A 542,834-nucleotide genomic window follows, 5' to 3' on the forward strand; every position below is an offset into this window, starting at 1 on the left:
TCACACCCCCATCTGCCACTGACACTTCAGATAATGTTGGATCTGCTGGATCTTGTGACCCAAGGATCAGAGCAGCTTGTACATCAGCCTAGACCCATTGCAGAGTCTTCTCTTTTTTTGGATCCACTTAAAACTGGTCAGTTTTCAGGTCAGTAAGAAATGGGCTGGAGTAATTCACCTAAATAAGGATTATGTTGCCTCTGAGATCCAAGGAGGCCCACTAGGCATTATGTTTCTTTCTTGGTTTTAGGAGCAGCCAAATGCAACAACTTACCCTTCACATTAGAAAGGATACCTTGACACGCCCTATACTACTAGACCCCTACAAATGTCCCTGAATATAGAGGGCCTCTAAATTTCTGTCAGATTTATTTATCACCTTCTGACATGCAAATGTCTTGCCAATAAGTCCAGAGTACTTGCTATTTCTTGCTCACTATGTCAAAGCAGCATAATATCTTCAATGTAATGCAACAGTGTGACACCTTCTGGGTTTCCCAGGTGGTACAAGTGGTAAAACATCTGCCTGCCAATGCAGGAGATGCAGGAGATATGAGTTCTATTCCTGGGTCAGGAAGATCCCCTGGAGAAGGAAATGGCAACCCACTCCAGTATTCTTGCCTAGAAAATTTCATGGACGGAGAAGCCTGGTAGGCTACGGTCCACGGGGTCACAAAGAGTCAGACAGGACTGACTGGGCATGCACGCACGTGACGTCTTGTAGAAGGGAAAGGCCGTCAAGAGTCCTAAGACCTAAACTAAGACACGGGGTGAAAGAGTTGGTACATCCCTGACACAAGAGAGTGAAGATGTATTACTGGCCTTGCCAGCTGAAAGCAAACTGCTTCTGGTGGTCTTTACTAACAAGTTAAGAGGCAAGCATTTACCAGATGAATCACTGCATACCAGGTAGTAGGGGAGGTTCTAACTTGCTCAAGCAGTGAAACCACATCTGGTACCGCAGCTGCAATTGGAATGACAATCTCATTAAGCTTGCGATAGTCCACTGTCCTTCTCCAGGGCCCATCTGTCTTCTTTACAGGCCAGATAGGTGAGCTGAATGGGGACATGGTGGAAATCACCAGTGTGCATCTTTCAAGTCCTTAATGGTGGCACTGACCTCTGACATTCCTCCAGGAATGCGGTATTGCTTTTGGTTTACTGTTTTCCTAGGTGGAGTTCTAGTGGCTTCCATTTGGCCTTTTCCACCATCACAGCCCTCACTCCACAGGTCAGGGAACCAATGCGGTGGTTCTGCCAACTGCTAAGTATATTTACTCTGATTATGTTTTCGAGAAGGCTTCCTAGGTGGCACAGTGGTAAAGAACTTACCTGCCAATGCAAGAGATATAAGAAATGCAGGCTCAATCCCTGGGTTGGAAAGATCCCCTGGAAGAGGGCATGGCAACCCACTCCAGTATTCTTGCCTGGAGAATCTCATGGACAGAGGAGCCTGCTGGACTACAGTCCTTAGAGTCACAAAGCCTTGGACATGACTGAAATGACTTAGCATTCACATGTTTTCTAGAACTGGAGAAATAACCACAGGGTGGATTTGGGGACCCACTGGGCCCATGGTGAGATGGACCTGAGCTAAAACTCCACTGGCCACATCACTTCCATAAGTCCCCTACTCTGACTAGTTGACCTCAAGGACATTTGGATCTCCTGGAATTAGGGTCAATGAAGGGCCAGGTCCAGTAGTCCCTGAAAGGTCTAATTATTTCCTTTTCCCCAGTGCACAGTTTGCCTGGTAAAGGCCACAGGTCCCTCAAGGAAGGCTAGGAGAAAGATCAACAGTACAAATGTTTAACAGTGTCCAAAGGCAACTGGTCTCCCCTTCGTTCAAGGGGTTCTGGGTCTGTAAGCTGGCTCAAGGCTGAGAATTGATTAATGTACTGTTACTCCCCATTTTTATGATTCAGATTTGACTTTCTTTAACTTGACCTCGAATTTTTCTGTTTATACAGATCAAGGAAGTATTCAGTAGGCTTCCAATCTATTTCCTATCTACTACTTCCTATCTACTTTCAAGAACACTGGTGTCAATGCCATAGGTCTGTGGGAGTCAGACTGTTCTGATTGCTGCTTTGACTCTGCTGTCCATCACTTGACCTTTGGTGGTTGAATGTGGCCATTTGGCCCTTGTCATCCACAGATCCTACCACACTTAGGTTTTCCAATTCAATGCCTCCAGTCCCCACTGTAAGGTCTGGTATTAGAGAAGAGCAGTCACAGAACTCTTAAGAATGCTGGGGCTCCTCTCACAAATTTATTTCTCACAGTAGAGGTGACTGGTATATCTTCTGGACCCTCCGGTGGGTGGTTAAGTAGATCTTAAAGGACAAATTCAATCTAATATTGCAAATTCCCTAAGCCGTTGAATCCCTCCCTACATTAAACCAAGGCATGTCTACTATTTCTAAATTCTAATTTGCCCACCGTGGGCCCCTTTTTGGTCCATGTTTCAGCCAACAAACCAAACAAACCACTTGAGCCCTTCCTGACTCCTCAAGCTGCAATATTCAATGCAGCATCTCTGCTTAGAGAGCCCATATCAATCCACTGGCTCCATCCAACTTTATGTTCCTTCCATCACTACCCCACACCTCAATATCCAATCCCACACATATTCTCCAGATTTGTTTCTGTATAAATTATAAAATTCAAAGTAGTTCTTCTAGAGTAGAGCACACCTCCTCATGGGTCTCACTCTGTATCTCTGTGTTAAGGCTTCTGGGACTTGAGTCTAGTTTTAGGTCTCAAGGGCTTTCCTGGTGGCTCAGACAGTAAAGAACCTGCCTGCAATGCAGGGGATGTGGGTTCGATCCTTGGGTCAGGAAGATCCCCTGGAGAAGGGAATGGCAACCCACTCCAGTATTTCTGCCTAGAGAATTCCATGGACAGAGGAGCCTGGCGGGCTACAATCCATGGGGTCACAAAGAGTCAGATATGACTGAGTGACTAACACTTTCACTTTCATAGGTCTAGAAGCAGACAGGGTTGAATTATGGAGAGAACCAGCACTGTCTTCTTTGGCAATTGCCTCAGGAGAGGCCATTACAGTTTCTTCAGACTAGAGGAATCCCCTCAGATAGAGGTAGACAGACTGCTACCAGTGAGGGTAGGGAAGCCACTTTTTTTTTCCCTTTTGGCCTTGTGGCATGCGAGATCTTAGTTCCCTGACCAGGGATCAAACTTGTGCCCCCTGCAGGGAAAGTGCAGAGTCTTAACCACTGGACCACAAGGGAAGTCCCAGGGAAGCTAATTCCAAATGGCCACATTCAGCCACCTAAGCTCAGGTGATAGAGAGCCTGCTTTCATTCAGAGTTGGGGAGCCTCTTCCAGGCAAAAGTGACATTAGAATTTAGGTGCTCAGTGTCTCCAGCTTCACCAGGGTCTTACCACATGTCCCCATTACAGCTTACAGAATTCCCACCCAGTCAACACCTTCGCTGTAACAAGGGACACCTACCATGGCTGGGAGCTTAAGTTGTGCTGTCATCCAGCCAGTCACAAGATAAGATTCTCTGTTTGGATTTAAAAAACCTCAGCCCTGAAGCTACAGTAGTGAAGGGTCCATCAGGACACTCAGAGATTTTCAGGTCATGCTGTGTGGTGCTTGTGTTGAGAATCTGAATCCCTGAACTCAAACTTTTCCTTCACCACTTATCTAGTGGCCTGAGGACCAACCAGCCATTCTCACTATATTTGTTAGCTTTCCAGCGATGTTTTGAAAGTATCATATTCACCGTCACTCAGTTCTCTGATTCTCATAAGTTGTTGATTTAACAGTATGCAATGGAGATATTTTCCGTATCTCTATTGCCAGATCATGCCACGGACTACAAGTGCTCTCTTTACTACTGGAAATAGTCATTAATGTCTTTTAATCTAATCATATGAGACATTCAAGTCCAAAAATCCCAGCGCCCAATTAAGAAAACTTCCTTAACATTCTGTTCCTCTAGAGCCACTCTCGGTACCTAAATCTATACTAATCTGGGTTCTCCAGTGAAATAGGACTACCAAGTACACCATGGCCCAGTCAAACTGACACATACAATTAACCATCACATGTACTGATGCATAATAAATTATTCCAAAACATAGCGGCTTAAAAGAGCAAACATTTATTGTCTCACTGCGGTATGTCAGGAATCAGGTAACAGCTTAGACTCTCTTAGGAGGCTGCAGTCAAAGTGTTGGCCACAGCTACTGTTATCTCAGGGCTTGAGGGGGAATGGATCTGCTTCTAGCTCACTCTTGCTGTTTTCAAGTCTCAGGTCCCACCTAACTGTTGTCCAGAGATTAATATTTTTTTTTGAAACATAGGACTAGTCCCAACATGGCAGCTTGCATCCCCCAGAGCAAGGGCTCAGAGAGAAAGAACAAAACAGAATCCAATCTTCCTGTAACCTAATCTTGGAAGTAACATATTATTGCTTTTGCCTTATTATATTGGTTAGGAGCAATTCACTAAGTCTAGCCTACTCATTTGTGTGCATACATGCTAAGTTGCTTTAGTCACGTCCATCACTTTGAGATCCTATGGACTGTAACCGGCCAGGTTCCTTTGTCCATGGGATTCTCCAAGCAAGAATACTGGAGTGGGTTGCCATGCCCTCCTCCAGGGGATCTTCCCGACCTAGGGATTGAACCTGCATCCCTACGTCTCCTGCATTGGCAGGTGGATTCTTTACCACTGAGCCACCAGGGAAGCCCAGCCTACTCATTTTTGTATAAGTAAAAATCTAGCTCCCAAATAGCTTGTGTGCGGAAAGGAACTGGAAAGCTACAGAGCAGGCCAACATGGGTGGTTGGTTCTTCCTGTAAACGTAGTGGAATTCTGGTGTAGGGGAAGGCCAGGTGAGATGGGGATGCAAGGGAGGAAATGGTGTTAAGAAGGGCTTTCACACTTCCATTTTATTTGCATTGTTTGAGTTGTTTTACCAGAATATATTAAAGTATTACATGTGTAATTGAAAATAAATACAAATCCAGAGAAATCCTCACTGAAGTCAATAAAGTACTCCTATTTGCTGTTGAAGGAAAAAAAATTTTAAGGAATGAAATGTCATAATCACTGAAATGTTCTTATATTGAAAGAAGCGCTTTAAGAATATCTGCAGCTTACATTATGAGCTATATGCAAAGGTACAATAAAGCGGTGACCTTTTAGTTTGGACTTGATTTTCCTAAGTTGAATGGAACTCTGGCAGTGGCTTTTAATTGTTTTTTGATTAAATACAACTGAAAGTATCTACTTAGGTTGGCAGTGGGAACTAGGAGGGCAAAGGGCAAGAGTTAAATAGACTTGTTCATAAGCTAATTTTTGAGAATGATTTTTTTTGCATATTACTGAGATGGAATATAATTTTTCCATGAGAGACCATTATGGTAACAATGTTAAAGCTATATGACATCTTTTGAATTTTTAATATGTGCCAGGTTCTGTGCAAAGAGCTTTTCATACATTATCTCATTTAATCCTGACACCCCTATGCAGAATGCACTATAACTGCTCTCTTTTTCAGGCTAGGAGAGGCTCAAGGTCACACAAGAGTAAGAAGTTAATATGGAGCTCTGTTCAATGTTAGGTGGCAGCCAGGATGGGAGAGGAGTTTGGGGGGAAATGGATACATGTATATGTTTGGCTGAGTCCCTTCGCTGTTCATTTTAAGCTATTATAACATTGTTTGTTAATCAGCTATACCCCAATACAAAATTCAACATTAAAAAAAAAAATTTTTTTTTTTAATTATGATGTGAAAAAAAAAAGTGGTTAAGCTGTGATTCAGCGGTCTTTGTTTTATGACTTCCCTGTGAGGAATGAGGCCCATCTCTGACCCTGAGAACAGGAGCACCCTACCTGGCTCGTGCATGTCCTCAGTCTTCTCAGTCGTGTCCGACTCTTTGCAACTCTATGGACTGTAGCCCACCAGGCTCCTCTGTCCATGGGATTCTCCAGGCAAGAATACTGGAGTGGGGTGCACTTCCTCCTCCAGAGGATCTTTCCCACTCAGGGATCGAACCCAAGTCTCTTGCATCTCCTGCATTAGCAGGCAGATTCTCTACCACTGTGCAACCTGGGAAACCCCACTATCTGGCAGAAAATGTAAAAAGTGATGATGAAATTAAATGACAACTCTTTCCTTCTGCTGTTCTCCAGAGCACTTGCCTGACCAGGATTTGATCTCAAAATCTGGGCCCCAGCTCTTTCTAGATGGTGGATCTGGCCTTACTCAGATCATGTGTCTGGGCCCAGGAGAGAAGTCTGTTGTGGAGTACACACTTTATATTATTATGTGAGAGATTCTTCAGGCACCAAATAAGGAGATGAATGTTTTCTTCCATCAAGACCAAAGTTTTCTTCCTCCAACCAAGACCAGGAGGGAAAAAGGGAGCCTCACAGAAATAAATCAAACATGTCTTATCCACTAGGGTCGAGGAGGAGGTGTGTGCCTGGTAAGCAGGATTACCAGGACATTGAGTACTGGCACAGCATAAGTGCCTCGTTACACAATTGAGAAATCCAGGGGCCAGAAAGGAAAGTGATTCATGGACTTTCTACCAACAAGGGGATAGCTGGTAGTAGAGGCCAGATCTCCTGGCTCCCGGCTCAGTGCTCTTTTTCTATCATGTGCCAAGATGAAGACCTCACATCCTTCTGGCTGAGATATGTGATGGGGTTAACAAAAGTGTAGACAAACCGCACACAAAGAACAGGAAATCATTTAGGAGCATGGAGGATCTGAACGAGAGCAGCTCAACACAGCCAGAAACGCGGGAGAGGGTCGCTCTCCAGCAAGCCGTACGCGCTGGGGTCAGGCCACAGTGTGAAGTAGTAAGAATGTACCAGCTGGCATAGGCTGAAAGCCAAAGGGCAGGTGGAAAAGACATGAAAGGGCTTCAGTGAAGAGAGGCAGTTCTTGCAAGCTATTCCAGGCCTGGAGAAAGGAACAGACAAGGAGTGAGTCAGTGGGGACTAAACCTCCTATGGAAAATGCCCTGGGCTCCATTAACTTAAGGTCACTGTGAGTCAGCACTATAGCCAAGATGGTAACCCAGGTTGGGTCCTGGGACTATGATGAAAAAGTTTTGACTCTGGGATACAGAAGGGATCAAACACTGAAATGCCGTCAGTAGCTGGAGGGATAATGAAAATAAATTATATGAGCAGGGAGAAGTGAAGTCTTTGCCCCACCACCTCTTTTCATCCCTCTCAAACCAGTTTTGAAAAGATCATCAACAGTAGGGATTGGGTCACTTAAGGCAGAAATTTGATTTTTCATATGGTTCATCAAATGTGTTATATTAGAGTTCCAAAGAATAGCAAGGAGAGATAAGAAAGCCTTCCTAAGTGAACAATGCAAAAAAATAGAGGAAAACAATAGAATGGGAAAGATCAGAGATCACTTCAAGAAAATTAGAGATACCAAAGGAACATTTCATGCAAAGATGGGCACAATAAAAGACAGAAATGGTATGGACCTAACAGAAGCAGAAGACATTAAGAAGAGGTGGCAAGCATACACAGAAGAACTATGCAGAAAAGATCTTAGTGACCCAGATAACCATGATGGTGTGATCACTCACCTAAAGTCAGACATCTTGGAGTGCTAAGTCAAATGGGCCTTAGGAAGCATCACTATGACACAAAGCTAGTGGACATGATGGAATTCCAATTGAACTTTTTCAAATCCTAAAAGATGCTGTGAAAGTGCTGCACTCAATATGCCAGCAAATTTGGAAAACTCAGCAGTGGCCACAGGACTGGAAAAGGTCAGTTTTCATTCCAATCCCAAAGAAGGGCAATGCCAAAGAATGTGCAAACTACCATACAATTGCACTCGTTTCACATGCTAGGAAGATAATGCTCAAAATCCTTCAAGCCAGACCTCAACAGTATGTGAACTGAGAACTTCCAGGTGTATAAGCTGGATTTAGAAAAGGCAGAGGAACCAGAGATCAAATTGCCAACATCCGTTGGATCATCGAAAAAGCAAGGGAATTCCAGAAAAACATTTACTTCTGTTTCGTTGACTACACTAAAACATTTGACTGTGTGGATTACAACAAACTGTGGAAAGTTCTTAAAGTGATGGGAATACCAGACCTCCTTACCTGCCTCCTGAGAAATCTGTATGCAGGTCAAGAAGCAACAGTTAGAACCAGACATGGAATGGACTGGTTCAAAATTAGAAAAGGAGTATGTCAAGGCTGTATATTGTCACCCTGCTTATTTAATTTATATGCAGAGTACATTATGTGAAATGCCAGGCTGGATGAAGCACAAGCTGGGTTCAAGATTGCCGGGAGAAATATCAACAACCTCAGATATGCAGATGATACCACCTTTATGGCAGAAAGCTAAGAGGAACTAAAGAGCCTCTTCATGAGGGTGAAAGAGGAGCGTAAGAAAGCTGACTTAAAACTCAACATTCAAGAAACGAAGATCATGACATCCAGTCCCATCACTTCATGGCAAATAGAAGGGGGGAAACAGAAGCTGTGATAGATTTTCTTTTCTTGGACTTCAAATCACTGCAGATGGTAATTGCAGCCATGAAATTAAAAGACACTTGCTCCTTGGAAGGAAAACTATGACAAACCTAGGCAGTGTATTAAATAGCAGAGACATCACTATGCCAACAAAGGTCCATACAGTCAAAGCTATGGTTTTTCTAGTAATCATGTACAGATGTGAGAGTTGGACTATAAAGAAGGCTGAGAGTCAAAGAACTGATGCTTTTGAATTCTGCTGGAGTAGACTCTTGAGAGTCCCTTGGACTGCAAGAAGATCAAACCAGTCAATCCTAAAGGAAATCAACCTGGAATATTCATTGGAAGCACTGGTGCTGAAGCTGAAGCCCCAATATTTTGGCCACCTGATGCAAAGAGCCAACTCACTGGGAAAGGCCCTGATGCTGGGAAAGATTGAAGGCTTTTTGGAGAACGGGGCAGCAGAGAATGAGATGGTTAGATAGCATCACTGACTCAGTGCACACGACTGAGCAAACTCTGGGAGCTAATGAAGGACAGGGAAGCCTGGCATGCTGTAGTCTGCTGCTGCTGCTGCTGCTAAGTCGCTTCAGTCGTGTCTGACCCTGTGCAACCCCATAGACGGCAGCCCACCAGGCGTCCCCGTCCCAGGGATTCTCCAGGCAAGGACACTGGAGTGGGTTCCTTCTCCAATGCATGAAAGTGAAAAGTGAAAGTGAAGTCACTCAGTTGTGTTTGACTCTTAGAGACCCCGTGGACTGCAGCCCACCAGGCTCCTCCATCCATGGGATTCTCCAGGCAAGAGTACTGGAGTGGGTCGCCATTGCCTTCTCCCATGCTGTAGTCTATGGGGTTGCAAAGAGTCGGACACAACTTAGCAACTGAACAACTTTTCTTTAGGCAAATTAGATTAGAGCTCTTTTACAAATTAACCTCAGTAATATTATCCAAAGACAAACTCACATATTGAGACATACATACATCCAGACAGACACAATGATATATCTAGTTTTATTTTCTAAACTTAGTCATGAATCTGATATCCCAATATAAAACTTACTAATTATAAATAACAGTTGGAATAAGACAGTTTTTAAATGTTTCATTCCCTTTTTTTTTTTCTCTCCTCAGTCTCAGAAATTAGAGACGGTCCAGATACAATAAGTGATCCAGAGAGCTCTGGTCTCAAGGCACAGGAAGTAAAAATCAGGTTCTCCTAGTAGGAGTTGTTCCCTCAGGGAAAGAATTCTAAAGAGAGATATATGTCAGGAAGCATTTAACAAGAGGCTTCCCATGTGCTGTTTTGGGTCTGTCAGGAACCCTCTGGCCCTTATTAAGTCCTGAATATTCGGGAATTAAGAGGAGAGGCACGCCTTTCCCGGGGCTGAGGAATCCAGGCATTTCTCATTACAGTGATAAGTACCCTCTTCCTTTTTATGAGCCAAATGGTAAGGGGTGATTGTTTGCAACTCTCTCTTTGATAGGGATCCTCTTATGTTTTGTAAGTCTGGAATTTTAATCTTTGTCTTTGCTGAGAATAACCACCTTGTAAGACAGTATATATGCCCACGCCATGTTGATTAAAACACCTTTGCTCCATCAGAACTTTGGTCCCTGTGTCTTTCTTTCTTTCTATTCTTCCTGTCTTCCTCTCTCTCTCTCTCTCTTTCTGGCTAATTCCTTGGAGCGCGGAGGCCCGCTGAGCTCACTTTCTTGCCCGGGCTTCTAAGACCCTCTCGAGAAGGCGCACTGCGCCTTCACCCACTCGAGAGGGCGCCCGGTGCCTACGTGCAGCCGCGCGAGCCCCAAGAACAGGCCTCTACTGGCTTTCCGCCTAAACCAGGAGATGTCAGCCTCTTTCTCTCTCTCACTTTCTTATCGTCGACTCCGGACCACCAGGTTCCGGTCCATTAAAGGACCAACAGATATATATGTTTTTTCTTCAAGCTTTCTCTACTGTTTGGGAGTTAAACTGATTAGGGGCCGGTTAACCTTCTACTCAACATTCAATAAACTAAGATAATGGCATCCGGTCCTATCACTTTATGGCAAACCAATGGGGAAAAAATGGACACAGTAACAGACTTTATTTTCTTGGACTCCAAAATCACAAAAGACTCAGACACGACTGAGTGACTGAATGACAAACCTTACTGGCATTGTGTAATTAATTGGCAGAGGTGAATATTCATAATTTTCATAGATACCCCCTTTTCTTGCATTTTAATGGTTTTGAAAAGTTGGTCAGCCAGTATAACAAGGCCATTTTGTGTATAACTCAGACCAACCTAAGTGAAGTGAAGTCGCTCAGTCGTGTCCGACTCTTTGCGACCCCATGAACTGTAGCCCACCAGGCTCCTCCATCCATAGAATTTTCTAGGCAAGAGTACTGGAGTGGGTTGCCAGTTCCTTCTCCAGGGACCAACCTAAATTTTCTTTTTTATTAAAAGTAGCCAAATCCTTATCTAAGTCTTCTTTAAAGGCAGAATTAAGCAAAGGATCATTTTGGTAGTTAGAGAATGATTCAGGTGTCAAGCCAAAATACTGCTTAAAAGTTTTTTCTTTCCAATCTCCCACAGTAGTCTGGATTGATTCATCTGATCTTTCTTTGCATTGTTGAACCTTTGTCCAATTTACAGTTTTTGGAGGAACCTCTGGGATAGTTTCGAGTAATTTCCGAGCTAATTCCTTGCATTCATTGTGATCCTCTGGACTATGTGATTTAAAGTCCATTAAGGGGCTTTTCCTTCCTGCTTTCTCTATTCATTCCCTTGCTTTGCTTTCAGAATGTAACAGCTGTATTAGTTGATACAGATCAAAAAAACCTGGCTCATAGGACCAGATGGTTAAATCAAATTCCTTAGCAAATCCCAATGGACCCTGACTTGGATCAGGAAATTCTTTAGCTAAGGCCCTAAGTTCTGTTTGGGTCCAGGGTATATAGATAAACACTGAGGATGGTTCACTTCTCCCTGTAATAGGTTTCTCCTTAAAAGAGCTATAATCACTTCTGATTTTTTTTTTTTTTAATCCTCTTTTGCTGGGGAAAAGGGAGCAGCAGGAAGCAGGAGAGTTGGAAGAGGAAAAGTCTGGGCCAGGCAGTTCAGATGGAAAAGGATACATGGGAGGAGCAGAGGGAGAGGGAGAGGCAGTGCTGGTGGCCTTTTTTAGTTCTGATAGAGTTTCAAGCAATTTCTTGTTAATTTCCTGCAAAGAAGTTACTCTATCATTTCCTGTTTTAGAAGCTTCTAGATACCAAAACATTCCATTCAGTCTGTTTGATCTTATGATTGGCTGTTTTTTTTTTCTAACTGTGCACACAAAAATATCAATTTTGGAGTATCCAAAGCACCCCGATTTGGCCATTTTAGTTGAGATCCCTTTAGTATAATTTCCAAGTTAAGTAGGTACTTACAAGTTTCACAAGTACATAACCCTGGCTGGAGTGTTAGAAGCTGGTTTCTGATGGCCCTGGTTTCTGTGTTTGAGCGGGTCTATTTTCCACTTTTAGTTGAATCTGTCAGAGATAACAATGGCTGGTGAAACTGCGTGGTGGGCCTGTGTGGTGGGCCATGTGCCACGTGTGGCACACGACTCCTCTAGGAGTCGCCCCCGAGTCGTTTCAACCCTCTTATGTGTCTCAGTTAACGCCCTTCAGCACCCTAAGATCACTAAGTGGCCAGTTCTTATCTGTGACACTTGGATGAGCAAGCATTTTAATTAATAAGTATGGGGGTGGAGAGTCCCTATGGGACCACCACATAGTATAAGGACTCAGCCTCTACCGCTTCTATAAATTTCTCAGTCACCTGAGAAAACTGTAACTGGCTGGGAGGAGTCTCATACCTTTCCTTTGGAACGAAGTTCTCATGTAATATCTTCACTTTTATCCTGACAAATTTTAGGGAAATGTAGGGAAATCTGAGGGGGGAATTCTGATGAGGAATTTTAGGGACATCTGATGAGGGAAAGCATCAGATCAGCCTCTCACCTAACTACTCAGCACAGACCACTCTGACTCCTACAACTAAGCAACCTCCGTGTCTTTCAACCGAACCCCACGCAGTGTCTAGACGATGAGTGGGTACACCTCCTTATCTTTCAACTGCCCTGCTCCAGTATCTTTCAACTGAGAGAGGGCAGGTAACCTGCTCCACCACTAAATAAAACTCAGGATCATCAACCAAAACAAGAGTTTGTCCAGACTCCCCAAAGAGGAAGATGGACACAAGGGGTGACTGCTGGTACCAGGAGCTGCTGGTTCCTCACACAGTTCAGGTCAAGGAGGGAAGTCCACTCTGGGTCACTTTGTCAGCTGCCATAACTGTTGACTTTAAAAAGATGCACAAATGTGAGAATTGCAAATTAAGTTTTATTTAGGGCTAGCCGAGGTGCTGTCTCCCCAGCTGCAGTCCTCATTTTGCCCCAAATAAAACTTAAATCACAACTCTCATATTGTGCATCTTTTTTAAGTTAACAGCTCTTAACCATTTCTGTTGTGTGCTATGGCTATGTCATTCTTTCTTTTTTTTTTCTTTTTTAATTAGTTGGAGGCTAATTACTTTACAATATTGTAGTGGGTTTTGTCATACATTGACATGAATCAGCCATGGAGTTACATGTATTCCCCATCCCAATCCCCCCCTCCCACCTCCCTCTCCACCCGATTCCTCTGGTCTTCCCAGTGCACCAGGCCAAGCACTTGTCTCATGCATCCCACCTGGGCTGGTGATCTGTTTCAACTATAGATATACATGCTGTTCTCTTGAAACATCCCACCCTCGCCTTCTCCACAGAGTCCAAAAGTCTGTTCTGTACATCTGTGTCTCTTTTTCTGTTTTGCATATAGGGTTATCATTTACCATCTTTCTAAATTCCATATATATGTGTTAGTATGCTGTAATGTTCTTTATCTTTCTGGCTTACTTCACTCTGTATAATGGGCTCCAGTTTCATCCATCTCATTAGAACTGATTCAAATGAATTCTTTTTAACGGCTGAGTAATATTCCATGGTGTATATGTACCACAGCTTCCTTATCCATTCGTCTGCTGATGGGCATCTAGGTTGCTTCCATGTCCTGGCTATTATAAACAGTGCTGCGATGAACATTGGGGTGCACGTGTCTCTTTCAGATCTGGTTTCCTCAGTGTGTATGCCCAGAAGTGGGATTGCTGGGTCATATGGCAGTTCTATTTCCAGTTTTTTAAGAAATCTCCACACTGTTCTCCATAGCGGCTGTACTAGTTTGCATTCCCACCAACAGTGTAAGAGGGTTCCCTTTTCTCCACACCCTCTCCAGCATTTATTGCTTGTAGACTTTTGGATAGCAGCCATCCTGACTGGCGTGTAATGGTACCTCATTGTGGTTTTGATTTGCATTTCTCTGATGATGAGTGATGTTGAGCATCTTTTCATGTGTTTGTTAGCCATCTGTATGTCTTCTTTGGAGAAATGTCTGTTTAGTTCTTTGGCCCATTTTTTGATTGGGTCATTTATTTTTCTGGAATTGAGCTGCAGGAGTTGCTTGTATATTTTTGAGATTAGTCCTTTGTCTGTTTCTTCATTTGCTAATATTTTCTCCCAATCTGACGGCTGTCTTTTCACCTTGCTTATAGTTTCCTTTGTTGTGCAAAAGCTTTTAAGTTTCATTAGGTCCCATTTGTTTATTTTTGCTTTTATTTCCAATATTCTGGGAGGTGGGTCATAGAGGATCCTGCTGTGATTCATGTTGGAGAGTGTTTTGCCTGTGTTCTCCTCTAGGAGTTTTATAGTTTCTGTTCTTACATTTACATCTTTAATCCATTTTGAGTCTATTTTTGTGTATGGTGTTAGAATCCTTTAAAGGTTGTGCCTTGCCCCATTCCCTCCTACTTCTATATGATAGTTGAGAGTGGTGGGAACTGTGGCAAATAGACAATCTTCCCATCTAAACAAGCAGCCTGCTATTCAGGGCCAGCAACTATCTGATCTGTCAGAATTCAGACTCAGTACCGCTAGCTTTCCAGCTTCCCAACAGACACTAGAAATCGAGACATTTTTGTGTAACCACCTGAGTTTTACTATTGGCAACACACTTCAGATAGTTTAAACCTGTACAGACAATGTACTTTTTTTGGTAAGGTATAGCTCTGGCCGAGGCAGAAAAGGAGAGATGACCTCAATGGAGGTCGGTTACCTTTATTCAAGGCAAGGAGGGGCGACAGTCGGCCTAATGACCAGGCTGAGCTCGAGAGGGATCAGGGAGGCTTCGTATTTAAAGGGAGGTTTGTGGAAGCGATAAGGGAAATGTTAGTTAGTCAGGTGGGACGTTTTGGGTATTCTTTAGTTGAGATGGCATTTGTAGTTGAACAGGGGGGTGGAAGTTTTCGGGGCAGGGGGTGATAAGTCCCAGGTAGATGCAACAGGCCGGGAGCATCAGGGCAGGACCTAAAGTTCGGTTTTGTTTTCCCCGAAGTGAGATGATTCAGCAAGGGCCTTTGAGACCATTGTTTTCTTTTCTAGGCCCAAAGATTCCTTCATTTTTATCTCAGAACCGCAGCAGGAGGTGGGATGGCATTTATATCTAAAGATCAAGGGAAACAGGCTCTGCTTCCCCAAGGACTCCGAGGCCAACTTCCAGCTTGAATGAAGTTTCATACAGCTGCAAATTCCTTATCTAAGTCTAAATCCTTATCCCTTGTGGCCAGACAGGGTTTGAAACTCAGCAGTTTTCAGATTTACAGGGCCCTTGCCACAGAGCTGACAGAGAGAAGTCTGGGGCAGTGCCCTACTGACAAACACATCCATTTTTCTGCAGCAAAGCATATAAATATTCAGAACTCAAGTGACATACACAGTATAAATAATTTCACATAAGTTCTAGTCAACCTTTGCCACCAAATGAGATTGTTTCAAACCTGCAAAAAAAATATATTAAGTCTTCAAAGTCATTGGGATTTCAGAATTACTGATAGGAGATTGTGAACCTGCTATAAGGAAGAGACACAACCATTGAGGAAAGGCTACATAATCCATGAATTAACAGACACAAAATATGTATGCCTGATGACCTCTACCCTCTACCCTAAAGAATAATGGGTACACATTTCATTATTCAGGTAGAAGGCTGGCAGTGGAATTTTGTTTCCCTTCAAAAGAATCCCCACCCTAACCCTCAGGTTATCCTGAGCTCCATCCTCTCTCAGCCCCCAGGGAAATTGCAACATAACCGCAGTTGGTATCAGCACAATCTGGGTTATGGAATCTCAGTGAGTGTATCCACAATCCACTCTGTGCTGACCTGGATTCAGTGTAGGTCACTTCCTCCATGAAGTCCTGGAGGAAGATCCGGTGTGCGTATCTCTCCTACAGCTTTGGGGGTCTGCTCCCACTTCTGTGTGCATTACCCCACTAAGAAGAATATAGACACATCTCCAGTGATAACAGCCAAGTGGTACTGGGTTGGGTTTATTCACTCAGTCGTGACCGACTCTTTGTGACCCCATGGACTATAACTGCCAGGCTCCTTTGTCCATGGGATTCTCCAGGCTGGAGTGGGTTGCCCTGCCCTCCTCCAGGGGATCTTCCCAACTCCAGGGATTGAACCAGGCTGTCCCACACTGCAGGCACACTCTTTACCAGCTGAGCTACCCGAGAAGCCCATCACCAAGCAGCGCACAGGCTAACTCGAAACGTGGAAAAGAATCCTTTCTCTGACGGAAGATACACTTCTGCAGGACCTTGGCTTTGTTAAAATACTGCTTTGCAGCAAGACACAGTGGATTTATATTATGAAATAAGGTACTTGGTTTAGCTTCTCAGCATCACTATTCCGATAGCCTCAGTTTACCGCAGGAACAATATTTTTGTGTCTAGAAGTAGGAGTGTTCCAAAACAACATGCCCAAAGATAAAAACAGAAGTCTCTTATTTCAATGAAGATTACTGTTGAAGATCTCATAAGAGTTCCTCCCATTTCTGGGCTACTGAAGGTTTACAAAGATCAGGGTACTCATCTTGACACATTCCAGTGTGTGTGTGTGTGTGTGTGTGTGTGAGTGATATTATAATTAATAGGTAACTGTGGGATGACACATGATAATGTGTGAATACCTGTTGCTCAATAATCCTTGAAAATCTTTCATTCAATAATTTCAGCATCTAAATTTATGATCCTTGCCTAAATTATTACAATGTTGGTGGCAAAAATGGTAATTTTTCTGACTCAATATTTTCTTTTTACATTTACTAGTTAGCAGCCTTTGAAAGAAGAAAGCTCGTTTCCACCACCATTTTTAAGTGTCACTATGAACTATTGGGTTATTTTCTGATTCAACAGAATCATTATCATTCTTCATGTTTTATTTGACTCAAGTATAATTGCTGTGCAATATGTTACTGGTATCCAATATAGTTATTCACAATTTTTAGACGTTATAATCCATTTGCATTTACAAAATATTGGCCATATTCTCCATGTTGTACAATATATCCTTCTAGTTTATGTTCTGCGTAATAGTTTGTACGTCTTACTCCCCCATCCCTTTATTGCCCCTCCTGCTTTGTTTCCCCCCTTGGTAAGCATTAGTTTGTTTTCTCTGTGAGTCTGCTTCTTTTATGTTATATTCAGTAAGTTATTGCATTTTTTTAGATTCCACATCTAAGTGATATCATACAGTATTTGTCTTTCTCTGTCTGACTTACTTTACTTAGCATAATGCCCTCCAAGTCCATCAGTTCAGTTCAGTTCAGTTATTCAGTTGTGGCCAACTGTTTGCGACCCCATGGCCTGCAGCACGCCTGGCTTCCCTGTCCATCACCAACTCCCGGAGCTTGCTCTAACTCATGTCTATCAAGTTGCTGATGCCATCTAACGATCTCATCCTCTGTCGTCCCCTTCTCCTCCTGCCTTCAATCTTTCCCAGCATCAGGTTCTTTTCCAATTAGTTAGTTCTTCTCCTCAGGTGGTCAGAGTATTGGAGCTTCAGCTTTAGCATCAGTCCTTCCAATGAATATTCAGGACTGATTTTCTTTAGGATGTACTGGTTGGATCTCCTTGCAGTTCAAGGAACTCTCAAGAGTCTTCTCCAACACCACAGTTCAAAAGCATCAGTTCTTCAGCACTCAGCTTTCCTTATGGTGCAACTCTCACATCCACACATGACTACTGGAAAAACCATAGCTTTGACTAGACAGACCTTTGTTGGCAAAGTAATGTCTCTGCTTTTTAATATGCTGTCTAGCTTGGTCATAGCTTTTCTTCCAAGATACAAGTGTCTTTTTCAATTTCATGGCTGTAGTCACCATCTGCAGTGATTTTGGAGCCCCCCAAAATAAAGTCTCTCACTGTTTCCATTTTTTCCCCATCTTTTTGCCATGAAGTGATGGGACCAGATGCCTTGATCTTAGTTTTCTGAATGTTGAGTTTTAAGCCAACTTTTTCACTCTCCTCTTTCACTTTCATCAAGAGGCTTTTTAGTTCTTCACTTCCTGCCATAAAGGTGGTGTCATCTGCATATCTGAGGTTCAGGAAGATCCTCTGGAGGAGGAAATGGCAACCCACTCCTGTACTCCTGCCTGGGAAATCCCACAACAGAGGAGCCTGGCGGGCTACAGTCCATGGGGTTGCAAAGAGCTGGACACGACTCAGCACACACCCAGAACCGGATGCAGATAGGTAGTCTTATTTCCTTCCTTTTAATGCAACAATGTTTTATTATCACAACATTCCTCGAAAACATCAGTACATAGAGATTTTTGCTGCATAGTATTCCATTATTTGGATGTATCATCCTTTACTCAATTAGTTTTATATGGGTGGGCATGTAGGGCATGTATTTCTTCTATGAAAATTGACTTGTTTAAGCTTCATCCTTATTAGGGAAAATTTTGGAAATTTTAATTGTTCTATGGAATGAGTTATTTCAACCAGGTTTTCAAGTGCATGTGCTTGAAGTTGTGCAAAGTAGTCTCTTAAATGTTTAACATTTTCTTCTGTTTCAGAGCTTATATCTTGTCATTTCTTGTTTTGTATATTTTCTCCCTTTTATCATGATTAGATTAGTTGATGGTTTAATTTTTTTTCACAGAACTACTTATGTTATTTTTCCCAAAGATTTATTTATAAATTTTTTAATCTTTCCTAGTCTAATAATTAATTTCTCTGCTTCTTAATCTTTATTATTTTCTTCTCCTTGCTTTTTTGTTTTTTCTCCCTGCTTTCCTTTGTTTTATTTTAGTATTCTCTATCTAGGTTTGGACTTGAAATTTTAGTTTATTCATTTACATTCTTCCATTTTTACTGATGGATTTTAGGCTATTGATTTTCCTCCTATTGCTGCTTTCATTGTTCCTCTATCTCCTACATTCCTAAGTCTATAAAACTGACTTAGATCTGGAAGCATGATTAGATTTTTATTCAAGAATACTTCACTGATGGTGTTATGTGCTTCCCATTACATTTTACCATGAGGCACACATTACCAGCCTTTCCAGTTTTATTGCTGCTAAAGGTGATCATCAGGTTTTAGTGATGTTAGCCACTTTTCTTCATTTTAAAGTTCCTTAACATTTTACCTAATATTTTTAGTAGCCTTAGGTGCTAGCTTCCTTCTGCTGCTAAGTCGCTTCAGTCGTACCCAACTCTTTTGCGACCTTCTTCTGTCCATGAGATTCTCCAGGCAAGCATACTGGAGTGGGTTGCCATGCCTTTCTCCAGGGGATCTTCCCCACCCAGGGATCAAAGCCGTGTCTCTTACGTCTCCTGCATTGGTAGGTGAGTTCTTTATGATGAGCACCACTTGAGAATCTCCCCTTTATTTCATTAGAGGCTGCAAAATGGTGGTGGGCTATTCTACCATTGGTTCTATATTCATTAGCTGAAATTCATGTACAAAAAATGACTTTTCCTCATTAATTATTACGTTTATATAAGAAAGGTAGGATCCTTGATTTTTTTTCCTTTATTCATCAATGTTTAGAATAGTGACTTAGTAATCTAGTAACCACCAATGGTAACCAGTGTGTGTGTGTGTTTTATTGGAGTATAGTTGATTTACAATGTTGTATTTTAGGTGTGCAGCAAAGTGAATCAGTTATACATATATCCACTCATTTTTTTTTTTTAAAGATTCTTTTTCCATATAGGCCACTACAGAGTATTGAGTAGAGTTCCCTGTGCTATATACAGAGAAAACAAATAACTATCTATGTTAGTTATGTATTTTATATATAGTAATGTGTATATATCAATCCCAATCTCCCAATTTATCCCTCCCCCCTTATATCCTGCTAACCATATGTTTGTTTTCTACATCCGTAACTGTACTTCTGTTTTGTAAACAGGTTCATTTGTACCTTTTTTTTTTTAGATTCCACATATTAGTGGTATCATATGATATTTGTCTTTCTGTGTCTGACTTAACTTCACTCAGTATGACAATCTCTAGGTCCGTTCATGCTGCTACAAATGGCATTAAGTAACCAGTGTGGTTTTATTTTTTACCTTTTTAATGGCAAATACATTGAAAATTTTTCTTTAGTTTATTTGTATTCAAAAAGCAGTAGAGGTTTAAATTAAGTAAGAAGAGTTTAACCATAAAAATTGCTTCCTTAGGGAGGTAAAAGGCTATGGTAATTAAAATAACTAGTGCGTTTTTAAAGCATTATCATGAACTCAGATTTATTTATATTTGACATTTTGATCCACTGCAGTCATTATCCTGTTTTCACTTAACTTTTAAAGTTTTACACTTGTATCTATTTTACTGTGCAAATCTTAGTTTCTAATAGCATTAACACAAGTGTTTACTTGAGTTCCTTTTTTTTTCTTACATCATGTCACTGTTAGTGTTACAATAGGAACATGGTACCACTGGACCACCAGGGAAGACCTACATTTTAAATAAGGGATTATTTTCTCTATGCAGCTATGGCCAAAATTGATATATGGTTGGTTAGGTTCATTTGTTTCCAATTTGTTAGGGATTTTTTTCCCCCTATCTTTGAATTATATAAACAGCCGGTAAAGAATCCACCTGCAATGCAGGAGACCTGGGTTCAATCCCTGGGTTGGGAAGATCCCCTGGAGAAGGGAAAGACTACCCACTCCAGTATTCTGGCCTGGAGAATTCCATGGACATGGGGTCTCAAAGAGTCTGACAGGACTGAGTAACTTTCACTTTCACTTTATATGGTTCCCAAGCCACAAAATGCACCCATAAAACTTTTTCTACTCTCCTTGCCCCTTCATCCTGCACCCTCTTTCACAATCTACGAAACCATTTTTATTAGTTTTGAACATACACTCATTGTTATTTCTTGAAAAATATAACAAATATGTTTTCTTTTCCACCATTTCTCACACAAAACACTGTCTAGTATCTTGCTTTAATTCACTTAACAATCACCTAGTGATGGTTCTATACCAATACATGCAGGTCTTCCTCATTCCTTTTTATGGTTGCATGGTTCTTCACTATTTGGATGCCCCAGAGTTTACTAAACCACTTCCCTATCACTGAACATTTTGATTGTCTCTAGTTCTTAGGTTTTTTTGCTACTATAGCAAATAATGCCACCATAATTAGCTCTATGCCTACTCCAATAATTTATAACAATTTCATATTTTTGCAAGGATATCTTCAGGAGATATTCCTGAAGGTGAGTGAATGTTGGGTCAAAGGGTAAGTGCTTGTGTTATTTTTCAAGACATTGCCAAACTTGCCACCAGAGTGGTTATACTATGTTTTTTGGGGGTTTTTTTGCCTTGCCGCTAGCAATAAGAAGGCCTGTTTCCTCATAGCTTCATAGGATTAAACTCAGACTTCTGTCAATCTAATGGGTGAGAAATTACATTTCAGTGTTGTTTTCATTAACATTTCTTTCTTTCTGTTTTTTTTAACTTATTTTTGACTTTTTAAAACATTTTTCATTGTGGCAAAATATACATGTTTTATCTTTTTAACCACTTTTAAGTGTACAGTTCAATGGCATTAAGTATGTTCACACTATGGTGCAATCATCACCACTGTCCATCTACAGAACTTTCATAAAGCTGAAGCTCTATACTTATTAAGTAATAACTCCTCACTCCTTCTTTCCCTCATCCCTGGTAACCTCTGTTCTACCTTTTGTCTCTTTGTCTCTGAGTATTTCAGATACATATTTAGATAGTATTTCAGATAGATATTCCATGTAAGTGGAATCTTAAAGTATTGATACATCTGTGTCTGGTTTATTTCACTTAACAGTATATCAGCAGTGATTACATCCTGACAACTTGATATTATTGGACTTTCAAATTTCTGACAATAAGTAGGTATAAAATTGTATCTCATTGTGGCTTTAATTTGCGTTTCCCTGATTCCTAGGAAAATGTACATCTTTTCAGATATTTACTGGCCTTGTAGATTTCCTCTTCTGTAGATTATTTCCTCATATCCTTTGTGAATTTTTCTACAGGTCTAAACAGGGCTATTTGCATGCGCCTGGAAACTACATAGTTACACAGGGCCCTGTACTTAAAAGGGCGCTGTGTTTTGTATAATGTTCTGCGGTTACTGTTTTGAAATTCTTAATAATTTTTTTACAAACAGTCCTGTATTTCATTTTGCACTGGGCTCCACAAATTATGTAGCTGGTCTTTAGGCTGAACCACGTTTGAACTGAATTTTAACAGATGAAAAGGCACTCATATAGATCTGTATTATTCAATATGGTAGGGATTCATATAATTCAATCTGGTGGCTACTTAAATTTAAAGTAAGTAAAATTAAAAATCCAGTTCCTCAGTGTCATTAGCCACACTGCATGGCTCAGTAGTTACAAATGATTAGTGCCTATGGTACTGGAAAGCAGAGAGCATTTTTATCATCACAGATAGTTCAATAGAGGATGGCATCATCAACTCAATATTCATGAGTTTGAGTAACTCCAGGAGACAGTGAAGGACAGGGAAGCTTAGTGTGCTGCAGTCCATGGGGTTGCAAAGAGTCCAACATGACTGAGTGACTGAAAAACCACAATAAATAGTTCTATTAGATGGCGCAGTCCTAGACTTGCTGGAGTTAGAGTTGAGAAGTACTACTATAGAAGTTGTGAGCCTTGGGTGAGTCAGGTGGTGTGGCTTTGGGGTGCAGGGAATCAGGGAATGAAAGGGCATTCTGATGGGGAAGTGGGTGCCAAGACAGGTGCAGGAAAACGGAGTGAGAGCAGGAACCAGAACAGCAGGAATTTGCCGACTGAGCCAGACTAAAGAGCTTTGTAACCCTTTAGACTGTGCCCTGTGGGGAGCCGCTGACCCATTTAAAGCCAGAAGTGCATGGAAAGATGTGAGTTTAAGGAAGACAGTCCTCATAGTAATGAGGATTGGATGGGCAACTCAGAAGTCAGAGGAACAGACAGAAAGCTCTAACGCAAACCCAGGTGAAAAATGAGGTTTTCTGGGGAGCAGGAGAAGGATCAGAAGGTCAGGTCTCAGAGAGAAAGAGAATCCACAGGGTCTTGGTGACTGTTCATGTGGAGTAATGAAGAGGGAAGAATTAAGGATCAAACTGGGAAGACTGATAAATGAGGCTGCTTTGACCGAATTTGGAATCTAGGAGAATAAACAGGTTTTATGGGAAGGCACTGAGGTTGACTTGAACACATTCAATTTGAAACATTCTAGAACATTTGTTCACCAGTCTCCCCATCTGCCAAATGAGGTGGTGGTAGCATCATCCCAGAGGACTGATATATTAATAATCAACTGATAGAGTATATGTGAATATACTTTGTTCGTGTTTAAGTGTCATAGACATGTGATCTAGCATCAGTCCTGTATGTATCTGTGGTCTGATGGAAAGCAGCAGGGGAGTGCAAACTGCCTGCGTTTGCACAAAAGCAGCACCATCCATCTAGTTCAGTAAGACAGGAGACACTGAGGAAAATGCCAAAGAGAATGAAAAATGTGGACAGTCAAGTAAGAAATATCAGATAACAAATCATCAACTAGAACTACACCCCAGCTGCTTCTAAACATAATAAATTGTCAAAGCTTTCCATCAAGTGGGAGAAGACAAGTGGAGTTACAATGAGATCTTGGAGAAAACACATATTAAAAAATTCAGCTGAGTAATTAGTAGCAGCATTTACTGCAGATTAGATATCCTCTCCAGAATTAGTTCTGCCTTGGAACGTACACAGTCTATATATTATAAACTGCTGTTACTTTTTGATTTTCATCTGCAGACACATTTAAAGTTAAAATGTAACATGTCCTTAAAAGTGGATGCTGTTCAAACTTGTCATTAAGCATACTGCTTCCTAACACTTGAGTATATGTTTGAAAAACTGTTAGGAAGCTTAACTATCTGATTAGATAGTATTCAGGTGTGAAACGTGACTCTTTGATACATGATGTTCTTTCAGAATTTGGAGGCAGTGTAAGACTCTTAAATTAGTTTTGCTCTTGCGAAGTAAGCAAATAACTGATGTTAAACCTCAGTTAGGTTATTTAATTAAATTCTGTACCTATCTATTGAAGATATGTCACAGTAAGGCAGAGTGGTGGGGTGTGGTCCTTCCTTCACGGAGCTGGCATCTCCCAGCAGAGACACCTGTAAACTGGTACAAGGGGAAATGAGTGAGTGCTCACAGAATTCGAAACAGGCTGGGGTGATAAGGGAAAACAAGAGCTTAAGAGTAGTAGCCGCCATCAGAAGTCATAAATCCACAGTTTATGACTCAATCTGAAGTTATCTGAATAAGGCTCTGAGAGTCAATCTAATGTCAAGGTGTCAGCATCAGCCTCCCATCTCCCAGGGTGGTGCGGACAGTAGAAATCTCCCACTTAGTTTAGCTAGCTGTGGCCACAATATCCACACTGTTCCTGCTGACAGGGAAGCTAGTAGCCCATCCCTTCAATCTGCATTGGCCTTGTGGTCTCTTCTGACCTATAGAATGTGGCATATGTGACCCTGTGTGACTCCCCGGCTATGCCTTAACTCTGACCACTTCCACCTTCCACAGACAGAACGGAGCACATGGAGGATGAGAAGCCCTGAAGATCCTCCAGAAGAATCATGGCCAGCAGTGGGTGGCATCACCAACCACCAGACACACACTGAAGCCACCTTGGACTTGCAGCTTAGCTGACTCTCCAGTTCAGGGGTTGGCAAACTATGAATACAAACAGGGCCCTCAGCCTGTTTCCATGTAGGGCCCTTGAGCTAAGAATAACTTTTGCTTTTTAAAGGCTTGTGAAAAAAATAAATAACAGAAGAATATGAAGTGAAGTGAAAGTCGTTCAGTTGTGTCCAACTCTTTGCAGACCCCATGGACTGTAGTCTGCCAGGCTCCTCTGTCCATGGGATTTCCCAGGCAAGAATCCTGGAGTGGGTTGCCACTTTTTTCTCCAGGGATTCTTCCAGACCCGGGGATTGAACCCAGGTCTCCCACATTGTGGGCAGACTCTTTACTGTCTGGGCCCCCAGGGAAGGCCAATGAGACGGAACAAAAGCTAAAATGCGCACAATCTCCCACCCTTTGCAGAAACTTTTGCTGGCTCCTGGACATAACTATGTGAGTAAATCTAGATAAAACCACAGGGGAGTCAACCAACCAACACTAAGAATTGTGAGGAATATTAAATGGATATTTTCAGTATACAGGATGCAATCAGTTCAGTTCAGTTGCTCAGTTGTGTCCAATTCTTTGCAACCCCATGAACCGCAGCACGCCAGGCCTCCCTGTCCATCACCAACTCTCGCAGTTTACCCAAACTCATATCCATTGAGTCGGTGATGCCATCCAACCATCCCATCCTCTGCCACCCCCTTCTCCTCCCACCCTCAATCTTTCCCAGCATCAGGGTCTTTTCAAATGAGTCAGCTCTTCACATCAGGTGGCCAAAGTATTGGAGTTTCAGCTTCAACATCAGTCCTTCTGATGAACACCCAGGACTGATCTCCTTTAGGATGGACTGGTAGGATCTCCTTGAAGTCCAAGGGACTCTCAAGAGTCTTCTTCACCACCACAGTTCAAAAGCATCAATTCTTCGGCACTCAGCTTTCTTTATAGTCTAACTCTCACATCCATACATGACTACTGGAAAAACCATAGCCTTGACTAGACAGACCTTTGTTGGCAAAGTAATGTCTCTGCTCTTTAAACTGCTATCTAGGTTGGTCATAACTTTCTTTCCAAGGAGTAAGCATCTTTTAATTTCATGGCTGCAGTCACCATCTGCAATGATTTTGGAGCCCCCCAAAAATAAAGTCAGCCACTGTTTCGACAGTTTCCCCATCTAATGGGATGCAATAGATAGCTGAATCACAAGCTGAATAAATGCTACACAAAGAAATAGGAAACTGCCTTGAAGGAAATAATCTTTTGAAAGTTTTGGAACTTTTCTTCTCACTTATTTCACTTGGGAGGATTTCTTCCCCCCCAGTCTGCTGTCCATGGCTCCGTTTCACATCCTGGGAGGTTTTGCCATCTACGAGCACATATACCCACTCATTATTCATGGGACATTCAAAATATTTTAAAAATAGGAATTGAAATATCACTTTTCAAAAATAAAAATACAGAATTTGTAAGATACAGTATGAGTGTCCTAAAGCATCCTTCCAAATACAGAGGTTGATTTTTCTTTTTTTCATATATTAGTTTATTTGCAATGGAGCCTTTCTAGTTTTGTTACCGGTGGACTTCCTTTACTTGGTGAGGTGAACTGTCAGCCAAGGAGAGGTGAAGAATGGCTATGATAAAGGCGCCAGCAGGCAGCAATCACTTTACACTTTGCAGAGGGCACGACTACCTTCCAGGGCTGGAGCCAGGAAAAGAATCATAACCACAGCTTCTGATCTGAACATTCACACAGCGTCAACCAAGTCCAGTGCTTGGAACCACACTGCTACTATCCAAAAATAATTTTGTCATACACCCATTTTAACTCCTATATCTACCTCAAATCACCATAAGTAATTTTTAGGTGTATATTTCACATCCCTATTCTTTCCTCTTCTGTAGGGAAAAAAAAAAAAAAAAAAAACCATTTTGATAAAGGAGAAGCAGTTGAACCAGAGAATCTGTAAACAAAAAGAAATACGGCCCCTTATCTATAGTGTTGATGAAAATGTGTAGATCACAGTTGGGAATGGGTGGTTATGACTAGTGTGAGTGGGTGCTTAGTTGCCCAGTCGTGTCCAGCTGTTTGTGACCCCATGGACTGTAGCCCACCAGGCTCCTCTGTCCATGGGATTCTCCAAGCAAGAATACTGGAGTGGGTTGCCATTCTGTTCTCCAGAGGATCTTCCCAACCCAGGGGTTGAACCTACGTCTCCTGCATTACAGGTAGATTCTTCACCAACTGAGCCATCAGGGAAGCCCCGGTTATGACTAGGTTTGAAGTTAAATAGACGATCCAGATCCACCTGATTTTAAGCAAAGGACCACTATGCTCAAGACTACACATTTAAGTTTGCATTTGGCTGAGAGCAGTGTGGTAGCTCCTTTCCAAATGTGTTCCCTCCCCAACCCCACAATGAGCCTCCTCTCCTGTTGTTTATGCCTTGTCTGATCCCCTCCCCTTGAATCTTTTTTTTTTTCCTCCTTGAATCTTGAACAGTCCTATGCTTGCTATTGATCAATAAAATGTTACTAAAAATGATGCTACAAAACTTTCAAGGTTAGCTTCTTGTTTTTTTTTTTTTAAATTTATTTGTTTATTTTTGGCTGTGCTCCATCTTCATTAATGCATGGACTTTTCTCTAGTTGCAGCAAGCAGGGGTAACTCTCCATTGCAGCACACAGACTTCCCATCGCTGTGGCTTCTTTTGTTGTTGAGCCTGGGCTCTAGAGCTCATGGGCTTCAGTAGTTGCAGTTCCTAGGTTCTAGACCACAGGCTCAATAGATGTGGCCCACAGGCTTAGATGCTCCGAGGCCTGTGGGATCTTCCGACCCAGGAATCTAACCTGTGTCTCCTGAATTGGCAGCAGATTCTTTACCACTGAGCTACCAGAGAAGCCCCAAGGCTGGCTTCTGCCTTGGACTCTTAGAAAGCTGACTCTGATAAAATTCAGATCAACTGGCAGAGGGATGAGTGGACACTCATTTGCTGATGCAAACAAAAACCATTGATGTGATCCACTGACTTAGACTGACTTACTAAAAATTGTAAAAGTGAAGATACAGGCCCTCTGTTTAGAACCCTACATTTGCCTGTGGAATAGAAGATGCTCTTTGAGAGTTTTCTCCTGGGAGAAACCACTCGAAGTGGCCATTGTTATACAGCGTAAACTTGACACAGATCTCACCCTGTGGAGCTTATGAGCATAAATGGATGAGCTCACATTCCTGGATATTTATGATATGAGCCACAGACTGAGACTACATATATATATTATATATTCTTGAGGTTTGTTTCTGTTATTGGAATGGAACTGGGAGTTTAATTCAGGTTTGCTCAGTTAAATACAGGAAACTTCCCCTGGATTTTATCAAGTCTTCTTAAAACATACATCACAAGACCCGGTAGAAAGTATCACTATTTTTTACCAGTGAGCGAGTGAAAGTCGCTCAGTCATGTCCGGCTCTTTGTTACCCCGTGGACTATACAGTCCATGGAATTCTCCAGGCAAGAATACTGTAGTGGGTAGCCTTTCCCTTGAATTATCCCTAAGAATGGGCTTCCCAGGTGGTGCTAGTGGTAAAGAACATGCCTGCTAATGCAGAAGACATAAGAGATATGGGTTCGATCCCTGGGTGGGGAAGATCCCCGGGAGAAGGAAATGACAACCCACTCCAGTATTCTTGCCTGGAGAATCCCATGGACAGAGGAGCCTGGAGAGTTACAGTCCATGGGGTTGCGAAGAGTTGGACACAACTAAAGTGACTTAGCATGCACACACACATCTAAAAGAACTCTAAGGTGGCTCAAACTCCACCGAGTACAGAATTTTACTGTTCTTTGAACGAAGCGAGTATGTAATTCAATGAGGCTTCTAACATTAGGTGATCTGAAGTAGGAGGTACCAAAATAATACAAATGATTACTCCATCTGCCTAGATGAGTAGATCTGTAACCTATGTTCTCCTTGCAGGGATCTAAGACTTTCTCGTCCAAACATTTCCAAAGTCTTCACCCCACTGATCACTCATTAACTACAAAAGAGTAAATGAACTTTAATAGAGAATCTGGAGAACACTTCAGATTTCAGTGACCACTGATACTGGTACAACTTAATATTATGCATATAAGAATAACAGGTGCTTAATATTTAAAATGGTCTTCCTGAAGGAAAACAATAAGAAGAGCACCTCATACTGTGTGCCATCTTAGAAGGGTTCTTGCCATCTAATCAAACCAAAGAATTGATGCTCTCAAATTGTGGTGCTAGGGAAGACTCTTAAGAGTCCCTTGGACGGTAAGAAGATCAAACCAGTCAGTCCTAAAAGAAATCAACCCTGAATATTCATCAGAAGGACTGATACTGAAGCTCCAATACTTTGGCCACCTGATTCAAAGAGCTAACTCATTGGAAAAGCCCCTGATGCTGGGAAAGATTGAGGGCCGGGGGAGAAGGGGGCAGCAGAGGATGAGATGGTTGGATGGCATCATTGACTCAATGGACATGACTTTGTGCAAACTCCAAGAGATAGCGAAGGACAGGGAAGCCTGTCGTTTTGCAGTCCATGGTGTTGCAAAGAGCTGGACATGACTTCGTGACTGAACAACAATCAAACCTCTCAACCTTCCTTCGAGCCTACAGGCAAAATGGTGTCTAATTTTTTAGAGAAAAAATTAAATGACATCAGGAGGAAAATAAAGTCAGACAAATTAAGAAAGAATCCTCTGCTTAACTAATTGGCTCACACTCTTCAAAAACTTAATACCACAAAAACAGGTAGAGGATTTATTTTCTATTTATTCTCCAATAAAACAGACAACCATAACAACAAAGGCATGTATGACTCTTTATTGGGCTATTTCTCCATAAAACCAAGACTTTTTTGACAACTGTATTAATTTGCATATGGCCTAGATATTCAGTTCAGTTCAGTTGCTCAGTCGTGTCCAACTCTTTGAGACCCCATGAATCGCAGCACGCCAGGCCTCCCTGTCCATCACCAACTCCTGGAGTTTATTCAAACTCATGTCCATCAAGTCGGTGATGCCATCCAGCCACCTCATCCTCTGTCGTCCCCTTCTTCTCCTGCCCCCAATCCCTCCCAGCATCAGGGTGTTTCCCAATGAGTCAACTCTTCATATGAGGTGGCCAAAGTATTGGAGTTTCAGCTTCAACATCAGTCCTTCCAGTGAACCCCCAGGACTGATCGCCTTTAGAATGGGCTGGTTGGATCTCCTTGCAGTTCAAGGGACTCTCAAGAGTCTTCTCCCAACACCACAGTTCAAAAGCATCAATTCTTCGGTGCTCAGGTTTCTTCACAGTCCAACTCTCACATCCACGACCTTTGTCGGCAAAGTAATGTCTCTGCTTTTTAATATGCTATCTAGGTTAGTCATAACTTTCTTTCCAAGGAGTAAGCATCTTTTAATTTCATGCAATCACCATCTGCAGTGATTTTGGAGGCCCAAAAAATAAAGTCAGCCACTGTTTCCACTGTTTCCCCATCTATTTCCCATGAACTGATGGGACCAGATGCCATGATCTTAGTTTTCTGAATGTTGAGCTTTAAGCCAACTTTTTCACTCTCCTCCTTCACTTTCATCAAGAGGCTTTTTAGTTCCTCTTCACTTTCTGCCATAAGGGTGGTGTCATCTGCATATCTGAAGTTATTGATATTTCTCCCGGCAATCTTGATTCCAGCTTGTGCTTCTTCCAGCCCAGCGTTTCTCATGATGTACTCTGCATATAAGATAAATAAGCAGGGCTAGATATTAGGTGATATCAAATTATCAAGTTTCTTAGATGTTATTTAGTTTATAATGTGGTTGCACTGGAGAATGTCTTTGTCTTTATTTAGGCAAGAGACAGCATAGAAAGAAAGCAAAATGTTAAGAGCTACTCATTTCTTGGAGGAATGGACATGGGCGTTCACTGAACTATTCTTCCAGCTTTTCACACAGCGATGGTGCAGCCAAACGGCTCACGATACGACAGAATGGGAAGCAGTTTTCAGATGGCACTACTTTAGGGGTGCCCAAGAGATGAGAGGAAATACTGTTCCTGGGTTAATTCAACACCCGCCACCCCGAGACCGGTACAACCAGAGGCGCGCCTCAATAACAGCACACTCAGCTCCCGCGCCTCAAAGCCTCTCCATGCCTCCCAGGGAGCAGCAGTTTGGTGGGACAGACTTCCTCTGAATTCTCCAGGGCAAAGGAAGAGTACCGAGCGGCATTTCACCAGAGTGCGCGACGCCAGGGACTTCTGTTCACACCCGGGACCACTGAAACCCCGACGTATCCCCACCCTCCGTTTTCTATTGATTCTAAAAGGAAAACGAGCATTTCTTCCGCGAGAACAAAAGAACTCCCCAAGCTTTCTTCTCTCCTTCCTAGCCCTGTGCGGGCTGCAATAAGTAAATCCCTCCCAGATTGCCTCGAGGCCGAGCATTTACGCAACTTGAAAACAGGGCTAGGAGAGCATATAGGAGCGCCTCTTAAATCGAAATCCTTCCCGAAGTCGGCCACTACATCGACTCACCCTGGCTAGGCTCAACTGTAAATTGCCTACCTAGCACCCCGGTGCGTGGCATGCAAACTGATGGCGAGGATCCAGAGCGCGCGCCCGGACCAGCGCGGAGGGCTGGGGGCACATGTCCGCCGCCCTCCAGCTGGATTCGGGGCCCGCGCGTGCGTACAAGAGAGCGAGCAAGGGGCTCCCGGGCGCGGCGCGTGGTCTGCGCGCGCCCGGCCGTGCGTGTGGCTGCGGGAGGCTGCGTGTGCGCGCGGGGAGGGACAGTCCGCCGCCCGCGCGCGTCGGAGCGGGGTGCGCGCCCTGCGCGGGAGGTGAGTGTGGGCAGGGGCGCTGGGCCGGCGCGGAAGCCTTGGAAAGCACTCCCCGCCTCCACTCCCCGGGCTGGGTGGCGGGCGTGGCCCTAGGACCCGCTCTTTCCGCGCCGCGCCCTCTTCAGGGACACCCGGGCCCGGGCGGCTCGGCCGGGAGGAGGGCAGGGCGGTGCCGCCTAATCCTCAGGCCCTCTCCCGGAGCGCCGCTGGGGGTGGAACCGCGATCAGCCGAGCCCTGGGGCTCTGGCCTCCGCGACGTTCAGCTGCCCCACCGGGTGAGCGCGGGAGATGGGGCCCCGTGGGGCTGTGGGCGACATCGCGGAGCGCCGGGCTGCGTGGTGGGGCCAGGCGGAGGCTAGAAGGAGCTCGCTGTCCTTCCTGACCCACCCCAGGGCGCAGCCCACCCCAGCCCGTCGCCTCGGACCGCTCCGGTGGCACATTCTGGGAGCAGCCGGTGGCTCGTTAGCCGGGTCGGCTGGGGAGGAGACGGGACAGTGTTTCGGCGTCGGATTCCCCAGCAGGCCTGGAGCATTGCCCAGACTCTGGGGAAGGGCCCAGGAGCTGAATTGTGGGAGGGTTGTTCCTCCTGGGGAGGAATTGGGAGGAATATGGACCTAAGAAGGATGGGCGGGCGAATTGGCCAGAGGGAGGAGGAAAGCTCAAGGGGCTGGGGCTTTGTGATTTTTAAGAGGCGGTCTTAGCAAGCCTACAAGTCATTTTAAAGGAAACCTTGAAGGTGTAATGGAGCCTCACTTTTTCAAGCAGTAAGGAATGATACCAGCAGGAAGCAGGAGTTACATTCCGTATTCCTTCTTTCTCTTCCGCTTCTCACTGCTTTTCTAGGAGGGAAATTTGCAAAGCAGAGATGGTTTTCTTTCCTCTCTGTGTTCTTCACATAGTACCAGCGGTAAGGAGGTGGCTGCTTTGTCAGCCACAAGTTTTTTTTTTGTTTTGGGGTTTTTTTTTTTTCTTTCTTTCTGTTTTTAGAGGTAAAGAAGATTTGAGTTTGCAGTCCTCAGCTGGGAACGGCTTTGTGTTTTGGCCCTTTTTTGCCCAGGCGGCTTAGACAGAGGTAGGGAGCTAACTTTTTGCTCTCAAAATGTGTTAATGCCTGATAAAAGCATACGTTGAACCTGTATCAGTGTAGAGAAATGAACTATTTACTATTTAGAGATAAGAGTCTAAGACTCTTTTTTTCTCCTAAACTAGAAAGTTCATTCAAATGAATGGTTGTTGGGTAATTTCAGTCCTGAAAATAAAGCCTGTTATTAAGACAGTTGTTGCTCAGTTGTGTCAGACTCTTTTCGTTCCCATGGATTGCAGCATGCCAGACTTCCTGTATTTCACCATCTCCCAGAGCTTGCTCAAACTCAGTGTCCATCAAGTTGGTGATGCCTTCCAACCATCTCATCCTCTGTCATCCCCTTCTCCGCCTGCCTTCAATCTTTCCCAGCATCAAGGTCTTTTCCAATGAGTCCGCTCTTCTATCAGGTGGCCAAAGTATTGGGGCTTCAGATTCAGCATCAGTCCTTCCGGTGAATATTCAGGACTGATTTCCCTTAGAATTTACTGACTTGATCTCCTTGCAGTCCAAGCGACTTTCCAACACCACAGTTTAAAAGCATCAATTCCTCACTGCTCAGCCCTCTTTACAGTCCAACTCTCACATCTGTACATGACTACTGGAAAAACCATTGCTTTGATTAGACGGACCTTTGTTGGCAAAGTAATGTCTCTGCTTTTTAATATGCTGTCTAGGTGTGTCATAGCTTTTCTTCCAAGGAGTAACTGTCTTTTAATTTCATGGCTGCAGTCACCATCTGCAGTGAGCCCAGGAAAAGAAAGTCTGTCACTGTTTCCATTGTTTCCCGATCTATTTGCCATGAAGTGATGGGACCAGATGCCATGATCTTTGTTTTTTGAATGTTGAGTTTTAAACCAGCTTTTTCACACTCCTTCTTTCGCTTTCATCAAGGGGCTCTTTAGTTTCTCTTCACTTTCTGCCATAAGGGGTGGTGTCATCTGCATATCTGAGGTTATTGATATTTCTCCTGGCAGTCTTGATTCCAGCTTGTGCTTCATCCAGCTCAACATTTCACATGATGTACTCTGCATATAAGTTAAATAAGTAGTTTGACAATAATCAGTCTTCATGTACCCCTTTTCCAACTTGGAACCAGTCTGTTGTTCCATATCCAGTTCTAATTGTTGCTTCCTGAGCTGCATGTAGGTTTCTTAGGAGGCAGGTCAGGTGGTCTGGTATTTCCATGTCTTTCAGAATTTTCCACAGTTTGTTGTGATCCACACAGTCAAAGGCTTTAGCATAGTCGGTGAAGCAGAAGTAGATGTTTTTCTGGAATTCTCTTGCTCTTTCTATGATCCAACGGATGTTGGCAATTTGATCTCTGGTTCCTCTGTCTTTTCTAAATTCATCTTGAACATGTGGAAGTTCGTGGTTCACGTACTGTTAAAGCCTAGCTTGGAGGATTTTGAGAATTACTTTGCTAGCATGTGAGATGAGTGCAATTTTGTGGTAGTTTGAACATTCTTTGGCATTGCCCTTCTCTGGGATTGGAATGAAAACTGAGTCCTGTTGCCACTGCTGAGTTTTCCAAATTTTGAGTGCTGGTATATTGAGTGCAGCACTTTCACAGTAACATCTTAGCACTTTCACAGTAACATCTTTTAGGATTTGAAGTAGTTTAGCTGGAATTCCATCACTTCCACTAGCTTTGTTTGTAGTGATCAAGACAGTGGCCAAATATAAATCCAGATGAGATGCATGAAGTGATTTGAGAGCAAGGAAGAAGAGAGGATCAAAGCTTTAACAGAAATGAAAATAATGTTGATAATAGGTATAGAACATTAATTTTACTAATTTTTTAAACGTTTTATTTTGTTTTGGGGTGTAGCTGATTAACAATGTTGTGATAGTTTCAGGTGAACAAAAAAGGGACTCAGACATACATATACATGAATCCATTCTCCCCCAAACTCCTCTCCCAGGCTGCCACATACCATTGAGCAGAGTTCCATGTTCCTTACAGGAATAGGTGTTTGTTGCTTATCCAGTTTAAATATAGCAGTGTGTTGATCCCAAACTCCCCAACTATCCCTCCCCTTCCCCCTGCAACCATAAGTTCGTAGAACATTAATTTTAGGTGTTATCATGCCCAGTGTTGTTAAGTTATGACTGTAATACATTCCTTTTCTTTTCTTCTGTTCAGTAGTTCATGGCAAATCTTATAATTAAGCATGGAATATGGAAAACAAAACACTTCAGCTGGTACTTTAGTCTTATGTGAAATTCTACAGGTAAGCCCATCTTATTTTAATTGAGAAATTATCCATATTGGTTAAAATTGCATATAATTGTCTCCTTTATAAGATTTTAAGGATCATTTATGCAGCTGCAAGTTTTGTTGTGTATTCTAATATATTTCTTTCCCTAAAAGATTCCAGGAGTTGAAAGAGTTAAGCTCAATTAAACCATTTAAGATTATATAGATATATGCGTGTGTATATATATATATATATATATAAAATCATAAAACACCATGGTATCTCAGAAAAACATAGCTATATATACTGAAATTAGTGGTCATATTCAACTCAAGATCGGACTCAACTCTCTTTATCCCTAAAAACATACTCCATTGAATATTTCTGTCTTTTTCTTCCCTTTCACATGATTTGCCTTGTCTCTATGCCCAGTCTCCAGCTCTGTTCTGTTCACTATTGGATAATACAGGTAGAACTCCGTTTTAGGAAATGCCTTTATCCCTTCTGCCGCCATATAATGTCCAGGCCAAATACGCTTTTCTGTTGCATCTCTAACATCTATCATTGCTCATTCCTGCTCATTGTGTAGTAGGTACCCATGCTACAGCTTCATGAATGAGATTCACAATGGGAGAGTCAAACAGGGTGCTTTTAAATGGCCTGGCACAACAGATTCAAGAGTTGCAATCAGTTTAATAGCAGGCTCTTTAGCATATATCTTTTTTGAGACTATGAGCATTGATTTCGTTTTAGTAAAATGTTGCATATAATAAATATTGATTTGCTTTTGCAACCAGAGCTTTTGATACATTGTGAATTAGAAGAGAAGGGAAGGCGGCAAAGCCAGAAGTGACTTGTAGGGGGTCTTCCTCCATCTTCTCCAGATGGGCTTTGCTCATACTGTTCAGTCTGAAACTTGGAGTTGTGAACCTTGCTCTACACTCTGCATTGTGTCTGAAACTTGAGGGCCAGGCAGCCCAGTCTCTATCATAGGTCCAGTGTATTAAATGGATGAATGAAATACATTCAAATAGCTAAGGACGAGGGAAGTGGTAACTTGGTTTGACAGACAAGAGTGTCAAGAGATCTGTTAATACTCCTCATCTAGGGCCACAGTGGGAAGAAGTATTAGCTAGAGCAGCTTTCACTGTCCTCCTCCAATGAGTGAAGCTCTAACAAAATAGAGACAGGCAGCCCAGCTGTCAGGTCAGCCTCGGTGCTACTCTGCCTGACTTGCTACTCAGCCTCTGCTGCACTGGCTACTTGCTAGTCAATCTTTGCTACACTTCCAGTTTTCCTAGCTTTTCTGGACCTGGTTATCCTGTTGCTTCTTCCCACAGGCTACTCTGTCATGTGACTCCCTCAGACTGCCTACCACTCGGGGCAGAGTTGTGTCAACTGTTTTGTACACTTTGCTCCCTGCACTGGAATCTCGAAAGGCTGTGAGGTTGGGTGTGAGGTTAGGCTCTTCTACAGGTACTGAGCTCTAGAGGAGGAACATAGCATTTAGAGTTGAACCTGAGCTTGGGTTCCAGGTCCACCTGTTCTTGGGCTGCACTGGTCTCTGAAACAATGACATGGTGACACCCATTTTACCATGTTGTGAAATGTGCTTTGTAAATTGCCCAAAAGTCCACTTAACCTTGAAACAAACAAACCCTGCTGACAACATTGTAAATCAACTGTACTTCAATTAAAAAAATAAAAAAAAATAAAAAAAGTTTTAAACCCTGCTTAAAATTCTAACATGTATTGCAAATTACAAGAAGTACATTCTGTGTGTGTGTGTGTGTGTGTGTGTGTGTGTGTTGGATACAGTTGCACATAGGGCAGAAGCAAAGAGAAAATTGCAAATGAAAAGCAAAGAGAAAATTGCAAATCGGCAGGTCCTGCTACTTCTGACTGCTCTTCATCTTTCTAAGCCTAAAGATCCTACACTCCACAACCACAGAAATCTGTAAAATATAGATGTCCTCTATCTGCAGGGGATTAGTTCTAGGGCTCCCTCAGATACCAAAATCCATCACAAGTCCTTAAGACGTCCGTGCACATCCTCCATATACTTTAAATCATCTCTAGGTTACTTCTAATACCTAATATAAATGTTATGTAAAATATAACATTTAGTTTTGTTGTTTGTAAATACAAGGTAAACGATACATAAATAGTTGGCAGTGCATATGGCAAATTCAAGTTTTGCTTTTGGGAACTTTTTGAAATTTTTTTTTTTAACATTTTTAATCAAAAGTTAGTGGAGCCCATGGTTGCAGAGCACTGTATTCCCTTCTGTTGTTATTCCTACACTAAAATACCTTGTTTATAAACAGTACATGCCTTTTTAAAATATGTTTTTAAAAGCCCAGGTGTCTTCTACCTCAATAAGCAGGAGACTGGAGGCTTCTCTAATGAGGCTGGAATAAAGGGTATTCCTCCCACACATCTGAGTATCTGAAGGTGGTACTGCTGCCACCTGCAGGGCGTGCAAGGGCAGAATGGGGAGATGCTAATGAAGCTTTAGGTGTTTATACTCACTGTCTACCTAAAACTGTATAACAACCACAGTTATGCTTAATACGAATGGTTTTCTTAAACTCATTGTACTTCTAGTCCATTCTTAAAAATGGAACAACTTTAAACTGTTATGCAAAATGCAACCTTTTCTATGTACTACATCTCATTTTATTTTTAACATTTATTTATTTATTTGGCTATCCTTGGGCTTAGTTAACGGCATGCGGGATCTAGTTCCCTGACCAGGGATCAAACCTGGGTCCCCTGCATTGGGAGTGGGGAATCTTAGCCACTGGATCACCAGAGAACTCCTCTATATACCTCATTTTAAACATGAATAGCAAAGTCATGGAATCTTGAAGTTGGGAGGGACCTTAGAAGTTATCTAAAATAACTTAAAACTCAGTAAGGAATTAATCTTTGAAAATTCCTACCTACTGCTTCAAGATTTCTGTTGGTGAGGAGCAGCCCATTCTAGTACAGTCATCTGTACTGAATCTTCCCACTGATTTTTATCCTTGGGCTTCCATCTGCCTTCCAGAGTTACACTGATGTATTGTTCAGAGTATCTGAAAGCATCTATCATGGTCCTTCTAAGCTTTTGTTTTCCCCAGAACAGAACATGCCCCAGTTCCTTCAGCCACTGCTTCATACAGTCTTTATTATTGGAGATGATAAACCCTTAACCTTCCTCTGCACTAAATCTAACTTGTCAGTTTTCCTTTTAAAATGGAACATATATATGGCTATAGGATTATGATCCCTTTTACCCAGACTTTTTCCTGTTTCTTGAACCTAAGAGTGTATTAGGGGTTTTAGTGTGTGTATGTGTTTTGGCAGGACACATTATGGTATTAACTTGTAGAATTTCTGTAAGCATTGTCATTCATTTACAAGCACTTGGGGAATGCTTTCTGTCCTAGACACTGGGGACTCAGCAGCTATAAAAATGAACATTGTCTCTGTTCTGCTGGAACTAGACAGGGCCTGAGAAGTATCTCGCCCACTCTCTTAAAGATTCTAATGAGAGAAGCAACACCCAAAATTCAGTAACTTGTCCCCTTCTTTAGCCGTTGGAACTAGAACCCTTGTGCCCTCACTATCCAATTCCTCCTTTACATCATCACCTTTCTTCATATTGAGTTCATACTCAACTAAAACATTTAAGTCTTCTTAACTTCGACTGCTGTTAAAATGATTTCCCATCCTCTCTTGTACAATTGGTTTTTTGAACTCTGACACAGATCAGTAAATTTGTTTTCACCAGATTTCATCCTGCTTTGGCTCTATTCTAACCTGTTGAAAGTTTTTTAGATTGTAATTATATCTTCTAATGAATATGCTATTTTTTCCCCTGCTTTCGCCTGTCTTCAAAATTGAACATTATCTTTCAGCTTTTATTGTCTTTGTTTTTGCATTCACAGTTCTCTGATGAACATACATTTGTAATTAGAAACATTTTATATGTTTTTTAAATAATTAATTTTCACTTTGCAGAAAATAAGCAATGTTTTTGCACCCCAGGGAAGAATATCAGATTATTTTGGCTTAAATAATTATACCATTGCCATAATGCTCTTTTCCATTTCCCTGGAACCCTTGTATTTGACCTGATCCTTCCACCCATGCCTCCAATTTATTTTCTTGTACCCAGCATGTTTCTGATGGAAAATGAAAGGTCCATACCTGCATGAATTGTTAGTTTATTATATTTGACTGTTATTAATAACTCATATGTCAGGTTTTGAGAATGGGCATCTTGAGTCTTGCTATATAAAAATGATGAGGCTGTGATGCCATTTTACTGTTTCTCTCAAGGTTCAGTGGTTAGAAGTTTCATCCCGCTCAGGGTAGCTCTGGTCATGAGGGTTGCAGCAGATGCCCTAGGATAGGAAGCGCAGTGGCCAGGAACGTGAGGTTTGGAGTTCTGTTTGATTTTGGTTCTACCTCTGCTTGTACCTGTGTTTACCTTTGTTTGTAGCCTGTGACTTTGAGCAAGATATCAACTCTCCCTAAACCTTAGTTTACTCACCTGTTAAATGTGAACAGTAAAGGTCTTAAAAGCTCCTTAAATCGTGGACTCTCTTGAAGATGACATGACTTAGTGCCCGGTGCCCTTCCCATAGCTGGGACACCCGGGGCCAGCATATCATGTGGACATCTGCCTACATAGATTGCACACGGTATCTGTATAAACAGATAACTGATTGAACGGCCAAGCTCTTCTTACCTTTCTGTTGGAGTATGGTGTACAAAAAGAAAAGTGTGCAAGCTAGAAGATAAATTATTAGAGTGACCACACCTGTAGCCACCATCTAGATATAGAAATAGCACATGGCCAGCACCACCAAAGGTCCCCTCCAGACTCTCCCAGCTGTATTTCCTCCCTCTCCCCAGGGGTTACCTCTGTCCTGAATTCTGACACCATAGATTACTTCTTCCTGCTTTTCAACTTTGTGTAAACAGCATCATGATGTCTCTTCTTCATTTACCTGGCTTTAGCTCACCATTATGGTTGAGAGATTCTCCATGGTGTCATGGGAGGTTATAGTTTGTCTTCATTTTGCATAAAGTGCTATTCTCTGAATTTCTTTCTTTCTTCTATCATGAGTTGTTTCCAGGTTGGGGCTGTCATGAACAGTGTGCTATTAAGAACTTTTTTGGGGGGTGTCCTTAAACAGACATACACGTTGTTGCCTGTTCTGCCCGAGGTATAGTAGCCATGTCATTGGGCTGCTCAGTTGTATCTCAGTGAAGATTTTTCAATTTCCATTCATTGAACCAGTTTGTTCAGCCTTTTGTTTTTGTTTTTATTTCAACTATTTAAATATTTATTTATTAAATTATTAAAATTAGTTTCACAGTTCAGTGAATACAAGATGTTCTAGGACAGGATTTCCCGAGGTGCAGAATTCTAGTCTTGCCAGAGGCTGTGAAGTTTAAAATAGGTTCTTTGTTCAGGTAAGTTTGAGAAACGTTGCACAACATATCCTTTTCTCAGAAAATGTACAGTAGTATGTTAAGAACTCTGAAAAACTCTCCACATGTACACTACTGTGTGTGAACTTCATAGCTGGTGGGCCGCTCTGTATAGCCCAGGGAGGTCAGCCTGGTGCTCTGGGGCGGCCTCTGAGAGTGGGATGGGGGTGGGAGCGAGGTTGAGAAAGTGAGTCTCCAAGCCGTGTCCAGTTCTTTGCAACCCCATGGACTGTCGGTCCATGGAATTCTCCAGGCCAGAATACTGGATTGGGTAGCCTATCCCTTCTCCAGGGGATCTTCCGGACCCAGGAATTGAACCAGAGTCTCCTGCATTGCAGGTGGATTGTTTACCAGCTGAGCTGAGGTGGAGGAGATAGGAGATGTATGTATACTTAGAGCTGATTCACTTTGTTGTACAACAGAAACCAACACAATGGTAAAGCAACTACACCCCAATAAAAAAATAGTAATAATAGTTTGAATGAAAAAAAAATAGTTTGATTTCCAGTTTTTTTTGTCACAGCCCTTTTGAGGTTCTGTAACACCTAAGGTAAGACACAGATGCAGCCATCTTTGGCTGCCATAAAGTCCTACGCTTAATAACTGAGACGCCAGTTCCTTCTCCGAGAATGGTGGTTTCATTGGATATTTAAAGCATTTGCATACTTAATAATCTAGAAGCTGACAACTGTTTTGTCTCTGGAGGTCCTTTGGGCTTTTCTGTTATTTGAGATTTTTCTTCAGCTGTCGTAGTGATGATGATGCTAAGTCACTTCAGTCCTGTCCGACTCTGTGCGACCCCATGGACTGCAGCCCACCAGGCTCCTCCGTCCGTGGGATTTTCCAGGCAAGAGTACTGGAGTGGGGTCCCACTGCCTTCTCTCTTCAACCACCAAATCAACAAGTAATTACTGGTAACCTGCTGTGTACCCAGCATTGTGCTAGACTTATGAGACAGAGAAGATGTTTTGCTTAGTGTAAATTATTTAGAGTCTAGTTGGTGAATGCCTGTGCAGTTAATACAATCACAAGTTTATTTTTTAGGAAATGAAAAGTATTTTAAAATTATAAATATAATTTATTTCTTGACAATGAAAAGTGGTATTATTAAGAAGTCAGTAATAGAATCCTAGTGTCCATGTTGGGCCCTTTTGTGTTTTTCTATGCACTACTATTTTAGGTTTTTCTTTCTGTCCCTCCCCTTGGGCATGGGGTTTAGAACAGTGTCAGGGTTCATCAAGCCTCCTGCTCAGCCTTCCTAAGTTGCCCCGGCTGTCACGGCATGGGCTGCTTCCAGAGCTCAGGCGAGGCCAGCTGGATTTCTGCGGCATTACAGTATGGGCCTTTGTCTGGATGTCATTCACCTTCGTGAACTGCTGAGTGCCCCAGTGCTGACTGGTTAATTTGTGTTCCCCACGTAAACCTCATCATAACCAAATTGGTATCGATGCTTGATTTATATCTGGAAGAAGACGCTTTTGAGAAGTTAACTTCTCCAAGGTCACGCAGCCCGTTAAGTGCTGCAACCAAGATGGAGAGTGAGCCGTCTAATTGCATTTTTGTTATGGTTTTTTTTTTCCTGTTTGGATAAATTTGAAATACAAAGAAAACTATGAATATAAGAGAAAACCTGCATTTCTATCACCCTGAGTTAACAACTGTTCATACTTCATAGTACTTGTGTCCAATCTCCTTTTTCCCATGTCTCCCACGTGCCTCCTTCATTCTTTCATAGTAACACCCACACTGCTTACTGTGGAAGGTGTTCCTTTAAAAAATAGCTTTATAGCTGCTTCTAAAAACTCGCTCTTTCTTGTGTACAGTTTACAATTGTTAATCTAAGTGGTATTATATATGGTGTATATATAATGGTGTAATTATTCAACTTGTATTTTGTACTCAACATTTTGATTTTGAGAACTGTTCAAATGAATACACTATGTACAAATCCAGTTCATTTCTTTTAACTGTCTTGTCGGCTTCCACTGAAAGAAGACACATGGGTTTTATTTTATCTACTGTCTTTTGTTCATTGTTTAGTCGCTAGGTCATGCTTATTGCTTTTTGTTTTTCATTATTTTCTGTTTTATCTTATTATTCCTTTTATTTTCTTAGTAGTAACATCAGAATTTTTTGAACTTTTTGTACTCAGACCATTTATTTTCAGTCTGTTTTTAAGATAGGGAAAGTGAAAGTTGCTCAGTTATATCCGACTCTTTGTGACCCCATGGACTGTAGCCCACCATGCTCCTCTGTCCATGGAATTCTCCAGGCAAGAATTCTGAACTGGGTTGAAGTGAAGATTCTCTTCTCCAGGGATCAAACCTGGGTCTCCCACATTGCTGGCAGATTCTTTACCATCTGAACCACTATATTATCTGTTAATGATGATGAAAGAAGACAGACTAAAAAGTCTGCATAACATTATTTCATTTATGTGCTTTCTGGTAGACAAAACTATGGGATGAAAAAATCAGTTGTTGCCTGGGGGTTGGGGGAAGAATTGATTACAAAGGAACACTAGTAGATTGTTGTGATGGAGCTGTTTCGTATTTTGATTGTGTTGGTGGTTACATGAGCGTCAAAACTTACAGAATAGTGTGGAGATTCCTTAAAAAACTGGAAATAGAACTGCCATATGACCCAGCAGTCCCACTGCTGGGCATACACACCAAGGAAACCAGATCCGAAAGAGACACGTGCACCCCAATGTTCATTGCAGCACTATTTACAATAGCCAGGACATGGAAGCATCCTAGACGTCCATCAGCAGACGAATGGATAAGGAAGCTGTGTTACATATACACCATGGAATATTACTCAGCCATTAAAAAGAATTCATTTGAATCAGTTCTAATGAGGTGGATGAAACTGGAGCCTATTATACAGAGTGAAGTAAGCCAGAAAGAAAAACAGCAATACAATATACTAACACATATATATGGAATTTAGAAAGATGGTAACAATAACCCTACATGCAAGACAGCAAAAGAGACACAGTGTATAGAACAGTCTTTTGGACTCTGTGAGAGAAGGAGAGGGTGGGAAGATCTGAGAGAATAGCATTGAAACATGTATCTTATCATATATGAAACAGATCCCAGTCCAGGTTGGATGCATGAGACAAGTGCTCGGGGCTGGTGCACTGGGATGACCCTGAGGGATGGGATGGGGAGGGAGGTGGGAGGGGGGTTCAGGATGGGGAACACATGTAAATCCATGGCTGATTCATATCAATGTATGGCAAAAACCAATACAATATTGTAAAGTACTTAGCCTCCAACTAAAATAAATGAAATAAATAAATAAAACCCTACTAATAAAAAAAACTTACAGAATAGTACAATAAAAATGATGAACTTTACTGTATGTAAACTATATGCCAGTGAAAATATATCACATAGATACAAAAAATATATAAAGTAATACTACTTTTTTGGAAAAAAGTCCATTATTTTTAAAAGTTAATTTTCTGTAAGGATTGTTTTAGTTATACCCCATGCATTCTTATACGCAGCACTTTTTTAAATGGGGAGGGAAATTTTTTATTTTCCTTGTTTTGAATTGTAATGTATTCATGTATCCTAAGAATCAATATTTAAAATATGTATAAATAATGATGTAATATAGCAATATAATATTACAATTACTAATTATAATATTAGTGGTGGTGGTTTAGTCGCTGAGTCATGTCTGACTCTTGCAACCCCGTGGAGTATAGCCCCCCAGGCTCCTCTGTCCATGAGATTCTCCAGGCAAGAATACTGAAGTAGGTTGCCACTTCCTTCTCCAGGGGATCTTCCCGACCCATGAATGGAACCTGGGTCTCCTGCATTGCAGGCAGATTCTTTCCCAACTGAGCTATAAGGGAAGCCCCATCATATTAGTAATTAATTGTTACTAATATTACATTGTTATGTTACATTGTTACTTAGTAATATTGAATTGTTAATGTAAAAGTAATATTACAAAGTAACACAAAGTTAGATTGAGTAATCTAACAAAGTGATAGCAAGTAGTGTAACAGAGTAATACAAAAAGGAGTGCTCTTACCTTTCTTCTCTACCCTGTTCCTCTCTGTTCACTGTATGTGTGTCTTGACTTTGTTTTTCTTATGTACATAACAAATGTTTGCTTTATTTCTTCTTCCTTTCTAACACAAAAGTTAACATATCATAAACACTGTTCTATACTTCTTCCCTTGTATATATTCCATGTCAGTACTTAGAAAATATGGGCTTCCCAGGTGGTTCAGTGGTAAAGAATCCACCTGCCAGTGGAGGAGACGCAGGAGACGCAGGTTCGATTCTTGGGTCAGGAAGATGCCCTGAAGGAGGAAGTGGCAGCCCACTCCATTGTTCTTGCCTGGAGAATCCCAGGGACAGAGGAGCCCGGTGGGTTACAGTCCAAAGAGTCGCAAAGAGTCAGACACAACTGAGGACAAGCATGAGCAGACAGGATATTGAATATAGTTCTCTGTGGTATGTAGTTAAGACCTTGTTGTTTATCTGCTTTACATAGAGTTGTTTGTATCTGCCAATCCCAAACTCCTCATTTATCTCATATCCCTCGTCCCCTTCGGTAACCATAAGTTTGTTTTCTGTGTCTGTGAGGCTGTTTCTGTTTTGCAAATAACTTCATTTGCATCCTCTTTGAGATTCCACGTATAAATAATACCATATGGTATTTGTCTTTCTCTGACTTCACTTAGTGTGATAATCTCTAGGTCCATTCAGGTTGCTGTAGCTAGCATTATTTTATTCTTTTTTATGGCTGATAATTTTCCACATTTTTTTTTATTCATTCATCTTTTGGTGGACATTTAGTTTGCTTCTGTGTCTTGACTGTTGTAAATAGTGCTGTTATAAGCACTGGGCTTCAGGTATCTTTTCAAATTAGAGTTTTTTTCTGGGTATATGCCAAGGAGTAGAGTTGCTGGATCATATTGTAACTCTATTTTTAGTTTTGTAAGGAACCTCCATGCTGCTTTCTATAGTGGCTGTACCAATTTGCATTCCCACCAACAATGTTGAGGGTTCCCTTTTCTGTACACCTCTTCAGCATTTGTTATGTATAGACTTTCTAATGACCTGTTGAAGTGATACATGATTGTAGTTTTGGTTTGCAGTCTCTAATAATTAGCAAAGTTGAACATCTTTTCATGTGCCTATTGGCCATCTGTGTGTTTTATTAGAGAACTGTCTATTTAGGTCTGCCCATTTTGGGATTGGGTTTCCTTTCTTTTGTTGTTGAGCTGTGTGAGCTGTTTATGTGTTTTGGAAATTAAGCCCTTGTCAGTTGCATCATTTGCAAATATCTTTCCCAGTCTCGGGTCTGTCTTTGCATTTTGTTTACAGTTTCCTTTCTTTGCAAACACTTGTAAGTTTAATTAGATCCCATTCATTTATTTTTGTGTTTATTTCTATTGCCTTAGGAGACAGACCTAAGAAAACATTGCTACAGTTTATCTTAGAGAATGTGTTGCCAGTGTTCTCTTTTACCAGCTTTATTGTGTCATGTCTTGGACTTCTCTTGAGGCTCAGCTGGTAAAGAATCCACCTGCAGTGTGGGAGATCTGGGTCCAATCCCTGGGTTGGGAAGATCCCCTGGAGAAGGGAAAGGCTACCCACTCCAGTATTCTGGCCTGGAGAATTCCATAGATTACAGTCCACGGGGTTGCAAAGAGCTGGACATGACTAAGCAACTTTCACTTCACTTATATTTAAGTCTTTAAGCTGTTTTGAGTTTTATTTTGGTGTATGAGGGAGTGTTCTGATCTCTTTGGTTTACATGCAGCTTTCCAGCTATCTCAACACAATTTGCTGAAAAGACTGTTTTCCCTCCATACTGTATTTTATTCTTGCTCCCTTTGTCAAAGATTCAATGACCACAGGTGTATAGGTTTATTTCTGGGCTTTCTAGTCTGTTCCATTGATTCATATATCTATTTTTGTGCCAATACCGTGTTGTTTTGATTATTGTCACTTTGTAATATTGCCTGAAGCCTGGGAGGGTTAAGCCTCCAGTTTTGATCCTTTTCCTCAGGATTGCTTTGGTAATTCTGGGTCTTTCATGAGTCCATATAAATTTTAGAATTATTTGTTCTAGTTCTGTGAAAAATGTCATGTGTAATTTAAGAGAGATAACATTAGTTCTGTAGACTGCTTTGGGTAAGTATGGTCATTTTAACAATATTAATTCTTCCAATCCCAAAGTATGAACTTTCTTTTTATTTCTTTGAATCAGCCTCAGTTTCTTTTATCAATGTCTTATAGTTCTCCACATGTAAGTCTTTAACCACCTTGGTCAAAGTTTTCTTGTTTGTTTTTGATGTGATTTTAAAAGTTACACTGTCAGTGTAAAGAAATGCAGGTCTCCCGCTTTGCAGGCAGATCCCTTACCAACTGAGCCACAAGAGAAGCCCAGTGTAAAGAAATGCAGCAGATTTCTGTATGGTAATTTTGTATCCTGTTGCTTTACTGAGTTTGTTTATCTAGTAGTTTTTGTGTGGAGTCTTTAGGGTTTTCTATATATAGAATCATGTCATCTGCCTATAATGACAGTTTTACCTCTTCCCTTCTAATCTGGGGCCTTCCCTAGTGCCTCAGACAGTAAAGCATCTGTCTGCAATGCAGGAGACCTGGGTTCAATCCCTGGGTTGGGAAGATCCCCTGGAGAAGGAAATGGCAGCCCACTCCAGTATTCTTGCCTGGAAAATCCCATGGACCACGGAGCCTAGTAGGCTACCGTCCATGGGGTCGCAAAGAGTCGGACCATGACTGAGCAACTTCACTTTCACTTTCACATTTCTAATCTGGATATCTTTTGTATCCTTTTCTTGTCTGACTGCTGTGGGTAGAACTTCCAATACTATGTTGAATAGAAGTGGTGAGACTGGGCATCCTTGTCTTATTACAGATCTTAGTGAGGGATGGCTTTTAGCTTTTCACTGTTGAGTATTATGTTGACTGTGGGCTTGTAATAAACAGTTTCTATTATATTGAGATGTGTTCCCTTAACACCCACTTTGATAAGAGTTTTTGTCATGAATGGATGTTGAATTTTATCAGATGCTTTTTCCACCTCTGTTAAAATGATTATGTGGTTTTCTCTTTTCTTTTGTTGATGTGGTGTATCACATTGATTGATTTGCATACAGCGAACCATCCTTGTGACCTGGGGATAAATCCAATATGATTATCTTGTATGATTTTTTTCTTGGATTTGATTTGCTAATTTTTGTTGAGAATTTTTACATCTGTATTCATTCAAGATGTCAGCCTCTAATTTTCTTTTTTGGTATTATCTGGTTTTGGTATCAGGGTGATATGATGACTTAAGTTCTTCTTTATATGTTTGGTAGAATTCCCCAGTGAAGCCATCTCTGTGTTCTGAATTCTTAAATAAAATGTTATATAGCCTGTGTCAGTATTTTCTTTTTATAGCTGAATAGTATTCTATTGTGTGGATTCTCCGTTAACATTATCACACCTAACAAAATCTGCAATCCTTTTTGCATCACCTAATATCTTGATTGTCTTCAGTTTCTCCAAGATCCAGTCTGGGATCGTACATTGCAGTTGTGTACATTCCCTTAATCTTCTTTACTCGAGTCATTCTTTGTTTTATGGGATTGACTAGCTGCAGACACCATGCTAGTTATCACAGAATACCCCACCTCCTGGGTTTGTTTGAGTGTTTCCTTGTGGAGTTCCTAGCTTTTTCTTCTGTCCTCTGTATTTCATATAAAATGTGATTAGATTCCTGTTAACCATTTTGGCTAGGATGTATACTTCATTGTATCTCATTGGGAAACACATGATATGTGTTTCACTATTTATAGTGCTGAGATTGATGATTGAATGAGAGTGGTAGCAGTTTGATTCCTCCATTGTGAATTTTATCTTTTTTCAGTCCTTACAAGTAAGAAGTAGTCTTTGTTGTATTACTTTGGTACCATACAATGTCTAATTCTCCATCAATCTTTTGTTTGATGATTAAAACACTGATAATCATTGCCTTAATCAGTAATTTGATGAAATATTGCAACATAATAATTTTCTTATTCTGTCATTCTGCCTACATTCATGATTGTCATTTTTCTATAAAGAAGAGCTTTTCCTTTTCACTTGGAGCTATCTGCCTCTCCTGAACCACTGATCACTCTTTGAAACCAAAACAACAACAATCAAAATTTACTTGTCTTCTCCCTAATAGTTTTAAGGAAGGGGTTGATGTTATAGCTGCCTCCTTGAAATTGAAATCGCTGGCATTCAGTTGCAGATATTTTGTAGTTAGCACTATGGTGTTCTGTTTGCTGCTGCTGGTAAATTGCTTCAGTCGTGTCCGACTCTGTGCGACCCCATAGACGGCAGCCCACCAGGCTCCCCCGACCCTGGGATTCTCCAGGCAAGAACACTGGAGTGGGTTGCCATTTCCTTCTCCAATGCGTGAAAGTGAAAAGTGAAAGTGAAGTCGCTCAGTCGTATCCAACTCTTAGCGACCCCATGGACTGCTGCCTACTAGGCTGATCTGTCCATGGGATTTTCCAGGCGAGAGTGCTGGAGTGGGGTGCCATTGCCTTCTCCAAGTGTTCTGTTTAAGTTTATGGATTAAACAAAAGTTGGTTTTGTGAGAGTTTTGAGCTTCCATACAGGTTTGTTTTTTTGTTTGTGTTTTTCAAGTTATGTTTTTGTAGTTAAACAATATATATGAAATAATATTATACATATAATATATATTATATTGTATATTGTATTATATATTGTACATATTATAATATGTAAATGAAAATAGTACTGTGATCAGACTGGGGCCTGTGTTAAATTGAATTTTGAATTTTAGAGACAGCTTGTATAACCTAATATGATCAGTTTTTTAATTAATGTTTTCATGTGGTCTTGAAAAGAATATTCCTGTTCTTTATAATTGAATGAAAAGTCCTAAATCAAGACTATTAGTAATATTAATAATGTTATTTGAAACACTCATATCCCAGTTTTTTGTCTGCTGTAATCTATTAGCCATTTAGAGAGATTTGTTAAAAATCTCCTATTAGAATTATAGATTTTTCCATTTTACTCACACTTTTCAGGATTTACTTTATATATTTTGAGCCTATGTTTCTATCTTTAGGTAGCTTCATGATTGTTAAATTATCTTTTTGGATGGTTCCTTTAGCAACAAAATCTCCTTGTCTCTTTTTTAATTAATTAATACTCATTTTTAAATTCACTTCTGGCTGAGCTTTGTTGCTGTGGCTTTTCTCTAGTTGTGGTGTGTGGGCTCCTCTCCAGCTGCAGCGTGCAGGCTTCTCATCGTGGGGCTTCTCCTGTAAAGCTCAGGCTCTGGGCTTCAGGGCTTCGCTAGCTGCAGTGCATGGGCTCCGTAGCTGTGGCCTCATGGTTTTGGCGCGCAGACTCAGTAGTGGCTCACGGGCTTAGTTACTCTGTGGCTTGTGGGGTCTTCCTGGACCAGGGGTGGAACCCATGTCCCCTGCGTTGGGGGGCAGATTCTTTATGACTGAGCCACCACGGGAAGCCTGCCTTGTCCCTTTAAAATGCTGCTTATTTAAAATACATGGTGTTAATAAATAACCACAGCAGATTTCTGATGGGCATTTTCCTGATTTTTAAAAAATTTCCTTTGCATTTATTTCTGCCCTAATTTTTAAGATTTCTTTCCTTCTACTAACCCTGGGGTTCTTCATTTCTTCCTTCTCTAGTTGCTTTAGGTGTAGAGTTAGGTTATTTATTTGACTTTTTTCTTGTTTCTTGAGGTAAGCCTGTAATGCTATGAACCTTCCCCTTAGCACTGCTTTAAATTTTTGTATTGTTTTGTTTTAGGCATGTGTCTTATAAGCAGTATACAGCAGAATTTTAAGCCAGTCTGAGAGTCTCTGTTTTTCAGTAGGTGAGTTTACATTTATATTTACTCTGATGATACATTTGAATTTAGTTTTGCCATCTTCTCTTGTTTTGTTTTAGGCATGTGTCTTATAAGCAGTATATAGCAGAATTTTAAGCCAGTCTGAGAGTCTCTGTTTTTCAGTAGGTGAGTTTACATTTATATTTACTCTGATGATACATTTGAATTTAGTTTTGCCATCTTCTCTTGTGCTTTTCCATTTGCCATGCATTTTCTCTGCCTTTTTTTTTTTTCCTCTTCTCCTGTCCTCTGTTGAACTATTAGCTTGCTTTGTTTCTTTTATTTCTTAATCTGTGTGGAAATGTATATGTTCTGTATCTGTTCTTTCAATGGTCACTCTGAAGGTTAATATGCATTAAGTGAAACTCTCTTTATGCAACCATGTCACTTTTATATAGTATTTTGGATTCACTTTTTTTTTTTTGGATTCACTTTTTAACCACACCAAAAAGTACTTTTTGTGCTCTCCTTTACTCTGTGTATTTGTTAGTTTTCTTTATCTTTCAATAGTCTCTTTATTTACCTTTGTTTCTTGCATTCCTTTCCTTCCTCCTGAGATCATTTTTCTTCATACTAAAATACATTCCCTTGATACTTCTTTTAGCTAGAGTTTGTGCACTTTATAAGTCCTGATCTGTTTCAGAATGTTGTTAGTTCATCTTCATTTCACCTGAACTCTCTAACATTCACCTGTAAATTATGTACAATAAAACCAGTTGGCCCACAGTATAGAGTTATTGGGGGTAACTAATAATATTTGTTGAAACACTTTATAAACTGTTTTGTGTGTATATATAATGCTATTATTATTAGCTAATATACCTCCTGAAAATGAAAGTGTTAGTCGCTCAGTTGTGTCTGATTCTTTGAGACCTCATGGACTGTAGCCCACCAGGCTCCTCTGTCCATGGAATTCTCCAGGCAAGAGTACTGGAGTAATACTTCTCCAGGGGATCTTTCCACTCAGGGATCAAACCCAAGTCTCCTGCATTGCAGGCGAATTCTTTACTATCTGAGTTACCAGGGAAGCCCAATATATATCCTATTAGAGTTATATTAGAATTACTGTGTTTTGAATGGATTTTAAAAAGCATCACTTACTGTATTGAGATCATATTTTCTAAGATAAAAGAGAATACCTACTAGAAATACCATGAATTGTACTTGCTCACTCCTTGGGAGAAGAGCAGCTGGGATAAGATGAAATTAGCGGCCCTAACTGCCAACTTCGGTTACTACCATTCAGTAGAAATTTGAGACATGCAAGCATGAAGTCCAATTGTTTTACTTTGTTTTTATCTATTTGCAAAGACAGTGCACAAATGGTGTGGAAAATTCAAATGATAAGAAAAGAAGAGGAAAGAAAGAAATCTTTCCAGAAATCCCACAGAATTGAAACTGTTGACATATTGGAACACATCCTTCTAGAACACATCTTCCTCTGCATGTATAGCTATATGGATTTATAGAGACTTGTCTTTTCATGTTTCAAAAGGAATCTTACTATATATGCAGTTTTGCTACTGCATTTCTCACTTAGTAATTATTAAGGGAATTTAAATGAACATCATTGTATATAACATTGAATAGATGTATAGGGTCGAGAAGATCTCCTGGAGGAGGGCATGGCAACCCATCCAGTACTCTTACCTGGAGGATCTCATGGACAGAGGAGCCTGGCGGGCTACAGTCCATACGGTCGCAAAGAGTTGGACCAATCGAAGCAACATAGCATGCACATACTATTGTATGGATGTGTCATAATTTTATTTAATCAGTTCCCTATTGTGAGGCTTTAAAATTATTTTTATTCTATAAAGTACGCACAGTTTCCTGAAAATGTCTTTAAGATAAATTGCGTGCAGTGATATTAAAGAGCGTGCACATTCACCTTTTTTATACATATTTAATATTTCTCTCCAGAAAGTGTCCAAGAATGCCCCTTATCCTCACACAAACTAAGTATTGTCATTTTTTCCCTTTAAGTTTCCAGTTTGAGATTTTTATCAATATCCCTGCTTACTATCATTTGAGTATCTTACTGAGTTTGAGTACCTTTTCTTGTTTTATCGATCTTTTGTAACTATTTTGAAAATTTTCCTTTTGGTCATTTATTCTCTTTTTGCATTTATCCATTGCTTATTAAGCTGTGTGGACCTTTTTCTTATCTGGCTTATAAGTTCTTTATTATAAATATCCTGTTTTTTTTTTTAATCTTTCAACTTTGTGCTTTTTATTATGTTACTGTTTTTTGATTTTTTGGTTTTCAACCTTGTTCAAGAATTTTTTGAAATTTTTATTTGATCAAAATTTCCTTTATGAGTTCTGGGTTGTTTCCTTACATGGGATAGCTGAAAGTTCTTCCCCACTTCAAAATTATTAGAATGTTCTCTCATATTTTCTTTTAATGCTCTTACCAGTTTATTTTTCTCCCATTTAGAATCTTTAACCTATTTGGAGTGTTTTTGGTATAAGGAGTGATATATATATGATATGTGTATATATATCACTACCTTCCTGTTTCTCACATTCTGTTCGGCCTTTTAAACTTGACTGATAAAAATCAAGGTACATTGAACATCCTGAATTGTGGCAAGAAGTGAGATGTGCTGTATGGTTTTCAGTTTACTAATGTGTCTTGGGTATTTGTGAGCAGAGTCGGAGGCTCAGAGGGGGAAAGAGTGGATTGGGAAGAAGTTGACAGTCTCATGTCTGGGTTACCTTGTATGTACGTGCGTGAAATAGAATTAAAGAGAGGATAGAAGCAAAATGTCTCTTAGAAGTTCTGTGTTTCACTTTTTTTAGTGACCCTGAGTTCTTTATCAGGGGAAGTGGAGCTGTGGTAAGAAGACATAAAACACCAGCTAACGTGAGGACCTAGAGGGTTTGCATCTTGAATACCAAGTGCCCTTCATGATAAATCCATGAACTTTATGAATTCTGTGAACTGGTGGGGTTTTCTTTAACTATTTTTTCAGCACATGTTTCATTTTAGAAAGAAATTGGAATAGGGAACAGGATTCCCTTTCCCTCTCTGACCTCTGATCCCCTGACCCATAAGTAAATGCTTGTTAAGCTTCTTGTATATCTTACAGAAATTGCAAGCATTATTTTGACTGCTACTTGCTATCAAATGCTCAGTTGGTGAAATTGGAGGTCTTTCACTCAGAAGAGAAAAACCAGGAAAGAAGGTGAGAAATAGAAATCTGTTTATGGCTTTGAAACATACATTTCTTCAAGTTAAGAACAATTCACAAGATAATTTCTTTAGGACAGTCCCTTTCAACAATAAAAATCAGTTTAATGAACATAAACAGGAAGTAACAGATGCCAAGGGTGGAATATGGCTCGTGATGACAGCCTCTGTTTGTTGTGTACTGACACTGGCCAGATGCTTTGCACACACTGTCACTAATTCACACCATATTGACATCTTCAGTGCAGAGATGAAGAAACTGGGGCTTCCAGAGAGAAATAACATGCCCCGAGCTTGCCCTGGTTGGTAAAGAACAGAGTTGGATTTGGACTCTAGTCTTCACCTTTGGAGCCACCTGTGTTGTGGGTAACCTGAAGTCTGTTCCAGCCAGGCCTGAAAGACCTTCCCCCTACTTTTGAAATAGACCATTCCTTTTCTTTTTTCTGCTATTTTGTTCATAGGCCCATAATAGATGTAATACATCTAATACATTACATTATTACAGTAGATGTAATAATACAGACACAATTTCACATTTGTCAACTATGGCTTGTAGAATGCCTATAGGATAACTTTTATAGTAATATTTGCTGTTTTGAATTCTTCCCATTATTGAAGAGTCTCTGGGCCTCCATTGCTGTGTGTGCATTACTCAGGATCCTTCTATTTGTCCGTAATTTGTTATAATGTGTTGATTCATTAGAATGAGATGTAAAACTGACACTTGATAACAGTTGTAATTAATGTACAGGCATCAGTGGCTGAGATTAGATGGTGCTTGCCCCCTAGGGTTATGCCCTGTCTAGTGGGCAGGTGAGGGGGGAGAGCAAGAAGATATTAATTTCTTCCATAATTCTCATTCAAGGTCTGTTCTGTTTCAGGTTTCTCTGGGAACTGGCTGGGTAAGATATTAATGGGGAGAAGGAAGGATGGGGTGGGATGGGCAGACCTATATTTTATCCTTATACAAATAGAAATGTCGTATCACACGTCATGTCCATTGCACTTCTTCCGTAGGTCTGTCTCCGTCTTGTACTTTGTTGTTGTTTGGTCGTTAAGTCGTGTCTGACTCTTTGCTCATGGACTGCCGCACACCAGGCTCCTCTCTCTTCCTTCATTATCTTCCAGAGTTTGCTCAAATTCATGTCCATTGAGTCGGTGATGCTGTCGAACCATCTCATCCTCTGCCGCCCTCTTTTCCTTTCGCCTTCAAACTTTCTCAGCATCAGGGTCTTTTCCAGTGAGTCAGCTCTTCACATCAGGTAGCCAAAGTATTGGAGCTTCAGCTTCAGCATCAGTCCTTCCAATGAATATTCAGGGTTGATTTCCTTTGAGATTGACTGGCCTGATGTCCTTGCAGTCCAGGGAACTCTGAAGAGTCTTCTCCAGCCCCCACAATTCGAAAGCATCAATTCTTCAGCACTCAGCCTTTTTTATGGGCCAACTCTCATATCCATACATGACCACTGGAAAAACCATAGCTTGGACTATACAGACCTTTGTTGGCAAAATGGTGTCTCTACTTTTTAATATGGTGTGTAGGTTTGTTATAGTTTTCCCTCCAATGAGCAAGTGTTTTTTTAATTTCATGGCTTCAGTCACCATCCACAGTGATTTTGGAGCCCAAGAAAATAAAATCTGTCACTGCTTCTGCCTTTTCCCCTTCTATTTACTGTGAAGTGATGGGACCAGATGGCATGATCTTCGGTTTTTTTCATGTTGAGTTTTAAGCAACTACTTTGACGCTTGTGAAAAGAAAAACATCCTTTGCCAATAAGGTCATAGGATATAAGTGGAAAGGCAGGGCACATAAACAAACATGAAACCAAACTAGAGAGTTTGCTGAAGCATTCCACTGTACTATGTGACTTAAAATATAAAAAACATTAGAAATAGGAAAGATTATTGTGGCCAGAAGTAGTCAGGACAGCTAAGATATGGCCAGATGGAAAGGAGGAGTCTTGAGATCCTGTCATTTTTATATATAGTAAGAGACTGAAGAGGGGTTTCCCTGATAGCTCAGTTGATAAAGAATCCGCCTGCAATGCAGGAGACCCCAGTTGGATTCCTGGGTTGGGAAGATCCTCTGGAGAAGGGATAGGCTACCCACTCCAGTATTCTTGGGCTTCCCTTGTGGCTCAGCTGGTAAAGAATCTGGCTGCAATGCTCGACACCTGGGTTCAGTCCCTGGGTTGGGAAGATCCCCTGGTGAAGGAAAAGGCTATCCACTCCAGTATTCTGGCCTGGAGAATTCCATGGGCTGTATAGTCTGTGGAGTCGCAAAGAGTCGGACACAACTGAGCGACTTGCACTTTCACTTTCAAGAGACAGAAGATCTGTGTGTCCAAAGACCTAAGATAAACCCAAGGGTAGAACCCTTGGTAAACCAGTCTTTCTAAGTAATCACATTAATGTATGTCCTCCATGGCAAATTCTGAGTTCCCAGGAGCCCTTCCCCCAGATAATTGTAGGTGAAAGGTCATCATCAAGAAGCTTCCTCAGCCTGCCCTTTGTGTTAGGTGATCTGTCTTACTCTGAAGCCCCTTGGCACTTGCCGTAAACAGTTTGTACTCCATTATTGTGACATGTTTATGTGTTGTCTTGGAATCTGTTCTCCTCCCATTCCTTCTTCCTTTGGCCTCCTTAGTGCCTGGTGCAGTCTGCGGATGTAGAAGGTCTAATAACAGTGCATGAATGCCTTTGGACTGAGGCCCATGGTCTTGGCACCAGGAAAGCCCTGTGGGGTCCCGAATTGTAAACCAACCTCATGCTTGAGATCCAAAACAGAGCTGAGCTTGAGATGTGAACGCACCATGTCTCCTAACTCCGTTTTCTCGTCTCAGATGGAATTTCTGTGTTAAAGTGAGAGTTCTAGGAGATTCCATCCCATCCTCTGCAGGATTTCTGAACAGATTAGAATGGGAAACACATGAAAACTCCTACTGCAGACAGACCTTTAATTTAAGCACTTGCTGTCCAGACTGATCGTTGAGTTCAGCAAGTGAGTTAGAAAGGAGACAGGGGTGGTATTTGAGGCAAGAAAAAGCTATTTCATAGCCTTGTTCATTTAAAAACCCCAGAGATGGTTATTCTGTTTATGTTTAGAAGACTCGCCTTTCAGGGGAAGTATCTCCACTTTATCTCATCCCATATCAAGCAGGTCACCAAGAATAATTGTAGCCCTTTTCTTACTCTAGATTTGCTAGAATCATGTCAGATCCCACAGCTAAGAAAGACCCTTGGTCTGTCTGAAAGACCCTTGGACATGTCACTGATAATATCTCTTCACATTAATGGTTTTGTTGCTGATAATATTTCTTTGCAGTAATGATTTTATCCTGGATATCCAGAGGGACAGAAAGAGATGAGTAATGGAGGAGTGGAGTTAAAAAATAAATCTACAGTAAAAATAAAACAAATTGCTTCTCTACTGTTATAAAAAAGAAGAATTATTTCAACAGTTATTTATGTCAAGCAGGAAGTATTAATTTCCCCCAAATAATTAAGAATATGTTTTTAACATTGGTCTTGATATAAAATGCTGAAATATACTTTTGGTTGTGGGTTTCCGTTTGCTTATAGTTAAATGAAGCTAAGTAGACTCAGGTCAGGGTATCTGGTTTTGCTTTGATGCATTTGTTTTCCTGATTCTTTTTCTTTTAAGGAGGTGATCAGGTATCATTTGGAAATGTGTTTCAGGTGATGGCATACTAAGCGGATCTTTGATAAATCTTCCAGAACCCGAGGCTTGCATGCTTCTGAGCGTCTGTGAATGGCCCCGGCACTCCTGACCACTCTTCCGGCTAGGATGTCACTCAGATCCCTGAAATGGAGCCTCCTCCTGCTGTCGCTGCTGAGTTTCCTGGTGATGTGGTACCTCAGCCTGCCGCATTACAATGTGATAGAGCGTGTGAACTGGATGTACTTCTATGAGTATGAGCCCATTTACAGACAAGACTTCCGCTTCACACTGCGAGAGCATTCAAACTGCTCTCATCAAAACCCATTTCTTGTCATCCTGGTGACGTCACACCCCTCAGATGTGAAAGCCAGGCAGGCCATTAGAGTTACCTGGGGTGAAAAGAAGTCTTGGTGGGGATATGAAGTTCTTACATTTTTCTTATTAGGCCAACAGGCTGAAAAGGAAGACAAAGTGTTAGCATTATCCTTAGAGGATGAACACCTCCTTTATGGGGACATAATACGACAGGATTTTTTAGACACATACAATAATCTGACCTTGAAAACCATAATGGCGTTTAGGTGGGTAACTGAGTTTTGCCCCAACGCCAGGTATATCATGAAGACAGACACTGATGTTTTCGTCAATACTGGCAATTTAGTGAAGTATCTTTTAAATTTAAACCACTCAGAGAAGTTTTTCACAGGTTATCCTCTAATTGATAATTATTCCTATAGAGGATTTTACCAGAAAACCCATATTTCATACCAGGAATATCCCTTCAAGGTGTTCCCGCCTTACTGCAGTGGGTTGGGTTATATAATGTCCAGAGATTTGGTGCCGAGAATCTATGAAATGATGAGTCACGTAAAACCCATCAAGTTTGAAGATGTTTATGTTGGGATCTGTTTGAATTTATTAAAAGTGGACATTCATATTCCAGAAGACACCAACCTTTTCTTTTTATATAGGATCCATTTGGATGTCTGTCAGCTCAGACGTGTGATTGCAGCCCATGGCTTTTCTTCCAAGGAAATCATCACATTTTGGCAGGTTATGCTAAGGAACACCACGTGTCATTATTAATTTGACATTCTACCCAAGCCTAGAGAAGGGAGGGATACTTTGTAGAAAGTGTTAACGTTAGACTATGAAATCGCCAATGAAAAACCCATGAGAAGGTCACTGTGTGGCTTACACAAAGCTGAAACTCATGTAGAGCCTATAGACTGGAGACTGGAGGGTTGCACTTGGCCTGTGGTTTATTATGACAACAATCAAGTCAAGCCTTTTAAAAGTGATATTCAGAGGAATTAAAATCTTATAAAGGAATGGGAAGTTTTTTTTAAATAAAACTAATAGGGCCAAACAGTTTGAACATGTCATTCTACAGACTAGAGCTTCTTAAATGGGTTTCATTGAATTATAAGCTCATTTATCCATAACAACAAAACAGTGTGCAGTATTATTCATGAGGCATCTAGTCAGTTCAGGGTTTTGTGTATATCTTCATAGATTACTAGTTTTTTTAAATATACAGTTCTGTGTAAAAGAAACTGAAGTTATTTCTGAACAAAGTTTAATCTGTTTTTGGTCATTTGGAAGATATTTCAAGATGTTGCAGTATTAAAGAGTTATTAATTATTATTTAATAATACTTAGAGTTTTACACTTTATGGATGTTTGAATGTTTTGGTTTCAATACTGCATAAACAGAATAAACTTTTTTTCCAGTTACTTCAGTGATGAATTTATGGTGAATAGCTCCGTTAATGTGTTCTCATTATTGTATATCAATAATCTCTTGGACTTTGATAAATATTTCATTGTGGTAATGTAGAGAAGAATTAAAGCAAGAATAAGAAAATTATTGTCTTGTTTTTAAAAACATAATCCCTGGTATTTTTAGATGCCACTTCATTTGTCTCATTTTTCTGCCTGGAAATTTGGAGTAATATAGAATGCCAGGTAGCATGTTTCCTTTCAGAAAGGACTCTGAAGCCAAAAAAGAACGAACGAACATGATGGCCAGAATATCATGAAAAGGAGTATCGTATTTCAGTGCTTGAGTTGGAAAGAGAAGACTAATTGAGTTGCAGTTAACTGTTCCATGTTTTTTTCATTAACAATCAGTTTGAGAATAAAAAAGAATAAAGAAAAAAACACTGTTGCTATGTTTTTTTCATTAACAATCAGTTTGAGAATAAAAAAGAATAAAGAAAAAAACACTGTTGCTGTTGTTACTGGTTTCACATCCAGAGGAAAGCCTGACTACGTGGTCTAAAATCAAGTCTGATTTCATGTCGTAGAGAAACACATTAAGTGGTGACGTAGGTCACCTTTGACTTACTAGTTGGTCCAAGAAGAGCACTCCTTGCCCATGTATTCTTGGGGCTGTGCAGTTTCCCATTATGCCTGATATGGGAAAAGTGACTCTTTTTCTCTGGATTACATGATGGCAAAAGATCAAATCTGTTGGGAGAAAATATGAACTTGAAAGTATATAGTCAGCTCTTAGAACACTCATACATTTGTAATTTTCCTGTAAAAAAGCTTAGTTTGAATTAGAAGTGTTATAACATGTGATTCCTTATAACAAGGCTGTTTCCATTTCCCTCATCTCAGACCTGATCCAATCACAATAAAATCATAAAATAAATATTCTGTGGAATCAATCCATGCCCTTACTAATTCCCACCCATCTGGGAGTCACTTTCTCTAAGACACAGGTGGTGGTTTTTTTGTGGTAGGAGTAGATTTGATTGAATTTGTGTTGTTTATATTCATGTTTGGGAAGCTAACTCAAAGAAGTTTTAAAGATAATTTGTGAAATAAAAGATAGTATCCCTTCACTTTTAAGACTAAAAACAGAAGTAAAATGTGAATAATTGCCAAGTTTTAGAAGATTTTTCCTTTTCAACTACAGATTGGTGCTTAAGAGATCTCTAAAGAATTAAATGATTATGAAAAACATTAAGAGGTCAGGTCATTTTATTTTTTTTTTAACTTCATGTTTGTTTCCAAGTAGTGTTAATCAGCTGTATTATTAAAATCTTGGCCTCTGATGTTTAACCACATCGCAGCACTTTTTATTTTAACTGATAACAAAGTTCAATACAGGAGCCTAACCTCAGGCTGCTTCTCTTCTACCATCCACAGCCCTGCCATCCCCGTGGTCTTACATATTCTCTGTCTCACTCATTTATTTGCCCCGTAAGCATTGAGTCTGGGACCCAAGCATGTTAACTTCTGCCAGATTATGCTGCAAGAACAGATCCCAGAAGTCGTTAACAACCGTGTGTTCTTTTCACCCATACCGCACGCCTCTGGTTACCTTGGCATGCCATCCTGGTTACTGTGTGTGTCTTCTCACCTCAGGGTCTGGTTGAAGGACAGCCCTTGCCTGGACCATGTCATCCTTATCAAGGGAAGGGAAAACACTGGCATCTATATCCACTGACCAAAGCAAATATGCCAAGGCCAGTGTCACTGGCGGCTGGGGATGGGGGGATTTGGTCTCACTGGAAATAGTCCAAGTCATGTTTTGGCAGCCAGGAGTATTTTGTTCTTTTACAGGATGGGGGAGGGATAGTTGGGTCCAATAATCTGCTTCCCTGGTGGCTCAGACGATAAAGAATCTGCCTACAATGCAGGAGACCTGGGGTCAACCCCTGGGTCGGGAAAATCCCTCGGAGGAGGGCATGGCAACCCACTCCAGAATTCTTGCCTGGAGAATCCCATGGACAGAGGAGCCTGGCGGGCTACAGTCCATGGGGTCGCAAAGAGTCATGACTGAGCGACTAAGCACAGCAGAGTCTGCCACACCTCGTGTGTGAAAAGGAGAAGGGACTCAGGGATCTGGCCTCTGAGGCCAGCGCCGGAGGACCAGAGGTTTTCTGGCTCACTTGGAGACAGTGAGCCCTTCCCTGAGAGGGCTGCCCTTTCTCCCTCCTTAAGCAAGAGCTGGGGGAAGATTAAGTGATCTTGGCATTATCATGTTCCAATCAACTTGCCAGATGAAGAGCAGCCAGAGTTGAGCTATTTATAACAGTATTTCTGACTGTGAGGTTGGGGATAAAGCTCTCTTCTCTTGGGGTCTGGTAGGCAGTTATTTCAGGATATGGAGTGGGAGAGAGAGGCACTGGAAGGGGGCCAGCTTTGAGGCTGGAAGGGTGAATGGAAGAAATGTAGCAGAACTGCATCTTTGGGGTTCTTTATATCCACTAGGAATTAATCTTTATATTAAGCCAACTCCTCTGGATTTCGTGTAAGCCATTAGAACCCTCTCACATTCTCTCTCAGTTCCCATGTGTAGTTAATACAGGACAGATCCTTTAAGGAGTCAAAACAGGTGGCCTGTGGTGATGGAGGTGTTGGTAGGAGACAGAAGCAAGCACGGGAATATGGGTCCTGAGAGGCAAGAGGCAGTTTGAGTGGGCAGTCCCTTGGGAAGAGGCAACTCATGGGCCTTATAAAGTCAAAGGAGGGCCCAACAAGAATGGGTACATCGCTCTGTATTTAAGGTAAATGACAGGCACAGAACTTGCACTCGGATAGTCTCCCCTCACATCTAAACTTTCTTCCACATTTGCAAGCCCTTACCCCTCCTTTAGGTTTTCAATGAATAATTTCTAAAATGTCTTGTCAACTTAGCCCTCCACGTGGGAGGAAGGGTGGAGGTCAGTGCTACTTAGATTTTACCCTTAAAGGACCCTCTACACAACATTTTTCCAGATTAAAAAAAATCAAGATCCCTCATGGTGAATTACATCATTCTCTTAAAAGGTTGCAACAGCTGCACCAAAGGTTTTAAATCACACTCTTCCCCTTCTCCCTAACATATATAGAAACCACAGAAACAAGCAGAAGAAAACATCAAACTGGTAACAGGAATTGCCTCTCAACAACTTTGCTACCTTTGAAGCACCTTTTATCACTTCTTTCTCAACAACAAGGATGAATTACTTTTATAACACATGTTTTAACAATATATTAACAAACTTGTTTTTGTGTTGTGCTTAGTTTGCTCAGCTGTGTCTGACTCTTTGCAACCCCATGTCGCAAAGGCTTTGTAGCCTGCCATGCTGCTCTGTCCATGGAATTCTCCAGGCAAGAATCCTGGAGTGGGTTGCATGCCCTCCTCCAGGGGATCTTCCCAACCCAGGGATCAAACCCAGGTCTCCCACATTGCAGGTGGATTTTTTACCCTCTGAGCCACCAGAGAAGCCCATTAACAAATTTAGGTAAAGGCAAAAAAGCAGGGTCAGAAAATGTCATGGGGAAACACTGGTGGGGTGTAAGGTCAAAAGCTGGGCTCGCTTTGCTGAGCCGCCGGGCCCTTCTGCCCCGCCCCCTTTCTCCCACAGCTGAGGCTTGTGAATAAATCCAAGGCTGTAGGCTCCCAGGTGAAACCAAGCAACTCTGACTGGGACTTGAATGAGCTTGTCTTTTAGTCAAAATTGCTTCAGGACTTACTGAAGCTCAGGTTCTCTGTTCGCAGAAAGAGTTCCGTGAGAGACAAAGTGATAGGGAAGAAGTGGATTTATTAAGAGAGATATATAGTCCACAGACAGAGCATGCTCCGTCTCAAGGCCCCAGGGTCTGGGATCATCTTGGAAAATGAGAGCGGCCCTGGGAGAAACACACTGCAAAGACAGGAACCCAGACCTTCACAAAAGGTAAGAGCACCCCTGGAGGCTAGTTTTTGTGGGCTGTGGCATTTCATATGCTAACTACAGTGGGAGGATTATTTCAACTCTTTGGGGAAGGAGCAGAGATTTTCAGGATGGGCCACTGCCCACTTTTTGACCTTTTCTGGTTGGCCTCAGAGATGTTACGGTGTTGGTGGTGTGTTATTTAGCTTGTGCTATTACAGTGAGTACATAATGAGGCTCAAGATCTGTGGGGAGGTGAACCTACTGCCATCTTGGGCCTCGTTGGTTTTAGCCAGTTTATGCCATATTTTCAAGGGCTGTGTGATTCTTTTAAAGGTTGTGCCCTGCCCGCTTCCCTCCTGTTTCACAGGGGCCATCTACTGGGCTCCTCTGGGCTGTTCCAGCCTCATTTAACAAAAAAAAAAAGGACAGTGCCTCCTTCTCCTTCATCAGAGGTTCCATCTATACTGCTGGGATCTGCAGCTTCCATGCTGATCCCTGAGGCTAAAGGCCAAGGCGGTGAGCTGAAGCGGCAAGCCCGGGCTGACATTCTTCTAGACTCTGGAGGTGTGTCATAACCACGCCTTGGGATGTAGTGGGTCCAGGGGTCAGTTCCTCACAGCTGAGGGGAATCTGACTAGGGACATGGGAACAGTTTGCCTGATTGGAGTGGGTTGTGCTCACGGTTGAGTGGGAAGCTGTAAGAACATAAGAATTCCTCTGGGGTAGAGAGGAAACAGCTGGTTCATGACTTGGGTGCTCTGGGGCTCCAGTGTGGATTGTGCTGGGGGCCAGGTAGGGCGGGGAGTCTGTGGGGGCAGGGGGGCAGGAAGCCAGGGAGGGAGCCCCGAGGAGTCTTTACGCAGCTCACTGTGAAGCCGGCTCTTCTCATTTGGGAGAAGAGATGCCAGGGCCTCATCTGTTTGCCTTCCGTGGTTTACCCCTTGTGTCATCCCAGGAGGTTTGCTTTGTGAACTTGGCACAAAGTAGTTTCAGGGTTTGATGATAATACCATTCACTCTGCCCTCTTCATAAATGAGAAGCCAGAAAATCTCTAGCTTTGGGTAAATTCACAATGAAATGACCAGTGCTCTGGACCCAGGTCTTGCCGTTCTTCTGTGCCCCGGCACTGCTGTGATTTCTTTTTTTAAAATGGAATGAAATGTCTCAAGGTTTCAGGAAAAGAACTCTTGAGAAACCATAAATGATTAATTTGGTATGCAAAAGGTCAAGTGATAATCAAATCTGTCTCTTAGGTCAATGACTATGAGGAGGAGGAAAGTATACCTCACTTTTGTTATTGAATCTCTTTTTATATGAATCTTTAAAAATTTCTGCACATTTTGTTTCTCTTTCCTTTAGTGAACCTTAACATAAAAATGAAGTAAAATTTTGAAAAGTATTACATATGTAAAAATTAAAGTTTTTATTTCTCAGCCTTAAATTCAAAAGCAAATGGACAGACAGTTATTATTTTGTCTGTTGAACAACCTCCTGGAGAATTTCTACTTCTGAGAAATGTCTTCTCCACTAACTCCTTCTGCATGGTCAGTACAGTGTGACTCAAGCCATGAGGATTCCCCCAGTCCTAAGATCCCAGCTCCCTGGAGACAGCCCAGTGGTCAACTTGACATTACTGGGCAATTGCAGTTCTTCTCAAAGAATTTAGAATTAAGGCTAAGCAGTCTAAGTCTGAGCTTTGTCTTTAACTAAGGAGATATAAGTTTGGGAAATTTTGATATTTGTTGTTCAGTCACTAAGTCATGTCAGCTCTTTGTGACCCCATGGACTGCAGCACACCAGGCTTCCCTGTCCTTCACCATCTCCCAGAGCTTGCTCAAACTCATGTCCACTGAGTCGATGATGCCATTCAACCATCTCATCCCCCATTGTCCCCTTCTCTTCCTGCCTTCAATCTTTCTCAGCATCAGGGTCTTTTCTAAACGAGTCAGTTCTTCGCATCAAGTGGCCAAAGTATTGTAGTTTCAACTAAAGCATCAGTCCTTCCAATGAACATTCAGGGTTGATTTCCTTTAGGATTGGTTGTTTTTATCTTGCTGTCCAAGGGACTGTCAAGGGTCTTCTCCAGCACCACAGTTTGAACGCATCAATTCTTCAACACTCAGCCTTCTTTATGGTCCAACTCACATCCATACATGACTACTGGAAAGACCACAGCTTTGACTATTCAGACCTTTGTCAGCAAAGTAATGTCCCTATTTTTTATTTTTTAGTTCTACCACTTTATTGTTACCAACCCATTTCCCCCCACCCTCGTCCACACATGCTCAGTCATGTAACCCCATGGACTTCACCCCGCCAGACTCCTCTGTCCATGGACTTTTCCAGGCAAGAATACTGGAGTGGGTTGCCATTTCCTTCTCCATATTTTTTAATATGCTGTCTAGGTTTGTCACAACTTTTCTTCCAAGGAGCAAGCATCTTTTTAATTTCATGGCTAGTGTCACCATCTGCAGTGATTTTGGAGCCCAAGAAAATAAAGCTATTAAAAAATAATAATAAATTTCATTTTTTACAGCAGTCTTAGTTTCATAAAAAAACTGAAAAGAAAGTATAGAGATTTCCATATACTCTCTGCCCCCACAAACACACACTCTCCCCCACCAGGAACATTCCCCACCAGAACAGTCCATGTATTACCCTGGCTGTCATCACAGTGACACATCATTGTCACCCAAAGCCCACAGTTTACACTGAACTCTTGGTGGATTGTCAGTGAGGCTAAGATTATAATCCCTGGGGAAAGCTCCAGAGCGGAGGGAGGTCTTCAGCTTGTGGAAGGGCAGTAGTTTACAGAAACAGAAAAGGCCCACATTCAGATAAGCCCTTTGCCAGGACCAGTCCCCTTTCCATGGCTGACCAAGGGCGGGGCTGGTGGACCTGCGTCTCTGAGGGCTTCACTTCCACCAGACCTCACAGAAGGCAGCGAGACTTCCTATGGATGTCAACCCCAGGCTGGTATCTGTACCCGGTAGGTAGGAGGGCAAAGGGGTAAATTTGACATTTGGGGGCCAACAGCTTCAGGGGTTTGGTTTCAAACTGCAAATGCAGCCCAGCACTGCCCGCTCCCCGCCCCCAACCTCCGCCCCACGCCTTGCACACCCGTCATCTTCCACCCTGCCATTTGTTTCTCAGGCACCCTAGGCCCATGTTGGCCACCTGCTTACATCTCAGTACTTTACCTGGAGTGCACATTGCTTTTTCTGGGTCTCTATTTCCTCATCTATAAAGAGGGATAGTATTAATAATTCTCATTCTATTCAGAGTCAGATGATGATTTAGAGATGCTGGGGCCATCAACCTGGAGCATAGAAAGCCTTGTGGCAGAGAAAACAGTCAGAGTGACTCTGGAAAGCAGGACCAAGATAGTGGGGGGTAGTAGCAGGGAGAAAGACTTTAGTGCAGGATCCGAGAAAACCAGAGATAGAGAAGGCTGCTTCAGGCAAGAGTGAACTCCCAACCTTAAAGGAAGTAAGCGAAGCTGGAGAGTCCTTTGGTAAGGATGCTGGAAGTGGAGAATAAACAGGGTCTGGACTTGAAAAGTCTCCTCTGAGAGAAATACCAGTGTCAGCTTTGGAGTCGCACAGACCTGAGTTCAAATCTTAGTGCAACCTCTCACTAGCTAGGTTACTTCTTCTGAGCCTCATTTGCCTCAACGTGGCAGGGAGGTAATAAGCGTATCTGGCTTGTAGTGCTTTTGCAAGAATTCATTGAAGTAGGAGATGGGAAGGACCCGACAGGAAGTAGGTACTCAGTACCTGGGAAATTTCATTAAATCACCATTTAGTTCTAAAGAATGGTTGTAAACAGTGGAGGGCACAGTGGAGAAGACATTGCTACTGCCCCCAGGGCCAGAGTCTAGAAAGATTGCCAACAGGAAGGCAGAGATTGGAAGCAAGTAGTGTGTTCTTTGCAGAGGAACAAGGGAAAAATGAATGGGTGATATGTATATTGATTTTTTTTTTTTCCTGAACTCTAATTCTGTTCCATAGCTCTGTAGATCTGTCTTTCCATCACTGCCATACTATCTTGATTACTCTGGCCTTATACTAAGGTTTTTATTATTTTTTTAATTAAAAAATTTTTTTGGCTATGCTGGGTCTTCATTGCTGTTTTCTCTAGTTGCGGTGAGCAAAGGTTACTCTCTAGTTGTGGTGCTTGGGTTTCTCATTGTGGTGGCTTCTCTCATTGTGGAACTGGAGCACGGGCTCCAGAGCACAATGGCTTCAGTAGTTGTGGCTCACTGAGGCTTAGCTGCCCCTTCAGTTCAGTCCAGTCACTCAGCCATGTCCAACTCTTTGCGACCCCATGGAGCAGCATGCCAGGTTTCCCTGTCCATCACCAACTCCTGGAGCTTGCTCAAACTCATGTCCATCGAGTCAGTGATGCCATCCAGCCATCTCATCCTCTGCCATCCCCTTCTCCTCCTGCCATCAGTCTTTCCCAGCATCAGGGTCTTTTCCAATGAGTCAGGTCTTTGAATCAGGTGGCCAAAGTATTGGAGTTTCAGCTTCAGCATCAGTCCTTCCAATGAACACCCAGGACTGATCTCCTTTAGGATGGACTGGCTGGATCTCCTTGCAGTCCGAGGGACTCTCAAGAGTCTTCTCCAACACCACAGTTCAAAGCATCAATTCTTCAGTGCTCAGCTTTCTTTAGAGTTCAACTCTCACATCCATACATGACCACTGGAAAAACCATAGCTTTGACTAGACGGACCTTTGTTGGCAAGGTAATGTCTCTGCTTTTTAATATGCTATCTAGGTTGCTCATAGTTTCTCTCCCAAGGAGCAAGCGTCTTTTAATTTCATGGCTGCAGTCACCATCTGCAGTGATTTTGGAGCCCCCCAAAATAGTCTCTCAATGTTTCCTTTGCTTCCCCATCTATTTGCCATGAAGTGATGGGACTGGATGCCATGATCTGGTTGTCCCTTGGTATTTTTTATGCTCCTGGTCTTCCCGGACCAGGGTTTGAACTTGTGTCTCTTGCATTGGTAGACAGATTCTTAACCACTGGACCACCAGGGAAGCCCACTAGGTCTTAAAATCTGATAATATAGATCCTCCAACTTTATTCTTCCACAGTGTTGTTTTTGGCTATTATATGACCTTTGAATTTTCATGAAAAGTTTGGAATCAGCTTGTCAGTTTCTATGGAAGAGTTTTCCAGGCTTTTGATTAGAATTGTATTAAATATAAAAAATGGGGGGAAAGGATATTTTCATAGTATCGAGTCCACCAGTTTATGAATGTGGTCTATCTCTCCATTTATTCAGATTTCCTTTAATTTCTCTCAGCAATATTCTGAAGTTGGTAAAAAGGTAGCAATCTTGCATATATTTCATTAGATTTATTCCTAAGTATTTTATATATCTTGATGCTATTGTCAGTGAAACTTTTTATAGCAGTGCAATTAGAATACAATAAAATGTACAGAACTTAAGGGCTCAATTCAATAACTTTAGACAGTTTTATACATCTGTACAGCCATCACCTAAAACAAGATACAGAACACTTACATCATCCCAGAAAGGTTTCTAATGCCACTTTTTAATCCCTACCCCTATGCCACCCCCACTACAGAGCAACTACTTCCTGGTCTCTATCACTATAGATTTAGTCTTGCCTATTTGGGATTTCATATAAATGTATTCATGCAGTATGTATTATCTGAAGTCTTGCTTCTTTGATTAAACATAATGTGCTTGACATTAATCCATGTTTTGTGTGTCAGAAATTTCTTTTAATTGTTGAGTATTATTCCTTTACATGAGTGAATGGCAATTTGGTTATCCATTTGGGTTGCTTCTAGTTTGGGGAGATTATGAATGACTGCTGTAAAGCTCTTTGTATTAGATTTTTTGTGTATTTATATTTTCATTTCTCTCTGTAAACACCTAGGAATGGAATTGCAGGGTCATAGGGTGCATGCGTGCTTAGTCGCTTCAGTTGTGTCTGACTCTGCGACCCCATGGACCAGTCAGCCAGGCTCCTTTGTTGACGGGATTTTCCCAGCAAGAATACTGGAGTGGGTTGCCATGCCCTCCTCCAGGGGATCTTCCCGACCCAGTCATCGAACCCAAGTCTCCTCCATTTCCAATGGATTCTTTACCACTGAGCCACCAGGGTTTTCTATGAAATGCCAAATAGTTCTCAAAAGTGTACAATTGTATATTTCTACAGTTTTTCTTTTATGGTTTATGCGTTTTGTGCCTCACCCAAGAAACCTTTACCTACTCCAAAGTGAGGGAGATCTCCTATGTTTTCTTCCAGAAGCTTTATGGTTTTAGGATTTACATTTAGGTGTATGATCCATCTCCAATTTAAATTTTTATTCAGAGTGAGTGAGAAAGCATTTGAAATTCATTTCCCATGCAAATATCTAGTTTTTAAATATCAGCAGCATTTAAAAAAAAGACTTTCCACATTAGCGAGTGTTTAGTCCATTTTTATTTAATATAATTTTTATGATTGGTTTTAAGTGTACTTTCTACTTTGCGCCTCTGTGGACCCTTTCTTGCCTTCTTTTGAGTTAAGTGAGTAATCACTAGCTTATCATTTAATTTCCTTGATTGCTGTCTTAGCTACTGCTCATTCTTATTTTTGAAATTAATTTTTTTAATTGATTGCTTTAGAGCTAGGCTTCTCAACCTTGGTACTATTGACATTTTGAGTCAGATAATTCTTTGTGGGGTGTGCTTTATTTGTATTTTGCTTCATTGTGGTTTGCTGATCTTGCTTGTTTCATACATTGATGTTTTTCATAAAACTTGAGAATTCATGGTCACTATTTCTTCAGTTATTTTTCTGTCCCATCCTCACTCTTGACTCTTTCTGGTATTTGAGTAACATATAACTTAAACTGTTTTGTAGTCTCCTACATGTCTTTGTAAAATGTATTCCATTAATTTTCCTTTAATCTTTTTTCTTTTCTTCAGATCAGATAATTTGTATTGATCAAGTTCACTCACTCCTTCTTTTGCCATCTCCAAGTTCTGTTAAGCCAATTCAGTGAAATTTTCATTCCACTTTTTTATTTAACTGTACTAGAATTTTTATTTTTAATTTTCCACTTCTCTATTTTATCTGTTTTCTTATTAAGACCATAGTGGCCTTAAATTCCTTGATCATATTTATTATTGCTGCTATAAAATCAATATCAATATTGATATTGATAGCAATAAAACCAAGATCAATATCTAGGCTTCTCCGAGTTGACTACCATTGGCAGCTGTTTTTCTTGACTATCATTCACATTTTCCTGTTTCTTTGCATGTCTAATAGTTTCTCAGGCTTATATTGTACTAGGCAAAGTGAGTGTTATGCTGAAAATCTGTAAATATTCTGGATTCTACTGTTTTCCCCTGAAGAGTTTTGATGTTTGGTTTTTGTTCTAGTAAGTAGTTCAGTTACTATCTAGTCATCTTGATCTATTATTAAGGTTTTTTTTTTTTTTTTTTTTTTTTTGGGTGTAGCAGGAGGAACATGTTATAGTTTGTCTCAGCAAGTCTGTAAAAGCCTGAGGTGTTCCCAAGGCCCTTCAGTTAGTTGTTACTCAACTTCCCCATTCTCTCTTGCGGATCTTGTCAACACTTGAATTTAGGCTCAGTTAGGCTAGATCTGACGGAGAAGGCAATGGCACCCCACTCCAGTACTCCCGCCTGGAAAATCAGCCTACTAGGCTGATCTGTCCATGGGGTCGCTAAGAGTCAGGCACGACCGAGTGACTTCACTTTCACTTTTCACTTTCACGCATTGGAGAAGGAAATGGCAACCCACTCCAGTGTTCTTGCCTGGAGAATCCCAGGGACAGAGGAGCCTGGTGGGCTGCCGTCTATGGGGTCACACAGAGTCGGACACAACTGAAGCGACTTAGCAGCAGCATCAGCAGGCTAGATCTGAAATGGGCCTTCTTTGAGAGCGTGGTCCTTACTTCTAATACACAGCCTAAGTACTTCACTGGATGTCTCTCCAACTCTGTTTTGGCCAGAACTTGATTTTCCCCACAACACTCATTTACAGTGTTTCTATTCCACTCTCAGTCCCAGAGCAGCCACTTCCGGCTGAGCCTTGGATTCTGGCCCCTGTGCACATCAGTGAGCTCTCAGCTGAGGGCTCGTGAGGGGCCCACGCGTAGACTTCCAAGGCTTCCCCTCTGTTAAGCTCTCCACAGACTCCAGCCACATCCTTTATCTTCACTTCAGTCCATCTCTGCTTGGACTCCAGGTTGCTGTGCCAGTCAGAAAAGGTCTGCTCACAGAGCTGAGGTGATGCTGAGACAACTTGTGACTGCTTCGCCCGAGGATGCCATCTTGCACTCCCTATAGGCCAGTGTTGCCCAATGTCTGAACACAGTTGCTTAGCACCATTTATCCAGTTTCACAGTTTCCTGTTTACTGTGGATGGCCTAGTGCAATACCAGTTAATCTGTGAGAGCTGGAAGAGGAAGCCCCTGGAGACTCCTTGATAGTTTTTGAGTGTTGAGTGTAAATTGTTCCTGAGGCCTCATGTAAATACTCAAAGCCCTTGAATTCCATGAAATGAAAGTGTTAGTCACTCAGTTGTGTCCGACTCTGTGAGTCCATGGGCTGTAGCCCACCAGGCTCCTCTGACCATGGGATTCTCCAGGCAAGAATACTGGAGTAGGTTACCATGCCCTTCTCCAGAGGATCTTCTCAACCCAGGGAAGAACCCAAGTCTCCCACATTGAGGGCATATTCTTTAATGTTTGAGCTACCTGGATTCCATGAAAGTGAAGTGAAAGTGAAGTCGCTCAGTCGTGTCCGACTCTTTGCCACCCCGTGGACTGTAGCCTACCAGGCTCCTCCGTCCATGGGATTTTCCAGGCAAGAATACTGGAGTGGGTTGCCATTTCCTTCTCCAGGGGATCTTCCTGACCCAGGGATTGAACCTGGGTCTCCCGCATTGCAGGCAGACGCTTTAACCTCTGAGCCACCAGGGAAGCCCAGATTCCATGAGGCACCACTAAAATCCTTTAAGTTCCCTTTCTGCTTAAACTACCAGGATCTGTTGCTGTTACCTCAAAAATCCGAATAGACTGTCACCACTGTATTTCTAAAAATGGAAGGAAAGAGAGAGAATATAACCAATCACTGAAGTGAAAGTGGGGATTTGTAATTTCTTGATTCCTATTTCCTTGGATCTGTGGTTGATGTTGGAAACGTCCATAGTTCTTACTCTAATCCAGATAAGAAACTCCTGTCCCAGAATCTCTAATCACATCCTTCATTTTATGTTAGAAACCTTCTATCCAGAGAAAGGAGTGGAAGACCAGAATTTGCAGACTGCATGTTCTAATCTGGCTATCAAATATTATTTTTAATGAAAAGGATAAAAATAATCCAAAGCCACAGTTTTTTCCCCTGCTTTGTTATACCCAATTACAAATTTAGTAATCTGGTGATTAACTTGTATTGTTGTTCTTCTAAGTTCCAGGTGCTGTTCACATCTAAGCATTTTGAATACATGTAAACATAGTATTACATGTGTGCATGGGTGTGTGTATATATCTGTCTCTAAATTCCATACTGTTCCTTCCTGCATCTTGTGAAAACCTTTGCAGATGGATATTCTCTACTGAACAGCTTTCCCAGAAGTGTGTCATGTCATATTGCTGGAGTTTACACATGTGTATAGCTAATCTAACTTTACCACCTAATACCAGTTATACACTTTGTTGTTGTGGTAGAAAACTGGGTGAAAGTTGTGTTAACCCTAAGCAATTTTTATTGCATACATTTAAAAAAGTCATCTCATTTTGAGTCAAAGCTAGGCTTATTCCTGTTCCAAATGAAAGCACCCAAATTCTCGATACTTCCTATTTCTTGCTTCTGTTATGCTTTTATCTTATCCTCAGGCCATGAACTGTTTTTTCTGCTTTCTATGTGGAATCCCAACTTACCAGCCACTCCACCCCAGAAGCATTGAGAAATTAGAAAATTCCAGCATAGGTGTCAGAATGTAAAGTGAGTTTAACCAAAAGAAAAAGAAGAGCAGCAGTCTCATTTGTAAAGTCCAATAGCTTTAATGTGTTTACTCTTGCTTTAATCTGGTCATCAAGGGTGTATTTTTAGCTGTTCATTTGGTATACAACAACACAGAATCAGTGATTGCATGAACACATTAGTCTCTACAAGGCTAAATCTACCTCTAGCACACATCCAAGGGACCTGAATGACATGCCATGCATCTTAAGTGACCGCACTGCCAAGTACTCCAAGCTCATCGTCAAATTGACATTTTAGTTTTATTTCAAATGTCTCTTAGAGACAAACAGAGACTAGTAGATATAAAAACCTCTGAAGAGTACCAAGAGCGATGAGGTTTTGCCAATGTTTTGTTGTATTTTATGGACAGTTTTCAGGGACTAACTTACCAGAAAGTCTGATTGATTTGAGCAGTCATTTTGATCTGTGATTTAATTATTAAAATACAGTTGGAAGGCTCCTAAAAGAAAGCATTGTTGAATATATCCTGCTATCTTTGTATAAATCCATAACATCATGTGATTTTTAAAATAGCAAGAAAAAACTGATGGAAAATTTTCCTTAATGTTAAAATGGGTATAGTAAATGCATTTGCAAAGTCCTGTTTCACACTTCAGCAGGGAACAAGGACAGAGCTTTTGAGATATACAGTTCATGAAAAACACTTCTAAGTTATGTGAGTTTTCTTCTTACTCCATCCAACCCTCCTTTCCTTTCTTTACAACTGGACTCCCCCTGTAGTTTTAATCTTACCAAATCAGAAATCGGTTTCATTTAACTTGCATTTCCTTTTGTATATTCTCTTGATTAAAAACAACAAAAATTCCACTGCTGACCACAATGAGATATTCCCAATCTCTTATTTACTCTCTATTATTTTAATTCAATAGGATTCTAATGTAATTTGGCAACAGCTAATATTACTTGAATCAAGAAGCATTTGGCATAAACAGAAAGAGATGTCTAGGGAAGATGACCAAGCAAAGAATTTAGAAAGAAGGGATGGCCTCTGTGGTTAAAAAGAAAAGTCTGGTATTCAGTTCTGCTTTACTGTGCAGAAAATACATACTGTTGTTATTATGCAAAATATAAAACTTAAATCCCATGCTTAGATTCTGGAATATCTAAAGTAACTATGGATACCAAATTTATGATTAAAAAAAAAATCTTGCACTTAGTCTTCACATTTAAGATCAAGACATAATTGTATTTCTGAAATGTGTTAATTTTCTATACAATAAATTCACTCATTTATCAAGGAATACTGATGATTAAAAACTCAGTTCTGGGTTCTCATCTGGGACATGAAGCTGGGACATAGCCTCTTGGGAGTAAAAATAAAAACAGGCCATGGAGAGATGTTCTCATTGTTTCCTGTCTGCCTTTGCTGTAATTCTCCCCTTCCTCCAGAGGACCCTGTAGGGAGATCCCTGGCTTGGATCTCCTGCTGAGCCCTTGTATGGCTATTGTTCCAGTGGTTATTCCTCAGTGGGACAGCCCTACCCCTGCCCTGCTCCCCAGAAGCTCCCTGTCTCACCTCCCCACTCCATCCTTGGGAAACTAGATGATCTAATGTGGAGTAATTATCTGTGCAATTTGCTTGGGTGGTGGTAAGATACTCCCAATCAGTTACCATTCTCTGTCTGTTAAGTGTAATAAAGAATGACTCTTAATTCTGCCCTGTCCTTACACAACTAAGTCACTGGAGAAAATCTTGAAAGATGTGTTTTTACCCCATTCAGCCAATACTGAGCATTGCAATATCCATGAAGCCTCCACGGGCCTGAAAGTGACAAGGCAGGGACGATGCCTGAGTACTCACCTCTAGATACACTCCCTTGGGCTATCTGCACTTGGCACATGGTAGGTGCTCAAAAAGGTCATAATAGTAATGGAAAGAATATACAAGCAGGTTTATTTACAGCAAAAATAGTGGCTTTCTCAACTAAATCTAATGTAGATCAATGTTTTATGAATCCAGTGATGCTTATATGTGTGTGTATATACATATATATTTATATATTTTAAAAACTTGTGTATTTGGTATATAGGAATTATGTATGTGAACATAATTCACATTGGGGTGTTTTGGAACGAACTGTTTCATTACTGTTTTTCAGGCTTGTTAGAATAATTATTCTTTTGAACTCTAAAATGTCTTCTTTTGCTTCTGTTTTCCTTTTCCTGGCTGACCAAGGGAATGTTGAGGCATTGCAAAACAAATTTCAACTCTTTATAATCTGAAATGAAATTGTGTGAGTGCTATGAACCAAAGCCACTGGCTTTAGTAACTGAAAGAGTAACCAAAGATAACGCTGTAGGTGTCAGTGTTCCAATGTGAACATGTATTTCTGATAAAATATTAAAAAAGCAAACAGTGCTTTCTAAAAGAGGAGCAAATATTATTGGACCTTCTCCCATTCTGTATTTACTACTCCATTTTTCTGAATATATGCTTGAGATAAGGGTAATCAAGATGAAAAATACATAGACTGGTTATAGTCTTAGAACCTGAATAGGGGGAGTATTCTTGCTTAACGTCCCATGGTTATAGTTTTTCCGCATGGCAGGATTTATATCTTTTCATTATTACACTAAGCAGTCACTGTTTGTCTCTGCATACACTGGGAGACAGATGGGGATATCAAATGTGCACAGGAGATATCATTCTCTTCAGTTAGAGATGTCTAATACATCATTTCTACAGGATTTTAAAAAAATTATATGAGCAAACGTGACCTTTGTACTTAGATGAAAAAGTCTCTAGGAAGCAGTGCTTTGTCTTTGTGAAATGGTCAGTTTTAAATTGAATACTAACTGGCATTCATGTTGGTGTTTGAAAAACTATCAAATTTAGAACTCACCCCCAGATGTAGCTGTGAGCGACTTTATCTTACTTCTGTTTTACTGAAGACACCCTAAAATATAAGGTCTATCAGTTAGTGTCTCTTACTATTTTAAAAAAAAATTCTATAAAGGAGTATTCCCTCCTGGAAATGCACAAATTCTTAGGATTCAGGGTAAAACAATGTCTAGCATTTGGAAAGCAAACAGTACTTAGGACAGTGAAAGTAGTTTAGGAGAGCAGTAAATGAGACCACATGTATCTGTTTTCACTGGCAAAGAATGGAACAAGGGTTGTAATTTTACTAACTTTACAAATAACCCAGGATTCAATTTTACTTCGATGTTATCTACTTAACTTCAGAAAGAGCACAAATATTAGAATGATTCATGATGTTAATAAAATATAATGTCTTCTTAATTGAAAATATGTTTTCTTTGGTTTTGTCTTAAATATTTTTTTGAAAATGCTCTTCTTTACATTCTGACTTCGATCTCACTGGAAATTAATTTTGCACTTTTTAAAATTAAAAAATGCTTCAAGCTATATTTTCCTTATCTATTATTCTACCTAGACCATCAGTCATATAAAAAGATTTAGAATTGTATTTATTAACATATAAGTAAAGCTTTAACCAATACTTTAAATGGGAAGCCTTGAATTTGAGTAAGTGAAAAGTGAGAAAAACTGCTTTCTATGGGTCTATGTGCATGGGCTTCCCAGGTAGCACAGTGGTAAAGGAGATGCCTGCCAATGCAGGAGATGCAGGTTCGATCCCTGGGTCAGGAAGAGCCCCTGGAGTAGGAAACAGCAACCCACTCTACTATTCTTGCCTACAAGATTCCATGGATAGGAGTCTGGTGGGCTATAGTCCATGGAGTCAGAGAGAGTCATATACACCTGAGCGCTTGGGTCTCTGTGCAGAGGTCCGCAATTGCTATTAAATACAACATATGCAAGTAAAATTCTAACAATCCAAATTTTTGATAACTAACTTTTTAACATTTTTAATGTCTGATTACTCTAAAGGTTTTTTTCTCCCTAGTTCCTTGACTATTACTTCTACCTTTGTTTCTGCATGAGCACATTTAAAATTATGCCTTGTCTAATTAATATAGAAATAGGTTGAGATCCTGCATGGCTTCACATTTAACCTCTGAATTTCTTTATGACAAAAGGTGATGGGAGAATGTGGCGGAAACATGGTCCCTTTCCTATGAAGAAGTGACCCAGGCAGACTGCCCTGCCTCCTAACCCTCTCCCGACCACAATCTGCCACTAAAGCCCTCACCATAGGGCTGTGCTCCAAGCTAGGGACTCTGGTCCTTAGAGGGTCTGAGATTAATTTGGATTCAGCAAATGTCAGAGGGGATTTCTGTGGCAGGTAATGCCAGATTATAGGGCTTCTAGAGTAAACAGAACCACATCTCTAAATATAATCCACATTTTTGCAACTTGCTTGCTTTTTGGTTGTGTTTTTTTCCTTTTCAACATTTTTTTTTAATTGTAAAATACACACAAAAGGTGTCATCTTAGCCGAGTAGAGTTCCCTGTGCTATACAGTAGATTCTCATTAGCTATTTATAGTGTGTATACGTCATCCCAATCTCCCAATTCATCCCACCTCTCATCCTTGCCTTGGTAGCCATATGTTTGTTCTCTAGGTCTGTCTCTATTTCTGCTTTGCAAATAAGGACATCTATACCATTTTTCTAAATTCCCTATATATATAATATGGATTTGTTTTTCTCTTCCTGACTTACCTCACTCTGTATGGTAGGCTCTAGGTCCAGTCATGTCTCTGCAAATGACACAGTTTCTTTCCTTTAAATGGCTAATATTCCAGTGTATATATGTACCACATCTTTTTAAAATCCATTCCTCTGTTGATGGGCATTTAGGCTACTTGCATGTCCTGGTTATAGAATACAGTGCTATAGTGAATACTGGGGTGCATGTATCTCTCTGAATTATGGTTTTCTCTGGGTATATGCCTAGTAGGATTGCTGGGTCATATGATAATTCTGTTTTTAGTTTTTTAAGGAACCTCCATACTGTTCTCCATAGAGACTATATCAATTTACATCTTCATTGGTGGAGTTGTGAATTGTGCAAATGCCTGTGATGATCTGTTAAAATGAACAGTTACTACATGCTCTCTTCAAAGTCCTTAACTTGGATTTATTGAAGTGATTGTACAAATGAAGGGGTGGTCATTACTAAACACTTGAACATGATCATAATCAACCCTTGGTTAAACAGTTTGTGGCTTAACAGTGGTAAAAATAAAAAATAATGGACAAAGCATCAACATTATTAAGAATTAGCAAATAAACTTACATACTAGAAAACAAATTTAGAATCAGGTATATAATGGAAACCTCACAATCACTTGCTCTGTGCAATCTGCCACCGAGTCTAAGAGGTCTTACTTTCAGTTTTATTCTATTTTGGATAACAACCAGAAAGAGTGTATTCCTAAATACTGGATGCAATTTTAAGATAATGACTTTACTGTAAATTCACTTTGTACCATGTTTTCAACTAGATTTATTTCCTCTGTGGTATGGATTCTCTCTCAGAGCTTTCCGAACATATTATCCAGGCTGAGTGTGACAATTATGGAGCTATAGTCAAGCCTTACATTTTAGGCAAGAAATAACTTGCCAAACTTAATTATATATATAAAATGTGAAAGGTGGGACAACATGGGATAGGGATTTTAGAATGAATAAGAAGAGAGAGTAAATAAATGTAAATAGTTTACATTTCCATTATAAAATGGATACATAATTTTTACAAGTCTAGCTAGAATTTTAAAAATGAATTAATACCAAATTTGCTATTCCCCCTTTTCCATTATTTTAAATAGATTTTCTTACTCTCACATAGAATCAAAATAAATACTTACATTTTATCACTATCTGAAAAGCAAAGATAACTTCAAAAATGCAACTAAAAGCTCTTGGAACGAATTTTAAAAAATCCCTAGCTGTAGCAAGGTTTTTGCTTATTATTCACACAAAAAGAAGGGAGCCCATGTTTAGAGTTTCAAGCAAGATCGCCGGGCTTCTACCATCGATGTGAGGTTGCTGAAGGTCAAAGTAAATCATGCTATTTCTTAATACTGCTTTCATTAACAAATCAGCCTCTTCCATGAAAGGATGAGTGTTTCTAAATTGCAAACTACACTGCAACCGCTAAGAGCCACAGTGAATGAGAAAACAGTAATATTTCCATACAGCAGAATTTCCCAGAGTGGTTCCTATGGAACACAAGCTTCTTTTACTAGGTGTTACTCAAAAAAGTTTCCACGGTCAAAATGAATATGGAAAACACTAGAACTACGTATGTGGTGGGGGGGTTGTTTTTTAATTTTCCTCAGAGGATATTTAAATTAGAACCTTCAATGTGCTGATACGTACTAACTTTCTAAGACGGTATCTTTCCCCAAACTCTTTTGACCCTGGAACCCTATATGAGGAAGGGTATCTTTGGACCTTGTATCCTGTGGAACATGCTGGGGGAACACTCCTACAGTGCTCAACTAATTAGCTTCAAAGTCTAGATGTGAATGAGTTGATCCAGGGGCAATTAAAAAGGCCCTAGTGTGGTATCAAATGGTCAGGTCATTTCTTCAGAGCTAGGTCAGGAATGCTGGTGTGAGGAGCTAAGGCAATTTAGGGGAACATCAAAATCAGTCTCATACTGGGTCAAAGGAAGGAAACAATTTTCTGAGATCACTGGAAAATAAAACCTGATCCAGAGTATGGATGACTGTACTTCCAAATGCACAATGAACTGTTGCCCTTTCTAAACTTTCTGTGTTTCCAGTTGCAAGAGAGTTAGCTCTAGCAACAACTCTGGGTGGGGTGGGGGGGGGGGTGGGGGAGAGTCAGGAAAATCGAAGTATAGTTGGCAAAGAGGTGATTACTCCTCATGTATGGATGAACATCGCAGTGATCCAGTTCAATCATGTAATCAACTTCCTAGAACCACTTCAGATAGGGTTGACGATGCCATCACTCACATAATCCTGCCTGCACAAAATGTTCATGGGTTGAAATCACAACGGTTGTATGCAATAAGGCCCATTTTAAATATCCAAATTGCATGGGCTCCCTGGTGTTCAGACGGTAAGGAATCCGCCTTCAATGCAGGAAACCCAGGTTTGATCTCTGGGTCAGGAAAATCTCTGGAGAGGGGAATGGTAACCCACTCCAGTACTCTTGCCTGGAGAATCCCATGGATGGAGGAGCCTGGTAGGCTCCAGTCCATGGGGTCGCAAACAGTGGGACCCAACTGAGTGACTAACACTTTCACTTTCATATGCTCCTTCACTCTGTAAAACACTCTGTAATACTCTTGCCACATAGACAAAATGCTACAGGCCAACGCCTTCAGTCCAAGGCAAGGAATAGAATGGAGCCTTGATTACCAGTGACATGTACAGTCATGCTGTATTAGAATGGTGACCTCAGGGTCAAGTGCCTTGGGCAAGCTGGTCACATGAAATAAATGCCGGTCTTGGGAACTAGTTTCAGAGTTTTCCATATAAGTATTATTTATTCCTTCCACTAGAAACCTGCAAATACAGTGAGTTAAAAATAAGTTTCCCTGCCTTCTCCCCCTGCCGCCACCCTCCCCCCCGACACCAAATTCCGACCCATTTTAGGAGTACAGATTGCCCCTAGAGCAGCAGGAAAGCTGCGCATTAATGAAGACCTGGGCTTGGCATCTTGCTGGGGGGTCATAAGCACATGATCATTGGTTCCCAGCTTCATTTCTTAAAGACTATAAAACCGTTCCAAAATTTGGCACCATGGGGGCTAATGGCAATGCGAACTTGGGCTAGGAAGCTGGGGTGACGGTTCCAAAGCTTTGGCAGTACTATTTCAGGAAGCTTCACATGCAAACTTCTCAAGTCAATTTCCCTAACTAGACTCAACCTTCCTGTCCCTAGAAAATGGGGCGGCTGGCTAAAGAGCCACGGGGCGCCCCAGGTGAGGTCTGCAGACCCCTGGAGGCTGGAGCCAGCTGAGAGAGAAAGAGAGAGAGTGAGCGAACTCCAGGAGAATGGGGAAGGGAACAAAGTAGCCCGACTTGAGACGTAACTATTCATCGAATTGTGGCTATTTTTGCCTGTTTCAAAAATCTACAAGCCAAAATGGGAGAGAAAGAGGCAGTAAAAAATACACACACTACTTGCTTAAAGTCAGAAATGGGTTAATTCTACAAAGAAAAGTTTAGAAGATGCCTTGTGAACCTCAGTCAGAGGGAAAGCCACACACTCCTGCACTCAGCACCATCTACTAAGACATTTCGCAGGGCAGAGAAACACTGTTTTACTAATTTAGTAGCTTTTCTTCTTCATCTTCACCAAAACAGTAGCATTTTCATTTTACGCAATAACAATGATCACAGAACTTAAAAAGGTCTTTCCATTGTTATTTATGAATTCTGGGTTAAGTTAGAAATAGAAAAAGGAAAATGAACTGTGTGCTGTAACATGCTGACACTGCTTACTCCTGGACTCCAGTTAGAGGGTGGGCTCCGGTAACTTCATAATCAGAATGTCCCGAATCCCCAGACAAACTCAGGCCACTTGGCCCGACGATCCCGTCAGTGATCATAACCAGCATGCTTCCCACAACTCCCTCCCCACCCCACCTCAAATACACACATCCAAATACTGTGCCTCTCAAGAGGCAGAGACTCCAATCTAACATGGTGGCAGGTATTTTGTACTGAAACATGCTACACCTAAAAACAAAACAAAACAAAACAAAACCAAAGTTCTAATTCTAATATCGTAAATTCCAATGTTAGTTTACAAAAGTAAGTACATCGCTTGGGAAATCATTATTCTTTCAGTCAAAGAAAGGTTAAGAGCTCAGAGGGATCCAGACAGATCACAGTCCTCGGCAGCCACAACGGGATCTTTGCATCCTCCTGAGTTCTCTCCTAGAACCTTCCACATTTGAAGAAGGCAGGGGAGGAGGTGGTCAGTGAATGGGGCCTCGGAGAAGCCATAAAGACAAATGCCCACTCTGGAAGGACAAAACCAGGTGGATGCCCTGGTTTTTCAGACACAGGGTGGGGATGCCGTGAATATCTTATTTGGCTGTTTGAACCCAGCATTTTCCATAATAATAAAATACTGAGATTGGAAATGTGACATTGGTGATAAGAAATGAAAAGTAGCAGTTCTGGCCCCAAAATAACTCAATGGTTTGCAACCAAACATTAAAGACTGCTGCCTTTCCACCATCTAGCAGAAGCACATCCCAGTAATTTACTACCAAATTCCAACAGGAGGCTGGGGACTCTGTACTTGGCTTCAGGGGGCACACATGCAATTCTATGCAGCTGCTTCTCAGAACACCGCTTGAGAGACGCTCGAAAGCTACTAGGACAGAAAGAAATACACAAAACCAGGCAGCTGGCGCTCAAGTCAGGATGGCAACCTCAGTAGCTTTCTCTCCCAATGCAAAGCAGCAAACTTCCCAGGGGATGCTGTGACTTATTTGGCTGTGATTTCCCCATCTATCCTTAAAGGTAGAAGGAACTGCGGTATTGTGATTTGCTTTTTTCCACTTTGTACTGTAAAAAAAATCACGGTGTCAGGTGGTAAAGTTTAACAGCTGCCTATTCCATTAGGTAAAGTGTAAGCAAAAGGTTAAGGTCATGCACGATTAGGATAAACACACACAGACTGGTTGGGTGGTACACAAAGTCTATTTAACTAATGAAGGCGGGGGAGGTGACTTAAGGGCGGCAGGTGGTTCTCCTCCTCCCCGCTTCCCTCAGCTTTCAAGAACAGCTGTGGAATAATAAACCATTTCCAAATCTGTTTCTGGGCTGCTGCAGAGCAGAAAGGCTGGGCTCAGGAGGACAAAGCACCCTCGGGACAGCTCTTCCTCTCAGCAAGGGGCATGGCCACATTGGCTCCGACTCACGGGTTACCCACAGCATCTCCTGGGAGTCCTGCCCTGCTCATCGCTCCAGTGAGAGGACACGAAGTCTGACGATCGGAGGGCCCTGTAAGGGATCTTGAAAGCAACTGTAAAAGCAGAATATATGGCACATACGCCTTTAACTTCATACATGTGACTCTACAGCTATATCTATTTTGGACGTTGGATGAAAGAGTTGGGAAAACACGAAGAAACCATTTTCCAGCCTCTCAACTACATTGGCCAAGAGCACCCTCTGTTCATACGGCACATAGACTTAAGACAGTTGGGGACGGGGAACCCCATGTCTGGGATGGATGATCCTAATTGTAACTCCCACACGTTTCACTACATTAAAAGAGACCAGTGTGTTGAAAGTCCTTTAGTCTAAGGCAGCTGAGACCCCGAAGGGTTCACTGCTCTTCTGTTTTGCTGCTATTCCTGAACTTCACCACCATGACTGTTATGTTGTCAGGGCAGCCTCTGTAAAAGGACTGTAAAACGATGCTCTTGGCCCCAAAGTGAGGTTCATCCAAGCGGTCCTTGATGAATCGAACAGCTTCCTCGTTGCTGAAAGCATCCCAGAGGCCATCTGATGCCAAGATCATGAACTCGGGCTGGAGCTTGTCCAGGTCAAAGGTCAGGATATCTGGGTCTGGGATGACCACATTGAGGTTTTTCAGTGGATAATCCCCCAGCGATCGAGACATGGCCAGGATCCCCTGGACCCTCCAGGAGCCATTGAAACTGATAAAACCACCTGGAAAGAGAGAATGAGCCCATTAGCTTAAGCAGCTGCTCTCTCACATCCTGGTGTGATTCGTGCACACCTGCAAAGGGCTGACCTACTGTGCGTGACCTGTCATAGGTGCTCCTGCTGGCTCTGCCAGGAAGGAGGAGTGTTCCTCCTGCATGGCCTGACGTCTGATGCTCTACTAGTAGATCCTCAGGCCCTCACCCCTGGCATCTTAAAGGTCTTCAGGACTAAATCAGTAGGAATATTGAGGGTAGGAGGGATGGATGGGTGAGATCATCAGTTTTATTAGTAACTAAAGGACACCTATGCAGTTCAGTGACTGATAGTAGGGAGCCCCAAGGAGGGGATTCGGGGACATCAGCGAAACAACACTGAAAGGCAGGTCGCTGGACCAGATACGACCACTGGGACCCATCATTAGCATGAGGCCGCCCTTGGTTGTGCCTGTATTGATCACAAACATCTCCCCAGCTGGGACAGGGATTAAAGAATGGTGTACTTTAGCACAGTTGTTAAAGGCTCAGGCTCTTGGGTCAGTCTACTAGGATCTGATTCCTGGCTCTGTTACTTCTAGCTCTGAGTGACTTTAGATGAGAAACTCTCTAATCCTTGGTTTCCCTGGTTGCAAAATTTGGAAAATAATAGTATCTATTCCATCGAGAAGTTGTGAGAAATAGAGTTATTCTATATTAATCAGTTGGCACAGTGTCTGAATATAACATGCACTCAGTATTACCTGGTGGCTCAGATGGTAAAGAGTCTGCTTGCAATGCGGGAGACCTGAGTTCGATCCCTACCTAAGTCAGGAAGATCCCCTGGAGAATGAAATGGCTACCTACTCCAGTATTCTTGCCTGAAAAATCCCATGGCTGGAGGAGCCTGGTGGGCTACAGTCCGTAGGGTTGCAAAGAGTCAGACACTACTAAGCAACTTCACTTTCACAGTATTATCTATTATTATTTTTTCTTTAAGGGAACTAGAACTTTGTTCATTTGCAAGTTATGTCAGATATTTATTAAGTATATGCTCCATGCAGGGCAGTTTGCAGGCTATAAAGTTGGACAAGATCTAGACCTTTTCCTAAAGAAGCAGAGAGTCTGGCAGGAGGGAAAATTCACCTGCATTCACAGCTACAAGCACAGAGCAGTAATTTTTCAGGGAGAACCTAGCACCTATTAAATGCTATAGGCAGGTAGAGGGGAGAGGGAAGATTTCTAGTTGTGATAATCAGGGGAGAGTGAGCATTAAAGCTCAGCTCTGAACGGAACGACAGGTAGGACTTCCATGAGCAGGGATGTCTAAGAACATTCCAGGAAGAGTGGTTTCCCGGGCAAGAGCACAGGCTCTGGAGTCACTGTCTGGGGTTTCAGTCACTGTCATTCACTCGCTGTGTGTCCTTGGGCACACAATCCTCTCTGAGGCTCCATTTCTTTGGTTGTAAAATGAGAATAACATTATCAACCTCATAAGGTAGGGAAAGAGAAAGTGTATGTAAAGCACCCAGCGTAGCTCCCAGCACAGAGTAGAATGCACGGTAAATGACCGCTGACATCACTACGGTTGTACAAACAGCTTAAGGCAGGGAGACAGAAAGATTGATGTGTATTTTGACCTAGACAGGTTGCAGGGTATTGCGACACCAAACAGGAGGGGGACAGGTGTCCAGAAAGGAAGGCTGAGGCCGGAGAAGACACACATAAATATAATAAAACCAATCATTGCTCATTAAGCCCTGCTGTAAAGTACACCCTTGACACAGCACGTGAGATTAACCTCCTTGGAGATGCGGTCTGAATTTGCTCCTGTAATCACTTCCGGGTGGGGACAGGGAGGAAGAGAGAGGATACAGTGGGCTGACGTGTCAGAAGAGAGCGCTAAGGTGGCATCTCAGGTGTACCGTATACACATCCCCACCGTGCTTCCTCAAGAGTAAGCTGACTGTATCCCAAGTCCAGGGTCACAGTGGATGCCTGAGGAGATGCTGCCTTCATAAGCAAGGGAGATCATCAAAGCTTGACAGGTGTTCTTAAAACACCGTGCCATCCCACTGACAGAAAACCTGTCCAGTGCTTTCATTAAAAATTATTCTGCATCTCAAGTAGTCACTGAAGCAGGAGGTTGTAATAAAATTCAATGATTTTGGATTCAACAGTATAGCTTCCCACTGTGAGAACTCAAATGTTGATTAGGTTCTGGGCAGAAGCTGGTGTGCAGACATTGATGGTCAATCTGCAGATTCCCCTAGAGGGCAGGGGCACTTCTTGGGCAGCGACCTGGGGGACCTGAACTCCCTTGGGCAAGAGGGCCTGCCGCTTGGCATGCAAGACACAGGCTACAAGCTGTGGTGGTCAGTTTGGGGAGAGAAGGGGTCCTCCTCTGGACAGGTAGAAAAAACGAAAGTGTTAGTTGCTCAGTAGTGTCCAACTCTTTGAGACCCTATGGATTGGAGCCCACCAGGCTCCTCTGTCCATGGGATTCTCCAGGCAAGACTACTAGAGTGGGTTGCCATTCCCTTCTCCAGGAGATCTTCCTGACCCTGGGATTGAACCCAGGTCTCCTGCATTGCAGGTAGACTTTTTATGGTCTGAGCCACCAGGAAAGCCTACAGGTAGAAAAGTATCCCTCCAAATTAACTATGAAAATGTAATCACCAACTGATAATCTTTCAAGTCTTTGCCAATGTCACCTTAGTGAGACCCACACTGACCACCCCAACACTCCCCTTTCCCTAACGTTCTGTGTCTCTCCATAGCAGTTATCACCTTGTAATAGACTAAATAATTTGCCAGTTTTAACTTTTTAATGATATCTGTCTACTCCATCCCCTACCCCTTCTCAATTCCAGGATGTCCATTTGTACCTCCAGCCCCTAGACGTTGAAAAAATAAAAAAGGGATTCTCTCCCTCCTGCAACTGACATATATACTTAGATCAGGCATTCAGCTTGGAGTTGGGAGTATACAGATGAACAGACCAAAGTTCCTGCCTTAAAGAACTCATGGTCAGGAAGGCAAGACAGATGAAAGGGCCAGATATGTCCACATCCTGCGAAAAGTGACCCAAGAGGTCCACATAGGATGCCAGGGAAAGACTGAAGGGGTACCTAAGCCAGACTGGGGAAGCCTTTGGCTCAGTGTGACAGGGAAGGCTGCCAAAAGGACATCCTGAAACCAAGTCTTAAAGGGCAAGGTCATTATTACCCACTGGACAGTGTGGGCAACACTTGCAAAGGCACAGACGTGTCAGCTCCATGGTTCATTTGGTGGTTAGTAGTTTGGCATGGCTGGAAGGAAGCAGAGTATGGTAAGCAATGGCCCAAAGATCCCATTAGCCTTTCAACAAAGGGCTTTTTTTGGCTGTTGTGGACACGTTGGCCATGAAGAAGGGCAAATTCAGTGGCCATGCATTTGATGGGAAATGTTACAAAGTCCAGTCCCAGCTGCCTCAGTTGCAGCCTTTGTATGGATCTGCTCCTCACTGGGTAAAGGAGTGTCTCTCCCGGGGAATCTCCCGGAAACCGCCTTGGCCACTTGAACAAGACAGCACACAGTCCTTGGAGGCACTGATAAGCTCACCGGCTCTCTTTATCCTCTTCCTCTCCTTCAGCTGGTAGGGTTTGTGATCATGAGACAAAGGAATGGCATTTCCATCCTTGTCACATAGGACCCCGCGCGAGTCACCCACGTTGGCCACAGTGAGGTCTTTATCTGATAGCAGAGCAATCAAACACGTCGTACCTGCAAAACAGAAGAGACAGGCCACATGGGCAGTCAGCGGTGCTTTGAGCTTAAGCTGCTTCTCGAGGTTACTGGCGTCTTCAGGCATTAAAACTGCTCCTGCTGGGTCAGCATCTGACTCCCGCCACTCCGGGAAGGAGGGCTGTTCACGTCAACAACACTGATCAGATCTGACAGTCAATTTTCTTAACCATGTTGGAGTGTCACTGAAATCGGCTAGGATAAGATTATCATTTTCCCCAAATCATTGTTGTCTCTGGTTCTCTTGATTTAAGTGCATATCACACTTAAAAGGATTAGGAGAGAATCAGAATCGGCTTGAAGCTTCAGACAATGGATACTTATTTTCTGCTTCTTGGTGGTGCTTAGGTTCTGTGAAATCCCAGTTGAAAGTGGGAAGACTGGGGGGTGGGCTCTCACTGGGAGCACCTGGACAGACCAGCAGATGACAGATGGTAACAACCAGATCCTATGGAGCCAGGGGCACAGGCTATGCACACAGAGTCTGAGAGCAAAGACCAGTGGCCAGAAATAGGTTGGCTCCAGGGTGTGATGTGGCAGACGATCAGGGGAGAGGCAGGAAAACCTACTGTGATGAGGGAAATGACACCTAGGCCAATAGGAGGTGGGGACTGGAGGTGGTCAGAGTCAGAAGGGAAGTAAGAGTGAAGAGCTGTTTGCCTGGGTCCACAAAGACACAAAAGGACACTTTCCCTTTCCTCAAACTCTTCCTGGAACAAGAATGGATAAAAGCAATAGAACTACAGAGTCTGGTCTAGTTGGAGGTCGTCCTTCTTACCTGCCCATTACCCTCTGTTCACCCCTCACGTTTCTCCTCCCTGACTTCTGACAGTGTCACTAAATATGCAAATACCTGCTGAAATGCACAATCCATTAAGCTCTTGCTTCAAACTAATAATGACCTTCCTTGTTAAAATTATGCATCAATTAGTCTTCATTAATATTTAACCTCCTCATTAAGAAGGTCATATTCCATAACAGAATGTAAGTTGCATCTAAACAGCTCTTTCTCTTCATAGAACAACAGCAAAGGCTGAATTCTTAAATAGACATAAAGAATAAATACAGGTTGATATCAAGAGGGAGGAGAATAATCAGTATATTCAGCTATCACATAGTTCTATTCGAAATTCCATTCTAAAGCCTGTGTAGCTCAAAAGTGCCTTGATTAGAAATGGAAATGCATGAAATGTTGGTTGTCTCAGGATGTCTGATATGAAAGGCCTTGTGAACGGAAAAAAGACTAATCTCAGGATTATCAAAGCAAATCACAAATCTTTCATCTTAAAAAAACTGTAAGAATGAAAATGTAACCATAAGAACAATCCATATGATTAGAAATTGTTATTCTTAGTTTTTGATATTAGCTGCATTCTGGTGTTAAACTGGCCTCACTTTGTGTTCAAGCATCTGCTTGTGTTAACCTGTTGATCACAATGACAGCACAAATTCTCCTAGAAGGCAGACTCTCAGAAGTTTGAAAGGTGAAATGGAGACACTATGCTATTGGGGTATTACATGGTTTGGGGGCATTATTTAACTCAAAGACCCCCTTCTCCTCTAGCTTGGTGCACTTTGAGAAATCATAGCCCAGAAAGGGCTTTGAGGTCCCCATATGAGGGAAGCAAAAGGATCTACTTGGATGAGCTATGAGCTCCTTCCACACTCCCATTTCAGGCACAGCAGCTCTATATCCATTGTTATCTTAATTGAGCTGCCATGTATCTTTCTTTCTTCTTTTTTTTTTTTAAAGAGAGAGGTCATACCTATGGTCAGAAAAAAAAAATTGAGATTTAATTGTATATGGGTTAAAAAACCCCTGAAGGATTTTAAGTAGGATAGTGATATGATGAGATCTGTGTTTTATAAGATCACATCAGTGGCTTTGTGGAAGGTAAACTGGAAGCAGGGAGAACTGGGAGAGTTCATGAGAATCTGAAATACTGTAGTAAACAAAAGGATGGAGGATCAGTGACAGATTACTGAAGATCAGAACGGACAGGTGATAGAGAATAAGGAAATACAGGAGAGGGGAGAATTCAGGATAATGTCCTGGTGTCTAGAACACAGTGGGGAGGGGCACTGGGTGCTCCATGGACAAGCACGTAAGGAAACGTCTGCCTGGGCTTCTGGGAAAGGCTTTCTCTCTCACCGAAGGAGACGCCATGCAGAACACAACCCGTTTCTTTGGCCTCATGTGGCTCCTGTGTTTCCCGGAGCTGTGGCAGCCATGTTGTACCACGAGGGGCTACAGCTCAGAGTCAAGGCTCTGTGCCCAGGAGGAGCAGCCAAGGGGTGAGGAACCTGAGTCCCTGAGACATCACAGGACTTCTGAACCAGCCTAGACTCACCCTGTTCTTGTTCTGGGAGACAGCAAACGTCCTTCCTTTTTAAGGCTTTTTATGGTGGGTTTTGTTGTCATTTCTTCTCGTGGCATCCTAACTGGTTCAAGGGCTCCTAGTTCAGTAAGGGCGTTTCTGGGTGAGAGATTTCGTCTGACTGCTTTGCTTCACTCACACATGAAGATTCACGGCTTGCTAACTTCTCTGTCCAGAACACAATCCCATTGTTTCTATGGGTCAATAAAATCTACCTCCTGATGTGGATTTCAGGAATGTACTGCTTTGAGAAAGTGGAAACTGCCTGTGACAACAATAGACTCTTAGATCGGACAAAAGGGGTGTGCCCCAGATGGCAGAATGAGAGTTGCAGGCAGCGTTGAGGATCACTGAAATGGTACCATTCTCCCTCCGCAGAAACCTGCCTGTGTCCTGGGGGGAGGCCCACGCGTGATCGAAAACAAAACACGATGCTTCACTGTAAACAACTTATTGTTTGGACTTTGCAGTCTTAGCTCAGGATTATAAGAGATAATTTATAATCTAATCTTACATTATAGCAGAATGTAACTACCTTGTGGTTGAGAAAAACACCAGAAAAACATTATGCCCAAGAGGAAACATGCCAAGCCTTTTGTCATTGGGCCTCTGTGTTCTCTCTGCCTAGCATAGTGCCTGGTCCTTGATTTTGTGCACATGGTGATGATTCAGTTCAAGCATGATATCTTCAGAGGCCTTCCTTGACGGGGGAATCTAATTTCCTCTTGATGTCCTTTATTGCCCTCATAACACATAATTATGTAAATATCTTGTTTATTTCTTTAAGCAATTTATTTAACACCAGTCTTCCCCTGTACAACATAAACTTCACAAGAGTAAGACTATCACCTGCTTGTTCTTCCTCCTATAATGGTGAAGTCTAGAATACTGCAGACCTCAGTATTTGCTGAATAAACAAATTAACAGAGAAGTGATAAAGAATCACACACTCTCTCTGGTCCTGATCGAATATTACGCTAAGCACCCACCGTCTTGCTCTGAGTATATCAAACCAGTTCAATAGCACACTGTACAACATCTTCTAGATATTGCCACAGCAGGGAGATACCCAACTGCAGCAAAATGCATTTTAAACACTGATCAAAACATAAGGACCCCCCTGTACATGTATAAGCATGCTCACAGGCACACTGTTAGCAAGTAGGCGGAAGTTCAGCCTAGGCCTGGCCCTAGCTCTTTCCTCCAGTCCAGGCTCCTGGGCCAATGCAAATGAAACGGGGGTAGGGTGCCCATCCTCAACAGCTTCCAAAGCCATAGCACATTGGGACGCAATAAATGCATCACGGTGACCATTACATGAGCAACCTGTGTCTACTTCTGACCTCAATGTGTCCTTCAGCAAAGCAGGCACGTTTTTGTGTTGTTCTATTAATTCTTATTTTCCTTAGGGAAGAACACACAAAGGCCAATTATTCATTAGCCTATTCCTCTAAACCAGCATGTTCTCTCTTCATTTAATTTCTAGGCTGCAAAGTAAAAGTACACAAGAAAATCTGTTCTGGACTTATCTAAATATTTTTATTGGCTAACATTATTCAGTGAATTTACCTGATGAGCTGGAGAAAAATGTAAATCTTAATGAGGGATAAGTAGTTTGGGACATCTCAGCCATCTTTTAAAACCCTAATTTAAAATGTTCCTGGTGAAATGAATAACAAAGTAGTAATAGTTTGTTCAGTACTACCAATGCCATTAGTGTTAGGCACTCGGTTGTGTCTGACTCTCTGCGACCCCATGGACTGTAGCCCATCTGGCAAAGAATACTGGAGGGGGTAGCTGTTCCCTCCTTCAGGGGATCTTTCCAACCCAGGGATCGAACCTGGGTCTCCCACACTGTAGGCAAATTCTTTACCATCTAAGCTACTAGGGAAGCCCATGAACCCACAAACACACTTGCAGTTGATTTCCTGACACCTTATGGTGGAGAAGAGGTAGCTATTATTCTTCAATTTTAGCAGATGAGAAAAATGCGACTCAGAGAATTCAAGTGTCATATTCATGATTACATGACTCAGTGCATATGTACTAAAAGACCAAATTGACTAAAAAAACCAGGGAATCCAGAATTATTAGTAGTAATAATAACAATGACAGACCTACTCCTTATGCATTTTACTATAATGCTAAACATTTTATTTATGTTATGTAACTTAATCTGCACTACCTATAAGAAGGCATAATTATCTCCAACTTACAGATGGGGAAACTAGATCTCAGACAGTACAGCAATCTGCCCAGGTCACTCACACGGACTGTCTGATTCCCTGGGCCAAACCTTTGATAAATTAGCACTCCTCCTTGCTCTAAACTGTTCTCTTCCACCTCCAAGAAGGAATGACTTCTGTAACCAGTTTCTGCATTTCTGTGTTTTGAATAGTCCCCATCAACTTGCCCCCTCTTGTAGTATAAACTAGTGCATGTTACAGAAATGTTTGTAAACCAGAAGAAATTCTGATTAGTGTGACATGAATTTCCTTTCATATAACTGTAAGTCTGGATTAACTTAAAGCTGATACATTTCAAATTCTCAATAATGATCAGTCAGAAAGTATCTGAACTTCTGCAGGGAAAAAGCAATCGACTTGGATTAGCTTTACATCCTTTCCAGCTTGAATATTTTGCTGGTTTTGAATAGGAACTGCAAACTCCTCTGCCTTCAGGTGTAAGAAAAAGCTTATGACCCTCTTGGAGTAGCTTCACCCCTGTACTTTTGACAGGATCCTGGGTTCTGAAGATGTTTTTCTACTCTAAGAATGGGCAAGCATGAAGATAAGAGACAAGTGACATCAGGTTTCAGTGCTGGGTCCATAGCAAGCAGTGGTGGGGCTGGTGGCAAGCTAGAGAATGCACGCTAATGGGGCAGCATTACCTCTGCAAGGAAAACGGCTGCCAGCGGGGAACGTAATAGTTATTCAATGTGAATAGTTATTCAGATTTTTCAAGAGAAGCTGTTTTTATGTGAACTCTGACTTATGATGTTGACCACTTTAACTACAACGCAGGCCACACCTGGCTATATTTAAAATGGATAACCAACAAGGTCCTACTGTATGGCACAGGGAACTCTGCTCAGTCTGGATGGGAGGGGAGTTCGGGGGAGAAAGGATATATGTATATGTATGGCTGAGTCCCTCTGCTGTCCACTGGAAACTATCACAACATTGTTAACCGGCTATCCTCCAAAACAAAACAAAAAGTTAAAAAAAATAAAAATAATACAGATATCAACAATTAAAAAAAAAAACAATGCACGCCAAACAATAGGTAACTGTAGGTCAAATGATTCTTTGACCCATTAGGCTGGCAACTTCTTTTTGACCCAGGGTGACACCTTATTGACTGCAGTATTCTTAACACAGTGCTTTCTACCCTGCACAGACCCTAATGTTGGGAGGGATGCTAAGGACTGAAGTGGTCGTAAGGAAAGTGGGGGTGCTTATCGATATATAACTTATACTAATTGTAGTATTTATACAATTCACACCTTTGTCCTATGTAAATATATATACTCTTATTTTTTGAAAAATATTAGCAGAGTTATGCAGTCGATGGGATGTTAGACCACTTTGTTTTCTTCTTTATACTTTTCTGCATTAAGGTGAATTTAACGTTACTTAAAACCACAAATTAGTCACAGTGTTTCAGAAGGCATGTCCTATAAATGATTCACAACATTTCAGAAACTATATCCACTGCATGAAGCAAAGTATCCAAGCCATAAAACAGAAAAAGCAGAACTGACGGTCGTGGTAGTAGGATGGTACAGGTAGAAAAAAGACACAGAGGAATAGCAGTAACAAATGATGACAGCACCATTGTCGACAGACGGTCAAGTTCAGATTCAGATCTGAGCATCAGTGATCATTCATCAAGGACTCAGTGACAGACCAGTGAACCTCAGCTGCCTTCAGGCTCCCTGCACCCCCACTCCCCACCCCCCCCCCACCCCCCCGCACAGCCTCATCTCACCTCTGAGCATCTACAATTTCTACTCAGAGCAAAACACCCAGCCCTGAAAGTGAAGGTCAAAGTGTTCGTCTTTCAGTCGTGTCCAACTGCGACCCCACGGACTGTAGCCCACCAGGCTGTTCTGTCCATGGGATTCTCTAGGCAAGAACACTAGAGTGGGCAGCCATTCCCTTCTCAAGGGGATCTTCCCAACCCAGGGGTCAAACCCAGGTCTCCCACACTGCAGGCAGGTTCTTTAATGTCTGAGCTACCAGGGAAGCCCCACTCAGCCCTGAGTCCCCATCAAAACATAATACCATCAACCTCTTGCACTCCCCTCCCCCTCTTCCTGTATGCAGACAGCTATGATTTAAAAAAACTGGAGTAATGAGAATCCCTATTTTGTGCAAGTTCAGCTTACTGCAACATCTTCTTGTGTGCCTGACACTGCAGTTTCACTTTTTCTGGTGAGGGAGTGTGAGGCTGGGCTGAGTGGAGAAAGCTGGATGTGATGAGCTGGATGCGATTAGTCGGCGCTTGCATGCTTCAAAGCAGTGGATGTTTTCCCAAACAGCGAGGCCCCACACAGTGAACGCCACTCGCTCAAGCTAACAGTGATTTCCCTCTGTGACAGAAAGTCTTTTGTAAGAGAATTTTTTAAATTTCCTTTTTTTTTTCCTTCAGAAAAGAGAGAAAGAAATTGGGAGATAAGTGGAGAAGAAGGGAAGGAAATGGACACATTCACAGGAGCAGAGAGAGGGAGAAGGGGAGAGAGAATGAATGAATATTTCGGTGAAGGTGTTATAGCTGCCTAAAAGCCATTCTTTATACACAGCAAAGGAGAATCAACACATTCATATGATAAGGGAAGATGGGTTTATCTTGAAAAGGTTTGACAATGAATGTGAGTTCAATAACACAATTCCAGAGCCTAGATGACATCAAGGCCTGGTAACTGACAGAAATTATATTGGTGTGCAACATATTGGAAAAAGAGCAGGCAAAGCCAGCCATTAATGAAAGCATTACAGGGAATGATAAGATCACTGTCGGCAGGGGCTTCTAGCCCCTACCTCCCACAGCCAACATTGTGATGAGCCCTGAAACACAGATAAAGGGCCAGGCAGCTTGCAGATAAGGCTCCTGGGCCCCACCCCCCGTCTGCACAATCTCTAAATCCGCCAAAGTTTGACTTGCTCAGAGCCTGCTCACCGGTCTTGTAATTGTTAATGCCATGGCAGAGACACATCTGTCGGGACAATCCATTGTCTGAAAAACTAAAGAGTAAGCTCTAATCTTTCCTTCTTTATTCCTTTTCTCTCATTATTGCCTGAGTCTTTGCACCCCATGCTCTAAATCCTCAGGCCCTCTTTAAGAATTTCTAAATTAATGTGCATGGGTGGGGCTACTAAGTTAATAGTAATTAACTTTTCAAACTATAAGTCAATAAGTCTACTGTAATGAGTCTTGTGAGAGTTTGAAAGCTATTTTATGCTACGAGAGCCTTGAATGGAAAGCAATTAGAGATCTATGTGCAGAGAGACACGTGTGGGTCAAATTGTGAGAGCTGCTATATACTGTCCATGCACCACGAAAGCAAGTGGAAGTGTTAGTGCTCAGTCGTGTCTGATTCTTTGCGACCCCGTGGACTGTAGCTCACTAGGCTCCTCTGTCCATGGAATTCTCCAGGGAAGAATACTGGAGTGGATAGCCATTCCCCTCTCCAGGGGATCGACCTTGACCCAGGGATCGACCCTGGGTCTCCCACATTGCAGGGAGATTCTTTACCATCTGAGCCACCAGGGAAGCGCCCCCATTTGCCATGTGCAGAGGTAATATCTTTAATTCTAACAGCCTATAGGGTACTATTGTCCCCATTTTACAGATGATAAAACTGAGATTAAAAGATCAGCCCAAGATTATGCGGCTAAGTGAGGGACAGAATTTAACTAGTCTGTTGCCTGAGTGTTGCTTTCAACCTTGAAGCAGGCTGTGGCTAGCCCATGGTTCTTGTATCTGTGCAAACCAGATGTCTTAAGTCATCCCTTCCTTAAGAGATTTATTAAGGTTTATTACCATCCTCATAAAAGGGCCGTAATACATGTTCAAGTTGACAACGACTACAGTGTGAACAGTGCCTCCTAGAACCCGTGGGCAAACATGCCTGGTGATGTGGGCAACCCTGCTTCTGGGCTATATCCTGGCCCTGCCGCCCCACACCCCCTGTCCCGGGAGGGAAGAGACCAGAGGAGAGGGTCGCTCAGTGAGGAATTTCAGCAGAACAGCTGAACATAAGAGGTTTTCAACTTCACGTGAAGGCTAGCAGTAGTCCAAAAGCCCAAACTGGAAGAGTGAAATACGGACAGCAACACACCTGAGGCCACACTGGAGTATGACCGGGAGTACTTTAAGGCCTTCTCCCATCAAGGCCTGAAGTATTGGTGCTGAGAAGGCAAACTATCTCCGAGGCTTCCCAAACAGAGCGAGCAGTGATAGGACACACCACACAGAGAGGGAGGCTCATGTGGGCCCCCCACAACACGGCACCCCTTCGGTCCTCCTTTAAAACCCAAGCTGTCTCAACTTCCCCTCACCACATGCTGGAGGGCAGGGTGGCAGAAATAACACTGTGTGAGGAAAAAAAAGTTCTATTACCAATTGCAATTTTCTTTTCCTCTCTGCGACATCTGCATGAGCAAAAATATCAGCCATTGAGTTTGACACTGGCTGACTGTGAGGCAATCAATTTGATGGCAAATTCTATTATTTTAAATCCTAGGTAGTCTAATTCCAGATTTAGGTTTATTTGGGCTCTTCCTTGGCAGACATACAGTAATTCATAAAATGACAAGAAGAAATAAGAAACCATGTCCAAGTGCCAGAAAGGTCTTTTCCACAAATGAGCTGTGCTATCCTAAATAAGATAATCTATTTTATGGGGGAAGGAGGTTAGGGTTAGGGTGTGTGATCTGTCACTTCAGTCGTGGCGGACTCTTTGCGACCCTATGGACTATAGTCCTCCAGGCTTCTCTGTCAATGGGATTCTCCAGGCAAAAATACTGGACTGGGTTGCCATGCCCTCCTCCAGGGGATCTACCCAACCCAGGGATTGAACCCATGTCTCCTGCATGGCAGGTGCATTTTTTACCCATTGAGCCACCTCAGTAATTCAAACTTTTAGAATCTGATGGAGTATTCATTAAATTTTCACACTTCACCAAAGTTAAAATTATAGATACGTTATCTGATGCTCTTGAATCGCATTTTAAAATCAAAGTGTTCTTCAATTTCACATTTCAACTACTATAGTAGTTCAGTGTGAACATGTTGAGGAGTCACTTCCTGTTAAACTGGTCACATACTGGGGAGTCTTAGAAAACCACAGCAGCAGCAGATCCTCATACTTTAGGAGCCTCTATCTTCCTCTCCAACGTGACTATTTTGAGGTATGAGTAAGCACGCACGCTTTTCTGAAACTCATTAACATCCTGCTCATTACTCTGACTGACATTTAGTTCAGATGATAACATGCTGCTGAAATTAATTTCTAATTACATAATCACAACCTAGATTCTAAGTTCTGTGTCTTTTAGTGGTAAATAAAATCAATTTCATGGTTCTTTGATTCTTCCTACATAAGCCAGAGATGCACTACTATATTTTTTCATGTCTTCATGTTATATCAGAGTTCTTCAGTGAGATATTTCATTTCTTTTTAGGGCTCCCAGCCCTAAATCACAAGTACTGTTTCTGCTTCTTTATGAATGCTATGGGAACGAGGTACAATACGAACTTCTGAAATTGAGCTTTATTAAAAGGGGCATTTGCTTTTTAATAAAAGGCAGAGAGAGCAAAGAGAAGAAGGCTGGGAATAAGAGGTGCAGCCTGACTCATCTGGTGCTCGGCAGAGATGTGCACTTTCTTTGACCTTTTCTTTTTTTTCCTCAGCGCAGAATCAACCCTCCTCCCTATTCTTTCCATTAAAAACAAACCTGATCTTTGAGGTTATTAAGTTGGAGCTCCCCTGGTGGCTCAGACAGTAAAGAATCTGCCTGACATGCAGGAGACCCAAGTTTGATCCCTGGTTCGGGAAGATCCCCTGGAGAAGGAAAAGGCAACCCACTTCAGTATTCTTGTCTGGAGAATTTCAACCACAGAGGAGCTTGATGGGCTACATTTCATTAGGTCTCAAAGAATCAGACACAACTGGAAGTTATTAAATTATCTTTACTTGAATTACCATATATATAGCTATCTACCTACCTACCTACATATGTGTGCATGGGTGTGGGTGTGTTGGAAGGATGACATCTGGAGATATTAATGGAAATTCCTGCCCCATGCGTGGACGGAACCCTCTTTCACTCAATGTGAGGCACTCGTTGTCCCAGGGAAGATTAGGAGTACTGTGGCTGAAGTGCAAGGAGACAGAAGTAGTCAGATTTAGCTTCTGAGGCTCGGGGAGATTGGAACTCACAAAAAGACAACGTTCTCAAGAGAAAAATCTTCCTGAGCATCCATCAGCCTCGGTTCTTGGAAAACCACAGGTATATGAAGGTGGAGCAAGTTCTCCTGCCCACAACTGCCCTCTTCCTGCTCCCCTGACATGTAAGGCTGGCCCGGCAGGAAGGTTTTGATGGGGGGAGGTGGAGGGAAGACAGAACCTTTGATGTGTGGAGCTCCAAGAATTATATGGTGCTCAAAGCACAAGAGACTAGACCTTGCTTTCCAGGGTAGAGCCCAAGAGATCAGAAACCTCTGCCCCAGTGTAGAGAGGCAATGGCTGAATGAACCCACTTGGACAGCCCAGTGTGGAGCAGAGAGGACAGCTGAGGACTGCTGGGCTTGTCCTGAGGGAGGAAAGACACCTCTCAGGAGCATAAGACACTTCCAACCACAGGTCCTGGAGACCCTGGGTCATCCCAACAAGTGCCAGGATAGTAACAACAACCTGATATGTAGATCACTCATGGAGGAAAGGGGTGTGAGCACATGGCTCAACTTGGTATTTACACTTAAGAACTTGAGGAAAAATCAGGAAATTACATCATGTATCTGCTAATGAATATGGCAAGATTTTAGTAACAGATCCAATAAGGACTCAAGATCTGTTACATTCAGTTCTATGGAGACAAAGTTAAATTTCGCATGTTTATTTTGTAGCTGTGTAATCTGTGTGTGTGTGTGCATGCGCGCATCTGCCTGTTTATTGGCTGTCACACATTGCACGTGTTAAATTTTACCCTGACTTCTGTTCAGTTCAGTCGCTCAGTAGTGTCTGACTCTGCGATCCCATGGACTTCAGCAGGCCAGGCTTCCCTGTCCATCATCAACTCCTGGAGCTTGGTGAAACCTCATGTCCATCGAGTTGGTGATGCCATCCACCATCTCATCCTCTATTGTCTCCTTCCCCTCCTGCCTTCAATCTTTCCCAGCATCAGGGTCTTTTCAAATGAGTCAGTTCTTTTGCATCAGGTGGCCAAATGGATGCCACCATTTGGAGTTTCAGCTTCAGCATCAATCCTTCCAATGAATATTCAGGACTGATTTCCTTTAGGATGGACTGATTTGATTTCTTTGCAGTCCAAGGGACTCTCAAGAGTCTTCTCCAACACCACAGTTCAAAAGCATCAATTCTTTGGCATTCAGCTTTCTTTATAGTCCAACTCTGACATCCATACATGACTACAGGGAAAACCATAGTTTTGACCAGACGGACCTTTGTTAGCCAAGTAATGTCTCTGCTTATTACCCTGACTTGGGCATTATGAAATCAGCTAGTACCAACAATGTTTGACAACCAAACAAGACTTCCTTGGGCACTGAGTTAGTTATCACATATCTGAATTATTACTGTATTACTGTGTTAGTCACTCAGTCGTATCCAACTCTTTGCAACCCCATGAACTGTAGCCCCCACCAGGCTCCTCTGTCCATGGAATTTCCATGCAAGAATACTGGGGTGGGTAGCCATTCCCTTCTCCATTAACATATACCTATTACTAAGGAATTCCAGATGGAAGGTGAAATTGTTTCCAAAGCCAAGTTTGCCATGTGAAGCACACCATTGGTAGGTTGTACAGCTACACATAAGTTAATTTTCAAATGATCTTTTCCATTCAAACAGAACACAGTCACTTATATCCCCATTTAAAGGGACAAAATAAAAGTTGTATAATTATATTTATTTAGGATAATTAAAACAAATCTGATTTGGGGCTAATTTGATTCAATAAAGATTAATTCTCCAGTTTGTTTTTGGTTCAGTGGACTACAAAACTGACTCTAAATCGATGTCTCCAGGAAGGCTGTGTCCTCAAAGACCTGATAAAATCCTGACTTTAATTCCATCTGGCCCATGCCCAAAAGTGATATCCCATCTCTATACCTACAGCCAAGAATATCCAACCATATTCCTTCATGATAATGACCATCTTTCTTCTCTTTCTCTCTCATACCTCTATGTCCTGTACCTAATAATAAGATTGGAAGTGTGTGTGTGTTGACTAAATAGTCGTATGGCCTTTGTTCCCTTATTCTGTGCCTGTGTATGCATGTGTGCATGCTAAGTCGCTTCAGTCACGGCCTACTCTTTGCTACCCTATGGACTGTATCCCTCCAGGCTCCTCTGTCCATGGGATTCTCCAGACATGAACACTGGTATGGGTTGCCATATTCTGCGCCTACTGTGTATAAGTTACTAGGTTTGGTGCGGGAACAATGAAGATGAACAAGATACATTCCTTAACCCCCAGCACTTACTGCCCAATGGTGAGATGGAATTAGACACTTAGGATCCAGTATGGTAGATGCCGTGACACCGCTATGAGTGGAGGAGGAAATGGCAACCCGCTCCAGTGTGCGTGCCTGGAGAATCCCATGGTTACAAGAGTCTGGCAGGCTGCAGTCCAGGGGTCACAAAGAGTTGGACATGACTGAAGTGACTTGGCACGCACGTGCTATGAGAGCTGGGATTGTGGATGGGGGTGACGGCAGAGAGGGCATGGCTCAGGCTAGGGAGATGCTGGGTGGTGAGGAGATATGCAGGGAGGATGACTGGGAAGACGTGAAGCCTGAACTCTCCTGAAGATGCAATAGGGTAAGGAATTCGTGTAACCCAATTTGGTTCTTGGCACAAAGGAGGAGTTAAAGAATGAATCTGTAGGGTAAAAATGGATGATGAGAGTAGCTCTCTGAAGGAGATTTCTTTATAGTTCATTTCAAAACGAAGACTAGAACAAACACTTGTTTATACCCTAACCTGATAATGCCAATTCTTGAATTTTTTTCCTAAGGAAATAATCTGAGATACAAACAGAGCTTCATATATAAGGATTGACCTCACAGAATTTAAATAGTACAATAGAAATAACCAAAATGAACAGATATATAACACATCATGAAATATTCAAATAATAAAAGCACTCCAAGGACATTAAATATAGTGTTTCTGAAGAACATACACTGTGCTTATAAGTGAAAAATAAAAACTGTACATAAATTTCTTTATAATACATTAGCATTTTATTTGGAAACAATCATATAAAATATTTCAATTGCTATTACTTCAATAAATACATGTGTGTAAATGTATGCAGAAAAATGTTAGAAGGAAACAAAAATAGATTATTAAATAGATTATTAAAGTTCATTAAAGTTTTTTAAAAAGATTGTTCTGAATTTTCCTCAGTTTTATTCATTAATGTGACTCATTTATAGAAATTATTTCACTTTTTATCAAATTCAGTGCTTTTTACTTTCTTGTTCCTTGATGTTATTAGGCACTTCTATCCTTCCCACTGAGGGTCTTCTGTTATGGTCTACAATGCCTTGACTGGATTTTTAGTTGAGCTATTTGATTTTACTCACTGAACCAACTTGTTAACTAACAAGACTGGGGCTGTGCCTCCACTGGTTCCATGTTGGCTGATGGCTAATATAGCTCTAGAAAAAGAAGGAACAGTGTCGGGGGCACCAAGCCCCAGGCTCATGATGGGTGGGCTCAGAATGCTCCCCGTTGGTGACACCACACTCGTGTGACACGATCATCCTACATGATTAGATGCTGTTGCTCAGAAAGTGGGAAGGGATGAGTGTAGGGGGCAGAGGGCAGCAGGAACAGGCTGTTTGTGACACACTTCCTGCACAGGAAGTCTTGACCAGGGAGAGCCAGTTCCCCAAAGAAGTGGCTTGGGGAGGTTAGGTCTATTCTTGTCCGAGCAGGTGGTTAGGTCTGTTCCTGCTCAGACCATTGCTGAGTGGGTGTCACAGCACAGGAAGTGAGGCTGATGAGGGGAGAGGGGGAAGGAGGGGAGGACAGCAGACAAAGGAAGAGTCTCAAGATACCTGCACCTCAAGTCACAAAGGAAATGTCATTAACTAAACAAGTTACAGTGGGCCAGGCACTCTGCTTGCGGCTCACACATGCCTGACTTTATTTTTATTTTCACAAAAATCCTGCAAGGTGTACCTTGTTATCATCACCATCACCATCATCCCCATCTCTCCATTCTACAGATAAGACACAAGAGGCTCACCAAGGTCACACAGCTTTTGAGTGGAAGCATTGGAAATTGAACCCAGATCTGACACCCTCAATCAGGCTTTAAAAATATTCTCTAAGAAAATTGAATCAGGAGTGTGACAAGGAAGCAGTCAGTTTTGCCAGCAAACTGCTTTATTTTAGGATCCTTTAAAGTTTATATTTGCTTCCACTGAGGAACAATACAGGGAAATACACAAACCAGATATTCACAGAAGCCTTTCTGGCACAGTATACAAATGATGTATAAAATATTTTTAAAAACCATTTTCTAATTCATTAGAATTAGACCGAGTTGGAAGATGAGTATGTGATTTTCCTGGAGGCTAGAAGCAACATGAAGGTGAAAAGCCCAAGGAGTAAGTAAGGAAGAAAGATCCGCTCAGGTCGGTAAAGAGTAAGGAGATTCTACAATTAATTAGAGAACATTGGGCTCTAAGTAGGTTTAAATCCCCTCTTGACCCCTGACTGCTTAATATGTGAACTGCAGGAGACATCTTTTGAACTGAAAAATAAGACTCCATCAAGGAGCATAACCTCCGTTTATTTAAACACTGCTTTCAGGATCGCTATAAGGTCTTCCCTCCAGTTGATGGCTGAGAAGTGGAGCTTCTCACAGCCATACTGCCCTTCTGCACCAACCCTAAGTTGAACTGGTTTCTGAAGGCACTTTCTTTTCACTTGTCTCCAGTCTATTTTCCAGGCAAATGTGCTGAAGTCACCTCTAACTTGAATACAAAACAAGGTGGTTAAACATTAAGCACGATTCATGGAATTGAATTTTGCCTAAAAGGGCTTCCCTGGTGGCTCAGCTGGTAAAGAATCTGCCTGCGATGCAGGTGATCCCAGTTCAATTCCTGGGTCAGGAAGATCCCCTGACTGAGCAACTGACAGACACACCCCTCACCTCTGCATCCCAAACAAGCCTGGCCTGGTGACACATGGGGTCACAGACAGTCGGACAAGACCGAGTGACTCAACAACAACAAAAGCCACACACACCCCCCTAACTCCAGTATTCTTGGGCTTCCCTGGTGGCTCAGCTGGTAAAGAATTGCCTGCAATGACAGGTTCAATCCCTGGGTTGGGAAGATCCCTTGGAGGAGGGCACAGCAACTCACTCCAGTACTCTTGCCTGGAGAATTCCACGGACAGAGAAGCCTGGCAGGGTCTACAAGAGCTGGACGTGACTGAGCGACTAAGCACAAGGCTGGTAAACATTAAGCACGATTCATGGAGATTCACTGAATTCTGTCTAGGGCTCTTGCAAGGGGACTGCAGCTCTCTACCTACTTCACGGAGCTCCTGAATAAGCAAACAGTCTGTAGGAGCCTCGCTCACACCGAGCTGGTTGTGGGTCTACAGGCTGCGCAAAACTGGTAGGCAGCAGGGACCTTAGGTGGGAAGGCACGTGGTTTCGGTGTTGGTTTGGCCTCAAACAGCCTCTGAAGGTGCTCTAAACCCCAGGGTGGCACTGTCGTAGACTTGCTGGGTTCCTACCAGTCTGGCTGAGTTTATAAATGATGCTTATTTAGCTTCTGAACTCCTCTGCTAGCTGGCCCAGAGGCGAGAGTTATTCATTCATTTAGAAGGCTTTTAACAAGCACTTTCTGCTGTGCTAGGCATTCTGATAGGAGCTGGGGACTCAAACAAAAGATGCGGTCTCTAAGTGAAGAAGTCAGAGGGAAGAGCATAGAAAAACAATTCTATGATGGTTGGAAGTTGAGAGAGGAAACCACAGAAACCCACCTACAATCATATGAGGAGCAGGTGTTTGAGCTGAGTTCTGGCTGATGAATAGAAGTTAGCCAGACAAAGTTGGCAGGGGATGGGGGGTGGGGAGGAAGGCTTGGACTGTGTGTGTGTCTGTGTGTGTGTCCTCCCTGTGTCTATGTATGGGGTGGGGAGAGTTGAATAAATAAATGAATGAAAGGGGACTTTTTTCCCTCTCCTTCACTAGAGAAAGACTTTTAAAATATTCTTTTATTGTGATGGTGAGTAGGACATCTGATTTAACATGAGTCCAAATATATCAAATCTCAATATGGAAATTAGTGACATTAAGAAATGTCAAAGCTCTCAAACGTTGCCGAGTTGCAAATATGATTATATAGACCCACATGCTGTTTAAGAAAATTATGTTTAGAAAGAAAACACAATAAAGAAGCAAATTCCCAACTTGACTTTAGAATGTTCACAAATCATCCATACGGAACTTTCTGTGACTACTTAATTAATAGTAAAGACTCTCACCATATGCTAGAGTACCCCATTTCAGCACTGTAGATAGTCAATTACTGTACTTAATTTTGCTCTATTTTCAATTCATATGTTTAATCTTACAGAGAGTTAGGGAACATGTGCTCTTACTCGCTTGCAAATAGAATGTGTAATGGGAAATCCCCAGCCTTGAAGAATTTAAATCAATAGCACATGTTGTATCATCCCTTGTTATGATGGCTGGATGACACCCAGCTGTGGAGTTCTGAAAAAGGAGTCGAATGTCTAAGCACCACTTATTAACTAAATCTCCAAGGCTATGGTTTAAAAACAATTCTAAAAGTACTATGTATCGTACTTCAAAATCTTGATGAAAATTGCTGAACTGTCACTCCTTGAAGAAATATCTTAATGTAAAGAAGAAAGTAAAAGGTTATTCAGAGTTAAAAGAATGTATTTCACTAAGCACCAAGCCATTGGCCAGGTAACACTTTTTAAAGTAGGATCATGAACTCTGGCAAATTCTTATTGCCTTAGGATACACAAATGGCATAATCCATCTTAGACACAAATCTGGTAGATATATACTCAGTTTCCAAAAGGAGTATATATTGTTTGAGAGCCAGGACCAATTTTTCGGAAGTCAGTGTTTAAAGATCTGAACACTTGTGGAATCAGATTTTAGCATTTATATTGGAGAAGTTTAAGTCAGGCTCCATTTTGCTCAGCAGATGGGATGCAGTTTCGTTCAATGCTTTGTACCTAAATTTACCAAATGGTAGAAATTTACAATACGATGAGGTATGAGCTTCAGAAAATTCCAAGAGAGAAACTGAATGTTGGAAGTGCCAATGCTGAACGGCTTCAAACGAAAAAAATCCATGACGCCTCCTGATGGCTTCCCCACTTAGTCACCCTGCTTTCTAAGAGGGCAGGGCATTAAGAACCTGGATCATTTTTCCTGGAGAGTTCCCAGGGCAGTCTCCTAAGTGATGAAAGGTGGAACTGCTGAAGAAAATGGAAGGATATTTGCATGACTTTCAGACTAATTACTGAAGAAGACTGGGTTATAAAACATACAAAGAAAATATGCTTATGATTAAGAATGAAAAGATATAAGGATAGAATCAACTTTAATTTTAAAAGAAAATAAAACTCTTAAATATACTTGTTGTTATATGCCACCTAAAACCAGCCCTCTACTGAAAATGTATCTGAGGTGATGTGACTTAGTCTCTTACTGAAGAAATGGACACAAGAATAAAAGTGTTAACCACTTGTATCTTGGCAGGAAAAATGACACTTACAACCTTAATGCAATCCCTTAAAATCATGGATCTCTGCTCTGAAAGTGCCCTTGAATTTGCAACATTAAATGGATGTGGAATACCCTGATGGGTGACCACAGGTTGATAATGACTAGGCAAAGAGACTGAAGGAAACATGAAAAAGGAGAAAAAACATAGGTAAACAAGAAGGAATCTGTACTCTGCATCAAAAACTCCCCCAAGGTCTGCAATGTCTTAACTAGCCCTGGCTTGTCTTAACTAAACTCTACGACCATCTAGGTAAAATTCATCATTTACTGAAAGATAATTACAGCTAATGTTTATTGAGCACCCACTTTGTACCAAGCATTGTTCTAGTACTTTAAATGTATTAATTCCCATAGTCCTCACACTGCGCGCGTGCACGCACGCACACACACACACACACACACACACACACATGTATGTATGCTCAGTTCAGTTCAGTTACTCAGTCGTCTGACTCTTTGCAGCCCTATGGACTGCAGCACGCCAGGCCTCCCTGTCCATTGCCAACTCCTGGAGCTTACCCACTCATGTCCATTGAGTCAGTGATGCCATCTAACCATCTCATCCTCCGTCATCCCCTTCTCCTCCTGCTCTCAATCTTTCCCAGCATCAGGGTCTTTTCAAATGAGTCAGCTCTTTGCATCAGGTGGCCAAAGTATTGGAGTTTCAGCTTCAACATCAGTCCTTCCGATGAACACCCAGGACTCATCTCCTTTAGGATGGACTGGTAGGATCTCCTTGCAGTCCAAGGGACTCTCAAGAGTCTTCTCCAACACCACAGTTCAAAAGCAGCAATTCTTCGGCGCTCGGCTTTCTTCACAGTCCAACTCTCACATCCATACATGACCACTGGAAAAACTGTAGCCTTGACTAGACAGACCTTTGCTGGCAAAGTAATGTCTCTGCTTTTTAATATGCTGTCTAGGTTGGTCATAACTTTCCTTCCAAGAAGTAAGTGTCTTTTAATTTCATGGCTGCAATCACCATCTGCAGTGATTTTGGAGCCCCCCAAAATAAAGCCTGCCACTGTTTCCACTGTTTCCCCATCTATTTGCCATGAAGTGATGGGACCGGATGTCACGATCTTAGTTTTCTGAATGTTGAGTTTTAAGCCAACTTTTCACTCTTCTCTTTCACTTTCATCAAGAGGCTCTTTAGTTCTTCTTCACTTTCTTCCATCAAGGGTGGTGTCATCTGCATATCTGAGGTTATTGATTTTTCTCCTGGCAATCTTGATTCCAGCTTGTGCTTCTTCCAGCCCAGCATTTCTCATGATGCATAGAAGTTAAATAAGCAGGGTGACAATATACAGCCTTGACATACTCCTTTTCCTATTTGGAACCAGTCTGTTGTTCCATGTCCAGTTTTAACTGTTGCTTCCTGACCTGCATTCAGATTTCTCAAGAGGCAGGTCAGGTGGTCTGGTATTCCCATCTCTTTCAGAATTTTCCACAGTTTATTGTGATCCACACACTCAAAGGCTTTGGCATAGTCAATAAAGCAGAAGTAGATGTTTTTCTGGAACTCTCTTGCTTTTTCGATGATCCAGCGGATGTTGGCAATTTGATCTCTGGTTCCTCTGCCTTTTCTAAAACCAGACTGAACATCTGGAAGTTCATGGTTCACGCATTGCTGAAGCCTGGCTTGGAGAATTTTGAGCATTACTTTGCTAGTGTGTGAGATGAGTGCAATTGTGCGGTAGTTTGAGCATTCTTTGGCACTGCCCATGAACAGTATGTATGCTCAGTCATGTCCAACTCTTGCGATCCTATGGACTGCAGCCCATCAACTTCCTCTGTCCATGGGATTGTGCAGGCAAGAATACTGGAGTGGGTTGTCATTTCCTCCTCCATGGGATCTTCCTGATCCCAGGGACTGAATCCTCACCTTCCATGTCTCCTGCATTGGCAGGCAGATTGTTTACCACTGCTCTACCTGGGAAGCCCAAGTATTTCTGTCTCAACAACTAAAAGAAGCTGGATCTTGCCTTTAAATTATGAGACACAACCAGCTGTCTGCACTTGTGAAGACAGTCAAAACCACTTTCTAGTTACTTGAAAGCAATGGTTACTTCTCTCAAAATTAGCTATTTCCCGTTTTGGCCAAGGGGCCCTGTACCACATAAATCATGAAAACTCTACATGTGTTACATCAAGTTTTAGAGCTTCCTGCGTTGCCAGCCACTTCCTTTAATTTAGGTTCCTTACCTATTCAATAAGCAGAAGCAAGCTCAGGCAATCTGTGAGGTGTCTTAATTTTGTCTCAAAGGGTCTCATAGTCTCTTTCCTCCTTGGAGGTGGCAGTGGGGTTGGGGTAGGGACTTTAATTCCATCCCCTAGCGCCCACCACTTTAAGACTTCTCTGCCTACTAAACCACTATATTCAGGTCTGTTTGCACAAGCAATGCTCCAAGCCTCCAAAATCTCCCACTTTTCTGACTCTTCATCTCCACCGCTCCCACCTAGGATTGCTATTACCTTAGTTTGAAGAGCCTAGCTGTTAGGTGAACACTGAGTATTAGAAAGCTGATCTACAAACACTAGGTCAGGAATCTGCAATGCAATCCTCAAGCCCTTGTAATAAAATTCTGAATCGCTTTGGGTATTTACAAATTGCTCAGGAGTGTGACCTATTGAGTGATGGACAATGAACCAAAGTGAGAGTAGGAACTCTTTGAAATACTGGAATACCCAACCCAACAGGAGTGAATGGATGCAATTCCATTGCTTCCACTTATGGGGAGAGGGCCTGGCTCCACTTTACCCATTTGGATAAATCTACTGACACTACTATAAGAAAGTACTTTAAAAACTGACCTCTTGTGGGACTTCCCTGGTGGTCCAATGTCTAAGACTCCATGCTCCCAATGCAGCGGGCCCAATGCAGGGAACTAAGAGACATGGATTTGATCACTGGGTCAGGAAAATGCCCTGGAGAAGGAAATGTCAACCCACTCCAGTATTCTTGCCTGGGAAATCCCACAGACAGAGGATTCTGGCGGGCTATAGTCCATGGAGTTGCAAAGAATCAGACACGTCTGAGTGACTAAACAACAACAAAAACTAACACAGGGAACGAAATCCCACTTGCTGCAACTAAAAATCCCATATGCCACAACAAAGATCGAAGATCCCTCTTGCCGCAGCAAAAACTCAGCTCAGGCCCCCGCAAAAAACCAAAAAAAGACCTTTTGTGTTCAAGCCCTAAAATAAAATGGGCTGGGGGTAAATTAGACTGGGAAGAGAGACAAGGAGGAAGAAAGGCCAGCTCTGTTGGATTCCACTCTCTCTCCCCATTTTCTCCCTGGGCAGAGAAAGATGCTAGCAAAGCCCCACCCTTGTTGCCCTATTTCACACTCCATGGCCCCCACAGATAAGCTGTTTGGGGTGCAACAGCGCCATCAGCAGGTGGCCTAAATCGGCAGACCCCTCATCACAGAGCGCTTCTGTTGCTGCACCAGGATGCAGAACCATCAACAAAAACAGGGAAGAGCTGTTCTGCCAGAGAGTGATGGAAAGAACTGGAGCTTTAGATTGGACAGCCGAGCTTCGCCATCTAGTTAAACACCCTCAGGCAAGTGAACCAAGCTCTCTCGGTTTCGGCAGTACACAGCAATGCCTGAGAAATTATCTGGAACAGTCTTTGCTCAGTGGGTGTTTGCTCCCAGTGTTTTTCTTTCCAGATCATTACAAGGTCACCCTTACCGCCAGCTTGTACCTGTGGTATCTTCCAGAACTTTCTGCCTTCACTACACTTGACCTCTTGCCTGATCACACAGATAAAGGGCATTTGGTTCTTCCTTGGTACTTCTCAGAAACAAACTTCTTACCTGCCTGAATTCCTGCTGGAAGGGACCTGGTCGTCTAGTCTGTGATTGTAGTTTATGAAGGTAAAGAAACAGAACAGGGGTGAATCATTTTGGGTCCCGTTTCAGGAGGGAGCCTGGAATATAGTCTTTATGGTCAAGCCTACTTGTCTAAGATTTCTTTCTCCTGTTCTTTTACTCAAAGTCTGGTTTGACATCCCAATTCTTTTCTAAAGTCTGGTGAATTACACCAAAGGAATGACCTCTGCAAACCTTCCTTTCTGGCTCAAAGGGGGGCTGTTCCTATAACCTGTATGATGATTAGTAAGTGCATTAGGGGCTGCCTTTCATTTCATGTAATTTAAGATTTTGATGTGTGGATTATGCTTATGGGGAGGCCATATATAGCTTTGAAAAACACATTAGGAAGCAAAAATGTTGGAAGCCTGGGCCGATCCACGAGTCTGACTCCGACTGGTAGTTCTCTAAACACCTAAACTCCTACTGTTGTATCTCTCTCTCTGGAAAAGAAAAAAAAAACTATTTGGCCCCACCAGGTCTTACTTGTGGCACACGGGACCTTCAATCTTCATTGTGGCATGCATGATCTCTTAGTTGCAGTGTGTGGGATCTAGTTCCCTGACCAGGGATCAAACCTGGGTCCCCTGCATTGAGAGCATGGAGTCTTAGTCACTCGACCACCAGGGAAGTCCCACCCACTTCTGTATCTCTTGATAACAGATATGACTGTAATGGTGACAGGAAGCAACTGCTGATTGGTAAATGGAGAAGTTATCATAAAAGGGAAAACAGAGTCTGGAAGGTTTTAATTGAGATTAGCATGAAACAGCTAATAGTGTGGTCTCATGGTGTCAGTGGGCAAGAACTCAAGAAAGTATCCCAAGCCTCCAGGGGTCAGGTTGGGCCCAGTCTTTTTTCCATCGTTTCCCAGGACCTCAGGGAGGCCCTAGGGTGGGAGTGGCAGGGGTCCTGATACCAGGAATCAAGTCACATCCTTTTGTAAAACAACCACCGAGGCAGAGGTTCAAGTCTCATTCTCTTTAGGTTTCTCTTCACCAGTGCCACCATAAATCCTAGCAGAACAGCCAGGAGGGGAGAAATGCCATGGAGTGTGTGTTAGTTAAGGGAGATGGTAGAAGGGGAGGGTGAGGCAGTAGTTTCCACAAAATGGTTTGTATGAAACTGAGCTCCTGGGGTTAGCAATAAACAGCAAGGTCAAGTAAGGGCAATATATTAAAATTCTCTTCTGGGCAAGGTGGGGCTAATAAGAAAGTACTTTCAGAGATTATTTTGAAGTGTCTTTTATGTTTTCAGCTACTACTTTTGATGTTAATAATGGAAACTAAATATACCCTTCCTACATATGGCTTTCTTCTCTTAGTGCTTTCAGGTTCCTTATTTATTTGAAGTTTACGATATACTTCGAAGGCAGGCAGTCTGATTTCATACGATTCCATCTTGGCATTAGTGGAAATCATTAAGCTTTGAAGTGAGATGGGCAAAGGTTTCACATTTTAGTTCCTTATTTACTAGTTGTGTGTCCCTGACCTTGGCAAGCTATCAGCCCTCTGAAACTCAACTTCATTTGTTTACTCAGTCTGGCTCCTCCTCATAACTGCCTGAGAGGATGCACCAGAGGATACAAGGAGATAACCTCTGTAAAACGCTGGCCACAGATGTTTCGAGAGAACAGCATCGAAACATGTATATTATCTAGGGTGAAACAGATCACCAGCCCAGGTTGGATGCATGAGACAAGTGCTCGGGCCTGGTGCACTGGGAAGACCCAGAGGGATCGGGTAGAGAGGGAGGTGGGAGGGGGGATCGGGATGGGGAATACATGTAAATCCATGGCTGATTCATGTCAATGTATGACAAAAACCACTACAATATTGTAAAGTAATTAGCCTCCAACTAATAAAAATAAATGAAAAAAAAAAAAAAAACGCTGGCCACAATGAGCAATCATTGTGATTGCTATTTCCCCTCGTGTGAGACGGCAAATCCACAGTTGCTCTCACACACCAGCTGCCCTCAGACTGCACGCTGAGGTTTTTGTTTTCTGTGTGCTGGCTCTGACACTAGAATTGAGATGGGTGAACACTAAACAAACGATCACTAGAAATGCTTAATGGCGCTGAGTGTAACAAAAACCACAAGTCCATTGAATGTGATGAATGAGACGTCTGTTTGTACAGATGACCTCCCTGAATCCACAGACCAGAGTTCATCAAGATTACCGCTATCACATGGAGCCGCGTGTTAAAGAGTACAATCTCACCAATTAAAAATGTGTAGGGTGTACATACTGACAGTCTGTCAGCATCCCGATAACTTTTTATTAATGAGGGTCTCAGACTTAGGGCGCCCCCTCCCATTCTGGGAGAATCTTCCTGTCTTTGGTATCACGTAGCCCTATCCACACACATACCCGTTTACTCGTGTGGGGGAGATGGCAGGAAAAGGGGTGGCTATCAACCTCTGCAGGATGGATGATCTGCTCCTGGATTTCTGGGCCACACCTCCTTTCCTTTCCTCCTCTGTCTCTGCTCCGTGTCTTTTTCCAGTCCACTTTGCAGAACGTGTGTCCTCTACCAGTTCCCCAGGATTCTGTCCTCAATTCCCTATCTTTTTTTTTAAATTTACTTTTAAAAAATTCTATTTATTTTTAATTGAAGGATAATTGCTTTTCAGTATTGTGTTGGTTTCTGCCATACATCAACATGAATCATGTGGATAGGTATACATATGTTACAGGTATACATAAGTCCCTTCCCTCTTGAACCTCCCTCCTACCTACCTCCCCAATAAATCTACTTATTTTCTTTAAACACTAGCAACTATTTAAAAATTTTTAACACTACAGAGATGGTTAGATGGCATCACCAACTCAATGGACACGAGTCTGAGCAAACTCCAGGAGATGGTAAAGGATAGGGAAGCCTGGCGTGCTTCAGTCCATGGGGTCGCAAACAGTCGGACACGACTGAGTGACTCAACAACAACAAAAGACACACACACACACACACACACACACATACACAGAGCTCACCTCTGCATCCCAACCCAAACTCTGCCTGGTACCCTATAGGAGCTTGTTGAACTGCCTGATCACCACACTGCAAAACAATGTCAGTCCCCTTTCTAGTCGTCCTCTGTACTTGCGGAGGGTGGTCCAGCCACACCGGCACCTTCAGGCACACCCGCCTGTTGACATCTATTCACCATATCTGCATTTTCAGCTTGAGTATCCAACCTATCAAGGCTTTGTACTGTGTTTTCCTATAGGGACCTCAGAGATTTATTTTAAAAATTAATTTACAAATGCCTTTGCTTTACACTTGCTTCCTCACCGATGTAGCCTGAATCAAAGAAGCACATCAACATTAATCCACATTCAGAGACCTGGGAGTCAACATCAACACCTCCCTCCGTGCCCAGAGCTAATTACCCAGTGCAGGCATGCGTGCTAAGTCCCTAAAGTCATGTCTGACTCTTTGTGACCCTATGGACAGCAGCCCACCAGGCTCCTCTGTCCATGGGATTCTCCAGGCAAGAATACTGGAGTGGGTTGTCATACCCTCATCCAGGAGATCTTCCTGGCCCAGGTATCAGACCCGAGTCTCTTCTGTCTCCTGCATGGCTCCTTACCATTAGCACCACCTGGGAAGCCCAATTACCCAGTATATCTTGCTAATTCTATCCATTTACTGTCTATGAAATACCCCCTTTTCTCTTGGTGCTTTCTGATTAGGAGAGGAACACCATAATGGCTTTGGGACTGATTCCTAGGGTTTCTGCTTAACAACTGTGTGGTTATAAGCAAAGACCTTAGCCTTTCTGATCCTTGGTTTCTTCATCTGTAAAACACAAATAACATCTGATTTGTTGTTTAAATGAGTTGGTGTTTGGTATGGAGGCCATGAAGAGCTCTGCACACAGTTACATTTTGAATGGTTTCTCATGTCTTCTCAGTTACACCAGGGCTTTGACTTGGTTGCACATAAGATTCATCTGGAGGACCGCATCCTAGGAAATCTGTATTTCTAACAAGTACCCAGGTGATGCTGACTCTGCAGCTCCCAGGCCCATACCTTGACTAAAAAGAAGCCCCTTGGCCTGCAACCTTCCCATTTCCAGCCCCACCTCCACCCTATACACAGCCATCTTTAAAAAACATCCTCTGATCTTTACATAAAAATTATTTGAACTTCCTAGTAATTGCTTAGCAATTTTTCTGCGCTCAAACTTCCAGTTAAGCACTTAACATGAATGAGCTTATTCAAAGCTGGTAACAGCCTGTGAGACGGTACCTCCATTCTACAGATGAGGAAGCTGAAGCACAGACAGCTTAAGGAATCCGTCCACGGTGACAAAGGTAGTAAGCCTCAGAGTTGGAAGTTGACATCAGATTCCAGCCCTTGAGTCCAGAGGCCAGAATCTTTATTAAAATTTACTTATGTATTTATTTGACTGCTCTGGGTCTTAGTTGTGGCATGCGGGATCTAGTTCCTGACCAGGGCTTGAAACCTGGGCCCCCTGCATCGGGAGCAGGAGTCTCAGCCACTGGACTACCAAGGAAGTCTGAGAGGCCAAAATCTTAAACATTGTACTCACTGCCTTTCTGCCTTGTCATTTCTTCATCTTAAGATCCTCCAAAAAACAACAGTCTACGGGATTTAAACCCATCCCTTTGCATAGCCTATGTGACCCCAAAGTCTCCTTCTGCACCACTCACCACCTTGTTCCCTGACCTCTAGACATTATAAACTGGTTTATCAAGCACATTTCCCCTGTATGAAACATCTCTCAACCACCTCTATTCATTCTTTACAAAGTTCAGCTAAGATATTACCTCTTTTGAGAAGTCTTCCCAGCTCTTCCTCACCAACTGTGGATTAAAAGTCACTCTTCTCTGAAAGCTCCCCTAGCACTTAGCTCTTGGAGCTACTCCACACACACTTGCTTACTGCTGGACCCTTTACCAAACAGTAAGCACCCAGCTCAGGGCACTGCAGACTCCTCTAAGTGCACCTAGAAGGCAGGTAAAGACCACCTGTCCGTGAGTGACATAAACTACATCCAATGGCACTTTCAGGCCCTCTCCTCTGAATTCCTCAGTGGGTTCTTTCTCTGGGCTCCCTCAGGCCTGTGTGAAAACCAGTCTTGATGACATTTCTTTAAAAGAGATTTAACTTAGCTTTATTGTTGAGAATTTCCCTCAAGAATAAAATGTAAAATGTATTCATCGCAAATATCCATATACCTGCCACACAGCGTTTTTTTAATTGAAATACTTAACAATATTCAAATTTACAATATTGTCTCTGTTGTGATTTACAATATTGTGTTAGTTTCAGGTGAACAACAAAGCGATTCAGTTATGTAGTTTCAGATTATTTTCCATTATAGATTATTTCAAGGTACTGAATCTAGTTCCCTGTGCTATACAATAAATTCTGGTTGCTTCTCTATTTTATGTATAGTAGTTTGCATCTGTTAGTCCCACACTCCTAAATTATTCCTCCCTCACCCATTTCAGTAACCATAAGTTGGTTTTCTATGACTGTGAGTCTGTTCCTGTTTTGTATATAGATTCATTTGTGTTATTTTTTACATTGCACATACAAATGATACCATATTTGTCTCCATCTGACTTACTTCACTTAATATGATATGCTCTAGGTCTGCTCATGTTGCTCCAAATGGCAATATTTCATTCTTTTTTATAGCTAACATTCCATCATGTATATGTGTGTGTGTGTGCATGCGTGCATGTGCCCGTGAATGCCACATCTTCCTAACCAATTGTCTGTTGCTAGGACTTGGGTTGTTTCCATGTCTTGACTATTGTAAATAGGTGCTGCTATGAACTGGGGTGCATGTATCTTTTCAAATTCAAGTTTGCTTCTTTTCTGGAGGCATATATCTAGGAGTGGGATTGCTGGATCATATCTATTTTAGATTTTTAGAGAAACTCCATACTGTTTTGGAATATTATGTCCCCTAATGGGTGTGCCAATTTATATTCTTATCAACAGTGCATGATGGTTCCCTTTTCTTCATATCCTTGCCAAAACTTGTTATTTGCTGTCTGTTTAATAATACCAAGTCCGACAGTGAATGAGGTGATAGCTCACTGTGGTTTCGATCTGCATTTCCCTGATAAGTGATATTGAGCATCCTTTCAAGTGCCTGTTGGTCATCTATATGTCTTGTTTGGAGAGATGTCTGTTTAGGTCTTCTGCCCATTTTGGGGGGGTGGTGGTTATACTGAGTTATACGAGCTGCTTGTATATTTTGGATATTAACCCATTCTTGGTCTCATTGTTTGCAAATATTTTCTCCCAATCTGTGGGTTTCGTTTTGGTTTAGTCACTAAGTCATGCCCAACTCTTGAGACTTCATGGACTGTAGCCTGCAAGGCTCCTCTGTCCATGGGATTCTCCAGGCAAGAATACTGGAATGGGTTGCCATTTCCTTCTCCAGGGGATCTTCCCGACCCAGGAATCGAACCGGGGTCTCCCGCATTGTAGGCAGATTCTTTACCGACTGAGCTATGAGAGTTTCTCTTAGGGGTGATGAAAATATTGTAAAATTGAAGAGAGGTGATAATTGCACAACTCTGTGAATATACTACAAACCACTTAATTGGACATTTCAAAGGCATATATTTTATGGTCTTTGAATTATGTATCAGTGAAGCTGTCTTAAACAAAAAAACAATTTGTATACTTCAAATTACTCTGGCATCTCCTGAGACTCTGAATAATACTTGCTAGGAGGCAAAAGTCAGATATCACATTTGTTCCTTTAGAAAACTAAATGTAATTGTCAACTAGAGGCTAAGCACACCAGCTAGAGGTCTGTGATGAGTTTGCTTTCATCATCTCACTCTTCCTGCAGCTGTTTACACTGACCATTTGGTTGATACCCCTCAATCTGGACTGCACACAGAGGCTGTCTCTCCCTTCCCCCTTCCCAGTCTACTTTCTGTGTGTCTAGTAGCCCAGGGCCACATTTATCCAACTTAAGTCAAATGTAAGAGGCGATGCAGAGGACTGTAACATCAGGAATGGCATCTGTAGTTGAAGCTTGGATAGCAAAATGCTCACTGGAAAGCAAAATGAAAGAATCAATGTAAGTGAACCTTTATATGGTATTAATATCTTAAGGAGCACAGTCAGGGAAGTGTTAGTCACTCAGTCGTGTCTGACTCTTTGTGACCCCATGGGCTACAGCCAGACAGGCTCCTCTGTCCATAAGATTCTTCAGACAAGAATACTGGAGTGGGTTGCCATTCCCTTTTCCAGAGGATCTTCCCAACCCAGGGATTGAACCCCAGGTCTCCTGCATTGCAAGCTGATTCTTTACTGTCTGAGCCACTAGTCAGGAAAACTCATCCCTAAATAACAGAATCCATTTGGGGGCCTCTTCACCTTCTGAATGTTCACTCCACAGAGGGACCAAGCAATTTATTTCTGAACACTGGTAAGAGGACAGCGATAAAACCAGTCCTTGAGCTAAAGGTCAAGATTAAGCTCTTTTCTATCACTGTCTTTATATTAGTTTGTTTTTAAGTGTTTTTTTTTTTTGTTGTGTTTTTTTTTTCTTAGACATATCTCTAAGCAACCGAACATAGGTTTGGGGCTTTAAACAGTAGAAAGGATGTTTGGGTTTGCTTAGTTCTGTGTTTGCTTTTCCTCAACTGCGATCCAGGGACTCTGATTGAACCCCATTTTCACTTGAAATTCTAAGTCCTTGTAAACAAATTCCTTTTGGTAGCAGTAACTTATTTTCATCACCTTCATCTAATTTTGTCTCTGGTTGAAAGAGCCCAGGTAGGCTGCTGCAATCTAGAGAACCTAACTGTTAGGAAAGCTGATGAGCAATATCCTGTTGAACATGGCATTTCTAGGTATGAGACGTGCTGTGAGTGTAAAAAGCTCTAATTATAAAGCCCCAGGAGAGTCAACCACAGTAGCAGCTGCAGGCATTAGTGACACGTGAATGTTTTGTACTCCTGCCACTTCTAATGTTTCAGGGTGGTGTTTCTGGAATCACATGCAACTGACTGTTAGGATAAACAAATTCCACATTTTGACAGCACAAAAGATAACATCAATGGCCTGGCTCAAACTTACAGGGAAATGCAGACCTAAAAACCAAATCTGCTTCCTCCACTACCTGCTTCCCTTGTAATGTAATGATACATAAATCAGTTTAGAAGAACCTCATCATTTCCGAACAGCAATTTAGTAATTCAGACAGAGAATCAAGTTCTAGTGAAACCCAAGATTTTATTTATGTAGGATGCTAATGAGTGTGTATGAGAAAATGGAAGAGTGGGTGTGTGACAACAGGGAAAAGAAGAGATTCCAGCATAATTACCTTCTTCTCTCTCCCACTCCTGAGCTTCAGGCCAAGAGCAGAGAAATTACCATGCGGAAATCTGTCTCTACCATTAAACAGTGAGCTCCTTACAAAGACATTTGCTTTCACTGCAAGCATGGGACATAGCACAGAGTCTGCGCAAAAAAAAAAAAAAATGTTACTGAAGGAAGGGAAGAAAGGGAAAGATAGGATAAAGGAAGGAAGCTTGATGTATCTTGCCTAATGAGTGGTGTTAGTGTTGATAGCCTCTCTCTGGCACAAGATGAGGTTGCTTCTTGGGAGAAAGGAAGAGAGAATGTCTAGAGTATAGGGTTTAAACAGTGGCATTCTTTTTCCTTTTTCATGATGAAAGAGGATATCAGCTTTTACTTGAACCCAGAAACTGACAACTCCGTGGATATGTGAAGAAAGGAAAGAAAGGCAGGCCAAAATAGATTATATTAAACTAACTTTAGATACAAGGTTAGTTATTGGATCTAACTTTGCAGCGGTTAGATACAATAACAGAGGGTGTGGTCATTTTCCCTTGCTATATAAGAATTTACTGCAAATTCAGCAGCTTAAAACATCACACACCAATTACTGCACAATTTATTTGGGTCCCCAGGAGTTTGAATACAGCTCTATGGGGTTCTCCATGCAGAGTCTCCCAAAGGTATATAGCCAAGGTATCAATAGAACTGCGGTTCTCATCCAGACCTTGGTGTCCCCTCCAAGCTCATTCAGACAGAATTCAATTCCTTGAAGTTGTAAGACTGAGGTTGTCATTGTATTGTTGGCTGTTGGCAGGGTGGGGGTGGGGGCCCTCTCAACTCCTAAAGCTCACTCTTCGTTCCAAGTCAATGCGCCTCTTCAAAATGGTAGCTTCAAAGCCAGCAGGAGCAGTAGTCTTATGTAACATAATAGCATCCTGGTATGACTGCCCATCACCTTGGATTAAGATTTTCAGCATCATATATAGTATTATCTAGAGTTGATAATCAGCCAAATCTATCAAATAACCTTATCCTACACTCCAGTGTTTCCTAAAATGGTTTCCATGGAGTACCAGTTCAGCTTTGTGTAAACAGAGGTCATTCACTTAAAAAGGTTCATGTCTTAGTAAGTTTGGGTAAATCAAATTACCATAGTTAAAACAGTTAAACTAACAGTCTTTATAAAGCCTTTAATGTACTGTCCAACAGTGGATCCAAGTAGAAACATGGTTATGCAAGATACATTAAATGTTTTTCCTAGAACACCTGCGTCCCAAGGAATATACACTGAAAATGTGCACAGCTTCCTATAGTAATAAGATTCAATAAATTTTCTTGACCATTAAGTTATAATTTAAAAGAAACATTATTCTTGGATATAAATTTTTTTATCAGTTTTATAGTAATGGGCAGTGTGTAATAAATATTTACACTACAAGAAAAATATTCACACTCCTATAACTGTACAAACTTCCTTTTTAAAAGGATATGATTCAAATTCATTAAAATGCTAATTAAATCTAATCTTAAGCTAATTATTCTTTGTCATCAACTGTAGCTTGACTTTTATATAATATCCAAATAATAAAAAGACCCAAAGCAATAATATTGGACTTTCATTTATAAATGTAGCTATGTTATCTTTCCTGTTAATAGAAAAATGAAAGAAGCTATGAAAACCACTTGATAGTATTACTTTTGAAGAAACAAAATACATTTGAAGATTTCTACTTGAAAATTCTTGCTTAGAGTCAATTTACTTGTAAAATGAAAAGAGTGCTTTTTAAAAATTGACTGTCATGGTCTTTTACATGTAAATGCAAATCCTGCATTTGTGATTTGCTATGGAGTATTCTTCTCTAAGGACAGTCCTTCCTGCTGCAGAGAATGGGTTAGCTAGCACTTAATCTATGAGGAAGCAAACACATTCACAGACAGTCTACAGGAAAACTTAATTTGGTTTATAATCTGTTCCATTTAAGACTGATAGCTGAATAATATCAGGATATGTGCCCCATTTACTCTTATAAAGATGGGCTGGCATCTTTGCACCAAGGACAGAATGGGACATAGCAGAGGATTTAAATGAGTTAATTACTCTCTCTCTTTGACCACTGAAATGTTTTCAACTTCCCACGACAATTCTAAGCTTAGTAAAATTGTAACAGTAGGTATAATGGGCATTTACTTTGAAGGCTGGCATTCACGTACAAAGGTAGAACCCAATGGACTTTCAATGAAACACCCAAATGTAGGCAGATCATTAAGCCATGTTCTAGAATCTTGAGGGTCTTTGGCGAATAAGAAAATTGGTGAAGAAATGAAAATGCTACTGAAGAGCCAGTCAACATAATAAGCTGGGTCAAGATGCTCAGACTCCATGACTGGGCTTAAAAAAAAATTATAACCATACTCTATATTTAATGTCCCTCAAACTCCTTAGAATTCTGACAATTTGCTGTTTATTGTATTCTGCAGCAGTGACATTCCCCTTTCTCTTTAATTTTCACCATGGCATTGATTCAAATGTTCTTTCACTTGGGATCATTTGGGAAGAGTTTTAGCATGTTCCCTGAGCTAGCTGGAGACACACTCAACTGTCTCTTTCTAAAGTGTCACATGCAAAAATGAAAGCTATGAATCATCTCTATTCATAGTTCCACTTCAAAAATAATGACATATTCCATAAATCTATACCTTTCCAGCTAGAAATAACAGCTGAAATATTTTAAACTAGTTCTTAATGATATGCCAAGACAGGTATAAAAAGGAAAAAAGTGAACCGTGTTTGGTTCAGACAACATCCCAAACATCATCTAGAAAACTGAGAAACAGACTCCCCTGTCAGAGGTGAGCACTTAATCCATGGGCATGCTCTGTCCTTAAAGATTCACTTACTGCTTAACCCTTTAGAAAGTTTCCAAATTATGGACATATCATTCTAATCAGTGAAAGTGTTAGTCGCTCAGTCGTGTCTGACTCTTTGGCAACCCCATGGACTGTAGCCCACCAGGTTCCTCTGTCCATGGAATTCTCCAGGCAAGAATACTAGCGTGGGTTGCCATTTCCTCCTCCAGGGGATCTTTCTGATCCAGGAATTGAACCCGGGTCTCCTGCATTTGCAGGTGGATTCTTTACCATCTGAGCCGTCAGGGCACCCGTCCTAATCAGGGCCTACTCTACATAAAATTGACAGTAAAACTGCTCTCAACAAGTTTCCTGTTCCCTAACCCGGTGTCCTGTCACTGAGTTCTTCATGCTCAACCCCATCTTTCTCTTCTACCAAAGCCTGTTTGTACTATGCCTTACTTCTCCAACAGAGACATGATGAAATAAGTTTCCTGTAACAAGCAGTTCCTCGTGTGTTTCCTAAGCCCTATTTGGAACTGCCCAATTTGGAACTGCCCACTAGACAACACAACCTGGATCCCTGCGAGCACCTGAAACCCAAATGAACATCTCTCCCTGCATCCCCTTCCAGCAACCTGTTCTTACTTCTGGGTTCTGGATCTTGGCTAAGGCATCATCATCCACTCATCTGCCTCATTTAGAAATCTGAGAGCCAATTGATCATGTCATAGTAGAATTATTTGTTTGCATAGAAGTTTCACCCATAGGACTGTTTCTTTTTTATTGTGATAAAATATACATATTTATCATTCTTTTTATTGAAGTATAGATGATTTACAACATTGTGTTAGTTTCAGGTGTGCAACAAAGTGATTTGGTTATATACATAGTCTTTTGATTCTTTTGCATTATAGTTTATTGCAAGGTATTGAGTATAGTTCCTTATGCTATATGGTAAACCCCTGCTATTTATTATATATGTATTAGTGGGCATCTGTTACTCTCATACTCCCAATTTACCCCTCTCCCCCACTTCCCCTTTGATAACCTAACTTTGCTTTCTATGTCTGTGTCTGTCTCTGTAAATAAGTTCATTTTTACTCTTTTTTATTTTCTACATATAAGTGGTATCATGTAAGTTTGCCATTTTCTAACTTCACTAAATATGACAATCTCTGGGTCCACTCCTGTTGCTGTCATTGTGTGCGTGTGTGTGTGGATACACACCACTTCTTTATCCGTTCGTCTTGTCAATGGACACTTAGGTTGTTTCTATGTCTTGACTACCGTAAAGAGTGCTGCTAGGAATCCTGGGGGGCATGTATCTTTTTGAATTACAGCTTTCTGGAAAAAACAAAAAGACTGTTAATTCTTTAGAGAAATATGATGAGTCTCTCCCAGAATACAACACCAAACTATACTGCCTAAGTGAATATGTGTTTAATGCTGATAGAGATCATAGTCAAATGCACTATCATATATATGTGTGTGTGTACATATATACAGTTGTTATTTAGTTGCTCAGTTGTGTCTGACCGACTCTTTTGCAGCCCCATGGACTGCAGCCCACCAGGCTCCTCTGTCCATGAGATTTTCCAGGCAAGAATACTGGAGTGGGTTGCCATTTCCTTCTCCAGGGGATCTTCCTGACCCAGGGATCGAACCCATATCTCCTGCAATGCCAGCAGATTCTTTACCACTGAGCCACTAAGGAAGCCCTTGGTCAATTTTTAAGTTAGCAGCTAGAATGCCCTCAAAGGAATTACAGCATTGGTAAAGTTTTCATACCTGGGTACCCACTTTGCATGAAACCTTGATAAATGAGGATAAATGGATAATTCCAAAGCATCTCAGGAGGCCAGATGCCATAGGTGGTATAGCCACATCTCCTGTTGACCTGGCCAACCACAAAGTTAAAGTCAGGACAATCCTTCCCATAGGATTCAGTCAAGACTGGAAATTCTGGGCACTCCTCTTTCCAATTGGGGATATACTTTTCACAAGGGCATTCAATAAAAGGCAAACACTGGATTCAGATTGAATGAGGGTAACTCACAATACCCATCTGTTCTAATGAATAAAAACGGTACTCCAGTTCTATGAAGGGCAGTATTTGGCTTGGAGGCTGCCTGCATACATACTGATCAGGTTTTAATTAGCCACTCCAAACAGCAGCTAGCTTGGTAAACTGATTCTTGCTGAAGAAATAAAGCAAACCAATCAGAAGACCACTGAATCAGTTGGACAAAAAAAAGCAGAACTAAAATATTTACTCTGACATAAAACAGGAGGGCCCAGACCAGGCTCAGCTGCGTGACACAAGAAAGCCTTTGTCTGGAGACAGGTCCCAGGTGGTAGGTGTTGCAGCTAAGTCAGGGGATTTAATTAGGGAATGCAGCTGAAGGATGTAAATAATGACCAGTTTAGAGATGCTGTTCGCATCTCCTGATCAGTCGGCGCCAGCATTAATAGAACACATCTGCTAGAAAATCCCCTTTAGGGTTTCAGATCACATTACACAAATTGCTTTTACTATAACTGCATTATCTCCAGGCCCTGGCACAGAGGTTTTATGAAGAACTTGCACATGTCAGTGGCACAACCATATTTCAGTCCACCGCTGACTTCACTGAGGTACCCTGTAAATACCTAGTGTTCCAGTGAGTTTGGAAGTAAAAAAAGAATCACCAGCATCATCTCAAAAATGAGACTGGGTCTGCAGTGAGATTCTGGGCTCAAACTGCTAATACCTGGAAAGCAGACTCAATATAGCGCACGATTATGTTACAATGCTTTTAGTGTGTGTGTGTGTGTGTGTGTGTGTGTATGCAGAGGTGAGGGGGGTGTGTCGGGGGGGGGGCGGGGGGCGGGGTTCTGCATCCAGTAACAATTTTCCCCATTCATTCCCTCTTTGCTCCTCTACCAGCACACACCTAGACTTATTGCTCCTTGATTTACAATCGTGACTCTCCCCAGGGAGCAGCTGCCTCCTTTGACAACTCCTTAAATATGGAAATAGACTTGCCTGCACACAGCACAGGGGAAACTCAGGCACACTTCTTTTGCTCCAAGCCTGGTAGAATCAACTGCTTGGAGGTGGTATACTATAACTCTCCCAGACATCCCCAGCCAGAAGATGAAGGCAAAGACAGAGATAACTGAAGAGTTAGTGCTTATCCTACTTTCTACTACTATTAAAAATCTTAACTTGGAAAAAGGAAGTGATAGTGTTTGGCGTTTTGAACCAATGGCATCAGTTTCGTAAATCTGAGAATGTGGAGCACAAAAACAACATAGATATTTAACATTTGGAGGTTGATGTCAGAAACAGTTCTGTTCAGTGACACACCAAATTTGAATATCTTCTGTAGTAGAATTTCAGGGAGAGATAAATCCTGGCAAGCATTGCTTTCTGGGCTGAACTAAAAGTGTGTAGCAAGCCAACAGGTTTGCTTTTCAAGTATAAAGGATTCAGTTGGACATATAGCTTGCAGCTGGTTTTGAGCTTTGCTTTTGTGACTTTTCAGTTTAAAAAAAAAAAAACCTTTGGGAAAGAATAGAAAAGGACAGCCTATAAATAGTCTTTTTATCTGACCACCTTTTCTGACTCAGACTAATTTGTAGTCAGAGGCAAAGGAGGGAGATGGAAGGAATGAAATCAATAGGTTCTTACACTGCATTTTAACAGGCTGCAGAAATGTGGTATTGACTTCGGAGGGTGGGAGATGAATGACAGGAGGGGTTAGGTAACAAAGCTGGTCAACCAGATTTCAAAACATTATTTTCATTGAGATGATGCAGAAGGTTGATTTGCATCCAATTAAGAAAAAAATGAACAAACACTGCATCTTTAAATAGTATGGGTACTATGTGGTCTTTTTTTTTTTTTTTTTTTAAATTTCTGAGTAAATTTAATTTTCTCTATATAAGCCTACATTATAATAAATGTTTCATTCTAAAAAGGGGGGAAAATTGAAACCACCTCTGGGGACAACATTGTGGGCAAACTACCCAGCACACTTCGGTTCACCATTCATCACTACCACCCAGCCACTGGCAACTCACAAAACACTATAGAAATTCCTATTAGAAATCACTTGCAAAGGGATGTTTTTTGAGACATCCTCCTCCTTCACTGGCAGCTCCTCAAGCCTTGCAGTGTCTTCCTTATTTCCTCGTGTTGAAGTGGGTAGCCTAGAGCTCAAGTCCACAGAACTCTTCCTCAATTACACTTATGCCCTAGCTGATCACATCCAGTTTAATGGCTTTAAAATCCATCTCTCTGCAGGTGATTTCCAAACTTTTGTTTCCAGCGCTGATCTTTCTACTGAACTTCAGACTCATATTCAATTACCTACTTAATCCAATTTAGCATCTCAGACTGAACACCTCCCAGACTAAAATCCCAGGTCTATTATTCCAGCAAACGTGTTGCTCTTGTATTCCCTGCCTCAGTACACAGCAGCTTGGGCCAAGATGCCTGGAGTCACCCTAGACTCTTGTCTCTCACTGCACATCCAATCCGTTAGAATCCCCACTGGCTCCACCTTCACAACCAGATCTCACACCTCTTGCTATCATTTGGTCTCAGTCACCTTTGTTTTCCTCCCGACTTGATTCTCTGCTTTCCTCTCCTCCCTCCTATAGTCCATTATCTGCTGCCAGAGAGACCATGTTGCTCAGCATTCCCCAATGACTCCCATCTGATCATAGTGAAAACAAGGTCTGTATAATGGCCCACAAGTGCCCTGCCCCCAGCTACTTCTCTGATCTGATCTCCGATTCCACCCCTCTCCCCCTTGCTCTCCCTCCCCAAGCTACTGGACTCCCTGACCTTCTCCCTCAAAATCCAGCCACTCCTCCCTCGGGGCTTTCACCCTGGCTGGTCCCTCTACATGGAAGAGTCTTCCCCCAGACAGCCACTGTTCATCGTCCTCCGTTTTCAAATATTCCTGCTCATGTCTTCTATATGAGGCTTTCCTTGGTTACACTATATATAACAGCATTCCTCTTTTGCCCTAGCATTCCTCCCTTCTCACCCCCAACAATCTTTTCTCTAGAGCCCTTAACACCACCTGGCATACTATGTATTTACTTGTTTATTATCTGTCTCCCCCTATTGGACCATAAGTCTGCAGGTGTAAGGATTTTGTTCTCTCACTGTTAAGTCCCTGTCTAAACAAATGGCACATAGCATGCACTCAATAAATATTACATGACAGAATGACTGGGATAGTAAGAGGAGTAATTAAAAATGGCACATTTTCCTAATGGCAAAAGGGAAGGAGTCACACTGGAGAGGGTAGGATTTCAGAAGGTATTCTATGGCATAAAAGCTTCAAGCACCACGGTGAAGAAAAAAGAAATGGGATTTTAAGGAAAATCAATTATTAAAATTTTTTTTCCACTTCAGCATTCTTCAACATTTAGATTAAAATAGCTTTCTTTTTTTAAAATTTTTTCATTTGTTTTTATTAGTTGGAGGCTAATTACTTTACAATATTGTAGTGGTTTTTGCCATATGTTGACATGAATCAGCCATGGATTTACATGTGTTCCCCATCCTGAACCCCCTCCCACCTACCTCCCCTTCCCATCCCTCTGGGTTTTCCCAGTGCACCAGCCCTGAGCACTTGTCTCATTTAAAAAAAGACATACAAAATTCTCTCTCTAAACTGTTTCTTCATTTTTCGAATTGAAGTATAGTTGATTTACAATATTATGTTAGTTTCAGGCATATAGCAAAGTGTTTTAATTAAATATACATGCATATTTTCAGATTATTTTCCACTAGAGGTTATTATGGAGAAGGAAATGGCAACCCCCTCCAGTATTCTTGCCTGGAAAATCCCATGAACAGAGGAGTGCAGAGGGCTACAGTCCATGGGGTTGCAAAGAGTCATACACAACTGAGAGACTAACACCTTCACTTCTTTCAGAGGTTATTAGCAGATACTGAATATAGTTTCCTTTGGTATATAGTAAATCCTGTTCCTTATCTATTTTGTGTATAGTAGTTTGTGTCTGTTAATCCCCATTCTCCTGATCTATCCCCCTCTTTCCCCTTTAATAACTGTAAGTTTGTTTTCCATGAGTCTGTCTTTTATATACAGATTCATTTGTATTTTTTAGATTGCACATATAAGTGATATCATATTTGTCTCTCTCTGACTTACTAAACTTAGTATGGTATTCCTTAGGTACATTTTGGTGCTGAAAATGGCAATATTATATTCTTTTTAATGGCTGAGTAATAGTCCAATAGGTACCACATCTTCTTTATCCCTTCATCTGTTGCTTCCATGTCTTGGCTATTATAAACAGTGCTGGTATGAACATCGGAGTGCATGTTATCTTTTCAAATTAAGTTTTCAGTTTTTATGGCTACATACTCAGGAGTGGGATTGCTGGATCATATGGTAGCTCTGTTTTTAGTCTTTTTGTAGAACTTCCATACTGTTATCTATAGTGGCTATACCATTTTACATTCCCACCAACAGTCACAGGGTCCCAATTTTTCCATATCCTCACCAACACTTGTTATTTTCTGTTTTCTTTGTTTTTTGATAGTGGCCATCCTAATGAAGTGATACAGTTTTGATTTGTACTTTGCTAATGTTATGACCAACCTAGATAGCATATTAAAAAGCAGAGACATTACTTTGCCAACAAAGGTCCGTCTAGTCAAGGCTATGGTTTTTCCAGTGGTCATGTATGGATGTGAGAGTTGGATTATAAAAAGGGCTGAGCACCGAAGAATTGATGCTTTTGAACTGTGGTGTTGGAGAAGACCCTTGAGAGTCCCCTGGACTGCAAGGAGATCCAACCAGTCCATCCTAAAGGAGATGAGTCCTAGGTGTTCACTGGGAGGAGTGATGCTGAAGCTGAAACTCCAATACTTTGGCCACCTCATGTGAAGAGTTGACTCATTGGAAAAGACCCTGATGCTAGGAGTGATTGGGGGCAGGAGGAGAAGGAGACAACAGAGGATGAGATGGCTGGATGGCATCACTGACTCGATGGACATGAGTTTGAGTAAACTCTGGGAGTTGGTGATGGACGGGGAGGCCTGGTGTGCTGCAATTCATGGGGTCGCAAAGAGTCAGACAAGACTGAGCGACTGAACTGAAAGATTAGTAATGTTGCACCATTTCATATGCTTGTTATCTTCTTTGGAGAAATGTCTATTAAGGTCTTTTGTACATTTTAAGATCTGGTTTTGTTGTTGTTGAATTAGAAAAATCCTTTGTACATTCTGAATATTAATCCCTTATTAGACGTATGATTTGCAATTGCTTTCTCCCATTCTGTAGGTTACCTTTCCATTATGTTGACTGTTTCCTTTGATGTACAGAAATTTTAAAGCTTTGATATAGTCCTATCTGTCTTTTTTTGCTTTTCTTACCTGTGCTTTTAAGATCATATCCATGAAATTATTGCCAAATACAATGTCATGAAGCTTTCCCCCTACACTTTCTTTTAGAAGTTTTACTGTTTTTTTGCTCAAAGTTTACTTTTTAAAAATTATCACATAAGCAGGTGGTTAATAATTAAATTTCTCTTTTTTTGGCCTCCATTAAGTTCTGCAAAATTTTAGTGCTATTTATGGTATTTTTAATTCAGTTTATTTTGATGGTAAATTTATCAACCCTTTCATTTACAGCCTCTGGATCTGGAGTCACACCTCAGAAAGCCCCTTCCTACTCCGAGATTATATTTAATTTCTTCTAAGGTTTACGTTTTTATATTTTGTAATCTTTGCTCTTTTTGAACTTTAATTCAGCCAGATTAATGTCTGCATGTCTAAATCCTACTTATCCTATCTCTCAAGGCCCAGTTTAAAGAATAACAGATAATCCTTTGTGGAGGACTTATGTTCTAAGTGCTTTAATTATCACAACCCATTTATATCTCAGAAGAGATTATAAAGTAAATACTACTGTTTCCATTTCATAGATAAGGAAACTGAATAACAGACAGCTTACTGAGTTGGAGTTGGACGCGACTGAGCACATGCAACTTCAGTTCAGTTCAGTTCAGTCGCTAAGTCGTGTCCGACTCTTTGTGACTCCATGAATCGCAGCACGCCAGGCCTCCCTGTCCATCACAAACTCCCGGAGTTTACCCAGACTCATGTCCATCGAGTTGGTGATGCCATCCAGCCATCTCATCCTCTGTCGTCCCCTTCTCTTCCTGCCCCCAATCCCTCCCAGCATCAGGGTCTTTTCCAATGAGTCAACTCTTCACGTGAGGTGGCCAAAGTATTGGAGTTTCAGCTTCAGCATCAGTCCTTCCAATGAAGGACTGATCTCCTTTAGGATGGACTGGTTGGATCTCCTTGCAGAAGGGACTCTCAAGAGTCTTCTCCAACACCACAGTTCAAAAGCAGCAATTCTTCAGCTCTCAGCTTTCTTCACAGTCCAACTCTCACATCCATACATGACCACGGGAAAAACCATAGCCTTGACCAGACAGACCTTTGTTGGCAAAGTAATGTCTCTGCTTTTTAATATGATATCTAGGTTGGTCATAACTTTCCTTCCAAGGAGTAAGCGTCTTTTAATTTCATGGCTGCAGTCACCATCCGCAGTGATTTTGGAGCCCAAAAAAATAAAGTCTGACACTGTTTCCACTGTCTCCCCATCTATTTCCCATGAGGTGATGGGACCAGATGCCATGATCTTAGTTTTCTGAATGTTCAGCTTTAAGCCAACTTTTTCACTCTCCTCTTTCACTTTCATCAAGAGGCTTTTCAGTTCCTCTTCACTCTCTGCCATAAAGGTGGTGTCACCTGCATATCTGAGGTTATTGATATTTCTCCCGGCAATCTTGATTCCAGCTTGTGCTTCTTCCAGCCCAGCGTTTCTCATGTACTCTGCATATAAGTTAAATAAGCAGGGTGACAATATACAGCCTTGACATACTCCTTTTCCTATTTGGAACCAGTCTGTTGTTCCATGTCCAGTTCTAACTGTTGCTTCCTGACCTGCATACAGGTTTCTCAAGAGGCAGGTCAGGTGGTCTGGTATTCCCATCTCTTTCAGAATTTTCCACAGTTAATTGTGATCCACACAGTCGAAGGCTTTGGCGTAGTCAATAAAGCAGAAATAGATGTTTTTCTGGAACTCTCTTGCTTTTTCGATGATCCAGCAGATATTGGCAATTTGATCTCTGGTTCCTCTGCCTTTTCTAAAACCAGCTTGAACATCTGGAAGTTCTCGGTTCACGTATTGCTGAAGCCTGGCTTGGAGAATTTTGAGCATTACTTTACTAGCATGTAAGATAAGTGCAAATGTGCAGTAGTTTGAGCATTCTTTGGGATTGCCTTTCTTAGGGATTGGAATGAAAACTGACCTTTTCCAGTCCAGCGGCCACTGCTGAGTTTTCCAAATTTGCTGGCATATTGAGTGCAGCACTTTCACAGCATCATCTTTCAGGATTTGAAATAGCTCAACTGGAATTCCATCACATCCACTAGCTTTGTTCGTAGTGATGCTTTCTAAGGCCCACTTGACTTCACATTCCAGGATGTCTGGCTCTAGGTGAATGATCACACCATTGTGATTATCTGGGTCATGAAGATCTTTTTTGTACAGTTCTTCTGTGTATTCTTGCCACCTCTTCTTAATATCTTCTGCTTCTGTTAGGTCCATACCATTTCTGCCCTTTATTGAGCCCATCTTTGCCTGAAATGTTCCCTTGATATTTCTAATTTTCTTGAAGAGATCTCTAGTCTTTCCCATTCTGTTGTTTTCCTCTATTTCTCTGCATTGATCGCTGAGGAAGGCTTTCTTATCTCTCCTGGCTATTCTTTGGAACTCTGCATTCAAATGGGAATATCTTTCCTTTTCTCCTTTGCTTTTTGCTTCTCTTCTTTCCACAGCTATTTGTAAGACCTCTTCAGACAACCATTTTGCCTTTTTGCATTTCTTTTCCATGGGGATGGTCTTGATCCCTGTCTCCTGTACAATGTCACAAACCTCCGTCCATAGTTCATCACGGTCTCTGTCTATCAGATCTAGTCCCTTAAATCTATTTCTCACTTCCACTGTATAGTCATAAGGGATTTGATTTAGGGCATACCTGAATGGTCTAGTGGTTTTCCCTACTTTCTCCAGTTTAAGTCTGAATTTGGTAATAAGGAGTTCATGATCTGAGCCACAGTCAGCTCCTGGTCTTGCTTTTGCTGACTGTATTGAGCTTCTCCATCTTGCCCAAAATCATTCAGCAAGTACCACAGTTAGGATTTAAACCCAGGCAAAGCTGTTGAAGATCCCTTTTTTAATCATCATGCTATACAACCCTCTTAACTGCCACACTCTTTCCATAAAACTTTCCCACACTGAGTTTGAGGTGGGCCTCTCCTTTTCCTAAACTCTAGAAACCTGTTCTCCTCACTTTTAAAAATCTTAGCTCATAAATTAGTTATATACATTTCACGCTGCTTTAAAAAGTAGTAGCTTTCATATCTAATTCACCTTATATTCCTCAAACTAGTATTATGCAGAAAGTTCACTAAATATTTATTGAGTGAATAAATACATAAGTTAGAAAAATGCTTAAAATGTAAATACCTTAGGAGGGCTCATATAGAATTCACATTAAGTTATGAATAGGTGATAAAAAGTCCCTTCCACTACTAAATAGGAAAGAGAAGAAAGCTTGAGGGCACTGATAACTAGTGATGTTTAGACAGAAGGAAAAACGAAGGCCTGGAGGCATCTTAAATTACATTTAATATTTATAAATATGTATTGTTTTATGACTGGGCCTTGATATATAAATATTGGGTTGGCTAAAAAGTTCATTTGGGTTTTTCAGTTTTATATATTTTCCTATCATTGGGAAAAGCTGGGTTTGTTTGCTTTTAAACTATAGGGCTTTAGTTCCTAGGGAGTTTCTGTAATCTAGTCTATAGGGTGCTCAGAGAATTGCCTGAACGGCAATTGGCTTGTGATTCATAGAATAACAAGTGAAAGGAAGAAACAATTACTGTTATAGAAAATCAGAAATTATAATTATTTATAGATGGTCTTAAATCTTAATAGTTTGAAGTAGACTCAAGCCACGTTCTTGAAATTAAATTCCTAGTAAGAGTTTATAATACACTTAGATTTTAGGAAGTAAAATTAATTCTTCAGTGAGTTGGTATCTTTTTCTCAACTGAGGCATAGCTGACGTACAGCACTATATTAATTTCAGGTGTATAATGTAATGATTCAACATTTATACATTTTGCAAAATGATTACCACAGTAAGTTTAGCTCACATTCGTTGCCACCCAGATTTTTTTTCTTGTGAACACTTTTAAGATTTTTTTTCTCTTAGCAACTTCCAAGTATGCAATACAGTACTAACTAAATATTAACTACAGTTGTTATGCTGCACATCACTCTACCTCTACAATCACCAGTCTTGTTTGCTGTTTATATGAGCTTGTGGGTTTCATTTTTGATTCCTCATATAAGTGAGAAATAATCTGGTATTCTTATCATTTCCTGAAAGTAAGCACCCAGCATAGCCTTTAAGATGGTCATTGATGGATCAAGGAGGTTTTAGTTAGATGTATCTTTGAGCTCTGTAAAGTGTGGACAGAAAGAAAAAAAACAAATATCCAGTGATTTAAGTGATTTATTTAAGAATGTGCTCTGCTCAATGTTATATGGCAGCCCTGAATGGTAGGTGAGTTGGGGGAGAATGGATACATGTGTACGTGTGGCTGAGTCCCTTCACTGTTCATCTGAAACTATCACAACACTGTTGATCGGCAATATCCCAATACAAAATAAAAGGTGTTCTTTTTTTTTTTTTTTCTCAAAAGGGGTCAAAGGAGAAGAAGAAGTTAGAGAAACTTATAATGGAAAACAAAATATTTTTACCAATCTCAAAAATTAAATGCCAGTGGCATTAAAAAAGTAAAATTCAAAAAAAAATTAAAAAAAAAAAAAGTAAAATTCTTTCAGGGGAAAAAAAAAACAACAACGTGCTCTACACAAGGCTACTTTGTTTTAAGCAAAATTCTTAAAATGATTCCACCCTGGAATCAATCCAAATGATTATTTTAATTGGTAAATAGCCCAAGTGAGTCTTATAAAAATGGCAAAAGGCTACCTATCGGGAACAGTTTTTGTTAGAAATCAATACAATGAATATAAATAAAAATGTGAAAAACAAATTATTTCACTGGAAATGTACTTTTAAAGGCCTCTAACAACATTTTGTTCTTGCCAAATTCACTGGCCTTCTTGCCCTTTTTTTTCTTGATTTGCCTTATACATCTGATTACTTACTTGTCATATGCTTGCTTGATTTTACTGGTCACATTTGTGTGTGTGATTGTTTAAGTTGAAGTAAAGTTGATTTACAGTGTTGTGTTAATATCTGCTGTATGACAAAGTAATTCAACTATACACATATATGCATTCTTTTTTTTTTTAATTCTTGTCCATTATGGTTTATCATAGGATACTGAATAGAGTTCTCTGCGCTATACTGGAAGACTTTTGTTGCTTATCCATTCTACATATTAAAGCTTATATCTGGTAACCCCGACCTCCTGTGCCATCTCTCCCCCAACTCCTTCCTTCCTGGCAACCAGAAGTCTGTTCTCTATATTTGTGATTCTGTTTCAAAGATTTGTTCATTTGTTATAATTTAGTTTCCACATATAAGTGACATCACATGATATTTGTCTTTCTCTTTCTGACTTCACTGAGTATGATGATCTCTAGCTGCATCCATGTTGCTGCAAATGGCATTCATTTGTTCTTCCTTATGACTGAGTTGTGTTCCGTTGTGTATATGTACTCCAGCTTCTTTATCCATTCATCTGTTGATGGACATTTAGGTTGCCTCCATGTCTTGGCTATTGTCAATAGTGCTGCTGGGAACATAGAGGTTCATGTATCTTTTTGAATTACAGTTTTATGCCCAAGAATGGGATTGCTGGATCATGTGGTAATTCTATTTTTAGCTTTCTGAGGACCCTCTATATTGTTTTCCATAATAGCTGCATTAACCTGCATTCCCACTAACAGTGTAGGAGGGTTTCTTTTTCTCCACACCTTTCCAGCATTTATTATTTGTAGGCTTTTTAATGATGGCCATTCTGACAGGTGTGAGGTCACTGTAGGTTTGATTTGCATTTCTCTAAGTTGACCATCTTCTCACATGCCTATTGGCCATCTGCATGTCTTTTGAAGAAATATCTATTTAGGTCTTCTGCCCATCTTTGGATAGGGTTGTTTGCTTTTTGGTTATTGAGTTGTATGAGCTGTTTGTATATTTTGGAAATTAAGCCTTTGTCAATCACATCATTTACAAATATTTTCTCCCATTCCATGGGCTATCTTTTGTGTTTATGGTTTCCTTTGCTGCACAAAAGCTTGTAAGTTTGTTTAGGTCCTGTTTGGTTAGTTTTGTTCTTATTTCTATTGCCTTGGGAGATTGTACTGGTCACTTTTGAAACTCACTTCTTTCTTAGCTTCTGATAGATGCAGCTTCTTGAACTGCTTCTAACTTCTCTGAATGCCACTTCACTAGCTTCGTTACTAGATTACATTCTCCTAAACTTTATGTGTTTTCTTCAAGTCTCACTCTGCTTCCCCATCCTTCACTGCTTTTCTTTTTAAGACATATTTTGAATTACAGCTTCAATTTCACATTCTTTATTGGAAATCTGAGAGTCTGTATGTGTAGCTCTGATTTCTTATCCAATTTCTGACCTCTAACCTCTAATTATTTAAAGCACATGTGTATTCATTCATTATCAACTTGCTGTATTAAAGAGTAATGACATATTTATTTAATTGTCTGTTCATATACCAGACATTTACTAAATGTCTGTTTGTGCTAGATTATGTGGCTGCCGAGGTGAGCACAACTGATCCTGTCCTGGAGGACTTCAGGCTTGGGAAGGAAAAATACCCAAATTAGTACTTAGAACACAAATACACATTTTAAGGATTACAATTAGAATTGGCCTACACATCCTCTCTTGATTCTGGGAAGGAGATTTTTAGTGATCCAAATATAAGAACCTTTGCCTTGTTTTTGGTGAAAACATGAACAAGCAAAATGACCCAAACTATGGAAGCTTCAGACCAAGGTATTAGCATCATAAGCTGGACAGGTGAACAGGACTTTGAAAGTTACTAGGTGAACTCTGAGGAATTACAGGAAGCTATGTCATTCCTGAGGTCTGAGTTGGGGGATTAAGGTGGCTACATCCAATAAAAAATTATGCCTGGCTAGCAGCAATCTCCTTAGAGTGTGGCAGATGTGAGGGAGGAAGAAATTTTCCTCTACCTTCTAAGTTCTTCTGGCTGGCCTAAGAATTATATTGACAAGTGACAGATTAACAAGAGAAAATCAAACAAGAGTTTAATTAAGTGTATACACAGACCTTCCAGGTGGCGCTAGTGGTGAAGAACACTGTGCCAATGCAAGAGATGTAAGAGATGGGGGTTCAATTCCTGGGTTGGGAAGATCCTCTGGAGGGAGGAAATGGCAACCGACTCCACTATTCTTGCCTGGAGAATCCCATGGACAGAGGAGCCTGGTGGGCTACTGTCCATAGGGTCACAAAGAGTTGAACACAACTGAAGCAACTTAGCATGCATGCATACATGGAAGAGACCCAGGAAAACTGAGTAACAATAGCTGAAACCCTCCCCTTAAATACCATCTTCACGCTAAAACAAAAGATGTTGGGATAGTGGTTTGGGACATCAAAGGGCAGAAAGATGGAGATGAAAAAGCAACTGTTTGGTAAACAAAAGTCTGCTGGGCCTGCAGAGACAATGGAACACATTGAGTTTCCCCCAGGATACCTGACCCATGTTCTTCGCACGTGTCTCTGGTGATGGCTTTATTCCAGGAACAGCTCCTGTATCCAAATTCTTTTAGGCAATTAAGGGACAGGTAACAAGACACATTTCCTGAGTGTTCTGTTTTTGTTTTTAATAATCAACCTAAATTAATCTTTATGCCAAAGAGACGTATTTTGAGGTAGCCAACTTTCCTCCCAGAACAGAAATCATGGCAGCGAGGTGAGAAGGCTGGGAAGAAAACACTGAACTCATGAGTAGCAAGTGTGAAGTCATACCCTGGGAAGTAGGAGTTGTGGCTTGAGGTTCTAATTACCCTCTGTCCTGCTGATACAATGATCTGGATTTAAAATGAATAGTGAGTCAATAATGATGAAATGATGGCTTCCTAAGTGCAACACACTATGACATCGAGCTTTACTAGACCGTAGGCTCTAGAAGCAAACTTCCAGCAGTGGAAACCCAGATTGGCCACTTGGAGATGGGTCATCTTGAGCAAGGTACTCTGCCTTCCCGTGCTGCAGACTCTTCATCCACAAAGTGAACATATTCGTTAGTCCTTCCTCATAGGGTGGCTGTGAAGACTAGACACGCTACTCCATCTAGAATGCATGAAAGAAAGGCACATCGAATGTGCTAAAAAATCTAAGCTATTATTAGCATGTTTGCATTTTATCCTACACTGCACCATAATTGTGTTGCAAAGAGGTAGCAACTATGTCATATCTTGAGTGGCCTTTACTGAGAAAACATAGCTCCTTTCACAAGCAGCTTTTTAAAATTACAATAGAGCCATAAAAAGTAAAATCCATTCTCTTAGAGGGCAAATAGTTTATTAAAAAGCCACATACCTTTGTGAAGTGAAAGTCGCTCAGTCATGTCCGACTGTTTGTGACCCCATGGACTATACAGTCCATAGGATTCTCCAGGCCAGAATAGTGGAGTGGGTAGCCTATCCCTTCTCCAAGAGATCTTCCTAACCCAGAGGTCAAACTCAGGTCTCCTACATTGCAGGCGGCTTCTTTACCAACTGAGCCACAAGGGAAGCCCACATACCTTTATAATTCACTATTAATAAGTCCAATTATGAAATAACTTTCTGGTCAACCCTGTCAGGCTACTGGGATCACATCACTGTCTAACCACAGTACTTCACAAACAATCCCTGTATTACAGTGATAACTTAATGGTCAATATTTATTCTTGCTTCATAAAAATGTACACTAAAGAAAGGACTTTTAATAGTCTTGCTCATACTGCCAATGAATTTATTCACTCTTGCTCAAATTCCTAAAATGTGATCTAGGCACTCCAAGTCTCCCCAGACATCTCTTCAAAGATGCCTGTCAAAAATCTCCCTAAAAAAAGTCCTTCTGAATTCTGTGACTACAATGAAGGTGATGACAAAGTCACCTCTGTGGTTTGCTATGAAAGAGAAAAAGGGAGGGAAAGGAGAGTGAAGTACAGAATAACAATGGTAAGAGCCACATCAGATTAAATCGTATTTTATGTGTTTTCTTCTAGCTGTACTAATTTGTACATACTTTTTGTTATTTTGGCAAATGAATAGAAGGGGTGATAATAAAAAACATTAACAACCAGCAAGGCACAGATGCTAAACAATTAGAACAGATGCTGGCTATAGACAGCTGGAATAGTGAGTCCCAGGTGAAAATCAATCCTATTGTACATTAGCATGGCATTTGTGGTCCTTTCAGTACAATATGGGGCACTTTCATTATGTTGTTTTTTATGTGGAAACTGGATTGTGGAAATGTCACGCAACAGAGGGAAAATTTTCCAGTAATGTTATTTGTCTTGACTGCAAAAGCTACTTATATATTCAAAGTAATTTGACAGTAAGAGCTTTTAGTTACATATTACTTTCCTTCTATTATATTTTCTATTATATTCAATTATAGCCTTCTATTATACTTCCCCAACAGGCTCTGTGATATGCTCTTCTGAATTTTTTCATCAAACCTGCTTCCTGTGGTCCTCAGCCATTCTAAGTCCTGGTAGGTTCTTAGTACATGAATAATTTTATTTTGAGATTGTCTGTGACAGGTTATTCTTATTTAATCTAGAAGTAACTTATAATACTAGAAAAACAAAACTGAAAGATAGGTCTGTGTCTTTGCTTCCTACTTTCCAGCTGACTTTTTCCCCCCTCTTTAATCTCATCAAGAGAATGTTAGAGCCAGAATAAAACCATCTTCCAAGACCTGGAGTTATTCAGTCTTATTCCAGCCTGACCTAAGATTGTCCTTAAGATGACAAGTTAGTCATTAAACCAGCCCATTTGGCATCTGACAGTGTGACTGGTTGGAACCACCCAGGTTTCCTATACCATACTTAAATAGCCATAACTGACACATGTAAGAGAATGCAACAAAATAGTTTCCCAGTCTGGTTTTTTTCTTGACAGCATCCTAACTGCTGCCAACAGCATTAACATTCTCCCTTTCACTCAAGGTCAAAAACTCAAAAGTAATCTCCAGTAGATATTAAACAAATATGGAGATATTTATCACTTTAATAATAGGTGGGACGCAGACTCCACCTCCTGCTATTGCCACCAAAAAGCCCAGATACTCACTTTCTTAACCTCCCTTTAGTGTCAGGAAACAAAATTTGCCACACCAAAATATCTCTTTGACATGCAGATTATTATGAGCTGAAAACAATCAATACCCAAAAGACTCAGGAAGACTCAGGAAGCTAGACCTTCCCCCTTGACTGCCTAAAAGAGTTTAGAGGGCCTGTTCCTGGAATAAAACTTTCACCAGAGAAATCTGCAAAAACTACGGCCCAAGTGTGGTGGGGTAAACAGCAAGGCCTAGAAATCAGTCCATTTTATGTCACCTTGTTTCTGTGGTCACCCAACAAACATTTGTTTACCAAACATCTGCATTTTCATCTTCATGTGAATTTCCTTCCTCCCCTTTGAGATCCCAAACCACTACCCAAACATCATTTTTTGTCTTTAGCTGATGACGGTATCTTCAGCCATTGTTATATTTTCCTGGGTCTCTAAGGACATTAGAAACTCTCTTAGCCAGCATATTTGAGACTGGTACGTGCATGCTCAGTTGCTTCATTCATTTCCGACTCTTTGCAAACCCATGGACTATAGCCTGTCAGGCTCTGTCTGTCCATGGGATTTTTTTTTTTTTAATATTTATTTTTATTTATTTGGCTGCACAGAGTCTTAGTTGTGGCACGTGTGATCTAGTTCCCTGACCAGGGATCGAACCCAGCCCCCCTGTATCAGGAGCGCAGAGTCTTAGCCACTGGACCACCACGGAATTCCCTGTCCATGGGATTCTTGAGGCAAGAATACTGGAGTGGGTTACCATGCCATTCTCCAGGGGATCTTCCTGACCCAGGGATCAAACCTGCATCTCTTAGGTCTCCTGAATTGACAGGCAGGTTCTTTACCACTAGCACCACCCGGGAAGCCCTTTGAGACCAGTAGCTGCCTAATATCCAAATTCCAGGTTATCTTTTCACATAAACCATATCCATCGGATATTATCTAGGACAGTTCTTTTCAAAATGTGTTCCCTGGACTGGCAGAGTCAGTATCACCTGGGAACCTGACAGAAATATACATTTTCAAGGCTCACTCCAGACTTGAATCAAACCCCAAGGTGGGGCCTAGCTCTCCAAATGATCCTGAAGCATGCTAAAGTTTGAGAACCACTGGTCTTGACTATATAGTTTCAGTCTCTAAGCACAGTAAAATGTCATCCCTTTAAAGACAAGAACTAAAAACAATCTGCAAGCAGAATACTTCTTGATTTTCTTACATATTCCTCCTCATTTGTTCATTCAGTCATTTGATAAACGCCAAGCATGTTCTAAAGCACTTAGGATTTAAGTTAAATAAGACCAACAAAACTCCCAGCCCTGGTTGGAGCTGGCATTCCTGCAGACTGTGTTCTAGAGAGCAGCTGTCTTCGGTGAGGATTCAGCTTCCCATGGGTGTTGGTCAGCATGTCTTACGTGAGGGCCAGCAACATTCAGGTAATCTGACAAGTCAATTGAATGCATGTTGGTTAACAGAACCTCCTAAATCAACTTAATTTTTAAAGCACTGGCTTATTTATCTCTGATCTCTCATATAATTCCTAATTCATGTTTGACAAATTATTTTTGTGGTCAACAGTGAAAAGTAAGAGCAATCTAAATGTGTAACAGTAAATGAATGAAGTATGTGTGTGTGTCTGTTAAGTTGCTCAGTCGTGTCTGACTCTTTGCAACCCCATGGGTTGTAGCCCACAAGGCTCTTCTGCCCATGGGATTTTCAAGGCAAGAATACTGGAGTGGGTTGCCATTTCCTTTCCCAGGGGATCTTTCCAACCCAGAGACTGAACCCACATCTCCTACATTGGCAGTGGATTCTTTACCACTGTGCCACCTGGTTAGCCCCAAATGAATAAGTCATAACAAATTAAAGGTCTGTAATAGGGATTTGTTTGTAATAACCAAAAACCCAAAATTAGTGGGTGACTTAAATAAATGATGGTAAGTTATAAAACATTACAGAATGATTCCAATTTTTAGAAAATAATAATATATAATTATATACATATACTAAAAGGATTCTGGCAAAAAATATATATGAATGTAGAAGCACTATTAGTCTCTAAATAGAATTGTGGATTTTTAAATCTATGTTTGGTTGTCTGTATTTTCTCATTTCACTAGAACAAACCTCCACTGCTAATAAATAAGATAAAGCACTAACAAGTTAACCACAACACCCCTACCCCTCCGCCAAATCTGAGCTTATAGGGGATTTGTAGTATGTTTTCTATTTCAAATGTTTTTCTAATTCACTTTAAGACAATTACATTTTCTTGCCCTTATTTGTTTATATTTTAAAGTTTTATGTGTAAGGTTTTATGTATAAACTTGAAGTACACTTAGGTCATTCTGATTTTCTGATTTTTAGACATTTTATTTTTCCACCTAATCTCTTATTTTGAAGGACTGAAGCTGTTCTGACTAATCCTCAGTGAGTGGATTTTTAGCTTATTACAGGTTACTATGAACCTTTAGTTAGTTAGTTAGGTCGCTCAGTCGTGTCCGACTCTTTGCGACTCTGTGGACTGTAGCCCACCAGGCTCCTCCGTCCATGGGATTCTCCAGGCAAGAATACTGGAGTGGGTTGCCATTTCCTTCGCCAGGGGATCTTCCTGACCCAGGGATCGAACCCAGGTCTCCTGCATTGCAGGCAGACGCTTTAACCTCTGAGCCACCAGGGAAGCTCCCTACTGTTGGGCATGCATATTACATGCATGACTTGATACCATTGCATGAAGTCCATAAATCTGTTGCATTTCTTTACACTAAGGATGAAATATCAGAAAGGGAATGTGGGGGAAAAAAACCTTTTAAAATCACACCAAAAAAGGAAAAAAAAAAACAACTTAGGAATAAACCTGACCAAAGAGATGAAATGCCAAGAACTATAAAACATTAATAAAAAAAATTAAAGATTATTCAAAGAAATGGAAAGATTATGCATGCTCCTGGATTGGAAGAATTAATATTGTTAAAATAGCCATACTACCCAAAGCAATCTACAGATTTAATGTGATTCCCTATCAATTACCCATGACATTTTTTTTACAGAACTAGAACAAATTATCCTAAAATTTACATGGAAACACAAAGTACCCCAAATTGCCAAAGCAATCCTGAGAAAAAAGAACAAAGCAGGAGGCATAACTCTCCTAGACTTCAGACAATACTACAAAGTTATAGAAATTAAAACTCTGTGGTACTGATACTAAAACAGATATATGGATCAATGGAACAGAATAGAGTCCAGAAATAGACTCACATACCTAGTTCAATTAATCTTTTACAAAAGAGATAAGAACATACAACAGGAAATAGTCTCTTCAGCAAGTGGTGTTAGGAAAGTTGAACAGTTGCATGTAAACCAACGAAGTCACTACACACTCTCTCACCAAACACAAAAATAACCTCAAAATGACATAAAGACTTAAATATAAGACATGATACCATAAAACTCCTAGAAGAGAATATAGACAAAACATTCTCTGACATTAATTTTACCAATTTTTTCTTAGGTCATTCTCCCAAGGCAATAGAAATAAAACCAAAAACAAACAGGATATAATCAAACTTACAAGCTTTTGCATAGCAAAGGAAACCATAAAATGAAAATGCCACCTATGGAATGGGAGAAAAAATATACAAATGATGCAACCAATGAAGGGCTCAATTTCCAAAATATATATAAACAGCTCATACAACTCAAGAACAACAACAAAACAATCCAATTGAAAAATGGGCAGATCTAAATAGACATTTCTTCAAAGAAGACATACAGATGGCCAAGAGACACATGAAATGACGCTCAACATCACTAATTATTAGAGAAATGCATAACAAATCTACAATGAGGTACCACCTCACACCAATCAGAACGGTCATCATGGAAAAAAAAACTACAAATAACAAATGCTGGAGAGAGTGTGAAGAAAAGGAAATCCTACCACACTGTTGGTGGGAATGAAAGTTGGTATAGCCACTATGGAAAACAGTATGAAGGTTCCTCAGAAAACTAAAAATAAAACTACCATATGATCTAACAATCCCACTCCTGGGCATATATCTGGACAAAACTATAGTTCAAGAAGATACAGGCAACCCTATGTTTATAGCAGCAACCAACCTAAATGTCCATGAACAGATGAATGGATAAAGAATACATGGTATACATATAATAAAATGAAATACTACTCAGTCATAAAAAACCAAAATAATGTCATTTGCAGCCACATGGACAGACTTAGAGATTATCATATTAAATGAACTAAGTTAGACAAAGAAAAATATCATAAGTTATCACTTATATGTGGAATCTAAAAAAAATTAATACAAATGAACTTATTTACAAAACAGAAACAGACTCACAGACTTTGAAAACACACATGGCTTCCAAGGGGAAAGGTGGGGAGGGAAGGTACGTTAGGAGTTTGGGATTAACAGATACACACTACTATATAAAATAATCAACAAGGACCTACTGTATAGCACAGGCAACTCAACTCAATATTCTGTAATAACCTAGAATCTGAAAAAGAAAGGATATATTTATAACTGAACCACTTTGTTACATACCTGAAATTAATACAATATTATAAACCAAATATATTCCAATACAAAATAAGTTACTTAATATAAATAAAACATAACACAAATGAACCTATCTACAAAACAGAGACAGACACATAGGCACAGAACAGACTTGTGGTTGCTGGGCTGGGGAGGGGCAGATGGACTGGGAGTTTGGGGTCTGCAGATGCAAACCATTAAATTCAGAATGGATAAACAAGGTTGTACTGCATAGCACAGGGAACTATACTCAATATCCTGAGATAAACAACAATGGAAAATAATAAAAGGAATATGCATACACAGCCATATAAACACATTTATATGTATGGCTGAATCACTTTGCTCTACAGCAGGAACTAACATTGTAAATCAACTATACTTCAATTTTACAAAAAGGAAAATATCACCATTCACCACTTTGTACATCCCTGTTTTCCCTGTCATCATAAGTCCAAGCCTCACAATCAGGACTCATCCCAATTTGCCTCCATGTATCCCCTAAGCTGTCTCCCATCTCCTATTTCTCCCTTCAACTATCTCTCTTCTAACCTTTCTACTATGTCCACTGGAGCTTCTTACCAGAAAATTATCCTGATGCTGAAAACTCTTTTTTGATACTCTCTTCACCTCCTTGTTCCAGCTGAAGCCTGGCTCCATCTTCTCTCACACCCCCAACATGAAAGGCTCTAAGGGCAGGGCCCAGCTCTTCTTTTTCTCTTCCCTCAGGGCTGCTTCCACCCCACTTCCCTTCCTGCAAACACTGAGCTCCTAGGAAGAACCGGTAGGTAGACTATCCAACCCCCTTGCTCTACGCTGCCTCCTGGGGGACAGGAGGACAAGCGCCTCTCCTATCACCGTCTCGCCCACTGCCACCATCGCTGAGAAGCCCTGCCGCTTAGTGAACCTTGAACCACCTTGGGAATCTTGACTTGAAGCATGTTCTTCTCCAACCACCACCTCCTAACTTTCCAGATCATTCCCAGTGCCACGTGGGCTCCAAAAACTCTTCAGCCAACCAGATACTCTATCAGCTCTATCCCTTTTGCACCATCCCTCACATCCCTGTACCCTGCCCAACATGGAAATTTTTCCTGTGTTCATCACTCTGTTGCCCTGCCTAGAAAATCTCCAAATCTGGTTAATCCAACCCTCTTTTGACTTCATGTGTGCACTTTAGAATTTCCCCTATTGTCTCACCTTGAATTTCTGATCATAAATCTCAGAACACTCATCACTGCATTTTTACCATTTTCTCCTACTTAATTCAGTCTCTCCATCTCTGAGTGGACTATTTCATACATTTCCTTCTTTTCTCAGATTCCTCAAACCACTCTCTTTATCCTTATTCTCAACTCATGACCTCATCTATTTTACTATGAAAAAAGATACAATCTGAGAAAATGAAACTATTCTCCCCCATGATTAATTTATTAACCCAGAGAAGCAAGAAACTCTTGCCTGCCTTCCTGTTCCTATCTCTCTCACCTACTCAAGAGCTCTCATCTTATAATTATTAATATCCTCTCTCCTGCATCATCAATTTCTTCTATTCCAGAGGGCCATTTATTAGCATATCAGTATGCTGTTATTTCTATCATTTTAAAAAAAATTTTGTCTAAATACCTAAGACCCTCTCACTATTGGTACATCTCTTTGCTCATCTTTATGGTAAAGTGCAAGAAAAACTCATCTTTACTTAAAATTTCCACTTTTTTCACCTTCCACAATTTCCTCTTAACCCATTTAAAGAGTTTTTGTTCTCACCAAAACTGCTCCTGTGGAGGAACTGACAACCTGTATTTTGTCAAAGCAACTGTCAACTTCTGTTTTTTCATCTTATACCAACAAAGTAGCATTTGAAATAAGCCTCAGGACTCTCCTTGCCCCTCCAACCTTACATCCTACCATCCTCTGCCTTGCTCATTCTGTAATTCCTTGAACATGGCACGCTTATTTCTGCCTCAGGGTCCGTGTCTTTGCTGGTCACTGGGCTTGGGGTGCTCTTCCTGCAGTTCTGAGAAGGGCTTACTCCTTCACTCCATCAGGTCTTTCCCTGCCCACTGCTCCTGGCCTCTCCAGGCCCTTACTGACCAAGCTCTAGGGTTCTGTCCCACTTTGCCTCTGCAGCACTTGCCTCCATTCTGGGTGCTGTCCGCTCATCATCACGTTGTCTCCTTCACTACACTGTAGGCTCCATGAGGGCAGGGAACATGTCTGGCTTGCTCACAGCTGAATTTCTAGAACCTAGAACTGTGCCTGGCACTTCAGTTCAGTTCAGTCGCTAAGTCGTGTCCGACTCTTTGCGACTCCATGAATCACAGCACGCCAGGCCTCCCTGCCCATCACCAACTCCCAGAGTTTACCCAAACTCATGTCCATCAAGTCGGTGATGCCATTCAGCCATCTCATCCTCTGTCGTCCCCTTCTCCTCCTGCCCCCAATCGCTCCCAGCATCAGGGTCTTTTCCAATGAGTCAGCTCTTCGCATGAGGTGGCCAAAGTATGGGAGTTTCAGCTTCAGCATCAGTCCTTCCAATGAACACCCAGGACTCATCTCCTTTAGGATGGACTGGTTGGATCTCCTTGCAGTCCAAGGGACTCTCAAGAGTCTTCTCCAACACCACAGTTCAAAAGCAGCAATTCTTCAGCACTCAGCTTTCTTCACAGTCCAACTCTCACATCCATACATGACCACTAGAAAAACCATAGCCTTGACTAGACGGACCTTTGTTGGCAAAGTAATGTCTCTGCTTTTTAATATGCTATCTAGGTTGGTCATAACTTTCCTTCCAAGGAGTAAGCATCTTTTAATTTCATGGCTGCAGTCACCATCTGCAGTGATTTTGGAGCCCCCCAAAAATAAAGCCTGCCACTGTTTCCACTGTTTCCCCATCTATTTGCCATGAAGAGATGAGACCAGATGTCACTTAGCAAGTGTCAAATAACTATTTTTTCAATGAATGAGTAAAATTTCTCAACTATGGTTAAGGTTATTTTTATTCATGAATAAATAGAATATTTCCCCTCCCAAATAAATCTTGAGTAAGATTTGCAAAAAAGAGACCAGGAAAAAAAAAAGAGAGAGAGACCAGAAAAGGTGTCAGGATGAATTTGCTCATATGCATGAGAAAGAAAATGGAAATTAGCTGAACAGTGAAAGAAAAAAGAGGAAATGGAGTAGGGATTGGTATGGGGCAGGAAAAAGCAAGGCCTCATGTGTATCCGTCCCTGATGAGAGAAAAATGAACTAATAGTTTAGAATGGCTCTGTCTTCAAAATGAGGGACAGGAGTGAACTCCTCTACACATGGTGATGCCATTCAAAGGTTGTTTCTATGGCCTGAATGTGCCTGAAGTGCTGACCTGTGTTCATACCATGGCATTGGCCACTGTATAAATCACAGACGTTGATTATTGTAGTTCTCATGTCTAGCTGCATACCACTCATCCTGTGAATCTGGGTCCCTCCCCATTTACCAAATCAGTCTCCAGGATTGAGGCCTGTGAGCTATAGTTTTACAAAGCTCCCCCAGTCTTCCAGTGTAGGCAGACTGCTGCTGATGGTTTAGAATCATTACTAGTACAGTACTTTTCAACTAGCAGACCTGGCGCGGGCAAGGGGCAGCTTTTTCACCACCTTGCAGTCATCTCTACTCTGACCCTCTTCAGTATGACATGTTGTAGTTCAGGTCCCATATTTTCTGACCTGATTTCCTTTTCCCCTGCCCAGCTCTGTTGTAGAGAACCAGACAATTTATCAAACTCTGGAGTTTAATCAAGATTAGGAAATCCTGCTCCATAATTCATCTAGTTGCTGACAAGCCTTGGGATATTGTTGCTAGGCATCAACTGAGACCAGAATACACTGTAACTTTTCGCTAGATGTTCATTATTGAGGCAATGGCAGAAATATCATTTTTACTTATGAGTACAGAATAATATCAGCTAACAATTACCCTATGCCAGGCACTGTTTATAACTCTATATTTTCATGTATAAAACAAAACAAAGGAAGAAACATCATTATAACGAAAGTAAACACCGTATTATGGATCAGCAATTCAGGTACACGTTGGAGATGCTGTGGCCTGGGAATGCAGAAATAGCAGTCAGTCAGATTCTGGCTTAGTCTGTGTCCTGGAAACAGTCACATGTTGTTTTGACCTATCCAGCATTGCTCTTCCCTGGGGAGCCACCTGTCTTCTAAGCCATGAGGCCCACCTTGCCTGCCTACCCGCCCACAGAGAGCTGAGGTGGATGAGCAGATGGCTCAGGGTGGCCAATCAGACTTCTTCCTCCTTGGCCACAGCTGGTGGGGTCAAAGCTGAGCATGTGACCCACACCAGCCAATCAAAATCCTCCCTGTGGATACCAGAAAAGAGCATCTCTAACACTGGAATCACAAGCTGTAAATATTTTTTGTGGCTCCAAGAAGGAAACTATTTGCAATAGACAAGAATAAGGTTAACATGCAAAGAGAAGGAGAGCTCAGAGAGGCTGAGAGGGAGCTTTGATATTCTTTGAGACTTGGATCAAACCATTTATAAATCAAGAGTATCCCCTGGACTTTTTCACTTATGAAACCAATACATTTCACATTCCATTTTTTTTTCTTTGCTTAAATGAGTCAGAATTCAATTTCTGTCCGTTGGAAAGGAAAGTCCAGGGCCCCAATTTTGATGAATTGAGTGAAGGTGACACTTGCCATTTTCCCAGTTTTACAGATAGTTCTGTTCATGTGCTTCTGGTTACACTGAAATTAACACTGGGAGTTTCCTGTAGACACTTAAGGAATAAAGCTATAACAGCTTTCTTAACCATTATCACCTCCAAACATTTAGCTTCATCAGACTTGGGAGCAGGATAAATTTAAAAGGTGCCTCTTTGTGTATTCTGAATTGCTAACCCATGTCCTCAGGCTTCCTATTTCTTAAATATGTGTAGTTAATGGCTCAGAGCTTGGATTCTAGAAACACTGACTGCCTGGGTTCAAGTTCTGGCTCTGCTACTTACAAGTGAGGGACTCTTATGCAAGTTACCTAACCTCTTCATGCCTTCGTTTCCCAGTGTAAAAATTCCCCATATAAAATAATGATACTTATTTTCTAGAGCTGTTGGAGAATTAAACATGTGAAGTGCTTGGAACTGTATCCAGTATATAGAAGTAGTCAATAATTGTTAGTTGTCATTATTGGTTACTATATTATCTAGGGAACCTAGAGATGATGCTCTCCTCATAAATTTACTGTAAATGCATGTACATACAGGCATAAATGCATATACTGACTGCAACATAATGAGATGAATGGTACATATTGATATTTTTAGACATTAGGCTTGTCACTTTCTAGGCAAGCACTTTGGGTTCTCATTAGTACATCAGTGGTTTCAGGCTCCTCCTGTGGGTCTCTCCTACAGGCCACAGCCCTTGGGCTACATTTAAGGTCTAGGTTCCAATAACTGCACAGAAAATGAGACAGTGTTACCTTCAGGAGATTCTAATAGACACACAGTGGATCTAGAGTACTCCTAGAAAGATATATATACACTTTAATTTCATAAAATATTTACACAATTGCCCAAGATACAGTGAGTCCATTTTTTAGGTTCCTTAAAATGGTATTTAGGCTTGAACCAATATCTGCCATTGGGAATCTTCTTTCCCTAACCAAACCACAAGGATTCTAATGAAACTCAAATAGTTTTGTGAAAGCTATAAATGTAATGTGCCATCTCTAAACAACATCTTTCTTTTTCCTGAGAAGATCTTATGGTCTGGAGGTTCCAATATTTGAAAATGGAACAGCGCGTCTCAACATTTCAGAGCCAAAGACAATGAATCAAAAACATTCAAACTGTACTCAGAAAGACTAACATCTCTCACCTCAACTTAATTCTTCACTTTTGTTCCAGATTATCTAGAGTACTGGCTCTAAATGGGGGCATTTTGAATATTTAGAGGTGCAGTTTCATTTGTCACAATGACTGCGTGTTACACACATACACACACACGCAAAGGGCAGTGACAGCAGAGGTCTTACAACACAATACATAGCCCTGCAAAACAAGGGCGTTTCTACATCCCATGCAATTTTCCAGTAACAGAGGTGAAAGCCTGTTTATAATCACATGAGCCTGGACCTTCTGCTTTATGTATAAACAAAATATATTTTTGGAATGGCTTTATTATACACTGAATTTTCCCGGAATGCAACTACTGTGTGAATTAAGAGGAACTTACACGTTGTTTAGAACTTTATGACGAGTTAATCTCATCATGGAAAAATCACTTCACCAACAATAGCACCACTGATTGTATTGGAGTTGTCAAAGCAATCCACAGTCAGCCTGCACCCGTAGCTGTTGTACTGATGATGGAGGGAGCTCCAGCATCAGGTGCAGGCATCTGACAACTCCACTGTGATTTCTAATATATTGGGGCCTGAATATTTATAAACTGAAATACATGCAATTCTACTATGCATTCCTTTCCTTTGTTTTCCCCTTTCTATTATTAGGACATTTCAGTGACTTTTTAAAACATTATGCATATCAGTAGACTATATTATCTATGAATTTCATTTTGGGATAGTAAATAGAGTGCTAAAAAGTGTTTTAAAAAAAGTGCTCGTTTGTAAGGGTGAGAATTACTGTTTGAGAGTAGTAACCGAATGGAAAGAAATACTCAAATTGTTTTCTCTGACTTCCCACTACAGAGGAACTTACTACAGGGAAACCATCATGTTGGTTTTATGGGATTTTGTTCTATAAAAATTAAAGGGGGAAAAGAGAAAAATGGACAGGTAACTAAACAGATTAAGAAATATTGAGAGGAAAAGAAAAACACTTCAGCATGAGGCAGTGAAGTCCTTATACTCTTCAAATGTCAGATTTTCCTAAGGAATTGTTCCTTTTGTTCCAGCCTGTTTTTTTTTCTTTCTTCCCCTTGCATAAGAAGTGAGTAACAGCATTCACTTAAATCAATACATTGAGTTTTATATTAGCCAGCTCTAGTTAGATCTTTCCTACAAATGAGTCATGCCTTCTCCCTCCCATAGCAAAAACCTTTTTCTAGTAAAGGTCTGATTACCCTTAAAATCTGCTGCTCATGAGATCCACAGAATTGGTTTATAAAATCACAGACATTTCCTAGCTTCTTCTCAAGCATAAAGAATCATATTGACTAGCTGCACTAACACATAAATTCTATCCGAAGCAGGTTAGTAGTGCATAAACGCTGGCTCCCAGGATAGTTTCGATAGCTAAGGACTGGCTATTCTCTTCTAAGTTGTTCAGAGATCTTGAGAAAGTTATTTAACCTCCCAAATTTGTTCTCCCAAGCAGAAAGAAAGCTTAGAAAACATTCTTTTCTTCTTTAGAGCCTGCTCTTGTGGTATCACACCAAAATTAGAACCATGTCTCCCTGTACTTACTACCTTAGGGTGCTCAGCTAAGCTACTTACCAGATTAGGTAGCTTGAGAATCTCAGAGGAAAGATCTTTCATTCAGTGCTGTTAATTATTGACTGGAACTGAAAGCCAAGAAAATCTGATATTTAACAGATGCTTCTACAAGTTGGAAATCTATAGCTGCTGTGAAGTGGTTCTTTTGTTTTTGATTTTGCTCAAGGTCCAATTTGTTCTCGTTTCAAGAACAAGGTTGATTTTCTCATATCATTCACTTACTGCTTACCTAGAATGCTTCCAGACTTCACTTTCTTGTGGATGTCATATACATAAACAACTCAAATGCCGTGCTCCCGACAGAACTTACCTCCCATGGGCTTCAGCCACCCTATGGCGTTTTCCTTATTTCTTTTCTCTTGCCAGTTTCCTCTGCCCGCCAAAGTACTTATGGAAGGCAATAACATGGTTGCCATTCTTGGCAGTGTCTACACTAGAGATCCCGTTATTCCTTCCTTAATCTTGAACTCTTTTTAGAGAACCTGCCTATTTCAGAGGCAGAGAAGAAAAGTTTTACTAAATAGGGAAGCCTGTCCCCTTTGCCAGAGCTGACAGGACAAGGGGAACTGATCTATATAATGAGATGAGTCAAGCAGGGTCCCTAGGTCAAGAATTTAAACCAAGAAACAAAGTGAAGCTGGTGGCCCAGAGTATCAATTGTTTTAAATGGTACAAATGCTCTGATACCCCTCCCATGAAGAGGTGGAGCCTCTGTTCCCTCCTCTTGGACCTGGGTGGGCTTTTAACTACTCCCACAAAGACAATTTGGCAGAAGTGACTCCCAAGTTAGGTAAAAAAAGAAAAAAGGCATGCAACTTCTACCCAGAACTTTTGCAATGATTACTTCTTGGATCTTCCCTCTTAGGACACTCCCTCTCAAAACACTGCACTGCCAAATAAAAAGTCTATCTTTCGGCCTCCATATTAATAAGCCCATGTGTAGGCACTCAGGCCAACAGCCCCAAGGGAAGCCCAACACTTTCACAGTTCTTACCAAGAGGCCAAGAGTACGAATGAAGAAGCTATGTTGGAAGTGGCTTCTCCAGGCCCAGGTCCTCAGCCCTCTGGGTCTCCCACAATCTCTTTAAAGAAGCTGGATGTCTTCCAGAGTTCCACAACCTGACCTCCTCTAAGGCTTTGAAACAAGTGTGGAAGAGGACAGTTTTATTGTTTACTAAGCAGGTGTGTACTGGTTTTTATATAAATGGAATGGTTTTTACTATATAGTAAATTGTTAGTAATAGGCTACTTAGAGTAATTGTTCAATCTACTCTGTCAAAAGCTTTGAAATGCACTTATGATTTTGGGGGTTTCCTGAAAACCTGCATCATCAATACAGGCAACTGAAATAAAATAAAAAGCTATATGTTATAATAATAATACTTGGAGAATATATATCTGTTTAGAGTGACTGTCTATGCATTTGGAGATTCAGTTTTTGGTGAAAGAAAATAGTGAAGAATGGAGTACAAAGGCAAAAATTCATATAAAATATTCTCAGAGAGGAAACTTTATATTCTATGCTTTGCACAGCACATCCATTCAGGTAGATACAAATGATGAGACTTGTTCATCAAGTAAAAAAGATACACGAGAAACGTCCAAGGGAAACAAATCAATATTCCAATCTCACTCCAAATGTTATCTGAGAGAACTTTATCCATTAAAACTACCAGTAAATACCTGCTATCACTACTTACCAGAAGGATAGAAAGAACCAAAGGAAACAAACTTCCAACATGGCAATGACAATAGCAGTGCCTCAAGTGTTAAGCACTGGCTTCAGAGAATATAAAATGTTGTTAAAAATTCATTTGAACCTTACTATCACACTATAATGGGACATTGCCCAATACATCAAGCCATATTTTAACAATGTCCTTTCAGGTACTTTAATAAGGAAAGTATCTGAGATGATGCCTAAGCTAGTCTTGCCCTCTAAAAATGTTTGCTGTAGAATAGTATTTCTCAACCTTGGCTGTGTACTTGGATCACCCTGGAAGATTTTAAAAACACTGAGGCCTGGGTCCCACTGCTCAAATACTCTGATTTAATGGACCTGGGTGCCAGACTGGCCATAACACTCCCCCCACCCCCCACCCCCCACTGCCCTGCCCCAGGGTGATTCTAGTATGCTGCAAAGGTTGAGAAATATTGCTTGAAGTAGAAGTTCCAAGACCTCAGCACTATCAATATTCACTAGCACAGTACGGTACTAAGTCACTTCAGTCGTGTGTGACTCTTTGCGATGCTATGGACTGTAGCCCTCCAGGCTCCTTTGTCCATGGGATTGTCCAGGCAAGAATACTGGAGCAGGTTGCCATTTCCTTCTCCAGGAGATCTTCCCTGACCCAGGGATCAAACCCGTGCCTCTAAGTCTCCTGTGCTGCAAGCGGGGTCTTTACCACCAGCGCCACTTGGGAAGCCCCTGGTGGCCAACCTTTGGGGCCAGATAATTCAACATTTGAAGCCAGATAATTCTTTACTACAAGGGCTGTCCTGTGCATTACAGCATATTTAGCATCATCCCTGGCTTCTACCCACTAGATACCAGTAGCCCTCACTCCCACTCCCCTTCCTCAGTTGGGACAACAAAGAACACCTCTAGACATTGCCAAATGCTGGAGGAGGTGGAGGCAGGTTGGAAATTGAAAACCGCAGCTGTATACAGAGAGTACTATAGTAAATGGATTTGACTACTTGAGGCTGGTAGAAAACAATTCCTGACAAATAAAAGCAGGGTATAAGAGAACCTCACTCGAGACTCCAGGAAGTAGGACCCAGCGGGTACCAGGGAACAGGGCCCTCATTGACAAAGCACGGAACACAGCCGAGTGCCCCCCAAAGCTGAAGCGACGTGGAGAACTGCTGAAGATGCCATACATTCAGTAACACGTCAAAATCTCCATTTTAAAAATCAACACAACCACAGGATTTACAGATTAGAGGTGGATTTGACTGTATCTGTAGTATTTGACCTCATTCCATTTTGTAAAGCTTTCGAGTTAGGGGGGTGGGGGTGGGGTGGGGGGTGAGGGAGTTGGCGGGTGGGGAATCTGCTAAAGTCTTGTCAACAAGCAACTATTTTTAGACAAGCTCATTTTCTTTGGTGGCTCTGAAATACTGATTTTCCCTACCGGGGAAGGTTTACAAGGAAGTACAGTCAACCAAAGAGGTTTGAAGTTACTGACATTACAACAAAAAGGGAAAATTAACCCACCTAATTGGGTTACCTAATTATACTCTGAGCACTAGAGCTTCCTGCATTTTATTTGCAAATGCAATTACACCAGGCCCATAACACTCTCAGGTATGATTTTAAAACACACGCAGGCCTGAAGACGAGTAGGCAAATTTGGCTGTGTTTATTTCTTTCTATTTACATGGGCCAATACTTTTCACAAGCTAAATCTTAAGTGCAAAAATCAAATACATCTCTAATTCTGTGAGGGCATTTTCATTTTTCCTAGTCCCTAACCTCAGATTGAATTTTCTATAGGTCAGAAAGCAATTTGAAGAATGGAAGGTTAAAAATGTATGAGTTTTTTTCAAAACATTTTAAACAAATCTAGCCTCAAAGAAATAGTCCCTAGGAAATGAGGGGACAGTTATTTGTTAGTTCCATCCATGTTTTTCTTCTACAAATGCTGACACAATGAAAGACTCACTCATTTACTGCTGTTTTCTTTAAGAACAAAGAACTTAAAGTAGAGGAGTTTGGTAGAAAAGCAGAAGATCACAAAAAAAGGGAAATCAGGGCATTGTAAAAAGTGGAAGAGAGAGGCAAGATCTTCAGTGACTGTCTCATTTTCACTTTTTCACTTTTTTCTTGTGCAATAGAAGAGACAGCCAAGAAGTAATAAAGAAAGAAGAGGAAACTTTTTTTTTTTTAACTGAAGATAACAGCTGAGTCAAATACAAAAAAAATTTATTGTTATTCTACCCATCCATTTTAAAAATAAACAGAACAAGTCATCGACATTTTTAATAAATATAAAAATTAAAAATGCAATAAATTTTAGAACAGCCATTTAAATGAAAGAAACAAAGAGAAAAATAAGGCGAGGGGTGGGGAGTGAGAGATTGTTGAAAGCAAGAGAGAGATGGAGATGAAGATGACAGCATTACCAACTAGAGGATAATGCCTTAATTTGAAGGATTCAGGATACTGCTGAGAAAACTAAACTGCAATTTCACAACTATTGAGGTACTCGAGTCTTAGGGTCTGAATGTTTGTATCCCCCCTATGAATTCTCAGGTTGAAATCCTAATGCTTCCATGATGGTATTAAGAGATGGGCTTTTGGGGGTGATTAGGTCATGAGAGCAGAGCCCTCATAAATGGGATGAGTGCTCTTATAAAGGAGGCCTGAGGGGGGGGTACTCTTTTGCCCCCTTCTGATGCCTATGTCAGAAGCTTTCTCTATCTCCTTTATACTTTAATAAAACTTTATTACACAAAAGCTCTGAGCGATCCAGCCTCGTCTCTGGCCCCAGATTGAATTCATCTCCTCCGGAGGCCAAGAATCCCACGTCTCATCGTTCAGGAACAACCTTTCATCTTGGGGGCTCGTCCGGGATCCTTCAGGACAAGATGGGCCTGACAATCTATGTGAGCCTACTTCTGCTGACTCCAGAAATCCTGAGTTTGCCATTTGATCCTCAAGACAATGCCTTCCTGTCCTGGGCTCACTCCTATGCTGCATTCCACAATCGGTCTAACTGCAGGGTCTGCGGAGCACTCCCCTCTTCATCAGTGGAAGGCGTCCCATGGTGGACATCTCCACTTCAAGGAAAAGACTTTCTCCAAGTCTGCGAATACATTCGACAACAATCACATGTGATGCCTCTGCTTCGTCTGATGACATCTAACAACCCTAGAATGGACTGGTGCAATACTCTGTACCTTAACTACGGACATAACGTGACTTTTAATTCTGATTGTTTTGTTTTTGCTGTTTGGTCCGTGCATCTGTAACTGTGTAACTGGATTTGTTTCTAGTAGCATGAAAGCTTTTAAGTTACAAATGGTTGCTCAAACTCCTGCTATCACTGCAGCCTCTCCCGACTACTATTTGGGGCCCCGGATCAGACATCCTCACTATGAGGATTAGGAGAATATGTTGCCTCACCAATTTAGGGACAACGCCCCTTGTCAGCTTGGAAGCAGTTATGGAATGAGAACAACGCCCCTTTTCCCTAAGCAACATAATTCTCCTAAAAGAAAAGTGGGGAATGAGAGAGTCATTTCCTAGGCAGGTTGATAAGAAGTCTAGGGGTCCCCAAGGAGATAGAGGTCTGGGATATTCAAGGAGGAAGAAAGGACAAACTTTTTTACTTTTTTTCCTCTACATTCCTTAGGATTATATAACAATAATGTATCCTGCCTGAGGACAGTCTTTGGATTAAACCCTCTGGCTAATTCTGTTATCTTAAAATGTAAATTATGGGAGTAGGTCTGGTCTTTACAAGGATGTATCCTGCCTGAGGACAATCTTTGGATTAAACCTTCTGGCAGCTGTGTTATCTTAAAATGTAAATTATGGGAGTGGGTCTGGTGAGGTCTTTACAACCTCCAGACATTCTTTGGATTCATTGGAGAGTATATAACTCCATTGCTAACACTAGCAAAGGGGGTACTCTTTTGCCCCCTTCTGATGCCTATGTCAGAAGCTTTCTCTATCTCCTTTATACTTTAATAAAACTTTATTACACACACACACAAAAGGAGGCCTGAGAAAGCTACATAGCCTTTACTCCATGTGAGGACCCAAGAAGTCAGAAGAGGGCCCTCAGCTGACCATAAAGGTACCCTATCTTGGACTTTCAGCCTTTAAAAACCATGCAAAATAAATTTCTATTGTTTATAAACCATTTACAGTGGGGTTACATTCTGATCAATCCATTGTAAACGGAAAATACCATTAAGTTGAAAAGGCAATTAATACATCTACTGAACATCAAAGCTTGGTCTAGCCTACCCTAAAAGTGCTCAGAACACTTACATTAGCCTGGGCTTAGTCACTCTGTCATGTCCAACTCTTTGTGACCCCATGGACTGTAGCCCACCAGGCTCCTCTGTCCATGGAATTCTCCAGGCAACAATACTGGAGAGGGTTGCCATTTCCTTCTCCATACATTACCTACAATTGGACATCTCAAATCATCTAATACAAAGCCAATTTTATAATGAAGTGTTGAGTATCTCATGTAATTTACTGAATACTGTACTGAAAGTGAATATGAGAATGGCTATCAGCAAAAAAAAAAAAAGAGAATGGCTATCAGCAAATTAGTTGTTCACCCTCACGATTGTGTGGCTGGCTGGGAGCTTCAGCTCGCTGCCCTGCCCAGCCTCATGAGAGAGAACCCTACTGTGTATGTCCAGCCTGGGAAAAGAGAAAAATGCAAAATTAAAAGTCCAGTTTCTTCTGAATACATATCACTTTTGCACCATCATAAAGTCAAAAGATTGTTAAGTTGAACCATCGTAAGCTGCGGGCTGTCTGTATTTTATTGTAGCAACCTGAACAGACTACAGCACTGGGCATATGTGAAGATGCTCCAGGAGGAGATGTCTTCATGAAATAGAGGAGACAGAAGTGATATGCAAAATGAGAAGTTGACGGCATTGCTTTTGCGCCGGTGAAATGAAGCTGAGGTATGGGAAAGGAGGCTGGGGTAAGCACCCTACGGCCATCTGGTGCTGAGCGCAGGGCTACACACTCCAGCTTGGATTTAGAGAAGTGGGATGTAGGTAGTCATTAGGAAATTAGAGGAAAAGATGATGATACTGGAGAGAGGAGATGAAGGAGCTGGCAGAGTCAAAGTAGATATTTTTACAAGGCAGACTGTGGTAGCCTGCCTCTAAGATGCCCTGCAAGCTGAAATCCACGGGGTCACACAGAGTCGGACACGACTTAGTGACTGAACAACAGCAGGGACCCTGGTAGCTCAGTCGGCAAATAATCCATCTGCGATGCAGGAGTATGCTGTGTTTAGTTGTTCTTTGTGACCCCACAGACCGTAGCCCGCCAGGCTCCTCTGCCCATGGGGATTCTCCAGGCAAGAATACTGGAGTGGGTTGCCATTTCCTCCTCCAGGGGATCTTCCCAACCCAGGGACTGAACCCAGGTCTCCCACACTGCAGGTGGATTCTTTACCATCTGAGGCACCAGGGAAGACTGCAACCTCGTGAGAGAGTAACCAGCATTCTGGACCCTCATAAGGCATGTGAGATAATAGACATTTATTGTTTTAAGCTACTAAGTTTTGGTACTTTTAAGTAAACTTGTAGATAAATAATTATTTATTGTTTTAAGATACTAAGTCATTTATTAGATAGCAGTGGTTAACTAACACATAGCATTAGAAAACGTGAAAACAAATATACAAAAACATAGTACACATACACTAAACTCAAGGGACTGCTTTTCCATCTAGGGCAGAGCATGGAATGAAGAGAAGGCTGACAGAGCCAGTATTTTGGTGATTTCAGTTGTGCCCTGGGTAAGAATCAAATTAAGTTATGCCAAGTGCATCACAGTAAATCCTCTCTACCATGAAAGCGATTGGAAAATACACCTATATACCAAGCCAAGTAGATGGCAAGTTAAGTGTATTTCCTATAAAGTTGTTTAAAGACTTCATTTTTATGCTCACACAGCTACCTCCTGTGTAGCATTTCACACACTCCCGGTCCCACTGCACAGGGACCAGAAGAGCCAAATGCAGCCCTGACCTGAGCCCTTTATCACTTGCCCTTCCCTGGAGCTGCCCTGATGCCAAGGTGTGCGATGTCCCCAGAACCCACGCAGCTCTCAGGCACACACAAGCCAGAAGTGTGGGTCAGCTAATGTCTATGGAGCTCCCCTTGACAAACAAAGGCACGAGACTGGATGTTAAATGCTTCCGCCTTCACCTCCTGGTAGAAAGTTCTGAGATGCCAGTCCACTCCACACTCAGTGGAGACCAGCTCCACACTGTGTCCTCATTCTGGCTTTCCCTTCTCTTTCCCTTCCTTCCTGGTTCACTTCCAAGCGCTCTCACTCCTGCCCCTTCGGTTACATTCTTAAATTGGTGACACACACAGTAAAGAATCCACCTGCAATGCGGGAGATCTAGGCTTGATCCCTGGGTCAGGAAGATCCCCTGGAGGAAGGTATGGCTACACACTCCAGTATTCTTGCCTGGAGAACTCCATGGACAGAGGAGCCTTGCAGGCTACAGTCCATGGGGTCACACAGAGTCAGACAGGACTGAGCGATCAACACTTTCCCTCTGGCCTTTTGTTTCAGCCTCTGCTCTGGGGAAACTCAAGCTGAGACAATGTTGCTCAATGTCCAAAGTACAAGGGAGCTTGTGAAAAAGGCTCTGTAAACTTCAGCATTAGGAGTTGTCTCCATGGAAAAACACTTTCATTTTGTCTTTTCTTTATGGTTAGTGCATTTGTTTCCTTCCTGTTTTTTGTCTTTGATTTTCTGTTGTTATTTTAACATTACTTTTGCATGTATGGCAAATCCAACTTTCAGGAAGCTAGTAGGATATAAATAACAGACATGTGATTTGTGTCACTCCCTTAATAAGAAGGATTGAGATCGAAGGAACAGAGAAGGCCCTGGCTCAGAGAACGAAGAAGCCAGCTAAGGTGTCCTTTTGAAGCACCTCTTAGAGGAAAGATTTATAGAGACAGTACTCAAGATGAGCAATAAATTCAAAGGGAAAAGACCTCTAACTCGACTGTCCTGCCCCATTTCTTAGATTCTCAGCACTTAGCCAGAACCTGGCACACAATAAATGTTTGTGTTGAATGAACAGTGATGGTCCTAGGGATTTCTCTGTAGCTGATTTAGTTTCCTTTGACTGACTGCAGAACTACAAGAGTACATTCAGGTGCTTGCTGAGAGTCTATACTACAGAAACTCCATCAAACCAGCCTCGGAGATGGCCTTAGCCACACAGCCTTGTGACGAGGACATTAACAACGGGAGAAACACAGGGAGTATCCCTCTGGGCACTAGAAGGTGGCTTAAAAACAACGCCATTCAGGAGGCAGTTTACCAGATGAGACGTCAGAGTATCCAGCAGCTCACCAAGATTGAACTTAACATTATAGCAAAATGACATTAAATGGCAGTCCAGCTGCCTCCGATTACAGATCTTCCGAATCTGAAAGTCAGCCAGAGGATACATTTTCCTTACTTCTCACCACTACAAATGGATGGTCATAGTACATTAGAAATTTCAGTGCTTTAAAAACCACCTATCGTTCCCTTCATACTGAAAGTCTTACCATTAACATGGAGTTCATGAAAACTTATTATGAGCATTCCAACAAGGCCTCACAGAAGCTCGGTTACCAAACTCCCATGGTACAGAAAGGAAGAGATACAGATGGCATCGACACCCTGCCTCTAGCTGGTCAATGCAGTCTAAATGGTGACCACCTGGTACAATTATTTTCTTTGAAGTAAACACATTTTCTCCAGGCCTCGTAATCAAATACTACTTCAGAGCAGGTAGTAACATTACTTCCTTTGTGACAAACAATGACAACTTGATTAGGAAGATAAACACAGCTCCAGTCAAATGTGTTCATCACCAGAGGCAGCATATCTTCATTCTAAATCTCAGTGTTAGCCTGTTTCCAATATTCTCAGCAAAGTTCCCTAAAACTTAACATTTTGTTTGCCCACTGCAAAACTTGGATCAATGTATTCTCAGAGTGCATATGAGGCCTTTTATGAAAAAGATAAGATGAAGTTGGAAAATGTGATTTAAAAAAAAATAACTTCCCATCATATTGTTTTTATAAAATTTAGTCTGAATTATTATGTTTTTAGGGGGTAGGGGTGAGACCTCATAAGAAAACAGGTGATCCTGATAAGTATATTAATATAAGCTAATTAAGTTATGACCAACCTAGACAGCATATTAAAAAGCAGAAACATTACTTTGTCAACAAAGGTCTGTCTAGTCAAAGCTATGGTTTTTCCTGTAGTTATGTATGGATATGAGAGTTGGACTATAAAGAAAGCAGAGCGCCAAAGAATTGATGCTTCTGAACTGTGGTGTTGGAGAAGACTCTTGAGAGTCCCTTGGACTGCAAGGAGATCCAACAAATCCATCCTAAAGGAAATCAGCCCTGAATATTCATTGGAAGGATGATGGTGAAGCTGAAACTCCAACACTTTGGCCACCTTATGTGAAGAACTGACTCATTTGAAAAGATCCTGATGCTGGGAAAGATTGAAGGCAGGAGGAGAAGGGGACGACAGAGAATGAGATGGTTGGATGGCATCACTGATTCGATGGACATGAGTTTAAGCAAGCTCTGGGAGCTGGTGATAGACAGGAGAGCCTGGCGTGCTGTAGTCCCTGGGGTCACAAAGAGTTGGACACAACTGAGCGACTGAACTGAATTAATATAAACTAAAATTAGTTGGAGAGTGACACAGAATGTGGAAGGTGATGTTACAGCAGAGGTTAAGAATAGGTCTGTACAGATGGCCAATAGGCACATGAAAAGATGCTCAGCCCCACTAATAATCAGGGAAATACAAATCAAAACTACAGTGAGGTACTATCTCATACCACTCAGAATGGCCATTATTAAAAAGTCTACAAATAATAAATGCTGGAGAGGATGTGAAGAAAACAGAACCCTCCTACATTACTGGTAGGAATGTACATAGGTACAGCCACTATTGAGAACAGTATGGAGGTTCCTTAAAAAACTAAAAATAGAGTTACCATATGATCCAGCAATCCCAATGCTGGACATATATCTGGAGAAAACTCCAATCTAAAAGAAACATGTACCCCAGTGATCATAGCAGCGATCTTTACCATCGCCAAGACTTGGAAGCGACTTCAGTGTTCATCAACAGATGAATGGGTAAAGAAGATGTGGCGTACATATACAACGGAATATTATTCAGCTATAAAAAGAATGAAATAATGCCATTTGCAGCAACATGGACAGACCTGGAGATTATCATACTAACTGAAGTAAGCCAGAAAAAGACAAATAGCATGTGATATTGCTTATCTATGAGTTCTAGAAAAAAAAGAAAAAAATGTATAAATGAACTCATTTGCAAAACAGAAAGAGACTCACAAATGTGGAAAACAAATTTATGGTTACCAAAGGGGAAAGGGGAGGGAAGGATAAATTCGGAGTTTGAGATTAACATATATACACTACCACTGGGGGCAGGAGGAGAAAGGGACGACAGAGGATGAGATGGCTGGATGGCATCACCGACTCAATGAACTTGAGTTTGAGTAAACTCCAGGAGTTGGTGATGGACAGGGAGGCCTGGCGTGCTGCGATTCATGGAGTCGCAAAGAGTTGGACATGACTGAGCGACTGAACTGAATTGATACATAAAATAAACAAAAAAGTCCTACTGTATAGAATGGGGCACTATATGCAATATCTTATAATAAACTACAATGGAAAAGATTATCAATATTATAAACTATAAAAGAACTACTTTGCTGTACACCAGAAACACAACATTGTAAATCAACTGTACGTCAATTGATAAAAATATATTTTCAAAAGAATAGGTCTGTATAATAGTAACCACAGTTACTGAGCAAAGAAGAAAAAAAGCATCACACAATAAACCTGCCTTTAAGACATGCAACTGATGTTATAGTTCAAGATGAACAGTTCAAGAGATTTATAGGTTCTCTTACCATTTCCTGATTTATCTAAGAACTTTCTCAATCCCAAATCCTATCCCTTCCTCCTCTACCCATTCACTATCCCCTGAGCACACGCAGTAGCCCCTAGTGCCCTGTACTGTAGTTATCTGTTCCTACCAGTGTGTCTCTGGCCTCCCAGCACCACACAAGTGTGCACACGAACATGTATGCCCCCACACACACCTGGAGTGAAGGGCCATGTGGTCGTCTGGGCATCCCCAGCGGCAGGCACGGTGCCTGGTTCCTGGGCACTTAGTGTTTACAGAGTAAAGAAGGAAATGAACCAGTGAAAGTTAAATGAACTGGACACAAAAGCCACACGTTGTTAAAGCTGCGAGAGGCATAGGATGTATCCAACCCGTTGTCCTTTGTTTTTTTTTTTATGGTAAATGAAACCAAGCGGAGAGAACTGCAATGTCTTGCCACAAACACGGAAACCAATCCCAGCGCTGGTGAATCGTGCATCTGGATCCTTTCCAACAGCCATGGCAGATAGTCCCCTAGTTTGTAGATGGCGAAGTCACTCTGTTTAGTTGCTACTCCTTCGCCCTTTATCTTTTGGCCTTTTAAATCCATGCTATAACGGGAAAATATAAGAATTAAATGAAATTCAAATCATCTTGGTTAAAAAGACTGGTATTATTGGCCAGAAAAAAGTTGAGTTTGTAAGTAGATTTTAACTAGCTATTTTCGTCCTCTGCTCCCACTGCTATATGACTAACAGCTGGCTGCATTACAGAAGTCTTCATCAGCTTCTGGTTAGTCATACTACCATTCTCATCTTTTCAGATAAGAAAGAGACCTCCAAATTCAGGTGACATGAACTGTGACATGGTGACCAGGACTGAAACAGGAATAAAAGAGAGGGGCCAAACTGAAAATGTTCAGAGGTTCTGGGGATGCTAACTGTGGCATATCCATTCAGTAGGATACTATGCAGTCTTTATCAATTACTCTTATGAGTGGCTTGTTAGAGCACTGAGAAATATGATTATATTTCATTGTTAACTGAATAAAAGGTATCAAATGGGGCACAAATTATTAAAATGCAGCAAGGAAAAATGACTAGAAATAAATATACCAAAAGATGGTCATTATGTTTCGGTGGTAGAATTACAGCTAATCTTTTCCTCTTCTATTTTTTCACAGTTTAAAAATGTTCTAAAACATATTTATATTACTCTCATAATGGAAAAATCAAACATATAACTTTTTACATAAATTTAAAAGTTTGTATCAGAGGTTACACAACCAATATTAAATTTTCCTTTATAACATTTTTCTTAAGTTTCCCCGTTCTTCTCTTCCTTCCAAATCCTGACAAAGCCTCTGGTGAGAATGTCTTCTGAGCTTGGAAATAAGGTTGTGGTTGAAGACATAAATTAAGGAAACCTAAAGCCACCTTTTCCCTTAGGACGTGTTTGAGAAACATACTGAGAAATTCACTCTATTTATTAGAGTGAAGAACTTCCCGCAAAGGCCTTTTACTGCACTTTTTATGTTCTTGGAAAACTTGGAGGGCCCTAAATATTTCACAATCTCTTTCCTGGGTTTGGTTTCTCAATGTGTATTCAATTTTTTCTCTATGATGGTAAATGGCTTTCCTTTTGAGATCAGTGGTTACTCTGACACTAACGGCTCAATTAAATCAGAGATATAACTTCTAGGTACCATCTATATTAAGAAGAAGAAAATAAGCTCGATAGGAGGGACCCCTCCTGCTACTTCCTAAATTGCTTACAGCACATTTGCCACCCTTTTAAAAACAAAAAGTGCATTACAGTACTTGGTGTGTCTTCATGGCAGGTAGCTTTGCTGGGGCTCAGCTCTCAGGAACTCCTACTGGAGGACTGCATCAGGCAATCACCAAGCAAAGGTTGACAGCTTCATGCTGTCCCTCCTTCCTTCCTTCCTCTGGGAAAGTTGGACGTGACTGCCTGACACTTGTCGATGGATCTGTGGGCCCCCAGCCTGAACTGATGCCCAGATGAACACAATAAACAGCTGACTGAGTTCTTTCCCTACCTCATCTGCACTGTCTGGCCCACTTTTTACCTCTAAGTGCTCTTTCTACGTGGTAGACAGATGTGTTCCTCGGAAAGCTGTCTAGGTTTCTAGTGGACTGTAAGAACAAATAAAACCTTTGCCGGTCTTAGATTTAACTCTGAGAAAGAGATCAAAGCATCAACTTCGGCAAATGTTTCCAGACCCAAAACAAGATTCCCCTGCTGGAGAGTCCACCCACTCACGAGCAGACTCAGCTCTTCCCAAAGGGAAAAGGAGGTGCTCTCTACTTCTGTTTCCCATGCCTTGGGGTTCTTGAGTGTGCAACCAAGTATCATTCTCAAATAAATGGACCTGTTCTTCTCACAATTCCCTCAAACACAAGGCATTACAAGTTACACTACTTTATCCTTGACAAGAGAATGTGTAGATTATTAATTCATGCCCAAACTTTAGAAAAAAATTATAAAAAATTTGAGGTTACTTAGAGAGACATAACCTGGATAATCAGGGTGGTGTGGTCACTCACCTAGAGCCAGACATCTTGGAGTATGAAGTCAAGTGGGCCTTAGGAAGCATCACTATGAACAAAGTTAGTGAGCTATTTCAAATCCAACTGAGCTATTTCAAATCCTAAAAGATGATGCTGTGAAAGTACTGCACTCAATACGCCAGCAAATTTGGAAAATGCATCAGCGGCCACAGGACTGGAAAAGGTCAGTTTTCATTCTAGTCCCAAAGAAGGGCAATGCCAAAGAATATTTTAACTACCACACAATTGTACTCATCTCACTCGCTAGCAAGGTCATGCTCAAAATTCTCCAAAATAAGCTTCAACAGTATATGAACTGAGAACTTCCAGATGTACAAGCTGGATTTAGAAAAGGCAGAAGAACCAGAAATCAAATTGACAACACCTGCTGGATCACAGAAAAAGCAAGGGGATTCTAGAAAAAATCTACTTCTGCTTCACTGACTACGCTAAAGCTTTTGAGAGTGTGGATCACAACAAACTGTGGAAAATTCTTAAAGAGATGGGAATACCAGAACCACCTAACCTGCCTCCTGAGAAATCTGTATGCAGATCAAGAAGCAACAGTTAGAATCAGACATGGAATGACAGACTGGTTCAAAATTGGGAAAGGAGTACGTCAAGGCTGTATATTGTCACTCTGCTTATCTAACTTATATGCAGAGTACATCATGCAAAATGCCGGGCTGAATGAAGCATAAGTTGGAATCAAGGTTGCTGGGAGAAATTATCAATAACCTCAGATATGCAGAAGACCCCACCCTAATGGCAGAAAGTAAAGAGGAAACAAAGAGCCTCTTGATGAATGTGAAAGAGGAGAGTGAAAAAGCTGGCTTTAAACTCAACATTCACAAAACGAAGATCATGGCATGGCAAATAGATGGGATGGGGAAAAAATGGAAACAGTGACAGACTTTCTTTTCTTGGGCTCCAAAATCACTGTAAATGGTGACTGCAGCCATGAAATTAAAAGATGCTTGCTCCTTGAAAGAAAATCTATGACAAACCTAGACAGCATATTAGAAATCAGAGATATTACTTTGCTGACAAAGGCCCTTCTAATCAAAGCTATGATTTTTCCAGTAGTCATGTACAGATGTGGGAGTTTGACCATTAAGAAAGTTGAGCACCAAAGAATTGATGCTTTTGAACTGTGGTGTTGAAGACTCTTGAGAGTCCCTTGGGAGTTCAAACCAGTCAATGCTAAAGGAAATCAACCCTGAATATTCATTGGAAGGACTGATGCTGAAACTGAAGCTCCAATACTTTGGTCACCTGAAGTGAAGAGCCAACTCATTGGGAAAGACACTGATGCTGGGAAAGATTGAGGGCAGGAGGAGCAGGGGGTGACAGAGGGTTAGGGTTAGGGTTAGGATGGCTTCATTGATTCAGTGAACAAGAGATTGAGCAAACTCCGGGAGATAACCAAGGACAGAGAAGCCTGGCATGCCATAGTCCATGGGTCACAAAGAGTTGGAAATGACTGAATGACTAAACAACAAAGAGAGACATGAATAACATACCAGCATAAAAGTAAATAATGAGAGAAAAAAATTCCCTCTTGGGCTATTTCAACCCTTCAACTTTTGCCCACTCTGTGTGCGGGCTAAATCGCTTCAGTCGTGTCTGACTCTCTGCAAACCTAGGGACTGTAATCCACCAGGCTTCTCTGTCCATGGGATTCTCCAGGCAAGAATACTGGAGTGGGTTGCCATGCCCTCCTCCAGGGGATCTTCCCGACCCAGAGATCGAACCCAGGTCTCTTATGTCTTCTGCGTTGGCAGGTAGGTTCTTTACCACTATTGCCCACTATGATAAACACTAAATACTTAGGTTAATGATGCTCTCTGAGACAGTGTGGAATGCTATTTTGAATCATGCAACTCTTTTCCTTGGAAATTTCTTTCTGCAAAATCCAATCTATTGATATGTGTATGAACTTGTACCTCCATTCAAATAAAAACATTAATGGATCAAAAGCAAACCATATTTCTTATGCTAGATTTTGCTTAGTATTAATAAGTGCTAATAAAAAAATCTAAGCAGTCTTACAAAATGCTGGAGAGGGTGGGGAGAAAAGGGAACCCTCTTACACTGTTGGTGGGAATGCAAACTAGTACAGCCACTGTGGAGAACAGTGTGGAGATTCCTTAAAAAACTGGAAATAGAACTGCCATACAACCCAGAAATCCCACTGCTGGGCATACACACCGAGGAAACCAGAATTGAAAGAGACATGTGTACCCCAGTGTTCATCACAGCACTGTTTACAGTAGCCAGGACATGGAAGCAACCTAGATGCCCATCAGCAGATGAATGGATAAGAAAGCTGTGGTACATATACACAATGGGATATTACTCAGCTATTAAAAAGAATGCATTTGAATCAGTTCTAATGAGGTGGATAAAACTGCAGCCTATTATACAGAGTGAAGTAAGTGGAAAGAAAAACACCAATACAGTATACTAATGCATATATATGGAATTTAGAAAGATGGTAATGATGACCCTATACAAGACAGCAAAAGAGACACAGATGTAAAGAACAGTCTTTTGGACTCTGTGGGAGAAGGCAAGGGTGGGATAATTTGAGAGAATAGCATTGAAACATGTATATTATCATATGTGAAACAGATCGCCAGTCCAGGTTTGATGCATGAGACAAGTGCTCAGGGCTGGTGCACTGGGATGACCCGGAGGGATGGGATGGAGAGGGAGGTGGGAGGGGGGTTCAGGATGCGGAACACATGTACACCTGTGGCTGATCCATGTCAACATATGGCAAAAACCACTACAATATTGTAAAGTAAGTAGCCTCCAATTAAAATAAATAAATTTATTTTTAAAAAATCTAAGCAGCCTTAACAAGAATACATGAATGATGGCTCAGAATCTTTCCTCCCAAAATCTGGTTTTGCCTCACTCATACAGTCTCACTCATATCTTACCAACAAAAGCATGCCTGAGCAAATTCATGTGCACATGCCATAAAAGCTAAGTGACAGTTGTCTTCTAGTCAGTTTTTAAACAAATTACATTGGATATCTGTGAAGAGGAGAAAGGCAAATGAGCAAGCAGAAGATTCATGAAGCAGCTATGTGCAACCTTCCAGAAACTATGGCTACCTGAGTTTTCCATGTCAAAAGACCAGAATCATAGTTTTAGAAATGGAGGACATCTATGAGATCCTATTCACACCTTCCATTTCTAGGGAAATAGGCTTTAGGGAGGTTTGGTGACTTAATCAAGGTCATATACCTGGTTGGCAGCAGAGTTAGGAACAGAATCTGGGTCTTCTGGCTCCAAGCACTCTTTCAATTATACCACAAAAATCTTTATTCCTCTAATAGTCTGACTTAAAAATAAACCAACCGGATGAAAATCTAAAGTGGTTTAAATTCATACAATTCCTATTTTTATATACAGAATGTAATTAACATTATTGAACTTTTTCTCTGTGAATGAAGGTCACTGTTAAGCAGATCGATGATGTCAGCTCTATAATGCAGGGTCTGTGAATGCTGATTTGAATTACAGTGTAGGGCCATATGATGACTACTTTTTATGGATTTACTCTTTGCTGTTATTCCTTGCTGCTCTGAGGCTTTGCTCTAAGCATCATCCCCTTCCCTACCTTCTAATTCTAAATTCATGTTTTTGAAAGTCTGTTCCCTAGAGTAATATGAAATGTAGACAAAGGTATATATTCACTGCAGCATTATTCATAATAGCAAATCCAAAAACCATAATCATCCAACATAAGAAATGTTTGAAAGTGAAAGTGAAGTCACTCAGTCGTGTCCGACTCTTTGCAACCCTATGGACTGTAGCCTACCAGGCTCCTTTGTCCATGGCATTTTCCAGGCAAGAATACTGGAGTGGGTTGCCACTCCAGAAATGGAGTGAGTAGCAATTTCCTTCTAAGAAATGTTTAGTGAGTAGCAATTTCAAAGAATAGAACATTATGCAGCCATTAAAATTATCTTCACATGAAGAGGTTTTAATAAAATGAACCACTTAGATAATAATGTTAAGTGAAAAAAAGAAAGATATAAAACTGCAAGATATGAAAAATGTACAAAATCTCAAATCTCAAGAATGTTTAGATTGAGGGAAGTACACCAAGATTGTTCACCATGGCAGGATTACAGATAATTATTAGTCTCTTATTATACCACTATATATATTTCTATTTCTGCAGTAAAAATGTAACACTCAATTTCAGAAAAAAGAATAATAAAAAAATGCATTATATTGGAACATATAATCTCACTGGTCAGAAATATATAAAATAATAATATATAGATCCTATATGAGAATCTATAGCTCCTGTGACACGGTATGGCTGCATGTGGCTTTAGCTTTCTTCCCATTTTTGGCTGGCTTTCAAGTCTGTCAGGTTGCTGCAGAGTTGAATTGTGAATAAGTAAGGCGTTAGGATAGGTATGTACTTAAAGAGGGCAAGAGGATACTGAGAGAGAGAAAGAGAAGGGAGGGAGAAAAGGCTGTGAGTCACCGCTTCTGGACAAGCACTGAAGGACTTTTTTCTTTTTGTCATTATTCGGTTTTAGAAGTTTAGCCACAGATGACAGTAACTGTCATTAAGTTACTCAGGCTGATTTATCAGTGGATGAGCATTAAAGACAAATTAACCTCTCTAGCTACCAGGAAGTTGTCTGGTTAGCAACTAACTACTGCCTAAAACTGGGAGAGCTGACTTAAAAATGTGAGGAAGTAAAACTGGGGAAGCATGGCAAGAAGCTAAGTGGTTCGAAGCTAATGAGTGGCTTAGTGGAGGATGTTTATATTTGAAGGTATTGGATACTATTTCCAATTTTCTGTCCTGATTCCTTTGTATGATGATGACTTTTTTTTTTCTGTTAAAGAGCAGTAACTTCATATTTTCCCTTCTTTGAAATAAAATCATTCATATATTCATATATGGGAGGAGGAAGCAGTGTTTTGATTCACAACACACAGCAACATTCATTTATTCATGCATACACACAGTCCCCACCAAACGTGTCACCTCATGCAGGAATGACCAAGGGCAAACTGAGCCTGGAGTGAATGATTTAACAAATAGATGCTGTTTGACTTCTCAAAGGTTCTGAAGATCAGTTTTAAAATGTGCCTCTGCCTCTCCAAACACTACATGTCAAGAAAAAAACTCAAACAGTACTTTTAACTGGTCTGAATGACAGACAACATCTGTATCTGTTCTTATTCAGCATTAGTGACATCTGCAATAAGGATTAAGGACTTGCCCAAATATTATGTAATTTATCATAATACCCCTATGAGATTTTATTAACCCAACTTCATACATGAAGAAACAGAGGCCTTAGGCATTAATCATGCCAGTTTTAAGCCAGAGCAAAGGCTGGAAATTCAGATCCTCTAACTGATCCTGTAGCTATTACCACTGTTTGATGCTCCAGAATTTATTGATCGTTAATTCCATGCCAAAGTATTTGTCCCTAAGGGTCATACATAGATTAATCACTGCTCAACAACAGTGCAGGTGAGTGGAAAATAATTCCTGAAGGAGGAAATGTTGAATGGTGGGAGGTGGCAGATGATGTTTACTCTCACCTTGGTGTCCCCTTGGGCCCCCTTCATCACATAGGCTGCATCACTCTTCTCATGAATCCACGTTCATTGTTAGTCCTTCAGGGTCTAGGCGAATGCCCTCCCCTAAAGAATTCCACTGAAAACTTGAGCCACTTTCACTGTTCCTTTTCTCCACATCCCCTCAGCTTAACTTTAACAGATTATGGATATTATAGAGTGTACGTATTCCAAATGGTCAGCAATTTTTCTCAAGAAGCCATAAATCTATGTTTTAGCTAGATTTTCTCTAGAAGTCATAAATCTATGTTTCAACATAAACATAAAACATAAACTATGTTTTAGCTAGATTTCATTATGCAAGATCTCTGTTTTCTACATCTCAGTTTCCTTTCTGCCGTTTCTACGCTCGCCCCTCTTTCTTACAACTGCCAAGCATGTTGCTGTTCATTCCACAAACGCCAACTGAGTGAATGACAACTTGCATGAATATGATGACAACCCAGCTTGATTAGTAGTTAGGAGGCTGGAGTTCCAGCTCTATAACTAACTGTGTTACTTTAGACAAGTCACAGTTTTCTCATTATAGAATGGTAATGGACAATCCTAAAATTTACATGGATGCATAAAAGACCCAGAATTACCAAAGCAATCCTTAAGGGGGAGAAAAAGCAGGAGGCATAACCCTCTCAGACTTCAGACAATACTATAAAGCTACAGTAATCAAAACTGCATGATATTGGCACAAAAACAGACATATGGATCAATGTAACAGAAGAGAAAGCCCAAGTATCAACCCACACACTTATGGACAATTAATCTTTGACAAATGAGGCAAGAATATACAATGCAGAAAGGACAGTCTCTTCAAGTGGTGTTGGGAGGGTTAAACAGTCACATGTAAATCAATGAGGTTAGAACGCATCCTTTCACCATACACAAAAATAAATTAAAAATGGCTTAATGAAATATAAGACATGACAGCATAAAACTCCTTGAGGAGAACACAGGCAGAACATTCTCTGACATAAACTGTACCAATGTTTTCTTAGGTCAGTGTTCCAAGGCAATAGAAATGAAAGCAAAAATAAACAAATGGAACCTAATCAAGCTTATAAACTTTTGTACAGTAAAGGAAACTAAAAAAGACAACCTATGGACTGGGAGAAAATATTTGCAAATGATGTGACCAGTAAGGGCTTAATTTCTAAAATAGACAAACAGTTCACATAATTCAATAACAACAGCCTAAGCAACTCAATTGAAAACTGAGCAGAAGACCTAAACAGACATTTCTCCAAAGAAGACATAAAGATAGTCAATAGACAGGTGAAAAGATGCTAATGTTGGAGAGGATGTGGCAAAAAGGGAATCCTTTTATACTGTTGGTGGGAATGTACATTGGCACAGCCACTGTGTTAAAGTGTGGAGGTCCCTCAAAAAAATAAAAATGGAGTTGCCATACGATCCAGCAATCCTACTCCTGGGCATATACCTACCCAAACAAAACTATAATTTGAAAATACACATGCACCTCAATATTCATATGAGCACCATTTACAATGGCCAAGACATGGAAACAGCCTAAACGTCCACCATCAGATGAATGTACAAAGATGTGGTATACATATATACATATATATGTGTGTATATAAATACACACACAAAATGGAATGTTACTCGGCCATAAAAAAACAATGAAAAAAAAATGCCATTTTAGCAACATTAATGGACCTAGAGATTATCATACTAAATGAAGTAAGTCAGAAAAAGACAAATAGCATACGATATCACTTATATGTGGAATCTAAAATATGACACAAATGAACCTATTTATGAAACAGAAACATGCTTAGAGAACAGACCTGTGGTTGCCAAGGGGGAGGGAGAAGGGGTTGAATGAACGGAGAGTTTGGAAATAGTTGATGCAAACTAGTATATATAGAGATAGATAAACAAGGTCCTATGATGTAGCACAGGGTACTATAATCAATTTCCTGTGATAAACCATAACGAAAATGAACATGAAAAAGAATATATATCCACATATAACACAATCACTTTGCTGTACAGCAGAAATTAATACAATATTTAAATCATCTATACTTCAAATAAAATTTAAAACATGGTTATGGGGACAGGAAGCAGATGGACTATTTGAGTTCCATAATCTCTGAGAAGCTTGAAACTTTAAAAATTATTTTGACAGGGCTGGTCATAGCCTTACGTTACTCCAATAGGATGAGAGAGGAGATGACTGAGCATTCCAAAGAGAAGAATGTTAAAAACAAGACAAATACAGACGCTAAATAACTAAAAGCCCAACAAGCAGAAGAAAGTCACCGTGTCTTTCCCACAATCAATAAAGCAAAGAAGAATCAGAGAGAGTAGTGATGTCCTGGGCAAGCCTAGACATGTGTATCTACCCTGCGAATATAAACAGGTTAGCAGTCTGAGTGAAAATGTGGACAGCTTAATCACCACAAAAGGTGCATCGGTGGTTAGGCATGTGCAGAAATTTTTTTTTAAAGGTTTGCTCTTCTGTTTGCTATTTAAGCTTGAAATTCAATGTTAAGAATGTCAGCACTGAGACTGTTTAGATCGTGTGAAAGAAATAAGATGCATAATAACAATTCCTTTGTAGAAAGAGAAACAGAAGATGCTGGTATTAAAAGGGGGATTAATACTACTAGTGTTTAACCACTAGAAACCTATTTTCCCATACTTCTTAATCCATTCTGTGGAAGGGTGGGATGCAGAGGTGGTATGATCATTTTAATCAAGATATTTCTCCTGAATAAGTTTAGTTTTATTAAAGATTTTAATAATTCCAAGTAATATGGCACTGGTTTCATTACAATTAGGTTTTAGCTGACAGACCATGTAATAGATAAAACGGTATTACAAGGGAGGTCAATCCAGGCCTTCATTAGTAAGTTCCTTCATTAAAAACCTCTTTTCGATAATATGAACTTACAGAAGGCAGTAAACCAAAGTGTCCAGTGTGGTGTTAGGGGCTAGGATTCATCTGAGGAACTAAAGGAAAAGAAAGTCAAGTTCAACTTGAAACTTCAGGGGAAAAAATGGTACCTCTTTAGAGAAGAAAATTTCTGAAATTAAAAAATAATACTTGAAACAACTAACAGTTCTTGGATTATTGGATGTAAAAGTTTTCAGCTCACATCTAAAACTGAAGTGACACTTTAAAAGATTAAATCAGTAGAAGCACATGGCTGATAAAAGGCCAGAAAAATTCCATTTAAAAAAGAACAAAAAATTTTAACAGGATTTGATATTTAAGAGCCATTTTTAGAAATCTCTTGATTAAAGTCTTTGATACTAAAACTTCAGAGATGAAATTTACTGCTAATCCATGTTATATAACTTTGAATCCAGTCTACCCTTCATCTTCTATCAAAGAAAGGGACCTAAATGTAACCAAAATCTAAAAAAAAAATTTCTTTAGGAAGAAAACATTGTATGTGTGCATGCATGTGTGTGTGTGTGTGTATGTATTAAAGACCAACATACCTGCTTCATCATAGGATACAGTCAATTTTTCTAGCATTTCTCGGTCAATGGATAGAATCTGCTGCTCAAGGATGGTCTGGTAAGATAATACACTGTTTTCTTTGTCTTTCTCGTAGTCTTGAAGGTGCTGTTTAAGGGCCTCTGGGAGTCGAGATTTTACATATTCAGCTGCTGTCTGCAGATAAAACAAACAGTGAACCCCATTAGTATTTCTCATCTTAGGTTTTTCACTTCCCTTTAGGTGCTGCAGTGAGAACTCCAGAGTACTGTGGAACCAGCTCTTTACACAAACATGTCCTTGTCACTGTTGTTGTCATTTTTAGACTCCACTGTACCAAGTTTAGGTGTCAAATACACAAAATCACAGACTTTTAAGAGTTTTCCACCAGGTTTAAAGGTATAAACGATGCGGAGTGGCATTTATGGAGTGAGACCTCAGAGTTTCAACTATTCCACTGAACCTGGAAGGCCCAGTGATAGTAATTCTACTGGAGATAATCTGACTCACCCTTGTCTAGAATACAGAAGCTAGTAACTCATCTGAGCAGGAAGCCCTACCATGCTGAGGCATCCACATCTCTGCTTTGCTTTCTTGTTCTCTGCTCCTTAATGCTTAGGCAGGAACTCTTGTGAAGCAAATAAAAAGGAAAGCCCTCTGCAAGGGTTAATAATGGAATAATAGGAGAAACAGAAAATGAAGAGATCTAAAACAATGATGCCTCAGCCTGAACAAAGAACTGTTTGCCACTAAAATATCTTGGCCTTTATATATGTATATATGCATATAGAAATATATATTTTATTATATGTAAATTATATATATTATTCTGAACTTTTTTCCCTGCTTCTGGACTATCTGCATAATAAACTCTCAACTAGTGACACCCAAAATCACACACAATGACTTTCAACCAAGCAACCGAGCTTCCCTTAAGAGGTAGGAAGGAAGACATCTGAAAAAGATCTTCCCAAAGATTCTGATACATTCTTCTGCTGGACTGAGGCCATAGCACACTTTTCTCCCTTCCAGCTGAGAATCACAGTTAAAGTTAAGTAGAACTTCAAGGGAGAAATTAAGTAATAGAGCAGCATGTATGACTCAGAAGAACTGAGTTCTTAAATTCTTAAAACACATCTCCTGAGAATACCAAGGGTGTTGGCATCTTCTTATAGTGCAGCCCTGCATCATACATAGAGGGTCTAAAGTTGATAAAATAAATGAAGGCATATATATATATATATATATATATACAATTTATAATTATATTCACAATTACTAGAAAACTAAAATAAAAGAAATTGTTAAACAGTATTGTCTCTGGGGTATGGCCCCAGAACAAGGTGAAGACACATTTACATATTTTTTAAAAATTCCCATAATTAAAAACATTATCTTTAAAATATGTTTTTTGGGGGGTAACTTTTGTAGTTTTCCTTCTAAACGTTAGCACAATTTAGGATGGAAAAATAACTTGCCAGAAGAATGACAACTGATTCTCAGGAAAAACCCACTGGGAAGTGATGGGAAAAACTATATTTCAGTCTTCAGAGCAGCCAAATATAGCACACAACACTTCACTTCCAGATTTATATTTAGATCCTCCAAGTTGGTTGCTGATGAAACTACAACTTTAAAATATCACCAAACACCACTCGTTTTCTCTGCCAGCTACCTAGTGCAGAACAAATACAATTATCCCATAAAATGTAAATGGACTCAGCACATTAGTGCAACATATTTAATTCTAGAATTTAATAACAATTTTCTACTGACAATGGAAAATGAAGAAACACACTGCAAATAACTATTCAAATAGTTATTTGAATAACTATTTCAGAATTCACACTACCTTGCTCTTCAGTGTAACACGTGTCTTTGATTTTTTCCCCTTGGAAATATCTATGAGGTACAAGAAATAATTCCATAATGTACACTGAAAAAGTAATGTACACTGAAAAAGTTTTACTGAAAGCAAACCACACATTTTCTTCCCATTGTGTCCACTGATATACTCTTCTAATTAAAATCGTGATGTTAAGTCTTGGAACAGAGCCAATATTTTTTACTAAAGTGGAGTTAAATGTTGGCATTTCATTTCTAAAACAGTATCATTTCATGGACAGTCAGCCCTCTGTATCTACAGGTTCCAAATCTGTGGCTTCAATCAGCTGCAGGTGGAAAATATATGGAAAGAAACCTGCCCCATCAGTCTGGGTGAGTGCCCTCGGCCAGCACCAGGGCCCCTCCAACATGGCCCACAAACTTGCCAGCATGACTAGGCACCCTTGGCGGGCACCAGCATACCCCCACAGTGGGTCTCACCCTACGGGTCATACCAGAACATCTGCAACAGTGGCAACCAGGCCTTACAGCCAGCCCGAGCACCAGCATGCCCACAGCAAGGGGACCGTTGTCTTACACCATGTACAGTAATGAACTCAAAATGGATTACAGGCCTTAAAAGGCCTGAGACCATAAAACCCCTAGGAGAAAACACAGTCAGTATGGTCTCTGACATTGATCTCAGCAATATTTTTTTGGCTCTATCTCCTCAGGCCAGGGAAACAAAAGCACAAATAAACAAAAGTAAAACAACATCAAACTAGAAAGCTTTTGCACAGCAAAGGAAACCATCAACAAAACAACAAGACAACCTACTGAACAGGAGAAGATATTTGTAAATGGCAGATCTGATAAGGGGTTATTGTCCAAATTATATAAAGAAGTCATACAATTCAATTTTTTTTTTAATCCATTTAAAAAATGGGCAGAGAAACTGAATGGACATTTCTCCAAAGAAGACATACAGATGGCTGGCTAACAGACACATGAAAAGATGCTCAAAGTCACTAATCATCAGGAAAATGCAAATCAACATCACAATGAGCTATCACCTCACACCTATCAGAATGGCTGTCGTCAAAAAGACAACAAATGACAAGTGTTGGTGAGAATATGGAGAAAAGGGAACCCTTGAGCACTGTTGGCTGGAGTGTAAGTTGGTGTATCCACTATGGAAAACAACATGAAGGTTCCTTTAAAATTAAAAATAGAACCACGAGGCTTCCTGGTGGTCCAGTAGTTAAGAGTCCACCGTGCAATGCAGGGGACGTGGGTTCCATTCCTGGTCCATGAAGATCCCACATGCTGCAGGGCAATTAAGTCTGTGCGCTGCAACTACTGAAGCCTGAATGCCTAGAGTCCATGCTCCACAACCAGTGAAGCCACTGAAATGAGAAGCCTGTGCACCACAACTAGACAATAGCCCCCACTTGCTGCAATTAGAGAAAAGCTTGTACACAACAATGAACTTCCAGTGCAGCCAGAGATGAAACAATACATTAACTTAAAAATACTATTAAAAAACTGCCAACCAATCTAGAAATTCCACTTCTGAGTATTTAACCAAGGGGAGAGAAAACCCACTAACTCAAAAACAGCCATATGTTCAGTACAGTACTATTTACTAAAGCCAAGATATGGAAGCAACCTAAAAATGTCTGTTGGATCATGGACAAATTCCACACAACCACAGGGACAGTTCCAGCAGCCTATCTTGTGTATTTGTGTGTCTGTTAGTCACTCAGTTGTGTCCGACTCTTTGCAACCCCATCCACTGTAGCCCGCCCGGCTCCTCTGTCCATGGGATCAAACCCAGGTCATCTGCATTGCAGGCAGATTCTTCACCATCTGAGCCACCAGGGAAGCATACCCAAGATACGGAAGTAAGCTAGAAGTTCATTGATAGAAGAATGGATAAAAGAAGATCTGGTACATATGTGCAAAGGAACATAACTCAGTCATGAAAAAGAATAAAATTTTGTCATTTGCAGCAAAATGGTATTATGCTAAGTGAAATAAATTAGGCAAAGAAAGACAAATACTATGTGATCTCATTTACATGTGGAATCTAAAAAGCAAATGAACAAACCAAGGAAGAGAAAAACAAACTCATGGATAGAAAGAGGTGGAGGAGACAGAATGGGAGGTCAGGTGAAATAGGTAAAGGGGATTAAGAGGTGCAAACTTCAAGTTATAAAATAAATAAATCACGGAGATGTACTATACAGCATAAGGAATATATAGGCATTCCTTGTTTTACTATGCTATCATTTATTGCTTTTTCTTTTTGTTTTTGTTTTTTTTTAACAAATTGAAGGTTTGTGGCAGCCCTACATTATAAAATTGTGGTCAGCAATTTTTAGCAATATAGTATTTTTTAATTACTTTGCTGACAAAGGTCCATTTAGTCAAAGCTATGGTTTTTCCAGTAGTCATGTATTGATGTGAGAGTTGGACCATAAAAAAGGCTGAGCACCAAGGAACTGATGCTTTTGAACTATGGCATTGGAAAGACTCTTGAGAGTCCCTTGGACTACAAGGAGATCAAACCAGTCAATCCTAAAGGAAATCAATACTGAATATTCATTTGAAGGGCTGATGCTAAAGCTGAAGCTCTAATACTTTGGCCACCTGATGCAAAAAGCCAACTCATTAGAAAAGACCCTGATGCTGGGAAAGATTGAAGGCAGGTGGAGAAAGGGATGACAGAAGAAAAGATGGTTGGATGGCATCACCGACTCAATGGATGTGAGTTTGAGCAAGCTCCAGGAGATAGTGAAGGACAGGGAAGCCTAGGTGCTGCAGTCCATGGGGTCACAAAGAGTCAGACATGACTGAGCAGTTGAACAAAAACTTTTTCTAAATAAAAGGTATGTACATCATACTTTTTTTAGACATAATGCTACTGTACACTTAATAGGCTATAATAAATTTTATATGCACTCAGAAACCAAAAAAAAATTGTATGGTTCACTTTATTGCAATATTAGCTTTATTTCAGTGGTCTGGAACCAAATCTGCAATATCTCAGAGCATGACTGTAGCAGATAACACTGTAAAAATTTTGTGTGGTGACAGATGGTTATTGGACTTACTGTGGAGATCATTTTGTAATACATTTAATTGTCAAATGATTACGTTGGACACCTGAAACTAACATAATGTTGTGTGTTAACTATACCTCAATTTTTAAAAATTAAAAAAAAATTCAGAAAATTCCATAAAGCAAAAATCAAATCTGCCATGCCAGCAACTGTTTACATAGGATTTACACGGTATCTAACAACTATTTACATAGCATTTACATTGTATTAGGTATTATAAGTGATCTACAGATGATTTAAAGCACATGCATAGGTTATATGTAAATACTACACCTTTTTATATGCAGCTTGAGTGACTTGGATTTTGGCATCTGAGAGGGTCCTGGAACTAATCCTCTGTGGACACTCAGGGACTACTGTAGAGAGTTCTTTCCACTGGGAAAGACTTTTAAGAAGAACAGAAAGAAACAACTCTAGCAAAATATTAGCTTCTTTCAAGATATTTCAAGAAATCACCTTTATACTGAGGTGATTCTCTAAGTGGATTCAAATGTCAGTTAAAACCTTACATTCTAGCAAAAACCTGTGCTAAAAAGTAGGCTGGCTGTCATAAAAATACCACACGATCTCACGTGTGAAAAATAAAAACACAAAAACCAAACTCACAGATATAGAGAACAGACTGGTGATTGCCAGAGGTGAGCGAAATGGGTGAAAGCAGTCAAAAGATACCAAACCTCCACTTATAAAATAAGTCCTGGGGTTATAATGTACAGCATGGTGACTACAGTTAATAATGCTGTATTGCATTGTTGAAAGTTGATAAGAAAACAGATTTTAAATGTTTGCATCAAAAGAAAAATATGCATAATGATGTGTGATTAACTAGACCTTACTGTGGTGATCATTTCACAATATACACAAATACTGAATTATTATGTAGTACACATGAAACTAATAAGTCAATTATATCTCAATAAAAAAACAGGCATTCATGTTATTAACTGAGACTGTAATTATTGCACAAGTAATAGTACAAAGAGCAGCTTAAATTTTAAACTTTCACCGGAATTCTAAAAGTGAAGTGAAAAACAAAATTAAAAAATAGGATTACTTATCTATTCTTTCATCATTGATAAGTGCTGTCTAGTCAAGGCTATGGTTTTTCCAGTGGTCATGTATGGATGTGAGAGTTGGACTGTGAAGAAAGCTGAGCACCAAGGAATTGATGCTTTTAACTGTGGTGTTGGAGAAGACTCTTGAGAGTCCCTTGGATTGCAAGGAGATCCAACCAGTCCATCCTAAAGGAGATCAGTCCTGGGTGTTCACTGGAAGGACTGATGCTGAAGCTGAAACTCCAATACTTCGGCCACCTCATGCAAAGAGTTGACTCACTGGAAAAGACCCTGATGCTAGGAGGGATTGGGGGCAGGAGGAGAAGGGGACGACAGAGGATGAGATTGCTGGATGGCATCACCGACTCGAAGGACATGAGTTTGGGTAAACTCCGGGAGCTGGTGATGGACAGGGAGGCCTTGTGTGCTGTGACTCATGGGGTCGCAAAGAGTTGAACAGGACTGAGCAACTAAACTGAACTAGAAACTTAAGTTCTAAACTGAATATTCTCATAAACTATTCCAGAAATAGTACTTTGTTACAATCTTGAGTCTTGCATTTGTGTGGTACTTTATACTTTTCTCAGCAATTTAGGTGGCTATCACTCTGTGTCTTCACAATAACTCTGAGTGAAAGTAGGCAGAATATGGGCTTCCCTGGTAGCTTAGCTGTTTAAGAATCTGCCTGCAATGCAGGAGATCCCGGTTTGATTCCTAGGTCGGGAAGTTACCCTGGAGAAGGGGATAGGATACCCACTCAAGTATTATTGGGCTTCCCTGGAGGCTCAGATGGTAAAGAAACCGCCTGCAATGTGGGAGACCTGGGTTTGACCCCTGGCTTGTTGGGAAAATCCCCCAGAGGATGGCATGGGAACCCACTCCAGTATTCTTGCCTGGAGAATCCCCATGGACGGGCTACAGTCCATGGGGTTGCAAAGAGTCAGACACGACTGAGTGACTAAGCATAGCACACAGGTAGATTATGGATTTGGCCAATCCTTCACATCCTTCAAACTGGGCTCAAGTGTTATAATTCTGTTAGTGAACCCATCTAATAGCAGCCAATAGTCTTTCAAGTTTTTATAGAGGCACAGGTATTTTAGCTCCCCAGTTTGGCTGATGTGAAGACTGTATCTTACATATCATTGTAAGATACAAGAATTGTATTTCCCCAGCACCAAGTTCAGCGCTCTGTACCACAGAAGCTTAATATCTTTACCATATCCAAGAATCAGGGACTTTGAGATAGCTTTCAGAGAAAACTTCCAGACAATTCACCATTCTTTGTAATCAGAACTTCCTTTCATGACTCAAGAAAGGTGTGGTCTTCTACTGGCAAATGGAACTACACTCAGTCTTTAATTATTATTGGAGCCATTATTTTAGGAAATAAACAACTTAAATCCACAACATCATCCACATGCCAACATGGTTAGTTATGTACTTCATATACCAAGCCGCATATGAAGCTCTATTTAACAACATCCTCTCCATAGCAGTTTGATCTTCTCCATTCTTGCCTTTATTTCTTCATTTGGGAATGAACTCAATTCTTTTAGGGGTTCTCTGAGCAGTCACATAGAGTGCCTCAGGAAAGTGTTCCTGAGTGAAGGGTTGCCTTGCAGGGTGTTAATGCAGCCCGGACACTCAGGTATTGCTTAGCTGAACTGCTGAGTAGGTTCCCAAACATGCCCCAGGAGGTGGCAGAGAAACCTCAGGGCAGAAAGTGGATGATACAGGTTCATGGGTTCTTTTGGTTATAACTGGGAAGATGATGGAATAAAAAGATGGGCTAAAAGTTTTGAGACCATGCAGAAAAGGTGCCCCAAACCCCTTCTTATGGAATTTGCATACATTTTTATTACCCATGCCAACTTCATTCTGGAAGACAGTAAAAGGCTGGAATAAACCCTGTAAAAAGCTTCAATGAATGAAAAAGATAAAAGAAGCAGAAAAATTAAGGATCTAAATTCTGGGAACCTACTAGGTAGAATGCTCATACTGGTCATTATGCAAAAACACTACTAACTCTATCAGTTGTATGTTCTTTAAGAAATAACCAATGTCTATGAAATCATTTTGCAGGGGATGGGGAGGAGTGTGCAAAAATAAATAAATAAATAAACTAGTGTATTTTAAAAGCTGCTAAATGCTTCACAGTTCATCTTAAAAAAAGAAAACCTGTCAGCCAGCCAATTCTAATTAATTGAGTGTCTGCTGAGTGAAGCACATTAGATTTGACACTGCTGGGAGAACAAACCTCTGCCACAAACCTGCAGTTTTAGCATGCCAACACCACACAGCTGAAACACTGGAAAAATGCATTTTACAAACCAATACAAAAATAGACGTGAATCTTGAGATAAATTACTATTTGTTTAACATATGAGCTATGGTAAGTGTCGAGCAGCCTTTAGGGAGAGAAATTAAAGAGGGCACAAGAAAAAGAATCAGGAAATAATGCTGATGGAGTTTAGGGATCAGTTTCGAGGTTAGAAACTCTTGTTGGAGGAAAGAAAAGCAATCTATAATGTGGTGAATGTGACTTCATGGGGAAGAATAATAAAAGAAGTCCATGAAACTAGGAGTATGAGGCAGCTGGCAGGTGAAGAAGTTTTAACCCCCTGTTAAACCAGGGAGTTTTGACTTGTAGAGATTAGTAAGAAGAAACAACTGAAACATCAAAAAGAGAGAAAAAGTGAAAGTGAAAGAAAGTGAAGTCGCTCAATCGAGTCCGACCCTTTGTGACCCCATGGACTGTAGCCTACCAGGCTCCTCCATCCATGGCATTTTCCAGGTAATAATACTGGAGTGGGTTGCCATTTCCTTCTCCCAGGGATCTTCCTGACCCAGGGATCGAACCCGGGTCTCCTGCATTGTAGACAGACGCTTTACCATCTGAGCCACCAAGGAAGTAAAAAAGAGTGAATAAATTATCAAATCTTGTTTGCGGAAGAATGAAATTTGCTTGAAATTGAGTTTACAGTGCATTGAAACAGAAAAACGATTAAAGCAAGAAGACAAAAAGCCTGAAGTAAAGGAAGACTGGCCTTCTACACTGTGATTGGAATATAAATCAGACAATCTTTTTGGACAAGCAAATGAAAAAGTGGAACCAAAACTTTAGTTTACACTTTTAACTTAGTAACTGTCCTTTCGAGAATTGAAGAAAAAGTTAAAGATGAGCATAAAGAGTTGTGTAGCAAACATGTTTATCCAAGTATTATTCAAGATAATGAAAATTTGTCTAGAAAATGGTTGATTACATTACGGGATAGCTGAGAAATGGAATACAATGCAGCTATCATTAAAAATCATGTTATGAAAGAATACTAATAATGTGAGAAAACGTTCATAATGAAAAACAGATTACAAAGCAGTTTGCTTACTACACATATGAGAGGGAAATGGCTGAATTACACTAACATGTATCATTAGTTATCTCAGACTAAAGAGTTTGGTTGATATTTCTCTATGCAGTTTTCTTCGTTTTCCAAATTTTCTAAAATAAAAAACAGAAAAATGACTGACTATTTTCTGGGTACCAAGCCCTGTGCTGAATGCTTCACACGTGTTTGCTTATTTCATCCTTTCAACAACCCTTACTGGTTTTTATAGATGAGGAAACAGACTCAGAGAGGTTAGCTAATTTATCCTTGGTATACAGTGAGTGGTGGATTGGCGCAGGAATCACCAAACACTTTTGAACCAGAGAAGAAAAAAAAAAAATCATATTTTACAAAGAAGACAATGCCTACTGTGGTCCCTTTCTTTGCAGGGTAAAGCAGCCCCAGGCTAGGCTAAAGCCCTTGAGAAGAGAACGAGAGCACAGAAGCAAAGCCTGGTGACCCATGGAAAAGAAAAACCCATAAAATGGCCTCAATGTTGCAAAACTGGAAGCTAAAGATGATGGAGATGCTATTGAATATAATGGGAAAACAGAGTAAAGTGAACATTAAATTTACTTTGAACATTTAACTGTAAGCCTGAAAATGGTCCACCTCTGTATTTTACAGAGTTATCTACTACTCCCTAAAAAAGAAAAACCTCCAGGAGGAAAAGTATTAGACTTATTTTAGAAAACTCCAAAGAAAAATTTCAAACTAATGATTTTGGTTACAAGTTTCAGAGAGGCAAAAGCTATTTTCAAGAAGATATTAAGTGATATTGAATTCTATTCTAATATAGCCTCCATTGGAGAAAGATCATGAGTAAATTAGAACTATGTTCAAATCACTTTTAGGATTTTTCTCTAGGAATCTGCAAAGGGCAAGTTACTATTCATTTTAATTTTAATAGATATAAAATAAAAATAGGCCTCTGATGTCCTTAACTATGGAAATATGTCTTATAATTTTTATTTAATATTGCATATTTCGTAGATGTGGGAAGCTTTCTTGCTGCCTTCTTTTAAATCAAATGTTCTATTTTACAACCAAGTCTAAGACCCTATATGCTGCTGCTAAGTCACTTCAGTTGTGTCCGACTCTGTGTGACCCCATAGACGGCACCCCACCAGGCTCCACCATCCCTGGGATTCTCCAGGCAAGAACACTGGAGTGAGTTACCATTTCCTTCTCCAATGCATGAAAGTGAAAAGTCAAAGTGAAGTCGCTCAGTCGTGTCCTACTCTTCGCGACCCCAAGGACTGCAGCCTACCAGGCACCTCCATCCATGGCATTCTCCAGGCAAGAGCACTGGAGTGGGTTGCCATTGCCTTCTCCCAAGACCGTATATATAAAACGCAATTTTGCATTTAAAAAGTTAGGTATGATATTTAAAGGAAATGTGGTATTCAAACTCAATAAATTCCCACTTAGAAGATATTTTCAAAGCCAAGGAATGGATTTTATCATTGACTGTGTAATGAGTTGTGTTGTAAATGAGGATTCTGATGTAAAGACCCAATTTTAAGCAACTTTGAAAAACCAACAGATGAGATTCTAAGATTACAAAACCTGGAAATTCATCTTAAGAAGAAATAGCCACTTTTGCCTCAAGGATGGTCCAACTGTGCTTTGCCAAGATAAAACAAATAAAAAGAAATTTTGGAATTTTACTATCTTTCAAAGTATCTGATTTTATAAGTTACCCTTCCCCTTTCATTTAATGTATGTATGTGCACACACACACACACACTGTAATTTGGCAGAGACACATCCTCTAGCTCCACTGAAATGAATGGGACCAGTAATTGATGCCAGTGCCTCTCAGTTTATATTTACATAGCAGGTATGCCTGCCTTGAACACACACTGCTACTGTTTCTGATAGGAGTGTCAATCATGTATGGACACAGGCTTCTAAGACTGGATCAAAAGGAGACTAAAGCAAAGGGGCTGATCCTTGGACCCATGCTAAGGGTAAACGCACACTAATCCCCCACACAGTAAGGTGCTATCTCTGGCTCTGAGGGCATCTGAGCAGTGACCCTCTGGGGAGAGGAAGACTTTGACACTGAGGAGGACACACAAGGGAGGTGAAAGTGGGGGATCAATTCTGTAAATGCTGGGCAGGAAAGAGCTGAATTTTAGGAATAGTAAACTCAGGGATGATGGCTACATAATCAGCAGATAGAGGAGATGCTTCAAAATTCGTGCCACAGGAAGACAGAGAGAGAAGGGAGTAATATTTTTACTGCAGACAAGGTTGCCCTGCCCTTGAAGGGAGACGAGCGGGCATGTGCTGAGTTGGCAGCAGCCAGCACGGACCACAGGTGAATTTACTTAGGTCCACCTTGGCATCCATCTTTCTTGGGGGAACATATCATTAACTCTTGACAACAGCTCTTTGGCTGCAGGCAGTTCAAAACAACGTCAGAGTGAGTGTCCTTGCCCACCAAAAGAGGACAGAAAGCAAGGGAGTTGTTCCTTTCTCTCGCCTGCCAAGAGCATCATTTCTTGCCATTTTTAGTCTTTGCCACTTCTAACCTGGAGGGGTTATTTAAATAAGAAAAGCATCTTTCACAGGACCATCTTGCATTTCGGAATTTGTAATTATGCCTCAAGGAGGCAAATTTGATTCCTTCTAGACACACAGCATCAGGAAAAAGTCTCAGGCTTAAACCTGAAGTATGTAAAGGTTACCCTATGCTTATTATGGAGATTTGCAATTGCCCTGGAAAACCAAAGCTGTGGACCTGCAAATGCTAGTCAGTCGGGTGGCAAAATGACCAGAGAGGGTGACTCAATATGTCAGGGACATGGAGCCATATAATCTAACCTACTTAATATGGAAATTAAATTTTTCATTGATTTTAAATATTAAAATGACAGCTAAGTTATATGTTTTTCAGGACAATTCCTCTGGGGATCCTCCAGTGGCAAACCTTTGATAAATAACTATCAGTCATCTGACTCACATGTCATCTGGGACATAGTCATGTGCTAGCGCCAAGCATACCATAGTGTGAAAATATAACACAAACTCCATCTCCTGAAGGATGGCTTCCCTGATGACAGATGGATGTTTTTTAATATATATATGTATGTAAATATATATATATACACACACATACATATATAAATCACATCATATGATATGATATAAATCAAATCATATGTATCATATAAACATGACACAATAAGATATCAAATACTGTTTAGCCATGTGGTCCATTTTCCTAAGCTTATTATCTTGGTCAAATCTACATTCACACTCTAAGGGGTTAAAAATATATCTCTTTACAGTCTAAAGAAAAGTGGCGGTTATTTCACCACTACTACTACCAAAGTGATGATTAATAAGCTGGATCTCAGTTACCACACATACTTGAGAGTCAGGGGAACAGATCATACTGTACCAGTTCCATGACTATACTAGTTCCTTCTTTTTATTTTCTTAAAGCACATACACACATTCAAGTTCTCCTGAGAGATGGCAACATAAAAACAGCCAGCTAGTAGAGTTATTTTTTTTTATTATAAATCTGTTAAGAAAACAAGCAGAACCCAGCCAGAGTGGTCTTCTTAAATCTGTGTAATAGGCGAGTTCCTATCTCTTCAGCAGTTATAAAAAGACATAATAAATTGTTTCATACTCTATATACTTGAGCTCTATAGAAGAAAAATGTTTACAGACAGGAAAATGTTTCCTATTTCAAAGGAAATTATAGTTAATTAATGATAAAATTCCCTTTCATTTCAGAATGTTGGGGCTAGAAAGCCTGAGGAAAATTTAACTTCTATGAGCACTATTCAAGTGTATTCTAGAAAGTTCCATGCATAACGCTAACCAAAAAATGCCCTTGGTGATTCAGGAAGCCAATGGGACCAACTGTTATAAATGAATTATAAAACACTCATGAAGAATTCATCAAAAACAACTCTGTAGCTATGACAATAGAGCAGTCCCTCAGGGAGGCAGCCGACGCACAGGGAGACAAAATGCTCCTTGGCTGGCAACAGGGCCGGGGGACCCCTCTTGGAACTCACCTGACTCCTGCCCGTGGCTTCCTATCAGGCTCTTTTGGGAGCACCTCCAGAGAGCTAGTGAGGCCATGGCGGCAGGGAAGCTGAAGGCCGATGCCAGTCACTGGATGTCCCCAGTCTGACATGCTTGGGGGAAGTGTCTTCAAAAGCAGCATGAGACTTAGGCTCCTTGTATGTGCAGTGGGGGACTGGATAAGGGTCCATCTTTCTGTCCAGGAATCTGGTCTTCTGTAATGTGATTTAAGGATCCCCAAAAGGACCTCTGCCCCCAAATCATTTTCTCTTTTGGCTTTGAACCCTGAAATTCTATCATTACAACTTTCAATCTCTGGCTTACATCAGTTCTTCCCCTTCCCAAAAGGCAAATATTTTAAAGAAAATTAATAAATCAAGAAATGTTCAGTCTTAGTGTGATTGTTACACACAGGGAAGGGGAATGAGAGGGCTTCCCAGGTGATGCTAGTAGTAAAGAACCTGCCTGCCAATGCAGATAGACCTAAGAGATGTGAGTTTGATCCCTTGGTTGGGAAGATCCCTGGAAAAGGAAATGGCAACCCACTCCAGTATTCTTGCCTGGAGAATCCCATGGACAGAGAAGCCTGGCGGGCTACGGTCCATAAGGTTGCAAAGAATCAGACACGACTGAAATGACAGCATACACACACTCATGAAGGGGAATGAGAAGCAGAAAAGCACCCAGGGAAATTCCTGGAAATAAGAGGTAAAATTGTCAAGGGAAGGTCAGGAAAGACAAACGTTGTCTACTCTGATATTTAACCATGTATGGAGGAAAACACAAAAATCTGTACTGTTTGAAGGTTTAATTTACTCTTTACCACCACTGGCTCCACCGGCAAGACCAACTATCCAAACTATTTTGAGGTTAACCTGAGAAGGAAAACATAATTTGTTGCATTTCACATGTTGATCAACAAAGAAGGCATTCAGTGTCATCTATAGCACATTATTATTATTATTATTTTAGTCTCTAGCTCCTATACTTTTATTTTTTTTCATCTATTTTTATTAGTTAGAGGCTAATTACTTCACAACATTGCAGTGGGTTTTGTCATACATTGACATGAATCAGCCATGGAGTTACATGTATTCCCCATCCCGATTCCCCCTCCCACCTCCCTCTCCACCCGATTCCTCTGGGTCTACCCAGTGCACCAAGGCCCAAGCACTTGTCTCATGTATCGCACCTAGGCTGGTGATCTGTTTCACCATAGATAATATACATGCTGTTCTCTCGAAACATCCCACCCTCACCTTCTCCCACAGAGTTCAAAAGTCTGTTCTGTACTTCTGTGTCTCTTTTTCTGTTTTGCATATAGGGTTATCATTACCATCTTTCTAAATTCCATATATATGTGTTAGTATGCTGTAATGTTCTTTATATTTCTGGCTTACTTCACTCTGTATAATGGGCTCCAGTTTCATCCATCTCATTAGAACTGATTCAAATGAATTCTTTTTAACGTCTGAGTAATATTCCATGGTGTATATGTACCACAGCTTCCTAATCCATTCGTCTGCTGATGGGCATCTAGGTTGCTTCCATGTCCTGGCTATTATAAGCAGTACAGCACATTATTTTAAAAATTTTCTTGTTCAGATAGGAGGCATTGCTAATGCAGCGCAAGTGTCTTCTAGAACAAAAGCCACTGCTCCCTCGGCAGGGCTGCCCCAGCACTGTCCTGCATCAGACCTCTTCACGGTGTCTCCATCTAGCCATCTAGCTGCCTCCTCACTAGTTTGTGAGCAACTAGCAGGGAGGACAAAAGTTTTTCACATACCAAGATTTCCCCAACATCTAACCCAGTGCAGGGATGCCAGAAGAAAACGATGGGGAAAGGGTGCTTTCAAAGTAGGCTTAGAACCTTATGAGTGATAATTCTGTATAACCACAAACATGAAAAAAAGGACCAGGTTCCCTGTGTTTCTATCACTCTGACATTTGTCATAGGCTAGCAATGCTGTACTATTTTATATTTCTTAAGCACCAAATCCTGTTTAATCCCACAGAAATAGGACAGCTGCTTTGGGCGGAGCCAAAGCTTGTTGCATCTCAAACCAAGAAAGTGTTTCCTATTATTTTTGTATAATTTTGAACCTAAATGAAAATCTGATGAGAGCCATGGATCCTCTTCCCAAGCACGTGCGCACACCCACACATACACACACATGTACACTCTAGAGTCCCATTTTAAGAATCCGAGTATGAAGTTCATGAACCAGGTCACAGTGAAGGCTTATTAGATCCATGCATGCATGAGACGGGCACCAGGTACGGGGCTGTGGTTTTTGTACAAAATGATGTGGTTAGACTTGACTGGTATTTCTCAAGGGTGGTACGCCAACCAACTGCTTCTGAAGCACCTGGGAGAGGGAGGGGGGTGTCTTAAAAATGCATACTATGGCTCCTGCTTCATATGCAGTAAATCAAGGTATTTCAGAAGGCACTCTAGAATCTGCTTTTTAAACTCGTGCTACATTTCAGCAAGCTTACTGAGAAGTGAAACCCACAACATCTACCCCTGAGAGTTCTGATTTTTTAACACCTAGTCACATGTATTTTCACAAAGTTAGACAGTACATTCTGATGGACGTCCGGAGTTGTACCAGATTCTCCACAATAAGAGCCCTCTGCATCCCCCAGGACTCAGTTTGGCAAGTAAGTATTTTTAATTCTTTTAATAACCTTGACAGTGTGCAGTGACATTCCCACACTGCCTGTCTACCGTCAGTGCCACGGGCTTTTCTTTTTCCTCCATCGAACTGCAAATCTGCTCAGCCTCTGAAAGGCTAGCCCTCCCTAAAGCAAGCTAAGTGACCTTGAGTCCTCCTGATAGCGGCAGCACCTGGAACCCTTTTCCAACAGCTTGTGGGCAATCAAGCAGATCTCGGCAAGCTGTGTGAAACAGGCCACAGAATGACCTGTGGCAAAGCACCTTGAACACACCATGATTTCCTCTTGACCGAGCCTGGGCATGATCAGAACACTGAGCTGACCTCTGCTGGGGACAGTTAGTGGAATTGGGAAGCCTGGAATTGGGAACAGCAAAATGCGGCAGAAAAGAAAGCAAATCAGCATTTCCAGCACTGTTGCAGAACTTTGCATACAGAGTTTGAAAGGTATCTTATTTTAGCAAGAGGAAAATGGGATACCTAATTGCACGGAAAAGCTATAATTTCAGCAGTGAATGCACCTGCTTGCGTAAATATAAAATGACATTTTAAAATCTGAATGAGCAAATGGCTGAGAGAAAATGTACCCTTTCCCGAGTCCTGCTTCAGTTCCACATGATGACGGCTGGGTGGGCAGGCAGGATGTAGTGGGGTAGAACTAAACCTTTTGATGAATACACCAGGGTCCACCGTGCGCCAGGCACTGCGCCAGCCGCTAGGAATAAATGGTGGGCGCACATCAACAGGCCTCTGCCCTCAGGGAGTTTGTCATCTGGTGGAGAGATAAGGATTAACCAAATAACCACTTCTGTAGAAGCAGTACTGCTCTACGGAAAGGAACAAGGTTCTTTGAGAGGATCTAACAAAAGAACGGAAACAGCCTGGAACAACAGGTTTCCTGAGAGAGTGACACTCAGTGGAGATCTAAGAAATGATGAGGAAGGTCACAGCTAAGGAGGGTCACGGGATGAAGGAAGGAAGGAAGAAGTCAATGCAGGTGGGACACACAGTCTATTTTATTGATAGGAATTTGCCAAAATGTGGATAAATGAGAGCCACGGGTGAATGAAAGTTGAATTTATAGGATACAGGCCTTCAAGATGGACGTGTGCTCTGAGATGTTAAGATACCCAGTCACTGGGTCTGTGGGGGAACATGAGGGAGGGCTCAGTGTTCACTACGCCTGCCCAAACAAAACCAGCAAAAACTTTCTGTTGCTGTGGGGGTGATATTAGTTTCTGAATTTCTATTCATTAAAATGGCTTTTATAAAGAATCTGAGTTAAAACATCACTAATTATGAGAGAAATGCAAATCAAAACTACAATGAGGTATTAGTTCACACTGATCGGAATGACCATCATCAAAAATATCCACAAACAACAAATGCTGGAGACGATGTGGAGAAAAAGGGACCCTTCTATATTGTTGGTGAAAATGTAAACCGGTATAGCCACTATGGAGAACAGTATGGAGATTCCTTAAAAAACTAAGAATAATTCAACTACCATACGACCCAGCAATCCCACTTCTGTGTGTATATCCAGAGAAAACCATAATGTGAAGGGATGCATGCCGACCAAAGTTCACTGCAGTGTCGTTTACAATAGCCAAGACATGGAAGCAACCTAGATGTCCATCAACAGAGGAATGGATAAAGAAGATGTGGTACATAAACACAATGAAATATTGTGCTGCTATATATGTGCTCAGTAATGTTGGACTCTTTGTGAACCCACTGACTGTAGCCCACCAGGCTCTTCTGCGCATAGAACTTGCCAGGCAAGAACACTGCAGTGGGTTGCCCCTTCCTTCCCCAGGGGATCTTCCCAACCTGGGGATCAAACCGGGGTCTCCCATGTTGCAGGCAGATTCTTTACCTTCTGAGTCCCCAGGGAAGCCTAGTGAGCAACTAATGTGGTTTGATTTTCTCTTCCTCACCTCATCCTCACACTGTCACTTCTCTTGGTTTAATTCAGGCCACTGGTAGAGCCTCAGCTCTCCTTCTATGTTACCCTCAAGCATTGAATTTACACCAAGTTTTGACCTTTTTACAAAAATATTCAGAGTTATAACATATCTGGGTGTCTTATACAAGTGATTTCTTTCAAAAGTCAGCTAAAACAGCACCGATTGATAAGTATAATTTGATTGGAATCATTTGTCCCACGCTGTAAAATTTTTGCCCCCACATTCAGAGGAATAAAACTAAAATGAGCTTTTCTCTTTTAAGAAATGTATGTCTCAGCAGGGTAATAAGGAAGCCAAATGGCCTTTCCACTCCAAACTCTTCATAATTCTTCTGTGTTGATGCATGATCCTATTCCATGCATAAAGTTCCCCACAAACGGAAGAGTAGGAAAGAAGACTCAAATGCATAGTGTGGCCTAGTATTTCCCAGAGAGAGACTCAGAAAGACAAAATCTGAGTAAATGAGAGAGTATTCCCATCTTTAGTGTTTCTGCCTACCAGGGAGAAGGGGCTGAAAAAATCATAAGTAATGCAATTCGCCTTTCTAGGCGGGTGGGCCAGCTCTTTAATAGGCATATATTTAACAGTTATCATTTATTGAGTACTTACTGTGTGCCAGGTACTATGTTTGGTCCTTTATATAAATTACTTTATTTAATTCTCACAACAACCCTGAAAGGTAGGTATACTTACAGATGTTTTACAGATGGGCCCCTACATATTTCCTACAGTCCTTTGCTCTTCAACAAAGTCTACAGTGTCATAAATATTTTGTGTAGGTAAATTTTCGGAAATTGAGACTAAGAAAAAAAGATAGTAAAGTTGAGATAAAGCCCAGGGATAAAGCTGAGACACAAAATATATGCCTTAAGATTCCTTTGATTTGTTAGTGATGAATTAAAATCTGAGTCCCCAGCACCCAAAGCAAAGAAATAAAGGCTATCATCTTCACAGGTTATAGTGTCCTTAAAATATAAGAAGAATCCAAATAATGCCTATGGGAGACAATATTAATCAATTAAAGAACTATTTGCCATTGTGCCCAGACATACCCTGAGAATTCATCTCAATACAGTGCTCCAGGCAGCAACCAATCAACCAAAGTTAGCACAGGAGATGAAATGTGTTCATGAGCCTTGGTCTAAATCAAGGGTTGCAAACTACAATAAAAACACCTATTTTTGTGAATAAAGATTTATTGCAACATGGTCCCACTCAATTGTTCACATATGGTCTATGGTTGCTTCTGAACTTCAATGGAAGCATTGAGCTATTGAGGTAGAGTTTGTGAAACAAAACCTAAAATATTTACTGTATGACTCCTTATAGAAAAAGTTTACTGAACCCTGATATAGATGCATTATCAAACTAAAGCAAAATTAGCAGGCGTGTGTGTGTATACAACTGACATTGTTTAACTTACATTTATTATTTCCCCTTATATATTGAACAATGTGATGGGGTTCAGGTGTATGAAAATAAGTTGTACAGAGTTGTTACCATGAAAGAGTTCACAACCTAGTTACAGAAATGACTAAACAGATAATCACGAGATAATTTGATTGGTTCTAAAATATAAGTACATACGATTTGCTGTGTGAACCCAACAAAGTGATTTAAAATTCTAATATCCCAGAGAGACTTCTTAAGCATTCTAATGCTCTCCACTTGACCACACAACCTAAAAAGTCAGAAAGAGTCTTGGAAATTACAGTCCTGCAGCAATCCTCAAAGGAAATGAGTGGATAAAAATGTAACCAGACAATATAAAGAGTGGCTGCTTCAACTTGAAAAATGAAAATGTCCCTAGGCATTCTAAAAACAACAGGCAACTGGTGATGCCCCATAAAAAACTAACTTAAACAACTTTGGATTCTCAAAACTGTCATTTGTTGGGAGCCACATAATCATGAGAAAATGAACAAGGTTCCAAAGAGACATGTAAAGTTTAAATTAGGATTCACAGGAGATTGGCAGAGACATAATAAATTCATAATTATAGTAATCCACAGCTGCTTCAACCTTAGAAAATAATGAATTGCTTAGTGAGGGCTGTTAAATGGCAAGTGAAAACCATCTGCTATGGAGCAGTGTCTTATCTTTAGGTCCTATAGCCACACAGTCCATATCCAATAGAGACTCACCTCAAGATCTATCATTGCAACAAGCAACTTCCAAATGTCATAAATCAGTATGGAAATTGTCAGACAAGAAAAAAACATAACTTTGCCATTCACAATACTCAATTATTAATTGCCTTTTATTCCCCAAGATAGTACCTGTGATTCTTCTTCAAAACATATTGATCTGAATGCCCTAGGATAAAGAAGTCATTAAATAAGTCAATATGACTTATGACACCCACTCAATAAACCAAGCTTTCTTTTCTAACACAAATCATATGTCCACATTCAGGCAATTCAATACTGAAGGTGAGTAGAGTGTTAGAAGGCAGGTGGCTTGCCATTTCTACTTTGAATAGCTATTTATAAATTGAGCTGGGAGCTCTGAAATCTTTCCTTCAGAGATGTATGAAATAAAATTTTATATATAATACATTTTAACTTAATACTTTAATGGTATCCTTTCAAATAACTAGATAAATTCTCAGGGCCCCTTTTTTTGGTTCTTCAGTTAAAGAGAAAATTAAATTGGATATATGTGTGTGTGTGTGTGTGTGTGTGTGTGTATACGTGTGTCCTATGTAATTTTTCAAATGAAAGTTGTATAAATGATAGCTTGATTCTGTAATATCTCATTTAACAAGTGCCATCAGGGAATGAACAGTTCCACATAAGTGAATGTCCCATTTAACTCAACTTCACAGTCTAAATGATGAAAAATTATTTTAACCTCTTTTCATGGTAATGTTTCTAAACTGAAACACATACTTCTGCAATTTTTCAAAGAGTATGCATGGAAGAAAATCCAGTGGGGTTTTTTTTTTTTTTGGATGATTTAAGGTCATTTTTTGGAATATGAAAGGAGGGTTGAAATGTGCACACCTCCTGCATATGAAACTGGCTCCCACACCAAATCTCCCTGATACTGTAAGAGGCTCTGGGTTCTCCTTCCATAAGCAGATAACCCAACTTCTAAGCAGCTACTTTATGCACAACTGTCTACCCTAAAGACCTGGAAAATGTTTAACCTTCCTAATGGAAAGAGGTAGGTGTATGGGTTTTGTGATGTTTCTTCTTAGTCCTCCTTTGTTAACCACCTTGTTCATTATAGTGCTTCAGACAGTTGAAATGCAAAAATAAGGTCTATCCATCAGATAAGTGCAATGTAAGAAGCCAGAAATATGAAGACTGAATGGATATTTACTTTTTATTAGAAGTTATAAAGAACTTCCCTTTAGATTCACATGCTCCAAGAAAACCCATCAAAAGGCATGAAGTTTTCTCTTTGAAATCTATTATGTTTATAATGCTCATGGATGGGTCAACCAAAATAAGGAATTCTTATGAAAATCTAAATGGTGTTGGTATGATTTGTCTTATGAAAGTTACACAGCTTTACATTCTGACCTAAATATTCATTAATTGAGCCAAAACTGAAACTACACATTTCATCTCTGGTTCTTTAGCATTGTGTACAGTATCAGGCATTAGAGGTAGGCACTCAGTAAATGCTTGGTGAATGAATGAATCAAAAGACTTTGGTGTCACAGAAACATTTTTAAAATTCAATATCCAAATTTTAGATAATCAGTTTACTTTACTTAAATTACAACAGTTATTCTTCTCCATTTTATAACAAAAAAATTCATAAGCAATTTCAGATGTCAGAGCTATATATAATGGATGGACCATTTGCTCTAGAATCTGTGCCACTATTCTCTTTATGAACCAAAGCAATTAGAAAAGCAATTAGAGTCTGGAAAGCTCCTAAAGCCACAGTTTAAACATTTTTATAAATAAGCATTATAAAACTTTTAAGTTTTATTCTATCACATCCTGGAACAGATAAACAACATTTAGTTCCATATATCTTATTTGCCCAAATAATGTTTTAAAACATTACTTGTGATGGACCAACTTCTTAAAATATTAAGAAACCAAATGTACGAGAATGAAAGGACAATACCAAGCAGTTTTTGGTTCTTTCACTCTGCTTCTGGAAACCAACATGAAACAGTGAAAAATTCCGTATTAATGAACAACAATCACCTTAACTTCCATATGGTTTTGGTTAAGCATGAGCCTTAGGCTCATGTGGTTTTGGTTAGCCTTAGGCTCATATGGTTTTAGGCTCATACAGTTTTTATTTAAGCATGAGTCTTAGGCTCATATGGCTTTGGTTAAGCATGAGCCAGCTGCAAAAGATTGAAAGCAGGAGGAGAAGGGGACGACAGAGGATGAGATGGTTGGATGGCATCACCGATTCGACAGACATGAGTTTGAGCAAGTTCCAGGAGTTGGTGATGGGCAAGGGAAGCCCGGGTGCTGCAGTCCATGGGGTGGACAACTGATCAACAGAACTGACTGAAGCATGAGCCTGTACTTACCCTTTTGTCCACCAGATGGCATTCATGAACCAAGAGAAATACCTAAATAAAATGATACTCAAGAGGAAAACAAAAAACATAGTGAAGGATGGCTGTCTTCTTGACTAGATGAGCAGTTGCTAAAATTCAATTATGATAAGCAGATGACTGTTTGTACTGGGCTGCAAAGCAAGCCTAGTAATTCATTCATCTATGCATTCTTGTAACATAATGACCATGGGTTAACAATGCTCCCACCATTATGGTGAATATAGAGAACAAGAAAATCCTTGCCCTCAAAGAGCTTATGATTTAAGGAAGCAGATGAGTGGCAAACAGATAACTACAAACGACAGCAGTAACTACAAACAATAAATTCTCTAACTGAGAAGCCTTGGAGACACCATGTCAGAAGGGATGTACGGGCTGAATCTTGAGAGATGCTAGGAATGAGCAGAACAATGGACTGGGTAGAAATCCAGGCAGAGAGCACAGCCCACACAAAGACAGAGGCACAAAAAAGCCGAGTATGTTTCCGGCTAAAATTGGGTGGAGGGCTGCAGTGGACTGTACCAAAGGGGAGGAAAACATGGAGGAAATAGAAGAAGATTAAGAACTAACAGCAGACTGGAACCACATATGTATACTTAGGAATTTTCATTTTAACTTTAATTCTATGAAAATAATAAGTAGGAATAGCTAATATTTATTTAAAATTGTTCTAATGCTGAACACTAGGCTAACACTCAAAATGTTTACTCCTCATTGTAACTCTCAAGAATATGTACTACTTTTATACCTATTTTTCAAATAAGGCCAAAAATATCACTTAACTTGCTTAGCTTAGTAAATGGTAAAGCTGGAATTTCAACCCAAGTCACTATTTGCTTCTAGTCCAAATTACTAAATCCATAGCTTGAAAAGCTGGCGCGGTAATGCTCAAAATCCTTCAAGCTAGTCTTTAGCAGTATGTGAAGCGAGAACTTCTAGATGTGCAAGCTGAATTTAGAAAAGGCAGAGGAACCAGAGATCAAATTGCCAACATCTGTTGGATCACAGAGAAAGCAAGGGAATTCCAAAAAACATCTGCTTCACTGACTACGCTAAAGCCTTTGACTGTGTGGATCACAACAGCAAACTGGAAAATTCTTCAAGAGATGGGAATACCAGACCACTTTACCTGTCCCCTGAGAAATCTGTGTTTGGGTCAAGAAGCAACAGTTAGAACAAGACATGGAACAACAGACTGGTTCAAAACCTGGAAAGGAGTATGACAAGGATATGGTCACCCTGCTTATTTAACTTCTATGCAGAGTACATCATGCGAAATGCCAGGCTGGATGAATCACAGACTTGAATCGAGATTGTTCGAAGAAGTATCAACAGATGATACAACTTTAATGGCAGAAAGTGAAGACGAACTAGAGAGTCTGTTGATGGGAGAGAAAGAGGAGAGTGAGATAGCTGGCTTAAAACTCAACATTCAAAAAACTAAGATCATGGCATCCAGTCCCATCACTTTATGGCAATAGATGGGGGAAAAGTGGAAACAGTGACAGATTTTATTTTGGGGCGTGTGCTGTGGACAGTGACTGCAGCCATGAAATTAAAAGATGTTTGCTCCTTGGAAGGAAAGCTATGACAAACCTAGACAGAGTATTAAAAAACAGAGATCACTTTGCCAACAAAGGTCTGTATAATCAAAGCTATGGTTTTTCCAGTAGACATGTACGGATGTGAGGGAGGGACCATAAAGAAGGCTGAGCATCAAAGAACTGATGCTTTTGAACTGTGGTGTTGGAGAAGACTATTCAGAGGCCCTTGGACTGCAAGGAGATCCAACCAGTCAGTCTTAAAGGAAAGGAGATCAAACCAATCAATCCTAAAGGAAAACAACCTTGAATATTCATTAAAAGGACTGATGCTGAAGCTCCAATACTTTGGCCACCTGCTGTGAAGAGCTGACTCACTGGAAAAGACCCTGATGCTGGGAAAGATTGAGGGCAGGAGGAGAAGTGGATGGCAGAGGACGAGATGGTTGGATGGCAGCCACCTCAATGGACATGAGCTTGAGCAAACTCTGGGAGATAGTGAAGGACAGGGAAGCCTGGCATGCTGCAGTTCATGGGATTGCAAATAGTCGGACATGACTTAGCAACTGAACAACAAGCTTGAAAAAGACTTCTTGTGGCGTCTACAATACAAACAAACCCCTAAAGTGTTTTAAACAAAAGAATGGACCACCACGAATGTGCTTTAAAACAGCAAATGGGGCGGTAGTGAGGAGGATGCAATGATAAGAAGATTCTGCCAGAAAGGAAATCTGAGGTAGATAATACTAAGGTAATCATATTAAGTTAGACAGAAACAGACAAATTATTTTCAAACACACTTGCCTAAGGATGCCTTAAACTGACTTTGTCATATTGAGATTAAAATGTTGTTTGTTTTTTTTAAAACAATTTCCAGACTTCACAGTTAACTATGCCTTGTTATTTTGTCACTAAGTCATGTCCAACTCTTTTAACCCCATGGACTGCAGCCTGCTAGGCTCCTCCGCCCATGGGATTTACCTGGCAAGAATACTGGAGTGGATTGCTATTTCCTTCTCCAGGGCATCTTTCTCGCCAGGGATCAAACCCGAGTCTCCTTGAGCCACAAGGGAAGCTCTAACTGTACTTTGGGACCTTATAAAGTAAATATTTCTTAGAGAGATTCCAAGGTATTATGATTGAATCAAGTTTCAGTTATTCTTTTTTTTTTTTTCCCAGCTTGAGGTATAATCAACATGTAAATTTGTAAGATATTTAAAGCGTACATCATGGTGACTTGATATATTTTTTTTTTTACAATGTGAAAGGATTCCTCCCATTTAGTTAATTAACACATCCATCACCTCATATTTTCCTCTTCCTTCTCATCCCCTTTCTTGTTCTTCTCCTTCTTTTGTGGGGGTGGGAACATTTAAGTTCTACTCTCTTAGCAAATTTCAACTATACAATCCAATTGTTCTTTAAGTGGGCAATAATAGGGAAAGTGTTAGTCACTCAGTTATGTCAGACTCTTTGTGTGACTGACTCTTTTGTCTCTCCATGAACTGTAGCCCGCCAGCCTCCTCTGTCCATTGAACTCTCCAGGCAAGAAAACTGGAGTGGGTTGCTTTTCCCTTCACCAGGGGATCTTCCCAACCCAGGGATCAAATCCAGGTCTCCTGCATTGGCTGGCAGATTCTTTACCATCTAAATTAGGCAATAATTGGGAAGAGGTGACTTAAAATGACCTATATGATAACTTACTGTTCTTACACACTTGGTGGTAGAAGGAAAAACTATAACATTCTTGTTGAGTTACCTCATAGATTTGTGAATCAAATGTGACAGATGAATCTAAGAGTGAGAATGCATGAAGAAATGCAGTTATTTTCTCTATGACTTTAAAAGAATAGTTGAACCAATTTACAGATGTTACTTTAAAAACTAAATTTCCTAGCAAGTTCCCCGCATTCTAAACAGTATGCCATTGGTCTGTCCTTAGGTTCCCACTGTGAACTCGCTATAATAACTGTTTCTCCCTACTACCCACCTACTTTCAAAACCTGTGGAAATGGCTAAGCATGCTTTCCTTGGGGAAGTAATTCTAGTTCATAGTAAACTATGGGGCAACAAAGTTTTCCGTTGTTCTAGTTTCCTCTGGAAGGAGTCCCCAACAGGACTATGAAACACGGGTTCCTGTTCACATTGCAATTGGCCGGCTCCGTGGCTATGTTCTCCGGCACATGGTACTAACCTCTCTGACCTTCGGTCTCCTCATTGATAAGGTAGGGGAGCGGGCTGGAGGGAAAATACTGGGTTGGAGGATCTTCAAATTCCTTCCTGTCTGAAATTTTATTACATGACTTTTTAAAGTATATGTATGTTTGCAAGTATTTAATGTTTCCTCTGTCACACCGGGTGGCTCAGGGGTAAAGGATCCACCGCCAACGCAAGACATGCAGGAGACACGGGTTCGATCCCTGGGTTGAGAAGATCCCCTGCAGGAGGTACTGGCAACCCACTCCAGTACTCTTGATGGGGAAATCCCATGGTCAGAGGAGCTGGGCGGGCTACAGTCCATGGGGTTGCAGAGAGTCAGATACAACTAAGGGACTGAGCACATACTCACACGCACACATCTGTTAAACCATCCTATTTGGGAGGTGCTCATGAGTAATTTAAGGCAGGATACAAAAAAAAAAAACCTATAAAACCTATATAACCATAGAACCCGAGAATTTACTATAATTCAACAGACTAATCACACAGGAAAAAACAGTAGTTTACAAGTTGCTTACATCCGTTTTGCAAACTTTCTGTTTTGCAGGTATACTAAGCAGTAATCTCTCAAAGTTAAATAGTACAAGCCTAATGAACAGAAGGCACATTGATTATCCAGATGGTTAAAAATATGCTCATGTTTTTGTATATCATTGGAACAGAAGTAGTTTAAAAACCTCTGTTAACTTCAGTGACTTAGCAGCCATCCATTGGCAGTGCGAAGCCATTACTGAATTAACAGAACCAGCTCAGAAATCAGATGGCTTCAAATTCCTGCTGACAGTTAGCGACACTAAACAAATCCACTTATTAAATAACAGCAACTCTCTTGTTGAGTCTTAACTAAAGCAGCAAAAACGAGACCTAGTGTGACTGATTTTCAACATCATAGGAGTATAGTGTTAATAAGCAGTCATGATTTAAGAATGAAGCAGGAAAATACTTGTAAGAATTTAAAAATGACACTTTAAGGCAAGCACTAAATGCTAGTCCTTTAAAAAAAAAAAAAGACTGACATATCAGACTTAAACCATACAACTCTTCATTTTAGGTAGATCTATACCTATAAAGCCATGAAATTAAAAGATGCTTACTCCTTGGAAGGAAAGTTATGACCAACCTAGACAGCATATTAAAAAGCAGAGACACTACTTTGCCAACAAAGGTCCATCTGGTCAAGGCTATGGTTTTTCCAGTGGTCATGCATGGATGTGAGAGTTGGACTGTGAAGAAAGCTGAGCGCCGAAAAATTGATGCTTTTGAACTGATGTGTTGGAGAAGACTCTTGAGAGTCCCTTGGACTGCAAGGAGATCCAACCAGTCCATCCTGAAGGAGATCAGTCCTGGGTGTTCACTGGAAGGACTGATGCTGAAGCTGAAACTCCAATACTTTGGCCACCTCATGGGAAGAGTTGACTCATTGGAAAAGACCCTGATGCTGCGAGGGATTGGGGGCAGGAGGAGAAGGGGGCGACAGAGGATGAGATGGTTGGATGGCATCACTGACTTGATGGACATGGGTCTGAGTAAACTCCGGGAGTTGGTAATGGACAGGGAGGCCTGGGGTGCTGCGATTCATGGGGTCGCAAAGAGTCAGACACGACTGAGCGACTGAACTGAACTGAACTGATACCTATAAAAGTATTCAGCAATAATTATGTATTGAAGAACTTAGAAAATATCCTGAACTTGTGACATAACAGTTTCCATAGCTCAGTGACTCTTTATGCTAATTCATTGTCCTTTGAAGCATAAAACGTTGTATGAATCTAGAATTTTAAAAACAGTACAAAGTATTGAAGTGATTTAACCTGAAAATAGGCATTTTATTCCTATTGTGTCAAAGAGTTCCCTTATGTGGTTTTGCACTCTTTTATCATTAAAGAAAATGGATGATAAATGAGAAGTGTTTTAATTCAGAGATGACTATGAAATGAATTTAAATTATTTTACTAGCTCCTGGGAAACACATTTTATTAAAATTTATTCAGAGTTTACTTTTAATTCTGTGAGACTCTGTAAATACTTGGAGATTTAATTATTTCAAACAAAAACATATAAGCTGCTACTAGAGGTAAAAAAAAAATGAACTGAAATATTTTGGTGAATACAATGAAAATGTTCACAAGTGCTACTACTTATTGAACATTCACTATGGGCCAGAAACTTAGCTAAGAATCATACATGTATATTCCTGCAACGAAAGTAAACAAAAAATTAAGAAAAAAATCTACTTGGCCAGTCCCAAAATCACACTAGATTGTCTTTCTTGAATGAAATTCATCCCATTTCAGAGTTATTCTATAAAACACTGCATAATTATTACTCCATATGGGGCTCCACCTACATGAAATAAAAAATGAGAGTAATTTAAAAGGCCATGATTAATAATTACGTTGACCAATAAATTAAACTCTCCTAAAAAAGAAATAAAATAATATTAGGCAGGATTCATTAAGTCCATTAAGTGAAAGTTGCTCAGTCGTGTCCGACTCTTGGCGACCCCATGGACTACACAGTCCATGGAATTCTCCAGGCCAGAACACTGGAGTGCACAGCCTTTCCCTTCTCCAGGGGATCTTCCCAACCCAGGGATTGAACCCAGGTCTCCTGCATTGCAGGTGGATTCTTCACCAACTGAGCTATAAGGGAAGCCCATTAAGTCTACTAGGAAACATAAATCACACACTATTTCTAATACTTCATATTTTAGGATATTTTGCATTACAATGAACCTGACAGTAGATATCTGGTACAGTTACACAATAAAATAACTTGTATGTTAAGAAACAATTCTGTTGATGTTGCCACCATATTTCAAAACATAAGACAAACACACCATTGGGAATACTAACCATCTGAGAAACTCTATTCACTTACAGCTGTTTAGAGAAGGCACTACACAAGTTTCTTCACGTGTTGTCAGACTGATAACTTAGGACTGAATGAATCTTGAGCCATTAAAACAATGTCAAAAAAATCAATGAAAATTCTCTCCCAATTCCCCACACATGACCATTATAATAGAGGAGAGGAAGAAACAGACGAACAAAACACCTAGGTAGACTCCATCTCAAATGTGACTCAGAAAGTCTTAGGTTATCATGGGACCTTCGAATATGTTTCTTCAACAGGACTTGTTAGCCATTGGGAGAGCAAGAGTGGCCTAGGACACAGCAGCTGGCACCTCCAACTTTACTGGATTGTCAAAATGTTTCTCTGATCTTTCTACCATACAATAAAATATGAACCATTCAAAGGGAAAAATGCATTCTTTATGAGCAGGTTTAGTACAAGGGCCTGATGATATTTTCCAGCAGTGGAACAGCTAGTAATTAAATATCAAGGAGTTAATGACCTGGCTGACTCAACAAGCTTGGATTTGGTGCAATTAAGACTCCTTCACTAAAGCTCATTCTTCTCTGGGGTCTCTGAGGTGCAGAGCTCCAAGTCCCAGGACAAGTCGCTGGGAAAAGCAAATAGAGGAGCAGCAACTTCTACTATTTATGCAATGCCACTTCAGTTCTGCCTGGGTATACACCATCTCCGTATTTTCCAGTGTTTCTGCTGCAGTGCAGATTTCTGGCCTGGCAAACTGGAACTGATGGATCACTATTCTTTCGACTACACAAAACCAAACATAAAAGCCATTTATATACATATGCTTACACAAATGTATGCAGCTAGTCACTCCCCAGCCTCCTTCCTGCCAGAAAGGTTACCCCAGAGCTGTCACAAATCACATTATTCAAAGATATAGCTTGAGGAGAGATGAGATTAATGGATTAGAATCTAAACTACATCCTGCAAGATGAGAGAATTACGTGATTGTCAATATGAAGTTCATTTGCAATTTAAAAAAAAGTTAACAGTCCCACAGACAACACGTTCTCATGACTTTAAGGAAAAAACATTGTATAGAAATTGCCTTGTTCACTTTGAGCAATGACAGTGAAAAACCCTCTCCCCAGAGACTTTTTTTAGCCACGAAGGAAGCAAGGCACCAGACATGAAAAAGAAGAGATGGAACAATCTAGACTCTCCCCAAAGTCTTACCAGTTCAGTTCCCTGGACATTCCAGCACCCAGGTCTTCACAGGTGCATCAACTGTGCACTCACCCTTTTATGGCCTGTAACTTACCTTCAGGGTTTAGGGTGTAAGGCTTTTGTTTTCAAATAAATATTTTGTCCCTGTCTACATATATTTATATGATGGAACACAACACAACCATCAAAAATGATGTAAAAGAAGTTTTAATAATGTGAAAAATTTACAGTACTGCTCCCTGAAAAAATGTTTACCAAACTGTCACTCTGGTGTGAACTCACATACACATAAAACAAGGATGTACACCACTACACAGAAGTACTATCAACAGTGGTTCTCTCTGGGTAGAGGAATTACATGTGATTTTTTTTTTCCTCAAGTTTTTTGTATTTTTGAGGATTTCTACAATGAATACATATTACTTTAATTAAAAAAAAAACATTGGATTAAAAAAAGGGAAAAAGGAAGAAAATACAATAGGTAGATAGGTGGTACCATGGGAACACTGAATGTGCTATCTCTTAAATTAACCTCCTTAAATGTCAAGCTTCCCTCCTTTCCAATCATTTTGACTCTGGTCACAGCAGGAAACCTACCAAAAAGGCCTGTGTGGTAGGGCAGAGCAGAACAGGCACAGATGTAACCCACAAAAAATCAAAGTCTAAAAACAGAAGAGGCAGCTGAGAAGTACACTATATAACACCAGCCCAGAGAGGAAAGTCAAGAGGCATGTAGTTTAAACATACGTAATGGTTTTCACTTTTTAAGAAACTGATCATCTAGATTTCTTGTTTTTCATATCCTCATCTTGCCAACTTACATTTAAAATGAATAACATGCTAAAGTTGAAAACATTTGCTTTTGTTACCTGTTAGCTTTAGGAAAAAAAAAAAAGACCAATTCCCTGTAGGAACAGGATTAATGACATATGGTAATTACACCATTAGGCTGAAATATCCATAACAACATAAACCTCCATTAAAAACATTTCTCAAGAGGCACTTTTATTAAAGAGAGATGCAGCCATTTTAAATTCATAAACAGAAAGTTTTGGGTCAAAACACCTTTTCTCTGTAGACTGTCTGAAGTCATTTGTTCCACCATTCCTGGCCCAGATTTCAGATAAAGAGAGAAAGTTAGGTTACAGCCCAGGCAAGACAGTATGTGAAGCTCTCAATTCAGGAAAAATTGTCAAGGCAACAAAAAGAATGTACACTTTCTATTTGTGTGCTATAAATTCTTGGTCAGCTGTGGGTCATTTCCCACCGAACTCTCAGGCTCCGAAGTCTCCCATTCTTGCAAATGATGAGTGGGTTGGGCATATAGGGAGGTGAGGACACTCAAAAGAAAGACAAGGAAAACTGATCAAGAGACAAGAAATGCAACATAGTAGCACCCTTACTCTCCTCTTTCCTTGGAGGTATTTTGCAGCACATATCATCAGGTGTCCAAAATTAACTCCTTTTTTTTTCTTTTGGTTTTCTAATAAATTATTCTTTTTAAAAATTGATTTTTTTACCAATCTGGTTTTTGTTCCAAGTTCCTTATTACTTGTTTTCTATTTGTCTTAATTTTATGAACAATTTAAATTTTTTTCTTAAAATAGGTAAATTAATAATAAAAATCATTTATTCAGGTCATAACATTTCAAGTGCTAATAAAATCAAAATGAATTGTTTCCTGTAATATTTCTAAACAACAGCTGTACTCAGTTCATAGTCAGTACACAATACAAAACTACCATGTTTTAAAATATGATGTTTATTAGAATCCCTTTTAAAATGCCATCAGAAAAATAAAACATTTAGGAATAAACTTGACCACAGAGGTGAAAGACTTACATGCTAAGAACTAGAAAACACTGACAAAAGAAACTGAAGATGATTTAAAGAAATGGAACAATATTCCATGCCTTTGGATTTGAAGAATTAATATTGTTTAAATGGCCGTACTACCTAAAGCAATCTACAGATTTAATGTGATCCTTATCAAATATTCCATGCTGTTTTTCACAGAACTAGAGCAAATAATCCTAAAATTTACTGCATAAATTGTACCAGTGTTTTCTTAGGTCAGTCTCCCAAGGCAACATAAATAAAGGTAAAAATAAACAAATGAAACCTAATCAAACTTATAAACTTTTGCATAGTGAAGGAAAAGATAAACAAAATTAAAAGACAGCCTATAGAGTGGGAGAAAATATTAGCAAATGGTGCAACAGACAAGGGCTTAATTCCAAAACATACAAATAGCTCGTACAACTCAATAACAACAACAACAAAATCAGATAACCCAATCAAAAATGGGCAGAAGATCTAAACAGATGTTTTTCCAAAGAAGACAAACAGATAGCCAATAAGCACATGAAAGGATGTTCAACACTGAATCATCAGAGAAATGCAAATCAAAGCTACAATGACGTACTAGCTCACACTGGTCAGAATGTCTATCATTAAAAAGTCACAACAAATGCTGGAGAGGGTATGGAGAAAGGGAACCCTTCTACACTATCGCTAGGAATGTAATTTGGTGCATATGGAAAACAGTATGGAGATTCCTCGGAAAACAGTATGGAGATTCCTCAGAAAACTAAAAATTGAGTTGCTATATGACAAAAGAATCCCATTCCTAGACCTATATCTGGATGTAACCTTATTTTGAAAAGATATATGCAGCCCAATGTTCACTACAGCACTGTTTACAACAGCCAAGATATGGAAGTAACCTAAATGTCCATCAACGAATGAATGGATGAAGAAGATATGGTGTGTGTGTGTATTTCACACACACAACGGAATACTACCCAGCTACAAAAAGAAATAATTCCATTTGCAACAATATGGAGGGACCCAGAGATTATCATACTAAGTGAAGTAAGTCAGACAGAGAAAGACAAACCTATGACATTGCCTATACCTGGAATCTAAAAAAAAAAAGACACAAGTGAACTTATTTCCGAAATACAAAGAGATTCACAGACACAAAAAAACAAAATTCTGGTTACCAAAAAAGAAAGGGGGGGGGGGATAAATTAGGAGTTTTGGACTAACATATACACACTACTATGTATAAAACAGATAGCAAACAAGGACCTACTATATCACAAGGGAACTATACTCAAAATTATGTAACAACCTATCAGGGAAAAAAATCTGAAAAACAATATACATATCAGTTCAGTTCAGTTGCTCAGTCGTCTCCAACTCTTTGCAACCCCATGGACTGCAGCACACCAGGCTTCCCTATCCACCACCAACACCCACAGCTTACTCAAACTCATGTCCATCGAGTGGGTGATGCCATCCAACCATCTCATCCTCTGTCGTCCCCTTCTCCTCCCACCTCCAATCTTTCCCAGCATCAGGGTCTTTTCCAATGAGTCAGTTCTACACATTAGGTGGCCAAAGTATTGGACTTTCAGCTTCAGCATCAGTCCTTCCAATGAATATTCAGGACTGACTTCCTTTAAGATTGACTGGTTGGATCTCCTTGCAGTCCAAGGCACTCTCAAGAGTCTTCTCCAACACTACAGTTCAAAAGCAGCAATTCTTTGGTGCTCAGCTTTCTTTATAGTCCAACTCGCACACCCACACATGACTACTGGAAAAACCATAGTTTTGACTAGATGGGCCTTTGTTGGCAAAGTAATGTCTCTGCTTTTTAATATGCCATCTAGATTGGTCATAACTTTCCTTCCAAGGAGCAAGCATCTTTTAATTTAATTGCTGCAGTCACCATCTGCAGTGATTTTGGAGCCCAAGAAAATAAAGTCTGACACTGTTTCCATTGTTTCCCCATCTATTTGCCATGCAGTGATGGGACCAGATGCCATGATTTTAGTTTTCTGAATGTTGAGTTTTAAGCCAACCTTTTCACTCTCCTCTTTCACTTTCATCAAGAGGCTCTTTAGTTCTTCTTCACTTTCTGCCATAAGGGTGGTGTCATCAGCATATCTAAGGTTATTGATATTCCTCCTGGCAATCTTGACTCCAGCTTGTGCTTCATCCAGCCTGGTATTTCACATGATGTATTCTGCATGTAAGTTAAATAAGCAGGGTGGCAATATACACTCTTGACATACTCCTTCCCCAATCTGGAACCAGCCTGTTGTTCCATGTCCAGTTCTAACTGTTGCTTCTTGACCTGCATACAGATTTCTCAGCAGGCAAGTACGGTGGTCAGGTGTTCCCATCTCTTTCAGAATTTTCCAGTTTGTTGTGATCTACACAGTCAAAGGCTTTGATGTGGTCAATAAAGCAGAAGTAGATGTTTTTCTGGAATTCTCTTGCTTTTTCGATGATCCAACTGATGTTGGCAATTTGATCTCTGGTTCCTCTGACCTTTCTAAATCCAGCTTGAACATCTGGAAGTTCACAGTTTATGTATTGTTGAAGCCTGGCTTGGACAATTTTGAGCATTACTTTGCTAGCTTGTGAGACGAGTGCAATTGTGCGGTAGTTTGAGCATTCTTTGGCATTGCCTTTCTTTGGGACTGGAATGAAAACTGACCTTTTCCAGTCCTGTGGCCACTGCTGACTTTTCCAAACTTGCTGGCATATTGAGTGAAGTACCTTAACAATATCATCTTTTAGGATTTGGAATAGCTCAACTGGAATTCCATCACCTCCACTATTTTTGTTCGTAGTGATGCTTCCTAAGGCCCACTTGACTACACATTCTACAATGTCTGGCTCTAGGTGAGTGACCACACCATTGTGGTTATCTGCATCATGAAGATCTTTTTTGTATAGTTCTTCTGTGTATTCTTGCCACCTCTTCTTAATATCTTCTGCTTCTGTTAGGTCCATAACATTTCTGTTCTTTATTGTACCCATCTTTGCATGAAATATATATATATATATAACTGACTCATATACATATAGTATGTATATATATGTATATATACACACACATAGCCTATAGGGCTTCCCTACATGTATGTGTGTGTATATATATATATGCATACACACACACAGACACACACACACACACACAGCCTATATATATACATATATATATATATAGGGGCTTCCCAGGTGGCACAATGGTAAAGAATCCTCTTGCCAATATAGGAGATGCAGGTTGACGTCCTGAGCCAGGAAGATCCCCTGGACTAGGAAATGGCAACCCACCCCAGTATTCTTGCCTGGAGAATCCCAGGGACAGAGGAGCCTGCTGGCCTGCCGTCTGTGGGGTCACACAGAGTCGGACACGACTGAAGTGACTTAGCAGCAGCAGCAGCAGCATATCACCAATGCAATGGTCATGAACTTGGGCAAACCTGGCAGATGGTGAGGGACAGGGAGGCCTGGCGTGTGTGGTCTCAAAGAGTGAGACACCACTGGGCGACTCAAGAACAACAACACACACACACACACAGTACAGGGAACTGAATTCAATATCCTGTAATAAGCCACAATGTTAGAGAATAAGTATATTCGTATAAATGAATCACTTCAGAAATGTACACCAGAAATGAATATGACATTGTAAATCAATTGTACTTTAATAAAAAATAACAAAAAGCAAAATATGTCACTAGAAAACAAATGGCAGATGTGCCTCACTTTCTCAGCTACAGTAAACTTAAAAAGAGAAACTGAATTTATGATAGTCATACCCCTTTATGAATGCTTTTTTTTACAGGAAAAAAAGAAATCTGTTTTGCAAATATTAGGTTTCATAGGAGGGCTTCCCCAGTGGATCAGATGATAAAGAATCTGCCTCGATCCCTGGGTTGGGAAGATCTCCTGGAGAAGGGCATGGCTACCCCCTCCCATATTCTTGCCTGGAGAATTCCATGGACACAGAGCCTGGTGGGCTTCAGTCCATGGGATTGCAAACAGCTGGACAGGACTGAGCAATTCACACACACATACACACACACAGAGGTTCCACAGTGGTAGTTTTTTTTTAAGAGGAAGAACACTAGCACTTAGGCTTTTAAGCCTATCATAACAGTGGGTTAGGTGCTTCCATCATTTTTATCACTTAACACTCAAAACCATTTCACAGAGGAACCTGAAGCACAGAAAGAGTAAAATCCCCTGGGGTCATTTGGCAGTGACTGCTGGGGTCAAATCCACACCCACTTCTTCTCTGCTTCAAAAGACAGAGTTTTCTAACACACACGACTCTCGGGGATACTGCAGCAGGGACAGTCGCTTCATAGGACATTTACCCAACCAGGGACACAGGTAAGATGTCATGAGTCTTTGCCTCAGGATAAACGAACGTGGGGAGAACAGTTTTGTTGACCAAGATCCATCATAAGCATAAAACTCAAAACCAGCAAATGGCAATGATAATAATTCATCAGATGTGAAGGTTTTTATTATAAAAAAAAATATTAAGGTTTCTTCACTTATCCCCATAACACTCCTGAGAGACAGTGAGGCAGGTTTTAACACTACCCTCTTCTTGTAGCCAAGGAGACTGAGGTACAAAAGGCACCGAGTGACTACTCAAGAAGAACCATTAGTGAGGGGCAAAGCAGGAGCCAGAACCCATGTTTCTTAACGTGCCATCCATGCTACTTCTGCTGTGTCATATAGCATTCAGGAAATGGTTTTTATCCAAATGAAACTGACAACTGATAGTCTCAACAGGTGTCAAGCATTCTCTCCAGTCCACACTTTAAGCAGCTTTTGCATTGCAGTGGAAATACAGGCTCTTTCTCAATTCATCCCATGTCTGTCTGGCCAAATTGTTCTATTTCACAACATGCTCATAACCATATTCACTTTCTTGCTGTCTTGAAGAAAACCTCAGGTAATCTGTCTTGGAGAAAACATTATTATTAGTAAACTATTCATTGCCAAAGAGGCTTTCCTCATTCATCTTACTGACCCTCTCCATTCCCCTGGGATCCCTGCTATGCAGTAGAATAAATAGAGGGATTAACCACAGAGAGTAAGAAAGCAGAAAACAAAAGAACGACTCCTCTGTGGGCACTCTTTAGGTTTCTGATGACAAGAAGCTCTGAGAGGCAGAATTGACCACTTAAGAAAAAATATGATACACAAACTTCTGTTCCAGTAAACACTGACGATTCCCAGAGTAGTCTTTTTAAACAAATTCTAAGCTCTACTTGGGAAGAGAGTCAAGCACCATCTGAAGAAGACAACATTTTGGAGGAAAAGGCTTGAGTTGTACTCCTGTAAAACACTGCGTTCTAATCAAATGGAACCTTTCATTTAGCATTACTGACTTGTTCAGTCGTCTCTGACTCTTCGCAACCCCATGGACTGTAGGCCGCCAGTCTCCTCTGTCCATGGAATTTTCCGGGCAAGAATACTGGAGTGGATTGCCATTTCCTTCTCCAGGGGATATTCCCAACCCAAGGATGGAACCTGGGTTTCCTGCATTGCAGACGGATTCTTTACCATCTGAGCTACCAGGGAAGCCCATGAACTGCATACTTGGACAAACAGTGATCCCTATCCTTGAGGCTTCCTCTGCCAAGAATGTCACCCTCAGCCCCAGATTAAGATAGGTGATGCCGGCCCTCCACCCACCCCCTCTCCCTCCCATCACTTTTCTTCTTGCCCCTTGGCCCAATTTACAATTGTGCCCTTAAGTGTTTGATGTTTGTTTCTATTAGATTGTAAGTTCTGTCGGTTTAGCTTATCCTATAGACCCAGTGTCTGTTTAAATGCCTGGGGAAACTAGAAGATGTTCAGTAAATAACTGCTAAATAAACTTAATAGATGAAGGAGAGACAGGTGAATTCCAAGGACAGGTGCAGCTTCCCACTGGACCTCTACTTTTCGCGGACAACTTCGCCAACCCTTGAGCGAAGAACATTCTTCTCTGAGTGAACTACGGATTGGCCGATCAGTCTGGGCATCTTGGCCAAGTACCACAACCACAGAAGCCTCCACTGAGTGTGTGGATGTGGTGTGTATTTGTGCAGACAGAAGACTTCAGAAACTGAAAGGGAGAGAAATACTGGCTCCTTGGGTGACTCTCATTTTTCACTTTAAGTGTTTGTCCCCTACCGTCTTGATTACTGCCATTTATACATGTAGTTAGGAGAGCAGCACAAATTGAAAGCTATGTATTATGAACAATTCTACCTTAACTAAGTAATAAAACATGCATTAATGAGACACGAAACAAAGCCCCCCAACCAACCTCTATAAATCCGTTGGAAATGTCTGCTTTGTCAAGGACAGCCACACTGTATTTTCTGTTTCTGGCACATTCGGCCCCTGTAGCTCTTCAGAGCAAAAGGAGTCAGTTCCCTACACTTGTGCAGCACTTCATGGCTCAGAGTACTTTTTTTTCCTAAGGTCTATTAAATTGGAAGTTTCCACTGAGATACCACAAAAGTGAAATTCCCACTTAAAGCTCCAGGCCCATGGGCAAATCTGTAAAAGAAATATTTAATAATTCACTTGTGATTCTAAATAGACCTAACCCATGTGCAAAATGAAAGGGTCAAGAGAATGACAATTAAGGGTTTCCAAGGAAGATTTCATGGGGCAGCACTGTTTCAGATGTGCCTTCCCACACATAATACAGAAGGTGGGTACAGGTGGTGGGTACATCTCCTTTCACTTCACGTCAGGAAAGAGGGGCTCCAAAATATCATGTGGAGAGCCTAGCATGTGTCCCCCTATTTGGAGTTCGGGGGAATGAATGGCTGGGTCCCTCTTGAGAGAGCTAAGAGCACAAGAACTGGAGGAGAGGCGGCAGGACAAGGTGACCAAGCTGGCCTGGCCTCAGCCCCAGCACTTGTCACAGGATCCCCTCAAGTACTTCTGGCGGACAGATGGGGGCCCCAGGGAAAGAGAGCCAGTGGGGGAGAGAAGGCAATGGGTCCTGCCCAGGAGGATGGCTTGCAGGGGCGAAAGGACTCCAGACAGTCTGTATGGTATGGATGACTGAGAACAGGAAGTAAGGGGAAAGCAATGCTTATAGTATAACTAAGTAAAATGCAGGGTCAGGGGAGAGGCTGAAAAACTCACGCAAGTGACCAGGAAAGAGTCTTTCAGCATTTAGGAGGCACTGAAAGCATGAAGCCATTTTGTGTCACCATCAGTCAAGAGCACTTCCCTGCCCCTCTCTTCTCCTGCTTAGACCTTGACAAGATCAGAAACTTAGGGCAGGGTTCCCAATCACAAAGGTCTTAGCTGCATGAGGGAAACAGGAAGATCTCATTTCAAATCAAGTTTGAAGTTTTGATGACCTCATCAAACTGCTCATTTAATCCTCTGACCTGAGACTGTATTTGCAACTTAAAAGCCCCCATAATCAAGGATGGGTACACACTGGAAAGTAGTGTTAGTCGTTCAGTTGTGTCCGACTCTTTGCGACCCTAAGGACTATAGTCTTCCAGGCTCCTCTGTCCATGGGACTTCCCAGGCAAGAATACTGGAATGGGTAGCCAGTCCCTTCTCCAGGGCATCTTTCCGACCAAGGGTTTGAACCCGGTCTCCTGCATTGCTGGCAGATTCTTTACCATCTGAGCCTGCCAGGGAAGCCCAATAATCAAGGATATTACTTGTAAATTGTCACAAAGCCATAGGACTGCCCAAGTTTTCACCCCAGGGTAGGGGAAGAACTTCCTCCACTGAATACATCCTAACTGGACAGTGAGAAGCAAACATCAAGATGATTTCTGATTAGATTCCACCTTGTTTGTGGTTGCTGAATTAACTGAAACTCGTTCAGTAGCAAGTCATACTTGAAAACCAACAAAATACCTTCCACAGACTGAGTTGTAGCCACTACAACTTATATGTTGAAATCCCAGCTCTCTGTACATCAGAAAGTGGAGGTATTCAGAAATAAGGCCTCTAAAGAGGTAATGGAGTTTAAATTAGGTTGTTAACGTGGGCACTAATCCAATATGACTGAGGTCCTTACAAGAAGTGATTAGGACAGAGTCACACAGAGGAAAGACGCCGTGAAGACACACGGAGAAGACAGCCAGGCATCTGCAAGCCAAGGGGAGAGGCCTCAGAAGAAGCCAATCATGTCACCACCTTCATTGTGACTTTCTAGCCTCCAGAATTGTGAGAAAACAAATTTCTGCTGTTTATGCCACGCAGTATGTGGTACTTTGTTACGGCAGCCTACAAAAATCACATAAAGTGGAACAGTTTTGCCAGCAGCATGTATAAGTCTCCAACATAAAAAGAAAATTCATCAGCACCAGAATGCAGACACAACTACAAAGTCAAGGTGGAAAACAAATTTTATGTAGGTTATTTTTTAGAACTTAAAATGTGGTTGTTCAAACAGTTCCTCTATTTATCACTTCATAATTCTCCCTATTTTAAAAATATCCACAGTAGGTATTAAATACCCATGCTATCACACCAGACAACTTCAAAGACAAAACTGGAAATTATTTTGCTTTTCCAACTGTACTTTCCGGACAGCTTCTGGTTAGAAGAGATAACACAGCTGGCTTTGATTCTGGGCTTTTGCTGAGGTTGGGATATTAAAGCAACACAGGTTAGGGTTTTCTAGCTTTAGTTTCAGGCATGGGACGTTCCTTGTACACATATCTGGCAAAGGCAAAGATGCAGAAAAAGACCTCCTGCCCCACCGACCTTCAGAGCATCTATTTGACGACATCAACCCATTTGCCTTAGGTAGCAAACCTAACAACTTCAGCTTTCTTGATTCATCTGTAAAACAGAAATACTTGCTGTGAGGCATCCCGGGAGGATCAATGATTATTTATAGGACTATAACAAGCTCCCTGGAATATACTTGAAATAAAACAAGTGCAAGTGACTTGCTTCTTAAAGAAGTTCCTCTATCAATTCAGGCTCTACCCAACCAATATTCAAAACAAGTCAGGAGGGCCCAGAAGAATGTTGTCATGGTCCCCATCTATTTGGGTCAGAGTGCAGGCCTGTGACAATAGTATCTGATTTTTTAACCCATGACCCACAGCCAATCATAATGAAGACAGAAAAGAAACTTCTCAAACTGAAACAAATATCCCCCTACTAGGTTGACGGGAGCCACACAGCCACTACAGCTAGCAGAATGCTTTGCTCCAAAGGCAACTCAGTATGCACTTCCACGACTGTGGAATTTTCCAGCCCTGTGTAGCTATCCTGGGAAGGTCTAAGAAATCCTTGTCCTCAAAGAGCTTAAATTCTTGGTATGGAGTCAGGCTTACTGAACTGAAACTACAGAGAGCAATCACATGCTGGAAAGAGATGTAAAATAGCTCTGGTCCCAGGCCTACTATATTTATTAGCTGTTTCATCTCAAGTTTCCTCACTCCACTCACCTTTGAATAAGGAACCTGGCCTAATGGTCAGTACACCTCAGTTCCCAAATTCTAGAACTCTAATCAAGCATCAAAATGCATGGTTCAACCTATCATGGTTCAGAAGTCATAAAATGAGATGCCACTAGGGCCCTCTAGAAATAGAGGGAATCAGTGAGTTGAGATATGAATTAGCAGAGAGAAGGAATCAGACTAAACTAGGGCAAAGGGGCCCTAGTTACAGAGCCAGCCTTCCTGGCTCCTCAATGTTAGGTACCTGAAGGAGCCTTGTCTCAAGGGCTGTATCTCTTATCCTGCTTCCGTCACCTGTACCCCTACTTCCGCCAGCATCAGGGTTCCTAGCTGCTAGAGTCCTGAATCCAGAGGTTTATGGCCATGAGGTTAGCTTGCCTTATAGCTCCAGTAGGCTTAATTTTCTACCACCATCAACTTTGGCATGAGTATCCCATAAAGAATGCTAGTGCCTTGTAAGAGAGGGATGAGCAGAACTAGAAGGTGGGATTTCTGTCCCCTCTGGTCCTACACTTAACTAACTCTTCAACCCCGGACCAGTCATGAAACCTCTCTAGACTTCAATTTACTCCCTCATAATATCTGCTTTCGTTATTAAAATATCGCCACTTTCATCTGAGGAAACTACCTGAGATAACAGACATGACTAAACCTTAATTCTGAAAACATTAAGGTAGTTATTTTTATTCTTATTATTAGTGGCACAGCTGTGAGGGCTTATTAAGATGATGAATTAGAAGAGTTTGGTATTCTGCTTCCAGTAATAGTGGACTGCTGCTGCTGCTAAGTCACTTCAGTCGTGTCTGACTCTGTGCAAATCCATAGATGGCAGCCCACCAGGCTCCCCAGTCCTTGGGATTCTCCAGGCAAGAACACTGGAGTGGGTTGCCATTTCCTTCTGCAACGCATGAAAGTGAAAAGTGAAAGTGAAGTTGCTCAGTCGTGTCCGACGGTTTGTGACCCCATGGACTGCAGCCTACCAGGCTCCTCCATCCATGGGATTTTCCAGTCAAGAGTACTGGAGTGGGGTGCCATTGCCTTCTCCAAATAGGAGACTAGTTTACAGCAAAACCATCAGCCAGCGTCCTGAGAACACAAGGACTCACTAAAACACTTAATAACTGCTATAAAAGTTGAAGGCCACAAATTTTTGTTAATAACGACAAAATTAGAACAATTAGGCCAAACTCAATTGTTGTTTTGATCACCAAATGGATAGTTTAAGTAAAACTATACTGCATTTCCGTCTATGTGCTCTACAACATACACATACTAAATAAATAAAAAACCTCTCAAAAATATAATGATTCCAACTTCCAAAATTCACTGGCAGCATGAACTGGAATGAGAAATTCAATTTTATGCATGCAAATGTGACACTTACAAATAGGGATTTTAGTGAACTGGTAAATCAGATTTGCTGAACAGCGGCTGTTGCAAATGGCCGTGACTGCTTCTTGTTTGATAACAACGCGTGATTTCCACATTTAGAATTCTAAGAGCTGACTTCCATGATTAGAAGTAGCTTGACGATTTTCAGAATTTTACAAGTTGAGTGTGTTTGTACAGAAGCAGCTTATTCTTAAACGGAATATAAACCAAACAGCAGAGAACAGTCATTTTTCTATTTTTGCTGAGCGAGATAAAAATGAACCTCAGTGAGGTTTTATGTCAATAAACATCTGACAGAGAATAACAGATCTGAAAGGAAATCTAAATGTGAATTATTTTCTATCATCAGACATAAGTCAGCATTTAGCTTGTCACTTTGCAAAAATATCATGTAACTGACCTACCTTGGTCCCATGTGGAGAAGTCAGTCTACTATACACCTGCTCTGTGCCTTATAGCATGTCACAAAGTGTTATATATTACATTTTGATTGTGGAAGGCATATGCCAGTACCTCTACCAAGCCTTGAAATAGCAAATGTTTTCCAGGAAGCCTACTATACTTAGGATACTATATTTTTCTAACACTTAAGCCCCATGGCTGCTTTATTTTATTGTTTTTGAGAACAATATATAGGTAGGTGCTGACTTCCACATGGAGAAGTTGCCCCATTCATTATTAGGATAGATTTTCGCTGGTTAGACTTGATTCTCTCTCTTTCTCTCTCCCTAGGATAGAACCTGCCAAAACTAGAGACGATTTTGTCTCTGGGCTGGATCTTCCTTTAATTCTAGAAGTTTAAGAATATAAAGAGATGGAGAATAGCCAAAAGTTTTTTATGTTCCTCTCAAAAATAATACCAAGCTATTACCCACACTATTGTAACCCTCTGCAAGACTGGATTCTTCAATGTATCCAAAATTTCTAGGCTTCAAGCTGAGGTGGCTGGGTGTTTCTCATAGCTAAGTGCTGTGGGAGTTCTCAATTGACTATGCCTAAGACAATAATTTTTTTCGTAGGGCAGAAATCATGGCTCAATGACAATATCCAATCACATCCTCCTGTGTCATTTAGGAGAGAGGTTAAACCTTAACTAATTTCTTTTCTAAAATAAACAGAGGACTTCCCTGGTGGCACAGTGGATAGGAATCTGCCTAACAATGCAAGGAAAACCGGTTCAATCCCTGGTCTGGGAAGATTCCACATGCTATGGAGCAACGAAGCCCTTGAGCCACAGCTACCAAGCGCAAGTGCTGCAACTACTGAAGCCCACGTGCCTAGAGCCTATGCTCTGCAATAAGAGAAGCCACCACGATGAGAAGCCTGCCCACGGAAACAGAGGAGCCCCCGCTGACTGCAACCAGAGAAAGCCCGCACAAAGACCCAGGGCAGCCAAAAACAACTACATTTTAAAAATACACAGAATGAGTGAATGTAACTTCTGAAGAAAGAGCTTCAACAAGGCATTTGCAGAAAAATTTTTACCCTCTTTGCTGATTCTCTGGGAAAGGGGCATACAGTTTGTAGTTTAACTTGTCTTAGAGTATCAGATAACAGAATTGGATAATTCCATCCACTTCCCTAGAGAAGAATAAAAAATCATCTTCTGAAGATGTTACGAGTCCCAGAACCCAAGAAGATTGTCCTGAGACTTTATCATGCTCACAAGGTTCAACCGCACCCATACAAGCTTTGTGGAAAAAGACTATTTTGCCCAGCAGAGAATCATTCTGGGGTCATATCAAAGAAGGGTAAGCTCTCTTACGCTGTCTGAATTTCCAACTCATCTTCAATATTCATTTAAAAGTGAGGGTGGGGGGTACTCTTTTGCCCCCTTCTGATGCCTATGTCAGAAGCTTTCTCTATCTTCTTTATACTTTAATAAAACTTTATTACACAAAAGCTCTGAGCGATCCAGCCTCATCTCTGGCCCCGGATTGAATTCATCTCCTCCGGAGGCCAAGAATCCCGCGTCTCATCGTTCAGCAACAACCTTTCACCTTGGGGGCTCGTCCGGGATCCTTCAGGACAAGATGGGCCTGATAATCTATGTGAGCCTACTTCTGCTGACTCCAGAAATCCTGAGTCTGCCATTTGATCCTCAAGACAATGCCTTCCTGTCCTGGGCTCACTCCTGTGCTGCATTCCACAATCGGTCTAACTGCTGGGTCTGCGGAGCACTCCCCTCTTCATCAGTGAAAGGCGTCCCATGGTGGACATCTCCACTTCAAGGAAAGGACTTTCTCCAAGTCTGCAAATACCTTCAACAATTGCATGTGATGCCTCTTAAACTGATGACATCTAACGACCTTAAGATGGACTGATGTAACTATGGACATAATATGACTTTTCATTTTGATTTTAACTTGGTTTAATGACTATTTTGCCTTACATCTGTAACTGTATAATGGGGTTTTCCAACCGTCTAAAAGCTTTTAATTTACAAATAGTTGTCCGAGCTCCTATGAGTGCCACAGCCTCCTCCAACTATTACGTGGAGCCCCTGGATCAGACATCCTCACTATGAGGATTAGGAGAATATGTTGCCTCACCAATTTAGGGACAACGCCCCTTGTCAGCTCGGAAGCAGTTATGGAATGAGAACGATGCCCCTTTTCCCTAGGCAACATAATTCTCCTAAAAGAAAAGGGGGGAATGAGAAAGTCATTTCCTAGGCAGGTTGATAAGAAGTCTAGGGGTCCCCAAGGAGAGAGAGGTCTGGGATATTCAAGGAGGAAGAAAGGACAAACTTTTTTACTTTTTTTCCCTCTACATTCCTTAGGATTATATAACAATAGTGTATCCTGCCTGAGGACAGTCTTTGGATTAAACCCTCTGGCTAATTCTGTTATCTTAAAACATAAATTATGGGAGTAGGTCTGGTCTTTACAAGGATGTATCCTGCCTGAGGACAATCTTTGGATTAAACCTTCTGGCCAGCTCTGTTATCTTAAAATGTAAATTATGGGAGTAGGTCTGGTGAGGTCTTTACAACCTCCAGACATTTTTTGGATTCATTGGAGGGTATATAACTCCATTGCTAACACTAGCAAAGGGGGTACTCTTTTGCCCCCTTCTGATGCCTATGTCAGAAGCTTTCTCTATCTTCTTTATACTTTAATAAAACTTTATTACACACACAAAAAAATAAAAAAAATAACAGTGAGGGTGACGGAGGGGAAACTAGTATTTCCTTATGACTACTTTTCTTTTTTAATGAAGTATAGCTAACTACTTTTCTATTTAATATTCTAGCGCCCAGTCCAATATTCTTTGATGTGACATAGTTTGAGAGCAGTGTTGAGAGAAAAAAGCTATTTCACATGTTATCATGAGTTAAACCCACTTAGTAAACCAGCTGCACGTCCTAGGCAATGACCTACAACTTGCTAAAATAAGGCCACAGTTTCTAAGTCATCTTGACTAACTCCTAAAGCCCTTTCTTAAGAATCAGGAAATAAAGCATATGGTTCTCATGAAGCTTTTGCAGAATGATAAAACATTCATTTCAAAAAAAAAAAATCTTAAAGTGGAAATAAGGCAGGAATCAGTCTAACTAGATTCTGACTCATTCCAATTTCCTGACGGACTTCAAAGCAAGACGCCGAAACTCCTTATGATCAAGCTTATTATGATATTTAAAGTGAGATCTTAGAAGGCAGATGACTTCATTTTAAAATAAAGCTCATCAGTGAATAGGGAATATATTGATTGCCTTTAGAATTGGGCTTTTTTCCTTTGTTCCTTGAGGTTATTCTTGATATAACCAGACAGAAATTGTAGTCACTTTGCCAGTAAAAATTTCTAAGTTAATTTTATAGCAACTGCAAATTGGACAGGCATTAGTTTCACTCCAGAGAAGGGGTAAATTAGTACCTTTGGATGTTTATTCATTGGCAATTTACTGGTAAAACAGGCCTGATATACAAATAACCTATCCTTATATTACCTGAATTTCACTTTTAGGATATGGTCAACCTCACTTTATCACATGCTTTATGAGGAGAGAATTCATGACTGTCTTCTTTTTGCCTAGCACAGAGCCTGACACATATGCCAACTGTATAATAACTTTTATTTTTTAAGAATCATCTAAGTTTGCTTATCTGCACATACCAAAAATGCATAAATTCTTTCAGTTTTTACTGCTGTGGGAATGACTTCAAGGTACATACAAGATATCCAAATCCAATCTATATCATTTAAGTACCTTTTAGAGTTGTGTGGTCCTAAGAATTTGAAAGACTGTCTAAGATCCCATCAAGTTCTTTAGATATAGATGGAAGGGTCAATTACATAATAGGAACCAGAAAGATGCAAGTGATGAACCTGTTGGATGACAGAGACATTTGGATTGTGTAGTCAGTTTCCAGTGTATGAAGACAGTCTGGGGAATGAGCAAAGTACCTTTATAATATCGGCATTCTGAGACCAAGATTTCCTCACCACCACCTTCTGATTTATAAAAGAGATTGTCCAAAACAAGCATTCTCAGGCCTTTAAAAATTGTGTGTGAGTGTGTGAGAGAGAGGGAGAATGGCAGACTAGTCTCTTTTTAAGATTATATAACACACTTGCAACGCATATAAGACCCTAAATTCTTAAGTTGCAGAGCATGCATGATAAGCCTTGCAAAAACTTGGCAGGGGGTGGAATGTGAGTGACTGAGGATTTAATGTGGCAGGATATGAAAACTAAATGCATAAATGCAACTGCCGGGTTTCAGCTGTCTCAACAAAACATGCAGTTCACCCTTGGGGGATGGGAGACCATGATACTGCATTCCTAAAAACTAAAACCATCTTACCCATAGGAAAGTAAAGAGGCTTTTGTGGTCCTAGAATTTTATCCATTTAGAGCTTCCAGATGGGTCATAAACCTCATTGTAAGAGACAAAGCGAAGCAAAGTCCTTCCAGAGTGGAGGTACCAGGAGCCTGGGGAGGGTGAGAGGCAGGCTGGGGATGCAGCGGATCCCTCGGGTCAGTCTGGAAGGCCTGGCCCTTATTTCCACAAACCCCTCAGAGGTGGCAGACCTCTGAGTGACCACAATGAGTGTTCTGGCTCTCGGGCATACTTCCCTTGGCTGGCACCACAGAGCCTGTCTGCAGCGACCAAGGCCATGGGTGGCAACTTCAGAGAGCCCCTCACAGTGATAGACCCGGGCAGCGGAGTGCTACTCCAGCCTTGGCAAAGTAAACAAAAGCAGCCATGGTGACCATGATGACAGGTCAGGGCCAGACTTCTCCTTGTGCTCCCAGGACCATTTAAACCCTGGGAGACCAGGACAACCCAGTGCGCAGGGGGGTGGGTGAGGGGAGGTTGGTGGCAGCACTGGAGGAGAACCTCAGAAACAACTGACATCAGATTCCTCAGCAACCCTGACAAGAAGGGCTCGAAAGTCAATTTAACTTGAGTGGTAAAAATAAAGACAAGTAATGTTTTCTTGAGCCCAAGTTTCAGAGAGCAATTCACACCAGCTACTCGCTTATTAATGTTCTAACACAAAACAGGACAAAGTATATATATGTGACATTTGGATGCAGCTATTTCCAACAGGAGAAAAAGATTTTCTTCAGTCTGAAAACAAACTATTAGACTTTTAGCTTTTGTATAACAGGCATCTCTCCTTTCTAGCAGCCTTCTCTACGCTTGAGCTGATGAAGGTACCTATCATGAGCAACATGAGAACATGGCCCAGGCACTCCTATTAGAGCCACTGGTTATTTTTTTATCTCTAAGACAGCACTGTGAAAATGGTCACAAGTAAATACTCTATTTTGAAAGAAAGCCCAGTGCTTAGGTAGCCTCAATTATGACCTCAGATAAATGAAAAAGCAGAACACAGTTGTCACAGGCCAAAGGGAGAGGAAAATAGAGGAAGAAAAAAGGCCCTCAGAAAAGGCTTCTCGGTCAGTCCTCCTGCTGAATCAAAGGGTGCACAGAGCCGGCCCTAAAAATATCCAGTCTAACCAGACTCTTCCTGTCTTTAGTGGGTTTCACCAATTTTATTCTAAAGCTAAATAGTACTGGTGGTTATGATTCTCATGCATATAAAAAAAGGGAATTTCAAAGCTATTATCCTAGTCTGAGAAGATTTCACCATTTTTTTCACTAACTACCCAGGGCTTAATAACCCTTTGCTCTAATCTCTGTTTTACTCCTGGCACTAAACTTTAAACTCAACTTCCCTTCACTTGTATGTATCACTGTGCTTCTAGGTCTAATGACTTGAACATGGCATTTTGAAATTTAAGGCTATCACCTAACGTTATCCATGTCCTCTAATTTCTGGTTATTAGCAAACCTGTTAGTAATGAGTCTTGTCTCTTTGTTGGATTAAAATGATTCCAAATGACAGTATTTTATTACTGACTAGATCTATAGCACATTTCTTATTGTTCTCTCTCAGTCAAGTCAATGGTGAACTATTCAAGGTTCTCAAAGTATCATTTTCCAAAATTATTTAATTATAGGAAAACATCCAATTGTGTGATGTCATATGGACATTTTTAATATCAAACAAAAACCATTAATGACAGATACATTTAACCTATAATTTTTCTATTATGCTAGAATATTTATACACAGTACAACTTTTTAGATTCAGTTTGTCTTTCACATCTGAAAGACATCCCTGATCCTACTCTGAATTCTTATCTGCTGAGATTCTGTGTAACAGATATTTCCATACAGATGAGAACACCTGTTTTCAAAAGGTTTGGGCAGGCTGCTTTTCCAAAGTACTGTACAGACAAATCTTGGCTACCCGGACGTTATTCTGGGTTCATTCACATCTGTTCAGCCATTCATTTATTCAACAACTATTTGTTAAGCATCTATTCTGTGCCGGTACTACTGTGCTAGGCATATATATCAGTGAATAGCTTTCAGTATGGTACAAAAGCTGAGCAAGTAAACGGGCAATTACCATACGGTGCTGTGAATGTCACGAAGATACAAACAAGCAAAGGGTAATCAAAGGAGGGCCAGTTAAATCAATTTTCCTACGGAAAACACCCTTAGCAGGCGAGCCCTGGATAAGAAGGAGTTTAGTGTACACAGTGTGTGTGCAGCGGATGGGGGGAGGGCACAGAAGAATCAGGACAGGAAGCAGGAGAAAGTTTTCCTGATGGCCAAAGCCTTCAATCTTGATGTATAACAACGTTTACTTAATGATTTTGGTTTGAAATCTACCTAGAATTTTATTACAAAGAACACAGGATGATTGCTTAACATTTTCTTTATGACTCAGGTCCATCACATCACTGGTATGACTTATATCACAGGGATGTCCTTGGGGTCCAATGGGATTTGCTACATCTTACTATATGATCCCAAATTGGTTTTGAAAATCATGTCCTTTTTTTAATGTGGTGGTCTCTTCCTCTGATCTGCTATCAGTGTTTCTGCACATAGGAGTCCCTCACCACCTCATCTTCCTTTTTGCTTTTAATAGCTGTGGGCCTGGAAACCAGATAACCAGACTTATGAAAGTCATACTTAATAGAAAACATAAGCTCTGAGTGAAGCTAGAGGAATTCTGCTAGGCCTAAAGTCTGTGAGATAGGAGGAAAAGTTATCTATTTTAGTCATCCAGGGATCACGTCACTTACTGTTCATTGATTAGATATATTCAAAGTAATCAAGGCCAGAAATACAAATTCTAGAAAGGTCAACAATTTCTAAAAGAAGAAACACTTTCACTGATCTGTCATTTTATACTTTACATAGCAATGTAAGTTTAGATGAAGCCAGACAGAATAGCCTATACCTAGATTGGGAGATTTCTTTAATACCTTTCAGCAACAGGGGATCATAAGACCAAATGTCTCACACTAATGCATTTGCAGAATGCCTATTCCATCTCACTGAACCAAATACCGTCCTGAGAGCCACTATGTCAACAAAAGCAGATGACGATAAGTGGCAGGAGGGACAGAAATGAATGGCATCAGAAGCATTCAAGAATCCTAATTCCTTCTCTTGCCCTCAGGATCTGTTCTCTAAGTACTCTTGGGAATTATGTCTGTGTTCTCCACCATGAAGTTAAGCTTTCTGGCAATGTAGAGACAGCACAAGGAATAGCTGATGAGCAAGTGGGTTGCAAAGACTTGGACACAACTGAAGCAATTTAGCACAAGTGTTCCTATAGCTTAAAACGTAAAGTCACTGACAGAAAGAGGGATGGCGCTATATGTTCCTAAGTCACTTTTTAAAAACTGGTAGTAGGCAAGTTTTCTTTTCCTTCCTATTAGAAAGTGAATGGTTGGATGGCATCACCGACTCAATGGACATGAGTTTGAGTGGACTCCGGGAGTTGGTGCCTGGCGTGCTGCAGTCCATGGGGTCGCAAAGAGTCGGACATGACTGAGCGACTGAACTGAACTGAGAAAGTGAAAAATCATTCAGTCGTGACCGACTCTTGCAGCCCCATATACTGTAGCCCACTAGGCTCCTCTGTCCATGGAATTCTCCAGGCAAGAATACTGGAGTGGGTAGCCATTTTCTTCTCCAGGGGATCTTCCCAACCCAGGGATCAAACCTGGGTCTCCTGCATTACAGGCCGATTCTTTACCATCTGAGCCACCAGGGAAGCCCTCCTTCCTAGTTGGAGGGCCTGATTCCTCCAAGAAGCTCCATGAACTTAATCACGCACTTAACCAGCCCAAATGCCTTCCTGATACCTAGAAATGGAACAGGAGGCATATGGAGTCAAAAGCAGTAGCTGAAGTTGGAAGCATATGTTTCTCAAAGGTGTTGCCAGGAAAAAACTGGAATGTGAAATTAGAACTCAACTGGCAGCTGTCTAAAAAAATATATACTTAAAAAAATAGGTGGATTTCAGAGTATACTGAAAAGCTATATGAAGACAGGCCTCTTGTTTGAAATCTGATATCATGAAATTGAAGATGACAAAAAGTATTTTTAATCTACATTTTTCTATTATACTCAAATGAGCTACATCAGAGAAAATGTGTTACACTTTAGCAACCAGACCAATATTTTTATTTTGATTATGTACTGAAACCACTACTGTGGTAAGATTTTCAGTACTTTCTTGTAGTCAAAAAGTACTTTGAATATTCATGATATCTAATAAAGAAGTTATATCCAGAATATATAAAGAATCATTACAACTTAACAAGAAAGTAAACACTATAAAAAAAAATGACCATTTCTCTGATAATGAGTGTTGTTGAGCATCTTTTCATGTGTTTGTTAGCCATCTGTATGTCTTCTTCGGAGAAATGTCTGTTTAGATCTTTGGCCCATTTTTTGATTGGGTCATTTATTTTTCTGGAATTGAGCTGCAGGAGTTGCTTGTATATTTTTGAGATTAATCCTTTGTCTGTTTCTTCATTTGCTATTAGTTTCTCCCATTCTGAAGGCTGTCTTTTCACCTTGCTTATAGTTTCCTTTGTTGTGCAAAAGCTTTTAAGTTTCATTAGGTCCCATTTGTTTATTTTTGCTTTTATTGCCAATATTCTGGGAGGTGGGTCATAGAGGATCCTGCTGTGATTTATGTCGGAGAGTGTTTTGCCTATGTTCTCCTCTAGGAGTTTTATAGTTTCTGGTCTTACATTTAGATCTTTAATCCATTTTGAGTTTATTTTTGTGTATGGTGTTAGAAAGTGCTCTAGTTTCATTCTTTTACAAGTGGTTGACCAGTTTTCCCAGCACCACTTGTTAAAGAGGTTGTCTTTTTTCCATTGTATATTCTTGAAACCTCAATGAGGTACCATTACACGCCAGTCAGAATGGCTGCTATCCAAAAGTCTACAAGCAATAAATGCTGGAGAGGGTGTGGAGAAAAGGGAACCCTCTTACACTGTTGGTGGGAATGCAAACTAGTACAGCCACTATGGAGAACAGTATGGAGATTCCTTAAAAAACTGGAAATAGAACTGCCATATGACCCAGGAATCCCACTCCTGAGCATACACACCAAGGAAACCAGATCTGAAATAGACAGGGGTGTACCCCAATGTTCATCGCAGCACTGTTTATAATAGCCAGGACATTGAAGCAACCTAGATGCCTATCAGCAGACGAATGGATAAGGAAGCTGTGGTACATATACACTATGGAATATTACTCAGCCATTAAAAAGAATACATTTGAATCAGTTCTAATGAGATGGATGAAACTGGAGCCCAGTATACAGAGTGAAGTAAGCCAGAAAGATAAAGACCAATACAGTATACTACTGCATATATATGGAATTTTAAAAGATGGTAACAATAACCCCATATGCAAAACAGAAAAAGAGACACAGATGTATAGAACAGACTTTTAGACTCTGTGGGAGAAGGCGAGGGTGGGATGTTCAGAGAGAACAGCATTGAAACAAGTATACTATCAAGGGTGAAACAGATCACCAGCCCAGGTTGGATGCATGAAACGGGTGCTCAGGGTTGGTGCACTGGGAAGACCCAGAGGAATGGGATAGAAAAAGAGACGGGAGGGGGGATCGGGATGGGGAACACGTGTAAATCCATGGCTGATTCATGTCCATGTATGGCAAAAACCACTACAATATTGTAAAGTAATTAGCCTCCAACAAATAAAAAGAAATGGGAAAAAAAAAAAGAAAAAAAATGACCAAAGACATGGCACTTCACAAAAGTAGATATATACAAATAGACAACAAGCACATCATTAGTCACCAGGAAAACACAAGTTAAAAAACCACAATAAAATACCACTACACACCTAATATATTCGGTAAAATTTTGAAAGAATGACCATGCCAAGCGTTCGCAAAGATGCAGGGAAACTTAAACTCTCACTCACTACTGCAACAAAAAATGGTACAACCTCCTGGAAAACAGTTTGTCAGTTTCCTATAAAGGTAGACATATACTTAGTATACAACCAAGCAACTCCACTCTTAGGTATTCATCCAAGAAAAATCAAAACATATTTCTAATCAAAAATTGTACATGGAAGCAACCTAAGTGTCTATCAACAGATGAATGGATAAAGAAGCCATGTTATATATATATACACACACACATATACACACAGAGATATATATACATATATAATGGAATATTAGTCAGCATAACAAATGAAATAATGCCATTTGCAGTGATATGGATGACCTAGACGTTATCATACTAAGTGAAGTAAGTTAGAGAAAGACAAATATTATATGATATGACTTACATGTGAAATCTAAAAAATAGACAAATGAACTTATTTATAAAATAGAAACAGACTCACAGACATAGAAAACAAACTATGGTTACCAAAGAGGATGGGGAGACACGGATAAATTGGGAGTATAGAATTAACATAGGTATACTACCATATACAAAATAGACAGCAAGGATTTACTGTATAGCACAGAGAGTTATATTCAGTATCTTATAATAAATGATACTGGAAAAAAACTAGAAAAAATAATATATATATATATACACACATGTATATGTATAACATACTTTCCTGTATATCTGTTACCAATACAACATTGTAAATCAACTATACCTCAAAAAAATTGTACATGAATGTTCACAGTAGCTTTATTAACAGAAGTCAAACACTGGAAACAACCCAAATATCCATGAGGAGCTGAATGGATGCATACTTAGAAATGAAAAGGAAAGAACTGCTAATATACAGATCGACATGACTGAATCTCAGAAACACGCTGAGCAAAAACAAGCCGGACAAAAAGAATACACCTTGTACGACTCCTTTCAGATGAGATCTGAGAGACGACCGATCTAACCGACAGTGACAGAAGGTATAGCAGCAGTTGCCCGGGGCCAGAAGTCAAGGTAGGAAGTAACGGAAAGGGGGCACAAGAGAACTGTCTGGAGTGATGAAATATTCTATATTTTGATTGCGGTGGTTACACAGCTATACCAATTTACCAAAACCCACTGAAATATACTTAAAATGGGTTTGTTTTATTATAGATGTATTATACCTCAAAAAAGGTGATTTTAAAATGTTTCATGTTAAAACTACAAATATTACTGAAATCATATTTTCTTCAACTTCTGACAATATGGTTCTCTGTCTACCTCTAGATAGCCTAGGTTCCCTACACTTGTCTGAAATAAAAAATTTACCTACTTTGCAGCCTCCTAATTTCACTTTTTGCACATTATCACCCTCAAAACTCATGAATCCAACTCTACTAGCTGTTGAGGGGCCAAAAATTCCATACCCTTATTTGAACCTCTGCTCTTTCTCCTTTTAAACACAGCCCCAAGATAACTCAAATATTTTGAAAAATTCATAAGTGATTTGCATGGAACATAGATATGTTATCCACAGAACATCTTAGCTACAGGGCACCCCATTAAACATCTTATCTGTCCCCTGAAAACCTGCTTCATAGTCAAGTTACCCTATCACAGTATGTAACGCTGTCAAATACATATCTCAAAATAGTTATCAAATCCAACGTTTACAAGAAAACTCAGGGTTATTTCACTACTGGGGATATCCCAAATATCCTTCTCTCTCTGCTGGAGCGTCTCTTACTACATGATAAAATCATTTGGGAAGGAATCATTTATTCTCCCATTTACCCAGGAGGCCCGCACCAGTGGTAAAGAATCCACCTGCAGTGCACAAGATGCAGGTTTGATCCCACTCCAGTATTCTTGCTGGAAAACCCCATGGGCAGAGGAGCCTGGGGGGCTACAGTCCACAGGGTCACAAGAGAGCTGAACACAAATGAGCATGCGCACGCACGCGCGTGTGTGTGTGTGTGTGACACACACATATTTTATGACTCACAGCACCTACAGCAGCCCTCTGAACTTCATAAATACTTAATAACTGTTTGTCACATCAATTAGTACATCGACCTATCAACCAACCTGCTGTAATTAACACTTCAACAATTTCTATCAGACATACTTCAATTTGAGCAAATAACTCTCCAGCATGGACAGTCACATTCTTATAGAAGGTCATAGGAGATTCAGAGAAGTGAACTGGTAGAACTGGGGAAATTCCCGGCCTTAGTGAATGTCTTCAGAATCCCTCCGACAACTGCCTCTCAGTATCTTTTCCCTATTTTTAAGAGTTTGCTCTCCCAGTGCAGAATCCTGTCAACAGAAGGCAGCTCTGTGGTGTTACAGAGTGCACCGATGCTAAATTTAAGGCTTTAAGTGTTTCGGTCTCTTCCTCTGATTAATGGGTAGGGTTAAAAGTTAAGGGGAAGCTCTTTGAAAACACAAAACCAGCAATTATAAAGGATTATTTTCTAACAAGTAAGAGGTGAAGAGGCATGGATTTGCTCAGAGAAAGCAAATAGACCCCAGCTTGCATAATAATTTGCCTGACTGAAGCACTGTTTTAGGAAAAGTTGAGAGTGAGGTTTGTCCCAGGATTTATTTAGGCTTTGTCCTTTAGGCTTGAAGAATAAATACACCAGGTGATCTCTAAATTCCACTCAATTTTCAGGGCGTATGGTTCTATTTAAATCCCAACTATCCCTTCTCACTACTGATTTAGCACAGATTAATCTCATAAACTGAGAAGTCTTTACCACCAGCTTCTCTGCTTTCCTTCCTGAATGTAGAGATACAAATAACCTGTAGGGGTTCAAGACTCTCCCTCCACCATCAAGAGCAGCAGAATTGGTATCGGGATGAGATCAAAGCCCAATAGCCCACATGTTTGAAAGCAGGACAGATCAAACCTCTTGGTCTACTCTGCTTGCCCCTTTTGTATTCCTCCACCAGTGTCTATGGGGCTTCTCAGGTAGCTCAGTGGTAAATAATCCACCTGCCAATGCAGAAGACTCAGGTTTGATCACTAGGTCAGGAATATCTCCTGGAGAAGGAAGTGGCAACCCACTAAAGTATTCTTGCCTGGGAAATCCCATGGACAGAGGAGCCTGGTGGCCTATAGTCCATGGGTTGAAAAAAGTCGGACACGACTCATAATACATCACAGTCTATAGACTAGACGTTACTAATCCTCCTTTGAAATGCCTTCTCCCGTGTGTAATAAGGCTGCTCCTGGCTTGGGAGGACCCTTGCCTCTCCTGTGTTATGATTACTGTTTCTAAACGTAAGGTATGCTTTTTCAAAAGGAAAGTAGTGGTATTTAGATTACATATATAGTCACAACCTCTGTCCAGAGACTTTCTCCCCCATGTTCACAGATATTTACAAAGCAGCATTCAAAGAAACTGAGAAACAACTATCCAACAAAAACTATTTCTTTGTATAAACATCACATCCATTTCTTATTACTCCAAATGTAATAAGGATCCATATTTCTTCTTTGTAAGTCATTTTAATGTCAAATATCCAAAGTAAAAGCAACTCTTAGGTCATGACTTTCATCATAAATAGAACCTAATAAAAACATGATCTAATACTTTAAAAAGCAGTTCTTGAGTTGGCTTTAACAATTTAACGGCCATTCAAGTTTAAAGACTGATAAAAACTGACAACTTTTTAAGGGTAAGCACATTCAAATAGGTTCATATTTCAAACAAGAACCAAATAAAGAAATAAAAATATTTTCCTTCTTTGCTGAATGTTCTCCTTCTGTCCCTCCAGAATCATTCTCCACCCTCTATGGTGCTCTGCCCTGAGCTGCTGATCTGCAAAGCCAGCAACAGTTGGACTCCCTTGCCTTCTAGCTTCTCAGTGGGTCTGACTAATGGAAAGTAGGAGATTTGACTAATGGAAAGAGGCTGAGAGGACAGTGAGGTTGAGATGTTTATCTCCTTGGGCTCCTCCCTGTCAGACCACAGACTGGCAGTGGCTACATTCCTGTTCCTCTTGAACAGTCGGCCTCTCACATCTCCAGCTCTTGCTGGTTTCCAATAACAGGATACTGCTTCCCCTTAAGGCTTAGGAGTAGCATCAGCTTCCCACTGTTGCTAGCTCAGGACTCCTTCACCATCCCTTTTTGATTTCTCTTATCTCTGTCACACTGTTATAAATGGCCCTTTCATTAAATGGGCTTCCCTGGTAGCTCAGCTGGTAAAGAATCCACCTGCAATGTGGGAGACCTGGGTTTGCTCCCTGGGTTGGGAAGATCCCACAGAGAAGGGAATGGCTACCCACTCCAGTATTCTGGCCTGGAGAATTCCATGGACTGTATAGTCCACTGGGTTTCAAAGAGCTGGACATGACTGAGCACCTTTCACTTTTTCATTAAACATAGTGACAATACTTGGAAACGAATTGGCAAGATATGATGAAGAAAATAATTGAATCTCAGCAATAAATATAACAAAATATAATACACACATGTGTGAGTGCTCAGTCACGTCCAACTCTTTGTAATCCTATGGACTGTAGCACTCCAGGGTCCACTGTGCATGGGATTTCCCAGGCAAGAATGCTGGAGTGGGTTGCCATTTCCTTCTCCAGGGGATCTTCCCAACCCAGGGATCAAACCCAGGTCTCCTGCACTGCAGGCGGATTCTTTATCACTGAGCCACCTGGGAAGCCCCAGTACACACATAACTAAGAGCAAAAATACTACACTGCCAGTTCAGAAAAATGAAGCACAGAACAAATAAAAAATATAAACTTGAGAGAAAAAGAAGAAAGCATGCTGATACTTTATATGATAACCTCCTAAATATTATTGCTTAATTATTCTTCATTTTTGATGTGAAAGGTCAATATTCCACATTTATCAATGAACCAGTGTCAACTGTAAGAACATAATGATCCCAGGTGAACAGGATTCAGTGTGGAGTGTAAAGAGATTAAGAATGACCAATGGACAGAACATGCTCTACACAGCTGGAGTGGTAGGGCCACAACAAGAAGAATACTTATCCAGAAAGACACTGTTAATAGAACTGGGAGAGAAAATGCAAAAGAAATCCAGTAGATTACCTCATACGAGGTTAGGTTAGCAAATCACATAGTTAAAATTACCCTTAAGATCCTTAGAAAGGGTCAGAGAAACACAGTAATGTCTCTGTTGAGTCCAAGTCAGCCAGCCTTTCCTCCAGCACTGGAACAGACCTTTATTTTTCTGCTCTGAACCAGATGAAACAGTTGGAGCACGTTGTACAGAATCACGTATCTTTCAACACCAAAATCACACCCAGCATGGCAAGAAGCTCACAACCTGAGACACCAGGCGAGCAAGATGACTTAGGAACAGCAGGTGCACGTCTCACGTGACAGATGCACTCCAGGAATAGCACGGGGAATGGCTCATACCATGAAAGACGTTATCTGTCTGTCTCCCTCTCCTGTCTCTATCTCAATCTCTCTCTGCCCCCCCACCACCCCATTCCCTCCCTCTGTTTCCTTCTTTCCCTTTCTCCCTCTCTCTCTCCACTCCCAAAATATAATGTACATACAACAATAAGCTACTGCAGTTGGCGGAAAAGATCTAGTTGGCGGAAAAGATCTAGTTACAGCTGATAACAATGTAGCACTGAAACTTTTAAAAGATAAGATCAGTAAGAATTTGGCCCAGTGATCTGAGCTCACCTTCCCAATGCAATAGACTGTATTCTTACCCTTATCATCTTTCCCTCTTCTACACTAGAATTCTACTAAATACTTCCTGCAATGGAGGGGAGACACATCATGGGGGATGTATGGAAATACTCTGGCTCTAAAAGTCAAGAGACCTGGGCTCTAGGATGGCTGCACCCTACTAATTTTGTGAACACGAACATGTCCCAAGACTTTTCTAGGCCTCAGCTTTTTCTTTTTAGAAATATATTATCCTAAACAGTGATCTCTCTAAGGTAATTTTCAGCTGGGCATTATGCCTTTATTTCCCATACATCAAGGTTTGAAATATTTTTTTCCTAGTACATAATGAATCTCTTGTGAAGTGTTACAGCCAAATGCTTAAGAGCCTGGGCTCTGAAGTACAATAAATCTGGATTCAAATCCCAGCGCTGTCACTTTCTGTGACAAGGGGCAAAGTTGCTAACCTCTCTGACCTTGTGTTTTCCCTTCTAAGATGCAGGGCAATAATATTCCTTTTGCAATAGGATTGCTATGAAGACAAAGAATACATATGAGTCACCTACTATAGTGTCTTGTAAGCGCGAAATAAATGTTATTATTGATGATGATGTTACTGGAATAAAAATGGATTAAACGTTTGGTTAAAATGAAGCCCCAGAGGAATGGGAAGCAAGTGATTCCTAGGGTATCAAACCAAGACCCTTGCTTCATTAGCTCCTTGTGCCAATCCATGAAGCTCTCAGATCAAATCTTGTCCAAGATATCCTGTCTATTCTGGCTTCATAGTCTAGGATAGGCTTCCAAAATATGGACAGTGGTCTGTGCTTAAATGGAAGTAGAAAACCTGTTTAAAACTGAGATTATTTGCTTGTATGAAAGAAGTCAAAGAAGGTTATCTAGGATTTTATTTTGCTATAAAAATCACACATACCCCTCAATTTTTCTTTTAAGTTTAAAAAGTATATTTTAAAAGAGAGAAAGAGAAAGAGGTGAAATACCTAGAAATCAACTTCTGCTAATAGAAAGGTTGAGGACAAGAACTTACATGGCATACAAGAGAGTTAATAAAAAACACAAATTACTTGGTACTATGATATTAAATAATATTAATATTAAATATGATATTAAAAGCATGTTTATTTTCATTAGCTCTTGCCATTGAAGGGCAATTTAATCTCAAACACAGAACCACTTCAAATTTAGAAAATGTAACTTAAACATTGACAGTTTATTTTTTTAGTATTTATTTATTTTTATTTGGCTGCATAGGATCTTAGTTGCAGTATGGGAACTCTTAATTGTGGGAATGACAACGTGGGAAAACTGCTTAACCCTCTAGCCCTCCTTTCTCATTTACAAGAGGAACTAATATCATCTATTTAGTAGGTTTGCATTACAAAACACCAAGCGTAATACCTGAAAATAGCCAGTGCTAGATAAAGGAAAGCTATGGGGAACATTGAGAAGTGAGATGAAAAAGGAAAAACCTAAGAGGTAGGTCCATAGTGGAAAACCATGGATACTGGAACTAAACAGACCTACCAGATCTGGTTCTGCTGAGTCTTCTTCCCCACCTCTGTAATTCTGTACAACCGTTGTAAAGATTAGAAACTGGAAATACAAGACGCTTAGTATGGAGTATGGCACATAATAAGTGCACATAAATAGTGACTCTTGTCATCACTCCCACACTGCCTCAATTGTGAGTCTTCATGAAGAACGGTTGAACTGAATTAGAACTTTATTGTCAGAATCTCACTTTGCTGTCCAACCAGGTGTCCTACCAAGAATCTGTCTGCCAATGCAGGAGACACAAAAGACACGGGTTCAATCCCAGGGTCAGGAAGATCCACTGGAGAAGGAAATGGCAACCCACTTCAGTATTCCTGCTTGGAAAATCCCAAGAATAAAGGAGCCCGGCAGGCTACAGTCCATGGGGTCACCAAGAGTCAGACATGACTGAATATGCACATCATGGGGCACTTGGGTTAGCCTGGTCCCCTGATAACCCAACAAGAAAGAGAAATGACAGCAAGCTATCAATTTAGTGAGGCCAGGTCTCAAGACTCTGCTCCAGTTTGTGCCTGTGGTTCAGCAGAGGTCAGAATAACTGAGGCCTCAGGATTAAAAAGCAATCTCATGTGAGGTTGTCTCGCTGAATAATTTGTTAGGAATCCTTTCCATGAAGTTAGATCATTAAAATTGGCACCACAGCCATCTCTGAGAGAGCCCAAGGCAGGTCTCACTCATTAATATAAATTAAATTCCTCAGGAGACACTGTGAGTCTTCCCACCTGACAAACAGTGTTGACATTTTGCCGGATTTCCCTCTGACCTTTCTGGACTTAGGAAATATCTCCAAATATTAGCTATGAATAAGCTATTATTTTGGCTTGTACATCACCTCTATCCCTGAGAGTAAAGCATTTTTGTCAACTTTGTTTTTTTAGAATGACCCTTCATTTAATGTGTCACCTTCCTTTTATGCTCACACATGAGGTCGTGCATGCCAAAAGAGGAGCTAGTGTGAATGGAATAACAATTCTGAGGCAAGATTCTTTATTGGAGATCTTTTTTTCCTCCATTAAGTAAAGACAGGTGATTTTTTTCTTCCTGAAAAGTCAAAGCTAAAAATCTTTCATTTGGTATCTCAAATCCTAGAAGTAATACTAAAAGGTATGTTAAAATAGCACTGTTACTCCATTTTGTTGGTATTAATGGAGCTCATTAAATTACACAGTTGTAAAATGTTAAGGGGGAGAAAGGTTCTTGCTAAGTGAGTGATTGGGTGGAGGTGGGATGCTGAGAATATTGTTATTAAAATATGCAAACATGAATGTTCACCGGGGATAGTGCAGACTGGAGCTTTTCGAACTGCCATTTCCCTGTATCCAGCTATCAGTCTTGCTAATTATCACACCGTCATTCTGGCAGATGAATTTTGATGAATTATAGAAGGAGGGATCTTTGAGATCACCTAATATAACCCACATATTACGAATTGGGAAGATGAAGTCTGCAGAGGAGAAGTCATTTGCTCAGAGCTTTAAAGCCCATTAGCTGTCAGAGCCAATGCCAGCACTGAGCTCTCTTGGTCTCTTTGCCCAGTTCCACACTCCTTTATCATTAGGAATAAAGGTAAAGGCTGTCTCCACTGTAGAGGTTCATGGAGGGGTTGGGGGTCAGGAGACTAAGAAAAGCAAAAAGGCACTATCTAGTCAGAGACTTCAGAGGCATCATCTGATGATGAAGCCCTACAAAAGTCAGTAATATGAGAAATGTCAGCCATTCATTGTGACTAGGGTAGTAATCAACCTGTAAGAGGTGTTAACAGTCAAAGGAAGGGTGTTCATAAAGCTGCACTCACTGTGAGCACCCAACAGTAAAAACACAAAAAATAAAGCACTATTTCTACTTGGTCATGGGACCATCTGGTTATCCAAATAAAATTTCCGAATGACCTTCTAATAAGGCTAGACAACACCATAATAATTCCCATTAATGTCAACTTGAATTATGACTGTGTCAAAATTTCCATCATAACTCCAGGCAAAGCTATCAGAAACACAATGCTCTCAGCCAATAAATATCTTTCCATTTTTGACCATAATATTGTAAAGAATGACTTTTGTCATTTTAAAACACTTTGGTAGTGGAAAATGAAACGTGAGGCATCATTGCTCACAATGGCTCCTATACTTACTTTTTAAAGGGGCTAGGAAGGTTATAATCTCGAACATGTCATCAGTCTTCAAGATGACATATTTCTATCCTAAGAATTGATTTGCTATGAGTAAATGGAAGTAAACTTCCTTTAAAAAATAAATGTAATTTGAGACATTATTTGCCCAAAATTCAGTTCTTAACTTTGAATACTTAAATACAATCACTAGAGATAAAAGAAAAACACAAATGGAAAATAAAATTTAAGTTTTAATTAAAAAGATGTACAGCTGAATTGATTTATAAAATAAACTATAATCCTCTAAAATACTACTTTCTTTCAGCTTCTAAAATTCCAGTTAATATACTGAAAGGCATTGGAAGTTAAAGTTTTTTTTCCCACACACTATTATTTGTATGTGTGTGTGCAAGCTCAGTCTCTCAGTCACGTCTGACTCTTTGCGACACCATGGACTGTAGCCCACCAGGCTCCTCTGTCCATGGAATTTTCCAGGCAAGAACACTGGAGTGGGTTGCCATTTCCAACTCCAGGGGATCTTCCTGACCTAGGGATCGAACCCATGTCTCTTGCATCTCCTGCACTGGCCGGTGGATTCTTTACCACTGCACCACCAGGGAAGACCCTCATACTATCGTTTAATTCTAGTTAAATAACTCAAAGTAAAATTATAAGGAAGGAATTGAGGGAGAAAAATACTAAAAATGCATTTTTCTCCCCAAATCAATCTAATAAATGTTACAAACAACCTATAATGTGCAAAGCTTTCCTCTAGAAGTTTCATAAAACCCCTGAAGGAACTTTCAGTCTAGCTCTGGACTAAATTAAAAATTAATAGTAGTAATAATTATGATACTCAATGTAACATGGTGGGGAGAGGTGAATCAGAGATGCCTAAAGAAAAAGCAGCATTGGAGAGGGGACTCTAGGAAGGCAGACATTAGTGAAGATCAGAGAGGACAAAAGCAGAGAGGAGCAACATCCTGGTACTAAGACAGCTGATAAAAAACTTGGCTGGGGCATCCCTGTCGGCTGAGTGCTGAAGAGTCCGCCTGGCAAGGCCAATGCAGGAGACACGGGTTCAGTCCCTGCTCCAGGAGGATCCCATGTGCGGCAGAGCAACTGAGCCCGTGTTCCCTAACTCCTGAGCCCGTGCTCTAGAGCCTGGGAGCTGTAACTATTGAGCCCATGAGCCACAATGACTGAAGCCCGGGAGCTCCTGCTCCACAAGAGAAGTCACTGCAACGACAGTGCATCGCCAACTAGAGAGCAGACCCCACTCGGAGCAACTAGAGAAAAGCCCACACAGCAATGAAGACCCAGCACAGCCAAAACAAAAATAAGCAAATAAAACTATTTTTAAAATTTTTGGTTGGTGGAGGAGGGTCCTGCTAACAATATTAGACCATCTTACGCTGTTGTTAAACTACAATTTGTCTGTTTATAAAGCATTTTCTCCCCTTCCTCCCTCTCCGCCTCTTCCTTAATAGATAGTAGGGGTTTGGGTGACACTCCTGATGTCCTTACTGAGACGACATACCCAAAGGATCAAGAGCCCCAAACAAAGCACTCTTCTATAAATGTCTCAGAAACTCTATGAGTGTCACGTTCTAAGGTACAGAATAGATGACAATTATTCCCACTGGCCACAAAACAAGTTCAGAAGGCACAGTGAGGACCCAAATGAAAGCTGCAGGTGAAGAGTAGCTCTGCAGGAACTCTGCAGGTCTTCAAAACTGACAACTTAAGAACTTTTCCCACCAGGCTCACCAAAGTGAGGACAAAGTTCAGAGTGAGGCTGTACACAGTAAGGTCCCAAGAGACATCTAACCCCTGTTCTTCAGCAATAACGTGAATGTAACATCAGATAGAAGCTACGAAAATTGACTTTACTCCCCACGGCACAGGGTAATAAAAGACACAGGAGAAAAAAAAAGACATGTAGTTTGGCAAAAAGGAATAAAAATAGGTAATAATAAGTTAACAAGGTCTTATAAAGTGAATTACAATATCATAGTAATCTAGAATTTCGAAATCATTAGATCCATGTTTCTGAATTGATCATAATGCCTGGTTATGGGAAAATCAAATCTCCTGAAGGCAGATTTCTTATTGAGTATATATATATTTTTGAATGTTTTTAATGGTACAAACACTTTCATTTATTTATTTAATTTCTGGCCACATTCCACGGCATTGGGACCTTAGTCCCCTGGCAAGGGATCAAATCTCTGCCCTGCACTGGGAGGTGAGTCCTAACCACTGGTGTCTCTGTGCTTAGCCATGCAGTCGTGTCCAACTCTCTGCAACCCCATGGACTGCAGCCCACCAGGCTCCTCTGTCCATGGGGTTCTCCAGGCAAGAACACTGGAGTGGGTTGTCATGCCCTTCTCCAAGGGATCTCCCCAACCCAGGGATTGACCTCAGGTCTCCACAATGCAGGTAGACTGGACTGATGGGCATGTATATTTTTTATACAAAAAGAAAAATGGTACACAAACAAAATGGGCAAAGCCAACGTCCTTTGTGGTCATTTGCCTTGTTGCTAAACAAGATTCTATATCTACTGAACTGAAAAATGAGTAATAAGCCAGGGATCTGCGGATTAGATGGTTCCTATCTCAGCTCCACCACTAACTGGCTTTGCAATCTTGGGCAAAATACCTCACCTCTTCAGGTCTTTGTTTCTGACCTGAAAACTGAAGCAAGTCACCTGAGTTATATTTATGGGTCCTTCTTCTCTAATGGAGTCTATTCATTCCCAAGTTTTTGGACATATAAGAATTCAGAAGATTACATGAGCCATTTTCCCTTAGTACCTTATTACAAAACTTGTACATATGAAAATCTAAAATGCATACAGAACAGGTGAGTCAAGCTCCATGGACCCAGTGTAACACCCAATACTTACATAGCACTTTAGTGTTTCAAAGCGCATTTTCATGTATCTCCCACACTTTAAAGGCACACTTATACGTACTTGCAACAGAAACAGAAAGCAATCTAAATTTTCCTTGCAATACTGGAGATATTAAAATAGCAATAGAATTTCAGTGTAGTGTTTCTATCAGTGCTAGAAGTGCATGCTACAAGGTCCATCATTTTTTACTTCATTTTTACATCATTACTTTACTTCGGCAAAATATACAAAACAAATTACATAACTCAGCCAAAATGTCCTTCAAGTCTGGTACATTATCTTAAACTACACTGAAGGTTAAAGATAACTTAGACACTCATAGGGCCAAGCCTTTACTTTGGGATCATTGACCAATTGATTGGGGTATGGACAACAGGGGATAATCTTGGTCCATCAGTTTGATATAGGAAGCTCTATAAATAAAAACAATTTCATCCACTTTCACCTTCATATTTTGACATCTGGAGACTGATTTTGGAATCAGGAAAATGACAGATAAGACTGAAGAGGAAATGCTATTTGGTTCATGTCCCAGGGATATTATTTAACAAAAGTGCTGAGTGAGCTATTTCAATAGCTCAGCAAGAGAGAAGGCAAATGCACTATATGCTATTTATGATGCTTTTAGAAACATCCCTGGAGGTATCCATTTTGGCAACTTACACACATTGCTTTAGGCATTTTCCTGTATTGGTTTCCTGCCTTCTATATAGAGAAAAGTTTTATCCATTGCAAGAAAGAGAGGCAACAAGAAGTATATGCATGTTGATGATGATAAGAAAGCAAGTGCAATATATTTTGAGATATATGGTCAGGAAGTGAAGATATCTTGCTTCTGTGAATTACTGAACATAGCCTTCTTTGATCTGCTGTGATATTTTACATGCATTGATTATATATATATACACATATTTTATAGCTTTATACATTATGTTATATTATTACACAGTTTTACCTGAAAAATATTAAGAAAAAATTATGAGGATCTTTTTCAAAATACCAAAAACTTAGATTAAAAAAATATATATAGTGATACAGCAAAAAAAATTTTGATTTCTACTGAAATGACTGATATTTATTGTCCTATTATCAATAAATTTCAGGAATCTAATTGTAATCTCCCCTATTTCCAGAAATGAAGATATATGGTAAAAAATCTGAATTTTATCTTCTTTCTAATCTCCTTGAAAGTGAAAGTGAAGTTTCTCAGTGGTGTCCAACTCTTTGCGACCACATGGACTGTAACCTAACAGGCTCCTCCGTGCATGGGATTTTCTAGGCAAGCGTACTGGAGTGGGTTGCCATTTCCTTCTCTAATCTCCTTAAAAAGTGCTAAAAACTTGAAAGAAACATTCCAAGAGAAGTAATATCAGTTGCTGAGCAGATCCTTGATCATTCTGAGCCAAATTATAAATTCACTCTACTTACAATCTGCAGCAGAGAGTTTTCTACACATTGCATTACTTGGTTTGAAGATACATTTAATGTCAGTTTAAAATATTAATGAGATTTTCCTGGTAAAGGATCTACCTGCAATCCAGGAGACTCGGGTTCAATCCCTGGATTGGGAAGATCCCCTAGAGAAGGAAACGGCAACCCACTCTGGTATAATTGCCTGGAGAATCCCATGGACAGAGGAGCCTGGCAGGCTATAGCCCAAGGGGTTGCAAAAGACATGACTTAGTGACTAAATAACGACAACCAAATATTCATAAAGCAGTTAATTAGGCTTAGAAATAAACTTATAAATTCTAAAATATATTTCCATCACATAATAACAGTCCAGGCATGCCATGTCCAACTCTTTGCAACCCTACAGACTATAGCCCACCAAACTACTCTGTCCATAGGATTCTCCAGGCAAGAATACTGCATTGGGTTGCCATTTCCTACTCCAAGGGAGCTTCCCAACCTAGGGATGGAACTCCCGTCTCTAACGTCTACTGATTAGACAGGTGGGTTCTTTACCACTAGCACCACCTGGGAAGACTCAGTTCAGGCATCTTACACTCTGTTCCGATCAGTTCAGTCTCTCAGTCATGTCTGATTCTTTGTGAACTCATGGACTGCAGCACGCTAGGCTTCCCTGTCCATCACCATATCCTGGAGATTTTGCAAATTCATGTCCATCGAGTCAGTGATGCCATCCAACCATCTCATCCTTGTTGTCCTCCTCCTCCTGCCTTCAATACTTGCCAGCATCAAGGTCTTTTCTAATGAGTTGGCTCTTCAAATCAGGTGGCCAAAGTACTGGAGCTCCGGCTTCAGCATCAATCCTTATAATGAATATTTGAGACTGATTTCCTTGCTGTCCAAGGGGTTCTCAAAAGTCTTCTTCAACACCACAGTTCAAAAGCATCAATTCTTCAGCATTCAGCTTTCTTTATGGTCCAACTCTCATCCGTACATGACTACTGGAAAAACCATAGCTTTGACTAGACGGACCTTTGTCAGCAAAGTAACGTCTCTGCTTTTTAATATGCTGTCTAGGTTGGTCATAGCTTTTCTTCCAAGGAGCAAGCATCTTTTAATTTCATGGCTGCAGTCACCATCTGCGGTGACCTTGGAGCCACCCCAAAATAAAGTCTGTCACTGCTTCCATTTTTTCCCCATCTATTTACCATGAAGCAATGGGACTGGAAGCCATGATCTTAGTTTTTTGAATGCTGAGTTTTAAGCTGGCTTGTTCACTCTCCTCTTTCACTTTCATCAAGAGGCTCTTTAGTTCCTCTTCACTTTCTGCCATAAGGGTGGTGTCATCTGCGTATTTGAGGCTATAGATATTTTTCCCAGCAATCTTGATTCCAGGTTGTGTCCAGCATTTCCAGCATCCAGTCCAGCATTTCACATGATGTATTCTGCATATAAGTTACATAAGCAAAGTAAGTGTCACACATAAATAAGTGACGACATACAGCCTTGACGTACTCCTTTCCCAATCTGCAATCAGTCTGTTGTTCATGTCTAGTTGTAACTGTTGCTTCTTGGCCTGCATACAGACTTCTCAGGAGGCAAGTAAGGTGGTCTGGTATTCCCATCTCTTGAAGAATTTACCACAGTGTGTTGTGATATACATAGTCAAAGGCTTTAGCATAGTCAATGAAGCAGAAGTAGATTTTTTCTGGAACTCTCTTGCTTTTTGTATCATCCAACACATGTTGACAATTCTATCTCTTGTTCCTCTGCCTTTTCTAAACACAGCTTGAACATCTGGAAGTTCTCAATTCACAGACTTTTGAAGCCTGGCTTGGAGAATTTTGAGCATTCTTTTAGTGTGTGAGATGAGTGTAATTGTGCGACAGTTTGAACATTCTTTGGCATTACTTTTCTTTGGGATTGGAATGAAAACTGACCTTTTCCAGTCCTGTGGCCACTTCTGATTTTTCCAAATTTGCTGGCATATTGAGTGTAGCACTTTCACAGCATCATCTTTTAGGATTTGAAATAGCTCAGCTGGAATTCTATCATCTCCAATAACTTTGTTTGCAGTGATGCTTCCTAAGGCCCACTTGACTTTGCATTCTAGGATGTCTGGCTCTAGGTGAGATATCACACCATCATGGTTATCTGGGTCACAAAGATCTGTTTTGTATAGTTCTGGTGTGTATTCCTGCCATCTCTTCTTAATATCTTCTGCTTCTGTTAGGTCCATACCATTTCTGTCCTTTATTGGGCCCATCTTTGCATGAAATGTTCCCTTGGTATCTCTCATTTTCTTGAAGAGATCTCTAGTCTTTCCCATTGCATTTTTTCCCTATATTTCTTTGCACTGATCACTTAGAAAGGCTTCTTTCTCTCCTGGCTACTCTTTGAGACTCTGCATTCAGATGGATATATCCTTCCTTTTCGCCTTTGCTTTTCGCTTCTTTTCTTTTCTCAGCTATTTGTAAGGGCTCCTCAGACAGCCATTTTGCCTTTTTGCATTTCTTCTTCTTGGGGATGGTTTTGATCACTGCCTCCTGTACAGTGTTACAAGCCTCCATCCATAGTTCTTTAGGCACTCTGTCTGTCAGATCTAATCCCTTGAATCTACTTGTCACTTCCACTGTATAATCATAAGGGATTTAATTTAGGTCATACCTGAATGGTCTAGTGGTTTTCCCTACTTCCTTCAATTTAAGTCTGAATTTTGTAATAAAGACTTCATGATCTGGGCCACAGTCAGCTCCCAGTCTTGTTTTTGCTGACTGTATAGAGCTTCTCCATCTTTGGTTGCAAAGAATAGAATCAGTCTGATTTCAGTACTGACCATCTGGTGATGTCCGTGTGTAGAGCTGTCTCTTGTGTTTTTGGAAGAGGGTGTTATTCCAATGATCCACTACTTCCTGGTGGCTCAGGCAGTCAAGAATCGTCCTGCAATGCAGGAGACCTGGGTTCAATCCCAGGTTGGGAAGGTCCCCTGGAGGAGGGCATGGTGACCCACTCTAGTATTCCTGCCTGGAGAATCCCCGTGGACAGAGGAGTCTGGTGGACTACAGTCCTTGGGGTCACAAAGAGTCAGACATGACTGAGCGACTAAGAACACAGCACTACTAATCTAGAGGTGATCAATAACCTACTTGGCCTTTGCTTACATGTATATATTTATATTTTTCTTCACAAATGTTTTTTGGACCACACCATGCTGCTTATGGATCTTAAGTCCCAAACCAGGGATTGAAACCCAGGCCCCAAGGACGAAACCCTGAAATCCTAGGACTGCCAGGCTTCCCAGGTGACGCTAGTGGTAAAGAACCTGCCTGCCAATGCAGGTTCGATCTCTGAGTCTGGAAGGTCCCCTGCAGGGAGGGCATGGCAACCCACTCCAGTAGGCTTGCCTGGAGAATCCCATGTACAGAGGAGCCTGGCAGGCTACAGTCCATGGGGTCACAAAAAGTGTGACATTAACTGAAGTGCTATAGCATGCATGCACATAGGGAACTCCCCCCAACTTTTTAGTAAGGTTTTTATTATAAAATTTTAGCAATTAGGGATTAGGAGAGGGAGCCCTTACTGTTCATGCAACTGAAGAATAATTTATGATACCTTAGGTTGGGTCAGAGAAGGGGTAGAGATAGGGAGTGGGAGACTGGAGGCATGGACAAAAGATATGAGGATGGCCAGGGAGCCCACATTGCTCCTAGCCCTCTGAGCACCTGTCCCACCCCTACCCTGCTCAAAGTCTGATATGCTGGAGAGGATGCAGGTAAGGGAAATGGTAAGCAAAGCATCTGCTTTCTTAAAAATTTCATTTAATTGGCAGATAATTACCTTACAATATTGTGATGATTTTTGCCATAGATCAACATGAATCATCCATAGGCATACATGTGTCCCCTCCCCCCTGAACCCCCCAACCTCTTCCCTCCCCACCCCATCCATCCTGGTTGTCACAGAGCACCAGTTTTGGGTGCCCTGCTTCATACATCAAACTTCCACTGGCTATCTATTTTATATATGGTAATGTATATGTTTCAAAGAGATTCTCTCAAATCATACCACCCTCTCCTCCCACTGAGTTCAGAAGTCTGTTCTTTATGTCTGTGTCTCCTTTGCTGCCCTATACATAGGATCACTGGTACCATCTCTCTTGATTCCATATATATACATTAATATATGATATTTGTCTTTCTCTTTCTGACTTACTTTGCTCTGTATAATAGGCTCTAGTTTCATCCACCTCATTAGAACTAACTCAAATGTGTTCCTTTTTATGGCTGAGTAATATTCCATCTTTTGACAAAGCTCCATACTGTCCCTGATGACTGGAAGAGAACATCTTGGGGAGATGTTAATACAAACTCAGGGAACAAAGGGTTCTGAGGTCCTGTAAGCTTGGGCAGCGCTTACACTAAACCTCCCTCCACGGGATTTGGCATATCAGCACAGTAAATTTTCCAAGGTTAACAATAAATCCTATTATGAGTATGGGCACTTTAGTAGAGAGACCAAACTTTTAAGAGCATCCACTGAAAACTAAATTTTCTTCACGTACAAGGTTGTTTACTTGGTAATGGTACCATAGTAAGTATTAAATGCATTAGTCTACTCAAAAGCTACCAACAGTCCTGCTGAAACAATCTATACCACCAAGGTCCTACAGCACACAGGCCACAGAGAAAAATGACTGCTTAAGCTAATGTCCCTGGAGAAATAAGGCCATTTGCTACTCCTTAAATGTCCTTTCATTCCCATCACCAAACCTTTGCTCTTGCTTTTTGCTCTGCCCAGAATGTACTCCCCACGATTATGTCTCCAAATGTCAGTCTTACTTTACTAACTCATACAGACCTGTCTACCTAAATGCCAGCTTCTCCATGAAGCTTTTCCAGATCGTCCACAGTTGGTTGGCTTCTGCCTCCTTTAAAATACACCCCAGGACTGCCCTGGCAGTCCAGTGGTTAAGACTCCAAGTTTCCAATGCAGGCGACATGGATTCAATCTCTGGTCAGGGAAATTCCTCATGTCGTGCAGTCAAAAGAATAACTAACTTGAAATTTTAAAATAAAAATAAAACAAACCTCCCCAACCACTGTGTATCTCTTAAAGCAATAATCTTATTCTTGTTTCATGACCACAGTTCTTCTAATCTCATCTTCCCATTAGATGATAAATTCTTTAGAGATAGGAACTATGTCTTCCCCCTATATAGACAAATAAAAATGCAGCCATTTATCTAAGGTCGCATAACTAGTAGCACCAACTTCCATAGTGGCTCAGATGGTAATGAATTTGCCTGCAATGCAGGAGACCCAGGTTCAGTCCCTGGGTTGGGAAGACCCCCTGGAGAAAGGAATATCTACCCACTCCAGTATTTCTGTCTGGAGAATTCCATGGACAGAGGAGCCTGGTGGGCTACAGTCCACCTGGTCACAAAGAGTTGGACATAACTGAGCGACTTTCACTCTTCACATCACTAGTACATGGCAGTGTTGGGATTCACACCGGATCTGTCTAACCTCCAAACCCAGGCGCTTTCTCCCATCCCCCATCCTCTCACAACGTCTCAGACAACAAGGCAGTGGTCCTGTGGCAGGAAAAAGAACACCGTCTCCTCCTATTAGAGGCAGGCAGGAGAAAAGTTCTACCTTTCTGCCCTAACTCAGTGCCTGGCGTCTGACTCAATGTTTTAACTCTGCCTTCTGCTTTTCAACCTTTATTTCTCCAAACATATTCTGGAAAATAATAGCAATGAGAGGTGTACTTTTTTTAAAAAATAACTTTATGAGCAACTGTAGGCTAAACAAAGTTAGACACGTTGATTGCTTACTGCCGAACTCTGCAGATCATTTTATATGCTACTATGCAGCATTATACAGTTTTCGTATATATAGTTTCTATTTTAGAAGGTATAGGATATTAACACATATTTTATTATGTATGAATGAACAGAACCGTCCTTCATAAATTTCATCTAATAGAGCTGTACCTTATTTTAACAGCACCATTTTACTATATAATAGCACCAAATTCATTTCAAAACCATTTAACCACACATATCTAAATAAGAAATCCCATAACCAAATGCTGTAGGATTTAACGTTACTAGTATTTAAAACTAGCAACAATCCACTTTGTGCCAGCAAGTGAGTGATTAAGTGCTACCCATACCGTGTCTGACATTTAATGAGGGAGTCACATGGATACAGAATATGTTTCACTCCATGATTAATATAGGTTCACTATATTTAGTTTGTACTTGAACATTTCATCTTTTCTTCTCATCGGTGAACCCAGCCGAGGACATGGGATAAATGTGATGACTAAAATCAGAAAGTTTTGATGAATGAAACAGATGAAGAAAAAGACTGACTCTTCAAGGAGAAAATGAGACTTTCCCCCCAATATCATTTTTAGACGAGTTGCAGCTATTTAAAATAAACTAAAATAACATTGGTAACCTTTGAGGAGGGCAAATGGGTGACCTGAGGATAGCAAGAGACAGGAACTTTTCATATATACACTTTTATATCTGTATGGATAGAACTGTGATCCCCTAAAAGAGATCTGTTCAAGTGTTAACACCCCTGATATCTGTGAACATGAGGTCACAGTGCATGGAGGTGGGCCCTAATCCAATGACTGATGTTCTCATAAGAAGAGAAAATTGGATACAGGCTCAGACTGGGGCACCAGGAGAACCCCATGTGATGACAAAGGCAGGGACTGGGGTGATACAGTTGCAAGCCAGGGAACACCAAGAATGCTGCTTAACCAGCAGAAGGTAGAAGGGAAAAAGAAAAATTCCTTACTAGAGCTTCTAGAGACCGGGGTCCTGCCAACATCTTGACTTCAGACTAGTAGCTTTCAGGACTCTGAGAGAAATTTCTGTCCTGTAAAGCCACTCACAGTTTGGGTTACTCTGTGTGGCTACCCTAAGAAACTAATACAAATACTTGATACAAAGTGACAATGCCATGTGTGCAAAAATTAATCAAATTAAGATGAAGCAAGCTCAAGGGAATGAAAACACAAGCCACAGACTGGGAGAACAGCAAAAAGATATATCTGATAAAAGACTTTACTAAAAATATACAAAGAACTCTTAAAATTAAACAATAAGAAAACAGACAATCTGACTAAAAATGGGCTAAAGACCTTAGTAGACACCTCACAAAGAGATATATAGATGGCAAATAAGTATATAAAACATGCTCCATTCATATGTCCCCAGGGAAATGCAAATTTAAAAACAAGATACTGCTACATACCAACTGGAATAGCCATATCTGGGACAATGACAACACCAGATAAATACTGGTGAGTATGTGAAACAACAGAATTCTCATTCACTGCTGGTGGGAATGCAAAATCATATAGTCATTTTGAAAGATAGGCAATGTCTTGCAAAACTAAATATATTTTTACCACACAATCCAACAATCATGCTACTTTGTATTTACCCAAAGGAGTTGAAAATTATATCCAGACAAAAATGTGCATATGGACAGCTATAGTAGCTTTATTCATAATCACCAAAACTTGGGAGCAACCAAGATGTCCTTCAGTAAGTAAATAAATAAATAAGCTATGGTACATTCTGACAATGGAATAGTATTCAGCACTAAAGAGAGAAGAGCTACCAAGCCATGAAAAGACATGGAGGAACCTTCAATGTACATTACTAAGTGAAAGAAGCCAATCTGAAAAGGATTCCAACCATATGACATTCTGGAAAAGGTGAAACTCTGAAGACAGCACAAAGATGAGTGGTTGTCAGGGGTGAGGGTGGGGGGACGGATGAAAAGGCAGAGCACAGAGGGGTTTTAGGACATGAAACTCCTTTGTACAATATTACTATGGTGGATGTATTTAATTACACATTACGCATTTGTCCAAACCCAGAGAATATACAACACTGAGGAGCAAACCCTGCTGCAAACTATGGACTCTGAGTGATGATGTGTCACTGTAGGTTCATTAATTGCAACAAACATATCGCTCTGGTGGGCGATGTTGATGATGACAGAGCCATGAATGTGCAGAGACAGGGAGTACATGGAAAATTTCTGTACTTTTTACTTAATTTTGCTGTAAATATGAAACTGCTCTAAAAAACAAAGTCTAATAAAAATATTTTTACATCCTTAAGCAAGCCAAAAGTTCTACCCTTTTTTATACTACAGTTTAGTAACCATCTTGAACCCATGACTAAAATATGCATATTTTTTGTCAAAGCTTTCCATGTTCCTTTGTTTGTTCACTCATTCATTCATTCAAACTTCAACTAAGTACTTACTCCAGGCCAGATGTGGTAGACTGGGAAAGGTTCCAGAGAATCTAGAAATAAGATATTCCTGGTCCTTTGGAATGATGTCTACTCTTAAAAATAATCATAAAGGCAATATATCAATTTAGCAGCAAATGCCTTACTTATCTATCTTGGGGAATTAAGATTAAGATCAAATTTTCAAGTGCTATTCAACCATGCACATGAGACAGATTATATTTCTTCTTCCCTCTGCTCAAAGATTAATGATATCAAAAGTATAGTATTTACTTGACTGGTTCAAGAAGCATCTTGGGCGAAAAGACAAAAATTACAAGAGTGAGATCATTCGATGTGTACCACAGCATGACTGTTAAAACAACAAAAAAAGCCACTTAAGAGAATAGTTCAAAATGGAACTAGACTCTGAAATCACTAAAACTCTACTGTTAAAAGAGAATGAAAACTGGAGGTGAATGAGTCATATGACATTGGGGGATTCTTGTATCTTAAAAAAGAAGGGAAGGAAGGTCTTAAAATTATTCTGAAAAGACACAGGTCAAGAACAGAATTATGTACAAATCTCAACTGTCCTCCCCTAACCTTCTGTTCTTCTGCTCTTGTCAAATTAAGGAAAAACTGATAACTCGGTTTTTAGAAATTGACAGTAATAATTCATTCTCATGAAAAAATAAATTGGAAGGAAACATTTAAAAGAAATGTGGCCCTCTCCTGGAACCAGGTCCTCAATCTTCTTAAAGGAAAAATAGAGCAAAAGTAATAAACATAATGTAACACACATCTTCATATCCAAAAGGTTCCTGCTCGATCCTGTAGTTAAAAATCTTTGCAAAAAAAACAGTACAGTCCTCCTTAGTGCCCAATTAGATGTATGCATTGGTATGCTTCAAGATAAAGAAAACCATTACCTTAGAGAGAGTGGTATTTTTTAAATGGCTGAGAAAGTAGGGGGAAAAAACCCCAACAAGCTACTCTCTATATTAAGAATCACAGGCTAGCAAACATTTGAAAAATTACCATAAAGAAAAACAAAGAACTACTGTCCTATGAAATACACACCAAGTTTCACTATATCCCCAAATCCTGGTATCACTATATCTAGGGAGGTGAATGTGTATCATTGGAAGATAACGGAGGAAAGGGATAGAGCTGCAAACTGGGTTGGAGGGGAGGAGGGCTGTCGGGCTGCCCTCCGCAGACCTACAGGGCTGCACTTGCCCAGCTTCAAGCCTGAAGAGCGAGCCCGGGGTCCCCAGCAGAGACATTAATGGCTGAATGTGGATGGGGGAGCGTACATGTCTGAAGCAGGTCCTGATGCAACACACTACCGTGTGCGGCTAACAGCGCGCAGGACTGGTCAGCAGTCCGGGCTCCCGGAGCGGGAAGGGGAGTTACCAATTATAGTTATAGGGGAATTGATGTCAGGTGGGCTCCTGAGTCACCGGAGAAACCAGCAGAGGGGCATGCCTCTCACTGTCCCTTTGATAAGCATGCTCATCAGCTGGGGTCTGGGGCAAGTCCATAGGAAGGTCAGCCATGTATCAGGGTATCAGTGAAGCAGGCACTGGTCAAGCAGGGGAATGTACAGAGAACAAGAGACCAACCATCTTGAGGAGCCTGACCGTACAAGGACCTGTGGTAACGTTTTCTGGCTCAATATCAACAATGCCCAGAATCAGTTTCACCAGATCAACCTTAAACTGCTGTCAGATTAAGAACTGGTTTCAGCAGAGGACAGAGAAACTGTAGGAAATGCCTTATTCTCTCTGTATTGGTATTTAATAGAAACTTCGGACACATCTAAGTAATGATTCAAGTACATTTAAGACTCCCTACTGTTAAAAAAAAAAAAAAAAACACTGCAGAAAAGAAACTGCAGAATGCTCTTTCCCAAGTAATACCAAATAGTAGGAATACATATTTGGGAGCAGAATCATATATCTACTGCTAACTTAATAGCAATGAAACCTCCACTTCGCTGCAGTAAAACATTATGGCAAACCCCCTTCCAGAGGCTGTTATTGCATTTCTCCTTCAAAAATATATATACTCAATCAGCAAGTGTTCTCAAAAAGTACCAAACAAGACTTTCCAAAGAAGCTTGTTTTCTGAACTCTTCACCCTACATAATTTTTTATTTTTTCTCCTCTCCATTTTCCTAATTTTAACTTAATTGAGTGTGAATCCAAAAACATGTGTTTCCTATTTGCATTTGGCTGCAGAAAAAAAATTCTTAATGTACTTTAGGGAATGTAGGGGTGAATGCTGAAAGTAAGAGAAAGTAAAAGAATAATAACAGCTAAACAAAACCAAGAATACTATTTCTCTCCTTCTACTGTTGCCAAGAATATGGCATAAATTTCCTCTCCTTGTGCAGAATTCCCTAATTATAGGAAAAAGCAGGCTCCCTGCTTATGATATCAAAAGTGGGTATTTTAGAGTGCTACAAACTGTCCTCTTAAAATGAGGCCAGAAAAGAGAAGTGTGGTAACTGCAGTACTTGGGGGGATGGACCATCTCAGTACACATCAATCACACCTTTGTGTCACCTCTCTTCTCCCCGACCTCTGAGAGCAGCAGCTAGCATCATGGTCTTCAGATCAGTAGCATCAGCACCAGCTGGGAACTTAGAAATCCAAGTCAGCAGGCCCCACCCTAGGCCTACCACCTAACCAGAAACTCTGGGGGTAGGACACTGGAGTCTGTTTCAATAAGAATTCCATGGGATTCTGACTTGATGAACCATATTCAACAGAAACATGGTCTCCCCTGGTGGCTCAGTGGTAAAGAATCCACCTGCCAACGCAGGAGACATGGGTTTGATCCCTCGGTCGGGAAGCTCCCCTGGAGAAGGACATGGCAACCCCCTCCAGTATTCTTGTCTGAAGAATCCTACAGACAGAGGAGCCTGGTGGGCTACAGTCCGTGGGGTCACAAAGAGTCGGACATGATGTAGCGACTAAATAACAACAGAAACTTACTCTCTTCCAGTTCATCCTGGCTTTTAATCACAAGCAACCAGAATTGTTACCAAACATTTTCATGTGTATACATTGTCCAACTAATTTATATGATTCTTGGGGCAAAAATTCTCTCTTCCCTGGTCCCCTTTGCTTTCCCTTGCCCGCCAGTATCCTACATAGAGCCAGTAAGCAAACAGAAACATAACGAGCATTCACAACGACAGGAACAGGGGAGGGGTCCTCAAAGGAGAGCTCCCCTTTTGAACGTGACATTCCCACCCAGCTGAGATAGACCTATTTCCCTTAATTATGACCTAGAAATGAAAGGGCCCAGTTCCCCAATATACAGTCTAGAGAGGATTCAGTCATTCTCCAGATGGAACTGCTCAGCTTCAGAATTTGGGTACTCCAGCTGAAAATCAAATTAAAAGCTGCACAAAATATTTCCCCCAAAAGGCTTGGCAACCTCGAATACAGAGTGAAAAAGGAGAGGTAACACTACTTTTTCAGAAGCACGCAGTAGGGGTCATATACATGGAATGTTCATTAGTTAGAGCTGTGGCTGGATATAACCGTCCAAACTCTTTTAATATGAAAATACCTTTCTGTTTGCCTTCTCCTCCTTTGCCACATCCAAAACATAAAAGGCAAATAGTTCCCCTCACACACAGGGTGCCCCCACTATCCTTGAGCAAAGTGGAACTAGTCCTTCAGTCGCTAATGATTCAGGTTCTGAATTGAATAAAAGTCAGAGCTTAGTGGTGGTGGTTCCTGCGGAGGCTTTAACCACAGGGGAATTCCTCCACCTGGCATAAATAAATAAAATGTGGTCAAATGTGTTTGTTAGCACTGAGCATGGATCCTATTGACCTGAATGTGCAGAGATGTGCCACATTATGGCAGAAAGAATCACCTGTGCTTTCCCTGTTCTGGACCTGATTTTTTTCCTGAGAACGGCAGGGGCTGGGATTTGTACTTTTTTTTTTTTTGTAATTGAAGTTAGTTGATTGACAATATTGTGTTAGTTTCAGATGTACAGCAAAGTGGTTCAGTTGCATGTTTGAGTGTGTGGGTGTTCAGTCACCCAGTTGTATTCAACTCTTTTTGACCCTATGAACTGTAGCCCATCAGATTGTAATAACCTAAAATGGAAAAGAATCTGAAAGAATATATATGTGTGTGGGGGTATATATCTGAAAGAATAAATATATATATATATATATGTATGTATATACACACACATACATATGAATGTATATATATATACATTTGCATGATATATATGCACACACATATATATTCTTTCATATCTTTTCCATTTTAGGTTATTACAAGATGTTGAATATAGTCTCCTGTACTATACAGTATGGACCTGATATTTTTAAAAAGTATCTACACACTAAAGAGAGAGGCTTCTCCTAGGTTCTTCCATTTCTCCAATGAACACATCTGTAGGTTCTTCAAGACAATCTGAAAAGGGGCCTATTCTGGACTAAATGTCTGTGTGCCCCCAAAATTTACATGTTGAAGCTCTAACCCCCACAGCGTTTGGAAGTGGGGCCCTCAGAAGGTAATTAGATTTAGATGAGGTCATGAGGGTGGAGCCCTCATGATGGAATTAGTGCCCTCATAAGATGGCAGAGAATCAACTCACGCTGACATCTTGCTCCCTCTACCACATAAGGACAAAGCAAGAGGGTGGTTGTCTGTAAACCCAGAAGAGGGCTTTCACCAGCAACTAAATCTGCCAGGACCTTGATCATGGACTTCCCAGAACTGTGAGAAATTGATGTTTCTGGTTTAAGCTACCTAATCCACTGTATTCTGTTACAGCATCCTGCACAGACTAATACAGACCCCAGCCTGGAACTTTCCTTTCATGGCTCCTTGCTAGACCTCTGGCCCCAAATTCTTAGTAAAGATAGGAAATGGTTTTGTTTGCATATGCTAGTGCACGTCTGATCTGACTCAGCTACATGCAATCCAGGGGGGCCAATGTAAGCTGTGACCTCTGGAGAGAAGATGGTAGGCACTGGGTGCCTAGACTCAAAATACAAAATAATTTCCATGAGCCAGGCATAACCAGAAAGTCACAGAGCTGCCAGAGCTGAAGAGGAAGTGCACACTGAGGTAAGAGGCATCTCAGCAGAAATCACTGCCATCTCCAGCTTGCCGTGAACTCGGAGTTGGGAAGAACTCAAAAACTGACAAAGGTCAAATTTCTCTCCAGCCTGGTGGAAATGGGGAAGGTCCTCTGCTGAAAATTAAGCTATCCAAAAAGAAATTTTAAATTGTGAATTTTCCCAACCGATCTGACTTTGAAGATAGATTTATACTTACGACACACATGGCTCATAAAAAAGAGCCCTTAGAGGATTATTCATGTCAAATCTAGGTCTCTGCAGTGAAACACCAGAGCAAATAATAGACTGAAAAAATACAGCAAAACTTTGTCCTTGGTGGGATTCTTGCAAACCTAGACTCTCTAGAATGTGGTGATGTCCCTTTTCCTAAAGCTAATTAGTAGATTTTTCCTTTTCCTCTGTAGTTAGGGGTCTTCAGCCTATGGTTGTCTAGGTGCAGGAGTCATTCTCAAAGGATATAAAAAAAGCAACGACTTTTTGTCACTTGCTAGGCTCAAGTTTGCTGTTTGAAGACGAAAACACAAAGTCATTTTTCATTACCTTCTGCATCATTAGGGAAAATGGGATACACCCATCTCCCAATAAGACAACTTTGGCCATTGTAGCTACACCTTCATGAAGCATTTTTGTGAAAAGGACTTCTGGCAATTCGCTGCTGAGTATTTAGAAGTGCTGAGCTTCCAGGGGCTTGTTGTTTGCTAGGAAATCAATTCCTCTAAGTATAAAATTCAGTGGTGCTGACATACATAATAGCACAGTGTCTGCAGTAATGTACAGGGGCTCTTTCAGAGAGGAGATTCGGGTTTTGGCAAGGACGCTGATGTTGGAAAAGATTGAGGGCAGGAGGAGAAGGAGGCGACAGAGGATGAGATGATTGGATGGCATCACTGACTCAAAGGACATGAGTTTGAGCAAATTTCGGGAGACAGTGAAGGACAGGGAAGCCTGGTGTGCTGTAGTCCGTGGGGTTGCAAATAGTTGGATATGGCTGAGCAAATGAACAACAGAGATGAATTTTTTCTAACATCTTATTTGCCAATTTTCTCCTATAAATCATCTATGCTGAGGAAGCTAAGCATGACGTACATACTATTAAAAAAAAAAACACTAAAGTAATCAGGATCAATATACTTTTCTTTCTTCTCTCTTCTTAACTCTATGTCAGCATAGTTTGCTGACATCATTCCACACAAGTGTGGCGGGGAGAGAGCACACACAAAAAACACACAAAACAATAGTCTCCATGTCCTTCCCTCAGTTCAGTTCAGATCAGTCGCTCAGTCGTGTCTGACTCTTTGCGACCCCATGAATCACAGCACGCCAGGCCTCCCTGTCCATCATCAACTCCCGGAGTTTACTCAAACTCATGCCCATCGAGTCGGTGATACCATCCAGCCATTTCATCCTCTGTCATCCCCTTCTCCTCCTGCCCCCAATCTCTCCCAGCATCAGGGTCTTCTCTAATGAGTCAGTTCTTTGCATCAGGTGGCCAAAGTATTGGAGTTTCAGCTTCAGCATCAGTCCTTCCAATGAACACCCAGGACTGATCTCCTTTAGGATGGACTGGTTGGATCTCCTTGCAGTCCAAGGGACTCTCAAGAGTCTTCTCCAACACCACAGTTCAAAAGCATCAATTTTTCGGCGCTCAGCTTTCTTTAGAGTCCAACTCTCACATCCATACATGCCCTCAAATCCTCAAACTACTGTCACAGGTCACTCAAATTTGAAGTATTAGAGGTAGAAATCTCCTACCTGAAATACTTAACAATTAGTGTCATTATGAAGGATAAATTATTTTTGCATCATTTGTATACAACTTGTACACTTCCTACACAAAGCAGACTTGATTCAAAGAACAGCTGGACACAGCTGCCACAGAGGCCATCAAGATTCCCACACAGTTTATGTTCTCACACTTTTCCTAAGAATATGGAGCCGCTTAAAACATAGCAAGACCATGGCTTGTGGCACATGGGAGAAGGTGTAAAAGTGTATTTTTGATTCTGAAAGGGAAATGTATGAAAAGGGCTAGAGTGTGTGTGTGTGCAGTCACTGGATATAGGGGCCTTAACGGTAATTCTGAACAAGGAAGAGAAAGAAGTAAGCTAAGATGCTGAAGCATCACGCATAGCCATTCTGGCTGTAGAGCATGGGGGTTTACAAATACACTGACCCTAAAGACACATACAGCCCTAGGTTCAAATCCCAGCTGATAGCTAATGTGACCTGAGCAAGTTTTACTTATCTTACATGTGTTCCTCACTTGTAAAATGGAGTGCAAGTAATAAAATCTACCTCATAAGATTGTTATGATGACTGGATAAGAAGTCCTAGAGGCACTAAGCGTAGTGCCTGGCACACAGAAAATCCTCAGTAACTTTCAGAAATTAAATAAAATGAGCCAAAACTCCCTTTAAATTCTACTCTGTTAAGTGGGACATGCAACCCAAAAGAAGAGTTTTCATCTTGCTTTTTGAAAGATGTGTTACAGTCTTAATAGAGGGCATGAATTTACATTTAGAGATACATACACAGGACACTGCCAAGCAACATTTTATCATGGCCATAATGGAATGAGGTGTAAAGCTGCTACAAATATCCAGAAAACTACTATTTTTAACATCTCAATATTGAAGATAGTCTTGATATTTTATAAAGCTCTATAATGTTATTCCAGCCAAGTTTGGTCTACAAAAGACAAAACAAGTACCACTCTCTTAACCTATAAAATGCAAAAGGGAAAAAGTAGATCAGTAAGTTCCTTGCATATCAATAACTCTGTCTTTTAAGAATCTGAAAACATGATTCTATGCTAAGAGTTAAAGCTCGGGTGTTCTAGTTTGAATAGCTATAATAGCCAGAGTTCTGGATACATAATGCTATATAATAAACCCAAAGTGGCTTCAAACAATAGCAATGTTTATTTTGTTCATGAATCTGCAATCTGTACAGAGCACAACCAAGACAGTTTATTTCTGCTCCACTCAACATCTGCCAGGCCGCCTTAAAGGCTGGGGGCTGAAATCCTCTGAAAAGCTTACCCGCTCTTCTGTCTGTATGTCATCAAAACTGGAAAAACTCAACCAGCAAGCTGCTGGAACAGCTGGGGCTCTTCTGGCATCCCTTCAAACTCCACGGAGTCCTTCCATGTGATCTCCTTAATATGGTAGATTCAGGGTCACAAGGCACAGGTCACAAGAAAGGAAGAGAACCAGGAGGAAAGAATTGTCTCTCATGGCCTCACCTAGAAAGTCACTCAATAATTCCACTACTTTCCATTAGTCCACCCAGATAAGGAATGAGAACACAGATGCCCAAGGACTGGGAAATTAATACTGTAAGCAGAACATATGTTGCTCTTTAGTCGCTAAGTCATGTCCAACTCTTCAGCGACGCCATGGGCTGTGTGTAGATTTGCCAGGCTCCTCTGTCCATAAGACTTCCCAAGCAAGAATACTGGAGTGGGTTGCCATCTCCAAGGGATCTTCCCATCCCAGAGATCAAACTAATGTCCCCTGCATGGGCAGGTGGATTCTTTACCACTGAGTCACGTGGGCTTCCGAAGACAACATTATAAATCAACTATATTTCAATAAAAAGAAAGAAAAGCAGACAGCTTGTTCCACCTGATATAAGAACATAACACAATCTATAAAGCAATCTTGCGTGGAGGGAAGAAAATTTTAAACCATTAAGCCTATAGAGTCAACTGTCAACTTGCAGAAAATACAAAGAGAATAGAAGAACATGATAAACTATACTATGGGGATGCAATCAGTAAAATCCAGACTGGGAAACTGCAGGACTAACAATCCTTTGAGACATACCGAATCAGCCCACATCGATTTAAAAGCTATCCAGGAAGATTCAAGATTCTACAGTCTAGTCATATTAATAGGGTAGAATTAAGAATTACTGGTATTCTTAGTCTTGTTTAAATGGTTGAGGTACTTAGTTTAACAAACAAGTATTTCTAAAGGATTCCTTGTCTAACCTTAACCTCTTTGTATTTCAGTTTTAAAATCATTTCCTTTTATTTTGCCCTTAGCAGAGGTGAAGAACAACTAATCCTCAAAGGCTAAAATCATAACACTTCATGTGTATGAAGGCTTTTACGATAACATATCACCTTTGTACTTTTGCTCTTCTGGAATATATCAGATGTGTCCCTTCAACCTCTTTCTGTTTTGGTTTTTTAGACCCCACTGATAAATACTTTCTTGATTCTTTCAAACCACTTTCTCCTCCCATTCAAGCTCAAATCCAAAAAAGAATAAGAATAGTGTCAATTATAAGAAAACAGTTTAGAGAATTGTAACAGCAGACTTTGAAACTGAAGCCTTGATATTTACATATAAATATATTTTTAAATATATATATTTAAAGCTGAGGTAAAATGGGATAGAATTTCTAAAGCATCCCAGAATAGATCTTTGGATTTCAAACCAATTACTCTTAAGTTACCTATTTAAATTTCCAGCTCTGGATTCAATCAAAGGATCAAGCTATTTAATTTCTGAGAAATTACAAAGATGTGCTCAACATAAGAGTAGGCAAGTCCCACTCATATACTGAGATTTAAAAATAACTACTCTTTAACATACCTGCCTTCACTTTTATGATTATTATTATTATTATAAGATTTGCCAAGAACTAAAACCTCCGGGGGTTGGTGATGGACAGGGAGGACTGGCATGCTGCAATTCATGGGGTCGCAAAGAGTCGGACACGACTGAGCGACTGAATAGAACTGAAAACCATACTGCAACACTTGTTTAAATGAAATATTACAAATATAAATTTAAATAATAATTTGTTATTCTGTTTTCATAAACTGAGTGTAAATGCCTGTCTTCTGTGGGAGGACCTCAGGAAGTCTAATTATCAGCTTCAGACAACAAATTATAACCTTAAGCCTTTAGATTCAATGGTTGTAAAGCTACCATTACCTGCCAAAACATGGAAATGACACAAAAATGTCACAGTTCATGAATTACTGTGAAGACCCAGCAGTGTTCTGTATGTGTCCACCACCATGTCTGTCTGTATTGGCCTGGTGTTCATTGGAAGGCCTGATGCTGAAGCTGAAACTTCAATACTTTGGCCACTTCATGTGAAGAGTTGACTCATTGGAAAAGACCCTGATGCTGGGAGGGATTGGGGGAAGGAGGAGAAGGGGACGACAGAGGATGAGATGGCTGGATGGCATCACCGACTCGATGGGCATGAGTTTGAGTACACTCCAGGAGTTGGTGATAGACAGGGAAGCCTGGTGTGCTGCGATTCACGGGGTCACAAAGAGTTGGACATGACTGAGTGACTGAACTGAACTGAGGCCACTATGACATCATCAGTTAATGATTTGTTAGTAGTTACTATGGCCTGCGCCAGAGCATGTGGCTTTTAATTAATATAATGGCATGATTTTTTTAAATGTATAATGAATTTAAAGACCTTTTGGAACTATTTAGACACTTCTAGTATCTTGCCTCCCAAGGAAACAATCTTGTATTATATTCTTATATATTCTCAGGTTAATTTAAAAGGACAGTTGCTTGATGGCCTTAGACCAACTTTGACTCAGTTTTGGTGAGGAGGGTAGGACAACTTTCCTCCCGTGGTGAAAGGAAAGTTACAGCACTCTGCCCAGAGAGCCTTTACCTGGTAACTCAGGCAGTAAAGCATCTGCCTGCAATGCAGGTAGAAAGGGTTTGATCCCTGGGTCAGGAAGATCCCCTTGAGAAGGGAATGGCTACCCACTCCAGTTATTCTTGCCTGGAGAATCCCATGGACTGAGGAGCCTGGCAGCTACAGTCCATGGGATTGCAAACGAGTCAGACATGACTGAGTGACTAACACACATTTTGGAGCCTTCTACTGTGAAGTCTGCTTTACAGAGTTCATCATCTCCTCCCCCTCCTTCCCCCATACTTAGTGGCAGGTGCTGGCAATAAATACTAATCCAGTCCTCAGGGCAGATTCTGAATTGTTACTGACACAGAGATACCTATCAGGAGGGACCGAGTTACAGAGACAGCTGGACAAGAACAGTATGTGATTCTGGCAGCAACAGACAAAGCAAGACTAAAGCATCCCATAGCGATACCTGAAGTCCATGCCAGGGCTTCCGAGCTCTGTGCAACTACATTCTTCCTAGAATTTTCTTGACTAGAGAGAACATTCACATGCCCAATCCTGTCTGCAATATCTTTCTTTTGAGTACTGAAAATAAGCCCAATTTACATACATACAAACATTTGTATACACACACACATACAAAACCAAAGGTAGGAACTATAAAAGAAAAGATTAGTATTCTATTTTATTGAATATGACTTGGCTTCTTCATATTTTTGACATCTCTAAAAGCATTATGTGTCATATAGTTGACAGTTCTTATATCCAAAGAAAAGCAATGTATCTCATGATATGATAAAAGTTTAAATTTCTTCATGGCAGAAAACACTATATACACTGAAAAGCAAGGCAAAAAATATATACAACATGCCTAAACCTAAAACACTAAACATAACCTAAATCTACAAATCTAAGGTTTATATCCTAAATAACCAGCAGCTTTCACAAATCAAACCCAAAATGAGCAAACAATAGGGAAACGGGCAAAGGATATGAACAGGAAATTCACAAAACAGGAGGCAGAAAATTTTATGTCTTATTATGTTTTTACTATTATGATAATGTGGAGTAGGAAATGGCAACCCATTCCAATGTTCTTGCCTGGAGAATCCCATGGACAGAGGAGCCTGGCGGCCATAGTCCATGGGGTCACAAAGAGTCAGACTCGATTGAGCATTATGATAATGATCATCTTAAAGCCCTCCCTATACCCTAATGCTCCTAAAAGTCCAGTTATTAACGTAGGCTGGAGAAAAGGGAAAACAGAATTTCTCTGTCCCAGGCACTGTCCTACCAGATTTCATGAACACAAGTTCATGAAAAACCATACAACACCCTGAAGAGCTAGATATCACTGTATAGATGAGGAAATATAGCATTAGAGAAGCAGAAGGACTTAAGCAAATTGTCTAAACAAGTGTGGTAAAGCCCAGGTTCAGAGCTTTCATACAGCTTCTGCTCACAGCATGACTTTAGAAATCCTATTCAGACAAAGGATTTCCCTTGAGAACAAGGGACTGGACCTCAGAGTTTTAAACCCAAAGCACTAATTGAAGGTCAAAGGCATCAAGTTTCATGAATCTAAAAAGCTAGTATTGAGCTACACAAGAGATTTCTTAAAGTCCTGTTTATAATTTTCTTACTTTGGAAAAGAAGAAATTAAGTGTCATAAAATATGTTTAGATGCAAAGATTAAGTCCATTTGATTTAAAATACAGATAATTTTGTACTATGAGTGAAACCATGACTTGAAAAAACAAAACAATTCTTAAGTGTCACTACACTTTGTCCACCTTAAAAAGATAAAACAGTTGTAATTACCAGATCCCTCCCTAATCATTAGATTTAGTTTTAGGTGGAAATAGCAAAGAGGAACTAAAGAGCCTCTTGATGAAGGTGAGAAGTCAAAGTCTCTCAATCATGTCCGACTCTTTGCGATCCCATGGACTATACAGTCCGTGTAATTCTCCAGGCCAGAATACTGAAGTGGGTAGCCTTTCCCTTCTCCAGGGGATCTCCCCCACCCAGGAATCAAACTGGGGTCTCCTGCATTGCAGGCGGATTCTTTACCAGCTGAGCCACAAGGGAAGCCCAAGAATACTGGAGTGGGTAGCCTATCCCTTCTATCGCAGATCTTCCCCACCCAGGAATCGAACCAGGGTCTCCTGCATTGCAGGCAGATTCTTTACAAACTGAGCTATCAGGGAAGCCCAATGAAGGTGAAAGAGAATGAAAAAGCTGACTTAAAACAACATTCAAAAAACAGTGACAGATTTTATTTTTCTTGGGCTTCAAAATCACTGCAGATAGTGACTGTAGCCATGAAATTAAAAGACGCTTGCTCCTTGGAAGAAAAGCTATGACAAACCTAGACACTGTAATAAAAAGCAGAGACATTACTTTGCCGACAAATATTGGTAAAGTCAAAGCTATGTTTTTCCAGTAGTCCTACAAGGATGTGACAGTTGGACCATAAACAAGGTTGAGCACCAAATAATTGATTCTTTCAAATTGTGGTGTTGGAGAAGACCACTGAGAGTCCCTTGGACTGCAAGGAGATCAAACCAGTCAATTCTAAAGGAAATCAATCCTGAATTGTCATTGGAAGGACTGATGCTGAAGCTGAAGCTCCAATAGTTAGGCCACCTGATGCGAAGAGCTCACTCATTGGAAAAGACCCTGATGCTGGGAAAGATTGAAGGCAAGAGAAGAAGGGGACGACAGAGGGTGAGATGGTTGGATGGCATCACCAACTCAATGGACATGAATTTAAGCAAACTCTGGGAGACGGTGAAGGATAGGGAAGCCTGGCATGCTGTAGTCCATGGGGTCACAAAGAGCTGGACACAACTGAGTGAACAAAGCTAATGGGAGAAAAATATATCCTTTTACTGAAACATATTCAAGGAAGAGGGACCAGTGACAATTAGGTCCTGCTCTGGTGTCCCAGAGGGAAGGAGTTCTAATGAAGGGCTGACACAGGCCAGGATTCCTCGAGGCAATGTTATGGCCTTGTTGCACAGGTAAGGCCTAAAACCTGACCCTAATGATCCAGCTTCAAGTCTTGGCAGGGTGCCTTATCCACAGCCCAGGAAGTCAACAATAGGACCTTTGCTGCCAGCCACCCCTCTCCCAAGGTGAAAAAAGAATCTTCATTCTCTGTGTCCAGGGTTAGGAGAACAGAGACAAGCAAGAGATGTCACTTGCATATCTGTCCACTGTACACAGAAAAATAGGTCTCTTATCCTTTCAAAAATAATCAGGTATTAAGGGCGCTCAGTATGATGCATGTTGCTGGGTTACAAAGGATTAAAACAGGATGCCTCCAATTTCCCAGTCTTAGAAGCCATTCTACAATATCAGCCTAGGGCTTATATAATACTTCTCGACTTCCAATAAAGACTGATATTTCTCCCTAGCCTTTTTGTACACCAGCCCACTCCTTTAAAAACCAATTTTATTTTTTCTGGACAATCAAAATGTAATCAATAGGAAATCAAGTAGGTTGGGTTATTTAGCCTGAATTCTGATCATTTTTGTGAATATGTTAAATGTGTAAAGTGTCACAGGCATTCTGTCCTGGAACTCACCCTCCAAAAAAGTGACCAGTTAAAAGGACTAAACCAAAATGACTCTTTTCAGCCCAGTTGTTTAAACTGAGAGCATGCCGCCAATGTGCTATGTCAGCTGCATTTCACCAGCCATTCATCAAAATAGTATCATTATTTTATAACTGTCAAAACAAAGGAGAGAATGAATCCTATTTTCAAGTACTTAGTTTACAATTGTCTGTTTTCAACACTGACTAAAAAATATTTTATTCAGGTCAGAAGTTTCTTCTAGATTTAAAGATTTAAGGAAAAGGGAAGGAAGGGAAGAAGGCTGAGAAATACAAGATGTCAAGAAAACTTAAAACACAATTGTAGTTACATCATAATAGTGCAGAGTGTATGTTGGGGGAAGGCGGGGGGGGGGGGGGGGGGTGGTAAAGACAGAGAACCTAGAGAACCTAACACTTAGATATATGTCCTCAAAATCTGAAATAAAAGGATAGAGATACAAAGAGCTTAACAAGCCTATTTGCCCTACGGTAAGAAATAGAATATGAAACTGATTTTGGGCCAAAATGTAAACAGGAATCTTATTCAAAGATTCCTGCTAAATCAATTAGGGCTACAGATACTTTCAGAAGTTCATGAAAAATTAAAAAACAGCCTAGTAATTTCCAGTAACAATATATTATTTGCTGATCATCTTTTCTTTCCGTTCTTTTAAAAGTTGTAAGGTAAGTGGGTTCTAAGAGTCTAAAAAGCCAATGAGAAAAAGCTTTTGAGTCTAGAAATTAATCTGAGAGATTATAAATGAGAAAAAGGTAATCAGATGTCTTATTAGATGCTCAAAATACCTGATGATTAAACATAAGGCGCCTCTAATACAAGGGGGAATGAGTTCTTTGTGTGGGGACAGATGGTTTACCATTATCACATCTTTCTAGGGTACCACGAATATCACTTTCAACTTTTATGACAGATTTACTACAGTGGTTTTAAGACGAAAATCTTAAAGACATTCAATGCTTATATTGTGATGTGAAGTCAAAGTCGCTCAGTCGTGTCCAACTCTTTGGCACTCCATGGACTATGTAGTCCGTGGAATTCTTCAGGCCAGAATACTGGAGTAGGTAGCCTATCCCTTCTCCAGTGGATCTTCCCCACCCAGGAATCGAACCAGAGCCTCCTGCATTGCAGGCAGATTCTTTACCAACTGAGCTATCAGGGAAGACCCGTGCTTATATTAGGTAGTGATATATATCATTATTTCAGTATTAACATTTTCATCATGTGTACATCATTATTTAGAACAGTAAGAATCAAGTACTGAATATTTCTAAAGGAAATGTAAGTCATAAAGTGTGCATAGGGCACGAATCTTTCCAACAAAGAATGAAATGAACAGCAGTCATATTTTCCTGAACTAGGGCCTCACCAGCTTGAGCCTATGATAAAATCTAGCAAACAGTTCCACTGGCCTCTATAATTTATAAAACTAATAAAGTTAAATCATCCCATTAATATTAAAATCCCAAAGAGTGTGTCTTCATGACCATTCTGCATAGCACTAAATACAAAGCAGATACTTTGTAAATACGGATATTCAGAAGGACTTTAGCCAAGTACCTTTCCTGGGCATGGAGAGCAGAAAAATTCCCTATGTCTGATAGGAGGAGGAAATAAAAAAAAGCCACAGCAACTGTAATAGTTCAGGATGACATAAGAGATGCCTTATTGAATGAGACCAATTGTCGGCTTGGTATTTGGTCCTGGGCAGAAATATCAAAACACATTTTAAGAAAAAATACATTGGCTCTCTATGACAACTTCTGATGCTAAGAGACACATATTTAACATGATCTATTTCTTTAATATTCCACGAGGAATCTACTATACACATAAGTACATATCACCCACTGAGATAAAGAATTTCCTAGTTGTATCTTAAAATCTGCTAAAAGACCCATTTCTAACCTTATAACTACATTCACAAAAAGGTAGAACAATTTTGAAACTAATCCAAGGGGGGTTAATTACTACAACAGCAAAAGATATTTATCCTAAAGTGGTTTCATCTTAGGCAATGTTACAGTTTAGACTTGAAAGTGTTAGTTGCTCAGTCATGTCCGGCTCTTTGTGACCTCATGGACTATAGCTTGCTAGGCTCCTCTGTCCATGGAATTCTTCAGGCAAGAACACTGGAGTGGGTAGCTATTCCCTTCTCCAAGCAATCTTCCTGACCCAGGGATCAAACCCAGGTCTCCTGCATTGCATGCAGATTCTTTACAGTCTGAGCTACCAGGGAAGCCCCAAGAATACTGGAATAGGTAGCTATTTCCTTCTCCAGGGGATCTTCCCAACCCAGAGATGGAACCTAGGTCTCCCACATCGCAAGCAGATTCTTGGTGACTCAAATGGTAAAGAATCTGCCTGCAGTGCGGGAGACCAAGGTTCGATCCCTGGGTTGGGAAGATCCCCTGGAGAAGGGAATGGCTACCACTCCAGTTTTCTTGCCTGGAGAACTCCTTGGACAGAGAAGCCTGGCAAGGAACAGACCATAAGGTTGCAAAGAGGCGGACACAACTGAGAGATTAACACTTTTACTTTCAGACTTTAAAGCCAACAGTAAATACAATCTCCATGACTTTTCAATGACCCTAAAGTCACTTTTTCAAAGCTTTAAAGTATTTTTATAATTTGAGGAATAAGTTCATATTTGCCTTATTCACATACCTCGTGATTTCATAAACCTGGCTCAGGTCTCCTCTGGGACTTTGTCTTTCTGGAAAGTCAGTCTTCTTGGTTAGTCTTTATACTGAAGCTACTTTAAAGCCTCAATTATTGACTTTTCCAGAACACCACAGCTCTCTGCTTTCTGGTATTTGCCATCAGAACTGGATACATTAGAGATAAATCATGGCTAAGATAAAAATATTAGAATTTTTTAGATTTTCCTCTTTTTTTTTCTTTTCATGAAAACACTTCTTTGGCTGGTTTTCACTAGCCTGTATAAACTGCTACAGTGTACTGTCTTTATCTGTAGACAACACTCAGTAGATTAATTTTAAAGTGCTGGACTTTCACCTGAAGCTTAGACACTTGACAGATTAAAGCACATCTTTTTGGATTTTTCAGCATATACATTTATTCAAACTTGCAACTCTGAATTCATTACCAATGTGTCTACCCACTCCTAAGATATAAACTTCCTAGACGATCTTGGTTAATACTTTATCCTGAAATTTCTGCAATCTGCTACCTCTTACTTCTTGTTGAGAATAAATTGCTCTAGTTTCCCCAATGAAGACTCAGCCTTCTTTAGACTGTTCCCTGGGGATAGGAAGGGTCTTTTCAGGAAATGGCACCATGTCTATGGTGACGGTGTCCATGAAGATAAGACTCATGTCTTATGGATCTGTTTATGCCCAGCACCAGTGAATAGTTGTTCAATAAAATAATTGCTAAAAGAATTGATCAAGATTCTAAATCAACTATGATGAAGTAGAAATAAATGGATTATTCTGGAATTCTAATATTTATTTATATATCCTTTGACACCTATCTTCTGGAGCAGAAGCAAAGAGTGGTCAAGAAAAACAGGGGAGAATGAGGTTCTAAGATCTCCTGGGGACGTGGCTTTAAAAAAAGTCAGCTGGACTCCTACAGTTCAATATGGGTCATGGGAGGCTATTTTGTCTTCTCTGCATTAACACTTGGGTTTCCCAAGTGGCACAGTGGTAAAGAATCCTCCTGCCAATGTAGGAGACCCAAGAGATGTGGGTTCAATACCTGAGTCAGGAAGATCCCCCGGAGTGGGAAATGACAATCCACTCCAGTGTTCCATGGACAGAGGAGCCTGGTGGGCTACCGTCCATAAGTTTGCAAAGAGTCGGACATGACTGCGCACACACACACTTCAATACAGAGTGGTAGCCAATGTAACAGAATTCTGAGTGAGGGAAGGTAAAGACTCTGAGATGGTCTGTCGGGTAACTTTCAGGAAGTTCTGAAATCACTTGCTTTACCTACTCAGGCTTCCTTCATCTTCCCACATCCGTCCAAAGGACTTTTCAAACTCCAATATTCCAATCAGATTAACTTCTTCACAGAATGAACATTCTCACCCTGAGTTCTCCTTGGGGGTTCCCAGGGAACAATGAAATCCCTTGAATTGTACCCTTGACACCTGGAGGAAATGACTTTTCCTCCAGGAGGAGGAGAACAGAAGGGCATAAGGTTCCACGCAGAAGGAAGAACTGCTTAGGAATTAGGCTTGTGTGATCAAGGAACCAACTACTGATGACAGACTGTTAAGGTTCAAACTGCAGCAACATACATGATAGCGGTCTAACCTACACACTCCCCGATCAGTCTAATGACTTCACACGTTATGCAGGTGCATGCTTAGTCACTTCAGTCACGTCCAACTCTTTGCGACCCCATGGACTGTAGTCCGCCAGGCTCCTCTGTCCATGGGATTCTCCAGGCAAGAATACTGGAGTGGGTTGCCATGCCCTCCTCCAGGGGATCTTCCCGACCCAGGGATTGAACCCAGGTCTCGTATGTCTCCTGCATTGGCAGGAGTTCTTTAACACTCGCTCCACCTGGGCTTCCCAGGTGGTGGGAAGGTCCCATGTTTATGCAGGTCCCGGACACTTTTCACAACAGCACATGACCTAAATCAGGGCTAGGACTGGGGGCTGGAGCTTTACGTAGAAATGTCAACCTGTTTCAACCACTGGGTGATGAGAGCAAAGCTTTCTCCAGATGGCAATCATGACGGATGGTGTTAAATTTCTGTAGGAAACAGTAAGTTAAAAATGAAAGGCATTTACTGAAGCGACAGGGAATATACAAGGGCCAAGCAGAAACAAGTGGCTTTAGCTGACTGGTAAATGCTGATTGTGCAAAAGATTTCCTGATGCTGGGGAAAACTGAAGATGAAAGGAGAAGAGGCGGCGGAGGATAAGATGGTTAGATAGCATCACTGACTCAATGGACATGAACTTGAGCAAACTCTAGGAGATAGTTGAGGACAGGGAAGCCTGGCTTGCTGCAGTCAATGGGGTCACAAAGAGCTGGACATGACTTAGTGACTAAACAACAACAGAGAGCATTGGGCAAACCAGGAGCTGAGAGAGAAGGCCAGAAGGCTAAGGCAGAGCCAGAAAACTGAGAGCCTCTGGGTCGCTATAGAGTGCTCTGAACGTGGTCTCCAACTCTCCATGTTTTAAATGCTACAGACTTCACTTTAAAGTCACTGTTGTAATATGTGGTCTTTTATTTGAAGTAAAAAAATAATTTATACTTGTCATAATTGACAAAAAAACCCATATGTGAAAATATATCAGTGAAAGCATCTGACAAAATAGAAGCCATGCAGGTATTGTATCTAAGAAAGGCTAGTAAGAGAACGCATTGAGTGACTGTCAAATCACTGCAGTGTCCTCCTGCTATAGGACAATTTGTCTGATTTCTGTTTTTAAAGGAATTGACAGGTTGTTCTTTATTCTTCTCCTTAGCAGACCTATAATTTATAACAAAATAGAAGGAAAATTAAAGCAAGAGGTATCTTCACACTAGTGTTTTTAAAAAGCTAATCACCATTTTATTCTATTGTCATTTCACTCAAGCTTTTTTTTAAACTACCTTCCTGATTATGACCTCTTCATTTAAAAATTTTTATTTATTTATTTATTTATTTAGCTGTATTGGGTCTTAGTTGTCGCATGCAGGATCTTTGATCATAGTTGCAGCAGGTGGGATCTCTAGCTGTGGCATGTAGGTGGGATCTAGTTCCCTGACCAGGGATCAAACTCGGGGCCCCTGCATTGGGAGCGTATAGCCTTAGTCACTGGACCACCACAAAAGTCCCAGACCTCTTCATTTTTTATCCATAGTTTTTCTTGCAAACTAAGACTCACTTGGGAATTTGACAGGATTACAGTTTCAACAGTCCATGGGGTCGCAAAGAGTTGGACATGACTTAGCAACTGAACAACAACAGTTTCAGAAGTATGTGTGTGTGTGTGTGTGTGTGCGTGCGCGTAGAAACAGGGATAGAGACTAAAGCTTTCTGTGCATCTTCTGTGTAAGACTGTCTTCTCAGTTCAATATTTCAAATATGATTATTGACCCTCTGCTATGAACAGTTACTTTATCTCATTCTAAGTCAAACCCTGTCTGTTTCTCATCTCCTCATTGCCTTCTCTGTCACTTGTGCTAGATTGAGAGCTGGGTATTTCTCCCAGAAAACATGATTGTACTTTGCTGCCTTTTAATGCCTGAATCAAAAGGATGATGTATGTAACCATTCTATGGCTTCCCAGGCAACCCTGTAAAGGAAGACATTTTTGATCACAAGGTAAAGATCCTTTTTATCAAACCAGAAGTGCCATTCTTTTATTAGGCCAGCCTTGCTCTTCTTATGTGCTTTTGGATAGAACAACTTATTTTCTTTGATGAAATACTAGAAGTAATTTTGGGGACAACTGAAATATTAATAGGAGTAGCTACTATTCCTCATCATTTTCATTAGCATCACTATCATCAGTGTGGTAGGCAGAATAATGGTCCCCAGAGATGTCCAAATCCTAACGCCTGACATGGGTGCATGTTACCTCACATGGCAAATGGGACTCTGCAGATGTGACGGTGTTAAGGATCTTGAGATGGAAGATTATCCTGGATTTTTTAAGTGGGCCCAAGATAATCACAAGGGTCCTTCTGAGAAGGAAGCAGGAATATAAGAGCCAGAGGAAAATGTGATGACAGAAGCAGAAGTCGGAGTGACACCAGTGCTGGGAGGGGGCTATGAGCCAAGGAATGTGGGCAGTCTCTAGAAGCTGGAAAAGGCAAGAAGAAAATTCACCCTTATTCTAAAGGAACACAGCTTTGTTTAGCCCCGTAAGATCCATTTTCAGAAGTCCAACTCCTAGAACTAAAACAATAAACTTACATTTTCTTATTTAAGTGACTATATTTTTTGTAATTTCTGCAGTAGCAAGAAACCAATGTTTCTAATAGGTGTATTAACTTCCAGAGCTTGTTCAAACTCATGTCCATCGAGTTGGTGATACCATCCAACCATCTCATCAGACAAGGAAACTAAGGCTCAAAGGCACTTCAGACAGAAAGTAACATAGCCAAGAATCAAATTCAGTACTATTTGGCATCAAAACTCACATTCTAAGTAAATAATTATACTATAATGGCTATAAGACCAGTTGGTAAGAGAAAAAAGTGATTAAATATAAAGCATTTATATTTAATATAAAGCATTCTTTATATCAGCCACTAAGCCCTTGACAAGCCAGCTTTTCCCAGTCACCTACCCTAACTAAATGGCCCAATATCTTGGCTTTCTCGTGTCAAAGACACATGAGAGTTGTCTCCATCCCCTAGTAGGTAATTACACTATAGTCTGTCTAATACATAGTTGATCCTCATCATAGTCCTTACTGATATTAAAGTTTCCATTGTTATTAATATCTTTGGGCTGATGGCACAAGAAGGCTGTGTGGTGGAGAAGAAAGAACACGGGCCCTGGAGTCAGCAAACAAACATTCTATACCGAGTGGTGTGACTAACAACATACTATGAGACCTCCCACTTTGATTCAACCTTTTAGCTGAAAAAAAATCGAGACCAAATGATGTCTTAAGGACCTGCTATTGACTGAATATTTGTATACCCCGCCCCTGACCAAATTCATTTGTTGAAGCCCTAATACCCACTGTGATAGCATCTGGAGATTGGGTCTTTGGGAGATAATCAGGTCATGAGGGTAGCACCTTACGCATGGGATAAGAGCCCTCCAAAGAGTCATGAAACAGCTAGCTGCTTCTCTTTCTTTTCGCCATGTGAAGCCATAGCAAGAAAGCAGCTCTCTGCAAATCAGGAAGAGGGCTCTCCCCAAACGTCAAGTCTATCAGGACTTCCCAGGAACTGTGAGAAATGTTTGCTACTTAAGCCATCCAAGTCTCTGGTTATTTCCTTATAGGAGCCAAACTGACTAACTTGCTTTGAGGTACAAAGTTCAATGACTTCATAACTTCTAGATCTATACGGGGACTCCATTCCTTCCACTAAGTGCTTTGTCTAAATCTGCAACTTCTGATGCAATCATTCCATTGGGTGTCTTATCACCCATCATGGACCCCTTATCAATCTGCCTCCTATTAGTAATAACACCACTGTCCCAGTCTCTCAGATATATTTTGCTCAGTCCTATCTCCTGTTCACCATATTCTATCAGTCACCACATTCAGCTGCCTTATTATGTAACTAGGGTATATTATTTTAAGGAAGAAAAATGTGGCAATAGGATATTGGTTATAGAACAGATCGGCATCCACAAGGTGAGTCACGAGTTTGTACTGTATGTGGGAATGAACAGAGAAAATCAAAGTTTAAGATATGATCTGGAGGAAGATATCTGGATGTAGTCACTAATATTTGCTTCTTTAAACAAGTTTAAACTTGTCAGCTGGATTTAAAAATCTGAAACTACCTTCATATCTATTCTTATTAGGTATTTCCCAGATTTAGTATCATTGTTCAGGTGGTTCCAATCCAGTCTAGCCTCCTTTATCCAGAGATGTGTATGGAATCTAGCCCAGCCAATTAATTGCCACTCTGCTACTCCTGTGGCCACTGTGGTTGGTTAGAGTTGACAAGCAACCCAGGCTGAATGAATCAAAAGTCAACTTCTGAGTTCTGTCTGGAAATGTTGAAAAGAAGCTTACTTTTCAGTAAAGTTTCTTATATTTCCTAATCTGTTGCTTCTGGCACAATTCATCAATGAAACTCACTGAATAAACTAGCTACATTCATTCCTAAATGATTTCAGTCATCATCAAGTTTTACATGCAAACGGCTTCCACAAACATTAAATACCACATCATCCTCACAAGTACCCAACATCTGAAAGATGAGGGAAGTCTATACAACTTGATCAAGGTTACCTGGGCTTCTGCATCCATGTTCTCTCACTTCTGCTTCACTATCTCATGAACCCTCTCATAAATGTTTATAAATTTTCACACGTGCCACAGGTATTCTCTTTTTCTCCATTCTTATGCAGTATTCTTAAAAAGTCATCATCACAAAATGCACATATTATCCTGAGGGTGGGGAGACTCAGAAAGGGATCAATTGTGAATGTGATTCAGGAAGGGAAAATTTCTCACATCAAGCAGAGTTTTGCTTTTCTTTTTTGTTTGCTTGTTTTATTTCAAAGGGTCTAGTGAATACAACTGGACCTCCCTGGACCAAGGGAGGGTAAGAGTCATAGAAGGTCAAGTGCGCTATAAAATGAAGATAAATAAGATCAAAATCTAGATAACTTTGATAAAAATAAGATCAAAATATAGAACAGCTACTCTTGGCCTCCCACTTATAGTTCTCAGGATGGAGAAATTACTTCTGAGAATTTTCGGTTGTTACTTGCCTAACCTCTATCGATGAAAGTAATCTAACTTGCATATGATACAGGAAGGCAGAGAATCACAGAACATTGAAATGGGAACACCATGGAGGTTAACTAACCCAACTGAATTAGCCTGGACCCTGACATTTGCATGTGGCAGAAGAAAGGACAATTCAAACTGATTTTAAAGCAACAACAAAAACCCTTTATTGGTCAAATATCGGAAAAGGCAATAGTAGCTCCAGGTACATCCTGGATCTGCTTTCCTCAATAGAATTTCCTTCCATCCCTAGTGCTCCTGCTGTGGAGCTTTCCCACAATTCCAGCCTTCCATTCCACTTAACTTAGGGACCTTATTGAAAAATAAACTTCTCAACAGTGCAAGACAAAGCCCAGAACTTGACTTCTGATTCCTCCAGCCTGGGTTGCCTGTCTGCTCTGTCCACCCACAGTGATATAAATGGCTGGACTGGGTCAGGTGCACATCTCTGGATAAAAGGGACTGGGCCGGCCTGGAACCATCTGAACAATGAGGATTCAATCTGAGAAAGCAGCAACTCCTTAAGGGCAACTCCTTCAGTGAGGAATGGAAGCTGAGCAGAACAAACAAATGTCTACTACCCCTTATTAAAGATGAGAAAACTGAAGTGCCCAAGGTCAGACGGTTAGGACTTTCCTTCACTCAGTAATTCATTTAGATTTAAACAGGATTAATACCACCTACCCTTGGAGAAGGGCATGACAACCCACTCCAGTATTCTTGCCTGGAGAATCCCATGGACAGGGGAGCCTGGCAAGCTAGCCCATGGGGTCACAAAGAGTCGGACATGACTAAGTAAGTAACACAGGTACACACGCACACACACACAATACCACCTACATAGACGATCTTGGATTTTATTTACCTGTGCTGCACTGTTCGGCAAACACTTTCTTAAAACTGTATTTTCACTCAAAATGTAACTAATATGAAATAAAGGTAGAGATTTCCCTTTAAGGGTAATATATTCCCTTTAATTTTAAAAAACAAACAAAAATAAAGAGCTAAGGCTCCACTATGAATCATTACACATGAAGTGGCTTTGAAAGTTATTTGTCCTAAAAGGGAGGCGCTGCTTTACCTAATTGCATATACGTGTGTGTGTGCGCGCTTATACATATATATCTGGTTCCATATTCTAAAAACAGTTCACATTATATAATATGGATAATTTTCCTTCTAGGACTGTAGGCTCTGCCATGTTTCATATCAACTGCAACACTCTAAATGCTTCCAAAATAATGAGACACATTATTTTTCTCTCTGTTAACACTTAAAGGCAGAGCCAGGATATTAGAGAGTGCTACCAAAAAGAAGAGGAGGAGATACAGGAAAAGGCTTTCACACCTAAAATGAAGAAACCTGGAGCAGAAAAGAATAAGCAAGCAATATCTCTATGTGTGTATCCAAAAAAAAGAAAAGATCCACAGATAAAGATTCATAAATAATCAGTTGGGAAATGTGGGCTAGACAGTTTAAGCCACAAGGCGGACTTTGTCTTATCACTATAACAGCATTTATTATTTTAGGCTGTAATTACTTGTTTATATGCCTGCCTCTCCCACAAGCCTCTTTAAGAGCAAGGATCATGCCTTTCATTTCTGGATTCACAGGACTGGCACAGAAGAGATACTCCATATGGGTTTCCCAGGTGGCACTGGTAAGTAAAGAATCCACCTGCCAATGCCGGAGATGTAAGAGGCACGGGTTCGATCCCTGGGCTGGGAAGATCCCCTGGAGGAGGGCATGGCAACCCATTCCAGTATTCTTGCCAGGAGAATCCCATGGACAGGGTAGCCTCGCTACAGTCCATGGGGTCAAAAAGTGTCGGATGTGACTAAGCGTCTCAGCACTGCACAGACACAGTACACATAAGAACAAACAAATAAACAGAATATAAATGGAGTTTACACAAAAAAGGACTTTTACACATATGAAGTTCAGAAAACAATAAGGTCCCAGTTGCAAGACAAGAGATGACCAGTTATTTGCATTATATTTTTAAGGTAGCCACTTAAATTATACTACTCACAGAGTCTACCCTTGATAATCCAATCAGAAACACAAGTAAAACAATTTTAGCTGTACATCAAAGTTGGGGTTCTGCTTTGTTTTTCGTTTTTTTTTTTTTTAATTCCAAACTTGTGATTTTTCTGAATAATGGTTTAAGACCTAATGATTGTTAAGGCAAAGGATCAAATGTGTTGAATTTGATGAAAAGTACATTTAAGAGTTATGACAGTACAAATTCCAGGGCCCACACTGTAAGAATTTTAATTAGACGAAATCATGACCTTTTGGAAGCAAAATTTCCGTATTTTGTCTGGAAACAAAAGGCATTTCTTAAAAAGAAGCATAACATAACATGAAGAACACTGACCTCTTTTTTTTTTTCAAGTGGTAAAACTTTCAAAATGCAAAGTTCAGGGTTTCTTTGTTACTTTTGGCAAAAAAAAAAAAAAAGACTGGAATTCAGAATCAAATATCAATATACACTCTTGGAAAGGAGTTTCAGAAATTGGTTTAAAATTATAGAAAGGAAATAAAATACTGAAAAATCAACTACAAAAATAGTCTAAGTAAATCTACTATTGTCTAAGAGGAAATATATATGGAAGAAGAGATCACATGAAGAGGGAAAGGATTATAAAAAGAAGAAAATCCACATTTCTAAGCCTAGTATCCAAGGCTTTCCATGATCAGACTTAAAAGAATGGCTCCAGCCTTACCTTCCACTGTTCCCTACAAATGCCCTCTGTGGCACCCAGACAGGTATATCCTAAAAATATCTTTACTTTGTACACTTACACCTACATAGAAGGACTGGAAAAACACCGCTCAGACAAGAGTATAAGATCAGACCCCAGAGATATACTAACTGGCTCTGGCTCCTTCAAATGAGTTCTCCGAACTTCAGGTAAACAAGGGCAACAGGGCAATTCTTTCCCCTGTCTTCATTTTTAAATTAACTGAACCACATAATGAGGGTTAAGATATCTATCTGGTTTACACGTCTCAGACATTTCTACAGTCTAAAAGACAGATCTCTTCAATCAACTTGGCTCTGCCTGCCTAGCATGCCAAGATCACCTGAAAATCCAATAAACCTTACTAGTTGGGTTCACACTAACTTGACACTGTTGTCAGCAACTGATATATGCGGATTGCAATTATAAATAGCTTTATGTGTAGGGCAAGTCCAGGCTCAGGCAGAGGGGTTAATTAAGGTTTAACATTACATGTTCTCTTCTTTCTGAGAACTATGAAAAGGAGAAGCATTTTATGGGCATCTGTCAAAAATGAATTAAACTGGAAACAAATATAATACAAACTATCTTTAGTTTCACAAACATTAACACTTTGTATCAAAATACTACTAATAACTTGATCATCATGTATGCACCTTACGAATTATTTACCGACAAAGTTTCAATCCAAAATAAATTATTCTCAACTCTCATTCAACATAACCCAAATGTACCCTTTATCACCCAATATTTTCCAGGTATATAAATGGTGGTAAAGATGATTTTAAATATTTTAATGATTTTAATATTGTCATACTTGTACAGTTGACAAAGATCAAATATAATGATACTAGGATTATTTTCCTTTGCATATTTTCTATTTTTAATTTCACTAGTATGATCTACAGCATGAAAAGTTAAATCTAGGTTGATTACTGGGAAAGGTAAAAAGTTCATATTTTGATCTCTATCTGAACCTCAAGATTTAGAAAGATTATGATGGTATATTCCAAGTGTAGGTAGAATAGGTATATTGAATATTCCAAATCTTACAGACCAATAAGAAAGAAAAAAGCACTTTTTCTAAGAAAAAAAAAAACTTTTAATTTTGTACTGGAACTTCCCTGGTGGTTCAGATGGTAAAGAATCTGCCTGCAATGCAGGAGACCTGGGTTTGATCCCTGGGCCGGGAAGATCCCCTGAAGAAGGGAAAGGCTACCTACTCCAATATTCCTGCCGGGAGAATTCCATGAACACAGAAGTCTGGTGGGCCATAGTCCATGGGATCACAAAGAGTCGGAAACGACTGAGCAACTAACAACAACAAAGCCTATTAACAATGTTGTGATAGTTTCAGGTAAACAGCAAAGGGACTCAGCGATACATATCCATGTATCCATTCTCCCCCAGGCTCCCCCATCCAGGCTGCCATATAACATTGAGCAGAGTTCCATGTGCTATACAGTAGGTCCTTGTCGGTTACCCATTTTAAACACAGCAGGATGTATATGTCCATCCCAAACTCCCTAACTATCCCCTCTCCCCATCCTTCTGTGGGGCAGCCATGAGTTCATAGAAAGAACAAAGTACTTCCTTTGAATGATGCCCCCAGAAAAAAAAGATATGTCCATGTCGTAAGCCTCAGAACATGTGACTTTTACGTTATAACCAAAATGTATGATTAAGGATTTTGAGAAGAGGGTGGATCATGAGGGTGGCCCCTAAATGCAATCAGAGGGGATTTTCAGAGGAGGTAATATGACCATGGAGGCAGAGGCTGGACTGAAGTAGCCACAAGCTAAGGAATGCCAGGAGCTTGCTGAAAAGGCAAGTAAAGGATGCACCTCTGGAGCTTTCACAGGGACCACTGCCGTGCCAACACCTTGATTTCAGACCTCTGGCCTCCAAAACAGTGAAAGAATGAATTCCTATTGTTTTAAGTCATCAACTTTATGGTAATTTGGGAACAGCAACCACAGGAAACTAACATAATTGAATTATAATTGATTCACACTATTGTGTTGGCTTCAGATGTGCAGCATATCGATTTAGTTATTTTTTTCTGCTTATATTCCATTATAGGAATTAGTTGGTTAGTTAGTTCAGTCGCTCAGTCGTGTCCGACTCTTTGTGACCCCACGAATCGCAGCACGCCAGGCCTCCCTGTCCATCACCAACTCCCAGAGTTTACTCAAACTCATGTCCATTGAGTCGGTGATGCCATCCAGCCATCTCATCCTCTGTTGTCCCCTTCTCCTCCTGCCCCCAGTCCCTCCCAGCATCAGGGTCTTTTCCAATGAGTCAACTCTTCGCATGAGGTGGCCAAGTATTGGAGTTTCAGCTTCAGCATCAGTCCTTCCAATGAACACCCAGGACTGATCTCCTTTAGGATGGACTGGTTGGATCTCCTTGCAGTCCAAGGGACTCTCAAGAGTCTTCGCCAGCACCACAGTTCAAAAGCATCAATTTTTCGGCGCTCAGCTTTCCTCACAGTCCAACTCTCACATCCATACATGACATGATTATAGGAATTACATGATATTAAATATAATTCCCTGTGCTATACAGTAAATCCTTGTTGCTTATCTATTTTAGGTATTGTAACTTGTATCTGTTCATTCCATACTCCTGATTTGTCCCTCTCTCCCTCCACTTTGGTGACCATAAGTTTGTTTTCTAAGTCTGTGAGTCAGTTTTGGTTTTGTACATAGATTCATTAGTAGTATAGTTTAGATCCCACACATAAATGATATCACATAGTATTTGTCTTTCTCTGAGTATTAAGCATAATATTCAATACGTCAATAACATGAAGCTTTGATGGGAGAAAAAATATCAAAATCTTAGAAAACAGGACTTTTTATAAAGTGGATATCTTGGATTAAGTGCTTAGTAGTACATTAGTTGGGGCTTCCCAGGTGGCTGGTAAAGAATCCACCTACCAGTACAGGAGTTGCAGGTGTGATCCCTTCAGGGCAGAGATGCCCTGAAGAAGGAAATGGCAACTCGCTCCAGTGTTCTTGCCTCGGAAATCCCATGGACAGAGGAGCCTGGTGGGCTACAGTCCATGGGATAACAAAAGTCAGATACGACTTAGTGACTAAACAACCACCACAACAAGGACATTAGTTAGCTAGAGGGAAAGATCAGATACTTGGAAAATGGAGAGAGAAGAAGCCAGGAAAGGAGCAGGAAGGTGGGAAGGACACCCTGCCATTATTCCTTACAGTGAGCCTTGCTCCATTCAGCTCAGTTCAGTTGCTCAGTTGTGTCCGACTCTTTGCAACCCCAGGGACTGCATGTAGCACACCAGGCCTCCCTGTCCATCACCAACTCCTTGCTGGAGCCTGTATTTTCTGAGCAAAGACTTAAATTCTATAATAAGCCACCTGAAGTACCTAATTATTCACAGAATACAATGGGAGAAGTACAATATTAAAAGCATAGTTGCTGACTGAGAGTCAGCGAAAAGCTGGGATTCTTCCAAAAAATTTGTTCACAGGAGATGAGCTGGGTTTTTTGCAGCATAAGATAAGGGGTTTGATTTTTTGCATTTGGGTCATGTGCTTCATTGGATGAACAAGGTCAAGAAAAAATAACCAACCCTCTAAATTCTGAATTAATAGATTACTCATATGTAAGGGTTTTATTTGAAGGGGCAGAAATAATAAGACAATTGGGGGAAGCTTTCTCACTGGTATCCCTTGTCATTGAACTGTCTACATCATGAATTAACATGCTTCATTAAAATAGAGTGGGCTTTTTAAAATTAAATATCTTCCTTAATTGCTTTGCAGAAGACTACACAAATACATTTTTTTTTTTTTTTTTTTTGTAACACAGAAGACTGTACAAGAAAAATCTACTTGTCCCATTTGCCCTTGATTGTCCTGGAGGCTCAGATGCCCCAGGCTCTCTAGCTCCTGATGCTGCCATAAATCTTACTTCTCAGAATGGTTTCTTATCAACAATTTTCTTCTGAGGAGCAGTAACAGACAGCATCTTCCTTTATGAAACACTTGTCATGAACATTAGGCTCTCAGAGTTTAATACATCCTAACTAATCTTCATTTGCCCCGAAGATTAAAGCTGAATTTCACTTGATGGTTCAGAAAATGATTATCTATAAAACAGACTATAGGACCTTTTCTTCAGCAGAGAGTTCTAATTATCCATCCCTTGAGGGGGGAAGTGACATGATGTCAAAACCAACAAAGAACTCATTGCTTTCTATGAAGAGCAAAACCAGAGCTAATACTTGTCAGAGAACAGAGGTCTTTGCTCAGAAAACACAGGCTCCAGCAAGGCTCACTGTAAGGAATAACGGCAGGGTATCTTTCCCACCTTCCTGCCCCTTTTCTGGTTTCCTCTCTCTCCATTCCCCGAGTATCTGATCTTTCCCTCTAGCTAACTAATGTACCTGTTGTGGTTGCTGCTCAGTCACTAAGTCGTATCTGACTCTTGTTATCCCATGGACTGTAGCCCACCAGGCTCCTCTGTCCAGGGGATTTCCCAGGCAAGAATAATGAAGTGAGTTGCCATTCCCTTCTCCAGGGGCTCTTCCCAACTCAGGGATTGAACCCACATCTCCTGCATTGCCAGGCGGAATGAACCACTGAACCACCTGGGAAGTCCCAACTAGTGTCCTACTAAGCACTTAATTAAAAATATCCCCTTTATAAAAACTCCTGTTCTCTAAAATTTTGATCTTCTCTTCTCCCATCAAAGCTTCATGTTATCTATAGACTATTATGCTTAATACAGTAAGTCAGACAGGGAAAGACAAATACTATATAATATCATTTACATGTGGGATCTAAACTATACTAAAAATGAATCTATATATAAAACAGAAACTGACTCACAGACATAGAAAACAAACTTATGGTCACTAAAGTGGAGGGAGAGAGGGATGAATCAGGAGTATGGGATTAACAGATGCAAGTTACTATACATAGACTAGACAAGCAACAAGGATTTAAGTGGCTCAGATGGTAAAAGTATCTGCCTGCAATGCAAGAGACCCGGCTTTGATCCTTAGTCGGGAATATGCCCTGGAGAAGGGAACGGCAACCGAACTCAGTATTCTTGCCTGGAGAATCCCATGAACAGAGGAGTCTGGCGGACTACAGTCCAAGGGTTCCAAAAAGTCAGACACGACTGGGCAACTAACACTTTCACTTTCACAGGGAATTATATTTAATATTGTGCAATGCCTATAATGGAATTTAAGCAGAAAAAAATAACAATAGGTATGGTGCATGTCTCAAACCAACACAATAGTGTAAATCAACTACAGTCAGTCAAAGTCAAGTCGCTCAGTCGTGTCTGACTCTTTGCGACCCCATGGACTGTAGCCTACCAGGCTCCTCTGTCCATGGGATTTTCCAGGCAAGAGTACTGGAGTGGGTTGCCATTTCCTTCAATTTAAAAAAAAAATGCTTCTTAAAAAAGTTTTATATTAGATGTTCAACAAATGCTTTTAATATTTTAATAAACTCTTTTACTCAAAGATTAAGTATGTACCTCTTCCAGGAATATCTAACTTCCTAAAAGGAACAATTTACCTCAACTTGGAAAGCATTATGCTGAAGCAAATTACCTCTGCCAAGCAGCCATGGAATCTACTGGCAGAGGTAATTTGCCTCTTAAAAAATTTTTTAAAAAGGCATCTGAATTGACGATTTTCACATAGTTTGGCCTCGTGCTTAGACACAGACCTTAACTTTTCAAAGAAAAGAAATAGTCCCTGCTTTGATTCCTTTTATAACCCTAGATGATTAGTTCAGTTCAGTCACTCAGTCGCCCTAGATAATAGCCAATCAAAAACACATCTACTTAAGTAAATACAGATTAATCAGAAGCAGATGCTGTCTTTAATTTTTAATCATCTCTGATGGAAGGGGCTACACCTCTGATTTTCTAAACAAGATTCCATTATCCCATTCTCCTATTTAAAACAAAAAAATTCTGCCTACAAGATCAGGGAAATTTAACATCTCTCAGGTCTTACAGCTGTGCAATATTTCAAATCCTTTGTCACGGAAGGAGGAGAATAAAATAACGTGTAGAAGAACATTTTACAAGGATGTCTCCTGAGAAGTGGGGACTGAGGAGATATAGGAACCCCCGTGGGAATGACTGGGGAAAGAAACTGCTCTCTGACAGGCATGAGGAAGGACCGAGAGAGAATGACGATCAAAACACAACCTTCCTGACGTCCAAAAGAGGAGAGGACATATGTTTGTGTATGGCTGACTCGCCTTACAGGACAGCCAGCTGAAGCTAACACAGCAGTGGAAAGCAACCATGCTCCAATAAAAAATCATAAACAGAATAAAGACAAAGACCAACCCTCCTTAAAGTGCAGGAAGCGCCCTCCTCCTGTGGATTCCGCAATGAAGACATGACATGGTGTTACAGACTTCGGGCCAGCTAAGCAGTCCTATTCCCCAAACGGCACAGGGGAAAAAAAACTGAAACTATCCCCAATTCCCTGACAGCTCAGTTGGTAAAGAATCTGCCTGCAATGCAGGAGACTCTGGTTCAATTCTCGGATTGGGAAGATCTGCTGGAGAAGGGATAGGCTACCCACCCCTGTATTCTTGGGCTTCCTTTGTAGCTCAGCTGGTAAAGAATCTGCCTGCAATGTGGGAGACCTGGGTTCAATTCCTGGGTTGGGAAGATCCCCTGGAGAAGGGAAAGGCTGCCCACTCCAGTATTCTGGCCTGGAGAATTCCACGGACTGTATAGTCCATGGGGTCACAAACAGTCGGACATGACTGAGTGACTTTCACTTAACCCCAATTCCAGCCCAAGATCTGGGACAAACTAAAATTGCAGGTCTCCTGGACATACCAGAGGCCTCTGCCTGCCACTCAAATACAGGGTATGCCAAAAACAAGAGAAGGTCTTGAGAACATCCCTACTGGACGGGAAACATGGCTCTGGAAAAGATGAGAGTCTTTCTAGGTCTAGGGCAGCCCAGAGAATTCTAGGGCAGTCCAGGCCAGCCAGGAAATCATGAAATAGTGCATGGAGAAGTGAGGAGGAAAAAATATAGCGTGATCTCAGAAATGTGAGGACTGGAAAACAACCCAAACACTGGTGTTTAATACCTGCCCATATATTGATAAGTCTTGAATCACTAACCTGACATAAAAAATGAAGTCACTGGACGGGGGAGTATAGATTTCTCCACTCCCCAGAGGCACTATCTACTCTACAAGAGTACTGCAGAGAGAAGGCAGTAGTTTTGGAATAATGCAATTAATTTGTAAAATTTCTGGGAATGAAACTGAGAGGTTTTCATGGGCAATTTGAAAGGGATCACCAAGGAAGAAGGATCTTGGGGAAGAGCTAGATTTCTAGCTTCCATAACTGAGTGGATGGTGGTTTCAACAAATGGTGGAGAGTGATATAGGAGAAGAATGAATTCAGCAGAAAAGAATAGGAACTTCATTTTAGATGTGTAGGATCTGTGAAGCCTGGGACTATCCCAGGGCAATATCAAGGAGAGAGGTGCCAAGATTAGAAGGCTGCCCACTCAAGACCCCAGTCTGGGGATTATGGTCAGAAAACAGAATCAGGGAGTGTGGCTGACATGCCCCAGTGTGTACACAAAAAGGCAGGTGCCAAAGACACAACCTGGGGACAGGAAGAGGAGCCCGTGGGGATACGATGGTTGACATAAGATGTGGGAGAGCACACTTTTCCACAAAGAAGAACAAAGAGCTACAAAGTGGAGACGTTACGATAGCATCAAACACAGCAGCTAGCTCTAGAAAAACAGCAACGAGGGGGAAAGACACACTGGATTTGGAAACTGGGTCACTGTTGGCCTGGCAAGAGCAATTTCAGTACTCTGTGCTGTGCTAGAAGCCTAACTACAGCACACTGAAGAGGGAATAAAATGTATAAAAACTCCATTTTCCCTGAAATGTTTGAAAACATTTACCAAGGCCCCCAAACAGAATTATCTGCACTACTATGCTCCACACATGATTGTCACCTCATTCATTAATTCAAGAAAACATTCAGTAAATATCTACTATGTGTCAGAACCCATACAATGCAGCAGGATATACAGATGAATAAAAGATGAGCCCTGTCTTTGAGAGTCTGCAGGTACAGAGACATACATCCATCATCAACCCACATGACTTAACCAGACTGCTTGAGACTCCACGGTGATACACTGTGCTAATTACAGCAACAGATGCAGGAAGAAAGTACCTGGAGAAGACAGCCCCAGGGGACACCTAGACAGAAGTTACACATGAACTCAGAATGGAGGAAGGGGAGGGGGTGGGGGAGACAGGAAGGGTCAGGTGGGGTTGACAGTGTGAACATTCCAGGCAGAAAGAATCTGGAAAGGACTGAATACTGACTGGTCCACATTTGTGAGAAATTCAGCAGATTTTTATACCAACCTAATTGGTTTTTCCAGTGGTCATGTATGGATGTGAGAGTTGGACTGTGAAGAAAGCTGAGCGCCAAAAAATTGATGCTTTTGAACTATGGCGTTAGAGAAGACTCTTGAGAGTCCCTTGGACTGCAAGGAGATCCAACCAGTCCATCCTAAAGGAGATCGGTCCTAGGTGTTCATTGGAAGGACTGATGCTGAAGCTGAAACTCCAGTACTTTGGCCACCTCATGCGAAGAGCTGACTCATTGGAAAAGGCCCTGATGCTGGGAGGGATTGGGGGCAGGAGGAGAAGGGGACGACAGAGGATGAGATGGCTGGATGGCATCACTGACTCAATGGACATGAGTTTGGGTAAACTCCAGGAGTTGGTGATGGACAGGGAGGCCTGGTGTGCTGTGATTCGTGAGGTCACAAAGAGTCGGACACGACTGAGTGACTGAACTGAACTGAAGGATTTGGGGGTAGGGTTTAGGGGGTTGGTGGGTTGTTTGGTTTGTGTGTGTGTGTTTTGTTTGGTATGCCAGAACTTCACCATTATTTCCAAAGTGGAAACACCAGTGGCAAAGAGAGAACATGTGCTAGGAAGGGTAGAAGGGTTCCTAGGATCAGACCTTTTATAATTCAGATCAAAAACAACATTTATTTGAAGTCTTCTTTTGTATTTCATGTAAATTCTGCATTCTCCACTACATGGTGACGGTGGTGGTTTAGACACTAAGTCGCGTCCAACTCTTGTGACCTCATGGACTGTAGCCTTTCAGGTTCCTCTGTCCATGGAATTATACTCGCAAGAATACTGGAGTGGGTTGCCATTCCCTTCTCCAGGGGATCTTCCGCACCCAGGGATCATACCCAGGTCTCCTGCCTTGCACGCAGACTCTTTACCGACTAAGCCAGCTGGGAAGCCCCTCTACACTATATACATTGTCTATATTGAGAAATGTTTTAACTTAATATAAAATATTGGTTTTCCTGTAAAATTTTTAGGTAAAACTGATGTCACAAGCAAATGTACCATATTTATACCCTTCACACACACACACCCCTTCCCAGCCACCAGTTTCAATACACATGACCTTGAATGAGTCTCATATAATAATTTCAAACATGACCTCTGATGGTGGGAATGAAGAGGTAGTTTTAAAGAGGAAAGCACTGTGATGTGACTTGGCTTCAGGAATATAATTCTGTATCCTTAAGAGAATATGAAACACTCCCTGTAGCTCAGACGGTAAAGAATCTGCCTGCAATGTGGGAGACCTGGGTTCGATCCATGGGTCGGGAAGATCCCCTGGAGAAGGGAATGGCAACCCACTCCAGTATTCTCGCCTGGAGAATCCCATGGACAAGAGGAGCCTGGTGGGCTACAGTCCACGGGGTCGCAGAGAGTCGGACACGACTGAGCAACTGACACTTACTTATCTGATAAGGAGTTTTAAACTTTGCTTAAAAGCAACATTACATTAGCTTCAGTGTGAGTTTTCAGTATATTTATTCCTCCCTTCCCACTCATTTTTTAAATTAGTTTATTTATTTTAATTGGAGACAAATTACTTTACAATAGTGTAGTGGTTTTTGCCATACACTGACATGAATCATCATGGGTTTACATGTGTCCCCCAACCTGAACCCCCCTCCCACCTCCCTCCCTGTCCCATCTCTCAGGGTTGTCCCCCTGCACCAGCTTTGAGTGCCCTGTTTCATGCATCAGACCTGGACTGGTGATCTATTTCACTTATGATAATATACATGTTTCAGTGCTATTCTCTCAGATCATCCTACCCTTGCCTTCTCCCACAGAGTCCAAAAGTCTATTCTTTATATCTGCATCTCTTTTGCTGTTTTGCATATAGGGTTATCATTACCATCTTTCTAAATTCCATATATATGCATTAATATACTATATTGGGTGTTTTTCTTTCTGACTTACTTCACTGTATAATAGGCTCCAGTTTCACCCACCTCATTAGAACTGATTCAAATAATGTTTTTGATCTCTTATACTAACCTGTTATAAGCCTGTTGTTGTAAACCACCTCAAATCTATTTTGAAGTAAACCAGACAAAATTAGCAAAAAAAAGAAAATAAGTCATATGAGATTGGCAAATAATATCATGATGTTCTAGAATTAGATACTAGTGATGGTTGCACAAATTTGTATGTACACTAAAAACACTAAATCATACATTTTAAAAGGATAAATTTTATACTATGCAAATTATAAAATTATATGCCAATAAAGAAATCTTTTTAAAAAAGAGCATAGCAAAAGCACTATGCAATTGTTAATGTCAAATATATTTTATAACTAACCAACCAATTTCACTGATAACTTACCTACCTACAGGTATATGGTAGTTTTCAGTTATTCAGCTATGCTATGTAACAGGAGGTTGTACTTTTAAAAGCTTATCTTAATGTCATAATCACTTTTTTAAATATCTGAATGATATGAACTTTTAAAGGAACACAATGAGTTATAAAGTATCTAATGTGTGACTGTAAATCTGCAGAGACAGTGAGTAATATAAAAAAATATAAAGTATCTTCAGAGGTTTCCCAAGACAAAAAGGCCAATTTTTATAAAACAAAAGTTTGTCTCAAAGCAAAATAACTACAAAGAAAGAGACAACAAAACCCCATGGAAAATTTATATTCTATTAATGAGGTATAACTTCACCATATGTCCACCAACTGTTCACAAACTACCTAATTAAAGCCATGGATGAACAAAGTTCCAGACAAAAAGACTTGAAATATGAAAAGTCAAGTCTTTTCATTGTGGTTATTTTAGCTTAAAGACTTTAGAACTTTTAAAATAATATCTGTGTTTTCATCTTCAAGGAGAAACTTGCTTTCCATTTTCTTTATGGGAAGATAATCTTATCAAATAGTATTCCATTTGTAAGGCTTTCAAGTAGCATTTATAAATAAATGGACCTTTATAAAAAGAAATTGGTGTTCCTGATTTTAAACTTTTTTTTTGTTATTTTTACAAGAAGTAAATATTCTCTCTCTCTTGTAGGTGGAAAAACTGAGGGGCTTCTACATCTTAATTTCTTGACACCACTACCTCCTATTTAGCTTTCTTCTTTAGAGGCTAACAGTTGGACGATTCCATCTCAGATGTATTTCCTTCTCAGAAAGAAAACTAACTTGCAGTCTAACTGCATACGAGACAGTTAAAATTTAACCTAAAAGTTCAACAAATGGTCCTGGCACAACTAGACACACTTTTTACAAAAATTAACTTGAATGCGTCACAGACTTAAGGAATACGATGAGTAAGTTCTGAGGATCCAGGGCGCAGCATGGTGACCACAGGTACCAATGTTGTGTCACCTGAAAGTTGCTAAGAGAGTAGATCTTGAATGTTATCGCTACAAAGAAAAATGACAATTATGTGAGGTGATAGAGGTGTCAACTAACCTTACTGTGGTAATCATTTCACAGTACATATGTGTATCAAATCATCATGGACACCTTCAACTTACACAATGTTATAAGTCAATTATATCTCAATACAGCTGGAGAAAAAATTTTTAAGTGTTAGAAATATTTACACCATACCCAAATTTAATAAAACATGGACCATAGACCTAAATATGAATGTAAGAATTAAAAATATAAAACTCTTAAAACATTGGGGTAAATATGTGACATTGGATCAAGCAACGGATTCTTAGCTATAACAACAAAAGTACCCATAAGACAAATATATATATATATATATATATATATTCCCCAGTGGACTTCAATGAAATTAAAAACTTTTGTCCTATAAATGATATCATCAAGAAAGTGAAAAGAAAGATAGCCCAAAGAACAGTAAAAAAATATTGCAAATCATATATGTGATAAGATAATTATACCCAGAATACATAAAGAACACTTACAACTCAGCAATAAAAGGATAATTCAATTTAAAAATGGGCAAAGAAACTAAACAGACATTTCTCCAAAGAAGATACACCATCTTTTTTTCATGTGCTTATTGTAGATGTACACCATCTTCTCTTCATTTACTCATTGTAGACGTGCATTCACACACACACACACACACACACACACACACACACGGGGGGGGCATGGGCAGGGAGAGAAGGAGTCTCACTAAGGAAACATTAATCAAAATCGCAATGAGCGATCACTACCTGGCATTACTTTTCTTATAGGAATGTAAAGTGCTAGAGCCACCCTGGAAAAAGCATATGGCAGTTTGCTGTAAAACTAAATATACACTTCTTTCACAATAAAGCAATACACTCTTGAGCATTTATCCTACAGAAAAGAAAACTTATATTCACAAATGTCCATAGCAGCTTTACTTGTACTAGCTGAAAACTGAAAACAATACAAATGTTCCTCCAAAGGGTGACTGGTTAAATGAAGTGTAGTATAGTCACATCCTGGAATACTACTCAGCAATAAAAAGGAATGAACTCTGGATACACATAACTTGAATGTACCTCAAGGGAATGGTATCGAGTGAAAAAATTCAATCTCAAAGTCTTATGTGTATAATTATCACAATAAAAATGTCAATTAACAAAAAATTAATGCATATCAGATTTATGTATTTTCATAAACAACTCTGTGAGGAGGGAAGCTATCTAGAGCCTAGAGGATTAGCTGTTCTTTGTCCTCTCTGTGATAAATGACTAAGAGTTAAACAGTGGTTCTGAGGCCTGGACTGCTTATCAAAAAAAGCTAACATACTGTAAGGTCCCATTTATATAATATTCTTGAAGTGGCAAAGATGGAGAACTGAATGGCGGTTGCCAGGAACTAGGGAAAAAGTAAGGAAAGAAGTAACTGCTAAAAAGGGTAACACAAAGGAGTCTTATGTTGATGGTACTAACAGTGGTGTAATCATATTAATCTATACCTGTGATAAAACTGCACAGAATTACACATGCATATACACACACTCACTCACTTACAAATGAGGACATATAAAGCTAATGAAATCTGAATAAGCTTTGTGGATTCCATTAAAGTCAATTTCCTCATTGTGATAGTATACTCTAGCTATTCAAGATGTTACTTTTGGGAGAAAATGGGTGAAGAGTATATGGGATATCTCTGTATTGTTTCATACAACTGCCTGTGAATCTACAATGATCTCAAAATAAAAATCTTTTAAAAATTTGGTTGAAAAACCTAAACAGATGATGAAAAACAGAAAAAATCCACAAGTTTTTGCAACAGCACATCTCATTATGTGAAAGAATATTTTTAGATATGTGATCATTTTCATATATTTGTTGTGGCATATAAGCACTGTGATGTGGCATATATTTTACTGAGTCTGACCCGTGGAATTCTAGAGGTAATGACCTGTACAAGTATCATGACTGCAAAGCAGAAAGTAGCCCCAAGTGTGTGTCAATGGAGTCTGTGAGGGCATGCTCGGTTGAGGAGATCATATCCCAAATTCTAAGACTTCACTACTATAAAAAGAAATAAAGATAACATTAGACTGAATGATTATAGATAAAATCTTAACCTCTTTAATTGGAAAGTTAAAATGCTTTATAGTAGATTAAAAACTAAGGGCAAAATATTCTATATAAGAATATCAGTGAAATAAAACACATTTATGGCATATTTAAGATGATTATATATCCATGAGAAAAACATCACAATTGGTCTCATTTCCATGGTGACACTGGCCTAAGATACAGGAACATACTGAGGGGCCTTGGCAGAGGTTGTTGGCTATCCATCGGAATCTTACCTTCCCTCTTCCACAGTAATGGCTATGCGGGCAGGAGTACGTTTCCCAGCTTCCACTGCAGCCAGGCATGACCAAGGGACTAAGTTCTGGCCAATGGGATGGAAGGGCATTACGTGGTAGTTTCCTGGCACCTCCCTTAAAAGACAACTCTGATTCCTAAGGGTTTTTGTTTTTTCTTTCTTCTAGCTCAAGATCCTATGCCTACAGGGTAATAGAAAAGGAAATAAAGTATGTGAAAAAGAGTCGCACAGCTAAAAACCAAAATTAACATAATTAAATTAAACCTATCCAAATCCCACCAACCACAATACCAATAGCTACAATTATACTGAGTGTCCTAACCAAGGGTGAATGAGTTAAAGTTGCTCAGTCACGACTGACTTTTTGTGACCCCATGAACTATACAGTCCATGGAATTCTCCAGGCCAGAACACTGGAGTGAGTAGCTGTTCCCTTCTCCAAGGGATCTTCCCAACCCAGGGAGCGAACTCAGGTCTCCCACATTGCAGGTGGATTCTTTACCAGATGAGCTATCAGGGAAGCCTAGTTCTAACCGAACATTGTGCTAAATTATCCATTTTTATCTCCAGAATAGCCCTACAAGGTAAGTATTATTCCCCATTTTAAAGATGAAGAAGCTGAGGCTCAGAGATGGCAAGGGCTTGGAATCTGGGGAGACAAAACCTTTAATTCTGTTTTTACCCAGAGACTCTCTCCAGCTAGTCTATATCCCAACAGGTCTCACAATGATTCTAGCCTGATACGCCCTTAAAAGTCTGTGTTTTTATCTATACTCTGCCACTATGATTCTCGGAAGAAATCCACTTATATAGAGGGAAAAGAACCTGCTTTAAGTTCTATCCACAGAACTAGAAAAACAACATGTGTAACAGTAATACACTTAGGTCACCCAGGGAGTGAGTGGCAGAATGGGGATGTAAAACCAGATTTTCTGACTCCAAAGCCTGCACCATGATCTACTTATACCCACATCACAACACCTGCTGCTAATATGGACGGTGTCCTTTAGAACTTAATTTTAGATGTTGAAAAGTCTAACTTCCATCAATGGCTCACACTTCAAAAAAAACTATTTCTGTAACTTGCGAGATATGAAACAGGAGGTCCAGGAATAAAAAAAGTCTTTAAAGAATTGCTACCTAATTTTTTATAACTTTTTAAGTATAGTTAAAGCCAAAAACTACTCTAGAAAAAAAAAATTAGAGTGCAGAGGGATCTAAATATTCTTGGCTCTGTGTTATATGCCTTTTGAGTCTGAACGATCCAGACAAATATTTAAGCAGAAAAGAAAAAAAACATATACTTTTACTTAAATGGTGAGAAAGAACTAGGCCACATTTCATTTTCATGTCCTGAAATGCTTAATTTAGAATTGGATTTTAAAAACAATCCTCCACAGGCCAGGTCTGGCCCTTCCAGTTGGCACCTGGACATCAAACTCATGACAATCTGGAACAACTGAAAATAGCTCTGAGTATTCAAACCATCATGCAGTAAGGAAGGTCAAATTTGAATTAATGTATTTTAAAAGCCTCAAAAGAGGGGTTTATACAAGCCTTAAATGAGAACAGGAAAAATAAAGAATGACAATTAAGCAGTCAACGCAACCTACATCCCCATCAGCAATGAGGCCAGACCCCGCTCACATTTTCACCACTGTCTGCATCAGAAGGTACCGCCGTTCACAGCTATGTGCGGCTGCTCTAACTACAAAGCTGTTTCTTGCATTTTCTACCTATTCCTGTCCAACAAGTTTCACTATTTATATATCTTCTACTGAATAAAGTCCAAATTCCTTTGTCTGACATTCACCTTCTGATTTGAATTCAACCTAACCTTTCCAACTTTATTTCCCATTATTCTTCATTAGTCCCCTAGTAGATCCAAACAAGTCTACTCACTGTTGAAAAGGCAGCACATTCCAGTCCAGCCACCTTTGGTAACGCCATCATCCCTCCTACCCTTGTCCACCTGGTTGAATCCTTCCTATTTCCAAGGACCAACTCAAGGCCCAGCTCTTGTATGAGTAGTCATCACCAGCCACACCAGGATGTATAAAAAGTCTCTCTCCCTTTGAAGTCCTAAATTAGGTTATGTAATATTCAAAACCACTCATTTGGGGCTCAATATAAACTCTCTCATATTAATATTTTTTTTAATCTTATTTCTGTCTTAAGTCCTCAAATAAATCTTAAGTTCCCTGAGGGAACAGACTTCAGTCTTCTTTATCACTATATTTTATATTACCTCTAACCAGGAACAAATTAATGTTACATGAGCTTCAGCTAATAGGATTTTAAAGCATTCATGCCAGGATGCTAAGCAAGTTACTATTTGTAAGTCAAAGAGGGGAGTATATATCATCAGAAAATTTCAATATTTCATTGTTCCCACATGTCCCAATATAGTGACAATAGTTTCTTTAATTAAAATAAAACTATAGAAGTCCCAATGTGTTCCTACGCCAGGAAAGGATAACTACTGAAGACAAAGCTATTTGACCTGCTGAAAAAGGCGGCAATAAGTTTAATCGCAGCAAGTAGTTTCTCTGCTTGATTCCACATAAAATATGACTGTGCTGCACCCTGCAGTCTATGAGAAAAGGGGGTTATAAGAAAGCCTATTCAAAGATTAATCAATGTTTGGGCAGGAAATAATTTTCCTGCTGTTCTAGAAATACTAATCAATTTTCTTTCCAATGTTGTCATTATACACTGAGAATACACAAAGGAATTGTACCTGTAATCACCATTTCATGTTTGGAAATAAGAGTTCTACATTCATTTTCCTTATTCTATAATCAAAGAAAATGAAACGAGTGTCTATAAAACCACATTACTCTACAATACGACCTTTGATCCTCTGAAAATAATCTCAGTAGTTAAATACTGTGTTCACAGAGTCCTCGCTGTGAGAATATGGCTGAATTCTGGGATAGGCCTTAACAAGCAACTTCCCAAGCTCTCTTTTAAGAAAGTATGCTATCAGGAGAAGAAATACACAGATAAAGGAAGTCTTGGACTCTGAGAACTCCACACTGACTTACAATATGTAGATCCAAATTCCCAACACCATGTTGCCAAATTCCATTTCCACCCTGGGGTCCACACTGGGATAATTCCATCTGGTAAGTAAATGGTCGTTCTAGGTATTCCTGTGGATTCCAGAACACTCAGGTAGACCTTAGGGAACCAGATGCAAACTGGGATTCAATAAAATGTTCCCAAGCTGCTCCATGCTTTCCACCCAAGAGGATTCCAGAAATACCTCATGTGCAAGCTTAACACCACGTTTTGCAACATAGTGTTTTCCAAAGGCACTGCCAAAGGAAACATTTTAAAGGTATCATTAGCAAATGAAGTTGGTGTTCCTACTGAAGATCACTCTTTAAAAGGTATGTGGAATCTTAAAAAAAAAAAAATGATACAAATGAATCTATATACAAAACAGAAAGAGGCCCACAGACATAGAAAACAAACTTGCAGTTACCAAAGAAGAGGAGGCATAAATAAGGAGTTAAGGATTAACATATATACACACTACTATATATAGAATAAGATAACCAACAAGGACACACTGTATAGCACAGGGAACTACATTCAATATTTTGTAATAACTTACAAGGAAAAAGAATGAAAAAGTATGTGTATATCTGAATCACTTTGCTATACACCTGAAATTAACACAACATTGTAAACCAACTAACTTTCAATAAATAAACAAATAACTTTTCAAACAAAGCAGATGAAATGCTCTGGAAAAAGTCCTCCTAAAGGAAAACAACTTACATTCACTTAAGCCAGCGTGTCCCCAGCTTATCTGAAATCCTACTAACACTTCTCTGGGCATATGAACGTCCTTCATAGCTCAGTTGGCAAAGAATCTGCCTGCAATGCAGGAGACCCTGGTTCGACTCCTGGCTTGGGAAGATCCCCTGGAGAAGGGAAAGGCTACCCACTCCAGTATTCTGGTCTGGAGAATTCCATAAACTGTGTAGTCCATGGGGTCACAAAGAGTTGGACACAACTGAGCGACTTTCACTTTCATTTTCACATCCCTCTTCACCCCATGATTTTTATGCACTAAGTATCTCATCTCTACTACTAAAGAAATTCAAATAGGAAAGATGCATACAGTCAAGTTATATTTTTAGTGTCATAGGGAAAAACTGCCAAGGCACCTACCAAAGTGACATTCATTACTTTGGCCAATGTGCCATAGTATAGAGCCTGTGCAAATTCAAAACTGACTGTGTCAGCACACCAGAGAGATTCCAAATTTCACTGGCAGACCCACAATATAACCACAGTCATAAGCACAAGCCTAGAATGTCAATTTATTAAACTACAATTAGCAAGGGACTTCCCTGGTAGTCCAGAGGTTAAGACTCCATGCTGCCAATGCAGGGGTCCCAGGGTTCAATCCCTGGTCAGGGAACTAGATCTCACATGCCACAACTAAGACCCGGCACAGCCAAATAAATACCTAAATAAATAATAAATACTGAAAAAAAATCAATCAATAAATTAAAAATTACAATTAACAATAAGTACTCACAGAAACACTGACATTCTAATCTGCAGAGCTCACCCACTGCCTCCCCTCTGGTAGATCCACTTGGGAAGTCAAATCATAAAAAATTGCTGAGCACACAAACAGGGGAAAAATGATTAGATGAATGCATTTTTAATGGCATCAGACTAAGAAAGAAAGTCTTAAAACTCTTCTGTCCATTCCTGCAGATGGGCAATTGTTGTCTTCACAATCTTATCTAAAGTGTAGGGAAAATCATTAGAAAGCTGAGCTAATTTTTATGATCTATGTCATAAAATTTGAGTAAAAACAGTGAGTTTACTATGCAAACACAGCTCCAAAACAGGTCTCCCCAAATCAGTCTCCCTGTTAGCCCTGAAGCCCGTCCAATACAGAAAGTCTGGAACTCCTTTTGTATCATAAACCTCAACATCTATTGGCAACTCTTGCTCTAACTCTATCTTCTTACCAGGGATGGCCTCATCAAAGATATTAAAGTTAGGTCTATTACTATGGCTGCCTCCCCTAAAAAAGTAATTTGGTCACTTCCCATGTTTACCTCTAGAAAACAAGGTGGTTATTTTTTAATGTCTATTTAAGGATTGAAATGAATTCAATTTGACAGTATTTTTCTTTAATTGGAAAATGTCCCAGTCAAGGGACTTCCCTGGTGGTCCAGTGGTTAAGCATATGCCTTGCAATGGCAGGGGATGATGGTTTGATCCCTGGATGGGAAACTAAGATCCCATATGATGCAAAGCAGTGAAACCCACCAGCTGCAACTACTGGGTCTGCCCGCTCCGGAGCCCAAGTGCCACAACTAAGACCCAACACAGCCAGATAGAAGATAGATAACTAAATAAATACAGATCACAGTCAAAAAAACCAAGGTTTATAGCTCATCCTAAAGCATCTGAAGAGTTTAGCCCCACGGGACAAAGACAAGGCTAAATACAACACGGCAATAACAAGCTGAAGCAGAACAGTTTTTCCTTCAGGTGGGTCGCGCTTCCTCTGGTGCTCACCCCGACTGCCCACCATCCCTGTCATCTCACAGCCACTCTTGGTAGATATCTACACTTGCCAGCCCCTGCTTGATCCAGCATGGGTTGATTGAATTCACAGATATTGTATGTATTATGGCTCAGATGGTAAAGACTCTGCCTGCAATGCAAGAGACCCAGGTTCGATCCCTGAGTCAGGAAGATTCCCCTGGAGAAGGGAATGGCAACCCGCTCCAGTATTCTTACCTGAGAAATCCCATGGACAGAGGAGCCTGGCGTGCTACAGTCTATGGGGTCGTAGAGTCGGACAATGACTGAGCAACTAACACTGTCACTTTCTATCTTCACTTGCACAGTGTTTTCAAGTTCCTAAGGGTGAGTGCACTGCACTGGCTCAAGCTTTCCTTATGTAAGTTGCACCATTCCCTCTGTTCCTCTACAACCATGAAAGAGAGGCAGGAAGGCAGAAAGGCAACCAGACCACCTGGAAGTTTAAAGCAAAAGGAATCCTGGAATCCCGTGCTGGATCCCTTAAGCTAAGGTCAGTCAGAAGGGATCTAGCACGTAGTAACCGAAAGCTCCTTTTGCCACTCATTTCTAGATTTCACTCTTCCATTTCTACCCCAGAGTAGTTTCATCTACTCTGTGACACTTTCTGTAAATATATCTCCCTACTCTATCCCAAGCACTAGCTATATATGCAGAGCCCAGTGTAAGATGAAAATTCAGGGCCCCTTTTCAAATTATAAAAAAATTGTAACAAATTACAAGACAAGGACAGCTCAGCATTAAACCAAGTATGCCCTTCTAAATGTGGGAAACTGTTCAACCACACGGTTCACATGCCTATGAATCCAGCCCTACCCTCTTCCTTTCTTCTAACCAACCTCTACAATCTCTCTGTGGCCTCCAAGGGTCCTGCCCTTGGCTTGGCAATCTGAATCTGGCCTCATTTGCTTCTGACTGTGTTTTGTTCAACGAAGACAAGCAATTCTTTCCCTGGCACAAAGACTGGCTTCTTGACAAAATGTATAGCATAACACTTACTTCTATATGGTCTATGACTCCAGAGTTATTCAATGAAGAAATAGTTATTTGGAAAAAAAAAAAAGAGGGCAAGCATTTAAGGCCCAAACATCATTTTGTTAGAATTCCTTCTTTACATGCACAAATTTACCTTGATGATAACAGGGATTGCAGGTCAAGGAAATTAATTTTTCTTTTATAAACTCCTGTTTCCATTCTTATTTATCACCTATGTCATCTATACACTTATAGTCATATTCATTTTTTTTTTCTTTATTCCTTCCTTCATTGACCGTTCAACCAACAGACCCAGATGGTCTCATGTAAACTTTTCCAAAGCATAGAACACTGCACAAGATGTTTTCAAATGGCATGAGGGTCCTTTTTTAGACATAGTTAATTACTTTAAAGTGAACTGGAGATAATAGAATGAAATAAATATATAATGAACAATTTGGACAAATATAATGAACGACATGATGAAATCAAACTGAGTACAGTTATTAAATTTTTTAATGTATTTAAGTAAAATAAAGTAAGTCAATATTAATGAAAAATATTAAGAAAATAACAGTAGGAGTGGAACTCAGAAAGTAAAAAAGATATAAGATAGAACTCAAGACAGAACTCACATAAGCAAGAGAACTCTGTTTCTTAAAACAAAATGAGCATTTGTGTCTATTTCCTCCAGTGGAGCTGACATTTTCTTTAAAAGAACAGTGGTGTACCAACTTGCACTTAGAGAACACTATCTAGGGCTTCCATAATCCTTATCAAATGAGCCTGGTAAAAATTCACAGAGAGGTCAAAAAGAAACCAACCAGTCTAAGGAACTTTAAAATGCTTGAAATGTACATGGTAGTAACCCAGAGTGCTTTGTTGACTAAAGTTGGGCTGCCTGGAGGAAAGCACAGGTGTCCAACCTCCACTAAGCTAATCTACTATCCACATACACGGTGGATGGTATAAAGACACCTATATACAACAAAGACACAAGTTCTAGGGCTGGTCCTATCATGAATGAATCATATGACCTTAAGTGCTACAGAGGGAATGTTTGTGTCCCCCCAAAGTTCTTATCCTGAAGCCCTAACCTCCAACATGATGATATTTGGAGGTGAAGCTTTGGGGAGGTAGTTTTAGATAAAGTCATGAGAGAGGAGCCCCTATGATGGGATTTGTTGTTGCTTAGCTGCTAGGTCATATACAACTCTGCAACCTGATGGACTGTAACCGGCCAGGCTCCCCTATCCATGGGATTCTCCAGGCAAGAATACTGGAGTGGGTTGCTGTTTCCTTCTTCAAGGATGACAGGATTAGTGCCTTCATAAGAAGAGGCAGAGACTGGAACTTTCTCTCTCTCACTGCCAAAGGAGGACACAAGATAAGACAAGAAGGTAAACATCTGCAAATCAGGAAGAAAGCCTTCATAGACACCAAATCTGAGGGCAATCAGACACTTTGATCTTGGACTTCCCAGCCTCCAGAACTGCGAGAAATAAATATCTGTTGTTTAAGCCACCCAATCTATGGTCTCTTGTTATATCAGCTCCAACTGACTAACAGACGAAGACATAAAGCAACTCCTTTAACTTCCTTGCATCTATGGATCAAAGACACCAAACTTTTAGAGTTGAAAAAATTCACTCTAGCCTGATGAAAATCAGGTTCAATAACTTGCTCAAAGGCACACACTTTCGTGCTAAAGAGATACTAAATCAGTACTAGACCAAAAGGCTCTGAGTCTCCTGGCCAGCATTCCAGGCCTCTCCCAGGCTGTCTCCTCTGCCTAGAAAACCCTTCTACCACCCCTTGTCTCCCTCTGATCTATATCACATCTCAAGGCCAAGTTCAATGACACCTATGAGAAGCATTATCTGGCCTGGGCTTCCCCACCATACCAGACAGAGTTCTGACTGTTCTTCTCCATCCCCATAATCCACAGTGCTGTATCCATTCAGTAACGTATTCCACTACACTGTACACTAGTTAGTTAACTTTTCATTCCTTTTCCTCAATACACTGTGAACTCTTTGAATAGAATGAAGTCTTATTCATCTTTATATCTCTAGTAACTCCACAAAGCCTGCTGCATTGAAGGTATTCAATAAATAAATGCAGATTAATTTACACAAGATGTACATGAAAATACTATATTCCAAGTTTCAATCAATAGAAGAACCAGGGACTATCATTACCTACATAAATATTACTTGTAGAACAAAACAGAGTACCTTCCCGAGCATCATTTCCTATCCAGGGACCTCTAGGAGTTAAAGAGAGACTTACAATGTCCAGTTGGAAAATGGAACATGTCATTTTCTACTAAGTGTTCTGGATTTAATCTTCACAACAACCTGCAGATTTAAGTACTACTACATCCATTTTACTGATAAGAAAACCAAACCTCAGAGAGCCTAAGCTTCATTAAAATAACATGAAAAGAAGGAGCTGGGACTCAAATCTAGATTTCTTATACCTCTATTCTGGTCCCATTACTTCATGGCAAAGAGAGGGGGAAACAGTGGAAACAGTGAGAGACTTTATTTTTGGGGGCTTCAAAATCATTGCAAATGGTGACTGCAGCCATGAAATTAAAAGATGCTTGCTCCTTGGAAGAAAATTTATGACCAACCAAGATAGCTTATTAAAAAGCAGAGACATTACTTTGCCAACAAAGGCCCATCTAGTCAAAGCTATGGTTTTTCCAGTAGTCATGTATGGATATGAGAGTTGGACTACAAAGAAAGCTGAGGGCCGAAGAATTGATGCTTTTGAACTGTGGTGTTGGAGAAGACTCTTGAGAGTCCCTTGGACAGCAAGGAGATCCAAACCAGTGGATCCTAAAGGAAATCAGTCCTGAATATTCATTGGAAGGATTGATGCTCAAGCTGAAACTCCAATACTTTGGCTACCTGATGTGAAGAGCTGATTCATTTGAAAAGACCCTGATGCTGGGAAAGATTGAAGGTGGGAGGAGAAGGGGATGACAGAGGATGAGATGGCTGGATGGCATCACCGACTTAATGGACATGAGTTTGAGTAAACGCCAGGAGTTAGTGATGGACAAGGGCACCTGGCGTGCTGCAGTCCATGGGGTCGCAAAGAGTCGGACACAACTGAGCGACTGAACTGAATGCCTCTGCTCACTGCTTCAAACAGATTCTAAGCGTCTCACAAATAGCTCATCTGACCCTAGAAGGTGGCCTAACAGATAACTGATGGGGAAAAAAAGCAAAACACCAAATCAGTTCCCATAAACTAGCAATGCAGAGGGCCTTTAGCCACCTGGCCCTCATCCTTTCTGTACCTGGCTTTGTGTAGCAGGAATCATAATAGCTGACTTAGACTAACTTGAAATAGTATTTTAAACAGAACACCTTTTTACATAATTTTGAGCTCTTTAAGCTTAATTCCACTCAAAATCATATAGAGTTCACAAAGGACTGCTGACAAAAATAAAATACATAGGAACAAAGCTTCTGTTGCCATCAACTCATATTTGAAACATACCTAATGCTCTCCAGCCCCAACTGACTACTGACTGTTACTCAAAAGTTAATTCAGGGACTTCCCTGGTGGTGCAGTGGAAGAGAAGCTACCTGCCAATGCAGGGGACACACGCTGATCCCTGGTCCAGGATGATTCCACATGCCTTGGAGCAACTAAGCTTGTGGACCACAACTACTGAGTGCGTGCTCCAGAGCCCAGGAGCCACAACTCCTGAGTCTCTGCACCACAACTACTGAGGCCCACATACCTTAGAGCCTGTGCTCCACAAGAGAAGCCACTGCAATGAGTAGCCCACGCACCACAGTGAAGAGCAGCCCCTGCTCACCAAATAGAGAACGTGCACATGGAGCAAGGAAGACACAGCATCAGCAAAAATAAAATAAATTAAAATCTTTAAAAAAAAAAAAAAAGCTGGTGCCCTCCTCACCCTCCCACACCATTTCAGGCAAGTCTTCCAGCCTCTGGGACAGATGCATCTGACACCAGGGGAAAAACTACAGTTGCATGGCCCCTTGTTCCACCTACCAGCTCATCATCCTCACCCGGTGTTCACCTCCTGGCTCTGGCTGGCTGTTTGCAAGCCTCATGCCCACAGGTTCACTATTCCAGCACCGGGAAGGCCTTCTGGGATTATGGCCTTAATCTTGGCCTGAACCACGGCTCTTCAAAGAGATCCTGGGAGAAAACGATTTCACCACTTCTACAGAGAAGCACATTGGAATGCTGGACACTGGAGATCAAGCCCTGAGCCTTTGGAGTGGCAGTACTGACTCTAAAACCCTAGAATACCAGAGAACCAACCCTAGGGAGAATCGAATACTGAGGACTCACACAAAGGGAACCACTTGAATACAAGACCAACAACCAGTAGCACCCTGTGCAGGACGCCTCATCCAAACAACAAACAAAAATACAAACCAAATCATGAGCAGACGGGATTACCACCTCACTCAGCCTTGCCCATTAGAGGAAAAACAAACAAACAACAACAACAAAAAAACAACTCAGCACAAATCTCACATTATATGAAGCTTACACAAACCACTGGACCAACCTTAGGAAGGCAGAAACCAAAAGGAAGAACTCAACCTTAAAGCCTGGGAAAAGGAGACCTCAAACACAATCAGTTAAAAAAAAAATAATGAAAAGGCAGAGAAATACTATACAAATGAAGGAAGAAACTAGAAACACGGAAGTCCAAATAAATGAAGAGGAAATGGGCAAACTACCAGAAAAAGAATTCAGAATAATGATAATAAAGATGATCAAAAACCCTGAAAACAAAATGGAGAAAATGCAAGAATCAGTTAACAAAGACCTAGGAGAATTAAAGAATAAACATACAGAGACAAACAACACAATTACTGAAGTTAAAAATACTCTAAAAGGATTCAATAGCAGAATATCTGAAGCAGAATGAATCAGTGAGCTAGAAAACAAAATGGTGGAAATAACTTCTGAAGAGCAGAATAAAGTAAAAAGAATGAAGAGAACTGAGAATAGTCTCAGAGACCTCTGAGACAATATCTAATGCACCAACATTTGAATTATAGGGGTCCCAGAAGAAGAAGAGAAAAAGAAAGGGTATGAGAAAATTTTTGAAGAGATTATAGTTGAAAATTTCCCCAATATGGGAAAAGGAAACAGTCAATCAAGTCCAAGAGGCACAGAGTCCCATACAGGAAAACCCAAGGAGAAACACACCAAGACACATACTAATCAAACTAACAATGACTAAACCCAAAGAAAGAATATTAAAAGCAGCAAGGGAGAAGGAACAAGTAATTATACAAGGGAAACCCCATACACTTAACAGCTGATCTTTCAGCAGAAACTCTGCAGGCCAGAAGGGAATGGCAGGATATATCTAAAGTACTGAAAGAGAAATATCTATAACCAAGATTACTGTACCTGGCAAGGATCTCATTCAAAATTGGTGGAGAAATAAAAATCTTTTCAGACAAGCAACAGTTGAGAGAATTCAGCACCACCAAATCAGCTTTTATAGCAAATGTTAAAGGGACTTACATAGTCAAGACATACAACAGAAGGAAAAAAATCTTCAAAATCAACTTCAAACAATTAAGAAAATGGAAATAGGAACATATATATCAATAATTACTTTAAATGTAAATGGATTAAATGCTCCAACCAAAAGACACAGACTGGCTGCATGGATACAAAAGCAAGACCCATATACATGCTGTCTACAAGAAACCCACTTCAAGACCTCAAGACACATATATATAGACTGAATGTGACAGGATGGAAAAATATACTCCATGCAAATGGGAAGCAAAAGAAAGCTGGAGTAGCAATCCTCATCAGACAAAACAGACCTTAAAATAAAGACGATTACAAGAGATAAGGAAGGACACTACATAATGGTCAAGGGATCAATACAAGAGGAAAACATAACAATTGTAAATATCTATGTACCCAACATAGGAGCACCTCAATACATAAGACAAATACTAACAGATATAAAAGGAGAAATTGACAGTAACACAATAACTGTAGGAGACTTTAGCACCCCACTCAAACCAATGGACAGATCATCAAAACAGAAAATTAATAAGAAAATACATCTTAAATGATACATTAGATGAGATGAATCTCCTTGATATCTTCAGGACATTCCATCCAAATGCAGAAGAATACACCTTCTTCTCAAGTGCACATGGAACATTCTCCAGGATAGACCACATCTTGGGTCACAAATCAAACCTCAGTAAATGTAAGAAAATTGAAATCACATAAAGCATCTTCTCTGACCACAATGCTATGAGACTAGATATCAATTACAAGAAAAAAACTGTAAGAAACACAAACACATGGAGATTAAACAACACGCTTCTAAGTAATCAACAGGTTACTGAAGAAATCAACAGGGAAATCAAAAAATTTCTAGAAACAAATGACAATGAAAACATGACAACTCAAAACCTATGGGATGCAGTAAAAGCAGTTCTAAGAGAGAAGTTTATAGCAATACAATCCTACCTCAAGAAACAAAAAAAAACATCAAATAGATAACCTAACTTTACACCTAAAACAACTGGAAAAAGAAGAACAAAAAAAAACCCAAAATTAGCAGAAGGAAAGAAATGATAAAGTTCCAAGCAGAAATAAATGAAAAAGAAATGAAAGAAACAGTAGTAAAGATTAATAAAACTAAAAGCTTGTTCTTTGAGAAGATAAACAAAATTGACAAACTTTTAGCCAGACTCATCAAGAAAAAATGAGAGAAGAATCAAATCAATAAAATTAGAAAGGAAAAAGGAGAGGTTACAACAGACAATGCAGAAATACAAAGGATTATAAAAGACTATTATGAACAACTATACAGCAATAAAATGGATAACCTGGAAGAAATGGACAGATTCTTAGAAAAGTGCAATCTTCCAAGACTGGACCAGTAAGAAATAGAAATTACAATTACAAGCAGTGAAATTGAAGCTGTGATCAAAAATCTCCCAAAAAACAAAAGCCCAGGAACAGACAGCTTCACAGGAGAATTCTATCAAATATTTAGAGAAGAGCTAATGCCTATCCTTCTAAACCTCTTTCAAAAAATTGCAGAGGAAGGGACACTTCCAAACTCATTCTATGAGGCCACCATCAACCTGATACCAAAACCAGACAAAGACAACACAAAGAAAGAAAACTACAGGCCAATATCACTGATGAACATAGATGCAAAAGTCCTCAACAAAATTTTAGCAAACAGAATTCAGCAACACATAGAAAAGCTCATACACCATAATCAAGTTGGATTTATTCCAGGAATGCAAAGATTCTTCAATATATGCAAATCAATCAAGGTGATATACCATAATAACAAATTGAAAGATAAAAACTATATGATAATCTCAATAGATGCAGAAAAAGCCTCTGATAAAATTCAGCACCCATTTATGATTAAAACTCCAAAAAATAGGCATAGAAGGAACCTACCTCAACATAGTAAAGGCCATATATGATAAGCCTACAGCAAACATTATTCTCAATGGTGAAAACCTGAAAGCATTCTCCCTAAGATCAGGAACAAGTCAAGGGTGTCCACTTTCACCACTATCATTCAACACAGTTCTGGAAGTCTTAGCTACAGCAGTCAGAGAAGAAATAGAAATAAAAGGAATCCAGATCGGAAAAGAAGTAAAGTTCTCACTGTTTGCAGATGACATGATATTGTACATAGAAAACCCTAAAGATAGTATCAGAAAATTACTAGAGCTCATCAGTCAACTTCACAAAGTTGCAGGATACAAAATCAATACACAGAAATCACTTGCCAGTTCTATATACTAACAATGAAAAATCAGAAAGAGAAATTAAGGAATCAGTCCCATTCACCACTGCAACAAAAAGAATTAAGTATCTAGGAATAAACTTACCTAAGGAGATAAAAGAACTGTACACACAAAATTACAAGAGACTGATGAAAGAAATCAAAGACATAAACAGATGGAGAGATATTCCATGTTCCTGGGTAGGAAGAATCAATATTGTGAAAATGACTATACTACCAAACACAATCTACAGATTCAGTGTGATTCCTATCAAATTACCAATGATATTTTTCACAGAACTAGAACAAAAAATTTCACAATTCATATGGAAACACAAAAGACCCCAAATAGCCAAAGCAGTCTTGAGAAAGAAGAATGGAGCTGGAGGAATCAACCTTCCGGACTTCAGATTATACTGCAAAGCTACAGTCATCAAGACAGTATGGTACTGGCACAAAAACAGAAATATAGACCAATGGAACAAGATAGAAAGCTCAGAAATAAACCATGCACCTCTGGGTACTTTATTTTTGAACAAAGGAGGAAAGAATATACAATGGGGCAAAGATACCCTCTTCAATAAATGGTGCTGGGAAAACTGGACAGCTACCTGTAAAAGAATGAAATTAGAACACTTTCTAACACCATTCACAAAGATAAACTCAAAATGGATTAAAGACCTAAATATAAGACCAGAAGCTATAAAACTCTTAGAGGAAAACATAGGGAGAACACTTGATGACATAAATCAAAGCAAGATCCTCTATGACCCACCTACTAGAGTAACGGAAATAAAAAGAAAAGTAAACAAGTGGGACTTAAAAGCTTTTGCACAGCAAAGGAAACTATAAGCAAGGTGAAAAGACAACCCTCAGAATGGGAGAAAATAATAGCAAATAAAACAACTGACAAAGGATTAATTTCCAAAATAAACAAGCAGCTCATACAACTCAAGGCCAGAAAAACGAACAACCCAATCAAAAAGTGAGAAAAAGACCTAAACAGACATTTCTCCAAAGAAGACATACAGACGGCTAACACACACACAAAAAGATGCTCAATATTGCTCATTATTAGCAAAATACAAATCGAAGCTACAATGAGATATCACCCTGTAACAGTCAGGATGGCCATCATCAAAAAGTCTACAAACAGTTTGCAGATGACATGATCCTCTACATAGAAAACCCTAAAGACTCTTCCAGAAAATTACTAGAGCTAATCAATGAATATAGTAAAGTTGCAGGATATAAAATTAACACACAAAAATCCCTTGCATTCCTATATACTAACAATGAAAAAACAGAAAGAGAAATTAAGGAAACAATACCATTCACCATTGCAACAAAAAGAATAAAATACTTAGGAGTATATCTACCTAAAGAAACAAAAGACCTATACATAGAAAACTATAAAACACTGATGAAAGAAATCAAAGAGGACACAAACAGATGGAGAAACATACCATGCTCATGGATTGGAAGAATCAATATTGTCAAAATGGCTATTCTACCCAAAGCAATCTATAGATTCAATGCAATCCCTATCAAGCTACCAACGGTATTTTTCACAGAACTAGAACAAATAATTTCACAATTTGTATGGAAATACAAAAAACCTCGAATAGCCAAAGTAATCTTGAGAAAGAAGAATGGAACTGGAGGAATCAACCTGCCTGACTTCAGACTCTACTACAAAGCCACAGTCATCAAGACAGTATGGTACTGGCACAAAGACAGAAATATAGATCAATGGAACAGAATAGAAAGCCCAGAGATAAATCCACGAACTTATGGACACCTTATCTTTGACAAAGGAGGCAAGGATATACAATGGAAAAAAGACAACCTCTTTAACAAGTGGTGCTGGGAAAACTGGTCAACCACTTGTAAAAGAATGAAACTAGAACACTTTCTAACACCATACACAAAAATAAACTCAAAATGGATTAAAGATCTAAATGTAAGACCAGAAACTATAAAACTCCTAGAGGAGAACATAGGCAAAACACTCTCCGACATAAATCACAGCAAGATCCTCTATGACCCACCTCCCAGAATATTGGAAATAAAAGCAAAAATAAACAAATGGGACCTAATGAAACTTAAAAGCTTTTGCACAACAAAGGAAACTATAAGTAAGGTGAAAAGACAGCCCTCAGATTGGGAGAAAATAATAGCAAATGAAGAAACAGACAAAGGATTAATCTCAAAAATATACAAAGCAACTCCTGCAGCTCAATTCCAGAAAAATAAATGACCCAATCAAAAAATGGCCAAAGAACTAAACAGACATTTCTCCAAAGAAGACATATAGATGGCTAACAAACACATGAAAAGGAGGCTCCACATCACTCATGTACAGAGAAATGCAAATCAATGAACGCACAATGAGGTACCAATTACATCCCAGTCAGGATGGCTTGCCTATCCAAAAGTCTACAAGCAATAAATGCTGAAGAGGGTGTGGAGAAAAAGGGAACCCTGCTTACACCTGTGGTGGGAAATCGGCAACTAGTAAGCCGCTAAATGGAAAACAGGTGTGGAGATTTCTAAATAAACTGGAAAAGAACTGCCCAATATGACCGCCGCAATCCACTTCCTGGCTACACACTGAGGAAACCAGAATCTGAAAGAGACACGTGCACTCCCAATGTTCATCGCAGCCAGTTTTAATAATAGCAGACAGGAAGCAACCTAGATGCCCATCAGCAGATGAATGATAAGGAAGCTGTGGTACATATACACCATGGAATATTACTCAGCTGTCAAAAAGAATTCATTTGAATCAGTCCTAATGAGATGGATGAAACTGGAGCCCATTATACAGAGTGAAGTAAGCCAGAAAGATAAAGAACATTACAGCATACTAACACATATATATGGAATTTAGAAAGATGGTAATGATAACCCTATATGCAAAACAGAAAGAGACACAGATGTACAGAACAGACTTTTGGACTCTGTGGGAGAAGGCGAGGGTGGGATGTTTTGAGAGAACAGCATCGAAACATGTATATTATCTAGGGAAAACAGGTCAACTAAGCCCAGGTGGGAATGCCATGAGACAAGTGCTCGGGCCTGGTCACTGGAAGACCCAGAAGAATCGGGTGGAGAAGGGAGGTGGGAGGGGGGATTGGGATGGGGAATACGTGTAAATCTATTGCTGATTCATGTCAATGGATGACAAAACCCACTGGAAAAAAAAAAAAAAAAAGTCTACAAACAATAAATCCTGGAGAGGGTGTGGAGAAAAGGGAACACTCTGCACTGTTGGTGGGAATGTAAATTGATACAGACACTATGGAAGACGGTATGGAGATTCCTTAAAAAACTAGGAATAAAATCACCATATGACCCAGCAATTCCACTCCTAGGCATATACCCTGAGGAAACCAAAATTGAAAAAGACACATGTATCCCATTGTTCACTGCAGCACTATTTACAACAGCCAGAACATGGAAGCAATCTAGATGTCCGCCGACAGATGAATAGATAAAGAAGTTATGGTACATATACACAATGCAATATTACCCAGCCATAAAAAGGAACGTCTTTAAAAAAAAAAAAGGAACGCCTTTGAGTCAATTCTAATGAGGTGGATAAACCTAGAATCTATTATACAGAGTGAAGTAAGCCAGAGAGAGATAGATAAATATCATATTCTAACGCATATATACGGAATTTAGAAAAATTTACTGATGAATCTATTTACAGGGCAGCAATGGAGAAACAGACACAGAGAATAGACTTATGGACATGGGGAGAGGGGATGGGAAGATGAGATGTATGGAACGAGTAGCATGGAAACTTACATTACCATATGCAAAATAGATAGCCAACGGGAATTTGCTGATGGCTCAGGAAACTCAAACAGGGGCTCTGTATCAACCTAGAGGGGTGGGATGGGGAGGGAGATGGGAGGGAGGTTCAAAACGGAGGTGATATATGTATACCTATGGGTGATTCATGCTGAGGTTTGACAGAAAACAACAGAAGTCTGAAAAGCAATTATCCTTCAATAAAAAATAAACGAATTTTTTTAAAAAAGTTAATTCAGACCACACACAGGTTAAATTTTTAATCATGTGGCCAGTGATGAAAAACCAGATTCTCCCTGGCTACTTAAACAGAAATCATGTTTAAATAAGTGCATTCCAATGCACCTAATATTCAACCCTCTTGAGTGCTGCCCAAGGTAGGTACAGGCTATCGCTGGTACTGTTCAACAGAACTCCATTCCCAACACCAGTTTCTGGCATGGAACAGGAATTTGGAAAATGCTTTGCTGATTTATAATCTGTGCTAAAGTGGGCAATTAGAAAGTTTCTTTAAATAGTTCCTAAACACTCTTATTGTAACCTTAGGCATGTTTACAAGTAGCAAATTCAAAGCTATTTTTAAACTATTTAAACTAGTTTTGAAATTACATAAGAAAACATACCATCAAGATTCATCAGAAAACAATTTGGAGTACATTTTTTTTTTAGGTCTTCATTTTCCCCACTGTAGAATGCATTACTGTAGACTGAGTATATGATCTGAATTATCAATCTCACGTGGGTCTTGAGGCTGAAAAATTCATCAATAAATGTAAAGACTAATTTTCAGAGCAACAAAGTATAATTATGGTTTGACTTGTTTCTCTTTTATGTGAATCCAAACTCCTCTACTCCATTTAGAAAATGAAATACTAGACTTTCAGGGTGTTGTTGGGGGCTTCCCAGGTGGTTCTAGTGATAAAGAACCCGTCTGCAAATGAAGGAGATGTAAGAGAAACAGGTTTGATCCCTGGGTTGGGAAGAGTCCCTGCAGGAGGGCATGGCAACCCACCCCAGTATTCTTGCCCAGAGAATCCCATGGACAGAGGAGCCCAGCAGTCTACAGTCCATGGGGTCAGGACACAACTGAAGCAACTCAGCAGCAGCAGGGTTCTGTGGGAATAATATAAAATCCTCTCCCTCCCAGAGAAAAGTTTATAGATTACTTCCCTCTGTAGTTTTACCCAACCTCAAACTCAATGCCTCCATAGGAAAATTCATATGGTTTTCCTTTCTGATCTAGTACCAGATTATAATTTAGAACTCAGGGTCAAAAATCCTTCCTTGGGAAGGTTACAGGAGGATTACATGAGCTTATCATCATAAGGACTATAGCTGTCTGCTGACATTCAATACACAGCAGTTTTCATGACAACAGCCAAAAGGATAACAAGAATGAGGATGATGATGAGAACAGGACAAACCTTTAAGTGTCATTTTAAATGAAGCTAAAAAAAAAAAAAAAAAACCATTGTACCCCAAGAAATGCCTAACAGCAAGGAAACAAAGTTTACCCAGCCAAGATTCATCATGCCAGGCTTCTGAAATTCCTGTTTTCTCAACTCACCTAAGAACTACAGTCCTGTTTATACGGCAGGTCAATCCACTTGTGTTTCCCAGGCTGAGAAAGAGCTGCCAGGCTGCAGCTTCTCAGGCTGAAGCGCAGCATGTGTGAAGGACACTCTACGGTGTTAAGGAACACAGCATGGAAGAGGGTGCAGGTGATGGGACCAACGCCTGAGATTTCAGCTCTCTCTAAAGAACTGGAAAATACCTGCATATTCATCCTGCACCTCCCCCTCCCTGATAAACCAAAGTTGCTGCTCCCTTAATAACTCTGCCTCCCAAACCCTTCTTAAAGCTCAACCGTATCTCTGACAACTTATGAGTCGAGCTGACAGGCTACAAATGAAATCCTATTCTAGCCTGTCTACCTGCAGGATGCCAAGGGAGTAATTAGTGAGGCAAGAAGGGAAGAGGAGGCTCCCCAATCAGGAGGGGGGAAAAGCCATCTTTTACAGATAGATGGAAAAGAGGAAACTATATGATGTCCACTTAAAAAAACATGAACGCAAAAGTGCCTTCCTCTCAGGTAGTTGAGTTAGTTGTCTGGCAGTCTCCTTAACCACAGTCTTGCCTTGTTTCAATTAGAGGAATGTGAGAGGAAGGAGAATCTAAGCAAGTGAGAAGCAGGACAAAGCCTGGGAAGGCCACTTCTAACAGCTATTTGTGGACTGAAAAGTAAGGTGGGCAAATGCCAGGTGTCCTCCCCTCTCTCATCCCATTCACACATTCATGTAGCACATTTATTGACCACTTACTGATGCCGGATACCACAAAAGCTGTCAAGGACACACAGAAAAAGAACTGAGTCCCTATCCTCCCGGAGATGGGTGTTGATAAACAAAAACAAGGAAGGAGGGCAGTCCAGGTTTAAAAACAACAACAGCAAAAAAAAAACAAAAACAACAACAGCATTTAACTGGTAGAAAAAAATAAAACATGCAGAGGCAGCCAGCAAGTGCAGAGCATATTCTGGAAGACTGAGGAGACCTGATGCTTCTACTGCTTGCTCTTCGCTGGGCCACTAAATGACCACATGTATCATGTTCTCACTGTGCGATATCCCTGCCCTGGAATTAGTTGTTCAGTCACTAAGTTGTGTCCATCTCTTTGTGACCCTATGGACTGTAGCATAAGCTTCCCTGTCCTTCACTATCTCCTGGAGGTCACTCAAACTCCTGTCCATTGAGTTGGTGATGCCATCCAACTATCTCATCCACTGTTGCCCCTTTTCCTCCTGCCCTCAATCTTTCCCAGCATCAGTCTCTTCCAATGAGTTGATTCTTCACATCAGGTGGCCAAAATACTGGAGCTTCAGCTTCAGGAACAGTCCTTCCAATGAATATTTAGGGTTGATTTCCTTTAGGATTGACTGGCTTGATCTCTATGTTGTTCAAGGGACTCTCAAGAGTCTTCTCCAGTACCACAATTTGAAAGCATCAGTTCTTTGGTGCTCAGTCTCCTTTAAGGTCAAACTCTCACATCATCTGTGACTACTGGAAAAATCATAGCTTTGACTATACAGACCTTTGTCAGCAAAGTGATGTCTCTGCTTTTTCCTTCTAGTCACTGGTCTCCTTTATTAAACTAAAAATGGCAATTCTACTGGGGGTACAAACATTCAGACTCCAATGTTTGAAAGAAGGGCAGTTTCTTTTCAGTTACACATCTCTCTCAGGGCTATCGATATTTTCTACTTAGCTGTTTTGGTAGACTTGGTTATAAATAAAAGGTGTTTCGGTCACTGTCCTTTGGTTTAGTTTTTAGTAGTTCTACCTAACTCTATATGCTGAAAGGTTTTCTCTTCTTGAAGTTAGAGCAAGCAATGGAATCTAAGGAAATAATGCAGGAGATCTAAGGACTGTGGGTGAGCAGAGCACAAAGGGGGTCCATTATCATATGTCCCAGATAGGAATGTGGTTCACTCCTTATCAAAAATAATAATCCCTACACACCCCCAGTACCACCTGCTACACCCTTTCAATATGCTTGGTTTTAGCCCTAGTACCCTTCACTATCCAACCTATCCTACTTTTTAGTAACTTATCTATCTATAATCCATTTGACCCTTCTGAAGAGAAGGGATTTTTCTTTTTTATCACCACTGCATCTTTATCATCCATAATAGTAACTGGTATAGAGTAGGCATTTGATAAGTACTTACTGAATGCATGCTAAATAAATGAATTCTATGGGACAGTCCCAATTCTAAATACTTTGTCACACTGTCCCCATAAACATAACCCTACCTACATCATATGTCCTGATTTAGAGGTTGGCAACTATGGTCAAGACATGAAATATACACATGTGTAGGTAAAGAAGCTTAATACCTGCTATTCATAGCTCAAAGTATCTTATTATCTGCCATTTGTAGAGACACATAAGTATTATACTTACACAGCATCAAGCAGTACTAACCTACTAACCCACATGGTTTCTACACACATTAATCTACACTTAATTAATCACATTAAGTCATTAGTCAATGGGTGAGGTGCAGAAGCCTGTGTGAAAACACAGCTTAATAGCCATGCCTTTGCCAAATGTGTTATTTGACCATGTTTATATTTTCTGTGCTATATCTCCAAGTGTCTTCTCTAAAAGTAGAAGTCTTTCTGGACAATATAGTATGCATGCATTTTTCCTCCAGTTCTGCCACTCTTACCCTTGGAATTTAAAATAGACACCTTACACCAAAATTCTTTCCCAGTAGGCATTTTGTATATGAAGGCACACATAGGGAATTCCTTGCTATTCTTTGGAACTCTGCGTTCAAATGGGAATATCTTTCCTTTTCTCCTTTGCTTTTTGCCTCTCTTCTTTTCAGAGCTATTTGTAAGGCCTCCTCAGACAGCCATTTTGCTTTTTTGCATTTCTTTTTCTTGGGGATGGTCTTGCTCCCTGTCTCCTGTACAATGTCACAAACCTCCGTCCATAATTATTAGGCACTCTGTCTATCAGATCTAGTCCCTTGAATCTATTTGTCACTTGCACTGTATAATCATTAGGGATTTGATTTAGGTCATACCTGAATGGTCTAGTGGTTTTGCCTAGTTTCTCCAATTTAAGTGTGATTTTGGCAATAAGGAGTTCATGATCTGAGCCAAAGTCAGCTCCTAGTCTTGTTTTTGCTGACTGTATAGAACTTCTCCATCTTTGGCTGCAAAGAATATAATCAATCTGATTTCAGTATTGACCATCTGGTGATGTCCGTGTGTAGAGTCTTCTCTTGTGTTGTTGGAAGAGGGTGTCTGCTATGACCAGTGCGTTCTCTTGACAAAACTCTATTAGCCTTTGCCCTGCTTCATTCTGTACTCCAGGCCAAAGTTGCCTGAAACTCCAGGTGTTTCTTGACTTCCTACTTTTTCATTCCAGTCCCTATAATGAAAAGGACATCTTTTGGGGTGTTAGTTCCAGAAGGTCTTGTAGGTCTTCATAGTACTGTTCAAATTCAGCTTCTTCAGCATTACTGGTTGGGGCATAGACTTGGATTACCATGATATTGAATGGTTTGCCTTGGAAACGAACAGAGATCATTCTGTCATTTTTGAAATTGTACCCAAGCACTGCATTTTAGACTCTTGTTGACTATGAGGGCTACTCCATTTCTTCTAAGGGATTCTTGCCCACAGTAGTAGATATAATGGTCATCTGAGTGAAATTCACCCATTCCAGGTCATTTTAGTTCGCTGATTCCTAAAATGTCAATGTTCACTCTTGCCATCTCCTGTTTGATCACTTCCAATTTGCCTTGATTCATGCAACTAACATTCCAGGTTCCTGTGTAATATTGCTCTTTACAGCATCAGACCTTGCTTCCATCACCAGTCACATCCACAACTGGATGTTGTTTTTGCTTTGGCTCCATCTCTTCATTCTTTCTGGAGATATTTCTCCACTGATCTCCAGTAGCATATTGGGCACCTACCAACCTGGGGAATTCATCTTTTAGTGTCCTATCTTTCTGCCTTTCCATACTGTTCATGGGGGTTCGCAAGGCAAGAATACTGAACTGGTTTGCCATTCCCTTCTCCAGTGGACCACGTTTTGTCAGAACTCTCCACCATGATCCATCCGTTTTGGGTGGCCCTATACGGCATGGCTCATAGTTTCCTTGGGTTAGACAAGGATGTGGTCAATGCGATTAGATCGGTTAGTTTTCTGTGATTGTGGTTTTCATTCTGTCTGCCCTCTGGTGGAGAAGGATAAGAGGTTTATGGAAGCTTCCTGATGGGAGGGAGAGACTAAGGGGGAAATTAGATCTTGTTCTGACGGGCAGGGCCACACTCAATAGATCTTTAATCCAATTTTCTGTTGATGGGTAAAGCTGTGTTCCCTCCCTGCTATTTACCCGGGGCCAAACTATGGTGGAGGCAATGAAGATAATGGTGACCTCCCTCAAAAGATACCATGCATGCACTGCCTCACTCAGTGCCCCCAACACTGCAGCAGGCCACCACCAACCCACGCCTCCGACAGAGACTCCCAGACACCCACAGGCAAGTCCGGGACAGTCTCCTGTGGGGTCACAGCTCTTTTTTCCTGGGTCCTGGTACACAAGGTTCTGCTGTGCCCTCCAAGAGTCTGTTTCCCAGTCCTGTGTAAGTTCTGGCAGCTCTATGGTATATGGAATAGCAAGGAGAGATAAGAAAGTCTTCCTCAGTGATCAATGCAAAGAAATAGAGGAAAACAACAGAATGGGAAAGACTAGAGATCTCTTCAAGAAAATTAGAGATACCAAGGGAACATTTCATGCAAAGATGGGCTTACTAAAGGACAGAAATAGTATGGACCTAACAGAAGCAGAAGATATTATGAAGAGGTGGCAAGAATACACAGAAGAACTGTACAAAATAGATATTCATGACCCAGATGATCACAATGGTGGGATCACTCACCTAGACCCAGACATCCTGGAATGCGAAGTCAAGTGGGCCTTAGGAAGCATCACTATGAACAAAGCTAGTGGAGGTGATGGAATCCCAGTTGAGTTATTTCAAGTCCTAAAACATGATGCTGTGAAAGTGCTATACTCAATGTGCCAGTAAATTTGGAAAACTCAGCACCAGCCACGGGACTGGAAAAGGTCAGTTTTCATTCCAGTCCCAAAGAAAGGCAATGCCAAAGAATGCTCAAACTACTGCACAACTGCACTCATCTCACACACCGTAAAGTAATGCTCAAAATTCTCCAAGCCAGGCTTCAACAATACATGAACCATGAACTTCCAGATGTTCAAGCTGGATTTAGAAAAGGAAGAGGAACCAGAGATCAAATTGCCAACATCCGCTGGATCATAGAAAAACCAAGAGAGTTACAGAAAAACATCTATTTCTTCTTGATTGACTATGCCAAAGCCTTTGACTGTGTGAATCACAATAAACTGTGGAAAATTCTTCAAGAGATGGGAATACCAGACCACCTGACCTGCCTCCTGAGTAATCTGTATGCAGGTCAAGAAGCAACAGTTAGAACTGAACATGGAACAACAGACTGGTTCCAAATAGGAAAAGGAGTACATCAAGCCTGTATATTGTCACCATGCTTATTTAACTTATATGCAGAGTACATCATGAGTAACGCTGGGCTGGATGAAGCATAAGCTGGAATCAAGATTGCCGGGAGAAATATCAATAACTTCAGATATGCAGGTGACACCACCCTTATGGCAGAAAGTGAAGAAGAACTAAAGGACCTCTTGATGACAGTGAAAGAGGAGAGGGAAAAAGTTGGCTTAAAGCTCAACATTCAGAAAACAAACATTATGGCATCCAGTCCCATCACTTCATGGCAAATAGTTGGAGAAACAGTGGAAAAAGAGACAAACTATTTTTGGGGGGCTCCAAAATCACTGCAGATGGTGATTGCAACCATGAAATTAAAAGATGCTTACTCCTTGGAAGGAAAGTTATGACCAACCTAGACAGCATATTAAAAAGCAGAGACATTACTTTGCCAACAAAGGTCCATCTAGTCAAGGCTATGGTTTTTCCAATAGTCATGTATGGATGTGAGAGTTGGACTATAAAGTAAGCTGAGCTCTGAAGAATTGATGCTTTTGAACTGTGGTGTTGGAGAAGACTCTTGAGAGTCCCTTGGACTGCAAGGAGATACAACCAGTCCATCCTAAATGAAATCAGCCCTGAATGTTCATTGGAAGGACTGATGTTGAAGCTGAAACTCCAGTACTTTGGCCACCTGATGCAAAGGACTGTCTCGTTTGAAAAGACCCTGATGCTGGGGAAGACTGAAGGCAGGAGAAGGGGACAACAGAGGATGAGAAGGTTGGATGGCATCACTGACTCAATGGGCATGTTTTTGAGTAAACTCCAGGAGTTGGTGATGGACAAGAAAGCCTGGCATGCTGTGGTCCACGGGGTCACAAAGAGTCCAACACAACTGAGTGACTGAACTGAACTGACTGATAGGAACTTCCCAGATGGCTCAGTAGTAAAGAATCCACCTGCAGTGCAAGAGATCCAGCTTCTATCCTGGGTTGGGAAGACCCTCTGCAGAAGGGCATGGCTACCCACTCCAGTACTCTTGCCTGGTAAATCCCATGGACAGAGGAGCCTGGCGGACTACAGTCCATGGGGTCGCAAAGAGTTGGACACAACTAAGCAACCAAGTGCACACACACATACTTCTAAAAGAGGGAGGAAAGGAGAGTGTATCAAGTAGGAAGACTATTGTTACTTCTAATTAAGCCTCTTTAAACGTTAAGATTTTAAAAAGAAAAAAAAAAAAATCAGCCCATGAAAAAGAATATCCGGGGAGAACAGTATTTCTGCTGCAAACCAGCCCTCACAGAGGCTGATCATATTTGCAGAGGCAAAAGTCCATTATTTCCCCAACAACTTCAGAAACATTATTCTCCGGTCAAAGGACCAGAGAGGGAGGGAGGGGGAACTGTCCTTCTTCTAAATGGGGAAAGAAAGCAGCCAAGCAAAAAGAACTGGAGAAAGAACAATGGCCTCCTGGTGAGAAAGCGTGTTAAGTAGGTCGGTATTGGATCCACATTTGTTGCACACAAATCCATCATTGTTCCTTTGTATTTTCTTTTCCTTCTCTCTCCCTCTTCTTTTCTCCCCCCTGCCCTATTCACTATTATTGTCATCTCATGTGAGTTTTTTTAAACCATGATGTATTTGCTCAATTATCTGTAGACCTACAGCCTCTTCATCAAATTAGCTGATCTCTATTTATAGCTGATAATTCTGTACAGGAGATCTAATGAAATTTCCTGAGAGTGAGAAAACTAAGTCAAATTTTGTGTTGCTGTTTTTGACCCAAGGATTGTTGCCATTAGCCAAAAATTTGTTTCAATGAGTGTTATAAATGTATCTTTTTAAAAAGATAGTACTTTTCAAAAAGAAAAACTGGGCTGAGTAGTATCAGGAGATAACATTTCCACAATTTCCTTCACTCTCTACTTCAAGATCATATTATCTTAAAAAATTAGTTTTGAGAGACAAAAAGATAGAATAAACCTAAACAGACTTTGAATAATGATTCTATCAGGAAGGGAATTCATCTGTACCTGATAGGTATAATTGCAGAAAATGCGCTGATGTATCTTCAGCAATTAATATGTAAAACTGTCAAAGAAACTCAGCTATAATACTCAGTACTCCAGTGTGACTTTTTTGTTATTCATATTCATAGTAACACATTTTCATAGCAACTAATTATACAAAACATTTAATTTCATTTACTATACTCAAGTTATCCATTGTCCTAATGGCTTCTAATGATATTAAAAAGTGTAATAAAGAAAAAATTAAGACATATAGCATCATTAAGCCAGGGTCTAACAAAGACCCCAACCACATTCTGAGCAATGGATCAAAATCTATGTTAGGGCTTCCCCGGTGGCTCAGTAGTATAGAATCTGCCTGCCAATGCAGGAGACGTGGGTTCGATACCTGGGCTGGGAAGACCCTATATGCCGTAGGACAACTAAGCCTGTAAGTTGCAACTGTCGAAGCCTACATGCCTAGAACCCATGCTCCACAACAAGAGAAAGAATGAGAAGTCTGCCCACAACTAGAAAGCAGCCCCCCTCACTGCAACTGAAGTTCCAAAAGTCTAAACAGAAAGACAAGTTCTTACCTAGAATATTCAAAGGTTGACGAAACAACCAGAATGAGAATTAACAATACACCCTGCTCATCTGGCAGAACTTGACTGCACCCTGCCCTGTTTTAAAGCTGTTACTAGGTGTGTTAAGGGTTGGCAAAAATCAACCAGTCAAAAAGAATTTAGAAGCCTTTGTGCACTTCTCTTCCAAACGACGATAAAATTATTTCACAACACCAATGGCTCAAAAAAAGTATCAGAGATGATACTGGCTCAAAAGTGTCAGAGCTGTTTTAACAGTCAAATATTCTTATCTTCTTTCTTGTCTTGTCGTCCTCTACTGACTCAATCAGCCCTGCCAGTCAAAATAATGAGGGAGGTAAACATTAGCTAAGAGTGCTACACTAAGTGACTTTGAAAAAGCTACTTAACTTCTCCAACCTGTTCCTCTGTCTGGGAAATGGGGAAAAATAATACTCGTCTCACTGAGTGGGAGGATGCAGTAACGCATCAAAGCAGGACTTCCCTGGCGGTCCAGTGATACTATAACAAAGTCAGTAAGGACTTTAAAAATGATCCACAACAACACCAAAAAATCTTTTTAAAAAGGCATGAAAGCATTTAAGACAGTCCAGGCATATAATACAAGCAATCAGTGTAAATGAGCTGCTGTTGTGACCAGCATTTTTTTGTTAAACCATTTAAACTGTCATTTTTTAGACAGCTACATACAAAAGAATAAACTGGATTACTTTCATACCATATACGAAAATAAACTCAAAGTGCTGTAAAGACTTAAACAAAAGATCTGGAATCATGAAGTTCCTAGAAGAAAACAGGCAGTTTACTCTTTGACATTAGTCCTAGCCACGTATTTTTCGATACGCCTCCTCAGGCAAGGGAAACAAAAACAAGAATAAATAAATAAGATGGCATCAAACTAAAAAGCTTCTGTACAGCAAAGGAAACTGTCAATAAAACAAAAAGGCCACCTACTGAATAGGAGCAGATATTTACAAATATCTCAATACCCAAAACATACAAAGAACTCATACAACTCAACATCAAAAGAAAAAACAGGCCAACTAAAAACAAACACAGGATCTGAGTAGACAGTTTTCCAGAGAAGACATACAGATGGCTAATGGGCACATGAAAAGACACTCAACATAATTAATTATCAGGAAAATGAAAACCAAAGCCACAAGGAGATACCACCTCACACCTATCAGAATGACTACCGTCAAAATGACAACAAATAACAAGTGTTGACAAGGATGTAGAGAAAAAGGAAGCCTGTTGGTGGGAATGTAAACTGGTGTATACTATTGAAAATAGCATGGAGGTTGCTCAAAAGATTAAAAATAGAACTACCATACAATCCAGCAATTCCATTTCTGGGTACTTTTCCAAGAAAAACAAAAACACCAATGCAAAAAGATAGCATATACTTCAATGTTCACTGCAGCATTATTTATAACAGCCAAGATATGGAAGCAGCCTAAGTGGCCATCCATGGATGAATGGATAAAGAGGATGTGGTATGTGTGTGTGTGGGGAGGGGGTGTGTACAGACTCATAGAACACAGTGAACAAACTGGTGGTTATCAAAGGAGAGGGAGTGGGGGGGATTAGTGAAATAGGTGACAGAGATTAAGAGACACAAACTTCCAGTTATACAATAGATTAAGAGACACAAACTTCCAGTTATACATCCATGGGCATGTAATGTACAGCCTAGGGAACATAATCACTAATATAATAATTTTGTATGGTGACCAATATTAACTAGACTTATCATAGTGATCATTTTGTAATGCACAAAAATATCAAGTCACTGTGTTGTTCATCTGACATTAATACAATACTGTAATCAGTTATAATTCAATTTTAAAACGTCATTTCTATAGGGAAAAATGGCCTAGTATTGGCAATTTCATATGGTTCACCCCAAAATTTACATTAATTATGACCAATTTATTCACATTAATAACAGTAGTAGTACTGACAAAGATTTTTGACTTCTTACAGTCCTACTTTAGGTTCCAAAATGTTCTCAGTTTAGAAATGTAGACAAATAGAAACTATTCTATTGCAAATGCCTCTCTACTGATCAATCTTCCCAAAAAGTTGTGTCAAGAGTAAGGAAAGCCAGGCTACAAGAGGATGCAAAACATTACAAAAGAATGAGATGACCACGAGATTTTTTTGCTCTTATATAGTTTAACCATTTGAGTCACTGCCATGCTAATGACACTGTCCTAGGTCCTGGAGCCTAGGAATTCAAATTAAGGAAAGTTAAAAGAAAACATGGATGTTTAGAGACCTCAAAAGGAAGAATTTCCAAAATAAGGGTGAGTTCAAGGAAAATAAAATGAAGCCCAAAGGAGAAGGGAGCATGTAAAAATATGGGACTAAAAAAATATATGTTTATATATGTAATACTTTTTATTAAAAATAAATACATATTACTTCTCTGAGGCCTTCTGTAACAGAGCTCTGATTTGCAGCCACCATCCTAGGGATGTAGGTGCACCGAGCTATCTACATCCTCACATTCGCTTCCCCTTATGCCCAAATGCCCACTGTGTCAGGTGGGAGCCAGGGTTAAAAGGGCAGAGTTTGGCCCTAGAATGAGCAAGGGAACTGATACCCACAGGACTCTAGCCCATGACTTAACTCTCATCAGGGAACTCCCTGCCCTAATCACAAACTAACTGGGCTAAAATGTGTTCAAAATACCATCAACCTTATGATTTAGTACTTTAACAAGCACTCATAAATAACCCTTTTTGAAATTTAATTAGAATCTTAAATCTAGACGTGAACAGCATAATAAAAATAAGAGCTCTCCTGGTCTCTGAATATCATACACACAAAGATCCAAACAAACCAACTTCTGAATAAACCTGGTCATCTACACTAAATAGTGTCATTGTCGAGGGTGCAGTATTAGCCTACCTAGATTTAAATCCCAAGCTTAGTAGCTACAGTAACTTCAACAAATCATTTAACCATTTTGTGCCTCACTTTCATCATCTGTATGTAAATGGGGAGCACTATTAAGGCTACCTTGTAGCACTCTTGTGAAAATTAAATGCTCCAACATACAAAAAGTGCTCAGCAAAGTACCTGGCACATAGGAAATGTTGACAAAATGGTAACAGTTAGTTAGTATTATGGTCATACTAATAGTCTGGTTATATCTATATTAATAATGATGTTATGAATATAGAAAATGAATGATGAACATTAGAAAGAATCATTGTATATTATATATATTTTATTTTATGGGGCTCCAAAATCACTGCAGTCAGTGACTGCAGCCATGAAATCAGAAGATGTTTGCTCCTTGCAAAGAAAGCTATGACAAACCTAGACAGTTTATTAAAAAGCAGAGACATCACTTTGCCAACAAAGGTCTGTATTAGTCAAAGCTATGGTTTTTTCCAGTAGTCATGAACGGATGGGAGAGCTGAACCATAAAGAAGGCTGAGCACTGAAGAATTGATGCTTTCGAACTGGAGAGCTGGAGAAGACTCTTGAGAGTCCCTTGGATTGCAAGGAGATCCAACCAGTCAATCCCAAAGGAAAGCAACCCTGAATATTCATTGAAAGGACTGATGCTAAAGCTGAAGCAGGAATATTTTAGCCACCCGATGCAAAGAGCTGACTCACTGGAAGACTGATGCTGGGAAAGACTGAAGGCAAAAGAAGGGGGCAGGAGAGGATGAGATGGTTGGATGACATCACCGACTCAAGGAACACAAATTTGAGCAAACTGCAGGAGACAGTGAAAGACAGGGGAGTCTGATGAGCTGCTGTCCATGGGGTCACAAAGAGTCAGACACAACTTAGCAAATGAACACACATACACACACAACATATAAAGAGAAAAAGTATAACCATTTACAATTTTTCACAACAGATTAAGAGCCTCAACATTACTTTACACTAATACACCACTCATCAACTACTTTTGAAAACGCCCTCACTCTAGCCATCTGTAATCAAGAAGAATATTAAAAAGATCAAGCAAGTAAACAATCAGATGAAAAAAGAAAACAACACTGGTTTTCTGTAAATTAGAACTCCCTTCAACTTTGTCTCATCAAAGGCTATCCTGGCAACCATCCAGGCAGTCAGTGCCTGTACAAATTATGCATGCTAATTTATTTAAATCAAGCTAATTTTATTCTCTTGAGATTAGAGAAGACAGTTCCATCTTATTGTTATGAGTAGCGATATTTTTTACTTTGTCTTCTAAGATTCACTTTTCATATTCCTTTTGTCTCACGGGTTTTTGTCTATTTCCTCTCCTTAATCTCATGTTATTTTCCTTAAAATAGCTTTTTTCTATAAAAGCTAAACATAGCTTTTTCTAGACATTCTAATTCAACTTTCCTTAATATAACCTTCAAGTTATTTTATCTGAGGCTTCCCTGTTGGCTCAGCGGTTAAGAATCTGCCTGCCAATGCAGGAGACCTGGATTCAATCCCTGAATTGGGAAGATCCCCTGAAGAAGGAAATGGCAGCCCACTCCAGTATTCTTGCCTGGAAAATCCCAGGGACAGAGGGGCCTGGTGGCTGCCGTCTATGGGGTCGTACAGAGTCGGACACGACTGAAGCGACTTAGCAGCAGCCGCAGCAGCAGCTTTTAAAAAGATTTCAAAAGAATGACAACTGTGTTGGGTGATTTCTCCTTAATGTTAAATAGCTTCTAATTAACACTGTTATCAAAATGTGCAAAAATAAACACACACACATAGTATTATGAATCTTTTTAAAATTTCATTTTTTTAAAAAAAGCCCAGAAGACTGTGTGGTATAAAGGGATGAAAACCACCTTTGTAGCCAAAGGACCCCAGTTCTAATTCAGCCTTTACCTTTTTGCTCCTAAAGCTATCAAGGGAATTAAATAAAATTACAGAGGTAAGATATTTAGTGCAGTTCCAGACACCTAGTAAGGGTTCAAAAAATAACAATACCATTACCATTAAATGAAAGCATATTAAGTACATAATTCATTTTGTATCCTCCCCAAATTGTTCTAGAATGTAATGGGATTAAAAATAAAAAGTGAAAACCACAAAAATAATGAAAAGAGAAGACAATAACAACAAAATCGTGTAAGCTTGTAAATAGATGGATGAGTCATAACTAACCTACCAGAGCTGACAAAGCCAATCCTAAGTCCTTTGCAGGACTCTTAGCTGTACTGTTTCAAACTACAGCTAAATATTTATTATAGTTTTATTATTATTGAAACATTCCTATCTATAAAACACCAGCTAAGCAGAAAAGTTTTTAAGATTATTCATGAAAACTGCAATCATTGCTTCTGACAGTATAGGACAAGAATACTAGAGACAAGGATTCTAATATATTTCAATTTTTTTTAACTACAGAAGTAAAGAAAAATAGGATTAGGATTGGGTCTAGTGTTAGTGAAAGTCGCTCAATCATGTCTGACTCTCTGCGACCCCATGGACTATACAGTCCATGGAATTCTTTAGGCCAGAATACTGCAGTGGGTAGCCTTTCCCTTCTCTAGGGGATATTCCCAACTCAGGAATCGAACCCAGGTCTCCCACATTGCAGGTGGATTCTTTACCAGCTGGGCCACAAGGGAAGCCACTAGGATTGAGTAGAAAAACCAAAAAACAAAAGCAAATTAAAATGAGAGGTTACCAGGGCTTTACAGATAACAATAAGCCATTAAATCAGTCAATAATTTGAAGGTTCTCAAAGAGCTAGTAAGGCTTACGTGTAAGACTTCTCATAAATTTCCCAGTTCATTCCCAATACCAACAATACATACACACAAGGGGTCAAAACCTAGAGAGAAACAGAGGGAGGAAAAGGTATGTGCTTTGGAAGGTGATTCTCAGACATCACATACTGCCTTGCCCCTGTTAATAAGAAGCACCAGTCTACAAAATACAGGTTTTCTTTCCAGCAGTAAAGTTAAGGAACACTCTCTACAATGCATCATTGACAGGAGTGTAACTTGGTGCAACCAATATGAAGAACAATTTAGTAATAATCTAATAAAATTTAAGGTGTGCATATCTTATTACCTAGCAATTCCATTCCTGTAAACCAAAAATAAGCTCTTGCATATGTACACAAGGAAGTAGGTACTAAAATGTCCATGGCAACATTGTTTATACTACCAAAACATAGAAACACTGAAATGTCCATTAACAGGAAAAGAGACAAATAGATAGTGGTATAATCTCACAATGGACAGCAGTAAAAAAGCACGCTACATGCATCAACATGAATGAATCTCATAAACAATTCTGAGCTAAACAGAGCTGCCATGGAATAAATAGAGCATTATACCACTCATTTAACATTTACCATACATAGCAATATAATTACATTTCTTAGAAACACAAACATATGTAGTAAAAGGTTTTCTGGTGGTTGTTTTAAGAAGGAATGACAGCCAATTTAAATAGCGGTGTTACTACTAAGACCGATGAGAAAGAAACGAAATCAAGCAACAGAACTATAAGGGCTAAAATGTTTGACTTCTCATACTAGGTAGTGTGAATAGGAGGGTCCAATGCCTTAAATATCTTCCTGCTTTTTATGTCTTAAATATTTTACAATAAAAATTTAAATCTCAAATAAAAATTCTGAGATTCTCTAGGTTTGTGGCCCTGAATGTGGAAAGTACAAAAACAAATAAACCAAGAATGATTTCCTCATCATGCACCTCATCTAAACACACATGAAGAGTGGGTGAATACTAATTTTGTGCCGTGATGACAGTGCAATGCCTTTTCTCTTAAATCCAATCCTGCCCAGCTGTGTACTTCACTGCCACTACTAAGGTTATATGTACCTCATCACCTATCCCCTCAAAGTGGTCTCCTCACCTAAGTCTCTGCTCAACTCCCATCTGGACTCCCCCTTGCCCCAATTCCTGCTTTTTAAAAATCACTTTAAAATAAGGCACAAATAGAAGTTACCTAGTAGATCAAGATTACTGACAATATTCCAGTTCTTGGCCTTGGTGATGGGTACATAGATTTTCCTTACATTACTAGTACATGAATAAACTAACCATAAAATGACCAAGGATGTAGTCTGTCATGAGGAAAAAACTATTACTAATCAAATCCTATATACCTAAGATCTACTTGAAAACTAATGATGAGAAGGCCAACTTCACTCTCCAAGCTCCCTCCCCTCATGAATCTTACATGAGAGTGTATAAAGACAATTAACAAATAAACACATAAAATATACAGTATGTTAGACAATGATACATTTATTTACTGACCAATTACCCTCTCTAGAATATAGGCTCTTAGAGGGCAAGAATTTTTTCACTGCTGTATCCCTAGCACCTGGAATATTGCCTGACACACAGTAGAAAAGCAGTAAATAACTGCTGAATGAATGAACAATATATGGCAAAATAAGTGTTCAATAAATGTTACTTGCCATTGTTGTTATCATTGAATATGGCCTGGCCTTCCCTACTACACGTATAGTGATAATGAATGGAAAGTGACTTTTAGAAAAAAGCAAATCACCTTGCCTTCCCAGTAAGTGTGCGTGCTCAGTTTGTTGGACTCTTTGCAACCCTATGGATTGTACCCACCAGGCTCCTCTCTCCATGGGATTTTCCAGGCAAGAATAATGGAGTGGGTTGCCATGTCCTCCTTGAAGGGATCTTCCCCGCCCAGGGATAGAACTGGCGTCTTCTGTGCCTCCTGCATTGGCAGGCAGATTCTCTTACCACTGAGCCACCTGGGAAGCCCATGCCTTCAACAATGGTGGAATCCAAATGAAAATTGGACGTCTACAGTCTACCTCCATCAAGTGGGTCTTAAGACTCAGTTTCTCATGCTTTTTTAAATGACACTACGTAATGTTACTAAACCACACATCTCAGTGTACATTAGAAACATCAATTATTTAAAAAAAAATTCTTATAATGTAAAAGAATAAATTTAAACCAACTAAAAACAGCAATTTGTCTGAAGTCAAATGTATTAATGACTGGTTTAGAATCTTGGACTCAGAGAATATCATTTTTTTAATTTGTTTATTTGGCTGCAACAGGTCTTGGTTGTGGTATGTGGGATCTAGTTCCCTGACCAGGGATCAAACCCAAGCCCCCTACATTGGGAGTACGTAGTCTTAGCCACTGGACCACCAGGGAAGTCCCAGAAGATATCATTTTAGACTCAATGATACCATCGATCATAATTATAATACTCAGTTTATACTATGGTACCTTTCTTTTTAGCTGCTGCTCAACTTTGCCACCAAGTTGATTAAACAGCAATATGTCTGTCACTTTCGACCAGACTCCAAATATCAAGGCAAGACTGCTGGCAGCTCACCAAAAGAGACAAGGCAGAGAAGTCAGAACTGTGCGCAAGGGAAACAAAGGAAGGCTTGTTTTTGCTTGTCCCAAAACATATCAGAAGGTACCGTAAAATGAAAGCAGAAGAAAAGCAGTCTGACAAGACCAGCTGAAGTTGAAAGACAAGAAGAATCAAATTTTTAATAGTACAACTGTGGCATTTTTCTGTGGGCTATAATTTTCAGAGTTTAAAAAACTACCAATTGATTATTTTATTCATAATTTTTATATACTAGGAATGCTACTAAACTGGATAAGGAGTTGAAAGAACTGTAGGACAGTGAGTTCAGTAACTCAGCTGGACATCAGATCAAAAGCATTTAAGTTTATTAGAGCTATGTCACAAAGGCTTATGTAGGTAGGCAAAGGCTTTCAAATAAATATACTGTCCAGCAATCTGTGTGAAGCACTAATTTCAAACAAAACATGTCCTGGACTATAACTTTACCCAACTACTCTTTTTTGTTTTTTGGCTGCGCCATATAGTATGTGGGATCTTAACTCCCCAACCAGGGATGGAACCCAGAGTGGAAGCTCAGAGTCTTAACCATGGGACTGCCAGGGAAGTTTCACCAGCAATCATTCTTAAACTGCAGTTTTATCTTGGCTCCATAACCTTTCCCTTGTGTTTGATACGACTCTTGAAAATTTCCTAACCTCTTGCCAAATCCAATGTGCTTAGTTCACTTTGCCATCTTTCCAGCATCTGTCAATATTAAACTTTTTCTTTAAATTTTTTCCTTGTTGAACTTTCCTAACTTGTACACTCTGGTTTTTTCTACTACAATTCTATTTCTTTTAAACATTCCTGTTCCTTCAAACTTCTAACTATCCCTTGATGACCAGGCTGTATTCCATGGTTTTAACCAACAACTCCACACAGTTGATTCTCATATCTCCAGTTAATTCCCTGTCTCTAGCATCCACTCCAGGCTATAACCAATAAGAGACATTTATCTGGCAAACAGTCTCCTAAACCCAAATGTGTATGTCTAAACCTGAACTCCATCTTCCAAAACATGCCCCTCTCTCAGTCAAACCAACTCCCTTTATCAGCTTCCCTGTCTTACTCAGTGGAAGCTAGACAGGGCCCTGGTTTTTCCTCCGGTGTAGACATGTATCAGATGGAAAAGAACTCAATACAAAATTAAGGAATCTTGGGAAATGTTTATATTATCTTCCCCTCTCCCCATCAAACCAAGGCTATCTTGTCCTTACAAAGCCTGTAATTAGCTAGGACTGGATTTAAAAAAAAAAAAAAAATACCTTCTCTTCCTTTTTTTTTTTTTTTCCTTTCTTAAATCTCAAAAAATTTTAACTGCATTTTCTTAGGCCAAATTGTATAATGAAAGTGAATTTTCCTTTCCTGTTCATAAAATGTTCCATATTTCACAGAAAAGAAATAAAACATACAGTTTTCCCTATACTCACAAATATTTAAAGTCCCAATCTATGGGTTTCACCTAAAAATGAAATTGCTGTTCATCGCAGATATATCATACTCACATACACACACAATTCACTTCTTTCTCCTTTTTCCTGATAATTTTTACTCTAAAGGAGGAGAAATCAGTTTATTGATATCTAGGTGTTTTAAAACTTCACCTTTCCTCTGTCTCCTCCTTCACTGAAGGGAAAATTGAAGGTTCGGTGTAAAAGGGAAGGTTGTTTATATTCCAACAGCGTATTTTTGTGAGAATGCAAAGAGGACAGGAGGAGTAAAAGATGACGTCCAGGTAACTGAAAAGTATTGTTTATACTTAGTATTTCTCTTCCTTTCAGTCCCTGTCATGTAACTTGAACACACTCCCTTTCCTAGGGAAAAAGGGCCCAAGGTATTTTTAATCTTTCACAACTCCAGTATCTGTCTGCAGGATTCAGTGTATGCTCTGCCTTGAGCAAATTGTAAAACATTTGATTTCTTTTAATAAAGGTCTTTTTCTGCAAACTTCACCCTTTCCTTTCTCTCTGATCATAAGTATATCTCCCCAAAATCTGGGGCTCTCTACACAGGCCCTTGGCATAATTTCTAATGGTAAAGTGGCAGTTAGTAAGGCCAGTAAGTTATTGAACAAAGTTTATTAAGCACCCATTATGGACAACTTGGACCTTCCTCAATATGTCAATCATTTTTCCTGGGAAACAAAGATTCTGTAATTAAAATGTTCTGGTTTTTTAACACTGGATCAAGCAGGTTTCTCAGAACCTATAATATGTTAAAGAACACCTGGGGCTCAAAAGAGTCCTGGCCAGCAGGGACTCCCAAACTTACTGCCCAGCAGCCAGCACGGCTTTTATTGAACACCTATTTATGGCTCTGCAACATGATTGGGGAAAAGTTGTGCTTGGAGAATTCAGGGAAGGCAGAAAGCATCTATACTGGAGGAGACAAATTAGAAATAGCTTCATGGAGGACCATTTGAGCCAGGTCCTGACGGATGGGTAAAGTGTGACCACAGAAATGGGAAAAGGTCACCGGGCATGGGAAGCCCTGGGCAGTGCCTCTCTGTCACTCGCTTTGGGTCATCTACCCACTTCACTTAGGCTGAAGTCAGGCCACCCATGCCCCAGGCTGAACCTACTCTGGAGAAATCTCCATGGCTCAAACCTACCAAGGTTCCCTGGTAGCTCAGAGGGTAAAGAACTGGCCTGCAACGCGGGAGAGCTGGGTCCGAGCCCTGCGTCGAGAAGATCCCCTGGAGAAGGAAATGGCAACCCAGTCCAGTACACTTGCCTGGAGAATTCCATGGGCAGAGGAGCCTGGCGAGCTACAGTCCACGGGGTTGCAAAGAGTCAGACACAGCTGAGCGACTAACAGACACACATACACCAAGGCCCCAGATGCCCAGCCCGGCATGCAGACCCAGCTCTGAGGAGCAGGGGAAGGCAATGAGACTGAAGATGGAAGGTTGTGAGCTTCCTTCTCATCCCTTCCCTACCTGCTTCCAAAGATTTCCCTATTTTAACTCTCTTTTGCCCTAAGCAAGTTAATATATCTTGCCAGTTGCAGATTTCAAAAGATAGAAGCCTTGAGAATTAAAAATCTTTACTTTTCATGTATCTCTAAACAAAATTTCCCAAATGTGTTAACGATACTATTGCCCCTCTTTGTCTCAGATGTAGAGATCTATAAAGCAAATTGTCGAAAATTATTGCTTTTAATAATAAAGTAGGTGTACAGTGCATGCAGACTGCACCACTTAATCAGATTCATTCCCTTCACTTCTGAATCTCTAAGGCAAGGGTTATTAGAAAATAGTAGCTTTGAATTAAAAAAAAAAAATGTGTGGCTTAAATACAGGCCTAAAATTAAACCAATGTGAGGGGATAGAGAGTACTGTTAGTGGCTGTAGAACAGTGCTAAAAAATTTTTTTATCTTATATAAATGAATGCCTATTTATCATTAAAAAAAAAAAAAAAACCAAAGCAACAACTGAGAAATGTAAAAAAGCCAAAGAAGAAAATTAAAACTACCAAGACAATTTATTAATTTCTTTAAAATTGTATTCTGATCATTTACAATAGACTTTAAAAAATATGGTATAATACACACAACATGAAATGTACTCTCTTAATGTAAGTTTTAAGTGTACAGTATAGCAGCATTGAGTACATAAAAGAGATTTTGATGTCCAGAACACTTGGGTTTCTCAAGCCATTTGAGGAGAAAAAAAAAAAAATGCTATTTGGCCCTTAAACAACAAAACACTATTTATTAACACGATGTAAAAGAGCTGGACTATAAAGAAGGCTAAGCTCCAAAGAACTGATGCCTTCAAACTGTGGTGCTGGAGAAGACTCTTGAAAGTCCCTGCAAGGAGACTAAACTAGTCAATCCTAACAGAAATCAACTCTGAACATTCATTGGAAGGACTGATGCTGAAGCTCCCATACTTTGGTCACGTGATACAAAGGGCTGACTCACTGGAAAAGACCCCGATGCTGGGGAAGATTAAAGGCAAAACGAAAAGATGGTGGAAGAGGATGAGATGGTTAGACAGCACCTCCAACTCAGTGGACAAGAGTTTGAGCAAACCCCGGGAGACAGTGAAGGACAGGGAAGCCTGGGGTGCTGCAGTCCATGGGGGCATCGCAAAGAACTGGACATGACTTGGTGATTGAACAACAAGTGGATAAAAAGAAAACCCTTACATAATATATAAGTAACATCTTAATAAAGCCATCCTGTACCTGAAGGGAAAATGCCACATAAATAAAAGGCATTATAAACATCACCTACTTTCTTCTAAGGTTGGCAGGGACTTTCTCACGTGCGGCTTTCTTCACTTCCTGCCAAATACAGCCATGTATTACAGATGGAGAACCCTAATTTAGCATTTGCTACCTGTAATCAGAGTGTTAGAAATCCTGGCCAAAAGCCTCATCCCTAAGCACACCACTAAGATCGGACTTGCCAAGCAGCCCCACACTCCCAGGAAAAGGAGAACAGCCTGATCTTTGCACACCCTCTCAGTTACACCTCTCAGAAACTCATAGGTTGAGTGCAAGCTTCCAAAGGAATAATTCTATCACACTTGTAAAATCAAGCAGTATATAATTACACAATCAGAGAACTTCTGGGCCCCAACCATTTCAAAACAGCAAGCATAAAGAAGATTTTTTTCTAAAACCACCCCCATAACTTCAACCTCCACTGAAAGGTACTCGGGCAGAATACAGTGCTTCTGAGTCTCCTAGGTACAAAGCAGAGAAGTTATCTATTTCATTTTCTGAAAAAAGAAAAAAAAAAGAAAAGGAACAGCAGTTTAAATCCCTCGCCAGAAGTCACTTGGAAATCATAGTGACACCTTAGGAAAGGGACAGTTAAGACCATATTCTTTTTGACCCAATTAATGGATACATTGTCCTTTAGGAAAAGCAGGAGGAGAGAAGAAGAAAGAACAGTTCTTGGCAACAAATCAGCATCAAAGGTTCAAATGTTCTCAAGTATTTGGAAGAGTGCCCAGTGCTTAGGCTCAAAGACACAAACTCTCCTGAGATTCTCAGGTAAAAGTCACGCAGCCAGGATTCAGAACCAAGTCTGCCTGACTCTGAAGCCCATGCCTTTTCCACTCTTCTACTGTGCTAACCTCGCTGAGGACACAATCTAGGGCATTCAACTTAAGCTCATAAAGAGAAATAACTTATTGGGAGACTGGGATTGACTGTAGCCCTCCAGGCTCTTCTGTCCATGGAATTCTCCAGGCAACACTGGAGTGGGGAGGCAATCCCTTCTCCAGGGTAGTAACCTAAATGGGAAGGAAATCTAAAAAAGAGGGGATAAATGTACACATATAGCTGATTCACTTTGCCGTACAGCAGTGTAAAGCAACTCCGTTCCAATAAAAATTTTTAAATCAGAGACAGAAAGATCTTATTTATAACATATTAAAACAGAAGTTGACCACGTTTTTCTGTAGAGGGCCAGTGAATATTTCAGATTTTGCAAGCCATGTAATGTTTCTGTTGAATATTTATTTTTGCTTTCTCTTGCAACTTTTTAAAAACATTTTTAAAAATTCCTAGCTCATAAGGCTGTACAAAAACTGGCCATAAGCTACAATGTACCAACCCCTGGGTTAGAAGATGAGGTCCAAGCAAGGCTAAGTGATTTTGAAGGATGAGAACTGTACCACTGACTCAGTTTCTTGATTTACCAAGGCACTTCAGAATGGGGAGAAAAAAGGGAGGCCAGAAGATCAGTATTCAATCCAGTCAATTCTTATACATTCCATTATAAAGTAAAAGGTAAAGAACAGCAGTCCCTTACACAGACTCCTTCATTAGAATAGTTTTAGAAGCTACTCAGCATTTATTTCTTCATTCTGTTTTCATGCCTTTGCATATTCCAACTTAGGCATTAATCAGTGACTGAAAATCAATGCTTTCTGCAGTCTAATTAAAAACGACTATTTCACGTGGGCCAAAACATAATGAACAGAAACCTAGGGAGATTCAAGTTGACCAGGGGCTCTTTCAGTATGATCAAAGGCCTCAGGGGTTCTGCGATTTGAAATTATAAAAAATATTTTCCATTCATTTTACGACACTTGTAAAACAGGCTTCTGAACACTCCCTGCAATTTGCAATAATCATCAAGTCATCCTAACAGATGTTGCAAACGGGATCCAGTTCATCAACCCCAGAGCACATAATGAGATGCATTTTAAATGACATTCAGATTTCACTATACAAGCAAAAATAATCTACAACTTGTGACCTCCTTAATATTCTCTTTAGATATTAAAACTTGCATCTAGGATTTGCTCTCAGACCACCCTTAGCATATGCAAACCATGTGCCCTGTCAGTTGTTGGCTGGCTGACCTCTGCCTTGGTCTGGGCAATGCAAGCTTAGTACCAGCTCCAAGAGTCTCTGGTTAAAATATCTTCAGCTCTGCTGATTCATGCCCAGCTGCTTGGGAGCTACAAAGTGGAAACAGAAGATGGCCACCAGGGGCCAATTTAACAGCAACAAATGTTATTTTCTCTGCTGAACTAAATAAATTGGAAACCAGAAGAGTCCAGATTCCAAAAGCTGGCACCTAATTTCAAAGGTGGCATGTGGAACCACACAGCTTAGTCTACAGGTAAATATATACAGGCCAATCTTGATCACAGAGACAACCAGCAAATCAGGATAGGAATGAGAGCAATGAATGCAGCTCCCTTCTCGAATTTTGCCCCTTTTGTGCAGTTGCATAATCCCCTCTTTTGAAACCCAAAACAGTCAGGAAAAAGACCTGGCCCAAGACCTACTAACAGATTAAACAGGACTGGAAAAAACTGACCAACTGCAGAAGCTAATTACAAAGAGCAAACAAATAACGAAAGTGCTTCCTCGTGTACAAAGGTTATGGCAACCTCAGTCATGATGAAGATCCAGCGCCCCAAGGCGTGAAGGTATGTACTTGACATTCAGTATATCACATGATCATCATAAACTTGTAAGAGAGGAAACAGCACCCCTAATTTAGAGATGACAAACTGAGGCTGGGGAACACATATCCAAGATCACACAAGTAAGAAAGCCAGGCTGGGGAATTCCAACTGTGTCCGTCTGGGATCAAACTTGCCCTTTCATTTCATCAGGCTTCATCTCCCACAAGAAACATAACAAAACAGAGCATAGAATAGAGAACATTCAGGAGTTATACAGACAGGTGGTATTAGTAAGCAGCAGGGCTCCAAGCTCAGGCCAGAACTCTATCATTCCATCGGAAAGACTGCAAGAGCAAGCCAGAAAGCAAGGGCCATAGTTACAAATGACATCATACTTGGCAACAACCATCTTTCCAAAGTCAGTTCCCAACACCCAGCACTGTCAACATGAAGCCAGAAGCCAGGTACAAAGTGTGGAGACCTGGGACTCAGTTGGCACCATGGGATTCCGGGGTAGGGGGTTGTCACCTGTCAGGAAAGGTAACCTGGACGCCATCTACCAAGAGGCCGAAGCTGTTTAAATACTGTCTGTCTTGGCTCTGCTGCTAAGTCACTTCAGTCATGTCCGACTCTGTGCGACCCCATAGACAGCAGCCCACCAGGCTCCCCCGTCCCTGGGATTCTCCAGGCAAGAACACTGGAGTGGGTTGCCATTTCCTTCTCCAATGCATGAAAGTGAAAAGTGAAAGTGAAGTCACTCAGTCGTGTCCGACTCTTAGCGACCCCATGGACCGCAGCCTACCAGGCTCCTCCGTCCATGGGATTTTCCAGGCAAGAGTACTGGAGTGGGGTGCCATTGCCTTCTCTGGTCTTGGCCCTAGGGTAGTTCAAAAACTAAAGTCGAGCCTTCAGGGGAGAAACTCAATGTGGAGAGGGAGAGGGCAGGAGTTATAGGACAGGGCTGACAAGTTTTTAACCTCAGGACCAGGGCAAACACAATCAACTTTCCTTTCCATTTCTTCACATTGATGACCTTCACAGAAGGCCAAGTCTTCACAACCAAAAGAACAGAGAGAATCAGGATAATAACCTAAGGAAGCTTAAAAAAAAAAAAGAGAGAGCGCGAGAGTATTTTGCCAGAATTAGATCAGAATTTTGTATTCCCAAACACCAGCCCCAGGCTGACAGAGCTGGGCTCTGGGAGCCGATTCTGAGAGAACCCTGGTGCCAGGCACGCTGGTCTTAGCAGCTGGCATTCCCCTGCCCTTGCTGCCGGCGCGCTCACCCCTGTGCGGGCTACTGCCACACCTCTTACCCAAGGCACCCAATCAAACGTGAAGTCAGTCCTCGCCCGTGTGAGGTGGAAAGCAAGGAAGCTGGCAGCAGGGGTGGTGAACAAAAGGGAAGGTGGCCAGGAAGGTGAAATGCCCTCACTGGGGACCCCCCTTCCATCCAGAAAGAAGCTGCTCTACAAATACACGGGTGGGGGGAAGGAAGCGGCAGGATTTCAAAATTCAAGCCCTGATTCACTAGGCTCTGACTGAGGAGTGAACCAGCTGGATGCACTAGGCTGACTATATGATTAATCATTCCCTTTCTCTGCTCTGTGACGGAAGCCATGGTCTCAAGACTTGTAATTACATCCCAGGTGTCCTCCGGCACCTGAAGGTGATAGCCAGGCTGGGCAGAGCTTCCGGTCTGGCCCTCCTGGACTGGCTGACTCTCCCACCGGGTCAAGTGATGCCACTGCTATAGGTCTGAGAAGAAGCCAGCCAGGTTCAAGAGTGGGGTTGGGAGGTGAGGTCAAAGCTCCTCAGGCAGCCGCACTAACCTGACTCTCTCCAGAAGCCCAGCACCACCTCTCTCCTCCCCGAATCCCCCTGGAGGGAGAGGGGAATAACCAGACCCCTCCCCTCTAGCCTAAGAGGGAAACAGATGTGAACCAACAGAAAATCTTTAAAACATCTAAAATCCTATACCAATAAAGCCCAATTGCTGGATTCAATTTAGATAAATCAGCATTCTCAGTGAGATAAACGGGCAGTTTGGAAAAGATCATTGATCAAGATACAAAAGATTAATTGGAAGAGGTGTTTTTGTTTTGCTTTGTTTTGTTTGATCATAGAGATAAAAGAAATCTCAACAAGCTATCTGGTCAGACAGGCAGTAGTCAATCTTCTTCATAAAGCTCTCCTAGAAAAGAAATCACACGGTTAACACCACTACTGAATAGTCTTTAAATAAGAATGATTCTTTAGACATAAATCTGTAAAACTCCTTTAACTTTAAACAAACACCTACCACTTCACTCTCAGTGGAAACAAAAGTTACTCTCCACAAAAAAATACCCATAAAGAAATTTTTTCACCTCAGTCTATTCTTATCCGAAATAAAGATATCCCAATTCATAAACATTTCTTTAACTCTTTCATTATTTTCCTTTATTTTCCCCCCTGAACCCTCTCAAACTAATTATGAGGCCAGGAATAATTTATTAGACAATACAGCTGATGATATCTTTCACCCAGTAAAAGTGGTTTTTATGTAAGTGTGTTTTCCACACAATGTTTTGTTTTTGTCTATTTTCCAACTAGATGTCCCAATATAAAACAAGGAAGAATATGGAGAAAAGAGAAGCAGTTGGTGTTGGAAACTCAACAAATGCCTAAGCTAATTTGCAGAGAGATTGAAAAATAATCCACTTACATTTCAAATCAAAATGCAGCCATGTGGAAAATGGCATGTGGCTACACAACATAAACTACCAAAATTATAAAAAGCTGTTAATGTCCTGCAATGACACTGCTGCTGAGCTATCTGTCACCACTTCAGTTTGAAGAATTATTTCACTGTTGTGGGAGAAACTGATCTTTTGAAGACAGGCCCCTATTTGTTTAAACACCTATGTGCTATCATAGTTAACTAAAGATGTTCATCACAGGTGGACTTTCCTAAAATCATTATGAAATATTCTAACCCAAAACTAAAATCATGACAAATTACTTGCCTTTAGATGACCCTTAGTTAGTTAAGTCGCTCAGTTGGCGTCCAACTCTTTGCGACCCCGTGGACTGTAGCCCACCAGGCTCCTCCGTCCATGGGATTACTCCAGGCAAGAATACTGGAGTAGGTTGCCATTCCCTTCTCCAGGAGATCTTCCCGACCTAAGGATCGAACCCAGGTCCCCGCATTGCAGGCAGACGCTTTAACCTCTGAGCCACCAGGGAACCCCAAGACCTTAGTCACATGTATTAGACCGGTTTCTGTTAAGTTTGGCTGCACATTGGACTCACCTGAGGAGCTTTAAAAACTACTGGTGACTGAGCCCCACCCTCAGAGATTCAGATGTAATTGGTCTGGGGTGAAGCTCGGATACTGACAGTTTTTAGAGCTCCCCAGGTGATTCTAATGTGTGGCTAAGGCAGAGAACCACTGCTTTAGATAATTATCAATTAAAAATAATGTATCTCAAGCTTACTGGGCTTCCCAAGTGGTGCTAGTAGTAAAGAACCCAGCTGCCAATGCAGGAGACTTAAGAGATGCGGTTTTAATCCCCGGGTCAGGAAGATCCCCTGGAGGATCTGGCAACCCACTGCAGTATTCTTGCCTGGAGAATCCTATGGACAGAGGAGCCTGGCGGGCTACAGTCCGTGGGGTCGCATAAACAAAGTCAGACACGACTGAAGCGACTTAGCACGCCCGCACAAGCTTAGTATGTGCCAAGAACTGTGAGTTACTGAGTAAAAGGAGAGGTGTAAGACAGACCCTGCCCTCAAGGCCCCCAGTCTCAGGGAGAGAAAGACATGTAATCCAACAGCTACCACAGAGGGTGCTGAGTGCTACGACCAAGGAGCAGAAAGCAGTTAAAGAGCCTGGCAGCGGGGCACACACATAACACAACCAGGCAGAGAGGGAGTGGTGTTAGAGGCGGCTTCTCCAACCCCGCGATCAGGCTGGGTCAGCCAGGAGGAGAAAGTTTGGAAAGGTGTCTCAGGAAGAGGGACCAGAACGTGCCAAGGCTAGAGAGAAGCAGGGGAGTGTGACTCCTTCCTCAGAGCTCTGCACATGCTTCTCCGGTGAGGCAGAGGGTGGGGATGACTACAAGAGGAAAATGAGGCTGCAGGGGTCTCCCAGGGTGCTGAGAGGGTAATGTGAATGGACTGAGCCATCTAAACTTCAGGCAACAGCTGGTGTGGAGGACTACCCAACCCAAGACGGAGACGGGGAGGGGTGATGACTGCTGCTTCTTAACTCCACTCAATGTAAGAATAAAGGTTCAATAGTGACATATCCTCCAGATTTTCAATGCATGCCAAGAATCTAGTCCCGCGGTGAAATTTGCAGGTTTTAAAACCTAGAGAAGGAGAATCACGTCTGCGGGCCAGATACTGCCCACAGAGCTGCAAATATGGCCCACACCTTTTCACTACATTATGGAAAACTACTTAAGGCTGTTAAGGGGGCGAGGGCAGCAGTATCCAATTTAGATTCAAGTACATCTTTAAACGTGAAATTGAACTGCAGTGTCAGCAGGCAGCAATCTGATAAGCCCAATTGCCTAAAGCTTTCCTCCCCACAGTAATGCTAAGTCAAGGTGCCGCTGTCTTTAAATTAGGCCCCTACTTGTTCATTTTTCAAATTCAATACAGGACCTTCTTACTTTTCACCACAGAGAGGGAAAAAATCTGGTAAATATTAAGATGCAAGTAAAGACCACACTTATTAGGACTCCAGCTAATGTAAAGTATAGTCAGATTTGAATTATGCATGCAGCTGGAGTACCGAGGTGGTCATCAAAAATCACAGATGATCCGCCAAGCTGGGCTAGGGCTCCAGGCCCTGGGCAGTGACCCTCTGTAGGCTGGGAACACAGCCAGCTGTCCAAGCAGGACAGCCTGACAGGGGGAGTGGAAAACCCAGATGCCAGGAGAAGGTCACCCAGTCCCCAGGGAGGACTCTGGGCACCACCTCGACCTCCTTCCCAAGGTCAAGTTCCCAAATGTAAGGGAAGAGACAGATCCCTCACACAGGACGATGGGATGTAAGGGTCAACCACGAACAGAAATTCTGCACTCTCTCACTTTAAGTGAGTATCCATTTAAAGGCACAAGGCAAAGCTCCATGCGGAACAAACAGCGTTCATAGAAGATTCTCCCAAAAATCTATAAAAGGCACTTGGCTTAAATGTCCCAAAGGTATATTTCACAAACATAGTTGTCTATAAACAAAATTAGGAAGTGTGAACATTTGGATGACCTTATAGATTTTTAGGGGAAAAAAAGTCCTAACTCAAAAACTGGGCAGTGGTAAGGAACACGTGATAGACACATGGCTACAACTGATTCTCAAACCAAATAAATGGACAGAAGTATTGTCCAAAGAAAGGCTGTTTATCTAGTAAAATGCTAACTGATTTTTTTTTCCCTTCAGGTTTTAACAGAAAGAGAAAACATATCATTACCATGTCTGGTAAAATGCCTGTAGTCTCTGCATGTCATTTCTAATTTTAGATATGGAAATGGGTTTCTCTCAGGCACTCTGACTTCCAAAGAGAGGTTGCCGAACTGCAAGACATTAGAATCTCTGAAGGCTTGGAAATTATACAGTAACATTTATAATTCAGCAAAACCAGCGGTCCTTTTTTTCACAAGGAAGAGGCTATTTAAAGTTAAATTACATTTAACAATCTACATTGAGTCTCTCAAGTATTTTTTAAAGATTAAAATTACACAAACTCATAAAATACCTCTAAAGGCAGAGAAGGAAAAGTACCTTTAAATATGAAGACTCAAAATTTAATTTGAAAAATTGTTCTCCATCCACCAATTGTTGTGCACAAACAGCTAGATAAAGAAATCACAGCACTAAGATCATTAGAAGAGTTTCCTTTTTCAGCAAGAAGTCACCTTAGTGAACCCACAAAGCATGTATTAGAATGTATTCTATGTGAGAATGTATTAATAACAAACATTTTTAAGTCCCATCTAAACACGTCCAACATGCAATCATATTTTTCCTGATATAGAAATTAATATTTGTGGGACATCCCTTGTGGTCCACTAGCTAAGACGCTGCACTCCCAGTGCAGGGGCCCCAGGTTCGATCCCTAGTCAGGGAACTAGATCCTACATGCTGCAATTAAAGATTCTGCATGCCTCAATGAAGATCAAAGATTGGGGGTACCATGACTAAGACCTAGAACAGCCAAATAAATAAATATTGAAAAAGAAAGAAAGAAAGTAATATTTGTGTCAGTTTTTACCAATGGTTTCTTTTAAATATGCCACAGGTTCTTAATTTCTAAAGTTACTATTCAAAGAGCTGTAACTCTGGTTAAACAAATCATTCGATGCTGATATAGGGATGGTCCTTCCAAGGAGAGAGGCCTAGATTAATGACACCACATAGGAAAAAAGGAAAATGGATTATATGAGTATACAACTGCCTACTGGGGGCAGGGGGGTGGACATACAAACAATCATATGTCTTTCTACTGGATTAGCTTTGGAAAGCAGCCTAAATTTCCCCTTTGTGTATTTCACACTTAAGTGTTGAGTTATCCCCAGGCTTCACTGTAATGCTCCAGCTAGATCAGCTGGCCAACACTGTTTCTTTCATTTTCACCTGTTGGGGCTTACTGGAAACTCTAGGAATCTTGCACTTAATCCACGAGGGAATTTAGCATGAGTACGTGCTCAGTCGTGTCAGACTCTCTCTGTGATCCCATGGACTGTAGCCCACCAGGCTCCTCTGTCCGTGGGATTCTCCAGGCAAGAATACTGGAGGGAGTAGCCATTCCCTTCTCCAGGGGATATTCCTGACCCAGGGATCGAACCCAGGTCTCCTGCATTGCAGGCGAATTCTTTACCATTTGAACCACCAGGGAAGCCCAAGGGAAATTCTCTTTACTAGCCTTCATGTTCTACCTCCAAAGGGCTTGAACCAACGGTATGAGTAGTGAGATTTTTTTATTTTGCTTTCTTTAAACCAAAACTCTGTATTTTATTTTTTCTTTAAAAACTAACTTTTTAAAAATAATTTATCCCAGAAGGACTATTACTTTTGCCTAGATAAAAGTGAGATTTAAATTCAGGTTTCTGTGACTTTCCAAAACCCATCTCATACCGTTACTTCCTATCACACCACACTGTCTTCTAGTGTGACTTTGTTGGGCACACTTAGAATTTGCAATATAATGTGTGCAGGTGTTTAAATCCATACACTGTTGTTCAGTTACCCAGCCGCGTCCAACTCTGCGACTCCATGGACTGCAGCGCACCAGGCCTCCTGGTCCCTCACCAACTCCCCGAGTTCGCCCAAATTCCAGTTTATTGCATCGGTGATGCCATCCAGCCATCGCAGCGATATATATGTTTTCTTCTAACTGCTCCTGCCAGTCACTCGCTCCTCCATAAGAATACTCCATAAGAACAGGACTCAATAAACAGTCACGCCCTTCCTAAGACCCAGTGGCCCACCTTTTAAAATGAAAGAATTCTAACACAGAGTGGATGGCTCACCTGCAGAGAATCATATCTTTGAACCTTGTTTCTGAATTCTGGTTTATAGATTTCTAACCACTTGCTTAGATGGATGGCATACCACAGCCTAACCACACAATGACCACATCCCTCTCTCCTAGTCACACCCCCAGGCATGACCACAGAGCCCAGAGAACATCTGTGAGATAAGCCAATACCTGAGACCCTCTCCCCCAGGGACTGCACCTGGACAAACAGATTACAAAGAAACTATAAGGAACCAAAAAATAATTGTGCGTTTTGGCAGCTTGGACAATTAGGAACAGTAAGATACAAAAGGCCACAAACTGACTGCCATTTCTTTTTTTATTTTTTTTCCAATCTTCAATCTGTATTTCTATTACTTAACCGTCTCCAGAAACAGAGTATTTAATACAAAATATAAACTGTTTTTTCACTAGACAATTCCACAAGATTTCAGTGAATATTTAACATTCATTACCTTTGTAAATTCCATGTAATTATCAGTGGCTACCAAAGGTTTCCTATGTGTGATTTTTATACTTTTGCACAATCCTTCATATAAACTACGTACCGGGAGGAAATGTCATAAGAAATACCCAAAGGACAACTATTCCTCTTTCCTGAAACAGCAAAATCAGATTACACCCTATCTCACACCCCTCCACTGCCATGCAGACAGTTGTTTAATCGCAAAGTCATGTCTGACTCTGCGACCCCATGGACTGTAGCCCACCAGACTCCTCTTCCTCGGGATTTCCCAGGCAAGAATACTGAAGTGGGTTGCCATTTCCTCCTTCATCGACTGCCATTTCTGAGGTGCTGGTAACAAAATCAGGGCCCTACACCTGATTCCCACAGACAGCACCACCAAGGGGGCGGGCAGACCACCTAAGTTATACCTTCTGCCCAACCCATGGAGCCCAGCTGTTACCCCTTTAAGGGCCCCAGCAGCTCTTCTCAGGAAGCAAGCAAAGGCACCTGTTTCTAGTTCCCATTCCCTTATGTTGCTGCACAAGTCCCTATAAAACCTTATCTGAATCTCCTGCCTGGCCTCTTATCAATTTCTATGGATTAAAGAGTCCGGGGTTGTTAACACCTGGGGTGAGTTTGGGGCCCCAAGGTAAGAGAAAATATTAATAGAGCAAAATCATGAGGGCAGGCTGTGAGGGAAAAAAAAAAATACAGGTTTCCAAAACCTTATGTAACCAAAAAGACAAAGATGAGGCTTTCCAATGTAAGGAATCAGTGCAGGGAAGAGGACAAACATCCCAGGGGATGCCATCTAAGTAGAGGATGCTGTCTTAATTCCCAGGACGGGACATCTACGGAGGGGATGCTGGCAGAACACAGTGAGACACCAAGATGCCTTCTGTGAAGAGACAAGGAAACCACTTCTGAAGTTACAGATGGGAGGGGGGCTGGAGCGTGCTTTCCCAGTGACCAAAGCAATGGATAGAAATAGCTGCAGCCCAGATTAGACAGTAGCAGAAAGTAAGAATCTGGAAGGAAAGCTGGAAATGACTATATAAGTTCAAACTATGTGTGACACAGAGCCAGTGAGAACTGAGCAGTGTGAATCTATACAATATTCTAATCTGTAGATAGGTCCCCAAGTTCTTCTTCACTATTGAGAATTAAATTATCTCAGGCTGAGACAACTGTGGGAGAGGAAAATTACAGAGAAACACCCTAGAGGCAGAGAGGACACAGTTTGGAAAGGAAAAACAAAAAACAAAAAAACACTGCCATATCCCCTGAGTAAATTCAGGAGAGTACTAGTTACCTGGGCACAAAGAGTCAGCTACGGCTCTGCTGAGGACTGTGCTATGCAGGCTTCATCACATCAACCCAAGGACCCCTGGGCACATGAATCATTTGCGGATGTACATAAGAAAACACCCATGGTTCTGCTTTAAACACGCCTCCTCATGTGAATGGCTGTGAACTGGCAGTCTTAAATTGGACAGTGTTCTCCATCCAGGCTGCAAGAATTAAATATTACTACTTCTCCAGCCCTGCAAGACATAAAATCCATTTACTTAAATTTTGCTTTGCTCCAAGTGCAAAATGTCCTTCAAAGCATAGGTTTTATGCTCCTATTCAGAAAGTTATTTGGCTCTAAGATGGATAAACCTCTGAGACAAAAATCACTTGTATTTGAGATGATCTAGGTAGGTATGATAAATAACCTGGTAAATATTTGTGTCTTTCCTTTCAGCATTGCTAAGAGGTAAAAAAAGGTGCCTTGTGAATATTACTCAACATTCAATAAATCTCATCAATACCACATGGAAAAGACTTATTTGTAGGATTATGTTTTCTCAAACAAATGGTGAAAGCTGACTTACAGCTTGCACTCTCAGGACAGGCTTTATACACAGTAATAAATAGGAAATTAAAACTGAGTGCAGCTGTATTAAAAAAAAAAAAAGATGTGAAGTAGCGCATTTAAAAATCTATTTTATCAAAGTTGGTTTCAAAAATCGTTTAAACTGCTAATCACTGTTCCCTACCCAAGATAAAAATACAGAAAATATGTGAACACCATGGACTGATAAGCATACCAGATATTCCTGTTCTTAGAGTACTTTATTAACCCAAGGGAGTCTAGATGCAGAACCAGAGGTGAAGCATCAAATAGGGTGGAAATAAAACAGGCTCTCAGGTGACTTTTAAAGATACATGGCAAAACACCTATCTGGTAAGTGAAGTTATCATCAGAATTGCTAAAATAAAAATGACCATGACTCCAGTTGTTTAAATATTGCATGCTATTCTTTCAGAGTAAACAGGAAAAAAAAAAAAAAAAAAACATTTTTAAAAAATTCAGCAGATTTTCCCCCACAGTGGCAACAAAACACGTCTTTACACTATTTTCAGTTAAGAAAATCTACCTCAATATACTCATGTATTTTCAGAAAAGAAAAAGGTACTGGGATTTGGACAATCAGCTGAAGGTCACAAAAATTGATATAAGTAGAACACACGTCTCTATTTTCCCAATTCACCACACAACAGTGACCTACAGACAGGAATGTTAATGATACAATTAAAAGTTCTCTAAAATTAAAACTGTAGGAAGGGAAAAGCCTCAGAAGAAATCGTATTTTAATATAAAAACAGTGACGGTGAAAAATGGTTACCTTTGAATTAAATAATATTTTGAGGTGATAATAATGAGACAATTTAAATATTTTACTTTTTAAAATCAGTATACATGTTTTTTCTTTAAAAAAAACTGATGAAAAGTGTAATAAATAATTTGAATAAATAAATGTTTATTGAGAACCAAATAGAGGCCAAGTATTGTCCTAGGCACTGGGTACACAGCAATTAACAATGAGTCCCTGACCCTAAGAGGCTTATTTTAGTTGGGGGAGACAGATAATACAGAAACAAAAATCTGCCAACAGATGCTGAGTGGCATACAGAAAAATAAGCAGGGCAAAGGGGAGAGGAGATAAAGAGCAAGTCCTATTTCACGTAAGACTGTCAGAGGCTTTTCTGATAGGTGACATAGGAATAGACCTGAAGGATGTGAAGGCACAGGCCTCGTGAACACCCAGTCCAGGCAAAGAATGAATAACAAACGCAAAGGCCCGAGGGCATGAGCTTGGGATGCTGAGAGAAAGGGCAGGCAAAGTGAGTATTGGGTGCGGGGGATGGGGGGTGCGGTAATGGGAGATATACTTTTGTCTATTCTGTCTATCCATAGCATTTGGAATGAATTGGTTTCAAAAGGTAAAGGGTTAAAAAAAGCAGACGTGATTGTAGAGACATGGACGGACCTAAAGAGTGTTGTACCGAGTGAACTAGATCAGAAAAAGAAAAGCAAATATCATATATTAACGCATATATGTGGAATCTAGCAAAACGGTACAGATGAACTTATTTGCAAGACAGAAATAGAGACACAGGTGTAGAAGACAAATGTATGGATACCAAGTGGGGGTGGGAGGAACTGGGAGATCGGGATTGGCACATATACACTCTTGATACTAGGTATGAGATAGATAACGAACAAGAACATACTCTACAGCACAGGGGACTCAGCAGGCTGAGGTGACCCAGGCGGGAAGGAAACCCAGAAGGGAGGAGATACATGTATGCACGGCTGATTCTCTCTGCTGTCCAGCAGACAGTAACATAATACTGCAAGCCAACTATACTCCAATAAAAATTAATTTAAAAAAATAAAAGTGAAAACAGAAAAACAACAGAGAATTAAAAAAAGAAAAGCAGGAAGTGAGAGTGAAAAGACAGGAAATACATTTCATTGTACGCCTACTAAGTGACTGATAAAGGACATTATCTCACTTAATCCATTCCTATTACAGGTGTTGTTACAGATGAAGCACAGAGGAGTTATGAGACAGACAGCAAGTGGCAGAACCTAATTTAAATGTAGAGCCTCCCAGCTCTAAAGTTGAAGTCCTTAATCATTATGCTTCTCTGTTTCCCTAAGACAAAAGTATTAGCTATAAAGGGGAGAATCTTCAAACTAACTGAGGTCCTACAAAGAGAAAAGCAAAATTACACAGCTGATAGCCATGTGATACTTCTGTGTACATTCTTGTAATGGTTTCTTATTTTTCAGATCACCCAAAACAAGGCACTTAATATGCTAACTGAGGTAAAAGATACCTTCAGAAACTAAGGATGACAGATGAATTGAGAATCAAAGTAACAGAGATGCAGCCAAAAATACCTGTCACAGAGTCTAGGTAGTTCTTTCCTCCCCTTTCCCAGGCCCCAACTCTACCTCCAGCTGCTTGGCAGATAAAACCTCTGAGAGGTTGAAATATGGAAAGTTAGAAATCTGGAAAAATTGGAAAGAGACTTAGAAATCCAAAAGGAAAAGGTGATGGAGGCAAGAGATGCTTGCTGCTTTTCTTTTGCTTTACTCCATTTTAACATAAGGGCACCCATGGAAACACCATAAAACTTTATTATCTACAACATACATAAGATATTCAAAGAAAGTAGTAGAGATTCACTCCCTTAAAGATTTCCAGACCAGCGTTTCCTTGGCTCTCAGCTTTGAATTACGAGAAGGCTGAGAGGGGGAAGTCTTTGGCTGCTGGTTTGTTCCCTCATTAAAAAGAAAGTATTCCCTCTCTCTGTTCTAAATTCAGATTTGGGAGAAAGTAGTAAAGGGATTTCCCTGAGACCGACCTCCACCAGAACTTTCTCTAGGGAAATAACTAGTTGAAATCACTAGCATGGGTTAGCAAAGCCATTGTGAGACCAAACAGCTGCAGACAAAAACTCCTTGGGCAGCCCTGGGAGGCTCTGCAAAGAGGTAAGTGGGGGAGAGTTCGCAGTTTTCCTAAAAGTAAAATAATAGCAAGAATACAATTAAGTAGTGACTGATGAGAGTTTAAATTCACTTGAGGAAATGTACTTGTAAATATGATTTGGATTACTTTAAAACTGTTCAACATCATGTCAAGATAAATTTGCTACACACGGTTATTCATTAGTGCTCCATCTTCAAAACCAAACCCAGAAACACTATGTACTATGTATGTGCACACTTGGTCGTATCGGACTCTTTGCAACCCCACGGACTGTAGCCTGCCAGGCTCCTCTTGCCTATGGAGTTTTCCAGGCAAGAATACTGGAGTGGGTTGCCATTTCCTACTCCAAGGGATATTCCCAACCAGGGATTGAACCCACATCCCTTGCACCTCCTGCACTGGTAGGCAGATTCTTTACCACTAGTGCCATCTGAGAATCCCCAAAAAGTGGTGAGCACAAACAACATCTCTCATTTTGCAGGCAGAGAAAAGAGGACTGACTGGGGATGATACATGACACTGCGAAGATGCACGTCATGGTCAAAAGTGGGGTCTGAAGGCTGCAGTGCTGACCTTAAAGCAGTCATCCTCACCTAAGGGCAATCCTGCTCCCCAAAGGATATTTGGCAATGTACAAAAACAGTTTTGTTTGTCACGACATGGGGTAAGAGGGTTGAGCTGAAGCCAGGGATGCTGCTAAACACCCTACAAATGCACCAGACAGTCTCCACAACAATAAAGGATTATCCAGCCCCAAATGCCAACAGTGTCCAAGTTGAGAAATCCTGGTCTAAACTAGAAAAGGGGAGTATCTGTCATTTGAGGTGGGCGTGTAGGAGGGGGAAAAAAGACAAAGTTGGGAAAATTACTGGGAAAAAAATACTTACTGATGGATCAGAATTTTGCAGGAAAGGTATGGGAATACATTACACAGTCTGCTATCCAGGTGGTACTTTCCCATCTTTCATTCCAAAAGTAATATTTCTCCCTAGAAGTGCTATTCCCTGCAAGGTAGGTGAGGTCCACCAACTACAGCAGAAGCAGCTTTTCTTTTCAGTCAGACATGGACCCAGTCAAGATAACCAAGTCTAATATCCCAGGTTCAGCCATTGCCTCAAATCAGATCATTTTACCGTCATCCCCTGGGTTTCTTCTTTCCATAAAGTGAAAATAACACTCTTGCTCTTGGAGACTGTTATTGAGATTAATCGGCCCATTAAGAACATCATATTTATAATGAAGACAAGAGGAGCTAAGTGTTTTTAGATGTTACAAATGATGCGGCTTGGAGCACTTGAAGGAAAAAATAATAAAAAGATGCAAATCAAACTACAAGGTGAATAACATTTTTTCCTACCCCTAGACCAAATGCTTTTCAGTAAATATTCCAACTTAAAGTGTCTTATGATTTGCATGTCTGGAAGCTAGAGTTTTATCACCAGGAGAGCTGTTTGCAGGACATCAGTCACAGTAGGGTTCTTAAATCCCTCAGCCAACTCAGAATGCCCTGTTCCCCACTCTGCAACTATCAGATTTAATACACTGCTCTTCTTTTCTCCAAGTAGTTCTACAAGTAATCTGACTTGGCAGACCACAGAACCTGAACATACATAAAATATTAAGGCAAACCACCCATTAATCATAAGTTGAATCTTCCCAGATAAAGACAATAGCAAAAATCTCCAAAATTCAACACTTATGGAATTCTTGCATGGAAGAACTAAATTTCATGGAAACAAATGCAGAAGAGCGGAAATTGCCACCGCAAAATGTATCTCTTTGGCGTATTAATTATTTTAAGATGATTCTTTTCTAAGAAACAGCAGACATGAGGAAAACTCTGAAAATGAAGTAGGAGTTACCCTGTTCTTAAAAATATTTATGTTTGAAAGGAAAATCTCCATCTGTAAGGGAGTCTTCCTCAATGTACCAAGAAGAGAAAGATGGCCAAATCCCTAGAAATTTATCAGTGGAAAAAGCAACAGCTTAAATCTGCATAACTTTGCCTGTGTTCACTGTACTCTTCCTGGTAATGTCTCAACTGATTTTTTCCACCCTCAACATCTTCTTTTGGCCATTTTGGAGAGTTACTCAGTTCTGGGTCTCTCCCAAGTTATACATGTTATTAAACTTTGTTTAATTTTCTCCTATTAAGCTGTCTCATGTCAATGTAATTTTAGTTCAACCAGAAGAACCTAGAAAGACAAGAGGAAAATTTCCTCCTCCCAAACATAAACGTGCACAACACTTTACTCAGCTGAAGCTAAATAACATGAACACAACATTACAAAGGAAAGAAGCGGCTCTCACTGTATTTCCTATCACAAAACCCATTAGAAAGCTGTGGAAGGAGAGTGGGGAGGAGGGTATGACAGTTTTCTATCTGGCAGGAGCTTCCCTGGTGACGCAGTGGTAAAGCGTCTGTTCACCAATGCAGAAGATGCAAGAGACGCAGGTTCAATCACTGCATCAGGAAGATCCCCTGGAGTAAGAAAAAGCAACCCACTCCAGTATTCTTGCCTGAAAAATTCCATGGACAGAGGAGCCTGGCAGACTACAGTCCCTGAGGATACAGAGAGTCAGACACAATTGAGTACACACACACAGACTACTCACCACACCATAGATTACCCACATAAGACAGCCTGAGGCAGAACCCTGCATATGTAGCACTTGAATCATCAAAATCCCCCTCTCCAACAGGGAACTCTTCATCTATCAACATCTAACTCTATGACCCCTCCAAGTTTGCTTATTTTAAGAGAAATCCCATTCAGCTCTCAGGATTCCACTTTTTGAACATTTGAAAAAATTAACAGATTCTTAAAGACTTACAGATTTCAAATCTTGGGCTTCTCTCATGGCTCAGGAGTAAAGAATCCATCTGCCAGTGCAGGAGATGGGTTCGATCCCTGGTACGGGAAGATACCATCAGCCTGCGAAGCAAGTAAGCCTCTCTGCCACGACTATTGAGCCTGTGCTCTAGAGACTGGGAGCCACAACTATTAAGACCACATCTGCAACCACTGAAGCCCTAGAGACCGTGCTCCCCAAGGGAAGCCCACGCACTGTAACTGAAGAGTAAGCCCTGCTCACCACCACTGGAGAAAAGCCCATGCAGCAGTGAAGACCCAGCACAGCCAAAAATAAACAAACGAAATTGTTTTTTTTTTAATTTCAAATCTTTTCTATCAAACATACCTTTATCCTACTCCATACTCAAGGTGATAGAGCATACTCCTCATTCTTTAAGTGTGGGCTGCACATAGTAACTGCTTTCCAAAGAGTATAATAAGAAAGGGGGGGGGGGCTAGTAACTTTACAGTGGAGAAAACTGATAAAACTATCTCACCTGATGATTAAGGTCAGGATCAACAGTCATAAGTCACATTGGCCATGGACCCTCGACATGATGGTATAAAGAAATGTCGCCTGCCATTCCAGTTCTATAAGGATCAAACGATTAGCCACTACAGTTGCCCACCAACAGTGCACCCTGAGGGGAATATGGGATGAAGAAACACAAGAAGCATTCTGTGCTTCGACTATACCAGTGCCTAGATAGTTAAGATATATAAGGAAAAATTTCAATGATCCAGATTCCTGCATCTTCCCATACATAGAAAAGCACTAAAATCACTGAATTGAGATACCTGTTCTTTGTGATTAGCAGTAATATTTTGATGTCCAACTACATGTGAGTGTATGTGTTTGTGTGTGTTTTTGGCAAAAAAAAAATTATATATATCCTGGCTCCTCCTCACTCCTTTGAAGCAGTTCCTCAAGAGCTATCTGAAAGGCTGTCTACTGGACTAGAGTCCCCACTAAGGTCCCTCAATAAAACTTAACTCACAACTTTTATATTGCACATTTTGGTCTGCAGTTTTGGCAACCACGATGGAACCTAGAGCAGACATCTCTCCTTAACCTGAACTCTCCAAGGATCCAGAGTCTTGGTAACAGCAAGGGCCACCTGTGCCTTTTACCTCTTCAGTGAGTCCAGATGATTGGGTGACTCTCTCCTGGGTCTTGGATCTCCCATTATTAGCTGATGATCCTAAGTTCTATTTGGCGGTAGATAAAAAATTACCTGACTCCTCAGTTGAGAGACATTGAGAAAAATACATTCAATTGAAAGACACCAGGGAATAATGCCTCAGTTGAAACATTAGATTAACTAGTATTAATTATGTTAGCAAGGGAATAGGAAGAAGCTGGGAAGAAAGTCGAGTGACTTCTTCTCAAGAAGGTGAAAATTTTTAAGGGACTTGTCCCAGAAAGACAAAAATCTTTACATGCTTATTAAGAAAGAGGATAAATAAAACAGATGTTGATGGGATTAGAACAAAGGTTTTAATACAGTATTACTTAAGGTTGGGTCAAAGGCACCGCCTATTGGTCCTAATATTAAAGGGCTCCAAACAAAAAAGCCCACTCCTTTTACTCAATTTAAAAATAAACAAATAAATAAGGCTAAAAGAAAACTATACCAAGATAGCTGACCAGCAATTGATTGGTGCCATTAATCAAGGCACAGATTGACCAAAGGGCCTGGGTACCTCATCTCAACCCCTCACCGGGCACTCCAGGGCCTTTTATATAAATAGATAAAATGGCAGGGAATAAAAGGAAAGTTTCTGGGACTCTTTGTAAGACCAAGACTTGCTGATAGGATCCCAATGTAAGATAAAGTTAAAGGTATAAAAGTTGATAGACTTGGGATAAAAACTTACTAAAAACTGGGGTGTATTTGAACAGGCTTTATGTAAGATGAGTACATCTTTTACCTAATTATCTTGTGGGACAGACATTACATCTCACTGAAGAATGCTTCCTCTGCATGGTATTATAAGACAGGGCATAAAAATGTCCCTCAGGAAAAAAAAAAAAAAATGTCCCTCAGACAATATTAATTAGACATACTAAAAGAAACTAATAGGGTAACGGCACCTGGAACGGTGCCCATAGACGGGCTGCCGTCTATGGGTTCGCACAGAGTCGGACATGACTGAAGCGACTTAGCAGCAGCAAGTGCACATAACATGGAGTTAAAACTGGGGTCTAATATTCAGGATATAGTAAGAGCAACAATGGAGATTTTGTTTTTTTAAACCCCCAGGGTAAACTGGTCTGAATTTTACTTGCACACACAGATAGAGAGCCTGTGTTGAACACCTTACAGAAACTTTTTTTTTTTTTTTTTTACACAAACTTTTGAAAGCATGATATACTGAACCCTATAGTTCTAGAACATAAAAATCTTTTGATTGCCAGTTTGGTTGGAAATCTTCTCACTGATAAAAAGAAACAAAAATTTTTAAATGTGGTAAGGCAAATCAATCTTTTGGTATCATTTGGGCAATAATCCAGTTCTTTGGGGAACTAAAAACTGTCTTTATCTTGCAAGTATCTACAAATCAGAAATGTAATGACCTGACTCTGAGCTCAATCAGGTAGAACCTAAAACGAAAAAAAAAAAAAAAAACCCAACAAGAGAGGATAAGAGGGCTTTTTATTTTTTTTTTCCATTTATTTTTATTAGTTGGAGGCTAATTACTTTACAATATTGTAGTGGTTTTTGCCATACATTGACATAAATCAGCCATGGATTTACATGTATTCCCCATCCCAATCCCCCCTCCCACCTCCCTCTCCACCCGATCCCTCTGGGTCTTCCCAGTGCACCAGCCCTGAACACTTGTCTCATGCATCCAACCTGGGCTGGTGATCTGTTTCACCACAGATAATATACATGTTTCGATGCTGTTCTCTCAAAACATCCCACCCTCGCCTTCTCCCTCAGAGTCCAAAAGTCTGTTCTGTACATCTGTGTCTCTTTTTCTGTTTTGCATATAGGGTTATCGTTACCATCTTTCTAAATTCCATATATATGCATTAGTATACTGTATTGGTCTTTATCTTTCTGGCTTACTTCACTCTGTATAATGGGCTCCAGTTTCATCCATCTCATTAGAACTGATTCAAATGAATTCTTTATAATGGCTGAGTAATATTGCATGGTGTATATGTACCACAGCTTCCTTATCCATTCGTCTGCTGACGGGCATCTAGGTTGCTTCCATGTCCTGGCTATTATAAACAGTGCTGCGATGAACATTGGGAAGCACGTGTCTCTCTCAGATCTGGTTTCCTCGGTGTGTATGCCCAGAAGTGGGATTGCTGGGTCATATGGCAGTTCTATTTCCAGTTATTTAAGAAATCTCCACACTGTTCTCCATAGCGGCTGTACTAGTTTGCATTCCCACCAACAGTGTAAGAGGGTTCCCTTTTCTCCACACCCTCTCCAGCATTTATTGCTTGTAGACCTTTGGATAGCAGCCATCCTGACTGGCGTGTCATGGTACCTCATTATGGTTTTGATTTGCATTTCTCTGATAATGAGTGATGTTGAGCATCTTTTCATGTGTTTGTTAGCCATCTGTATGTCTTCTTTGGAGAAATGTCTGTTTAGATCTTTGGCCCATTTTTTGATTGGGTCATTTATTTTTCTGGAATTGAGCTGCAGGAGTTGCTTGTATATTTTTGAGATTAATCCTTTGTTGCTTCGTTTGCTATTATTTTCTCCCATTCTGAGGGCTGTCTTTTCACCTCGCTTATATTTTCCTTTGCTGTACAAAAGCTTTTAAGTTTAATTAGGTTCCATTTGCTTATTTTTGCTTTTATTTCCAATATTCTGGGAGGTGGGTCATAGAGGATCCTGCTGTGATTTATGTCAGAGAGTGTTTTGCCTATGTTCTCCTCTAGGAGTTTTATTGTTTCTGGTCCTACATTTAGATCTTTAATCCATTTTGAGTTTATTTTTGTGTATGGTGTTAGAAAGTGCTCTAGTTTCATTCTTTTACAAGTGGTTGACCAGTTTTCCCAGCACCACTTGTTAAAGAGGTTGTCTTTTTTCCATTGTATATCCTTGCCTCCTTTGTCAAAGATAAGGTGTCCATAGGTTCGTGGATTTATCTCTGGGCTTTCTATTCTGTTCCATTGATCTATATTTCTTTGTGCCAGTACCATACTGTCTGATGACTGTGGCTTTGTAGTATAGTCTGAAGTCAGGTTGATTCCTCCAGTTCCATTCTTCCATTCTTCTTAAGATTACTTTGGCTATTCGAGGTTTTTTGTATTTCCATACAAATTGTGAAATTATTTGTTCTAGTTCTGTGAAAAATACCGTTGGTAGCTTGATAGGATTGCATTGAATCTATAGATTGCTTTGGGTAGTACAGTCATTTTGACAATATTGATTCTTCCAATCCATGAACACGGTATATTTCCCCATCTGTTTGTGTCCTCTTTGATTTCTTTCATCAGTGTTTTATAGTTTTCTATGTATAGGTCTTTTGTTTCTTTAGGCAGATATACTCCTAAGTATTTTATTCTTTTTGTTGCAATGGTGAATGGTATTGTTTCCTTAATTTCTCTTTCTGTTTTCTCATTGTTAGTGTATAGGAATGCACGGGATTTCTGTGTGTTAATTTTATATCCTGCAACTTTACTATAATCATTGATTAGCTCTAGTAATTTTCTGGTAGTCTTTAGGGTTTTCTATGTAGAGGATCATGTCATCTGCAAACAGTGAGAGTTTCACTTCTTCTTTTCCTATCTGGATTCCTTTTACTTCTTTTTCTGCTCTGATTGCTGTGGCTAAAACTTCCAAAACTATGTTGAATAGTAGTGGTGAGAGTGGGCACCCTTGTCTTGTTCCTGATTTTAGGGGAAATGCTTTCAATTTTTCACCATTAAGGGTAATGCTTGCTGTGTGTTTGTCATATATAGTTTTTATTATGTTGAGGTATGTTCCTTCTATTCCTGCTTTCTGGAGAGTTTTAATCATAAATGGATGTTGAATTTTGTCAAAGGCTTTCTCTGCATCTATTGAGATAATCATATGGTTTTTATCTTTCAATTTGTTAATGTGGTGTATTACATTGATTGATTTGCGGATATTAAGAATCCTTGCATTCCTGGGATAAAGCCCACTTGGTCATGGTGTATGATTTTTTAATATGTTGTTGGATTCTGTTTGCTAGAATTTTGTTAAGGATTTTTGCATCTATGTTCATCAGTGATATTGGCCTGTAGTTTTCTTTTTTTGTGGCATCTTTGTCTGGTTTTGGAATTAGGGTGATGGTGGCCTCATAGAATGAGTTTGGAAGTTTACCTTCTTCTGCAATTTTCTGGAAGAGTTTGAGTAAGATAGGTGTTAGCTCTTCTCTAAATTTTTGGTAGAATTCAGCTGTGAAGTCATCTGGTCCTGGGCTTTTGTTTCCTGGAAGATTTCCGATTACAGTTTCGATTTCCTTGCTTGTGATGGGTCTGTTAAGATCTATTTCTTTCTGGTTCAGTTTTGGAAAGTTACACTTTTCTAAGAATTTGTCCATTTCTTCCAAGTTGTCCATTTTATTGGCATAGAACTGCTGGTAGTAGTCTCTTATGATCCTTTGTATTTCAGTGTTGTCTGTCGTGATCTCTCCATTTTCATTTCTAATTTTGTTAGTTTGGTTCTTCTCCCTTTGTTTCTTAATGAGTCTTGCTAACGGTTTGTCAATTTTGTTTATTTTTTTAAAAAACCAGCTTTTAGCTTTGTTGATTTTTGCTATGGTCTCTTTGGTTTCTTCTGCATTTATTTCTGCCCTAATTTTTAAGATTTCTTTCCTTCTACTAACCCTGGGGTTCTTCATTTCTTCCTTCTCTAGTTGCTTTAGGTGAAGAGTTAGGTTATTTATTTGGCTTTTTTCTTGTTTCTTGAGGTAAGCCTGTAATGCTATGAACCTTCCCCTTAGCACTGCTTTTACAGTGTCCCATAGGTTTTGGGTTGTTGTGTTTTCATTTTCATTCATTTCTATGCATATTTTGATTTCTGTTTTGATTTCTTCTATGATTTGTTGGTTGTTCAGACGTGTGTTATTTAGCCTCCATATGTTTGAATTTTTAATAATTTTTTTTCCTGTAATTGAGATCTCATCTTACTGCACTGTGCTCAGAAAAGATGACTGGAATGATTTCAATTTTTTTGAATTTTCCAAGGCTAGATTTATGGCCCAGGATGTGATCTATTCTAGAGAAGGTTCCGTGTGCACTTGAGAAAAAGGTGAAGTTGATTGTTTTGGGGTGAAATGTCCTATAGATATCAATTAGGTCTAGCTGGTCCATTGTGTCATTTAAAGTTTGTGTTTCCTTGTTAATTTTTGTTTAGTTGATCTATCCATAGTTGTGAGTGGGGTATTAAAGTCTCCCACTATTATTGTGTTACTATTAATTTCCTCTTTCATACTCGTTAGTGTTTGCCTTACATATTGCGGTGCTCCTATGTTGGGTGCATATATATTTATAATTGTATATCTTCTTCTTTTGGATTGATCCTTTGATCATTGTAGTGTCCTTCTTTGTCTCTTTCACAGCCTTTATTTTAAGTCTATTTAATCTGATATGAGTATTCGCGACTGCTTTCTTTTGGTCTCCGTTTGCGTGAAATATTTTTTTCCGGCCCTTCACTTTTAGTCTGTATGTGTCTCTTGTTTTGAGGTGGGTCTCTTGTAGACAGCATATATAGGGTCTTGTTTTTGTATCCATTCAGCCAGTCTTTTGGTTGGGGCATTCAACCCATTTACATTTAAGGTAATTATTGATAGGTATGGTCCCGTTGCCATTTACTTTGTTGTTTTGGGTTCATGTTTATACAACCTTTCTGTGTTTCCTGTCTAGAGAAGATCCTTTAGCATTTGTTGAAGAGCTGGTTTGGTGGTGGTGAATTCTCTCAGCTTTTGCTTGTCTGTAAAGCTTTTGAATTCTCCTTCATATCTGAATGAGATCCTTGCTGGGTACAGTAATCTAAGTTGTAGGTTATTCTCTTTCATTACTTTAAGTATGTCCTGCCATTCCCTTCTGGAAGAGGCCTTTTTAAACTCAAACTGCTAAAGAGGCTCCCTCACACAAATTCTAATCCACAGCCTCGTTAAGGATTTATCAAGGACAAATACAAACTTTAAGTCTCTTCTGCAAACAGTATAAAGCCTTAGTCATAAGAACAAAGAAATTTAACTTATTACAATCATTATTTAAAAACTAGTAAGTTTTGTATTAAAATACATGATTCATGACTAAGTTTTAAAATGAAGCTATGCAGTCTGTGGTTATGTCTGTTTATATGTTTATGTGTCCATTAGAGATATGTCTCTAGCTCCCAATGGTACTCTCAAAATTAATTTGTAAAAAAGCTCTATTTAATTGACTTAAAAGTAAGTGCTTATACTTGAAGGAAGCATTGAAATTATTATATGCCATTTCAATTTACACTATTCAAAATAAGTACAGCTGGTCCTTGCCTAATCACACATTTGAGACTATCCAAACTGTTTATTCTTTTAAGATCTAATTTAATTTAATCTGCCAAATAAAGAATAATTCAACAACTGTTTTAAAAAAACACTAAGTGCTTATAAATTAAATCTTTCTAAATGTAATAGAGACTAACCCAAATGAATTTTGAGTTCATGTGATTTAGGGAATATTCAACGTGTGCGTGCACACTCAGTCACTCAGTCATGTCTGACTCTTTATGACCCTATGGACTGTAGCCATCCAGGATCCTCTGTCCGTGGAATTTCTCAGACAAGAATACTGGAGTGGGTGCCATTTCCTCCTCCACAGGATCACAGGATCTTCTTGATCCAGAGATCAAACCCACATGTCCTGCATTGGCAGGCAGATTCATTACCACTGAGCCACCTGGGAAGCCCACAGAATATTCAATATTAAAGTTTAAAATTTGTTGGTTAAATTAATACAGACATACCTTTTATCATACTTAGGTTTACTAAAAGTCAAATAAGTCATATTATCTGTTATAAAACTTATCAGCAAGAAAAATGGCTTGGGATGAATACTGACTTAGTCAAGTGTCTCATGAAATTTTCATGGGTGATTAAATAATTGTTGGAAACAAGTGAATTATGTAAATACAAATGGGATAAAAGATTTTAGGTGAACTCTTTAAGAATAATTATGTTTTATGGTATGTCTAACTTAAAAATAGCTTCTCCAGTGTTTTGGTAACTTGACACTTTAGAAATTTGCTAAGTTAAATGAAGGAAGTTTATTAAGTACCTAGATCATTTCCAAATAAGATAAGACACTGAAACATTAATTATGGATCAGAGGCTTCCTTTTAAAAAGAAACTAAAGATATTTAAGACAATTAATAAATATATTTGGTGCCACACTGAAAATTTTTCTGATAAAAACACATGTTCTTAGAAATCATAAATATTTACCAATCTACAAAATGCTAATATAAAAGTTCATAATTGAGTCTCACTTTTCATTAGAAATTAAGGCTTTTAAAGGTTAAGAATTCTAACTAAAATATGTAATTAAAACTACTAAGTTAATCAGGAAAACATCTTTGTACATAAGAAACAAAAAAGTGCAAGGAAAAGAAATGCGTTTTGTTAAGAGAGAAGAAAGTAATTTTGCCCTGGAGAAAAAAAAGGGGGTGGGGGTGGAATACAGGGCAAAATCTGAATAAAAAAGGAAGTTATAACAGGTTTTTGGGAAAAGAACTCTGAGAAGAGTTTCATGCACAGTCAGAACTCACTAAGAATAGAACAAAACTTAACTGAATAAATAAACTTTAATACTAAAAGTAAGTTAATACAAAACTAGAGTTTGGTTTTCTCTGTGTGTTTTCTTGGAATATTGATCTGTTTCTGATAACAACAACAAAAAAAATCTTTACCTTTTAAAAAGTTACTCTCCCTTTTAAGTGATCTGTTAATACTTTCTGTGTTTGCCTTTAAAATCTTTTATTGTCACCTTGGTTAAGTAAATAAACAACGTTTCACTTCCTATTTGACCAAGTATTTTAAAACCTTTTGATATCTTTAACAAACTTGCCCAAAATCAAATTCTAAATGAAGTTCTTTGGACCTCGAGCTAACTCTGAGATGATTCAGAGGACCCCTGAAGCATCCCAAAGAAAGATATTAAACTAGTTTATTTGGTATGTTAAATTACATGGGAAACACGGTCCAAATAGTGGTAATAAATCTTCTTGGGTTATACTCTATGTGTAAATGTCATTAGTATAGACATTGTAGAAATCATATGGAATTCCTAAAAATCTGGGGTGTCATGTATGTTCTGGTATAACTTTTTTTATTGATATTTTCTTTTTTTTTAATTTATTTAATTGGAGGCTAATTACTTTACAATATTGTAGTGGTTTTTGCCATACATTGACATGAATCAGCCATGAGTTTACATGTGTTCCCCATCCTGAACCCCCTTCCCACCTCCCTCCTCATCCCATCCCTCTGGGTCATCCCAGTGCACCAGCCTTGAAGCACCCTATCTCATGCATTGAACTTGGACTGGCGATCTGTTTCACATATGATAATATACATGTTTCAATGCTATTCTCTCAGATCATCCCACCCTTGCCTTCTCCCACAGTCCAAAAGACTGTTCTATACATCTGTGTCTCTTTTCTGTCTCGCATATAGGATTACCGTTACCATCTTTCTAAATTCCATATATATGCATTAGTATACTGTATTGGTGTTTTTCTTTCTGGCTTACTTCACTCTGTATAATAGGCTCCAGTTTCATCCACCTCATTAGAACTGATTCAAAGGTATTCTTTTTAATGGCTGGTATAATGTTATCAGTCATAGTTCTAGTTATTATCTTAAAATGTACATCATAGAAATAACCAAATTTGTCAACTGCATTTTAAGCAGATCTTTAATCATGCTTTTTTTTTAAAGTAATAATCTTTTATTTATTGTTTATGTTATTTTATAATTACCATTGTATTAATTCAACCATGCCATTTTAAGTCTTTTGTCATATATACTGTCATTATATATATAGTCATTATTTTCTCTGATTTCACAAAACGAAGATCTTCAAGAATGAAGATCTTCAAGAAGATTTATTTAAAAAGCCTTTCAACAAATGTAGATTTCTGATGACTTTTAGATCATATCATTGAACTGGGTGAAAAATTACAAAACTCTGTTGGAAAATGTACTCACTTCATTCAGATCAACAAGCATTCACTATATGGGACTGAATGAACTGGTAAATAAGATTTATAATTTTTATGAATTTTGTTTGGAATATTACTGGCTTTTAATCCTTGTTTCCCAGAAAACCTTTTCTCTTATGCTATGACCTACAGCAAGTTGGTAAGGTATAGCTTTGTAAACAAAGATGAAATATTTATTGTTTTCTCTCTAACCTGATTCATCTAGAATTTGACTTCTCCAGCTGGCTCCCCTCTGAACTTCATAGCTGAGATTCAAACTGCAACTAGTTATACTAGTAACTGTTTAACTGATTCTTTGTTGTTTTCAAACTATTTATGCTTTCTCTTTCTGCAGTGCTGCTACCTTATTAATATTAGTGTATATATTACATATATCCTATCTATTTTATAAGACTGTCCTCTTTTGTATGACCCAATGGGTAACCAGATCTCTGACAATATTAATGATCACTTGAGGCTATCATCACACATATAAGTATATAAAATTAATTGCAGTTGTGCAACTCTAGATATGGGAATAAGCAACAAGAGAAAAAACTACCCTGGATCATACCATACTGGTAAAACAGATGATCCAGAGAATTTTAGGTTATTAAGAGGGCCTAATTCAGACACAGCACACAACTGGCCCATCACTGAAATACTCGCCTGACTAAGAATAAGCATTTTTAGAAGCACAGGACAAATTGGTCACGAAATGCCTCCCAGACTTTTGTAGAATTTACGACTAAGAAGTACTTTACAGAAAAAAATTGTTGCCTGCCATTCCAGTTCTACAAGGATCAAGCCATTAGCCAATTTGAATAGTCCCAGGTTCTTGCATCTTCCCACACATAGAAAAAGCACTAAAATCATTAACCTGAGATGTCTGTTCTTTGTGATTAGCAATAATGTTTTGATGATCTCTGACTACACGTTTTTTTTCCAGCAAAAAGAAAGAAAGAAAATTCATCTTGGTTCCTCCCTTACCTCTTCAAAGCAGTTCCTCAGAGTTATCTGTGAGGCTGTCTCCCAGGCTAGAGTCCTTAGTAATGTCCCAAAATTTAATTCACAACCCTTACACTGTGCATTTTTCCTTTAAACAATAATAGGTTGAGAATGGCACTTTACCTCCATGGTCTTCTTCCCAAAAACACCATAACCCCAAGTTAATCTGAGAAAAACATCTGACGAACCCAGACAGAATTCCACAGTGAGTTTTCCTGGTTGGTCATCATATATCATTGTGTCTGGAGGCTGATGTATCCCATGGCCATGGAAGCTTCACATCTGGGGCACTCCCAGACTTCACCCTAGCGACACACTTTTCTTCATTGGCCACTCCTGATTTGCATCCTTTATAATAAAACTGTAATCATAAGTATAGCAGTCTTCTAAGTTCTGAGTAAGATTAGAACAGCAGCCCCCAACTTTTTTGGCACCAGGGACCAATTTCGTGGAAGATGATTTTTCCACAGACAGGGTGGGAGAGGTGGTGTTGAGATGATTCAAGCTCATTACATTTAGTGTGCACTTTATTTACATTATTATTACATCAGCTCCATCTCAGATCATCAGGCATTAGATCTTCAAGACTGGGAACCCCTGTCTAGAGAATTACTGAACCTGATGAGGCAGTGGAAACCCCTTAATTTTAGCTAGTTGGTCAGAAACACAGATGGTTTGGAAACCCCAAAGCTTGCAGCTGGTGTCCGAAATGAGAAGTCTGTGAAAGTCATGTTTGACTCTTTGCAACTCCATGGACTGTAGCCTGCCAGGCTCCTCTGTCCCTGCAATTCTCCAGGCAAGAATACTGGAGTGGGTAGCCATTTCCATCTCCAGTGGATCTTCCTGACCCAGGGATCAAACCCAAGTCTCCTGCACTGCAGGAAGATTCCTCACCATCTGAGCCACCAGGGAAGCCCTACGGTCTGTGGAGGACTATTAATAACAGCAGAAACTGGATGTGGATTATATGGAAATTCCCTCTGTAACTCTTCTGCAAATCTGAAACTATTCTTAAAAGTTTACTTTTAAAAATATACCTTTATACTAGTTCTAAGCTACCATCAAATATATGAGTGATGTTCAGTACAAATTTGTTATCTAAGTGGTCATACTTTTTATATCATGCCACAGTATCCCAAGAATAACCATAAACCAAATGGCACTAAGAAAAATAATTAAAAGTTAATTATATGAGCATATTACTTTAATCACCTCTCATTAGCTAACACAAAAATTAGTTATGTATAATGGGCCTCACTTTGATTTTTAATCTACTTGCTTCACTATATTAAGATAAGGCTCTCATTCTGCTTCTTCTCAAAGGATAATATTATGTATATTATCCAGGTACCTGCTGAGATCAGACTATTACCACAGTAGTTCTGCAATGAAAATTAACATATATCCATAGATCTGAGGCTTAGAAGAAATTGCAAGCTCCCCTCACAGCAAATTCCAAATGCTGATCTGTCAGTTAAGTCGCTCAGTCATGTCCGACTCTTTGCGACTCCATGGACTACAGCACACCAGGCTTCCCTATCCATCACCAACTCTGGGAGCTTGCCCAAACTCAAGTCCATAGCATCGGTGATGCCATCCAGCCATCTCATCCTCTGTGGTCCCCTTCTCCTCCTACCTTCAATCTTTCCCAGCATCAGGGTCTTTTCCAGTGAGTCAGTTCTTTCTATCAGGTGGCCAAAGTATTGGAGTTTCAGCTTCAGCATTAGTCCTTCCAGTGAATATTCAGGACTGATTTCCTTCATGTTTGACTGATTTGATCTCCTTGCAGTCCAAGGGACTTTGATCTGTGAGATCCCTCAAAATCCTGCCCTTGTCCGAACATCTCCATCCTTCTCTTCCTACAGCATGACAAATTCACTGCCATCTTTGTACTATCTGCTCCCTCTGCCTACAATATTCTTCCTCTAGATCTTAGCATAGCTGGCTCCTTTTGGATACTCAGGTCTCAGTAAAATGTCACTTAATCGAAGAAGGCTTTCCTGTCCATCCAATCTAAAATAGTACTTCTGACACTCTATTTCCATTTCTCCTGATTTATATTTTCTATTGTGATGCTAATCACCACATGATATTTTCTAGTTTATTTGGTTTTCTCTCTTTCTCCCTACTCAGAATGCAAGTTTCATTGAACAGGGACCTTGCTTGATCTATGTCTAATCCCAGCCCCTAGAACAGTGCCTGACAGAGCAGATTCTCAATAAATGTTTTCAGCATGAATAAATGAATGAAACGGAACCAGACACAGAAAATCATGCAATAAGACTATAACATAAGATATCAAGAAAAAGAGGAACTTTATTAAATACACAAACATTAAAAGCTAATTATGCCATCTCCTTCATGGACTGACTGGCTCAAAATTGGGAAAGGAGTATGACAAGGCAGTCTATTGTCACCCTGCTTATTTAAATTATATACAGAGTACATCATGTGAAATGCCAGGGCTGGATGAATCATAAGCTGGAATCAAGATTGCCGGGAGAAATATCAACAAACTCAAATATGCAGATGATACCACTCTAATGGCATAAAGTGAAGAGGAACTAAAGAACCTCTTGAAGGGTGAAAGAGGAGAGTGAAAACGCTGACTTGAAATTCAGCATTCAAAAAACTAAGATCATGGCATCCAGTCCCATCACTTCATGGCAAAAAGATGGGGGACAAGTGGAAACAGTGATAGATTCTAATTTCTTGGCTTCAAAATCACTGCAGATGGTGACTGAAGCCATGAAATTAAAAGACACTTGCTTCTTGTAAGGAGAGCTATAACAAACCTAAAGAGTGTATTAAAAAGCAGAGACATCACTTTATCAAGAAAAGTCCATATAGTCAAAGCCGTGGTTTTTCCAGTAGTCATGTACAGATGTGAGAGTTGGACCATAAAGAAGGCTAAGCACCAAAGAACGATACTTTCAGATTGTGAGGCTGGAGAAGACTCTTGAGAGTCCCTTGGACTTCAAGGAGATTAAACCAGCCAATCCTAAAGGAAATCAATCCTAAATATTCACTGGGAGGACTGCTGCTGAAGCTCCAATACTTTGGCCACCTAGTGTGAAGAGCCAACTCACTGGAAAAGACTGATGCTGGGAAAGATTGAAGGCAAAAAGAGAAGAGTGTGGCAGAGGGTGAGATGGTTAGACAGCATCACCGACTCAATGGACATGAATTTGAGCAAACTCTGGGAGATGGTGGAGGACAGAGGAGCCTGGCACGCTACATTCTATGGGGTGGCAAAAAGTAAGGCACAACTTAGCGACTGAACAACAACAGCAATTATGTTCCAGGTTGTTCACATACATTATCTCACTAAATATTCACAAATCTACAAAGTACATAACATTAACCCTATTTACCATTTACAGATGAAGGCACAGTCAGTTCAGTTCAGTTCAGTTGCTCAGTCGTGTCCGACTCTTTGCGACTCCATGAATCGCAGCACGCCAGGCCTCCCTGTCCATCATCAACTCCCGGAGTTTACTCAAACTAACATCCATCAAGTCGGTGATGCCATCCAGCCGTCTCATCCTCTGTCAGCCCCTTCTCCTCCTGCCCCCAATCCCTCCCAGCATCAGGGTCTTTTCCAATGAGTCAACTCTTCGCATCCGGTGGCCAAAGTATTAGAGTTTCAGCTTCAGCATCAGTCCTTCCAGTGAACACCCAGGACTGATCTCCTTTAGGATGGACTGGTTGGATCTCCTTGCAGTCTAAAGGACTCTCAAGAGTCTTCTCCAACACCACAGTTCCAAAGCATCAATTTTTCGGCGCTCAGCTTTCTTCACAGTCCAACCCTAGGAGAAGTCTAGTAGTTCAGTGAAAAAAGTGACATGGTTTCACTTATGATTGACTCTAAGCCTGTGTTCTTTCCATTCCTTTTTTAATGTGTAAACCCAACCCAATTCCTCATTCTATGACCCTCTTTTTAAAACGGTCTCATGATAGCTAGGAGTTGAGCAAAATGCTGATTGCCGTGAATCTGACCTTAGCTGGATAAAACCAGTGAGTAAGACCAGATGATAGAGTAGCACCAATTCACCTGGGCACGGGGAATGAAAATACTGTGAGCTGGTGAGATGTTTACAAGTCAAAGACCTTCTGAATTTTTCTCTCCTGGCCAAAACACGTAGCTCAAATTCAATTGAAAGGTGACATAAAGAAACTTCCTAGAGCCTAGAATCCTCTAAGAACACTGTACAACCTAAAAATAATTCTACCAGGTCAGCCTAACCCTGACTCACGTAATCCTTAACTATATCCTTCCCGACTCAAACATCCACACTGACTATCATGGAGAGAAAACACAAGTTCTTACGTGTGTAAATCTAAATGGTGGTAGTGGTCTAGTTGCTAAGTCGTGTCTGACTCTTTTCTGACCCCATAGGCTATAGCCTACCAGGCTCCTCTGTCCCTGGGATTTCTGAGGCAAGAATACTGCAGTGGGTTGCCATTTCCTTCCCCAGGGAATCTTCCCAACCCAGGGATCAAACCCAGGTCTCCTGCCTTGCAAGTAGGTTCTTTACTGACTGAGCCACCAGGGAAGCCCTCCAAAGACTCAGATATGGTTGGTCTCCCCATGGTAGGCTCTGCCATCCCTCGGTGATTTCCTGCAGCTGAACTTTGTCTCCATGTACCATCTCCAAAAAGAAGATCCAACCATACAGGCATTCTCAAGTAATGAGAATTACTTAAGAATTCTCAAGATTTTACGACAGTAACACATCTTGTCCTCAGAGAATTTCCACCAAGTCACAGGCTCACCCTCCTGTCCCTCCACTTTCCGAAACCTGTGTTCCCAAATGGGACCCTCTTCACTTGATAGAGCCCCCACAAAAAAGGGTTTTCAGCCCCCTGGATTCACTGCCTCTCTGCCAGGCCAATTTGTCTTCCCCAGTTTACTTCAATCTTATCATATATTTATATACAATATATTTGCAAAGAACTGTGTTACATTTTATCCTGAAAAATTATTTTACACATTGTAGTTAAAGAAGCATACCTAATTTCTAAGGTGCTACAGAAGAATAAAAATATTAATAAAGTTTTAACTTTAAATGCTAAAAATGATCATCTGAACTCTCAAAAACAAACCAATGTCAAATATACAAAACATCATATCATTAATTAATGTTACACTTCATCAAAACAGGTTAATAGAAGTTCGTGTAACTAAGTAATATATAAAAACTCTACCTCACAAAGCAACAGGCCCATAGAATGGTACAGATGAATTCTAGCAAATCTTCAAAGAATGGATAATTCCAGTGTTTACGAATAAAAGGTAAAGAGATTTAAAATTCTTTGTATACCAGAATAAATCTGTTACAAATACCTTTTAAAAAAGATAAAAGCCCATAGAGCCATCTCACTTATGGATATCATATGATTCATACTATTATTCAGATTAAAATATCAGTATAGAAATCCTGATTGAAAAATGAGTCAACAGAATCCATTAATACTTTAAAAGAATAACACATGCATGCTCATGCGCGGTTCACACTAGTAAGACAAAAACAGTTCAATATTAGGGATCTACCAATGTAGTATATTTACATTAGCAGGTCAATGGAGGAAAAAATGATAATATTCCTAAATGTGAACACATGTTTTATAAAATTCAACATAAATTTCTAATTTTAAAAATTCTTAGTAAAACACAAAAGTATATATACTGAATGACTAACATTTTCTCTCTTCATATATATATATGTATATATACATATACATATATATATGTAGGTATATAAATATAGATATAGTCCAAAGCTTATATCATGATTAATGATGAGATTCTAGAAACAATTCTACTAAACTCAGGAACAAAACACAGATGCATATTATCACCATTATTATTTAACAGTATTCTGAAATTCCAAGTCAATGCAATTAGAACAGAGGGGAAAAAATTAGAGCTATAAACAGCAAAGGAAGAAGCAAAATTATCAGTATTTACGGCTAATATTAAATAACAAAAAGACCTATGAGAATCTACTAGAAAAACTATAACAAAGAGTAAGAGAATTCAGTACAGTAGCTTTTCTGTATATAAGGAAAAAATTAAAAAACAGTATGCCATAAAAGAGCTCATCTGTAAACATAATAACTAAACAGAAAAGTCCTAAGAATAAATTTAATAATTTATTCTTAAATGTAAAAGATCTATATGAAAACCTCTGTGTGTGTGTATATATATGTGCTCAGTCATGTCTGACTCTTTGTGACCACATGAATTGTGCCCACCATTGAATTTTCCAGGCAAGAATACTGGGGTGGGTTGCCATTTCCTCCTCCAGAGGCTCTTCCAGATCCAGGAACCAAACCCATGTCTCTTGTGTCTCATGCACTGGCAGGCAGGTTCTTTACCTCTGAGCCACCTGGTAAGCCCATGAAGAACTTTGGGACTCGAAAATAGGCCATAACAGAAGTCTCAAATAAATTAAAGAAGTATCCTCTTCCTGGGTATTATAAAATTATCAATTTATTTCAACTAAATCATAAAGGTAATGAAATCCTGACAAGACTACCAAAAGAATTTTTGTCGTTGTTTGAAACCATATAAACTGATTCTGAAAGTCAGATAGTAAAATGAAACACACTAAAGTAGCCAGGACAATTCTATCTTTTAAAACATTATAAAGCTATAGTAATTAAAATCATTTGTACTCGGTGTATGAAAAGCAATGAAATAGAAAAAGCCCTGCAATAGACTCAAAAATATATTTTCAAAATTAATAAACAATAAAATTGCACTTCAAACTGCTGGTGAAACAAATGGATTATTCTAGTAGGCTGGAAAAATAAAACTAAACGTCTATCTACATCACTTCTCACAACATAATAATTTGAGTGATCAAAGGTAAAAAGAAAACAATATATAATCTTTATCTCTTCAAAACATAAATGTGTTTTCTAAGTGAAACACAAAATCCCAAAACTATACAAGAAAATGGCTAAATTTGACAGCAAAAGAATATGCTTTAATCTGTAAAGAAAAAAATGCCATGAGTCAAAACACAAACAACAAAAGGCAAAAATATAATGGCAGCATATATGACAAAGACAATTTTTCTTATATAGAGAGAACTCTTATTACTTGGTCAGGAGAAGACTAACAGTAGGAAAAACGCAAAGAACATGAACCAGAAGTTCACAAAATATAAATACTAACAAATTTTATCCACGAAACTTTCAGCTTCAGTCATGGTTAAAGAACTAAATATTTTAATGAGATATCATTTTCACCCAACCAACAGGCAAAAGTCAAAAAGTTTCAAAATAGAACGTTATGGTAAGAACATGAGGATTCAGGAACTATCACCTCACCCTAACGGAAGTATACACTGGTCAGCCCCAGGAAGCTCCTTTTGACAATATCTATCAAACTAAGAACTATATACTCTTTGACCTAGAATTCTCTTCAAGGGCTTCCCTCGTAGTTCAGTCCGTAAAGAGTCTGCCTACAATGGAGGAGACTTGGGTTTGATCCCTGGGTCAGGAAGATTCTCTGGAGAAGGAAATGGCAAGCCACTCCAGTATTCTTGCCTGAAGAATCCCATGGACAGAGGAGCCTGGCGGGCTACAGTCCATGGGGTCGCAAAGAGTCACACACAACTGAATGACTTTTACTTCACTTTACTTCTCTTCTAAGGATGTACGCTAAAGATACACACTTGGGAAAGAGATATCTTAAAAAAAAAATCAGTGTAGCAAAGTCTATTGGAGCAAAACCTGGGGAAAACTTAAATGCCTATTAAGATTAAATAATGAACAACAAACAGTTCACTCATACAATGGAATATTGAGCAGCCAGTTTAAAAAAAAAATGCGGTAGATATGAAAAAGTACCAGGATCAGAAAAGATTATATAATATGCTCCCATTTGTATGAAAAGGGGCCTGGAATCAAATATATATGTACATATATTTGTACATACTTAAACCTTTACTCAAAGGTGCGAGAAAAACTGACAGTGAGAGTTGCTTTGGGGGAGGAAGTTTAGAGTCCTGGAGACCTTCTACTCTAGGGAATTTAATATTTTTATTAAACACATTTTTACAGTGTTTGAATGTTTTAGTTTGGGTATTTTTTAATTTAAAAAATAACACAACTTTCACTTTACTTTCAGGCTTAAGGTACTTAAAAGTCACCAATGTTTCTTTTAGATAAATTTTTAACTTTTTCCTGGAATATAGTTGATTTACAATGTTGTGTTACTGTCTGCTATACAGGAGATAAAGTGTTTTCTTTTTAAATGAATAAAATAATCATTTACTATTTCTTATACAAAGCTTAAAATTATAAAGAACCTTCAAAATGTTCCAGGAAGTGAACCCCTAAAACTCTTTCCTCTAAAAATGTGGATCCTTAGACCTTTAAGCATAATCCTAATGATTTAACCACTAGTTTGGGAAGATCCCCTGGAGAGTGGAGTGGCTACCCACTCCAGGATTCTTGCCTGGAGAACTCCATGGACAGAGGAGCCTGGAGGGACACGACTGAGCAACCAATACTGAGACTGAGACTTCAAATACCTAACACGCTGGTTAACAAAGAGTAAGCAAACACTTCATAAATGCGTGCTGAATGAAACGAAAAAGAAATCATACACTGGATGAAACAAAATATTCTTCCCAATGCTAGTCTTCAAATACGAGAAATAACTTCTGATTGTGTCAAAGGCTTGGAGAGTTTCCAGTCACCCTCAGAACAACCAAAGCCAGATATACTGGTCAGAGTGGTTCCTTGATAATATACTCTTTCCCAAACAATCAATGCTTTTGTCTTGTCATTCCTAGCTTGTCGAAAACCAGCACATCTTTTCTTCCATAGGTTTATCCCATAGGTAAGGTTTATCTGGACAAAAAAAGAAGTACTTTCCTTTCAACTAAACCAACTGATGATTGATCTATCCAAAATTCATGGCAGGAGTACAAATAAGGATTTGTTGAGATAAATTAATGTCTGACAGGGAGATTACATAAGGCAATGAATTTGCCTTTGGGTGACAGAGTATGTCAGGGGGAAAAAAATAAAGACAATAACAATGTTTTAAAATACTATTTATGTAAGTATTAAGTACAACTTCTTGTGAAGTTTCACACAAGGTAAGCTTCAGAGCCTACACACACTTCTCTGTTTTCCTGGGAAAACAAAGCGTGTGTAACCTGACCTCATCTTACTGTGTGGGTGGCTTGGGTTTGTTTTTGTTTTTTTCCATTTTCTCTTTCACTTGTGGGTGCTATCTAATATTCATTAAGGCTCCAGACTTTTCTGCAAGATATTCTTTATTCCTGATTAACTATTCATATAGTGGAAGATGGTTTGCTTGGCCTTTTACAACTTTTTCCAGTCCATTATCAATATCAAATCATGTTCCAATAGTCACATCACTCCAGCAAATAATACTACATACGAAGGAAACAGTATAGCAGAGGAGATAGTATCAAACTATTTTAAAACTACAGTGATGATACATATACATACATTAAATATCCTAAAATGAATTTGCTACAAGTTACCCTAGTAGAATGAAAATATGGTATAAGTTCAAAGATGCTAAATCATTATTAGGTAGTTGCTCAGGCAATAGCTGAATCCAACTCGTTTAAGTACTTGTTCACGTAAATTATATATTCTTCCTAGAAACTTCTGACCTAAAGTAAGTGTAAGATTCTCTTCCAAATCCCTTTTTTGGTACTTAAAAAACTTAACTGCTAGAGCCATCTCTTTACCTGTAAGGTTATTTCTTTGGTCCTATACCTGATTCCCATGAACAAAGTTCTAAAATTAAGCATCTCTACATTTCTCCTGGGAAACTTCAGAAGACATTGCAGAACACTAGGATGAAAAAGTAAATATGGCAGAGAAATGCTCAAGTGAACATTCCGATAAAATATGTGTATTGTTTTGTGTAATAAAATACACAAAAGTTTGTTTTTTGTTTCACATAAAAGTGAAAAGGAGAGACATTTAATATGGGGGGAAGGTTCTAGTGAGTCCAGTCAACCTCAGAATCTTGACAACTCCACTATTTAATTTCTATACATAGTAAAAATACCATTCCTTTCCTGAGATTTACTAAAAAGTGTGCTTTACAATCAAATCACCATAATGAAATATCTGTACTTGAAGATATGCAGACAAGAATTTGGCAGTCATTTGGTCCTGAACGCTTTGGATAAAAGCTGCTCTGAGAGATGAGGCCTCTTGAAGAGTTCTTAAAGAGTTCATGCAGCCTTCTTTGATGATAAACAGACCTAGCTTTGGAAGTATGTATATTTCCATAGTTTCTCAGAAGTTCCGCTGGACCATGAACAAACTAAAGTAATTTTTAAGAAATATTAAAGGTTTTTAGTTTTTTTAAGCAATCACTACTTTGAAAGAAAAAGTTTTAAACCTTCCAGAAACCTAAAAACAGTATGCAATTATAGAACACAATTCAACTTCCACAACTGCACTCCCACTGTTTATTTAAAACTTAAGTAAAAATTGGAATGTGATCAATAATTTATAATAACTTTGTATAGGGACAGTTGGTTACTAGACTTACTGTGGTAACCATTTCACAGTATATGCAAATGTGAGATCACTACACAGTACACCTGAAAATCAACTTTATTTCCATTTTTTTAAATATTGAAAAAAATCTTAAAAATAAAAATTATAATGATTGAAAACAAAAAGAATTAAAAACTGAACAGGCTATATGATTAGACATAAAAATATTTGACACATAAACTCTGTAAAGTAAGAGGAAGGATGACAACTCTTTTCTCATTTCACAACTCTTCTAAGGTCTACACATTCAAGAAATGTTTTCAACTAGCATCTATTACTTTTGAAATAATAAAAATACAAGAAGGTAATGGCAACCCACTCCAGTGTTCTTGCCTGGAGAATCCCAGGGACGGGGGAGCCTGGTGGGCTGCCGCCTATGGGGTTGCACAGAGTCGGACACGACTGAAGCGACTTAGCAGCAGCAGCAATAAAAATACAGACTCAAAAAAATATTTTAGTCTAAATGAGGTGTTTAAAGGTCAATCACATTCATTTAGAAATAATCTATTTTAGGCCTTCAACTAAGAGTTAATACAAATAAATTTTATGCCTTTTTTTTTTTTTCCCCCAAAAGCAGGTAGCTGCAGAAGTAAATAAACCTAAACCTTTCCACAGAGGCCAGAAGAACTGATTTCTCAACCCATTAAACTCTTAAAACACAGGTCAGCTTTGGCAGATTATCAGAAGTCTTCACCAAGCTAGTTAGTTTTATAGGAGTCACACTGTTGTTCACATGCACTGAAATTTTTTTAAGTAATTGTGACTAACATACTGTCATTTTATGTCTTATAACAGTTTCAGTCAACACATTATTTGTGATACTACTGGAAAATGTGCCCCCAAGTCCACTTGATGAATATACTAAAACCCACCAAACTGTGCATACTTTAACAGGGGGGAGTTTTATGGTATGTGAATTGTATCTCAATTTAAAAGAAAACTAACTAAATAAATCTCAAGAATAAAATAGTAGCCAAAAATGAGGAATGATATTCTGAAATGCATGAACAACATTTTAGCAGAGCTCTTAGCTGAGCCCAGTAAATTAAACAAGATGCACCCAGCAAGACTAACATGATGGTGATTTCAGAGTTAATGTGTTTCTGTACTTTGATTTCATAAAGAAAATATAGAGGGAGCCTCAGACTCAATCCCTGAATTTTTATTCTTCTTCTGAGAAGCTGCCATGTGAAAAATTACTATTGGTTTTCTAAATGTGACCGGACAAAAGCAGGGTAAACACACTACAGTCCATTACTTCCAGAACTGGCCAGTCCTTCAGCCTCACCATGTCGGTCAATGGCAGGAGATGAGGTCATACAAGTGCACCCAGCATTATACAGCCTTCCTTCACCACAGGGTATCTTTCATGTCCCCTGAACTCTATTGAATGTGGAATGCTTTTAGAGAGGACATCTAAGAGGTCTGCGTGGCCAAGCTATTTTCCTTTTCTTTTAGTACAATGGACTCCTTTTCAGTTTCAATGGACTTTTACAATATAGACAAATAAAAGCAAAGAACACATCACTCATTTGCAGAGGGAGAGCTACAAGATGACTCAGTCTATCCATGTCCAAATATAACAACCCCCAGGTCTGAAACCCCTTTCCAGAAGATGTGCTTTTTAAAGCAAAAGAAAATAAAAGCATATAAAAAGGCCATCCCTAAAGCTAGAACTGTCAGTCACACCTATTAAGAGTTTACATAAAGCCATAAGTAGCTTTGAATGTCACTAAACGGGGAAAAAAAAAAATTTTTTTTGTTAAAAACTAAAGGATAATGGCCAGAAGGGAACATGAGTACGGTAATGGTAATATTCTGTTAAGTGCTGACTGCATGAGTGGGTTCAATTTGTGGAAATATCATTAAGTTATCAAATTATGAGGTGCACTTTTCTGAATGTGTGTGTGTCCGTAAGAGTATTTTTAAAAATAAAAAGTAAAGTAAAAGGGAAAGTGAGTTGCTGAAAAGTAAAGAGTTTATTTCTAAACTGAACTAAAACATAAAATTTAAGAGTAATGATGAGTATAATGATGATGACTATGATGACATCAGCTAACTCTTATTAATAATAAAGCACTACAATGCCAGGCATTATGCTAAACCCTATGCATATACTTTACCTTGCAATTAAATAATATATTCTTGCATTTATAAAGGGCTGCACCATATGTGACCTATAAACATGTCCATCTAAAATCTGATACCTGCAGGAACTGATCAGTCACCTCAGTTCAGTCGCTTGGTTGTGTCTGACTCTTTGCGACTCCATGGATTGCAGCATACCAGGCTTCCCTGTCCATCACCACCTCCCAGAGCTTGCTCAAATTCATGTTCATCAAGTCCATGATGCCATCCAACCACCTGGTCCTCTGTCGCCCCTTTTCTCCTGCCTTCAGTCTTTCCCAGCATCAGGGTGTTTTCTAATGAGTCAGTCCTTCCCATCAGGTGGCCAAAGTATTGGAGCTTCAACTTCAGCATCAGTCCTCCCAATGAATATTCTGGCTTGATTTTCTTTAGGATGGACTGGTTTGATCTCCTTGCAGTCCAAGGGACTCTCTAGCGTCTTCTCCAACACCACAGTTCAAAAGCATCAATTCTTCAGCGCTCAGGAACTGGTAGAAACCACTATTTGGTTCCCCAGAAAATTATCTTTGAGTGAGTCAATCTCATATACTATCAAGGGCAGGACCTGTTCACCCACCGGGATACACAATCACACCTCAAGGATGAACGCGGAGTTTAAAAAGAATCAAGTTTTTCTGCTATTTCTCCACTTCCTCTCCACTGAGGGTAACTTCATGAAGGCTAGACTAGGAAAACAACTGTTTCCAATCCAAACCCCTCCTCACCACTCCATACGTTCAGCTGACTCTCATAATTCCACAGAACTCTGGTCTCATAATTCCGCAAAAGTCTGGATAGGCCTGCAATTCTTGAAGCACATTTTTTTTTTAATTTAATTTTTTTTCCCCATTTATTTTTATTAGTTGGAGGCTAATTACTTTACAATATTGTAGTGGTTTTTGCCATACATTGACATGAATCAGTCATGGATTTACATGTGTTCCCCATCCCGATCCCCCCTCCCACCTACCTCTCCATCCCATCCCTCTGGGTCTTCCCAGTGCACCAGCCCTGAGCACTTGTCTCATGCATCCAACCTGGGCTGGTGATCTGTTTCACCCTTGATAGTATACTTGTTTCAATGCTATTCTCTCAGAACATCCCACCCTCGCCTTCTCCCACAGAGTCTAAAAGTCTGTTCTGTACACCTGTGTCTCTTTTTCTGTTTTGCATATAGGGTTATCGTTACCATCTTTTTAAATTCCATATATATGTGTTAGTATACTGTATTGGTCTTTATCTTTCTGGCTTACTTCACTCTGTATAATGGGCTCCAGTTTCATCCACCTCATTAGAACTGATTCAAATGAATTCTTTTTAATGGCTGAGTAATATTCCATGGTGTATATGTACCACAGCTTCTTTATCCATTTGTCTGCTGATGGGCATCTAGGTTGTTGAAGCACATTTTTTAACAAGAACCCAAAGGAATCTTTACCAGGTACAAATAGGAAGCAAGAGAATGACCAGTTTCCTTTTTGTATCCTGAAAACATCTTAAGATCAAATGCCCACTCATTTAACTTTAGGAGCTACTGAAATTTTGTTATAATGGCATTATAAGAAACTGTCTGCTACCAAAATTTAAATTTTAAAAAGCCAGTCATCAAGCACCTTCTATTTGTTCAACACTACAGGGTCCTTTAATCCTTAATCTCAAATAAACCCCAAAGTAGCTATTTACTGAGTGTCTATTACATGCCAGGCACCAATTTAAGTGCTTTACATGCATTAATTCATTTAATGTCAGAACAGCCCTATGTTGTTGCTGTTGTTTAGATGCTGAGTTATGTCTGACTCTTCGCATCTCCACGGACTCTAGCCCACCAGACTCCTCTGTCCATGGGATTTCCCAGACGAGAATATTGAAGCAGGTTGCCATTTCCTTCTTCAGGCGATCTTTCTGACCCAAGGATTGAACCCGTGTCTCCTGCATTGGCAGATTCTTTACCACTGAGCCACCTGGGAAGCTCAAAAATCCTATGAAGTAAATACTATTATATTTCTTCTCATTTTTCGAATGAAGAAACTAAGGCCTAGAAAGGCCGAAAAACTCATCAAAGGACACACAGTGAGAGGCAGCAGAGTGAAGATCCAAGAGGCAGCCAATTAAATGTGAGGGTTCACAGCCTTAACCACTGCATCCACTGCCCTTCATCACTCGGCAAAGCAGACATTATACCCCAGGCAGAGAGGACAACAGACTTTGGAGAATATACTGTATTTGCCCAAAGTCAGAGAGCTAGTAATGGATGGGCCTGGAATCAAAGCCAGGTCCACAGGATGCCGACGTCCATGCTATTTCCACTCTCCTCCCCCTACTGGAGCAAGAGATAAAAGAGAGCTGGCAGCCAGCTTCTCTGCAGAGAATGAGAACGGAAAGAAAGCCATCTAAGGCACCTTTCCCCAACACCACTGCTTTCTTCCCCTAGGCATCAAGAGCAGTACCTAAGCATCAAGTACAGGAACATTTGCTTTTTTCAGAGTTTACATAGTTTTTCAACAGCAGCAAATGGCAAAGAGAAGAGAACACGGTAACAGAAACATGTGAGCTATAAGTGACTGCAATGCAAAATAACACCAGGGAGAGTATTTTTAGACTGTTCACTGCAGAAAATTTATAGTAAGAAGACCAACTAAGTTCCCTGGTTGTGGGCTACACATAAAAGAGAAAAAAAAATTTTTTTCATACCTATTCTTTAATCAAGCAAGTCTTCATTGTGCTATCCAAGTGCTTTGGATGTGTTTGACAGAATTTCTGGGCCCAAAGCCTTTAAAGTGTTCAAGACAGGTTTTCTGCAAAGTCTGGTTCCTGGGGATAGGGCAAGAGCTCTCTGCTTTGGCACTATTAACATTTTGGACTGGATAATTCTTGATAGTGTGGGGCTGCCCTATACACTACAAGATGTTAGCAGGACTCCTGGACTCTACTAGACACCAGCAGTAAACTTTCTGCCATGCATTCTGCAGTGATGTCAACCAGTGAGCCTCCAAACACTGCCAGAAGTCCTCCAGGGGACAAAAACATCCCATGTTTGAAAACCACCAGGACAAGTCTCCAGTTGTAATAACTCAAGTTATTCTTATTTTTGGCCCCTTCTCACTTGTGTTCTTATATTATTCTCATCTGTACTTGCTGCTTTATAAACATCCTTATTCGTTTTCCATGTTTAGATGGGGACCATGTTTACATTTTTATATCTCCCATAGCCACAAGTAGTTCATTCTGTTTAGAAGACTCACTAAAATGTCAAGAAACCTAGGTGGTCCTTCAAAAAACCAGTGATTCTGTATAAAGAGTATGCAGGAGTTCCCTGTACTAATCTTGCCATTTTTCTGTAAGTTTGCAATTATATCAACATAAAAAGTTACAAAAACATTACTAGAAATATGGAAGAAAATATCTGCAGGTCATTTATTTAGTAAGGGGCTAATATTTAGAATATATAGAACTATTAAAACTCAATAACAACAAAAATAAATAACCTGATTTAAAAATGGATGAAAGACTTGAATAGGCATTTCTCCAAAGATGATATATGAATGGCCAAAAAGTATATGAAATATTCAAGATCAATAATCCTTCAGTTCAGTTCAGTCACTCAGTCATATCCAACTCTTTGCGACCCCGTGAATCACAGCACACCAGGCCTCCCTGTCCATCACCAACTCCCAGAGTTTACTCAAACTCATGTCCATTGAGTCGGTGATGCCATCCAGCCATCTCAACCTCTGTCGTCCCCTTCTCTTCCTGCCCCCAATCCCTCCCAGCATGAGGGTCTTTTCCAATGAGTCAACTCTTCGCATCAGGTGGCTGAAGTATTGGAGTTTCAGCTTCAGCATCAGTCCTTCCAATGAACACCTAGGACTGATCTCCTTTAGGATAGACTGGTTGGATCTCCTTGCAGTCCAAGGGACTCTCAAGAGCCTTCTCCAACCTTAATAATCCTTAAAGGAATGCAAATCAAAATATAAGCTATCACCTCACACCCATTACATTGGCTACTACTTTAAAAAGCAGAAATGTTAGTCAGGAAGTGGAGAAGTTGGAACCCTTGTGCACTGTTAGTAGGAGTATAAAACAAAACAATCACTATTGAAAATAGTATGGCAGTTCCTCAAAAAATTAAAATAGCACTACCATATGATCCTAGTGTGATGCAGTCCATGGGATCGCAAAGTCGGACATGACTTGGCAACTGAACAATAACAAGCATGTAATCCAGCATTCTCATTTCTAATTATATAACCAAAAAAACTGAAAGCAGGATCTCAAAGACATATTTACATACTCGTGTACATAGAAGAATTATCACAATAACCAAGAGATAGAAACAACCCAAATATCCTTTGACAGATGAATGGATGAACAAAATATGGTGCATACAATACAAAAGATGATACATTCTACAACATAGATTAATCTTGATGACATTTTGCTAAGGGAAATATGCCAGTCACAAAAAGACAAATACTGAATAATTTCACTTACACGAGTTCTCTAAAGTAGTCGTTCATAGAAACAGGAAGCTGAATGGCAGTATGAATAGGATGGAGATAGACAGAAACTGTAATTACTGTTCAATAGATACCGAGTTTCAGTTTTCCAAGATGAAAAAGTTCTGGAGATCTGTTGTATAACAACATGGATATACTTAACACTACTAAACTGTTCACTTAAAAAATGGTTAAGATGGGAAATTATATGTTATATAATTTTGCCACAATTTTTAACTATTTTAAAGAAAAAAAATTTTAGAATTTAGATTAAATCCTCATTCTAGAAGTAAAAAAGCTACCTAAGAACTTTCATAGTAATAATCTTCTCTGATTCCCTGATGAGATGAATCTGATAAACATTTATGGGGTATGTATAAGGCGCCAAGGTAGTACAGTATGTCTGAAAGGAGACATACAATAACTAAACAGTTAAAAACAGGCATAATGCTAACTCAAACATTCATAGCCATAACTTCTACCCAATTTCAAGAAACTAGAAATGTTTTGGGTATTTCCATGACTGTCCAGTGGTTAAGACTCCACATTCCCAATGCAAGGGGTGCCAGTTCAATCCCTGGCCAGGGAGCTAAGATATAATATCCCACATGGCAAAAAAATAAATAATAAAAGATCTTCATAGGACACTCATTTAAAAAAAAATAAGAATATTTTTTAAAAAATGAATTTATACTCAAACTGAACACGACCAAAGGGAAATTGGGCTTCCTTAGTAGTTTAGATGGTAAAGAATCTGCCTGCAATGCAGGAGACCTGGATTCAGTCCTTGAGTTGGGAGGATACCCTGGAGGAGGGCATGGCAACCCACTTCGGTGTTCTTGCCTGGAGAATTCCCATGGACAGAGGAGCCTGGCAGGCTACAGTCCATGGGGTCACAAAAAGTAGGACACGACTGAACGACTAAACAAAAGGGAAATTTAATCAATTGCTTGAGGAAATATCATGTTTTCATTCTGTGTGACCTGTTTCTCTCTGGAGTGGTGATCAGTGACAACTGCATGGGTGAAAAGCACCATAGAGCAACTTCTGTTTCCCATGGTTGGAAGAGCTGAGGAAGAGGTAGCTAATGGAGTTACCTGTTAAGAACTGAGTTACCTGGGTTTTGAATATGAGTCAAAAAGCTCCCCCCCCCCAAAAAAAACCTCCTCAAAGGTTGTCTACTTCTCCCCAAAGTAGAAAATGTAGAATTTTGTACATGAGAAATCTATCACCTCCTCATGCTGGATGTTTTCTAAAATGCCATTCTTTCAACTCAATAGTGTAGAAGAAGCATATATTTTCATGACATTAGGCAAAATAAGATAAAGTTGATGACGTTCACTTCTTCCAAAGGTATTCTGACACTATCAGTAAACTATTTTCTCTTCTGTCATGCAACTTATCTGATGCCTCTCTCCTCTTGAGTATAAACCAAGAATGTCTGAGTTCCAAATCTCAAGTCTATGAATCACTGTTTCTACCCCTAGGCAGCCAAAGTTGTTCATTTATACTTCTCCACTCTTTGATACTCACTAAATACTATAATTTTATTTTGCATGATGCTTTTGGGAGAGAAGCTATAGATTAAACTTTTTTTTTAATTGAGCTCTAGAATGTCCTTTTGTACTTACCTTTGAAAACGGAGGCACGCCTAATGCCCTATAATCCATAACAACCCAGCAACATAATTGAGCCACCTTGGGAAGGGAAGACTGAGTTAAAGCAGAGAATGCTGGTTGCCAGCTTCCTTTGAAGAGCCGGCTTCAATTTTCAAAATTCCTGCCTTACAATCAGATATAGGGTCACACCTGTCAAACTGATGAAAACCATTAGGCTCACCTTCAGAATTCTATGTATTTAATCTGCATCTTTCTTGGTCATTATTTAAACAGCTTTTGGATGGACCATATATTGCACAAGTCACAAGAGTTGATGAGAAAAAGCAAAAAGTAAATACAAGTGAATGATGTAAATAAATTACTTTATTTCCTCAACTTTATTCCATTTCCATGTACTTGAAATATCCATTACAGATAATCTAAAGTGGTAGAAACCGAGAGCTAAGAGTACCTCAGAAATAACCCCCAGGTGAAGGCCTTGCCAAACCTTGTCATTGCCTACACAGACAGCATGGTACAGAGAAGGGGGATTTGGCATTGGGGCAGACAAGAGAAATATTTTCATTCCAGCCCTTCCACTTAGCAATGGTGTAGCTCTGGGCACACAGTAGTCTGAGCAGCAGTTTCCCCAACTGTGAAATGAAGACAACCATGGGCATGCTAAGTCACTTCAGTCATGTCCAGCTCTGTGACCCTTAGGACTGTAGCCCGCCAGGCTCCTCTGTCCATGGGATTTTTCCAGGCGAGAATATTGGAGTGGGTTGCCATCCCCTCCCCCAGGGGATCTTCCTGACCCAAGGATCAAACCCTCGGCAGGCAAGTTCTTTATCACAACTACCACCTGGGAAGCCTGAAGATATCCACAGCAGCCCGCAAAGACCACGAGGATTCAGTAAAGCACCTGGCACGTTGCAGGCACTTGGTCAGAACGCAGGGCCCTGTGGTTTCCAACTGGGAGGATGATAACAAATGCAGTCACAAAACTTGGTGTTTCCTTTTCATCTGCAAGGCATCATTATTTCCAGGATTATTGTAAGGCGTTGTTATTGTCAGAATGCAAGCGTCTGGAACAGTGCAGGCGCACCTTAGGGATTTGAGAGAGACATGAAACTCAAGGAAGCTGAACTCTGGCTGAAAAGAAAAGGTACCTTAAAAATGAGTAATAATACAAGACACAGTCCATGGGGTCGCAAAGAGTTGGACATGACTGAGTGACTTTCACTTTTTTTTTTTTTTGGAATAAGGATAAAACACAGTTATGAGAAAAGGAATGGGAATCAGAGAACGGAATAGAGCTTTTCACAAGTAGCAGCAGTGGCATGTGTACCCATCAGGTATTTGGGGAATAATAAAAAGACCAGTTCTGCTGCAGTGCAGAGTTTTGTGTAGGAGAGCAACCCATGATAAGGGTGAATAAGGTAAAGTAATCAGGAATGCTGTTAAGAGTATCCCACAAATAAATTCAGAGGAATATATCATGGCTGGTCAGAAATCAAAGACTTTTTAAAACAAACAATGTACCAGCCAGGAGCTTAAAAGACTGACCTATCAAAGGTGATTGGATTGTCAATCCAGTGAGTGGATTGGCAGGGAGAGAGACCAGAGACTAAGTAACCCATGAGGAAGCCACGGTCACAGTCCTAGCAGGAAGCAGTGAAAGCCTGAATTAGGATGGTGGCGGTGGGACTATAAAGATGGAGACAGTAAAAAAAAAATTTAAAAAAGATGGAGACAGAAATGAGACATATGACACAGTCTCACAGACTTGAATGAAGAGAGAAGAAACAAATGTAGTCGTTTCAAGAGTGGGAGACTGAAAACAAGACGGTAGTACCACGACAGAAAGAGACAAGTCTGAAGATAAAATTAATCTATAGACACAGCAGGCAAATTTGGTTTCAGACAGGTAGCTATGGAGGTGACACCAAGACATAAAAGTCAGCATGAAAAGATGTGGACTCTAGATGGGAAGGAAAGCCCTCTTCTCAAAGAGGATGGCTGAATCCAGGGAAGCTGCAAAGATTCTGGTGCAAAGGAACAGAATGGGACCAGTACACTGAGGACAGCTGTCCTCGAAACCCAGGTTCATAAGGAAATGAAAACCTAACAGAAGAGAAGGCAAAAAAAGAAAAAAGTGTCACTAAGGCTAGGGAGATGAGTCTGAAGAAGACAGAGGTGGTCAGGAAAGCCAGATCCTGCAGAAAAATCTAAGATGAGGACTGAAAGCAAGTCATCACACGTGGCAGTTATGAGGCCTCTGGAGATCAGCAAAAAACCAGATTTGAAAAAGTGTCAGATGATAACATGATAAGTAGAAAGAAAGCAGAAGCAGTATGTACAGCCTCTGTTTTCAAAGGCATTTAGGAGAAGTCTCTTTCAGATTTTTCATTTGGAATACAAGAACATGCGGTTTTAAGAACACGAAAGAATCTGATAATACAAACTGTCCTCAGTGGTCACTGGCCTCGTCTTTCTTTTCTGCTCTCCTTGTTTCATCTAATTTCCTGGTTATCCGGCACAGCCTCTCAACACCTCTTATTTTTGGCTGTACTCCTAGCCTCTCTCAGTAAGAGAGAGTCATGTATAATCACTCCTACTCCTTTCACTTCTTACTCTCTTCTTTCACTCACACCAAAGAGAAAAGGATTAAAAGTCAGATTTTACAAGAAAACCAAAATTTAATAACCACCTTTTTCTGTTTTCAAAAGAAGACCATCTTCCCCAAAGTACATTAAAAAGATGCTCAATATCATCAGTCATTAGAAAAATGCAAACTAAAACCATACTGAGCAACCAATTCATGACTACCAGGAATTATATTGGGTTGGCCAAAAAGTTTGTTCAGTTAGTGAATACATTGTTCAATAAAGTTCTTGGTAAACAGGAAAATTATGTCTTTTATTTTTTACTTAATATTGAATGAACTTTTTGGCCAACCCAAAACTAAAATTTAGAAGACTGCAGAGGATATGCAGCAACCAGAACTCTCACACACCAATGATGAAAATGTAAGATAGTACAACCATTTTGGAATAGCAGTTTACCCAGCAGTTTCTTAGAAAGATAATAAAACACCTACCATATGATCCAGTCATTCTGTTCCTAGGGCAACGCCATGGACACAGGAGGCTGGTGGGCTACATACAGTCCCTGTGGTCACAAACAGTCAGACATGACTGAACATCTGAGCACACCCACATACAATGAAGGCATATGTCAGTACACATACTTAGATGAATATTGACAGGCAAAAACTGGCATCAGTTCAACTGTCCAGGAACATGTGAATGGATATTCAATTGTCAGTATATCCATACTAATTCAATTCAATAATTATGCTAGGGCGGGGTGAGGGAAAGCAGCCAGGAAAAAATATACATACTGTATATTTCCATTTATATAAATTACATTAACAAAGTGCAACTAACTCTATAGTGACAGAAAGCACATCCAGTGATAAAGGGATGGATTGGAGAAGAACATTAGAATAAAGGTATTACAAAGGGGCAGGAAGAAACTTTTGAGGGTGATGGATATGTTCATCATCTCATGGTGGTGGATACGTTCATTATCTCGATGGTAGTAATGGTTTCACAAGTATATATAAAATTAATCAAACTGTATATATTAAACATATGCAGTTTATTGTATGTCAGTCATACGTAAAGCTGTTTTTAAAGAGAACAGTTGGGATGATTGGCAAAATTGGAATATGCACTGTGTATCAGATAATAATATTATATCAATGTTAAATTTTCTTTAATGAAGAAAGTCAATATCCTAACCTCCATTAACAGACAGTCACCATGAAAGCTAGAGCTGAGACTTCTCTCAGGTAAAGTGAAAATATCAGTTGGGCACTCCCACTGTTATCCTACTTTTGAGAGACAGAAAAAAACTAACAGCCCTTTCCATCAAATTTAGGCGATATTGCCAAAATACATGCCTGCCTGTGCTATTTCATGTCTAAACTACTTGCATTACATTGTCTTTGGGAATAAAAACTCTCCATCACTGTGTGACTCTGTGAACCAGAGCAGGGTCTTTGATTCTAACAGGAAAGGGTGGAGAGTTTCTCTGACCCCCATCAGAATCCCAGCTCTTTACCCGTGTGATTTCTTCAGCAGCAGCCACTTGGATCTCACGGCTATTTAAAATACAAGCTTCCTTTCCAAGAATTCCTTGCTGCTCAAAAAGTCTCATTCTTAGACAAACCCAGGACCAGACACTTATCAAACGAATTTAGACTTGAAGTACCATATCAGATTGGGGTTTCCTAGGCAGCGCAGTGCTAAAGAATCTGCCTGCCGATGCAGGAGCCACAGGAGACACCAGCTCAAACTCTGCGTCAGGGAAGACCTCCCTGGAGGAGTACATAACAACCCACTCCAGTATTCTTGCCTGGAAAAAATTCCACGGACAGAGAATCCTGGCAGACTGCAGTCCATGGGGCCTCAAAGAGTCAGATACAGCTGAACACAGCACAGAACAACCATATCAGATGCTTAGGAGAGGCACCAGGAAACTGGGCAAGGTCAGAATTCCTGATTTGTCTCTTCTGAAATCGCTGGAGAATAAAATCCCCCAAGGTCTCAAGCCATAGGCAAGAAAGAAATAGCAAGTATAAACTATTTCTATGTGTTAATGAATACAAATTACCACGCTGGGTGCCCATCTCTATACTTCCATCTGGTGTCAAAGATACGGCTGGCACTTAGATTAAAAATAAAGTATTCAATATGGCACTATAATTATCCTTCTAAAACCGACTTTCAAAATAATCAGGATAAATTCAGCCTGACTCCAAAACACCAGATATTTATTCTGCTTTGTATTTTTAAAATACAAAATTTAAGTAACTAAATTTTCTCAAAGTGATCACACAGAAATATATAACACACTCTCTAAAGGAAATAAATTCCTGTTGTCACTTAAAAATCACAAAACACTCTTCAATTTCTTATCCTATTATCTTACAGAAGGTACAGTGAAATGATACTATTTACAAATCTACACAAATTCAAGATATTCTTTTATATCATTTAAAACACCTTAAACTATATTTTATATGCACCTCCTTTACTTTATGCTTAGTCGCTTCAGTCACGTCCAACTCTTTGCGACTCCATAAACTGCAGCCCACCAGGCTCCTTTGTCCATGGAATTTCCCAGGCAAGAATACTAGAGTGGGTTTCCATTTCCTTCTCCATCCCATACTTTATACTATACATGATTTGGGCTTCCCTGGTGACTCAGAGGGTAAAGAATCAGCCTGCAATGCGGGAGACCTGGGTACAATCCCTGCATTGGGAATTACCCTGGAGAAAAGAATGGCAACCCATTCCAGTATTCTTGCCTGGAGAATCCCATGGACAGAGGACCCTGGTGGGCAATGGTCCATGGTGTCACAACTAACCACAGCACAGCACATACATGACTTGAGGATATTATATATTTATACCTAGATACTGCTCTACAGAATAAGAAGTACAACATCATAGACACCATTCTCTATAGTCAACTTGAGGGATCATTCCAAGGAGATTTTGGCTATATATGATCTTATATTTTTAAACCAACTTAGGACCCAACTCCCTCTATACAAGACTCTTCCACAATCAGCTACAGTTTTCTTACAAGACATGTAGTAGAAATTAGAGCAAGAATCTTCTTGAAATCTCAGAGGGGGAAAAAAAGAGTAACCTTCACCAAAACCGGCAGAGGTACCAGGGTAAGACAGCTCCAGCACTTGCCCACTCCTCTGGAACCATGGTTTCCTTCCAGGCAAATTCTATCCTAAAGCCAATTTGAAAATAAGATGGTTTACCCTTTTCTAAAGTCTTCTAACTTTTTCCCTCATGTCAGTGTTACACACTTAATAGCAACATTCTTCAATGAAGTTGCTAATGTGTAGATAAGAAATGTTCCAGGCCACCTTCTCTGAACCCTCCTGTGGCCCAACCAACAACCCTTCCCACTTCCCTTTCTTCTAGCTAGTAAAACTCAGGCCTTGTCCACCTTCCTAGGCTGTCCATGATCTCCAAAGGAGGCTGGGCTCTTCTCCAGAACCGAGGTGAAATATGATGATGGGTCAGAGCTCATCACCATGGTGATAGTTTTCCCAGGGCCCATTCCCAGTTGAGCCATGGAAACAATTCTGGCCAAGGAGATGTGAGTGGTAGTTTCTATTTTTTTTTTTTTTTTGAGTGGTAGTTTCTAGATAGGTTTTCCTCAGGCTTTAAGAATGCAGGACAGGTACAGTTTCTTTTTCACCTCTCTGGATGTAGTTATACAAAGACTTGAAGTCACTGAGCTGCTGAATCAACCAATCTTGGAAACACCTCCTTCCAGGACATTTGTTACATGAGATAATAAATAAACCTAGAGTTTAAGCTGCTTCCACTTGAGTTCTATGTCACCTACAACCAAAAACTTCCAAATAATGCACTAGCTAGGTGTGTCTTGAATTTACTTCTGCTACAGCCTAAGTCTCTGACAATGAACATGAAAGACAAAACCAGCCAATCTGTAAAACTGGAAGAGGACGTTTCCTTTATTGCCCAACTGGCTCTTTAACAAAGAGGAGGTATTATTGATTATCTGGAAACATCATTCTGTCTTTGGTTGAAATTATCTTGTATCTCCTTTATCCAAGATGAATACTTCTTCCATAAATTTGATGTACCTGTTTAATACGGGGGGAGGAGATTTCTGATTACCATAATCTTACTGATTTATGAACCATAACAACCTAATCCTACATTATCTCCGTTGAGGGCAGACTAAAAGAAATACATTTAAACCAACAGAATGTAGTTCACATATAAAGATGATTTTCCTGAGAGAGGATTATAGAGACAAAAATTCTCCAGGGACAATGTGAAATCTCCTTGATGAAAGTCTTTAAAAATAGATTATCCATGTAGCTGTGAAGTTTTAGGCACTATATTTGGATTATATGACAATTCACTATCTCTGCCAAGCCTATCTAAAGAGAAAATTTATCTTCTTTCTAAACAGAAATTTAGAAAAACATCTGAGAGTTAAAATAAAAAGAGAACTAAAAACTTCCTAATCCCAAATTCTAGGACAGTTATATTTATCATACACATATGCAAATCAGTTCTTACAGCAAATTCAACTCATCATATTAAGGATCAAAAAGGCAAACAGTATGATTGAAATCCTACTATGTCTCAATTTCTATAAAATCCTGACAGTGTCAGTTAAAAGCCTTACTGGATAGAAAATGTCAGTGACTAATTTAACTAAGAGTTAATCTATTTAATTAAAAAGAGAAACAAAACCACTCAGTAGATTAAAAAGAAACAGTATATATGTATCAGAATAAAACAGTTTCTACTCTCTGGCAATCCTATAATGAAGAGAATAAAAATTTCTTAACACTTTTAGATGTAAACTTTACCGCTAATGCTAAATATAGACTGTCCTATAAAAAACACCATTTGAAATATTTAAGATTTATAGCTACAGGGCATTAAATCCCCATTCAGGTTTATAATGACCAATAACTTTGAAAAGCAAACACAAATAAGTGTTTACTTCTCCAGGGAAGTCATAAAATTTGCTGGCATAATGTGCGGTGAATAACTGGTCTTTGGCTTAGCAAACTAAGACATACAGATTATCTGTCACCTGCTCACACAGGAGCAAAACAAGGATGGATGGTATGGTAAAGAATGTGAGTCTCAGAAGTCTAGCCTATTGTCACGGTGACTTTTATAGAAATTAGAAAAAGGTACCCTTTCCAGGTGACTACAGGCCCACAGATGCCTAGCTTGGGAAACAGACAGTTCTTCTGCACACACAGAAAAGGGTATCTCTCTACCTGGCATCATTACACAGTTTACATCTTACACAATTATACACAATGGCACCAAACTTACCTTTGGGTGGTCCATCTGCAGTAGCTGACAGGAACTTCCTTGTCTTCTAGGAATGGAGGAAAGTAAGTCTCATTCTTTCCTTAACAGACTCAACTACCAAAGCCCTCCCTCATTCTTAAAAAGTTGGAGGCTGCTGAAGTTCCATTAAACTGGGTCCCATTCTCACTAAACAGAGAAAGGGGAAAAAAAATTCCCCAGAGAGACCAAGCAAGTGAGACTTTTATAGATTTATTTTTCAGATGTAAAGTATCATATCTTTACTTTTTAAGCATAGTATTTCATAGTACAGACTTCAGCTTTATTGAAAATATCAACATATCAGAATGCATGGTTTCTCTATATATGAATATTTACTTTAAATGCTTTGTACTTTTCAAGGGAGGGCCTGTAACTACAAAAGCTATAAGGGGACTACAGAGCTACTCTTATCTTTAAAATAATGTCTTCCTTCGTTTACTTAAACTTTGCCTTTGAAGATTTATATTAAAAACAGATTATAACTATCACAAAGACTGGGCTTGACATAAGGCCAACTAAGAAAACAAAGTTCTAGGGAGTCTTCTGGGATGGAAACGCAAGACTTAGCACCTACTCAAACTAAACATACCAACTCAGTATTAAAAACAAATGAAAAAATGCTACCTTGCTCTTTAAAATTAACAATTATTTACATATTAGGAAGTTATTGGTCCTCAAAAAAAAAAAAACAAAACTGTGCTTCAGTAAAAGAGTATAAAAGAGAAATTATGCAAATATATACACACATAAACCTACATACTTATTCTAAAGTCAAACCTTTGGTACTTTAGAATAAAATAAAATATAAATCATTATTGTTTATTGAGAATGGCTACAGGAGCCTTTCATGAGCTAAGAGGCAAAAATGTTAGGGATTCTCTGCAGTGGGATAGAGATTCTGCCAGCAAAGAAGGGGAGTAGCTGAGAAAGGCTAAGCGTGAGTCACCACCTTCTCTGACTTCTGACCCCTAATTTCTTTAACTTCAGGACTTTCCCAAGTAATTATAAAAAATCTACCTACCAAGGTACCAGCATAGAGTTTCCAAAAGCAACATGTCACAGGACATAGGGACACAATCATCAAAGAAGAAACTCTATCTCTTGCCAACATGAGAAAACCCGGCAGTGTCCACCTAACAACGCTATCTGCACTTTATTGCCCAAATTTAAGATATGGAGAGCTTCAACTGGAAACTGACAGCACAGGCTTTGGAGGTAAATAGCTCTAAGTTTGAATCCCAGTTTCAAATCCTAGTTTCACCACTTAGGAGCTGTGGACAGTCCTTGGGCAAATTACTTAACCTCTCAGAGCCTTAATTTCTACTTATGTACGTAGATAATGCAGTACCTACATCAAAAAAGTGTCATGATCACTAAAATTTGATAATATATATAAAGTACTTAGACTTCCCTAGTGGCTCAGCTGGTAAAGAATCTGCCTGCAATGCAGGAGACTGGGGTTCAATCCCTGGGTCAGGAAGATCCCCTGGAGAAGGGAATAGCTACCCACTCCAGTATTCTTGCCTCAAAAATCCCACAGACAGAGCAACCTGGAGGACTACAGTCGATGAGGTTGCAGAGAGTCAGGACTGAGCGACTAACACTTTCACTTTCATAAAGTACTTTAAATAAAGTACCAGTACATAAAGGACTGGTACATAAAGGACTGGCATATTATATACATTCAATAACTGTCAACCATTATTATTACCATGAATACTGGTTTCTTCACTTCTTCTCGGATCCAGAAATCCCACTTCTGGAAATCCACCCTGGAGAAATAACCCAAACTACAGTAAAAGCATACTTATTACAACCATATTTACTGTTTACAATGGTGAAAAGTCAGAGGAATCTAAACGTATACCAATAAGGAAGCAATTAAGTAAATCGTCAAATATTCAGTAAAATATTACTCCATCACTAAAAAATACATTAGAAATATAACAAAGAATTATTGAGCAAAATAACTGAGTCTATACAAAGTGGAAAAAAGCCAAGATTTAAAACTATATGTATATCATTATAACAATGTAAAATAATATTTTAAAAATATATAAAAAAAGATGAACAAGTAATACACCAAAATCATAATAATGGATGTGACAGAATAATGAAATTTGGAGTGATTTTTTTTTCTATATGATAATGTAGTCATACTACTTTTATAATTTTAAAATTATTTTTAAATATGTTTAATTTGCTACATTTACTTTAATATCTATTAAATAGAATTATTAAAATGGTAATAAAAATTAAACCACAAAAATACATTACTGAAGTAGTTCAAAATCAAAAATAGAAATTACGAATAAAACAAATGCTTCAAATACTAACATCCATATTAAAATATTACTTTTTAAAAATCTGAGTCCCTATTGAATTATGTGCTTACATTTAAACTGGACAGAGCCTGGGAAACATTTTCATCTGAGACTGAATGATATACATATTTTTAAATTTAAAATAAGTGTTGGTGAAATGAAATCATTTAAGATATATAAAGATACCCTGTTGTTTTTTAGTCTTAGAAAAGCTATACTTCATAACAAAACCTAAATTATTCCTAGTAACAAAGTAAAACAGTAATAAGTGCCTTTCTATTTGAATAAATCAAATATTATATACAATGCCTATTTTCACTGTTTTAAAATGTGTCCATTTAGATAAGATATGACTGAGATAACGTTTTACAAATTGGGGCGCTAAACAGTCAACAAACATTTTATGAATCTCAGAAAATGTCTAAAGATAACAGAAAAAAATTTATAGGCGAATTCACACTATTCTCACTATTGCCCAAATGTGCTCATCTATCTGTGCCATCTCTCATGTCGATGGTGGGACACTGGGAGCCCTGGCAGCAGCCCCGCTACTTCAGAGGGTCTCCAATTCATCTTTCCCCCTCTTCAGCAATGAGCCACACCCCAGGGTTTCCTCTTCTCTGCTCTGGCCCAGCCCTCCTCAACTGACACCACCCGCCACACACACACATCCTTTCCATCTTATTTATTCGTGGGGGTTTAGTTGCTAAGTCATGTCCGACTCTTGGCAATCCCATGTACTATAACTCGCCAGGCTTCTCTATCCATGGGGATTCTCCAGGCAAGAATACTGGAGTGGGTTGCCATTTCCTTCTCCACTCAATCCTCTATATAGATTAGAGGGATTAGGAGACCAGGGATTTAAAAGCCATGCCTTAAAAAAAAAAAAAAAAAAGCCATGCCTTTGCTCAAAAATATCTATGGTTCTGCATTATCCACAGCACATGAGCCAGGCTCCTCGGCGTGGCTGGCGGCGTCAGGGCTGACAACAGTCCCAGCGGCATCTCCAGCTCCTCACCTGCGCAAACCGCGAAGTCCAGGCTAAGCCTCCTCAACCGCGAGCCCAGCACGGCTGTCGTTGTGCATCTTGTCATTGTGCATCTTGTCATTGTAAGGAATCACAATTTGTGACCAATAATGGCTCAAGTTCCAAAACTGATGAATTATTTCCTTTTTAAACTAAGCTAGAAAGGATTCAGGCTTATTCCTATAATATTTCCTCATTTAACTGCAATAGAAACAGGGATGGAATTTCCGCTAGAATGCTGTAAACTGCCTATAATTCTGGGTTCCCCATGGAGGGATGTTATACATGAAATCTTATCTGTCGCATGAGTCAGAAAGCTGTTCCAAATCAAGGCTCCTCACAGAGTGGCCTCACCAGAGGCACCTTCCACCTGAAAAGGGAACAAGAAGCCTGCCTCACTTCAAACTGTGGCCAACAACTAAACTTTAAAAGCCACCTTTCTGCTCATAAAAAGCAAGGGGAGGGGGACAGAAGGACTCCAGAGGTAACCAGATACTAAGAGAAGAACTTTTTTTAGACTCACTCTACTCCATCAAGATGGAGACAGCTTATTAGCAGGTTGGAGGCCAAGAATTTCATTTTCTGGATTTTCCACTCACAGTGCTGATATGAAGTTTCTTTTTTAAACAAACATACTTGACTTTAAAAAACAGATGATCTAAAAAGCAATATAAAGTATATCATAAAATAGAAGGTATTTAAATAAAGAAGAAAATGTGTGGGCTTCTGGATCACAGCAGATGGGGAAAGCCTGCTCTAAACAAACAGAGCCACCTGCCTTTCTTCTACTGTGCCTGCATTTTACATCTATACCACTTTCACACTTTTTCTTTCACCTGTAATGCTATCTTTTCACCACCCTCCACCCAATCTGTTTACTAAAATGGGAGGATACAGTCAAATGTCAGTTCCTTTACAAAATTTTCCAGGACTCCCCAATCTCCCTTAGTCAGGCCAACACTCTCTTGCAGGTAGCCCAACTTCATCTTGTAGTTCTGCTATTTCTTTAAAAAAAAACTCATCGCTTCAAGCAGATGGAATGCTCCCTGAGGGCAGAGAATGTACTGATTCATCTATGGGTATTACAGAGAACACAACTCTTGTTTGCCGCAAGCTGCAGACTATACAGAAAATGCATGTTTAATTAAACTGAATTTCTAAACAATCTTTTCAGAAGATGCAACAAAGTCAGCCGTCAGGATCCTACATTCACCTACAAACAGCCACTGAGCCCAGGACAGGCGTGGATTATTAAAGGGAAAGTGCCTCCCTCTTTGGGGGCAGAAAGGTTAATGTGCCATTGAAAGCCAAAACAATCTGAATTTTCTCTTAAACCATAAGGCATTTGTCCACACTAAATCTACAGGCTTCTAGTATGTCAATAATGTGGGAGCCCAACATTTACTAAGAGCAGCAATAATGTCTGAAAAGCAGATCATTCATTGTGCCACTTATAATTTATTTGGAACTAGTACGTCTTATTTCAGAAATATCTACTGAAACACATAAACACATATACCACAAGATAAACTGGCATATCTAAAAGGAGAAAGAGAAAAATGGGGCAAAAGAAAGGTAAACATAGGAACTATAAACTTTCCTGGGAGTGAGCCTCAGTTGGTGTACCAAATTAATAAAATTCTCCACTCTTGCTAGAGGTAGGTCAGAGGTTTGGCTCTAACACTTCTGGCAGCCAACAAACACAGGATAAGCCAATCATGATTCAGCATCCTTATGATAAAAACAAAAGGCTCTCAGCGAACTCTCCCTCCCTTGGTCCTTATCAAGAGAATACTATCTAATGTAACAAAGTCCTCAATGACATCCTGCAGTTGATCTGTCAGAGCATTTTGGAAGACCATCCTTCATACTAATCTTCACAGGCAAATGCCAGCACACACATCAGTAAATACAAAATGACAGAGAAGAAGGTGATCAGGGCAACCGAGGTACACTGCTCCCTGCAGGTCTAGATCTATCAGAAACATTTTATTCTATCTAGACTAACCTAAAATCCAGAGGTTTCAGGCATCCAATTCTCTTTGAAATTATAAACAAAACTTGATGCTCATGTCCATCTTTCTGGGGGATATGTCTATGGTTTCATAACATCTTCAAAGGGAAGCATGACTTAAGAAAAGATAAGAACCACTGATCTAAAGAACCAGACTGTATATATCCTTCAGGCAACCGTTCATAAGCAGTTTTTCTTCTGAGCTTCTAAGAAGTGCTAAGCCTGAAGACTATAGCTTCTGACAAGCATCTGAAGTATAGCTTCTCTCTAAAGTCATGTGTGGAACTCTAAGCTTAAACCACTAGCCAAATTGTGTGTTAATTGTATGATACAATGACACATGACTTTGAATACAGTAATGCCCATAAGCATACAGAGTACATAACAATTATTCTTCTACACAGTTTCAGCCATGAACATTGACAAAGGTGCCTCAAAGGATCAGTGGTATTTTTCTAGTTAATATAAAAAGTTTAAAAACAAAAAACACCTTTTGCCTGTGAATAAAAATTACAGATAAGTGCCAAAAACAATTTTCCTAGATAAACAGTATTTTATAATCTTATAATAACCTTTCCACATTAGTTGATACAATCTACACTTTTTTTCCTTTTTGTTGCTTTAACTTGCATTATACAGCAAAACAGAAGCTGCCTTGACTTTAGACACACACACAGAGTCAACCATCTACCCACAGTATGGTGGTCAGAATATCTCAAGGGCCCAAGGGCATCAAGTGAGGAAGCCGGCCCATAGAAACTCTAAAAAAAAAAAAAAAAAAGGCTCACTAAGACAGCATCCGTCTAGAAGCCAGAGCCATCCTGAGTCTGGTCCTCAGCATAACAAGTCCAGAGACATAGCTTTGTCAAAAATAAACAGTAACTAGACTCAAGAGAACTAACTCATGTTAACTTAACTCATAAGAGGCTAAAGTACAAATCAGAATACCAATTTGCCAATTAATCATAAAGAATATTCCTTTTTACTTATCAGAAATTTTTCACCTGAAGCCAGGATGCTACTTCCCCAATGCTAGGATACCTGAAATTCTAAATAAATAATTGGTTCACCAAAAGTTAGAACAAGCAGTGCTAGAGAGTTTGGTGGATACCTAATGAAGTATCTATATCCAATATACAACTTTCTAATGATCAAATTTGTGGCTTTCATGGGTAGAGTCTCTTTTCTTCTGTTGAATACTGTTGCCCTAATACTGTGGACTTCTTGGTCTCCAAGCTTTCCTCTTTCACATCCTTCTATCATCAAGTATTTTTCTAGACAGGCTATTAGACAACTGATGAAGGTGAACCTCACATGCATTATTATCCATATTTTTCAGACTGAAAACTCCCAGATAAAGTTGCTTAAGCAAACTTGCCCGAAGTCACAGACAGTTTAAAGCAGAGCGCGGATTGAAAACCTATACATTTAACCTTGCAGTAAATGAAGCTTCAAGGTGTCCTTCCCAGGGTCTCTGACCTCCTTATTTGATTAAAATGACAATGTTCCAATAAGACCCTAACTATAACTGCAAGTACACCATAACTATAATTCCTGGTATACAGGTCTATCTCTCTCACCAAATTGAAACTCTTTGAGGAAGGGAATTGTATCTCATTCATCAGTGTATCCCTATTGTGATATCTATTTACCTAGGTAAATATGCAAATAAATTTGTCCACTGGTTTAACATAAAGACTATCAAACTGAAGGCCTTGAATAACCATGCAGTCTTAGGAAAGTCACAACTTCTCCTGCCATCAGTAAACATACCATCTAAAAAACAGAATGAAATAGATATACAAGGTGGCTGAGGTTCTTTCTGTATCTAAAAGCACTACGATTGAAGATGGGTCCTGATTTTTAGTAGCCTATCTTATTAGTCTGAATTATTATAAATAAATTAAATTCCTCATTTATCTTCCATACTATACTACAGACAATACATAGTTATATACACCGAGTTCAGAAAAAGCTTCCTCTTTTCTGAAAGGTGATAACTATCATCCATACCAAAATCAAACAGTGGCACCCTCCTCTGGTGAATATTAAAGGAGTTAAACCACACAAAAGACAAGATTTAGATGGGGGGATTTTCTTTGAATGAAAGAAAAAGCAAGAGAGAAGCTACCTAATATTATCTGCCATCACATTCCCAAGAGCAATTAAATAGCTCCTTTTTATAACTATATTTTGTCCTAAAACAAAGCCAAAACGAATAAACGGGCTACACTCTGTACAATGTCATACAGAGAACAATTATTCTATTTTCCAGAGTACTGATAATACTTATTATTTTGCAGACAGCAAACTTTTTAATGGAAGGCACAATGAAACGCATTTCATAGTCTGGCTAACGATGATCTCCTTTATTATTTAAAAATTTAATGAAAAGCCTTATACAGGTAAAATATTTCCAGTTAAATAAAAGCATTTATTATGGATCTTTTCTGAATGGTACATCTACCAGAAGATAATACTGAATTTTTCAACCTGAAATCTGTTGGAGTCTTCAACATTTAAGTTTTAGAATATCAACTTGGAAGAAAAGTTTAAAACACCCCACTCACTTACATGTTCAAAACATAACAATACAGCACACCCAGAGAAGCACAACCCAGAGTTTCACAACATTAATACTACATCCAGACCTTTAAATTAATACAACTGTACTTTCTAAGACAAGAATCAGACCTGCCAACAATTTTAATGTAAAAGTATGTAATAAACATAATCTTTATTAAATGATTTATAAGAATTGAGGCATGGTGGAAACCTATATTACCATATGTAAAATAGATAGCCAATGGGAATTTGCTATATGACTCAGAGAACTCCAACCAGGGCTCTGCAACTACCTAGAGGGGTGGGATGGAGAGGTAGGTGGGAGGGAGTCTCAAGAGGGAGGGGACATATGTATACCTATGGCTGATTCATGTTGATGTTTGGCAGAAACCAACACAATTCTGTAAAGCAATTATCCTTCAATTAAAAGAAATAAATATAAAATAAAAATTTTTTTAAAAAAGACATAAAATGAAAATATAGACATTCTGACTCAAACCAGGAAACAAATCAGTCATTATATTGGCAACCTCCTCCTTCAGATATGTTTTTACCCAAGTACACAGTGGCCCTTCCCTCAATTAACTTCACATCTTGGCCCTTCCCTCCGTTATAACTTCACACCTTTCACCTACTCAAAGGAAAAGAACCCCAAACTATATAAGAGGCTACAAAATTACAATCCATGAGAAAGCTTCATTTTGAAACACAGAACACAGAAAGGGCTAGGGTAGATGAAAAATCGCAAAAATTTATTTCAGCTCTACCAAATAAACTTTCCAACTATTAGTAAGTTGTCATTGCTGGCAAAGTTGGTTCTACCAGGCAGGTAGATGCAGTATGTCATAAAGATGAGCGGAGTGGTGGCTGAAGTGACTTGGTACCAAAAGAGACAACCAGCTGAGAGCTCTCTCAGTGTTCACCAAAAACAAAGAACAAGCTTGAAAGAGAATTCCCGCTACAGCCCACCCAGTGACCATAGCTCCATAGCTCCAAGAAGAGAAAGAGCGGAGGGGAGTGATGAAGAAGGGGTGGCAAAGGTGGGGGGAGGCGAGGGGATATGAGTAAGAAAATACGCTTAAAAAAGAAAGTATGCAACAAGGAAACTCCATTCCAAACTGCCAGATTTAGAGATGGGGTGACTGAACCACGTTCACCACTCACTTCGCCTGGGCCAATGCCCAAGGACCAATGCCAGTTCTCGCTCCGACCTCCAGGAAATCTGAGCCCCGGCAAGCAATCAGGATGCCGCAGAAATGCTGGAGAGGGACCTGAACCTCCCTCTAACCTCAACTCTTGCCCCTGCATGAACCCCCGAATAGAAGAATTCAGAAGCAGGGAGACGTCTCCGTCCCACGCCGGCTCGGGGGATTTCGCAGGGATGAAATCTGGGCACCGCTACCTCTGCGGGCTTTGCCACCTCTTCTAAGGCCAGAGGGACCTCGGTCCCGCGCCTCGATCCAGCTAAAAGCGGCCGGCCACCTAAGCGCTGCTGTCAAGTGGCCGGATTGCACTTGCAAAGTTAATGGAATTGGGAAGGAGCCCAGCGCTGCCCCCTCGGGTTCCTCCTCTGGGAGATGGAGATGGAAAGGAATCACCGCTTCCTCCATCCTCACTAAGCCCTCACTGACTCGGCTCTGCAGATGTTATCTTTTCCCTAACGAGAAACAAAGATACCTTATTCCTCCTTTGTGCCTAGTTCGGGGTTCCAACCCATAACAGGGGCGCTGAGGCCCTGGACCAAAGTTGACAGTAGAAACCATTAACTCCCCCAGGAAAACTAGCACAGTCATTTGCTGCGTTCTGGCCTTGAAAAACTTCATAAATTATGAGTTATGCATGATCCTCCCTCCCCCGCATAGGACCCTCTGTACAAGAGGTCTGGATCCGGAAGTGTTTTTGACAACTTGGTCACATTTGGAACTAGTGGCTCTGTCCAACCCACCCCCAGGTAGGTCATCACCACGCCCCTCGCACCCAGTCCTACCGGCTGCGCACACAACGTCCTGTAATACACACACACACTCTCAAAGTCTCAGAGAATTCCTACCTCGCCCCCGTGCCCGTCGAAGATCCCGAAGATAGAGGGGTGCGTCTTGTTGGCTAGGTCCGTAAGAACTTCGAAACGGTCCTCCATGTGGTCTCTCCGACCCTGGATGGAATACACCGCCACATTGTGGCTCTTGAACTCCCAGGTCTTGGAGAACTCAGCCTCCAGCACGTCAAGCCCCCCCAGTCGATCGTTCTGCATGATCTCGGCCACCTTGCCCTTCACCATCTTCACGGCGTCCCGGCTGGACTTGACGATGGTCTTCACCTCGTCCGTGTGGAAGAAGTAACTCCACAGCGCCAGGCTGATGCACAGCAGGAAGAGCGTCTCGGGTCTCAGCAAGAAGTAGCGCATGATGCGACCCAGGAGAGACAGCAAAGTCATTGTATCCTCTATCATTTATTATCGCTAGAGCCCCAACCACCAGCAGCGACGCGCGCCCCGAAGGCTGGCTGGGTCCCGGAGCACTGCGGGGACAGCCCGCCGGGAGGGAGGCGGAGCAGTAGCCGAGGGTAGGCGGCGGGGAGGAGGCTCACGGAGCCGGGCGGGAGGCGAACGATCGGGCAGCTCCGAGCCGGTCCGGCGAACAGAAGCAGTTTCCCTTTTGTCTCCCGGCCTCGGCGGCCCGGAGGCTAGCGCCCTGCGTACCGGCGCCGGTGCCCGCCGCCTGCTACCCCTCCCTACGCCCCTTTGTGAGGCGGCGGCTGCTGCGGCCGAGACGCCGGCGGTGGCAGAGCAGTCGCGGGTGCCGGGGCTGGACGAGAGGAATCAAGTTTAAGTTGAACCGGGCGGGTCTGCGGCGGTGGGCTGGAGAGTTTCTGGGCGCCGGCGCCCGCGCGGCCCCTCGGCTGGGGCCCCTCGACGCTCCCGGGAGCGATCTGCAGGTGAGGAAGCGCGAGGCACGAGAGCCCCGCGGGCGAGGGATGCACGTCCCCTTGGTCGTCGCCGCAGGGGAGCGCACAGCGGGCCAATCGCTCCGAGTCCTTCAGACAGGCCGGGGGGGTGCCTCAGAGAATAAAACTTTTGCGGGAGCCTGGGCAGAGGCGGGGGTACCTGGAGCCGGGGACGCAGCAAGAACGGCGCGGAGCCGCAGGCGGCCGGCCAGGCTCTGCCTGCCTCTCCCCAGCACCTCCCAGCTCCGCTCGGCTCGGCTCGCGCGCTCCCTCCTCGCGCCGCCGCTCGCGCTCGCCCCGCCCCGCGCGCGCTCGCCCCGCCCCGCCTCGCTCCGCCCCCTGAGCCGGGACTAGAGGCCTGGAGGTGCTCGCGCCGAGCTGTCAAAGGCCGAGGCCGCTCAGCCGCGGCTGGCGCGCTTGCAGCCGCCGGAGGTCCGGACGAACCGAAGGGGAGGGAAGGGGTGCGTCTGCAGCGGAGCTCGAGTGGATGGTCTTGTGTGCCTCCTGTGCGAGCTCTCAGGACAATATAAAACTGACCCTGGTGGTCTGATCGGTGGTTTTCTGGGAGCCACGGCTACCGGCTGGAAAGCAGAGGGTCGCACGTGAGCGTCCCCCCCTCCGGCTGGCGGCATGGTAGTGCGGTCCCCGCCTTGCCAGGCATAAGGCAAGCGAGAAGGGACGCACTTCTTGCTCGCAAAGCGAGGCGGAGAGGCTCGGACCCTTGGTTTTTTGTGACAGAGGCCTACCAGGATCTCCCGAGAGTCTGAGAGAGATCGTCGGACCTAAAAGGCTTCTCTCGACGAGAAAAGATCGAAAACAGCAAGATATGAGGACTCAGAGCCACGTGGAAGTGCGTTCTGATAATAACCTCGGGAGAGATGAGGATGGGCTGGCCCCTCTTCAAGTCGCAGCCCCTGGAGTGGGGACTTAGCCACGAAGGCCTTTCCGGAGTCGTAACCCTTCCACAAAGAGACACAGAGTCAGCTAGAATACGGAAACAAGGGGGCCTTAAAAGAAAATATTGTGTTGCTATCCCTGTCCAGGAAGGCGAGTGCTGATCGGCAGCTTCTAGTCCGCTCGACAATAGAAGCTGTCTGATTCCCACCCAGCCAGAGGCCGTCTCCGCAAGCACTCCTGACGACGTTTTTAAAAAATAAAAGGAATAAAACACTGGAGGAAAATACACCAAAATGTTAACGATGATTAACTACAGTAGTAATTGTATGTGGTTTTCGTTTTCTGATTTGAACTTGTGTCTGCTTTCTACAACTTTTCCAACGATTTTACAAATGTCATAGATTGCCATCTTAATCAGAAAAAAAAAAGGAAACTTTGACATTTCAATGACATATACAACATGATCTCAGTTATATACATATGCATAGAAAAGGAAGGAAATGGGAAGAATTGTTAACATTGTGCTATTTTTGACAGCTCAGATTTGGTCTCTTGTTCTAATTTGCACTTAATGGTATTTTCCACATGATAAATAGAGAAATTAAGCAGTTTAGAAATGAATGAGATCATTCTGTTCAAAAGTCATAAGTCATGAAGTTCAAAAATGAGATAATGAATTCAAAAGCCTTCAGGAACTATAAAGCAAAGGTAATACACTAGTGCTATAATGAAGATAAGTTTATAATATTTCTTGCTGTAAACTAGCAAATGGATTTAGGGTGCATTATGAGTCTCTCTGTGTGAATCTATTTTTCTGTGGCAAAGGCAACTTGCAGGTAAGTTGATCAAGACTTCAAAACTACAAGTCAAACCAGGTACCAGGGAAAAAAATTCCAAACCTAAGGGTCCATCCAACCTGCCCATAACATTACTACATTGATGACAGCAGCAGACATTCATGAGAGGCATACCTAAACAGAGAAGAGAAAGGACTGTACTGGTCTCTCTGGAGGTTAAATAACAAAAGGCAGGTTTGACTTGATTACAAATGTAGATATCCTGCAGGTTCTGTGGAGGTTTCCTATGACATTTACCTCTAAGTAGTTCATGTATGCGTTCATTTGTGTGTAAATCAATAAAACAATTTTTCAAGTGGACCCTAAAGGCATTTTCTTATTTCTATTAAGAAATTAATCTAGTTTACAGAGTGATTTTGTAAATGTCCTAAGTAAGCTTTTTGTTAATTTACTGTGAATTTTTTTAATCTTTATAAAACCATTGTTTATTGTATGACAGACCTGGGAACCTTTAGGAAATTAATATTTGAAATTTATGTCTTTTTTAAATTTTTATTGGTATATAGCTGATTTACAAGGTTGTGTTAGTTTCAAGTGTACAACAAATTGAATCAGTTATGAAGTGAGGTGAAGTGAAATCGCTCAGTCATGTCTGACTCTTTGCGACCCCGTGGACTGCAGGCCACCAGGCTCCTCCGTCCATGGGATTTCCCAGGCAAGAATACTGGAGTGGGTTGCCATATACATCTATCCACTCTTTTTAAGATTCTTCTCTCATATAGGTTGTTACAGAGTATTGAGTAGAGTTCCCTGTGCTACACAGTGGGTCTTTTTTAGTTATCTATTTTATATATAGTGGTTGGGAAGATCCCCTGGAGGAAGGCATGGCATCCCCCTCCAATATTCTAGCCTGGAGAATCCCCATGGACAGAGGAGCCTGGGGGGGCTACAGTCCATGGGGTCACAAAGAGTCAGATACAACTGAGCGACTAAGCACACATGGTGTGTGTATATATACCCCAATCCCTCAATTTATCCCTCCCCCTGTGAATTTTAATATATATTAAAAATAAATAAGACTTTTCTCTAGTGACAAACTTTAGCTTATTACTTGAGATTATAAAGGTTTTTAATGTATATCAACTTATTGCCATTCTCATAACAGTTCTATGAAGAAGATAGAAGAGCTACTATCTCTGTATTTACTACTATCCCTGTATTTATAAATACAAGGAAGATGAGGCACAAAGATATTAAATAACTATCACAATTCAGCAAATATGAAACTGGAAACTCAAACTCAGTTCTTCTGACCACCAATTCAGTACCCTAATATCCACCGATTGTTCAGTGACACTGAGATGATGAGTCTAACTTTTATACTTCTCTAGTAACACTTCAGTAGATCTCTGTTATAGAAATCTCAAAAAGAATACACAGGTTCTTTTTCCACAATTCTGACTTAAACGTTCAGGATAAGCACTGCACTAGGAATATTTACTTCACCCATCAAGAATATTTGTGGGGCAGAAGACAAGTGCAAGTAAACTGTCCTTTGTCTTAATGTAGAAGTCTCAAGATTTGTTACTAAAGTAAAATGCTATGTGAATTTCACAGAGAAGAAGAGTACCATAGAATGTACATTACACAAATACAAATGTATTATACAAATACAAATACATTATACATTATGCAAATAATGGTGACATGGTAATGAACAGAGAGCTAATTGCAACCTAGGCTTTCATGAGATACAATAATAGTGATAAATAGTTACCAGGTAAATACCCATTTTCAACTATGCAATTAACTCATGTCAACCTTGCAAGTATATAAAGAACATAAAATACGGTGTATTCTCAGGGGAAAAAAAAAAGAGTTGTAGCTCTTATGTTTATGAATTCTTTCAAACAGAGCTTGATAAATCCATTTCCTAATGTGATGTTGATTCATGATGTCCTCATTTCTTTTTGTTTTTGCCACCTATTACAAAATTATAAAAATCAGATATATCAGCTAAGCCTCTGAACAATGAATGTAATAGAAATTTTCTGAAATCAAATTTAAATGAAACTTTTACAGAGAAATTCTCCACACATTTCAAAATTTCCCAATTATCAGTTTGATTTGTATTCTTAAATTATTTCTGCCATATGCATATAAATATGTACAAACTAAAAAAAAAAAAAAACAAAATAAATATGTACAGAGTATTAAGGACCCTCTTACTATTATTCCATCAATATGTGTCTGTATATGTATAACCTTTTAAACTAGACATACAAAAGAGTGTGTCAGCTATAAATCGGCACTTACCATCTACTTCTACAAGGATTAGCTCGTGTGCTGCTCAACTGCTGACCCTCAGCATCCCCTGAAAGGAGCTGGGGTGGGGGGTGACTGCCAGGACAGGAATTCAGATAGTTAGATATTTTAAGGAGCCGATTTTATGAGCCCAATTCTTGTATCTCCTCATATCTAGAAAAGCACTAAAATCCTTCATGATGATGACTGTTCCTTGTGACTAGCAGAAAGCATCATCATGAGACTAGCAGAAACCTGCTGGAAAAAATACGTGCTTGAATGCAAGTATTCCCCCTTCACCAAAACCACATATATGCTGACTTTCCTCCCTATCTCTTTAGAACAGTTTCTCAGAGCTATCTGAGCCGCTGTTTCCCAGGCAGCCATCCTCATTTTGCCCTAAGTAAAACTTAATTTGCAACTCTCACATTTTTTTAAGTGGACAAGTGGGTGAAAGTATAGTAATGAAGCACAACCGTGAGTACTATACACATAAACCTGACCTAAAAACTGACCAATCTTTGACCAACATGACAAGCTCTTTCCCTATCCCACCTCCCTGCCTGTCCTCCACAGGTAGCTAGCCGCTAGCCCGAATTTTGTGTTTTATCATCCCCTTGTCTGCACTCCAAATAATACATTTTTTAGTTTTGCTTGGTTTTGAGCTTGATAAAGGGTATCTTACTTATATACAGTCCTCTGGTACTTGTTTTTTCACTCAGCATTATATTTCTAGATCATTCCACATTATTACATATAGTTCAATCACGTCACTGCTGTATAACATTCTACCACGTGACTAATCTATAGTTTATGTGTTCATTTTCTCTGGACATTTGAGTTCTAGCTTTTTGCTATCATGATCAATGATTTCATGAGTTATTTTTGTGTTAGCTCTTGGTGCATATGTGCAGAAGTTTCTCTAGGGTGTATAACTAAGAATTAAACTGCTGAATAGTTGGGAATGAAAATGTTCAACTTTACAATTTAGAGGCAAACTGTATTTGAAAATGTATTGTTCCTGGATCAAACCTCCTTAATATAAAGGACCATTATTATAAATTCTATCTTAAAAGTGATTTTCAATATTGGTCCCTTCAGAAAATGGTTAACAATGATCATGACTATTAAACCATTTTAAATGTTCAAGTGCTTCTCAAACAACCTTTCTAGCTGCAAAATTTAACAATACATATTCAGTTTTAGGGGCTTCTGAAGTGGCGTTAGTGGTAAAAAAAAAAAAAAAAAACCTGCCTGCCAATGCAAGAGATGTAAGATACATGGGTTCGATGCCTGGGTTGGAAAATCCCCTGGAGAAGGAAACAGCAACCTACTCCAGTATTCTTGCCTGGAGAATCCCATGGACAGAGGAGCCTGGTGGGTGCATGCTGGTGGCTCAGAAGGTAAAGAATCTGCCTGCAATACAGGAGACCTGGGTTCAATCCCTGGCCCAGGAATATCCCCTGGAAAAGGTGCCCTTTACAAAATGAATCTGTTTTAGAAGTACAATTAAAAAAATAAATCCATCATTTAAATAAGTATAATAATATGTCAATCTGGACTTACAATTTTAATGTCAGCTGTTCTGTCAAACGAACCACGGTGTCAAAAGACACCAACCATGTTTAATATCATTTTATTTCACTGGAATCCAAAAGCACAAGGTCCTTTTCTACAACCCAATTTTTTATATTAATTACAGAGATATATTAAAGATACTTCTTAAAAAAATAAATAAAGATACTTGTTTTCTGAAAATTTGTTTTGTACCACTGCACCAAGTCTGTTTACAAAAACCACATTTATCCTAAGAATCCTTCATCTAATTGCTCTAGGCTTCTCTATGATAATTTTCAAAGACCGCTTCCTAAATTATAATGTTAATCTAAAGCATTACCTAAAATTTTTTATTCTAATTAGCACATATCAACACTATAGCTGATTGCAATAGTTGAATAATTCTGCTTAAAACCATCAAATGACTTCTCACCACTTTTAGAATAAAGACAAAAGTCTTAACTATGGCTTTCTTCTCCTTCTCAGCTTATCCCATACCACCAGCTCTCTCAGCCCATCTACTTCAGCCACATCTGACTTCTTACAGTTCCTGTAGAGCACCCAGCTTCCTGGTGACTGGGGTCCTTTATTCATGCAGTTTCATTTAGCTGGAATGCTGGCCTTTCCCTAACCCACTCTCCCACCCACACTCCTCCTAGTTAACTATTATCCCTCAGATCTAGCTCATACTTCACTCTCTCAAGAGCCTTTCCTGACCATGTGGTCTAAGTGAGGTCCCTCCTCCCCTCTCTTATGGCACCTTCAGAGTGTTCATCAAAGTTGTAAATATATATGTTGGTGATTTTTAAAAACTAATGTCTGTTTTTGACATAAAGAACAGACTTTTGGTTGCAAAGGGGAGGTGGGGTCGGGGAGGAATGAGTTGGGACTTTGGGATTAGCAGATACAAACTATAGAATGAAAAAGCAACAAGGTCCTATTGTACAGGGAACTATATTCAGTATCCTGTGATAAAACATAATAGAAAAGAAAATAAGAAGAATGCATACTATGTATAACTGAATCACTTTTCTGTACAGCAGAAATCAACACAATATTGTAAATCAACTATACTTGAATAAAATAAATTTTTTAAAAAGGTAATGTCTCTTTTCCCCACTGTCACTACAGTTTATACGCTCCACAAGGGCAGATGTGTCTGCTTTCTTCTGCATTGCAACTCCAACACCTAACGTGATGCCTGGCGCCAATTCTATGGAAGTCAAGCTGAAACCAATGAGATTTTAGCACCAGAGCAAAAGAAACGAGTGACCTCAAACGTTGTGACATCCAAACATGAAGTGACTGCATTTAGGATTGATGTTGAAATCATTATTACCCTTTTGGGAGGAGAAAGGTGTCAGCAGACATAATTTAAGTGTAAAATATCACTTCATTGTGATTGTAAACACTTAAGTGTAAACACTTACTCAGTGAAAATATCTTTTGACAAGAATCCATGCTTGCTAGCTGAGACCTAGTGTTTGAAGCTGAAGGGAAGATCTGATTGCTATGATTATATGTTTGGATCTAATTTTGAAATGCCTATAACCTGAAAATAGAAATGTCCAAAGGTTTGGGACCTTAAAAGGGGAATGTATTCTTACTTGGGATTCATCCCGAAGCAGGTGTGGTGCTCATGAGTGGTACTGTGAGCTGAGGGGACTGGAGTAGCTTCTGCAGAAAACCCAAAGGCCACAACACGACTTGAGTTCATTGAGTGAAATCTTTGTGCAACCTATGAGAATGTGCTTCATGCTAGGCAATCTTCCTAGAGGGTCATCAGTTGCATTGAGCAGGAAGCCATCTAGAAAGTCTCATCAACTCAGTCTAGTCCACACTCAGCTAGAAAACAGAGAACAAGACAAGGCAGCATAGGTGTATTCCACAAAGCAGTTTCCCAGTCAGCACTTTCCTGGTCGAGTCCCTCTTGATTTCAGTGGTCTTTATACTCACAACGTTGTGCAGCCACCACCACTATTTAATTCCAGAACACTTTTTATCACCATGCAAGAAAACTTGCAGGCATTAGCTGTCGTTGTCATTTGCCCTCTCTCCAGCCCCTGTCAACCACTAATTTATTTTCTCTGTCTACATTTGCCTGTTCTGGACAGTCGATAAAAATGGAGTCATACAATATGTGGCCTTTTATGAATGGCTTCTTTTACTTAGCATAGCGTCAAGGTCCACCCACATTGCAACATGCATCAATGCTTCATTCCTATTTATGGCTGAATAATATTCCATTGTCTGTATATAACCCATTCATCAATGCTGATGGACATTTGGCTGTTTCCACCTTTTGATATTTCTTGATTCTTAATGCTCAAGTTTTTACAATGGCATATCTTTTGAAATAATGCTTTTCGATGATGTTTATGTAAGAAAAATTTCCATCCTCAAAACTTAATACATTTTAAATTATGTAGGAGGAAAGTAATGATGTATATTCCAAATAAAACTGGTAAAATGTCAGAATCACACACAAATGCTTTGAAAAGCATGTGGAGTATCAGTAAAGGGGAGGTCCATCTGGGATATTGCTGGAACAAAACATCATAGTCACCCACAGTACATAAAGTTTATGGTTTAAAAAAAAAAAAAAAAAAAGCCTTGGCTTAGGCTCCTTAAAAGCAAAAACTTAAGACAAGCTCTCAAGTGCAAATACTTCATTTGCAGGGGTAGGGACTGGAGTGGGTGGGGGAGATTAAGGGAACATTCGTCTTTATCCTCCCACTCCAGGCAGTCTTTGGGGAGAACTGCTCCTAGAGGGCATTAACTAGAAGACAAAGTCCTAGCAGCTAGAGCGGACTGTGCAAGTCCGCAGGCAAAGAATCTCAGGTGCTGGCTGCTGGAAATCAGCTAGTTGCAGGAAGGGCCAGAGAGGTGTGGGCAGTCACAGACTGTATTCTACTGTTTTAGTCAGGGTTCTCCAGAGAAATAGAACTAACAAAACCAATCTATGAGGATATATAGGAAACATAAAAATTGGCTCACATGGTTATAGAGGCCAAGAAGCAGGAGGAAAGTGGGTGGTGTGAGTTCATGCTTCATTTTAGGAAATGCCTAAGCATTGACCAATAGCCATTACAGTTTTTCCCATTGAAAATAATAGCAATAGGACCTAGTTAGTGTCTGCTGCATATATCACCTGATTTTTAAGGATTCGAGTACCCATGTTCAGAGGGAGAGCCCTATTTGTATAATTAAGTCTTGACTGTTAGCTCAGATCCCATAATGGAGAAAGACGTATCCTTGTGCACTGTTGTTGGTGGGCAGTTCTTCACTGAAACAGCCTGAGAGGAGCATGTCTGATAAGGATGGAAGCAGAAGGGCCATGATTCAGGTGTGGCTGGGTAGAATGTATTCCTGAAACCCCCTGTGTTGTAGCTTGCCGCTGTGCACTGAGCTACCCTTCACCAGCAAGCGTTTCATCTTATCTTCTGCTGAAAACCTTCTTGGGCCCACAGAACTGGGCTCTGTCCAAATGACCATGGGAGCTATATATGAAACAACTTTGTCCTCTGAATTTTTAGGACAAATCACAGAGGCAGGTAAAGCAATTTATCAGCTACTGAGTAACTTTGTAAATCCTTAATAAACCATTTATAAAAGATCACTCCCAACAATGTACTCATACAAGAAACATCAAAGCAAAAGATATATATTTTTTTCGATTTCCCAGGTTCTCAACCCCTTTCCCCATCTCAGAAAACGTAAGGGTCACGACACACCCTGCCAGTGTCTGGCTGCGGGGCAGGGCTTCTCCGCCAGGCAACAGGTCCCCGGGGCTGCTAATGACATTGGGAGCTGGGGTGGAGGGGCTGGGGCTGGAGGTGGTGGAAGAGGCAGCAAGGCAGCTCCTCAGGGATTCCAATACCCAGTCTGTGGCCATGAGACTGGACTTATCTGCCAACTACCGCAGGACTGACCAGGCGCCCTGCGCTGAAGTCCACGGCTGAGATTGTGCAGAGGCCAGGCTTCCCTTGAGCTCTACTCCATGACAAAATACTAAATATTTAGGGCTACAGGAGCACTAAAGACCAAGACAGGCCCCATCCTGAGAGACGGGACTTCCCTGGCTGGTGACTTTGGCTCCAGGACCCACTGACAGCCTTGCCGAGCCTTCCTTGAACTACAGGTGACCTGGGACATTTCCACCTGCCCTTCTGTCTCCATCCTTGAGACTCACACCACAGGTTGATGTTCTCCCGGCTTATCTGCTTTCCTTCCCATTTTCTTTCACACAAATGTTTCCCTTAATAAAATCCTTTCACGTCAAATCCTGTTTTGGCTGATTCTCGAGGACCTAGAATAACACACTTTCGTAGTTTATCATTACTGATTTAGATTCTCTTTATCCAGAATTTCTGGCATTGCCTCAGAAATAGAAATCTTATAATACTCCACTGTGCACGTTCTTCAGAATATTCCTCTAGCCAAGTGGCTGCTCTTCTATGAAGTTATCTGCTACTCTTTACAGCTTGCCCTCAAAATAAGCTCCTCCAGGCTTACCTCCTCAATTTTAATTCAACTGGTTAATAATTATTCTCTAACTGGTGCCATAGTCACAAAACCTGAAAGGAAAAAAGGAGCAGTTGGTTTCCTCTACACTTCCCTCTTTAAAGCAAGACAATCAAAACTACATTTCTTTCTCTGTTACATTTTTGCTCGCTGAGATTTTTTTAAATGTCGACAAAAAAGATGCACAACGTGAGAGTTGCAAGTTAAGTTTTATTTGGGGCAAAATGAAGACTGCAGCCCAGGAGACGACAACTCAGAGAGCTCTGAGAGATTGCTCTAAAGAGTCAGGCAGGGAAGGTCACCCTATAAGGTTTTGGTAAAGAGGGAGTTCAATGGGCAGTTAATTACTTTGCACAAGTTTTTCTGCTAGCCACCAGGAGCTGATGTCACCATGAAGGGATTTAGTGATTTTCTAGATGAAGACATGAAAGGATTGGGATCATGAAATCAGTTTCTAAAACTATCCAGCTATCTAAAGACCTGTTCCTCCAGATTCCACCAGAGTGTCTCACTCCACCCAGAACTCCCTCGGGGAGTGGTGAAGGTCAATAGCTACAGCAGCACAGGATTCAATCTCCGCAGAATGAATGAATGAATGCAAGTCACTCGGCTGTGTCCGACTATAGCCTGCCTGGCTTCTCTGTCCATGGAATTTTCCAGGCAAGAATGCTGGAGTGGGTTGCCATTTCCTTCTCCAAGGGATCTTTCTGACCCAGGAGTTGAACCCAGGTCTCCTGCACTGCAGGCGTATTCTTTACTCTCTGAGCCACAAATGCCCATTGTTTAATCGCTGGCAATGTTGTTGGCAAGTGCCAATTTGTAGTCAACAAAAACAAAACAAAAAAATACCCCCTAGGTTCTAAAACACTGCTGATGTGGTGTTTCTCAAATTTTATTGGGTTTAGAGACCCTCCGGGACCCATTACTGGCCCCAGAAATATTTACACAGGCAAAATTTTACACAAAAACTCTAAGCTAATGGTCTTTGTAGGCTAAAGGGCATTTCAGATGGCCTATTTGACCACACTGATTCTATGGACTCTGCATTAGTCAACGTCACACCAAATGTAAATCTATATAACTTAAATATAACTGTAATAATCGTTTTTCACAAAATCTTCCTGTCTGGAGCAGAGAGTTTATGGAGGAGAGTGCAGAAGATAATGTGGGATACAGGCTCTGGAGACAGACTGCTTGGTTTTAAACTGCACACCACCCTTCCGTAAATACACTTTGCACTCTCTCCCATGAGAGCTTTTTCACTTATTATACCCTCTTTCTGGATAGCTCTGCTCTCAAATATTCCCATGGCTCATTCCCTTACTTCTCTAAACTCATTTCTCAAGTGTGATCTTATACTGAGGAGCCTACTCTCCGTCACTCTCTACTCTGACTCTGCTTCATATTTCTTCATAGAACTTATCACCATCTGACGTATCATCGACCTACAGTCTGTGTCCTCCTGAAAGGATATAAACTCCATGTAAACAAGGATTTTACCCACAAGTGCATGCACACACACACACACACACACACACACACACACACATCAATCCAATGCTAGAACAATACCTTACATGTGGCTATCTGTGTCTAGTCACTCAGTAGTGTCCAACTCTTTGGAACCCCATGGACTGTAGCCCACCAGGCTCTTTTGTACATGGGGATTCTCCAGGCAAGAATACTGGAATGGGTTGCCATGCCCTCCTCCAGGGAATCTTCCCAACCCACGGATCAAACTCAGGTCTCCCACATTGCAGGCAGATTCTTTACCATCTGAGCCACCAGGGAAGCCCTTACACATGGTTGGTACTCAATAAATATTAGAAAGAGTGTTTGTCTATGCAAACATTCCAAATGTATATTATTTACCATTTAGAAAATATTTATTACATGTGGTTGGTGCTCAATAAATATTTGCTAAATGGTAAATAATAACCATTTTGGAATGTTTGCACAAACACAGACTATTTCTAATATAACATTCTAAATTACTTTTAATGACAAATATGCCATTCATCTTTTGATAAGAGACTTGAATGACTTTTCAAAGCAGATACTTTTGTCTGCAAGCTTATATAGTATGGAAGTTATATTGACTTAGTTATCTTGGGATTCCAATAAAACTTCTTTCAGTAAATATATTTGAAAGTTCATAAATAATTATAGCTAATGCTAAAATAGTGCTTGCTGCTTCAAATGCTCTACATATGTTAGTTCCTTAAATCCTCTAACAGCCATGACATAGGTAGTTCTTATCCCATTTTACAAATAAAGAAGCCTAGGCACAGAAAGTGTATAATGTATGGAAGATCATCCAGTTAACAAAAGACAGAGCTAGGATTCAGCAGTTTGATCTGGATGCAAGCTCTTAACCACTACCTTGTACACCCTTTTTAGTATATGAAAGAGGAAAGCTGGAGTTTATGGTTGGGGAAATCTCAGTGTTTTATGTTACTTGCAGTTTCTACCTACAGTGAGAATATAGCACTGCTGTGGTTATTTAAAGTGCCCAAATTATCTTCTCTAAAAATTCAAGGAAAAAAAAAAAATCAAAGGTTAATTGCTCAAGCCACAGAAATCTCAAAGCATTAGTAAAGAATTATCATTGGCTACTCCTTTTCTCCCCATCATAATGAGCTTATTTATATACACATTGCACCACGTTGGATTTTCAAAATATCCTTGCAGTTCATCCAGGAATACATTTCCATAATAAAAGTAATTAGCTTGTAGAATCATTTTCTAGGAGAAAGTAGCAAAATCGTTATAGCTGTGGGCATGGATAACCTCACCTGTCTAGGAATGTTTCTGAGGGAAAATCCTGGATGAACCAACCCCATGACCACAGCTTCTCCATTTCTAGTTTGTGTAGCTCTTTTCAAAATGACAAGGACTTCTCATCAGGTCCTGCCCATTGGGTTCCTTTCTGAGACAGATATTTTTTGAAACTAGTTCCAGATGTCCAGTGAATTTGAGAAGTGGATTTACTCTGATCTATAATTTTGTACAATACATTGGAGTTTTTGCCAGATCCATCTGGGAAAACAAGTTGATGGTACTTCCAGATTTCAAAAGCAGGTGTGAAATAAATGAACACTTACAGGGTGATGAACAGCTAAGCTAAGCTCTCAGAGGACCATGATTTACCACTGAGCGTCACATGTCAGGAACCTGTGCAAACTTAGGCTGCATATTTCGAGTATGTCTGCAAATATCTAGTTGTGTATCCTGCCAATTTTGCTCCATTTTCTGGTGTAAATGACAGCTGTGCTGTGGATTTGACTGAATTGCATTGCATTCTTTTTTCATACTAGCAATTTTGGATTTCAGAAAAGTGAAGGTGTTGAAAACAGTTCACAGACTCTAAATTTTTTTCATTAACATTTTTAAAGAGCAAAGGGCTTGACATTTCTCCTGAAGCAGCTGTTTTAAATCACAATTGATTGCCTTGAAATCTAGTACTGGAAATAAACAGAACTCCTGTCTCACCAATGTTCAAGCCAGGAATGAGCAGAGATTCTCAGACAACCAGGTTTATTCTTAATTCCTAAAGAACTCACTAACTCTTGTGCTTTATTGATAATCCATTGACCTAACATCACTGGTTATCTCCATCTCGCATTCTTTTGAGAGTAGATAGACTATAAATCCCAAACATTTTTTAAAGTTCCTTTGCAGTATAATTCTCAGTCCATGAAACAGACACTTCATCACCGGGTCTCAGCATTTCATTTCTCCTTTCCAATCTCCAGTTTGGATTCATGACCTTCTGGGAAATCTGAGCCTAAACTCTGCTTCTGAGATTGAGCATGTGACTTAGGCTAAGCCAATCAGAACATTTCAGTCCTTTGGCCAGTCAGGTGCCTTAGCCAGAGTTTGTGGCAATGTGGAAGTGTGAGCTTTGAAACTTGCAAATGTTTGGCTGCTTTGAAGAAAGTCACCTGAAAAAGAAGCCAATAATTGAAGGACAGAGTTGAGAAACTCAGGCAGCAAAAGAAGCCAGGTTACTGATAACATCAAGATAACATGTAGGGCCTGCAGCTAAGCCCATTCCACAACTACTAAGCCTGTGCTCTGGAGCCGGTGAGCAGCAACTCCTGAGCCAAAATACCTCAGCTACTGAAGTCCTGGCACCTAGAACTTCTAGATCATAGTCTCTAGAGCCTGCCCCACCTCAACACTTCTCATTTTTATGAGCCAGTGAATTCCTTTTTTTAGATGTGAGTTGTGGCTTTTGTGACATGTCATTTGAAATATGTTCAGAAATACTCTCTTGCAAGGCATCAAATGGTACATTTAAGAGGCATTTTCTTAATATTGGAGCCATATCTTCCCCATTTTATGAAGCAGGAGGCTTTCAGCTACAACCTTAGAAAATTTTTATACAAGTGGCTTAAACAGTAAGATCCAGGACCACAGTGTTGTTCGGATGTGAATCGTTTCCCCTGAAGTTATGCAGTATAGTAGCTCTGACAAGTCTATTTATAATATCACATAATGAAAACTTCAGAAGTGGGCCTGATGCAAGGTCAATTAATTTAACAGCTCAACAAGATGGGGAAAGACCTAGATTCCTTCTCTTTCCATTTTGTGGCCTGAGTGGGTTGGCTCCTCCCTTGTAGTCCCAAGATGGCTGACAAAGAGGAAGATTTTCTCTCAGAAGTGCCCTGCAGAATTTGCCTGTATGTCATTGTCCAGAACTGGGTCATCCACCTACATAAAAGCAGAGATAAACCAGAATGGGCAAAGTATAGCTTATATTTGGGGGCTCAGGAGGAATCCCACCTTCCCTATGTACATTGCCATCTGATAATCTGAGAAAAAAATTAATGTTTTTAAAAGACTGCATTGACTTAAGACTTAAGTCTTTGCATAAGACTTGAAGCAAATTCTAACAAACAATAACTTAAGAAGTGACAAATAGGAGAAATAGAAAACATTAGAGAAGGAAAGGAAAATTAATGTATATTTTCCAGTTGACATTTTCTTAATTGTTTAGGGTTTGTTTTTGTAAAGAAAAGGAAACTGAACTAAAGCAAAATGGGAATAGAGAAAGGGGAGCAATAAAAATATTTTTCAAAATGTGTATATGCCTGCTATATAAAACCAGCCAAATATAAGTGATATCTATGCTTTCAAAGATGCTACTATTCATATAACATTTATTAATTTTCAGGTTTTTAATAACCAACAATCTTTCTTTATAGAAATTACGTTTGACATGCCTCATTTTTAATCAGTATTAAATTACTCTAGCAATAATTAAAGACATGCTCTTGGTTTCTGTGAATGTTCTGGTGTATCAGTTCTATTATTTTGATTAGTATGGTGGTTCTCCTGCTGGCCCAGAATGGTATCTAGTAACGGAGAATTTGGCTTTGGCTTAATATTTAATACTTCTACTTTTCTAATAGCTTGCTCTTAGACCCTGCTTATTTCAATACACATCTCCTGCCTTTTTGTTGTTTTGTTGTTTGCAAAGTGATTTGCAAACTCTATAGGAAAAAATTGATCTAGTATAAAGAAAGTCTATAATTATCACAGTATATAATAATAATAATTCTATTGTGGCTTCTCTTTGATGTAAGTCTGCTTATATTTGTTAATTAAAAGTTTAATAACTATGTTGCGAATTGTTACTTCTGGGATGCACCATTTTCTAGTGTCACATCCTCTACATTTATGTCTTTTTGATGCGGTTAAATTGCGGCATATTTCTCAGTGTCCACATATACTGGATGGATCTAAAACTGTTTCTACAGTAATCACAGGTGTAGCTTTTCAATGGCATTTTAAATTGATGTTCAACTGGAAAAAAATCTAAGATAGTGGTTGTGATAGCCCCTAAGATAACCCCAAATAATTCCTTCCTTCTGGTATTCACAAACCTGTACAGTCCCTCCCTTCGAGTGTAGGCTACATCCAATGGCTTACTTGTAATGAATAGGATATGGCAAAAGTAATGGGATGCCACTCCTGAAACTGGGTTGCAAAAGACTCTGGGGAAAGCTAGCTACCATGTTGTGAGTACCCAGTGGAGAGGACTACTTGGCCAAGAACTGAGGGAGGACTTCTGCCCATAGCCAGCAAGTAAGGGAAGCTCCTTACCCCAACAACCCACAAGGAACTAAATACTACCAATGACCACATGAGAAAGCATGAAAGTAGATTATCCCCATCAAGCCCTTAGATATCACCCTAACTTCAACTTGAGCCAGAGCTACCCTGCTAAACTGCACCCAGATATCTGACCCAGAGAAATGTGATAATGAACATGTTTTCAGCCTATAAATTCTGAATCAACTTATACATAACCAATATAGTGGCCATATCAGTCCTTCTATCCCCTAAAAAAACTGGACTGAGAATATTTGGAAATGGTCTATCAACTCTGAAAAAAAAGGAGAGTGCTTCAAGATTTTCAACTCGTTTTTTGAAGTAGCCCCATTCCCTTCATTTTAGTGGAGAGGTAGGGGGTAGAGCTATTTCAAATTCTAAAAGATGCTGCTGTGAAAGTGCTATTCTCAATATGCTAGCAAATTTGGAAAACTCAGCGGTGGCCACAGGACTGGAAAAGGGCAGTTTTCATTCCAATCCCAAAGAAAGACAACGCCAAAGAATGTTCAAACTACCACACAATTGCACTCATCTCACACACTAGTAGCATAATGCTCAAAATTCTCCAAGCCAGGCTTCAGCAATACATGAACCATGAACTTCCAGATGTTCAAGCTGGTTTTAGAAAAGGCAGGGGAACCAGAGATCAAAGCCAACATCTGATGGATCACTGAAAAAGCAAGAGAGTTCCAGAAAAACATCTATTTCTGCTGGATTGACTATGCCAAAGCCTTTGACTGTGTGGATCACAATAAACTGTGGAAAAATCTGAAAGAGATGGGAATACCAGACCATCTGACATGCCTCTTGAGAAACCTGTATGCAGGTCAGGAAGTAACAGTTAGAACTGGACATGGAACAACAGACTGGTTCCAAATAGGAAAAGGAGTACGTCAAGGCTGTATACTGTCACCCTGCTTATTTAACTTATATGCAGGGAACATCATGAGAAACGCTGGGCTGGATGAAGCACAAGCTGGAATCAAGATAGCTGGGAGAAATATCAATAACCTCAGATATGCAGATGACACCACCCTTATGGCAGAAAGGGAAGAAGAACTAAAGAACCTCTTGATGAAAGTGAAAGAGTAGAGTGGAAAAGTTGGCTTAAAGCTCAACATGCAGAAAACTAAAATCATGGCATCTGGTCCCATCACTTCATGGCAAATAGAGAAACAGTGGAAAAAGAGACAAACTATTTTTGGGGGGCTCCAAAATCACTGCAGATGGTGATTGCAGCCATGAAATTAAAAGACACTTACTCCCTGGAAGGAAAGTTATGACCAACCTAGACAGCATATTAAAAAGCAGAGACATTACTTTGCCAACAAATGTCCATCTAGTCAATGCTATGGTTTTTCCGGTAGTCATGTATGGGTGTGAGAGATGGACTATAAAGAAAGCTGAGTGCCGAAGAATTGATGCTTTTGAACTATGGTGTTGGAGAAGACTCTTGAGAGTCCCTTGGACTGCAAGGAGATCCAACCAGTCCATCCTAAAGGACATGAGTCCTGGGTGTTCGTTGGAAGGACTGATGTTGAAGCTGAAACTCCAATACTTTGACCACCTGATGCGAAGAGCTGACTCATTTGAAAAGACCCTGATGCTGGGAGAGATTGAGGGCAGGAGGAGAAGGGGACGACAGAGGATGAGAAAGTTGGATGGCATCACCAACTCAGTGGACGTGGGTTTGGGTAAACTCCAGGAGTTGGTGATGGACAGGGAGGCCTGGTGTGCTGCAGTTCATGGGGTTGCAAAGAGTCGGACAAGACTGAGCATCTGAACTGAACTGAACTGAACAGAGGGCGTGGAGGGAAACCATAGAATAACTCTCTGACTTCACTACCATGTAATCTGTCCATCATTAGTGTCTTAGTGTTTGTTAAGTGTACTGCAGTCTGTTTTTCATTGCCTTACATTAAAGAATATAAATACAATAAAATTAATACTGAAATAGAAAATCAAGGCCATAAGAGGGAGAGTGAGCTGTTGTTCTTTTGGAGTGGGATGGTAGTTTGCAGAATAATGAATGGCCCTTCCCCCAAAGCTATTCACATCCTAATCCCTAGGATCTGTGAATGTGTAAAGTTACACAGCAATTGGAAATTAAGATTGTAGATAGAATTAGATCTGCTAGTTATATTAACTGACCTTAAAGTAAAATAAGACTAACCTGGATTATCCAGGTGAGCCCAATGTAATCACCAAAGTCCTTAAATGGGGAACAAGAAGACAGAAGGGTCAGAAATGCAAGGCAGGCTAGTAATTTCAAACTCCTTCAATTTTCTGTCCTTCCAGGATTGGCTAACCATGTGTTTCGAAAGGCTGGGATTTGTATGCAGGAAGGTCCCCAGAAAGGTGATGCCTGATGGCAGTGCTTGACATGGGTTCCCTCCTCTGAGAGGCTCAGCTCAGGCTCCAGATCCTCACACCCCACCCACTCACCAAAGCAAAAACCTCATCACAAAGCAAATCACACATACCCATACGTCTCAGAAGAAATTTAGTGATGAGTTTTGCTCCCTAGCAAGCCTCCTTGGAGGTCTCATACCCACACCCATCACCTTCTAAAAGTGTTCAGACTCATTTCCTTTTCTGGGCTTCCTCCCCTCCAGCCACACTGGCCTCTTTGCTGTTCCTCAAACAACCCTGCAATTTCCTCAAGTTCCTGGCTTGTAGCCTTTCTGCTTTTGTTTCCTCTTTCTGATATGTTCTTCCGCAGGAGTTCTGTTCCTTTAATTTTTTTTTTTTTAGTAATTAATTAATTTTAATTTGGCTACACCGGGTCTTGGTTACAGCATATGTGATCTATTTCCTTGATCAGAGACGGAACCTGGGCCCCCTGCATTGGGAATGTGGAGTTTTAATGACTTGATGACCAAGGAAGTCCCTTTTTTTTTTTTTTTTTTACTATTTTTAGGTCTCTGCTCAAAGTTATCCTAGTAGAAAATTCTTCTCTCCACCCTGTGTAAAATGCTCTTCCCCACCACTCCACCCCCTTAATCAGCTTTGTCAGTTCAGTTCAGTCACTCAGTCATGTCCAACTTTGCGACCCCATGGACTGCAGCACACCAGGCCTCCCTGTCCATCACCAACTCCCGGAGTTTACCCAAACTCATGTCCATTGAGTCAGTGATGCCATCCAACCATTTCATTCTCTGCTGTCCCCTTCTCCTCCTGCCCTCAATCTCTCCCAGCATCAGGGTCTTTTCAAATGAGTCAGCTCTTCGCATCAGGTGGTCAAAGTATTGGAATTTCAGCTTCAACATCAGTCCTTCCAATGAACACCCAGGACTGATCTCCTTTAGGATGGACTGGTTGGATCTCCTTGCAGTCCAAGGGACTCTCAAGAGTCTTCTCCAACACATCAGTTCAAAAGCATCAATTCTTCGGTGCTCAGCTGTCTTTATAGTCCAACTCTCACATGCATACATGACTACCGGAAAAACCACAGAGTTGACTAGATGGACCTTTGTTGGCAAAGTAATGTCTCTGCTTTTTAATATGCTGTCTAGGTTGGTCATAACTTTTCTTCCAAGGAGTAAGCACCTTTTTATTTCATGGCTGCAGTCACTATCTGCAGCGATTTTGGAGCCCCCCCAAAATAAAATCTGTTTCCACTGTTTCTCCATCTATTTGCCATTAAGTGATGGGACCAGATGCCATGATCTCAGTTTTCTGAATGTTGAGCTTTGAGCCAACTTTTTCACTCTCCTCTTTCACCCCCATAAAGAGGCTCCTTAGTTCCTCCTCACTTTCTGCTGTAAGGGTGGTATCATCTGCATATCTAAGGTTATTGCTATTTCTCCTGGCAGTCTTGATTCCAGCTTGTGCTTCATCCAGCCCAGTGTTTCTTATGATGTTCTCCGCATATAAGTTAAGTAAGCACGGTGACAATATACAGCCTTGACTGTATATTGGTTCCTTTCCCAATTTGGAACCAATCTGTTGTTCCATGTCCAGTTCTAACTGTTGCTTCCTGACCTGCATACAGGTTTCTCAAGAGGCAGGTCAGGTGGTCTGGTATGCCCATCTGTTTCAGAAGTTTATTGTGATCCACACAGTCAAAGGCTTTGGCATAGTGAGTAAAGCAGAAATAGATGTTTTTCTGGAACTCTCTTGCTTTTTCAGTGATCCATCGGATGTTGGCAATTTGATCTGGTTCCTCTGCCTTTTCTAAAACCAGCTTGAACATCTGGACGTTCATGGTTCATGTATTGCTGAAGCCAGGCTTAGAGAATTTTGAGCATTACTTTACTAATGTGAGAGATGAGTGAAATTGTGCAGTAGTTTGAACATTCTTTGGCATTGCCTTTCTTTGGGATTAGAATGAAAACTGCCCTTTTCCAGTCCTGTGGCCACTGCTGAGTTTTCCAAATTTGCTGGCATATGGAGTGCAGCATTTTCACAGCATCATCTTTTAGGATTTGAAGTAGCTCAACTGGGATTCCATCACCTCCACTAGCTTTGTTCATAGTGATGCTTCCTGAGGCCCACTTGACTTCACATTCCAGGTTGTCTGGCTCTAAGTGAGTGATCACACCATCATGATTATCTGGGTCATGAAGATCTTTTTTGTACAGTTCTGTGTATTCTTGCCACCTCTTCTTAATATCTTCTGCTTCTGTTAGGTCCTTACGATTTCTGTCCTTTATTGAGCCCATCTTTGCATGAAATGTTCCCTTGGTATCTCTAATTTTCTTGAAGATATCTCTAGTCTTTCCCATTCTATTGTTTTCCTCTATTTCTTTGCACTGATCACTGAGGAAGGCTTTCTTATCTCTCTCTTTGGTATTCTTTGGAACTCTGCATTCAAATGGGTATATCTTTCCTTTTCTCATTTGCCTTTAGCTTTTCTTCTTTTCTCAGCTATTTGTAAGGCCTCCTCAGACAACCATTTAGCTTTTTTGCATTTCTTTTTCTTGTGGGTGGTCTTGATCCCTGTCTCCTCTACAATGTCATGAACCTCTATCCATAGTTCATCAGGCACTCTGTCTATCAGATCTAGTCCCTTAAATCTATCTTCTCCCTTGCACTGTATAATCATAAGGGATTTGATTTAGGTCACACCTGAATGGTCTAGTGGTTTTCCCTACTTTCTTCAATTTAAGTCTGAATTTGGCAATAAGGAGTTCATGATCTGAGCCACAGTCAGTTCCCGGTCTTCTTGTTGCTGCGTATATAGAGCTTCTCCATCTTTGGCTGCAAAGAATATAATCAGTCTTTTTGGTATTGACCATCTAGTGATGTCCATGTGTAGAGTCTTCTCTTGTGTTTTGGAAGTGGGTGTTTGCTATGACAAGCGCCTTCTCTTGGTAGAACTCTATTAGCTTTTGCCCTGCTTCATTCTGTACTCCAAGGCCAAATTTGTCTGTTACTCCAGGTGTTTCTTGACTTCCTACTTTTGCATTCCAGTCCCCTATAATGAAAACCACATCTTTTTGGGGTGTTAGTCTGCTTTACTCTTGTTCATAGCTCTTGTCACTCCTGCATTTTCTGTATCTACTCTGTATTGTCTACGACTCCCACTAGAATGTAGTCTCTGCAGGAGCTGGGACTCTGGTATTTTGTTCACTACTTATCCTCAGCATCTAGGACCATGATAGGCACACAGGAAGCATGCAGTGAATTTTAGTGAATAAATGAATGAATGCTTTCCAACTACCTATAATCCTCTGCCAGAGAAGTTTTCATAAATCATTTTGTTACACTGTCACAGATGTATGTACAGTCCAGTCATCTGGAGAGTTTTCTGGTACCTGGGAAGCTCTTTGGGGCCCTCTGCTTGTTTTTTTTTTTTTTTGACTGGTCTGGATCTCAGTAGTGGACTAGTGGTTTGCAGGTTTCTCTTGCAATCCATGGAGAACAGGCTCTACTGAGCTTCAGTCTTTGTGGCACACAAGCTTAGCTTTCCTGCAGTGTGTGGGGTCTTAGCTCCCCAGCTAGGGATTGAACCCGTCCCTTTTTTATTGAAGGACTGATTCTTAACCACTGGACCACCATGGAAGTGGCATGATTGGACTTTGAGTAGCCACAGATTTGACCTGTGTATACTTATTAGAGAGTCAGTAACATCTCTTCCATCCCCCAGAACTTTCCATCTCCCAGTTTGAATAGAGTTCTCTCATAAATAATAGGTTTCAGTGCTGTTGTTTTCATATTTATTTTAGCCCTAATTGTTCAAAGGATAAGCAAGTTCAACATATAAAAACTAAATTAAGCAGCTATGCTCCATTCCATCTCCAAAGTCATCCCTCTACTGCCTACAACTCCCAAGGGGGCTCCACAAACTCCCTGCTTTTCTGAGATCACACAGCATGAAGACACATGTCTCCAGGCATATGTTATTCTTACTAATCCCTCAATTCAGGGCTCAATAACAATAGTCTCCTGAGCATTGCCTACAGTGAGCATTTATTACTGATTTACTGCTTATCAGAATCATGGAAATATGTCTAGAGGGTAAGAATTTACGGAGTTCTCCTGCCCCTTTCTTTTGGCAGAGAAGTCCTCTGATCTCAGTGATCCGGGGTCTGCTAATCCTTTCTCAGATTCCACAACAGCTGCCAAAAGCTTACTGATGTCTGAATTCAGTAAGCATGAATGAGACAATATCATTAATGAAATGAAAGTTCTACATAGGTTATTTTCTTTCTGTCACAGAAGTTGCACTCGGTTATTGTAAAAAAAAATTTTTTTTTCATCAAACAGTACAGAAGTGAATGAAATAAGTATGACCCACTTCACCAGTTTGAGGTACAACTACAGTAACATCTCTTTTATTTTCCCATAATCACTCACAGGTGCCTCCTAAGATGTGGCAGGAAGCCCACATCTTACTGAAGCTTCCTTTCCTTCTTGTCCTTTGTCCAAGAACCCTGGGCTCACTCAGAAATATCAGACCTGCTGCTTCCAAACAGGACACTATCACCAGTGAAGAGCTGACCTCTTTTTTTAGCTGATTTTCTCAAGTAGTTGCTCCCCAGGATGGCTGTGTCAGTAGCAGTGTGCTGCCCTTGAAGATCCATGCTCTTTTTAAAATTTGTTTATTTATCTATTCCTTCAGGCTTCCTGGTGGCTCAGATGATAAAGAATCCACCTATAATGTGGAAGACGCAGGTTCAATCCCTGGGTTGGGAAGATCCCCTGGAGGAGGGCATAGCAACCCACTGCAGTATTCTTGCCTGGATAATCCCCAAGGACAGAGGAGCCTGGTGGGCTGCGGTCTGTGGGGTTGCACAGAGTTGGACAGGACTGAGTGACTAAGCACAGCACAGCATTTATTTATTAGGCTGCACCAGGTCTTATTTGTGGCATGCAAACTCTTCATTGAGGTATATGGGATCTAGTTCCCTGACCAGGGATTGAACCCAGGCACCTTGCATTGGGACCTTGCATTGTCTTAGCCACTGGACCACCAGGGAAGTCCTGAAGATCCACAGTCTGGATAAAGTCCCCGGGGTCCCTGTATCGTTCCCCAGCAACGTGCACATTCACCTGACTTACAAGGGACCAAATGTGGTCATTCAGGCAGGGAGGAAAGACTCAAACAAGAGCCACTCCATAGAGGAATTCCTACCATGGGCCCACAGATGCCTGACATTCCATTCTAATGAGTTTTCTTTGAAATTATATGTTTTAATTTTGTGTTCTTACAGATGTTATTCTGAGGAGAAATCCCTGGCCATCCAGTGTTTAAGGACTTGGCACTTTCCCTGCCAAGGCCTGGGTTTGACCCCTGGTTGGGGAACTAAGATCCTGCATGCTGCCTGGCACAGTTTTGATGGCAAAAGGGCTGTCTTGTGAACAGAAGAAGATCAAAGAGTTTTTAGCCAAAATATATATGGAGAAAAGTATCCTGGAGGTGAGTGAGACAATTAGTTAATAAATATATCAATTTCCTAGATTGTTCTATTGTTGGGGGCATGTCTTATGCTTCTTTTGCATGGTTTTGCTGCTAAGCAAGCTTACTTGGTTTTGTGGTTAAGCAAATATGCTCTCTTGAGTAGTCATTAACTTACAGGGGTCTTCCATAATTTTTATACTCCCAATATCCTAGGGGGATTAGCCATTTAATCACTTATTTGTCCCTCTACTCTGCCCTTATCTGTTTGTGGTACATGCTAACAAAAACTTTGCTCCAAAGATTATATTTTCTAAGATTGTCTCCTATTACATCAATGTTTTCACTTTTCTATATAAATCTTTCAAGTTCTTCATAACTACTTAATATATGATATAAAGTAGTGATATATGTATTTCCTTGGATATTTTAATATATATTTCAAATGGCTATCAAATTTAGATAGCACTATATATTGAACAATTTGTGTATTCTTCCACTGACTAGAAATATGGAAATATAGTATCTTTATCATATTCTTTTTATATATATGACTAATATTTAAATATAATTTCTGAGTTCACTTTGTACTGATTCTTGGGTTAGTACCAAACTCTTTAATAACTAGAATTTAAAATATAGCAATATTTGATATAGGGCAAGTCCCTCATCTTTAATCTTTAATTTCAAAATATTTATGTTTTAATAAGTTAACTTATTCCTCCAAAGGAATTTTAGAATGCATATTTCTTGCCTCTTCTCCACATCCCCCCACACTTTTTTTGAGGTTTGGGCAAAGACATCATTGAATTTTGGGTGGAGAATTGTTATAGTTAGCAATGTTGAACATCCTCATTTGGGAGTATGATATATTTCTCAAATTAGTTGTTTTCTTTTACTTATTCATTTATTTATTTATTTTTGGCCACACTGCATGGCCCATGGCAGTGAAAGTGTGGAGTCCTAATCATTAAATCAGCAAGTAATTCCCTTGTCTTCTTCTAAATTCAATATATTTATGTCTTAGATATTCCTTGGTTTAAGTTTATTCCTAGGTATTTTATAGATTGTTCTTAGGGTTTTTTTTCCCCACTATGCTTTCTTAGGAATTATAGCTCACAAAAGCTATTGCATAACTAATATTGGTTTGTGCGTGCATGTGTGTGTGTGTGTGTGTGTGTGTGTGGTCTTATTCTAAACTTCATCAATTTTTGTGTTAATGTTATGGCAGCCATTTGTGCTAGATATGTTTATCACTATAATGCCTATTTAGTTCATGTGGCCATGCTATAGAGTCAGTTTTTTAAAAATATTTCTTTCATGTCTAGATATCTAATCTATTTATTGGTCTATTTTTTTTTACTGTAAGTTCTTTTAGTAATTCTTGTCTAATATGTTTTTAAATTGACTGCCAGATATTCCTAAGTATATATCCAGATTATACCATTTGCAAAAAGTGATTTTGCTTTTCCTTTCTGATGCACGTTTTTTGTCTATTTTTCTAATTACATTGACTAGAACATTCAGGAGAATGTTAAAAATAGCAAAAATGATAGATAACGCTAGTTTCTAAACTTTATAGAAATAAGTGTAGTCTAATATTTCACTCAAGTACAATGTGTGTTTTTGATTCCTGAAACATAACTTTGATCTCATTAATCAAAGACAACAATTAGTTGTCTTCCCCTAGTTAACAGAGTCGATGTTAAGTTTCTTTGTTTTTTTGAGTGCACTGCGAGGCTTGCAGAATATTGGTTCCCCAACAAAGGACTGAACCCAGACCACCTCAGTAAAAGCACAGAGTCTTAACTGGAATGCCTGGAATACCTCAGAGTTGATTTTAGGAGTCAGAAATTAATATTTAATTTTATCAAATGTATTTGTTCACCTATAGGGAAAATTATTATTTTTTTCTTTAATTTGTTGACTATAATAATTAATTTTTTAATATTGAAGCATTCTTACTCTCCCTTAAACATTTTTACTTCCTTGTAGCATGTAGGATCTTAGTTCCCTGACCAGGGATTGAACCCACATACCCTGCATTGGAAGGTAGATTCTTAACCACTGTCCCACCAGGGAAGTCCCTCTGGCCAACTCTTTAAATTGCAATCTTCACATCATCCCTATCCCACTCTTTTATTTTCTTCTGTGACACTTAACCTGCTAACACACAATATAACTTATTTTGTTTTTTAATGTATATCTTGCTCCACTGGAAAAACGGCTCAAGAGATTGTTTTTTCTCCCCTTTAGCTTTATCCTTCCCATGAGAACTGAAACCTGGTTCTAAGCTTCAGCTTCAGAAGGTTGGGTTTTTGAATTGTTAGGGATGCGCCTTTGATTAATCACCTGGCCCTAAAACTTTCCAAGGGACATGCAAGCAGGGAAAATGTAAAGAATAATGATTTCCAGACCCTTGACTTCCAGAGGTACCCTTTCCCAAAACTGACGTATCAGAGAATGTGCCTGTGTTCACATCAGCCTTTCACCCGCTTTTTACATACAGGCACACCTCTCAACCACACCAAGTCTTCAGCTCAGTTCAGTCCCTCAGTCATGTCCGAGTCTTTGAGACCCCATGGGCTGCAGCATGCCAGGCCTCCCTATCCTTCACCATTTTCCGGAACTTGCTCAAACTCATGTCCATCAAGTCAGTGATGCCATCCAACAATCTCATCCTCTGTCGTCCCCTTCTCCTCCTGCCCTCAATCTTTCCCAGCATCAGGGCCTTTTCCAATGAGTCAGTTCTTCACATCAGGTGGCCAAAGTATTGGAACTTCAGCTTCAGCATTAGTCCTTCCAGAGAATATTCAGGACTAATTTCCTTTAGGATGGACTGGTTGGATCTCCTTGCAGTCCAAGGGACTCTCAAGTCTTCTCCAACACCACACTTCAAAAGCATCAGTTCTTTGGCATGTAGCTTTCTTTATAGTCCAACTCTCACATCCATACATGACTAATGGAAAAACCATAGCTTTGACTAGACGGACTTTTGTCAGCAAAGTAATGTCTCTACTTTTTAATACATTGTCTACGTTGGTCATAGCTTTTCTTCCAAGGAACAAGCATCTTTTAATTTCATGGCTGCAATCACCATCTGCAGTGATCTTGGAGCCGAAGAAAATAAAGTCTGTCACTGTTTCCATTGTTTCCCCATCTATTAGTCATGAAGTGATGGATACCAAGTCTTGCAGTGAAGCCTTTCTTGGAGTGTAAAAACCCAAAAGGGGGCTAAGCAAAGGAGCAGACTCCTTTAATGGTTAATCAGGATATAACAAACACTTAGAGTTTCTTGTGTTTCCTAGCTTTATACATATATTTTTGTTGGGAGTAAAACTTTGTGTGACAAACAGCATTTTGGCCTTAGATTCTGCTATGAAGTAGTATGATAGTGGGAATACTAAAAATTCTCATGTAAGGACTGCCTCTTCCATTCTCTGCCTACTCCCAAATAAATAAATACATACATAAATAAACATTATTATGGAACAATCCATGAAAACAAAGCAAAGAAAGAAACAAGATGTATTGAATGCTTTAAAAAAAGGTCTTCCCCCACATGTTTAAACACAAAGTATTCTTTTTTTTTTCTTTTTTGGATTTTTTAAAAATTAATTTATTTTAATTGGAGGCTAATTACTTTACAATATTGTAATGGTTTTTGCCATACATTGACATGAATCAGCCATGGGTGTACATGTGTCCCCCATCCTGAACCCCCCTCCCACCTCCCTCCCCACCCCATCCCTCAGGGTCATCCCAATGCACCAGCCCTGAGCATCCTGTCTCATTCATCGAACCTGGACTGGCGATCTGCTTCACATAAGATAATATACATGTTTCAGTGCTATTCTCTCAAATCATCCCACCCTTGCCTTCTCCCAGATTCCAAAAGACTGTTCTTTCCATCTGTGTCTCTTTTGCTATCTTGCATATGGGGTCATCATTACCATCTTTCTAAATTCCATATATATGCATTAGTATACTGTATTGGTCTTTATCATTCTGGCTTACTTCACTCTGAATAATAGGCTCCAGTTTCATCCACCTCATTAGAACTGATTCAAATGAATTCTTTTTAATGGCTGAGTAATATTCCATAGTGTGTATGTACCACAGCTTTCTTATCCATTCATCTGCTGATGGGCATCTAGGTTGCTTCCATGTCCTGGCTATTATAAACAGTGCTGCGATGAACATTGGGGTGCACGTGTCTCTTTCAGATCTGGTTTCCTAGGTGTGTATGCCCAGAAGTGGGATTGCTGGGTCATATGGCAGTTCTATTTCCAGTTTTTTAAGGAATCTCCACACTGTTCTCCATAGTGGCTGTACTAGTTTACATTCCCACCAACAGTGTAAGAGGGTTCCCTTTTCTCCACACCCTCTCCAGCATTTATTGCTTGTAGACTTTTGGATAGCAGTCATTCTGACCGGCATGAGATGGTACCTCATTGTGTTTTGATTTGCATTTCTCTGATAATGAGTGATGTTGAGCATATTTTCATGTGTTTGTTAGCCATCTGTATGTCTTCTTTGGAGAAATGTCTGTGTAGTTCTTTGGCCCATTTTTTGATTGGGTCATTTATTTTTCTGGAATTGAGCTGCAGGAGTTGCTTGTGTATTTTTGAGATTAACTATTAACACAAAGCATTCTTTTCAGATATCCTAGTATTGTCTCCCAGGATTCATAATTATTAAGAAAAGCACCTTAAAACATGCCAAAGCTGAATAGATTAATGGATTAGATAATAGATAATGGCAATTATCTATTGCCAAGTAACAAATTCTGGAATTTGTTGCTATACAACAAAAACTAGAATTCCAGTTGAGCTATTTCAAATCCTAAAAGATGATGCTGTGAAAATGCTGCACTCAATGTGCCAGCAAATTTGGAAAACTCAGCAGTGGCCACAGGACTGGAAAAGGTCAGCTTTCATTCCAATTCCAAAAAAGGCAGTCCCAAAGAATGCTCAATCTACCACACAATTGCACTCATCTCACACGCTAGTAAGGTAATGCTCAAAATTCTCCAAGCCAGGCTTTAGCAATACATGAACCATGAACTTCCAGATGTTCAAGCTGGTTTTCTTTTTGTTTTTCTTTTTTTTTTTCAAGCTTGTTTTAGAAAAGGCAGAGGAACCAGAGATCAAATTGCCAACATCCGTTGGATCATTGAAAAAGCAAGAGAGTTCCAGAAAAACATCTATTTCTGCTTTATTCACTATGCCAAAGCCTTTGACTGTGTGGATCACAATAAACTGTGATGGAAAATTCTGACTGTGTGGAAAATTCTGAATGGGATGGGAATACCAGACCATCTGACATGCCTCTTGAGAAATCTGTATGCAGGCCAGGAAGCAACAGTTAGAACTGGACATGGAACAACAGACTGGTTCCAAATAGGAAAAGAAGTACGTCAAGGCTGTATACTGTCACCCTGCTTATTTAACTTATATGCAGAGTACATCATGTGAAACGCTGGGCTGGATGAAGCACAAGCTGGAATCAAGATAGCTGGGAGAAATATCAATAACCTCAGATATGCAGATGACACCACCCTTATGGCAGAAAATGAGGAAGAACTAAAGAGCCTCTGATGAAAGTGAAAGAGGAGAGTGAAAAAGTTGGCTTAAAGCTCAACATTCAGAAAACTAAGATCATGGCATCCGGTCCCATCACTTCATGGCAAATAGATGGGGAAACAATGGCGGACTATAATTTTTTGGGCTCCAAAATCACTGCAGATGGTGACTGCAGCCATGAAATTAAAAGACACTTACTTCTTGGAAGAAAAGCTATGATCAACCTAGACAGCATATTAAAAAGCAGAGACATTACTTTGCCAACAAAGGTCCATCTTTGTTAAGGCTATGGTTTTTCCAGTGGTCATGTATGAATGTGAGAGTTGGACTATAAAGAAAGCTGAGCACCGAAGAATTGATGCTTTTGAACTGAGGTGTTGGAGAAGACTCTTGAGAGTCCCTTGGACTGCAAGGAGATCCAACCAGTCCATCCTAAAGGAGGTCAGTCCTGGGTGTTCGTTGGAAGGAGTGATGTTGAAGCTGAAACTCCAGTACTTTGGCCACCTGATGTGAGGAACTGACTCATTTGAAAAGACCCTGATGCTGGGGAAGATTGAGGGCAGGAGGAGAAGAGGGCGACAGAGGATGAGATGATTGGATGGCATCACCGACTCAATGAACATAAATTTGAGTAAACTCCAGGAATTGGTGATGGACAGGGAGGCCTGGCGTGCTGTGGTCCATGGGGTTGCCAAGAGTCAGACACAACTGAGCGACTGAACTGAACTCATACAACAAATTACTACAAATTTAGCTGCTTAAACCAACACTTATTTATGATTTCACAGTTGCTTTGGGTCAGGGCTCTGGTCAGAGTTCCGCTGAGTCTTCTGCTTGGAGTCTCACAAGGTTGCAATCAAGGTGTTAGTCAGGCTGCATTCTCATCTGGAGAAGGATTCACTTCCAGTTTCACTCAGATTCTTGGCCGAATTCATTCCCTGCAGTTGTAGGACTGAGGGCCCTGGCTTCTTGCTGGCTGTCTGCTGGCAGCAGCCCGCAGCTTCCTGAGGCCATGGTCAGCTCCTAGAAACTACCCACAGGTCTTTGCCACATGAGCTTCCTCAGTATGGCCAATGTGTGTGTGCCTGTGTGCATGCTAAATCGCTTCAGTCCTGTCTGACTCTGTGCAACCCCACGGACTGTAGCCCACTAGGCTCCTCTGTCCATGGAATTTTCCAGGCAAGAATACTGGAACGGGTTTACATTCCCTTCTCCAGGGGATCTTCCTGACCTAGGGATTGAACCCATGTCTCTCATGTCTCTTGCATTGGCAGCGGGGGCTTCTTTACCGCTATTGTCACCTGGGAAGCCCCAGTATGGCCAATTCCTTCACCAAATCAGCAGGGAGAGACTCAGTGTTTCCTAGCAACACAGATATCTTATACAGCTTTACATAATCAAGGAACTACTTCCCATCACCTTTGCCGTGTGCTGACAGTTAGAACCAAGGGAAGGGATTACACATGAATCCAGGTGACAAGGATCATGGGGGAGTCAGTTAAGAATCATTGATTCTTCATGTAACTAAAATGTTTTCTTGAACTAGCAAGATTTTAATGACTCAGTGGATAAAAATGGCACAAACTTTACAAAAATTTTAAAAATTGATACATATTATTCAATACGTAGTTATAATCTATTTTTATCAAATCAACAAAATATTTACTTTGATTGCATTTTATCTTAAAACATTTAGTATTTTCTTTTTGAAAAAATAAAAGTTAGCTGCTGAATTGATTATTTTTAATAGTGCTATTTACATTTCTTTAAATACATAGGAAAGCTTGATCATGATGTCTAACAACACTAGTGGAGTTAGTTCTAATTTTATATATAATTCTTATCTAGCTAATCCCAGGAGCTGAACAACAGCCTCTGAGCGTACTTCTTAATCATACTCTCTACCTCATAAATAAGTAATATTTTAAGCTACACATTACACTGCATCATTATAAATTAAGTAATGAAAAATAGCATTTTGATTTATTATTTATTACCTTTTTATAACTTGTTCTAACATTGATGAATTAACTATGTTAGATCTATAACATTTAAATCTTGACTGCTCTTGGTAACCTATTTTACAAAATGTATTCTATAACCTTTCCCAATGATTTTTATACTATTTTTGCAAATGTAAAACACATATAAATTAAACTGAAAAATGAGATCAGATTTTTTCTGACTGACAGTAATCTGATTGGAACTAATGGGCTAAAAAAGATGACTGGTTTGCCAAATAAAGTTTTCAGTTCCAACATTTAGCTGAAAGTATGCATAAGCAGTGTGATAAAAGTATTTTATAAAACATATTGTTTTGGAAAAAGCATAGAAAATAAGCAACATTTCAATTTTTTCAGTTCTCTTTGGGTATATCAAGTTAATTATAGTATCTCAAACTGAAAAAGTAATAGGTTTAATTAGTAATCATTTGCTAAGTTTTGTAAATCCTTTTTGATATATTTGCAAGAAATTTGAAAAACTGAATGCCTGTGATGGCTGAGCAACAATTACTCTGCAAGTTGTATAGTTTCCAATTCATTTCATTTGCCAATTTGAAAGATGATCTAATTAAGCCGTCAGTTAATAGATGAGATAAAATAATTATTTATTATTATTATTTGACACATTGTTCAGAAGGAGCTCAAAGGATTGAGTAGCCTTGTTATTATATAACTTGTTCCATTTTTGCTACTTATATGAACAATAACTCCTAGCACATTTTTATGTAAAAATGGAAAAGAGTAACAGAATTAATACAAATTCTGTCTCATTCCAGCAATATGTAATAATCATTCATAGATTCATGGACTAATTGGAGGAAAAAACTCAGGTATTTCATTAAAAATTGGATTTCCATCAAAACTTTAATTTTATATTTACTGATTATTTATCAAAAATTATTATTTTTATATTGTATTATGTACTGGTCGTGGCTATAATAACTTAAACCAAAAGAAAAAAATTTTAACCTTCATATACCTGTTAAGAGACAATTTTAAGTTATATGTATTATTTATATGTATATATATTTGCAGAAAAGTAGTACAAACAATAAGACTTTCATGCTTAAAAATGTATTACTTGAAGGTTAAATTCTGTGGGAGAATTAAAATGGAAATGTGAGTTCAAGGAAGAAAAGAGAAATGTGCAAATTTCCAACTATTTTAAAAGGACCCATTCATGAATATGTAAAGACGTGACGTGTATGTGCTAAGTCGCTTCAGTAGTACCCTATTCTTTGCGACCCTATGGACTGTAGCTCGCCAGGTTCCTCTGTCTACGGGATTCTCGAGGCAAGAATACTAGAGTGGGTTGCCATTTCTTCCTCCAGAGAATCTTCCCAACCCAGGGATGGAGCCCTCATCTCCTATGTCTCCTGCGTTGGCAGAAGAGTTCTTTACCTCTAGCACCACCTGGGAAGTAAAAGACAGGGTGTTATGCTGTCCTTAGTCGCTCAGTCATGTCTCACTCTTTGAGACCCCACAGACTGGAACTCACCAGGCTCCTCTGTCCATTGGGATTCTCCAGGCAAGAATACTGGAGTGGGTTGCCATGCCCTCCTCCAGGGGATCTTCTCAATCCAGGGATTGAACCAGGTCTCCCACATTTCAGGCAGATTCTTTCTCATCTGAGCCACAAGGGAAGCCCCAGAATACTGGAGTGGGTAGCCCAGCCCTTCTCCAGGGGAACTTCCCAACCCAAGAATCAAACCAGGGTATCCTGCATTGCAGGCAGATTCTTTACCAGAAAAGACAAGTAGTGGATATCAAATCATTATAATACTTAGATTTCACTGGGCACTTTAAAAAGAGTGACTGAACAATTTTATCTTAAAATACTAACATACTGCAAAATGTCCAATGCTACATCTTTTGCAACTATTTAAACTAGTGATGAAAGATTTTAGATGTTAGCTTAAAGATGTGTGTGGGAGTTTATAATTTTTCAAAGTTAATTTGAAAGTTTTAAGTTAAAAACTTAAAGACTGCTGCTGCTGTCTACAGCTACAAAATGCTGAGAACTGCTTCTGTTACTAAACCCCGTAAGGCCTCTCTCACACAGGCACCTTGGTGGGAGGCCATTAACATCCATTCAGATTTGTTGACCACCCCTTCTAGAATGCCATACCAAATGCAAAAAAGAACAGGCCACTTCTGGCCCCTTTTCTCTCTTCTCTTTCCATCAGAGTGGAGCATCTGCTGCCTTCCTGCTCTGTAGTAACTCAGCTTGTTCAATATCAGGCATGGCATGGACTTGGGCCATGAAGAACCGGTCTCTTGGGCAGGTACCAAAACCTCAGACAAGGCAGGGTTGAGATAAGGATCCGTTTCTGAAAACAAGAATTAAAGACAAGGACTATTTCACAGAACCTGGAAGGGATTTATTATTAAATAATAATAAATTGACAATGCAAAATAGCCATGGTAAATGCGTGGGGCTCCTGAAATTCCACCTGGTTTAGAATAGGATTTTCCCGAGGATCTGGGAAAGCAGAAAGCCTACAGACAATGCCGAGAGATCCCGACCTGACTAAATGAGCTAAAGGAATTCAAACCCAGGATTTCCCTGGTGGTCCAGTGGTTAAAACTCTGTGCTCCAATTTAAGGCAGCTAAAATCCCACATGCCACTCTGAGTGGCAAAAGAAGTAAGTAAAATAAAGGAATCCAAGATCCTCTGATTCCACGGCCTCCTGTATAGGTTGAATTGGTGGCTGAAATAGTAAAGAATCTGAGACCCAGGTTCAATCACTGGGTCAGGAAGATCCCCTGGAGAAGGGATTCCCACTTTAATATTCTCGCCTGGAGAATTCTACGGACAGAGGAGCCTGGTGGGCTACAGTCCATGGGGTCGCAAAGAGTCAAACTGAGCTAGACTTAACACTATAGATATGTTCAAGTCCTTACCCATGGAACTGTGAATGTGATCTTATTTGGAACTAGAGTCTTTGTAGATTTAATGGAGATAGAAATTAAAACAAGATCCTCCTGGATTATGGTGGGCCCTGATCTAATCACCGGTATCCTTAAAAGAAGAGACACAGAGAAAACAGACACACGAAGAGGGAAGACAGAAAAGTGAAGACTAGCAGAAACTGCAGTGATGCAGCTAAAAGCCAAGAAACACCAGAGATGCTGGCAGGCACCAGAATCTAGGAAGAGGCAAGGAAGGATTCTTTCCTAGAGCCTTCAGACGAGTCACAACCCTGGCAACCCCTTTATAGGGTCCCTGGCAACATCCTTCTAGCCTCCAGGACTGGGAGAGAATAAATTTCTGTCGTTTCAAGGTACCCAGCTTGGGATCACTTGTTAACAACTGTCCTCGGAAACTAATACACATTCCTATTGAGAGGGGATAAGAAATCTCAGGGAATCTGCCACTCACCTGCTATTTGGTTTCATGCAAGCTGCTAATCTTTCTATAACTCAGTTCAATTCAGCCAAACATTTATTCACCGCACACTTAGGGCCTGTCAGTGTGTATTACGCACTGGCACGATTGTCAGTGAAAAAGACAAGAAACACCAGCTCCTGACTCCATGGAGTTTTCAGTCTAGAGAGGGAAAGACTGGAGGCTAAACAAAAACCATAAGTAAAGAAAGTAACTTCGTGTCCTTTCAGTGTCAGGCTTGGTTAGTATTTAATCAGGCCTGCCCAATAACTCATTGCCTAGAATATACCTTTGTTTGACTTTCCAATTTGCTTTTTGATTAGAGGCCCCAAATAGGAAGTTACATTTTAACTTGCAGATTGCTGTCCAGTACAAAAATAATAATAACAAAGATAACCATTTTATTGTCTGTAGACATCAACCATCTTTTAAGGATTCCTTTCCTGGAATGCTACATACACCCCTCTTCGCCAAATGGTCTTGGAAATCAGTTTTCCCATCTTACTAGTTCCTTCATTCATAATGAGTTGAATATATTTTTGACATACATTCATTATATCTTTCTGTGAAAATCATGTTTTTAACTTTCTTTTTAAAATTTCACATCATGTTTTTAACTTTTTGAGAATTGTACTTTGATGTGGAGTACTATAAAACTCAAATGATACAATATGGAAAAGAGTAATATGGTTCCTGGGACAAGGTAGGTGTTCAATGAGTGTGAGCTCTCCCTCAGCAATGAGCAAAGCCTGGAAGATTCAGGAGAGGCAACATATCAGGGACTCTCTCTGCTGCCAGGCTCCAGTGTACACCAATACAACTGTGGATGTGGCTTCTTCTTTTCTTTGTTCTCTTCCTACTGCTCATCTTATTCTTGTCTCTTACTAAGGCAGACACCTCAACTGAAATTTTTTTAAGTTCTTAAGTCTTCTCTGATGAGAAGCTGAAAACTTTACCCATCTCACCCCTTCCTCCTGCTCTGAGCTCTTAGGCTCCTCTTCCCAGCCTCAGGAATTACTCATGGTCCAGCCATCCACCCCCATGGTTTCTTATCCATCTTCTGTAGGGACCCCTTAGACAGCATGCTAAAAAGCAGAGACATTATTTTGCCAACAAAGGTCTGTCTAGTCAAAACTATGGTTTTTCCAGTAGTTGTGTGTGGATGTGAGAGTTCGACCATAAAGAAAGCTGAGCAGCAAAGAATTGATGCTTTTGAACTGTGGGGTTGGAGAAGACTCACTGCAAGGAGATCAAACCAGTCAATCCTAAAGGAGATCATTCCTGAATATTCACTGGAAGGACTAATGCTAAAGCTGAAGTCCCATACTTTAGCCACCTGATGCAAAGAACTGACTCATTAGAAAAGACCCTGATGCTGAGAAAAATCAAAGGCAGGAGGAGAAGGGGACAACAGAAGAAGAGATGGTTGGATGGCATCACCAACTTGATGGGCATGAGTTTGAGCAAGCTCCTGAAGTTGGTGATGGACAGGGAAGCCTGGCGTGCTGCAGTCCACGGGGTCCCAAAGGGTCGGACACACCTGAGTGACTGAACTGATTGACTGAGGGACCCCTTGATTATAAAAAAAAAAAAAAAAGTCTGATCTTATTTAGCATTCTTTTTCTTAATCCTTTGGACATAGTTTATTTTAAACTATAGGGCAAAATTCTATTGCTAAATCCAGAATTGTTGGTAAGTTTTAGACAAGTCTTGGTAATCTTTGCCAAAGTGCAAAAGTAGTAAAATAGAAGCAAGTTTTCTCCAGATTGAAAAATATGCAGGGAGAATGTTCTGCATTGTTTCTAAGACACTCAAGAAATGTAAGTATTTAAAAAAAAAAAACTAGGTAAGTTACACTTCACCTCACTAGGACAGCTTCATCCCTGAGCTTGTAAAGAACATTCAGGAACAATTTCTAAAAAATGGTGCCCTTCTTCAAGAGTTAAAAAGACTAGAAACAGGGATGAATTCCAGCTTCCACAGGTCAGTATAAGAAGCACAGTGTATAGTTTCTGCACAGATAGAGGTGGCTGCAGTAAAGAGGGGAGAGAAGCAAGTCACTGGGAACCTGAACCTATGGGACTCGTTAACGTTGAGGGCAAGAAGTAGGGCCAGGTGTATGGGAAGAGCCCAGAGAAGAGACTTTGGGTGAACAAATTACAGGGCTAGGAACCATATAGGGCAGGGATAATCCATTTGTTTATCTAACATTTGCACAGAGGCAAATTTTGTTTCAGAAATTTAGTAATGTTTTTCAAATGCTGTTTAAAGTAAAATTTACCTTGCCATATCTAATAATATTAGTGAAAGTAGATATGTAATTGTTTTTTCTCTTCCTCACCATCAGTGTATTATTCTCTCCTTGATATAGTTATTTTAAAATTTTGTTGTTGTTCAGTCTGGAGGTCGAGTCCAACTCTTTGAGACTCCATGGACTGCAGCACATTAGGCTTCCCTGTCCTCCACTCTCTCCTGGAGTTTGTTCAAATTCATGTCCATTGAGTTGGTGATGCCATGCACCCATCTCACCCTGTGTCTTCCCCTTCGCCTTCAGCCTTCAATCTTCCCCAGCATCAGGGTCTTTTCCAAAGAGTCTTGGCATCAGGTGGCCAAAGCATTGGAACTTCAGCTTCAGCATCAGTCCTTCCAATGAATATTCTGCATTAATTTCCTTTAGGATCGATTGGTTTGATCCCCTTGCGGTCCAAGACACTCTCAAGAATGTTCTCCAGCACCACAGTTCAAAAGCATCGATTTTTTGGCACTCAGTCTTCATTATGGTCCAAATCTGACATCCATGCATGACTACTGGAAAAACCACAGCTTTGACTATGCAGACCTTTGTCGGCAACGTGATGTCTTTGCTTTTTAGGATGCTGGCTAGACTTGTCATAACTTTCCTTCCAAGGAGTAAAGGACTTTTCATTTCGTGGCTGCAGTCACCATTCACAGTGATTTTGGAACCCAAGAATATAAAATGTCACTGTTTCCACTTTTTACCCTTCTATTTGCCATGAAGTGATGGGACCAGGTGCCATGATCTTAGTTTTTTTAACGTTGGGTTTTAAGAATAGATTTATTCTATTCACAGGATAGTCGGTGAAGATGTGTGCCTGAGTCCCGCAGATAAGAAAATTGGACCATGGTGACTGTTGCCACCTTGTGGTACAGTGGAAGAAATTCACAGTATCCAGACGCTTCAGCACCCAGGTGTTGTTCTTCCACCCTCGTGAGAAAATCAAGGTGTGTAGAATGCAGAATGCAGTCATCCAGACACAATTTATTGTTAAAACGTCGTCATAGGAAACAGCACTTTTTTGGGGTGGGGGTGATGGAAGAACCGGAAAGACTTTCCCAAAAAAGCAAAATCCAAGATAGCCAGCATGTGTAACCAGGCTGACTCTAGTTTATGTGACTTTCTGTGATGAAAGTAATTTCCTAAGCAGGAATTTTTTTTGCCCATTCTTACTGGTTCTTTCTCAGTAATAAGAAAGGAGAAGAGAGATTGGGAGTTTGGGATTGACATATACATCCTGTTGTATTTAAAATAGATAACCAAAATAAATAAATAAATAAAATAGATAACCAACAAGGACTTACTGTACAGCACACAGAATTCTGCTCAGTATTCTGTAATAACCTCAATGGGAAAATAATTTTTAAGTTTTTAAAATATAGTATTTTTTAATTATAAAAGAAGAAGAGGGAAGATGCATTGCTGACTAGCTTCAGAACCTCAGAGAGCCTGGGGAATGCTCTCTCCATTTCTTTGCCTCTCCAGATACATTCTCCACCAACCTTCATCCTGCCCTGCCCCCAGGAGGCTGACCAGTGCCGACTGCCTCTGTCAGTGTCTCTGTCTCGCACACCGACGTAGTTCCCATTCAGAGAATACTTGTAGAGTGGAGGCATTGGCAAAAGATCTGCCAAAGGAAGGAGAATTTAATCTGGTACTTATGCCCAGATTCTCTCCCATCCAGGCAGGGATACCACAATGAAAAGTCTCAGTTTTTCTCCCCCTTTTCCTTTCAGAGCCAAGGGTGGTAACTGGGACTGGCTGTTGTTAGCTCCAGAGGGTTACACTTCAGTTCAGTTCAGTCGCTCAGTCGTGTCTGACTCTTTGTGACCCTGTGGACCACAGCACACCAGGCCTCCCTGTCCATCACCAACTCCCAGAGTTTACTCAAACTCATGTCCATTGAGTCCATGATGCCATCCAACTCTCTCATCCTCTGTCGTCCCCTTCTCCTCCTGCCTTCAATCTTTCCCAGCATCGAGTCTTTTCCAATTGGTCATTTCTTCACATCAGGTGGCCAAAGTATTAATCTTGCACTAATCCTTGTGATTTTCCTATACTCTGCCAACGCCTTTGTAAATAATCCCTTCAATTATCCTGATTTAAATGTGCCATTGGTTTCCTGCTTCCCTGGCTGACATAAAAAAAATTAATAAAAAAGATTGTTGAGTATACAAATTCTATGTAAACGGGTACTTCCCTGGTGATCCAGTGGTTTAGACTTTGCCTTCCCTTGCAGGGGGTGCAGGTTCAATGCCTGGTTGGGGAGCTAAGATTCCACATGCCTCTTGGCCAAAAAACCAAAACGTAAAGCAGAAGCGATATTGTAACAAATTCAATAAAGGCTAAAAATGGTCCACATTTTAAAAATCTTTAAATAAATGGCGGCTCTTTGACCCTGCACCACTGCGTTGGTTGCGGCAAGAGCCCTGACTCAAGTCAGCAATAAACTTCCCTTTCTTTGCGTGTTAAAAAAATAAATAAATAAATAAATAAATGGCATGTAAATTAATCCAATAACTGAATGAATAAAGACATGAATGAATGAATGAGCGCAGAGATGAATGTGTGAGAATTGAATGCAGATGTGTAGAATGTATTAATATTTCATGCAGGAGTAAGTGAACAATGACTAAGCAAATGAATGATATGTATGTGAATACATGAATGGAAGTGTAAATGAAGAATGAACTCATACAAACATGAATCAAGCCCAGTTTGAATCTCTCTGAATGCTTGACTTCACCACCTCCCATGCTTCCATCTGCCTGAACACTGCAAAGAGAAGGAACGATGAACTTTTCCCTAAAGCAGGACTATTACACAGAAACAGAGTTTAGAGAGATGCACTCAGAGCTTAGGTTAGGAAAAAAAGTTTCAAGAAAAAAATAAGTTAACTTTTAAAAGGGCAGAGGGTAAAGGTAAAGATATCCTTAGAGGGGCAGAAAACACAGAGTGAAAGGATTAAGCTCCTTTGTCCTAGAAGGAAATTAAACAGTTCAGAGACTCAGAGACAAGGAGCCATGGGATGTGAAGCAAGCCAGTGACTATTTTCTTCTTCTTTTTTTTTTTTTGAAGAGCATCTACATTTTTAATGAAACAACTAGAACAACTTTGAAGTTGAATGACATTGCATAATTAACTCATTACAGAATGAAACTTTTAGGAAACAAAATGTAGAATGGATATAAACAACACTTTAAAGGTGATCACATGTGACTTGGGATCAAAGTCTAGCATTGGAATACTGTTTCAAGGATGACTGAGCCATATCAGTGAATCATCAAAGGAATAAAATGCATGAAAATTCTAGGTAGCTCATTCCTCTGCCTTCAGATAAAATCTCCACAAATTGATCTAGGTGATGTGAATATTGTCTATTTTAAGCACTCCTAGGGAAAGAGCCTCAAACAAATTTTCTTGAAGTACAAAAATTTAAAAGTAAGGTACTACCCACAGACTACATATTGAAAACATGTAGTTTAAACATATTAAACATACTAAAACAGAATCCAGTTGTTACGAGAACTAATCTCAAAATATACATACAGGATTATGTATATGTATGTACATGTATATACATACAAAATATACATACAGGTTTACACATATTTAGAAGTTCTTCAAAATCTATGTATAATCTAGTTGTTGTTTAGTCAGTAAGTCGTGTTTGACTCTTGAGACCCCTCTTTTGAGACCCCATGGACTGTAATCCGCCAGACTTCTCTGTCCATGGGATTTTCCAGGCAGGAATACTGGAGCGGCTTGCCATTTCCTTCTCCAGGGCGTCTTGCCAACCTAGGGATTGAACCCTGGTCTCCCGCATCGGCACGTGGATTCCTTACCACTGAACCACCAGGGAAGCTCATCTGTGCACTAGAAGTGAAGAAAAGTCTTTGCCGCTAGAGCTTACCGCTGCAGGCTGGCGGTGCCCCAGGGTTTGGAGCCCTAGATCCGTCCCTCCTTCCCACTCGAGCTGCAGTGCGGGTCTGGGGAAGCAGCTGCTGTCTGGGTTTCTCTCCTTTGGGCTGTTGAAGGCAGAGGTACATGATGCTCGACCTCAGCCAGGAAAGAATACAATGTCCGCCAAGTTTCTGAAGAGCGAACAGACTAGCGCCTGCCTGAGAGCACAGGCGCTACTATTCGCGGGCCCTCACCCGCTGAGCTTCAGAGCACCTTTGGGTTAGAATTCCACATGGTCGTCCTCACTCTCATCGCTGTTGCCATTCTCCTCCTCTTCCCTCTTCAACATTTTCAGACATTTACTAGCTAAAATCGTCTTTGATGATGTATCTGCAAGAGGCTGAAAGGTGTCCGATTCCTCTGCAGCGTTTGATAAATCACTGTGAGTGCTTTTTTCTTTTCCACTCCAGCTGCTACAGGAATAGTTGGTGAGATAGTGAACAGTGTTGCGTGACCTTGGCAGTGAGCACCAGGGCTTCCTGGACACCTCACGGGGAGCTCTTTATGAGGGCTCGGATGTGGGACAGGGGCAACGACCCCAGCCGCTGCCGGCACTTGTCTTTGCCCCGGACCACGTCTGCCTTCTCCGCTCCTGCCCCGGCAGCAGCAGCCACGTGGGAGTTACAGTGTCTGGGCAGCAACCATCGCCGTGAGGATCAGATAAGGTATAGACATGAGAGAAATGGAAGCATCTGGGTGCAGAGGTGGGGGGATCAGTGAAATATTTTTCTTAAGTCTCGGGTATTATCCATTCAACTGTGGGGTCATGTTGCAGAAATCCTTTTTCAAAGGAGCATGGCCTTTACATGGGCCGTGTAAGATCGCAGTACGAGGTCACTGATTTAACTGACTTGTTCTGAAAATGAGACCCTTGGTTGAGATCCAGTGCTGCTGTATTCAGGCTAAAACATGCAGAGGACAGAATTAAAAGCAATTTCAGTCACAAAGCACCAAATCTCATCTGAGCCCATGTTTTCTAATTTCCTCTTGCTTGAGTTCAAATTCCTATTTAAATATTAAAAAGAGATTAAAGGACACATCCATACTTACAAATATAGACTAGGGAGTACACAGTTCTCATGCTAGAAACTTGTGGTAAAGTCTAGAAAATATAAAAGGTATCATTCAGGAAAAGGGCCATGACTGTTGCTCTAGAAATCCAATTTTTCTAGGAATATTCTTAAGAAGATAATCACACAGATATAAGAAGACATAAGGGCAAAAAGTTCACTGCAGTATTTCTCACACAAGTTAAAAGAGACCAATAATGTAAATGCCCATTATTGGGAGACTATAAACCAATAACTAATAATAAGAACACTTGTCAAGCATTGATCTAAGTATATATTAACTCATTTAATTGTTGCAATAATCTTAAAAACAAGATAGTACTATTTTACCCAATTTAGAGATGAGGAAACTGAGACATAGGATTCAATTTAATTTCACAAAGCTAGAAATTAGTGGAACTAGCATTTGAATTCAAGCAGTCTGGTTCAATGTCTAGGTGCTGAGAGCTATGTCATGCTGCCATTATATCTTCAAAACTCTCTTGCATGTTTATCTTTATTTATTTTTTTATGTTTATCTTTATTGATAAGGAAAGATGCCTACAGAATATTGGCCTAAAAATATAGTTACAGAATAGCACATACAACCAGATCCTACACATGAAAAATGATAAACAAAAGCACAGAGAGAAATCTGGATGAATGGTCCCCAAAATGGTAATTTTTTACAATTACTATGTATCATTTTAACAAAACTGATAAAGTTAATGTCCCAAAATTAAGCACCACCTCACTTGGACACTCAGCCATCTCACATGTAGGAACATCGTCATCTTTCAGACATCATTGCAGATACTGTAGACTAAGGCCCCCACAGCACTCTGGCCTTGCTGCAGTAACTACACAGTGTTGCCTCTGATACTCAAGTGCTATCTACCTTTACCATTCTAGAACCCCAACATCCCCATTGATATCTAGGAGTTCCATTTCAAGACACCAACTATACAACTTGCAGAAAACAGCAATGACCAAACTTTTCAGGTAAATGTCAGTGGCTTCCCACCAGCACATTTCTTATTATCTAAGTAAAGCAAGTGCGTCTGGCCCTCCTGGGGAGCACACGTTAAGAGTTCTTAGACTTTCCATAGTAAATCTGTTCTGATATTTCCTATGCCAAGATCCAACTCAATTCCATGGCAAGGAAGTTCTAGAAACTCCACTTCAATTACGGTAAGCTTTCATCATGTTCAGGTTTCAAAGCACCATCACAACACTTCAAACCGATTCCAGTGTCTCTGCCAGAGGTTAAGTCTTGAGTCATCAGTAAGTACCTCCATGCCAACAAATCCCCTTTCTCCGGAGTTCAATGGTAATAATAAGATCCACTCACATATCTTTCCCCTCATTCTTTTCTTATTACATTAGCAAAGCTCTGCAATTCCTTTGGTGGTTTATTTATTTGTCCCTAGAATAAAGCTCATGTTTCACTTCTAAGGCTGGGCCTAGAACTGACTCTGGTTACAAGCCTGGAGATAATAAGGGGTTGTAGCCGAAGGCCTTGAGGACAACCAGCATCGTCTTGTGAGACACGGGCATCACATAGGGTCATTGCCCGCCTCTAGGCAAGAGAAAGAGCTGTCTCATTTCATTATTATTATTATTGAAGTATAATTGCTTTACAGTGCTGTGATAGTTTCTGTTGTACAACAAAGTAAATCAGCTCCGTGTATGCATATATCCCCTCCCTATTGTACCTGCCTCCTTTGTCTCCCATCCCGCCCCGTAGGTCACTGCAGAACTCTAAGCTAGCTTCTTGTGCGATCCAGCAGGTCCCACTAGCTGTCTGTTTTACACGTCGTAGTGTATCTATGTCAATGCTACTCTCACAGTTCATCCCACCCCCCGCTTCCCGACCCCCGCCCCATGTCCACATGGCCATTGTCTACATCTGCATGGAAGCAACCTAAATGTCCATCAATAGATGAATGGGGAAAGAAGATGTGGTACACATATAAAATGGAATATTAGTCATAAAAAGGAATGAAATTGGGTCATTTGTAGAGATGTGGACGGACCTAGTCTGTCATATAGAATAAAGAAAGTCAGAAAGAGAAAAACAAATATTATATATTAATGCATAGACATGGAATCTAGAAAAATGGTACAGATAAACCTATTTGCAGGGCCTGACTAGGGACACAGCTGTTTCTGATAGTAAGGTTCAGGGAAATCTGAGATTTAAGGGTCTTGGGCTCATCCACCCAATCCCGGGTCTCAGGGTCCCTTTCTTTCCTATCAGGGCCCTGACTTTGACATAGGAGATCTAGTGAAGCTGTGCATCTAGTCTGCCTTCTTGGAGCTCTGCCACCCTTCTAATCAGATCTGAGCCTGATTTCCAGGACAGTCTGATATTCAGGAGCTCCTTTAGTGTGCCGTGTAAGAGTGACTGGCTTGGGCTAAAACCAGATCAACTATGGCCACATTCATCAGGGCTGTGGCTTAATTTTTCCCTGGCAGGAGTCAGGGACTTTGCCTTCTCCTGAACCAAGACTCAGGAAGGATGTTTAGATGTGAGGGTGAAGGCAGTATCTCTTCCTGTACCAGCCTCTGCTAGCTGGAAGAGGACATATTCTGAAGGTACCCAGGGAACAGGGGATGCTGGAGACCCCAGACTTGGCAGCACACACTACTGTGGATCCTTATGCTCTGTAGGATCCAGGCAGCCTCACAGCTTGGCTAACCCCCTCTTTAGCTGCTTATTCTACTCAAGTCCCAGCTTTTAATAATAGCTGTCCTGCAGAGTTATTTGGAAAACTAGAGATTATAAAAATAGATATGCTGCAGTATTTAATAAAGTATATAATAAGAAAAAGTTACTACAGTTATTTCAATCTGGAATAGAAATAGCAACCATGAGTGGTGGAAGGGCAATACTGTGCCCAACAATTAACACAAAATTTAAAAAAATCATTTAGAGTGAGAGGCATTTTTGGAACCCACATCTCTCATTAGGGTTGTGTTACCCCCAAACTTGGTTTTGCCTCTTTTGTGGGTGTCAAGCCAAAGAGTGGGAGAAAGGAGGATTTATTACTCCCAGTAAGTAGGGAGTACACCGGGATCTTTCCAAAGCAGTGTCTCCCCAAGCAGCAAAACTGGGGAAGTTTTAAGCTAAGGGTACATGTATATTCATGAAGGGGTTTGGTTGGTTTATTCATACTGATGAAGGGGCTTAAACAGGGGAGAATTCAGCATAGTATTAAGGCAAACGTTAATAGAATCCAGGCTCTAGTTAAAGTCACCAGGGTCAGCAAAGTCAGCATCATCATTCCTTAGGTTCCAGTTAGTCTGGTGGTTGCATGTTCAAGGAGGTTTAGATCCTGCAAAACAGTTCAAGAATGTGTTTCAGGCTAATCTCTAACTTCAAAACAGAACTAGGCCTCTTTGCAACTGATAAATTGTCTTCAATATGGTTAAATTCCTGGAGAAGGAAGTGGCAACCCACTCCAGTATTCTTGCCTGAAGCAGCTACAGTCCAAGGAGTCACAAAGAGTTGGACATGACTGAGCACACACACACGGTTAAATTATTTCCCTGGCCTAATAGCAATTGTTTATTCTTACAATTCTTTTGTTTCCTTAACTTTCTTTCCTTATTAACTATTGAGATCCATTCTCCTGCAAAAGCAAGCACTGTGGCCAGGCTTAGATCCCAAAATGACTTAGGCCTAACATGGCTTCTCTTATGTCAAGAAAATTATGTCAAGCAAAAAATTCTTTTGCTTCCAGACCCCCTACCCTATTTGCCTACAGTTGTGGGTGTGGTAGCAGGGCCTTTGAGGGCTCTGGAAGCTATGAGAATAGCCCAGAAATTGGGGAATGGCCCTGTCCTCACCAAATTTACAAGTTTAGTGCTAGAATCCTGCTACTGTTGTTGTCAGATCATAGTTTTGTACTCACACCACAACGCCCTCACCCCTCAACACCCTGTCCTCATAATTGGTGTTCAGGACTTTGCATACCTCTGCCTTCTACCCTGGGACTGCTCTTACCTGGCTGCTGATGAGGGGCTGGAGGGCTGGGCCCTGGAGAGAGGGAGAGAAAGTACTACTGTGCGGGACTTCCCTGATGGTCCGATGGTTAAGACTCCACACTTCCAATGCAGTGGGCTTGAGTTTGACCCTTAATGGGGAGCTAAGATCCTGGGTTTGATCTCTGGTGGGGGAACTAAGATCCCATAGGCTGCCTGCAGTGCAGCAAAAAAAAAAAATTTTTTTTAAAGAAAGTATTGGTGTGCAGCCATAAATGGCCATCTCTGAGGAGCTTGATAAAACTGTGCTCGGTACTCAGAAAGAGGGCCTTCCTAGGTGACTTGGTGGTGAAGAATCCACCTGCCAATGCAGAAGACTCAGGTTTGATCCCTGGGTTGGCAAGATCCCCTGGAGAATAAAATGGCAACCCACTCCAGTATTCTTGCCTGGGAAATCCTGTGGACAGAGGAGCCTGGTAGGCTACAGTCCATGGGGCTGCAAATCAGTCACCCATGACGTAGTGACTTAGTGACTAAATAGCTAAGAGAGAGCCCTACACCCGCCCCGTGTCTCTGTAGCTGTTCCCTCCTTCCAGCTCATCTCTCCTGCTGGATCCACCCCAGAATCGCCCACCATCCAGCTTGCTGATTCTCGTATGTGCTCTTCTGGAAATATTTCTTATACTACCATCTCTACACAGCCCCTACATATAATTAAGGCATTGATGAGGTGCAGGACATACTCCCCCAAACTATGGCAACTTGGCATATTAAATGGCTTTGGCTGAAAAAAATTTTTAAGGAAAGTAGATGCAGCAAGTTCACTCTGACTTACCCGTTTCCCCTACTTCCCTGAAATAGGTCATAAAACTGCTGTGTGAAAGGTACCCTAAGAGGAGCGAAGACATTCTTATTATTATGATGGGAATTTGGAGCCAAGAAATTTGTACAATGTAACCTTATTAAAGTCACCCTTTATTGCAAACTGTATATACAGCCACTATGGAAGACGGTATGGAGTTTCCTTAAAAAGCTAGGAATAAAACCACCATATGACCCAGCAATCCCTTTCCTAGGCATATACCCTGAGGAAAACAAAATTGAAAAACACACGTGTACCCCAATGTTCATTGCAGCACTATTTCCAATAGCTAGAACTGGAAGCAACCTAGATGTCCATCAACAGGTGAATGGATAAAGAAGTTGTGGTACATATATACTATATACTACTCAGCCATAAAAAGGAATACATTTGAGTCAGTGCTAATGAGGTGGATGAACCTAGAGCCTATTATACAGAGTGAAGTAAGTCAGAAAGAGAAAGATAAATATCATACACTGCTGCGTATATATGGAATCTAAAAAGATGGTACTGAAGAATTTATTTGCAGGGCAGCAATGGAGAAATATCAATAACCTCAGATATTCAGATGACACCACCCTTATGACAGAAAGTGAAGAGGAACTAAAAAGCCTCTTGATGAAAGTGAAAGAGGAGAGTGAAAAAGTTGGCTTAAAGCTTAACATTCAGAAAACAAAGATCATGGCATCTGGTGCCATCACCTCATGGGAAATAGATGGGGAGAAAGTGGAAACAGTGTCAGACTTTATTTTTTGGGGCTCCAAAATCACTGCAGATGGTGACTGCAGCCATGAAATTAAAAGACGCTTACTCCTTGAAAGGAAAGTTATGACCAACCTGGATAGCATACTAAAAAGCAGAGATATTACTTTGCCATCAAAGGTCTGTCTGATCAAGGCTATGGTTTTTCCAGTGGTTATGTATGGATGTGAGAGTTGGACTGTGAAGAAAGCTGAGCGCTGAAAAATTGATGCTTTTGAACTATGGTGTTGGAGAAGACTCTTGAGAGTCCCTTGGACTGCAAGGAGATCCAACCAGTCCATTCTAAAGGAGATCAGTCCTGGGTGTTCACTGGAAGGACTGATGCTGAAGCTGAAATTCCAGTACTTTGGCCACCTCATGCGAATAGTTGACTCATTGGAAAAGACCCTGATGCTGGGAGGGATTGGGGGCAGGAGGAGAAGGGGACAACAGAGGATGAGATGGTTGGATGGCATCACCGACTCGATGGGCATGAGTCTGAGTCAACTCCAGGAGTTGGTGACGGAGAGGGAGGCCTGGCACGCTGCGATTCATGGGGTCGCAAAGAGTCGGACACGACTGAGCGACTGAACTGAACTGAATGAGTGATATTAGCATCTTTTCATGTGTTTGTCAGTCATCAGTATGTCTTCTTTGGAGAAATGTCTGTTTAGGTCTTTTTCCCACTTTTTGATTGGATTGTTTGTTTTTCTGGTATTGATTTATATGAGCTGCTTGTATATTTTGAAAATTAATTCTTTGTCAGTTTTTTCCTTTGCTATTATTTTCTTGCATTCTGAGGGTTGTCTTTTCACCTTGTTTGCAGTTTCCTTTGCTGTGTAAAAACTTTAAGTTTAATTTTGTCTTACTTGTTTATTTTTGTTTTTCTTTCCATTACACTGGGAGGTGGGTCATAGAAGATCTTGCTTCGATTTATGTCATCGAGTGTTCTGCCTATGTTTTCCTCTAAGAATTTTAGTTTTTGGTCTTGCATTTAGGTCTCTAATCCATTTTGAGTTTATCTTTGTGTATGGCATTAGGAAGTATTCTAATTTCATTCTTTTGAACGTAGCTGTCCAGTTTTCCCAGCACCACTTATTGAAGAGGCTATCTTTGCCCCATTGTATATTCTTGAGGAGGCAGATATTTTTGAAGAGGAAATAACAGAAAGAGGTAAAACAAAGCAAAAATGGTGTGTTGGTCACTTGCTTTGGAAATTTGATTTTTGCTAAAACAAAAGTCATCCTGAAATGACTGAGAATGTATCCTAGTCCTAAATGACCAAGTATCAGTGAACTCATTTATCTTTTAAAATGTATTGCTAAAGGATATGTATTTTTTAAATGTAAAAATCATGATTCTCATACAAATATAAAATGAATATGCATCAAAGTTCTTCTTTCAGTGTGTTATTCAATAATTAAGGAGAAACCAGTAAGATATTATAACTGGTTCAAAGGCGAAGTGATAGATAAGGAATGCTGACATGAATTAACAACGATATAAACTCACTTTCTCCATGAGGGTGGGGAGAGAAATCAATTGTCTCTCCACTGGACAGAATTCATTTGCACATTTTTGGACAAGAGTCATTTGCATTGTCCTCAGTGTCTACCATTTACAGAGTTGTAAGTAGTTCAAAGAAACTCAGAAGAGATAATCCAGGGGGGATGCATGAAACAGAACACTCAGTTACCTTTTGTTGCCGTTTCAAAGTCTTGCACAAATTTTACTGCATGTTGTCAGGGTACTTAATTCTCTGCCCATAGTATGCAGTTTATATTTGTTTAAAAAAAAAATCTGGTATGGCTTTTTATTACTTATTAAAAATTATGAGGACAGGAGTCTTAGTTTTGTATTGATGGGCGCAATTCATTATCTATAAAATTCTTTTCCTGAAAAAAGTAGTTATCACTGTAAAAACTTATTTTTTTGCTAATCTGACTGTGTTCATGTATGCTACTAAGGAATATGACTATTGGATATAACAATGGTAGGGTGGCCAAGAAAAATACAGAATTAATATTGTTTTATTGTAAGTATATGTCAAATATCAAAAGAAAAAGAGGAAACATGGCTGTTGAGTGGACAGCTCACTGTCCACTGTCTATCTCACTAAGCTAGGTTTTGCTTTGATTTTCCTGGTTGTAAAAATGATGGTAGTACCAGGACATAAAATAAGCTGCACTTTTTAAATTTTATTATATTATTCTTATTATTGGTGAGGCCGCATAGCATGCAGGATTTTAGTTCCCCAACCAAGGATTGAACCTGAACACCTTGTAGTCGAAGCAAGGAGTTTTAAACATTGGACCACCAGAGAAGTCCCTGCAATTTATTTTTAAACTTAACTTTTATTACCTATTATAGGGGAAGACAAAGTTTTCCTCAACCTTTTTAGGGTCCCTGGCTGGTCTGGAAATTAAACTGACAAAGACAGATTAATGGGAGAAAAAAATAAATGTTTATTTAATACAATTTTTACATGACACGGGAGTCTTCATAAGGAAATGATGACCCAAAGAAATGGTTCATCGGACATCTTTTTATGATAAATTGATGAAGAGTAGACAGTCTTGGAGAAATATAATAGGTCAAAGAGTCTGAGGTAAGTGTAGTAAACTGGGGCAAACAGTTCATTTGGATTCTTCTCTAGCCCTTTGTCTACAGAGAGAAGAATGCCCTTTTCCCAGCCAAGGGAGAGAGCCCCTCACAGGAGGGTGAGATGGCCTGTTTCAGGGAAGAAGTTGGGGGAGGAGATCCAAAGTGAACTTCCTGCTTTTGCTCTTTTCCCTAACTTCTCAGCTTACAATATTCATTATGCCAAGGTGCCATCCTGCACATCCTGAACCTCATCTAACACTCCACTAAGCAATAGTTATGACTTGCATTTCTGCATGAACACCACCCAACCCAACTGCCCAGGAGGGGAGTGATCTGACCACATGATAACTTTTTCTGAGGCTGGAATGGTGAGCCTGCGGTGACAGCCCATCACACCCTGCTTACATCACTCGAGAGAGTTTCCATTATGACGAGTCATCACAACTTTCTAGCTCATTCGAGACACCAAAGGACACATTCCTCCCTCTTTTCTAATAAAAACTAAGTAGCTAAGCAAGCATAACTCTTGGATGCAGAACACCTTACAGAAATTTGACAAATATGACATGTTTTCTACCTTATTGTATTATCATAATTTATCTTTCAGGACAAGGTCACACAGACCTTGGTCTCCTCAAGTGTGTTAATTCTACCTACTCAGCAAAACAAAGCAAAAAGCTAACATCAAGCAAGGTCATATAAGTTGAATAAAGAAGAGGATAAAATTCTAGACAAGTTTTAGAGGTAGAGTTAATAATTTGCTGTGTGATTAAATAGGAGAAATAAATTGAGGCAGGAGTGGAAAATGCTGCCCAGGCTTCTGGGTTTTGTAGCTGAAGACATGGTGAAAGTTACTCAGTCCTGTCCAATTCTTTGCAACCCCATGGACTATACAGTCCATGGAATTCTCCAGACCAGAATACTGGAGGGGGTAGTTTTTCCCTTCTCCACAGGATATTCCCAACCCAGGGATCAAACCCAGGTCTCCCGCATTGCAGGCAGATTCTCTACCAGCTGAGCCACAAGGGAAGCCTGAATGAGGCTTCCCTCCCATGGTGAGGCCATCACTAAAATGGAAAATCAAGGAGCAGCAGGTTTGGCTTTTATGTAAAAGAGACTGTAAAGGTGAGATTTGAGTTTCATACTTAACTGTTTTGCACATTTTCCTTCCATTCAATGGTATTTCCACATTTTGGATAATTTTACTTAGCAAATTACATTAAATTTCAGCTCATTTTCTCTTTAAGGAAAAAAACCAGGTACCTGTATCATCTAATCAGAGCTTTTGATCAGCCTGAGATGATCAGTGTTCTCATAATGAGTTCTTTTAAATTCCAATCCAAAGAAAATAAACATGGAATTTTAATCACCCTATTCAGCCTCATTGAGAGGAAATTCAGTTTCCTGTTAGGTCTTTTGACATAATGAAAAGAGCTTCAAGGTTCCCTTCTCCCCCTCCCCTATACTTGCCTGATCATGCATGTGTGCCCACTTGGTCATGTTCCAGGCAGGAATACTGGAACAGGTTGCCATTTCCTTCTCCAGTGGATCTTCCCAACCCAAGGGTCAAACATGCGTCTCTTGCACCTCCTGCATTGGCAGGTGGGTTCTTTACCAGCTCAGCCACCAGGGAAGACCCTGCCTGATCATGAGTGGTACCCTATAAGTTATTGCTAAAAAATAAATATATCTTCTTTAATATCTCATTTGGCTCTAATGTGCAATTCTGAGGTCTACTAGAAGCTCTTTTAGTTCATAATCATCTACTATTACCTGGAATATATAGATTTTAAGTATGTAAGGTTTATTTTGGCCCATTTACATAGCTAATGTTGTCCAATGAGTCATGATGTTACCTATTACAACTATGCTAACCACAGAGGAGAAGACCCTACACATGGACATCACCAGATGGTCAATACTGACATCAGATTGATTATGTTCTTTGCAGCCAAAGATGGAGAAGATGGAGAAATCAGCAAACCAAGACCATGAGCTGGATGTGGCTCAGATAATGAACTCCTTATTTCCAAATTCAGACTGAAATTGAAGAAAGTAGGGAAAATCACTAGATCATTCAGGTACAACCTGAATTAAATCCCTTACCATTATACAGTGGAAGTGACAAACAGAGTCAAGGGATTAGATCTGATAGAAAGAGTGCCTGAAGAACTGTGGACATTGTTTGTGACATTGTGCAGGAGGCAGGGATCAAGACCATCCCCAAGAAAAAGAAATGCAAAAAGGCAAAATGGTTGTCTGAGGAGGCTTTACAAATAGCTGAGAGAAGAAGAGAAGCTAAAGGCAAGGGAGAAAAGGAAAGATATATCCATTTGAATGCAGAGTTCCAAAGGATAGCAAGGAGAGATAAGAAAGCCTTCCTAAGCAATCAATGCAAAGAAATAGAGGAAAACAATAGAGTGGGAAAGACTAGAGATCTCTTCAAGAAAATTAGATATACCAAGGGACTATTTCATGCAAAGATGAGTACAATAAAGGACAGAAATGGTATGGACCTAACAGAAGCAGAAGATATTAAGAAGAGATGGCAAGAATACACAGAAGAACTCTATAAAAACGATCTTAATGACCCAGATAACCACAACAGTGTGATCACTCACCTAGAGCCTGACATCCTGGAAGTCAAATGGGCCTTAGGAAGCATCACTATGAACAAAGCTAGTGGAGGTGATGGAATTCCAGTTGAGCTATTTCAATCCTAAAAAATGATGTTGTGAAAGTGCTATGGTCAGTTTTCATTCCAATCCCAAAGAAAGACAATGCCAAAGAATGCTCAAACTACTGCATAATTTCACTCATCTCACACGCTAGCAAAGTAATGCCCAGAATTCCCCAAGCCAGGCTTCAACAGTATGTGAACCGTGAATTTCCAGATGTTCTAGCTGGATTTAGAAAAGGCAGAGGAACCAGAGATCAAATTGCCAACATCCATTGGATCATCGAAAAAGCAAAAGAGTTCCAGAAAAACATCTACTTCTGCTTTATTGACTATGCCAAAGACTTTGACTGTGTGGATCACTACAAACTGTGGAAAACTCTGAAGGAGATGGGAATACCAGACCACCTGACCTGCCTCCTAAGAAATCTGTATGCAGGTCAGGAAGCAACAATTAGAACTGGACATGGAACAACAGACTGGTTCCAAATTGGGAAAGGAGTACGTCAAGGTTGTATATTGTCACCTTTAAGTGCTATGCAGAGTACATCAGACAAAATGCCAGGCTGGATGAAGCAGAAGCTGGAATCAAAATTGCCGGGAGAAATATCAATAACCTCAGATATGCAGATGACACCACCTTTATGGCAGAAGTGGAGAAGATCTAAAGAGCTTCTTGATGACAGTGAAAGAGGAAAGTTTAAAAGCTGGCTTAAAACTCAACATTCAGAAAACTAAGATCATGGCATCCAGTCCCATCACTTCATGGCAAATAGATGGGGAAACAATGGAAACAGTGACAGACTTTATTTTCTTGGGCTCCAAAATCACTGCAGATGGTGACTGCAACCATGAAATTAAAAAACGCTTACTCCTTGGAAGAAAAGCTATGACTAACCTAGACAGCATATTAAAAAGCAGAGATATTACTTTCCCAACAAAGGTCCGAGTAGTTAAAGCTATGGTTTTTCCAGTAGTCATGTATGGATGTGAGAGTTGGACCATACAGTAAGCTAAGTATTGAAGAATTGATGCTTTTGAACTGTGGTGTTGGAGAAGACTCTTGAGAGTCCCTTGGACTGCAAGGAGATCCAACCAGTACATCCTAAAGAAGATCAGTCCTGAATATTCATTGGAAGGAATGATGCTGAAGCTGAAACTCCAATACTTTGGCCACCTGATGCGAAGAACAGACTCATTGAAAAAGACCCTGATGCTGGGAAAGATTGAAGGCAGGAGGAGAAGGGGACGACAGACAATGAGATGGTTGGATGGCATCACTGACTCGATGGACATGAGTTTGAGCAAGCTCTGGGAGTTGGTGATGGACAGGGAAGCCTGATGTGCTGCAGTCCATGGCGTTGCAAAGAGTTGGACACGACTAAGTGATTGAATTGAAGTAACTGACTAAACAACAGAGGACCATGTCACAACTCCATTTAAAATCTCTGTTGGCTTCCCCATAGAATAAGACCCACATTTTAAGTTCCTTGATACTATGACTCCTGGCTATCCTTTCAGCTAATTTCATTTATATTCTGCTTCCAAACAGAACTTGTTATCAAACCAAATTTGAGTCCATGGGCCAATCTACTGACACTAGGTTGTGTTGAAGGGAACTGCAGCACTTATTGTAGGGTGCTGGTCAAGCAGTCCAGGGCAGCTAGTGCTCAAAAAGTCACAATTCCCCATAGGTTTCAGCAAAACACTTTCAAAAGCCTGGTGAGGGAGGGCCATCTCCTGTGTTCAACTCATGCACAATTCTCTGATTGGTTGATAGTGAAGTAGCAGGGTGGTGTCACAGGGGTTACTATTATGATCCTTAGGCTCTGGTAGGCCTGGGGGCCATGTTCTTATGATAATCAAGTAGTTTCTTCCACTTGGTGGGGGTTTTCATGTCGGTAAAAACAACACAGGAAATGTGCATCAGATACTATTATCTAGGTACTAAAGCAGAAAGGAACTAAAGCAGACAAAATGGAGAAGGGGTGTGTCCTTGGAAGGCCCCATAGGGTCCTACTCAGTTAGAAATTTACACCTCTGCCTTAAGTGCTTGTCACCTACTCCTTGTCACCTACTCATATTCTCAGTCTACTCATATTGAAAGTCCAGACTCAAGTGTCACCTCTTCAGGTTTTGTTTGAAATTCTACAGTATCCTACATAGGCTTCCCTGATGACTCTGGTAAAGGAATCTGCCTGCCAATGCAGGAGATGCAGTTTCGATTCCCAGGTTGGGAAGATCCCCTGGAGAAAGAAATGGTAACCCACTCTGATATTTTTTGCCCGGAAAATCCCATGGACAGAGGAACCTGGCGGGCTGCAGTCCATGGGGGCGCAAAGAGTTGGATATGACTTAGCAACTGAAGAACAAGTATCCTACAGAGAGTTTGCCCAAAGATATGTGCAAAAAAAGTCTTTTTTTTTAGTTTCATTCCAAGTATCTTAGATTGAATTATTAAATCAAATTTCTTTCACTAAATTGCAATTCATCTAGGCATTTAAAAAACAAAAAACTGCTAGTATTCTTGAAAAGAAAATCTTTGATAATAATTCTTTGGACATCAAGCCCAGAAAGTATTTTTGACACCATTTTTCTTTAATCCAAAGTATTTTTCACCTAACATAACCAGATACATTTTGTAAACATCTCATGAAACACTTGTTTTTAAATAATTTCTGAAATTTCTGTTATGACAATTAACCACTTAAATGATTAAACTCCAACCAGGGTATGAATAACATGCTGAACTCATTGTGTTCTGCAAGCTGAAAATACATCAGTACCCAGTATAGATAAGTGCTTTTTGGACTGAATTTACATGCTTGGATCTTAACTGGGGAGTGGGGAGATGAACAATAAAAAATGAGTGTCATGTATCAAAGTGATTAAGGCTCCATAGAGATTTAAAATCTTAGATATATGATTGAGTGGCCACTTTAGAATGGAGGGCCTAGGAAGGCTTCTCTGTGTAGGCTATTCTCAAACTGAGACCTGAAGATTTTTTTATGAGGCAATAAAGTGAAATTTAGAAGAAAGATCGTTCCAGCCAGGGGGCTCCGCAGCACAGCAAGGGAGACAGAAAGTGGCAGATGAGGTAGGTGAACAGGCACCCATAGATCATGCAGTTCTTTGTAAGCAAGCATAGGTGAATTTAAATCTCCAAGCAAAGAAGCCATTAGTAGATTGTAAAAAAGGGAGCAAGATAATCTAGATTATACTTTTTGTCATTTTTGTTTGCTTTTTTAAACGATCCCTTTAGAAGCCTGTAGAGAGCTGATCGGAGAGGGAGTGAGGCCCATTGGAAGGTGATCCACAGATAATTTCGGCTCAGACTAAAATGGTGTTTGTGAAAACCGAGAGTTGAATGCAGTTTTGTAAATGGAGTCAAAAGAACTTGCTGATCCACTGGATGAAGGGGAAGACGGGGAGGGAGAGCTGTAAATTCACTTCAGAATATAGACTATTTATGTTCTTTAGGATGCTTTGCAACGTCTGGCGTCTTCCTCCCTAAGGAATTAAACTCCTGACACATTTTCATTTTATATTTATATATTTGCATGCAAATACATTTGTGGGCTTTCACGTTCCACCAGGGCCACACCTTGAGGGTTTCATTCTGGCTTCCCTTGGTAGCTCAGCTGGTAAAGAATCCGCCTGCAATGTGGGAGACCTGGGTTCAATCCCTGGGTTGGGAAGACCCCCTGGAGAAGGAAACAGCCACCCACTCTAGTATTCTGGCCTGGAGAATGCCATGTATACAGTCCATCGGGTCGCAAAGAGTCAGACACGACTGAGCGACTTTCATTCACTTCCCCTATCAAACATAATCTTTAACAGATGAAATGAGTTGAAGAGTGAATGGGAAATGAGGAGAAGAGATAACACCTGTCTACAACTCAAAGAAGTTTGGATTACAGGTCTTGTTCTTCCATTACCCCCAAGAGCGGCTGCACCTACAATTGCTCTGGGGAACTACCCAATCATTACAGCGTGCTGTCTCAATGCAACCACCAGACAAGATGTTCCTCGGTCCAGATATGTCCGGATAAGGTCAAAGCCATGGATTACTACAAACTGATGTCACACTGACTCCATGCAAATATCCCGCCTGTTTCTCTTGCAAACTGGCTTCGGAGATCTTCGGAGCAGAGAACCCCAGCGGAGTAAAGTCAGAGCCGGCGGGGGCGGGGAATTGTGTGACGTCAGTGCATCGCGCGGCCCGGGGGCGGGGCCTAGTTTTCCCTCGGCGCCTGGGCGGCTCCAGGTGTCTGTGGCATGGTGTCATCTCCATGTCTTCTCACTGCAAGACCTAGAGCTGGGCTTAGTCCCCGGCCCCACCGTTGGTTCGTCGCCCCGGCAGGTGTGACGGGGGAGGTTGGGCACTGTGTTTGGTTGCTCCGGCCTTCTTCCAACTCTTTGGTCCTCCTACCAGCCTCCAATCCTTACCACTCTCGGTGTAAGTAGTATTTTAAAGCTGAAGGACCCAAGGCTTGGAGAGGTGAACTTGCACAGGATATCACATCAGAGTTGGATTCTAGGTGGTCTTCTAATCTCCTCACTGTAAAAGGAACCTAATCATAGCTTCCTCCTGCAATGTTTTGAGGGAATTCGTGTAAAGTTCCTTACATGCTCTTTACCTATGGTGGGGACTAACCATCCTCTTCAGGGCAGGGACCAATTTTGCTTTCTAGCTAGGGCTCTACCGCCTCGATACCAAGAGCCTAGTATCCTGAGCTAAAGGCCTGAAGCCAAGACTGCAAAAGGTAAGGTCAAAATGTAGGCGTCTCAGCTGTGCTCTACCAATCACACACGTAGGCACGAATCCAAATTTACACCTCATCTCACTTTTTTCTTTTTAATTGGCAACACCCTTCCTCCACTGACCCAGACTGAAAATCTGGTAGTCAGACTGCTCCCCTGCACATCTGATTACTCAGTGACTCTCCTCTCCTGCTGCGTCCCTGTTCTCTTTCTACTAGATGAGACTTCATCAGATGACCTCTTAGTCTTTTGAATTGATTTATTTGTTCAATTAATAAATATTTTGTTGTTCAGTGGCTAAGTTGTGTCCAATTCTATGACCCCCATGGACTGTAGCACACCAGGCTCCTCTGTCCACCGCTGTCTCCTGGAATTTGGTCAAATTCATATCCATTGAATCAGTGATGCTATCTAAACATCTCATCCTCTGTCCTCCCCTTCTCCTCCTGCCTTCAATCTTTCTGAGTATCAAGGTCTTTTCCAATGAGTTGGCTCTTCCCATTAGGTGGCCAAAGTATTGCAGCTTCAGCTTCAGCATAAGTCCTTCCAATGAATTTTCAGGGTTGATTCCTTTTGGATTGACTGGTTTGATCTCCTTGCAGCCCAAGGGGCTCTCAAGAGTCTTCTACAGCACCACAATTTGAAAGCATCAGTTCTTCGTTGCTCAGCCTTCTTTATGGTCCATTTCTCACATCTGTACATAACTACTGGAAAAATCATAGCTTTAATCATTAATAAAAATTATCAGTGAATGCTGCCAATTTTAACCCTCCCCAGTTGATAGTAGGATTATACTTCCTGGTCCTAATCCATGAGGTGTGAATAGAGGTGACCCCTGTCACTCTCAGACACAGCCTTTAATTGCTGCTTTGAGGTGCTCCAGAACTCTTTTTCCCTCTTGCTTAGCAGCAGGCAACATTTGAAATCGTGGTAACTGCATTGACCTGCACCCCTGAATGGCTAAGATAAGCAGAGACCAACACTGATCTATGTAGCATGGGAAAGAAATAAACTTTTGTTTTAAGGCGCTGAGACTTTGGGGGTATTTGTCACCACAGCTTAACTTAGCATGTTCTGATTGATACAAGTGCCTGTGGGAGTGAACAAAAACAAATTTGTTCTCTGGACTAGTGGAGCTTATACCAGATGTATCTCTATAAAATACAAATCTGACTATGTCCCCTTCCCTGCTTTAAAACTGTATTTAAAAATATCTTCCCATTGCTTGAAGGATTAAGTCCAAACTCTTAGTCTGAATGGCCCTTTACCAGTTAACCCAGATTGCACCTCTGTTACCCTTTCCCATCTATTTATGGTCCAGCCAAACTATACTGCTGGCTATTTACTGCGTTAATCCGTATGCTTTGAAACCCCTGCCTGGACTTTCACCCAGGCCAAACATGCCGTATCTTCAAACTGGGCTGCCTTGCACCCATGTTTGTATATCCTGGTTTACTCGCCTGTGCTCACTAAGTTTCACGCCACCCCCTGCTAACCCTTTCAGAACACTTGTGTGTATGTGTTAAGTCGCTTCTGCTGTGTCCGACTTTCTGTGACCCTATGGACTGTAGCCCCCAAGGCTCCATGGGATTCTCCACGCAAGAATACTGGAGTGGGTTAAAGAATATTGAAGTGGGTTAAAGAATACTGGAGTGGGTTAAAGAATACTAGAGTGGGTTGCCGTGCCCTCCTCCGGGGGATCTTCCTGACCCAGAGATCAAATCCATGTTGCTTGTATCTCCTGCGTTGGCAGTGGATTCTTTACCACTAGCTCATACCAATCTTAGTTACATGTTTCAGTGATTGTCTTCCTCCAGAGCTGTAAACTCTTTAAGAAGTCCATCTTATTCAACATTGGGTCAGGCATATATAAGGATTTAAACATGTGTTAAATGAATGAATGGCTTGTTGGATCCTTCAGTCCTCACTAGAAATGCTGTCAGTTCTGTGTATTAGTTTCCTATTGCTATGGTAACAAATTACCACACAATTAATGGCTGAAAACAATATAAATTTATTGTTTTATAGTTCTTTAGGCAGGTCTGTATTTCTTTCCAGGTTCTAGGGAAGAGTCTGTTTCCTTGCTTTTTCTAGCCACTAGAGGCTGCCCACATTCCTTGTATTGTGGTCCCCTTATGTCATCTTCAAAGCCAGGAAATGTTGCACCTCTGAGCATTCCTCTATAGTCACATCTTCTAACTATGAATTCAGCGGGGAATTCCTCCAATTGTAAAGATCCTTGTAATTAGATTAGGCTCACCTGGATAATCCAAGATAATCTCCTCATCTCAGCATACTTAATTTAATCATATTTTCCATTTTATCCTGTAAAGTAACATATTCACAGTTCCAGGTACTAGCACCAGGGTATCTGTGGGGGGCCATTATTCTGCCTACCACATTGCAGAGTCTTTACTTGCATCTCTGTCTCTCTCACTTGACATTTACCTTTCAACATCAGCCAAGTGAAGTTTTCCCTAAGGAGTGTCAGGAGTCTCCTTGAAGTAGGGCAACCAAATATGATCCAAACTTAGACACTTTTAAGACTGAAAGGGAGTACCATAAACATTTACACGAGGTCAACAGGTGTACACTGGTCTGACCAGACACAATAGAATGAAATGGATGTGTGGCCTGTGGAGACCCTACCCTGAATTGAAGCAACATTATTATAGACTTCTCCTTGCAGCCTGGTCTGTTAGAAATCAGGTAGATGTTGGGAGGTTTTACTTCCCTCAGAAGATCCATGCTTTAGACTGGAAATGGGATGCTTTATTTGGCTCAGCAGGCTAAACAGAATCTTTTCCCTCTACAGCTTTAACGACACATAAATAACAATATATAAACAACATAGTACTTATATCAGGAACATGAGACTTTATGATGTTTATTGCTTATATATACATCAATTATATGTGCAAGTATATATCAAACTTACAATTTGACATTTGTCTTTCAATTTCATTACTGATGAAGCCTCTTTTAGTTTGTAGTTCCATTACACCTTGTAGCCACATAAGAAAAGATGAAAAGAATTCAAGGTCAGGACACTGAGGACTGTACTTGTAAGCAGTTTTCAGCTTTGGGGAGAAGGAAAAAGCATGCGAAAGTAGGGATTCCATAGCTTTCCCTTATCTGGTCAAGGTTTTCCATTTCAAAGTCTTTTAATCCTAAATCACAAATGAAGCCAGAATATATTTCAGGAAATCATCTTATGATCTTACTATACACATAAGTTGAGTGTAGTATAATAGTTACAACTTTGCAGTTGTAAAATAGTGGCTTTCCAATTCTACTATGCCCTTGACATTTTTCTCTGTAAGAGAACTTCCCCCATTCCACACCTTTACTTTCCTTTTCACCTTCTTATATTTGTAATATCACTATGGACTTAGAATTTTATTTTTGTTTATTCAGTGTATTATAATCCTTTGTCATCTGTATTCTTTTTTGCTGCCCAGATTGTCTCTGAATTGGTCAGTGAGTCCCTTTAAGCCACTACTGTAACCTTTTGACCTATCTCCATCAGCTTTTGAGTTCTTTTTTTACTCTCTGGCATGAGATATTTCAGGCCTACCTCTGCTTTACCTGTCCCAGATCTGAACAGCCATTTTTCCAAGGAGCTCTGGTTCCCTTCAGTGAGGTATTATGTTTACAAACAAGATCTGGACCTCAAGTGCACTAGTTGGTACTTAGCCCTTTTAATTTCCCTTTGGCATTCCTTTTCGGCATTCCCTTTTTCATTCTTTTGTTTGGCTGAGTAGTATTTCACTCTGGGAATATACCTTTTTTTTTTTTTTAACCAGTCTCTAATGGAAGATCATGAAGTGTATTTTTATTTTGCTATTACAAATAATGTCACAATCAATAACCTTCCATATATGTTGTTTCAGATTTACGGTTGTGTATATTCGGGGAAGATTCCTACAAGTGAGACTGCTAGATTAAAACGTAAGTACACCCAATTGGATGAAATTAGCTGTTTTGATCAATGGTCTGCTGTGTTTGAAAGGAAATGTCTAATTCGAAAGATTTAACGTAAGTAGAACTTCAGTAAATCATTTGATTAAATTGAAAAGGTAAGTGTAAATGTAGCATTATTGGAAAATGCCAGATTCTCTACAGAAGTCATATTACTTTCTATCTCCACTAGCACTGGAAGAGATTATTCGTTTTCCTAGTTTCAACCAACAGAATTACAAAATGTTATCAAACTTTTAGATTTTTGCAAACATGATAGGTGAGAAATGGTATTTAAATGTAGTGTTAATTTGCATTTCTCTAATAGTGAAGCTAGAGATATTTTTCATTTGTTTAAAGATGATTGAAATATCATTGTCAACACTGTGTGTGTCTTTTGTACATTTTTCTACAGAGTTTTGGTTTCTTTTTTCTTGATTGTTAAGTGTTCTCTTATGAACATGTTTATCTATGATATATATTGCAAATATTAACAGCCAGTTTGATAGTTGTATTTTGACTTTATTTATGATGTTTGCCAGGCTTCCCTGGCAGCTCAACTGGTAAAGAATCCGCCTGCAATTCAGGAGACCCTGGTTCTATTCCTGGGTTGGAAAGATCCCCTGGAGCGGGGCATGGCAACCCACTCCAGTATTCTTGCCTGAAGAATCCCCATGGACAAAGGAGCCTCGTTGGCTACAGTCCATGGGGTCACTAAGAGTTGGACATGACTAAGTGACTAAACACAGCACAGCACATGATGTTCATCATAACTTCCATTTTTATGTAGTTGAATTTATCAGTGTTCTTTTTTATTGTGTCTGGATTTTGAGTCGCAATTAGTGAAAACTATTATAAATCTTGGCATTAATTTTTTTCCTGTCATGCTGCTGCTGCTGCTAAGTCACTTCAGTCGTGTCCGACTCTGTGCGACCCCATAGACGGCAGCCCACCAGGCTCCCCCGTCCCTGGGATTCTCCCGGCAAGAACACTGGAGTGGGTTGCCATTTCCTTCTCCAATGCGTGAAAGTGAAAAGTGAAAGTGAAGTTGCTCAGTTGTGTCCGACTCTCCGCGACCCCATGGACTTCATAAGTGATTTGAAATCTACAAGTCTAACTACTGTAACTACTCATATTGATTCTTTAACACATAAGGCTGTAATCATCAATCACCTAATAGCTAAAAGTTTTTACATCTGTTTTTTCTCTTAAAGAATCCATCTAGAATAACCTGATTTTAACCTTTTAGAAAGCAGTTTGACAGTATGTATTGAGGCATAAGACTTTGCAGCCTTGAAATACTATCCTAGAGGAAAATGTCCTAAACCCAGAACCTAATATAATGCTTGGTTTTCATTAGGTGTTCAGGTGATAGTTGCAGAATAGGGCCATAAACATGAGGGAGGGGAAATTTACATATGAACATGTTTGTTGCTGAATTACTTACATGAAGAATTTGCTGTAACCTAGAAAAGACAATAGTAGAGAAATGATTGAATAATCTGTGGTATACCTACTTCATTGAAAATGATGTAGCACTGAAATGGTGGTTCTGAAAGATATGTAGTAATATGATAAAGATGCATAATACATGGATGTGATAATAGATGAAAAAAGCAAATTACCCAATTATCAAAAAATATGTTTTGAACATATATACACATTGAAGAAAAAGACTGGAAGAAAATGTCGCAAAATGCTAACAGAGAGTGGGATTTTCCTATTTTCCAAACTTCCTATTTCTGATTAAAAAAAAAAAAACTAAAAAAGTTTAAATATTCATTCTCTACTCTCTAACTGTTCTTAGACCCGGAGTGCAGCCGTGGGGAAATCATTTGAGAATGTAAAGTAGGCTTTAGTAGAGGCACACACAGAGGCGCACTATAGAATTATCACCAAACAACTGTCATTAGGAGCTTGATTATATACAAAAGATCATGGTAAATGCTTTCACAATTTTAGGTGGCTGTGTGGCTAGGAGTCTCAGATCTCTTAAGTGAGGATAATAATGGTACTATCCCGTAGAGTTAATGTAAGGATGAAATGAGATAATACATATAGATGCTTATCACAGAACCTGGCCGACAGTGAGTACATAGTATGTTTGCTGTTTTGGATTTTGGTTTCTGGGTTTTTTTCCCCGAGATTATAAAAATTTGGTTACAATGCCCCCATGTGTCTGTGCTTTGCAATATTTCTGGTCATTAAAAAGATTTCATATTACTTGAGATCAGTGCATTTGAAATGACAGTTCTAGGTCCATGCATTGTCTACTCATGTTTTATATAGATGCTGAAGATTAAACAGCTTTTTTGAAAATAATATTTTATCTCCTGACTATGAAAGTGACACATGCTCACTATATAAAATTTGGAAAATACTAGAACTGTAAGGAATTATAGCCATCTATAATGTAACTGCTCAAACATTTTGATGTGTTTTATATGTTCTATGTAAATATGTATATATATGTGTGTGTGTGTGTGTGTGTATATATATATATATACATATGTTTCCTTTTTTACATAGGGTTAAATTTTAAAATTAATGTAAAATGTATCTTTTACCTTTTTTTGGTGAAAAAAAGAACCATCCAAAATTTATTCCCCAACAGACAGACAGCATCAGCAGGTTAAAAACTACAGGGGTTTCTCTGTAGATCATACATTCACAAGATATTATTAGCTTAACAAGTGAGAATGCCTCTGGTGTAATTTCTGTGACAATATCCACTTCACGGTGTAAACAGTACTCTTATTGTATTCACTTGCCATTCCAGAAGGAAAGGCACAACTCGGCAAAACAGAAAACATTTTGGGGCTGCAATTACAGAGAGATAGACTTGAGAACATTCACCATCCACTGTTCTTCAAACAGGGGCCAATGACTTCTCCACCCAGAAGTGTGAGTCTTTCTCCTTGTTAAATCCTCAAGAGCTATGCTTCATCATCTGCTTAATATCACATATGTGCTCAGTCACTCAGTTGTGGCCAATTCTTTGTGACTCCATGGACTATAGTTCGCCAGGCTCTTCTGTCCATGAAATTTTCCAGGCAAGAATACTGAAGTGGGTCGCCATTTCTTTCTCCAGGAATATTACATGTATAAAAGGGAGATTAAAGAAAAAAAGAATCACAATAAGATCTTGAACTTCCAGCTGCTCCCACCAATACATCAACTCCTAGGTTTACGACAGGGCCTGGGAACACTTCAGTGGTCATCAAATAGGAAAATAGACACTATAGCTGCAAAAATAACACATGAATGAAGTAGATGAATTAAATCTTTAACATCCAGGGCTTGCCTGTTCCAACTTGGTAGCCTTCATGCAATACTCAGGAAAAAAAAAAAAAAAACCTTCATAATTACTTGGCATGTCAGTCAAGGAAATTTTGGTACAAATTAGTATAAGAAGTTAGTATATAATAAGAAAACACACCCCCTCCATGAGCTTGTTTCTTCAAGAATGGGAACTTAGCTCTTCAACGGAGTAGAAACTGGTGAACTAAATTTTGTCACCTGCAATTCCCTGCTCAGGTGTTCACCCTTCCTGGTTTTAGGAAGAAGGAAGCATCTGGAAGGTATAGGGAAGATGTCGGCATTCTTGGGGTTCCAAGGGTGTGTGTGTGTTCAGTTGTGTCCAACTCTTTGTGACCCCGTGAACTGTAGCCCACAAGGCTCCTCTGTCCATGGAATTTTTCAGGCAAGAATACTAGAGTGGGTTGCCATTTCCTCTTCCAGGGGATCTTCCTGACCCAGAGATCGAACCTGCATCTCTTGCGCCTCCTGCATTGGCAGGCGAATTCTTTACCACTGTGCCACCTGGGAAGCCAAGCAGCAACACACACACTGACAAAGGACTAATCCGTCCACTTGAGGGCACTTTACTTCATGTTCCAAGGCTGGAAAAAAATTGGAGTTTTTTAACTTTGGTTTGCAAAAAACGTACACTCATAAAACAAAAGAAAAATGGGTACAGAGTTGGGAGAATGCAGAACAGGTCCCTGAATAAATGACAGACCTTGTCCATTTACTCACATACAGTCACAGCAGAGGTATACATTTCCCCCATCTCACCTCCCAAACAGGGGAAACAATTGTCTTCTCCACAGTGGTTCAGTACATTACAGCTTGAAATAGGTGACAGTCTGGAAACAGTTACTCTAGGTTGTACAAAGGTGTTATGGATATAGTTTGTTGCAAGTAACAAAACTTTCTTTGCAAGACCTACTTCTTCCCCCACAAAAAAAAAAAAAAAATGCTAGTCTGTATTGATTTTAATATGATTTTTTTGTTGGGTTTTTTTCCCCTCTCTTTTTGTTTGTTTTTGTAAAGGAGCATAGCAACATTGTAATTGTAGGATGTGCCTAAGGTTGTGATCACAACTGTAAGCATTATTTGTGCATCAGGAAGAAAACTGGAGGAGGTGGGGGGGAGTTTTAAAAAAAAAGACAAAAGAGGTACAGTTCTAGAGAAATCACTGTCTGCACGGTTCCTTCAATGTGTGTTCTCCTGTTGCCTAGCTGATGTCAATCTTGTTTTCCTCCAGGAAGTGAAGGTCTTTTACTTTAAAACAAGAACAGACAGGTAACTCTGTAGATAATGGTGGCTCTCCCATGGTAAACAGAGGATTGCCTCTCATTGTCACCAGTCTCTCATGTTTCCCATTAATGGGCAGCTACCATAGGTGCATTGAACTAGACTGGAAAGATGCCTTAAAAATGCTTTGCAGTGAAAGAAAATAAAATGTGATTTTGAAGGGAATGGCAACCAACTCCAATATTCTTGCCTGGAGAATCCCATGAACAGGGGATCCTGGCGGGCTACAAGTCCATGGGGTCGCAAAGAGTCAGATACAACTAACACTTATAAATAACTTGAGGAGGAATGTATGAGAATCAGTTTGTTATGCTAAAGAGGCTCCCCTCTTCTTTTTTAAAAATTTATTTTTAATTAATTTTTTATTTTTCGCTTGTGCCTGGCAGCATGTGGAATCTTAGTTCCGTGACCATGGATTGAACCCGCTTCCCCTGCATTGGAAGTGGGATGGAGGTGGGGGGAGTTTAACTGCTGCACCACCAGGGAAGTCCCTCTTCTTTAATTAATAATGAGTTGGTAGCAAATCTCTATTTTAAAAGTATTTCTTCTCTGTGTATAAAATGCGACATTTTGTGTAAGAATTAGGAGAAAATAAGAATGTAATTATATCTATTTGATTATCCTGATAATGAAAAAGCGAACGAAGGCTAAAAAAGAAACTAATGAAAATAGTGAAAGACAGGGAAGGTGGCGAGCTGCAGTTCATGAGGTTGCAGAGTCAGACATGATGTAGCAAGGGAACAGCAGCAATGAAAATAGTTACAGGTTATGGCCAAGTGGAAAAGGTTAAAATGTGAGCCAGACTTCTCTGAATATAGGTTTTCATATAATTGTCATTTTTGAGGCATGTAGATATTCTATGAATTTGAAAATTGAGATTAATATTAACCCAAAAGATAAAGAAGTGTCAAAACTTAAAATTGAATGGAAATAGCAAAAGTCAACCTAAAACCAGTATGGTGTTTATAACATAGGGACAGAAAAAAATTAACTTTTGAACACAGCACTCTGAATAAAAGCAGAAAGAACTAAAAAGTCTTGAACTTTCCTGAGTGGGTTTATTAGAGATGACAGTTTGGCATAGTGATTCTGAAAGTATTTTCTTGTGTTGTGCGTATGCATGCTAAATTGCTTCAGTCGTGTCCAATTCTTTGCAACCCAGTGGACAATAGCCCACTAGGCTTCTCTGTCTATGGGATTCTCCAGGCAAGAATACTAGAGCAGGTTGCCATTTCCTTCTCTAGGGGATTTTCCCAACCCAAGGATCCAACTCACGTCTCTTGTGTCTCCTGCTTTGGCAGGCGGATTCTTTACCACTAGCGCCACCTGGGAAGCCTTGAACTTTCCTGAGTGGGTTTATTAGAGATGGCAGTTTGGAATAGTGATTCTGAAAGTATTTTGTTGTATTGTAGCATAGGGCAAATGTGTAACGGTGCTAATGCTTTTTAGAACCAGAGTTCTGTGGAGGAGAAGAGGGATGCAAATAGAAATGAGGAAGGTACGGAAAAATCCTATGATGTGCATTCAGTCTGGAGGTATCAATATTATATGTATATCTGTACCTTATGTATAGATATTTCCTTGCTTTTTCTATTAAATGGGCCTATAAGCAGTGACATCCAGGAACAGTGAAAACAGCTAGCAACACTATTCAACTTCTAAGTACCATTCTGCAATGGAAGGAACCAGTAAATTAACCATTTCCTGGGAGAAATGGTTAATTCCAGGTCTGAGGCAGCAGAGTAGGGAAAGTATAAGATGGCTCAGTGTCCTCCCAAACAAGGAATTACTCAAAGACAAACAGGGATATGTCAACAGAACACAGAGGCTGCTTCAAAGAGCTTCTCCTGGGCAAAGTCAGGACAGTTTGAACATTAAAAAGCATTGTGACAGAAATGAATGATAGTAGTCTCAGTAACAACACAAATTCCAGGAACTTCCTTCACATAACACCTCCACCCTACTTACCCCAAATATTCTGACTAATAGGTCTGGGGTCAAATTTGAGAATTTACATTTGGCAGGGGGGCAGGGAGCCTATCATGCTGCATATAGGATCTTAGTTCCCTGACCAGGGATCAAATCCTTAGCCCCTGCATTGGAAGTGCAGAGTCTTTACCTGTGGATCGCCAGGGAAGTCTCGAGAACTTACTAATACTTTTCTAAGCAGTTTGCAGGTGCTGCTGTAGATTATGGACCTCAGTCTGAGTAGCACTGGATTATAAAAGTTTGAATTTGAAAAGTATGTATGAGTCTATAACAAAAGAGTAGGGAGAAGGGGATTAAAAAAAAAAAAAAAAAGCTCTTTTTTACAGAAGAATACCATCTGATAAATGTAAAAGGAAAAACAGGGTTAGCAAATCACCATTTTGCAGTTCCTAGTGTAATAACTGACTCAGGAAAGGCTTGTCAGTGGATGATAAAGCCATTAAGAGAAAGGCTTTAGGGGAACAGAATGTTCATACAGTCTCAAAATATCATACTTATCATATTAAATTACTTATTAAGAACAGAGGGGAAAGTTATATTTTTACCTTGGGGAAATCTAGTGGGCACTATCATAAAGGAAGTGACCAAATATAGCATCATCAGAAACAGTGTGACACTGTGTGCCTACTCCTGGATTTAGTGGGAACTACAACAGCATCTATGGGATGTTGTTCAGTTAATAAGTTATGTCCAACTCTTTGGACCCCATGGACTATATAGCATGCCAGGTTCCTCTGTCCTCCGCTATCTTCCAGAGTTTGCTAAAGTTCATGTCTATCGAGTCCGTGATGCTATCTAACCATATCATCCTCTGCCGCCCCATCAATCTTTCAGTCTTTCCTATCTTCAGGGTCTTTCCAATTGAGTCAACTCTTTGTGTCAGTTGGCCAAAGTATTAGTGCTTCAGCTTCAGCATCAGTTCTTCCAATGAGTATTCAGGGTTGATTTCCTTTAGGATTGACTGGTTTGATCTCCTCGCAGTCCAAGGGAATTTTAAGAGTCTTCTCCAGCACCACAATTTGAAAGCATCATTCTTTGGCACTCAGCTTTCTCTAGGGTCAACATTCACATCCGTACGTGACTACTGGAAAAACCATAACTTTGACTATACAGACCTTTGTCAGCAAGTGACGTCTCTGCTTTTCAATGTGCTGTCTAGGTTTGTCATAGCCTTCCAGGAGCAAGTGTCTTCTAATTTCACGGCTGCAACCACTGTCCACAGTGATCTTGGAGCCCAAGAAATAAAATCTATTACTACTTCCACTTTTTCCCCTTCTATTTGCCATGAAGTAATGGGTCTGGATACCATGATCTTAGTTTTTTTTTATTGTTGAGTTTTAAGCTAGCTTTTTCACTCTCCTCTTTCACCCTCATCAAGAGGCTCTTTAGTTCCTGTTCACTTTCTGCCATGAGAGTGGTATCAGCTGCATTTCTGAGGTTGTTGATATTTATTCTTGTCAAAAATGTTTACTTGAATTTAGTCATGAAGAAATAATCAAACAAATCCAGACTGTGGGACATTCTTTAAATTATCTGGATTGGACTCTTCAAAAATTTCTAGGTCATGGAGAAATAGGAAAGGATAGGAGAAATATTCTAAATTGAAAGTGACAACCAAGTGCTATAGATCTTAGATTTTTAAAATTCAATAAATAAGATCTGTTTGAGGAAATTTGACTATGGACTATTAGATGATATTTAATTAGTGCTTAAAATTCTATGTATAATGTACTATGGTTACAGAAGAGAATATCCATTTTAAGGAGTCAGATGATAAAGTATTAGGCGTGAGGTGTCAAGATGATTGCAATTGTATGTATGCATGGCTGTGTAGAAAGAAAGAGCACAAATATGGCAAAATTGTTATAATTATTAAAGTGAAACATATACCTGTGTTAATTTTACTTTCAAGTTTTCTGAAGGTTTGAAGTTTTTAAAAATAAAACATCGAGGAAAAATTAAATCCCTTTCCCTTCCTGTTTTGGGGTGGTTCAAACAGGGCTTCTAAAATGGGTAAGGGGACAGGGAAGAGGGGATTTGTGTGGAAAAGAAGACCGAGAAAAGGAGTGTTTTGAAACACATGAGAGGATCAAGAAGTATGACCCTCCTGTATTAGGTAATGAAGAGCCGGGCTGTAACAACCTCCAAATCTCCAACACAATGAAGGTTTGTTTCTTGTTCAAGTCACTGCTCTCGCTGAGAAAACTGAGGCTCACAAAGGTGAAGCAACCTGCTTAAGAGCCAGCAAGAGACAAACCGGAATTCCCACCCAGATGTCGCTCCAAGCCTGTATGTTGGTTTCAGCGCAGCACACAGCCCCTGATGTTAGTGAAACTGGCCTAGGTCCACATCTGCCATTCTTTTTACCTTCCAGCACGCGTGCACTGGATCCATGTTCCATCCCTTAGAGGCAGCCTCAGGCCCTGGCAAGACCTCCCTTGAGGACTCGGACCATTCATTCATTCCTTCCACAGGTATCTTTGGAAATACCTTTTATGTCCTAAGCACTAATCTAGGATACAACAGTGAACAAAGTCCCTGCTTCCTTGAACTTACCTTCTAGGGAGAGAAAGGAACAATAACTGAGTAAATGAGTAAATGATACAACTTGAGTAAAGGCTATGAGAAATAGTAAAACACGGTGAGAGGAAAAGAGTGGAGGGAAGAAGAGCATCATTTAGATAAGGATTCAGGGAATGCCTCTGCACGTCAGTTGGACCTGAGAAAAGTGTGTCCTCAGCTCAGGAAATAGCAAGTTTAGGGGTCCTAAGACTGTAAAAAATTAGCAGCAATAGAGGAACATTAAGGCAATTGTGGCTGGAGAGGGCCAGGGAGAGGAGAGAAGCAGAAGGCAGGCCCAGGTAGGGCAAGAAGTGAACAGAAGCATTGAGACAGGGCAGTGATGTGATCTGATTTTCATCTTAAGACCTCTCCTGCAGAATTCTGTATGGATGATGCAGCTATTTGGGTGAGAATTGATGATGGCCTGATAGTAGTGATGGGAACTGGGAAGTGGCCAGAAGAGATATATTTTGAAGAAAAAGCTGACAGAATTTGGCATAGATGTGGAATATGAGATGGAAAGAAAGATGCCTTCTACGTTTTTAGCCCAAGAAATACTCTTGATACATAGTCCCTTAGGTTTACAGAGACAGAAATTTAATGGTAAAAATTGTATGTGCCACATTATTGTTCAATTTATTGTATAATACTTACATGTGGTTTTCTTTTTTAAGTCTTGGAAACTGGAGGACTAGGTTTAGTAAGTGCTTAATCAGTTCCTTATTTCTTTAAAGTGGTATTGATAGTATTTGTTATGCTTCCCCTTAAGACTTTGTGAGAACAAAATGAGGTAATGCTTGTATCATCTAATAACCAACTTGTGTATTTGTGTGATATTTTCAAAGCAAAATGTGCTTTCTTGTGCTAATTTTCTAATGTGCTTTCTAGTCTGCTAATAGGTAACACTATGCTAAAAATCTGGTGGACACTATATCCCAAATTATGTTAAAATACTAACACTGCCAAAGGAGACATCTCTCTGGTTTCTTTCTGCTTCCCAGTCTCTGTCTGTCTGTCTGTCTCTCTCCGGAAAAGAGCTCATGCAGACAAGAGCAGGCCAACCTCAGGGCTTACAGAAGCCTGACAGATGCTGTTTTGGGGGTTGTTCCTCAGGGGCTTCACTGGTGGCTCAGTGGTAAAGAATCCCACCTGCAACACAGGAGACCCAGGTTGGATTCCTGGGTCGGCAAGATCCCCAGAAGGGAATGGCTACCCACTCCAGTATTCTTGCCTGGAGAATCCCAAGGACAGAGGAACCTGGCAGGCTACAATCCACAGGCTTGCAAAGAGTCAGACACAACTGAGAAACTAACACTTTAACTTTTTTTCCTACATTCTCAACACACTGATGCCTCTGCAGATTGTCCCTTGGTGCGACATTACAAGGGACAAGCACTTCAGGACACTCCATCTGAAATTCCCTGTCTTCTTGGTTTGGCAGAACCCAGTTTGGTCATCATCAGAACATAACAATGTTTAGCTTTTTAAAAGGACAAATGAATTTTATTGTGTATCAGTTACTGCTGCAAGTTTGTTTAGTTGCCATTCTTTGTTCTTATGCCCTGTAGCCTTTTCGTTTTTTCCCCCTGGGAGTTCCTAGAAAATCAGATAAAAATATTTAACTGATATTTACCTTTCAGTCTCTACCTCTTGAACCAAATAACATTTCAAAAGTGTGATTTTGGTTGCTACAGATCCATGGCAGCATGCTATTTTGATGAAAGTTTTGCCTTGTTGCACATAGAGAATAAAATGTATGACAATAATAAATATCAAGGCATGAATATTCACAGACTGTTTCCTCTCACTTGCTAAGGAGTGTTTTGGTGTTGTCCATCTAACCCCTTTCCTTTACTTCAAGTCTGGGCTTTACTAGGTAGATCAGAATGAGGAGTGTACTGTGTGTGTATGTTTGTGTTTTGGAAGGTATAGAAGAGCTTGCCGGGAAGAGCAGAAGGGAAGTGCTAAAGGAAAGGAAGAGTGATAAAATTTATATTGAAAGGCAAGCAAGTGACTGATGGAAGATAGATTGAATCTCAAGGAAGCAAGAATAAAGCATGAGAGTGTTGAAGTTTCTTAGAGAATACTAGTAGAGATTTTGGGAAACAGCTGCTTATGGGAGAGGGATGTTGAAAGATAGTAAAAAACCACTTTATGAGTTTTGCTCTACACTAAGGATGTATCTTCTCACCACATCCTCCACAGTCAACCTGGTTTTCTGAAATAAAGATTTTAATTGCTTTTCATTATTTTTCAGTCTGTTTTCTCTGCATCTTACATTATGCTTTGACGAGGCCTCAAAGGGCTAAACTTAATTCAAACTACCAAAATATGCAGGAACACCAGGAAACATTTTCTATTCTGACAATTTTTTATAGATTATTAGGAAGGTTTTTTTTTTTTAGCCCCCTCCCAGTTTTATTGAGAAATAATTAACATATATCACTGCATAAGTTTAAGGCACACAGCATGATGATTGATTTATATAATATTATGAAATGATTACCACAGTGGTTCAGCTAACATCCATCATCTCATATACATATAACAAACAGAAAAGGAAGAAGAAAACAAAAAAATTCTGCTTGTGATGCGAATTCTTAGGACCATCTTAACAACTTTCCTGTATATAATATATAGCAATGCTAGCTATAGTTATTGTGTTTTACATTATGTCGCTACTACTTATTTATCTTTTAACTGGACATTTGTACCTTTTGACTACCTTTCTCCAGTTACTCCTCCCCACTCCCCATTCTATACAGTCAGCAAAAACAAGACTGGGAGCTGACTGTGGCTCAGATCATGAACTCCTTATTACCAAATTCAGACTTCAATTGAAGAAAGTAGGGAAAAACCACGAGACCATTCAGATATGCCCTAAATCAAATCCCTTAAGACTATACACTGGAAATGAAAAATAGATTTAAGGGACTAGATTTGATAGACAGAGTGCCTGATGAACTATGGATGGTGGCTCATGACATTGTACAGGAGACAGGGATCAAGACCACCCCCAAGAAAAATGCAAAAAAGCAAAATGGCTGTCTGAGGAGGCCTTACAAATAGCCATGAAAAGAAGAGAAGCGAAAAGCAAAGGAGAAAAGGAAAGATATACCCATTTGAATGCAGAGTTCCAAAGAATAGCAAGGAGAGATAAGAAAGCCTTCCTCAGTGATCAATGCAAAGAAATAAAGGGAAACAATAGAACGGGAAAGACTAGAGATCTCTTTAAGAAAATGAGAGATACCAAGGGAATATTTCACACAAAGATGGGCTCAATAAAGGACAGAAATTGTATGGACCTAACAGAATCAGAAGATATTAAGAAGAGGTGGCAAGAATACACAGAAGAACTGTACAAAAAAGATCTTCACGACCCAGATAATCACAATGGTGTGATCACTCACCTAGAGCCAGACATCCTGGAATGTGAAGTCAAATGGGCCTTAGGAAGCATCACTATGAACAAAGCTAGTGGAGGTGATGGAATTCCAGTTGAGCTATTTCAAATCCTAAAAGATGATGCTGTGAAAGTGCTGCACTCAATATGTCAGCAAATTTGGAAAAGTCAGCACTGGCCACAGGACTGGAAAAGGTCAGTTTTCATTCCAATCCCAAAGAAAGGCAATGCCAAAGAATGCTCAAGCTACTGCTCAATTACACTCATCTCACATGCTAGTAAAGTAATGCTCAAAATTCTGCAAACCAGGCTTCAACAATATGTGAACTGTGAACTTCCATGTGTTCAAGCTGGTTTTAGAAAAGGCAGAGGAACCAGAGATCAAATTACCAACATCCACTGGATCATCAAAAAAGCAAGAGAGACCAGAAAAACATCTATTTCTGCTTTATTGACTGTGCCAAAGCATTTGACTGTGTGGATCACAATAAACTATGGAAAATTCTGAAGGAGATGGGAATATCAGACCACCTGACCTGCCTCTTGAGAAACCTGTATGCAGGTCAGGAAGCAACAGTTAGAACTGGGCAAGGAACTGGTTCCAAATAGGAAAAGGAATATGTCAAAGCTATATATTGTCACCCTGCTTATTTAATTTATATACAGAGTACATCATGAGAAACGCTGGGCTGGAGGAAGCACAAGCTGGAATCAAGATTGCCGGGAGAAACATCAATAACCTTTTTTATGGCCGAGTAATATTTATCTTGAAATTATCCTTTTTTAAAAAATGTTTTTATTTTTGGCTGCACTGTCTTCATTGCCGAGCACAGGCTTTCTCTAGTTGAGGTAAGCGGGGGTTACTCTGCATTGCAGGGTGTGGGCTTCGCATTGCAGTGGCTTCTCTCATTGCAGAACACAGGCTCTAGGCACGCAGGCATCAGTAATCGTGGCACACAGGCTCCGTAGTTGTAGTTCAAGGGCCCTAGAGCACACGGGCTTCAGTGGTTGTGGCTCGTGGGCTCTAGAGTGTGGCTCAGTGGTTCTGGGCCACGGGCTCAGTTACTCCGCAGCCTGTAGAATCTCCTAGGACCAGGGATCAAACCATGTTCCCTCCCTTGGCTGGCAGAGTCTTATTCACTGTGCCACCAGGGAAGTCCTGAATTTATCCTTCACTGAGCTCATTGAAGACAGAGGCCATACCTTATTTACAAAATAACATCATGGCAATTAACAGAGTACGCCTTGAGGTGCCTCTTTCCCTCCAGGCAGTTATGAACATTAAATGAGTAGATGTATGAAAGTGTTTAACACAGTTCCTGGCACACACAGTATTCAACCAATGGTAACTGTGATTAAAGATATGTCTACTTTATTACTTGAATCCCTGCCACGCAACATAGAAGGATTTGTGGCCAAACAACAAATCAGGGCTAGGGTGAGAGAAAAAAACTACAGCAGGAATCCAGGAGCAAGCACCCTTGCTTTACTGTACCTTTATTTTCCTTTGTGACCTTACAGTTTGGAGTCCCAGGGGCTGCAGTGGTGGCCTGAGGCCTGCTTCTAACCCAAATGAGCCTTGTTGGTGGTAGGGCAGAGGGAAAGTGTCTTCTGTTAGTTCCAGGGCCTCTCTGGGACTTCTGAGCCTCTCAGGGGAATTCCAGTTCAATCTCCAGTTCTTTCTCCCTTCTTCCCCTCCCCAGCAATGTCTCTGGAGAATCTCCCAAGTGATGAGACCTTCCAGTGGCTAACCTGTACCTTCCACAGGGTCCCCCAGAGTTGGGTACTTAACACCACCTCCTGCATGAAGCACTTCTTGTTTCCCCAGGTCAGAATGAGGCTCTCCTATTACAGCACTTAGTCCTTACTGGTTTATTCTATCTGCTGCCTGTATTTTGTTTGTCTTCCCTGTGAATTGTCAGGTCTCTGAGAGCAAAGTATGGCTCTGGTTCCTGTTTGATCAGTACAGTGAGCTGCACATACGTTCCCAAGTAATAACTGTTATATTGAATTCTACCGAAGCCAGTCTTGGAATTGCAGCCTCCAGCTGGACGATAAGTCCAGACCTTGCCCTAAACTCTAACATGCTCTCTTGATCCCCAGAGCTCTAAGATACAAACTTCTGCTCCCTATAGAACACAGCCACTGGGCACTTGGCAGCCTGGGATTCAGGGTTGACTCACTGTAAGAAGTTTCTAGCAATAGATTTCAAAAACCTAGCAGGAATACAGTAAAACAGAACAAAACAAAATCCCTTTATTTAGGGAATAGGGGTTTATAAAATATTAACAGCAAACATTTTCCTCTTCATAATTTAAAGTTCATTTTTTTATACCATCCAGCTATTACACAGGAGCCTGGTGGAAATTGAATAACTGTAACAGCTGGAAACAGTCTGAAAGAAGTCTGACTCTATTGGCAGCTTAAACTTGGTTCTAGCAGTCACATAAAAATAATAAGGCAAGAATTTGTTTGTTCCCAAATATGATTATTTGGAATCATCAAACATGCACAAAATTGTAACATTTTCATTCACAATTATCATTACCACATCGTTTGCTAAAGTGTTTGGCCCAAAATAACAGTTTTCCAGATATTATTCCGAGTTGTTTAATGGAATTTAGGTGAAATAACATTTCAGGAAAAGTTTGTCAACTTGGCAATTTGCTTTTCTTACTTGGCCTGGAAAAAAAAATTACCCTTTCAACTTCATCAGCATCTCTTCCTCCACTTGGACCTCAGTGCTGCTTGAAAAATGCTAAAGCATCTCCTCTTGATTTCATGCGACTTTTCAAAAATCCAGTTAACTTCTGGAACCCCTCCATTAGCCCGTCCCCAGTGACGGCACAGCAGGGCTGCACGTACCAGTTCCGGTCGCTGCAGAGTTGCTTCACTTTGAACATCCTGGTGATGTCCTTGGCACTTAGAGCTCCAGGCACATCTTGTTTGTTGGCTAACAAGACCACAGGCACGTTTTTAATGTGCTCATTCTTCAAGATGTGCTCAAACGCTTGCCTGGAGTCTTCCAGCCGCTGTGTGTCCGTACTGTCCACAACATACACTAGCCCATCAGTGTTTTCACAGTAGAGGTCCCACATGGTTCTCATCTTCTCTTGTCCTCCAACGTCCCAGACCGTGAGCGAGACACCCTTTGCCAACTCAAGCATCTCCACGTTGAAACCTACTGTTGGCATAGTCACAATATCCGTATCAAGCTTCAATTTGTAAAGGAGCGTAGACTTCCCAGCAGACTCAAGTCCCAGAAGCAGAATTCGGGCTTGCTTGGCTTTGGGCTTTTTAGAATTCAACAGACCCATTTTAGGCTTTTTAAATTTTTCTTTAAAGACCTTTGCTAATGGCCAGAGCCAGTGTTTCCTTTCCAGGTCTTGCATGAAAATGTTAAGAAAGAAGAGAGCAAATGCTTCATGATATAGTCTTAGAATAGGAACTTACGTGCACTTACGTTGTAGCTTATCGACTTGATTATGGGCAAACAGTGTTTTATTTTCAGTCCCAGCCAATCCTGAGGAATCTATGGTGTGAGTAACCAGCCAGTGTCATAGAAGCTCAAAGGGGAAGTTCTTTGTGAGTGAGTAGGACTTGGGAGGGGCATGCCTGTGTGACGCTGCGGCTTGTTCTCCTCCCAATGTTGGAGAGCTAGGGTCATCAAAGATTTGGACAGAGCATGGTTTTGGTAGCAGGATAAAAAGTTAACTGTACAAGTGGTTTGTAGCAGTTCTCTAGTTGTTTGACTGTTTGTCTTATCCCAGTTGTAAATAAGTAACCAGACTTTTGAAGTCATGAAGGGAGAGTTTATCTCATTCTGCTCTGAGCAGTATCTTTAGTACTTTCCAGATTACTCAATAAGAAACTTTAAACCACCCGGAGTTACCTGAACCTTACTCCCATAATCATATAGAGAATCACTTCCTTAATCTTCTTGGTAGGAAATTTACATTATTCACAAGACCAGATTTATAGGAGAGGGAAGTTTGTAACACAAACATTTTTAAAATTAAGCAGTCCAATTAAAGGTGGCAAATTGAATACGCGTATTTGTCTCCTCTCCTTCGCAAGACTCCACCAAAATGATGGTAAACAAGTATAACGAAAATGTAAACTCATACCAAGAGCAGGAGAGTCCATCGGAGGTTGAGAGATTTCCACATCTCTCTGGAAGGTGACATGTAGATAGAAGATGAATAGTAACTGATGCAGCAGGATAAAGCTGAGGCTTAGCGGGCTGATGCAGAGGATACAGAGGGAAGGGGCGAAATGCATAACTGAAAACAGAGGGTTAACTAAAAATCTGAATAAGGAACAGAAAACACGCAAACACACACCCCTCTGCTGGGTGACCATCCAGAATGAGATGTTACTCCCCAGGCCAAAAAAAAAAAAAAGGCTTTTCTATAGAAACTGTATGATGTCAGAGAAGAGACCTTTATGTTTTGACAGTTGGGAGTTTCCACACCATAATACCTAACTCAAAATTTAATTAACCTATAGCCAATCTGGCAGTTGGCAAACCTGGCTCATGTACATAGAGACATAGAGTTACCTTCAGTGCACAGAGGTTTTCATGCTTAATATATAACATGTCTAATGAGGGAAAGACCAAGATAAAAATAAGAAGGTTTTAAGAAAGCTTTAACAGAGGTAATGCAGGGAACAGAAGAAAATTTTCAGTAAGTTCTAATATTTCCATGAAAAAAAAACAAAGTGTTAACCACTCAGTTGTATCCAACTCTTTGTGATCCCATGGATTGTAGCCTGCTAAGCTCCCTGTTCATGGGATTTTCCAGGCAAGAATATTAGAGTGAGTTTCCATTCCCTCCTCCAGGGGATCTTATCAATCCAGGGATTGAACCCAGGTCTCCTGCACCGCAGGAGAATTCTTTACCATCTGAGCCAGTATTTCCATAGAGATTTGCAAAAGTATTGTACCCATAAAACAGGAAATGGATGCTATTTAAAAGGCTACTCAAAAAAACAAAAACAGCACTCTTGGAAATTAAGAACATGGTTTCCAAAATTTAAAAAGGTTGAAAGGCTTCCCTCAGTGCCTTTTAAAAGAGCTGTACTAAGGCATGGAGCTTCTCCAGTGGCTCAGTGGTAAAGAATCTGCCTGCGATGCAGAAGATGCAGGAGATGCGGGCTCGATCCCTGGGTCAGGAAGATCCCCTGGGGGAAGAAATGGCAACCCACTCCAGTATTCTTGCCTGGAGAATCCCATGCACAGAGGATCCTGGCAGGCTACAGTCCATGGGGTTGCAGAGAGTCTGACACGACTGAAGTGAGTGAGCACGCTCACACATACTAAGGCATATAATATACATGTTTTGTTTTCATTAAAACTAAAATTTTATTTTTTAATTAAGTAGACTATTCTAGGTGTAGAAAATGCACTTGTGATGAAATTAAACTTTTAAAAAACTATTAAATTCTTAACTAACTCACTGTATCTCTGAAACCAGAGGTACTATTTTCATTCATTTATTCATCCATCCATCCATTTTTTCAACAAATGTATATACTGATTGCCTACTGTGTGAACTACGATGTGCTAGATTTCAGGGAGGACACAAAGATAAATTAGACCTGCCCTAGGTGGCTTTCTTTGGGGAAAAGTTAAAAGATGTGCATAAAAATAATAATGCAAAGTTTTTAAAAATGTAAATGCTGTAAGAAGAGAAAAGCTAATATAGTCTGGAAATTTAAAGATTACTTCAGGATGGAAGACATTAGGGAAATCACTCTAGAGAAGGTTCAACCTCAAACCAGGCCTCCTAGAGATGGTGTAGGAGAAGTGTATTAAAGAGATGGTCTGTATGAGCAAAGTCTCAGAAATGGGAAAACATAGGATGTATATGGAAAAACAACAGGATACAAGCATGCATATATAGTGTTTTTGTTCCTAAAACATGTTTGACTATCATGAGAAAACCATCAGGCAAATCTAGATTGTATGACATGCTACAAAAAAACACCTGGAGTTCAAAATATCTCCGTGTCATGAAAGACAGAAGGAAAAAAAAAAAAGGAGCAGAAGAATGATCTAAGTTAAGATACACTTAAGATACATGATCCCTAAGTGCACTGTGTGATCTTTGATTTGATCCTTTGTCCAAAAAAACTATTATTATTATAGTTGGGGGCATTTGATGATGACTATCCTTAATATATTGTTATATCTATAAATTGTGTATTAGATGGTATTAGTTATCAGTGTTAAATTTCTTGAGAGAAATTATGATATTATAGTTATGTAAGAGGATGTCCTTGTTCTAAAGAGATACATGCCAATGTACTCAGGGGTGATACCAGCAAGTTAATTTCAAGTGCTCAGCACACACAAGCACATACACACTCAGAGAGAAGAAATACGGCAAAAATCAGTAACTGGTAGTTTAGGTGAGGAGTTTTGGGTGTTCATTGTACTATTTTAAAACTCTCCTTTAGTTTTGAAAATCAAAATAACATGTAGGAAAAAAAGAATGTAATTGAAATAAGCTAATCAAATAAGGCTGCAGTCTGCAGTAATGTAAAGAATAATTCAGCTTACACATGTGGTCAGACCATATTTCCCAAGATGAATTTAAGGACTCTGCAGTACCAGCTCTTCTCCCATCTCTGTACTTTCAATAAATTAAATTTTAAAAGAAAAAGTGTAACATACATTTCATATTAAACTTGATATGTTCCTTATGAGACCTGATGTTAGTACTGGGGTAAAACTTTTATTTTTGCCTATAATGAGGATAATCATACATAAATGCCTTTATTCTGTTTCTCATTTGACCAACTGTACCTTATTTTCAGGGTAGTCAACCAGATAAGGGGTTAAATTCTGGATGAATATTCAGAGTAAAAGGGAGTAATTTCTTTCTCAATGTTAATTTTCATGGAAAAATTTACAAATGTTTCAACATTCTTTCTTACTGTCCTACAACACTTAAGGATTCATATGTCCTGGCCAAACCTGAGGAAAGGCAAGGTATTTGTTTTCTGTGAATCATTCTGAGATTATACAAATAAAGATAGGATTGCCAGTGTGTTACTGGCAAGCTCTGTTGTATCACCAAGAAATTTGTTTTAAAATTCAGGATTGAAGGGAACTTTTTAAAAAATTTCTTACTGTGGAGGTGGGAGGTCTGACTTTAGAAACTCAGTCGTGGTCTGACCAAGTAAAGATAATAGAAGCTCATCTCTTAGAAGACAGTGGCAGCTTATTCTGTTAACTTTATTTTTTACAGATAAAGAAGAATTGGGATGTGGTTATGTGACTTGCTTAGTTTATGCAGACTTGGAACATCCCTAGTTTTCCCGTGGTAACTTTTTGTTTGGTCTTTTTAAAAATGAACTTTTGGAAAACTGAATTATAGCATACAGATAGAAACATGCAAAAATCATAAACCTACAGCTCAATGAGTCACAAATTGAAAACATCCATATATCTACCAGTGAGACCAGACTTAAATTTTAATTTTCCATTTTCATTGCAAGTAAAAAGTCCAGACCTCAAGCATTTCTGCACTGAGCTGTCAGAAATATGCTCTGTTCTCAAGAAGATGTCGTGAGAACAACAGGTATTTATTATCCCAGTTGAGATTCTTTGATGCTGCAAAAAATGATATTCCAACCATGAAACTCTTCCAAGGGCCATTTTCTCCAGGAAAGAACCTGCACTTTCATTCATATCACCAAGGGAGGAAAGCTTTTCTCTCACATGGGTTGATCACTGGATCTGAGCTCATACCCAGCCCCTGGCACTTACTCAGTGCTGAATGATGCCAAAAGCAGGGGTGTTGTGATAGTTTATTATATTACATTTTATAAATGTGAAAACATACCACAGAACATGGCACATGGTGGATGAAATTTTCTTCCTCTCCTCTGACAAGTTGTGTTTTTCAGCTAACATTTTAAAAGACCTGTAATCTTGCTTATCATGATAGTCATTCCATGATGTATGTTAAGTCAAATCATGATGCTGTACGCCTGAAACTTACACAGTGCTGTAGGTTATATCTCAGTAAAACTGGAAGGAAAAAAAGCATCTCCAACTTTTAACCTTTTCCAGACAAGGAACAAGTTCAGAGTCCTTTCAGAGTCCTGTATCCCCTTGGCAGAATAAAGCGTTGTGTGCTGAACCCCTTCCCCAGCACCCCAACATTGTCATCCCCCTTCCCAAATAAGATGAAAATGAACAAGGGTTCAATACAATGTGATTAAAATGAGCAGAGGGACAGTCTGAGGGTTGTGTCTGGAACTAGGGAAGGACAGTCACTCTTCACCTTTATAAAGATGGGCATTTATACAAGAACAGATGACTCAAATATCTTTGGCCCCAGCTACATGCGAAGCTCTCAGTATCCTCTGAATGTCTGCCCAGCCAGCAGCAAGCAGAACCCGAAGAACTGGGCCATGCAACCTGACCACCATGAACCGAACTGACTCCCTTTTCATGTCAATCATCCCAATCATAGGTTTGCATAGGTCAGCAAATTCTTTTAAAAATTATTTTAAGATCTCCACTCTTTATAGCCACTCATTCTCTTCAAACTCACAATGAATCTGTGATTATTCATTCAATATTTATTGGGTACACACAAAATGGCAAGCACTGTATATCTGCTACAAACAGAGTAACTGAGAGCTCACCCTTTAAGAAGGAATTGAGGATTGAACTATTTTTAAAAATATTGTTTAAGAATACTCTATGATCAGCCTTGCTATTTATAAAATATTTTCTTATAAAAACAATATTAATATTTTTAAAAATCATCTGAAACATTTACAAATCTGATTATGAATTTACTTTTGTCTATTTTCTATCTTTGTTTATATACATATATAATTTAATTTTGATATACTTTATTGATCAAACTTATGTTGAGAACATAATATATCTAGATTGAATGCAAGATGTTTGCAATACATACAGTTCAATCAAAACAGCCTCCATTTTCAAGTAGTCTAATGAAGGAGATAAATATGTGGTGTGAATATTGTTGTAAATAAGGTAGCAGAACCTTAAGGAAGCACAGGAGCCATCAAAAAGAAGGGTGAAATAGCACATTGTATCCAGGGAACTGGAAGCAGTTCTTAACTGAAGCTGAGAAGTGTGAGGGCCGTGGAGTGAGAGGAGAGGGTCTACAGGTCAGTGTCCAGGAAGCGTGGTTCATGCTTGGGGCACCCACATCATTTATCATCCACACTCGGACAGTTTTGAAAGTGGAAAGGTTGCCAATAATGAAAATTCCAGAAAACAGGTGTAAACAAAGATAGCCCTTGAATAACTCAACTATATGGTCTTGCCCGGCTTCATGAGAGGATACTGGAGTCAGCTTCAGGATAAAAAAATCAGAGGGCCAGGTCTGCATAGCTGCTTCTCACATACTTCTACTGCCATTCACTGACATTCTCCTTTCCAGTCTTTCTAGAGGATAAACTAAGAAATCAGAGTTGTACACTAGAAGAAGCTGAATCCTAAGCTGTCAATGAGGGAAACTAAATTGGGAAACCTACTTCATGCAGCAGAGTCAGTCCTTAAAGACTCAGAAATAGACAGAATCAAGCCAGAAGCTAGGGTAAGGGAAGATAATTAAAACAAAATGCTGAGGCCTCCTCAGTACAAATGACAGGTAAAATACAGGACACCAGATAAGTGTGAATTTCAAATGAACAATGAAGAATTTTTTAGTGTAGGTATTGTTCCAAATATTAAATGGGATATACCTAAAATAAAGGCGCATTCATTGCTTATCTTAAATTCAAATTTAATTGGTTGTTGTTTATTTTTATTTGCTGAATCTAGCAACCTTACTTGGGATGGACACAGACCCCAGGAATGCTTCTCTGCAAAGGAAGGAGAGAGGTGTAGAGAAAACAAACACTGCCTTCTCCCCTGTCCCTGCCATGTGAGTTTCCTATGGTGTGTCTTACTAGCAGAATCTAACTGGAAGCCAACTGGCAAAAAAACACTTAGGAAATGTTGAATTTCAGGCCCCTAGTCACAGCATTACAGAGCAGAGGATAGAATAAGGCGTCTGGAGATAACATAATTAGAAATCCCTTATATGAATGAAGTAAAATTTTAGTTTAAAATACTTATGAAAACAAAGATGCCTCTTGGTTAATGTCTTTCTGGACATGCTTTTGATTGCCTACTTTGGTGCTCAGACATTTTGACTGCTTCTTTAGAGATGGGTAAAAGATAGCAATGATAACTGGAATGTGAGGTGTCATAAAAAAAAAGAGGTCCACTCGGAAGTACCATAGGAATGCAAAAGGACTGCTTATTCTGACCAGAAGTCCTTTTCAGGATGAGTGGCCTTCGAATGATATTTCATTTGCATAATGAAAGAGGAGGAAAGGGAAGGGCCTTCCCAGATGGACAATGAAATTGAAATCAGAGGAGAGGAAAAATGCAGTGTGTTCTGAGAATAGCTGAGGTTTGATATAGCTGAGTAAAGAGGACGTGTGGGTGTGGGATGGGGATCGAATCTGGTCATGTGTGAAGAGCACCTTGTTGGAGGATGCTTGAATACTAAATTAACAATTTGGTTTTTGTTCTGCCATATAATGCATAAGCAATGGGGACCCATTCAAAGACACTGAAGCCAAGGAAATAGTTAGATTTGAACCACGTGTATTTGAGGCCAGATTAATGGATGAGATTTCTCAGGAAGCAAATATAGAGAAATGGGTCTCAACCTTGTAGAGCCCATGGCCCTTATTGATAAACAATAAATACTCACAGATATTCATCTTGGGGAATCTTTATGACACCTACTATAAATCACTGCTTTCTTCTGCCACATCCAGTTTTGTCAAAGTTTCTTTTTCTAGTATTTTGAAATAAATAATAAGCTTCTCTCTCCTAAATCAAAATATGTAATTCCAAAAATGTTTTGTTTATCAAATTCTATTAATGCCATACTCATAAGCTACTTGAGGTAATTGTTCAGTTATTTCATGAGCACTTTGGCAATGCACATTATCTCTCATTGCAGTTAAAAAGAAATCAAAGTTGTAAGAGGACAGGGTGGGATAATAACATCTACATGATGAAGTTGTTATGACTTCATGCTGCTTCCAAGTGAAATGGAGCAGGACCCTATGGTCCTTGCCTTCCCCGACCCCCGTGTCCTCTGCCCGCTTTTTGTCTGTGAAAAAATTTTAATCAAAGAATAAGTTTAATCAGAGAAGCGAGAAATGCGGAAACAAAGGAAAACAGTCAAAGAAGACAATAATGATAATGTAGTCATTAAACCTAGTCAAGGGCCTTTAGTTCTTTCTCAAGGACTATAGATAATATTCTGGGCCATATTCTGTGAGCATCTTATAGACACTGAAACCCAGGGTGAAAAAGTGAGCTCTCTGATGACCAGACTGTACCCAGGATATGAGCTGCCACAGTTCTGAGAATTGGCCGCAAAGAAATGGAAACAAATGGTCCCTGGAACTGAAGATTGTTTTATTATTGGTCATGGGGATAGCAGATAGGTTTATATTTGCTTGGTCAAATGAATATTCATTGGAAGGACTGATGCTGAAGCTGAAGCTTCAATACTTTGGCCACCTGATGCAGACTCATTGGAAAAGACTCTGATAACTCACTGGAAAAGACTGGGAAAGATTGAGGGCAGGAGGAGAAGGAGACAACAGCGGGTGAGATGGTTGGATGGCATCACCGACTCAGTCGACATGAGTTTGAGCAAACTCTGGGAAATAGTGAAGGACAGGGAATTGTGGTATCCCACAGTCAGTCCATGGGGTCTCAAAGAGTTGTATATGACTTAGCAACTGAACAAAAAAACAATGAGATTTATTGTTAGCAACTTTTTTGAGAGGTAATGTAAAGTTGTATGGCTCCTTGCAAAAGAGTACTATGCTCCATTTCCAATATCTGTGTGATGATTAATTTTATGTGTCAATTTAAAGGGGGATGCCCAGCCAGGATGGCAAAACATTACTTCAGGGTGTGTTAGTGAGAGTATTCCTGGAAGAGATTAGCATTTGAGTCAGTAAACTGAGTAAAGAAGTTTGTCCTCGCCAGTGCAGGAGGGTATCATCCAATCCATCAAGCGCTTGGTAGAACAGAAAGGCAGCAGCTGCTGCTGCTGAGTCACTTCTGTCATGTCTGACTCTTTGTGACCCAATAGGCTGTAGCCCACCAGCCTCCTCTGTCCGTGGGATTCTCCAGGCAAGAATACTGGAGTGGGCTGCCATTCCCTTCTCCAGGAGATCTTCCCGACCTAGGGATCAAACCCAGGTATCTTGTGTCTTCTGCATTGGCAGGTAGGTTCTTTACCACTACCTGAGAAGGCCACAAAATGGAAGAAGAGGGGTTAATATGCCCTCTGCATCAGCAGGGATGCTCATCTTCTGCCCTTGGGACTTACACCACTTTCTCCCTTACTTCTCAGGCCTTTGGGTTTGGAATGGAACAGCCTCCAGACAGCAGATCATGGGACTTCACAGCTTCCATGATCGCAGGAGTCAATCTTCCATGATTGCAGGAGTCAATCCCTCATAATAAACCTCCTTCTGTATATTTATATCTATAACTTTTATTTCTCTGGAAAACCCTAATGCAGTCTGTTATGAGTATAGCAGGAACATATTTCCCTATTTGCCATTCTTAATTGCTGTTATCAGACAAACATGGTGCCCAAGCCTTTACTGCCTCCTCCCCAAGTTGAGGCCACTTGATCCTCTTTTAGAAGCTAATTGTAGTCTCAATCCTGATCTCAGACATCAGCTACTTGAACAGCTCCAATCTTCAGGACTGATGTTAAAGCTGAAACTCCAATACTTTGGCCACCTGATGCGAAGATCTGATTCACTTGAAAAGACCCTGATGCTGGGAAAGATTGAAGGCAGGAGGAGAAGGGGATGACAGAGGATGAGATGGTTGAATGGCATCACTGACTCAATGGAGATGAGTTTGAGTAGACTCCGGGAGTTGGTGATTGACAGGGAGGCCTGGCACGCTGTGGTCCATGGGGTCGCAAAGAATTGGACGCGACTGAGCGACTGAACTGAACTGAACTGAAGACCCAGCACAGGGTCATCCTAACCACTAACCTAGTCATAACATAGGGTCTTAATTTTAACAACTAGACAAATGCCTTTTTAATTTTATCTTATTTTTTTCCCTTTTTAAATAAGTCCCAGTCCTGACTGTTAAACCCAGGTCTGGTAACTAGGTTTCCTGCACTCCAGTCTCTTCCTAAAATAGGTATCCTGACTCACATTTGCTACCCTGTCTCCAAATTAGCATCCTTAACCCTTGAAATCTAACTTTCAGCATAAAGCTCTCTTTACCCATTGGGAAACCTCCATACTCTCCATCAATTTTCTATCTAACAATGTGTTGGGACATCTTGCACCACCAACCTTTACTGAATACTTGTCAAGTCAAAAATATAACACATAAGTTTGCATAAAAATATTTGCAGAAATTTCATCATGAAATGTATATATCCAGAAGTAGGGAATTCTTAAGGTTTGCCAAAAGATTATAGGAAATTTGGCTTTCTCTTGAGTAATATGGACAAATTTTTATTTTTTTATTTCTCAAGTTGACAAAAGTCAAACCTATTCATTCAAAATACATGTATCTTTATGCTAGGAATTAGACAAATATTTCTTAACTTCCATGTGCAAAAAGCACTGTGCCGGGTAGTGGGAAGGCAGTAAGCACATGCGTGTGTGCTCGGTTGTGTCCAACTCTTTGCGACCCCACGGACAGCAGGCTTCTCTGTCCATGGGATTCTCCAGGCAAGAATACTGGAGCAGGTTGCCATGCCCTCCTCCAGGGGATCTTCCCAACCTGGGATTGAACCTGCATCTCTTGTGTTTCCTGCATTGGCAGGCAGATTCTTTACCTGGGAAGCAGGCACAGAAGCTATTAAGAAGCCTAGTGGAAGAATCTGTGACTCTGTCTCAGGTCAAGGGAGCCTTCCTGGGGCTGCTGCATCATGCTGAGTCTGAGACCCAGTGCGTTATGCATGTTAGAGGCAAAGGGTAACCCAATATTCTCCAAGACTTAGACCTTTCTTGGAGAGATCAGCTTGTGGGGGGCTTCCTTTCTTGAAAGTCACAGCTTTCTTTTCCATCAAAATATTCCTCCTATGGAGTGCTGCTTCCCTAGAGGTCTGGGCAAAAAGGCCATGAACAGAATCTTGATACCTTCTCTATGTCAGCTACCCTCCAGAGTTTCTATTTCAGGTTGGAGAAATGCCTCCATTCCTGAGATCATGTGTTGGAGCTAGCTGGCCAACATCAACCAGTTCGATGACCTGACCATGCTTGTCCCCAGCTGGGGTTATTAGCTTCTTGCTTTTCCTCAAATGTTTACTGATGATGTTCGCTCCCACCCACATATACATGGTCTTCAGAATCCTTGTTACAGGCTCACAGTAATCCAGTATCTGACACAGCCTATGAATAACAAACATCAGTTTCATAAGGAAAGAGGAGGGATGTAACCTCTCAGCTGTGATCTGTGAACCTCTCAGAATACCAAATAAGTACATTTGTAGTATAGAAATATCATGAAATACTAATTTAAATAATGTTCATGGAGCCCCCAAATTATAAGCCAGTCACCCAAGAGTCCCAAGTCACAGGGAAAGGCAAGGAAATTTGTAGACAGTGTGACCGCATACCTACAAAACTCAGAACTGAATGGCCTACCAAGACATTCTGGCCAAGACACAAGATCAACATACAAAGATAAGTAGCATTCCTCATAGCCAGCAATAACTGAGAAAAAACCCATTCTCAATAGCAATAAAACCTGTAAAATATGGAGCAGTAAACTCGGTAATATGTGCACAAGGCCTGTATGAAGAAAATATTACATCTTTACTGCTAGTCTTTAAAAAATCGACCAAATAAAGGAAGAGATATAACATTGTAAAAATGCCCAGCTCACTCCTAAGGTAATCTGTAAGTTAAATTCAGCCTCAGTCGAAATCAACCAGTAACAAATATTTGTAGAACATTTAATTATGAGTCAGTTACTATATTAAGCATTGGAGGTACAGTGATGAGTAACAGCATCTCCGATCTCACGCTTACATTCTAATCCAAGGTGAGTGAAAGTGAAAGTCGCTCAGTCGTTTCCAACTCTTTGCGACCCCATGGACTATACACAGTCTGTGGAATTCTCCAGGCCAGAATACTGCAGCGGGTAGCCTTTCCCTTCTCCAGGGGATCTTCCCAACCCAGGGATCGAACCCAGGTCTCCTGCATTGCAGGCTGATTCTTTACCAGCTCTACAAGGGAAGCCCAATGCAAGGTGGGAGGGGGGAGATAAATACATCAACAAATAAACAAGATGCAAGATTTCTTTCCTCATTCCGGGACCCAGGCTTATGGAGCAGCCACTGCCATGAACGCTGCCGGTCACTGTGGTGCAGAGGAAACGGAGCTCTGAGTGATCTTACATAGCCAATTAAATGTTCTGGGCCACAGGCGCCCCTCCCACTTCTGCTCACAATTCACGAGCCAGAATGCGCTCCATGGCCTCATGTGACCACAAGGAGGCAGGAAGTGCTGTCCCACTGTGCACCCAGCAAGGGAGCAAACCAGATCAGTTTGGCAAATAGTGTGAATAACTGCCTCATCCTAATGATGGTCTGAATTTTTTTTTTAATCATTCTGCTTTTTAAGTTTAGATTCTTAATGTCTGGAATTTCATTATGAACAGTATATCTGATTTCCAAATGTATAGTAAATCTTTTCAATGCTGCAGATTTAAAAGACCCCTATTTTTAAATAATTGTGTTTGGTTTCAAATAACAGACACCAGAAAAAAACCCAGTGGGTCAACAACTTAGAGGTTCTTTTTTGCTCACATGTAAAGAATCTAGAGGGAAGCAGTCTAGAGATGGTGCCTCTAATGTCATCAGATGCCCAGCATTTTCCTGGCCACTTCTGCTTGAGACTATGAGACTCAAAAAATGAGACTATGGCATGCAGGGATTGTTTTTTTTTTTAAGAATAAGGACATATTGCCGTTACTAGTAAATTTATTTGTGTATGTGATCAGATTCAAGATACAATTTGGAGGCAGTAGCCACAGGACTTGCTAATGAATGAGATATGAGTGAGAGAGAGAGCACTCAAGATATTAATAACTCCTAAGTTTTTTGACTAAACTAGGAGGATAATGATGCCATTTACTGAGAAGAGGGAGAACTGGGCTTTAAGAAGAAAAGCCATAGTTAAAATGTATGTCCTTTAATAAAATTTGACAAGCTGATTGAAATTTGGCATAGAAGAGAAAATAGGCAAAAAAAAAAAAAAAACGACCACAAATAATCATTGATAATAAGCAGTTTAAAAAACATTACACAGTGGGAGGTGCAAAGACAAGTATCTAATACTCTGACACACACACACACGCGTACACACAATGTAAGTCAATTCACAGGAGACAGGTAGCATAAGCATGAAAATATACAATTCTTGTTATAAGCTACCAAGAACCTAAGTTTGTTCATTACTATTGCACAGCCTAGCTTATTCTGGTTGATATACTGTGAAAACACACACATGCAGAAATGAGACAGGTATCCGTGTACTTATAAAGAAAGTTTGCTAAGAGATATTATTAAGGGAAAGAAACAAATTCTACAATAGTACAGCTGGTAAAATATCGCTTTATGTTAACCCCCACTCCCACAAAATAGCAAACTATATGTTTCTCAGATATATGTATGTTAATGTAAGGGGAAAAAAATCTAGAAAAAGACAGATGAAACTGGGAAGAGTTTCTCTTCCTCTGGGGGATGCTTGATTATAAGAAGATTTTTGCTGTATCTGCATTTTAAAAATACAGTAAAAAAAAAATTTAACTAAAAAATGTAAAATGTCACAATATGAGAGAAATTATATACTGTATATACACATTAAAAGAAAAGAAGAGGAAGGGAATTCCCTGGCAGTTCAGTTGTTAGGACTTCAGCGCTTTCACTGCCAAGGACTCGGGTTCAATTCCTGGTCAGGGAACTAAGATCTCGAAAGCTCCACAGCATGGCCAAAAAGAAATAGTAAGAAAGGAAGAAAAGGAGGCAGGGAAAGAGGGAGAAAGAAGTAAAAGGGTAAATGGTTACTTACCAGGGTCTCTCCCACTCAGTTAAGAAAATAGAACATCACCTATACCGTGAAGACCTCTGGGGGCCCCTAAATGGTTGCTTCCCCCTCCTCACCCAAAAAATAACGATTAACCTGTAGCTAGTGTTACTCACTCCTTGCTTTTGGTTTTAGTTTTCTTCTATAGAAAAAATATTCAGTGTTATATAAGTAACATATAAAAAATAACACAATGCTTACTGTAACTATTAAGTAATAATTATTACTTAAGCTGTATATTGTTTACTAAGTAATAAGACCTGCTATATATTACTAGTGTATAAAAAGTAATATATATATTTCTAAGTAATAAATCATTTAGTTTATTTTCTACTTTATTAATTTCTGTTTTTATCTTCATTATTTCCCACATTCTGCTTTCTCTGTTTTGTCTCTTGTTTTTGTTGTTTGTTTGTTTATAATGTCTGAAGGTGAGTTCTCATTTATTCTCATTTTTTCTTTTCCATATAAGCATTTATCTGTAAATTCCCCCAAAGTAACATTTTAACTGCTTGCCACACATTTTTACTCATTTTCTAATTACCATTGTAGTTTTTTCCTTTGACTCTTCAGTTATTTAGAAGTATTTTTCTAAATTTACAAATATGTGGAAGTTTTATTAATTATTTTTTTTCTAGTTTAATTTTATGCTGGTCAAGAATACTGGTTCTTGGACATTTATTGAAATACTTTATGTCCTAGTATGTGGTAATTTTTTGTAAAAGTTCCACATACATTTGAAAGGGATGTATATTCTCTAATATTTGGGTACAGTATTCTATATCTGTTAAGCCAAGTTTTGTAATTGTTTCTCAGACCTTGTCTGCATGATCTATTGATCAAAGAAAGAAGAATGTTAAAATATTGCTAACAGTGATATGATAATTTCTTCTTCAACTTTTGACAATTTTGCACCCCATATGTTGAAAATATTTTGTGCTAACAAATTTAAAATTTTTATATCTTGCTCATGGTTTGAATTTTTTTCAATATGTAATGACCTAGTTGATCTCTAGCAATACTTTTTTCTTGAAATTGAGTTTGTCTGTTTCTGCTATAGCCATCTAAGTTTCCTTTTGGTTAGTGTTTGCTTGCATTCCTTTCAAACTTTCTGTGTTGTTATGGTGAGATGTGTATCTTCTTGATAGCAAAGAGTTGAACTTTTAAAAAATTCAACTGCCAATCTTTGACTGCATCAGAAGAATGTAGTTTCTTGAGATTGTGATTTATTTATCATTTTATTTTTATATTTTCCATGTACCCCACTTTTCAATGTTTTCACTTTTTGTTTTAGTTGACTATTCTTTTTCTTTTTTTATTATTCTTTTTTCACTGTTATTGGTTTAGAAAGCATAGAATCTAATTGTACTTTTTAATGGTTACTGAAATAGGTAGAGTTCCGAGATAGCTCCCGCTGATTCCCATCCTGTCATGTATAGTTCCCTTTCCATGAGTGTAGGTGGGGACTGTAAATATAATGGATATAACCATCTTGATTAAATCATATGGCAAAGGTGAAAGAATTTTGAAAATACAATTAAGGTTCCACTTTTGTTGACTTTGAGCTGATTAAAAGGGAGATGATCCTGCGTGAGCCTGACCTAATCAGGAGAACCTGTAGGAAAGGGTAGGCCCTTCCAGAAAAGGGAAGTTTGAAGCAGCAGGCTTATCTTGCTGGCCTAGAGGGACACAAAGAGTCATATTGTGACTTGCCTAGAGGGCAGCCTCTGGTAGCTGAGGCCTCTGGTCTACAACCACAAGAAACTGAATACTGCCAATAACCTGAAAGAACTGGAAAAGGACCCTGAGTTCCCAGTAAGAATCCCAGCCTGGCCAACACCTTGACAGCAGCCTTGTGAGAGAGACCCCGAGCAAAGGATTCAGCTCTGCCACGCCTGAGATCCTGACCACAGAAACTGAGAAGAAAAATATATATTATTCTCAGCTGCTAACTTTGTGGAAATTTGCTAGGTAGCAATGCATATGAATGAATATAGTTACCTTGGAAATTTTAAATTTACATTTAACTTAATGCCTGAAGAATAATCAATGTGGTTATCCACGCTTAGGAAAATTAAAGAACCTTAGAATGTTTTAACTCCTTTCACCACTCTTTCATTATACATTCTGTTGTTGCCTTGGTGTGTTTAGCTTACCTTATTTAACCCTCAAAGTAAACATTGTCATTGGTTCATTCAATAAACGTTTGCTTAGATTTATCTACATGTTTACCATATTCTTTGCTCACTATTTTTTCTTTTTCACTTTTCTCTTTCTGTGCTTTTTATCCCTCATCCTAAAGTGCATTCTCTAGATCTTCGAATAAAGGTTTGCTGTAATAAAAACTCTCAATTTTTTCAGTCAGAAACGACTTTATTTTAACCTCATGTTTGAAAGATAATTTTGCTGCATATAATAAGATATTTTGACATTTATCTTCTCTCAGCACATTTAATGTACCATTCTGCTGTCTTCTGGCTTCCTTTGTTGCTGTGGGAAAATCCTTCAGTTTAAATACAGTTCTTTTATAGATAACACTGTCTTTCTCTTCATGCTTCTAATATAGTCTTCTTCCTTATGGTATTCTAAAATGTCACTCTAATATGACTAGTTGTGAATTTCTTTTTACTTACACTGTCTGCAGTTCTTTCTGTTCCCTGGTCTGTGTATTGGTATGTCTCATCAATAGATGAAAAGAAGGAATTCTCTCCTCAAATTTTGGGATTTTCAGCTATTATTTCTTGGAATAGTATAATTTCTCCCTTCTTTGTTATCTTCTCCTGAAACTGCAATTAAACATTTCAGAACTTCTCTCTGTGTGTCCTCTTAATATTTCTTTTGTAGTTTCATTCACTTTGTCTTCTGAATTTGTTGTAATATCCTCCAATCTATTATATATTGTTTCTCAACTGAGCCTAATTGACTCTTCAAGACTTCCGCTGAGTTTCTAATTTCAGTTATTACATCTTTAATATGTAGTAGTTCTTTTTGGTTCTTTTTCAAATCTGTGTGGCCAATTCTGATAATGTATAGTTTGGTATTCTTTCAATAATCTTTTATATACATTAAGCATATTGACACATATTTTATTCTATACCAGATCATTCCATTATTTGAAGACTTTGATGCGTGACTTGGCATTGTGCTAGTTCTGCTATTTCCTCACATATCTAAAATCATATGCCTTGAAAATGTATATGTAGATTTGAATTTAACAAGTGTTCATTTGAGGAGGGTTTGGATTTGCTTTCTGTTGGTATTAGGGATACTCCCAAGTACATTTCTTAAAATTGTTATTTCTTTCTTTCTTTTTGACTGGGCTGGGTCTTCACTGCTGCAGTCTCCAGTTGCAGTTGCTGGGTCCCTAGTTGCAGTGTGCAGGCTTCTCATTGCAGTGGCTTCTTTTGTTACAGAGCGCAGACTCTAGGGTGCACGGGCTTCAGTAGTTGCGATACATGGGCTCAGTAGTTATGGCACACAGGCTTAGTTGCTCCACAGCATGTGAAATCTTCCTGGACCAGGGATTGAACCTCTGTCTCCCGCATTGGCAGGAGGATTCTTTACCACTGAGCCTCCAGGGAAGCCCCGACTACATTTTTTGGCTTGCGGCACTTTTTTTGAATGTACAGTTCTAAACACACGTGGGGGTAGGTTGATGAGTAAGAATTCTTGGGCCTTTCTCTTTTTGGTTCAGCTCTGCCCAGAGCCCAAGTGAGATTGCCAAATATTACCACTAACCCTCTGCTGTGTGGGATTTTTCTAGTTCAGTCACCAGAAGAGTCATCCTTGAAGATACCCCATCCTAGCTCCCATCTTACTTTGGACCCTGGTATTCTCTTTGTCCTTGAAGCACTGGGCCCATTAAAACTTGGACTGTTGGCCACTAAGGATCACGTAAACACTCAGGGCTTTGCTATCCCTATAGATTTTGCTTTCTTCTCACACAACCTATAAAAAATTCCCTAATTTCTTACCAGTTCAGCCTCAGACAAATATACATAAAATATTTTTGTTTGTTTTGATATTTTATATGGGATTTTTACATGTGCTATACTGGGAAGGATTTTACTTAAGGCCTAGTTCATCATATTACTAGAAATTGTTTACAGTTTTAGTGAGAATGTACTCATATTTTAGAATTTTAAAGACATTTAAAGTATTAGAGGAAAATGCTGAAGAATATGTTAGTAACATTGGTGATACACAGCCTTCTTAAACTAAAATTCCCAAAATTATAAAGCCTATAAAGAGTTAATATTGATTGCTATACTTAATTAAATCAGCATTTCTGTCTTAAAACACCTTAAAATCAAAAGACCAAAAGAGCTATAGGAAATATTAACAATGTAGAATGAAAATTTCATATATATAATACCTAATAAATTCATACAAGTCAATAAAGAAGAGGGGACACATGGTTTTACAGCATTAGCCTGCTGTGGCTCCCTCTGCCTGGCAAAGCAGTAAAGCTATTCTTAAAAGAAAAAGGAGATTCCCTGGTGATCCAGTGGTTAGGACTCCATGCTCTCATGGCCAAGGGCCTGGGTTCTATCCCTGGTCAGGGAACTAACGTCCCACAAGCCACACAACACAGCCAAAAAACGAATAAATAACAAAGATAAAAAAGACACACAAACAAATTAGAAAATGAGCAGAGGATATGAACAGACAATTCACAAGAGGATTTACAGGTGGTCAGATATTATGTGAAAATATGCTGGATATCACTGGTCACTAGAGAAATGCATATTAAAATAGTAAGATACTATTTTTCACCCATCAGACAACAATTGATAATATGTTAGATTCAATCACTATTAGAAGGAGTACAAATTGATACCTGTCTTTTGGATGGTAGTTTGGCAATATATCTACTAAAATTTAAAATATATTATTTTGGGGGATTTTGAGCCAGTGGTTAGAGGATATACCCATTCCTGACAAATCCTCAGTAATTAATAATTTGTTTATATAAATCAGTGAGTGAAAATTCTGAACTCCAAGAGACACATATCAGAAAAGTTTTTCAGAAAAGTCATTTTATTTCCTTTGCCAAATGATATTAAGTGCTCAGATAATACACACTTTGTTTTCTCACCACTTAGATAGTGAAGTTTACCACATTAACTGTTGAAACATGTCCATGGAGCAGATACAAGTCTTGAGGTCTATCACCTTGCCTATGACCTGGTAACTCTGATTCTCTTGATATGGCCCAGCTTCCCCTTCTTGAACGAGATAACAGACAGTAATAACTAATAACAACATTTCCTTTCTCATTCGGAGTATGAAAGGCCACTTCCTCTGTTCCTTTATAGAGGTATCACAAAGCAGCAGGATGCAAAATCTTCAAGACATAATGCAAATGCATGGGAAAGGGCTCGTAAGGATATTTTCCATACTGCTCTGCTGTGGAGAAAGACAAGCATAGGATGGGATGTCAAAGGGATGTTTAAGGACGTCATGTGATTTCTATCTGTGGTCGTACAACTTACATAAATTATCTCCTGGGCCTGGGGTAGTCTAAGTCTTGCTATGTCATTCTGCCCTCATACATTTTAGCAAGCCTATTTGGTTTACAAGCAAGGGAACATTGCATGGCAAATGGCCAAGCAAGCCTCCTTCTCAGAATATTCCCTAAAATTTGCATGTACCCTTTAACCTAGCAAGTCAGCCTCTAAGGATCTGTCATTTAAAAAAGCACTTGCACATGTGTCTAAAGAAACATGTAAATAAATGGATGTTCATTGTTTATAAAAGTGAAAAATTACAAACAGCCTATAGTGTCATCAATAAGTGAGGTTGCTCAGTCGTGATCGACTGAGACCCCATGGGCTATAGCCTACAAAGCTTCTCTGTCCATGGGATTTTCCAGGCAAGAGTACTGGAGTGGGTTGCCGTTTCCTTCTCCAGGGGATCTTCCCAACCCAGGGATTGAACCTGGGTCTCCCACATTGCAGGCAGATGTTTTACCGTCTGAGCTACCATAGGGTCATCAATAAAGATGAAGTTAAATATATTTTAAATGTATTTTCTTTCCTCTGTGCTACAGAATACTTACAGCAACTAAAACAAGAACAAGGGAGATGAATGGACAGTGACATAAAAGGGTATCAAGTAATTTAGTGGGGAAAAAAAAGCAAGTTGTTAAACAGTACACAGCAGCATAAAATTATTTAGGTTAAATATGTATAATATGTATATTAACATATATAATATGGTGGCAATAATGTATTAGTATACACATTTATGTCTATTTTAGTAGGTACATAACACGTATATAAAGGGGGGTAGAAGCTATTTCCACACTGCTGTGAAATGAAGGAGATTGCCATGGAGTTGTAATGGGCTTCTGCCATCTCTTTTTTGTTTGTTTTTTTGTGTTTTTGTTTGTTTTGGCTGTGCCTTATGGCTTGCAGGATCTTAGTTCCCCAAACCCAGGCTCACTCCAGTGAACTGCCAGGGAGTTCTCAATCTCTTTGTATTATTTTATCATGGTATATTGATAATATCTTCATAGAGTACTTGGGTAATTAGGCAACTTTTAAAAATAATTTGTTTTTATAAAGGAGAGGTTGGTTGAGGTTAAAGAAGATGGAGGGAGATGCTTAATCCATGTCCAGGCTATCAAAGAGGTAAGAGAAAGTCTGAAGTGAGGATTTGAGGGCAGAACTCGTTGGATTCATGCATTCATTTAGTTTCATTCCCCAAACTTCCATTGTACATTAACTATATACTAGGTATTGAGTAAAGGAATATTCAGGGTTCACAGAGAAGTAAATACAGATTGATGGTGCAGTGAGGTGAGCAGGAAGACCTAGCTATGCTTAGTGAATAAGAAAAGTACAAAAGATGGGAGAGCCTCCCCATGCCCATCCAAGCACAAGAATTGGCTTTCTGGCCTTCCACTGTCTCCAAGTGACCGCTGCCATGGTTGGAAGCCAAGACTGACCCTGTGTGTGCCCTGTGCATTACATCAGGAATTGTAGGACTTCTAGCAAAGTAAGATCTGTGCTAAGGGTGGACAACAAGATCTCCTCCATAGCTAACAAAACTCTCTAATGACATGAACAACCGGATTTTAGTACCTTTACCCATCTCTCTCTACCATTACCATGCACTTACTGTGATATTTTCAATTTCTTTAACAGCTTATAGTATCTTTCATTATTAAAGACCTGAAATTTTTAGTGAAAATGCTCTCTGAAAGCTATCCACACTAAAATATACATATCAATCTGTAGGCCACAAATAAGGAACAAATTAATGGATGACCAAATAAATAAAGTCAGATGCTCCTGAAATTTGATAAAATGGGAAAGAGAGAAACTAACTGCTGTAGCAGACTAATCTTATGGTAGTAACCATTTCCCCCCATACTTCCTGTTTGTTCTATGATCTCTCCCTCAACTTCAGGCAGCAGAGGGTAACTCCTTCTAAGACCTTGGGGAAGGAAGGTCATAACAGAAAATCAAAGCCTCCATTTTCACTCAACTCTTGAGTTTCAAACCAGATTTTTAAAATTTCTGGCACAGACAGTTGATTAAGAGGAAGGGTTTTTAAGGCTCAAAAGCTAAAACCAGTGCCACTGACATTTGGTTTTAAAAGAAGACATGATGTCAGAATGAGTTGTCCTTCCTCTATTAGTCTGCAAGGGCAGCCATAACAGAATACCGTGGACTAGGTACCAGATAACAGAATATTAAAGACAGAAACTGGTATCCCCACAGTTCTGGAAGCTGAAAGTCCAAGATCAAGGTGTCAGCAGTGTTAGTTTCTGATGAGGCCTTTCTTCCTGGCCTGTAAACTGATGCCTTCTCACTGTGTCTGCACATGGTCTTTCTTCTGTCTGTGTCTCTTCCCTTTTTATATGGCTCTAATCCAGTAGGCCCCACCCTTATGACCTCATTAAACACTAATTACCCCCTTAAAGGTCTTATCTTCCAATACAGTTACATTGGGGGTTAGGGCTACAAATATGAGTTTGGCAGTGGGGAGAGTCACAATTCAGTCCACAACACTTCCTTAAATTTGTTAGATGAGCTCTGTCCTAAAGAAATACAATGCAATTTAAATTTTCTAGTAGCTACATTTTTTCAAGTAAAAAGAAAAAAAATGAAATGAATTGTAATACTATTTTACATTTAATTCAACATACCCAAAGTATTATCATTTCAACATGCATGTAAGCTATATTAAAAATAGTAATGAAATGTATGGCAAAAACCACTACAATATTGTAAAGTAATTAGCCTCCAACTAATAAAAATAAATGGGGAAAAAATAGTAATGAGATATTTTAGAATATTCTTTTCAAATAAGTCTTTAAAATTAGTGTGCATTCTGTCCATCTCATTTTGGAGCAGCCACATTGTAAGAGCTCAGTAGCTACACATGACTAGTACATACTGTAGTGTTACATAATCTCCAAGGAGGAGAGAGAGAGAGTCAAATATAAGAGAGCAAGGGAGAGTGACTCAAGATAAGACTGAGGCCCAGAGGCAGTCAGGTGGGGAGGAGTCAGGATGACTGTTAGAATCCTCAGAAAGTTTTGGGGATCTGAGAGCAGAGGGACCTGTGTTCACTTCTCAGGTGAGACCAAGGTAAGCAGGAGTGGGTAGAAGTAGCAACCAGATGTGTCTAAGACAGCCCCGCAAGTCTCCAGGATGGCGCCGGAGGACATCCAAGTTTCCCAGTCCCTAAGAGAAGTGAAGACATGACTCAGAAGAATCACCTCAGTCAAGATGAGGAGCTTCTGGGACTTCCCCAGTGGTCCAGGGGCTAAGACTCTGCACTCCTAAGGCAGGGGGCCCGGGTTCGATCCCTGGTGAGGGAACTAGATCCCACATGCCTCAAGAGTTCATATGCTGCAACTAAAGATCCCGCATGTCACAACTAAGACCTACTGCAGCCAAATAGGTAAATGAAAATAAATCAAAAATAAACATACAGGAGAGCATAGATAAATTGAAATTTTTAAAAAAGATAAGGAGCTGCTATAGCAGGACTGATGACTGGGGATCACAGGAGCATGGACGTGAGCAGTGAATGTCAGCCTAAAGGGGCATTGGTGAACCGGGTGCTTCACCTTTGTGGCACCTAGAACTTAGATGCCACTCTGGGGAGATGGGGGTTGGAGTTCTGAATTCATGGGATTTACCAGACATGATGAAAAAAACTCAGAAGTCAACTTATCTACAATCTTCTGAGCTATATTTCCACTATCAGGCAGAAGAGAAGCTTGAAATAGCAAGTTCAGTGATCACTTTTTACGTTCAGTTTTGTGAAATGAAAACATAGCCCTGGCTACTCCAGCCTCTGTGCAAAGGGGAGCAGTAATTACCAAAAGGTGAAAGAGTCCCTCAAAGCGCAACCAGGGCCTTAAAGCCGTCTAGCAGGGAGGCCTCTGTCAAGGCCCCAAGCCCAGCCCAGCAGCGGGAGTGTAGGCTCAGGAGGAGCCCCAGGTCACTTTGTGGAGGTATTTTATTCTGATCATCTTTCTTTTTTTTTTTTTTTCCACACCTTATTTCTTCCCTGTTGTCCCGTGTATTGATTCCCCAGAATTAACTGTCCCTTCCTCTAAGTTGGTGTTCCTAGGAGAGCAGGAAGTTAGGGCTGTGAAACTGTTGGAATTTATTGCCCTGAGCCAGAGAGGGAAGACAACAGAAAACAAAGGACTTCACAGTTTAGCTGTCAATGGATTTGACTGGCTTCTCCAACTCTGGCTTCCAGATTCCCAGGTTTGTGGCCCTGTCTTTGTTCCCTGGCACAGATCTTGTTAAGCCTTTTTCCCAGGGCTGGACTCCTGGAGTACCAAATACACCCTTACTTACACTGCCCATGAGAGCAGAGGCCTCCTTAAACTTGTCACCCAAGGTACCTCGCTGCCTCGGCCCAGCCTAGGCCCTGTGGCTTTCTCCTACCAGGAAGTAAAACTGCTTCCTGCCCAGCCCCTCCTGTGGTCTGCCTTTGTGGGCAGCCTTGCTGTTGGCGTCTCAGTGCCCCAGGTCTCCGTTCCACCCACATCTTGTGCAACAGTGAAGCAATCGCAAAGCAGCAGGCGGTCAGTCCTGTATATCACCCACTGGGTGGGTATATATCACCCCACTGTTTTTTCATTAAGTTTTAGAATTACAGCATTTTGGACCTAGAAGAGACTTTAACAATCATGTAATTTTATGTGCCTGCTAATATTCAGGATTTTGAGACTTTATATTTGTTTATTGGTTCATTTTATTTTGGAAATTCTCAAAGGGCTATTAATTAAGGTATTTTTGTAACAAGTAGCTTAGAGACGAAAAGTCATTCCCAGGATTGTCACCTGTTGAGAAGATAGTAAAATCCGGGTCAGCTCAAAATCTGGAGCTCCCAGCAGTGACACAATAATCAGAGCACTGGTAACAAGAGAGTTAGGGGCTTCCCTGGTGGCTCAGTGGTAAAGAATCCACCTGCTAATGCAGGAGGCGCAAGAGACTGGGGTTTGATCCCTGGGTTGGGAAGATCCCCTATAGAAGGAAATGGCAACCCACTCCACTATTCTTGCCTGGGAAATCCCATGAGCAGAGGAGCTGGCAGGCTATAGTCCATAGGTCACAAAAGAGTCAGACATGATGTAGCAACTCAACAAGAGAGTCATAGCTAGACCCATATGTAATAGAATGATTGAGTTCAAGCAGATATGCCCTTAAGGATTGGATGGGACCAAAAGCAATATTAAAATAACAAATTTGAAGGTAAAATTATGAAATCCCTAGAGGACCAGTTTGAACAACACTAAAATAAGTAAAGTCAGCTACTAGAGTATGTAATTCTATATCCACACTCATTAGAGACTGACAGCCTGTCATTGCTAAGTGAGTCTAACATAGCATTTCCCTCTAAACACCAGCAACTGGGCTCTATATTTAGCTAAGTAAGTTTCTTAATCCTGAGAAATCCATTCAAACATGACAGTAATGAGTGAGCCATTTTTAATATCTTTCTACTCTGTATATTGTGATCTAATAACATTCCGGACTTCTAACCTTCAAAGCATTTATGAGCACTTGATAAAATACTTTTCACCATCCACCTAAGTCTAAAAATACCATTAATAATATTTTATGAGTAAGGATCTGATACAGAGACATCAGTGACTCATCATCGAGAGAGCCAGGATTTGTACAGTCATCTGGGTCTCCAGGCCAGTGACTACTTCATGTGGACAGCCTCGCTTTCGCTGCCAAGAGATGAGTCAATTAATTAATCTGATGGCATAAACATCTTTACTAATTCAAATTTTCTCAATTAATTCTATAAAGACTATATCACACTGTACTCATCCAATAGAAATGTTTGAGTTTATATATATATTAGATATATATGTTAAGTTTGTCAGCTGCATAAGTTTATTTCCACTTATTCTGGATTTCTCAAGAAACCTCACTTTACATAAATATTTTAAAGAGGTAATTTAATTCAAAACATCAGATAAAACTAGTTAAAATATAACCATAGTTAATTTTAAGAAAACATCCTTAAAGTTTGGTTCAGAATAAAATCAACTGCTAACGGGTCTGCCAGTCTTTGTCAAGTAATGAAATTGTGTTCATTTGTTCAGTCATTGTGTTCATTTGTTCAGTCTTCAATTGACTTCTCTCTATTATAATTTCTAAATTATACTTCAGAAAAATAAATATATCTATATTTATATATAAAGATATCTATAAAATTATTAATAATCTATCTAAAGATTATTGTTCAGATTTTACTTAATAAAACATAGTAGTGCTTCCGTTATTGGAGTTTTATTTTTCTGATTCTAAGTGTACATGATGACACAGCTTCTTAAATATATTCTGCTGGTGTTTTATTTCCTTTGTAGCTATCAAAATAATTGTCAAGTTATCATATGACCTAACATAAAATTTTAAATGAAGTTGGCATTTCATGTATAATATGATGCTGGAGAGTCTGCTTATTAACTACAAATTCAAAGTATTATGAAATCAAATATAAAATACCATGGTCTTATTTATTAGCCATATAACAAAGATTTACTACCTTCTCTTAATGGTATATTTTTCATTCAAACCAAAGACACATTCAGCTTAGTCATGAGAAAGGTTAAAAGATGGAAGTTCCTCTTGCCAAGAATGAACAGTATAATGAATCAAAAAAATATTGATTTAATAACAAGGACCAATGTTCAGGTGGCTATGGCTAGAAATCAAATATAGGAGGGCTTCTGTTTATGGGGAGAGCTGCAACTTCTCTTATTTAGCATCAAGCTTTATGCTAATACAAAAATGTAAAAGAGCAAGCCAAATGGTGGCAAGGAAGTCTGTTGGACATAAAATAGCATTGTGTTTTTCATTTTGAAATCAGTGCAAAAATGAAGAGCTAAAAACTTTTATCAATTAACTCAAGGGAGGATAACTGAAAGATCAAAAGGAGAATCAGTTCCGAGAAGTAAATTGGGAACTCTAGATTTTTTTTAAGGCATCTCTATCACTGAATCATTTAAAAAGTGGGCTTTCTGTGATTATAGTTTCAGTGTAACTGTAAAATGTTATCATTCAAGGAGCTGGGTTTCCCTTGGCTCTAAGCATAGAAAGTCACTGCGTCACTCTGGCCAAGTAAATGTAGATATCTACATCTCATTTTGCTTTTCTGTAAAATGTTGGTTTCCCCAGAAGTTGCTGGAAGAATGTATTAGTAATTGTAAAAGGCTTTGCCATCCTGATATACAGGTTGCATGTTAAGTAAAAATGGTTATGAATGAAGTATCCTTCAAAAAAAATTTAAGGGATAAACAAAACTACTTTGGGGTTCCTCTAAAATGATAGTTTGATCTCTGGGTCAGGAAGATCCTCTGGAGGAGGGCATGGCAATCCACTCCAATATTCTTGCCTGGAAAAGCCCATGGACAGAGGATCCTGGGGGGCTACAGTCCATGGGGTCACAAAAAGTAGGACATGACTGAAGTGACTTAGCACACATGCTCACACGCAAAAATGATGGAGATTCAGAAAGAAACTTTGACTCAAATGTTCTTGAGCAGCCAGGGACACAGCGGAGGAAGTTCTTCTTCAGCCATTTTTAGAGAATTCTTGGAAAAGACAAAATGGAAAGGAAGTTATTTATATCCCAATAGTGATGCTTTCTACTAATGCCAGTGCATATTCATATATATTTATATAAAAATATATTTTTAAAAAGACTATATTTTAAGTAAGACTGTATTTTTAAACTTTTCTGAAAAATCACCTTCATTCTCTAAGAGATTTTGCTGGTTTTGACTACATTGGGATATGAGAAATTAGTTAAGTTAGGATCATTATCCTAATAGGAATATCAATATTAATTAAATCAGTGAGAAAGGTCTACAAGATAGGTTGGGATGAAAGGAGCATGGACTTTGGAGTCAGGCAGACCTGGGTTGGAAAACTGGCTCTGCTGCTTGCTAGCTTTGGACAAACTACATAACCTCCTGAATCTCAGTTTCCTTGTCTGTAAAACAAATGCTGTAATAATACCTCCTTCTTAGGGCTGCTGTGAGGGTTAGATGAGATTACATTCGAAAAGCACCTTACATATTCAGAGCCTGCCTGTCCATTATGTACTTGTAAACAATAACAATTTTTGTTTTGAATCCTATACTTAAACATGCACCTAAATGATCCTGTCTGAGATCGTCTTGTCCAGAGGTTCATTAGCACTTATACAGGACAGAAGCAGGTCAAGATTTTCATAACTCCAAGTGCTATAGAAAACTCTTAAGGGATAATTATTCTTTTCATGATCAATTTTAAGGTTCTACTAGTACTTAATGAATTTTATACAGGATACCCATTTTATAAGTTTTTCAAAGCAAATGTTATTTGTATGTGAATTCCAGAAAAACATTTACTTCTGTTTCATTAACTATACAAAAGGCTTTGACTCTGTGTATCACAACAAACTGGAAAATTCTTAAAGAGGTGGGAATAGCAAACCATCTTATCTGTCTCCTGAGAAACCTGTATGCAGGTCAAGAAGCAACAATTAGAACCTTACACAGATCAGCTGACTGGTTCAAAATTGGGAAAGGGGTGTGTCAAGACTGTATACTGTCACCTTGTTTATTTAACTTATGTGCAGAGTTACTTTTGTTCAGTTGCCCAGTCATGTCTGACTGTGACCCCATGGGCTTCAGCATGCCTGGCCTTCCTGTCCCTCACCATCTCCTGAAGATTGCCCAAGTCCATGCCCATTGTTTCAGTGATGCCATCCAGCCATCTGTCCTCTGCTGCCCTCTTCTCCTTCTGCCTTCAATCCTTCCCAGCATCAGGAACATTTCCAAAGAGTCAGCTGTTCATATCAGCTGACCAAAGATACTGGAGTTTCAGCTTCAGCATCAGTCCTTCCAGTGAGTTTTCAGGATTGATTTCCCTTAAGATTGACTGGTCTGATCTCCTTGCCGTCCAAGGGATTCTCAAAAGTCTTTTGTTGGATAGCATCACCGATTCAATAGACCTAAACTTGGGTGAACTCCGGGAGATGGTGAGAGACAAGGAGGCCTAGAGTGCTGCGGTCCATGGGGTCGCAAAGATTCAGACATAACTTAGCAACTGAACAAGAACATGTAAATATATACACGTATAATAAATACACACATATATATGTTTATTATTCTTTTTTGATAGAAAACCACTGACAGCCTGTAGGATATATCCTGTATTTTCAGGATGTTAGGGATGAGACATTTGAACTCTCACCCAGTCTAACAACTTCTCTTTACCAATGAGGAAACTGAGGTCCAGAGAGTTTGAAAAACTTGTCAAAAATAACACAGTGCTAGAATTAGGAATAAAACTCATATCCCTTGACTATAAATCCAATTCTTCTAGTGCCTTTATTTTTTAGTTTTTTTTTATGCTTATTGAGATGTGATTTATATATCATTCCCCAATTTTAAGTATATAAATTGATGACTTCTGACAAATGCATACAATCTACATGTCTACCATAATAGATATAATCATAAACATACCACTCACCATCCTTAAACTATTTGCCATAGCCTCTAGCATTTTGTAATTAAAGAATGCATGTTTATGATTATTAATTCCTTTTTTTTTACAATTTTAAAGTTATAGTGTATGTAAAATAAAATGTAAGTATACATTATTTCACTCCCTATTTCACTCCCCACAGTCAGCTCTCAAAAACTATTGGAAAGTCTCAAACAAATACCTTACATCTTCTTAAGATAAATGATATTGTATTATATATTTTAATTAGAAATGTCAGCTACAAATTGTAGCTTGCGGAGGGCATTTGCCATCTGCCTCTGAGGAGATTGAATCCTGGGTTGCTGTAGCTATTGACCTTCAACATGCCCTGAAGGGAGTTAGGGTGGAGAGTGAGGCACTCTGTGCTCCAGGAAAACTGGGGGAACAGGTCTTTAGATAGTTAGATATTTTTAGAAACTGATTTCATGATCCCAATCCTTGCATCTCCTCATATCTAGAAAACCAGTCAATCCCTTCATGGTGACATCAGCTCCTCGTGACTAGCAGGAAACCTTTTGTAAGATTAGTGCTTGGTTGAATGTGAACTCCCCCTTCACCAAAATCACATGTATAGGCCTTCCCCCAGTACCTTTTTGGGGCAGTCTCTCAGAGCCCTCCGAGGTGCTGTCTCCCAGGCTGCAGTCCTCATTTTGCCCCAAATAAAACTTGACTCGCAACTCTCACGTTCTGCATCTTTTTTAAGTCAACAGAAATTTGATTATATTATCTATTATATATATACACATACATATATACACATACAGCATAGATGGATAAATATTTTGCTCTATTAGTACTAACTATGTATAGTTTCCTAAAGAGTGACACAGAATCTCTCATTTATGTCTTTTCTATGCTCCCACAGCCCGTAAACTTATTTTCCCCTATCTTTCTTTGTCTAAAACAAAACTCAGTTAGTTTTGATTTTATATACCAAGAGGCACCCTGTGCTTAATTATAAAATAATATTTAGTGATTTTTTTTCTTTTGTCTCTTTACTTCCTAAACTACTCTACTTTCTATAATCTTTTCAGGGAGTATTTTATCATTCTTTATATTCCCAAACCTAGAACTATTGGCAAAATAAACACTTGGGTTTTTTTTTCTAGTTATATTGAGGTATACAGTATAATAATTTGACTTGCACACATCATAAAATTATTATCAAATAAGTTTAGTGAAAATCCAGCATGTCATGTAGACATTAAATTAAAGAAATAGACAAAAAATAGACATGAAAGTAAAGAAATAGAAAAAATTTTTGCTTAGTGCCTTTAAATAAAATTTAATATAACACACTGCTGCTTTTTAAACTAAAGTTCCCAGAGATTTTAAATGTCTCCTTGGCAGGCAGTATATGTGATACATCTTCGTGTTCACACTGGGCCTAGCAGAGTTATTTGGAATAGTGAGTGCTCAATACAAAAATTAATGGATCTTAAAAAAAAAAAAAATTAGTGGATCTTTCTTAAGGTTATTAGTGTGTGTGACTTTTTCTCTTTTGAAGGGGAGGGATAGTTCAACATAATTGGAATTTGCTGTATATAATGGTCAGAAATGACATCAAATTTATGATGACATAAGCAAATGAATAATGGAACAGTTGTCTGGAATTTTTTAAAATTACCTGGCTACTGAAGCCAAGCAGGACCCTGAGGGGCTCCTGGGCATGAAAGCCTTTCTGTCCCCCATTCCTTGTTTGTAGGGAATGGACTCTAGCCTTCATGATCTTCCTTCAATTCCAAAGGTCAGATTTGAACAGTTGTTAATCAAGGGAGGAGCAGCCAAGAAACCACCTGAGACAAGATTAAAGGAACCTCATCAGAGGTTCAGAAAATCTCATCAAAATTAGGAGACCAACTGAGATGAGAGAATGCTGGCCCTGCACACACATCTTAATTTTATCAGCAACCCCACCATTGAACTGTTACTATAAAACTCCTCATCAAATCCTCCTGGCTTGGGACACAGAGCTTTGAGGGACACAGGAGCCCTCTGTATTTCCCCCTTTGCCTGGCAAAGCAATAAATTTACTCTTTCGTACTTCACCCAAAACTCTGTCTCCAAGATTTGATTTGGCGCTGCTATACAGAGGTCAAGCTTTCGGTATCACTACTAGCATGGATGATACTAAAAGTCCCTTTTTTCTAAAGAATGAAGATTGGGAATTCCCTGGCAGTCCAGTGGTTAAGATTCCATACTTCCAGCGCATGGAGCACAGGTTCCCCAGGTCAGAGGACTAAGATCCCGCATGCCTTGCAGTACTGCCAGAAATAAATAAATAAAGAGTGAAGATTATGTTTTATGTACTTAACCAATTGCCTAAAAATTTCACATTTCCTTCCTTATCTGCTTTGAGTCTTTGTGTCTCTCTGAGGTCGTGCATCTTGATGAAAACTGTAAAATAAGGAAACCATCAAGATGTTGATACAACCACAGAATAAATGAACAAATAAGCATACAGTTGTAATCAGTTCTAGAAGTTATACCTATTGACTTGCATCACAGTATTATATTTACGTGGTAAATTACATAGAAAAGCCATTCCAACCTTTGCAGTATTGCACAGCCACTAGAATCCGTGATCTTGAAGATAATGTGACAACATGGGGGGAAATGTTTGTGTTCTAATATTTCACCAGGAAATCAGTATTCATTGTCAGATAATTTTACAGAAGAGAATTCTGCATAGAAAAGGAGCAAAAAGGAAATATGCCAAAATAATAACAGTGTCTATGTTAAGGTGGTGTCAGGCCGTCTCTGTCCTTCTTTCTTATGTCTAGTTGTCTTATTTCTAGTTGTCTAGTTGTATTATTTCTGTAACAGAAAACAAATTTACAAGGGCAAAGAAAACGAGTTCTGTAAAAGAAAGTATAGTAAATATCTGTTATACATGGCAGCCTCAAATCTGCTGAAAAACCACCCTACATCTTATATTAACAGCTCCCCACATTGTTTTATCCCAGAATTCTATTATCCCAGAGTAAATTCTTAAATTAAACATTTTGTAATCTCCCTAGCCTCTGACTCTAAGGTGAGGTCCTAAACCTTAATTTCTGCCTCTCCGTGTGCCGGTTAGAAAACACCTTTAGAGCAGACAGGGCCCAGACATCCATTCTGCTGGCACAGTTGGCTTCAGCGTCATGGCTCTGGGGTCAGCAGTGGGAACAGTGTCTTCCCCATTGCAAAAAAGACTGCTGGGTTCTGGGACTGCTGGTACTTGGCCTCAAACCTGTTCCTTCAGCCTTTCTGATGATTATCTGGGCTTTCTAATCTCCCTTCATAAATCCCTTCTCATTAATAACCTAGACTCAATTCTTTGTCTACACTTAAGAATGCTAACAGTTAGAGGAGGTTAACAAAAATAGAGTTCACAAGAAAAGAATAAGGAGGGGTGACATAATTAAAGACAAGATTATTCTGAACTTCAAAAGAACATTATGATCAGACTTCCCTGGCGGTCCACTGGTTAAGACTCCTATTCCCTGTGCAGGGGGGCACAGGTTTGATCCCTGGTCAGGGAACCAATATCCCACATGCTACACAGAACGACCAAAAACAAAAACAAAACAATACATTGAGATCAAATAAAAGACCTTTTCAGCAGATAAAAGTCATGAATGGCATTTCTGGGCAGAGCATCTAAGAATTGGTGTGAGAACCTGCAGCTCTCTCTTCTGCTGCAGCAGCCATGGAATCTCATGTTCTAATGATGCAACAATAAGATATTGGATTCTCCATCAGTCCAGGTGCTTAAAAGACTGTGTGGAAGAGAGCCCACCACTGACCCAGAGAGCACAGTTAACATGAGCAAGAAATAAAATTATTAGGTGAGGCCACTGAGATTTGAGAGTTAATTTGCTGTTATGACATAGATAGCCTAGCCTAACCAAAACCTGATTAATACACAGTGGTATCAAAAATGGGATATATTCAATGATCAAAATAAATATATAAGTTTGAAAGTCTTGTATGATTATAAAACATTTTAATCTAATACAAGTAAATCAAGCAAAGCATGGATTAAGGATTTATTGTCATTTTTTTATCAAGTAAAGCTATCTGGGTTTACCTGAAAGTAATAACAACAGAAATGTAGCACATTGTGAAAATGTCTAAATATTTAATGATCTTAAAAACAACAAATAGGTTATGCATTTCAATTCTCACGTTATAAAAAACTAGAATTTGTGATGCATGTTAATTTTATTAAAATAGTCCTTCCCAAAGCAGTATGAAATAATAAAAAAGCAAATCACATTTACTTATTGTGAAATTCTGATGATCTGTAGAGAGAAGTGTGAGAAAATTGCTAACAGGATTTATTGAAATTGGGCAAAACTAAAAGAGACATGAACAACACTCATTGGGACAGATTCATCAATGTCTGCTTGCTTTTGCAGTCCTTTTCATTTCCAAACGTCTGTTTCAGCCTCTATAACGGTAGTTGTGTTTTTTTTCTCAGTAGTAACTGATCTTTATTTTGTAAAATGTATGCTCTTCTTTCACCTGAAATAGCTACTGACAAGGTTATTTTCTATCTTCCTGTTATAATCAGCACTGTCCTGTCTGCACTGAGTGACCTGGACCACTGGGCCAACACTGGCAGAGGAAATCATCATCACTGTTCTGTTGTTTGGATGTTACCGGTGTTCAAATGCCTTGATAAAGGATCCTTTACCATTTCTTAAAGGCTAAAGGGGTTTTGAAAGAATTGGCTTTGTTTTGTTTTGTCTATAGTGTTGTGGTTATTCAGTTGCTAAGTCGTGTCCAACTCTTTGCAAGCTCATGGACTGCAGCATTCCAGGCCTCCCTCTCCCTCACTGTCTTCCAGAATTTGCCCAAGTTCATGTCTATTGAATCGGTGATGCTATCCAACCATCTCATCCTCTGTAGTCCCCTTCTCCTCCCGCCTTCAATCTTTCCCAGCATCAGGGTCTTTTCCAATAAGTCTATAGTACAGAAGATCGAATGAGAAAAAGTGGGTTTAAAATAGGAGAGATTTCTACTGGACATAAAGAACTTCCAGACTACTAGAATAAAATGATACTGGAATGGTTATTGAGGGAGAATGCCTGGTCTTTTGTCAGGCAGATCATTAAGAAAGACTAACTTTCTAATAAAAGAAAAAATAAACAAATGGGCTCTAATCAAACGTATAAGCTTTTTTACAGCAAAGGAAACTATAAGCAAAATGAAAAGACAACCTAAGGACTGGGCAAAAATATTTGCAAATGATGCAGTTAACAAGGGTTTAATTTCTAAAATATGCAAACAGATCGTACAACTCAATAATGAAAAAAAAAAGCAATCAAAAAATGGGCAGAAGACCTAAATAGACATTTCTCTAAAGAAGACATACAGATGGCCAACAGGCACGTGAAAAGATGCTCAACATTGCTAATTATTAGAGAAAAGTAAATCAAAACTACAATGAGATACCACCTCACACTGGACAGAATGGTCATCATTCAGTTCAGTTCAGTTCAGTCGCTCAGTCGTGTCCGACTCTTTGAGACTCCATGAACTGCAGCACGCCAGACCTCCCTGTCCATCACCAACTCCCGGGGTTTACTCAAACCCATGTCCATCGAGTCGGTGATGCCATCCAGCAATGGTCATCATTAAAAGTGTACAAATAATAAATGTTGGAGAGAGTACGGAGGAAAAGAAACAGTCTTACATTCTTGGTGGGAATGTAAATTGGTGCAGCCACAATGGAAAATAATATAGAGATTCCTCAAAAAACAGAGTTGCCATATGATCCTGCAATCCCACTTCTGGGCATATTCCAGAGAAAACTATAATTCAAAAAGACACATGCACCTCAGTGTTCATAACAGCACTATTTACAATAGCCAAGACATGGGAGCAACCTAACTGTCCATTGACAGATGAATGAATAAAGAAGATGTGGTACATATATGCAATGGAATACTACTCAGCCATAAAAGAATAAAATAATGTCATTTGCAGCAACACGGATAGACCTAGAGATTGTCATACTGAGTGAAGTAAGTCAGGAGGAGGACAAATAATACATGATATCACTTATATGTGGAATCTAAAATAGGACACAAATGAACTCATTTTCTAAATAGAAATAGACTCACAGACATAGAGAATGGACTTGTGGTTGCCAGCGGCAGAGGGGGGGAGGGGTGGACAGGGAGTTTGGGATTTAGCAAATGCAAGCTATTATATACAAAATGAGTAAACAACAAGGTCCTGCTATATAGCACAGGGAACTATACTCAATATCCTGGGATAAACCATAATGGACAAGATATGAAAAAGAATCTGTGTGTATGTATAACTGAATCACTTTGCTGGGCAGCAGAAATTAACACAACATTGTAAATTGACTACAATAACCCAGCTCTAAAATGGGCAAAGGACTTGGATAGACATTTTTCCAAAGCAGATATACAAGTAGACAATGAACACATGAAATGACTCTTAACATCCTTTGTTATTAGGGGAATGGAAAAAAAAAAAACACCTTAAGATACTTCACATCCACTAGAATGGCTATAATGATAAAAATAGAAAATAACAAAGATGGCAAAGATGTAGAGAAATTGGAATCCTTATAAATTGCTGATATTGTGAAAGTGGTACAGTCACTTTGGAAAATACAGTAATTTGGCACTTCTTCAAAATTTAAAGAGTTACTGTGTGTGTGAGTTTCTCAGTCATGTCCAACTCTGAAACCTCATGGATTGTAGCCCGACAGGCCCCTCTGTCCATGGAATTTTCCAGGCAAGAATACTAGAGTAGGTCACCATTCCCTTCTACAGGAGATCTTCCAACCCAGGGATTCAACCCCCATCTGTTACATCTCCTGCATTAGCAAATTAGCAAGTGGGTTCTTTACCACTAGCGCCACCTGGGAAACCCAAAGAGTTATATAACCTAGCAATTATATGGAAGAGAAATAAAGTATATATTCATACAGGTATATACTCAAGAGGAATGAAAACATATAGTCATATAAAAACTTGTATACAAATGTTCATAGCAATATTATTCATAAAAGATAAAAAGTGAAACAGTTCAAATATCCATTAACAGATGCATGCATAAGCAAAACGTAGTATATACATACAATGGAATATCATTTTGCCATAAAGAGGAATCAAATACTATTACATACTACAACATGGATGACCTTGAAAACATAATGCCAAGGAAAAGAAGCTAAACACGGTTGGCTATGTCATTCAGTTTATATTAGACACAAATCCATAGATACTGAAACTAGACAATTTTTTTGCCAAGGACTGGAGAAAGGGGCAAGGAGAATAACTGCCAACAGGTACAGGGTTTCTTTTTTGGGGGGGGGGGGTGGTGGGAATATTCTGGAATTAGTGGTAATGGTTGTATCCATTATGAACTGCTCAAAACCAATGGATTGTACACTTTTAAAAGAGTAACACGTTATATACATCATATCTCAGTTTTCAAAAACGCTAATGAGATAAGACAAAAAAGTTAAGTAGATCCTGATCTCCCACTAGTTGAACCATGCAATAGCTTCCTATAGTACTCAGATAAAATTCAGTCTCCTCACCTAGTCCCACAAGGCCCTATATGACATCATCCTTACCTCCCTCTCTTATCTCATATCCCATGACTCCCCATCTCTCAGTTACATTCCATTCTGGGCTCACTGGCCCTCCCACTGCCAACTTTACCCCAAACCCTCCTCCTGCTAACAGCATTCTTTGCCTGGGGCTTCTCATGGCTGGCTCTTCCTTGTCATGGAGATCACACATCAATTTCACCTCTTTAGAGAGGCATCCCTCACCATCCCCATCACTATCAATCATATTACCATGTATTATTTTCTTCATAGCATGTCTGAAATTGTTTATACGCCCATTCTCTGAGATCAGAGATTTTGTCTACCTTGTTCACTGATATCAGCCAAGCACTAAGAATAGTGCCTGGCACAGAGTAGATGCTCAAAAATTACATTTGAATGGGACCTAGTTTGTGAACTTTGGAAATTTAGATATTTTGACGGTACTTGGAATGCTGAGAGCTTCAGCTGATTTTTGAATGAGGGCCTCAGAAACTCCACGCCTGAAGACATGGAGGCTACATATGAAGCCTCCAGGGAGAGTGGGTAAGAAACAAGAGGGGTGGGGCCTCCTCACCATCATTTCCAAATTAACAAAGACAAAATTTTATAGTTGTGGAAACCATGATTTAAAAAACTGTGCAAAGTTTATGAAATCGGCTGTATAAATCTTGCCACATAATTCATGATGCTGCGTGTTCTCTGAAACAGAGTTGAGGCACGCACACTCTTGATCTCGGGGCACTGGAGGAGATCAAAGCGAGGACCGCCACGAGGCGGCACAGTGGGGCGTCTCTGAGATTGCAGGGCAGCCCCGGGCTCAGGCTTTGTTCCTGGGAAGGGGCAGTGATAAAGAACAGAGCCCCTGAGGAGTACAGAACACAAAGCATATCTGCTTGGGGGCCCAGGAAGAGGGCAAGCTGGGAGAGCCGGGTGGCATGACAATAGTTGAGAATGGAATCGAGGAGCAACCCAGAATATGCCTGTGTTGGGAGGGAGGGGGATGTCAGGGTCGTGGGGACCACAGGGCTGACTCTGGAGGGCAGATGAGGCTGCCGGGAGCAGCAGACACCCCACTGTTCTGTGAAGGTTCTGAGCCCTGGAATCTCCATATCTTGCTGATGAAGACTGAACCACACGTGGCTGTTTGATTAGTATGACCTAGAGAAATGTGATTACACATATGACATAGAGAACAGTGCTCATATTCCCTTATCCAAATGAGGAAAATATTCTTTTTTTTTTCTGAGATAATCTGTGAATCATATATCTGGAATCATTAAGTGGAAGCAACATTAGGGGGAGAACCATCTGCCACTGTATATTTTAGTGAATCTGATCAGGAGGTGAAAGATGCCTCTAAACTAAGCCAGGAAAAAGAATGTAGAGATAATTTAGATTTGGATTATCAAAGGGGAGGAGAAAAGGTTACTGAGGTAGGAAAGAAAACCTTGGAGGACTGAGAAAGTGAGGGGGTGCAAAGAAATCAAAGGCTGATTTACAAACAATAGCCAGTATTATGAAATGGAAAGAGTAGATTTTTAAGCTTAAAAAGTTAAGGCTTAAAAATTTTTAATAAAAAAAGGTAAGGCTTTATTTTAAATCAGTTTGAACATTTACATGCAAAGTATTGAAAGTAACTGAAAGTGATTTTTAGGAAGTTTAAATATGAGAAAGTAAGCAAAGCACGATGTGGCTCAGCTTGCCCTAACCCACTGAGGTCACATCCAGGGATGACTTCGATCATGAATTGGACACATGTCTGGTTCTAAGAACCTCGGCTTCCCTATAATGCAGGAGACCTGGGTTTGATCCCTGGGTGGGGAAGATTTCCTGGAGAAGGGAATGGCTACCCACTCCAGTATTATTGCCTGGAGAATTCCATGGACAGAGAAGCCTAACAGGCTACAGTCCATGGGGTCACAAAGAGACAGCCGCAACTAACACTGCAATTTCAGGTTCTAAGAGAGAACCTGCTGCTGGCTTGCAGAGATCTGAAATTTCCAGAACAACCTGCTAGATGGCCTCCACTGTCAAGCTATCCTGCACACTCCATCGCCCAACTAATCTGCCCAAAGCTGGACTTTAATCACTCTAAAGCCTTCACTGTCTTCCCATGTCTCACAATATCTACCCTGAACTCTGCCAGGATCTCTAGCCCCACCCTACCTATTCAATCTTTGCTTTTACTTGTCTCCAGGACACACCCCTCTCAGGCTTGTCTCTCCACTTGTCCTGCCTCTGGGTCTTTGCCCAAGATGCTGCCTGTGTGTGAAATGTACGCTGTCTCCCATCTGCCTAGCCAGATGCCAGCCTTCTGTCCAGGTGGAGCTGATGCTTCAATTCCACCATGGGTCTTTCCTTGAACTCCTGAAATACAATGGCTCAGTTACATGCTGCTGTATATTATTCATTATTTTTATTTTTTATTTATTTTATTTATTTGGCAGCCCCGAGTCCCAGTTGTAGCACATGGAATCTTTAGTTGTGGCATGTGGGGTCTAGTTCCCTGACCTGGGATCAAACCTGGACCCCCTGCATTGACAGCTCAGAGTCCTAGTCACTGGATTACCTGGGAAGTCCCTTATTCACTATTCTTATACATATATTAGCAGCAGGAGCTAGAGGAAAGAGAAGAGAGGAATTAATAACAGAGGGGAGTGAATTCCCCATTTTAGATAACCTGATTTGGAGGTGGGTGTCGGTAAAGGATAGAGGAGGCACAGAAGAGTGATCCCAGAGACTTTGGTGCAGGAAAGGAAGCCGGGTCAGCTGCAACAAGCACCTTGCCATTCCTGTCATTTGGCAATAACCTCTCCAGTTTTAAGTCCAGCATCATGAGGAATGAGAAATTTATCCGGCTGCTCCACAGAATGGAAGCTTACCATGCAAATTCTTGGGTTCCACCCCACCTCCTGAATCAGAATCTCTGAGGGTGGAGCCCAGCAAAGTTTTCATCACACTCAAGGGAATTCTGATGCATGGTAATATTAGAGAACCACTGCTTTAGAGTACAAAAGCTTGAAAATTACTTGTCTTTTGGAATGGAACAGACAAAACATAAAGTGGCCCCTTTCTTGTGGGGCCATCACCATATGAACATGAATTCCTGCCCAGTGCCATTGTAAACAGGCAACACACCAAACAGAACGCCCAGGCACCACGCTGCCAGGGCAACTCTCCACCTGGTCACCTCATTCAGGCAGCTGACCGCAACTGTTGTTTGCGTCCACTCAGCCCCGATGGCTGTCTATAACAATACTGGAGGGATTCTTTCACTTGGGGCTTAACAAAAACAATAAAAAGACTAACTGAAACTGAGTGAATCACAGCCAGAGAAAATGCATGCCTTTCATTAATTATACCCACGCCTAATACTATAGGACAGACAGGGCGCAGTGGTGTTCTGGTATCCTGCCTTCACTAAAGAAGTGGTGGGCATTCTTAGGCAACTCTCAGGAAATGTTTCTGTTCTCAGCTGGATTTCACTTCTTACATGGTCCAGGCGGTACCAGTCCTCCTCTGAATAATTGACTCTGTTTTTGTCGCATACCAGTTTGCCCAGGAACAACAGCCACTAGACAAGTCCTTTAACAGAGTTCTCAAAATCTGTGTCGGCAGTTGCTCAAAGTTCAGGTTTACGGGAATAGCTCCCTGGACCTCGGCAGTGGACGCTTAGCTTTCCTTGTGCCAAGCCTGCCGCCAGCTTTGTTCAGCCCCTTTGCCACACTCACAGCTTTGCCTCTCCCTCTGGCCAGCATCTCTGTGCTTTGCCTGTCCTGAGGTTTCCCGTGAGATTCGTAACCAGCTTAGTTCCTTTTAGAAAGAATTAACTTCCAGACTGAGTCCAAACTGAAGGGGATTTCCTTGGACCCCTATGAAAATTTGACAGACACTGCCAAAACACCTCTCGGGGGCGTTACCGATGTGTCCCAGAAACAGAAGTGTCTCACTGGCAGAGACAGAAATGTCTTCTTCCCGTGGCTACTGAGTGACCTATGACATCTTCCCGTGACAGTCACCACGAGAAGAACTTCAATCATCTTTCTTCAGATGCAGGTCCTTCCTCTCAGATGCAGTTTTCGTTTTCAATTTAGTTCAAAGAATTGAATTGAGAACTTACTTTGAAACTAGTCCTCACAAGTATAAAATCACAGAGCTGGCTGTGATATTTGTAATGACCTCTATTCTTTTTCTCTTTGAAGATGAGTCAAGAGTTTTAAAATCAGCAAGAAAAGAAAAATTTAAAAGACCCTGCCCCTGTTTGTATAATAGAATTTGGAGTCTCATGTTATCTGTCTCCATATTCCAAGACTTCTCTTTTGTTTCTATTCATAGGAAAACACTGCTGTTTATTGAGAGTCAAAAGGTTACCTTACCACAACAGTACTGCCCTACTCTTCATTTCTAATACAGCAGAAGTTCAAAGGTTAACCACTAATGCAGAATATTAATTTCAAGGGAAACTGGACAGAAGAGAGGAAGTGCATATAGGATCCTTTTGCACTTTGCACTCAATTTTTCTGTAAATTTAAAACAGCTCTAAAAAATAAAATCTATTAATTGTAAATTATGCAAATAAGTCTTTAATACCACTCCATGATTATAATATTTGTGAGATAAGATAAAACCAAATACAACAAACTGTGTGTCTATTTCACTTCTTATAGAAGCTCCCAGAAGTTCGTTAACTGTCCCGATTAGAGAGTTCTCTGGTGGAGCCAGGACTTAAACCCAAGTATATCTAAGAAAAAAAGAAAATTTCTAAAGGTCATATGCTGTGTGATTTCATTTATACAACATTCTTGAAATGAAAAACTTGTGGGAGTAGAGAGCATATTATTCAGCTGGGCATTAAGGATGGTATTTTGTTGTTGTTTGGTTGCTAAGTGGTATCTGAATCTTTTGCGACCCCATGGACTATAGTCCACCAGGTTCATCTGTCCATGAGATTCTCTCGGCAAGAATACTGGAGTGGTTTGCCATTTCCTCCTCCAGGGGATCTTCCCGACCCAGGGATCAAGCCCGAGTCTTCTGTGGCTCCTGCATTGCAGGCGGGTCTTTTACCACTGAGCCACTGCGGAAGCCCCCTGGTTCACTGACCAGGGATTAAACCTGGGCCTCCTGCACTGGGAGCTTGGAGTCTTAGCCACTGGGCCACCAGGGAAGTCCCTGGGCATATATCTTGCTTTGCTCCATGTCTGTGTAACCAGACCTAGTTATGCACCTCAGCAAGTTTACATGGCTTCCACTGATGCCTGTCTCTTCTGCTACTTGCGGCTACTACCATTCCATCTTCTAACATCATCAACTTCTCAGCTTCCCCTGAGGATGAAGGCGAGGCTTCAGCAAGAAGTCCAACAGACAAATTCCTTCTCCTCCCTCCATGGACTGCTCTGTGTTTCAGGGGGGTTTCTTTTCATGCCTCATTTCTCTTTTACCCTCACTCTTGCTGCCCTGAGACTGCATCATTAATAAACCCTTTACATGTAGGTAAGGTTTACCTCTGCCTTGGGTTGTTTTCTAGGAAAACTGAACTGAGATAATGTGTTTTGCCAAAAAGTTATGCTCAAATCAAATTTAGTCAAATTGAATTATGTTTTAAATGAATTTAGGGGGATTGTTCTGCTTAAGATTATTTTAATGGGATGAGAACCTTTCTGTAATTAATATAAATACAATCTACTGTCACATTCACTTTTTGTAAAATTAGATTTTTGCCTATTAGTTTTTTCATAATTAAGTTTATAAAGCACAGGCAAATGCCTCATACTAAACCACAATTTAAAAATATATATGTTTCTAGGGACTTTCTTGGTGGTCCAGTGGTTAAGACCCTGGGCATCCAATGCAGGGGGCCTGGGTTCGATCCCTAGTTGGGGAAGTAGATGCCATATGTGGCAACTAAGACCCAGCACAACCAAAAACAAAAAAAATTTAAATACATTTTTAAAGTTTCTCCCCAGTAGCAACAAGCATGCCCAGTGTGCCCAGATTTTGAATTCTAATACATTCTCTAATAAAAAGAACCAAGGCTCCTTTGGGAAATGGCTGCTTCTAAAGCTGGGACAGGGAAAATACAAGATGAAGCATGCTATTGTGCTCAAAAAAACAAAAGGATGAAGCATGTCAAGGAGATATGGGAGCCAACTTGAAGGAGCTCCCAAAACAAAGCTGGGAGAATTTGAGAGCAAAAATAATGTAGCATTGTATCAAAGTATAAATAAATGTCCAGGAGTCCATACTGATAAAAATAAATGGCTGAAAAGAGAAAAAAAGAGAGAGAAGACAAGTCTTTCTTTTATTAGAAATCCAAGTAATTGTTGGGGATACTTCCCTTCAAGGAGGCTGAGCTTAATCTGTGTTCCTACCTTGAATGTGGGCTGAGTTAGTCATTTGCTTCTATAGAGTATGGAGAAAGGGGGAAAGTTACTTTCCAGTGAAGAAACCTGGCAAACACTGCCTGAATTAAGTAAGCAAGGTTACCACAACTAGTGATAAGTTCTGTTGACAGTATCTATCCCTGATATCATGTGATGAGAATGGTACTTCATCTCTGTGGTCATCTCCTCCAAAATCTGTAACCCCAGTATAAACACAGAAAAACAAAATCAAATTGAGAGAGATATATGAAGCAACCGACTTGTACTCCTCAAAACTGTCAAGGTATGAAAAGTAAGGAAAACCTAAATAATTGTCACAGATCAGAGGAGGCTAAGGAAACATGATGACTAAATGTAAAGTGTTGTCCTGGATGGGATCCTAGAACAGAAAAAGGCCATTAGAGGAAAAACTAGTAAACTTCAAATAAAGTCTGGGGTTTAGTTCATAGTAGTCTATCAATGTTGGTTTTTCAGTTGTGCCAAGGTAGCTTGCTAATGTAAGATGGTAACAATAGGAGGAACTGGGTGAGGGGCAGACAGGAACGCTGTACTATCTTTGCAACTTTCTTGTAAATCTAAAACTATTCTATGTGCACACTGCTATATTTAAAATGGATAACCAACAAGAACTTACTGTATAGCAGGTGATACTCTGCTCAATGTTATGTGGCAGCCTGGATGGGAGGGGAATTTAGGGGAGAATGGATACATGTATACCTATGGCCAAGTCCTTTCTCTGTCCACTTGAAACTATCACAACGTTGTTAACGGCTATACCCTAATACAAAATAAAAAGTTATAAAAGATAAAACTAAATTTAAGGTTTAAAAAAACAAAAATATTCTAGTTTACCAGTTGTGTGTGTGTGTGTGTTGGTCAGTCAGTCATGTTCAACTCTTTGCGACGCCATGGACTGTAGCCCACCAGACTCCCCCGTCCATGGAATGCTCCAGGCAAGGATACTGGAGTGGGTAGCCATTCCCTTCTCCAGGGGATTCTTCCCAACCTAGAGATTGAGCCTGGGTCTCCTACATTGCAGGCAGATTCTTTACCATCTGAACCACCAGGGATGTTCTAGCTTACCAGGTACTTGTAATTTAAAATCGGAAACCAGAAGGGAAAAACATTGCATATGGATTCAGCGGGAGAGGAGAAAAGATATTACTTATTTCTCACATGAATTATTGTACACTTTCTTTTTAAAAGTAGTTCTGTGATGATGTTACTGGAATATTGTAAACGAAGAGGAAAGCAGACACACAGGAGAGCAGGAGGCAAGGTCAGAGATTAGAAGGCTAAGGAAGCCGGAGTGAGAGGTCAGAGGCTGTGAGCAGGCATCACCAGTTCCAGGGAGCCCACAGGTGCCTGAGCAAAACAACTGCTTCACCTCTTTCCCCGGCAGCACCAACCTTGCCCGACACAGTGACTTGGTTGGAACTGAGCTTAATAATGCAGAAAGAGACATTTTGGTATCTGGGGGATGTCACTAGGATCCAGAAATCTCCATATCCCAGAATATCCAGAACTGTCTGGGTCAAAATCTGGATATTGGTGAGGGAGGGGAGAAGGCAAGTGACTGAGGGAAAAATTCAGCTTAGATTGTAGTTACTGTTTTCCCTACAGGAGCTCACCATGGTGCAGTCCAGTTTTCTCAGATGCAAGATATTTAGAAATGGACAAACTGCAACATCATTTTCCCTTTCATGGGATGGTGGTGCTGATTCATATTCAATAAACTACTAAGAAAAAGTGCTTACTCCCACCAATAACACTGATTTTAATTGATTCTTGTAGCTTGTGTGTGTGTGTTAGTCATTCAGTTGTGTCTGACTCTTTGTGATCCCATGGACTGTAGCCCACCAGGCTCCTCTGTTGATGGGATTTCTTGTAGCTTAAGTGACTATAAATTCTACTCTGCAAGAGAATATTAAGTCAGAATTAAAAATTTAGCTTATCTTTACTTTCATGTTATAAATGGATCATCATATAAAGTTTATAGTTTAGAAAATCTTAGCTGATTTTATTATATTGGTCCAGTGGTAGAATAGATATTGTTTCCATCTTATAAATGAGAAAATGTGAGGATCTGAATAATTAAGTAAATAGTTGAAGAGCATACAGCTAGTGAGTAGCTGATCACAGTTTAGACGTTTAGGATCCAAGTCACCTGACTTTAGTTCTCACTCCATACCCTCAACCTGCCTAACCCTGCCAGTTCCTTTTATTGGCTCAAAACTTCTAGCTTGAATGGGGTGAAGGTAGATTCTGGTACACTGTGTGAACGGGTTGTGCCTCTCACACTGGTGGGTGAGCTTAACCTCACAGATTCATGATGTCCTCATCATATGCTGTCAAGCAGTGGGGAGCTGGCTTTTTGCATAGCCGCCGTTTCACAGAAAACACCGGCTTCCAGGAAAGGCAAAGGAGATTTCTTCCGTGGCATTTAAAGTGTCTCCAGTGAAATGATATGTTGATTGAGATTCTGAGATTTTCTTTAAAATAATTGAGGAGAGAGCAAAGGGGAGAGAGGATGCCAATGACATGGAAATGGCCATAAATATATAGAAAAGCCCCCCCCCCACACACACAGGAAATAGGAGTGGCCCGATAAACACAGTTTAGTGACGGGTATAGGGCTTCTTTAGGGAGCTAAAGTGGTGCTAGTGGTAAAGAATCCACCTGCTAATGCAGGAGACACAAGAGACGCAGGTTCAATCCCTGGGTCAGGAAGATCCCCTGGAGTAGGAAATGGCAACCTTCTGCAGTATTCTTGCCTGGAAAATTCCTTGGACAGGGGAGCCTGGTGGACTACAGTCCATGGGAATACAAAGAGTCAGACACGACTGAGTGACTTGAACATAGGGCTTCATTATATGATTTCCTCTACTTTCATATGTTTGAAGTTTTACAGAGTAAAAGTTAATAAATTACCAAGCGGATACAGAAATAAATAACAAGACTAGACCCTGGAGGGAAAACTAGGTATCTGAGTTTTGAAGAACATAACTAATTAATTAGGGCAGGTTCACTTCTTTTAATACACAAACCTTAAAAGATAGTCACTTAATATAATGGAAGTTTATTTCTAACAAAGTTGTTCAGGGGGTGTATTCCAGCCTGGAGGGGTAGAGACTGTGCTCTGTGAATTCTTTCAAGGACTCAGCCGGCAGAGCTCTGCCATCTTCAACATGTGGCTGCCAGGTTCCCTCCACTTGTCACCATCCTTGCCCCAGGAGGAGGAGGAAAGGAGTGTTAACACCCACTCTCTTGAGTGCATGGTCCAGAAAGGAACCCAGTACTTCTGCTGCATTCCATTAACAAGAGCTTTGCCACGTGAAACACTTAGCTGCAAAGGAGGCTGGACACTCCTGGCTGGAGAGGCATGACCTAGTTACAGCCTCTATGGAAGAAAGAACAAATTATGCAGGGAAACTAGTGGTCTTTGCTGCAGTGCTTTAATAGACAGCCAATAACATTGGCAGATACCAATTTATTATAAAGCTTATGAAATTCAGACTTCTAGGCTTCTCACGCACATGGGCCTCTTCCAAGGCCCTGTGAGGGGCCTGCATTAGTTACCAGTTTCTTTTCTTTTTTAAACAATTTTACTTACTTATTTTGGGCTGTGCTGGGTCTTCATTGCTGCTCAGGGTTTCTCTACTTGCAGAGAGCAGGGGCTCCTCTGTAGTCTGAGTGCGCAGGCTTCTCACTGTGGAGCGCGGGCTCTGGGCTCCAGTCGTTGTGGTTCATGGGCTCAGTAGTTGCGGCTCCTGGGCTCCAGAGCACAGGCTCAGTAATTGTGACACACGGCCTGGTTGCTCCACGGCATGCGGGCTCTTCCCTCATCGGGGATCGAATCCACGTCCCCTACACTGGCCGGTGGAGTCTTTACCACTGGGCCACCAGGGAAGTCCTCGTTACCAATTTCTGTACAGCAAACTACTTCAAAACTTATCAGCTTAAAACAAAAACCTTATTATTCCACACAGTTTCTGAGTCTGGGGTCAGAGAGCAGCTTTTCTGGGCTTTTCTGGCTCAGAGTGCCTCATGAGGTGGTAGCCAAGGTTGCAGTGACTTAAAGGCTTGACCAGAGCTGGAGGATCCCCTTCCAAGATGGCTCCCACGGCTGTGGGCTTCTCACCATGCGGGCTTCTCCACGGGGCTACCCGAGGCTCTCACCACATGGCAGCTGGGTTACCCAGAGTGAGAGAGTGATGCAAGAAAGAGAGAGGTAGAGTCATACCGTCTTTTATAACCTAGCCTCCAAAGTGACATCACTTCTCCTATATTCAGCTGGCCTCACAGACCAATCTCAGTACAGTGTCGGGGAAGAATTATACAAGGGCATGAATACCATGCGATAGGGACTATTGGAGGAAATCTTCATAAGGGGAGGGTGGCTACCACCAGGCCCCCAGCAGTTTGTTCATAGGTTCTTGTAACATTTACAAAAGATACTTTCATATTCTTTCTCTTGATGAACCCCACCCCCACCTTAATTATGTAAACTTTTGGCCCCCATATTGGAAGGACTGATGCTGAAGCTGAAGCTCCAATACTTTGGCCACCTGATGTGAAGAACTGATTCATTGGAAAAGACTCTGATGCTGGAAAAGATTGAAGGAAGGAGGAGAAGGGGACGACAGAGGACGAGATGGTTGGATAGCATCACTGATTCAGTGCACGTGAGTTTGAGCAAGCTCTGAGAGTTGGTGATGGACAGGGAAGCCTGGCATGCTGCAGTCCATGGGGTCACAAAGAGTCAGACATGACTGAGCGGCTGAATTGACTTGGCCCCCGTAAAATATGCATCCTTATGTGGCCTTGCTTGAACTTTAAGCATCATTTTAGAATTTGGTGAAACTATTCCACAAATCAAAGTCATAATTATTAAATTCTGAAGGGAATGAAGTAATTTTTAAAAATGTGTTTATTTGATTACCATTAATTTTACCTGATTTGTGCACTGCTGATTCTGTTATCAATGCTAGATGAGAAGTTAGGAGATCTGGATTCCAATCTAGAGTCTTCCTCTAACATATTAGGTGACCTCTTTTTCATAAGATGCAGCCTACTTTATGAGGTGGCCTTTTGTCAATATAGTGGGGTTGTATTAACTAACACATTCAGGGTACTGCCATCTAGTTCTTTAACAGTCTATCATTTAATGATGTCTCTCTGTGCCACAAACTCTTCATCCCTAAAAAGAGGATAACAGTATCTACTTCATAGAGTTGTAGTAATCATTAAGGTGCCTATAATATGCCTACATAAGGTGCCTATAATATGCCTGGCAAGCAATGCACACTCAGTAAATATTAACCATTCTTATTATCTTATACCTAAAAAACAGCCTCAAGAAGCCTATTTTGAATGCTTTTATACTATCACAGTAAGTTCAGTTTTCATCTTAGTTGTATAAATTTTTATAAGTTGGTAAAAGATAATATAAATATAAAGTAATATCAGGCTTCCCTGGTGGCCCAGTGGTTGAGAATTCACCTTCCAGGGACTTTCCTGGTGGTCCAGTAGCTAAGACTGTGCTCCCAATTCAAGGGGCCTGGGTTCAATCCCTGTTCAGGGAACTAGATCCCACATGCCACAACTAAGAGTTCACACGTTGCAACTAAGATCCAGAATAGCCAAATAAATAAATATTTTTTTAAAAAAAAGAATCCACCTTGCAATGCAAGGGACACAGGTTTGATCCTTGGTCCAGAAAGATTGCATGTGCCTTGGAGCAACTAAACCCATGGGCCACAGCTACTGAGCTGACGCTCGAGAGCCCAGGAGCCGCAACTACTAAGCCCATGAGCTGCAACTACTGAAGCTTTCGCTCCTAGAGCCTTCAACAAGAGAAGCCACTGCAAAGGGCAGCCCCTGCTCGCTCTAGAGAAAGCCCTGCAACTACAGAAAGCCCATGTGCAGCAGTGAAGATCCAGCACAGCCAAAAAATAAAAATAAATAAATCAAATAAAGTAATATCAAGGATGTGGGACAACTGAAACTCTCATACATTTATTGAGTATAATAAATTGGTATGACTTCAGTAAAGTATTTGATAATATACTCACTTAAGCTGAACTTACTACATATCCTGTGATACAGCCAATCCTCTCCTAGCTATACACCCAACATAATAAGTGCTTATGTCGATCAACAGACATGTAGAAGAATATTCATAATAGCTTTGTTAATAACAGTCCAAACTTGAAATAAGCCCAAATGTCTTTCAACAGTAGAATGGATAACGTACCATGTAGTCATACAGTAAGATGAGTACGGAAGTGTAAAAGAACAAAACTCATCAATGTGATATTGAGAAAAGGAAGCCGCTTCATTGTATGGAGTTCAAAATCTGGCAAACACACCTGCGGTTGTAAGAAGTCAGAAGCGGTTACCTTTGAGAGGATGCTCTTTGGCAATGAAAGAACCTTCTGTGCTACTGGAAATGTTCTACATATTAATCTGAGTAGTGGTTACCCTGGTGTAGAATATGCAAAAGCCAGTCAAACTTTAGATTTAAGATCTGTACATTTTAAGTTGTAATTCAATAAAACACTTTTTTTAAGTTGCTGTAGAGAAGCACAGTGCTAATATCCTTGATGTAGGAAGAAAGGCTTGGTTATTTAGATTTATACAACTCTGTTTCATTTTAGCTAAATCTTTGACAGTTATGTTCATTAGCCAGTAATTGATGAACAATTAATTATTTATTAGTCCCCTGTTGTTTACTACCTTGTTGTGTCAACTGTTCACTCATTTCACAAATATTTAAGTGCCCAAAACTGCTAGGTGATGGGACCACCAACAGTGAACAAAAGAGACACAGCTCGTTTCCACTGAGTGAGGTCTATGGGGGAAAAACAGAAAAGTAAATCGGGAGTTACAATTGCTTGCCACAAATGTATTATGGAGAAGTAGAAGGTACCTCCCTAGTAGAGAACAAAGCAGGGGCCACAACCCAGAAGGGACAGACTTGCTAAAGAAAATAATATCTAAGTTGAATTCAGGGCCTTTAGAGTAGGAATACAGTGCTGTTCCTCAGGCCACAGAGAGTGTGGCATATTCTAGGACCTGAGGAAAGTTGAGCAAGACTGAACACAAACTATGCTGGAAAGGAAGCAAACCGTGCTGAAGAAGCCAACCCGTGGAAGACCTGACAAGCCCTGAGAAGGGGGTTAGGATGTTATTTATTCTATGGACAGGGGAAAGACATGACTTTGCACATGTTCTGAATGTATCAGTCTATCTTTAATGTGAAGAGTGGTTTAGAAGGAGGAAAAGACTGGTTAGGAGGCAATAAACTAGGCTGGAGATGATGGAATCTAAAACTAAGGGGGACTTCCCTAGTGGTCCAGTGATTAAGACTCCATACTTCCAAGGCAGGGGACATGGGTTCGATCCCTGGTTGGGGAATCAAGATCCAACACACTGTGGGGAGTGGCCCCCAAAATAAATACACAAATAAAATAGCCTATTCCCAAGCTCTCTTACAAAAACAAAAGACAGGGGGAAAAAAGACAACTAAGGCAGTAGAGGTGAGAGATGTTTGAGAAGTAGATTGTGTAGGACTTGAGGAATCATTGGGTAAGCACCAGAGAATGAAGAGGGAAGGCCAACACCCAGTTTCTGGCTTGAGCGCTCCTGTTGATGCTGGTGTTGGTGACCAGGGTAGGAAATGTAATAAAGAAGTAGTTGGCTAGCTTGAAGGACTTTGAAGAGGTGAGAGGAGGAACTACTGAGTTCTGTTTTGTATATCTTATGTTCAAGGTGCTTTTGAGCCACTGAGGTAGAGATACTCAGAATGCAGCTGGTCCTGAGGAGAGGTAACTGTCCTGAAGGAGTAAATTTGGAAGTCAGCATTGTACAGGAATTCATTAAAGCTGTGGGAGTAGAGAAAAATCTAAAATCACCCCTGAATACTATGTAGCGTAAGAAGAGGAGCAGATTTGGTAGAGAACACTAAGGAATACTCATCTAAAATGATCAGCAGCAGAGAAAGAAAGCCCCTCAGAAAATACTGAGGAGGAACAGAGAAAAAGAAAGGACACCATATGGCACACACAGCAGTTAAAGGAAGGGAGATTTTTCTAGAACTTTTAGGTGGACAACAGGGTCAAATGTTGCCAAGAGATGACATCAGGGAAGTCTTGGTGATTTAACAAAGGCAGCAGCAGGAGAAGTAGATGTGAGATTTCAGTGGTTGAGGACTGAGTGGGAGGTAAGGGGGTTATTGTGTCTGAATCACAAACATTTGCCTCCCCCTGTCTGAAACTGGGGGATTCTATTGCTCTTGCATTGACTAGTTTAGAAACATATTCACTGGAGTATTCATTTTAGACAACAGAATACATGCATACTAGTTGAAGCAGAAAAAGATTTATTACAGGATACTGGTTAGTTTATAGGATATCCGGAAGGCTAAGGAACCAGCCTTGGCTTTTGTACAAGTTGTTGACAGCACAGCCCACTTTACATCCATGGTTTCTGGACCCATGTATTGTGGGCATAGAAGATATGCATTTACTACATCCTGACTGATAGCATTACCCTCACAAAGTATTATTTCCCAGCCTGTACCTTTACTGGATTTCCCAAAGGACTATCTATCTTCCTAAAAGTCCATCCACTTCTAGATGATGGGCTACATGATAAGATCAGTGAATCGCAACAGTATTAGTTCAGTGCTTTATTTCATTCATCAATAAACAAATTCCCTGGTTAGAAGCAATGATTAAATGGATACCACAACAATCAACTAGGTACTTAGTAGGACTAGAGATAATGGTACAGATAAAAATCTGGCATTCAGGGAAAGTAAACCTATATCTATAGTAAATACATATTTACAGGGAGGAAATGTTGCTGCCCCCTCCATGATGGAAGAAGCCTATGTAACCAATCTGCTGCTAGATGGCTGGTTAATACTCCAGGGTTGGGGCCGGATCAGGGCTCAGTTACTGATCACTGGTGCAGGTATGTTAGGTACTCAGAAGGTGAAGTAGCCCAATCAGCCCTGCTGGAGGAAGTTGATGTTAGACCTACACGTAATCTCCTTCCCTGCCACTATGGAGGTTTTTTTTTTTTTTTAATATTTTGGTCGTGTAGCCTGGCATGCAGGATCTTAGTCCCCCAGCCAGGGATCAAACCTGTGCCTCCTGCAGTGGAAGTGCAGTGTCTTAACCACTGGACCACCAGGGAAGTCCCTATGCAAGCTAAGTCTCTTCAGTCGTGTCTGACTCTTTGCAACCCCATGGACTGCTGCCTGCCAGGCTCCTCTGTCCGTGGGATTCCCCAGGCACAAATACAATACTGGAGTGGGTGGCCATGCTCTTCTCCAGGGGATCTTCCTAACCCAGAGATCGAACCTGCGTCTTCACCTTCTGCAGGTGGTTTCTTTACCACTAGCGCCACCTGGGAAGCCCCTTTTTATTTTTTAAATTTTCATTCCAATCCCAAAGAAAGGCAATGCCAAAGAATGTTCAAACTACCCCACAATTACGCTCATCTTACACTCTAGGAAAGTAATGTTCAAAATTCTGCAAGCTAGGCTTCAACGGTACATGAACTGAGAACTTTGAGTTGTTCAAGTTGGATTTAGAAAAGGCAGAGGAACCAGAGATCAAATTGCCAACATCCTTTAGATCATCAAAAAAGCAAGAGAGTTCCAGAAAAACATCTACTTCTGCTTTATTGACTATGCCAAAGCCTTTGACTGTGTGGATCACAACAAACTGTGGAAAATTCTTCAAGAGATGGGAATACCAGACCACCTGACCTGCCTCCTGAGAAATCTGTATGCAGGTCAAGAAGCAACAGTTAGAACTGGACATGGAGCAATAGATTGGTTCCAAATCAGGGAAGTATGTCAAGGCTGTATACTGTGAATCTGCTTATTTAACTTATATGCAGAGTACATCATGAGAAATGCTGGACTGGATGAAGCACAAGCTGGAATCAAGATTGCTGGGAGAAATATCAATAACCTCAGATATGCAGATGACACCATCCTTATGGCAGAAAGTAAAGAACTAAGGAGCCTCTTGAAAGTGAAAGAGGATAGTGAAAAAGTTGGATTAAAGCTCAACATTCAGAAAACTAATATCATGGCATCTGGTCCCATCACTTCACGGTCAACAGATGGGGAAATAGTGGAAACAGTGACAGACTTTATTTTGGGGGGCTCTAAAATCACTGCAGATGGTGACTTCAGCCATGAAATTAAAAGACACTTGCTCCTTGGAAGAAAAGCTATGACCAACCTAAACATATTAAAAAGCAGAGACATCACTTTGCCAACAGAGATCCATCTAGTCAACGCTGTGGTTTTTCCAGTAGTCATTTATGGGTGTGAGAGTTGGACTATAAAGAAAGGTGAGCACCAAAGAATTGATGCTTTTGAACTATGGTGTTGGAGAAGACTCTTGAGAGTCCCTTGGATAGAAAGGAGATCCAACCAGTCCATCCTAAAGACATCAGTCCTGAATATTCGTTGAAAGGTCTGCTGCTAAAGCTGAAACTCCAATACTTTGCAAACTCCAACACTTGATGCAAGGAACTGATTCATTTGAAAAGACCCTGATGCTGGGAAAGATTGAAGGTGGGAGGAGAAGGGGACGACAGATGTTGAGATGGTTGGATGGCATCACCGACAATGGAAGTGAGTTTGAGTAAACTCCGGGAGTTGATGATGGACAGGGAGATCTGTATGCTGCAGTCCATGGGGTCACAAAGAGTTGGACACGACTGAGCAACTGAAGTGAACTGAACTGAATTTACCTTGATTCACGGACCTAACATTCCAGGTTCCTATGCAATATTGTTCTTTACAGCATTGGACTTTACTTCCATCACCAGTCACATCTACAACTGGGCGTTGTTTTCGCTTTGACTCAGCCACTTCATTCTTTTTGGAGTTATTTCTCCACTCTTCTCCAGTAGCATATTGGGCACCTACTTACTTGAGGAGTTCATCTTTCAGTGTCCTATCTTTTTGCCTTTTCATACTGTTCATGGGGTTCTCAAGGCAAGAATTCTGAAGTGGTTTGCCATTCCCTTCTCCAGTGGACCATGTTTTGTCAGAACTCTCCACCATGACCTACACAGCATGGCTCATAGTTTCATTGAGTTAGACAAGACTGTGCTCCATGTGTGACAAGGGTGTGATCCAAGTGATCAGTTTGGTTAGTTTTCTGTGATTGTGGGTTCATTCTGTCTGTCCTCTGGACAGATAAGGATAAGAAGCTTGTAGAAGTTTCCTGATGGGAGGGAATGTCTGTGGGGAAATCTAGGTCTTGTTCTGATGGGTGGGACCCTGCTTAGTAAATCAGTAACCCAATTTTCTGTTGATGGGTGGGGCTTTGTTCCCTCCTGGTAGTTTGGCCTGAGACTCCTTATGGCCACTCTATACCAAATGACACATATTGGTGCTTTTCTAAGTCATTTCTTGACATCGGCTAACTGGAAGGATATTTTCCAAAATCTATATAGTAGAAATACAGATATTCCTGTGGTGAGATTGAATTACTTATTTTTCCCTGTACTCTCCAAATTTTCTCTAATGTACATTATTTTTTTGTTGTTGCTATTTAGTCACTAAGTCATGTCTGACTCTTTTGTGACCCCAGGACTGTAGCCCATCAGGCTCCTCTGTCTGTGGAATTTCCCAGGCAAGAATACTGGATTGCCATTTCCTTCTCCAAAGGATCTTTCCAACCCAGGGATTGAACCCTCATCTCCTGCATTGGCAGGCAGATTCCTTATCTGTGAGTCGTCAGGGAAGCCCATAGTGTACATAATCAGGAAAAAATACATTGTAAATATTTTGTAATGTATTCATTCATTCATTCATCCTTGTATTTAATTTTTTGAGTACTAGTATGTATGTGGGGCTTCCCAGGTGGTTCAGTGGTAAAGAATCCATCTGACAATGCAGGAGATGTAAGAGACATGGGTTCAATCCCTGGGTTGGGAAGATCTCTTAGAGGGGAAAATGGCAACCCACCCCAGTATTCTTGCCTAGAAAATTCAATGGACAGAGGAGTCTGGTGGGCTACAGTCCATGGGGTCACTAAAAAGAATTGGACACAACTTAGTGACTAAACAACAACAATAATCAGTTCAGTTCAGTCGCTCAGTCTGAACCCTTTGCAACCCCATGTACTGCAGCATGCCAGGCTTCCCTGTCCATCACCAACTCCTGGAGTTCACTCAAACTCATGTCCATAGAGTCAGTGATGCCATCCAACCATCTCATCTTCTGTTGTCCCCTTCTCCCACCTTCTTCCCCGCATCAGGGTCTTTTCAAATGAGTCAGGTCTTCGCATCAGGTGGCCTAAATATTGGAGTTTCAGCTTCAGCATCAGTCCTTCCAAAGAATATTCAGGACTGATTTCCTTTAGGATTGACTGGTTCAATCTCCTTGCAGTCCAAGGGACTCGTAAGAGTCTTCTCCAACACCATAGTTCAAAAGCATCAATTCTTCGGTGCTCAGCTTTCTTTATAGTCCAACTCTCACATCCATACATGACTACTGGAAAAACCACAGCGTTGACTAGATGGACCTTTGTTGGCAAAGTAATGTCTCTGCTTTTTAATAAGCTGTCTAGGTTGGTCATAGCTTTTCTTCCAAGGAGCAAGTGTCTTTTAATTTCATGGCTGCAATCACCATATGCAGTGATTTTGGAGACCAAAATAATTAAGTCTGTCAATGTTTCCTTTGTTTCCACATCTATTTGTCATCATGAAGTGATGGGACCAGATGCCATGATATTAGTTTTCTGAATGTTGAGCTTTAATCCAACTTTTTCACTCTCCTCTTTCACTTTCAAGAGGCTCTTTAGTTCTTCTTTGCTTTCTGCCATAAGGGTGGTGTTATCTGCATATCTGAGGTTATTGATATTTCTCCCGGCAATCTTGATTTCCAGCTTGTGCTTCATCCAGTCCAGCATTTCTCATGATGTACTCTGCATATAAGTTAAATAAGTACAGTGACAATATACAGCCTTGAGGTACTCCTTTCCCAATTTGGAACCAGTCTGTTGTTCCATGTTCAGTTCTAACTGTTGCTTCTTGACCTGCATACAGATTTCTCAGGAGGCAGGTCAGATGATCTGGTATTCCCATCTCTTGAAGAATTTTCCTGGACTTCAAGGAGATCCAAGCAGTCCATCCTAAAGGAGATCAGTCCTGGGTGTTCATTGGAAAGATTGATGTTGAAGCTGAAACTCCAATATTTGGCCACCTGATGCAAAGACCTGACTCATTTGAAAAGACCCTGATGCTGGGAAAGATTGAGGGCAGGAGGAGAAGGGGACGACAGAGGATGAGATGGTTGGATGACATCACTGACACAATGGACATGGGTTTGGGTGGACTCTGGGAGTTGGTGATGGACAGGGAGGCCTGGCATGCTGCACTTCATGGGGTCGCAAAGAGTTGGACACAACTGAGCGACTGAACTAAACTGAACTGAAAAAAAATAGCTGACTAGAATGAGATCTGAACCTCCTATGTTTATTCAAGTATAAATGTGTTTAATATTATTTCACTGTCTTCTATATCATTTAATAAAAGTTAGAAATGTCAAAAAAAAAGAAGAATTTTCCACAGTTTGTTGTGATCTGCACAAAGGCTTTGGTGTAGTCAATAAAGCAGAAGTAGATGTTTTTCTGGAACTCTCTTGCTTTTTTTTGATGATCTAAAGGAGATTGGCAATTTGATCTCTGGTTCCTCTTCCTTTTCTAAGTCCAGATTGAACATCCGGAATTTCTTGGTTCATGTCCTGTTGAAGCCTGGCTAGGAGATGTTCAACAACATGGACTAAGACAAATGCCCTTTAATCTGTCACTCATGGGACTTCCCTGGTGGTCCAGTGACTAAGACTCTGAGCTCCCAGTGCAGCAGCCCCAGGTTTGATCCCTGTTCGGGGTCTAGATCCCACATGCTGCAACTAAGAGTTCACATGCTGTAGCTAAAAGATCTTGCTTGCTGCAACTAAGACTTGGAACAGCCAAATAAGTAAATATTTTTAAAAACTGTCACTCTCATAGCTGCTTAGGATTGGATTGGAGAAGAGGTAAGTGTGAACAGAGTGGCCAGTTGGACATTTTTATGGTTGTCCAAGAAGACACCACAGTGGCTTGGACCATGGCAATGACAATGCAGGTGGAGAAGAGTGGACAAACTCAGTACATATTTTGAAGGTAGAAATATCACTTATTGGATGTGAATAAGTGATCACAGGGAGATGGAATTTTCAAGCATGACGGTCAGATTTCAGGCATGAGCAACTGGGTGGACAAATTTACCATTTACTATTAAGAAGAACACCCAGATAGGCATAGTTAAGGAGAGAAATTGAAAAGCCTTCAGTTAAAAGATGTGGGATGTTCCCTTCTCTTGACAATGGTAATAATAATAACAATAATGAAAGACTGTAGTGATTAGGTAAGAATTGACTCAGAGGATTTTTCTTTTCAAAATGAAATATGCCTTAAGAGTTAGAAGGTAGAAGTCCTAGTGTTTATATGCTGCAAAAGCAGGCAAGAATGTTACTGAACAAACTTTGAACAACTTATTTCTGAATGGAAATGCTAATGACTGTATCTTAGGTTGGTAATATCTCATAGTGAACCCCAGCAAGTTAGTTCTAAGCAGACCAAGCACCCCCAGTTGACAAATCATACCCTTGTGCATATAGTAGTTCCCAGAAAGTAAAACCCTTGAAACTAGGACCAAACAACTCTTTCAGCATTTGCAAAAACACAAGTTAGAATCATGAATGACCAGACGTTTCTCTTCTGAGTAGGACAGAAGAACATTTCTGAACTCTCATCCATTGACCTGAGGGTAGCAGGTGACGATTTCTCTAAGCAAGAGTAAAGTTTACTCTACTAATATTCTTATAATGTTTCACTGCCAAGTGGTGTCCATATTGTGAATATATTTTCTATGTTTAGTTTGGTTCAGTTCAGTTGCTCAGTCATGTCTGATTCTTTGCGACCCCATGGACTGCAGTACGCCAGGCTTCCCTGCCATCACCAAATTTTCTGTGTTAATATATCATAAAATTGATTTGTTCAAGTGTGTTTTGCTTTCCCACATTGGTTGGCCTCTCAAGTCAAACAATGTGAGGTTACTGGAAACAGCACTGTGTCTTACCCAACTTTGAGCCATAGTGGATATTCAAAGAATGTTTGCTAGGTGAAGAAATGAATGTTTATTGTTTGGAATAAAAAACACATAAATATGGTAAATGAATTCAATATAAATATTAAGATAAATGCATTGGAAGAAAGTAACTCACATCACAGTAATGAAATACTGAGTTCTGAGTTGTCAAAATACAACCACAAAAGTAATCTAGAGCATAAAAAACTAGTTTATGGGAAATATCTATCCTCTGTTTCTCTAGGATAGCAGCTTAATGCAATGAACTGTAAACAGAGACTATATTCACCATTATTTTAGATATATAATATTCAGATATTAAAGACAAACAGGTACTGACCACAAAAAGACAATTTTTCATGTGAGAAAAAATCAATTAGTGAATACAAAACAAAGTGACACATTACAATTAGGTTCATAAAAACAGAAAATAGAGTTACCTTGTAATATATCTATCTCTTTGGAAACCTATCAAAATTAAACAGTCATTCAAATTCTCTGATATTAAGGGAGGAAGAGGATTTCATAAAAATATAAATTAAAAGGAAATTGTTTCAAATCTCTGATGAATATTTTACTTATTACCGTTTGTTTCCATAGTTTAGTTTCTTTAGCATGGTTAAATTGTAACCGACATGGTACCTATTCAGTGATCCACAACAGGGCACTCTAATTTTTATTGTGCAATCATTTATAAACCTTGGATCACAGCCAGTTTACGTGTAAATAACACCAACGATGACTCTTAGGAAACCAGTGCTGGGAGGTTCTTTCCAATAGTGCTGAGGCTATAGCCCAACATGTTGTTTTTTTGGTCCTTAAAGACTAAGACTGAGTTTCAAAAGGATTAATTCAGCACCTACTTATCAAGTTTAGCTTTAGAAACTGTTGTATTTTTTCAGAGGGAAATGAAGATTGGGAAGTAATCCGGGACAAAGATTTTATTTTTATTGGATAACCTCCTAATGTTTTTATTTTCTTTATGTACTTTTGCCACATGCATGTATTATCTCACAGTAACCACAAGCCACAATTTTTTTAAGTTAACTACATTTTTAAAAAACCTACATAAGTGGGTTTTTGGGGGGGTTTTTGGTTGTTGTTGTTTGTTTTTTAAATCTCTTCCTTGGAGATAGTCAGTGCTTTCCACAAAGTTCCTGAGAATTTACTGATATTCTTACTCTAACACTCTCTATTATATTATGTAAAAATAAAGCTGAACCTCTGCATAGCCAATAGAAATGAGTTCATTCTCTGTATTCCCAGGATCATGATACCAAAAACAAACTGGACTCTTCAAAATTCAGATCTCTTTTTAATCAAATGTTTTGATCCAAACTCAATAACTTTTTGTTAAAGCTATTCACAGGAAATAAAACGAGCTGAGATGAATGGTTAAATTGCCTTTTATTTCTTAACCTCAAGCTCCAATCAGTGTGCTGTAAGCAGTGGAAATGCATTTAAAAAAAAAAAAAAAAAAGGCAGAGACTCTGGACAAGTCATGAAAGAATTCAGTCACTGGATGGATAAGAAAGGACTGGCTGGCTGTGTAAGGCAGTGAGGTTAAGGTGCTAGGAAACAAAGCAAGTCGAAGTCACCTGGGGTCAAGGGTCCAACTTTGCCCCGGAAATGAGCCCCAGATAAATCAACTAATCTTATCTGTGCTCATCTATGGCTCAGTTGTACTAATAAATTAACTTATTAAAGAACACTGGGCAAAGAGATCTAGATCACCTGCACTTCCTTTCTCGATGAGGTAGGCCCACTTGGGGCTTGAAAGCCAGATCCAAACTGTTCTGGAGAAGTCCAATCCAGAACCTAGGACTTCTATGTTCATCAAAATCTGGATTAAAAAAATTCTTTTTCTCCTCCAGTTCTAGATTGGTTCAAAAATATGGAACCAGTTATGGAGAAAAATATTTTGCTGACAAAGTCATCCTTTTCTCTTTAAGACTTGTCAACATTCATTAGCCTAATGTTTTTGTGAAAAAAAAATTAGGGATAGGAAAGTTTTCTAGGATGATTTACACTAAAATATACAGCCTCTGCACATAGTTAAAATCTCTCTCCAGTTAGCCTTAATATTTCATATTTGTGATTTTCAGTCAGGGAGGGACAGGCTTGACCTGTGTACTATAGTTTGGAAAATATACCACAGTGATTTGAATATATCCAGTCAGTGCCTATCCAACTCTAATGAACACTTTCATGCACAAGCACGAAAATCAGGGTCTGTCAATACATCTCAGACTTTATCCCATTCCATTACAGTACCTTCTCACAGCTGAATAATTCATCCACAACTGAACAGATTTTATCAAACCTAATTCTCTAAGGTTGTATTAGGAAAACAATAGTAGTCATATTCGATACACTTTTTAAAATTACACACGCTCTCTCACTCTGAGAATAAGTGTTCTAAGTTTACCCTTCAATTATTCTGCTAACAGCACCCTTTTCTTAAATATATGCCTCACACCTTTATGATGGCAAAATTCCAAATTCATAAGAATGCAGTGTGACATCACAAAAGATTATTCTAATAAGTTTTGGGTGAATATCTACATAAATATAATGTCTCCATAATATATTGTGACATTTGCTGCCACTTACTAAATTCTCTTTTATGGTTTTGACTTTCAAAAAAATTTTATTCTCGTTTCACAAAACTCCCATGTAGTAAGGCACAGCAGACTTTGGATTAAAACTATAGGGCCTGAGATTTAAATGATAATTCGCTACTGAATTACAAAGTGAAATTTTCATATTTTATTTTAAAATTATCATCTTCACTAAATTTATTATTTTAAATTATTTTAAAGCCACTTTGAAAAGTGCAGTTGGCCCTTGAATAACACTGGGGCAAGGGATGCCAATCTTCCACGAAGTTGAAAATCTGCATATAGTCAGCCCTCCATTTAATTGGTAGGGCTTCCCAGGTGGCCCTAGTGGTAAAGAATGTATGCTTGTTATTTTACTCCTTATTCTTTTTCCTTATAACAATTTTGTATCACATCAGATCTTGATATGTTCTTGTTGCTCATTTTTATATGAATTCAGCTTTAATGGATTTTAAGAAGAAAGCTTTGTTCAGAAAACTTTTATAGCTTTGTTCAAAATAGAGCAGCTTGCTTTCAGATGTTTCCTGGTATTTCCCCTTTCCCACGTTAGTTTAGGTCTCCTTTTTCTTTCTTTCCTTTTTTTAAAAATTGAAGTATAGTTAATTCACAATACTCTGTTAGTTTCAGGTATGCAGTAAAGTGATTTAGTTATATATATGTTTTTCAGGATTATTTTCCATTATAGCTTATTATGAGATATTAAATATAATGCCCTCTGGTATACAGTAAATCCTTATTGCTTATCTATTTTATATATAGTAGTTTGTTACTGTCATATTCCCAACTTATCCCTCCTCCCACTTTCCCCTTTGGTAACCACACGTTTGTTTTTTATGCCTGAGAGTGTACTTCTGTTTTGCATATAGATTCACTTGTATTACTTTCTAGATTCCACATATAAGTGATACCAAAGAAAATTTGCATTTGTGTGACTTACTTCACTAAGTGTAATAGTCTCTAGGTCCATCTACATTTCTGCAAATAGCAAAATTTCATTCTTTTTATGGCTGAGTAATATTCCATTATAGTCACATATATACACCACATCTTCTTAAGCCCATAATCTGTTAATGGGCACTTGGGTTTTTTCCATATCTTGGCTATTGTAAGTAGTGCTGCTATGATCACTGGAGTGCATGTATCTTTTCAAATCAGAGTTTTCTTTTTTTTTTTTTCTGAATGTATACCCAGGAGGGGATTTGTAGGGTTATATTGTAGCTCTATTTTTAGTTTTTCAAGGAACCTCCATACTGTTTTCCAGAGTGACTGCACCAATTTACATTCTCACCAACAGTGTAGGAGGGTTTGTTCCCTTTTTGATGATGACTGTTCTGATCAGTGTGAGGTGACATCTCATTGTGGTTTTGATTTGCATCCCTCTAATAGTTAGCAATGTGGAACATCTTTTTATGTGCCTGTTAGCCATCTGTATGTCTTCTTTGGAGAAATGTCTATTTAGGTCTTTTGCCCATTTGTTGATTGTTTTTTTTTAAAATATATTGATTTTTATGAGATGTTTGTATATTTTGGATATCAACCTTTTGCTGGTTGCATCATTTGCAAATATTTTCTCCCATTCAATGGGTGTTTTATTGATGGTTTCCTTTGCTGTGCAAAAGCTTTTAAGTTTGATTAGGTTTGACTTATTTTTGCTTTTATTTCTTTTGCCTTTGGAGACTGACCTAAGAAAATATTGCTACAATTTATATCAGAGAATATTTTGCCTATGTTCTCTACTATTTTATGGTGTCATGTCTGATATTTAGACATCTTTCTTGACCATCCTTGTCCTGTTGGATTTTAATTATGCTTCCAGTCATTTATCTTCAGTGTGAAGCCCCAGACTTGAGGTGAAACTGATGGGTCAGTCTTGAGAATTCATGGACTTACACCACCAGTTCAGCCTGTTGGCTTTACCTTGAGATCCTCAGTTTCCCAGGGACCTACGAGTTTTGTGACCTTGGACAAAAATTGCTGTACCTTTCTATGCCTCCATTTCTCCAGTTGTAAGATGAAAAAGTAATAGCCTGATGAGTTTTCATTCAAGGTGGTTAACACATTGACACTCAGTGATCACTTTTCAAATGTTAATGTTTCAAATGTTTGCTTAATAAGGGAGATATCCATCTGCTCATTCTTTATGAATTCATCTTTAAGTTGTAGAAGCTCTCAGGTTATCCAATCACAACTATCCAAAGTCCCCAGTGCTTCAGGGAGTCTGTTCATGAGCTGTGCGCTGTACTGTGCTAAATCACTTCAGTCATATCCTGACTCTGTGTGACCCCAAGGACTATAGCCTGCCAGGCTCCTCTGTCTGTGGGATTCTTCAGGCAAAAATACTGGAGTGGATTGCTATGCCCTCCTAAAGGGGATCTTCCCGACCCAGGGACCCAACCTGCATCTCATGTCTCCTGCATTGGCAGGCGGGTTCTTTACCACTAGTGCCACCTGGAAAGCCCATTCATAGACTAGCCATAGTTTAATTTACCCACTCAACACACCTCACACAATTTGGTTATTAACAGAAGATTCAAGAGAAAGGAAAGCTCCTCACAATGTCGTCCTACTAAGAACACAAATGCCCTTACTTTGGTGTTGAGTCATTTCATATTACATTTGTTTGGTTTCATTCCTCCCTAGGCTCTCTAGGACGGAGAAGGCAATGACACCCCACTCCAGTACTCTTGCCTGGAAAATCCCATGGGCGGAGGAGCCTGGTAGGCTGCAGTCCATAGGGTCACTAAGAGTTGGACACGACTGAGCGACTTCACTTTCACTTTTCACTTTCAAGCATTGGAGAAGGAAATGGCAACCCACTCCAGTGTTCTTGCCGGGAGAATCTCAGAGACGCGGGAGCCTGGTGGGCTGCCGTCTATGGGATCACACAGAGTCGGACACGACTGAAGCGACTTAGCAGCAGCAGAAGCAGGGTCTCTAGGAACTTGGAAATAACTTTATTTGTATATAACCAAACAGGACTTCTCAACACCTGGTACTTCAGCAAAAGTGCCAGTCTTTTTAGAACAGCCCTGGAGAAACTGTTCTTGAAAGTCCAGAGCATTCCTAAAAGGCTTTTGAAGTTTTCATTTTGCACATGTGATTTACTGCTGATAACTTGTATTATCTACAGACGAAGTGTGCCACTTCTTTAACCTGTTTGATTGTATGTTTTCCCCTTTTAAGCAACTTTGCTTTAAAACATAAATACAAAAAATACAACCAGGTTTTTGGAATTCAAGTTGCCAAAAAGTATTTTTCTACATTAACCTAGGATTTATCTAGAAAAATATGACCCCAAAAAGTATGTGTGTAGAGGAACTCACGAGAACTAAATGTAATGTGTGCTCCTGGTTTGAATCCTGGACCAGCAAAGAAAAAAAAAAAAAAAGTTTTCCTCTTTTTCTATAAAGTGTTGGGAATTGGTCAAATTTAAATAATGCCTATAGAAACCAATATTGCATCATTTTTCCTGATTTAGATATGCACATTGTGATTATATAAGAGAATGAACACAAAACTTTTGGGGTAAAGGGGCTTCATGCCTGCATCTAAATCTCAAAACAGTTCAGATAAAAGAGAGGATGTGAAAGCAAATGTGATAAAATGTTAACATTTGGGGACTCTGGGTGAAGACTATATGGGAATTTTTTGTACTGTTCTGTTGCAACTTAGTCAAAGTCTGAAACTGTTTCAAAATAAAAGATTTTTAAAGGTTAGGGGTTAAAAACAGAAAGATAGTAAGATTAATGTTGGTAGGAGCTCTTTGAACATTTACAGTATCCATGAATATTGCACATGGAAAGCAAAAGCCTTGTTTTAATAGAAAAGCTGGGAGCTGAGAGTGCCTTAGATATCTTGATTAGGAATTCCAGCATAAAAACCACCCCCCAGAAGTACTCACTTTGATAGGCACACTGGTGCTTGAGTCAATAAAGTGCCATTCCATATTAGTTGAGCCAGTGTTACCCCAGAGAGCTAATAACACAGGCTAAGGTCATTAGAAATAGCAAGTACTATCAGATTGGCAGAGATGAAGTTATTATGATCAGTTAGCAAGTGGGGCAGCAATAGTGCTTGTAATCTGTTGGTGGGATTTAGATTGGTATAGTCTGATATAATCTTTTTAAGGAGCAATCAGATAGTATTACATTTTAAATGTTCATATCCTTTGACTCAGAAATTTTATTTCTAGAAATGTACCCTAAGGAAATAGTGGGGTAAGTGAGCACAGATGTATATTCTATCATAGCAAAGAATAGGAGACATGATGCACCCATCAGGAGGAGATAAAATAAATAATGTTTATCCATACAAGAAACCATTCTTCAGCTATCACAAAGTATGAGATAACTAACAGGGAGCAATATCTCTAATGTAGCAATTAAAAAATAGGCTGCAGAGGAGTATATACAGTATGATCCTATGTATATCTACATTACTTATTTATATTTAAAACAGAGATATTATATAGGCATTTATTTTTAAAGATTGAAGAAACATATGCTAGAAAGAATTTGGGGTGTAGAAAGAATATACTTGCACTGTCCATGGCAGATTACATAATTTGCAAGCCCAGTGCAAAATGAAAATGGGGAGCCCCTTGATAAAAAATTAAGAATTTCAAGATAGGGACAGCAGCACATTAAGTCCAATGTGGGGCCCTTTTGAGTGCAGGTCACAGGTCCACAAAGTTGGCCCTAGCACTGTACTATAGACTTAGATATATACTATACTCTAGCATATGTTACACTACGATGTACATGCTAAGGCAAACACGACACTAAGCAGTAGTATAAGGAAGGGTGGGTGGAAATATACATGCTGTCTGTCTACTCCACACACCTCTTTGTTAATTTGGATATTATCATAAGGGCAATATTTTGTGAGAAGGGCAATCCAGAGTGTATTTAAATTATTCCTAAAAGGAGCTAGCACATTAAGGGTGCCAAGATTAGCAATTTGTCAGTGTACCCTTTAGATCACTGTGCATGCCCCAAGAGTGCCTCCAAGAGGACTGCCAGAGACTCGATGAGGAGACAGAGATGTGCAGCTTTCAAAAGATTAGTCTGTGGCAGATCTGAATTACTTTTAAAGAGCTTCCATTTTAATGACACTTTAATAACTTCCATATTAAATGATGAGTAATTTTTTCCCTCTTGTCATGTGGCAAGTAAAATTTTAAAAAAAGAACACGAAATATAAACGTGAATTTTTTATCTCTAGAAATTAAATAGCTCTTCCAGGCCATCTGGGTATCCATAAATATTTTCCCACTGCTCTAATGGTTCTATGATATCCTTGAATTAAGCAAATAATAGTACTGCTATTTAGTTGACTTCATCTGTCTACAAGTTAAATGTTCCTCTGATACTTCTATTTATAAGTAGAACTAAAAACCTGGGAAGTCTAATTTGGGATCAGCATGGTAGCTTATGTTCTGCCATGTAGAACATCAAGATTTGATTAGGCAGATCCTAGGGATGTAGCCAAAAGGCAAGAGGATAAGACATCCTAACATCTAACAAGCTCTAAATAAGATGGTCTAACACTAACCAGGCTCTGATTCTTATTAGTTATAAAGACAGCAGGTTTTTATAGGACCTAATGAATATTGGGATAAGCTTAAGGATCTCAAGGGTTCAACCGAGTGGGGAAGTAGTGAGGAAAACACTAAAAGATTTGTTTGTTTGTTTGTTTTTGAAGTCCATCATAAGGTAACTAAGTCTAAATGGCACAACAGGAGCTACAGACCTTTGACTCTGTAGGCATCTGAGAAGTCTGTTGAAACTATCTGAGAAGTCCAACAGACTTCAGGGTTTTGTATAACATAGTGACAGAATCAGAAATAGAAATCTGATAAACGCTTTTGAGGTGTTGTGTATTTCAACACTAATTTCTATGTCTGTTTGAAGGTGTTCAATCTTGAACTATTTTTTAAGACATTTCCTAGAATTATATGTGTATGTATGGTACCATATGTCACATCTAATTTATCCTTAGTAAGGGGGAAAAACAACTAATAAATACATCAGAGTTCTACTTATATGTGATTATCCAAGACAGTCATCTGTTTTAGGGCATCAGTTCTGTCTTCATTAAAGTTATTAAAATCACTCATAACCATGAGAATTTTCACCAGTCTGACTAGCACAACTATTCTCAAATTTCAAAATAGGACCCATAATCCAGGTGTTAGACATTACTAAAAAGGTGGGAATGAATCTATCATTTTCACAATTTTTTTTAAAAAGAGCTCTACTTACCGCATGTGCCTTTTGTCTTGTCTCTAGATATTTAACTGCTTCATTCTTAAATATTACAATGACTTTTTCTTTTAAATGATATTACATACACACGAGTTTGACATGAACAACTTTCTAATGATATCCTCTTTAGACTGAATAGGCTATGATTCAAGAGATATTGAATTCCCCATTAACAAATGGGTTGCACTTGATGACAAAGTTGACATGAGAATTCAAGCACAAAATAGGTGGTTGAACTAGTTAACATGTGTGCTCTTTTCAAACTCTGAGACATCATGACTGTGAAACAGTTCTCAAGTCACCAACAGGGCAGAAAATGGTCACCAGGGGAGGGAAAGCGACACCATGAAGATGTCCTATTTACTCAATACAGTTTACCCTTGGTTGGACATGGAATACAGGAGAAAAGGATGAGGAATCAATAACACAATGTTTTTAGTTCAAGAAACTAAGGAGAATAGCACCATAAACAGAAATGAGAAAGGATTAAGAATGAACAGGTTTCTCTTCATTTTGATTGTGAAGGAATCCCCTGAACAGGGTGACTAAAAACAAAGGTAACTCTGCATTTCTGTTTTGTTTGTTGGTATCAGAGACAGTTCCAGGAGACCCCACTCCTGACTGAACCTGGGCAGGCGCGGCCCTGAGGAGGCAGCAATAGAGGAAAACCTGGCAAACAGGCTAGAATTCGGGAGCTGAGGAAGAAC

General features: G+C 40.2%; 3 protein-coding genes, 2 long non-coding RNA genes and 1 pseudogene across 36 annotated transcripts; 2 read left to right on the forward strand and 4 right to left on the reverse strand.

Moving 5' to 3' along the window:
* Window positions 1-31,331: 31,331 nt before the first annotated feature.
* On the forward strand, window positions 31,332-59,187 carry B3GALNT1 (beta-1,3-N-acetylgalactosaminyltransferase 1 (globoside blood group)). 31 transcript variants are annotated; one of them, XM_043473846.1, is made up of 8 exons: window positions 31,582-31,722; window positions 32,435-32,519; window positions 34,675-34,762; window positions 50,065-50,131; window positions 50,206-50,272; window positions 53,242-53,337; window positions 54,224-54,244; window positions 57,042-59,187. In XM_043473846.1, exon 8 carries the CDS (start codon window positions 57,115-57,117, stop codon window positions 58,108-58,110), a length of 996 nt encoding a protein of 331 aa, XP_043329781.1. In that variant the 5' UTR covers window positions 31,582-31,722; window positions 32,435-32,519; window positions 34,675-34,762; window positions 50,065-50,131; window positions 50,206-50,272; window positions 53,242-53,337; window positions 54,224-54,244; window positions 57,042-57,114; the 3' UTR covers window positions 58,111-59,187. The 31 variants fall into 31 exon arrangements, with proteins under 31 accessions (XP_043329788.1, XP_043329780.1, XP_043329808.1 ...); XM_043473864.1 differs by lacking the exon at window positions 50,206-50,272 and adding an exon at window positions 53,586-53,704; XM_043473854.1 differs by having other exon boundaries at window positions 34,678-34,762.
* Window positions 59,188-77,707: 18,520 nt separating this feature from the next.
* PPM1L (protein phosphatase, Mg2+/Mn2+ dependent 1L) lies at window positions 77,708-397,012 on the reverse strand. 2 transcript variants are annotated; one of them, XM_043473838.1, is made up of 4 exons: window positions 396,542-397,012; window positions 173,295-173,469; window positions 86,840-87,001; window positions 77,708-83,267 (listed from the first exon to the last, which is right to left on the reverse strand). In XM_043473838.1, exons 1-4 carry the CDS (start codon window positions 396,938-396,940, stop codon window positions 82,921-82,923), a joined length of 1,083 nt encoding a protein of 360 aa, XP_043329773.1. In that variant the 5' UTR covers window positions 396,941-397,012; the 3' UTR covers window positions 77,708-82,920. The 2 variants fall into 2 exon arrangements, with proteins under 2 accessions (XP_043329773.1, XP_043329774.1); XM_043473839.1 differs by lacking the exon at window positions 396,542-397,012 and adding an exon at window positions 291,754-291,851.
* Window positions 384,085-388,387, reverse strand: LOC122444978. Its single transcript, XR_006270402.1, has 3 exons — window positions 388,273-388,387; window positions 386,544-386,589; window positions 384,085-385,321 (listed from the first exon to the last, which is right to left on the reverse strand). It is a non-coding gene; the product is annotated as an uncharacterized LOC122444978 (long non-coding RNA).
* Window positions 397,013-438,932: 41,920 nt separating the features above from the next.
* Window positions 438,933-441,661, reverse strand: LOC122444769 (annotated as a pseudogene).
* A 13,241-nt stretch (window positions 441,662-454,902) lies between these two features.
* On the forward strand, window positions 454,903-508,725 carry LOC122445205. The gene is made up of 3 exons (XR_006270474.1): window positions 454,903-455,091; window positions 459,290-459,347; window positions 508,657-508,725. It is a non-coding gene; the product is annotated as an uncharacterized LOC122445205 (long non-coding RNA).
* On the reverse strand, window positions 474,186-475,378 carry ARL14 (ADP ribosylation factor like GTPase 14). The gene has a single exon (XM_043474160.1). It carries the CDS (start codon window positions 475,299-475,301, stop codon window positions 474,648-474,650), a length of 654 nt encoding a protein of 217 aa, XP_043330095.1. The 5' UTR covers window positions 475,302-475,378; the 3' UTR covers window positions 474,186-474,647.
* Window positions 508,726-542,834: the final 34,109 nt, after the last annotated feature.

The sequence above is a fragment of the Cervus canadensis genome, chromosome 7 (assembly GCF_019320065.1).
Source record: "Cervus canadensis isolate Bull #8, Minnesota chromosome 7, ASM1932006v1, whole genome shotgun sequence".
NCBI classification, from domain to species: domain Eukaryota; kingdom Metazoa; phylum Chordata; class Mammalia; order Artiodactyla; family Cervidae; genus Cervus; species Cervus canadensis.

What these genes read in the sequence shown, in the direction of transcription:
- B3GALNT1 (XM_043473853.1), top strand. Translation starts at nt 57,115, where the DNA reads ATGGCCCCGGCACTCCTGACCACTCTTCCGGCTAGGATGTCACTCAGA.
- PPM1L (XM_043473838.1), bottom strand. Translation starts at nt 396,940, where the DNA reads ATGATAGAGGATACAATGACTTTGCTGTCTCTCCTGGGTCGCATCATG. An exon ending in TGTATCCTATGATGAAGCAG is followed by an intron (nt 87,002 to 173,294) that starts GTATGTTGGTCT and finishes TCTGTTTTGCAG; the next exon opens with GTACGACGTGTTTGATTGCT. An exon ending in GAAGAGGATAAAGAGAGCCG is followed by an intron (nt 83,268 to 86,839) that starts GTGAGCTTATCA and finishes CTCTCTTTCCAG; the next exon opens with GTGGTTTTATCAGTTTCAAT.
- ARL14 (XM_043474160.1), bottom strand. Translation starts at nt 475,301, where the DNA reads ATGCAAGACCTGGAAAGGAAACACTGGCTCTGGCCATTAGCAAAGGTC.